Source organism: Manacus candei, unplaced genomic scaffold (genome assembly GCF_025592945.1).
Source record: "Manacus candei isolate 608988 ecotype Guabito, Panama unplaced genomic scaffold, ASM2559294v1 h1tg000002l, whole genome shotgun sequence".
Taxonomy (NCBI): Eukaryota; Metazoa; Chordata; class Aves; order Passeriformes; family Pipridae; genus Manacus; species Manacus candei.
In genome coordinates this window covers 9,997,165-10,544,807 of record NW_026138050.1, presented here as the reverse complement: position 1 = coordinate 10,544,807, position 547,643 = coordinate 9,997,165, and the positions used below count along the sequence as shown (strand labels likewise).

At 40.2% G+C, this 547,643-nt stretch overlaps 12 protein-coding genes, 8 long non-coding RNA genes and 1 other non-coding gene across 47 annotated transcripts; 12 read left to right on the top strand and 9 right to left on the bottom strand.

Moving 5' to 3' along the window:
• Nucleotides 1–51,884: 51,884 nt before the first annotated feature.
• Nucleotides 51,885–54,955, bottom strand: SOCS1 (suppressor of cytokine signaling 1). Its single transcript, XM_051779672.1, has 2 exons — nt 54,770–54,955; nt 51,885–52,860 (listed from the first exon to the last, which is right to left on the bottom strand). The coding sequence occupies exon 2, from the start codon at nt 52,783–52,785 to the stop codon at nt 52,171–52,173; it is 615 nt and encodes a 204-aa protein (XP_051635632.1). The 5' UTR covers nt 52,786–52,860; nt 54,770–54,955; the 3' UTR covers nt 51,885–52,170.
• Nucleotides 54,956–55,063: 108 nt separating this feature from the next.
• Nucleotides 55,064–75,037, top strand: LOC127467602 (uncharacterized). The gene is made up of 4 exons (XR_007903225.1): nt 55,064–55,326; nt 60,916–61,056; nt 62,643–62,871; nt 72,981–75,037. It is a non-coding gene; the product is annotated as an uncharacterized LOC127467602 (long non-coding RNA).
• A 6,431-nt stretch (nt 75,038–81,468) lies between these two features.
• Nucleotides 81,469–84,030, top strand: RMI2 (RecQ mediated genome instability 2). The gene is made up of 2 exons (XM_051776984.1): nt 81,469–81,748; nt 82,279–84,030. Exons 1-2 carry the CDS (start codon nt 81,496–81,498, stop codon nt 82,425–82,427), a joined length of 402 nt encoding a protein of 133 aa, XP_051632944.1. The 5' UTR covers nt 81,469–81,495; the 3' UTR covers nt 82,428–84,030.
• Nucleotides 84,031–87,012: 2,982 nt separating this feature from the next.
• On the bottom strand, nt 87,013–147,886 carry LOC127466297 (uncharacterized). The gene is made up of 66 exons (XM_051776967.1): nt 147,575–147,886; nt 146,541–146,678; nt 145,573–145,762; nt 144,448–144,575; nt 141,960–142,063; nt 141,411–141,576; nt 140,468–140,650; nt 139,622–139,774; nt 138,261–138,405; nt 136,158–136,316; nt 135,291–135,409; nt 134,447–134,728; nt 133,303–133,458; nt 132,648–132,832; nt 132,010–132,192; nt 131,062–131,153; nt 130,707–130,876; nt 130,262–130,425; nt 129,122–129,197; nt 127,837–128,017; nt 126,613–126,768; nt 126,289–126,422; nt 126,010–126,168; nt 125,521–125,755; nt 124,877–125,088; nt 123,884–124,072; nt 122,849–122,988; nt 121,305–121,467; nt 121,107–121,193; nt 120,478–120,612; nt 119,968–120,087; nt 119,041–119,258; nt 118,613–118,806; nt 117,719–118,021; nt 116,843–117,072; nt 116,295–116,447; nt 114,532–114,780; nt 112,188–112,538; nt 111,133–111,264; nt 110,196–110,345; nt 109,630–109,746; nt 108,713–108,886; nt 107,795–108,002; nt 106,624–106,790; nt 105,421–105,533; nt 104,445–104,526; nt 104,096–104,233; nt 103,224–103,386; nt 102,365–102,486; nt 101,020–101,160; nt 99,889–100,002; nt 99,431–99,559; nt 98,797–98,958; nt 96,906–97,070; nt 95,874–96,039; nt 94,821–95,005; nt 94,144–94,236; nt 93,665–93,869; nt 92,566–92,753; nt 91,782–91,879; nt 91,201–91,385; nt 89,946–90,148; nt 89,313–89,496; nt 88,556–88,665; nt 87,546–87,665; nt 87,013–87,156 (listed from the first exon to the last, which is right to left on the bottom strand). The coding sequence occupies exons 1-66, from the start codon at nt 147,884–147,886 to the stop codon at nt 87,013–87,015; spliced, it is 10,872 nt and encodes a 3,623-aa protein (XP_051632927.1).
• An 11,591-nt stretch (nt 147,887–159,477) lies between these two features.
• Nucleotides 159,478–168,397, bottom strand: LITAF (lipopolysaccharide induced TNF factor). The gene is made up of 4 exons (XM_051783143.1): nt 168,236–168,397; nt 161,472–161,654; nt 160,915–161,071; nt 159,478–160,594 (listed from the first exon to the last, which is right to left on the bottom strand). Exons 2-4 carry the CDS (start codon nt 161,647–161,649, stop codon nt 160,486–160,488), a joined length of 444 nt encoding a protein of 147 aa, XP_051639103.1. The 5' UTR covers nt 161,650–161,654; nt 168,236–168,397; the 3' UTR covers nt 159,478–160,485.
• A 1,129-nt stretch (nt 168,398–169,526) lies between these two features.
• Nucleotides 169,527–175,918, top strand: LOC127469144 (uncharacterized). Of its 2 annotated transcripts, XR_007903858.1 has the most exons (4): nt 169,527–170,065; nt 172,978–173,084; nt 174,696–174,894; nt 175,588–175,918. It is a non-coding gene; the product is annotated as an uncharacterized LOC127469144 (long non-coding RNA). The 2 variants fall into 2 exon arrangements; XR_007903859.1 differs by lacking the exon at nt 172,978–173,084 and having other exon boundaries at nt 174,687–174,894.
• Nucleotides 175,919–209,811: 33,893 nt separating this feature from the next.
• Nucleotides 209,812–218,411, top strand: SNN (stannin). 2 transcript variants are annotated; one of them, XM_051783120.1, is made up of 3 exons: nt 209,812–209,944; nt 210,779–210,905; nt 215,681–218,411. In XM_051783120.1, exon 3 carries the CDS (start codon nt 215,760–215,762, stop codon nt 216,021–216,023), a length of 264 nt encoding a protein of 87 aa, XP_051639080.1. In that variant the 5' UTR covers nt 209,812–209,944; nt 210,779–210,905; nt 215,681–215,759; the 3' UTR covers nt 216,024–218,411. The 2 variants fall into 2 exon arrangements, with proteins under 2 accessions (XP_051639080.1, XP_051639090.1); XM_051783130.1 differs by lacking the exon at nt 209,812–209,944 and adding an exon at nt 210,282–210,636.
• On the bottom strand, nt 217,840–245,338 carry TXNDC11 (thioredoxin domain containing 11). Of its 5 annotated transcripts, XM_051783106.1 has the most exons (13): nt 245,095–245,338; nt 241,151–241,225; nt 240,648–240,864; nt 239,852–239,949; nt 237,805–237,934; nt 231,280–231,373; nt 230,016–230,128; nt 228,610–228,810; nt 225,561–226,344; nt 222,919–223,064; nt 222,102–222,211; nt 220,683–220,763; nt 217,840–219,060 (listed from the first exon to the last, which is right to left on the bottom strand). In XM_051783106.1, the coding sequence occupies exons 1-13, from the start codon at nt 245,241–245,243 to the stop codon at nt 218,433–218,435; spliced, it is 2,826 nt and encodes a 941-aa protein (XP_051639066.1). In that variant the 5' UTR covers nt 245,244–245,338; the 3' UTR covers nt 217,840–218,432. The 5 variants fall into 5 exon arrangements, with proteins under 5 accessions (XP_051639066.1, XP_051639036.1, XP_051639043.1 ...); XM_051783076.1 differs by lacking the exon at nt 241,151–241,225; XM_051783083.1 differs by lacking the exons at nt 241,151–241,225; nt 245,095–245,338 and adding an exon at nt 242,331–242,578.
• Nucleotides 245,339–245,615: 277 nt separating this feature from the next.
• On the bottom strand, nt 245,616–272,044 carry ZC3H7A (zinc finger CCCH-type containing 7A). Of its 4 annotated transcripts, none has more exons than XM_051783046.1 (23): nt 271,939–272,044; nt 266,744–266,847; nt 265,522–265,561; nt 264,544–264,741; nt 263,901–264,059; nt 262,155–262,235; nt 262,032–262,073; nt 261,182–261,209; nt 260,383–260,663; nt 258,497–258,704; nt 257,532–257,596; nt 256,604–256,796; nt 254,818–254,979; nt 254,088–254,284; nt 253,759–253,856; nt 252,573–252,754; nt 251,977–252,053; nt 251,316–251,449; nt 250,829–250,934; nt 250,276–250,384; nt 249,290–249,423; nt 248,776–248,939; nt 245,616–247,620 (listed from the first exon to the last, which is right to left on the bottom strand). In XM_051783046.1, the coding sequence occupies exons 2-23, from the start codon at nt 266,809–266,811 to the stop codon at nt 247,431–247,433; spliced, it is 2,916 nt and encodes a 971-aa protein (XP_051639006.1). In that variant the 5' UTR covers nt 266,812–266,847; nt 271,939–272,044; the 3' UTR covers nt 245,616–247,430. The 4 variants fall into 4 exon arrangements, 3 of the variants coding, with proteins under 3 accessions (XP_051639006.1, XP_051638997.1, XP_051639016.1); XM_051783037.1 differs by lacking the exon at nt 271,939–272,044 and adding an exon at nt 271,282–271,668; XM_051783056.1 differs by lacking the exons at nt 266,744–266,847; nt 271,939–272,044 and adding an exon at nt 271,282–271,666.
• A 467-nt stretch (nt 272,045–272,511) lies between these two features.
• Nucleotides 272,512–277,271, top strand: LOC127481328 (uncharacterized). Its single transcript, XR_007908243.1, has 3 exons — nt 272,512–272,689; nt 274,135–274,269; nt 275,382–277,271. It is a non-coding gene; the product is annotated as an uncharacterized LOC127481328 (long non-coding RNA).
• An 11,419-nt stretch (nt 277,272–288,690) lies between these two features.
• On the top strand, nt 288,691–298,145 carry PLA2G10 (phospholipase A2 group X). The gene is made up of 4 exons (XM_051811758.1): nt 288,691–290,023; nt 293,821–293,986; nt 295,054–295,160; nt 296,879–298,145. The coding sequence occupies exons 1-4, from the start codon at nt 289,972–289,974 to the stop codon at nt 297,022–297,024; spliced, it is 471 nt and encodes a 156-aa protein (XP_051667718.1). The 5' UTR covers nt 288,691–289,971; the 3' UTR covers nt 297,025–298,145.
• Nucleotides 298,146–298,941: 796 nt separating this feature from the next.
• On the bottom strand, nt 298,942–306,547 carry BFAR (bifunctional apoptosis regulator). 6 transcript variants are annotated; one of them, XM_051811050.1, is made up of 10 exons: nt 306,128–306,547; nt 304,870–304,929; nt 304,517–304,580; nt 303,522–303,843; nt 302,479–302,680; nt 301,981–302,150; nt 301,213–301,357; nt 300,798–300,968; nt 300,082–300,284; nt 298,942–299,210 (listed from the first exon to the last, which is right to left on the bottom strand). In XM_051811050.1, exons 4-10 carry the CDS (start codon nt 303,785–303,787, stop codon nt 299,018–299,020), a joined length of 1,350 nt encoding a protein of 449 aa, XP_051667010.1. In that variant the 5' UTR covers nt 303,788–303,843; nt 304,517–304,580; nt 304,870–304,929; nt 306,128–306,547; the 3' UTR covers nt 298,942–299,017. The 6 variants fall into 6 exon arrangements, with proteins under 6 accessions (XP_051667010.1, XP_051666689.1, XP_051666598.1 ...); XM_051810729.1 differs by lacking the exon at nt 304,517–304,580 and having other exon boundaries at nt 303,522–303,841; nt 304,859–304,929; XM_051810638.1 differs by lacking the exon at nt 304,517–304,580.
• Nucleotides 306,548–306,604: 57 nt separating this feature from the next.
• On the top strand, nt 306,605–354,699 carry PARN (poly(A)-specific ribonuclease). Of its 3 annotated transcripts, XM_051810431.1 has the most exons (25): nt 306,605–306,686; nt 306,919–306,996; nt 307,889–307,968; nt 308,903–308,970; nt 309,065–309,146; nt 309,797–309,857; nt 310,525–310,690; nt 310,899–310,964; nt 311,704–311,742; nt 313,646–313,688; nt 314,314–314,394; nt 316,158–316,214; nt 317,056–317,133; nt 318,305–318,348; nt 318,812–318,854; nt 320,506–320,581; nt 320,957–321,067; nt 321,153–321,222; nt 327,138–327,193; nt 329,596–329,682; nt 334,916–334,990; nt 344,689–344,878; nt 351,285–351,478; nt 352,541–352,589; nt 353,549–354,699. In XM_051810431.1, coding segments are annotated over exons 1-25 (1,914 nt in total). In that variant the 5' UTR covers nt 306,605–306,667; the 3' UTR covers nt 353,550–354,699. The 3 variants fall into 3 exon arrangements, with proteins under 3 accessions (XP_051666391.1, XP_051666298.1, XP_051666476.1); XM_051810338.1 differs by lacking the exon at nt 353,549–354,699 and having other exon boundaries at nt 352,541–353,482; XM_051810516.1 differs by lacking the exons at nt 306,605–306,686; nt 353,549–354,699 and having other exon boundaries at nt 307,889–307,949; nt 352,541–353,482.
• A 948-nt stretch (nt 354,700–355,647) lies between these two features.
• On the top strand, nt 355,648–374,319 carry LOC127482319 (uncharacterized). The gene is made up of 3 exons (XR_007908524.1): nt 355,648–355,738; nt 365,846–365,943; nt 373,567–374,319. It is a non-coding gene; the product is annotated as an uncharacterized LOC127482319 (long non-coding RNA).
• Nucleotides 374,320–388,389: 14,070 nt separating this feature from the next.
• On the top strand, nt 388,390–405,151 carry LOC127482059 (uncharacterized). Of its 3 annotated transcripts, XR_007908420.1 has the most exons (6): nt 388,390–388,463; nt 391,849–391,974; nt 397,556–397,685; nt 399,096–399,167; nt 401,928–401,967; nt 404,954–405,151. It is a non-coding gene; the product is annotated as an uncharacterized LOC127482059 (long non-coding RNA). The 3 variants fall into 3 exon arrangements; XR_007908416.1 differs by lacking the exon at nt 388,390–388,463 and having other exon boundaries at nt 391,441–391,974; XR_007908412.1 differs by lacking the exons at nt 388,390–388,463; nt 391,849–391,974 and having other exon boundaries at nt 396,493–397,685.
• Nucleotides 405,152–419,316: 14,165 nt separating this feature from the next.
• Nucleotides 419,317–419,388, bottom strand: TRNAT-CGU (transfer RNA threonine (anticodon CGU)). Its single transcript has one exon. It is a non-coding gene; the product is annotated as a tRNA-Thr (tRNA).
• A 72-nt stretch (nt 419,389–419,460) lies between these two features.
• On the top strand, nt 419,461–463,759 carry LOC127482134 (uncharacterized). Of its 4 annotated transcripts, XR_007908454.1 has the most exons (5): nt 419,461–419,849; nt 421,673–421,767; nt 452,629–452,703; nt 463,365–463,558; nt 463,734–463,759. It is a non-coding gene; the product is annotated as an uncharacterized LOC127482134 (long non-coding RNA). The 4 variants fall into 4 exon arrangements; XR_007908456.1 differs by lacking the exons at nt 463,365–463,558; nt 463,734–463,759 and adding an exon at nt 456,517–462,115; XR_007908451.1 differs by lacking the exons at nt 463,365–463,558; nt 463,734–463,759 and having other exon boundaries at nt 452,629–456,160.
• Nucleotides 423,108–493,292, bottom strand: MRTFB (myocardin related transcription factor B). 6 transcript variants are annotated; one of them, XM_051809631.1, is made up of 18 exons: nt 493,193–493,292; nt 490,211–490,255; nt 489,831–489,899; nt 474,221–474,394; nt 449,993–450,058; nt 448,603–448,658; nt 447,984–448,059; nt 446,797–446,958; nt 446,050–446,234; nt 440,905–441,045; nt 439,622–439,869; nt 437,953–438,106; nt 435,048–436,073; nt 433,552–433,674; nt 431,769–431,927; nt 431,351–431,488; nt 430,451–430,511; nt 423,108–428,509 (listed from the first exon to the last, which is right to left on the bottom strand). In XM_051809631.1, exons 4-18 carry the CDS (start codon nt 474,372–474,374, stop codon nt 427,971–427,973), a joined length of 3,288 nt encoding a protein of 1,095 aa, XP_051665591.1. In that variant the 5' UTR covers nt 474,375–474,394; nt 489,831–489,899; nt 490,211–490,255; nt 493,193–493,292; the 3' UTR covers nt 423,108–427,970. The 6 variants fall into 6 exon arrangements, with proteins under 6 accessions (XP_051665591.1, XP_051665678.1, XP_051665503.1 ...); XM_051809718.1 differs by lacking the exon at nt 493,193–493,292 and adding an exon at nt 492,494–492,657; XM_051809543.1 differs by lacking the exon at nt 489,831–489,899.
• An 8,391-nt stretch (nt 493,293–501,683) lies between these two features.
• Nucleotides 501,684–511,495, top strand: LOC127482272 (uncharacterized). The gene is made up of 3 exons (XR_007908489.1): nt 501,684–501,793; nt 504,834–504,895; nt 511,383–511,495. It is a non-coding gene; the product is annotated as an uncharacterized LOC127482272 (long non-coding RNA).
• On the bottom strand, nt 509,820–524,232 carry ERCC4 (ERCC excision repair 4, endonuclease catalytic subunit). The gene is made up of 11 exons (XM_051810089.1): nt 524,040–524,232; nt 522,333–522,513; nt 520,169–520,364; nt 518,609–518,816; nt 517,493–517,673; nt 517,024–517,152; nt 516,338–516,448; nt 514,716–515,307; nt 513,925–514,017; nt 513,121–513,233; nt 509,820–512,089 (listed from the first exon to the last, which is right to left on the bottom strand). The coding sequence occupies exons 1-11, from the start codon at nt 524,211–524,213 to the stop codon at nt 511,356–511,358; spliced, it is 2,712 nt and encodes a 903-aa protein (XP_051666049.1). The 5' UTR covers nt 524,214–524,232; the 3' UTR covers nt 509,820–511,355.
• LOC127482403 (uncharacterized) lies at nt 522,838–547,288 on the top strand. Its single transcript, XR_007908603.1, has 3 exons — nt 522,838–522,930; nt 531,065–531,201; nt 547,178–547,288. It is a non-coding gene; the product is annotated as an uncharacterized LOC127482403 (long non-coding RNA).
• The last annotated feature ends 355 nt before the right edge of the window (nt 547,289–547,643 follow it).

Here is a 547,643-nt window from a genome sequence, read left to right as displayed (position 1 = left end):
ATAAGGAGAGGTGGAGGGAGTTGCAACACCTGGAGTTGCAAATCTCCAAAATGGCCAAATTAGAAGAAAGGTTTCAGGCCAATGTTCACACACATTTAAGGCAGTTGAACTGAGGGGGACTGGGTCAGTCTGGTTGGATGGTGTTCATTCGTGTGTCTGCTTTTAGCTCCAGGGTTTTACCAGCAGCTTATCTGCAAATATGTCTAGGTCTTAAAATTATTATTGGTTTTGGATCCAGTTCTCTGAAATGGATTTTAAGAGGTGAAGTGCCTTATTGTTTGAACTTAGGATTGAGATCTTTTGAAATAAGTTGAAAGCTTTTGCCTGTCCTCAGACACTCACTCTACAAAGTTGGAAAATGTTGTTGAACGGAAAATACTGATCCGTCATTCCATTCTCACTGTCTTGCCCCCAAATAAAGGTTTATATTTCACACAGGCCACAGTTTAATTTTTTTTTTTTGGCCTGTTTGGATGACTGATAAGGACAGATGAATACTTGGGCTTTGTTTCTTAGTTACAGCATTTTTCTCGGCTTTAGTATGGAATAAACATTGTGACACCAGATGAGAAAACAAGCTGTTATTTTACTGTAGAAATAAATTTCGTCCTTTAGTTAATTGGGTGGAAGGCATCTTTTTGTAAATTTGTCCTCATTTCAGGGTCATTTCTTAGAAGCAAATTTGAGCTGCTGCTTGAAACTGCATGTTGATGGACAAGTGAGTCAAGGAGACAGATAACCAAACTCTGTCACCACCACAGGGATGGTCAGGGCTGGCTCTCCCTCAGCAGCAAGAGCTACCAGAAATAGAAGCAGAGTTTCTGCAGGAGGAGAGAGGCAGAACCACCATAATGTCTTAGAGAAAAGAATTTCAAGTCTGCAAAGGGAGGTAGGATCTGCAAAGGACAAAAGTATTCTCACTCTTCCTGAGAGAACCTAATTGTAATGATGATGTGTGTGCCCACACTTCTACCCTGAATATGAGTGAAAATGCTCTGCCCAGCCTGTGGCATTGAGGGGAAATTTGCATCTGTCCTCCCTTAAACAAAAGCATGTCTCTTAATAGTAGATGCCCCTGACTAACAAGCAGTCATTGGGAAATTATGGATAGGGTGAGCACTTCAACAGTTTTTGGAAATATCCAATGATGAGAAAGATTTTTTTTTTCCAACTGGGGAATCAAAAAAAAAAAAAAGAAAACCACAAACTTTGAGAAATCAGTAATGCAGTCAATCTGTGAATGGAGAAAAGTCTCTGTTTATTATGATTATTTCTTAGCATATCTTCTATAGGCCACAGAAATGGAGGATTCATTTTCTTTGCAGCCTTGTCTCAGCCTCTGGTCTGTTACTCGGAATCCAGCAGTGTCGTGACTCACTGTTGATTCACCGTTTGAAATGGTTTGGTGGGGTTTTTGTTACTGTTTTTTAAGATCTTTATCCTCTTTTTCTGGGGACTGAGAGTGCAAACATAGGTGCCTGTGTTGTTCAGGGGGACCATGACTGGCATCTCTTCAGTGGAGCAGGTCAGCTGTGTGTGTCTGTGTTGGGTCTGCACCGATCATGGGACGGGAGGAACCGCACGAGGGGTTTTGTAGCACATCTGGTGAGAGGAGGTTACCAATGAATACGAACAAAAACATCCATAAAAACACTATAAAGTAAATTCAAAATTGTGCTGCTCTGCCACATCCATGTTTTGGATGTGGAGTGACTGCTGGCTTTCCAGCTGGTAGGGGAGGGTTGGGATCAGGTCAAGAAGCAGTTGCTTCTCTAACCTGCCCAGGTGTTCAAAGAGAGCAGTGCTGGGGAGCCTGGAATTACTTTGTGATATAAATTATTTCAGAAAACTAGTGCAGTTATTCTCCTCAAAAAGAAACTAAGCATTTCTGTCAGCAGTGTTCTCCAGTTGAAGTGAGTTGGAAAGGTCAGGTCAGGTCAGGTCAGCTGTGACTGAGTAGGACCCGCTGCAGCTTGATCTGTCCTGTCCCGAGAGTTTATAAAGCATCAAAGCAATCATGCATAGTTTAAAACAAACTTGAATGCTCTGTTCAGGAGAGGATTTTCATGTAAGACAGTAATTAAATTTTAATTTATTTTTACCTATTGGCATCCATTTGCAGATGGAGCAGGTCAAATAAAAATAAGATAAATCAAAGCACCCATAAAAGAACTAGCTGGCCAGTAATTGTCCAACCTTGTATTTGTTACCCTGTTGGATCCATCTGTTAATCTAGATGGATACAGTTTGGGATATGTTAAAATTTGGGAATACTTCCTGTGCACATCTTACGATTTCTGTCTGATATTCTAGAATTAAATTAATTTAGTGTGTTAAACAGGCCCCAAATAAAGTCCCTTTGCTTTGTCTGATTGGAGGCAGATTTTGCTGTTCCATTTTGGCTTCTCTCTGATAAGAAATTTGAAATACTCTATTAACTTCAATGTAATGTCTTATTTCAGGTATTAAAACTGAAAGAACAACAGTTATAGCTAATTTGACAGGACAAGAGAAAAGAAACAACACTATAGTATATTTATATTTCATCATGACCCTTTTTCAGGATATCAGCTACTTACCTGATACTACAAAAAAAAAGCACATTATCTGTAAGAATATCAGACACAACTGTTGATAGCCACACTTGTATGTAAGTGTTACTCTTTCTACACCACCACATTATCCTGTGCAAACCCCATAGCTGATGTGAGGAGGGTGTAACTTAATTCCAGAGTTCTTGGGAATGGAGATGTGAGCAGCTTTGCTCTGCTGCTTCTCCATGGTGCAGTTCACTTGAATTTGCTTATCAGTTTATCAGCTTCAAGGCTTTCCTGTGAAAGTGGTGTTTGTAACCACTGTATGCCAGAAAACCTGCAGTTCTTACATAGCTGCCAAAATGCTTTGGAGGGAAGTAGACTTGCTTGGCTCGCTAAATTTTGGTTAAAATAGATCCTACAGGCTTCTCTGTGAGTTTCTGAGCAGATCTTCACGTAAGATATTTTGTGAGGGAGGGAAACCTGTCACATTTTTTTAATACCACACATCTCTGTGAACCACAGTCTTGGAGCTAAGCTTGCTCTGTCTTGTCTGAATGTGGATAGAAAATCAGACCTGTTATAGGAAATCAGACCTGACTTTTCTCTAGCTGTGCCTAGATTAGCTCACAGTGAGTGTTATCCTGGCATCAGCAGGCTTCACCTTTCCTTTAGCTTGCCAGGACGTTGGACAGGTCCTTCCTGTCCGTTAATTCCCCCTTTTTAAATGTGTTTATATCAAACAGTTCATAATGCACTTGTGAAGCTTTGTTCGTGTTTGCAAAGCACTTTGACGTTTATGCCAAGAGTTAATCTCTTTATCACCTTGTCGTAAAGAAATGTTGTTAAAAGCATGGTTCCAGACTCAATTGCTGGCACCAGGTAATGTTGTTCCTGGTGAATGACTTTCAAAGCAAATAGCTTGGTTTTTTTGTTTGCACCATAACTGAGTCATCTGAACAAATTCCAAATGTTGAGGAAAAAAGTCTTGCTCCTGGCTTCTAGGATTGTTTCATTTAAGTTTTGGTCATAATTTGAAGTGGTTCACTATTGTCCAGTCCAGTTAATCCATGGGAATGGGTTTGATGTTTGAAAAGAAGCCTGGTTTCTTTTCAATTTAAAAAAAAAAAAAAAAGGGGGGAAAGAAATATTTTTAGAACCTTTTCCATCTTTCTTGCTTTATAGTAATGATAGTAAGGAAATGATTAATTCACTTAGAAGTCAAACTGAATGTGTGAGTCAGTCTTAGTCTGTTCTAAGCATCTGTATATAGACTAAAAGAAGCATGACACTTAAAAAGAAATTCCTAAGAAAAGCCGGATCTTGTGAGAAGTTTGCCTCAGATTCAGCCATGATGTACAGGCCATCTCTGCAAAAGCCTCAGGTGTTAGTTCCACAATTATTTTTGGGAAAAATATTGCAAAAATGGCACCATTTAAGACATGACAGTACAAAAGCAGAGTGACTAGAAAGGAACATGTGAATACTTTAAATCTGCTTCGGTGGCAGTCATGTCTTATCTGAAACTGCTGGGAAATGTAATGGGAAATAATGTGGAAGGGCTGGTGTAGGTGAGTAGCTCTTGGATGTTTCCTTTTGCTTTCTCTGAGTTGGGACTGTGACAAAATTCCCTCTAATACAGCAAAGGAGGAAAGGGTCGAGTGTTGGGAATCATGAAGAAATCTTTAACTGCTTGAGAGCCATCAGTAACAGTAATGAAAATAAGGTATGTATGAGTATAACAACCTCTAGCAAAGGTCAAATACAATATATTTGTTCATCAGAATAACTGAACAATCCCACTTGGTCAGACTGTTGTTCAAACCATGGGCAGTTTGGTTGCTGTGCAGTTTTTCATGTAGAGTCTTTCCTGTTACAAAAAGATTTATCAGGAAGCAGATGAGAACAACTGAAGTGGGAATAGAAAGTCTGTATATGGAAAAAGAAATAGAGAATTCCTTGTAAAGCTTTTTTCAATATCCCAAACTGAAGAACCAGAAGTGGCCAGCAGTGCAGGTCCTGTAAGGCACTATTAGCAGTGAGACTTAACCAAGACTCACTCATGTATTTCTTGTAACAATAACTTAAACATTATCCTGAGTGAATGAAGGGAATGTATGGGAAGGAAACTAGTCTGTTGATTTTTTCAGTATTCTCAAGAAAAGAAATGCAGAAGTCACCACAACCTGGTGTTAGAATGTTAGAATGTGTCCTTGTCTGTTGACAGGATTTCCTCAGCTCCCTGGTTAATAATGCACCATTCATTCTGGAAGCTGAAATTTCTGGGTACTCCTGTGACTAATCTTATAAATGTGAAAAATTTATTCTTTCTTATTACATACTGATTCTGAGCTGGATAACCAGAAGATGATTCAAGAACTTCTCATTCTCCAACTGCCTTCATTGATGTCTGTTTTGAATTTCCAGTGGCAAGAGAGATTATATGTAATATCTGATGTTAAAATGCATCTAGATGAGATCTTTTTTTTTGGTACAACTGAGGAAACTTTTCCATGTAATTCTACTCCTCAGAATAATATGATGAGTAAGTAGATGTTTTAAGAAAAACAGTAGGACAAACCCAGAATTATTGTTCTGCCAGTCTGGATGAGAATCATCTGGAATATTGCCTCAGCTGTCAACAGGAATTGATTGAAGAGCAATTCCCCATGGTTTGGTTGCATGTGAACTATCTAAATCAACAAATTTTTGGGGGACACTAAATGAACCAACTCTGATTTCAAGCGTTTTGATGCAGAAAATAGGAATGAAAAAAAATTGATATTTCTTTTTTTTTTTTTAAGGAGAATATTTAATTCCAAGTGTATTAAGCAATTTTCATGCAAGCCTTCCTTAGCCAAAATGACTAGAAATCTTGCAAGAAGATAGCTCTTCTGTCCAAGCAAGCACAGGGACAAGGTGTCTTGCAGACTTCTGTAGGATACACTTTTCCTCAGGGGGAAAGGCAGATTTATCCAGATAGATTTAATGCTGGCCAGGGACATGTCAATGTTAGCTCTTTTTACTCTGTTTTACCCACGGAACTGTGATGTTTCTGAATTGCTTCTAGATTAGGCAAACAATAGGAAAGAAAACCACAGTATTTCTCAACTCTCAGAATTAAAGTTCTGCAACAAGCCATTCTCAAACATTGCAGTGCAAACAACAATATACCCTGCCTTTGTCTATGTTTGAGATATGTCTCAGGCTGGAGTTCTGGGTCAGTTATTAGGTTACCACTGTGATTTTTGTTTTGTCTTGGCATGTTTGTTTTGTTTCAGTTTAAGAAAGAAAAATTAAAAACACAAACCATCCCACCTGGAACCAGAAACAAGAGGTAGGATCTGTAACAAGTCTAACCTGGCAGGCAGGAGCAGCTGCTCCTTGTTTTGTTAGCTTTCCTCCTCCATTCCAGGAGGCTTGGGAGGATAGACCCTTAGCTCAGTGTGCAATGTGAATCCTGTTCTTTATGTTAAAGCAGGCAGTGAAGAAACAACAAAGTGGGAGTCTGTAATTCAACCTGCTTGAGCTGAGACAGAAAAATAAAACCTGGATGTGCAAGACATAAAATAAGTGACCCTCCATGAATTTTGCAGTCCTGGAGCACAGAGCAGCTCGTTGCTGCTTCCAGAGTCTGTCTGGAACAGGGAGCAGTGGGAAGGTGGTTGGGAGCTGTGCTCTCTGTGTGCAGAGGAGATGGTTTGTGGAAGGAGAGGGGATGTGTCCCTGTGCAAGAGTTACCAGGGTGCTGAGCAGCACTGCAGCAAGGCAGGGGCATCCTGAACTGTACCATCTCCCATGCCAGGAAACTCCTGGGCTTTTCTGCCACCTCCCAGGCTCTGATTCCTCAGACTTTCCTGGCTCTGTGGCTCACAGAGAAGCTTTTTTTTTAGCCCCACTGATTACAGGACCTAAGTGTGTATTTTCCACTTTCATTCACAGGACATAGCGTGTAAACAAGTATTTTGCTGTCTGTTTTCATTCACTGAGGATTTGTTGCCTGCCACAGAGGAGCAGGTTTGGAGTGGTCCAGCCATACTGGAACTGCAGAACCACATTCCAGCTTCCATGGTATGATTGCTGGCCTCTCATGTAAGATCCAGGTATAAGTTTTTTGTGGGACCAATAATTTCAACATTTTTATGAATAGACACTGTTTATATGTGTTTTTATTAGTGCACTAACTGGAATAACACTTATTTTTTGCCTGGGGGTTGTGTATCATTTGGTGCGCAGAATTCCAGCTGACAGGAAAATCTGCACAGCTTCTTCAAGTGACAATACTGGGGGTTTTTAAAGTAGATTAATAAGGATGGTCACAAGTACATATGTACATACAGACTCGGGTGTTCTCTTTGTATCTCTGGCTGTATGTCATTCAACAAGAGCTAAAGGAGAAAGCCAAGAGAAGTAGAGCATTACCTGCTTTAGTGTTTGGTACAGAACATTCCTGCCTTCAGTGGGCTGGTTCTAGTTCTTACTGCAGAATGGAGACCTGACAGAGTGTCAAGGAGCCTGTTCTGCCTGGACAGATACTCTGGAGACCGTTTGGTTTCCCTTTTTCTCTTCCAGCTCCTCTAGGATGTGGTTAATTCTACAATGTTGCAGTGCGGCTACAGGGGCAATTACTGCCTGTGTGAAACTGGAGAGAAATGGGTGGTTAAGTCTGCCTCAGATGTAATTAAGTCTGAAATGTCTCAGTGGTCGCATTAGAAACACACTAATTTTAAGCCCTCTTATTGGTTTAGGCCATAGCCATTTGTTACATAAAGAAGCAGAGGATTTTTTTTTTTTTTTGTCCTTCAAATGATTTTCTGTGGGAACATGAAAAAACCAGGGTTCTTCAGAGCAGCAAGACAGTAATACCCACTACAGACTCCTTGTCCTGCCAAAGTAAATTAGTTAAGAAACCTCAAACCATTTTTTTGAATGGAAAAAATATCTAATTGTCCTTTTTTGTCCATTGGTGAAGCAAACCATGCCTGCAAGTTCATTCTATGGGTGACTATTTCACTATCTGTGGTCCAGAGATGGACTTTTAATGTCAAGTTAGTCATGCAGAAGCTTAAATTGCTTACTCTCAGGAGTATGTCATTTCAATATATTTTTCCTTGCAGAAAATGGTTTTAGAAGTCATTTGCTCCTGCCTTTATCTTCTAAGTTTCTATGTCCTTGTATATATTGATATAATTCGTTTTGGGTTACATGTGTTGCAACCAGTTTTGATTAAATGGGATGGATTTGAAAGTATAAAACCATAAAATATATGAGATGGGGAGGGGGCAAAGAAGGTGGAAACAGCTAGAATTGTTGATAGGAGTATTTTTGTCGTATTTGGTCCACTAATGAGAACAAATGAAACAACAGACACAAATTTAGCTTAAATAAATGAAACCATGTCCAGAACTGGAATACCATAACTTTTTTATTATGTATTATTTGTATTATGAAGGGGGGGGGGGGGGGAAGAAGTCTGGTTTATGCATTGCTGGCCAGTGACTGTTGGACACAGTGCTTATGTCAGAAGTTTGCTGGTTCCCAGATATGTTTTGAGCTGTTTCAGCAGAGCATGGAATGTGTATAAAGACATTTAAAACTGAGCCACTGCATTACAGAATTGCTGTGAAGGAATGGCCTTGCACCTGCTGGCCCATTGCCAGATCAGAACAGATGCAGCATGCAATACCTAAGAATTCTTCAGTTTGGAAATATTCCTTGTCAGACTCCAGGAAACCCAAGACTGAAGGGACGATTTCTGAGAAATAGAAACTGGTCTCCTCCCTTCCAGATGGACCCAACAGCTGCAACCAGGGGAATGAAAAATGAAACTACCATTGTCCTATCAGGAATTTCAACAAGGTCAGTAATAAAGAGCAATTTGAAATGTTACCTGAGTTTGAACTCACAGCTGGCTCAGCTTCAAGAGATGGTTGTTTAATCCATGCCCCTCTAGCTCCTGCTCCTGCAGCAGCCAATGGCTCAGAACACAGGAGTCAACAAGTGGTGGGAAGCCTGTCTGCGGACTGTGCTCCTGCCTGCCCACCACTGAAATAGGTATGTCATTTCAAAGTTAGCTCAAAGTTGGGTTTTTTGTGGTTTTTTTTTTTTACTAAACCACCTGTGAAAATGTATTAAAACACCTATTCCTTTTTTAATGTGGTGTTTGACTTCCCAACAAACTAGATAGAGACCTTTTATTTTAGCTAGCTTTGAACCTGGATGGGTCATGCTGGTGCTGGTTTTGTCTGATGCTGCTAAGTGCTCTCATTTTCCCTGCCTTGCAGCCTTCACAGGAGTTACTTTCACTTTTATATGGCACTGTGTGCTGCCATGGTGATACCGAAATGTTCGTTCGACACGTTATGGAATTAAGCCCAAGTATCATAAACAGAATTGAGTTAATAGTTTTCCATCTGAAAGAAAGACATCCCTACAAAGGCGTTTGTAAAATCCAGCTCTGTAGTCTTACAAATACCTCAGAGAGATTAATCACTTGGGTAGTGGTGGGTTCTGTTTCCCTTCTCTCCCCCAGGAGAACTGAATAAACCCCTGAATATATTTCTAAGAAGACAGCACTACCAAAAGAATCTGAGTGAGATGGCAAGTAAAATGAATTATGAATAAGTGGAAAGGTGTGAGGGGCACAACCAATAACAGCAAAAGCCAGGAACTGTGTCTCAAAAGCTGGCCCTGGGGTTTATTAATTTCCAGTGTTCTGCTCTCCTGTGTCATTGCTTCTCCTGCAGTTCCTCCTGATCCCTCTCACAGTTTTTCAAAGCCTCTGACAAGTTTGAGTGACAGGACAGGGCCTGGGGCTTTTTGCTTTGTTTTCCCCACACACACACTGTCTCCACAGTGTTAACTTCCTGAATTTGGTACAACAGAAGCAAAGACTTCATGGAAGAAAGTTTGAGGAATGAGTGATTTACTTTTTTTTTTTTAATTGGGAACTAGAATGTTTGATGTCAAGGGAAATTATTATTTGGGTTTTTTCTGGAGATTTTCCTACAAATGCCTGCCATCAGATGAGACTGAATGCTGCTAAGTCAAAATTAAAGACATGTCATCAGTGTAACTTCCAGAAGTTGAGAGAAGAGCATTTTTATCTGTTGGGAGAGTTTAGATGGCAAAGATCTGAGGAGTCTAGGAGACAGAGATACTGATACTCATTCAGTATCTTCCCCTTTTCACCAGTGTAGAGCTTTCAGAAAAATGAAGCAGCAAAGCAAAGGGAGCCAACTAAAGTCTGAAGCCAGAACAACTGTTGAAGCTTTTCAGAAAATAACCCTTTGACACCGCTGACATCCCTGAGTTGTTCTCTGAAGCTTTCTTGCTGTCATCATCTCATTTTAGCTGTTTGGTCTTTTGCTGTCTCACTTCTTGTTTAGCTTGTTTCTCACTTGTCCTTTGTTTGCACTTTGATATGATTTCACAAAAAGGATTTAATCCAGAAACAAAAAAGTACTCTGAGGACGTGGGCAGTATCACATTATCATAGATCTGCATGTCTTTTGTCCCTTCCCCAGTGTAGGGCTGTTCTGCCTGCTTGGATGGGACAGGACTTGTGCAGCACCTCACAGTGACTTGTGTTGGTTTTGGGGTCTTAGACCTTCTCTACAAAACAGTGTCCTGGGTTATCAGGTGGGATGGGGTAGGATGGAATAGAGAAAAGAAGGGACTTCTCAGTTCTCTCTGGGTTTTTTCCAGGTTTGTGGGTGTGAATTGATGATGATCTGGAGCAGCAGTGCAGGAAAGGGAGAGGACAGAGAGAGGGAACTGTTGACTTGAGGGGAAACGAGAGGATGCAGAACAGTGGGAGAAAAAAGACACTGTCTTATTTAGATACAGCAGCCAGAATGTGCAGATTGGTGTTGGAGGCATCCTCCTGTACATTCGATGAGCCTGAAAAAGGGAGGAACAGGTACTTATGCCCAATACAGACTTGTCTTCAAGTCCAACTCACTCAGGTTGTTTTCTAGGCACTGAAGACAGGTCACAGCATTCTTGGGACAGTAACATGCACTGGATGTTCAAATTTCAGCACTGAAGGGAAAGCCTTAGTACAAGTGGGAATAGTTAAACATACTAAATTCTCTTCCAGGAGTAGAATTCATTCAGCTTCTTAGCCAGGAAATGTTCATTTATGCTGTTTGCTCAGGCAGGCACCTCCTGAGAGCACAGTTTCAGCTGACCTGTGTAACCACTCACATGCTGTTCTCTGACAGCACTTGTTCTTTATCAGCCCATTAAGTGTGGGCTTTCAGCCAGTGAAAACATTGGATATTTGGCAAAGCATTTATAATTAGTAAGTGTTGTGGCAGAATAATGGAATCTGAGGTCTCAGAAACTATCAAGTGTGTCCGTTTCCAGCCGATAATCCCATGGAGACAACAAAATGGAAAGTGGAGGATACCAAATTGAAGGAGGCAGTATGCAGTGTTTGGATTTACTGCAGGGTATCTCACAGCCATCCAGACTCTTTCCAGAGTTTGATGGTGCCTGAGGACCTTGCAAAGAAGGATGTCTTCTCCCCCCGCTTTGCCTGTGTTTAACAGGCATTGCCATGCCATCTTGCCTGTACCATTTGTTCCTGCCCTGTTCAGAAAGCTTTTTGTGTCTTGACAAGAGATGTACTTAGGGAACACATTTTCATAATCTTGAAATAGTTTGATACTGAGGAGACAGTCACATTATAGGGAGAGGAGGCTGACAGAGGCTTGAAGTAGACTGTCTCTAGGTTTCTGGCCAGCCATCAGTCACTCTCTGCTCTTGGGCAGGGATGTCAAAACATGGCCACTTTCTGTCAACCATACTTTTGTTTTTCCTTCTCTTGGCATGTATTTGACAAAGCTTGATTTGGCACCTTCCATGTCTTGCAGCCTGTTTCCTAAGAACCGGCTTCCAAGATTTTGACATTTTCTGGCTAGATGTCAACTTCCCATAGCAGAAATACTTCTCCCCTCACGTCACTGTGCATTTGGTATTGAGAGCCAACCTGCACAGCACAGATGAAAAGCTTTTCTGCACTCAGACTGGAGAGTCTGATGATGAAGTGCTCCAGTGGTTCAGTTTATTAAGGCCAAGTGGGTTGGCAGTGTTTGAGACTTGGTTTATTTTATACTTTTTCTAGAAGGGTGCAAAGAACTGAGGCAAGGACTTCGTCTGTGAACCTGTTTTCCAGCAAAGAGGTTGAGTGTCTCAATTCTGTGAATAAAGAATGGAGTCACAGCAGCCTGATTCCATGGCAGCTTCACCAGGGCTGTGGTGGGTCCCAGTAGCACTTTCTCATGGGATCTACTGTATAGCCTTCCCCCTTTTTTCCTTTGCATTCATAACAGTGCCCCTATGACTGTGGTGGGGGAAATAACCTGCCTGAACTCTCAGTGGAAGAAATAAAGTTCTAAAATACTTAATTTCTTCTTTTTTTTTTGCCAGACATTTTGTTATAGAGCCACATGAACTTTACTGCTGACACAAGAGAGAGATGGGGAGGGAGGGACAGGCACAGGAGCACAGCATATCCTGAGATTTGCTTAAACTTGCATGAAATCTTACTCAAAACTCTCAGTTTATCCCAGGTCCTGAGTGCCAGACACGTGCTTTCTCTGAGCTAGTCTTTAATTGCTGCTGCTGCTTTCTCCTGCTTTCTTATCTCTATAAAAGAATCTATCACTAATTTTGTGATTACTGCACCAGTGTGCAGTTTAAAGGAAGTCCTTCAGACCTGTGATTTAGTCCTTCTTAGGACTTGGTATGTGCAGCAGTACTGGGGGCTGTAGGTCATTTTGGTTTTCTCTATCATACAAATATCTGCATACGAAGGAACAAGATTAATTCTGTTCTTATTCTGAAGTATTGGGTGAAAGGTGCTTAATAGATCTGTGGGGTTTAGCATTGGCTAGGGATCAAAACTGTGCTGGCAAACAGTGCTTTATAGTATGATGACACAGTATCCTTCCCATTTAAAACAAGGGTCAGAACATATGAAACAGATTTCTTCCAAATGCCTAGAAGAGGGGATTAAGAAAAGCAAATGCCTCATTTTTGAGTCACTGTATCCAGCATCAGACCCAGCAGAGTCTGTACTCTTCTGTTCTTTTGGGTTCATTTCGTTCTTTGGAGCATGAGGGATGTTCTGGACAGGGAGGACACTGGCTCAGTACATGCAGGATTTGTGGTCCAGGGACTCAGTTCCAAGTGCAAAAATTATCATTTCTCCAATGCTGATTTCTGCACTAATGTAACAGGCAGGACTGGGCTGTGCAGTTAAATCCAGGCTTTTCCCTCTGAAGTCTGAACAGTGTCTCCAGCTGTTGTTACCCACAGAATGCAGGCCCAGTGCATTTGAGGTGTGCTGAAGTACAGAGCACCCCATGACCCTGCTGCCACAGCAGCAGCCACCAAGTTGGAGATGTCTGGCAGGTCACATGAGTATTTTACCAAACTTTCAATGCAGGAGTGGCAGCATGGGCACAGCAGGGTAATGCAGGTGCTGTTGATTACAGGCCAGGCTTTTATCTCTGTGCCCATAAATTGCACTTTGTCCTTATTTTGTTAGAAATGGGGTGAAGCTCTTCCCCCTGGTGAGTTTTTGGCCCAGTTCTGGGTGGTAGAGCAACTTCCTACAGAGCAAACACAGTTGTGATTTGTAGTGCTGCTTTCTTTCCAGGACCCATGGGACACAGGCGTTGGCACACTCAGTGGGAAGGCAGCGTTGAACAATAAGGAATTGCAGGACTTTTTAGCAGAGTGCTGGCCAGTGCTGTAGCCTGCATCTGATTAAATCAGCAGAAAACTAGGCTTTATTTTCCTTGCCAAGCTTGTAACCTACCACTTTAACCTTGACCTGAGCAGCGGCCGTGACAGGGGGGTGGCACTGCAGCTCCAGTGACAGACCTCTCGTTGTTAAACACATCCACGGGCACTTGCCAGGCTGTGCAGCTGAGCTGACCTCAGCATGGGAGGCTCCTTCATCCAAACTTTCTTCTTCTCCCCCAGCACCAAGCAAGGCTGCTTCTGTGATGGAGTTTTCCCCAAAACTGAAGGGAGAGTTGTTTTTCCAAGTGTTTTCTTCCTCACGCTCTGATTACTTTAAGGTGTCCCTTTGTGTCACCACTGAACTGTCTCACAGCAGCCTTGGGGATGTGAAGCCACGTGAGTTCTCGTGCCCTTGTTGACAAACAATGGTACAGAGTGTTCTAGTAAATGCCTGGGGTTCTGTTAATCAGCAGTTGAGATAAGGCAGCCCATCAGTTAGCTTTTGTGAGACTAAGTTTCAGTTTCAGGTTCTTGGATTTACTGCGTTTCCTCGATGCAGTAAACAGTCGGGCACTTCTTCAAATACAACTTTTCTTCTCCGGTGTGGAAACAGAAGCAGTAATTGCAAATATTTCTCTTTAGTTTAAATAAATAAAAACTTGCTTTCGATTTCAACATGCACGTCTTTTTTCTTTTCCTTTTTTTTTTTTTTTTAATGTTTAGAAATATCCACTGCTGTGACGGTTTGCAATTGGCTCACAATTTAAACAAACTTTTGTAGCCTTTTATTTTCCAAGAGGAATCTTCTGAGCACACCTTGCTTCATCCTAGGCCCATCTCCCTCTTTTCCTCCTCCCTGCAGAAAGGTGTAACCTCATTCAATGTCCTCAAAGGAATGGATGGAAATACTGAAGTCTTCATAGCTGTGGGAGAAAGCAGGAGGAGAAAGAGGGGCAGAAACAGAGACAATCTTGTTAAGAGAAAGCAGTAGATAACCTTTGGGATAAATAGTGACACATAGATAGGGTAAGGGGCAAAGGCATATTTGAATAGGGACAATCTTGTGGGAAATGGCTGATGAAGAATGGATCACAGGAGATCAAGTGCTCCAGAGAAATAAATCCATTGGTACCTAACTATAAACATTCTACCCCAGCTACACTGATAGCACCAGCCTTAATTCAGAATTCTCTTATAATCCCACCCTTAGAATCAGATCTACACCCAGCATTCTGTCTGGAGAGGTGCTCAGCTCAGCAGACAGCATTTAAATCCGTGGAAGTAAAGCCAAAAGTGATCTCTGGAGTTAAGAGCATCTTCAGGGCCCAGCAATTGCTCAGCAGAATCGTACTTTCATAATCACAGTTTTGAATTTAGGAACTCAAATTCTGCCATAATCTTGCTTCATAAACCTATAGTTCTTACCCTATGTGTTGAGAGGGTTTAAATATCTTATGAGAAACCTCATCCTGTGGAAGAAAAACATGAACATGAGTTATGTATCTGGTCTATCAACTGCAAGCTAGGAAAGAGCAGTTATGCCTACTGTGTGGTGAAAGGAAGAAAGATAATATCACTACCCATCTCCAGGCTCCTGTTTTTCTCAATTTTAATGTGCTTTGGAACAAGATTAAATTAATATCCGTATAAAATGTAGTTGTAATTGAAGAACAGCAGGTAAGCAGCTAGAGAACTTATACTGTAATGGACTATCAACAGCAAGCAGGAAAGGTAATTGTGAATTTCCTTTGTATTCAGGCTTTTTTTCCCCTCTCCATGGATTCTTTGTGACCCCTGGTAAAGCAAGGAGCTACAAAATGAGGCAGACTTTTAAAACTGTCAGATGCTTCTGACAGTGATGCATTGGTATTTATCTAGGAACTATTTTACCAGAAGTACAGGTGGGGGAGGGAGAGATACATGCTATATTATTCCCTCACAGAAAAGAAAAATCAATCCATTCTCATAAATAATATACAAAATTCTCAGCGAGATCTAAATTCAATACACTTAAGATGTCACCAGGGTTCTAAGCCTGAGTGGCCAAAGATCTGGCTGGGGAAAAGTTTTATTTAGTTCAGCTGCTGGCAAAATCTGTGTAGACCTGATCACCCTCCCTGTCCATCACAGCCCCTGGAGAGAACACGGGTTGTTTCTGTGAGCAGCTGAACAATCAGCATGTTACTGCAGTGCAACATTTGTTGGGAGGGCAGGGGTTTGCTCCTCCCTACTCACTCCAGGAGATTAAACAGAACATCCAGGGGGCTGGACTCTAGTGGTAGGTTTGTTACCTTCAGCTGAAAGAATGTCAGACTTCTACAAAAGCAAAAATTGTCTGGTTTAATTCAAGAGCTGACATTGTTGTCATTTAATTAACCCTAAAAGAAGTTTAATGGGCCAAGAGCTTTAGTGTTCGAAGTAAAAATTATATCAGGTCTTGTTTACTGGGGTTGGGAGTTTTTACCCTGCAAATCCAATGTTAATTGCCCTGTTTTAGATCTGCCTTGTCATTTTTCTCTATGTTTGCAGAGCAAGGTAACTGAGCTACCGGTTGTTATGAATGGGCAATGACAATATATTTAACGATTTTCTGAATAACTGACTAAATCCAAAGTTGAGTACATTCAAATGGAAAAATGTTGAAATTTTGCTTCCCTTGGACTTCAGAGCCTTTATCAGAAATTTCACTGATTGCTCCACAGCCTTGTTTTTGATGTTTCCTTTCAGTTTGCCTTCTAATATTGTAAAAGCATAGGAATTTAAATTTAGGAGTATAGGGAAAGTCAGTACGTCATAGGCTTTCCATCAAGTGTAGTTATTTTAACTTTTCTACTGATTTTAAGACTAGGGAGCAGCACATCCCGTGGCTGGTCAGATTTAAGCAGTTGTTGGCTCTTGCCTCCTAAGTAGGAGGTGGGCCATCCCAAACAATCTAAGCTAGTTGTACTTTTTCCTCTGAGATTAGATGAGTAGAGAAAAAGAAAGTAGTTTCCCCTCTCTCCACAACTGCAGGTATTCAAAGGGCTGGAGGCAGTGGATAACTCTGGTATTTTAATATTTGTATGGCAGGAATAGGAAGCAGAGGAGGCAGCACAATAACATGAACAATATTTTCTTATAAAATTGAGACAAAAAAATGTGCTTTGAGAAAATTCTGCTAAGTGCATAAGCAGCTGCCTAAATTAAATTAAGGGAGCAGTTCCACTGAAATTTCCTGGCTCTCCCATGGAACCGCAGTTCTGCCTTCACTGTATTTCTAATCCAGCTGTTTTTCTATCCAAGGCATTCTTTCTAAAGTAAGCCAACACTTCCCTCCCCATCCCCCTTCCCCAAAAAAAGGCAAACAAACCCTCATCATTTTCCAGAACTGAGTATGTTGTGGGTGGTTTTAACACCGAGTGTCCTTTTGTTTAGAAATTAAGGCCTTTTCCTTATCTCTGGGCTGCCAGATCTTTGAATAATGGATTTTTTTCCTCTGGAATATAAAATTTCTAAAGCTATTCAAAGACACCTTGGCAAATATTTTTTGGGCAGTAACTGAATAAAGACCCACGTTCTTTGATGCTGCCCCTCCCTTTTCTCCTGAGTTTTTTGTAACCATTGCTTTTGGCCTAAAAATAACACAGATATAGCTGGAAAGGGAAACCTTTTTTGAGAGGAGATATTGTAATTTGGCAGCAACCCAGTAAGGCCCTATTGGCTGTAAGTCAGTGTTGAGCTTCCCTAAGAAAAAGAAAGTCTAATGTTAGTTTAGGATAAAACCCAAACCAACAACAACAAAAAAATCACTCAAACCCTCACTGTATTGTGTTTGCTGTTTAAAGGGAAAGGAACAGAGAATGGTTTATCTTCCTGTATAAGCAAGCATGGACAGACTTCAATGCTGCAGGCAATAGGACTTCTCAATCCTTTTTATCCCTGGAAATCCTGTAAAGCTGTGCATGGTCCTTTCTGGCAGGTAGATCAGAGCCAGGCGTCCCGGCACCAGAGCACAAAGAGTGGTGCTGGGTTTTTGCCAAGTGCTGGGAGTAGAAACTTCTCAGTACTCTGTGCACCTGCTTGAGTCTAAACCTGCCTCTCCCTTCACTCAGTGCTTCAGCTGTTACACCACAGTTAGAATGAGGAGCCCCATATTCCAGAGAGTTTTTGGTGTTTACCCGTAACTATAGGATATGTCTGTCACACTGTTGTAACTGCTCAAAAATAATAGAGCAGAGAGCTTTGCTTGTGTGGAAACCACACGATATAAATGAGTGTTGATTTAGGAGTTGGAGCCATAGCAGGTTAGCTTACTGCCACTAGTATTTTTAATTTCCCCTGCCTAGGAACTGAAATTGTGCAATAATCTGTTCTGATGAACTAGGCACCCAAAAAATACTGCCTACTCTTCCCACATCTTGTCCTGTTGTTTTCTTAGTTGTAGTCGTGGTATTTTTCTAAAGCAGCCTGCTCTGGTCAGTATTACTTCATCACATATTAGGATGTGATATTAGGATCATAATGATAGCAGTTTCAAAGTTTCTTGAGTTCAGAAACTCCAAATTAGACTGAAATGGCCACAATAACCCTAACCCTAACACTTCCACCTTAAAATGTTAAGAGATGAAGTACCAAAGTTCATTAATTCTTAGTCAGGTGGGTTTTTTTCCTCTTCTCTGTCTAGAGATAATATAATGGTATTAGCACTCAAACAGCCATAGTTCATAAGTTAGTGAGTTTGACAGCTTCTCTGGCCTCTCTTTATTACATAGAAGCTTACCTTGGATTTTCAATGAGGTATTACCATAGATATTCTAAGCTGGGTTTTTTATTATTATTTTGAAAAACATGGAGGAAGCAAACAGCACAAACCTATTCTCCATCTTAGACAGGATCCCAGCCTGAAAATATGTTTATAGTTTGGACATAGGCAGGAGCTCACCGTAAACATAGATAATTGCTTCTGTGTTTCAGGAAATGCAATTGAAAAAAGAAACAAACCTGGAATCAAACACCAGACATTAAGTTGTTGGTTAGGCTGGAATCAGATTTGAGCATAGTCAAACAGCAATCTTTGTTAGGACTTGAACCCTTTGTTCACTTCCCCATATTAAACTTCAGAACTCTGAAGCAGAAATAAGGTGATGTTAAGCATACACATTAAATCAGTGTACTCATGTGTTGATTTATGGCCCAGTACCTTCAAAACCTTAATGAGCTCTGTAAAGCTAATTTCCAGTTCCCCCCTCATACAGCTACCCAGAGCTGTATGAGCTCTTTCCTCCCAGCTATATGGACTGTACCAAAGCCACTCATACCCTGCCTACACCTCAAACACACCAGTAAGATGTACCCCAGGTTCTCTTATAATGTATTTTCCCAAGGCATTTCTGGTTTGCAGCAGGAGCAGGGGAGAAGGCTCAGAACCTGGCTGACCTGGAAGACAGAAATAATAGATGTGGATGAGAATTGCCTGGAGAAAGGTAGGCTTATCTTCATATCCAGAGGGTAAACACTTTTGAAGGAGATGGCTTGGGCTGTCATTTGGCATTTGAGCTGTGATCTGCACTGTTGATGGATATCTGGTGTAGATGAATGTGTGTGGATTGGCCTTGAGAGTAAGGAATATATTCAGCAGAAAGTTAAACATATATGCAAGGTTTTCATTCTTTTAAAATTAAATCATCACTGCTTCTCCCTCTTTTCTGGTTAATATCACCAAAATTTCCTAGAAATGTTTCCCAAAGAGGTGCTATCTGCTTTCTGATTCTGCTCATTGTTTTATTTCCATGAAATAAGCAGTTAATTATTTGCTCAGCTGAAGAAATTGGAACCATGGGAGTAGTAGCGGATTCATCAGAAGGTGAAATTTGCTTTGCTTAATTGCTGTTACGAAATAAAATGTGACTGTTATAGACTTTGTGACCAAAACAGTCCATAATATGCAAATATGGGAAAGCCAGGGAATAGTTGGAGTTTTAGATAGTCTTTTCCCGGGAAAGGAAATAGATTTCTTTGTTGAGGCTGGTACAGCTCAGTGTTTTGTAATGGTGCATGACTCTGCAAGGACAATGCTGGGACAGAATCCCAGGATGGGTTAGGCCGGAAGGGACCACCCTGGGTCATCTGGTCCCACCTCCCAGCTCCAGCAGGGTCATCCCAGGGCACAGGATGCATCCAGAAGGTTCTGGAATATCTTAGAGATAAACACATGCTTTGCCTGCTCACTTTTGAGGCTGAGCTCAGGGTAAGCACTGTGACAGGGGGAGGAGAAAAGTTCCTGCTCTTCACAGAACAAAAGAAAGTGCTCTGAGGATGTCACAGTCTCCCTCAGATCCTCCTGGCTCTGAGAAGCTTCTGTGTCTGTTGCAGGGTGAATCATCCTCCCACTGTGTGAGCATTCCCTGGGCTCCCACTGCCCTTTACAAGCCACACATATACCCATGAGCTGTAATTGCACTTCCAAGATGTGCAAAAAAAAAGATGAATTTTGAGGCATGGATCAATTTTCTTCAGTGTTTTTTTTTTTTTCTTCCCTGTTTATTTTTGATATTGGAAGTAAACCAATAGAAATCAGAGGGAATAATGCAAAGGATGGCTCTCAGATTTCTATTTAGGAAAGAAACTGTGCCAGAAAGACTGCTGGGGAGTAGAGCACACAAGTCAGTTCAGCCTATATAAATATGAGATCTGTATATATTCACATTTCTCCTTTCAACAAAGCATTTTAGCAAAAGCTGTGATCAGGAGAATCACATAAAGCTACTGAGATATTATTTGACTGTCATCAAGCACAGTTTTATTCTCCTTAACCTTCTTTCCTCAGAAAAATTAACCTACTTCTAACATTCTCTTGAGTAGAAACTGGTGGATATAAACTAGTAAGTCAAACCAGTGGGCAGCTTGTGGCTGACTGTATCTTGATCTTGCATCCTGTAAACTTGATATTCTATTCTATGGTGTAAAATTGTTTGTCAGGAAGGACCCTTTCAGTGTGGCAGAGGTCTGGCTGCTTCTGTTACAAAGTCCACAGAAAATTCCCCCCCCCCCCCCCGGCTCTGATCTCGGTTGTGCTGAACACAGTTACAGCATCTGAGGGAAGTCCTGTGCAATCAGCAGGAGTTACTTCCCCCTGGCTCGGTGGGAGCTCCAGTATCTCGTTAAAGAAATCAGCACAGAGCGTGCAGTTCCCACTGAGCTCAGGTTGATGTGGTTGGGAGTTATCTGTGCTGACCACGGCGCTTCCCCTCCCAGCTGAGCCCTGCGGGGCCGGCTCTGTGCCTGGGCTCAGCTCCCTGCGGTGAATTAGTGCAGGCTGAGCCTCCCGGGCTGTTCCTCCACTACACAGGAGCTCAAGGGTCCTCTGACTGCTCTCTTACACTGCAGCTGCTCTATTAACTTGCCCCCAAATCAGCAATCTGCAGCCTTCCTTCTGCATTTAGTCCTTTATTAAGTCACTGGTTAAAAAACTGGGAGGCTGTTCAGACAATTGCAGAGCCACTGTTAATGAAGTGCTGATTGTGCAGCACTTCGATCAGGAGGTGTCCCAAGGAGACAAGTAGATGTTGCATCCTCAGCCAGCTGCTGTCACCCAGCATGTTGAAAGGGTTTCTGCATTCCCAGTGACCTGCTTTTGTTGCAGAGGTGTTTCCATGTTAAAGAAATTAGCACATGGATGAAATTCCCCTGGAAACTAGTTCAAGCTAGTTATGCAAACATTTATAGATATCTTTTAGATATCCCTATCTACATACTTTTGGGTTCTCAGTCTGGACAGCACCCGTATGTATTTTAACCTCAGCTCATTCTAAAAGTAGTTACACTTTTTGGCTCTCTAAGCTTTCACTGGGAGTAGGGAGAAGAAGCTTGATAGAAAGTTTGACACCCCCGTACATAAAATCAAGATATAAAACACTTTGTGGTGTGATTTTGGTGTGTGTCAACACATACATGCTTCTGCCCTGCTGGAACTGTGCTTGTAGGTTTACCATCCTGTTTAAATATCCCCCAGATCAAAGTACTTACAGGTGCTTTCCTTTGGAATTAGCAGTGTTATGTCATATCGATACTGGCAGGTTACAGAGCAGGGTGTGCTCACAGGCAGCCTGCCATGAGTGCTACAGAACAGAATTAAGCAGACTGGGTGTGATATAGCTCCTAGGATCCAAAGCTAAAATTCTGCACTAGGCAAGACCAGGGAGATGAAAAAAGACGTTTAAAAAAAGGGGGGGGGAAATCATCATAAGACAGACAAACTGTTGCCTAAAAATGACTGTGTGGAACCACTCCCAGGATAGAGTGCCCAGCAAGATCAAACTGAAAGTAAGTATAGTTACCAAAACTTCATTGTCTAACAGTCAGTGAAAGAAATGTTAACTCTGCCACACAAAAATATTTGGGGTCTGTCACTGCTGGAAGCTCTTTTTCTATAGCAGTTATCTGGGAAATTAAAGCAGTTCCCAATTAATTGGTTCCTCAGAGTATCTCTGTCTGTCTCTGATAAGAGAGAACTGTACCTAGAGCAAGCCTGGGGTGTACAGCACCCTCAGTACCTTCCATTAGATCCACCTTTACTGACTTTCTCAAAATAACTTTGTCTCAGGCAATCTCTTTTCATTCTTATCATCTTTCTTACTCCTTTACAGTCCATCATATCACTGAAATGAGTCCTCATCCTCTGGGAAGAAGAAACTTCACTGCAGTTCAGACATCTGCATGACATTATTTGTGTACAACAGATTCAGAAGTGCCATGTCCCACCACCCCAAGAGACTTCAGCCTGTAAGTGTGTTTAATGTTTCCTATTGCATTATAAGTGGTGTAAAACCTGACTCATTAGGGGTTTTTGCCCCCTGAGTGCCTGCTGGATGCTGACATCTTGTAAAGCAGTTGCCTTTCTTAATTCTACCTTCATCCACCTCACAGTAGAAGTGATGCAACACAGTGCTGAAAAGGGTCTCAAAAGAAAAAAAAGGGATTTTATGCCTGTATCCTTGAACTGAGGAAACTAAGACTCAAGTTGTTGAGAAACCTATGGGAATCAGAGAGCCCTGGCTGGCTTTCCTGCAGGAGGCAGCATTTTTCTCCTCCCAGTGCTGCAACAGGAGGCACATTTTGTGTCCTTGGTTCTTCTGCATTAGCAGTTAGTGCCCCTTGCCTGCCATGGTGCCACCTGCATGGCCACATTCCACTCCTTCACCCTGGTGTCCTCATCTTCCACTTTCCCTGCCCCTGCTTGCTCATGGCCTCAGAGCGCTCCTGCCTCAATTAAATATTAGTAAGATGACCACATTTGTGTTACAACCATTGTTGGTGTTTAAGAAGGGCTTGAAGGAGCCATAGAAAATTCTGATTACTTCTCTGAAATGAGACCGAATTGCAGAAATGCTTCAGTGGAACCTTTTCCTGGTGTGGTGCAGCAGCAGTACAGCCACTGTTGCTGTGAGGAGAGAGTGTTGCCCACCTGAGGGAACACCACCATGTTGTGCTGAGTTGCATCACACAAAATAAGTGGTATTTTACAAGGCTCCTTGCCACTGTTTGCTTTACAGCAGCTCAAATGTGAAACCTGAAACATTTATGAATTAAACTTTCTGAAGGAGAGGATAAGAATTCACTGGAGAACTTTTTTTTAACATCCTACTGCCAAAAAATAAGAGGTTCTCTGCATCTAAATATAGGTTATACAGCAAGGTGTAAAGATGTACAGAGGAATTTGGGATTACTAGAGAACTCAAGTAGCAGGTACTAAAGAGTTTACTCCAATGCTGAAAAGAGATATATTAGTTCAAAACCTGAAATACTTCTTTGGATTGTATTAGTATTTTATGGCACCTTTTCAATACATTTAGACATATCTGCAGCGATGAAAGGTTTATTGTGGTATGTGTAGGATGAGTCATGGTGTTTGTGTGTTGGTGTCAGAAGCTGCTGGTGGCCTCTCTCTGAGCCTTCTGCCTGCAGAAACAAGGGAGAGGTGACAGCTTAATTGAGAAATTAAGCACCATGGTAGAGAGGAAATCCTGGTAAGCAGAGGCTCTGAATAAAAAGCCTGAACCAAGGACAAATCTGGGGCTTAACTTGTGTTTTCCCTCTGTGCTTGGTAGAGTGAAGGGTCTTGAGGATCAAAGTTCTGATGATTCACCCAATTACTGACTGGCCTGCAGTGTCTTTGGCTTGCAAAGTAACAGAAACCTGAGATGTGGTGGGAAGCAGTGCATTAACCCCCTCCCTCCTGCTCTCCTTTCAGCAGAAAGAAGCCAACAATGTCAGTCTTGTTAAGAGACACTGCAGAGCACGAGTGACAAGTTAAACAAAGATTGCACGACAAGTCCTTTGATTTCTGTGCTGCTTCTCTGAAAATGTAGCTGCAGAGGGAGGTCAGAGCAAAAGGCAACTTGCATCTGAAGAAACCAGCTGTGTGAGGGCTGCAGGCCCCCTCCCGTTGTGTGAAGGGGGGGCAGCACTGACTCAGCCCCTCTCCTGGGAGCTGGGATTGTTTGCAAGGAGAAGTGTGTGGAGCCAGAGCTTAGCCTGGCTTCTCCCATCTGGGAACCTCATCTGAGCACAAATGTTGGAGCTGGATTGGTTTTCCAGGCCAGTGAGTTAGATTTATCCCTGCTCTGATCTGCCTGAATTTGCTGGAGTCATCCAAGGACAAGTGTGAGAGGAGTGCACCTGGCAGAGCTGAACATCAGGTTTGAGGATGGGGAAATAGGGAAGTGTGGGAAGAAGGGAAGGTTGGGAAGGAGCCTTTTTCCTCCATATTGTCAGGCTGACAGTGACCCCTTCCTCAGACACAGGGGATTGAAGGTTCCCAAGATTAATGAGCTTTCCTTCCTCTACACTTGACGAGTTAAAGTTTTCATGTTGAGGGGTGTACACACAGTGCTGGGAATCATTCCTTCTCATTCTACTATTAGGCACTTATGGATCTTCCAAACCAACAGTGTACTCTCTGCTCTTCTCACTGGATCAAAGATTTGGCCCCTCTTGGCACCTTTTCTGAGCAAGGCACAGGCAGCCACAGTTCCTGTCCAAGGGCAGCATCTGGAGCAGGACACAGGATGATCCTCATTTCCCTGTGTGTTGGCTGCAGTCTGCAAGGAACAGTTCATTTTTGGCAGATGCAGCAAAAAAATCAAAGTTTCCCCCCTCCTATTTAAAATCGAGCTCCATTTTTTTAATGAATCTAAGCCCAGCAAATGAAGAAGCTGATTTTACCCACTGACCTCACATAACAGCAGGAACAATGCACTAGTGGTCCCCTGTGGCCTCTTCTTTTTTTTTTAACGAGCATATTTATGTGCTTCAAACCTCATCCACAGGAATGAAAACAGCATCAGCTGGAATTCAGGTGGTGTGAGCATGAATTAGTTAGTCTGAAAAAAAAATGCTTTGGCTTCAAAGCAGGCTTTAGCAGTGAGCTACAGAAACTTCTCTTGCAGGGGAAAGGGGGGGATTCAATACTGCTCACCCTCCAACACAGGCACAGATCTCCTGTCACGTGAATTAAATGGGCTTGATGCCCTGGTGATAGAGATCCCAGCTGTTTCAGGATTTTCTCTTGGGTGAGAAGGGACTTGCAAAGCAGCCACATTTGTGCAGGGATATGTTATGTCAAAAGCAGGGAGAAGAACTCTGTGTTTGTCGAGGCATAACAATGACCTGGCATGGGCTCAGTTCTGCTCAGCAGCTTCGTGTCTGGAGCCAGCCTGTAAACTCAGGAGGAAAATATCCAATCAGCTGGTCCAACTGCTGTAGGGTGGTTTCTTTTTAAAGACTGCCATCATGTTAGAACATGTGATTTATCTTCTCACGAAATAACATCCCCACCCTTAACTTGTAATTTAAGGACACAGAGACTGATGAGCCTTTTATAAATAACATTCATAAAATCATTTACATGTGTCATAACTCTACTGGAGGTTGCCAAGGCTTTGCCCTTCTCTGGAGAGGAAATGGCTGAGGCATGGTTTGAGCATGTGTGTGTTGTCACACCAGGGATGCGTAAGGGTGTTGATTTGTGGTACATTTTTTGCATCCCAGTCACCTGAGCTGGAAGAGTTAGAAAACTCCACAAGCCAGAGGTCACGCACAGCAGATTCAAGGGCTGTTCGTGTGGCACTTCTCTTTTTTCACTTATTTCCTTTCCAATTAAATTAAAAGGAAAATTTTTTTAAAAAAAAAAAGTAGGGATAGAGGGATAACTGACATTGTAAACACTAAACAAGCGATATTGGTGACAGCTGGAGTGCCAGGGACGCAGAGTAGGAGAGCAGGATACACAGAGCAAACAAGTTTGGGAGGGAGTCAAGAAAGGGGAGGTTTACAACACCCTCCCTCAGTCTTGCTTAAGCCTGCCGGTACACACGGCCAGTGAAGGTAAGGCGTGACTCTGAGCAGACACCCTCAGCACTGTGCAACAGGGCAGTGAGGAAACTGCTTCCAGCTAATTATTGGAGCAGCATCCTTTGCTGGCAGAGTACCAGCAGCACGAGGCCCCTTCTCACTCATGCCGTGCTTTGCTGACTGTGTTCCAGCAGCACTGGGGAAGGATTCCTCGCAGAGCACCAACAGCTGTGCTGCTGTACCAGTCACTTATCCGCCCTCTCATTTGTGGCTTATTTCTAGGTCTCCTCCCGGGGCCCAGTGGCGTCATAACTGATGCCTGACTGAGACGTCAAGGTTTCAGAGAAAGGGAACTGCATCTCCCATTCCAGACTTCTCTTTTAGTCCCTGTAGAAACAAAATATTTTGCCCGCCTTCCCAAAATAAAACCATTAGCTGCTGCTGCTCAGTCAGGTTATCGCTCAGCCAGGAACTGATCACGTCCCCTGAAGGGATGTTTGTGTGTACCAGGTGCAGCAGAGAGTAGGCGGCTCTGTGTGTGCCTGTTAATGGCTTTCCAAGGAAAACAAGGGGCTCATCAGTATCTGAAGGGGCCACCTAAGGCGTGGGACATTGACACATCGTTTACATGTACATGAGCTCAGAAAACTTCTCAGAAGAAAGGGAAGTGTTAGGAATAGCAGTTTCCCTTGAAAGGAAATTCAAATTCCTAAAAATTACATATTCTACCACAAAAACTGAAGTACTCCATACACTTCCCCTACCCATGTTTTCCTTCTCCATCTTGGTCCATTGTTTTTCAGAGGCTAAGTTTTCCTCAGGCCACTTTTTGTTTGCTTTTTTCTTCAATTGGAGTGATTCTTTGTTTTCTTCCTGTAAATGGCCTGACTTTTCCTACCCCAGTATTTTTTTTATCCTCTTTCTCTCTTTCTTCTTGAAAGAGCTGGCACCACCCCACAGTGCCTGCCTCTGGGGGAGAGGCCGCTGGACACTGGGATGCAGGAGAATGGAAGTGGCGTTCCCCTCCATGGCCATTAGCTTCTTACAGCATGGATATGTGCTCCCTAAGCTCCCTCGGGAGAGAAATTAGCATTTTTAGGACAGAGTGTGTTAAATTATGCTAAATTATGCTGTAGGTTGAGGTGAAACACACCTACACTCTTTAGTGTCCAAATCAGTTCAGGGATGTGACTGTATTTAATCAAATTTCTATTTATCCTCAATCTTTGAGTCAGCTACTGACACAGTGGATGATTTGGGCGAGTCATCAATCTGTAAACAGAACAATGTCGTGATTTTACTAAAGACTATAACTTGGTTAAGTTTTACTTTGGCTACACAAGGATTTGGCTTTGCGCAGCACTGTTATCCTATGTTACTTTTGCCTTCTTTTTAACCTTTGGACTCTTTTGCAATAGGAAGTTGTGTCATTCCTTTAATTGGCAAGGGCTGGTCCAACATCTGCAGGCACAGAGCTGGAGTTTAAGACCCCTCTCTTACAGTCCAGAGCTCCCTTTGTCCAGGGAGCAGCTAACCCCTCTCTTTCCCGAGGGCCGCTGCTGTTTGGGGGAAGAGAGCAACAGAGGGTGTTGAATGCTGTTTCTCTTTGCTTAGGAGCAGTTTCTTGTCCTCACTCTATGATGGCACTAGAAAGGTTCACTGCATCAAAACAGCCCTCCTGTGACAGGAGGTAGGCAGCAAATAGGCAGGGGTTGCCCCTCGGTTCTTGTCTCCTTGAGGGGAGGTGAGGATGGGACAGCTGGAAGCACCAACAGGGCACGTAGTACCTGAACTCAGGCAAAGCACGAGGCACGGGAGAAGGGCTGAGCAGAAAGCTCAGCAGAAAACACGCCTGATGCAGTGGCTTTGGCAGCGTTACCAGGTCTCTCAGATTCATCATGGATTCATAATATTTAGTGATATAAAATTCTCAGCCTGTTCTCAGAGACAAACAAACAAATCCCTCAAACAAAACCAAGTTTTTGTCAAGGAGAAAAAGCTAGTAAATATAAACCATACAGTCTGAGCCTCCAGACCAAAAAAAAATTGTTGGCCAGCAGGATCCAGAGTTAGCCATGAAGTTTCAAAATTTTACTCATTCCTGTCTATTTCTAGGGTCCAATTCACAGATTTTGAGCATTCTTAAGGCCCCTCTGTTTTCTTCAGTATGAAGACACATCAAGGTCACCCCATGATATTTCCTGTCTCACTCCTTGCTTTATCCCATTTTTAATTACCTGTCAAAACTGAGATCACCAGATGCACAGCTGTGCTGGCTTTTGCACAATTAATGAACTGCAGATCAGCACAACTGAAACCATTCTGCTCTTTTCATCCATGCTGACTTTTACCCAACAAGATTTATATTCTTCACTTTTTTCATCCCACAGCTTTACCAAATTCTTCTTTTGCTACGCAGTTCTCTGCTAGGTTGGATTCTACCACACATCATTTCCCCACAGGAACATCCTGACTTATAAAGGGAAGGACTATTCATCCTTCACTTCATCCTCTGCAGGTTGGGTTTACAGCCTCTGTAAGTTGAGGTGCTGGTCGTGTGCTTGAAAAAAAAATACCCATATATTCAGTTCCATTAATGACAGAAGAAATAACAGGATATCCAGTTACTAGTTTTCTTAAACACTTCTGGCTTTTGGTACAGGATGTACCCAAGGGAATGAGCCTGCTCAGTCATCATTACAGTGACAGCTTCCTCCATCAGCCTACTGTGCAGGCATTTGCAGGAACTCCCTGTTCTTTCACCTCTTCCCAAAAGGCAAGAGAGCTGTAAAGTTTGATGCCCACAGTCAGCAGGGGCTGTGCTGTCTTACCAACCACTTATCTGGCTCTTCTGTCAGAGCATCAGCACTTAAATAAGCCAGGATGGTTCTCATGTTGTGCAGTACTGAGGGATAGCATTTCTAAGCTTGTCAATTAGGCCTGAAGGACCTTTGATCCTTGTTACCCCAAAGATTTACAACTTTCGAAGTGTGCTGCTGGAAAAATCTCCTGCTGTGATGGTGTGAAAAAAAAAAAACTGCATGAGAAAGAACAGCTTCTCATTTAAACTCCTTTGGTTACATCTTCTCTCCTTTCACTTCCTCCCCACCACCTGAGCAAAAAGCAAGCACAGAACAAGGACCAAAAAAGCAATTGTAGAGCAGAGAAGCTGCTTATAGTTCTCTTGTGCTTTAGCTCCAGTTGGCAACTAAGCACCACACAGCCACTCCCTCACTCCTCTCACGGTGGATGGGGGACAGAGTTGGAAGAGTAAAAGTCAGAAAACCCGTGGGTTGACATAAAGATAGTTTAATAGCAAATGCAAAAGCCACACACACAAGCAAAGCAAAACAAGGAATTCATTCCCCACTTCCCACAGTCAGATAAGTGTTCAGCCATCCCAGGAAAGCAGGGCTCCATCACACCTTGGGAAAATAAATGCCATCACTCTGAATATCCCTCTTTTTCTTCCCCAGCTTTATACACTGAGTATGATGCCATATGGTCTGGAATATCCCTTGGGTCTGTTGGGGTCAACTCTGTCCCTTCCTAACTCCTTACTGGTGGGATGAAGAGCAGAAAAGGCCTTGAGTCTGTGTAAGCCCTGCTCAGCAATAACAAAAACATCCCTGAATTATTAACACCGTTTTCAGCACAAATACAAAACACAGCCCCATACTAGCTACTATGAAGAAAGTTAACTATCTTAGTCAAAACCAGCACAGGTTCCAGCTCAGCTGACTAGTTCAATTCTTCCTGCTGGTGCATTCTAGGCTAAAAGAGAAGCTGATGCAAAAGATGTTTTCCGTATCCTCAGATTTTTGGTAGTTAGATGCACAAAGAATACATATGAGAGAAGAGGACATAATCTGAGACCAGCAAGGACTGTCTAAATTTGAGGTAGCAAAGTGTCTGAGTTTTTCATGTATCACCAAAATCCCAGCTGTGTCTGTTGGTGCTTTCTCAAGTTACATTTGAGCTTGTGGGTTCAGTTTTAACCCCTAATAATTAGCCCCGCTTGTGTAATTTACTCTGCTCATACTCATAGATGCCTTTTCTCTGTAGCTACTTAATTATGTGGAAAGCTACCCCAACTATAAGTCAACTCCTACTCTGCACTGCTAGTAAAGCTGCAGCTGGATATGGAGGCAGCCTTGAAGCCTTCTGTTCTGAATCCCCAGCTGTTTTTCCCAGGAAACATTCCTGGAATAGAATACATTAACAATTTCCTGCAAGACATTTAACTAAATCATTTAGCACACAGTGCCTGTGCTATCTTTCACCTTATCTCTGCAGAGTGCTCTCACATCCAGAGAGCTGCTGTTGCCTGCACAGACTGTACCCATTGGTTTGAGATTCTTGTTAGCATCAGCTGAGCTCTGTGTAACTTGGGAACAATCTGTGTTTCCTGTGCTTCATCTGCACCAAAGGCACTGATGCACTGGAAGATCTATCCCACTAAGACAGCTGGTGGCAACCCAGTGCTTTTTTGTTCCTGGGATTTTCTGCATCGCCTGGAAAGAGGACGCATGGAATGCTGTTGTAAACAGATGTGCAAATAGCTTTGAATTTATACCATAAGCCTTTCAGAGAAAGATCAGTTGCATGCTCATGCAGATACACAGCCCTGAAGGCAGTGAAGAAAATGTTCTTTGAATGACCGTAGGAGTGGGACACAGGAGTTAGAAGTACGGAAAAATGTGGGGTTCAGGTTAACACTAACCAATTAAAATAAGGTATTCTCCCAGAATGGTTGAGTCTGAAGTACACAGAAAGGTCATTAATAACATGTAAAGGATCTTGCAGCTACCCAGGATGTGGGAAAATAACGGTGGGGGTTTTTTCTAAAGATTGTATCTATCTTTAATTCTGCAAGTATAAAGCCCTTGCTTTGTAGTTTAAAAAAATTAGTACCACAAGTTTAAAGGAAAAAGCGGCTCTCAAGCAAAAGTGTGCTTGTATAAGAGAAGTATGAAGCTTATACCAAAGTACCCTTTTAGTTTCTGCATCTTGTTGTAGAATATAGAGACCACTGTCTATGTAAAGACAGAAGTCTTTGTTCATGATTGTAGAGTTAAAATGGAGTCCAGCAGCATCAGATGATTAGAAGTGCACTGAGTTCGAGGTGCCTTAGGCTAACACAGTTAATGCCTACTGGAGTGGAGAGTGAACTTCATGTTGGGGCATATACTGGTGTAATTTTTTGACCAAGTAATTGTAGCAGTGCAAAACCAGGCTTGATTAGACCAAAAGTTCATGTGGTAATTCATTAGTAGTGGCTGACCTTATAGAACAGTTTCTGCTTCAACTCCTGGTTCCTGCACAGTTGTCTTTCTGAACTGCCACTTCGTAAGGTTCATAAGGCTCAAAGACTTAGAAGACAAGAAGAATTTAGTGTATTTTTAATGTAGACAGACTTTTTATATACTCTTGTCTTTGAGACAACTAAAATGGTTTCATCTTTCTTTGCTATTTTTCCCCCCAAGGCACAGGGTGGATTTTGGTCTGTTGCTGTGTTGGGCCCAGGTTAAAGGCATGGGAAAGGCAAGAGAGAAAAAGCTGTCAGGAGACAAGGCTGAGAGCAGTAAGCTGAAGAGAAAGGAGTATCCCAGGTGAATGACAAGTGTGTGAAGTCTTTCTCTTTTCATCCACAGCCAAATCTCTGACTTGCCCTTTGCTAGTTGGCAGTCTTGTGATTAAAGGAGCAGTTTGTTAAGAAGTTTGGCTTGAGTAAGACTTAAGATCCTGGGATAGATGAACCCTGTCATAACAACTTTGATTTTCACTGTGGGAGGGCTAATGCCTGCTCTTAATACCAAATATCAACAAATGAGTACGAGCTTTATAAGCAGTGAATTGTTTGCTCATCAGTTTTAACATAAAATACTGGTCCTTAGCACTTCACTTGTGAAGATCTGCTGCTGCTGTCACCTGTAGGATTCCACTCATGTCCCTGAACAAAGAGCTGCTGCCTGAGTGCATATTGATGCTGGTTCTGATGGTAACTAAAGGCCTGCAGGCAATCTGTTCCACTCAGTGCAGATTGAGCAGGTGACTATTGAAGTATAAATACATTTCTTCTGATACAGCTCACAGCAACCCAACACAGCATTCCAGAAATCCATTTAACTGCACTCTGATATTCAATAATATTTTCTCCACCAGAATCTTTTAAATGTCACTTACCTAATATCAAGGCCAATTTAGGGCAGTTCAGATGCCTGTGCCCTTTTAAGTCTGGGCCCCAGTAACAGAAATGTTCTGTTATGTTAATCTTCTTCTAGGACTCTGCAGCATACATTCTTCTTTTATACTAAAACAAATAAAGAACAATTTTAGAATAATAAAACAAGAAAATGTTTATACTAAAATAAACGCAGAAGAAAGGGAATCCTTGTAGGGTTCATAGATGGGACATTTTACTGAGTGTTTTTAAATGAATATTAGATTCCCTCTCATCTCAGGCCAAACTGTGTCTAGTAAAGATGTCAAAGTAAACTGGGGATAACAGCTTTGCAATGGGTGTGTTCCTGTCAGCCACTTCTTCCTTACCCATGGACTTTAAGTTTTTCTGCACCTTCTTTCTGATTTCCTTCTCAGCCCTGTTTTGACCTTACAGGGGTGATATTCTCTTTTGGTCCCCTCTAGCCTTTTGTTCTGGGGTTCACTGCAGACACTCCAAACTCAGATCTTCCCTTTTTTGTATTATCAGTCTCTTCAAACCTTTCTTTTTTGCTTCTGTGGACCTATGTGCATTTCCCCTGCTCTTAAAATATTAAAGCAGCGTCCTTTCAGATATAAGTTCACTAAAAGAACTCTACATTAGTTTCATTGACTATGCTCTATAAAAAGATGTTATAAATAGAGCTTTTTCCAAAGGAAGTATAAGCAAGCTAAAAAATTGAGATCTGTCAGATATAAGTATAAATATCCACCTCTATTAAACAGACTCAGGAAACTGTGAACTGGAACATTTAGAATGTATTTTTGTTTTGTGATTTACCAGAGCTAGACTTTGTGAAGGTTTTCTGCTGAATGTGATCTTGATACTAACTGATGGTGTGTGTGTTTTTTGTCAGTAGGAGTGAGTGGCAATCTGGAGTGAAAATAGAAATTTTGTTCAGCTTGGCTATGGCATAGCAGCAGGATTTCCCCTTCTCTCCAGCATGCTTCCTGCTGCTTTTTCCAGTAATTTTAACTACCAAATAAGGGTTATTCCTCTAAGGCATTTTTCTGAGCTAGTTAAGCTCGGTGACAATAAATTATATTTTCCTTCGGTGATGTTGAATTCTTTTTTGCTTATTCTTCTCCTGCTCTTTAATCTCCCCTCCAGATCATTCATCCTGACTGTTGGTTAGTATTTACTACATCCAGAAGTATTTGTTCAGGAGAGGAAAGGCCTTCGCAGTCAAGAGGAGTTTCAACCCATAGCCCAGAACTGGCACCAAGCATCTCACCAGGGGACTGGTGTGGCTGAATGGTTGCTGGGGGGTTTAAGTACACACCTGGCTGAAGAACTTGCACGAGAGACAGGACATGTGTTCACGAGGTATAATCTGAGGTAATTAAGTTCCTGTTCCAAAATGAGTGAGTGACATGATTTCTGATGGGCTCAGCACTGAGGCATTGCAGCGATACATTTCTGAATATTCCTGATAGCAGAGCTTGAATCAAATGCTCTGTCCTCTAACAATGAATCAGTTATTTCCTTCTTCCCATACTCAATCAACATATCTGCTATTGTTGCTAAGAAGTGGATCGTGCCTCTGGCTGTTGCCAATTCCTGTAATTTGTACTGCAGCACTGAAGGGACCTGGCAGGGAATGACCTAAGAAGAACAGTACTGCTGTCTGCCACTTTTCATCACACTGAGTCAGTACCACAGAGGATATGTTTTTTCCAGTCTATCTTTTTTTGGTCATAAAACAAACCCTTGTTTCATCACTGACTAATTCTGGTGCTTAGGTCCAGTGTTTCCTCTCTCCAGTTAGTGAACATATCTCCAGAAAAGGGCAAGGGTTAACTGGAAATGGTGATTAGAAAAGGGAATTTGAGCATAGGAAGAAAGTAAAAATGTGAGTCAAAAATAAATTACTTTTTAACACATGTGAAGGTGGCACTTATTCAAAATGCTTGGTCTTTGAAGAACTGGATGGAATCATTCAGTGAGGTATGAATTTTGGATGTAAGCTGAAAATAACTGAGTCTGGAGAAAGCTGGTTAACTCCTGGTTAAAGACTTCAGCTTAGAATCTGTATCTTAAAAACTTCCATCAAAAAGCATTTCAGCTCTGCCCCAGCCTAGGCTGCAGAACACTGGGATGCATTTTGTTACTTTCTGTTGCAGTTATGTTCGGAATGGGGAGGGCAGGGGGAATTCTCAGCATGTCAGTACTTTGCAATGAGATTATTGCTTAAAGGAAAGTTTCGTATATCTGGATATACTTCAAAATCCCCCTGTGTTTTGAAGAAGAACACTGTTAGTATGAATCAATGCTCTCAATGTTCATCACAGTTCTGGAAAGCTGCCAGATGAGGTGGCTTTAGAGTCCTGTGTTTTGCAGAAATCAGCACTAAGGGAGATGCTTCCTTAGTTTGTTGAGATTTAATGGAGCTATTTTGGGACCTGGAACTCCTGCTCATCAGCCACACACTTCTGGGATAAATAATTCTCTCACCAGATTATTTTCAATTAAGCTCTTTTGTCTCTAATGGATTGTGGGCATTGTAGAGTAATTCTGGTTTGAATGAACAGACACCCAACTAAGTGACTTATTGCTGCATACATCTCTAGCTTTCTGGGTATTTCTGATATCAGATCACACAAGCAGCCTACACAAGGGCTAAAAAGAAGGTTGTTGCTGTTTCTTTCTCTTGTTCTCAAGCCTATTGCCTGAACCTTCTCCCATCTGCTTGGCAAAAATGAGTTGTCCCTGGACAGCCTATCTGGAATTCAACCTCATTTCTCTAGACTTACAGAAATATTACTGCAATAGCAAAGGCACTTGTGAGTCAGCTTTAGCCTGCAGAACACTTGCTTCTGCCCTGTTATTTTTTCCCATAGAAAATGTTGCAAGTCCAATACCAGGTATTACGGGCAGCCAAGCAGCATCATAATAGGAGTGAGACAGAGATCCAGGATGCTTTTGTCTGCTGCAGAGGGAAGGAACTGTACTCCATTTAGCATAGTCAGAGCTGCTGCTGTTTGACAGGGCCATCGTGATGAGGGGATCTGCCTGCACAGGAAGGAGCTGTGAGCAGGAAGGAGTTGGGACAAAGCCAGTTGTAGTTCTCTGGAACAGGGGAAAACCAAGCTGGGAGTGTGTAGAGGAAGAAATCTTAAAATCCAAGCTGACTGACAGCTGCTGACTGATCCTTCATGTGGGCAATAAAGAGGGCTATGAAGAGGTCACTGTGCAGCTGCTTTCACATCCCCCCAGCTGGCCCATTCCTACAGAACACCACTGTGCTCTCCAGGGAAAAGGAAGCCATGCACCACTTCTCTGACCAAGATCAATATGTATTTTCCCCTTACTTACCAACTCTACAGACCTGACAGACAGAGAGAGTCGTGTTTACCTCTGCAACCAAACTCTCACCAGGCCTTGGTTTTATTGAAATTATGTGAATCTGTTTGTGCAGTACTCAAATGTCCCAATAGGGACAAGTTTCACTGGGGTTTGGGACCCTCCTTGTAAACAAAGTTGTGTTCAGGACTCTTTGCAGTACAGGTTCTTCAATGGGAATGTTCTTTAGTTTGGGAATGATGGTGAAGGTTTTTGTGGTGACTGTCAGTATGGAGGGCAGCCTCTTAGCCAAACTGCACACTTATAAACTGGTTTGCTCTTTATTTTTTTAGTTCTCTGCTTATAAACCCAAGTTTCCTCCACACAACAGAAGAGTCTGAGGGAAAAGGAAAGGTAAGTTACAATAACTTCCTGTTAGAAATCTCTTAAGTTTACCCAAAAATAGCTTAATCATAAACTGTGTTGTGGCAGTGTTCAATTCAGTTATTTTTACTAAAAGACATGAGTCCCTTAAAGGAAAGTTTTGGATCTTTTTCAGACTAAAACACCTGTCTTCAGCTGCTGTTTCTGCTCTTGACAGTTCACTGTGATTACAACAGATGAGGCAAGTACAAGTGAAGGAGATAGTCCAACTTTGCTGAGGGTGGGGGGAAAAAAAGACATATTTAACAAGGTGACTTCTGTCTCATGGACAGGCCGGGGGAGAAGTTGTGTCCACGGATATCCTACATGGACAGAGCAGAGGGGCAACTAGTTGCATTTATGTTGTGGTACCACAATTCACCACAAAACTATCTCTACTTGTAGCATATATATCTATATATCTATATGTAACATTCCAAAAAGATGAGCTAAACTTCCTTCTAAAAAAAGACCCAAAGCAAACCAAATGCAACAATTTGCCTTGCTGCAGTCCTGTGCTCACAATCACTCCCCAGCCCTGCCAGTGTATTTCTCAGAATATACCACTTTCGGCTTTTCCATGTATCACTTTTACTGTGAACTCCTTAGAAGTTTAATACATAAGTCATAGTCACAGTACTAATAGAAATCTGCCTTCTCTCTGAGGTCATCTGGCATTTCAGATAATTTGGATTATGAGAACTATCAGCTGCAGCACATTCACTTCCAGTGCTCAGGTCTTTTGAGTTTGTGCTGTTCCCTTCCAGGGAAGGATCAGGCCACCCATCTGCACAGCTCTGGTTGCATCAGGGAGACTGCCCTGAATCTTCAGGGCATGAGGCTCTGACCCTGTCTACTGAGAAAATTTGTTAAATTATGTCCAGACTTTCGCAATGCCAGCTCTTCCTCACTCGCAAACCTGACACTTCTGGGGGAAGGGAGGGGGTGGTTTGCTGAGGTCTCTCAGTATCTCTGGTGAGGACAATCTTCTTACAAAAGAAGTAGGATTACTATAACCCATTTACAAGGCTGTTAAAAGCAAAACAGAAACTGAAATTACAGATGCAGTGCCGCTAATGGGAGGTTTGAGGTTACTTTGTTTAAATTCAATGACCGTTTGACAGGAATGAAACCCACTGACTCAGAATTCTGTGTTTATTTAAAGTCTCCAAGGTGAAACATTAAAAAAAAAAAAGCTTTCTGAGTTTTCTTAGTCATGCCAGTAACATATCACTTGAATCCCTTGATAACAGCCCAATTTTACAAGTCAACAGTGCAATGCTAGAAAAAGGCAGCTACTTTACTGGAAACTCTTAATCTAAGGGCTATTTCTGCTGCACAGGCTCCAAGCAGCTGCTGCAAAATACGACCGGATTATCTCAAAGATTGTACCTTGGAGTAAAAGGAAAGCTATTGATTTTCATTTCGAAGAGTTATTGAAACCTAGGAGGAAAAAGAGTGAGGGATTGTTAAGTTCCAGGTAAAGTAAAACAGAGATAATGACAGCTGCATGGGAGGTAAGTGGATGGGCAGCCAAAATGTCTGGCTGCCTTTAAAGCTGCATGATTCTGTACCAGCAAACTTCGGGGAAACAGACAGGTTTGTTTTCCAGGAAGAGATAATAATGTAGAAACCTCTTTCTTGTGGCTTTCTTTAATCGCATGGAGGGATGGTGTTAAAAGCCAAACATGTACAGAGAGACGGTCCCTTTGAAGTACAAAAGCACAATGTATCCCAGACTCGGTTCACTTAAGGGGCACTTAACTGAAAGTCACAGTCACCTCTCACACCGAGCTGACCTCTTTACCTCTTTTGAAAACAATCATTTTAGCCTTTGCTGTTACAGTACTGTCAGGAAAACTCAAACGTGCAGAGAGCGTGTCACTGGAACTGAAATCAATGTGCCACATTGCACAAGTCTCTTCACACACATTTCAGCACATTTGACATCAGCTGTGCAGATCTAGTTAAAATACTTTCACTAGCTGAATAGTCATTTCTCCAGAACTGTGCCTGGGAACATTTTGCTGATGTACACCATAGTATCCTGTTTCATTTCAGATTTGCAGGTCACTGCTTGCTCCTAGTGCAGATTGAGCTGTCATTTTTTGTGACTGTATGGGAACCATTAAATCCCTATCATCTCTTCCTTCAGTGTTTCCTAGGATGGCTGAGTTGTTTGGTGCTCTGTGTGCTACATCTGGAGCACCTTTAGCAAGCACAGGGATACCAAATTCTGCTACAAGCAGAAAGACAGAAACACATCTATGATCCTGGCAGGGATCTTTGTGTCACAGAAGTGCATTGCTACTGAGTGAACAGTGAAAAAGTTACTCTGTCCTGCCCCAGCCCTATCAAGGGCTGATTCTGTTGCAATGAGCTGAGGTAAGACCATATTGTGACAGAGCAGTTGATTTATGGCCCTTTTTGTTCCCCTTATACCTCATGAAATCCATGCCATCTTCAACTAGGAGTAACTGAAGCACAGCAGACTCAGCACCAGCCTCAGCCCACACCTCCCTGCTCCTTCCCTACCTGGGGATCCTCCAGTGGGAAACCAGGTACTACCCCGAGGGTTCCTCTCACAGATGCTGCTCTCTTACCTCAGGCATGTTCCAAACACTGAGAAAGCTCCAGTTTTAAAAGAGTGTTCTGCAGGAAGATGAAAGCCTATAACAGCTCCTGTGCAACAAAATAAAAGCTTTCTGGCTTAAAGCCTGCATTTGCTTTTCAGGGAATTACCAACAGGCAGATTACAACAGTCATTTTCCAAATTATAGTAACCAACCACATTTTCGGTGAAGATGATCTTGGATTCCAGTAAGTAAAAAAATTGCTATTGTTTGTTCCCCTCCTTTTTTCCTTCTGCTTCCCATTTTTCCAGGAACTCAGTATTGTCTTGTTTGCCTGCTTTGAAGCACTGATGGTCTGTATGTACAAGTCACCCCAAGGACTCTGTGTGCCTGCTCTTGGCCAGAAGGCTCTAGTTCTTTGTGCACTCAGAAAAGAATCTGAAGAAGAATAATTTCTTCCTGTTCTAAGGTCTAAATTTCCACAGATCACTGGAAACTTTCTTTTCATTGCCAATGGCTTTTGGATCAGCTCTTATTCAGCTGCAGCTTAGTTCCTGGAAAGCTAATATTTGATGGCCTTATCCATGAAATCACAAATTAAGTCTGACCTGATGCAGAAAATGTAACTAGGCAAATAAAACAGGCTGGTTTTCTCCAGCCCCTCAATTGCTTTCTGTGAAAGAAATATCCTATATTTTAGCAAAAAACTCAAATCTTTGTGAGATCTCTTCGAAATTCAGATATGAATTCACTGTCAACTTTCTGTAGCAAGTTCAATGGGAATAATTCTATGGGAATTTTGCCTAAAAAAGTCGGGGGGGAAAAAGTCTTATATCTGTTAATGCAGTTCACTGTAAATATGAAATGTTCTTCAATTCACCAGTGACATGTTTTTTCTCTTGGTCAGTCTTTCATTTTACTCCATAAATATTCAGCCTTAATTACAGCTATTTTGGTTTTGAGATTGTTGGCTGAGGTTTTGGGGGGTTTTTGTTTTGGTTTTTGTTGTTGTTGCTGCTTTGAAATCTGAATTTACCATTTAAAATGTTAACTTATCCTTCCTGGAGAATTAAGAGAGAGTTTTGCGCTGAACTTTTTCTTCAGCAGGCTTTTCCTATCAGTCACTTATTGTGACAGAAGCAGCAAAGTCAATCACTTTATGTTTTTTGAATCCTATTTGCCACGTTATTAATAGACTCTGGATTATTTCTGTCACCTGTTGGGTACATGCTTTTAGTTCAGCATTTTCTCTCCAGGAAGGTTCTGCCAAACTCAACAGCAGGCTCCTGCAGTAGCTGCTCAGTGACTCTGGTCTAGATTGAGAAGTTTGTCTTTCACTGATGACTGATTGGCCAGTTTTGGTCAGCAAACAGGAGCTGGTACATCCCAGCCACACACTCCTACTTCTGTTTTGCGCTGGTTCTCACATTTCTTGGATGCTTATTTTTAGCCTTTTTTGCTGCTTAATGTGACATGACTGGGTTTTTCTTTTCCCCCTAAAATAGCAAGTTGTCTTGGCTCTGGAAGAGTCCTAGATCATAAAGGATTCACCATGAGATTCCAGGGCCCAGGAGCAGGGATGGAGAAAGGGAAAGGCCAAGTTGTGGGGGAAGCTGCTGGATTGTCTCAGCTGTCTGTGCCACCACACTCTTGAGCTGTTTAAAAAGCACCCTGTCTACACTGTTTCTATCACACAAAATACACAGCCAGCAGACTTCTAGTTTCTGGCTCACAGGAAAAAGCTAAAATTATGGAGAAAAAATTTCACCTTCAGGAATGCAAAATCTGGATTGGGACCGTTTCACCTACGAGACTTGACTAATCTGTATTCAAAGCAACTCAAAGAAAGGTTCTGCTGGCCATGCTGTTGAGGGTCCTAGCTAGATGGACTAAGTCCTTCAGGCTACCTTTAACACTTCTAAAGGTAAAGAGTGGGGACTACATAAACAGTATGGATGAACTTGCTTTTAGAGGGTTCTTTCAGAGCTTCTTTTTATCTGCTTTTTTATCAGCTTCAGTTTGGAGGATCAACCCCTCAGTTGCAGGAATGGACTGAAGACACTGCAGTGCTTATGAGGGAAGTGGAAAGAATTATCTACTATAGGCAGAAAGCGGAGTAGGATCTGCCAAGTATAAATGGTTAAAGGAATTACCTTATAGCTCGTTGGACCCTTTTTCACTTTCCATGAGTAAATGCATTTGCTCTACCAAGTCAGAGCTTCAAAGTATACCAAACCACCATTCCAAGGAAAATTGTGGAAATTTCACATAGCAACGTCATAATGAGTGAATGGACACCACTTTCCCAGTGCTAAATATTTCCATCCTTACTTTCAAACAGTCCAGCAACCTCTGCTTTGGCTCTCCCTTAGCTGAGTATATTCACTGGCCCCCGTGTGTACACGTGCCTACCTACACCACACCCATCTCCTCTGTTTTGCTCTCCCCCAGCCACTGGCAGCATATCTTTCAGCTGATAGAGGTGCCTGGGACTCCTTCTATCAGTGTGTGCGTGCCAGAGAGTTTGAGTTTGCCAACCAGTAGCTCAGTGGTTGTTTTTAGACCATTATCAAGCCAAAGCCACGAACGCCTGCCGAGAGCCTCAGTAGGTTGGCTCAGAACCAGCTCCTCCTGTGTGTAGACACAGGGTGAGACACACTGCCCACCCCTGCCTTTTGCTGTCACCCAGCTCCAGCAAGCCTGTACTTGCCCTTTCCCACTTGGAAAGGACAGGGCAGATTTCACAACTTTGTGTAACAACAATTTTGGAAATCACACGGGAGGAGACACAAGGAAATGCCACAACAATTTCCTTATAGATTTCTCCTGTGGAAGAGGAGGGAAATCCTCCACTCCTTACCTACAGGTGAGGGCATGGTCCCCCACACCTCCAGATTTTCCAGCTTTTTTAGGGTGAGGCAGCCAGGACAGCCACCCTTGTCACTTTGTCCTATTTCTTCCCTGCTTACTTGCAACCTGGTTGCAATGCAGCAGTTCTACAAGGCTTCTGAAACCAGCAGAGGAGTTTTTTTTCAGAGGATTCTCATCCCCCAGATTGTCTGTGAGTGCAGATAAATTCCTTAAGTGTCATTGAGTTGAAGAGAAGGTGAATGGTGGACAAGAAGAGAGAATGGGTTTGTGGCATGATTTCCCTGTGTTGTCTCTGTAGGAAGTTCTCTGCAAAGCCTTTTTTTCATGTAGAGCAACTGAACCCCTTTCCACAGGAACTGCGTCTAGGTATTGATCAGAAAATCCAGCTGTTAGAATTATAGGATATTAGTGGAATATAATATACAAATTTCTCTCTGATTTCCTCTTCCTGCATTGACAAGAGAGAGCAGTGCCCTTCATGGGACAAGGTGTCCTCCCAGTACACCAACCTCTGGCACTGAGGAAGGGTCTTGACACAAGGCTGCTGTGTGCCAGCTGGAGAAAAGCAGCTGTTTCCCTGTTGGGAGCATGTCCCACAATTCACAGCCCACAGCAGATCAGATTGTTTGATTGCACAGCCATCAGAAGTAAGTCTATGTGAAGCAGCACAAATGTATGATGTGTTTCTGTGGGAGATTAAATAACAAGAAATTCAAAGGGGCCTTGTCCTCAGCATGGGAGGCTTAATAGGTTTTTCTTAAGTCATATGGCAAAGCAGTCATTCCAGATAACCATACCTAAGCCCAAAGTTCCTTGTGCATTGGGAAAGGCATATGTGAACTGAAGAATTAAAGGATTACAATTATGTGAGTAAGAACTTTCTGTGAAATAGAGGAACAGAAGAAGGGAACTAAAAGCCCTCAATAATGCTTAACAAAAGCACATTCAAACAATGCTATTCCTAGGCAAATAATCTTTCAAAGACATTTAATAATCAGATGTGAAAATCTGGACCCAGATATGACTTAGGCTTTTAGCCATGTCCTTTGGGATTGTCAAATTAAAACAAAGGAAAGAGCAAAATCCTGAAATCAAATGTCAGTGTTACTTCTATCATGTGCTAAAAATCAGAACAGAGCCTCCAAACATCTGAGCACTGGCAAGCTGCTGAGGTATAAAAGTGACCAAATACAGGTTTACCAGTGGGGAGGTGGCAAATAGAACACTAATATTCTGATCTGCCCTCTGATTTTCCTGAATTAGGTCTTACCCTTTGTGCAAGAAGAATTGTCAAAGAAGCTCTTCTGCCTTGTAGAGTCAGAGCCACACAGGCACTACAGGTAGGTCTGACTGGTGCAGGTCAGCTGGTGTTATGTGATGGGTCATTTGGTGAGTAAATCTTCTTGTTGAAATGAAGACTTGACTAGGACAGAGAACACCTGTTGTGTCAGCCTGATACATGTGCAATCTGCTTTAGGTGCCTCTACAATCAAGGGAGCAAAACTCCCCCTACTTCAGTAGAAAGTGTTTAGTTCTTGAGAAGTTCTCCTTTTCATACTTTTGATCTTGGGAGATGGTTTATCTTAGGTATATGGATGGGCTTGCCCTTTCACAGCATTTCACAATCAAACATGAGAGTCCTGAAGTAAGAGTTGTATTTCCAAGAACCCCTTTCCCCCCCAGCAGTCTAGCAGCCAAACAGATTCAGTGCTGAGATTGGGTTTGGTTTAAGTTCTTGTTGCCTCCCTCAGAGGTGAAGGTCCTGCACTACACAGGTTTCTGTGCCATTGTGGTCTGTAAAGGCTGTGCAAACAGCAGGGCATCCCTAGGGCATCTCTCTGGGCTGAGCAGAAGAGAGCAGGGGAGGTCTGCAACCTGCTACTTCAATTGCTCCCTGTGCCTGAGAAATCCTGAGATTTAGTCATTGGCCCAGAATTATTTCTGGATTTTATCTATTCACTGTTAAATCCTTATTCCTTCTTCTATGCACACTTAAGTTTCCAGATGCTTAATTTATTTTCCTGGGCTTACTCCTGGGTTATCAGCTCCATTTCCTAAAGTGGAAATGCTGAGGCAAAGGTCACAGACCAGAGTATTTCCAAAGCAAAACAAGTGTTTGCAAGTCTGAGCTCCAACTTGGTTATATATTTCTTTCACTTAAGCTTACAGTAAAATTAATAAAACTGGACCAGGTTTGGAATATTGACTAGCTCAGTCTCCTCAGACTTCTTCATATTGGACCATACTGAGCAGAAAACATGGATTGATTGGTAAAGCAGAAACTGAGTTCAGTGAAAAGCTGGTTGTTCCCCTCCTCCACCACCAATAACATTAGAAAGTATTGTTTGTTGATACTCTTTTCTCCTCCTCAGCCTTTAATTTCCTGGAGGATCATATCTGACCAGCAAATTCAGAGCACTGTGACTGTGAGATATGTTCTTTAACCTCAGTGGTTCTGATGTAGTAGTTTTGCATTAAAATGTGTCATTTAATGTACACTCTGCATGGAAGAGGCCATGACACTGTTTGTTCTCTTTAGATTTGTAAACATTATGTTTATTTAAAACGACATTAATAGCAAACAGCATTATCACATGCAAATTAGCTATTAGGAGTTACTAAGAAGAGATAATATACCAGCTTTTTCGTGGCAGGTCAGTTATTTTGTTAGCACAGGCAACAGTGTATTTGTATTGTGCAACTCTTCCTAGGAACTGAGCTGTGCTGGAGGGCAGGAAATCATGGGAAGCAGGATGGACTTGAATTAATAGGAAGGGATTTGTTTTTCTTGTGTTTGGATGCCAGCACCTGTTGCACCAGTGCCTTTTTGTACAATCTGTTTTTTTCACTATGCAATTAAGTAACAGGAAGATCTGCAAGAGATTACAGTAAAAGTGATCTGTAGCTCACTGTAGCTATTATTTGAATTTAGTGTCTTTTCTGTTACTTGGTTTTGATGTGGTGACATATGGTCTCCGCAGGTCAAACCTCCAGATTCTGGAACAAATTTGCAAGGTGCTATTTTACATAACTTCCTGAGCTACATGCAAGCATATAAATGCTAATACAAACATATAAATGATCACATAATCCAATAGAAACTATTGAAAATTCAGACATTTCTGTGTGTTTTATAACTAGTGAGACCAAGCTACTTTCATGATCTGACTTTATGACTCGGACTGGGGGAGTTTCATAAATACTTTGCTCATGGTTATTTAAAAAGATGCTGTCTTATGAAGGTGCTTAATTGATGTCTCTCCCCCCTCCTTTTTTCCAGGACAAGAGCGTGATACCCAGTGCACAGGTAAGGGAGTGAAGGCATGGGGAGGTTTATAGTCTCAGAGTTTCTATCAAGAGACTTTTATCCTTCTGCCAGAAAGATGTGAAGTTTGTTGTGGTTCCAGCAGGGCAGCTGTAAGAGGAATAGAAAGATAACAGGCCTTAATGAACTAAAAAAAAAGCCAAACTTCTCTTTACTGAGTACTGTGTTACTGAGACACTTGCAGTGCTGCCTAATGGTCAAAAAAAAGGTGATAGACATTCTGTTCTGTGCTATGAAAATCAGTCTAAATTATCCACACAGTTAAAAGCTGTGGGGAGATTACAAGGTCAAGTAGTATGATGTACAGAATAGTTTATTGGCAGAGACCACAATGCAACTCAAACTATAGAATGCAAGATTCCAGAATCCCAGGGCAAGAGAAAATTTCCTTCTTTGGAGTTCGGAGTCCTAAGCCTCATTTCAGCAGCACTTCAGCCAAAGGTTGAATTTCTGTTCTTTCCCATTTTCTCTTCCTATCCCAAGTACTTCTGTGGTTAACTGGAGCATCCTTTGTGCTTTACAGCTTCAGTAGGCCTTGCTATTTCACATTCCTTCTCACCCTCTGCTCCTAAAAGAAAAGCTGACCTCCTTTATTTGTATTCAGACTCTGCAGAAAATCCCTCTGATCAGTATGCACATGGCTTCTATTCATAAAATTCAAGGCCACAGTGGTATGTGGGCTACTCATTCCATTTCACATATTAGAACATATCAAATATATTCTGATATGTGAAGTGTTCCTGATGTGTTCTGTACTAAGCTGAAAGTCCTCAAAACTGTGTTGTCCCTGGCAGAAAGCTGAAGACATTTTAGTCTTACCAGTGCTTGAGACCTTTACAACTGCAACATGTGAATTAGGTGAGATGCTCTTATTTAATTCCCGAGGACAAATGACACTACAGCCTGTTGAGAAATCCCTTAAGAACATTCCTTAATTGTCAATCTGGTATAACTGACAAATGAGAAGAACAATATTGGTTGCAAATGTCATTGTACATCTGGGCCTTTGCAATTACTGTCCATAGAGAGGAAAACGGTAGCAAATTTAGGCTGAACAGCAGTTGATGGTATGCTCTGTCAACACAGCTCAGCCTAACAGAGCCTCAGCTTTTTCTGTTCAGCAACAGGAATGAGAAAATTTACAGCAGCCAGAAACTCCTGTATGAAAATGGAAATTACATTGCCAAATGTGCTGGCCTGAGAATACTGGAATGAAATTTTTAATGTAAGAGAGGCACCATCTACTTTGCATGCATTTATACAAATATGGTGCATGCTGAACACATTTAGGTTACAGGTACATGATATGTTGCAGAGTTGTGGGCCACAGGAGAGTAGTTTGTGCTTGGGACTACTGTGCTTAGTACAGTAGTACATCTTATCTGGGAAAAGCTTCTGTTGGCTGCCAGTTTTACACAGACACTCTGACAAGAATTTTCTCCTCTTCCTACAAAACCATAATTCTTCCTGCTTTTGCAAGACAAAAAGACATTATTTTTGCCTAAGATAGTAACTTACACATGGTACATTTAGTCTTAGGACACTGACAGACCGTTAATCACATCTTATCGACTGACTGTGAGAGATTAGATAAAAAAGATCCTCTGCTTGAAAAGGGAAAATCCTATCTCCTGGCTGAAAGAGGCTTGAGGTACAGAACTGTAGTTTCACTATTTTTTAAACAAAAAGCAATTGCTATGTAATACTTGCAAAGCTTTCACAGCTCGCTCCATTTTACTTCATGTGGCTGGCCTTGCTGGGAACCAGGGAAAAATGTGGGGAAGGGTTCACACAATGTCTTTTAGGCACCTAGTTGGCAGATCTGATTGCCCCCGGCAGTTACACAACTATCTGAAAGCTTTTGATTTGCAGCTCATTCAGCTGTTTGAAGTAGCTGGTGAGAACAACTTACCTGATGAGAGCAAATGGGAGTGTAAGGGGGACAGAAAACAAAATCATCTTTGAAGCATTTGTCAAAGCTGTTTCTGAACAGATTGTGTATGTAGAATATGTGCCAGAAATAAACCTTCCTGGAGGTTTACTGCTTTTCATCCGAGCAGAGCTAAGAAAGTAGCGACTAACCTTACTGCTTGTGTAGTGTATATGTATGTCCCAAATTCATCCTGATGATAATGTTAGAGATCATACCTATCCTGCTTTGATGCCATGAGTCTACAGGATATACCAACTCCATCTCCAGATCTCTCTAGGCTGTCTGAACAGTGATGGTACACAGTCAAGATATAACCAAATGAGACTATTACACTAAGTGTTACAAAATCTGTAAGGCTCGGGAGGAGTCTGTGTTGTAACATTTTTGGGACACTATTTTATGTTCACTTCTGTTTTCAGTGCTCTGTCTGGGAACCAGAAGTTGTTAAAATCCCAGAGAGAATACCTAAAATCTCAGCCTGAAAATTCAATCTGACTCAAATCCCAGTAATAATTAGTTTCTGCTGTGGGGAAGTTGGTCTGGGGAAAGTTTGGTTAGGGTGAAAATGTAACAGTTAGCAGTTTCGGTTCGAAGGGCACAGGGGAGACCTGCTAACACCCTGCAGAACTCCAGGGAATGGGGGTAGGAAATTCCACACAACCTTGTGTACACATTTTCAGCATCAAAACTGAACCCCATCAACCTGTGAGTTAGCTGGGGCTCTATCAAGCAAGAAATCTTTGTGATACAACCATAGGTCCTACATTTAATTTTTAAAAGATATTTACTGTTATTTAATAACACTGTCTGTAAAAAGGTTGATCTTCCCTGGAAATTGATTTCAGTGGAACTAAGATTTCACTACAGGTGTTTGTATGTTCTGGTATGATAAACCTGCAATTGAATAGGGTAAATATTTTGTTTTCCCCACAATATGTGTAAATGTTACGACCAAAGCAGATCTACCAAGAGAAATAATAAGTCCACAGCATCCTCTGTATCTGTGTCCTTCAATCAGTATAGACAACTACAGGCTGTGGAATTCAGAATCATGTGTAAAAAAGATACTATAAAGATTAAACCAAATAACCCTTTCCTATAACAAAAATAGAATTAAAATAATTAATTACATCAGAAGAAAGAGGCATTTAATAAGTATTTCTATGGACCAAGTGATAAGTGTTTGGCCGTAGATAAATATGTTAAAAGCCTCTGATTAAAAACATAATAACCATATAAACAAAGTTCCTCTTTTTTTACCACTCAGTCAGAACTTTACTTCCACAGCCATGTCTGGAGGGATTATGCACACCTACAAGCACAGCACAGGGGCCAGTGGCTCTTATTCAGAAAAAAAAAAAAAAAAAAGAGCAAATCTTGACAGTTGCTTTATTTCAGTTAGCAGCACAGAACAAAAAAAAAAACCAAACCGAAGCTCTCTGATAGTGAAGATGAACCTTTGTGCTCACAAGCAGAAGCAGGCCAGGCAGTAGTGATTCACAGAAGGAGACAGAACTCTTTAATTAAAGAGTGATGACTGGATTTATCGTTCTTCCACGTGGCTGACAGCTAGCTACAAAGAATAACTGAGATAAAAGTAACTGAGATTAAAATGACAACAGAAAGGTGATCCTACTTTACCTTGCTAATATTATGAAGAGGAACAGAATGAAGGAAGCTGAGCAAATGGGGCTTATGGCATAGATGGCTATTTGCTTTCTTCTCTTTGGCTGCTATTCCATCCTCCCAGTGCATCTGCCCTTCTCACAGCTGAAGACTACAGAGTAATTGCTTTGCTATGCACAAACATCATCTCTGTCATTTGTGTTTTCTCCAACAGCCATGTCCAAAGCATGTCACTGAGCTGCCAACAGAGGGGAAATACTTCTGGCACATGGCTAACTCACTCATCTGTCAGCCAGGAGGTGATATTCTGACTCTTTGGCCTTTGCTGCTTTGCCCTACTTGAGTAGTGGTTTCACGCTGGGATGTGTGGGAGAACTTGGGCTTCTCTTTACACTTCCTGCTGGCCCATATTTTTATTATTCCATGGGGTCACAAAGAGAAAATTGGACTCGGGTGTAACAGATCTGGCTGCTGTACTGGAAAACAGCTGTGGAGAAAAATTCAGATACAGGGACAGGATCTGAGTATTATGCAGAAGTGTGACAACAAAGAAGTCAGTGGCGATGAAGTTTTGAATGGCACTTTGTGGCAATTGGGAGAAACCTCCTGAAAATTTATGGCAAAGACAGTTGTTACCTTACACTTTGCACAGAAAGCAATGCAGAGTCTGAATTAAGTCCCTGTTAAGTCGCCTTTGTCTCAAATTAGTGGAGTTAGTGAATAAATGCATTGCTTACACAGCTGCTGGCACCGTGAATGGAGGGGTGGAGGGAGAGCCAGGGACTGAATGACAGCCCAGCAGGACACAAAGGGCTAATCCTGGATCTGAAGGAGAAGGTTCAGGAGGTGGATACGCTGTTCAGATGTTCAATAGAGGATTAAGTACAAGCTGGGTGAAGAGTATTGATGGCTAGATACGGGTAGCATGTTGCCCTAGGGGACACTTTTTTTTCTTGACTGTTGAAAATAGCATCAGTGCTGACTGCAGCTGAAGCCTCACTTCTTGTAAATGACTTCAATCATAACAGAATTAGTGTGACCACAGCTTCACAGCGGGGACGGCTGCACTCGTCGTTCAAGAAGCTCCTCCTACTGAGCATTCAGTAACTCTTCAGGGCTTAAATAACCAGCTTCTTTGAAAATCTGCAGTTCTATTAACTGGCTCTGCTCGTTTGCAAGTGTTTTGCAGCTGCTGCACTGTGTGTTAATGAGCCTACTCTGGAAGTAAACGTGTGTTTCAGTCTAAAACGAGAGGAAGCCTCAGCCTGGCTGCCTGTTGAGTCCCACTGGATCAGGGTGGGGATGTCCCAGCAGGACCCTCCTGCTCAATGCCCACCCTGATGCTCTGTGGGACAGATGACAGAGTCATGCTGCAAATGGGATCATTTCAAAGCTGTCCCTTCCCCGCTAACTATAAGTGTTGCAGTTTCTTCAAAAACGTGGCTTTGCTGTGCTCCTGGCTCAAATTCTTCCATAGTCATTTAACAGATTGACTGTTTACTTCACTTTTCAGCCACAGTCAAAAGGTCAGAGGAAAGAGCTGGACAAGAGGGGGAGAGTCTGGAATAACCACTCTTAAGGTACTATTTAGCAGAAAGGATTCAAATGACTGCACTGTTTTTGTTTCCATTGCTTTAGGTGCAGAGTGCTGCAAATTCCCTACTTGACCTTGCTGGTACTCTATTAAAACTGAGGATGAGATTTAACAGCTGACATTACTACAGATATCTTCAGATTACTGCTGTGCCCCTTAGATGTGGCACTGCCCTTCAATCAGTGTACACAGGTAAGCAGACATTTTAGAGAGCCCTTCATTTGCTCTTACAGAGGGCAGGTCACAGTGACAAAGTTAACACACACTGTGGTGTGTTTGCTTTGGAGCAATCTACATTTGCCTACTAGAAAGAGGACCTGCCTGGCCACTGTATTGTACACTGAGGAGAGAGAGAGAAAGAGAGAAGGAAAGGAAGGGGAAGAAAAATAAGGCAGGTAAAAAGATAAAGTAATCTAAAAATTCAAGTCAGTTTTGTCTCCTCTTTACTTAAGAGACATTTCAGACAAATCTGACCTTCTTGTCCTTATTTATAGTTTTGATTGTATTTTTTTCTGAATTATCCCATATTCGCATTTCTTATTAAAGACAAAATGAAGGTATTTAGGCACCATATGTGGGAGGATATGGATCATTTTTCCTAAACTTACTCTAAAGCAATAAAAGGGAGAGAAAAAGAAAATGGGTTTGGTTCTGCCAGGAAGAAAATTAAATGATCTCAATCCTTAATATGCTTTTCATTCCATGCCTCTCAGTGGGAAGTCCCTTACTGTATGTCTAGGTCTAGTTTTTTTGGTTTTACCAGAGGTAGCAGAAAACCTACTAAGCTACATTGTGCTTGTTCTACCAGTCTTGTGGATGCTCATTTATATAGCAAGGCAGTTTGGGGCCTGAAGGGTTAAGAGGTTAAAAGTGTGGAGCTGGGAGAAGAATATGGGAAAGGGATAACAATCTCTGCTGATAGCAAACCAGTCTGGCAGCCTTCACCCTATAGAGGTTTTTTTTTTCCAATTTAACTTCTTAATGCTATTCACATTCAGGTAGTGGCTTTGCTCTGCTCTCCTCTCTGCTTCATAGCACAGCATTCACTTCTTCCTGAATTTATATCCTTGCAGCTCCTGTGGGAAAATCATTTGGTAACTGATTCCAGCTTCAGAATTAAGCAGAAATGCTGCAAGTCACATGATACTGCCTGTGGGTTCTCTCTTTTTCCCTTTTTTCACAATGTCTAATGCAGAGTGATCCTTAGTCATATTTAGGAGGAAACCTATTCATTCCAAAGAAACATCAACCACTTAAGAGCCGATTGGGTAAACAGTAAACAAATGATTCAGTAAGGATCACCAGAGAATATATACTCAATGTTTCCTAAAAGTGGCTTTATCTTTAAAAGGAATGTGAATTACAGTAGGGGGAGAGACCTTTTATCTCCCAAACTCTGAAGATTACTTCATTTACTGCTTACAGTTCCTGTAAGCCCTGTAGATCTGTGCTGATAGAGTTTCTGTGAAAGACTCTGTGCCTTCTTTGAAGTGATTTGGTTCAGCTGGTTTTCTAAGTCAGCTTTTCATGGATTTCAGGAAATGCTTGGGGGAGGGGAGAATCACTTTCCCATAATGCAGGTGACATTTTACCAAATCAGGCATCTCAAGTCATTCAGTTGCAGCTCTGTGGGGCACTCTTTTTGCATTTTATGAGCAGAGAGAAACAAAACTAAGTTTTAACTTTCTCTGAATGCAGTTTAGCCACTAGAAATGATAGCTGAAAATGTAGAGACTTATGCTCTCTGGATCCTGTCATGGACCCAAGCCATAGGTTCTTTTAAGTATCAAATCTGTGCACTGTAGATCACCAGGAGTTTAAGACAGGAAAAATCTTTTTTAGGTCTAGGGAATGTCTGCACTCTTGTAATTTTGTGTGTGTTAATTTTCAAAGAGAACTAAGCTGTCCTTTCCCCAATGCACCATAATGATGAAGTGTTCACAGACTTTTAAATTGTGTGAACAGCATTTCTGGACAGCTTCATTTTTCCCCTCCGAGATTCATGGGGTTTGGTTACATCAGGCAGCAACCTCTTCTTGCTCAGGGCCTTGTATCTTTTAACAGAAACAAGGTAAAGCAGAGTTGGTGCAATTTGCTCAGCCAAGGGTTTGATTCATTTTATCAAAAACTATGCATCACTATAGAACACATTGTTCCTGCTCCCATGAATTTAGAAGACCGTTAGATTCCAGGGCAGATTCATCCTGAGTGCATTTTCTACTTGCTTGCATCTTTCTATTGTAGGCTTTTGAGGGCAGGAATCCTCTGCCTGCTGGACTAAGACAGACTACTTCAGTAGGGCAAAGAGCAGGACCACGTGGAGACCTGTCTGCAGTTACAGAGGTAAGCAGTTAAAGTTTGTCAGCAGGATAGGTATGAGAGCCTTTAAAACTGAAAACAGAGATGCTATGTTTTTTTTAAAAACCGTCACAATAAAGTTTATTATGTTAATATCATTAAAAATATTATAAAATAATAAAACCTTCTGCTTGGCAGAAAAATTATGCCAGGGTTTTAAAACCCCAGGTTTGTGCAAACAGTTTTTGTAAACATAAGAAGTCAAGTGTTCAGGTTCCATCCCAAAATACAGTAAATTGCTACAAAAATAAGTTTGCTCACTGTCAAACATATTTAAAAACCCAGGACACTGGATTTCATTACACATTTCTCACGTGTCCCTACGCAGTTAATGCTGTACTTATATCTGAAATGGAAAGGATTTCAGATAGTCCTTTAAAACGGGATTGAGGGGGATCTGGTTTAAGTTCTCTCCTCCAAAAGTCTTCACGATGCTCTTCCGGCAGAGCTCCTGCAGCGGCTGCACCCGGACCTTGCGCAGGGGGGTAACCAGTACCTTCCTCGGGGAACTCAGGTAATGTTCCAGCAGCTTAAAAAGGCAGTCAAAAGTCTCTTTGCTGCCATCCAGGCTGAAACGACCGGTCTGGAAGTTAATCCGGATGCTGGTGGGCCCAGACGCAGTCTTAACACTGATGGCAAAGAAGCAATTCTTTTGTGTGCTGTCCCTGATGAGGAAGGTGCCCTCGGGCTCAGACTTAAGCTTCTCGTGGGCCGCGCTGACAGACAGGGGTCCCCAGTAGAAGCCGCAGGCATCCAGGAGGCTGCTGGCTCGGGTGATGCTGCTGAAATCCGCCTGGGAGCGGAAGGTTCGGAAGTGCGTGTTGCCCTGTGCCTGCACAGTGCCGGGGCCGTGCAAACCTCGCGCCTGAGAACGATCCCGTGCCGGAGGGTCAAGTAGCCGTCTTGGGTCTGCTCCAACTGCATTATCTGCTGACACCTTGCTGTGCGCTACCATCCTACAGCCGAGAGCAGCGGATGCGGTCTTCCATAGCGTCAGCGGCTACGGCGGGGCAGCTTTCCAGCAGCTATTCTGAAACGCCAAAGAGAGACACCATGTGAGATCCCCAGAGGGAAGCGGCTGCAATCGCTGAATGACCCAAGTCTTCCATTGATATGCCTCCCACCCGTTATAAAATAACAAAATATTCATTTTCCAAGTTACACTGGGCAAACAACTGCTTGCATTCTGACAAGATTAACAGTCTATCGCTATGGCAAAGCCCAAAGCTCCAAAAATATTTAGCAAGGATCATTAACAGCTACAGAGGATGATGCAGTTTCCCTGCTATGAGCCCACAGAAGGGTACCAGGGCCTACTGAGTCGAATGACTTCTCAACAAGAAGTTATCTTGTTTACACCCCATCCGATTCTCAAGTTTTCAGAGAACAAAGCAACAAAGTTTTACAACTGAATTTCAACAATTTCTGAATTTACAACAATTTCTCTGTCCCTCCCTCTTTCCCTTCCCCAATGTCAGAACTCAGACAATGTCGTTATTTGTTGCACTGTGTGAAAAAGAGAAAGTGAGTGAAGGGTATGTTTCCGGATAATTGGGGAAGAAGGTGCGACTAAGTGTAACTTGGAGAGGCAGGCTGTAACACGGCCAAGTCACACAGCAATCCTAAAACTATTTTCCTCTCCCCTGTTAACCTGAGGCTCAGCTATAAAAGGCAATTTCCCATTCCCCAACTTTCCCTTGGGACAGCAGTGCTACAACCTCACTAGCGTATACAAGGCAACCTCTGTGAACCCTTAAAGCATTACTCCGCAGTCTCTCTCTTTTCTGTATTACATGCACTTTAAGTGGCCCAATCTAAATTGCTTCCTATTGATATATCTTTCAGCATGAGGGACTAAATTCATCCCTCGTGTTACTTCAAAGGAATTAGCAGTGCTGCACCAGGAATGAGTTTGGCCTGAAATGTCTGCCTCTGACAGTGTGGTTCAATACATCTCCGCTGGCTGCCTTGACCTTACTGGCAAGCATAGATTTTAGGATTTATCCCTATAGTCAGATATAGATCTGCAGCAGCAGCTTGTGAGAAACCTTGAAGTATTCTCAGAAATGAATCCCTCAGCCATCTTACAGTTCAGAGTAACATGCTAATGAGGATTTCAAAGAAAGTACGCAGCTGGATTCCTGTCTGTGCTAATTTAACAACTTGAGGAGGTAATATGACCTAAATGAAACCAAACATCAAGCAGCTAAGAGGGTTATAAAATCCTCATGCTGGCAAACAACATGCTGAAAGTAGCACTGGGCTTGCTTTGCGTAGCAGAAGGAAACTGATGCCAGTTTTTCCAGTTTCTGGGCCAGGATTATCGCTCAGTGTTTAAAGTTAAAAAATTTAATTTCAGGGCAACCTGGGGAGAAATAATCACTAAGCCAGAGGTCTAAAAATCAAAGGGCTCCCTAGCAGAAGTCGTAGAGAGCCAACAGAGAGTTTGGGGTGCCTTTCCGAAGGGCACGGAGCAAACAGGGGACACGCCAGATTTCAGAGCCCGAAAGCCCGGGCAGCGGGCTGGGACGAGGCCCCGGCGGCCGTGCGGTCACTCCGTGCGCTCCGTCCCGGGGCTGCCCCGGCTCTCCCCGCTAGTGAGGGTCCCTGGGCAAGAGCGCTGCCGCGCAATACCCGCTGCGCTTTCGCTTTATTGCTTGTCCCGATGTTTTATACCAGGCACGAGAGCTCCGTCTGAACACGGACACTGAGCCAAAAAGGCAAGGAAAAAAAATCCAGAAACAACCAAACCAACCAAAAAAAAAAAAAAAAAGAAAAAAAAATTAAAAAAAAAAAAAGGCAAAGACCCCTGAAGCCACCGCGCTCCTGCACAACTGGCAGGACTCTCCGAAATGTCCCCTCTCCTGGCTGCGGCGCAGGATCCTCTCGGTGCACGGCGCGGTTGGCGAGGACCCCCTGGCAAAGAGACCCCCCATTACCTCGGGGCGCCGTGGGTGGGGGCCGTCCCCGGAGCGCAGCACACGCTGCTAGTCCTGGTGCTAGTCCTACTCCTACTCCTAGTCCTGGTCCTGGCCCCGGCGGCCGGCCGAGCATCCTCCGCGGGGGGCCCTGCCTGGCGCCGCGGCGAGCCGGGGCTGCCGCGGGGCGGGCGGGCAGCGGCTGCTCCAGCGCTCTGAGCCCGCGCATCGCCGCTGCTTTCTATTTAACGGGAGGCGATGGGCTCGCACGGCTCCTCCCCTCGCCTTCTCGGAAAACACGTGGTCCCGCTTCACTTTCGCTTTCCCAGAGAGTCTCTCCCGGTGGCCCCGAGCCAGCGGTGGCACCGCTGCGGAGAACACCCCGGGCTCCCCGCCCCGCCCCTCCCATGGAGCTGGTCCCGCTCGCCGGGTGACCCCGCTTCTCCAAACTACGTCTGGGTTTACTCTTTTTTTTTTTCGTTTTTTTTTCGGTCAGGCGGTACTGGCGGGAGGTGCTGCCGGGTAGTCCCGAGCACCAGAGCGCTCTGAGGCCCCGGGGAGGAGAGGGGACACCGGAGGTAGGTGATGGATGAGGCTCTGACTGGCAGTCAGCTCAAAACGCGGGAGGAGGGGAATGGCAAGGAAAGCAAGTAAGCAATCAATATGGGAAGTTTTAATGTGCTGCTCTCCTCAGAGCTAACAGGTGGACAGAACAGGTGAGAGGGATCAGTGTATAACTTGAATGTCCAAGAAAGGGCAAAAAAAATAGAGCAATAATAAAGCGAGAAAAACATTCAGAGAAGCCTATAATCCCTCTACTGAGAGGACTGTAAAGATGTTACGCTGGGGTTTGAGTTCTCAAAGCAGAATTTCCCTGGGGTTTTCTACAGGGTAATCAGAGTTAAAAGTTCAAATCCCAGCTGTATTTATAACCTTGCCAGCAGCCAGTGCAAGAGACTTGGGATGCTGTTCTGCTTGCCCAGAGGGAGATTTTAAACCTCAAGTACCAAACCAGTGTCTTATGTGCTCCCTTAAGCAGGCCCAGTAAAGTATGCTTTTTCCAAAGAGCTTTTTTCTTAAAGTAATAACCAACATGTTTAAAAGTCCAGGAAGTTTCCCCGCAATCAACATGTTTTGTGACAATGAAGAGGAAATGTCTCTGTCAAACAATTAAGGGGAGAGGGGCTGGAAAGGCCTTGTGAGTTGTCCTTTGGGATGAAGTTGAGGGAATGTATGTCCTGCTTGAACCTGAATATTCTTTTCAGAAGTCAGTGTGGTCACAGACTGACTTAACCCAATGGCAATATAGCATCCTACACTGATGTGCAGCCAGTGTACAAGAGGTGAACTTAGAAATTTCTGATGATGCTTTAGCCACCAAGATTTAACTGCTTAGTTCTGTCATGCATAGTTGTCATGAATGTGGAGAAACAGAGCTTGCCATGAATTTTAAGATGTTGCACAGAGATTCACTTTGTGCTTAGAATACTCTATCAAACAATTTTTGAGCAACAGAGCTTTAGTCAATGTTTGGCATAAGCAGCTGGGGGAAGATCATCTGCTTTTCTGTGTAAAACAAAAGAATGAAGCAATGGTGGAACTGAAACTTACTTTAGAATTTGAACATGCAATAGTGAGAAGTGTTTTGCCACTATTTGCTTGCGTAGTGCACTCCATGCTGCGAGCAGATTCAATGGCTGGTTTGATGTTCATGTTCAGACAGGTAATACAACCAGGCTTTGCCCTTAACAGCTACTTAGGCAAAACAAAGTCCCCTTCCTCCCCTCCACCCTTCAAAGGAAAGGGTTTTGAAGTCCTTAATTCTGTCAAGATAAAGTATATCAGAGCCAGAAGTACAGCTGAGATCCTCTAACTCCTCCCTAGCCCCCAGGCACCCAGCCAGGCTCCCTCCCTGCTGCTGCACCCTTGGCTCCTGCCATCACTGTGGCTGTAAGTGGGAGCACGGCAGGGCTGCCACAGTGCTGTGCATGTTTCTCAGATGAGATGGAGTTGGCTGAAGGCTGCTGTAGATGTGCCAGGAAAGCTGTTTCACTCTCATGTAATTCGTAATTTTGTAAGATCACAGGGGAAAGAAAGATCCTGCAGGTGCACATGCAGTCTGTCTGCCATGCACTCAGTAGTGCAGCTGATGAAGTGTCTGTCCAAAAAATCGTCTTCATTGAGCAAGAATGTGGTAATAATATTCAGTTGCAAAGCTTCAGAACTTGGCAAGGCTCGAATGGGCATGTTAACTCCCAGTTGCTGAGGAGAGTGATGGAGTGAGCCTGCCAGCTCGGACACCAAAAGCCAAGTGTGTCAGGCTGCTGCTTACAGAGTTTGACACCATCTCTATGTGAATCACAGTAGAGTGGTCCGGGGGGCTCCATAAAGTGCCTTGAAAAGGCTTGCCCAGGAGAAGTGGCCATCAGCTGTAATATGTGAAGGACACTTGCACAGTGAGTGTAGTTTTTGTGACAAGAAGAGCTGGGGTTTTAGATGTTCCACAGACTGAGCTTTCTTGGGATATCTTCAATTATACCCACTCATGTTTCATTTTTGCAATCCCCCATTCCTCTCCTCTTTCCTTTCTTATTCCCGTCCTCTTTCCTTTCTTACATCCACTCCCTCAGCTTCAAACCCTACAATGTGGGCCTTGGGAAGAGCTCCACGCCGGCAGGATTGGATAGTTACTGTACCCAGTAGAGGGCAGTGCAGAAATTTGGAACCGGTGCAGAGCTGCTGGACAGAGCCCATGGAGAAAGATCTCTAGAAAGGACTGAAGCTGAAAGCACAGCTGCCAGTTCAGATTATTCTGATCTGTGCTCTGTCACTCAAAAAGCAGTTGCTTTTTGCAAGGTGAATTAGACTTAGGGTCTGTTTGGTAAGTAAAGCTTTCTGTGTGAAACACCTACTTTTGTCTTCTTCACAAAGTACCTTTTCACGTGGAGAAACAAATTGTGTTCCCTTTCTTCCCTGCTAATGGTCTCAGAAAAGCAAAGCAAAGTCTCAGAAGAAAGAAAATTATCCAGAGACATTATCCCATCTTTCTTTCTCCCTTGTTTCCTGGGGCAGCAAAGTAAATGCTTTCTATCAGTAAATCTCCAAAAGCTAGAACAAAGAACAAACTCAGCTTTTGTTAAAAATAGAAGCCCTTACCCCTATTTTGTAAGTACTGTTTTGGAAGATGACAGAAAATTCAGAGGAATTGCTGGGCATTTGTACAGCAGGAGCAGGGCTAGAAACAGGGCAAAGGGGAGAGGGAATCTGTTAAGAAAGCACTAGGGATGCCAGGCAAGGTCTGCCCGGTGGCAGCAAGGGAAAAAACATGGGTCTGAAGATGGTTTTGAAGGTAGGAGAGTACAGTATCTTTTGGGGTACACAAGACATTTTCCTGTTGGTTAGTTTGCTTTCCAAACCCCACACTTTTATCACTACTAGCAGCAGTGTAATGCAGACAGAGCTTCCTTTAGTTATGCTCCAAGCCTTTCCTCACCCTGTGAAACCACCAAGAGAGAGGAGGTTGTGGTACCAGGTATTGTATTCCCCAGTATAAATTCCATTATGGGGCAATCCACACCCTGCTGAATTCATCCCCACTGCAGGGACAGTCCTCTGGGAAAGAAAAAAAAAAACAAACCTGAAAGGCTTAGAAAATCAGCAGGCACTCCCCATTTTAGCCTCTTCCTAACTTTGGAGAACAGAAGCAGACACCGATTCTGTTGTGAATCTGGATTAATTGGCAGGCCAATGCATCTGTGGAATAGCATGTTGTTTAGAGTTTTGTTTAGTAAGTGGGTGATCAGTGTGGGAATTTAATATGGAATTGCTATTTTCTTGGAAGAAGAGTTCAGTAAACAGGGTCACATATTTTTCAATAGTGTTTTGAGGTTAGAGGCTCTCTTGTGCTTATACTGTAAATGGTAGCTCTTATGTGAATGTGCTCATTATCTAAACTGATCAAATCACCAACATCGTCTTTAAAAAAGGGAAACTGAAGCACCAAGAGATTCAGTGATTTGCTTGAAGTCACAGAGAGAGATAGTCTGCAGTAGGGCTAGGAATGGAACATAATTCAGGTCTTCAGAGCCCCATACTAGAAACTTAACCACAATACCATCCTTCCTGTTTTAGTGGGTTTTGTTTTCTTCTCCAGAATCTGAATTTTCATTTAAACGAAACCCTTGAAATCGGAATTCTTTGATTTTGCAAGTAAATTAGACACCACACTGTCTCTGAGTCTGCTTTCAGAAGCAGTGAAACCAGCAGCACTGAGTGAAGTGTGAACCTCTGTCACCCACTTTGATTAGGTTTTAGGGTCAGAGTTTGATGCATTTAAATGGGACGTGTCCAAAAGGTGTAACTACTGTGACCATCTCCCAATTCCATACTATCCATTCAACAATTTTCTAAGTTAAGAAGTAATAAAGTGGACTTGAGGAATACAGCTCATCCTCTTATCCTTTTAGTCAGTTTTTCCAGGTAAAATGACTGCAGAGATGACTCACTTTACACTGATACCACTGAAGAACAATGCGTGTCTGGCACAGTTGTCAGTCACAGCAGACACGTCATTATGCCAAGAACAAAATACACTTTGAGGAATTCACCAGTCTTCTATTATCAAGCCTTGATAAGCATCTACCTAGACAAGCGTTAACCAGTTGATAAAGAGGTAATAAATTCTGTCTGAACTGGAATTTGTGCTGTTCTGCAGGAAATATACAACTCAGATGCCATCCAGTTGGGATGGACAATAGGAATTTGGTTTGTCTTCCTAAAAGGATCACTCTATTAGTTGTTAGGAAGTTCCAATGGCTAGAATGAAAAACACTGTGTTTTGGAAGTTAAGCAAATTAATCTTAATTGTGTACTAAAACTGAGTAACAGCTGAGCCTCTCCCTCTCGTCAGCTCCCTGGAATAGTCCATGTTGTCTGAAATATTTCACTGTAAGAGATAAACTGGAAGAGATAAATGCCATGTTTCAAATAAGCAATAAACTAACTGTCTAAGGCTATGAGGGAAGTTTCTTTCTAGGCTGGCTATTCTGGAATTGTTTATTTTAAATTATGCTAGCTACTTTTTCAGGGGTAGTTAATGCTGGTTTCCCTGAGCCCAGACTAAATGGATCTTGTCTGATGTTTCAGTGGAAGCTCTTTGTAGACATTAACCAAGTCAAATCAAGATTCGATTTAGCCTTATGAATTCAAATGCTGAGCAGTTAACCACACAAAAATGTGGTTTGGGCTTTCTACATCTCGGTAGTTTAGACATCTTTCTTGGTAATTAGTTGAGTGGGGGGAAAAAAAAGGAAAGTTTCAAATTGTTGGCAAAAGTATTGTGAAAGGGCAGCCTGCTTTCTGGTTGCTTTTTCATCTGAATGACAATTCTGTGTTGCTGGATTTTGTGTGTGTGTGTGTGTGTGTGAGTCTATATGTGCATACTCCACAACTAATGAAGGAACTGTGGATCCCTAAAAATAATGTTGGTGCTGATTCCAGAGATAGCAGGGTGTTGTTCAGGGCAACTGCAGCTTTTAATACTGAACTGGATATGTTAAAGTAGGAGCATATAAAGTTTGGCTTCCAGATACACTTACTGGACTACAGAGGTTTCAATGCTGGCTGGAGGAACACAGGCACTGAATTTCAGAACCTGTTGCTAATTTTATTCCAGTCTGGCTGAAATAAAGCACCTCAGTGATCCTTTCCACACCGAGCCAGTACACTCTGCTCCCTTTCCATTGCCTCCCTTGCTGCCCTCTCTCCCTTGCTTGAAGCCACACTCTGTGTTTCTCCCTGTTCTCATGTCTTTTTGGATCCCAAGCCCATGAAAGGAGAGTAACATGGCACAGGATTGATGCTGAACTGTGCTGTGGGTTTTGGAGACCAGGTTACTGTTTGTACATGCAGTTAGGGTCCTCAGGCATTTATGGATCCATGAAATATGGGAAGGGAATTCTGACGGTAAAGAGTGCAACAGGAGAGGTGGTAAGCTTTGGGCAAAATTTATTTTTGAGTGGGAATATTGAGGATACCAAAAAAAATCAATTAATAATGAAAAAAGGTCTCCAGTGTATCTTTATTACTAGTTTAATGGTATCTTTACTCTCTGCTTTTATACTTTCCCATTCTTACAGGCATTTTCCACCACTTCTTTTCCTTTACAGTGCCTATTTAGCTTCTCCTGAATGATTTACATGACTACAAATTTTCATTTGCTGCTGCAGGTGGACAGTGTTGATGCTCCTTCTGGTGCTCCCATGAGTCCATCTACTCAAACCACAGGCAAATGCTGTTCTTCTACTGAAGTAAGTCAAGGGCTGTGGAATCAGTTTCTAATGCATTTTATACATGGGCATAATCAACACAGGAGGAGATTTTCATGGTTGGGGTGAGGTGGAGGAAATGACTCAAGTATTCCCTCACCTTTGGTTTTCACAGAAATTGATTAAAATTCATTCTTAATATGGTCAAATGGATGCAAATCTCAGTTCTACTTCCTTGAATGTAGAGAGATTCTGTAGCCCAAATTAAAAGGAAAAAAGTGGTCTTCTTGAAGTGAAAAAAGTGCTGCTATAGGAGACACAACTAGCACAGAGGAAGTTGAGAAATCAGAAGGTGGTGGCATAGCAGTCTCTTGCAGCTTCTCATCCAGATCCAGGTGGACAGTCTTATTTCTTTCACAACTCACTGAGACCCTTTCAGATTACTTGGTTGGACTTTTAATACTTGAAGCCATCAAGCCTGGATGACTAAACCTGAATAAATCACTACTAATACTCAGCCTTGAGAAAATATCTTTCATGGGCATGATTTGCTGCCCTCTGTATTTCTGCTGTGATTCTAACCTATCTTAATTGACAGATCTTTTTTACAGTTGCAGTTTCATCTCAAATCATACACCACCAAACTCTTAGGATGATGGAATATATTAGGTCCTGCAGAATCTAATAACACCTATACCCAACAAATAGAAACTACTGAATGTGCACCTTCTATTCTACTGTACAGATAGATGCTATATAGAGTTTATTATTGTCTTATGGTCTTGGCTAGTTATGTAACACGTCTACAAATATCTAGGCAAGAAATAGCTAATGCGAATTTTAATGTCTCAGTTTTCAAAGTACTGAGAAATTATCCAGATTTCTGTTTCTCCTCTGTCCTTGGAGAAAAGAGGTCCTGATACGTGGGTCAACAGTTTTCTTCAGAGTACAAATATTAATTCCTCATTTGCCAAGAAAAGAAAAGGAAAAAAAACTCACCATAATTGCTCTTGTGGAGAAAGAATTGGATTTTTTTTTCAGACATTTTCCCTCTCCAGATTTATTGCAAACCTCAGCCAGTTTTACATGTGAACTCAATAAGCTGTGTTCAAAATAGATTAACTTCACCATGCTCCAACTCCAGGAAAATTTCTAGGAATCAGGAGAATAAGCTGACAATTTCTGACACGAGACAAAAAGTCCTTTAAATGTAGAATTTTTGGCATCTGTTGTTAAAATGGTAAATTACAAACATCATCTAACGGTATTAATGAAGCATTCTCTAATTTTAGAAACATCTATATCAGTTACATACAGACCTCACCACACATGCTTTTGGATTAATTAAGAAGAAATATTACATTATGTAAAATTAGTGTAGCTTTGCATGCAGGCCTTGATGTCTCCTAACAGTAAATTAGGTAATTAAGAATATGAAAGTGGGAAGAGTGCCCAGCCTGGAGGATTTGCTTCAGGAGTTCTGGAGATCTCACTGAGTTGCTCTTGCAGGGAGGTTTTGCTGTCTGTGGTGACTCACCTTCTAAGGGCCACTTTGTCCTCTGACAGTGTGAGAAGTCTTACATTCACTTATCTTAGGCTGGAGTGCTGATGCTGTTTTTCAATTGCAGGTTTATTTCAGTTCATAATAACGTCAAAATAAAATGCTGGCGACTGTCTGATGAGTCTAAAGGAGGCCTTGGACTTGGTTACATAAATTGAATTGAGCTTGCCAAGGTGACCTTCAAAACCTTCTTGGACGTATGAGGAGTGACATGTGATGACCTCAAACCACAAGTAATTCTAATACAACTTTACTCACAGAAAATCCTTTTGGGAAGGTGAGTGGAGCTATTATAGGTGAGCAGTTTAAATTTGTACTTCTCTTTAGTTCTTTACTCCACCTGTCCTGTTCTGGCTCTGTCTTATACTATTGGAGTATAGACTGAGTAACCTCTCAGTTTTTGTAGCAGTACCAAAACTCTCTCCATGGTTTTCTGGGTTTACCTCTAAACAAAATGATCTGTATGTTCCTGGCATTACAGCCTCAACCAATATAAGTTACTGCAGCCTTCAGGTGATTGCTAATGTCCTATATATCTAAGCTGAAGTTCCATAATTAGATTTCTCTAATCATCAGTTTAAAAATTCAGATTAGCTGGGTGTTGTCAAGAAAAAGCAGATATAATTCTTCATATGCCAAGTGTTGGAGCTTTTACCCTCAAGAACTTTCATAGGCAAACAGATGAAATTAAGCACCTCTAGCAAGAAATACCAATACACTGATGAATGTGAATTTAAACACTGATCTCTCTCTCATCATTTCCCATATAAATAGGTCTATATCCTCTCTCCCTGAGTCTATAAGGAAGGGTTAAAATACTAACAGGGAGTGTGGATTTTGCAGTTAGTCAGCCCCTTTGTAATGCTCATACAGTGCTGTGCCTTACCCGTGGTGAAGGTGGAGCAGCTACAGACAAGGCCCTGCACATCCTGAGGTTTGCTGAGCTCCAGAGCCCTGCCAGGCACCCAGAATTCCTGGGTACATTAAAAATGCTCCAGTATCTTCCCAAGTCCATACTTACAGACTATGCTGTGGTCAGGAGGAAATCTTTAATGAGTTTAGATTTCTTGGCTAAAGACTTGGCAGGAGTTTCATCAGAGCCCTTATGAAGATTTCCTGTTACAGTAGCATATAAACACAGGAACAACAGTACAGTGTCTGTGTTCTTAGGAAGGTTCTCAGGATTTTTTTCCTTTGTTGTGCAGGTGAACATTTTGTTCTGTGGTCTGTGCTGGTGCTTAATTAGGAATGTGATAGATATACTGTGGCTATAGCAGGGTGCAAATGTGACTTCATGTTAACCTTGACTTCTGCAACCAAAATGCTGCAAAAGGCAGTTGGGCAAAGATCTCCAAGTAGATGTTTTTAGTAAAATGGAAAAGCAGGATTGCACCCAGAATAGAGCAGTGGCGTCCAGACCTTAACTTCACTGCTAAAAATAGCCTGGTTTGGAAGACAAAGACATTAAAAGCTCCCTTCTAGATACATTTATGTTACAAATTTTGAGCTAGCTGAAAGGATACTGCCTAACACCTCCAGTTTCATTCTGGCTTTTCATTCCTTGTATATTTTATCCTTACTTTCCTAGTGTCCCATTTTCCCCTGGACAGTCACTGACCACTGGGTCACAGACCAGGGGAGCCCAGGGCAGGGTTGTGCCCTGTGCCAGGGGAGCAATGCCTAGAGATCCCTGCACTGGAGGGTTCCAGGTGTCCAGGCTGGAAAAAGTAGCTTGCCTGATTCAAGCACTGGATAAAAGTCCTGACTTCTTGCTTGCTCGTGGATCATACTAAAAATAGCTCACCACTGATAAGTGTGCAATATATAATGTGTTATTCCAGCAGTAAGCTGAATAGCATTCCACACTTTTCCTCCTCTGTTTCTCTCTGATTCTATGAAATTTCAACAAAAAACTTAGTCCAATGCACACACACACACACAAAAGAATACATTTACTCTCAGTGGCTGCATTTACCATCAAAGTTGGTAACGTTTCCTGAAATGGGTTTCTGATCCCCCTGAAAGGCTGCGGGTTTTTCTTCTTTTTTTCTTTTCTTTCTTTTTTTTTTTTTCAAAGGTTAATTTCAGGGAAACTGAACAACACACATGAAACTGTAAAATATCAACTGTGCAGATAAACTGTGGTATCAAGGGCGTAATGTGTGTGACCTGCCTCCAGTTCCATGAATTCCAGTGAATTCCCAGTTTCCGCTAGGGTGGCAGGCAGATCTGAGTGTGGCTATTTTCTGTTAATTTTGTGCCAGCACGTGGTTGTGATGGTGGTAGAAGAGTAGGAGGAGTGTGATCTGGGGAGAGAGGGAAACACCAGACTCAGACTGGGGAGGTAACCCATTGGGTGTTACAGAGTCACACTCACTGAGTTGTTTCAGGTCACAAATGAATCCCCTTCATGTGACAGACTCGCTGCAGAAAATACCAAGAGTGGCACAGCCTACAAAGCTCTGGCAAATAGATCATCTCCCATGATTCATGCAGCGTCCTTTCTCTACTCTGCACATGGTGAGATGTGTACTTGAGATGTGTACTTCAAATGTGTACTTGAAAGGCAGGGCTAAAGCCAAATCTGGATTTAAAGAATGACCAGCAAGAGAGTTTTGTGCAGCATAAGAAAGAAAAACTGATCCCGAGTGTCTGTAGCTGCCAACATAGACTGTCAAAGCAATTTTTTACTGGATGAACTGCATGTTTGTACTGGTTATTAGGAGGCTTTCCTCTCTTAATTTCACTCATACCTTAGCTCTGAGACACTGAGAGCATCACTGCCAACTTCCCAGAAGTCCTGTGGCTGATTCTAATTTGCATGAACTTTTCTGCCTACTGCTATATGCAGACAGAAATGGGTCCAACAGAAATATTTTCTTGGTTTTATGTTTCTTTCCTTATCTCCTTCCAGCCTCTTTTTCAGGGCTGGGGAAATATGACAGATGCCTGTACAGGCAGGAGATCTGGGAGAGTCTGGGTCATGGTGCTGTTTTCCACTGGGTTTACTGCCCCAAGGAGCACTCCATGACTGGAGACAAGTCCTCATCAGCAGGAATTTAGCAGCCATTCCCCTCTGAAAATGGGATTCTGGTGCAGTCATGAGACCCCATCACTCTTCCAGAGAAATATTACCCCATTTCCTCTTCTGTTCTCCTAATTAGCAGTCTGCACTTCAGTGCAGCAGAGACCACAGCCTTCCTCCCATCCTGTACACTGGTGCACACACTGCACCGATTTCATGTGGTTACAAAGCCAAGAACTAAAAAACTGGGCAATATCAGATTTACATTTGCATATGCAACCTGAAATCTGCCCACTCACACATTTGTGCACCGAGTGACACAGGGGTGCTGGGGAAATGTGTGATCTTAACTCTCACAAAACTAGGACACAACTGGCAGAAAGGCAAGGAAGGTCCTGTCTCAATTTTAAGGGCTGGAATTTGCAAACAATTACATTTTTTTACCATAGATTCCTATAGAGAATTCTGTATTTTACAAAGAAGAAACTTTACTAGCATTCCAGAATGTTTTTCTTTTTTTACAAACTTACTGTTGTTTTAATTAAGTTAATTGTCAGGAAGATAATGTGTTGAATGTGGGAGAACAGGACTCTCCCAGGTGCTGAATGTGGAGATCACTGAGTTGGGGCAGGATAGGCTGGCAGAACTGTGGTCCCCCTGCTTTTCTGGATCTTTGAGCTCCTGCCTTACTTAAAACTAATGATGAGACACCAGAATTGGTCAAATTTTGAAGTGCTTTTGTGCTGCTGTAGCTGCCTGTGCTCACGCTGGTTTCTAAACAGACGAGCTGCAAAGCCTGTGTGCAGGTCAGGTATGACTCAAATTCAAGTGGATGGAGAGAGGGAGGTAGAAGAGCAGAAGGGGCACTATTTCTTCCATCTGAAGTGAATAGATAAAGAAACCTCATGAAAACAACGCTAAACATACGTGGCCTTTTGGAAAGTGTCTCTGTACAGATGCATCCACAACATCTAGAGTGATAAAATCACCTCCTGAGCTGAGTCGAATGGCATCGTTGAAGTAGAGCTGTAAATAAAAGTGGTAGGCGGTTTCCTGCTAAAACTCCCCTGCATGTCCAAGAACCCACTGTGACTCAGCCCTTGCAGTCACTGGGAACTCAGGGCAGACACCCTTTACTAGTTGGGTAGTTTTACTTCTCCTTTTGCACCATACCAAGAGGGGCTCCATTCATCCCTGGATGGACAATATGACCCATAATTTTTTGTTGTCTTAAGGTAATGATCTCACACTAGACCCAACAAGACTGTTCAGACTTCTTGTCTGATTATCAGTGACCTGCAAAATTATCTGTCTGCTTGGATCTTTCATGTGCAAGTTCTTGGGACTTGCATTCACATACCTTAACGAGGCTCTTACCTGCATCTCTTCATGGCCTAAAAATCAAATTTTTGTTGCTTTCATTTCATGTGCAAGAATGTGATTCTGTAATCCACCATTACAGGTGTTTACAATTATAATACTCAGGAATAACTTTTTTTTTATTATTTATTTTGAAGAGTATGTGTGTTAATATGCTGAACAGGAGACAATTGCATATTTGCATATGATACATTTTCCAATGTACTTACTGTTCCTTTACTGTTCCTTTAAAGAATTAGCACCTTTGGAAAGATGAACTGAGCTGGAAGAAGCTATGCCCTTGTTAAAATAACAGCAGTAGCAATGCCTAGTAGCTTTTAGGTCAGTAGCATCCAGAGTCTCACTTCCCCTAGAATATTTTATGTCTGAAGCTGTCAGATGTCATTTTAGTCCTCTGGGCTCAGAGTTTTAGAACATCCTTTGCCATTGAGATAATGCTCTTCCTGGTCCATTTTGAATTTGCACAGACAGTTGCCTTTCCACATGAAAAGTTCAGTACACACACAGTTTTAAACTTGGCATTGGCCATTAATAAAACAGGTTTGGGAGATCTGCAGGTTTCCATGAGCTGACTTAGAACAGGCTGTTCTTTCTTTTCCTCTCTTATCCCATACAATATTTATTCTGCTGTTTCTTTCTTTTCTCTTTCGTTTCTAGCCTGGGTCCTCTCTTCCAGTCCACAGTCCTTTTCTCTGGTTTTTTTTTTAAATTTATTGCACTCCCTCTATGCTAGTCCCAGCTAACTCCTTATTGGCTTCTTCCATAATACTGCTGGAAGTTTATCCCCATCTGACCTTCCTCTGTGTGAACAAATCCCAATGTCCTAGGTTTAAAATTTACTCCACTCTAGGTTTTTTCTGCTTTCCAGCCCAATGTTTTATAATTGCCCCTTTAATTTCTGTTTAATATCTCTTTTAGTTTCAAGATGCTCTTGTCTTTTGCTTTCTTTCTGTTATATTAAGTATACTTCGGACAGGTTTTGTTTTTGGTTTTTTTTTCTGAGAATTAAGTCTACTTTCTCCAGAGTTTTCAGTTTAGTGTCTGAAGGTTATCAGTGGTTCCTTGTTAGTGAACTTCCTTTCTGGGAAGTTCAGCCTCCTTGTATTCTGACTCAAGTCATTAATCGAAGTCGATTCTTTTTTTCTTGCAAATTCCCATAACTGCCCTCCTTTCTTCTCTCTTCTCTTCCTCAATCCCCTCCAGTGCCCCCCACAGCAGGGCACTGCTTTCTGAAAGACACCCAGTTGCTTTTCCCCTTTTTGCTGCCCTTACAGAGGTGAATGGTGGAGGACTTGGTGTGTTTTGAAATCCTCCCATCTGAAAAGCAAGAGTCAGGGTTTTCACAAAGTGCACCCAAGGAGGGGATATCCAAGGAGCTGATGCCAGGAAGGAGCTCAGATTGTTGTGGAGCCCAGAGGGAACTGAGGGGTAGGTGGCACTGGGGAGCCAAAAGGCAGGGGCAGTGCTCAGAGTGCCCAAGGCTTATGAGAGGGCAGCTCTGCAGTGACTCCAAGCAGGCAGGAATCCCAGAGGGATTGTAGACCAGGGTTGTTCTGGCAGGGAGGGGATGCTCTGGCGTGGATATTTTAATTTTGTGAGAAGAAAGGCAGCTCTATAGAGAAGAAAGAGGTTTAGGAATGGGTTTGGAGAAGTGGGGTAAGGGCTGTAGAGGACACCAGGTCCAAAGACTGGGAGAACTGATATCAGTGGGTGGAAGTGTTGAAGATGTGGTATTAATGAGGGGACTCAAAGGCAGGAGGGCCTGGGGCTCATCATGGGTGCCATTAAATGGGATCCTGGTTTGGGGATTGAGGACACACAGTGACCTGCCACATCCCCCTTCCTCCCAATGGGCTGCTGTAAACCCCTTTCTCATCTACCAGAAATACCAGAAATAGTATGTCAGTACATAGTACATCCACTTCCAAATAGAAGGTTTAACAGACAATCTGATATCCACACTAAATAATGATTTAGTGTGACCAGAACTCTCCTCCTCCACCTCCTCCTCCTCCACCCCCACATACTCTTTTTCTTTCAGTATATTAGTACTTAAGGAAAATTATGGGGCTATGTGGGTGGTGACACTTGTACTCCACAAACATAGGGTGGGTGCTGAGATCCTGCCTTCTGAGAAGAACTCACCAGAGTGACCAGTGAGGGCAGTGAGTGGGCAGAGCCCAGGCTGCTGCAGTGATGCACCTCAGCATCCTGCAAGGGGATTGCTGACTGTGGCTCTACCAGGACAGCCTGTGCCCACATCAGGGAGGGAAAGTGCTGCACCCTTACTGGTCATAGTGAGTCATTTGCACCTTCTGCTACATCTGGCATGAATTTCATTCGGAGTTACTCTAGTGCATCATTATTTTCAATAGTTCCTTCACCAGAAGCTGGAGCCACAGAGGTGAAAATAATTACATTTACCAGAATCTGTCATTGAAATTGGCAGCTAGTTCTCATTAGAAACAAAACAATCTGGTTGTGAACAGCACTGAACAGTACTATTCAAGTGGTCACATGGGGAGTAAAATTATTCATCAGAAGTAATAAAGATAATATAATTGCCGGGTATTCAAGTACACCTGCCTGTACTTTTCCTCTGTGTAAGTTGAAATCAAACAAGGAAACAGTCCTTGGGGGACAAATCCAATTAACTGTGAAAAAGAGGAATTTACCAGAAGACTAGCCAGCCTGTTTTAATTTACAGAGAAATTTGTGTCACTCTTTTGTCTGTATGTAACACTGTGTGCAACATAATGCTAAGTGTTAGCTTTAAATGTGCTTTTGTACACAACCACCTTGGATCACATCCATGGTTTTGGCCTCACCCATACTGTGAGGCTGCCAATGTCTCTTTTGGCCATCCAGATTTGTGTCAATTATTTAAAACTACAGTGTCCTCAAATAATTAGAAAACTATGCTGTAAATTCCTGGACTACTCACAGGACATATGCTGCCTTCATATACACAGATTTGTTGAGGCTTGGAAAACTTTCCACCAGCACTTTACCTCAGTGTCTTCTCTGGGTTTTTGTTGTACACTTATTGAAATAGTTTACAGGGACAGATTTAATAGGAACTTGGACTCAGCTCTTCAAAGGAGTTAGGAGAAAAAACTGTTTTACTTGCACAATGTGCCTGTTAGATACAACTACAAGGACTTTCTGCTATAATAGAAAAGCCACACTGAAAAACAAGAGAAACAAAGATAGCCAGAGCAACACTCAATTTGAATTGTGTCTGTTTATATTTGAATGCCTTGTTTGGAGGAAGTTCTGTTTTTACCTTTAACACTATGCAAGTTCATACAAAAGTCAGTTTAATTTTAGTATTACTCAATTTCCAAAGAAATCATTTGGTTTTTTGTTTAGAAAACTTACTGCCAAGCCCCCTCTGCTGGAGGGAAAACTGTGTTTTCATCCCTGCATGCTGAAGACATCTAGTGAAAGAATTCCAGCTTTTTACTGTGCAAGTAATTGCAAACTCAGAGTTCACAAGATCTTTACTATCTTTCTGTAATTATCTATCATTATCTGTCTTGTATAATATGTCTATGCAGGAAACAGTGAAAATCTGACTCCGAGAAGCACACATGCTTTTCCAAGGCAATTCAAACTGCAAAGACCTGCTTTGCTTATCTCTCAAATGTGACAAGAGAAGCTTGCTGGATGAACAACAATACTATGTGCTGGTTAAACCACATTCATCATTTGTGTATGACACAGCCTTTTGCAAGGACCAGCTTTATATTTACAGATCAGGAAATAGGCCCAGCATGGATTTCAGTCCTGCTCTGGAACAGATTGCCTGGTGACCTTGCACTATTTGATTAGGTTAAAAGCCAAAAAAGAAATGTGTCATGACATTGAGCATTGTCCAACAAAACTGGAACTTCCTGAGATAAAGTGTTGGACCTGTTTAAGGTCCTCTGTGGTGCACTTTGAGTTTCTTTCAAAGGAGATCCAAAGCAGCCAGTATTCCATGCAAGCAGCCAGTAAGGAACTACTGCCTATAGATATGTGTCTGAAGCTTTTCCCTCTGTTGAGCTTGTTCAAAAGTTGATCTTTGAAGACTGGCAGTCCTTTAAAAAGGGAGCAAGCCAGGAGAGCATTGCTGGAGCAGCTGATTAGTACTTAGAAGATTCTTCAGTATGTGGAAAAGTGAGATTTGTGTCCCTGCTTGGCAAAAGGGCAGTCAAACTTCACTTTCTCCCTTTCTGAAAGTTGTCTCAGCTACTAAGTAGCAGTCTCTTCTCATTGAGAGGGAATGAGGAGTATTTGTTAGCCAAGAGAGACTTGGAGCTTAACAGCTAGAGCACTCACCTACGAGTGGGAAACACTGGATTCTGGTGACTGCTCTAAGTGCTGGTACATACAGTACATTAAACAGTTCTTAGATAAGCTACATAAGTGGTATTTGAGGCTGAGACAGAATTCGGTGGGTCACCTCTCTCAATTCAATGGTTAAGGGCAAGTCCCATTCTTTCTGCAGGTCAATGGCTCTTGAAGGCCTTTCTGTGAACTAAAGAAAGTTCCCAGGAAGACCAGGAAGTGTTTCCTTCTACAGGCTTATGGTGTGAGGTCATAATTTCAAAATGAGCTTGACAAGCATGTCCTTGAGTCCCTCTTTGCCAGAAAGGGGTTTGAGCCTGAATTTCCCAAATTTAAGCCCAAAGTACCCACATTCCCAGAAAAGATCTCACTGGCAAACTGTTGCATAAAATTGATGAGGTTTAAAAGATGATGGTACACCTTTAAAGAAAGTGTTTCTAATGAACTCTCTGAAGGGGTGAGAACTATTTCAAACCCCTATTATTTCATTCAGTTTGATAAAATACTGACAGTTGTTCCATGAAAATCAAACTGTAGCAACACTGAGGAAAGGAAAACCATGCTGAATTGGTGTTTTATGTTTAAAAATAGCTTTAAAAATAAAATTGTATTTCACATGAAAACATGAACTAATTAAAGTTTCCTAGAATATACTGTAGTTACAGCATGTATCCTGGTGGGGTTAAATGAGTATTCAGTCCTAGCTGCAGTAGACAATAAATGTTAAATTTAACAACAGGTTTGGAGTAGAAAGAAGTTTAAGTAGCCCTGAGTTCCAGGGAATTTAGAGAACCCAACCCATGTTTGGAAATTGATGCCCAACCTCTTTGCTCACAGGGGAGAGGGTTAAATAAAAGTTGTGTCAGTTCTTGTGTATGCAACATTTTGTGACTATGCTACAACTCCTGGCTGATGAAATGCAGCTGCATCACCTCCCAGGTGTAAGTCATCTGTTGCTTTATAATTGCAGTGCAATTAGGAGTTCCCTTTCCTTTTGAATTAGAACTTTATTGCAGGGTCTATGCACAGTGAAGGAAGAGAGGAAGGGGGAAAAAAGGTAGCAGGAAGTACTTCAGCCCCAAGCAGTGGGTGATGAGACAGCTCTGCAACAGGAGGAGGCATTTGGACATGCTTAGATAAACCTCAAGAGTTTCTAGCTCTGCAATCTAGACATCTCATTGCACCTTCACAGGGCTCTTGTGCTCCTATGATCAGAGCTAGTCTACTTCCAGAGGCCAAACTGTGGCCAACCAAGCTGTAGCACTTAATTAAAGCTGGAAAAGGAAGTAGAAGCTCCCTCCTGCCTCATGGGACAGAGGACTGGGGCTGACCCAGGATACAACCTGCCACTTTGCAGAGGCCTTTTTGTGCAGAGCCTGCTCATTTCTTACCATCTGAAATGCACAGTTTTCCCATTTATACCGAGCTGCAACACAAAGACACAACTTTAGAGCTATTAAGTTGAAGCATTACATGTTCAGACATCTACAGGTAATATAAAGTGTGAATGAAAACCAGTGAATTGAACATGATAATGGAAACTTGTTCTTCAGTATGAACCTGCGTGAGATACAGCTACCAGGAAAGATAAAAGCATTGCTCCTTAAAGCATCTGTCTGTAACTGTGCTGATGAAAAAACTAACAACAGTACATTCTTTTATACTCAGGTACCAGGACTTTAACTGAGCTTAATGCAAGACTACAGACATTGAGGACATTGGAAAACATGCAAACTGTTTGGAATTCAAGGACAGAAGTCTTCCCCAAGTCTGTGAGTAAGAATTTCATGGCACTGCTCCTTTTATGACTTACATGTACTCTTTGTTATCAGTTTGTAACACTCCACAGCTGTGTGACGAAGATTGCAGAAGTACTGGTGGGGGGAGCTTTACTGTTTCACATCTGGGAAATGCAGCCTTTAGAAGGAAATGCATCTATCTATTGTACAGATCAAAAGATGAATGAAAAAGATTTTCTAATTACTTTCGGTTCTGTTTTCTTTGGCTGGAATTTCTGTTTTCCCCAGACAATTAGGTGTCCAGCCAGAATCCAGGGTAGTACAATGACATTTATAAGAAACAGAAGGGAAAGTAGACACAAGCAAAAGGGATGTTCACCAAACACTGCCAGCTTTGAGTAAAATGTGGCACTATTTAAATGAATGCTCCTGTGACACTGAACTTCAGAGATCTTCTTAATAAGGACTGTTCCTCCCAGCCTTGCTTTTGCAAGTCACTAGTTACCAGTACTTGGGCTGATACCAAAGGAGCCCCAAATTGTGTAGCATTTTTCAGAAGACACTGTGGACCCTTCGTAAGAGGAAATACACCCTTCAGTCAGAAGAATCAGTGATTGATTCAGAGCAGTGCTGGTTTTATAAGCAGCATATACTATTATTTATCTGGGCCAGCCAAAGTATTTTGTGAACTCTATCCACATTATCCTGCTGAATCTAACCTAGATACCAGAATGCTTAATTTTACTGGGCAGGGAGGAGCAGTGGAACTGGAGAGTGACTGGGGCCAGCCCAGTTGCATTTGAAAAATGTCTGCACTAAGCTATTAATTCCTCCATTAATTTGATTAACTGTTGCTGACCAACCTGGATGGAGGTAAAAAAAGGGGCCTGGAGAATACTTTTGCTATTGCAAATACCCAAGTATTTGATTTCACAGAAATGAGTGTAAAACAGATTGCATTAAATGAGAGCATGAATGCAATACTGACTGTGCTTCAGCCTCCTTAGCTGCACTGATGAGTGCTGGAAGCTCTTGTGGTCTGGAGTGGACTGACACACCACTGAGTTCCCAGCAAAGGAAGAGCCAGAGGCACCAGGATGCAAATAAATCAGTGGCCTGTGTCAAACAGTGGGGTCAACTGCTCAGTTCTCCCTCTGCCTTAAAATCTATGAAAACAACAAAAATTAAAATACCTAACCCACACCTGTTAGGGTTATTAGTAATCACAGTATTATCTTTATAACAGTCTAGATAATGTATAGGCAAATCAGAGATATCTGTAGATAAGAAAAAGAAACCAATATGTGCCTTTCACTTTCACCCTGTATGATTTCTCATAAATGAAGCTGTAACCGGCAACGGAGCCCAAGGACTCCGATGAGCTTTGCCTTGCAAATCTGAGGTCGTGCACTGCCCTTTTCTGTTCTAAAGTGTCTATTGTCTGAAATTCATATTGGTTCAAATTGCAGCAGAGCTACAGCTCTTCAAATGCTCCTGTGCAAACTTTGAAATGACTTGAATGTAAGTGCTCGATGTTTGGAATGTCTGAACTCCAAAGGTGCAACCAAAAATGTGCACACACTGTCCTGCCAACTCTGCACAGTCACTCTGTGCTGTGTGATGTTTGCATGGATGTTAGGCACCATCTGCACTGAACTGATGTCTCCTTCTTGGCTCTTAAAGTATTGACAGTTTCTATTTTGAACAAACAAGCACTGATGGCTTTTGCAATAGAGTGCACTACTGCAGGTCTGGTTTTGTGGGCTTGTCAGGTTTTGAAAATAGGGTGTACTGGGTTTGCATTTATCATTCATTGCTGCTTTTCATGACAAGCTGAAAGCTTGTGCATTTTTGGCTTCAATATTTTTTAATCCCCAAAGAGTCACTTTTTGGTTGTATTTGAATTTCAAGTCTCAGTTTTGTTGTTTAGTTTGAAGGCTTCCCTATATAGAGCTACATTTAGAAACAATCGTTGTGTTGCACAGCTATGTAAATACCTTTTAGCCATCTACAAAAAGTCATATATTTTTAATTCACTGATAAGTGTTTAAATATATTCAGGTACATAAGTGGTTATATAGTTGCCTCACTGCAGTCTTCACACAACCACTAGTTCAGTAGAAAGGTCAGGTTATTCAACATAAAAAGTTATTTTAATATTTTTCCTGGAAGTAGGTCCTTTTCACAATTTCTTTGTATGTTCCTCTGGTTCATGTTGTTTTGCTGTTTAGTTCATAGCACAAGGTCTAAAGTCTCATGGAATGAGGGGATTAAAATCTTGGAGCACCAGTAGATTTATTTAACTTAACAAAAACTGAATACCATCAGGTGCTCATGGATCAATTGTCAGTGATGGCTGTTCAAGACATTGAATGCCAACAATAAAAGTCTGACCTTCATTCATCAAATTGATATTTGACCCAGCATATTCTGAGCTGAGTGGAGAGAGATGGGTCTTAAATAGAGAGCTTCAATACAGTGCTTTATATAAGGTGCTGTACAGACTGTAAACTAGAACCTGTGATTAAAATGACTTAAATCAAGAGGTGGAGGCAGTTTGTGACATTTTAATGTCAAATTATATTTTAAAATGTGGCATTTCCATATGGGTCATAGAGGTTTTTCTAAGATGAACTGATGATATGCCTCCCCATTGGTTCATGCAATCTCGTGTCTTTTGATTATTTTAAGAAAAGCCTGAGAATGTGAAAACATGCTTCAGCAATTATACACCGAGTGTTCTGGTTTAGGAAGAACTCTGTGATTTTATTTGACATTTTATATCTTCTCTTAGACCTATGAAAATAGGCCTTGTATAGCCTGTACACTGGTATGACTTTAATCCAAAACTAACTTTCCAACATTCGTTCATTCATTCATTCATTCATTCACGCCAGTAGTGGGGGAGCAGGCTGCTATTTGTAGGGGTATGGCAGTAAATCCAGGCCTGTAACTACTTCTGGCTTTGAACCTTGCTTTACAGAATGAACACCACAATGTAAGAAAATGAAAACTCAAGCTTCTTTAGGTCCCAGTCCACCTAAGTACATAAAAACATGTAAGTGCTGTTACTGAGCAGCTTTAAACAAAAGTTTCACTGCTGTTGATTTCCTCTTTATATTGTTTTTGCTTTTTCAGTCATTCAGCTGTGTGTCCTGAATTCACACCCAGGGTCCCCCCTGCAGAGCAGCACGAGGCCAGCTGTGCCTTCAGCTGGGATTTTTGCTTTTGCTTTCTGAAGTACCAATACCAGAGCCTTCCTGCTCAGCCCTTGGCAGTTCCTCCTTTCAAGGCCATTTCTGCTCTTCCTCTGATGTTTCTGCCAGCACCAGGTGGGTCAGAGGACCATTGCTCTATCCAGTTTCTGAAGAGGATGCCAGTGCTGTTAGTGACCTGTGTCTAGTCCAGAATCCTTTTTATCTGCACCCCTGGACAAAGCTTTAGTCACAGCCTCATGGAAAATAAATGCAGCCATTTTACATGGAGATTCTCTGATCTCAGAGCAAAATTTTATTAGTCAAGGACAGGCACCACATATGTGTCCTAGGTGATACTCATGGGAATACAAGTAACAGAACTGGCTAAAGCATAGGGAATAGTGAGGGCAATTCACTTTCCACACAAATTGTCAGTGACTGTAAAAGAGCTGATGGTCTCCTTGGTCGTGTAACCTGCAGCCACTACCAAACCTGCTATTAAATATCCATATCCTGAAGACTCTGCACAATAGTACCTCATACAGCAACAGAGGGGAGGGCTTTCTCCTCTCTGGCTCCCTGTAACTCTTGGAGGCTCATCTCAAACTTTCATATTCAAATAGCTTGATTTTAATCTCAAAATTCCTGAAGTTTTTTTGAGTGCGTAATGTGAGATTGGTTTAAAATTCCTGAGTCTTATATTTAAACTCTGAATGCCTTTTAATCCTGTTCTAACATTTTATTAATTTGAAATTACCTTGATTGGTGGTGGTGGTGGTGCTGTGATGCTTTCAGTTTAAACAAGATCAGCTTTGTAGGGAGAGATGGTCTCTTTGACTGGACCTCAGAAGGATTTTGCCTGCTTGAAAATTTGACTATTAGTAAATGTCTCTCCCTACTAAGCACTAGAAATTTGTTTCATGAATCTTTGAAGAGGCCTTGAACATTGCAGAATCCTGGCAATGTATGCTCTGGAATGGCTGTAACTTCTCAGCTTTACTGGCTTCTCTGTATATTTCTAATAGTTGACACCTCAGATTTTAAGACTTTGAAAGTAAAAGGCCCCTCTTCTGGTTACTTCTCTTTGGGAAAATTGTTCTGCTCCCACATCACTGGATGAACTGGATGTTAACAATGCTAATTGGGGTGTATTTATGCAGAAGCAGCAGCTGTCAAGGGAAGACACTGTGATCTGTATTCCCCAACACTGCTTATAGGGACTCTCTAATTCTTTTATGAAGTGAAATGAAGCAGAAAGGCTGAACAAATGAAATCTTCTGACTACTGGCTTCGCTTCAGTCGGGATGAAGATCTAACGCTTTGGATGCCATTCATATTTCCTGTTTAAAAAGAGTTCTTTTTTTCTTGAGCAGGAGTCTGAGTAAGCCCATCTGGAAGCCAGCTTTGCAGACTACTCCCAGGGCAGCAAGCAACACTGGTAAAGTAAAGACTACAATTATTTTTTTTTTTCTTCAATCATGTCATAGTCCTATTCCATAGAACACTAATTTATTTTGGTTCCATACCAGCATATTTATACCATGGAAAGAAGCAAACAGGTGACACCCACTTCTGCAGAACACCACTGGAGCTCTCTAAGCATTTCCTCTGAGTATTCTTTGTAAGTGAAATGAGTCAGCGAAGTGGGAGAGCATTGCTCTGTGTTCATAGCCTGCAGGCTCCCCTCAGCAGGGGCCTGTGGTGAGTGACAGGAACTGGTTAAGTTTGCGTGATGGGGAGAGCAATGAAATAATTTCTCATGCTAAGGCTGGCTGTACAAGCTGAGGTTTCCACCCGCTCTGAGGAGATGATGTTTTTCTCTGCCACATACTGGGTGCAGCTGTCAGCTCCTGGCAGCTGCAGGAAGGCTCTTGCCGTAATCCTCTGTGGATTCCACTAAACATAAGCTAACATGCAACGTATAGCATCTGTATTAGGTTCTCAAGTAGGATTTGCCATGAAAGCTATGTTAATTCATCTTATCTTAGCGTGACTCGCCTGCAGTTTGGGCTGGATGACTCTATGGGAGAGGCCAGACTCTTCTTGTTGTTGTAAGTAGTGGGATTAGGATGTCTGCTGCTCACTTTCACATGCCTTTTTCAAGTCACTTCTAAAATGCCACTTATTCAGAGCTCCCTGCTAACTTTGGCAGCTTGAATCTGGAGTTTTCCTGTTTCAGCAGATGACTTTGCTGGCTCCAGGTCTTTTGAAATTCCTGGACAAACACCATTTAGGATCCATACTGCCAGACTGTTCAGTCTCAAAGCATAAATTACAAGCAGCAGAAGCTCAGGTTAGGGATGTATATATGACTGACTTCCAACCCATTTATTCCAACTCATTGATCTGTTAATTTCAAATAATTAATTAAATTCAGTGATGATGTGATAGGTAGTCTGAAAAAAAAACCTTGAAGGATTAAGATGGTTTTCCAGACTTCAATCAGCATGTCCACATTGCATCTTTTATGCAGTATAAAACAGACACCAGGAACAACTGAACTTTATATTCTTGTGTTTGTTTCATATAGTTCTGTGTGCAGTATAAGAAAATAAATCTAAACTAGTATGTATCTTCTAAAGCTGAAACCTGATACTTGTCTGTGCTAAAAGTTGCCCTTCAGCAAATTTTCTTAGAAATACCAAGGGAAGGAAGACAGTCAGTCTCAGACTCCTCCATTACAGAGTAATGCATTAGTACAAGTACAAATCTTAAAAACAACCCCAAAACCCTAAAACTTTGTTTGAAACACAGTTAGTGACTTCTCAGTGCTAGGAAAGTGAAACCCCCTTGGACTGGGGTGGAGATATTTTTTAAAACTCCTTCGGGTAGGATGAAAGGCTGTAATAGATCAGAACTTCTGGCCAAGGGAAAGGAGGATTTTTGTGCTTGTGTAATATCAGCTTTTTACCAAAATTAGAGAGGGGAGCAGAGAATTTCTTCCATTTTAAGTAGTACTGTCAGTAAGAGCACGGAAAGGTCTGAGCTGGACAGAAAATTTCTAATTGCAGCTTCTTTGGAAATCGCTTTTCATGGAGATCTGGGGTCAAATTCTTTTCTAAGGTCTCTTGGCACCATACCAACAAAACAGTGCCAGTGTAATTGAGGGAGCCCTGGCTCCTGCTATGCTCTGGGCTGTTATCCAGGTGTAGTTTGACCTTTGTGTTTTACCCATACTGTGACCATCTCACATGCACGTCAGTGTGAGGAATAATGTCCTTGAAGATTGCTTTGAAGAGAGGCACCCATTGTAGTAGCAGGCAGAAGAAGATTGATTCCTTTCTTTTAATCTGTGCAAACCAAAACTCTGTCTCACCCAGGGTGCTCTCAGGAAATCCGCTCATGTTTAACCCACTGTAATTTACAGCCTGTCAGGCACCAACTCATTGCCTTTTCCAACTGTGTGTTGAGCTTCCTCTGCTCCCCTTAAATCAGAGGATTATCACTGTGGGGTCACCTCCAGAAACCAGCCTGTTGAGGCATCAGACTTTCCTTGCAGCTTTGGAATGTGTCTCTGTGCTTGGCTGAGACAGTTCTTTGGTAAGAGCTTTGCAGATAATTCAGTGCAACTTTGCATTTTACTGAAAGACAAGGATTTTCTGGTTTGGGAAAACAAATCTATTTCTTGATGCAGATTGCCAGCACTTCTGCCCTTCTTATAACACAGTTTCTAGAAGGCAAATCCTTTAAAAGGGACCTTTTAGTCTCTCCTAAAGATTACACTCTTGTAGGGGTCTTGCCTTCATCTGTAGATTTAATGGCTTAATAAGCATTAGACCCTCCTGTTATGCAGTAACAAATAGGAATACAATACTTTTATCAATATTTGGCACAATTAATTTTTTTTTATGTGAAACTAAATATTGATGTTGTCAAGTGACTGCAGCTCAGGGACATAAATTACAAATATTCTTCTCCTATGGGCCTTGCTCAAATTTTGCATTCACATACAGTAACCATCTAATGTCTTTCTATTCCTGTAAGCCATATTATTTGATTGCCAGATTACATGGTTCTGTATTGTGCTTAGATGTCAGTGTTTTTATTGTTATTACCAATATTATCTTTTATCCTTACTGTAAGTGGTAACAAAAAGTTAACTGCTTCCTTACACTATAAAAAGAATAAAGTCCCATTTACAGAATACCTCTAAACAGAAAATATCTCTGGAAAAAAGATATACGAATAAATAATTCACAACATCATGGGTGAGTAGAAAAAAAAGGGTTTTGATGTATTTTGCTACTCAAAATAAAACCAGATTTTTTAAACTGGCTATTTTAGTGGAGAACAAAAGCTCTTTTAAAGAAGAATGATTGCAGGGGAGTCAGTTCTCTGTGCATTTTTACCCGTTCTGCACTTTTGTTGGTAACAGGACTTGTGACATTGATTAATCCATCCCCTTGGTTTTCCCGATTCTTTTCTCTGTTCCATCCTCCTGCTTTTGCATTAGCTTATTTCTTGGCTTATTTTCTAAAGAAAATGTCAACCCACCCACCCACCCAAGAGAAACCATAACATTTCAAGGATTTCAGGCTTTGGCAAAGCGAATTAGCCTGTCTGTAATATAAACAGACAGCAAATAAATTCTTGAAGGCCTTGGAATTAAAGTCTCCCATCTTAAAACCCCCCATACTTTCAGTACATTACACTCCAGATTTCCACATAGGTGGAATAAGTATACAATAAAATAATTATCCCGAGAGCATCCCTGGGAACATCAGGACGGGCATTTTCCTGTTTTCTCCTGAAACCGGAGGAGCTCCATCAACTCTGCAGTAAACACCGAGCGGCGACAAAACCCCCGGGAGGGCTCGGGATGGCTCACACCGGCTGGGGACCAAGAGCAGGGCGGGTCTGCAGGGCGGGGCCGAGTCACAGCGAACGGTACCACACCACTCAATCAGACTTTTTACGTTAGTTTTTTGCACGTTAAGGAGCCGATCCTGAGCCGAATTCAGGCAAAGCGAGGACCAGCCGGGTGCCCCATCGCGGGGTGGGGGTGCCGGCTCAGTGCAGCTGCTGTGGTCAATGAGAACCACCTGGGGACAGGCGATGAGCCCCAGGCCGTGTGTACTGAGAGCACCGCTCCCGCGGCTGCAGTGTGTACTGACAGCAGCGCTCCCACAGCTGCAGCCCCGGAGCCCCCTCAGCGCAGCGCTCCGACCGCCCCTGAGGCGCCGCCGGGGCGGGCAGAGCGCAGGGCCCGCCTCTCCCGCCCTTCCCGCCCTCGGCCGCCGCCGCAGCATGGCCGGGCAGGCGGCGGGCCCGCCGGTGAAGGTGCTGTCGGCTCAGCTGCGGCGGGCGGAGCGGGGCGCGGGCGGGACGTGGCTGCTGGGCCGGGCGGGCCGGGCGCCGCTGGCGCTGCGGGCCGTGTGGATGCAGGGCACGGTGCTGGAGGTGCAGCGCGGCGGCTCGGCCCGGCTGCGGGACCCCAGCGGCGCCTTCACCGTGCTGGGCGTGGAGCAGGTGCCGCAGGGCCGGCCGTGCCTCAGCGCAGGTACCGGGGGCGGCGGGACCCCGCGGAGCGCCGCTTTCCCTGCCCGGGCCTGTTCCGGCGGAGCTCGGCACATCCCGGCCCCTGGGAGGTGTCGCTCCCCACGCGGGAACCCAGGAACAGGGATAGGAATTTTTTTCCCCCTCCCTGTTTTTCCTCCTTCTGCCCCTCACGAGTAGCGTCAGATGCACTGGAGAAGTGTTGGACTGCGGCGCTGCAGGAGTTGTGGCACAAAACAGGCACTTGGCCTAAATTTTCAGTCTTCTCAGTTGCCCTCCGCCCACTTACGCACTAGAGGGACAAATTGTGTGCTTGTTTTGCTCTTGTTGTATGTGAAAATCTAGTCAAATCTGCTGTAAAAGTGACTGTACAGATAATGAAGCCTTTTTTTCCTGAAATTCAGTTCTAGACAGTCTTCATGCCTTGAGTTTTCTTGCAAGTATCAGCAGCTTCAATTCACAGTGTTTAATTGGCTTTAAATTATTTGCATTGTGAATTAAAATGGTTAATTTCATGCTTGCTTGTTTTTTTAGGAAAATATGTAATGGTTATGGGTGTGGTGCGGTCCTGCAGTCCTGAGCCTGTTCTTCGAGCAATAAAGATGACAGATCTCTCCGAAAACCCCGTGCATAAGGATATGTGGAGCCTTGAAGTGGAGGAGTTGCAGAGAATCATCCCCTAGATACTGTTTTTCTGCCTAAAATAACTGGAAATGTACTTACTTGGTGTCAGACTATTCTGTGTGTTTGTGGTTTCAACCAACCACCAGTTACTCTTGGAGTAAACCAAAGTGAGAAGTCGGACTCGGAGTCAAGTGTAGGGATCAGTGCTTATCTGATAATAACTGCGATGTTCATGTCTTCCACCGTCTCTTTTTACACCAACAGATTTGAGAAAGGCCTGTGTGATGTTTTGAGTAGGGTGTCCATGCTGTTAGGAATGCTCCATGTTTCTGTGTTAGTTGCTGTTCCTGGGAGCATGTGTTGAGGGAGTCATTCCTGCAGCAGGGCGGGTGTTCTTGGCAGCAAGGGCTGCACAGAGCTCATGTTGCCAGGGTGAACTCAATACCTGGAACGAAGGCAAAATGTGTTTCAGTCTATTTAGATTGTGGTTGGAAATAACATCTTTGCCTGTATTTTCTCTTTCAGTAATGACCACGTCAGTAAACTCCGCTTGTAAGACAGATGTCTCTTGGTAACCATAAAGCAGAATCTTGTACTTAAAAACCTCTCTGGTTTCTGAAATATTGAAAGTGGTACAGTAATGACCCCTGTGTTCCAGTGAAGTGAAATAAACTGAAAAGTCATTATGCAGGATTCCCTGGAATAGGTTCTCCAAGATGCAAATACGTTTACCACCTTATGAAACAAGCTTTCTGCCCCTAAGTGTATTTTTCTCTTTGAAGGTTTCTTGTTCCAATGTATGCTATTTTTAGCTGTTTAAATCATTCTAAAATATATTTTATTTTTATCTTTCTTTCTTCCTTGTGTGGGAGAACACAAAAGTATGACATCAAAACACCTTTAAAAAGAAGAAATGTTACTATTTATTTTCCCTTTTGTCTAAAGAGAGCTTGAATCCTGAAGAATATATTGCATTATCTGTGTGGAATAGCTTTGTGTTTTGGGACTGTGTTGTCCAGGAATATAGCTGTGTTAATTGGGAATACATGTCAGAAGAGAAGGTGATTTCTGATTGAACAGTACAATTTGAGAACCAAGTGATGGTAACTACATTTTTTAATTGTGAGGTTATGTTTTCAAAGCATGTGGAAATTAACTAGTCTCCTTTAAAGATTTCAGATCTTTGCAGATGAAGGACTGGATTTCAGAGTGCAATTCCCAGCCTTGAGTTTGATATTCCAAATGAGACCACATCAGAGACAGTAGGATAATGGAAGTCCTGTGCTCTGAGACCCTGCTCACGTAATACCAAAATAGACAGAGATACAGAGTTTTGATAGTCTGGGTTTATTTACTGTTTTAAATCCTGGGGGGAAAAATCCACTTGTGGAATGCTGTAGCCTTTTAGAAATGATCCATGTGGTCAGCATGTTGACTGGCAGCTGTTCTTGCTGATGGTAGTTTTCCATCTGAATGCTTCTTATGCAAGGAATCTGAAGCTTGTTCCAAATATGTTCACTTTGCCATGCTTTCTAACCAGGCAGTAAAACCCTGGAAATAAACAGCAAAAACCCTGAAAATGAACAGTTAAAACTGCTGCACCCTTGCTAGTGTCTGTGAATTTACAGAATTAAACGTGGCTTGCCATCTGGCAGTGATTCGTATTTACTGAATGCATTTGAAAAGTTGTATTGATGTAGGATTAGATTGTATTTAGGTAGGGCTGGATCGGATCTGGACGGGAAAGGCATAACCTGGGAACAGCTCAGAGGTAACCAGCAACAGCTGAGGGCAGTGGCTGTAGTTTAAAATGTTTATTGGGGGTGAAATGGTGTCTTTATCACCGGTGATAAGTTACCTGCAGCTTTCAGGAGACCTGGTGTCTGCATCCAGCTCAGTGCTGCTGTTTGCAGTTAACATTTAGTTAAACTTCAGTTTATTGCTGACTGAGCTTTTCTGAATGTTTTCCTCTACCTGCTTACATTTTACTTTGTTCTTGCAACTGTCACCTCAGGATTTTTTCAAAGGTGCTCGGTGTGCTTAGCTGGGGAGTGAAATGACATTCAGTGACTGGGGAGAAGATGATGCGTTTTTTTGAATCAGTAACTGATATAAATACTCTTTAACTTTCAGAAATATTTCATACAATTTTGGCTTCATTACAAAACACCTCTATAAGGGTGCAGTTATAAAATTACTACAGAGGAAGACTTGATTTCTATTGTGTTTTATACAGCAGCATCTGATGTGTGTGGAAATCCTAACAAGTGCAGGGTTTTTTCCTGACTAGTGTGGGGATCATGTTTTAGTTAGAATGTGTCACACTAGAGAGTTCAGTATTCAGGAGGAGAATGTGGCTGAAAGCAGCATCCACAAGGTGACAGAGGCCCGTGCTGGGTTTGTCTGTGAGCCATTCAAACCCAGCCAATTCCAGCTCTGTAGATCAGTACAGGTTTATATTCTTATGAATAATCAATAAAAGTGTACTCCAGCATAACAATAAGGAAGTCAAATGTTTATTAGCATTATCTCCTAGTTCAGAACACCATTATTTCAACGTTTGCATGTTATGTAAAGGCAAGGGAAGGATTTTGCAGTGTTAACCTTTTGCTGAGGAATAGCTGCCTTCCAGGTAGGGGTGGAGAAAGGTAATGCATTTCTTTAATCAATAGACTTAAAATATAGAAAAGGATTTAACAGATAAGACGTTTTCACACAACAGCAGCTATAGCACCTTTATGGGCTGGATAGATATCAATCACCCTTTTCAAACACATCAGCTGATTTCTGAGAAAGGGCTTCTAAAGGCACAAAGGGAGAACGTGAAACTGGTACACAGATACCAAGAAGGGTGTTTCTCATTTAACAGTGTACACGTTAGTAAGGGAAAAATCAGCCAGCATAAAAATGAGAAAATTATCAAGTGCTTTCAATTATTTAACCATCTCATTTCTACTGTAGCTCTCATGTGTTGGAGCACTTCCCTTGAAAAAAAAAAAAAAAAGATAACTTTGTCCAGAACCGCTGAACAGCAGAGTTTCATTTCTGGAGAAAAAAGAAGTCAGCATCTCTGCTGACTCAAAGCTGATAATGCTGCTTTCACAAAGTATTCCACTTGTACTAATCTGAGCTGGAAGAGACCTTTTGTCAGCTTTTAAATGTATTTATGCTATGGTTCAAGGCTTGTGGAGACACAATTTTGCCACTGAATGGGAGAATTCTTTTAAAGTAATTGATACTATTATGTTCAATTTCCTTTGGTTGATTATAGTTTCTTGTCAGTATACTGAAATAATTCCTCTTGCCTTCAGGGGTTCTGGTGGAAAGCTTTCCTTTTATACTATATGTGCTTCATTATATTCATTGTCTAACACTAATGCATTTGCACTGCTACTGTTCTCCTGCTCCTGCCTCTAGCTTGTCTACCTAAAATAACTTCTATTTTTGGGTGCTGAAAGGGTTCTTCCATCTCCAGGGCTGGTATGTGCCATTCAGAACAGGCTCAAGCTGAAATGAAGAAGAGATGAAATCCAGGTAAGTGGTTAGTAAGTACAAGTGACATGTAATGCAACCTGTTATTACGCTGAATTACAAGAATCTATGAAGGGAAAAATAGCATCAAATACATTTATGACATCAACAAGCTGTGGGAAAAGTACTCCAGCGTTTTAGATACAGTTTTATCTTGGATACACTAAACTGAAAGAAAGATGTAGGATTCTTTCACGTTTGATAAATTCACGTTTAGGAGGGAAAGAGCAGCATTATGTCTGCAGTTTATGGGCTCTGGCTAGTTCAGCTATTCAGTGGAAGATCCCTGACAAGAGTGAATTTCTAGGAAGTGGTGCAGAGGTGGTTGGTTACTCCAGACAGACACTTTCTGTTTGGTTCTTTGACCATGGCTGGCTGTTGGTTACTGTGCGTGACTGGACTGGCCACGACAGACTCTTTCACTGTGTCAAACCCAACTCTCCCTTACTGTAGTTTGGTCTGTTACACTTCCTCCTCTTTAGTGTGTTTACATATTTAGAGACTTTACTCATGTTAAGCCTCAGCCCTTCCATTTTTTCCCCATGACTGTTCTCAACTGGTTCACAGTTTAAGTAAAACATGGTGTACAAAACTGGATACAAAAGATGAATAGAGAAGAATTATTTCTTGTCTTAAATATGTTTATTCTTGTATACATCCTCAGTGTACTTTGCTTGTTTAAGAGCATGCTTTAATAGCATGTTATTGGTAACTGAGCTTGTGATCCACCTTCATTCCAATCCCTTTCTTCAGATGGGATAATATAAACCAGCAGCACTAGCTGACTTCAATCATTCAACTACCAAGCCGTTCTAAAACTCTGTTTTCAACTGGATATTCAGACTTAGATTTAACAAAATTTGTCTCTGTATTTCATATTCATGTGTAGAAGTTTATATAAGAGTGTGAAGTGGGTGGGCTGTGGTGTGCTGGTGAGGGAACAGCAGGAAGGGGAGATAGCCAAGGAGCAAGACAACTGTTTCCAGGAACTCAGTTTTGCTCATTCCCACAGTCAGGTTCATTAGTTTTATTTTCTCATGCATTCTTGAATTACAGGCATGTAAGTACTAGAGCAATGCAGTCAGAATATTCAGGAGGGAAAAGAAATTAAACTCACCACTGTGGAGGGATTTCCACAGGGACAAAATTCCGGTTGCACAGATGAACAAAAGCTGCTGCTGAGCTGCAGGCAGCCCCCGGGGCTGGGGACTCACAGGTGTCCTGTGTACACATGGTGTAGAAGGGCTCGGGGTCCACCTTAACACAAAGGGATTGTTTAGGGGAGCAGGGGGCACCTGCAGCTGCACCCAAAGGTTTGATGTGGGTCTCCCTCCTCCCACCTCATTAGGGCCATTCATAAACCTTTATTCTCTTCTGAACATTGAGGGGGTTATTTCTATCTCCAGATTCTAGACCTGTATCCTAAAGAGTGGTGCAATCATGCCTCCACTCTGTGGATGTCAAGGACCTCAATTTATATGTATGGTGATAATAACAGCTTTTTTTTTCTGTCTGGATTGCTGTTCTGATTATTCTAAAGTAATCCATGACTAAACTTCTACATCCTTGCAGGGGTTATGTGTCCTCCTTTGAAGAATGACACTTGGGTGATTCAGACACTCCTTCACGGCTGAAGTTCTACTTACAACTTTGAAGCAGTTCCTAAGAAGTGAATGTGGTTCTTCAAAAAACACTTTGCAGATGTTTTGCTTGCCTGTAATTGGACATGACTTCTCTTTCTTCGGTACAAGACTGCACTTGTTCACCTGGGAAAGCAGAATTACTGAAGTTGGGGGACTTTGTTTTTTAATACATTGGGTTAGGATGAATTCTTCAGATTTCCAGTGTGAGCTGGTTTAAAGGAAGATACGGGCAGCTCAGTACACTGCTCTAATATTTATTGTTCAATAATGTTGAGATGTAACTAATCTTACAGATTAGACATTGTTTCCTTTTTCTCTTGATTCTGTTATTCACTGACACAGCAGGCAGTTGGCTAGTTCTCTTGTTATGTAGATCTGACAGGTCAAAGATGTGCTTTTACTAGATCGTTTTAATGCAGAAAAAAAAACTTGCTATCCTTGCTGGGTTATTCATAGATAAAGAAGTCTTTAAAAAAAAATCCAAATCAAACAAAAAGCCCCAAACAAACAAAAAACGAAAACAAACAAAAAAAACCCCAAACCAACCAAATAGTTCTTTAAGTGAGTGTAAATTCTAGTGATTTTTAGTTATTAAGAAAAATGAACTGGCAGTTTAATCTGTGATAACCCTCATCCTGCAGGAGCCAGACCTTGCAGGCTCCTCCTTTGCCTCCTGCTGTTGTGCAGCCGTGGCCTTGTGGCACTGGAACTTTGCTGGAAGGAAGGTCAGTCTCCTGGGAGAGAGTTGCCAGCCAGAGCTCACGGTTCAGGGTGAGGTGACTGCAGCAGTGCAGTGACCAGTGCTTTTATCTCAGGCTTCAATACCTGGCCAGATTTAATCTGACTGTGCTTTCACTTTCTATATTACATAGAGTTGAGCTAAAACTTTTGGTCAGGAAGGATTTTTTCAAGCTCCATTTGACCAGCGCAGCTGAGTCCACTACTGAGTACACAGTGCCCTTTGTGCTCAGCACCCCTGGTGCCCTGCACAGAGAAGCCCTTGAGCTCCTTACCTGCCAGCTCTGTGTGAACTCTTGCACGTTGTCAGTGAAGGAACCATTAGGAAGCATCCATTCATTTCCAGCTTCATTATCATTGGTACCAAAAAGCCCAGCTGAGATACCTGGGATGAAATTGAAATGGGGTAAAATAGTAGTTGGCAGGAGTAGATGCAGGAAAGTTACAGAAACTGTCTCTGAGCTCCAGTTATTTTTACAGGAGTGCTCAGCTCCAACATGAAAAAGAGAAGGCATGTCCAGATAGCCATTCTGGGTTTGTCCCAGCCTGCATTGCCATCTCTTGTCTTAGCTGGTCATGTGTTTCTCCTGACCACATCAAGGCATCAGATCCATCCTCTGCTAATCTTGGGAGTGTGAGTTTTAGAATAGTGTGGGACACATGAATAGGAATGCATTCCAAGTATACCAAAAACCCTGTAAGGTTTTAGGCCTCCCTCTCTTGTTGTCTTGCAGGTCTGACAAGCTAAGCCAGCTCTAAAGCAGTGATTCTCAACAAGGGTTTGGGGCTGGGCTGACTGCATTACATCTGTCTGCTTTATTACAATGAATCATCAGTAATCCATAACCACTTACTAACCACTGGAATGATTTGGCAATTACTGGGAATGCCTAGGGCCATTTCCAGTGTGCATAAATGAAGAGGGGAAAAACAAGTGAAAGATAACCCAGATGCTGGTACTACAGTTGATAATAATTTAGAGAGATAAAAAAATGACTAACAGCTGACAAAGGCTGTATAATTGGTACTCACCGTGGTGCCACCCAGCCAGAGTGACAGTACAGAGATCATACTGAAAGTCACAGGATAGAGAAACTCCTTTCTGATTAGATATTTCTATTTTGTTGGTTTCTCTCCTTGAATTAGTGGTATTCTTTTCAAGTGATTTATCCAGTACTTGGCAGTTCTCTTCTGTAAAGGAGAACATCTTGGAGATCTGTTTTAAAATGAAAATGCAGTTTCAAATCTGTCACTGTTAAAGTTCAATAACAGGTAAGCTCAGATGGGACCAACTTAGCCCAGAATCAGGGAATAAGAAGGGAGTTGTGTTAAACTTCCAGAAGAGCAGACAGCACAAAGCCTCCAAGGCTACAGGCCCAGTTTGATCTCCAGACCTCTCTAACAGTACCATCCTCTGACATGATCTAAGAGAAATGCTGAAAATTTCCTTTAATGTGCAGGGAGCAAAGAGGCAGCCCTTGCATTAAACTGGCTTTGTTTTGGAGAGGTATTTTCTGATTAAGAAGTGGTTACTTTAAAGCACTTGTCTGAGAGCTATTCTGTTCTGTGTTTTAAGCATTAATATTTTGAAAGCTTTTGTTGTTGTTGTTGGTTTAAGATAATTTCTGCTGTGAAAATGAAGAATGTTTGACTTGCTTCTCCTACCTTCAGTCTTGGGTGGATACTGATCACAGTCTGGTTCATCTCCACATACAGTGATCTTGAGTTACTGGTTTCCTCACTTAGTATTATAGTGAAAGCATTGTGGACAAAATCCTTGGCAAGAAGTACACTGCACTTTGATGCCAAATCATAAATTTTTCCATCAAAAGTCACAAGATGCTTGGTCCCCACTAACAGAGCATGATCTAGAGATTTCAAAAGAAACATTAGTGAGTTTCCCAAAGAGCAATGAGTGCTGTGCATACTGCAACACACAGCTTCTGGCTGGCATGCTCTTAAAATAATTTCTCAAGTTATTATTACATTGACATTACTACATTTACATTTTAGTTAGTTACACTGTAGTTACTCTGCAACAAAAATTTTACCAGAAACAAAGCAATTTAATGATTTATTTTTCATTATAGATTTGCCTGGGTGTCCTGAAACTTTGAGAAACATGAATTGGGATTCAGAGCTCATTTTGGTTTATTGTCCTGCTACTTGTAAACTTGCTTTTTTTAAGCACACACATATACCCTACACTTCATACATTCTTATGCAGAAAACAGCAAGAATATTAACTCTCTCCAGAAACTGCCCTTCCAAACCAGAGCAGCAAACAGAGCTGCAGTCCCTGCTGATATATCACTTAGATTATTTGGTCACTAGGACCGACTTTCACAGCCCTCTTTGTGCCTGTCAGTCCAGTGGGAGGAAACCATTAAAAATGGCTCTTTCTGGAAAAGCCATTCTCTCTAAGAGACAGTTGGGATTGTTAATGCAGTTTTTTAGCATTTAGCAATGCTTTTACAGGCAATACTGTCTCTGAAGTTTTGGTAGGGCTGAGCTTTTCCATCCCAGAGTCAACAGAGGTGAGATGACCAGTTTCAAAGCCTCCATGCCAGGACACAGCCGTGGGTATGACTGGCACTGAACCACAGTATCAACTCACAAGGGCATGTGGATAAGACAGATAAATAGCACCTGCTGATTTCTAGTTTCAAGAGTATGAAGTGTGAAGAGTTGGAAAATTTGCATGAATATGAAGCAGAGGAGTGTCACTTTATGCCAGCTTTGCCCAGAGTGTTGCTCTTTTACATACCACTACTGTCTTACAGGAAAGACTATATAAAGTTGATGGAAAATTATTAATTAGCAACCATCCATAGTAAAGTACTATTCCAAATCTGATTTTTCAAATATAGCACCAAGTGGACCCAGTTACAAAACAAAGCAGCACGTTGAAAGGGCTTACATTCAAAGGGACTCTCCACCATCCTCCGTTTGAATCTATAATACTCTGCAAGGATGTTGATTTTGTAGAGGTCTTGCAGAGGCCTCATTATTTTCTCTCCAACGAGATAAGTAGGAACATTTGCCAGCTGTAGGGAGTGGTCTCCTTTGGGCAGTACTGGCAGTTTTATTGCCACGGAACAGTTCCTGTGGAACGCAAACAAAACGGTCAGGAGCCTTTATCTGCTCAACTGAGGACATGCTGTTGGTTTGCTATAAGAAATGTGGAAGTGAAATATTCATAAGAACTGCAGTGTGGTTAGAACAGCCCCACACTGGCCAACAGCTGCACTGCCCAAGGCCATAAAAGGCCAGTTATCAGTTGTTACTATTCTTTTGCTGCCCAGTAGCTCCTGTTGAAAGGCAGTTGGGTCTGACAGCCCAATGTTCAGAAATGAACATTAGGGTGTCTTATGCCCAAAGCAGGAGGAGTTGGGTGTCTGTCCAGAACCCTCAGCCTGCAAACTGATAGGAAGACTAACTATGCACATATCCATTTAGAACAGCACCCAGCAGCAGGGATCCTGCAGGAACACCAGTTACCTGGCTGAAAAACTGTACAGGTTGAGCAAGGGCTTCCGGATCTTCCTCACAGCTCTGGAAAATGTGGCCTCTGCCCACCTGAACATCTGCTGTGTGGTCTGTTGGAGAGTCAGAAGAGGAGATTACAAAACTGACTTCAGGATGGCTTCAGAGCAGGGCCAGTACTTGCTAAATCGACAGTCAGTTTTAAATGGACAGTCAGTGAAATAGCACTTAAGTCTCTCTTGCATTTGTCACTTGCCTGTCATTTAGAGGTTAATATCCAGAGGGCAGGCTCTACTCACAACAGCTACAAAAGATGGACAGAAATATGTCCTTCCTAAATAACATTACTTAAAGTATACCAATACTTCACTGAGTTAATGCACTTCAGTAGCTTGCAAAGGATTGGTATCTTTGTTAATATAAATTAGCATGATATATTTTATGCTCCTCATTTTAACTAGAAGATCCCAAATCTGTACATTGTTTGCTGGAATCACAGTTCATCTTCTATGGAAGAAAAGCAAAATCTACATGAATGACAGATTGCTGCTGTGCTTTCAACCAGAACTAGTGAAACAACCTCTCCTCTAGCTGGAAAAGTACTGCTTTCAAGGCAGGACACATACTGCAAGAACAGTAAGTTAGCTGTGCACAAGTTTGTTATGTGTAAAGATAACTGCACTATTTCCATAAACAAAATAGTTAATCATCTTTGTGTATCCATAGTTCAAAGCTGAGACTTAAATTTGTAGGCCTTGCCTTACAAACCACTAAAAATGGAGAACTGAGTTATACCAACCGTATCCAAGGCTGCTTTCACAACCTTTAATGCCAGCTGGATTGGTTCCATGAGCCATGCATCCTTTACAATATTGGGTAAAAAAGCCTGGATTTTCTTCATGTACTCTTCTGTCTTCTCTTTCCAGACCTCATCCAGTGGCTTCAAGGTTACGTCATAGTAGGCATCCTTCAAAGTTGCTAGTGGCTCTGAAGCAAACACATTAATGAAACAAACCTTAGCTGGTGTGGTGCAAAGTGGTTCTTTTCTTGTTTGTTTGCTTGTTTCCTCACAAATTCCAGCATAAGGGAAGGGGAGACACACAAAACAGGAAGAGGCAGCTTTGTTTTTGTGGCAGTTTGGGCACATTGCACAGCTCTGTGTGTGGACAGTGTTAGGGAAAACTGAAAGAGGCATTTAGCTCTAACCTTGAGCCCCTTTTAAATACACTGCTGCTGTCCAAAAGATGTGAGGAGTGCTTTGCAATATGCCACCATCAGAGTGTACTGCACAAACTACATCTGATTAGCAACAGGACAGTTTGGTCACAACCGATTTCAAACATGGTATGTCAACTAAAACCAACTTTTGTGTGGGAAGAGCTTAGAGGTAAGTGGCCCAAAGTGAGGTTTTACTCTTGTGAGAACTCACAGCTAAAACTCAAAGGTTTCAGGATGGGCCACAGTCCAGCTGAACAGTGAATTAGAGACTACTGGACAGGCTTGGAACAAACAGATCAAGTGAAATCCGATTAGTACAAGCATTCAAAACTCAAGGATGGATATGAACAGCCCTTTGGGAGGAAAGGCTTGCCAGGGAGTTGTTAGCAGAAATACTTCAGCCTAGGAATTAGGGCTCTGTTCTCATCTGAACTCGGCCTCCTGTGACGCAGAGAATGTCTCATCACTGATTTCATTAGAAAGGTGCTCACAGAGAGCTTACTTTGGGTTTATTGCATCAAGGCTCCCACTCTGTACACTAAGAGCCAAGGTCAGCACTTTTTGCTGGATCAAAATAGAAACCTTTATGCTGTCAGCATATTTTATAGTTTGTAGTCAAGTTTGTTTTGCCCTGCACTGACATTGTCCTTATTCTCCTCGCTTTGCTCAGTTTTGCTTACTTTGTAATTCGTTCTGCATTTGCTGGACAATGCCTTGAACTTTATCCAGGTAAAGCGGGACCTTGCTCCTCAGGATCTGCCCGATTCCGCTTTGCTTCCACGCCTGGGCGACAGCTCTGCCCCCGCTGAGCAGGAATCCTGCTGCCTTCTGCAAGGCTGTGGAAGGCCAGCTGGCTGCTTCAGACAGGAAACCAACTTGCTGCACCTACAGTGGTTCCCAAATAACAAGCAATATCAAAATACACACTGATCTCGTGCAAAGCTTTGACTCCGTGGTGAGGCAATTCTGACTCCTCGGTGTGGGTGCAGAGATAAAAGATCTCTACATGAAACATGCTCTTTGTCTGAGTTAGCTGTCAGCACAGGAGTAATCATTTAAATGTTTGAGCAAAACAAAACAACTGCAGGCAATGTAATGATTTTAATTAACACTGCCTGAACACCTCATGGTGTTTTCACAGATATGTACAGATACTTACTGATCTCCTGAATCTCCACATGTATCCATCAAACTTCTTTATCTTTTCCATCAGTTTGGTTTTCAAAAGACTCCCAATTTCATTAAGCTTGTACTGTAAGAAGATTAATAAAAACCTTGAATTTATGACTTAAACCTGCTTGTGCTGGGTCTAAATCACTCAAAGTTTGTACTAGTTTAAATGCCAGCAAATTTCCACAGTGGCCTCCCATTTCTCAGGGGGAATTACTTCTGCCTTATTCAATGGATAGACATGGGAACAGAAGGTCTAAGGATGAAAATTCAAAAACCCTCCTCCAAGCAGAGACTATGTGAAACCCTATTAGAAGTCAAAGCACAGTCAGGAATACTAATCTTAGTTTTGTAACCAACATACTGAGCAGTTACTGCTGCTCTCACTTTATTTACTTACCCTCCTCAGAGGACTCACCCTTCAGGAGAGGGTCCCGTATTTTCTGTCTCTGGGTATGGCTGAACTTTTTAATTCTCACCATGATAACTTTTCACGTCAATGTGAAATTAACGTTATTATGAGTTTATAAAATTATATAATTTTGCCTGGCTACTCACCAAAACTCACACCTGAATCCTACGAGGAAGATGTTCCAGTAAATTAACAAAATTAAACAATATTCCGGGAAAACCACACCGCAGTTAACAGCCACTCAAGGGTCTCACCTCAGCCTTAAGAACTGGATCCCCGCATCCATGAGCCAGAAAACTCAAGCTTCCATTAGCAGCTGCTAGAGTCACTTGTCCCGTGTTTTCCTGCCTTTCTCCATTGATGCTGAGATAGGTGTTAATGGCAGCCATCTCCTGCCCATCAGAACAAGCACTGACTTCCATTCCTTCTTCCAAATCCCCTTAGGGAACAAAAAGACAGCGCTTCGTTTACAGGAACAACACTGACAGACATTGTTTCAAAGACAGCTTTTAATTACTACGTAGTAGGTGATCAATCAATGTCTGAGTGTGTTAGGTGTTTGTGGGGGGAAAAAAAAAAAGAGATAAACAGGAGACAATTAGATCAGTGTTTGATCTTTCTCTTCTGTGTGGCTTGTGAACGACTTACAACTACAGATTTGCTACGGCAAATGAAGCACTGGATTGACGTAAATCTAAATAGTTCTCTCAGTCACAGTGATTTACAAGCTTCTTTTCTACTTTAGCCTTCACTGTCTCGATGTTTCAAAACTGCTCAGCCTGGCAGGACCACCCATCACACACCGAAGGCGCTTCCACCCAAGCACTGATGAGCATAAACAGAAACGGTTGGCAAAGGCACGGAGAGTCTGGGTGGAGAGAGTTGAGTTGAACCACTGTTACAAACTTCTGACTTCAGTGATTCACAAACTAATGATCCTAATCTCAAATACATCACAGCACTTACAAGTGAGGCCATGAACCTGTGAAAAATTCCTCTGCAGAAGTGTGGAAAGGCAAATCCATAACTGAAACCAAAACGTCTCCCAAACTGACCTTTGTGTAACAAGTTTTAAGTTTCAGCTTTTTTTTAATCTGAAAGACCTTGAATCACCATGAACTGACCCAGCTTGGCACTAGAGACACAGCCTTTCATCCAGCTTCTTCACAGCAATGACAGCTGGGAATCATAGAATAGCTCCAGCTGGAAGGGACCCATAAGGATCACCAAGTGCAGCTCCCTGCTCCTTGTAGGATTACCTAAAACTAAATCATGTGGCTACAAGCATTGTCAGTGAAGGTACATACCTTTCAGATACCCCAGGTAGTACTGAATGCACTCCTTTCCTTTTGAAGCTGCCACTTTTACTTTCTCTTTCTGATCAATATTCCCCTCCACCAGGATTTGGCTCTGGACAGATGAGAAAGTAGCAGTTCCTGCCAGGCCTAGCCAAATATCTTCAAAGGCTCTTAACTGCAGCCATAAAGGAAAAACGTTTATTCAAAGCCACAACACAGAATTAAATGATTGTTCAGAGATGATGCTCGAATATCAGTGCTTCCCACAGAACAGTAAGTGGTGAGGGAAGTGTTTCCCGATGTTTGTGCACTGTGTAGGAGTTACACTAAGAGAGGCACAAGCATCAGAGTGAATGGCTCAGGAGCTGAATGACTGGATAGCACGAGGCTCCTGGACAAAATTTTACTGGTAGCAATGAAAGCCTGAGTACCCACATTCCTGCTACTGAAGAGTTTGGTTGGTGCTGAACACATTACTTTTCTACCTCACTCCGTTTCCACCACCAGCTTCTCCACCCTCTTTATTTCACAGGAAATTAAAAGCAAATGTGAAACAGAGGGTAAAAGGAAGAGATTTGACTCAGATGAGCATCATATGAGCGTTTCTGTGCCTTTTTAAAGCCAGTTCTTTTTTCTGGTAAATGATGCTTTTTATAAGTATTGTATTTTGTTTCCCTCTTTTTTTTTTTTTTTTTTTTTTGATGAGGTGAAAAAAACAAGCCTCAGCAAACAGATCAGTCATGCTGAAGGTGAGCTATAAAACCCCACAGCTTCTTAAAACTGATATACTCCCTTGATACACACTTATTATATTTGGGCTTGAGCTCTGCAGATAACTAATGTTGGTGCCTTCCTCTCTCGATCACACCACATGGACACGATGTAACTGCTCCTTTATAAACAGAACTGGAGAAACCAGGAATATTTTAAGCTGCCTGCTGTTTTACAGTCACTGGCTGCACCTGATTTGTTTGGGAGATAGATGGCAGCAGGCCTTTAAAAACCAAACCCCAGTGCCACTAAAATAAAATAAAAACTCACATCAATTTCCATAGAATAGTTCTTCACATCAGCAGTGCTCTGATTCTTTATGGATACTCCAATCAACCCCCCATCTGTCCTGTGATCACCAAGGTGGAATCTGCCCTCTGACTGCAAAATGATGTTATCTTTGTTGAGCTGGTGTTTTCCAGATAAAACAATTACCTAAGTATGCACAAAAAAAAGGGTGTTAAAGTTTAATTCTTCTAAAGATGGGTTCTGCACAGAGTAGTAGGAAGTTGTACAATGGTAGCATTCTCCTGGAATTTACACAGTGAAGAGATGAACAAAACTTGTAGTTTCAGAAACCAGCACATCTTCCTCCTCACACTGTCTCACTTTGTTACATCTTCAGTTTCTGTTGTATAAAAAAATACATTCAGTGATTGCAGCCTAAGACCAGAGGAACAGTTAGAAACTATATTTTGTTAAAACATCCACTTTTTTTTTGCTCCTGTGCTTCTCAGCAACTCTGGCTAGGCATTTTGATAAAGTTGGGGGGGGGTGGGAGGTGAGGTGGATATTTGTCCTGGGTTTGACTGGGATAGAGTTAATTTCCCCTCAGTAGCTGGTGCAGTGCTGTGTTTTGGATTCAGAATGAGAATAATATCGATAGCAAAACCCAAAACATCAGTATGTTAAATCCTGTTTATCCTAAGTCAAGGACTTTTTTTTTTCTTTTCTTTTTTTTTTTTTTTTTTTTTTCTGTCTGCCAGTGAGGAAGTGCACAAAAGAAACTGGGAGAGGGGCACAGCTGGGAGAGGTGACCTGAAATGACCAAAGGGATATTCCACACCACGGAACATCATGCCCAGTATATAAATTGTGGGAGTTATCTGGAAGGGGTCAATCTGGGTTTAGGAAGGGGGTCTGGCATCAGCAAGCAGGTGGTGAGCAATTGCATTGTGCATCACCTGGTTGGTTTTTTTTTTCCTTTCCCTTTTTATTATCATTATTATTATTTACCATTATTATTGTATTTTACTTTGTTTTCAATTATTAAACTGTTTTTATCTCAACCTACAAGTTTTACTTTGATTCTCCTCCCCATTCTACAGGGCTGGTGGGGGGAGGGAGAGGGGCTGAGAGAGCAGCTGCTTGGTGCTTAATTTCTAGCATGATGCCTTTGAAAAAGAAGGATCTAAAAGAATACAGAGGCATCTGATTTTGAAGTGACATACATATACATTCTTTGCATTATTAACAGGCTCTATCACACCTTAGTCTTGGAAGAAGTTTTCACAGGCATCAAAGTTTGGCTTCTGTTTCCCATTGCTAACAGAACGTGACCTGCTGGAAACTGGGACGTGTTTTAGCCACTGGGAACTGAAAACATGTATGTAAATGAAGACATTTTCTGCAAGTTCCAGTTTTTGTGTTTGCTGTGAGTATCTATAGGCAACTCAGAGGTCCAGTGTGCACCTAAGGAAGATCATGGATTGGTCTTCATTTTATGTGTTTAATAGAAATAAAGGTTACATTAAAGTTCAAAAATCCATCACTACCAGCAGAGCAATCATAAAAACCAGTAAACATTTACCCACAGGGGAAGGAAAGCACTTTTATTGCTCTCTAGTTTCCTTTTTGATCACTTATGAGCCTGTTTTGATATTCTCCAGAAATATGAAATTAAAAGACCTTTGAAAGAGGAATAGGAGAGAAAGAACATGGAGGAAGTGGGAATCTTTACACCCACAGCAGGGCCTATAGAACATACTACAGTGGCAAACAGAACCTTTCTGCCTCAGCCCATCAAAAGACACTGTTTATTTATTTAGGTCACAGAAGTATGGCAATTCTCATGAAGAGTTGCAGCTGAGGAAAATTGAGTCTCCAAAACAGTAATTACATTTAAAGTGAAGTAGGTTCAGTATGTTTATCTGAGACTTACATTTTGAAGGTCACAGAACTCAAAGCTTGTATAATGATCCAGGGAAGAGCAGTAGTTTGTTTCTATTTTACCCAGAATCTTCTGTTTGGTGCATGGGGTCAGGAAAATATTTTCTAGGACAGCTTCTAACTGGAATTTATCAGGATACAAGAATTGATTTCTCTGCAATGAACCAAGAAAACAAAGTTAAAATATGACAACAGGATCTTAGATACTCCTGGGTGCCCACTCACCCCGTCCCTGTGCTGGTTTTTGTTATTCTAGTAGCTTCAGGATTTTAATGTAACATTTTTGAAACATAACATTTCCACTTGACAGTGGTTTAGATCATCAGCCTTGTTTCTGGTTCCTGTCCTTCAGAATTAACTCTAAAGTTTTGCAAATTTAGAGCACAAGTGAGGCTTCTAGTTGGTAAAAACTCTTTCTTTCTTTAATATGCTACCTTTATCTTTCTTCCTATGTAGAGAAATATGTAAAAGATAGAGTCAAATATTGATATTTCACAGAAAATTGGACTCTACAGAAGCTTTCTTAAAATCCATGCAACATTATGTCTAAAACAGAAATAATTTCTCATCTATTAAGAAGCTTTCATAAAAATGGTGAGTTAACAGATACAACTGCCTTCTCTTACCTCATATGTTAAATTGTGTTTGATTTTTTTGTCATCCCAGTTCAGATCTAGATATTCATTAAACAGTGTTGATTTTTGCTCTAGAGATCCACATGCATGCAGGTGTTCCATACTTAATATTCTCTGAAGCTGGAAGAGAGGAAAAAATTGACACACATAATTAATTAAAAAATAAATATGTTCAGTATATCCTAGGGCAGTACATTTCCTGGGCAAAAATACACCCCTGTGAGAACCCCTGAATGGTCTATATCCATAAAACACTGCTTCAACCTCTGCCAGGAAACCTGAGGGGTTGACAATTCTGTCCCGAGGGAAAGCTGCAGCCCCAATAAAACCACATCTGGCAACTTGAAACTAAATTCTTCAGACACGAAAAGATTGGTTTCAAGTAAAAGGCTTTCACATGGTAACAAGTGCAGAAGAAAAAAACCAAACCCCTCCTTCTGAGAGTCTACCTGGCCTGCAGAGAGTGTCACACAGCCCACCCAGGCAGTGATGTCCACCTTGGATTTATCCTCCAGGGTCAGTCGGATGTCAGCAGGCTGCCCAGCATTCCCTGCCAGCTGCAGCTGAAACCAAAGAGAAGGATTTGTCCAGCAGCAAGACTTGAACCAGCAGAAGAGCTGCAGGGTGAACCAGCAGAACGATCCCCATCCAGTGGAGAGAAACAGAACCACAATGAAAACTGCAACAGGCTCTGTGGCCTGGAGATGAGCACGGGGAAACTGTGCTGCTACAACCGAGGCAGTGCAAATATTTTGTTGCCTTCTCTGGAAGCTGCCTGGGGTCTGTCATGTACAGCAAATAATGACACCACTGGAATAATGACCCTACAAGAGAATTTATTCCTCTGAATAAGATTCTTGAGAGGTACTGAGTAATAAGTGCAAACCAAGAGCACCAAAGAACAAACAACACTGCACAGTTGGCACAGCTCATTATTGAGCAGAAAATCTTCAGCCTCAGCAGCTGGAGTGTCCTGATTCATGAAGCACATTTTCAGACAGAAAATACAACTACAGTCTCTAATCTTGAAGGATGATTTGTGGAGTTCCTCCTCCTCTTTTTCCCTACATATGCTTTGCAAGTGCACTCATAATTGTATTTTAAAGCCTTTCTAGTCTTGCGCATTTTTTCACACTTGTGTGGCAATTTTCCATACAGTCCAAAAATTTATGTTTGCTCCACAGGGGTATCAAAGGTTTCTGGTTAGGTTGTGTTCTGGGGTTTTTTTGGGGGGAGGTTGTTTGTTTGAAGGTTTTGGAGTATGTGCATTAGAAATTTGTTCATTTCTTTGTGGAGAAAATTTGTCTGATTTTCACTGCTAGGCTGCCCCCTGTGCACTTCTGGCTTCCTACCATCCAAAATGGGTCAATGCTAAAAGTGCAAGACTGTCAGTCAAAAGCAGTTATGCTTAGAAAAGGAAACAATGCTGGTGGTTTGGACACAAGGAGAAAATAGCCCTTGGTTCTCTTTACATTTTTCATGGTGATATCTGGTTCTGCCATTCTCAGAGATGAAAGGCACACTAACAGTAAATACAGCATGACAGATGTGTATTTTGTAGCCCTTTCTCATGCTCTCACCTGCTGGTTGTACTTTCTGCCCCTTCTTTCTGACAGGGAATGGATCTCCAGTTGCTTCAGGGTGTAATTAAATGGGTGGGCAACAGTGGCTCTGTAGTTTGTCCGGTGTCTTCCAAACTTCAGAGAAGATGACACTGATATCTGATCCATAGCAACAGATGTAAAAGGAACTTGTGAAATAAAACAGCTCTCACATACTGACCTCAAACACACACCCAAGTAAGATTTCCCTGTACCTTTTCCATAGATGAATTATGTGCCTAATAAAGTCCTTTTTGAAGTAGTGAGGCAAATTAATGTTCAAATGAGGATATTCCTGCTACTTGAATTACATGGCACAGGTGAAAGGAAAACTATTCTCTGTGTTTTACTAAAACCATGAACAATGCTTAAGTTTGTTGAGGTTTAATTTTTGTCTTATCTTTAGGCACTGCAGGCTGCACTGCCACAGAGTGCTTAGAAAGAGCTTGCACAGTCAAAGCACATCAAAGCACAAGAAAAAACATTCTATATGTTAATGTGTCTTACATATTGCCTTTCATCTTTCCATTTTCAGAAAACAATGTAGTACTCAGCCAAGGTGCTGCATTTCAGACACACATACACAGATAGCACAGTTTGCAGCAAGTCAGTAAGTGTCCCCATTTAACCACACCTGGCAATCAACCTACCCCAAGTTCTCCTCGTTCTGTCATTTCTACTATTTATATTTTTAAAAATAATGCTGACTTAATTTAAGAAGGCAAAGACTGGTTTCAACTGTGCCATATTTGTCATTCTCACTACTTAGAGGAGTGAAATACAAAAAAGCTTTGACTACATCAGTAAAGCTGAAAACACCAAGTACAGGTATGTGTCACACTTCTGTGTGGACAAACACAATATTATACCCATGCAACAGGTTGTCCATCCTTTTCAGCCTCACAGTAATGCTCACTCTTACTCATTTGTCTTAAATTCTATTTTTTTTCCCCTACGCTGCTTTGAACATGATGTTTGTACTATTCTTTCCACTCACTCTCAAAGGCATTTGCCCACTGCTTTAAAGCACATCCATTTCATTGCCTTGGGTTAAGGAGCAAGTTGTGGGTTTACTGCAAATAAAAAAATTAGCATGGCCTGAAAATGTTTCCAACAAGAATATCAGCTGCTCATCTTCCATAGTCAGAGCCTTTTACATTTCCAAGAAGGATAGTTTGCCTCCTGCTTGAATTCCCTGGCTTGTTTAATAAGATTAAAAAACAAAACAAAACAAAACAAACAAACAAAAAAAAAAAAACACAGAAAAAAAGAAAAGAAGAACCATTTGATATTGCTGATATTTATTTGCTCTGGGCTGCTGTACCTGGTCCTCCTCATTCCAAATGACAGTAAGATCATCCTGGTGATGACGTGCCGAATGTTTCACATATAAGTTGACCCTGGCATGCCGTGGGAAAGGGATGGAGAGAGGATGGAAAAGTTCCACTACAAGGAAAAAAAGCAAACAAGTAAGATTTCCTCACCACAAATCATGAGTCTTCGTTTTTTGATAAAGAAAAAGGCATTAGGACATACTCTCTCACTGACAGCAGGGCAGCATTTGGTTCCCAGAGAAGCAATGTCTTTGCTTATACACACACATCACCTTCCCAACAGCCCAAATGACTGCAGTGTGCTGATTTCTGCTCAATGTGAGGAAATGCAAGTGAAAACAAGAGCCCTCTATCTACCAGCTAAACAGCAGTTACCTGCAATAATCAAAAGATTGATAGCTACACCCAAAGCAGCAAGAACAGCCAGGAAAATAACCTGTTTGAAGCTGAGAATGCCTTACAGTGGAAGAGGAACATCTCAAATAAGTAAATGCAGTTTTTTTCTTTATTTTCAGATAACAAAGCCTCAACAAAGTAGTGGCCAGTGTGATCAGTGCTCCCTTCAGTACCCAGTGCAGTAGAGTACCAGAATCTACTACAGTTTTAAAAAGTTTATATAAGTTTTGTGTTCCACATCCACAAAGCAGAAATAGTATTCTGAAGTGGATGTTTCTAACAGCCAGATTACAATGAATTTAAAGCATATAAGATCCTAGAAGACCTATATTGGAACCAAGATTGAAACCATTTGGACATGCATTTTGAATATGCATTTTGAAATCAGATTTATGTTGTTTGTTTTATTTTATAGTTTGCTATCAACACTGGCAAAAGACTTAAGAAACCTACCCTGAATGTCGTGACCTCCAGGCAACTTTGGGAAGAGTCCAGTGTAAGTGCCTGTTACCTTTGCCTCTTTGCCATCCCACAGAGCAATGTGCCTCAGCATACGTGTCCTGTTGCCCTTTTGGTAAACAGTCATAAACACAAGCTGCCTTGGAACCATTTTTAACTACAAATGAAAGAGAGGAAACATTAAATCCCAATTTCTCTGAGAAGTTAAAAATCTAAGTGTAATTTTGGTACTATAAAGTCCTGTAGGGTCTAGTTTTAGGAATGTGTTTTTAAAAGTACAATGATACTCTAAGCCCATTGCTCTTGTATAAGCAGCTATTCATTTCTACTTGCCTTCATTTCTACAGTAAGTCATCTTTTCACACAATGGAACAATTGAGTGTCCCCTTTACAATAGTCTTTGCTTAATATACAATTTCATTTTCTCTTTCCTCTCACAGTATAATTCTTACAACATCCAGAGTTCCACTCTTACAGAATAAATCCAGAAGATAACACAAACAATATCTATTTGTGACATCTTTTCTTCCTTATTTAGAGAAAGAAATGTGTGGTATCTGCATAATAAAAATTGGCAATTGGTCAGTTTGTAATATATTATTTTTCTGATTTCCTATAAATCCTATATATGTGCTCCATCTATAGGAGCAAACAAATATAAAATCAAGCAGTGGTTTATACCATTGGACTCACAACTAATCTGCAGTCAAATGTTTGCTCAAGCTGCTGGAGAAATCAAGGGCAAAACACATCACACAGCAGGAGCTGTATTTGATCCTCAGCATTTGGCAACCACATCCTGAACACCCCCCTCTAAAACGGGGCAGTCACAGCCTGGGTTTGCCCTCAGAGTCAATGATACCAACCTGGGACATGGTCTGTACTATTTCAAGGGCATTGGTGTAGCTGGTTCCAGTCAAAGTGAGCTTTGCTGTGACATTGAAATCCCTTTTTTCCATCCTGAGGCAGAGTTTGCCTTTTGCTTCACTCATATCATAATTTACCTTTTCAAATTCCCATTAAATTAAAAAAAAAAAAAACAAAAAGAAAAAAGAAAGAAGAAAGATTGTTAGAATCTCTGAAAATGTGAACATCCTGGACAACAACAAAGATGTCAGAGTTACTAGTACTAGACATAATGTAGCTTGACTCCCAAAATATTAGACAAGTCTAATTTGCAGTGATGTATGTGATAGATAACTTGCAGATAGTTACCTTAGAAGACACTTCTGCTGCACTGGGGAAGTACTGTAGAAAGAAGGGATGAGTCTGGAGTGCTTTTATATTCAACTCTTCACTAAAGGGAAGAAATGTACTTTTGTTCAACAATATTTCAGGAAGTACACTCTCACTGGCAGCACAAGTTCATCTGAGTTACTCCAAGTCCGCCACAGGTTTCAGAGTTACAAATGGCAGTACCTTCCACTGAACACTCACCCAGCTCCCAGTTTTTGATGCATTCACACAAAGGTAGAGGAGACCAAAGAGCACCTTTGACCTCAGTGAAAAATCTGTGTGCATCCCAGGGGCAGAATGTAGCCCACTGAAACAGAAATTACTTTGCCATAGAAAATGCATCAGTTTTTTAAAAATTGTATAGGTACTTTGGAATCTGACTTTGCAAGAACTGTCATAGTTTACAAACTTAGAACTATTAGAGAATCTAAAAGAACTTTAAAGACTTTTCAATGCAAAGGTCTTTTGCTAGAAAATTAAGAAATATCTGAAATACCCCAAGGCTGAAAATATCACACCTCTTAAACATCCTCAAAATCCTACAGTTTTATGCAGATACAGCCATACTGATTCCAACTCAGAAAACCAAGTCTCTGTAATTTTACAAGTTTCAATGGTGCCAAAATGATTTAATAAGATTTAAACAGTTATGTCGACTTAAGGTATATTTTTAAGTACTTGTCTGGCTCAAACCTAGAGTTTTATGGATTATTTCACTGTCTGCTACCTCGATGCTGTGGGGGCAGGCAAAGAGAGAGGCATACCCCAAGCTGTGAGGAATCTGCAGCCCTTCATAAACTTCCTGAGGTGAACAGGCTGTTTGATGTGACTACTCACTTTCTGCAAGATTTGTTATCCATTTCACCAGTGATTTGGTGATTCAAACAGTAACTTTTTTCCATGGAATCACAGTGGCCTAGTGATATTTTTACAGTGCTCAGAATGACTCTTTTACCCTTGCTGGTCTTTTTTCCTACTGATGGCAAAGGAGAAGTTTGTGTTTTGTTCATAGGTCAGCCTCAGAGCTCCTGCAGTTTCATTTTCAGTCAGGACTTCCTGAATTGTCACCTGTGGAGGGGGAAAATAAACAAATCACATGCCATAACCTCTACCCCAACATTTCACGTCAACTGAGCACGACTTCTTGACTCACTTAAAATCATCATCTTGACTGAAGTTTATCTTCCAGGCAGGCCTTCTAGATGCTTTCTGGATGTAAACCAAAAACCTCAAGAGATGTTTTCCATTTCTTCTGTGTGTTTTCATAGCTACTAATTTGCATTATTGATAAATATTAGCCTTACTTTCCATGTACCCTTACCTGATTTAAGTCTAAAGCCACTGTTTCTTGTTCATATCTCCCCCAGTCTCCTTTTTCATATACTGTAAAGATTTTTTTTTTTTTTTAAGAAACAGATTGGGCTCCATAAATCTTTTACTCCAGGGTATTTTCTTCCTCTCACAGCTCCTGGATCATCTACAGCTTTATCCTTAAAATGCTACGGAATCCCTCTGGGGAAGATTGGGACACCTAAATATCAATACGTTTGCCAAAGTCTGTGGGAACAATAATTTCTGAAGTCCCATGATTACAGTCATACCTCATACATGAATAAAGCACCTCAAGAATTACTACCTCTGCTCTTCTTTTCTTCATTGAAACATTTGGAAGATAAAAGACACTTCACTAAATATTAAGGGGGAAGAAGCAGGGGATATATCTAATACTTTTCAATAAAATGTTGGCATTAAATATTCACTTGAAACACTGGCACTTAATATGAATGTTTAATATCGGTCTAATATTTATGTTCAGGAAAGACAACCTTTAATCTTGTATCCTAACTATGTATCTTGCTATTTGAAGTGGAGGTTAGCTCATCAGCTAGGAGGTGACAGTAAATGCATGCCTTCCTGAAATGATGAACCCTGAAACTGGGAATTTCAGGTACCTGACCAGTTTCCTTGGAAACAGACCACTAGCTGTGGACTTAAGTTAAAGGAGGATTCAGATAAACTGGGCAAGTCACTTCTCATCTGCACTTGTATAAACCTGGAGTAATTTCACTGAGGCTCCTAGAGGTGCTCTGGATTCATGTAAGTGTAACTCAAATGACAGCTCTAATCAAAGCACAGCAAAAGATCTAGGGTGGATTACCTTAAGAAAGAAGGGAAGTCCCAGATGATGGAGAAGTGATACGGAATGCTTCACCTCTGCCATGAACACAAATACACCGAAGAGTTGAAAGTCTGTGCCAACATCCACAGTCACAGTTATATCTTTCTCATCATATTGGATTTCACAGACAGTCTTGGCTTTGTTTTCTATATAGAAAGAACAGGACAGTGCCAATTTGAGTGGCATGTTTTTGAGGAATTTCAGTTCTGCCTGCATAAAATCAATCCAGCCAGCATTTGGGTCATCATTCGGGATTACAAGAGCTTTGGTCTGTGATTGGAGGAGTGTAGAGTTTTTTTGGATGTCCTTGAGCCTTGACCTTACAAAGTCTTGAGGTAACAGAGCTTGTGTACCCAGGATAAGGTAAAGTGTCAGGTCAGTTCCCATCAGTCATGTTTTTTTGCAGGAGAGCTGACTAGTTCCCACAGCCAACTGCAGCCTGTGGCAAGTAGCAGCCACTTCCAGAGAAGAGCTCTGAACTGTTCTGACCTCTAGTGACTCCTCTGGTTCCAGCTACAGCAACCCAACACTGCTCCAACAACATGACCTGAAGGCCCTTTCCCCACTTTCCTACAAGCTTTTCATTTTCGAAAAAGATAAATACAGACTCCTGCAAGATAAAAGTGAGATGAGAGATGGGAAACCCCCAAACCCTTCATGGAGAAGACAAAATCACACAGACCACAATGTAAATCTGCATTGAGTGATATGCAGAGAGGATTAATGTCAAGCCAAGTTTTCAGAGGAGACTGGCTTCATCAGGGTGGGTGTGTCTCCCCTCCACGGTTCAGACAACAAAAGTCACTTAGAACTATTTCAAAGACTACTTTAAACTACAGTGGAATTCACATTTTTTTGCACTGTATAACAAGGTTTTTTTGTGTGATATTGGATCTTATTTTATGGAGGTAAATATCTCAGGGATAACCTGTTTTACCAGGTGTTGTACCACATGAGATCTTCCCTTGAGCTAAAAAAACATGTAATGTAACTAATCACAGATGCAGTTTCAGAATGACAATTTCACTTACAAAGAAGAGAAAACCTCTTTTTAGGTCTTAGTCAGTTTGCACCTGTTGGAGGAACAGTTGAAACATCCTCAGAGAGCTATTATAGAACAAAAAACCTGCCAGGGATGGCAGGTACCTACCTGATTCCTGTAAGCTGAGAATCAAGTTGATTGCCTTAGGATAACCAGCTGCCTGGAGTACCTCACTGCTGTGTACACTTTGGCAGAAGATATCCACTTGGTGACCAACATAATAGGAGTTTATTATGTATGTGATTGATGTTTCTCCAGCTGCAATGTGTACATATCTTTCTTGAGTAGTGTTTCTCCCTTGAAAAACCACATCTACCTAAAAAATGACACGTAGACATAAGTTCTCCAAACAACATTTAAATACTATTTAATTTTAAAACAGGAGACTAATGGAAGTGAAAGGGAGTTCTCTCTAGTCTATACTTATGTTAAAAATCTATCCATTAACAAAACATATCTTAGTCTTTCATTAATCCTCTATGACTTTCCAGTACAAAGGCCATTCAACTGAATGAATTTCAAGCCATGTCAGCCTCATTGATCTGTGTCAAATTCTCATCAGGATCTCTTTTATCCCACAAACACATGACTCCCTTTATATAAAGGATACTTGATCCATGCCTACTGACAATATTTACTAGATAATAGGTGTTCCAATACTTCCCTGCAAGTAACACCCGAAGAAGCTCTTCTTTAAGTATAAAATTCCCTTTAAAGAGCATAGGAGCAATATTCCAGTCCCCTGTGCAAGGTAATGAAACTAGTCTCCTGTAGAGTTACAATATCGACAATACCCTCTGTACTGACACTGATCAGAATGAAATACTCTGGTTCAGAAAGCAATCAGTAAGAAATTTGCTTTTTCAGTAGGTCAGGTTTTAGCTGTCCGTAGTTTTTAAATACCAGAAAACCTCAGTTTCCATCCTGTACCTCACAAAATGGTAGTTTTCATTCAAACCATGGGCTACTACATCATAATAAAGGATAATAACTGTGTAAAAAAAAAAAAAGCCAAACCAAAACTACCTGTAAAGATGGTGGGACTCTGGCTTGCAGCAGCCATGGCAAAGTGTGATGGAAATTCCCTGTTATGTTGGTACTTGTTTCAAACTCCTGGATTTGTCCTTCAAGCACTGTTAGGTGAGTACCATAAAGCACTTTCATACTAAAACTCTTGGTGACTTCCAGGTTCAAGATAGCCTGTGTGCAACAAAGGTAAATTGTGAAAAGAGAGTTTAGTAAAAGTTAAAGCTCCTGTTGGTCAGGGTTCTTTCTTTAGCTGAGGCAGTGTCATCTCAAATATGTCAAAAAATTCATCTTGTCTGAATAAATTTTATAACACAACATAGTTACAGATGTCCCTTTTGTTTTTAAATTCAGCATTTTAACATGTATTCTCCAGTATGGCCGTGCCTTAATGCTATTCAAGCAGTTACATGATTAATAAAGAGTAAGTTTTGTGTTGCAGGCTTGTGTTTCTCAGATAAAGAAACATGCCAGGTAATCAGAGCCTGGGAAGAAAATACCATTTGGAATGTAAACAGTGCAATCCCACCAGAACTCACCTCTGCCCGGTCTGTAGAAGGGACAGAGGAGGCACAGGAGCTGAACTGCACTGCCCTCCTCAGGCAAGGCAGGCTGCCAGCCCGGCCGAGCTTGGGCTGCCCACACATGGGAGCCAACCTCCAGTCTCTCAGTCTCATGGAAAGTTCTGGTCTAGCAAGGCATTATCTCAACACCTCAGGAGCAAGCTGAGCTTCTGGACTCTCCTCAAGAACAAACAAAATGAGCAGCCAGACTCCCCTCTCCACCTAAAGAGCAAACATGTAAAATCCCATCTGCACCCGCTGTCCTTTGCCATCTCGCTTTTACAGCTGCTGCTTCCATCAGGGCATCATTCCAGGCTGGATTTGTGTCTCCCTTGCCATTGCCTGGTAACTTACCTGCAGCTCAATCCTGTCTTTTATTTGCAAAGTCTTCAGCACCTCTAAGTTATGAGTGAGTTTGTAGTTAAGAGACACAACATCCAACTTCTGGACAAAGTACAGTTCTTCTGTAATCTGTTCGGTCCAAGTAAACGTGACAAAAGTTAACTGTGGCACATCTCTGATATTGAGACTTCTCTGATTAATTATAATTATTGAACACATTAGAGTAAAACTATGAAAATGAGGAAAACTTTACAGTGAAGAATTGTACTGTAAAAGGGACTGAGCTGCACCAAGTGAAGATAATGGATAAGAAAGGTTTGATACAATTTGCCAGTGGGAATCATGGATCATTGCTGCTGTCATATTTGTTTGTAGGAGTGACTGCACAGAAAGAATGGCTGGAAGATACTGCCTTTATTTAATTAAGGCCTTTAAAATCAAACCAGCCCCTGCAGGGTATTCCTAAAGGGGCCTCATGCACAAGGGGCCTATCTCAAATGGAGAAACAATATTTACAAAATCAATTAGCTCACTTTAACCTCTATTTCACATCTTGCTAACATGGAAGAGACACTTACTTGCTTGCTGTTCACACAGAAATGAATAAATCTTTTATAGAAGTCACTGTTTTTTTCTGATATCACATCAATTAACATCTTCATAGGAATGCCAATGTCAGCAGCTCCTGGAATGTTGTGGGTTAGCACTGCATCCAGCTCTTGCCTTTCCTGTTAATATTTCACAGCATAGCATGTGTAGAACCCAAAGCTTGCTGCAACACAGAGCTCAAACAAGAAATTTAGCAAATCTCTCTGTCCTACATTTAATATTAATTAAAATAAATTGCATTGAACTTAGGGAAATTACACTTAGGGAAAGAGAAAAGAAACATCAAGCCTAGGTAGGATAAAAAAAATATATATATTTCAGCTGAGAGGAGAAAACCTGTAAATGTTTCTCTGTGGTGGCAAAGAACTCCCACTAGCTATCTTGTTTCTCTGTGGCAGAAATATGCAGAAATTACCAGTTAGGACAAGAAAGTGAATGATCACAAAGAATAAGACGCTTGTGTGTGTTCTCTGCTCTCCTGCACTGATGACAAGAAAAGCTAAACCATCAACAGTTTAACTGTCAACAGGAAAGCAAGAGATTCACAGCCTATCTTGTGTACTGTCTTACTTAAATAAACAGCAGTGTCTCAATTAATCCCTGCCTATTATTTTGCAATGTAAGTCACAGTGACACAAGGAACATCAAATAATACAATGCAAACAACAAAATTTACAAAGAGAATAACTAGGAAGTGATTCAGGAAGTACCAGAGCCTGTATCCTATTATCCAGTATATTTGTTACTGCACATTACAGGTGCCAGATTTCCAAAGATTTTATTTTTTATTTTATTTTGATTCTGGTACTTTTTACTAAAAGCTGACTATTTGTTCCCAATAAAATAGTCCAGAGTACATAACTCAGTAATTTGTACATGCAGTCTGACAGCCTGCAGGATACTTACATCAGTGACTTTGAGTATCAGGAGTCCTTGGAATTTACTTTCATCAACAGTGATCAATGTTTGTGAATCCAGGTTCATTTTATCTGTCAGAATGTAGCCTGACCCATCAATTTTCACTGGTGCTCCAAGATCCTGTAAAAGAAAAAACAAATTTTAAAATTCACCACTTTTACACTCACCCACATAAACACCTAACCCCTGAAACTTTTAGTTCCTAATAGTAGCTTTAATAGTACCTAGCTGTAAAATGAGGTATATCAGGCAGCACAGCCATAGGATGCCTCAGGAATCCTGACAGCTTTTTGTTATATTTTTTACAGTTTGTCTTTTTTAATTGCAATATGTCCGATGATATTTGATAAATGAGCCAGAAAAAAACAGAACACAGGACAACATGGCAGCTCTTCCTGCCTAACTGAAAACTCAGTTTTCTATGCTTAGAATTGCTCCAGTGGCCCAAAGCATCCATAATTCCAGTGAAACCAAAGAGTATACAAAGGTTTATTATGGCAGCTCTGTTTTTGGAAGAGAGCAGGTGAATCTCATCTATGTATATTCAGATTTACTCTGGCTTGTATAATGAAACTACAGATTATTCTGTGATAACATCTCTCTCAAACTTTCTGTACACTCAATTTTCTGATCTGAAGGTTATCTATTTGCTTCATATATTTTCATACTATTTCAGAGTTTGGTTGTCAAACTGCTGAGAAACTGTTACTGCTGATAAAGCCCAAGAGAATTTTGAATACTTTTTATTTCTGAAGATTAAAGCCCTGCTTTAAAACCATGCTTAAAAAAAAAACACATCAGAGTTAGTACAAGCAAGTCCATTAACTGTAGGTACTGATTAATAGGAAATCTGGCTTGCACCATATGAAAATAGAGTGAATAACTGGCTCTAAAGGTGAGATGTAACACTAAAAGAAGATAAGTTTTACTTTTCTCTGCTACCACTGAAATCCTTAGACTATTGTCTTTTAACTTTGGTAGGTACAAAGATCCTGCTTTAGATGCACAAATGCAGTAGTAAAGCAATAAATTCTTTTCAATACCTGAATTGTTTGGCATTTATTTTCTATAAGCATTTTCCACTGAAGCTTCTTTTCAGGGTCAAAGTCCCCATTCATTTGAAGCTCACAAGCACCCACTTTCATTCCTATTCCAAGAAAATATTTCAGCTGTTTCCGTGCAGTGATGGACAGCTCATTTTCCCTTGGGATTTCCTTCAGCTGGGGGAGGTCATGCCTGAACTGAATTTCCAGAGTAATCTTTGGCTTGCACTCTGCTCTCACTTCAAGACGGGCAGTTTTGCCTCCTGTTTCCAGGACTGAGAGAAGCTCTGCTTGGCACTTGTCTTTCTGAATGGATCCTGTGAGCCGTGACTGAGTTGGGAAACTGAGATCCTATTGAGATTTAAAAACGAGAATTCCTTTGGAATATACATACACTTTAATACAGGTGTGTATTAAGGTTTTTTTCTTCTCCCTCAGCATACAAAAATGGAGATTTTATGTTACAGTATCAGAGACAAAACCTACAATCTCCATGTTGCCATTTTTCTCCCTCTCAACAAGAAAGATTGGGATTTTGCCTGAATAAGGCCTGAGGGAAGATTTTAGGGCTGCCCTGCAGAATTTACAACTTCTGTATCTTTATGAAGTTTTCCATTTACAAAAATACAAAATGTCTGTTTCTTCAGACTGGAAAAGTTTACTGAACATTCACTGCTTCATTCAGACCAGGCAAATCTCAATTTTCAAACTAACCCACAAAAAATAATAGGCCTAACAGACATTCTTGCATCTGGTGGTAGAACAACTTTTTTTTTTTAATACTAAAACTTCAAACTTGTCTTGTGCAGCATCCCCAATGAAGTGTTTCTGCTCATTCTTGCAAAGGATTTGCAAAACCACAGAAAATTCTACTGTTTTTAATACTTTAAGAGGTTTTCATTCCCTCTTCCCTATGGATGATACTCAGGCTCCTGTCACTTTTGTTGTTATGTTGCTATTTTGTAGTTGAGGAAGTTACTCAATGTGGGGATTTGAAAGCAAAACATAAATGCCTGTGAACATCTAGAAACCCCCCCGATTTTGCAAGAGTCATTCTTTCCAATGAAGTCAGTGAGACTACACAGAAAAACCAAGGAAATGTCACAATTTTTACTTTGATATAAACAGACAGACCAGGGAATATATTTTTGACAGAGTTCAAACCAATGCTGCTGTTGAGCCTTAGAGGGCAGTCTCGGTCTGTGAAGGCAACAAACAGCAAAGACTGAACTGATCTCAGTCTAGAGAGAACATCTGTGAACAGGATCTGTGAGACACCTTCTTGGCCTCATGCTCTAAGACAGGTGTTCTTTTAGAGTGCCTTTCCAACACTCAAACACTGTTATTTTAGCTAAAACCTTACATGGCCTGCATTTGATCCCAAAATTCTCTGTAAAAGCCTCCAAGACCTACCTGCAGAAGCTGACATTCTGATTCTGTTTCCAGTGTCCATTCAGCTTTATCCTGAATACAGAGATCTCCTCTAGCCTTAAGTCTGCATCTGCCAGCCTGCAGCAACAAAATGCCCTCTGTGGCGGAGTCTGTGGCTGCAGAGAACAAAACAGAGTTTTCCAAAGGGAGCCCAAGCTGACTGAGCCAGGGAAGTGAGTGCCTGAGCATCCCTTGGAGTGTGTATTCGTGTTGGCAGGAAGTGTCTATCTGCACATCAACTGTTCTGCCATCACACTGGAGGTTCATTAACAAGCCCACGTTGCAGATGTTCTGTTGAAACGAGCCCCCAAAGACCACTGCACGAGGCAATCCCACCTCCTGCAACAGAAAAGAGTGTACTACTTAAAAAACACAAGGTAAAGCAATTGTCTTCCTAATTTGTTCCTGATTCATGACAAAGCATTTCTTCTTTCTGAAACAATCTGCTTTTGGAAAGTACCATACAAGACAGCTTGTTTCACAGAGAAATCAGAAGTTTGTCAGTGAAACAACAGAAACAAAATAAATTGGGGGGAAAGAATAAATCCTACAACAATCTTCTCATAAGTAATGCAGAAGAAAAAGAAACTTAACTCCTGAAATACCTCCACAGTTTCAAACAGAAAGGACATGCTTTTCACTAGACTCTAGGACATAAGTTTATTTTAATTAAAAAGCTATTATTAAACAACTATTTTATGGCAACAGCTGTAACATCTACCATTGTATTACTCCAAATTCACATCTTCAAATACACTTTCCCTCATGAATGCTCCGACTCATTTCTCTGCCAAAACAACTTTAATGACCGAAATTGTCCTGTCCATAAATAACAATGTCAGGAGACAGTTCTCTGTGACTCGTGATCTGAAATCACAGACTACAGACCATGCAGAAAACAATCTGGACTTACCTCCAGACTGACACACTTGTTCCTGACAGTAAGTACCCACTGGGTTTCATTGCTTGCCAGGGTCACTTCTCCATCAGCTTTCAGACTGCAAGGCCCAAGGACAACACCAAGGATGCCCTTATACTTGTCACTTCTCAGGGCTGACACCTTCACTTGGTTCTCTCTGGCAATCCCCAGAGAATGAAGTGAAGGCAAAGAATGCTGGAAATGGATTTCCAGATGAGGCTGGATGTTGGCAGTGCCCTGGAGCTGCAGGCAGGCAAACGTGTCATGAAAGGAAACATGTCCAAAGAAGATGACAGTAAAGTTGTTGGTAAACATTGACCCATTCAGTGAAACTCTTGCTGGAGTCTGAAAAATTACAGAAAACTGTTGTCAACTTTGCTTTCCTGTCAGGCCACATACTGGTTTTAAATGTTCATGTTACTAGAGAAGAGAATTATTTCCCTACACCATTTTGTGTTCATCCTACATGTTTATAAATGCCTAAACAAATGGAGAGATGGCTTAATATCTTTAAAGTTCCATAATAGAAATAATAGGGAAAAAAACCCAAATCCGTAACTCTGCTAAAACAATTACTAATACCAGATAAATCACACACAGAAATCAGAGTCTCTGTGATTACTGTCTTTATGGAGACAAATGCAATCTGTGATGTCACTCACAGAAGACATTTTTAACACATTCTTAAGAATACATCCCCTTATAAGGTGTATCTTTGTCAAACAGTTGAAGAGCCACAGGGGCTTTCACAAACAAATGGTTAGCTAGAAAGAGCAGAAAATAGAGTAAGGAATAAACTGAAATTCTCAGTTTGTGCCCCCCATGCTCCCTTGCCCAGTTCCTCTGTCAGGTTGGCTGCTCAGTAACAGGACAGGGCCATTGATACCCAGTTCAGTTCTGACTGGTAGAAGATAAAGTTTGGAGACTTGAGCTAAAACAGGTTTTGAGGGAGAAATAGCTTGTTTGAATCTAAACATTACAGTAGTGAAAGTGCATGCAAAACTTCCAGCCAGCTCAAACCCATTTCTACGTGTGACCCTTTGAGTACTTAGAGTCCCTTAGTAGTTAAGACAGTATGTTGTTGACAGCAGAGTTTATAAATTAAACCAGTACCTCAAAATGATGAAATGCAATTGCACCATTGCAAAGGCCAGAAAGTTGTTTGTTAGCAGATTCCCCACTGCAAGCAACCTGTTGGCATTACAAACAAAGCACGTTCAGAGCATGAAGAAAAGGAGAGAGGACTAAAATTCAAAGGAGAGAGCTACAAGGCTAAAGGATAAAACAGATGAACATACCAAAACATAGTTTTAAGATTAAATGTTAAAGTTCAGTTTCGAAAAGAAAAACAGTTTAGTAGATCTGTATCATGTCTCTAATTGTGCCTTATTATGCTCAAATATTATCAGTGTAGGTAAAGACAGAACAATATCTTCAAATATTAGGATAGAAAGTAAGCAGTAGGATGGAAAAGCTGAGATTGCAAGTTATTGTGCCTGGGCAAACACCTACTCCAGTTTCATGACATAAATGTTTTCTTACCACCACTTCTTGAAAAACCTGCTCTTTATTGCTAAGCAAACAATTTTTAGGTTTTCTGTACTGGCTACTGGCCTTGTTTGACAAAAATCTCTCTTCCCTCTGACTTGCCAGCTTGCTCTCCAGGGTACAACTGAACAGCTGAGATGTGAAGCATTCAAATACACTACATCAAATACACTATAATATATGGTGGGATTTCTGCAAACCTCTAGTACACGTGGAACAATGTCCATCAGTGTTCCCACATCATGGTGAAGCGAGAGAGAAATTTCCACAGCACTGCCAGTGATTTCCTTCTCTATTTCAATTTTGAGCTCTTCCTTCTCCACTGTGGTTGTTATCCCTGCAGCGATCTTTGTGGTGAAATTCTATGCACAAAAGAAACCAAATTATGGAAAGAAACAAACAACAACATCCCAGTAACAACTGGCAAAGGCAGAGTCTCTTAGTCTATAGCAGAAATGCAGATAGAGAGAACAGTGGCCAAGCAATCCTGTACCAGGACATCTGTTCATTTAAGCACTTCACTTAAATGAAAACTGAATGCAGCATCTCATTTATTCTAGATTGAGCTCCAAGATTTCAGATGGCAAGTACACAGTATGACAAGAAGCCAGAAAACACCTTTCTTTCACCCAGTAATTCAGTACCTCTCAAAAATGCAGCAGCTTTTAAAATAAATATATATAGTCCCAAGGCAAAGCCTACAGTTATTAGAAATTGTTCTGCCAAAAAATTAAATAATCACAGGCAGAACTCTTACCTCATAATAGCCAGCAGCCTCTACAATAAAAGGGATCCCTTGTTCCTTTATCTTTGAGATGTTGTGCTTTAAGCTCACAGAGAGCTGGGATTTAGGAGGTTCTGTGGCCAGTCTGTGCCCTCCAAACTCAACAGTAATCCCTTCCCTGCCACTCTGCAGGGCTACAGCAACAGTGTGATTTCCTGTGCCACGCTCACACCTGGCAGTAAGAATGCCATCCCATGGCAATCCTATTGACAGGGAAGGAAGCAAAATCAACACAGCACTTCTGGGTTGTCATTATAAAATACAGAGAAGATGTATTATAGATCAAAAGAAGCTTTCTATAATTTTTCATCTGCCCCCCAGGTCAGGGGGGGCATGATGAAGGCCTACCTTGAGGGAAGTCAAACAAGCTAATGGAATTAACGGAATTGATATGGGAAGGGGAACAGTGTTGGGAAAATGTATAAACTACTGTGCTAAAGGGTGAGGGATAACACAGCTACTTTAAAATTTACATTCACTACATAACTACTTCTAAAGCCTATAAAAATTAAAAAATCAAAAACTCTATGGCAACAAAACCCATGGTTTTGCTTAGGAAGCAACACTTGGCATAAAACTACATTTGAAGGAACTAATCAGCTTGCAGGAATACAGATATACAAGAGAGAAATAATTTACCCTGAAGTACTTTAAAACTGTTTGAACTAGTTCTGTGTCTATTTTATTGTATTTTCTCAACAATATTAAAAAGAATGTTGCCAAGCCTGGATCACATTTTGTTCTTTCTGGTGTGAGCAAAAGCAACTCATCTATTTCCACTGGTCTTCAGTCATGTAAATAAATTCACCTTGACACCTTGTCATACCACACAATCAAGTCAGAGTTTACCTGCATTTTTTAAGAAGTCGATGTTATGTGTGAAAGTCCCACTGACTCTGCTGTGCCCATGACTCATGATATTGAAAAAATCCACAGAAAGAGCCTTCTCATCCACCTGGAAGCTGGCTAGCCCCCTCTTCATCTCTTTACTCAGCTCCAGGTGCCCTTTCAGTCTTGCCTCCACTGGGATTGCCAGACTGCCATTCTGAAACATGGCAACAGTGATGTTGTGGACAGTGACATTCCCAAACACATTCCTGTTCCTGAGATGGAGTCCATACAGCGTTTTGTTGACCATCACATTGATATTACCTGTAATAGGCAGAAGTTATTACTGTGGAGAGAGTCCTTTGGGACAGAAATAACCACAGTTCTAGAAGCAACATAAAAAATAACCATTAATTTAATACCAGGAGGAAGGAGATTAATTTCCATTTATTGTAACAAATAATTTCACCTAATCTAGAGAGTGAATCATTTTATTGTTGAGAGTTTCTCTACCAGTAGAAGTGTTTGTGTTTAAAACAAATTACATAATACTATTTCTGGCAGCTGTTTCACTTCATTGACCTAGTTGCTTGTGCCTTTAGGCCGTGAGCTACACTGCACTGCCTTCTGAAGGAAAATTTACAGAGGGACTGTGACCCACTGCTTGTGTAACTCCAGGCTAAACAATCCCTCTAGAGCTCTGCAGTGACCTACTCCACCCATGGAGCCATTCAGAGGAGTAAGAGCCTCAAGTCAAGCCCCCTCCTATTTCAGAAGACCTGCAGAGGAAAGAAGCCACCCACTATTTTGCCCAAGAGCTGGATGCCTTATGCAGTTCAGTAAGGAATACATTAAAATTAAGAAGCTTCCTTAGATAGCTGCAGAACAGCAACAAAACACAAAGCAAGAGAGTACCATCATGAATGTTGTTTTTGCACTTCAGTAATCCATTCAGAGAAAGAAGGTGAGGTATGGCCTTTAATCCAGCAAATGTATGATGGACTCTTCCATTTAGGGACAAAACCAAACCAGCTTTTTGTTCCCTGGCTCCCATGAAATCCACGTGAAGCCTATTTTCATTAAGCTTCAACTCAGAAGATAACAGAAGTCTAAAAAGACAGAGATAAAAATTGCTAGTAAGATATTACTGTGCTTAATTCATGACGGTCAAGGCACTCCTCCTCTCACTCAAAGCAGGGTCAATGAGAGCAGGGTGCTCAGGAGTGTGTGTGACCAGGTTTGGGGTTATCTCCAAGTATGGAGACTCCACAGGCTCTGTGAGCACTTGTTCCAGAGTGAACACTTTTCAGTTCCTCAGTTGACCAAGATTCTGATTCCTCTACCTTGATGGAAACATTTTGCCAATGAGCTGCAGCTGAATCGATTCTGGATTTGTCAGGATTGTCTGATGGAGAAAAGCCCTCAGTGCAACAGCTCTGCCATTCTTCCTGTTTTCATTGTTCACATCGAGCTCCAGCATCAGCATGTCCCTTCCACTGGAGTGAAGGTGAAGAGAGCCATTGAAGTTGCTCTCACCATAACTCCTCAGGGCTGCCTGGGCCTGCACACAGAGAAAAAGAAGAGCAGGACATTAAGGGTCTCAGATTACAGCACAGAATACTGAAACATCAGTTTGAGAAAGGAGACTGCAGACAGCAAGTTGGGACTGGGCAAAACCAGGGAAGGGAGCAGAGGGGAAAAGGAGTTTTTAGTTTTCATCTCTGTGTCTCACCATCTAACTCTAATTTTATTTGTCAATAAACTAAATTAATATTGCCTAAGTTGAGTTCATTTTGTCTGTGAAGATAATGGGTACGTGATCTCCCTGTCCTTATCTCAACCCTGTCACCATGCTAGAGCTGTCAACAAAAAAATTGTGAACTACATTGAATTTTAAGTACAATTTAATTTAACTTTGAGAGTTTTCTGAATTTCAGCCAAAACACAAGCCACCTATTCCAACCACAGGTAGCCATCTAGCCAGAAAAACCTCTAACCACAAAAGTTAACCATTTCCCTAATAATTCATACCTCTCCACGGTACTCATTGAGTTCCATGAGTTGACCAACTATGTGGTATACACATAGGTTTGTGTTCCCATGCTTGAAAAGCAGCTGCAAAGCAGTTCCTAGCAAGAAGTTTAACAGCTCCCAGGCTGTATTCCATGTATTCCTAATGCATGTGAGCAGAGACTCAGCACAGCTCTGAGTGTATGGACTGCGAAAGCTACAAGGTCCAAGCAACAAGGCTGTAAAACCAGGGCACTGACCTGTGAAGACACGTTCTTGTTGATGATGGCTTTTACACTCACACCACAGTCAAAGTGTTCCAGTTTGTTCTGCCTGGAAAACAGCTCCCCACTGAGGCCCACTGCCTGTGGAAACTCAAGCTATTTGACAAAGTAAAACGTCAGAACAGAGCACTGCATTCCCAGCAACTGCTTCATGTGAATTAGTGTCTGAACTTCCAGCATTAGATGGAACATGCACATAAGCAAATGTGTGTATAAAATTTTACCAATTTTATCCAAAGGTACTGAAAAACAAACCAAATGCAGTTTAAAAAGTATGAAAGCAAAAGGTCTGTGTGTTTCTTACGAGATATTATTGATACAGATTATAATTTAATCTGATGAGATACTTAGGGTCTTTGGCAGGGCCAGGACTTGATTGGACTAGGACATTTACCAGCATCAAACAATTATGGTATTAAAGACAATACAGTAAAACAGTCACCAAGACATAAAAAATAAAATGCCAAAAGTGAAAACCACAAATACCTGGAATGACTGTGTCATATCCATGTGCAAAAGATGTCTAAAATCAGCCTCACTGGATTTGTTCTGATACCTCCCTAGGAAGCTGAGGACATCTTCTTTATTCACCTTCAAGATAGTCTCAAATTCATTCTTCACCTACATGTTAAGAATAGGAATAAGGGAACTGCATTGAGTATTAACCCTGTATATTATGAAAGATGAGAGAGTCATCCCTCCACATCACGAAAAATCAGAGTTGTGAGGTATTACATTGTGGCTCAGAATGAAATTAGAAAAGCAGGAGAAAACCCCTATATTTGGTGAGAAAGATGAATAGATACAGCTAGATAAGGGTGAGACCCCTGAATCCATTCTATCCCAGCACTTGTTATTATTAACAACATCCATGTATAACAATATTCTAAAAATAATATATTAAGTATTCTTATCATATATTACTATGCAACATTTTATTATACAAAATTAAGGAGGTACCAAGCACATAATCACCCTCTGAACATTTTGGATGCAGCAGTTACATGGTGAGGAACTAAAGACCTATAGCAAGTTAGGCCTGAAAAGACAATAAAGTGTAAATAAACTGATAATGAATCTCTCCTTCTACTGAATTTAGTGGGAAATTTACTCACATTTTGATGACTTAGAGTTAAAATGCATATTTCAACATCTTTGGGGAACAACTTGTGGTTATAAGGATGAGTTAGGCCAGCACAAATCTAAAAATAAAGTTTGAGAGGAAATGCAGGAACATAAGATACCTGCAGTAAATCACTAATTTGCTGAATTTTTTGGTATGTCAAATTAAAGGAAATTCTTGGAAAACTCACATAGGGATTTTCAGGTTGGTAACCAAGTATAAGAGTTTGAACTGTTTCCTCAACCCCATTTATCAAAACCTTTGTCTCCATGAAATAGTGCTTTTGCTTTTTGTCAACAGTAAAAGTCTCCTGCAGAAGGAAGCTCTGCAGAAAGGGCACTTTAAAAGGATGCCTGGAAAAAAAAAACAAACAAGGAATAAACAAAGTATAAAAAAGATATTAATAGACAACTACAAAAAGAAATCAATTCAACTTGAACTCCAAAATTTTCAGTTGCAGATACAGCAGGGTGTCAGGTACAGAAGCAAAACACATAAACCCAGGACCTTTAAGAAATTAAAGAGCATAATTACAACCTCACACAAACTATCAGAAATTCTGGTGTGTTTAAAGAGTTTCCACCCTGGATTTGGAAAAGGCTTGGAAAGGGTGATGCTCTAAAATTTTGACATGCACAACCAGCACATACACTTCATATACCTACAGGGCCAAGACTTCATTTCAAACAGGGACAGTGTCCAAAAGCCTATGGCAAGTTTGAAAATCTCACTATCCACATTTTATGCTTTCTGTAGAAACAGTATCTGCATGCCAAGAATCCTGTGCAACAGATGTTCAGCCACTACATAGCTCTTGGAGTAGTTTACTACTTCAGTGTAATGTTTATGGACTTCAGTAAATATTTCTGCACATTTACTTAGTCAGATATCTTGGAAACATGCACAAACTTTTATAAGCAGATGTTGGACTGCCTTTATACATGCCAGGATATCTGGTACAGCTCTTCATTCTTCATTTATGTAGTTTTTTACTTAAAGGATGCCTCACAGTTTTTTAGCTACCTCCAAGCTGTACAGGAGCTCCTAGGGCAGCCTGTGCACTCCTGTTGGTCCTGCTGTGCTATTAGAAAGCTGAGGTGTCCCTGGAGGTGATCCAGATGCCTCAAATCTGAGCATACATTTTTCCCAAGGCCTTCAAGCTGTGTTTTGATAATGGGTAATTTCAGGGACAGCCAATATCTGGAAGCAGTACACTCATTCTCATCAGAAAATGGAAACATTCCAAAATCCAAACAAGACCATTTGTCACATGTTTTAAAGAGGATATCTTTGGCTTTAGAATGGCTTTATTATTCCCAAGGACTAGGAAAAAGGCATCTGGATGGCACAGGGGATCAGATCTGGATTTTGGAACTTCTCATGACTTCCAAGTTTGGACACACCATAAATCCTGCTGTTTTCCTGGAAGGAGGCTATAAACCTGATGGTTTGTTGTTGCCAACAAACATGTCACAGTACACATGGCCTGTTGCCTCTGACAGCTTTGTTCACTGTCATTTCAATAAAGAGGGCAAAAGCTAATAGTACAAATTACCACCCCATGAAGCTGCTGTGCTTGAGCAAGTCCAGAGACCCAGATGTGACAAAACACAGGTTTTGTGCATGTGGCACTTTCACCTTGTAAAGCCCAGAACATTCCCCAAGAGCATCAAAATGCACATTAAACTTAGGCCAAAACATTCTTCACAGATAGAAATAATAAGACAACTGAACCTGAAATGGAGGATTCCACGTTTCTGATAGAGCATCTTCTCCTTCTTCAGCTCCTCTATCTGACCTTCCAACTGCAGTATGACAGGCAGACTTTTATAATCTCTCCATACAATCTTCACAGAAAGGTTTGTCTTCTTCGGCTGCACTCAAATCACAAGACCAGAAGAATAAAGGACAATTGCATCAGATTTATTGCTTTCATATTCAGGAACATCAATATAGAAACCATACTGCCCAACAGGCTGCAGCAAGGCAGTCATTTCACAGATCAGCCCCTTTGTGCTGCAGTTAAATCCAGACCTCCATTTACATTGGATTAAAAGGGACATTAGTAGAAAACTGACTTCAGCAGAAGAAAAATGCCCCATAATGTATCACTTAAGTGTCACCTATTTGCAATATGAGCGAGTTCTGGTACACTGTCAAACAAAAACTAATTGGATTTTCAATGGTATGTCTAGAAAAACACTTGTGGATTTAAGACTTCCTGCAAGGAACAAATGGACCAAAGTAACTCATCGAAGTATCCCTTTCAAGGAGAAACTGCTGGTTGCCTTTCCTGTGCCACAGACATCAAGCAAAGCAAAAGTTATTTTAAGATTGGAAGGGATGTAGAACCTAAAATAGCACATAAACCCAGGCTTACCCTGCTCACTTAGCAGGCAAGAGATTCCGATTCTCCAAGACAGTAGAATCTTCCACACCTGTCATACCTCTGCATCAAATGGTAGGTAATCACATCTACAGCTCTTTTTCTAGTCATGTAGTCCCTCTTTGTCCCTCCTCTCTGACTTTCTGTCTGCAGTTGGCCTCCCAAATAGGTGAGAAGTACTCCAAATTACACTACACAAGCTTTTGTTTGTTTTCTTTTTGAACCTAGTTTTACACCGCAGCCTTTCAAAACAGACAGAAATAGATGCAGCCCTAGAAGTGTTTAAATTTCAACACTAACAATAACATCTTTCAGGAAGGTGGGAGAACTAAAAAAAACACAGTGCCGAGTCAAAAAAAATTCCATTTGTTTTTCTTTCTTACCGTTGGCAGATTCTGATAGCTGGCTGTGAAGTTAAATTCCTGTTTTGTACTTGTTATCTTAAAGCAGAGAAGTTTGGCTCGTTCATTATTCTCCAAATGAATCTCATTCTTCACAAGCTGATTCCACAGAGAGATCATTTCACCATAGCTATGCAGAACATTCCTCCCGAGACGATTAAATGTGGATGCCTGAAAAACAAAGACATTAGTCTGGCTTAGTTAGGACAGACAGCATTCCATTGTGCCAGCAGCACAGAGGTGAAAGAGTGATCTTTGCAAGAACTATTAGAAATGTGTGTCAGCTTTTCCACTTATGAAAATATTCTGAACTGTCACAAAGATCTCCAAGTTTATTTTACCCTCTCTAAGCAAAGGAGAGAGAAAAAGCTCTCCAGGAAGAGGAGAGTTACATTCTCCTCAGGCCTTTAAATCCAGTGCCTCAAAATTAGTGAATTCAGGTAATCACTGGGCTCTTAATTTAGCAGTTTGGCTATCGTTCCTACTTTTTAAAGGAAAGACACTCTCAGCTGTTTCATATCAGTAAGGACAAATTTTAAATATTTCTTTCAATGATGATCCAATTTTCCAGCTTCCTGAAACTGTTAGCTCGTGGAAGGGATGGAGGTAAGAACTTCAAAACAGTAATGACTATGTGTACACTCCTAGGCAGAATTCTGCCATCATGTTTTGGGCTTTGCCCAGGGAGCAATGGATACCCATTCCAAAGAGGGGCAGAGCTGATGGTCCTAACATTTGTTCAAAGCTGATACAGAGCCCCGGCTGTGCTGATTTGACTGCTCTGGAGAAGAACAGCTTATCATTCAAGCATAGAGAACAGAAGAACACAGGCATCTTGAGATCCCCTTTGATAAGCTGGGACACAGTGCACGAGTTTCTCAAAAAAGCAGCTCCTGCAGTGAGCTGACAGTGCCAGAGCTGTCACAGAGCCCTCTCATCAAAGCCACGCACCAGATGAAGCACCGTGTTACCAACCTGCAGGTATGTGGTAGCTGGTGTGTAAATGTGAACTTTGCCTTCCTTTTCAATGCCTTGATCTTTATAGAACAGTTCCACTACGAGATTCTTAATGGAGAGAGCTTTTCCAGTTGTCAGCTCGGTGGTCAGTAAATAAGCAGAACTCTGAGGCTGATGTAGTTTGTGAGCTGCATACAGATACAGCCATGGGGTGTCTAGATTTAACCCACCTGGAAAGAACATATATTAGAGCTGACAGAAACATGAGATTTCAAGCTACCTGGACTCCAACTCAGCAACCAGGCTGATAAGATGCTGGGGTTTTGGAATGAAGCTAAAATGCTACTACCAACCTAGTCTCTTCCAGTTACTAAAATCTCTGGATGGTATATAATGAATTTAATGTCCTTCACTACTGTAACATATGGCACACTGTAACACATAGGCAGGTTTGCTAATAAATGGAATTGCTGGAAGAGGCCAGCCAGCTAGGCTGTGGGAAGTTGGAGATTTCAAAAACTTCAGCTGGACAAAGCCACAAAACCAGTCCTGATTTGAGCAGGAGGCTGGGCTGGATAACCTCATGGTTTCTCCCTTCCAACCAACATCTCCCTCATTCTGTTACACCCATGCAAAACTACCTCAGAAAAGCCCAGCAGCACCTTCCAATGCCTGCTTTTCTAATCCCAGGCTGGAAATGGTTGGTGGTACTTCACCTTCCCACTTCTTCAGGCCATTTCTGGATCCGTCTTTCCACTGCAGCCCAGCCACAAATGGCATGTGGTCATTGTACTGCACCTCAAAGTTGGTGCTGCTCTGCAAATACACCTTAGAGGTGTGCAAGTGCTGCAGCTGGGTTCTGTAATTCACCTGTTTTTCCAGGACTTGCAGGGCAAACTGGAAAACAAGTGAAGCAAATTTAAATAAAAACAGGATCCCACCTTCAGAACTGTCTAATTTAACACACATATACACAGAGTAGCAGGAAGGTCACAGCTTCTGCCTCTGCTCTGGGTACTTGACTTGTATTATTAATACATACCATATTTACAAAAAAGGTCTTAATAAATAAATTAATTTAAATTTGTTTTTCTTATTTTGTCTGTTGGATATTTGAAGTGAAGGTCTTACTCTTCAACAATTATGATTACCTCCATGAAATAGCTGACTACAGATGGACTGGAACTGTTCTTAAATGCTTGGCTGTACAGCAGTTTCTTCTTGTTGTTTTTTTCATCCCAGTGTTTCCCATAATTCATTTCCATTTGGGAGGAAAGCCAAGATGCACTCGCTTCATGCTTCAGGTGAACCTAAAGAACAGAAAACTGCATTTTTCCTGTGAATTTTGCTTTCTCTTACATGTGCTGAGCCCCTCAGTACCTAAGTGACACAAGGACACTCAGCACACAAGTGCTTGGGCCAGTATTTACCTTGTGATTGTAGGTTGGAGTCTGCACACAGTGAAATTCGTGCCCAATATCCACTTTGTACACTCCATGTGCACCTGTCTCCACTTTAATATTTTGCCTCATACTGCATTCATGACGAGGATTTTTTGCCTCTCCTGTTCAAGTTAAACCACAAAATTACCAATTCAAATAAATCAGAAGTAAACTTTCAAAACTATAAGTCTGGTACTGGCTTCAAGGCTTCCATTTTTCAAAAACATTCGAGTGAGATTTGTCTACTTTTACAGCTATTGCTGATTTATCCTACAAATCCAAAGGAAAGCACACATTTCTTTTTCAGTGTACCTAGGATCCCATACTTTATCCTCAAACTGTGAGACCACAGGTCCTCATGTTGCTGGAGAAGAGCGATGACGTGAGCTCCAAGAACACCTGGAAGGCAGGTCTCCCCTTCCAAAGAGTATTGTCTCAGCTTATCTTCCACCTTTTTCTCCAGAAGTGCTACAAAAAGAGTAGAAGTGATTATGCAGTGGTAGGACTTGAAGTTAGTTTAGTTACTAAAAGGAATGCTACAATGGGGAAAACCACAGTTGCATTCATTCCGTATCCCCCACCACGACAAACTCCTCGTGCAGTGAGCAGGTGAAAAAAGAGGCAGAGCTGGATGTTCAACCTCTCTCTGCTACACCGAGAGCCTGTACCACACACTGCTCACATACTGCTTCTAACAGACTGATCTTTGAATTAACCAAGACCTAACGTGTGAACATGGGGATATTGACCTCTATATAAAGTCAGAGCAAGGTTGTGGCTTTGCAGTAGCATCGCTGGTGCAGCCCAGTTCTCAGGGACAAGAGTCTGAACTCGGACCAGAACTGGTTTTGATGCAGTCACCAGCAGTCCACGCAACAGGACAAGGATTTCACCAAGAGATCATCTCCCAAAAATCAAACTGGCATTTTGCATTGTGTAAAAGTTAGTTTTATTTGAAAATGCTGCATAATCCTGTGCATTTCAATGTCTTTGCCACATGGAGGCTGCAGTAAGGAATACCAAAGAAAAAACGAGAGCCTTAGATTTAAATTACTGATTTATTCCACTGTATTAATTTACTTCTTAACGAACTGATGTTATACAAATAGTAAAGCCCTTTCTGATACCTTTCTCTTATATTTTCCTTTTAGTGTGCTAGTGAGAAAAAAAAAGTTTCAACATTTTTAGAACTACAGATCTTAAAAAACATTTAGTTACAAATGCACATCTCTGCACTGTTCCATACTAACAAAAGTGAAAACAGGAAATGTCCTAATAGCTGATATTGTTTGGCATGTTTTTGTTAAGTGATTCCTTATATCTTATTTCCTCCACCCTCTTCAACATTAACTCAAAGCAGACTTAAAAATGTATTTTGTAATTCCTATTATTCTATGATCAAGGGTAATAATTGTAAAAAGCACTCTTTACTGATTTGAAAGGAATTTTAGGAATAGGTGTCGATAACCAGGCAACCCTAACATATAAGGGCTCCAGAACTTGCATTTATATGTCAAATACTTACTGTCCTCTAACCTGAAAGAAATGCAGCATCCTTCAATAAATTATTCAGGGATACTGAGAAAGCTGTCTTCTTGCCAAGCTGTTTAGTGATGTTTCCTGACAGAATGACAGGACTGCTTTGCTTTATCAGCTTTACCTCCAGCTGGGTCATGTATCTCTGCTCTCCACTCAGCACCTGCAAATCTGTCATTCCCTAGAATAAACAAACAAACAAACAAACAAACAAAATATCAAATGCCAAGCCACTCAACAACACAAATTGATCAAGCTTTGAGAGAGCAATAGTAGAGACTTGGGCATTTCAGAAATGAGACAAGAAGAGAAAGAAAAGGTGTTTTTTTTTCTATACACCCAACAAATGACCTTCCACCTCCCCTCAAACCATCAAACTTGCCATTAGTAAATAATGAGGAGGAAGGATGGATTTGTTTTTCCAGTTACACAAAAATCACAGTGCTGTGAGATGCTATTTCCTTCAGCTCCTGCTGGTTTTAGTAGTGACTGAAACCACTAAGAATGTTGCAACACTGGGCCAAAAAATAATATGGTGTTACTGAAAATACTGGCAGTCTCACAGAGATTTAGGCTGAAATAGATGCAAATGCAACAGTCTGCAATGCTAATTAGTGTTTGGTTTCATGAGAAACATTCAGAAAGTCTTTGTTGAAATATTACTCTAGGAAAAAAAAATCTGGTAAATAACATGCTCACTGTAGGAAAATACAGAGTGTTTGAAACCAATTGGCTTTGGAGGCTCACATAAGACATGGCATCCTGCTGTGGGCATCAACTGCATAATGAAAAAATTGTTCATGCCCTGGAATTTAAACAAAAATGTCAGCAGAGTTTCAGTGATAAACTCCCACCTGCATTTTAATTTGCTTTTTCATTTCAGCATTCAAATATTGGTATTCTCTTGCTTATTCTGCCCCCCCACAATTTCTGTAATAAATAACGATACCTTAGAGATTCTTACATCTACAGAGTCCACAGAAGTGAGGAGATTAGCCTGGGCTTACTCAGAACTAGTCATGCATGGTCAGAATACAGGTCTGAAAAATTTTGTGACCAAAGGCCACAGGAGTGTGTGTGAATTTCTCTACTGAATTTATGCTGCAAGGAACCTCAAGGTTTTGAATACATCTGAATGTGAAAAAAATTGCATTAGATGACTTGCAGAAGCCATGCTTTAAAAGCTTTTAAAACACAGTCATTTAGCACTGAGTCTATCTCAAAAATATGTAAAAAAGAGAACTGGTAATTTCTCTGATGGATTGCTCAGGAACTAAAAACATACCTTAATGTAATACACGTCTCGGTCATCCACTATCAGCTCCAGGTGTCCAATTCGTGAATTTTTAGAAAACTCAATCCTCCCTTGGAGAAAAATAAAACTGTTTACTTTTTCTGGGCACACAGTGTTCAGTGGTGCTTCATAAGACTGTACCCAAGATGACAGTTGCTATTGTTACAAACAGTATATATACAGAGTAAAAACATAATAAATATCAGCTCAAAGGAAAAAATTTAGGATCAGAGTTTGCACAGGCATTTTTCAAAGTGTTCTCAGAATACACTTGTCATTTTGAAAGGACATTCTGAGGTTATTAATTGAGAAGAGGCAACAAAGCTTTCTCCAAAAATCCAAGTTAATTCTGGAACTGATTTATACACTTCCTTTAGGTCTGTGCTAAAACTTATAAGTTGTGCTGTGGAGACATTTCAGGAGCTCAGAACAGTGTGTACACAAAGCTTTGCACACTGTAGGTAAATCTTCCTTGTAATCCGTTTGAAAATAACCAGGATCAAAAAACAAAAATAAATGAAGGGGCGAATTCTAAATAAGTGATCTGGTAGAATACACCAACACAAAACATCACCTGACCAGTATGTCAAAGAAGCTGAAATGTCTTGCCCATATTCCTACCATGTATTTATCAGTTTATATTTTATCAACATGTTTGTTCATTTTGTGTTCTATGTTACACCGTGATTGAAATGTTACTTTTTATTAGAATGCACAACAATATCATAGTCACTACTTCATTGATTTGGCAACAAGTAGTTTCATATCATAACTAACAGAATACAGCAAATCAAAATAGTAAGGCCAGTTCAGCATATGTACAAGATTACAGGGCAAGGCAACCACATTCTTTAGCCTTAATTTCATCAACTCTGGTAGCAGCTTTCTTGTCTAACATGGGTTTATTAACCAGGTACTGAACCTCTGACTCTGCAACATAGTGTTACCAAAGATGCAAAATCCCCTGGGAATGGGTGTTACCTAAAGCAGTAAATTGAATGCCTAACACACAAAAATGCAGCTTCAGCACTAGATTATTGACTGAAATATATTAATATTTCTCAGCTAATTCTAATTAAGTTCTCCTAACTGATATTAATTGATGATCACTTTCTTAGTTGAAAAACCTACTTACCGTCAATCTCGATTTTTCTCTTCGGTTGTATAAACTGGATTCTGAGTTTCTTCTGTGGGACACTAAAACTGAGATCAACACCAACATCCCTTTTCAAGTCTGACTTTGGAGTGCCAATGAAGAAGCGAAAGACAGCTTCATTTGGGATCCATGAATTCTCCTGGAAGAAAGAAAAGACAACCACATTAGTCACTGGCAAGGCAATTACAAAACAGTCTATGACACTGAGACAACAGACTGTTTGTGTGGGCTGCTTTGTATACAATCAGCATCTGTAATTTGGTTTTGACATATTTTCCCACTAAAATGGGAATGAATTAATGATAATGATAATGTAAACCATGAAATGCAGTTGGTTGAATATGCAGTACTGAGATATACCACTCTGTCATCAGAGTGATAAACTCAAATTAAACCCAGAGTACAACACACCACAGGTACCTGAGGGATATAGTTATATGCAGCTTCCACAACGTACTGCTGCAGGCCTCTGTCTTTCTTTGTCAATATGACAGCCACTCTGGAAGGTCCAGCGAGGGGGAAAACCAAACCACTGGCTAGGGCAGGGTATGACATTTCAGAACAGAGCTGCCAGCCAAGAATCTCTGACACTGGTGGAAGACAACAGTTGAACGTCCAGTTAGAACAACAAGCAAAGAAAACATGCAAGGGAACATTGCACTGAAGACCTTTTAGAACTAGTATATAAAAAATGAACTCTACTGAATAAAATTATCTGATTTGGATCTTTCAGAATGATCAGGTTTTCTGAGACAAACATATTAGCTGGGCTCACCTTCCTCCCTGGTGCAAGATCGGGTGTCTGTGTGGTCTTGGAAAACATCTCTTTCTTCTGTCTCATCCACCCCTCTGAAGTAGAGTTTAGAGCTACAACCAAGAATTGTGAACAGTCACTTAAAAACAATTATGCTGAAGTTCCAACAACATTTAAACAAAATTCTCAGTTATATGCCACCTTCTCCCAGATGTGAAAAACAAGAAATAGGCAGTTCTGCTAAGGTCAGTCTAGATTTCTACTCATTAGCACTGATTTTTATCCACAGTTTCCATGTGTGACCTGTCACTGTCTTGAGAATTCATCTGCAGTTCTTCACAGTCAGTATTAGATTTCTCTGTTCTGAGCAATTTGCTGTGGTCAGCTTATTGAACTCCACTCACTTCCTGGCTTCTAGAGACTTTGTTTTCCCTCAGGCTATGTATGGACACCAGTTTTGTTTCAGTCTTGAAGTTCTTTCAGAACCTCAAAACTTCACTAAAAACTCACCAGAAGGGTTTGAGTACACCTTGTTACTACTGTACTCCAAATTTCTCCGTAAATGGCATTCTGTACCTGGTATTGCTAAATGCCATCTGCAGAAGCAATGCTAAGCTTTTCCTCCACCATTTTAATACCTTGAACCAGATTCTTATGACACTAAAGTTCCAGAGGCAGCACTGGCATTCAGAAGGAAGAAACAGGGGAGTATGAAAAAAAATATTTTACATCTTTTATCATAAAGCTTTGATTTGAATGTGCGTTTTTATGGTAAAATAATGCAAAATGCACCAAATAATTTCCCCTTCTTTTTTTTCTGAATGACAGATCTGGATTATGAGTCAGACTGAAACAGTTTGTTTTCTGACAAAATATATTTCTTCCCTATTAATGAGCCTGTCAGCTCAGTTCTGATTCCAGAAAGTTAATGTGATTACTATTTTTGGTGATGCCTTTGCTTAATCTTACCTGAAATTAATTATCTCCATAGATTCTTCTGGAGTGTTCAAGAAAACTTTGAGCTCTTGCCCTTTTTTCACCTGGATTCCCCCATCAAGACTAGTAGATGTCCTCATTCCTGTTAACCAGCCTAGGCCAGCTTGTCCCACAGTCCCCACAGTTCCCATGTGCACAGAAAGCTGAACAAATGCACTGTTGAAAGATTCAGAGACATATCCTTCTATGAAAAGCATTTTCTTTTTAAAGCACTTAATTTAAACCTCTTCAATAACCATTTGCTGCTGTAACACAATATATTCTCTGATTAAAATAATGAGCTATTTTGTTTCAGAAATAACTGAAAAATTTGTGTGTACAGACATACATGTTCTAATATGAATTGAAGTATAGTTTTACTATATATCCTACGTAAGGGATTTAAACCAAGACTTGAGCATGAAATACAGCAACAGAGTTCAAAATCAGACAGGCAGGACAGGAAAACACTGCTACCCTCACACCATGGCCACCATTCAGGCTGATGGCTGCTTTTGTTCTTCAGGAATCTCCTAACTGATTACAAGGGACACTCACAGAAAACTTCCACATCAGGAATTGCTACTTGACATCAGGAATATGTGGAAGTGACACAGTGCAGCAATTATTACCTTGCCTTGATATACCCGTTCAGAAAGAAGTTTGAGTGTTGTTTGAAATCCGCATTCCCTCTGATTTTTATGTTGATTGCTGCCGAGGCATTGACTGCCAGCTGAACAGGAAAGCCTGAAATTGCTGGAAACTGCAATTCTTCAGTGGCCAAACTCATCCTTTTATTAAACTGGACCTCCTGACCCTGTGGTGAAAACAAACAAACAAACCCCAGAATTTTATTTTGCACAATAAAGTCAGCATTCAGCAGTTTTTCCAGTTATGACTATTGACTGCATCTGTCTGCTGCCAAAATGCTTTTAAGTGAGCTGATTTGGGACATCAGGAAGAAAGCAGCCCAAAGCCTGCATCTGGCCATGGCATGAGTTAGACACTAGTCCTACCCCAGCTAAAGAAAGAATTATTTTTCATTTAAGCATGAGAGAATGCTTAATGAGAGAAGCAAGAGATAAGAGCCATTAGATGACACAACAAGTCCTTGCCTAATGTACTGAATGTAAATATACTAATGAATATTTAAACCAAATATACACTGGTGACTTTTTAGAGTTCAATTTAGAGAAACAATAATTAATACTTTGTATCTTTTGCATATCTGTCAGAAAGTAGTTTCTTAAGATATGTACTTTCAAATAGAAAAAAGGTTCCTTTTACCTTCAGAAGTTTGACAGCCAGCTCAGCCAGATTTAAGGAATAATGTTTCATTTGTTTTCTTAAATCTTCACAATCTAAGAAGGTAAGTTCATTTCCAAAGATCTTCATGCTTAGCTCACATTTCAGTGTCTCCTTTCTCACCGTTCTCTCAGTGAACTGACATGTGATAAAGAAAGAAATCAAAGAGAATGATGTTATAATTTCCTTTCAAACTCATAATAGACAATTCCTCAGTGCAGGCTCTTAGTAAAGAGACTCCCTTTAGGCTCCCTTTTACAAATACTTCAAGACCACTTAAGGCCCTGGTTTAGTACCTGTTCTTTCCAGCTAAATTTCAGCTCCACACCACACAAGCTGACTGCCACTATGAACACAGATCATGTCCAGTCACAGGATGACTGGCAAAGGAGAGGTATTGCAATCCATACCCACAAAGAGGTGAAGCTTTGAAAAATGCAATCTCAATACAACTTTAGGGATGCCATGATTGCTAAATAAACTGCTAAGAAGTAAAGATTTTGCATTTTCTCCCCTTATGCATCAATACAACAGCAACACACATGCTCATGAGCTTACACCTGAAGAAGATGAGCCCCAAGAAGAGAGATGATCTAAGACAAACTGAATAAATCATGGTCCCCAAGTTTTCCAGCTAACATAGCAACAACTGAAGTCAGTTCTCAGAGCTTTCCTGTTATGTACATAGAACATAGCTCTTTTCAAATACGGGTAAATTCACAAAGGGTCAATGTAACATCCAACATCAAACTGGGAAGTCAGATCACAAACAACAGGAACTTAACATCAAGCAGCTGTTTACAGTGCCAAAGCAGTCAATAGACAACAGGACATCAGTATAAAGGGGATCAGAGCTCAAAATAATGAGAGGAAGCCCAAAACACAGGCAACATACTCCCATGGCTGAGAATCATTGTTTTGAGACAATAGAGCACCCTGAAAAACTGAAGATCTGGCTCTTTGCTGCTTTGTATTTTAGGCAGCTGCTGAGTTCCTGCAAGTGAGCAGAACAGGACACATGTGCTTTATGCAAAGGGGTCACAGTAACAGAGTCCAGTGCAAGATGAGGTCCTCAGCTTAACTGGGGAATGTCATTAGTTTTTCCAAGATCTACAGAGTCAGTTACCTTTTTGACTAACTCACTCATTTTACTGTACTTTCTACCAAGACAATTCTGGTTTGTTTTTCTCAGCTTTGGCCTCCCACTCTTGGTCACAGGGTGATCAGCAGGGCTGTATCGCTTCAAATTCAGCTTCCTCTGCTTGACTTTCTCTGCTGTTTCCACTGGGTTTTCTGATTTGTGGTTTCTTTCATTAGTGGTTCCAAAAAAATAGTCACTGAAAGAAGCAGATTTCTGCCCCCAAACCTTCTGTACCAGACTTTCAGCATTCTCCAATCGTACACCAACCTAGGGAAAAGCAATTACAGCCTTGAAAAGCCTGGCAATGACCTGCATAAGCCACGTCGAGTTCTATAAGCAGAAATTAAAAAATACAACTAGATGCAACCAACAGTGAAAGATTTGCCAAATAAGACCCAGCAGCCTACAAAGTTTAGCATTCTACCTCATGCAGCATCCAGTACTGGATATTTCAGTATTAAATCTTTCCACAAAAATTAATTGGTTGATTATGTAAAACTCAGTCCAAAATAAAAATCCTTTTCCATTCGGGTACTGGTTCATTTACACATGATGGGACAGTTTGAGCTATATTCAACAAGAGCTGGGTTATAACTCTCTTGGGTAGTTCATGGTACCAGTAGAGTGACAGTGCTCTTATTATGACTAAATCTCTTATACAGAGGAGTGTCACCAGTCTGGGGCAACTGTGCTGTAGCAGTGAAAAGCACACCTTGCTAAAGCAACCACAATGGGAAAACAGAAAACACTTATTTTTACTTCAATACATCAAGTGTCCCTTGAGGAGGGGTATAAAAAACCCACAGTTAAAAAAACCCCATAAACTTGCCTCCAGTAGATTTACAGCCTGTCCCATAAGGTGAACGGTCAGATTTGTCATGACTGAGCGTGGTAGAAAAGATGCAGGAGAAAACACCACTGATGCTTCCACATTTGCACCTGCACCAGCTGCAATGGAGAACACCAGATGTCTGTCAGTTGGAGATCAGCTGTTCTCATATACTGTGCAAAACTCATAGTTCTTTGGGAAACTGTAACTCTGCTCATTAAGATGATGCTGAATAAAACATTGTCAGTAGAGGGAACTATTTAACTTTTTAGTACAACAAAGACATTACTGTAAGTAATTTCCATTTACTGGAATTCCATATTTACTGGATATTACTCACTAACATCAAAAGAAGAGCATTTACAATACATAACATACACAAATGCACTGGAAGAAATGGACAGAAAATAGAAATGTTACTTTAAAGAGTATCATCTAGTGTTTTCACTGAAAACAAATGATGAACAGATAGTAAAATAGGAAGGAAATAGTTCGAATATTTTCTTATACAAAGGGAAACAAGCACATGAATCAGGAAGAAAAAAATACATCCCAATCCCCTGTTGCTGCAAAGGAAGCTCACTAAGGAAGGAATCAAATTTGGTGTTCACAAAAATAATCTTTAAAATTTATTGGTTCTTAGTCTCCTCTCTCACAAAAGGCAAAGATTCAAGGTGTCTGGTTTGCTGGAATTACATTTCATATACTCCAATTAAGGTCAGAGCAGAATCAGCTTAATAGCACCCAGATATGCAAATGTAAGTCATAAAAATTAAACATGGAGCAACATGTAAAGGACCAGAAAAGCCATGTGGGATTTTAATAATCCATAAGTTACAAAGCACTAAGTTCTAAAACTCCACATACCTGAGTGAAACGTGACATCAGAATATGAGGAGTATTTCCATGTCTCCCTTTCAAAATCTCTGCTAAGGATTTCATCAGGAATAGAATTTCGAAGGTGCTCCTTCAGTGGATCATCTGTCTCCAGGATCTGAGAGAGGTGACTCCAAACAAAGGAGCCCACTTAAATTTTGTTTAAAAAAACAAAGAAAAGCATTTGGAGATTAGAGAAAAATTAAAGCAGTTTTAGAAACAGATACAGACAATATTTTCATTTATTTACACCAGCATTAATTCTAAGCCACCCCTCTGACCACAACTGAATTCACTCCTTTTCAGCACCATTAAAATCAGTCTGATGCACCCATCTTTATCACAGTAAACTTACTGAAATACTGTCATACTCTTTCCAGTATGGTATGTGAGGGACCATTCACTCCCTAATTTCATTTATGCCTCTCAGCTACCCTAGGTATAAGGGTAGGCAAGGGTATAAGAATAACCTATTTATTTACTGTTTGCAGAGGATCTGGTACACTAAATTTAAGGGAATGTAACAGAATTGGAGATGGTTTTTAACTTTGGCAACATCCTTCATTTTGTTCTTGAAAAATCACTGACCCAGTGTACTGAAACATTAAAAATAAAATTTAAGTGTGGGATAGACAGCAAGCACATGCAAATCTTAAAGTAACCATTAAAAACTACAAGCAGGAATAAAAATGGCCTTTTAAAGGCAAGCATTAAGCAACTTCAAATACCAGGAGGTCTATTAATCGATTAATGCATGAACATTGGCAACAACATTGCTGGATTTATAAGAGAAAACTGTCATACAACAAAGAAACCATTCCAAGATGAAGAGTCTTTCTGTACTGTGCAATGTACAACAGGTCCAAAAGTCTTTCAATTAAAAAAAAAAGTCACATACAGTTAAACAATTGTGATTGAGAATTAGTATTTCTGTGTGACAATGTGTGGATTCATGGTTTGGTCACATATGTGCTGTGTTGTGGGAGGCAAATATATCCCATGTGTTCTGGAGTCTGGCTCTTAAACAGAGGCTTTTTTGTCTCCTGAAGATAAAAGATATGCTCCAGACACTGAATACTGATATAACTGCATTTTGCACAACACAACTTCATTTTTTCAAATTTCTTTTTCTGAAGGTGGCAACTAAAAACTAATATGTGCTCTATGCCCCCAAAAGTACCTGTTATTCAAAAGTTTAGTGTATAAATTATTTAGGTGTCACATCAACAAAAGACAAAGGAAGGAAAACAGCAAAAAATCATAAGTACTGCATTAAATTGTTTAAAACACACAGCATTTTGGATGGACTGTTAGAGCTCCTTCATAAATCAGACAGATTAAATTTTCTGCGTGGAGCCACAGGGAGGAGAGTCACTGAGGGCGCACCTCGACAGGGTTTTGCAGGTGGATGCAATTTCTCTCTGCTTGAACTCTGAACAGAGGGGAAGAAGTGCCCTCCAAACCACAAACCACATCATCAGGTGAACATAACGCTGAGCCTGAACTCCTAACTGCTGCAGGATATCACATCCTGGTAAAATGGATACACAGCTTCAAATGTGGAGCCGGCCAGGACCCAGCCACACCTGAGTGCAGACAGAGCCTGCTTTCATCAGCCTGCAAACAACCTCACAGAGACCCTTCTCGTGTTTGCTTCTTCTTGACAGATTTAAATGCAAAGGATTAGTCTAGAGGTATTCTTTGTTAAACATGGTGAAGCCATTTTAGAATATTGCAGTATTATTTCTCCTTTCTCGATAAAATGCAATTTGCAGTTATCCCTTTGTATTTCTAATGCGCTGAGCAACAAAGATGTTCCACTTATCTTCCTCAAGAGCCTTCAGCTAATGAAGTGTTGCCAGTAGGGGGAATTAATCCTATGAAAAGTCAGTCTTCACTGACTATTGCTAAACTAACAATATCACAATTTCAATATAAACTGTCGCAATCATACAAACGATCTTTTAAAAACGATCTACAAAGCACTAAGAGAAAATAAAAATTTCTACAGATTGGTACCATTACACCTGTAAAACAAATGTTTTAAAAGCATCATTTAAGAACATGTCAGACTCTAGTAGCTGCTTGGCTAACCTTGGCTGGATGTTTCTTTCAGCAAAGTCTTTTGTACTTGTTTAAATAACTCTTCATGTGGACATTTCATTGCCATATAATAAGCAGCAATTCTTATTTCCACATCTTCGCTGGTTGCTTGATACAACTGAACTAAAATATCATTCTAAGAGAAAAAGATGAAAAAATAAAGACAATTACAACTTACTCCCTTAGAACACCTCATGTATGCACTTCCAGGTCCAGGTGGATTTTTGAGATAGCTATTGCTTTGCATCTGACAAAGTCACTTTGTGCAATATGTATACAGATGTTTGTACATATTCTCTATACTACCTTATTCACAAATTTCCTGAATAAATTGTCATTATGACCTGAATTCTGAATCCTACACAGAGTAATTTATACAGGACTCTGCAACACAGAGCCTCTCCTGCCAGCACAACTCTTGAAGGTGTTTTTATTTCACCAAAGGGTAGACCTGGCTGTCATATTTCTCTCACTTGCCACAGCTCAGGCATAGACAGCGATGGACACATTTTTGTTCACAGGCTATTGAGATCATCAGTTCTGGTCTCAATCAAAAAGCAGGACCGCAAATTTGTTCTGTTCAATATTTCTCCAGTATCAACAAATATGAATTTTTAGGTGAACTGCCACAAATTAAGACATTAGTGACTGATACTAGTAACATTTTTATTAGTATTTAACACCCCCCGGCTCACCCACAGGGTGTCAGTTTAGCAGTTCATTTGATGGGGTGTATGACAACATATAGACTTCATACTTTGAACAGGTCTAAGGATCAACACCAAGCTTCATAACTACAGAACAAATGAATTATGCCAATCCATGTTGCAATTAAATTTTAAAAGGCCACAGAAAAATACTTCTCCAAGTGCAAGTCCATGTGAAACCTCTTGTTCTTCTGGAGTAGGGCTGCCAGCTTTGCCCAGGCCAGCACTCCTGGCTTTGCCATTCCTTTTAGCATCAAGTTATTTGAGATAAACAGATTTTGTGTTTTCCTCCATTAAACCATTTAACAAAATGTTCTAACTTTGACAGCGTATTGCAAATCACAACAAGCTTCTCACCATAATACTTTATATTTCAGGGAATGATACAGTGGAATAGACTATGGGAAGAATCAAGTACTGTGGGTTCTCAGCCATAACCTACCCAACTGAAGTAACTGTTTAAGAAGTCACAAACACTGCCTCAGTCACAGCTGAGGTGTGTTACCTCAGCTACAGCAGCAGAGGGGCTCTGCTGGAACACGTCTGCACTTGTTCCTTATCTCTTGGTGTGTTTCGTAGCTATTCCAAAAAGTCAAAACTCTGGAGCAGTGCCAGGAAGTCACCTGCTGGCAATAAATCACTTACCCTGACAGAGCAGGGAATGCGCCTGAAGGCCTGGATAGCAGCTAGGCGGATTTCCATGGGATTACTGCTCAGGGAAGCACAGGAGCTCAGAACAGGAGCCAGCGAAGCCGCTGCCAGTCCCGCGTTTCCGACGGCTTTTAACACCAGCTGCATCTGTAAATACAGAGCAAGGTGGAATAAAAGGTTTCTCATGTGTTGTCAGCTCTACATTGAATTTTATTGCAACAACATTTTCTGTGCAAACCCGTGTTTAAAATGATTACTGCTCATTTGGGGAGTTTACTGCAGCCCCTGTTGTACCAGCTATACTGTGGCTTCACTGGGAAGACAAGACACATGGAGCACTGTTCTATTCTAATGCCATTTAGCACTTGTAAGTAGAATTTGGCTTAGATCTGGTGGAATACAAAAACATTATTAAAAGGCTGTGTTGCAATGGAAAAGCAGAAGTCACACATTTGATGTCCTGCAAAAGTTCTTCGAGTACTTTGATATTTTGTCCCTTTTGATCACAGATATTTTTACCTTTCAGTGATTTGTCTTGGGGTTTTGGGCACAATAAGCAAATTAAAATAATAATTTGTCAACAGATGAGTGTTCTTTATACTGATCAACAGTATGAAGTTTGGGTATTATTTCCACAACAAGAACACCCACGCTGATAGGTTGTACTTGTTGGATTACAAAACTTTATCAGCCCATCCTTGCAAAGAATATCAATTTACAAAGCTTGTATTCATGGCTTTCTGGAAATCCAATGAATGCCATTTTCATCAAACAAGTTCTAGATCAGAAAGGGTATAGAAGAGTAAAGCACTATATCCTATGCCTCTGTATGGCCAATACCTCACTGAGATGTTCTGAATCTTGCACAGTGCAGTTTCCTCCCAAAAATTTCCCAAGAATCCTCAGCACACCCTGCACAGCAGGTACATCATCACAGGAGCTGTGAGCTGAGCAAAACCTGTGTAGGAGAGCAGTTACTCCCAAGAAGCAGCTCTGGCTTGCTCTGGGTGACTCCAGCAAAGGCTGTAAAGGAGCACAAAAAGAACAGGGAGCTTCAGAGAAGTCATGAGAGTGGCTATGGTAACATACCACAGAAAAGAAATGTATCAAAATATTTACATACTAAAACACAATCTCAACAATGGTGTTTTCAAACAGTCTGTAAAGGAAGTACAAAAGCAAACAACAAAAAGAGGACAACCTTGAAGAGATATACTAGAAAATTCTTGTACATATGGGCTAAATTAGTGTCTACATGGTACAGACCTCAGTTCTTTTCACAAGAAATCATGCCCTGTGTGCTTAGGAAGGAGTGTAAAAACAAATCTAAACTATTTTTCTGGACCCTACAAATAGTAAAACCCTCACCACCACACAATTTCTCTAAGTTCCACCTCTATACTTAATGAAAACCACTGATAGCTCAGTAAATCCTGGGTAGTTTACCCATTTTTAGATGAAAATTAGTTTTTCTCTCCCATAAACCTGCTAATTCCTAATTTCTGTGTGAAGAAAGCCTGTTACTGTTGAAAATCCCACCACTTCAACCAGTGCTTGTGAATCCCAAATTTTTTTAAAATATCTGGGCTACAGATGCAAATCAAGCTGCTTCCTCATTTGGAAACCAGGTAAAAATAGCCAGTATTTTCACCACCAAAATTACCTGGACAGAGTTTTGTATATATCTATGAAAAAGACTATTACTGTAAAACACAAAAATTATGGACCACCATGATTATGAGATCAATGACAAATTAAAAAAGAAAAAGCAACATCCACTCACAGCAAGAGATTCAATCATGCCCGAGGTGGGCTTAGGAATGAATGCAAATGACCAGAAGAAATGTTCTACTTTGTCTTCCTCGACTTCTCCAGAAGCCACAAGTTCTTTCATTAGGATAACACATGCCTCTGTAGCACAAGATGGGAGAGCATCTATTAATGGTTGCCTGTAACACAAGAAAAAAGTACAGCAAATCTAAAAATGAACAAAATACTCAAGAATCAAATTTGCTTAAAACCAGCAGCACTGATTTCCCTCTAAGCCATGACTCAGGTTTCCTGTTCCCCTTGCTTCTGAGACGGGAAGTCTGTCTGTGGGAATAGGCATGGGACAGGAAAGTCTATTTTGTACACAACAGTCATTCAGTGAGGAGAGAATATCATCCCTCTGTTACAGAAACAAGATCTGCTATACAAATGCTTCCTTTAAAATGCTCCAAATATAAATCCAACATCAGGGCATAGATTTAAAACACTGAACTATTTTAGATAGGAGAGAAACATTTTGTGACTATGTAATTTTTGAATGCAATTACTAAAGGAGCCTTACCAGTTGTCTCTGCACTTAAATGAAGATCTTTGCCATAGTGCTCTTAAGGCCTCAAGAGAGAGATGTCGGAGCTCAAACACGAGGGTCATGAAAAGGCCTGCAGTCTGCAAGTGCACAAAACCAGGTGTAATATTCCTGCTGTGCAGAAACCAGCTTCAGAGAACAGAGCACAACAAGCTTACACCAGCATTGCCATTGATTTACAATTTAACCTGAGAGCAAACCCCCTGTTCTTCCCTTTGTTCCTACATTCCTTCCCTCACTTGCTTTTCTGTCCAGACTGCAAACATACAGGGAGAGGGCTTTTACTTTGGATATCAGTCAGTCCCTCAGTGACCACCATGCACACCACTGGCATACAAATGAATAATAAACCCAAATGCAACACTGTGGTTACAACCCAGAAGAGAAGATCATAATCTTCTCTGAGTTTGCACAGCAAGATCCTGATTTATGGCCAGAACTGCTGACATAGCTTTAACACTGAATGAAACAATGGTCAACCTAACTTTATATTAGTCTTAGGTTTGCGTGAAAGATCATTTAGCTGAGGTTTGGACAACACTTAGAAGCTTGTTTTACCTTCTATCTGCAGAATTGTTATAGTTCTACTTAAAAAAAATTTTAAAAATTCTTCTGAAAGCATAAACATGATATTCTTTACACCCAATCAAGAAGTAGCTAGTAACTATATTACCTTACTAGGAAAAAAAAAAAGAAAGGAAAAACCTTATCATGCCCTTTTTTTGGGTCAGACTGGGGTATAGGAGTGAGGCAGAGCAAATCTGACATACTCTTGCCCACTCTGCTTAGTGCACACACAGTGCATTCACTGGAGTTACAGACCAAGCATCAAAACCCAGACAGTCAAATGGAAATTCAGCCTCCAGCAGAAGTGGTGTGATCCTCAAGCCTCTCTCAAGTGAGGGTCCCTTCTCCCCATCCCTTTTTCCATTCTTTGTCAGTATGTAGCTTGTTCACTTAATGGTCCATTAGCTAATCTACATCCACATTGAAATTCAATCTTGTTCCATAATAGCATTAAAAAATTAAACAACGACTTTGCTTCTTGGAAATGACAGTCTCCACCTCCATTTTCTCATCCCTTCACTGTTTTCCCTGGAGTTGGGGATTTTTCCCTTCCACTTATTCTTGGCTTTGTGTCCTGAAAGAAATGCATAATCTCACCTCATTCAGAGTCAAACAATAAGGGGACAAACAAGCTGTACACGCAGAACAACTGCAGCTGTCTCCCAAGCAACCTGTGGCCATTCCCATAACTTCTTTCCTGGCCCAAAGGACGTTTTATTGGTTGAAATGAGGGATAATAAAGATTCTCTTTGAAACGTCTTGTCACACAGAGGGAACACCCTGAAACAGTGGAAATGGTTCGCGACCAATCGAACCCTGTGCTGGGACAGGCATATGATGAATAATTCACCTCTCCTTTAGGCAGTGGCACAGACAGCAGCCACTTGTGCTAATCCTAGTGATTTACTAAACAAATTTCCCACACATGGAGCCAGTAGGCCTCTTTGGAGGCAGAAGTGACATCCCACTGTTACTGGGAAAAATCGTCTACCATTCTTTCAAAGACAATGAATTATGGGTGAATTTAGAGAAAGTTTCTCAGATCCACTGCAGTAATTTCTTCTTTCAGCATTTTCCAGTCAGCGTGTAGCCCTCTAGTCTGCGCCTAAACACCATTATATACTGCTGTCACACTGGCAGACACCTAGAATTCAGCATTACAGTACCAAAAGAGGCTGCTTCCATTCCACCTTAGCAAGAACCAACATATATATGGCTCTGTTAGCTCTCCATAGCCCCAATCTCCACAGCATCCAGCTAAAGGACAGAGCAGACTTGCTTGTAACTCAGAAACAGAAACCTATCCCATACTCCACCACCCAGGAAAGCCACCTGCTGCTTTCCCCTGAGCCCGGGGCATTGTGCCTTCCCCTTAAGTCTCACATCACATATTAAATGCCTATTTGTGCTTGTTAATCACAGCTAAAGACAAGAGAGAGGTGAATACACACAGTGTATTACTGCAGAGCTGTAATCCAGCAGTGAACTCTTCTCCAGTCCCATAGAGCCTTTACTCCATCTCCCAGGATCTGTGTCCCACCCCAGCAAAGAGACAGGCAGAGCTTCTGTTCCTTGACCTGGGACTTGCTCTAGATAAAGGAAGGTGAAGTGCCCTCTATGCTAGGCCTGAAGCTTTCAGTTAACATCCCTTGTGCCTATGAGCATTTACAAGAGATATGATGTTTTGACACCTTGGTTTGATTTACTGTTTATATAGGAAAACAACACTTCAAAGCATTTTATCTTTCTCTAATTTTACATTTAAAAAACGTCCAAAACAATGAACTGCTTCAGTATTTCAAAATTGCTGTTCTCCTGGTCACCTCTTATCTGTGTAAGAGAATTCCCAGACCACAAAGAGACTCAAGGGAAACAGAGGCTGTGTATAAAAGCTCACCTCATAACTTGCACTGTGTGCTAAGCAAAGCTTCCACACCAGTTCAGTCACTTCCCTTCCTTTGACCTCCCTCTCCATTTCTTCCCTTTCATAGAGAATGCTGGTCACGTACAGATCCTCATAGTCCACTGGAAAGACATAAGGAAAAATCAGAGATCTGCTGGTTGCTGACCATTTGCTGTGGTTAATCCTCTATGCTGGGGGGAAATTTCTCTCTGAGTCTTCATTTTTACCTCTGAGAGTCCCTCTAGTCCCAGTAAATATAATATAAATGCCTGCAGCCAGCTTGAATTTAAGAACACAAGAGAATAAAATCTAAAGATAACTGTGACCTGTGTGAGTCAGAGAAACAAGACAAAGATACACATGAAAAAAGTCCTACTTTCCATCAATATGCCTCTTAGAATGGCCCTGCTACATTACATTCATTGTCATCTAATCACTCATCCCACACTTCAACCTCCCAAAAAATCAACAGGAGATTTGGGTGCCAAGAAAAATAAATGGCTTGGCTCTTAATCTCTTCCTGGGGAAGAATCTTGTCATCTTATGTTGGCATAACTATAAACAAAAGGTATCCTGGAAATTTGGGGTTTCCTCTTAAAGAAAAAATCCAACTATTTAGAAGCAGACAAAAATAATACAAAATGTTTCTCAACATTTAGAGCCCAACTTTAAAATATTTCCTCAGGCAAGTTGCTTGTTGTAAAATCATTCTCCTAAGGAGAAGCACCCAGAGCAAAGAAGGAGAAAAAGTCAAAACAGTACTCAGACATGGTGTGTCAGTTCCATTAGGACTTACAATTAATTAGGACCCATTTGCATAGTAATTAGGAATTGTCCACAGGCACAGGAAGGCTGATGCTCTGTGTACAAGGCAGTAGGTATGTAAAGTAGGCAAAAAGGAGTTGGCCATTACAGAAAGTCATTTTTGGAGAGCCACCCTGCTTTGTTATGGCAGGCTCCAGCTCTTGAAGAAGGGACAGCTCAGCCCAGCCTGTAAAAACACCCACTTCCAAATCATTTAATACATTGGAGGAAATGCCATGGGCAAAGAGTTCTCACAGGCAAGACACAGTCCCAAGACTTTTCTAGGAAATAAATTTATTTTATTTTAGTAGAAACCTTTTTTGTGCAGTGTGTCTGCTTCCACCCGAAGGAGCTGCAGCGAGGACTGTGTCTGTGTGTCTGTCCCACCACCCTTCTGAGGGAACAGCGTCACACGGTCGGACTCGGTGCATCTGGCCTCTGCCAGGACTCCATCCTTAATGCTCTGAACACATTCCAGTTTGGAAGACAGGACCTGCTGCTCAGACTGGGAAGAACAGATACTTCAGGTAAAGTTATTGATGACCTGTTTAATCCTCCCAATCCTTCCTCTCCCAGCTTCACAGAGGATTCCAGCTCTGGGATAGCTGCAGTCCCCTGTCTAGACCTCTGACAGTGCCCAGCCTGGGGAGGTTAGCATGCTCTTTATTTTCAGTCTAGCTTTTCATCACTGAAAAGCAACTGCTGCTAACTTTCAACATCAAATGGTCTCAATTCATTTCAGTTCACAAAGCCTCAGTGTTAAGCGGCTCTTTTTGGTCAGTAGAGCTGAAAAAAGCAAAAGGCTGGTAAACTACAACTAGCTAGTATACAAGAAACAAGTAATATCCACCTAATAAAATGGCATAAGATACAAACATTGACTGTATTTGCTGTCAACAGTGGAAAGCTGCAAGTCTGGCTCTTAGAAAAGCTCCTATCTTTCCAAAGTTTTCTCAAAAGAATAACTTTCTTTTCATAATGTGTTTTTTTTCTTGTTCACATCTCTCTATTCCCCTTTTCCATGCTCCTCTTTCAGTTTATCACTATAACACGTTTTAATGAGAGTTTAATCCAGGTCCCTAAGAACCTCTTGCCTTTGTACTGTAACATCCATCAATTACAGTGCAAATTGGCATGAAAACAAATTCTGTAAATAACAGGCATTTCAGGCAGAATTATATTCATAATTTCTTTGCTAAGGACTCAAGTTTGGGCAGACACACACTCTTCAAATAAGCTAAAAGGTCCCATGGAATAATCAGTGTCATTCCCCTGAAACTCACCGACACATGAGGAAGAACAACAGACTGCACAGAAGTAAAACCAGAATATCGATGGGAGCAGAGGTTTAAGTCCCTTGTCTTTACAAGAACGGGACCCTTTCGCTGGTACTTGGTTGGGCATATTCCCAGAACGTCCACCTAGTAACAAACATACACTGCTGAATCACACATGCAATACAAGGAGGTATTGTGGGTTATTACAATTCATTTTAATAATTACTTTTTTGTAGTAACAACAGAGACCTAAATTCTCCCTGGCAGAACACTGGCTTTGCCACAAAAGCTGTGAAAAGGCAAATAATTTTAAAGACTTTGGTCAAACTTTATAGTAGTCGGGGCCTGCTGATCTGTTTAACCTCTCTGTGTTATTCTGAATCAGATCATTTACAGTTGTATGCTTTTTCAGTTGAGGTTTTGTGGGTGTACAGGGAAGCATTAATTCAGAAGAAGGTTACTAATCAGTATAAATTTAATTACATATGGATGTCTCAAGCCTTACAGCAGAAAATCCCTTTAAGCACTGACATGCAGCAATAGCAGGAGAATGAGGTAGTGCACATCATGCTGAAGGTTAGTCTAGAGACAGCTCTTCACAACAGAACCAGAGCCCTTGAGGTGTCTCAGCTGCACTCGTGCAAACACACAGGTGACAGCAGGGTAGGCTGGCCTATTGTTCCAGTCTAACCCAGCAGAACTTGAGCTTAAGCATTAAAATAATTGCAAAGAACTCCGAGAAGCCAGATCGTAAAGCCTCCTGAAATTAATGAAAAAAAAGAAAGGAGGAGTAACCATGAATAATGAATATAATATTTTCCCCAGAGGACAGGTAAAGCCCTGGTGTTACCACCCTGGTAACGAAGCAGTGGATTTAGCAAGAATGAGAATTTATAACATCCACTACAAAAAACAATTAGGTGACTGCCGCTGTCTGCTGAACCAAGTGGAAAAAACCCTTATTTATTTACAAAAGGCATAGACTTAGCATGTCCAAGGGCCTCAGTGAGCTCAGAGCATGACTGTAGTGATGGTCTCACCTCCTCAACAACGGCACCGGCAGCGGGTGCTTGCGCTGTCTGCAGGACACTGAGAATGCCTCGTTTTATGTTCAGTGCCCAGGGCTGCTCACTCCTCACAGGGCAGAGCTTCAGAACTTTCCCATCATGGAAAGAAAAATGAAGAGGATGCTGTTCTAGTATTCCCCTGCAATAAAATAGTTTATTGTTTCTTGCTTTGAATAGTGCAAGTCGGTCTATGACAGGCTCAGATTCCTCAACAGAGCTGTTCCTCCACAATGGGTCTGTCTCATTCTGTATCTCCACTCTTTGTAGCACGCCTCTGTTCTTCATAAATCCACCCTGACCCTAGGAGTCCTTAAAAAACCCCTCATAAAACCCTAAAAATAAATCCTCTCAAGATAATCACAGCACCCTTGACATAATTGTAAAGAATTCACCTGGAGCTGCTTTTATTAGATGTTACAAGTGTAATGCACTTAATGTTCTTGTTCAATGTAGGAAAGAAATTTCATTTTATAATTCAGGGTACCTTTGGCATTGGAAGGCCTGTCTGAACTGTAAAGTAATATTATGTCTCTTCAGGTGTCATACACAAGAACAACTGCTTTCCAATGAACCCACACCTTCCTGCTCTGCTAGGTGTTTATACCTGGGCTTTATCCCAAATTTGTTCCCCCACCTCTGCTATCAGTACACTCCCTAACTGCTTTTGCTATCCCAGAGTACACAGCATTTTCTACATTTGCAAGAGATCACTTTTTAACATTGATTTTCACTCCTTATATAATGTACTTTAATCATATACTTCCCCTCTAAATGGGGAAAAACAAGCCATCCAAAGGAAGAATTCTGCAGTAGCCCAGTGTTCAGCTCCCATACAGGGAGACAGACAGTTCACCTGCCCATTAACTGTGGAACTAATCGTTCATCTCATCAGCCGGGTCACAGAGTAAGAGGTAAACTTTAAACACACCAACATCTGGATAAAGTCTTTCCAGAGGAAGAGACTGGGCCCATGGGATAAGGGGTTCTGAACTCCTAGGCAACTGTGGCTGCTTTTGCTACTATCTGTGGAAATTACATGCGTGTTCAGAGGACAAGCCAGACTACTGTATGTTCACAATAGGCTGAGGCAAATGCTAATAAGGTTTACTCATGTGAATAATTATTTTCAATAGCCAAGCTTCACTGAATGCTTTCTTTGCTATCTCTATTTTTTGGCTTCTCTGCAAAGAATGAGGCACAACTGCTCTTACAGCTATGAAAATCCTGCAGAGAACTTCACAGAAGATGTGCCTGTATTCTCATTTGAACTCTGATACCACTGCCCACACTGGGGAACACAAAGTTCTTCCTGATTAATATAAAAAGCAGTGCATTTACTCCAAGCTTGCTCTTTTTGACCCTTTGAATTGAGTCAATTACCTCAGTTTTCAGTGTTGTTTAAAGGCTGAGAATCCAAGTGGCAGGACAAAGAGGAAGATTACAAGGCTGAGCTTAATCAGACAACAGAACTGCTTTTCTTTTGACAACACAAGAAGCGTCAGCTCGCTGGGAAAATGCCAGACCTCCACAGTTTGAAGAGATCTTTTTGTATAGGCATCTACACTGGAGACTATACCTTGAGAAGTCAGTGAGAAACACACTGACATATGTTATGAATGAGCTACTAAAACCAAGAACATAAAAGGAAGAAAATTAAATTAGATAAATAAATGCAGTTTAAATATCTGGGAAGGAAAAAAAACCCCAATGTTTTGCATTGTGAGACTCTTCCAAAGCAATAACTTCTGAAATGTACTTCAAAACTCAAGAGTCTGTACAAGTAACAACTACAGCCTAGAGACCTCTGATCCATACAGGCTGCTAACCAGCTAGAGGCCTGGTAATTTGTGCCCAGAATAATTTTAATAGTCTGCTCTCCAATTATTTTTACATGCAAAGGGATGAAAATTAGGTTTAAAAAAAACCTGTTTGGACCAAATACTTCTCATTTTGCTGGTGGTGTGCACATCTTGATCCTTGCTTTTTCAAAAAAAAAAAAAAAAAAAAAAAACCTCAAAAGAAACTCTAAACCTAAACATAGTATGAAACACACTGAACGATGTCCAGTCAAGTAGCTGCTAAGCCATATAGCTTCAAAAAAACCCCCAAACTACACCAGATTAAGTTTTCTACCTTAGACTGTCCATTTCCTTCAGAGGCTCCTCTCTGGATGCAAAACTTTTCTTAATCTGCACATCTTGCACCTAGGAGCAAAGATATAGGCAATGTATTTCATTGTCAAAAGGAAGTTGTGTCACATCAAAGCAATGCTGCAATTCTAATTATGAAATCCAGAATTGAACTGGAACTGGATCTCATCTTTTACTTACAAGAAAAACAAGGGTCTCAAATGTAGCAATAATCCCAAAGAAAGGTAAGGTTACATGTCAGCTCCTCCCAATCTCTCAGATTGTTATGACAATACTTACTTTCAAAACCATCTGGCAATTCCCCAATACCTCGATGATCACTGTGCTCTCCAGAGAGATGCCACTTCTTTTGTGAATACTTCCCTGCAGGAATGTGCTGGTGACTGCTGAATACCTGTAGCTGTATCTAGCTCTTTTGGGGAAGTACCATGCACTGTGTCCTGGGAAACAAACAAAAAAATGGGGTGTTTTTTTCAGTTTATGAGGCTTTCCCCTTCCCCTATTTTTTTCTGCCTTTTAATCTTTTTAAAAACCCAGAAAGCACCTGGGTTTTTCAAAGCTGGCTATAGCTCCTGCACAGAAGGTGAAAATCCTTCCCCTCTCTCCTATGCACAGAACCTCACCAACTCCTTCGAGGCAGGAAGACAATTTCCAAGGGTAGAAAAGGGATTCAGTGCATTCACAGCATGATTTTCTTCTGACGCCTTTCAGAGAGCAGCAAGAGCCAGATGAAGTAGATCTGCTGATGCATTCACAGTGCTCTTAATGCCCATGGCTGGGTTTAGTCCTGCACTCGTTTAGTCCTTGATGAGCTTTAAAGTCTGGGAGCTTTCTGAGTGCACAGAATGAGAACTTTAGGCAAGTATGGGCCTGGTAAAGCTTAGTGGAACTTCTCCTCTACTTCCATGAATGCTGATTCCTCAGACACAGGTATCATTCCTCTCAGAACACAACATCCCTACAGAAGGGAAGGAAAAATCCCTCCTCCCTTACCACATAGAAGGCCTGAGTACAGTTTTGTTTTACTCACCTACACACTCTGCAAAGCAAGATGCTCCATAACTTAAACTCTCTGAGGATTCTGCAATGACAGGTAAGAGAACAGAAAAGCACTGAAAATGTGTGTGCAGCTCAGTACAGACCCACTGCTTTTAAATTTCAATGAAATAACTGAAATCAAAGCATGGTCCTAAAAACAAATAAATAAATCCATGACAGTTTTTCTACCGAGTACACAGGGACAAGACTTTGCTCTCACCCCATTCCACACATCTTACTCACAAGCACATACATAAAGGAATGACCTGCCTTAGTGTATTTATTGAGGTAAGCATGGAAATGCAACAATACAGTGGCTACCAAGTGAATTTAAGAAAGAGTTTCTTAATCCAAGAAAGAATTACGTATTATCCACCACATTTCTTCATATCCATGGTCTTTTAACTTTATTGCAGTTCAGGAAAATTTCTACATAGCTATGACTTTTACTGCACATGGTCATTCAAGAAATCCTAAGCATCACTGAGAACAAGAGCAAACTTTACTGCCTAAGAAAAACTTTTGCTGCAGCAGCACACTAAGGAACACAAACATCACAACTTGAGCGTGGCAGTTGGTTCAGATGTCCTTTAACACTGGGGAGCCTGTTCTCCTGCATGACTTTCACTCAGACTTTGACTGGGAGGGCAGCGAGTTCAAGGGGATGTAGAACACACCACAGAGATGGAATTGCTGTAGATTCACGTTGGCACTAACAGGGGAAACAGCTGGGGCTGCTGGTTCAGAGCTTCCACTCCTCCTCTTTCTGTGCACACATCTCTGCACAATGAGCTAGCAGGACTTTCATTCCAATGCTCTGATGCTGAACGACCTAAAATGAGCCTGGCAGAATTACATGCAGCAGTTATTGAAAGCACTGCTAGACAGCAAAACATCCACAATGAACTGGAAGAAAAATTCTCATTCACCCTCAAAAACTCCTCTGTGAAAAGAAATTTTTAGGGTATCCATTTCCTCTGCATCACTGTGATTGCCCCTGCAGGCATGACTGGGAACTCAAAAGGGCTGGGCTAACAGGAACAGCCAAAATCAGATACATAGTCCTGCTGCACTTGTATGTGCCACAGTGAAAGAAAATGTCCCAAGCAATTCAATAATAAGTACAATCACCCCAACCCCTATGCCATGAAAAGCTAATGAGCCTCCCTGTGAAGCAGTAACTAACACCCCTGTGCTGCTCAGCTTTGTCTCCCAGTGGAGACAGAAGGTAAAAGAACCTCTTTATTCTGGTTCTGGCTTTTGGGTGTTTTACATGTGCCCAAAGGAAACGCCCTTGTCAAATTACAACACTTAAAAATCCACATTAATATTATTTATTTCAAACTAATTTTCTCTTCTCTTAATCCTTTTTGTTAAATGTCAAAACTATTGGCAGGAGGAAAGAAGGGAACTCACTGGATTTAGGACAAAAACAAGAAAAGGTTTGTTTCTTTACCCTCCCCCTCGATCTTACATACATTTTTATTCCCAAATTAAAATTTAAGTTTCTAGAGAGTAGAATTACATTTTTCTTGAAAAGATCTTATCCCACACTTATATTTCTTCCCATCCAATGCTCCTTTTCTTTTTGCAGAATTAATTCTCTGTATAGAACTTCAGGTTTTACCCTCCAAAAGTATGAATAACATTATTTTCAAGCAAACCTGATCCAGTGCTAGAGATACCTGCAAAGTGATAAAACTTTTGGGCACAGAGAGATCAGGTCAGGTAATACATGAGAATTATTGCTAGACTATAAATTTTTATAAATATACCTATCTGTACATAAAACATGTGCATTAATTTCAATATTCCAAACATATCACATTTCTCAGTTTCCTTGGAGGGAAAAAAATCATCCCTAGATCATCCTAGAGAGTGGATGAGGTGAGAAAAGGGCAATTCAGCCCCCCCTTTCTTTTAAACAGTGGGAAAAGGCAGTGTTAAGTTAACGACTTTCAACAAAGAAACCTGTACAACTTATTAAAGAACCTTAAAACAAATATGGTAAGACAAACTTGGAAAATTCAACCGTTCAATGCAGCATCAGGAGGCACCTGAATGCTGAGCTCAGAATTGTTAAACGTGCTCATCACTGGCAGAGTGTGGGAGGCTGAGCAGCCTGGACAATCAGGCACCTGATTAACTTTGTTAGGGTGCCTAAATTTAGGGTTTCTGCTCTTTGCTTTGTTCTTTTTGAATTTTAAATTTTCTTCCTTCATTTATTTTGGTTCTGGAAATAGCCCACACTTATCTCCCTTCAACTGATAAGAGTAACAAACTACTGACAGTTCGTGATCTATTCACACTTCTCAGAACCCTTCATCTGCCGAATACCAAAGTGAGCACAATTTTAGAACACGATACTAACATACGATTTTCAGGCGAGGATAATAAAATGACTGGCACAACCCCAGTGTTTCTGCTACTTTCCCTAAAATCCTGAAGGAAGATGCACTATTTAACTGCCCCCTTTCCAGGTAAAGCTCTCCCACTTGCCCAGTACCACCCAGAGAGCTCAGTAAAGCAAACTGCTACACCACGCTGAAAATCAAGACAAAGCTGCTACAAGAATTACCACAAACCTACAAGCTGTAACATAATTTACAACATCTCAAGAGTTTTGCTAGCGAGATCATTCCTTAACAGAAGTATTCTGCATTGAGAGCAGAGGAAAAAGCTGCTTCTACTTACTCCCTGAAGCTCCTGCCACAACAGCACAGAGTAAAATGATGGCGTGCAACCCCATGGCCATCGAAAGCACCTCCTCTGGCCAGAAGTTAACAAAAACACATCAGTTCTCCTCTCAAAGGCACCTCTGAGCAAGGCAGTGAAAGAAAATTTCCTTCACAAAGCAGGATCTCACTATTTCAACTCCCCTCTTGCAGCCAGAGGAGGGGCTCTGGCAGAGGGGAAGGGGCGCATGTATAGCGAGGGGGAGAGACAGACACACACAAACAATGGTCCCATCTCCAACAGCATTCCAACCCTTTTGCAAAAAAAGAGAGAGAGATGTTAACATATTAGAAATTCCACAAAACTGCAAGGGAAAGAGATCAAGTATATGGCATCACAGCTGAGCAAATGCTCTGCTCTCCAGTTTACCCTGAGCTACTGTTTACTTCAAGCCAGATTCACAAGTAGAAATCATAGATAACATATGATAATCCCATACTACTCCCCTCTGCTAAGCCTGCACTGTTACAGCCTCTCTCCCGAATTTACTTGCTCCCAAAGGTAACATTTGCTCACAAAATGCTTACAAATATTAAAGGGAAAGCAACTTCTCACACGTGCTTTGCAAACATCAATAACTAAAGATGGTCTGAGAGAGCAATCCCAGTCTAAAGAGTTAATAAAATATTCTATGATGAAAGCTGGGCTCTTCTGTCAAAATCCCTGATCTACCAAATGCCAAACTCAGAGTCAGCTCAGGTCTGAAACTGAATTAAAAAAAAAAATCTTACAGGTTTCATGCAGTGGCTCAAATTTCCCACAATCGACCCAAAACAGTAACTGAGAAATCTTTCTTCTTCCTTCATGGTGATTTTTCAGACTATTCTAATTTTGAAAACTGCTTCAGAGACTTGGATGTGGAAATCTTGTGACTTGTTGAGTTTGCCATTTTTAATCTGCTGAGTTACTCAGTCTGGTATTCATTCTAGCTTTTCATTGAATTACAGAATGGGTTCCACGTCAGCTTATTGAGAGACTCAGAGATCTGCCTCATGTTCAAACTCAGATTCAGGCTGGGACCCCGAGGTATGTTATATATGGAAAGGACTGCTGGAACAGAGCAGCTTGAGGATCTGGGCTTTGGCTTGGAGAAAGAAAATAGAGTGCAATGTCACCTGGTAACTGCATCTAATTTTCTATTTTGTTCAAATTGTCTTGCTCTGATTTTTCAGTCAGAGATGCAAATCACACCTTTCTAAAATAATCAAATTTGTATTTCAATTTCAAGTTTTAGATTTGCAGCTTCCCATTTCTTAGGGAAGAAACTACATTAATTAAAACAAAAAAAAGAGAAAAATATTTTACTGTAGGTATATGAGCACACTCCAGAATTTATAAATCTGAGCTTGCTTGAATCTTGAGTTTCATAGACCCAAAAATAAAGAAATTTGCAAATGAAATTCCAGGGCTTTTTTGCTAAAAATATTTCAGCTGCTTTCGGTATAGCAGAGATTTGGGGCCCTTTGTATTGAAACTTCTAAACTAGGAATTAAATGCCTGAATTGCAGTTGACTCTTAAATGCACTCTGGAGCCAAACCTCTAAGATAAAACATGGATGGCATCAGTGTCCTGTGCACTGGACTGGCTTCCCTCATGTGATGGTTGGTAAGTGCAGGATGCAGCCCAAGACTCAAATTTAACATTTTTTAAGCATTTTTTCTACCTCCCCCCAAATGAGATTTTTCTAAAAAAAACGATCAGAACAACTCCCCCAAAAGAGGCTGACAAAGAACCTCCTGAAGAGAAATTTCCCCCATGTTGCTGTCCTAGGTAACCTTAAAGTACTGAAGAAAATACTGGCACATGTGCTACAGGCACACTTTAATGACACACAGGAGACCCACGCTGGCTGTAAGTCTCAGAAAAGTATTCCTCCATTTTAATGGATACTGTACTCAAGTTCAGAAAACAAATTTAATAAAAATCACCATCTGGCACACAACAGGGTAAGCCTGTCCGGGGACACCTGAAAACGGTGCACCAGCATTGTCAAGAAAATCCGTAACAAACTGGGAAAGTCTGTTCTGTTAAAGGCCCCACAGATATTTTGAACGCGGTGTTATTGTAGCACTGATGTTTAACCCCGACAGCCCAAAGCAGGAGGGAAGCGCCCTCGGAGACAGCTCCAAACTCGACTCCAGCGCACTCACCTCCCTGTGCCTACGGAATAGGGTGTCCGGGAGCTTTGGCTGGTTCCGGACCCAAAACGGGCCTGGAGCGACCCCCGGAGCCCCTCAGGGCACCGAGCCCTGCCCGGCGCTCCGGGAGCGCCGCATCTCCAACACCGCGAGGGGCCGGGAGGCACCGGCACTTCCCAGCCCGCTTTCCCGGAGGAAATCGAGCCATGGAAGGGTCACCCGAAAGCCCCGGGGCTGTGGCCGCCCCCCGGAGCACCGGCCCCAAGCGCCGGCGAAAAGGGCCGACGAGGGCTGCGGGGAAACGGGGTGATGTGTCCGCACCTCCAGCCCTGTGTCCAGGTCTGTGCCCCTCGCTCCAAGGACATGGAGCTGCTGCAGCGTGTCCAGAGCAAAGCAAAGGAGCTCCTCATTGCTCTTGATGAGGAGCAGCTGGGGGGTTCAGCCCAGGTGTCTAGAAAAGAGGCTTCAGGGGCAACCTCTCTCTCTACAACTCCCTGACAGGGTGGTCAAGCATTGGAACAGGCTGTACAGGGAAGCGTGGAATCGTCGTCCCTGGAAGCATTCAAAAAAAACATGTGGATGTGGTGCTTGGGGACACGGTTGAGTGTTGGACCTGGCACGGTCAGGGTAATGGTTGGGCTCGAGGATCTCAGAGGTCTTCTCCAACCTTCATGACTGTGATTCTATTATCCCGGAGAGAGAAAAATCTTCAGCGCTACTTTGTGAACAAAAAAAGCATTTTACGAGGCATGAGCCTGAGGTAACTTCAGTACAACTAGTTGTCAAGACAGCCCACCGGCCAGGAGAAGGCGCTTCAGAGGCTGTGTGGAGCAAGAGGTAGAAATTGTTTGGGGGTTGTCTTTTTTTCCCCCCTAACGTTTTTGTGACCGCCCTGCAGCCACACCCAAATGCACCACGGCTTTAGATCCCAGAGTAGTGCCTGTCACACACCCGTTAATGCAACAGTCCTCTGGAGGTCGCTGAAGCTGCTTTTTTGGGGATTTTTTTGTTACAACGATCAAGCAGACAACCACAAAAGGACTTTAAAAACCCGCCTACTCATTCTGAGTTCATTCTCGACACGGGCACAACTACTTTTAGCAATTCCAGACCACACACAGCCACCTGTTCAAACAGACATTAGATTTTCAGACTGTTAAAATCAATTACAAGTGATAACAAGAAGTACTTCCTTTGAAATCAGTAGGTTTCACATGCACCTTTTGATGTCCTGCTTTGAAAAAGTAATAAGATGCTCATTGGCAAATTTATTTCTATACTGGATTCACACCCAGCATATCATACAGGAGGGTATTCCTCTCACAAAAATAGATTAAAAGTCATCCTAAATTGTATAAAATACAATTCACCTGAACTCTGAACACATCACACCTTCGTCACAGGACTTTCACTTCTTAGTTTTTACTTCCAGAATGACAATACTCACCTCTTGCTGCTCAGTTATGAAGAATGTTTAACTGGGTTTGAGTAGACAAATCACAATTCATTTCTTCAGAAAAGAACTTGTGGTTAGACTGACAGAAGTATTTTCGCAAACACTGCAATAAATAGCAACTTTTGGAAACCACACTGAACTTGCTAACAACTCCCTCTGGTAAGGCTATCAGCTGCTTTTTACTGGTTTTAACAGCTTTTATTTTGGATGACAAATCAAATTGTATTTCCTTCTGGCTCAAGCCTCATCAGAATTTTAACATTGTGTAAGATTCTGTCCATGAAAAATAGAAATCCAACGGAAATAACACTGTCAAAGTCTAACAGAAAGCAATGTCATCCTGGAAAACTAATGCAGGTGAGAGCAGGGGAAGGCTTCACTTGAATTTGTCATGGAAGGCCGGAGGATTTCAGACAGCCTATGTCCCTTCTTTACTTATTTGTGAAAATAGGATGAGCCCACAAAGTCAGCATGTCACCTCTGTATGTGGCAACAGAAGAAAAACCATTTGTTCACCACTTGCTTACTACTAAAATAACCATAAAATTACTTAATAAAAGAAATCCCAATGCATTAGAACAAAATTGTTTGAGGTATTAACATCACCTTCCTGTATTTTCTGCACCTCATAAAAAAAAAAGTGCTTCAGACATTAAAAAACCCCCAGGGTATTCTTACCTGATTAACAGGGATTCTTTCCAACTAAATACAGTGATATTTGGTATCTATTTTCTCTCCACTGGTTACTGGTGAGTGTGGAGCCATATTTATGTGTGTTTGTTTAGTTGTATTGCAGGTTTTACCCAGAAGTTTTACCCAGAAGTGTTTTAACTGAAAAACTATTCAATGTGCCTGAGTTGCAGGAAAACAACACATTTTCCATGTGGGTCCATGTGTGACAGTTGGTCTGCAGGGCAGAGAATGCCATTCATCAGAGACTTGGCCCAAGTGACACTCTGAAAAATTTCTTCCTGTAATAACATTTCTTAACATTTCAGCTATCCATATGTTTGGAAACAGTCCAAGTGTTACAATTTTCCAATTACAACCACTAGATAGGAAAGACAAAGTTTTTATTTTAAAAGGAGTCAGTTTTAAAAGAAAACCCAAACAATAATTTCAACATAATAAACACAAAGTGCTTTCACACAAGGCAAGTTATATCCTGCATTTGTTTTTCCAAGATAAGTTTAACAAAGTGGTGCATTCTGTAGATAATTCCATACGCAAGAGAACAAACGCAGGCTTTGCATTTAAGGAAATTTAAGTATAGAGGGGGCAGCAGAAAGTTTTGCAGAATGCTGAACTAGACTGAAGAGCTGCCAACATTGTATGTCCCACTCTCAATCCATACAGGGAACTCAAAGAGAAGCAATGGACTGTGCACATAAAAGAAAGAAAAACACTTTTGTTTTGGTCAGTGTTCTATATTCTGGTGCCACCACCTCAGATTTTCCAACCATCACTCTGGAGAGAAAAAGGGAGCTCAGAGAATAACAACTAGAAAACTTACCAAATTAATGTATGGGAGGATTACCCAGACCAGATTGACTAACAGAAGTACTAACAGGACTAAAAATCCTCCCCACCGTGCAAGCAAATACCAAGTTTGGGAACTCTGCAATCTTCATTGCTTCCTCCTGCCTTGCCCTGGTGATCAGCACATTTTCTGTGACACCCAGTGGGGTTGTGCTGCTTTCCAGTAACACACTTTTGTCTTGCTTATGCCACCAGAACAGAAAATTCAATGCAGCACCACCCAGGCCCCTCAAGAACACGGAGAGCACTGTGGTGGAGCACCAGGAGACAAAAGCACATGCTGGTACTGCAACATCAACATGGAAAGCTACAAAACTACCAGCTTTTTATCTCCTTCATTCTTTTGACAGTTAGTAGCTACTGATGTAAATTCTTATGGTATGGGGAGACCAGAAACCTTTTACAAATGCACAAGGAAGCTCTTAAACCACTTGCAGACTGACTCACAAGCAGCAGCAGTTTACAGAAACTAATTAACAGGAGGCCTAGAGGTTGTATGTGATCTACAGAATTACTGGATTTCAAACCTGAAGTGTTAAAAGACTTTTGAAAAACTAACTTAGAGCAGGTATTTACAAAAGGCACATTTGGCAAGAACAGTAAATGCAGTACTTTTTATTTGTATTTATTTTAGCTTTTTACTTTTACAGAGGTTAACACAGTGTTACCATCATAGCCTTGTTTAAACACCTGTCTGCCTTTTCTGGACAGGTATCATTCAAATGCATCAAATCTGCTGCTTATGACATGGAAATTACTTCAACCTTCAGAGCCTCATTCCCTAGTTTTTTATGATTATTGTCTTAAATAAGCATATCTGAAAACAAAATTTATCTTTTATTTCATTTAAAAAAAATCATAGTACAAGTCAGAGAAACTCCTTAACAAACATTTATTTAGCCTTCTTAATGAAGAAATAGTAATTAACAAGCAGATCAACAGTTAGAAGCCCAGGTCCTTTATCTAATGTTTTTCAGGCAGAATTCAAGCCTTAAGAAAGGCTGAGGTTTGTGTATGATCTATCAGATGACTTATACAAATGTACAAGGAAGTTTTCCAATGCTATAACCAAGGCTCTCTGGGATGAAGAGAACACTTCACAGACTTGCAGTCGATGGTAAAAAAAAACTCCAGCCAAACATTGGACAAGTATCTCTTAAAGTGTGTGAACACCTTTACTGCAGATTAGAGACCTGAAACTGGTAAGAAAATTCAGATACTGGATTCAATCACCACTGATGCACAATAACCTGAGTTGCCCATTTGGTAAAGCAACCTCCAAGGAGGAAGAAGCCTTTAGGTTTGGTTCTCTTCCAAGTTTTAAAGTGAATTCTAGTGCTCATGAAAAGATGCCAGCAAATAATTTCTTTTGTCAAAGAAGGGCACCTGTCTCTGAGGCAACTCCCTGCCAGTGTGTAAACAGTGCTGTTGCCAAAGCATTGACACCAAGCATGAGCCTAAAGAGTTCTCCATAGGCATCCTCCTCTCGGTCTGTGCTGAGACTGCAGCAAGAACAACGTGCAACATGACTGAGATAAGATTACCTGCAGAACATCACCAACCTGTTTTGCATAAAGCAAAAAGGGAAATGTTCCCTTGCTCTCAGCTGCTGCTGGACTGAGTGGCCCATACAGATTATGTAGACTTTTTACAGACCTAAGTGAAAATCCCCTCAGGCAAACTTGTATTCAAACAACCTAGTAAGAAACATTACTTTTTATTGGTTTCCAGTGACAAGATGCACAGAAACGAGCAGTCTCCATGAAGCTTCAGAGAGGGCTTGCAGAGGTGCTAACCAACTTCATCAATCAATGTTTTAACACTGCCTAGAAACGTTTGTAAGCACCAAGAAGAGTATTGCAGTTCGGACAGGTGTGATCCACGTCCTTGAGAGCATTAATGCAGAATGGAAACAAGCAGCAGCCTCCTATACACCTGCAAAGGAAAAAAAAGAAGAGAAAAACACTGGTTTGCCACTTGTTCCATACACAAAAAGTTAAAATATATTTCCTGTGAAATCCATCGGTAAAACTGGTGCCGTGAAGCTTTAGGAAGAACACACATGGCTCTGGAGTCTATAGTGTTCCAGACCTGCTTTAAGGTCCTACAGGACATAAATGCAGATGTAGGCTGTTTGAATCACAAAGGCTCAGGCCTCAGACAGAAAGACAAAGCAAACTGAGAGCTCTGTTACTCTTCAGAAATATAAAAGGTCAGGTAAGAAGTAAAAAGAGAGGAAACTGGACTTGACCTACCCCAGCAGGCAGAGGCCACCACAGGACAGCCAGGTCAGAGCTCCTGCCTCGTAGGAGAGACGTGTCACTATCATCTGGTTGCAGGAGGGGCAGCACATCTGAACCGGGCGGTCATAGAACACCACTGGTTGCTGCACATACACCGTCTGAACTCTAACTGGGCAGAGAAATATGCTGTTTAATCAGTGAGCAAATAAGGAAAAAAGAACAGTAAGAAATTTCCCCTGAGCCAGAACCAGCTATAACTTTGAAACATAAGGGACTCAGAGCGATGAAATGCACAATGACAAAGAGAAACCACCGTGGCATTTGCTAATGCAAAATACATTGTCTTAAGAATAAGGGTGCACTAAAAACTGCAGAAAGCCAAATGATGTTATTGATGTTAGTGTACCCTGAAGGATTCATGAGAATTGGTTCACGTTATTCCCTTCAAAAGTATTTTTTGGAAGGTGGTGAACACCTGTGAACCAGATCTTTCATCTTCTGACAGCACCTGTCCCACAGCCACCTGACACCTCCTCAGCCTGAGGTACAGAAGAGTTTTTGAGGCTTACTGGGGTTATTTGCTGGTGCATGCTGTCCCATGTATGGGGGAGGGTTCATTCCCTTCACATCTGGCTTCACTCCAGGGTCAGGAACAGGATAAGGGTGAGGGTAGTTCATATTGATTCCTACAGTTTCCTCATAAGAAGGTGGTGCAGATGGGACAGGGTTGACACTCGGAGCAGACATGGTATCTAAAACATAATAGAGAGAAAATTGTAACAAAAGACATTATTTATTAAGGGCAAGTAGTAAATAATTACGTTCAATTCAGAAGCAAGAATATAACTAGATTAAAATGGACTTTTACCAGCATAAAGTCTATTGACTGGTATTTGTTTCTGACAGAATTAAAGGTTGATCTTGATTTCATTGTTGTTGTTGCCTACTTCCCACTTCCTTCTCACAGGGCAGTAAATACCAGTTCTCCCTTTCTAAGTTAAAAATGCTAAAACAGGGATGTGGGGTGTGTTTATTAGTATACTAATCTATCTGGCAGTCTCCTAATTCTCCAAGAACAGTATTTCTGATCCCTCTTGTTCACCTGAAAAATCAAACAGTACAATAGGCCACGTGGTAGTTGCTAGCCAACATGAGCCTGAGTGTTTGAAATGAAGCTCAAATATTTAAAAAACAGTATTTATCTCTGTTGTGACTTGAAATAAAAAATATTTACATTGAAGGAAAAAGAAACCAAAACAATTAAGTATATCCAACTCAACTCAAAGCTTTTATGACCCTCAAAGATATCTAAGGTTGCCATTTTTGCCATTTAACAAAGTTTTAATGAGTTTGTAATGCAACTCTCCTCCACCAATTCTTATTTCATTCCAGAGTATAAGAATGCTGACCATGGCTTTTTCCCAAAATGGAAAGAAACAACTGTGGTTTCAGTGCAGACTTCCTCTCCTTCCCACCTACGCATTTCCTATACTCTGCCCACCATTTTCTGTGGAACATCAGTGCTGACTTCATCATCTCCCCTTTTCTCCTCCTCTTAAGGACCATCAGACAGCTCTCCAAGAGCCACATTCCATTCTGTTGTTGCACAATCACTTTGTGTTCATGCAAATCTTTTCACTCAGTACTATCTGGGAAGGTTAATCTGTATTTGGAACATATGCACTGGGACAAAGCACCCCTCCAGTCCATGCCTTTCTGCAGTTCTACTGCTCTGCATACAGAACCAAGCTGGCCTAAAGGGGGGGAAAAGGTACAGCATTCAGAAACCTTTCTACTGAAGTGAAAGCAGATTAGTTACTTATGCTGGCTGCAGAGACCAACAAGCAACAGATCCTGCTTTCTTCTGATTCTCCTCCCCACCACGAGAGTGGTGAGCAGTTTTGTGGTATTGAGCTGCTGGATGGGGTTAAACCACAACATAAAGCAAGGACAAGAACATAAAGCAAGTCTGTATCTGGCTACCCAAGTGATGAACGAGGTGGCAATATCACCAACAAAGCATGCTTTTTATAAGGGCATAACAACTGGTTATTTTCTTAGATTTCTTAGCAGCCTTCATTATCTCAGGGACTTTCATTGAATAGTGTGTTTGGGGGATGAAAAGAAACAAGACGTATGTAAATTTGGTTATTCATGTTTGTGTACAAGAGAGCAGATCTCAAGCAGGGCCATCCTGGCTTCTGCCCAGGATGAAGACAGTGCTGACAACTCCTGCTGGGGGCACAGCAGAGGAGCTGGCAGGAGAAACGGGGCCAGAGGAAGGCTGTCAAACAGCACAGCATGCAAGGGACTTCAGCTGAGCAAGGGAGCAGACACCACTGAGAACAAAACCAGAAGATCCATGTGGCTGCCAGGAGCACAAGAGACAAGCCACTGTCTCTCTGCCACTGCCATCCAAACCTAAGAGCTCACAGCTTGTCTCAGAAACTCCTGCCAGGCTCTGTACTCCTGCTGCCCTATTCCCAGCCCAACCACCTTCTCCTGGATATGGCATCCTTCACATACTCCCACTGCCCAAGCTTATTCCAAGAAGCTATAGCCCTCAATTTGAAGGACTTTACCTTAGCAGGCCTCGAGGTGGTACAGATCACAGCACAGCCTGCACTTGGCAGGGAGAGAAATAAGGGGGAAAAAAGTCTCAGGCAGTAAGAAAATTTACTTGGATTGTTGCACTTTCGTTACACACAGCACAAAGTTGCTGCCCACAGATGACTCTGGTACCTAATCTTTAGGTCTGAGAAGACACCCCTTAGGAATACCAGCAGAATCTGCAGGCAAAACACACAAGGGCACAGAACAGATTGGCTGGAAGGAAACAGAAACTACAACCAGGGAGTTTTTACCAGAAGCAAACAAAAGGAGTAGTAAACAGGCCAGATAATAATGCAGAATTTCCTCATCAGGACCTTATCTGGCTCTAAGTAATTTCATAACAAGAACAAAAGTAGGAAACACACTTTGGAATGAAAAGTAAAAGTAAAGGTGCATACAAAGTCCAAGGGCCTTGAAGAACGTCACCTAAGTAGGTCCTAAGCAGGTGGCTGATCCAAACAACACCTGTCCAACCTAAATTACTCTGTAACAATCCAGGAAACAGAAGTTAGTTTATTCTTCTAGAAGAAGGTTACAAAGGTCTAGTTCTGATTGTCTCCAAGCACTAAAGACTAAATACTAAGTTATGACAAAACTGATGCAGAAGATACCACTCATGATGGAAATCAAACAAGTTCATTTGCTTTAATGGATTCTTCACTGAGGACAATCCTCCAGAAAACTGCCACTTGCTGAACTGCCTCCACTGCTGCCAGCCTGGTTCAGGTCACAGAAGCACTAATTCATCTCAAGTACAGACTGGCAGCAACAACAGGAACTGTATGACTATTCAATACTCCCACTGCCCCAAATACTGGTGTACACCTAGTGCAATGCAGACTCTGGATCGGTATCTTGATACCAAAAGGAAGCTGGGTTTTATTACTGCTCGTGACTATTTTCCCCCTTACTTCACAAGACATAATGTAAATACATCTATTTGAGAACATATGAATTTCTGACCATTATAAGACAAGTTCGATTTTCTTGTATTTTTGTGAGATGCTCTAGAAACTCCCATCTATCATGGCTCCAAACTTTGTAGTAAGTTTTAACCTTAACTCATCCCCTCTGCTGGTCTGACAATGTCCATGCTGCCTCCTCACCACTCACGTGGACATGTGGACACTGCTGCCCTCCAGGATCAGCTGTCTTTTCCTTCCACATTCCACCTGGGAATAATCAACTCTGACCACACCAGGCAAGAACAAGCAGAGCTCAGCTATGCAGCCAGTCACCCTCAGTGCCTCAGCAGCCCTGTGAGCCAATTCCTCTGCTGAGTCAGCAGCCAGCCCTTATCCCTCTTATCCTATGTGCCACCTGTCCACATATCAAAAAAGAAAAAAAAAAGTAATCTAAAATTCTTGGTGGTTCCTCTTCTGGTAGCTATTTATTCAGCCTTTCCTCACTCAGCATCCAAAAATCTCCCCCTTAAACCCTCAACTACAAGGATAAGACTCTGTGGACACACATCTCCAGACTGCAAACCTCAAAAACAAAGCAAGTGTTATTTCTAAGCAACAAAACCAAATCCACTTGCAATCCATGTCTGCTCTTCTCCAACCAAGCCCATTCCTGTACACATTTCCATGGTCATTCTTCAAAGTTCTCAAAACAGGCTCCAGGGAGCACCTCTTAATTTTACACTTTAGCTGGCTATGCTTCTCAAGTCAAAAAGCCCTTTCAGCCTACAGAGAACTTTGCAGGGACAAAAGTCAATGTGCAAAGAAAAAGAATTTCAGTCTTAAGTATCCAGTTAGGGCTGGAGTCACTCCATCCGGGGTTCCCAACAATGACACACGCCTTTCTGCTTTCCATGCTTGGAGCACGGAAAAAGTCTCTGGAATATCGGCGATTGCCTTCCTTACACAGCACAGCTTTCATCAGGATTTCAGTGACGTCAACACTTCTGCAGAGACCTTGTCACAAGTTTGTTCACCCTTCCAGGTTACACAGGGCTAATCTGCTGCACTGGAGGCGTGGTGATACATCAGCAAACACCAGTGTTTATACATTTCAGTAGTCCAACAGTCTTCCCAGCAGACTAAGCGGAAACGTGAAAAGGTTTGTTAGAAAGGGAACTGTGCACTCAGTCAAGTGTGGGATTTACAGTAGCTCAGACAAACTAAGTAACCAGAAGCTTGTGCGGAAGGACAGACGTGGCTACATGCACAGTGTGTAGGCAGGGACAGTAATTTGGTAACCCTGGGGACAGGCACTGCTCCTTCCCACCATTCTCACACTCACACTGCAGCTTTGGCAGACTGACAAGGGAACAAGACAGCAGCCAAAGATGTCTAAACTGAGTAAGTTTTAGTGACAGTTTTTGTATTATCAAGTATCCCACAGCTATACTTTTAAAAACCACTGACCTTCTGTTTTCTTTAGAAAAGTTTTCCCCTTGTGACTAAACTACAGAGCTGAATCAGGATCTATCACCCCAGTCACAGTGGCTGGTTTTGGCTGGGGGTGCACTAGGAACTGGGAAGGGATGCTGCTGAGACAGCTGACCCCAGCTGGGATATTCCAGACCATACAGCATCACACTCAGCAATAAATCTAGGAAGAGGGTGGCTGGGAGGGAAATGCTGCTCAGGCCGGGCCTCAGTTTGCTGGTGGTGAGTAATTGTTCTCATTTACATCACTTGCTGGGTTTTATTTCTCTCTGTAATTTTCCTTTTCATTACAACTTTTATTATTATTATTGTTATTTTATTTGAATTATGAAACAGTTCTTATCTCAACCCATGAGGTTTCTAACTTTGCCCCTTGCAGTTCTCTTCAGCCGGTCCCGCTGAGGGAGCAGTGAGTGAGCAGTTGCTGGTGCTCAATTGCCAGGAGGGGGTTAAACCACAACACAGCTACTTCTGCTCAAAGACCATCCTCAGCTCTGTGTCACCGAAGGGTGAGTTCTAAGAAATCAACACCCTTTCAGATTTCAAAATGGTCATGATCATAACTTCCAACGTGAACACTTCTAGCCTCGATATTTAACTTTCAATACTAATTTTTAAATTATGTTGTATGTTCACTTCTTACCACTGCTTGCTTTTGAACAATTGTTTCTATTTAAAAATGATCGCTGTGCTTTTTCTGCACTTTCCCTTTTTTTTTTCCCCCTTTACTGAAGACAGATGCAAACAGGTCTCAGGTCTTCACAGCACTTTGTGGCAACCACCTCCCCTATGCCTGCCTTTTTTTAAAGTTTCAAAACTGTAATACATATAACATTTACAAAGTACTACAGTGAATAGTATAAAACTAAAAGCACATGAGTCCCTGTAAGTTATCTATCAAAACGAAAACTCCTAATAAAGATCAAGAGGACATCAGGACTACAAAAAACCTCCTCAAAATACTGAGTATTGTGGAGATAACCACAACTTCAGCTTTTCAACTTCATTTTTCTGATGTCCCTTCTGCTTTAAATGTGAACTGAGAGACTGAACTATCACTTCATGCAGTCAATGCAAGCATCAATGTAAGCATCAATCGGGGTCACTACTTGGATATTACGTAGGGGACAAGGGAAAAAGAAGGTAATAACTCACCTCTCTGCTTGGTATGCAAAAAACAAACCAATCAACCAACCAACCAACAACCCACCCAGTAAAGAACTGCTTACAAATACAGCTTTCCTAACCCAGTTTAGCCAAACAAATCTGTTGTTGCCCTTCCCATAATCTCTTGCTAAGAATTAACACAATTTAATCCTTAAATTAAACAATTTCTATACAGTTCTCTTCACTTGAAATGCCAAGCTGCCCTCCAACACCACGTGTAATTAGAGGGGCTCCCTGCACAGCAGAGTTTAAGACAGCTACCGATCAGTATCTGGAATGAAACACAGGTTGAAGCGAATTTTTGTTAAAAATCCAGCAGGATATACAGGTTTACTGGAGTACTGGGGACTTTTCCAGTTCACGGCAGCAAGCCCTAACACAGCACTCACTTGGGCCACCACCCTGGTTATCTGAATTCTGGACAACAACTTCCTAGTTGGCCAACTTGCTGAGAAATATTATCTTAAAGTCGTTTAAACTTCTCAGGCGTTTTTGAGAGAATAAAATTCAGTAATAATTACAAAAAAAAAAAAAGACTTTGACATACTATTATTTTAGTAACACAAACAATGGCACTGAAGTCACACGGAATTTTATACTGATAAAGTAGAAATAGCACCACACGCTGAGTTCTGCCCGAAATAACCCAAGTAATCAACAGCCTCGGAATAACCCTGCGAGCGGCTTCACCCCGGGTGCTGCTGGGGCCGGACACCCCTCCCCGGGGCAGGGCAGGGCCCGTCCCAAACGAGCCGTTCCCGAGCGCATTCCCTGAGCCAAGGGGCTGTGCCGGCTGCCGCCCAAAACGCTCGGGAAAACGAAACTCCTGCCCGGCCGGCCCCGAGCCCGCTCCCCCCGGGCAGGAGCCACCGCCCGCGGGCTCCCTGCGCTGTCCGGACCGTCCTGGGCCCGGGGCCGCCCGCCCGGGGCTCCGCTGTGCCCCAGCCCCAACCAGCCCGCGGTGCCCCGGGGGCTCCCCCGGCCCGGACGGAGCGCCGGGAGCGGCCCGGGAAGGGCAGCGCTCGGGGCCGGGAGCAAAGCCCCCCGCTCTGCTCTGCTCTGCTCTGCTTTGCTCTGCTCTGCTTTGCTCTGCTCTGCTCTGCTCTGCTCTGCTCTGCCCTGCCCTGCCCGCGCCCGGCTCCGGGCACAGCCCTTACCGCTCCGGGCCGTGCCCGCCGACCCTCCTCGCTCTGCTCGCCGCTCCGCTCCGCTCGCCGGGTGCACCCCGTCAGCAGGGCTTGTCCCGTCCCGTCCCCACCCGCGGTTCCTCCTCCCCTTCCCGCGGCTGTCGGAGGAGCCGCCTCGCCCGAGCGCTGCCGCCGACCCACCGGCAGCGGGAGAGGCGCGTCTGGGCGCGGGCGGCGGGGAACGGGAACGGGAAAACTGGGTGGAAGGACAGTCACTCCTGACGCAACTTGGCAGTCCCCGGGACCGGGAACTCCGCGGCTCTTGCCAAGAGTTCGCTCACAGATTGACAAACCAGTGGTCTTCAGCTTTCCAGGCTCCATGTTCTGTAACACTTGAGGAAAAAAACCCTCCCCTATTTCTGCAATGTCCCGTAGGTTACCAAATCAGTTATTTCAGACAACGTGCAAGAGCACATAAAATGATCAACAAAACCTTCAACAGATTCAGTGATTTTAGTTAGTGCCTTTACAAGCAATTAAGTTGGATTCAGTCTTTGGAAAACATGGAGTATGTCACTCCTTTCTCTATCCAGCTTCAAGATAACACAAAAAGTGAATTACTGGCCAAATCCCTGAAAGGGATTCAACAGGGATCGCTTCATATGCTGTAGTTTGGGTGAATCTACCTCAGACTGAAGGGAGTCAATGACCCCTGTGGGCTCAGCAGGGATTGTGCATTAGGCCTTTTGGCTGAAAGCATCTAAAATCAGTTAAAGTCCTATTTTTGTATTTAAAACCTTTATTGGACCTCTTCCTAAGTAACATGCACAAAGCTTCAATTCAAACCCATCCTGGAGCAAGGAGTCAGGTTTTATAGGACAAAAGGGACTCTTATCCCAGTGACAGTGAGCCCAACATCAAGCTCTGTGGTCACATTAATTACTGAATCACCTGCAGGTACTGGTGCTTGGGGATGTCATCGATGTTGGAGTATTGAGGGCATGAATACTCCCATTCCCTGACTCAGGGGGAACAGGGAGAAGGTATAAACTGTGATTCAGCAGCATTCAGTGGGATTAGAACTAGACATAGAGGTGAATAAATTTACATTATTTTCAAGAAATCACATTATATATTATTTTTCTCAGGAGCAGAACATGAGTAATTTTGGCTTTGGTGCCCTGTATTAACTAAAAATGGAATAATTTTTCTCTTAGTAACTAAATCCCCTTCTCAAGGTGGCTATGAGCAGCTTAGAAGCCAGAGGAGAGGAATGCCATGACTGAACACATCTCCCAGAACAAAATAAGGCATGACCTTCAACTGGAAGCCTTCTTACTCCAATTGCCATGCTCTCTCCCATGTTTTTTCTTGCATCTAATCAGAGACTGGCTCATGCTCCTCCTTGGGGACCCCAGCAACATTTCTCCTTTTTGCCTGACCACTGTTTCCATCCAATGTCCCAGTACAGCAGGCAGTCAGCATCCATGTACCCGTACAGGAGTGTATTTCCTCTCACTAACCGCCCTCCTTCCCACTCAGCTCACCATTCTCCAGTTCCTGCCTTTCCAGACATTTTGCTGGATGGCACTGGGCAAAAGAAGACTCACTTTTAGTCAGTCAGTGGTTGGCCAGGTCACCACAGGGTCTGGGAGCTTGCTGCAAACAGCACAGACATCACAGTTAACAGAACGTTATGTAATGGTCAGTGGAACTGTGACAGTTTGGTAACAAGTCAAGTCAGCCCAATCCACTTTAGGGGCTCTGTGGCCGCCCAAAGTAACAAACTGTAACACTTTTCTGATGAATATTTATATCCTGGCTAATAAGTACGTGTGCTATCTTGAGCCAACCATGCAGGTAAGGCAGAGTTTCCCTCCGTGTATTGACAGCTGTAATAAAGTAATGCCTGCTTCTTAATACCACATCGGTTTTAAGGAGTTTTATTCCCAATTTTCAGTGGCAAGTTTGTGGAAAAATGGCAGGTTTGCTATGGAGAAATCCATGGGGCTGAGTCGAGCCGCTTGCTTATCTTACACCTCCCTTGAGTGAGGCTTAAAAACTGCATGGTGTCTGGGGTGAAGGGTGGGGCTGTTTCTTCAGTAAAACAGCACTGTTTGTGAATCCGTGATTGTGAATATTCTTATTAAACACAACCAGATTTACAACGCCAAATTGATAATAATCAGAAATTAAGCCCAGCTGCTTCCAGCCCCTCTGATCTCCAATGCAAAGGAGGTTATTTTCTGCCAGATTTCAGACTGATGGAATAGAGCTGCAGCCTGCCAGCCTGCCTAGGGTAGGCAGGGTGCTCCCCCAGCAAAGCAGCACAGCTGCCCCAAAGCTGCTGCCCGTGCAGGAACCCAGGGCAGTTCTCTTCCTGCAGCAGAGCAGGTGACTGGGTGGGGACGGCTGGCGCCAGCTCAAGGCGTGAATGAGGAAGCCTGGCTAGAAATTGCTACATCTTTTTTACCTCTCCCCCTGCCCCCATGAGCTGTGTACCTGAAGATTATAAAAATTACTTATTTTTTAAAAATTATAAGAAAAAAAAGGCCACGTGGCAATTTCATAAGCTTGAAGTGTGAGTGCAGTACGAGGTAACCACGAGCAGCTCTGCTGCATCACCAGTCCCGTGGCAGGATGTGCTGGGCAGCCCCACCTGCTCTATCCACTGTTACACCTCTCTGAGTTCTCCTGAGTCATCACCGGGGCTGCCAACAGCACCATGGAAAGGGAAAAGTACACAGAATACAGTGTATGTTTGGTCATCACACTAATTGCACATATTGTATTACAGAACACCAGCAGATGTCAGTTTAGCCCCAAAAATGAATGCTGGAGTTTTTTGTTCCTAAAGCAGCAACTTTCCACCAAAGAAGCTAAATGAAGTTCAGAAGTTGATGTACATTTGACAGCCTGTTAGTCATATTTTACATACTGCAATATGGCCTTAGTGTGTAAAATAAGTAAACCTTAATGTCACCTTATTTTTCTTCCAGACCCACTCTATAGTAGCTTCAGCACTTTGGTTGTACTGTCAGACAGTACAGTTTTGTTCTCTAGGCTACTTTTAAGTGAGTGCACATAAAAGCATCTACAATAATTAAAAATAAGCACAGCCATAATATACTTCCTCTCATGTACTATTACTGCAAAACTCCTGATCACAAAATGCTTCAGAGCTAATAACCCAATCATTAACAGCTTGCAGAGGCAGGCCTAGGTAACACTGCTGTATTGTTTCTGCTTGGGTGAGCACTAGCTCTGTTCAATATAAACAAATATACTGACATGCAGTTGTCAAACAGTCTGACGTCAAGAGGTGCCAAATTCATGGGAAAGTAAGGTGCAGTTTAATTGTGTGAACAAGAGCAGAGCCTGGGGTCAAAACTTCCAGGAAGTGGGTTACCTTGAACCCTGGTTCCCAAACACTTGGCTTAAAAAAACCCAACAAATTGTGATAGAGGCTTTGCAATGTTCATTTGGGAGCTAATATCTTCAACTGAAATTATCCCCAAATAAATTCTGTGTGTGACAGAGGGGATGGGGGGAAAAAAAAGAGAAAGAGGTTAGAGAGACTAGAAATACACCCTCCCTTTCAGAAACTCCTTTGTGAAGATAAATGCCTCGTGATTGACAGCATCATGGCTTACACTATTGCTCCACACCAACATGGAACTGGTAGGGAAAAAAACCCCAACAAAAAACCCCCTCACAATAGAGAAATGATGACTTCAAGTCAGCCCTCAGACACGTTATCTTGCATAAAATCCTCTTCTTTCTCAGTTCCCATTTTCTTCCAGTGTCTTCCCCCCACTGGCCACTCAGACACTTGTGCTCTCTGGTGGGGCTGAGGTTTCCTGGCTGCTGCTGTTCTCTCTGTTGAGCTGCAGCTGCCCGTTTACTTACCTGAACTCCTTCCCCTAGAGGCTGTCCATGTGCCAGACAGACACACAAGGTGTCCTTCCCTGCCTCCACAGAGCAGGGTCACAGACTGTCCCCTTCCCCGGCAGGCCAGCTCTTAGTTTAAGGTATCACAACAGCTCCTCCTGATACTAAACATCTCCCACCCCAAGTGTGCACCCTCCTCACTGTACAAGCCCTTCTTAGCATGATCACTGAGGAAAAAGAGACCTCTTTTTTTCATCTGCAGGTTGGTTGTATGTGGGGTAATATGCTTGTGCAAGACAGGAATATTAATGGATTTACCATGTGAAAATCTAGTCTAAAATCTAGTCTAAAACTGCAAATGATCCCCCAGGGTTGCAACTGGTTGACAGAATTGCTAAATTAATCCAAACCTAAATATTAGTGCTTTACTGTCCTTCCAATATTACTTCCTTCTTAATTACCAGCTCCCATAGTGTTATTTGATCATCATAACAGCTAGTAACAGCTGCCAGACTGCAAAGTACTGTTTCACACTACAGCAAAATATTTAAGCATGTAAACCATATCATCTCCCCTAGAGAGCGAGACAGCAGCGTGGTGTCAAAAGAGGTAATGATAGATTTCTTTCTCCCTGAACATTTGGCACTTCATGTAAAGAATTACAAGGAGAATAACCATTCACTGTCAGTAATGGTTCTCCTAGCATGAACAACCAGAAAGAAATGATAGAAAAGCTTCACATTTAAAAACAGCAGATCTGTCCTGATTAAGTCATCCATTATTTGATGGATTATCTATTAATGACATGAGAAAACAGAGAGGAAAAATTATGATTCTCTAACCATTAACCCTTCGAATTCATCTTCCTACTCCCTTGACAGGGTACAGGAAGGATGTGATTTTAAAAATAAAGCTGCCAGATTATTTTTCCTGTAGACAGAACTGAAGCATGATTTCCACTGCTCTGATGCCACTGCTGAATGAAGAGGTGCAAAAATCCCATCTTGTTGCCCTTTCTGCAGAATAATGCCAGATCTGCTGCTTGGCCAACCTGTGGTATAGTCTTGGCTGTAAATCAGCCTTGCCAGCTCTTCTGGTATCTGACCACTGATCTAAATCTGAAGTTCAAACTTCCTGCTATTTTGCTTAAGGCAGCACAAGACGTGTTTTAATTAACTGCTTTGATCCAATTCTGTGGATCTAAAACGAGTAAGCAATAATGCAGTAGTTTCTTGTGCATAATTCTGATACAATTTTCACACAGCTGTCATCTGGGCACCAGAATTATTGCAACCTAGTTGGGATATAGGCAAGAAATAAGAAATATGTATAGAGATTAAGACCATATTACTAAAAATTCATAGTTATCTGATGAGGCTTTCCTTATGGCCTCAAATATCCACTTCTCTGAAAGCCTGTTTCTAGCATCACTGACACACATTATATGCAAAGCTGGATGCCAATAAGCATTTATTGTCTTGTGCTCCTCTCACTTTATGCAACAAACATTTGAACTTAGCAGTAGTAATGCTTGCAGTAGTTATGGTAATTGCAAAGTTGTTGATACTGAATTCTGTATTGCTTTATAATCTGTAGTTTTTTTAACTTAGATCATGATTTAAGAATAGCTTTGCCATGGTGTTTAGCATTTCACTTCCCCACCTCTGGCAGGACTGCCTTCATTGAAGACATTCCAGTGAATCTCTCAAGTCCACATACAAATTAAACGCCAACAGTTTTGGCTCAGAAGGGGCCAGTTCCTGTTCCAGAAACTCAGACATTACACACCATATCTTGTCACTTGATACTGCTTGTCTGTAGGAAGCAGTCAGCCAGGAAGCTTATCATCTGGGGACCAAATCAGCACTAGTGTCATAGCTACAGATCTAAAACAGCAACAGCAATGTGAGGATTAATACCCATTTACCAAAAGGATGACTAATCATGGTGAAATGCAATATCGTCATCCATTGCTACACATTAAGAAAGCACTTCTCCAAATCTGCTTGCAGCCTTGAGTGGCTTGTTAAACTGGATGCCAAATGTTTAGGGCCTTCCTTAGTTGGAATGAAACCATTGTCTTTTCAGACTAATCCTTTGTGATAAGCAAAGCAATCAATAAACTATTGAATATGCTTACAAAGATCAGTAATAAAGACAAGAGAACTAGAAACCCTCAGGTGGGATTGTGAGAGCTGGCTCATCTGCTGTATGCACAGATTCTGTACATCTTGATTGTATGCACAGCTCCTCCTGAATTTGCCCTGCAGCAAAATCACGTGTTCTGTGACACAACCACAACAGGGTCTACAGTAACTAAAAATAAACTGCTTCTCTGCAAATTCATGGCTCAGTTTAGTCCAGCTTGTAAATAGCTTTTCAGCATTGGTCAGCAAACACCGTTCCTTGTGATTATCACACTGTGCACAACCTCACTAATTGTCATTAGAGTTGGCTATTTTGGTATCTTCACATATTGCAACACGTGGGTCTGGCCCCAGATGTTTGTTTAGTAAGTCATGAGTTCTCTTACCAGCTTTTGTTACCCACATTTGTGTATCTGACCCAGCTGCTTTGCCATTTCCTTGAGAGCTTTCAGATCGTCAGAGTTGCCTGACAAATCTGTTACTGTTTCCATCCCTGTGGTACTAAATCTGTTGTACCTGGATGGTGGGAAAGCTGGATAATCAGCCACCTTTCCAGTATCTCCACGTGAGCAATTAGGAACATCTACCCCAAAGCCATAGGCCAGACAGAGCTATAGGCACAGTGAACTTTAATGTTTCTTTAATCAGCATGTAAGTGACAATACTTTATTTGTTTATTAATTTTTATTAATTAAAAAAAATTAAATTAACCTCTTTTTTAACAGAAAATCGAGTTCAAATTAGGTTTTAAGTCAGATCAGCTTATTTGAAACTTTTTCATGTTGGAGTTGTATTTTCAAGCAAAAACTTCACCATTTGTTTTACTCTTCACGTCCTTATTCTTGGAGACATTTACCATAAGATTGCTTTATTTTAAATTTTAGAAGAACAGGCATTGGGCTATCTCTAAAGGACTTTTACAAAAGGGAAATTATCTCATTCAGCAAGAATAATATTTTGACAAACATTTGGGATTTTAGAGCCTCCCTTGTAAAACGAATCCTTATTGCATTTGTAAAGGACTTTTCAGTCACTAAAGAGTGTCTAAAGAGTTGTCACTTGCATTCTACCAAGAAAGAATAAAACTAGTATAGGTCAATAAAGAGTATAGATGTCTTAAAAATATTTGTACCAGTTGCTGATGTCTGTAATAAGAAGAATATTTTTGCTTTCATTCTTGAAGCAGGAGAATTTCTAAAATTATTTTCCTCTCATTGTTGGCATGTAGCAATTATGCTGCAGTGAGAGATGTTTCTCAGGATTGATTTGTTCCCAGAAGAACACTGATTTAAACTTAATTAAGAAGAAAAGTGCAAAGAATTTTACAATATTTTTGTTTTACAGCTGGTAACAAGTGATTCATAACCAAGCAAACTCAAGTAACTTCAACTGAAAAACAAGCACCCAAGAAGAAACATTGTTTGCATTGAGGTGCAAATAACTAACACAGAAAAATATCATGGTCTTTAAATATTTGTCTCAAGGACTCAGACATAATGTGACTTGTCCACAAGATGGCATGCACTGTACCCAGAAGGGGCTGACAGCAAAGTAACATCTGTGGGACAAAAAAACCCTTCCTTGGAATTGTCCTTCTTAACTTCCTTATCCTTCTAGGCAAGCACAGAAGAAAACCTGTCTGTAATTACTTTCTTGATCTAAAAATCTGCTTGTCTCACAGTGAGCTCCAATGGACAAGTGAACAAGCAGAGCTCTGAGCTGTGAACCGGCTCATAGCGGGTGTGAAGAGGAAATGATGCTTAGAAGAAAATTATTTTAAGGTTAACAGCTCTACAGAACTTGAGAAAGTGCTCAGCAGTGCTACAGAGAAACAGATATACACTAAAGGCACTCTTTTTGGCATTTAAACTAAAGAGACTGTGGAAAATTCGGGCTAAATTTCATTTTACACAAGGTTAGGGCTCTTTGTGAGAGCGAAGCAATAACATTGCTTACAACCATCACTCCCCCAACTTCTACTTTGCACCCCTGGGCTTTATTCCAGTAGTAAGTTCTCTTAGACATAGATCAGGTCTTCTTACAGACTTGGAGAAAATAGCTGAAACCACCCAAGTACTTGAAAATAAGAAAGCTATATGAGGGGACAACTGGTAGAATTAAACATTGGCAGTCAGAATATCCAAGCTTAGATTCCTATTCCTTTACTGAATTGCTCTGTAACAGAGCAAGTAATTCCACTGACTAAGATTAATTGCCCTTACTCAGAGCCCACAAAGGTGACCTCCAGCAAACTACCTGGGAAAGCCAAGTCCACAGCTGCAAGAGGAGGTGAATCAATAAGAAGAGAATATGGAATTTCTTTTGTTGCAGATGATTACTATGGGATTGTGTTCTGAGCAGATGGAATGGACAGTCCATTATTTATTAGTGTTTCATTAAAAAAAAAAACAGAAGGGAAAAAGACCTATTTAAAAATCACCCAGGTGCAGAGGTAGAAGTTATACAAATTGTTCATTAAAAATAATAAAACCCCCAAACCTCACCCTACCTCCAACCCTCCCAAACACCTTATATAACACACAGGCATATATAAAAAATATAATCTGCATTAATTATTCCAGCACTAAAATGGGAGCTACACATCCATGCAATGTCTCAATTTCAAGCACAGTTTTCCATAGTGTGCAATGGAAATGCCCATCAGAAAAATCTTTTACTCAGGCACACAAAATTCCTTTTGGTATTCCATCTTATTTGAAGTTATACTGCTCCATGAAGTTACTGGTAACTGTTGGCAACAGTATCAATATGCTGCCTATACTGAGAACTTGAAATATTAGATGAAAAGTTGGTCTAGAAAAGCAGGCATTTTATTTTATCTTCTATAAATCAGTATGTGTGGACCTATAACTCTATGTGATGCTGTTAACACATTCCCTTTTTGTTTAGTTCTGAGTTGGAATATGCCTACTTTGTTCCAGAATGCCCAAACTGTTCACTGTGCAGCCATTCCTGATTAGTTCAGACACTGGGTTTGGATACCCAGAGGAAAGGCAGAACTGTCAGTTATGAGAGCAGCCTAGAAGAGCAATGTTAAATCAGTGTGAAATCAGCATCTAATTGCCCCATGTAAAGGAATAATGGCAATGCACCATACTTTTTAATTCACTGTCAGCCTGTCAATATTTTTCAAATCGGTTATGAATGTGAAATATACCTAAGAAAATGAATTAAAATGGACAAATTGGTTAAACTCCTGCTGGCACATTTAATTTTTATCCTGAGTGCCCTACCATGAGCATTCTAAGAAATGACAGCATATCTTTTTATTACAGTAATGAATCAACTTGCAGACTCTGCATGCAAGGCATAGAGCAAATACTGCATTTATTCTGGTTCAAGCCTGTTCCCACAGAAAATCTTTTGCAGTGCTATATAAAAGTGTGGGTTTAGGTCAGCTTTTATTACAGACTGAATTGTTTGTTGTTCTTGGAGGTAATGGGACGAGTCCCATTTAATGTGAGTCAATTAGTTATTGTGGAGAAAAATGAAAATTAATGAAGTGTCTTTTAAACTAAATCAGTGGGAATTGTGTTTCCTTACCACTATACTTTGTGCATTCCCTGAAGAGAGAGCCCTACATCAGACTGGGATCAGAGATCTGTGTCTACCTAGCAAGTCTGCCAAGTCTTATTGTTGCCACAGGTTCAGGCCTTTGAGGTTTTTTTCTAATTTGATAACCTGAGTGCAAGAACTCAGTGTATTTGGAATTATTATTTCAGAAATCGCACAAGATTCATTCTTTGGGAATTATCATAAAGAATCTCCAAACTCTTTGAACACATACAGCTCAATTACAGACATTCCTGAAAGTCACAGAGTTCAGGAGGTTCCAGACTCAGCATTCTAGAAATGCTCAAAGGGACAGGCTGATTCCAGTGTTCCAGGAAAAAACATACAACTGCAGCTGGTGGTGCAACACCCCTCTGCCAGTCAGCTATTGTATTCTGGGCCAAGAATAGAAGAAAAAAAGGATAGATATTATGAAATACTACTTTCCTCTCCCCATCAGGTTTTGATTTCAGAAGTCCTGACAGCATATTGAAACTGTCAGAGGGAGCAGTCAGCTTGCAATACTGCAAGTTGCAGTTTAAAAATCACAGGGAAAAAAAGTATCCAATTTCCCTGATTTAATAACAGGTATAAATTTCCTCCAAAGACTTTTACTAATTTCCCAAATTCAGGCTAATAAGGTTGTGGCAGATTTGGAGTTGCCCACCAAGCTGAGTTCCACCACATTCAGAGTTTTGCAGGATTAGTGTGCCAGAAGGGAGCGATGTTGTAGAGCAGGAGACAGCTGGCACAGATCATGAAGAATCTACTCACAAGGCATCATTTACTTCCCCCCCTCACTATGGGTAGACAATGGATGCAGATATGAAATATTACATAGATTCAAACATTTCTCTTTTTTTTTTGGAAGCACTGATCAGTTTTGTGTTCGTAGGAGGGACTGAATTTACTTATTAATAAACACTGCTGTGTTAACTTGCTGCTGCTGGGCTTTTTTAATTGGGTAACAACAGCCCTATGTGGAGGCTAGAATTTGTAATGCTGTAGTGTTAAACATTTGAACTGCAGTATCATCCTTCTGGAATTGAGGCTGTGTGTTCAACCATACATTATTATTCTGGGGATCACTGACCTGAAAAGAAAGAACGAAACCTGCTTGTCTTTGCTTCAGTACAAGCACACTGGATGCTTTTAGCTGTGGTTTTCTGAAGCATTCATGAAATCTCAGTGCAACTCAAAAAACTCTTTCTTCAGCAAGAGCTGCATTGAATTCCCAATTATCCAGGGAAAGTTGGATGGGTGATAACAGCCCTGTCAGGACTGTAGCTGACAACACTGCAATTGGAATTCTGCTTTTTCAGCAGCTGTGCAAAAGCAAACTGGGAAATACAAATGACTCCTTGGAAGCTGCAGGATATACTACTTAAAGCTGCTCTGAGTTTTCAGGATAATGCAAATAGGCTTCCCAGGTTACAACTAGAAATCATAACACCATCTTCTACCCCTTGAATTAGATAAAATTCGGATCTGAGAAATATGATAGTGCAAAAAGATAGAGCTGCAGCACTGCAGGACTTGAGCATCAGCTTTTAGGTCTTTTTCCATGCATTTATTTGCAACACAGCATTAGATGTCCTTTTAAGTGAAAGGCCAGGGTGCTGCTGGAAGCTAAACCCCCAGAAAATTGCTGAAGCTCACAACAGAAGTACAAGACCAACAGTAAAAGAATCAGGTGAAAGATCCTGGAGAAAACATGAGAAAATGTGCTACTTGAGGGAGAGGGGAACCTCTACGCTTTTCTTATCTGTCAGAGCTGTATTTCCACGAGCACCAGTGTACCTCCTGACCCTTACCATGCTGCTAAAGTTGGGCACTGCATGAGGCTCCCCATGGCAGGATCTCCCTGGGGCCTCCCTGGGGCTGCTGCCCTGCATGAATGAACCTCCTGGGAGACATCCAGATAGCTTCAGACTTCAGGAGAATGTGGCAGCACAGTCCACGGCAGGATTTTCCTCAGTCTAGAAGAATTGCCCATAGCAACTTGCATGCAGTTGGAGAAGCAGATAAGAGATACTTAAGTATCTGTACTAGAAATGGTAAAGATACACTTTGCACCCCTTCAAATCCCCACTACTCAAGTCAGCAAGGTATCTGTGGTCTCTTCTTACAATATTTGTCTGTCTTCTCTACGAGGGAACCAGAGGGGTAGGAAGTCATTTGCTTATATCCCAGATAAAGGGAGGCTGTACAGAGGATGTTAAGATACATGTTAACACATTCTGGTTGAGGACTGTATGAAGTAAATAGCACCCTGCTGCTTTCCTGTCCCTCTCTATTCCCTCTGGGTTCCTGTGAAACAGGACTGCCGCCGTCTGTTAAGCAGAGGCTCAGAGACACCTTTTGAGGTGTTTGCTGTGATTCTGCTCATTTCTTCTCAGCTGTTACTCAGGCTGTGCACCAGTTATCTTCCATGGCATGTGTCAGAGCACGTTCCTGCTGCAACATGCTGGTGCTAAGGGTTTAGTTACTGGGGTGACCACAGGAGGAACAGCAGAAAGAGCTGTGCCTGTGCAAAAGCCAAGAGACCACGTTGCTGCCAGAAAGCTCAACAGTTGGGAAGCTGCTGCTGCTGCTTGTTCTGCAATGAAAAGCAAATTCTGCTCAACTCCAGAGGCTGGAATGCTGGCTCCCCTGTCCTCTCATTAGATTGGAACCTGTGTGCAGTGTCCCTGACTGCCACACAGGATCTGTGAGGTTTTGCTCCTCTGGCTGAAAGGTCACACAGCTCAGAGGAGCTGGTGTGTCCAGGCCTTGTCTGTGCAGCAGGAAATGTTAACTCCGTGCAAGATTGCAAACAGGACAGATGCTCCTGCAGCCTGAGAGGGAAAGCTAACTGAGCATTTTTATATATACCTTCTTCCCCAAAAGAAAAAACAACAACAACAACAACAAAAAAAAAAACCAACCACAACCCCAACACCTTCAGTCTGCTATATTAGATATATATATTAAGTATGTAATTTAAATGTATTTCCTGTGTCTGTTGAAGAGAAATCACTACTAATGATTATGGATGTACACAGCTGCAGATTCTCTTACCTATTTTATTCTGTATAAATTGCCAAATAGTGGCAGTGCTGCATGCAGGTCACACAGCTCCTTGACAGCTTCTTGCCCTGTTTTAAACACAGCTCCACTTTCTAGCAAAGAGTTTTCTTAGAACTGATGCTTCTGGTTATGTGAAAAATGAGATTCCTTTACCCAAGATTTAGTTTTTTCAGGTTCACAAAAAATAATAATAAAAAACTATCAAGAAAAGGCAAAACTGCATTTTAAAACATCAACTCGAAGAATTATTTTTGCATTTGAAATGTAACTTCCAAAAGAAAAGACAAACAAAATACTAACTATAGACAGCAAAGATTTATTAGGACAGGCAGTATTTCATTGGATTCCTACAACTGTTACTTTACTGCACATATTACTTTTAAAATCAATTTCTACATCCTTTCCAAGGATGTTTTTTCCCCAGTAGCAAGAGTAATTTGTAGCTGCCCACATCTACTAGCTTATTACAAAACAGTTTTATGTTCCAAATCACCTGTGCTCCTTTTTATTTTTTTTTTTAATTATTAAACTTCTAGAAATAGAATACTTCCAGAACATACAAACTATTCCCTATATGTGAACTCAGTTCTCTTTTTCTTCCTTCCATCTGCATCAGGATGGCAGAACCACCATCACCCTCTTTCCCTTTAGCTCCTTTATTAATTAGACACAAGTCTATGGCATCTACTAATAACTGAGGCATGGCAATAAAAGTTGATTAATTCTACTTTGTTGTTTCCATCATCCATGAGATATTATTCCCACCCTAGCTGTGGATCCTTCAGTCATCTTTCCTCCTCCACCTTGTGTTCCCATGCCATCCCATCTCTGGAACCACAGGAGCTCTTCCTGAGCTCTATCCCACAGGATACAGCCCTGGCTGGCTGCAGGGTGTGCTGTGGGAGAGCCATGGGAGCCAGGGGAGGGACAAACTCTGGCCCTACAACCTTGTTCTGCTTCATCTCCCAGCACCACTCATTTATTTCCATTAGGCAGGGCCTTCCTGAAGCTCCACAAGGTGCTGTTGTTTCTTCAAACCGTTAAATATGTGTTCAGAAGGGAATTTATACTTTCAAGGATCCCTGCTGTCAACAGGATTTTCACAGGTTGTGAGTTAAAGAACCTATTTGCAGAAAATTACTGTGCAGCTCCTGCACGGTAATTACTCTGACAGCTCCTCAATCCTCTCTCAAAGCAACACTAAATACATCAAAGTTTGAGACCTGCCTTAAGACCATGAAATAATATTTATAATAATAGTAATAATAATAAAAAGTAAACCAGGAAGGCATTCCAGATCACCAATAATGCAGAATGTTTCCCTCCTAGGCAATGAAAGTGGTTGCAGCTGCCTCTCAATAATTCAAAATGCCATTTGACCACAGCTAATCTCGGTGCTAATTTGTAGTCTTGCTTTCCCCTTGATCAACGTGTTACTGAACATTAACTCAGTGATTAATCTCCAGTAGATACAAAATAAGCAGTTTGAACTGGGGTGTAACATAGTCACAAGTGGATTTACACAAGTAGCAGTTCAGTCATTTACCAATGACATTCAGTCTCAGGTTATTCAGCTTTCACTGACATTCTCCTGAAACCGTGTACAAAAACCTTCCTCCTTCTTCTTTCCCTTTGGAAATTCCACAAGGTTATCTGGACACTGCATCCACAGATACAGCAATTTGGAGAAACTTTATTCTAAAGGGATACTAAAAATACACTTTCTCATAAACTACGCTTTTTGTCCCAAAGAAAAAAGAAATTTTTGCCAGTATTTTGAACCCTAAAATTATTATGGATGATACCAAGTAACAATAGCAGATAAAATTCACCAGTTAAATGAAGATGATAAACTATGTTCATCAAAAAAAAGCAAGTTTTACTCAAGGAGAGATAAGAAAGGGGTAAAGAAACTTAAGGGTCAAAAGTACTTAACTTTGCCTCTGCAGATTTTGCAATTTAGGAAAGAATTTGTGTATCACACACAGATGGATGTTTATCAAAGCCAGACCACAGTGAACAAAGTGGGGGAAGCAACTTTTCATCACAGATCTTATTATAGGCAAGCTTTACATTCCACTGGTGATGCCTCAAACAAAGGACTGCAGGAGACATGCTCCAAGTCAGGAGATGAGAACACAACACCCTGTGACAATTTGCTCATAATTTCACAGAGAATGGGTGCATAAAAACATCTTCTTAAATTCTTAAAGGATGGGATAGAAATACTTGTTTTCCTAGCACCCTCTCACTTTTCCAGTGTTACTGACAAGTCCTCCCAAGAGGAATTCTTTTGTAAGTCCAACACACCCCCCTGGTTCTCACCTGCAGCTGCTCTGTGCATGTTCCACTCACCCTGCATCCCAAGCTATGGCCAAGTCCTGGACTCTGTCCAACCACTCAGGACAAACACTCTGAGCTTTTACAGAGCTGCAGCTCTTGAGAAGGGATGACATAATGGCTTGCAGCTGAAAGGGTCCTTTGAAACAGGCTGGGTTTTCAGAGCTCTACACAGCCTATTTACTGTGGTCCAGCTCATCAGGAAAAGAAGAGATAATACAGAGGTTCCCACAACTCTCCCCTGAGTTGCTTGAGTTATTGAAGGCCTGGACATGACAAAAAAAAATGGGCTGTGTAATTTTAGGTGTTAGGATTGCATATATTAATGTGCTTTTTAATCACAGAAAGACCTAGGGAGAAAATTTAAGGTTGAAAGAAGATGTCTTTATTAATTTTCTTTCTAGGGCATGTAATTCCCCATCAAACATGCCCAGATAATGCCTTGCAGCCAGCAGCACCCAGACACATACTGAGTTTTGTAGTTCATGGAAGCAGAGTTTGTATCTAGGACATAATTGCTTAGCAGTGTTTTATATAACATTTAAAACCCTTCAAATAACATGAAAACTAGGCTTTATGTATTAAAAGCCTCTTTAGACTTAGAAATTCCAGTGAGCCACAATGTCTTTTCAATTTAACAAAACAATTGCAAAGATCTTGTATATAGGTAAATACTTTACCCTTTCCACATGTTTAATCATAAAATGAAAGCTCTCATATGCAGTTTTTAACCATAGGAGTTAGAGAATAATAATACTCCATGAAACAGTCCAACAAAACATCTGAAGGCAAAAGGACGAGCTGCACTTCCAGTATCCAAGCCTAAATAGCTAAAATAACCTTTTCAAATAAGCTATCCACTCTAAATGCTTGGTGACTGTAGGAAATTAATAGCATGGCCTTTTCAGTGATGCCCTAGCAAAAGCAGATGATAGCATTACAGCCCAGACCATAGATAAGCTAAATCAATTTAAGCCCTACAGGAATTATTAAAAAAAAAAATCAAGTTATTTGTATAAGTACACTCCTTAGTTATGACCTGAAAGCATTTTCCACCCAAAATAGCGAGGCAGCATGGCATGTGAGAAAATCACAAGGTTGCATTATGGGCTGAGTGTATTTTTTACATTAGAGAAATTTTTCAAGCTTTTCATAAGCTGGGTTTAAGCCTTTTTGATGTCATTCCTCATCCACACAACAGTCACCATTGTATAAAGTTCTGATGTAAGTACAGACACTTGTGTAAAGTACTTGTACTTATTTGCTAACAAAAATCTAATGGGAATGGCACATCTCTGCTTCCCCTTCTCAGTCAGCTCAAGTACCTGTTCAGTCAGAACCAACTGTTCTGTTCTCCTTCCACAGAAATCAGCCCTGACAGTGCAGAACCTGCTGCAGTGCCACACAGCACCAGCTCTCGGACCTCAGGCAGTGATCCAGCGTGCAGGGAAAATTGCAGTGACCCTTCTTTTGGCATAAGCCTCAAACATTGGCTTATTGGTCAGGCTGCCTTTGCTACAGTAATTTTTCTGCACTGTTGGCTGCAGGAGCTGCAGCCAAGCAGGGAATCAGCTGAAACCAGTTTAGACCTCTATTCATCCCACTCCATTTCAGGCATCTAAGGCATCTGAACTGTTAATACAGTCCCCCAAATTGCACAAAAGAGGTGCCCAAAGACAGGCCTAACTCAAGCATTCTTTAGCAAGTGCTCAGCTTTGTAGTTGATGATTTAATGCACTTTGTACTTACATGTTTTGTTTAATAAAGGACCGAAGTTGTGCTTTCCTACAGCAGTTCTACTATCTGCAGTTGGAACTTACTGCATCAATGAAACTGGTATGTTTGGAAAGGACTTGAAGCCTGTGCTCCAACAAAACACAGGTGCAAAGTACCCTAAAGAGAGCACACCCAGGCCCTAAGCTCAGAGCACAGTCTGCTTCACTCCTAGGAAACTCCAGAGAAAAATCAATGCAAAAGAGAGGACTTTTGCATTGATTCTCCCACTAGAATCACACTGCCAGGTTCATTCCTGCCAGACTGTAGAGATGACAGCCACGGGTCTTGTGTTGTGACTTGGCACTTATTTAACACCTCCCCACCCCACAAGAAAAAAAAGATGCAATTTGAAAACAAGTGATGTTGAATGTGCTGGGCTGAGTGAGACTGCATTCTGGTGTACTTTAAATTCTGAGGCCTTGCTCACACAAGAAAAATAGAGTTTAAACTGCAGTTGAAATAAAATGAGTCATATCCAATCTAGTTAAATCAGTGAAAATCACTTCAAGGATACCAATCTCATTACTGCAGATTGTCTCATTGCAGCTCAACTATTACAGATACTCACAATTAAATATTAAAAGCTGCTTCAGACTCTTAAAAGATTAATTTCAGTGTGATTTGAATAATTGCAAAATTCTATTTATTCTAAGCTATAGGTGTCCATATACCTTCTTGTATTCTAAATGCTCAAAAAAACCCAACCTGAACAAGTGTAAACATCTTGTTCCTTGTAATAACTGAAATACATAAATATAAGTTATTTCCCTTGTTAAGGGAGTTGCCATTCATCAACTCTTGCATCTTATCCCTAGCACTTAACTTCCTTAAGCACCTTTGGATTCTCTGGCAGAAAGAGGGCAGCACAGTAAAGTTGGAGATCCAGAAGAAACGGGATTATTTTCAAAAACACTTCAGTGAGAGCTTTAAACTATTCGACTTTACATGCAAAAAGCATGCTAAAATTGGGGGGAAAAAGATGACTAAATATAGAGTGCACTAGTTTGGTTCCTATCTGACAATTTGTATCCTCTGTTCGGCTGTAGTGAAATCTGATGTTAAATGACAAGCTTCATTCATGCTGCCAAGATCCTAATGAGCTTTGTTCCCAGCTTTCTGAGTGAGGAACGAGATTCTTTTCCCATAGAAAATGCTGGGAGGTGGAGAGGCAGCAGACATGAGGCAGCAGTGGCAGAAGGACTGCATGAACTGCATCACTGGCCGGGGAATTGGGAAGGCAGTGGAAGAGGAACATTGTTTCCCTCACAAAAGAGTCAGTTATAATGACACAAACCCAGAGTGAGGATCAGACATCCCCACACCACACACACAATACTCCAGTCTTGCCTCTCAAATTCCATTCTAACCAACAACTGTCACCCAAACCCCAAACAAAAATTGGATTCCCTACAAGAATAGTGCAGAGTGTGTCAAAGTCTACATCACTGCACTGTGATAACAAGCCTTGAAGCATCAAAAGGCATGTACCTTTTATGTTGTTGATGGATTGCAGAAGCATTTCACTTCCTATAGAAAATGGTGAACAGGACTTTGTTTCCACCTGCCCACAGGCATCCATAGAGACTGGTGTGCTGTGTTAGCTGAACTCCCACTTCCATGGTAAAATCTCTTCTTTGTAGAGCTCTCCCTCAACTATATAAAACATGGCCCTGGAAAGAGCAGTTGAGCAATAACATCCCTAGAAATTACAAATGAAGGAATTATCTTGTCCTCATGGTTTTTACACATAGACCAAGGTCTTCCCATGTCCATGAGCCATGCCTACATTCACTGCTTCCATAAAACTGAGCGTGGTGGGTTTAGATCCATGGGGTTTCTTACATAATAGTTTGATTCCAGGTGTGTCATGAGTTGAACGTATATCACATTCTCTGGAGGAGCCTGATGTGCAGACTGAGCTGAGAAAAACAGTGACTGTACTAGACATTGGCTAAGATATTCTCTCTGTTTGTCACACCTCAGAACATGCAAACAGCTTAAAAACAAACAAGCAAGGAATTTATGGAATAATTTTGCACATGTTCTCGCAATTTCTTACAGCTTTCAAACAGGGACTGTCCTTTAATTCTGCTGGACAATTTGGAAGGAAAAATACTGGAAGTAAACTGTGGACACTTTGTAATATCATCACAGAGAATGGAAGGGCAGCAATACCTATTGCTATACCCACCCCAGGAGTTCCTTAAACAAGAGAAGCCATCGGTGTGAATGAGCTGCCATCTGCCTTCTTTCCTAATGATCTATGTCATTTCCAACACAGCCTAGTGAATAGCAACAATAAATCCACTAGGAATTATTTTGAAGATGGACACCTCTGGTTAAAAAAAAATAAATTTCTTTGCCACATCATTCACAGGGGGAAATGAATTAACTCATATCAGCATTAAATTACAGACTGTGGTAGTATTGTAACTCCTGCTGGAAAATCTGCATTGTGTGGTTCAGTTGCTAATCAGATCTTCAGTTTAATAAAATTGTTTCCCTTTAAAGTTAATCACATTTGCCATTTGCTGCTGCCAGAGTTTCTAATTGCTGTTAGTAAGGGCTTTCAGGACACTGGGGAACTGCACATTCAGTTCTTGATCTGATCCTGCTTTGTGCTCCATCATACAATGGACTGCTTAAATAATTATTTTTTAATCATTCTGTGACTATTCAGCTGGAGTTCTATCTCACAGGCTACAGGGAGATTGGATGCCCTTTGAGTACTGATGCAAGACCAAGAACTCTATTTAGTAACAAAAATGTTTGTGGGAAGTGAATTTCAAAGCAGTTGCAGCATGCTGACAATCAGTGTGCCATCATTTAAATCGCTCAAGTACCACCACAAGATGCTCAATTAAGCACTGGTGCCTAAATGTAGGGATTGTGATTGAAAAATTGGAGAAATAGCTTGGAGCTATTTCAAGATTGCAGAAAACTTGAACATATACAAATTTATAGAAGTAAATAAATAAACATAAGTTCTGTGCAAAAGGTCATGACATTGGGAATAGTTTTTTCAGATTGTTGTGTCTGGAACTCTGCAAAACTGTAGCAGGAGTTTTCTCCTTACACATGAATTGAGTGATGAATAGAACAAACAGTGTTCTCTTCTGATAAGGGTATGTTTGAATTCAGAAGTATTTCTTACACCTTGTGTTTGAAAATGTATGAAAAAGCAGAAATCAGTCATGGAATACCACTAAGGGTTTGCTCAAAATGTCCAGCTTCTCTGCCTTTCTAACTGAACCAGTGATACCTGAGGCACTTACAGAAAACAGATGTTCAGCTTTGGATATGAAATTAGTCCTGTGTTAGCAATGAAATAATCTTCTACCTTATTTTTCCAATTCAGCTTTCAATAGTGGTTTATCACACACATAATTGTACATGACCTACCCTTTGAAACCAGTGAGAATGCTAATATTTCTAGAGGACTGTTAGCTCAGCCTAATTGCTGCTGTCTTGCATACAAATTTCTGAACAGAATTTATTTATGCTAGAATCTTAAATTGTGCTATTAAGACATTGAATGTCCTGTGACTAATTCAAAATATTTTTGGTTCCTCATAATTGCAAATGTACAACTTTCTCCCTCTCTCCAAATACTGGAGCTAATTTTGCCCTCAGCTGTAACTATCCAGTTTCCATATATTATAGCTGCAGTTAGAACTGCAAGGGCCTTGTTTTGCTCCACTGAAATCAATACTAAAACAGCAGTTTAGGTCAGTGACAATGTGCACTAAATGAGGCCTCAATCTTTGCTGCCTTTTGAAGGTAGGCTTGAGAGAGGCTGAGAAATGCAGCTCCTGGCTGGCTCTCCCTGATGAGCTCCTGCAAGACTGCTCAGGTCTTCAGCTTGATGCTATAATGGCAAGAGTATTAGCAGAGAGATGGGATTAGACACAGCCTGCCACAGAATTTCATCAAAATGCTTTGAAAAAATGAATGAAGAACCCAAATTCCCTGCATTTTGCTGTTTGACATGCTTAGATATCACCCTATCCTTATGTTTTAATTTTGTGCCATGCAAGAAGTTTTAGAAGCTTAATAAGTGCAGGTGAAGCTGACAGAGCTTTATGTCTCCCTTCTTTAGTTTGGTTTTACTCTGACAAAGTCCTTTCAGTAACTGTCAAGTGAAAGCTGTCACACAGTGAAAACCACCCAAATATGACAACAAAATGCTAATGCAATGTTAAAGAGATTAACAAAGTCTTGTGAGCACAGACATTATTACACCAGTTGCTAGTTTCTCATGCTTTAGAAATTACTTCACTGCCACAAAGCTACTCAGGATTCCTTCTCTTGAATCCTACTCAGGATTCCTTCTCTTAAAAAAGGACAAGGAAGAGCAATTGCAGTTTAAATTAAGAACTATTGCAATAAATTCAGGATAATTAGGAAGAAAGACAATTGTTTTACTTAGTCTGAAAAGCAGGTTTCAACACACAAAGGAAGCAAAAGTATTTTATTCAAATGCAAATGCTAATGTTGGGGTTTTTTTCTGGCTTTACATATTTCTCCACAGAGTAGTGGATGAAAACAAATGAAATATATTCTTCACAGTGAGAGATGACCAAAGTGGCATTTGTCACTCTGATTGTAGCAGAATTTAGCTTAGTTTTTGGTGGAGATGGAGTACAGACCCAGAAAATGGAAGAATATCCCTCAAGCAGCTGGGTGTTTACAATGTTATGTGTAATTATCCCAAGAGAATGCGTGCACATGCACTTTCTATGAAGAAGATTCAAATGCTCAGCAGCAGAGCTATTACTTGTAATTACATATTTCACATAATAGTGGAAAGTGTCTGATATAGAGCCTTTCAACATGACTTGATCTGCTGCATTCCTACAAGGGTTCATGCACTGAAGCAAACAATGCCAAAAAGTTAGTTCTTTAAGCTGTGAGTGTGAATGTTATCCTCTTCAAAAGGGGAAGCAAATGTTCATATCCTTTGCCCATCCTTAGTGAGATATCACTATCTGCTTTACATCAGCTGAAATTAGCTGCCACTTGGGAGCCATAAAGAACTATCAATTACTTTTTATCTGTTGCATTTAATGAGCTGTGGTTCTTCATATTGTCTGGGGAGGAAATTTATAGCAATACACCTGTTTCAAGATAGTTCATATTCATAACTTATGAACAATAACCTGGATATGAGGGGTTTGGATGCAAAAGTGTTCCAAATGTCAAACCAGCTGGTACCACTGATACCAGCAGTTTTGATACCTATTCATAATTAATTAAAGTTTTGTCTGAAATCTCAAGTTCAACATGACTTCACACTGACAGTTAGACTGGAGATAAGGCTCTTCAAACTCAGTGTGCATTTATCTCTACTCCAGGTATACTGGTTACACTGTGTCCCTAAAAGCCTCCAAACACTTCATGCAGTTTTCCACAGGCACTCAGAGCAGAGGCTCATTCTCCATATCCCTTGGCAATCCCAAAGTCCATTTGGGCAGCATCTGCACCAGAAGCACCATCACAGGTGTCATGTTCTGTGAAGTTAACTTTTTAAAATGATGGATCCCTGCACACCACTTAAAAATGAAGGGCTCATTTGCATGAAAAGGTACTTCTAAAATCCTCTTAATGGAAAAAATATTGAAAATCTACCAAAAAACTGCCTTTGCTGTAGATATAACTCAGTGGACTTAATTTTAATTTTCCTTCCACATCTCAAAAAATTAGACCTCATAAATGAAACTTCAACAAGCTGAGCAGGTATTTTGTGACCTTTAGAAACAATTTGGCGAGTTGATTTAAAGTACCATCCTCCATCATGCCTTAAATAGAAAGGCAAAGGTGAAGATATTGTCCCTTTAGGCACTGAAAGCAAAGAGCAGGGCTGATGTTACCTTCCACAGAAAGGAAACTACACAGTGATAGTACCAAAAATATATTGCAAACATTCTCCTTGGTTTAAAAGATTCTAGACTTCTTTGTAGCATGGCAAAAATAGAATAAATATCTTGATTCTCCTGCCTAATCCTCTGGTGCTGAACTTCTGATTCCTGCACGAAGTAGGGCCAGGCAAGTTCTGGGCACCTTCTGCAGACCCAACACTTTCTTATCAAGTTCTGTGGAGCAGAAAATGCAAATCCATTCCTCTGGCTGGGATATTTTAGGCAGTGGATGAGGAGAGGGAAGAGAATAAAAATAGCTTTATTATCATAGTCCTTGAAAGGCGAAAGTGACACACAGCAGGCTTAAAGATAAATTAGGAAAATTAAATCTTTTCTTCTTCCACACCTCTATTTGTTGTGATTTCTTTTGGTTTTGCTGCACATTTTAAGGTTAATCTGGCAAGCAATGTCTTTCATAGGAAAGCTAATTCATTTACAATGGCTGAGTCCAAATTTTCCAAGAATCCCATGGAAAATCAGACTTTTTCATATATCACATGGATAACTTGTCTGCAGTAGACTCCATGTCGTTCCTTCCCCCTCCTTTCTCCCAACCTCCTCTTCCCTCCATCAAGTTTAAGGACAGTGAGGATTGTCTTCAGTCACAGACTGATAAATAACATTTCAGATTTGCTCTTTCTCTGTATTAATGCAGATTGGATTTACAGTTCTCATCTGACCTGAGTGACTGAGAGCTGTACTTGGCAAATAAATTGCCCCATCTAGTACAATATTCTAGATATTTATCATCAAGAGATGGTCTTCTTTCAAATGTATAAACTGAGATATTCAACCTAGGTTTAAGATAAATGAATCATTTTAATTTGAAAATATCAGCATCTGTTGAGACTGCAAAATCAAGGTTTAGTTTGGAACTGGCCCAGGCCAAATAAATCTTTACAACTGAAGGATAATATGACAGCAGAGGTAAATCTAAGCATAGGAACCAAGTAGCTCCTTTTCTGGAAGTTACAGAATTGTAGATCTCATACAAGTTCTTGTTGATCTGGACTTCTTTATGCAATATCTACATTTGGAATTAAACATTATGTAGAAAAGAGAGGAAAGGGAAAAATAGTTAATCTTTGAGACGTTGTTTAAAAAGGCAAAGTCATTATTATAGCCCGTAAAAGATGAAATTAAAATACATTCTTGATAAATGAGCTAGCAGAACTACAGAACTACATTTGAAATCTGCATTTTATTTTACTAGTTTATCTTTAATTATGCACAAATTTCCAGATGCCAGTGAATCATTATAGAATGTTTTAATTAAAAAGTGTCTCCACTGGCTGAGTGCATGAAGGTCTATTGAACACAATATCTCTGCTGGTACAGCCAATATTGTTTGACCTCCCATCTCTGTGCAGGGTAGATGGAATACAACCAGAAAGCACATTAGAACAACACAGCTCAATATTTATTGGATTCCAAGTCCAGGCCAGTTCCTTTCTTGCACCAAGTAGTCTGACAAAACTGAAATGCAGTTGGCTTAAAAACAAATAAAGTGATGCATTATGAGGGAGAAAATGTTGCAAATATAAATCCACTGCACTCAGGACTGAAATACTAATCTTCACAACTATTTCAATGCCATTTTTCCTCTAATCACCCTGGGTTTTAATTCCTGCAGGCAGGATTATAATAACAAAGAGCTGGTCAATATAAAGCATTTATTCAGGTCTGCTGGTCATTAAGGAGTAAGAATGTTTTGAAGCTTACAATAATATAGATTATTCCCATTTTATATTATGTGGTCATAAAAGCATGTCTCCTCATGATACCTGTGAAGTCAGCATTTGATTTTCAAGGTATTCTTAATGTACAGAAGGAACACCAGACACATGTTTATTGAAATGACTGGTAAAGCAGTAGGAATACACTTTTCAGATCTCATCCCTCTGTTACATTGCTGGATTGACAAAACAAAATAAGTAGTAAATCTATACTTTGTACTTTTCACCTGAAATTTGAAAACAAACACATACTATATTTTAATAGTGTTCTGCACATTTCTAATTTCAATGTAAATAAACATACTGGTTTATTAACACCTCACAATAACTCCAGGAAAGAGGAACACTGATGGACACCCTGATTTAAACATGGACAGTCACACACAGATTGTGTTGGGAACAAAATCAGAAAACCTGTTGTGGCTCAGCATTAGACAAGAGCCAAGAGCTATGCTTCCAGCAGAAGGAAAGTGGGTTTCCTTGCTGTTTGCCACACCTGTAAGGGAGTCAAGTTAAAACATCTCCTGGATAGATCAAAAGTTGGATTTTTTTGTCTATGAACAAGCCCCATTTAGGTCATACTTTCTGGAAATATTTAATAAGAGAATAATTTAATTGGCTAATGTGCAAACGAGTACCTATCCAAATGAAGAGAAGTTTTGCTTTTATCTCAGGCCCCAAGGAAGGATTACAATGTTCTACCAACATTATGCCAGGAGCAATATCTTTTCCACTTCTTGTACCTCCTTGCCAGTGAGGAGGCTGGGGGGGTGGCAACTTCACTTTGCCAACAACACAGTGTAAAAATAAGTAACCAAAGTATAAATTCCATGTTACTGCACCTCTGGATTCCCCTGATTTTATATTCTATTCCATTGAATCATTGATTCATAAACCTGACAAAAGTCTAAAGCAGAAAAGATGCAAAATCGATCCTGAAAAAATGATCAAAAATGACAAAGCACATTTAAGCACCTGTGCAAAGAATTCATCTCTTCTTACCTTACTCTGAAATACCTGCTTTCAACTACTCAAAGATACAGTGTGAGAACTTCCAGGCAAACACATCTAAATTCCGGAAGCAGCAGCTTTCCAGGACTTTGGAAGAAGAGAAATGGGACTTCAGGAAGGACCTGAAAACCTTCTGCAAAGCCAAGAGGAATTTTGATGAAGAGATCAAAGTCTTTCAGGAGGAGACCAAAAGCAAAGGTTTATGGAAGGAAATAAAGACCCTCTACAGAGAGGAATGAAAAAAGCATATAAGCATTTTTGAAGGATACATTAAACAAATAAGATACACAGGGCAGTTTTCTGGAAAGAAAAAGTGTTTGCTTACTTTTCTTCATTTTTCATTCTCTTTTTACCCAGAGAGCTTTGATCACAACAAACTGAATCCAGTTGGCTCAGCAAAAAGAAGTAAGTCACTAATGAACATCAAATCCTGAGGAAATTCTTCTGGCTTCAAAGAGAACATCATAGCTGTTGGCAGTGAATGCTTTTGTATTAGTCATTATTTGTTTGTTGTTAAAAGTAGCTAATTTTGATAGATGTTAATCAGATTGCTTTGGATACATGTTAATCAGATCTCTAGGTATTACTCAGCAGAAAGTTATCAAGGCACTCCCACTCCTGCAGTGGAGCTGGCAGTAACCAGCAGTTCTAATTTGGAGTAGAACAGGCTGTAACAAACCACTGAGGAGAAAGGTCAGACTTAAACTGACTTACCTCCTGGGGGGAAAAAAAGGTAATGGAAAGGGAGATGAAATGGTGGTAAACAAGCTTTCCTCGACACTCCCTTATCCACCAGCATGACTGCTGGGACATTCAAACCCAGGCACTGCCTTTATTGCCTCCAGCCAGCACTGCCACAGCCCCAGAAACTGCCTAATGTTTTATGGGGATCAGGAAAAGAACGAAGTTGATTAATGAGGTCTAGAGGAATGTGTGGATTTTTCCCTCTCACGACTCAGTCCTTCTTTTGGACTGACTTCTGCACATTGATTTTCTTTCCTGAGCAATCAATTCCCCTTTAAACTGCTTTGAGCCGTTATTTTGTTGCTACAGGAGCTTCCCCAGTTTGCCCGAGTTCTCCTGAGGTGCAGTTATCTCACTGTTCGGTTTCTCCTGATAAACCCACGACACTGAAATCACCTTGATCCAAATGTTTGCACTTTCTTTGCCCAGCCCCTTGCACACAAGCACTATAAAACCTCCCATGCAGAATGGTCTTAATACATTCTGGACTTTTTCTAATTTATTTACTGAATTTTTCTTTACTTTTGTTTTTCCTTTAATATATTAGGGGCATAATTAAAACTGCTACTTCAGTTTCATCATGCTACCGACTTTCTTCAACACTTTTTACTCTGGTAGTTTTTAAACTATTCAGTCAAAACCTGCTTGAAAGATCCCTTTCTGATTCTCCCATCTTCATTGGTTGGTGAGTGTATATCAGCTGGGGATACTTCTATTCTCTCTCTCCTCAAAACAAAGACTTGTTCATTTTCAGAAACAGTTTCCTGATACACATTATCTGTTTTTAAAAGTGATTTTTTCCCCATCTAAACAATATCAGCTTTTTAAATTTAGAACTCAATATTTTTGCTCAACATAGTCTCTTTCATGAAACACTTCAACCATTTCCAATACTCCTACATAAAATTAAAGCCTTAAATGCTTTAATATAGTGATGATTATGAAGCAAAAATTTGTGCTGTAATAAGACCAGTTGAAGTACTTGTCAAGTGCAAACAGAAGAATAAAATCCATTTCATGCCACTTAGAGCTTCTGCAACCTTCATAACACTATGACTGTTTTCTCATTACTTTTCCTATTCATAGGATCTTTCCCTAAGCTAAGAAAAATGGTGAACCTCAAGCTATTGGGAAAGACTGTAATGAAAACAGCCATGTGTGCCACTTTTCATACATTATTTAGCTGGACAGAATAACTCTGTTATTATTTCTTCTTATGGAAGGAGTTAATATTAAATTAGACAAGACCTGCTTTTGAACAGAATCTCAAAACAGTTTCTCCTTTTGTCTTTACAACTGAGTCTGGAGACAGTCGATGGTTTGAACTCTTGTTCAAACCTGCAAATTATGAACATAAATGTGTATTTCGCTTCCAAAGAGGGAGCCAAACCAGTTAAATGCTTAGTAATAACTGCAGGATTATTGAGAACATCATGTTTGTGTACATGTGGAGTGCAGAGGACAAGCAGTGATGAGCAGCAATACTCAGCCAGAACATGTGCCTTATTGGGCTGCCAGTGTTTCAACCTTGACTTATTTCCTGCCAAAGGAAAAGAAAGCATGATTCTCACTTCCTCCCTTGAGGTTGTCAGCACACTATTAACTTGAGAACCTTTAAAAATCAGCAATCAAATGATTAGTCTAGGACAAAACAAGGAAACATCTGTCAAAAAAATAACTGCAATACCCACTCCTTGAAATGAATTAGCAGACTTCTGGAAGCCTATTGAGCCCATTAGTCCCTGTAGGTTTGCATTCTTCTAAAGGATCATAGTAAGATTAACCAAAATGTAAGGGGTTTCAGTGGATATATTAACTGGAGATAGGTTATTTGCTTGCACAGAACTGTGTATGGAGCTCCAACATGCTACTGAGGTAAAACACTTCGTGCAACTGTGAGAGTGGCTGAAAACAACAGATGTACAAGAATCAACAGTCATAAGTTGCAGCAAGGAAAATCTCTGTTAAATCATTAAAAAGGATTCTTCACAGTGAGGGGGAAACACTGGAACATATTGCAAACTGAGGCTGTGCAATCTCCAGCCTGGAAGATATTCAAAACTCAAGGACATATCATATAGATCAGCCAGCAATTTTGAAGAAAATCTTTCTTGCCTTTCATATGTGGAATGCCTGAGTACCACAAAATGCAGATATTTATGCAGCAGGGAAACAAGAATATAAAGAATTTTTCTCATTAATAGGTTACTGGAGGGATATTAGAGATTAAAGCAGGAAGATGTGGGAGGCTGGCCTGGCAGAAGGCTTTGGGCAAAGGAGAGCAGGAGTTAGAAGAGAAATGAGAAAAGCACTTTCTCCGCCTACAGTTAATTTTTCTGTGAATACTAAATAAGCTCTGGTAGCCATCAAAATACTAGGATATCTGCCTCATCAATAAAGGGATGAAAAAACCAGCTCTGTTTATTGTGGAGATACTCTGGGGTATCATACAGTGCTGCCACAGTATATCCACATAGCCCCTTGTCTCATTGAAGTGCTCAGCCATTCACTGAATTATCATCCTTCAACTGCCATATCCCACTTCAGAGCCTTGGGAAGAATTTAATCTCTGTCTCTGCCCACTGAGGGCTCAACATCAGTGAAAATGCAAAAGCAAATACTAAAGAATAAAAGGGCAAGTCAGCTAAAGCTGGCTCACAGATACAGGAAAGGGAATGATAATCCTTCCTTAGGAACTGTCAGCATATCTCCCTTTCTTCCAGCAGCAATATTTTAGACCCTTCTTCAAAAAGGGCACCCTGAGTATGAAAATCCTTCTGCTGTTGTGCATTTCTTTGACATTAACTGAATGCCTATTTGAGCAGTTTTCTTGCAAGCACAGGATCAGACACTGAACTGCAACTGCAGGGGCATGAGATTGTCTGGCTCCCTGCACACTGTTGATCCAGCACAGAACAGACATTTAAAGGTTTCTGGAAATATCATGAGACAACTACAATTTTTAACGTGGTTACAGTCACTCCTCTATGTAGTTAGCAATGCAGGTAGTAACAGTGTAAGGTGAGGATCTTAGTGTTTCCTCAAATTAAATAGCCCATTTACATGTAATTATAATTTGGAATGATGAAGCTGCACAACCAGCTTCTGCTCAGCCTTGGGATAAAAAGTGGTACCAGTCTGATCAGTGCCAAAGCACAGAGGTGAATGGTTGGTGATGCCATGTCACCCTCAAAGGGTACCAGCTGCAGAAATATGCAGGAGTTGGTGGGTACCTTCTCTCTCTAGAGAAGCTTCCAGATACCAATTTTTCTATTCTTATATGTGAATTTCTTCACTTCATAGATAATATAACTGTTCCTTTTAACTGAAGAAGCAGTAGCCTGTGTGCTGAGGTAAATGCTATGTGTTCTCTCCCTGCTGCCCCTTTAGGTACTCTGCTACCCAGGGCAGCCCTGGATCATTGGGGTTAAGTGACTTAGCAAAACTCAGTACAGAGAAAAGCAAGTAAATCCAGCTACTTGACTTCTAACATTTAAAATTAAAATACCAGTATTGTGTTACTGTAGCAATACTTAAACTCCTCATTATTTTCAAAGAATTTTAAGTTCAATTCCTCGCAGTCAGGTCATTCCAGGAACACCTATGTCAGCATTTCTATCTTAATACCCTCCTATTTTAGAGGTTTTATAACTCACCTACCTATAAAAATATACTTCAGACCCAGGAAGTACAGTCTCCTTTTCTTGGTATTACTTATGAATATAGCACAAATATTATTTTAACCCAATTCCACATTAGTTCACGAGTGAGTTAGAAAAGCAGAAGTCTTCAAGATGGCATTGAAAGAATATTGGTTGTGCAGAGAGGAAAAAACAAGCCACATCTGTTTGTCTGTTGCATTTACAGGTGACTGAGGATGCCCTAAAACATGGCAAAGAGAAAGTTTTGTTCAAAAAATCTGTAAATATTTTTTTCTTTCTAGCTCAAAGAAAATATTGTTAAAATGGGATATCACAAAATCATTAAGAAGGATCCTGCTAAAACGAAAGCCTCACTTGATACTTCCCATTTCAAGCTTCTCATCCAATGTTCCTTTCTCTACATTTATAGTACAAAGTTTAAAATATTTGTTGCAGTGATTTTTTTTTTTTATCCTGGAGCCAAATAGGCAGGAATTTCGGTACTTGAAGCACCAAATCTCTAAATAAATGAAGTATACAGTGGCATGATAATGAAAATCCCTCTCTCTGACCTGTCACCAAAATTAACATAAACTGTTTTTTGGATTTCCAATTATCCTGCTATGATGCCAGGAACATGTATTTTCCTGGAGGTGTGGAGCTCTGGGATATCCCTGTGCCTCTTGCAAGCCAGCTGACTTCACAGCTGCCAGCTCCAGCCCCTGGGGTACAAGAGCTGTCCCTGCTGCTTCACTGCCTGGGAAACTGGAAAGAAATAGAGGATTTTAACTGACATTGGAAGCTGCCCAAATGCTCTCCTGCTTTCATCTGAAAATACATTCAGTCTAAACCACATCCAAACATTACAAATTTTCTAAAACCTGTCCTTTTGTTATGTTGTAGACATCAAATGGTGAGAAAAAATAATTTTGCCTGTCATCATGTGGGAGAAATTCTCTCTGCATTGTTCCACTATCTGGATTAGGTTATTTTAAAATAAGGTTTTTAAGGAATATACACTTAATTTGGAATAGCTGTGCAGGCCTTCAGACTAATGGGTAGCAGTGAAAAGGAAGAATTATTTACATGGAGAGAAGGATAGATAGAAAAGTTTGAATTTAAAGTTCCCAAATTGGCTTCTCTTCTTGGGCTTGTCAGGATGAAGAGGTTGCAGAGCTGTCTGAAGTGGCCTTCTGGCATTTCCCCAGGTTGTACAGACCCTTTAGAACAGTTCTCCTTCTCTTTTGTCCTCACACCTCCCATCAGGTGCACATTTCAGAGAAAAGTCAAAGCACTTCTGCACTCTGCTCAGTGCAGAGAGGGAAGCCTGAATAAAAGAGGCACTCTGGAAAGCATTTTAAAAACTGACAGTTCAAAGAGTCAGGATGCTCAAAGCTGCAGAGCTGTAAATTAATAATTTTTCCTCCAGCACATAAGTGCTGGTTTTTTACCGTGTTCCTTCACTTGATGTCAGCAATCCACCACATCTGTTGGCACCAAGCACACAAGTTCATTCCCTCTGACAGTAATCTGACATCATTCACTTTGAGTCCTACTGCCCATTTTAGAAATAACAAATTTCACAGCTTCTTTGTGTTTCCATTTTGTTTGAGCAACTGTGGCAAAAAGAAATTAATAATAAAAAGAAAATACCAATAATCGTATTTCCCTCCCCTCCACAAAATATTGATCTTAATTTTGAATTTTTTTCCTGTGTGTGTTACTGTTTGCTTTCCTAATCCTGCAAGCATTCAGGCCTGTCCTGTTGCAGGAATCAAGGCATGCATTTCCTATGGAGCCAATTACTTTCCATAAATGTAATCTTCTCTTTCATCCTTTTTAGGAGCATATGAGAGAGTTTATTTTTATGCTCTCTGTTAGAAACAGAGGAAAAAACCATTTTGCTTTCAAGAGCTAAAAAGAGGTAATGGCTTAATTTAGCCAAGTGAAAGTCTGGACAAACTAGCACACAGCATATAAATATCAAGAGATACTCACTATGTATTTAAACATTTTCTATAGAAAATAATATCATGGAGTTACAGCCCCATTTCCCAGAAAAATCAGTTTAGAGATCCTGTAGTAATCTCCTCTGCCTAGTCTAGAGAGTTTAACAATTCATGAGAACAAGATAGCTGGATTAACTTTTTCTTAAACTCTTATTAAAAAATTGTCAATTAGCTAAAACTAATTTAGGACATTTAAAAAAAAGGCAGGGGGAAAGTATTCTGGTAATCTGTATCTGCAAGTGATTTTAATGCATCCCCACAAATTGTGCTGCTGCAGCCTATTTTTAGGTAGAGATCCAAGACCTAGAAGACCCTATAAAGCTGAAAGCCCATGAATCATTTCCATGTATAATGAAGCCTGCCTGTGGAGAGGTCAGCAGGAATCAGCTCAGAGCCTTTAGCACGGGTACTGGAGGCTTCTCTCACTGAAGTCAGAGCAGTGTGTGCTGTCACAGTCACCACAGCCAGTTTACAGGAGACTCAGAATGTATGGGAAGGGTCATAAGGAGTGCCCACATATCCTGCAGCTGAATTCCACCTAATGAACATGACCAAGAGCTTGTCGCTGTTGCAGACATGACTTGGTTTGGTTTGAAACCAGATTTAGCCAGCTCACACACCTGAGAAGTGAGGGAACTCTCACAGTTCCCAACCATGGGAGTGGTGGATCCCAAAGGGAACTCCAGTCACTGCATTCAGTCCTGGGTGGGATAGGTTCTCCTCTCAAACCTCGTCATTCCTGGATGTGTCACCGCTCCAAACACTGGTGAAACGCAGACATGGCTGGAAATAGCTGAGTTATTTCAAGTTCCTGTAGCAGCAAAGTGCTAAAGCTTTTCACAGAGAAGCTTGGACACCTCTAGCACTTGGCACAAAGTAGAGGCAAGCTCGCTGTTCTAGGAGGTGGCAGTAGGAAATCACTGTTAAGCTATTTTATGTAAAAAGCCTGGTTGTCATCTATATTTGTATGGGTCACATCATGCAGAGTCTTTCATGCTGTGAGGAGAAAATAGCATTTGAAGAGCATTTGAAGAGTTTTGTCAGCATTGCTTTGGAAATTGTGGTTCCAGCCATTGGTACAGTTCATGTGACTCCTCCATCTCACATTCTGACTGTACATGAGGAACACACCAACAGCAGAAAACAGAGGTGTACTATAAGAGTTCCAGAAGAGATGGGGTCTTTGTGTGAGAGAACATCAATTGAAGAGCTTAACAGAAGTTCCCATTTATAATAATAGGGTTGCTGATTCAATTTTAAAACTGTGCCCTGAGCTGATTCAGCAACAGCCAAAAAAGCAGAGCCAAGATGGATTTAAGGTGCCTGCCAAGTTCTTGATCTCTAATTCTGTTATTAAGTGTATCTAGTAATTTGGTGTCCTAATTACAGCTCTTTCCCTTTTTTTAAATAGGCTCTTCTCTGCATATTGAAAGGGAAAGGTGAAGCAAACACTGGGAGGAGGGGGAAATGTAATATCTACAAAGAATGAAAATGGCTTAGGTTCACTGGCACCACTAAGTCACTTCAGAATTTACTGGGAAATTAAAGAGGGGAAAAAAAACCCATTTAGAACATGAATATGTGTAGTCTACCCTGAAAAGAGTGCAACAGAGTAGGATCAAGCCTTCTCATCCAAATGGGTTTAATTTTAACAAAAAAACCCCTCAATTGCACCATTTAATGAATGTGCTATAAAGAAATATAAATTATAATTATCACTGGAACTGTGTAGCATCTATTTTACTTCTTTGCAAGCTGTAATAGTATATAATCTAGTGTCCTGAAAGCTTTAAACAGGTGAATTCCTCAGAATTTTCTGTGTACACCAAGCTAGGATGGCTGGCTGCATGGCAGGGTGGGGAGTGTTTAAAGGTGACTCTTCCATGCTGCTAAGGAATCTCTTTGCTGTACCTTTACTTAAATAGAGCTCCAAGGTTTCAGTTTGCAGTTTGGATTTGTAGAGCACTGCACATGCCAGCTGAAGAAGCATCATGTCACATTATCTTTACCTGAACAAAACCAGGCTACAAGCAGTGACCCAGATGATGCAAAACTGAGTGAGTAAAGAACCCACTGCTGCTCAGTCAAACGGGCTTTGAATCCTTTCTACTGTTTGCATGGGAACCACCACCAGGGCATAAAGTCATAGCAAAGTTCTGGCTAAAGAAAGGGAAAAGGGAGATAAAAAAAAGAAAAAACAGGTCTATACTAGTTAACTTTAAATGCAGTTTTCACTGGAAGACCCTCTCATGACTCCCACTCATGGATTTTCCTGTTCAGTACAGTAAATCAGCTCACATATGAGTGTGGGCCCCAGTTTCTGTCACTGGCTGCTGCAGTGTAGACAGTGACAGCTGCTGGTGTTTATTTTTATTAGGCTATGCATTATGTAAGCCGAATACAAATGTAGATTTGGGTTTGCTTACATTTGGAGGAAAGGAGAAGAAAAAGTTCCAATCCCTAAAACTCCATACATGATAAATAGCAATCTAATACAATAGGAAAGGACATTCTACCAGAACACATGAAGAGCTTTCTAAGTCTTGCTGTTAATCTTCTGAAAGTGGACAATCCCTGTTGGATTTTAAAACAGTGCAGGCAAGGGTTCCACCTTCCTCACCCTTCTGACACACACAGAATTGCTTGCAAGGGCAAAAGTCAACTTATTTGAGGGAACACAACCAGCCTACACTGGAACAAAAGTATTTCTGCCAGGAACATACAGGTCTGCAGAGATGGGTACCAATGCAAGGAAAACGAATTCTGGCTACACATTGACACTCCAGCAAACAGAATTAACCTCTATTGCTACCTAAAATAGAAATATGAGATACAATAATCACTCTGGTCACATCCCTACCCAGACATCTGATAAGAAATAAGCTCCAGGGGTAACCATGTACTATATAAAGCTAAACTGCTCACTGTTATACCTGTTCACAGATCTAAATAGCACCTTAGTAGTACCTACACATTTTGTTCATTTTTTCTGTTAAAAAAAATGTGTACCTAATGCCAGTAGACTGCTTTCAGAATCATTTCAGGTCTGATAACCCATATTCCATCTCCAATTCCATTTGCAATATCCAACAAGCTCCAGCACAGCATGTTCTCTTTGCTAGCACTCAGCCAGTGCCATGGCCAGCTGGTAACATGGGAACCATTACTGTGTCTAGCTCTGGAGAGCCCAGGCTATCCAGAATATCCATTGTTAATGTAGCTGAAGTAATGAATAACAGCAGAGAAACTTCACAGGAAAGTCTAGTAGATATGAGACTCTTCAAAAAACAGAGGTCTCTAAAATGGAGAGCAGGTGTTCAGTCAGGGTGTAAGAGCATCCAGGGAATAGGCAGGAACAAGAACAACATCTTCATTGTATTTAAAGGGTAATGTACTTTTCAATGTAATAAAGTGATCTGATTTCTTATAGCAAATAATATCAGCTTCAAAGAATACACACTTGCAATTTTGGAATTCTGAAAGACAGTGGAAGAAAAACGTTCAAGTATTTCCTACAGAAGTTGCCTTCCAGAGAATAACCACTGACTGGAGCCCTCAACATATGGAACACCAGATAGGTTTTCTTGTGCAGAAAAACGCAGTGCTGTTGAGAATCCTTGTGCATTCACCCTGGGGAATGTGCAGGGCACGTTGTGTTGGAAGGAAGATGTCTTGTCATTAGTGACTAATGCCTGGTGGGTAATCCTGCAGCACAGCCCCTTATCTGACAGGGCTGCACACACGGCTGACTGGGGGCACATCACCCTGCCCTGCTTGCCAGGCAGGAATGCAGTGCCTAGAAAACCTCTGCTGCTGACACCTCCTGTAAACTGTTTGTAGGGAACAGCTTCACCGGGGCAGAAATTCTGCTGCAACCGAGGATTTTCTAAACTAGAGCTATTCCAAACAAAAACACCACAAAAATCACATTTACACTGAACTTTTGGAATATGCAACTTAACCCACATTTCTCTACAGAAAAAATTATAAAACCAGAGTTCTTTAAAAGCTGAGTCATTAGGTCACTAGGGAAAAGGCTGTTCTGATCCTTGCCCACAGTTTACAGGTCTCATAACTCTGCCCTCCCTGAACTTTGGAAGGAGTTGGCACTGCCCAAATAAGCATCTTAGCTGATGAAACGAGGATGTAAAATTTTACTTGCAAAATAGTCAAGCACCAATGCACACTTCTGGGGCACTGCTCACCATGCAGAGTTAACACCTTGAATTCCTTTATCTGCAAGCTCTCTCCTCCCTAAGGATTTGCATAAGGATTTACATATGTTGGTGGCTATAGTACTCTCCCTGAACTCTCTTGTCCTTGCAGCTTTGTAGCCTTCTTCAGGACATGTGATCCTCCCACAGTGACCAGTGCACCATCTACCACTGCAAACCTCCATTTCACACCCTCTGCATCTCTGCTACCCCTGTCTAAACTGGTCACAGAATACTACCAGCAAATCATATGCAGCAAAAGGCACATACTCTGAAATTTAGGATTTAAAATAGCACAATGCAGTTACTGCAGAGTAGAATTGGTCCAAGTTATATCCATCTGCAGATTTTCAGAGGGAAAGTACACCTAATCTTAATGAGCTAAAAATGTCTTTACTTGACACTTGAATCAATGGAAGTAAAAGGAAGAGGGGAGAGGTACAGGTAGATTTGGTTGTGGCAATCTAAAGGAGAATGGAGGCCTTTGAACAAACAACATCAGAACAGCTTATGGGTCAGCTTGAAGTATAATGAGTAATTGCTGGTATTGAGGAAGTTAATCTGAAGATCTTAATTGCAACTCAAACAATCACTCACAGTCAGATTGCTGTATTTAATAGTCTTTCCAACTAGTAGATAAAATAGGTACTTCATGTATTAAATATTGCCTGTGTTAAATGTTCTGATTGTTCTGATGCAATATTCCTGTCCTGGGTTTCATAGGTTGTGTTTGCTCCTGGAGGAGTAAACAACAATGTCCAGGCAAAATTTACCAGGAAACTTGCAGGAAAAAATGGTGACCAGAGTTAACAAGAGACAAGACGGAGCTGTTTGAGTTGATTTGTCAGTTTGGGTTTAGGTTTCCAGATGATTTCCACCTTCCCTGTTTACATCACTCAAGAAACCATTTTGTCTCTAAATCTCCCTCAGCTTCTCCACTAACACCAGGCAGTTAATCATGAAGTGCAGGAGCAAATGTTTCCATTAGACTTCTCTTCTTTATAGGTATCAGCCATTTAGTGTTCTCTGGTTTTTATAATGGCTGACACTTCCAGTTTGAACTGTTTGCTGTGAGTTGTTTTCAGGAGTACTTCTAAAATTCAAAGCAAATCAGACAAATTGGCACAAATGTTGAGATAACAAGGGATTTCTTTTTCTCTTGGTTACAGCAGGGAAGGTTCAAACTAGGCTTCATCAGGAGAGGTGTGTCACTGCAACACAATCTGTCACAATAAATGCAATGCCCTGGGGTACACTATGGTTTGTGTCACTGCTCTTACACTGTTTCAGGAAGTATTTGCTGTAAAAAGCAGAACTATGGTGATGAAGTCTAATAAGACTGTCAAGAAGTTACCAAACATTTGACTACTCAGTCTTAAAACAACACTACTCCAGTCTGAATGTGTAATTCTATGTGAATGTAGCTCAAGTACACTGTGGAGCATATGGATCAAATAGCTTTTTCTACTCTGTGTGCTGAAAAGGTAAAAAAAAAATTGTTTTAAACATGCAAATTAGCAATCTAAAGAGATTTCCTTTGGGTTTCCCCAGCTAACACATTAGGCTCCCAGTAGGCTTGTTAACTCTGGCATAGAGCTTTAAAAATAACTGCTGCAGAAAGGAAATGCTTTGTACATTGCTCATCAGCCTTCAGGTACAAAATCAGTCTCCAAAGCATGGGACAAAAATGTTTCAACACAGCAAAAGACATTAAATGTATCTATTTGCCTCTTTTGAAGCACTACAAGTGAATAGGAGATAGCTTCAGCTATAATAAATAAAGATTATACTTTTCTATGTCAATATGATGTATAGCACTGTTTTCACCTTTCTAATTATCATCTGCAGAGTTACATATAAAAGCTGCTCTTTCAGGACAGAAGGCAAGGCATGCCAGCAGAAGCACCTCTTGTCCCAGGTTAGGCTACAGCCTTCAGAAGCCTAAATTTAAGCTTATGCTCAAATGAGTTTTGAACAATCCATTTTCCCTGGCCTGGATTCACAGTCTGTCATCATGAAGTACCACTTACAGCACTAATCAGAATCAGAGAACTCATCATTCAATTATGCTGTCACATAAAAACCATCTTCTGAGGATTTCCTTTTAAATAGATAAGGTGGGTATTTTTAGCATTAATGTTGATGTGAATAGATTCTGCTATTCAGATATAAAGGGAGTCCATTCTCACACTAATCTTAAACGTGCTTTTGCACTTTGCCAGTCATTTGCACAATTACAAATGTCTGAGTACAAAACCCAACAGATGCTTTCTTAAACAGAGGGCTATGGGAAACTGGGTTCAGCAGAGGAGTGCTAGAAAAGCTTCTGGGGCATGTACAACATACCCTGGTAGAGGGAGCAAGTCTTGTTTTAGTACTACCCTGAGGGTTTTGCAAAACTTTTAAAAATTAAACTTTGACCTGTACAAACTCTTCATATACTTTCATTCCTCTTCATGTATAGAGCTGGATTAATAATTTCTCATTCCTTTCTGTCAGGTGAAATAAGAAAAGGTAAAACCTGCTCAAGCTGCTTGGTCCCCTTCTCTCTGTGCATGTGCTCTCCAGTGGACCTGCAAGTAAAGGTGAAGGTGTCACTCACCCTCCTCCAACAGAGACTGTGGCATTTTGTCCTCTTTAACAATCCCCCCACGGGCCTGCAAACCAGCTGTTTCTAAGGAACAGCTGAAACATCCTCCTGAAAAATGTCCTGTGAGGACCAGTCTGTTTCCCTGATAAACTCTCTAGAGTGCAAAGATGATTACTGAACACAGTTTGCTCCAAGGAGTGCTACAAACCAGCAGAAAACTGAACAGATACTATATGTGTGATAAACATCTGTTACATATTCATTGTCTTTCCAAGTGGGAATGGAGGAAGCACATGTTTTATTTTACTAGCCACCATTAAGGAACTAACACAACATATGGCCCTAATTAAAGGAACAAATACTGACAGTAGCTGTTCAAAATTTAAAGGTAATGGATACACAAAGAATATACTTAGAGGACACGGGGTGTGACTGACAGAAGGAAACTCCAAAAATAAGTACATTTAAAATAGCCACATTAGCAGACAAGGAGAGTGTGATGTGGATTTGCAACGATGGAAAACATTTTTTTTCTAACAAAACAAATTACAGGCAAATCCTAATCTGATCATGAATTTCTCTGGCAGTGGCCTAGTCCCTGAAGAGAAACCAAAGAATCTCTATAATTAATAACACTTAAAATCAACATTGCTGGAAACTATGCTGGGGGTCAGAGTGGCTCCAGCAGAACCAGATGATTGTGACAGTGGCTACAACTGACCCCGGAATTCTTCTGCAGATAATTCCCAGTGAATTCCATAAGCACATGTAATGTTTTAAAATGTTGAGTGCTTGTGAGATGAAAACATCAAAGCATGAGGGTATGCTTCAAATGATAGTATAAATCCAGAAAATTGTCAAATCTCTTTATATAAGTTAGGAATATTGAGGAAGAATCTTACTGATAAACCTGCCATTCTTTTTCAAGGAAGAGAAAACTATCCCCTGTACTAGCATGTTGCATGTTCACAGTTTTACATTATTAGTGCACAGCTAAGGAGCAACAGTAAATAAATTAGAGACAACTCACCTTTTCATCCCTAGCACAGTTGAAGAGCACATTACTCAGCTGCTTTAGCTGAACATGCCAGTGTTCACCAGCTCCTGGCAAAGCATGAAGCAGGTTCTTTCTGCTCCCCAGCTGTGAGGATCTGAGGTCACTAAAGCCTTGCCCCTGTTCAGTATTAACTGGGGATGGATGAAGGGGGCAAAGCAAGAGAAGCTTTTAAGCAATTTTGAAGGATTAACAGCCTTCTGCTTTCTCCACAGCAGACTGAAAATTCCCCGTACAAGCCTGCACAGAGCAAGCAGCCCACTTACAAAGATAAAAAACTGAAGTGAATGAACCTGCTTTGTTCTCTGCACCATTTACTAAATATGGGCTACAAAATCACTATTAAAAGTTTCTCAAAGGCAAAAAGTTTTCAAATTATGACAAAAGAGATTGCTGGTCTTCTCTTCAGGCCTGTGCTATTACTGGATGGCTTTTACCAGTCAGCTCTGTCGTAATTGCATTCATGGTTTTTGTACAAAAGGCCATGACCCTTCTCACTGAAGTGGATTGGGACACTTGCATGCAGGGGAGACTCCACCCATGGTTATGTAAGTAAAACAGGAATCTCAGTAGAGGTTCAAGTATCTAAATGGGACTTAGATGTCTAATTAAAGTCCTGGCCCAAAGGCTACCTCTGCATCTGCTCACTTGACAGAAGGTTGCTGCCATGGCCAATATTGGTTTGCCAGACAGTCCAGACCATTAGCTATCAACAGTGAAAATAACCCAGTGCCTGTGCTTGCTCTTCTACTGCTTTCAAAAAAGATTCTGAACTTTTAAGGGTATTTTTAATAGCATTTTATCATCTCTTCCATGGTGGTTGATGCATAAAGACAGTAGAAAATTAAGCTGCACTACACTTAGTTCCAAAGCTTAAATAAACCACTAATTTTACATTAAACAATGACTGTCGTGGCAACCTCTGAACTTGATCTGTCACAGTCCATTCCCTTAAAACTCATTTTGTCAGAAACCTCTTAAGACTTTAGGTGAACCTCAAACAAGTTGGGATCTGTTTTACCAGCAACTATACCACATCAGAGAAGTTGCAATACTCCTTTTTTGCTCTGGTAAGGACCAACTTCAGTGGAAGGGTGACAAAACCCTGTATTGGGCAATTTCCTAATGCATTTTTGTAGTTACTGCCCCAACACAGTATGAATTACTAAATATAATGGGCATACTGGGAATGATCTTACTGGATGTTTGAGACAGGAAGGTTGGTCCTGCTGTCTGCTCAGAGCCCACGGAAGGAAGACTGGCTGGGGTCAGTTGGTGGCCAGCAGTGTTACCAAACACCACGGTGGTCTGGGGTGGCCTCTGTGGTAATGGCAGTCCTGCTCTGTTGCTGCCTGGAGAGCCAGTAAGGGGCCTCTTGCAGGGTCACAGAGGTGCTGAGGGAGCTGAGTTCGTTTAGTCTTCAGAAGTGAAGGCTCAGGGAGGAGCCCATCTACAGGAGGTTGCAGTAAGGGGGGGGCAGTCCCTTCTGCCGTGCCCCCATGGCGAGGAATAGAAGAAATTGCCCCAAGCTGAGACAGGGGAGATTCAGATTAGATATTAGAAAAAAAATGTTCACTCTTTGGGTGGTCAGGCACGGGAACAGGTTGCCCAGGGAGGTGGTGGAGTCACCATTCCTGGAGGTGTTCAAGAGGCATCTGCATCTGGCACTGGGTGATGTGGTTTAGGGGTCACAGTGGCAGTGCTGGGTTGGTGGTTGGACTGGATGATCTTAAACGCCTCTTCCAACCTTGATGATTCCATGAGTCTATGATTCCAGGAGTCTAAGATTCCAGGAGTCTGTGATTCCAGGAGTCTGTGATTCCATGGATCTGTGACCCACGATGCCGTGACTCCTCAGTCCCACGGCTCCGAGCCCGGGCGGGGCGGGGCCCGGCGCTGTCACGGAGGGAGGGCCGGGCCGAGCGGGCCCCGCCGTCAGCTGTTGCTGCCCGGGCCGCGAGCGCCCGTTCCCCGGTAAAAGGCGGCGGCGCGGGCAGGGAAGGAAGGAGCTGCCGCGGCGAGGCCGGTGGGTGCGCGGGGGCCGTGCGGGACCGCGACTGCGGGGCGAGCGGAGGGGGCGGTGCGGGGGTCGGCTGGGCTGGGCTGGGCTGGGCTGGGCGCCGTGCGGGGCTCGGGCGGACCCGCCGGGGCGGGGGTCGGTAAGGCGGGCGGGGGCCGCCCGCGTTCCCCCCGCGGGGCCTGGGCCGCCCCTGCCCGCTCTCTGTGTCCGCGGGCGGGTCCCCGCCGCGCTCCGAGCGCCCCGCAGGCCCCGCGTGGGCCCCGGGGGCGGCTCGGGGCTCCCCCGGCCCGGCCGCCCGTGCTTGGCTTGCCCCCCGCGCCCCGGCCCCGGCGCTGTGCGGCCGCGCTGCAGTCACACGGCGATGCCTCACGGCTCGGCAGCGGCAGCTCGCGGTGGGCGCCGGGCTCCTCCCGGCCGGGGAGGCTCGTCCCTGCTCGCTCCGTGCGAGGAGCTGGGTATGTGCTGCAGTCTGGACTGACCCTTAGGTGGATAACCCTGGAGCTCACGGCAGCGCAAATTGTTCAGACTGAGTCTCGTTGCTCGCTCTGAGCATCTGCAGTGTACCGTGCCGGCTCGCGCTGTTCCTTTTCCCGACACGAATGCAGGTGTAGAGACATCTGCATCTGTCAGTAGATGCTGCTTTTGAATAGACCTGAAGAACTCTAAACCACTTGTGAAACTCTTGCCTTGATTAGCAGGTAGGTGAAGCAGTAAGGGATCTTTCCCTGACCGCCTGTAGCAAAAGCTGATGGTTAGACGCGATTATGTAATGGGAAAGCCAGGAGTGAAAGGGACTCGGGATGCGGAGCAGCTGGAGACCAATGTGATCCTTCTCCACAGGGGAGGAGCGAGGAGGAAGACTTGCCAGACAAGATCCAAAAGCAGTGTGACCTTCGCTTTTCTAATAAGGTGATTCTGAAACTGTGTAGACAGCTCCTACCCTGAGCTCCTGAGCTGCTTGTTGCAGGTACGTGATTAACTTCTGGGGCACTTGCTGTCTGAAGAGTTGAGCTGAGTATAACAAGTGCCCGACTGTCAGAAACGTATGGGTGCTGTCTAGTTGCTGTTAGATAGAGCCCATAGAAAAAAAAAAACCTCACACATTTGGAGAACCACCTTGAATGTAAATAGAAGAATGGTGGGTTTTTATCAGCAAACAAAGTTGGTATCTCAGCAGTTTTCTAATATATCAGAATTACGCCACGCCACGGGATGTGTACGGCACGGTACTGCTGGTAAGGGAATGTCGGAAGTGACTCTGTTATCGTGTCAGGACAGACCTTCCATTAGAGCTCCGAGTGGATGTGACACTGACAGATACAAATCTGCAGTCTGACAGATGTTTTCCCAGCCATGCAATTGCCTCTGGAGCAAATGTGGTTTTAACACGAGAAGCCTGTTTCTAGTTCTGCATTAACCGGCTGACTCGCCTGACAGGCAGTTACAGCACAAACCTACTCCACTTGCTGTGCTACTGAGGTCTGTCTGCTCTTGAAACTGTCTTTGTGTCTGAGGAACATCTTAGACTGCTGCTCTCTCATCTCTCCATCTTACTGTCTTCTGTAAAATGCTAACTTCTGGTGTAAAGCTTTGAAAGTGAGTCTTGATTAAGTCTAAGGTACTACTACACTTCATGTGGGAACTGCTGTTCAGTCAACACTGTTAGCTATCTGTTTTTTTCTAGCAGTTGCTTGAATGCCACGTTCTTGGAATACTGTCTACAACTGATTAGCCACAGAAAAGACTTTTTTAGCTGCCTTCCCTGCTCTTTTTATTCCTCATCAGAAGTATAATAAGGGTTGGGAAAAGATGATTTGCACTGAAGGCACCTAGTAAACAGCTCCCTGCTTCTAAAATAGCCTCTGGCCAAGCTCCAGCTTGTGCAAGGTAACTTGGCATTATCAGAACGAGGTGGTATAAGCTGGAGTTAATGAAGAATAACAGTGATCCCACTTTTTTTATTTGGAAGTGGTGAAGTCTGAGCACTCCTATACTGTAAAGGCCTCGCTCTCTGTGGCTGGATAGTGTGGGTGCTGTAAACACCTGTGTGCCAGTGGTAGAAGTACAGCTCAGATTTCCCCAGTGGGTTTTCCCCTTGTCCTCCCTTGGCAATAAGGATGCTATTGTGATGAGTATGCAGCATTCCTCAAAAGCAATCTTGCTGGCACATACAGGAGAAACCATTGTTCACTATTAGAAGTGTGTTGATTACAAGCTGTTGTTTTTCTGTCTCTTAACATGAAGGCTTTTTAACTAAGCAGCCTTTTTTTTTTTTTTTTTTTTTAATTTTTTAAGCTGAAGGTCACTCTGGTAGTTTTATTCTCATTTCTTTTGCCCTGCTCCATTCAACTTACTTAAGGTGGAATACTGTAATAAAACAGCTCCCACCTCCTCACCTCTCCTCCCCAAAAAAATTAAAGCCCAAAGACTTAATGTTTGCACCTTGAACATAACTGCCTGATGAGGACTTTGGTATATTTGGGTGAACTATAGCAGATCTGAAGCCTTTTCCTATAGCTTTGCCTTGAACAGTAGGAGTATTTCTTGTTAGAAATATGCCTGCAGGCATTACAATTAGTGAACTTAGCAGCACAATGCCTGGAATAATGAAAAACCTGGTTTAGAAACTAATGCCAGCCTTGCATTGCATTTGTCCCCTAACAGCCTTCTGCAATTTAAGCTGCCTGTTTGTCCTTTAGTTACAGCTTCTGAATTGGATAATAAAACTTCACAAGTGAAATTTCTGAGTAGAAGCTGGTTATTAAGCAAAAAGAGAAAAGAAGCAGTTATTTATGGAAAAATGGTTTCTAGCTGATGTTTTCACTGCTTGATTGGTATAAGAACTGAAATAGGCTATTTGGAGTTCACAGCAGTGAATGACTAATCTGGCTAATGAGTAAATATGCTTAGGTGCTTGTTTGGATAGCAAGTGTGCTGGGAAGGGACAGAGCACTACAAGTGCCACCAAATACACATGGATGGTGTTGGCAATCCCTTTGAAGATGAGGAATTTACAGCTCATAATATCTCACAGTAAAAGTGATAAGGGAAGTCAGTGCCACTCTTGGTAAGCTCACGGGTTTTAGCTCAGGTAGGCTTTAAGGAGAAAGTGAGTCTGAAAACTATTTATCTCCTCTGGATAAGTTTAAGGGGCTTCTGCAGAGTGCAATGTTTCTCCTATCAAGAAGCAGACCATGGAGACAGCTTAATCTGGATTTCAGTCAGTTGCTGGTGGAAAGAGGAGCAAGGTTGGAGTTCTGTGTCTAGAAAACACAGAAACCAAAGGCCTCTCTTGAAGTTCCTACTAGTGTAGTTACAACATGCAAATATTCTGTACAAGGATAGCACTAAGGCTGCAGGAGAGCTTCAGTGACCTAAAGCCAGGAAGAGCAGTGTGAGCTATCAACAACACACTGTAGCTTTCCAGCAATTCAGAGCTACTATCATGCCCTATTAACTGGTGGTTTGTGCCCCTGGAAATCTGTACAGATGCTTAATACATGACTTTATAAAGGGTGCTGACTCTAAAGCCCTTGAGTGGGAAGAGAAGGATATGCCTGCAGAGAAGGAATGATGTCTACACTTCATCTCATTGAGAAGTGAAATTCTTTGAGTTTTTAATCAAATAAAAAACAGTTGGAACTTTAAAGGTTAAAAACCTATGGATTTGTCCAAGAAAGATCTTTAAGAGGAATGTGTAAGTTGCTGTGTTGCACTCAAATTTGGACTAAAAATTGTTCAGTAAGTATAAATCAGTCTCATGCATCCTGAACCGAGACTGCCTAAAGATCCTGGTGATACAGAGGATGGTGATGTGCAAAGTTTCATCATTTATATAGCTGATGCTGTCTATTCCCTTGAAGACTGGCAGAGGGGTAGCATTTGCAATGCTAGTTTCCACTTCTAAAAGCTATTTTCTAGGTGACAGTAACTGTGCAACATAACATGTGCTGCACCAAACTGGTGTAGAGAAACAGTAGGTTTGCTGCTAACAAAGGTGGAAGCTGCAGAAGAGACCTTAACGTGGCTGTGCAGTGCCTGCATGGGAAGCAAACTCTCTTTTCTGCTGATGCTGTACTGTTTTGGCTTGATCAAACAGTGCTGCTGTTCAGACATGCCCTGAGGAAAATGAACTATGTGGAAGTCACTCTTAATCACCCTCAGCTGATCACCCTGTGTTAAATAAGCATTGCAGAAGCAAGGTGATTATGACAAATCATACACCTCTCTGGCTGCAGTGGGCACAGCTCTGCTGAGGGGGTGTGGTGTGGTCAGTTTTGGTTTTATTACTTGGGCACAATTGGGTCTGCAGAACTTGGCTGGTTGTGTCAGGTACACTATGAGCTATTGACTGCTGTAGTTTACAGGGCTGGAAATGTAACCAGAGTATGTGACACTGGACCCTAATGACATATGCTAAACTTGTCTGTAGTGGAGGTGTCCTTGCTGAAATGGTGATGCACATGGGTCTCTCATTCCATGAGACAGCAGGGAACAAACTTAGTCTCTAGCTTGAGCTCTCTTAGTAAAGGTACTGCACTGTAATTGCCTTGATTCATGTTGAAACACTGGTGAGGCTTCTAGTGCAGTGGGTAACACCATAAACTAAAGGTTCTGGCTCAAGGTTGGGTAAGACTGGCTTTTCCTGAGGGGTTTGGATGAAGATGCTGCAGTGAGTGAGAGACTGCAACAGCAACAGTGAGGGAGAGCTTTTCTTGGAAAAATGTTACCCTCAACAGACTGGCACTTAGAGCAGCTGGAAGCTGTTACTCCACTGCCAGTCAGTGGCTACAGGTCAGGTGAAATGCAGATGTGCACTTGCATCTGATCTTAGAACCTCCTGTTGTACCTGACATTGCAGTGTTGAGCCCTAACCTGATTTTTACAGCAGTACAGAGGTAAGAGATGCTCCTGGGGAGGACTGGCTTCAGTCTCTACTAAAGTCTTCCCTGAGTTTCTCTTTTGTTAAAGAGCTGGGGTACAGGAAAGAAAAGGTAATGAGTGACTGACTTTGTTGTATGTCCTAGTTGAAGGGAAGGAAGTGAAGCTGCCAGCTTTGTAAACAATAACTTTGACACTGAAGACAAGGCTCACATGACCCCTTAAATTTGGAAGTGGAAGTAGCAAATGACATGACCTATGTATTTTTATCCTGCTAAAACTACAGCAGACTAAGAAAGTCTTGTAGCTCTTCTCTCCCATTTTCCTGCCTGCTGCCTCTGTTCCAATTTCAGCTGCAGTCCTAACACAACACCTTGCTCTTATTGTTTTAAAGCCCCCAAGAGGAGCATGAGCTTAAAATAATCATCTTCCCATTGTGTTTTGTTAGTCTTCAATAAATATAGCTCTACCTGCTTCTTATGAAAAATGTATATAAAGCAACATCTGTTGTTTTTTATCAGCTCAATGAACAATTAATTACCATGTAGTCAGTCCTTCTAAGCAGACCAGTGTTATGGACAGACTTACAGTAATGCATCAGCATTGCAAATCCCTTCACAAATACCTTACCAATGTCTTGTTTCATATCTTCTAGTAAAAATTGTTACCTCTTAGTAGGCTGACCATGTGCTATCTTGACAGGCACGTGAAGAGCTGAAACAAGATCCCATGATTCTGTGAGTGTGAGCAGCACAAAGCAGTGAATGCAGGCGGGTCACATGCCATGTGATACCAGCCAGTAATATAATGTTGCTGAGTACAGTGGAACTGCACAACTTCATTGTTTTTTTTCCACTGCAGGAGTTTGAAGATGCAGCAAGACTGACAGTGAGGACAGAAGGATCTCCCCTAAAGAAGTGCAGAGTCTGAGCTCCTGGCCATGTCTATCACAGATCACAGCCCCTCCACGGGCGTGGTGACTGTGATCGTGATCCTGATCGCCATCGCGGCGCTGGGGGCCCTGATCCTGGGCTGCTGGTGCTACCTGAGGCTGCAGAAACTCAGCCAGTCTGAGGATGAGGAAAGCATTGTGGGCGAAGGAGAAACCAAAGAGCCTTTCCTGCTGGTGCAGTACTCTGCTAAAGGACCCTGTGTGGAGAGGAAAGCTAAGCTGACTCCCAGCGGCACCGAAGTTCACAGCTAACCTGGAGCAACATGTGTCGATGGACTGACGTGTGTAACCAGCACAAGAATCTATACTGTGAAGAACCTGGTCACGTGCACACCACTCATCAGAAAACACCCTGATGAGAACTAAATAAGCTTTGTTTGCAACTGCATGCACTGAAAAGTTGCACTTTGCATCAACTGTGTATCCTAATTCCTCTATGACAGGAGCTGACTCGCCTGGCATAACGTCCATTGCCGGCAATGGGCACAGGGATATACTGGTGTGAAGAGACTACTACCAGTTTTTTTTACTTGAATGTTTAGCTGAGCCTATTTTGATGGAGCTACTACTGTAATGTGAACTACTTTACAATTGTGAACTGTAAATAGGCCACTAGAAACTTTTGCTTTGTGTTCTGTAGCATATGGGAATAATATGATGCAACTGTACATAATACACAAGGGGTCTCCTGAGCCACAACCATGGGTGGGATCCCAGACCTTCAAAACCAAATGTGCAGTTAAACCTTGCTTCTGCTACTAGATTGAGTGCACAGCTGTAAAGTCAGAAGTCCTGCTTTTAACAGTTTATTGGACTGGTGCAGAGTATTTAATTTGAAAAGGGATAAGCCTTCAGTAATGTGCTGAGGGAGGAAACAGAGGAGCTACAAGAAAGGAAGAGATTTCCTTTAGCTGCAGCTATCTAGGTTAAGTTTTGGCTGCTAGAACTGAGTTCTCTATGTAGCCTACTGCAAAGAAACTGCCATGCTAATGGAAACTAATGATGGATACTGAATTCTCAGGGATGGTCCAGAAGGTTTCCAGGAGTCTGAAATGGCAGTAGAGCAGGCTTTTCTCTTCTGTAGGTCTGTGTGCTGAAACTGCAGAAGTGGTTCCTTATCAAAATGGGCTTAAGTGCAACCAGTATGAATTTTTCCTAGAACCCTGGTTTGTGTACTTAGCAGGTAGGATGTATGTTAACAGCCTGTTATAAAAAGGCATTTTAATCCACAAACAGTCACCTATAGAATTCAATTAATGTATCTTGTAGATAACTCCCTGGATTTAACTGTACTTCTGCAAGAGAAGCTTCAGTCTTTCCTACTCTTGGTAATAGGGGCAAGGGCAATTGCTGGTCAGTTTGTAGAAGTTTTTAGCTACCAAGGGCCCAGTCCTTCCAGATAAGAACATACATTTCCTGCTCTGTGCTAGAGTTCAGCTACAGTACTGTAAAAATGTGTTAAATGGGACATTCTGGACCTCAAAGGTTTGGGGGGAGGATGGGGGACAACACTGAGCAACCAATGGCAGCTTACATGTTCTCAACTCTTAGTGTAGGCACACGTGCTTTGAGGCCACTGGCCTGTTTTCTATTACTTTATACATGGCCTCCTTTGCATACTGGTATTTTTAAACACTTAATTGTCTAGCCTTAATTCAGCTCTAGAGGAAGCATTCAACTTGCTTCTTATACCTCTACACATGGAGTAACTAAGGTCTAGCAAGCTTGCTTGAGAACTTTAACTATATGCAAGACAATAATGACCTAGACAAAAAGTCTTGTCCTCTCTTCTACACTAAGATGTTGAATTGCATTTTTAGTGCTACATTTGCCCTTTTTTTTTTCTTTTTTAATTGAAGGCTGTAATTTGAAGCAAAATGAATGCTGTCAGTAGCAAAAAGCTCCTGCTGTTGCCTCTTGAGTACAACATATGGGGTACAGCTGATAGATGTTCTTAACCTGACACATGCTTTTTTAAGATCCTGGTCTCCTGAGACTTGCATGTGTAGCCAGATCTGTACACTTCAATTGCTGTATTCCAGACCTCTTGTAAATCAAAGAGAAAAGGATTAATTCAGTAAGACTTTCTTTAGTTTTCAGCAGAGAACAGTTCACACATGGCTCTTGTGGGTTTCAGGACAGTCAGAATACTGGGATACAAAAGTGATACAAAGTGCTGAAGTTCTAGAACAGAACAGTTGTAGCAGGATGACTTTGTCCATTCAAGTTTACTGATTACACAGATGAAGTATCTCTATTTTAATTCAGCAAAGAGAATGCAGTGTCAAGGGCAAACTTCAGAAATTATGGAAAAGTATAAATCAAAGGTCTAATTTCTTTTCTAGCAGCTGTAAGAGAAAGCCAGTGAAAAATAACTGGTCCTTAGTCAGAGGTGCTTCACACTGCTGCCCCTAAAAATCAGCATCTTTAAATTAAATGGATAGGTGTTTGCAAGTTAGTGCAATAGTAAAGTGCAGGAAGTGTTTTCCATTCTCCTCTTCTCTCAAGATTGGGGTATCTAATAAGTTGTTCAAGTATACAAAAATATTCCATTTGATTGTTTTTTTCCTAGATCATGTGGGGGAAGAAGTCTTTATTTACAATGAATGTCAATAAAATTTGCATAAATACCTACCCAAACATTTGACTTTATGTAAGCAATCATTCTGTCCTGTTTCCACTACTGTGCTCTGTCTCTATGGTATCAGTATTATCAGTCCTTCTTTCCTCTAACATGGCAGTAGCTGCTGAAGGTGATATATCATTATCTTCAGAAAGTGTTTGCTCAGACTGAAGGGATTCTTTAAGTTCATCTCTGCTCTGTAGCTTTCCTTCCCTCGATGCTACCAGAATTCTCAGTAAAGCATTCTCTTTAAGGAGGTTTTCTGATGCATCAGCTAATTCTTGAAGCTTTTCAGCCATTTCTAACAATTCTTGATTCTTCTGGTCATATGTGGCCTGTAACTGCTCACTGTGGAGCTGCAGAGTCTTGTGCTGCTTTTCCAGTGTGTGTTTTTGCTGCTGCAGTCTCTGTTCCTCCCTCCGAGCTTCAGAAAGCTGTGCTTCCAGCTGGTCATGGGCCTGGTGGAGGGCACTGATTTCTGATCTCAGCTTCTGAATTTCTCTCTCCAAGTGTGAGATGTGCCCTTGCTGCAGAACTGACTCTTTCTGTCGGCACTCTTTGGTACAGGGCTCTGATGCAGAAAGACTTGAGTGATGTAAAATAAATTTAAGGAGATTGGGAAGGTTAACTGAAAAGTCTTCAGGGAACTTCACACTTTGCTCCTTCCTAGAAAGACATAGTAAAACATTCAGATAGGTAAGCAATGATAATTTTATCTAAGCATCTGCTGTTCAACTCCAACTTGATATCTTGGGTTTTTTTGATCAAGCATAATTGGTACGGCAGCTAAGAGAAACCTAAACTCATGTAATAAGGATAAGAGCACATAGATTTTCTTCTGATGAACTCTTTTACCTGTCTTCTAGTCTGGGTGCCATAAACATCTCTGCCTAGATTGGTAAAAAACAAAAAGTATCCCAATCATGGCATCAAGGGTTAAGAACTTGAAGGACGTGTGGTAGCATTACTGCTGGGCAGGTGTGATCAGAGCATACTGACAATTCATATTTGCAAGTTGAAGGATAACATTTAAGTGTTCCTAATTCTACATGTATTGTTAGAATTGAAGTCCAGATCTACAGAGCTACCTGCTGGGAAATGACTTCTCTGACCCTATAGATGTTATCCTGGAAACAGGAGCTTAGTGTGTTCCAGCATCTGAAAGGCATTGCAAGGAGCAGTTTGCTTTTAAACACATGAGGCTCCTGTACATCAAAATTAAGCTGTTTCTCAAAGATTAAGCACCATGATTTTCCCTCCCCTGCAGACTTCTGGTGATCCACCAAGTTACTCTTTTAATTACCATCAGCAGCTTCTCAGCTGACAATCAGCTCCCCTCCAAGTTTAATGAATCATGACATCATTTAGGCAAGAAATAGTCTACACTAAATCAAAAGTGACTCATTACACCGTGCTGATATTTTACTACATCATCTTCCTTTCTTACTGATCCAAACCACAGTCTGTATGAAAGAAGCTAAAAGGCTATTTAAAACAAATAGCAAAACCAAATATTAACAGCATGTGGTGGAAAGAAATTGAGAAGTGTTAATTTGCAAAAATTGTCTCATAAGGCAAATGGATAAGCTGCTGCACAGAAAACCTTAATATGGGGTGCCTTTATATCCAAAAGGAACACATGACTATTCTGGGAGTGCTGTGGATACTACAAACACTATCAGAACTTAATTTTATTGATTACCTACATGCAGTAAAATATAAAATACACTGGAGAGGAAAAGCAGGAGTGAAAACAATGACTAGAGGTAAGGGACCTCTACAAAACCAACTGGAACATTAAAAAAACAATTTTACTACACTATTCAGTCTGTCACTCCAGAGACAGTCTGGAACTGCTTTTTAAAAGAGACCAAGACAAAATGAGTACCTATGAAAGGAAATAGGGAAATGATCAGTTTGAATTTGAGGTGACTCAGAACTGATACAAATGAAACTATTTCTGTGCTTGAACTAAACCGTGAATTTAGAATTGCAAAACTTAAGGCATGGGTTTAAAAATTTTGTGGTAACTACACAGCACCAGTAGTCTGAATTACCATTTGCTAAGGTTCTTGAGGGAGAAGGGTGGAAATCTGTGACTGTTGGCTGGATTATTTTGTTGTTTTGTTGGTGGGGTTTTTTAGAATTAGAATGTGCATGAAGTAAGAATGCAAATATGGAAATGGATTACTGTTTGGCTTTTTTCTTTATTAAGACATGTAACCAGCTAATTACTGTAACTTAGTACAATGAAATTTAAAAGTCCACAGGGAGAAGAATTACATTACCTCTGATGAGGAAAAAATAAAATGGTTGGGAGACGGTCTGTCATAAATTCCCAGGGAAGGTCGTTTCGAGTTACATCAATTCTGTTAAGAAAAGACACACTGGTGAAGAGAACAGGCAGATGAACAATCTGTATTTGCTTATAAAACGCCATTTTAGGGATTGGGAAGAAGGAAATATAAGTATCTGTGAAAGTTAAATCTAAATGTGTGCATGAGTCAGCAGAATTAACTACTAATATTCAAGATGAAGAATCTCAATTTGACAAATATCTGTGGGGTTTTTTTCCCCCTAGAAAAAACAACTCTCACCCAGCAGTTAAACTGCAGTTGCTCACTATGTGCACACCTTCCTTCCCTGACACAGACTTCCCTAACAGTTTCAACAGGAGACTGAAGTTATTTCTATTCATTAATCTGTTCCTCAAGTACAACTCCATTAATATTGTTTCCTCAAGTAGTTTGGGGAGTAAATTACTTTTGCTTCTTCAAAGGACAAGCACATTCTTAATGGCACATTTTTTTTCTAAAGCTCTGTGTAGAAAGGAACACAAGATTTTGTGAGTGAAACACTTGTTCAACTGCTTGTTACATTTCTCTCTGCATTTCAGAGTTTCTTTGATCACAAATAAAATTCTTATTAATTACAAAAAGCAGATGATCACATCAGTAATACTGCAGGGAAAACAATGGAGCAAATGAGGGAACTTCAAAGTTGGGAAGGAGAAGGGGTGTAGGCTTGAGAATAGCATCACATCTGTGGGAATAAAGCTGCAATTATAAACAGGTGATGAGACCCCAGATTTTTAATTGACTTGTTTTTTTCTGTACATCTCATGCTGCCTCCTGGAGTAAGTTCCATCAGAATAAAACAAAGATGCAAGCAGAGCAGATGTTGTAAATACTGATCTTATCAAATACATGAGCAAGAATGTTTGGGTTAAACATGACCTCCAAGTTTTCTTGCTTTTCTTCTTCCTCCCTCTTCCCCATCCCACTGGGAATGGGAAGTGCACAGGCAGCAGTGATGCTCGGCTGCCCACCAGGAAAAACCCACAAGAAGATGCATTTTGCCTCTCAAACAATTTCTCACACAGAGCAGTACAGCATATTAATATTTGCTACAAATTATCATCCAGGGGGAAAAGTTACTGATTCCCTTTTTGAAATTAGGAAGCTTCAAGATGAATTGCACTGTTTAAAAATTAGTTTTAATTAAACTGGATAACTACTGCAGTGAGATGGAAAACCACCAAATTTATACAAAGGAAAACAAAATACTGTGTTCAAAGAGAAATGAAGCAGATGACATTCACATCTACTATTTCAAGATTGTAGAGAGAAAAAAAAGTAATTATTTTCTAGGCTGATGACCCCAATGATCTTACATTATTCTGGAGAGATGAAATTAGAATTTTTTACCTTGCCACAGTGAAATTATCTGGAGGCAAAAGCCGAGCAAGTTGAATGAAGATGTGGTTAAGAGAAGCACAGAATCCACACCACTGTGCATAATAGAGCAGCAAGACATTCTGCAAAATGAAATGGAGAAGTTTGATTATCTGTTGGAGTTAATCTGCAGAAAGGAGGACTGGTTTTCACAACATCTATAACTCAGAACCCTTAAAATGTGAAAGTAAACTATATCCTAATATTAATAAACTTTATTACAAGCTATTTACTGATGTCCTCTGACTACTGAGTTAACACACAAAAATCCTTGGGGAATTCCCTTTCCATAATGACAAAATAGAGAAGATGATTTAGTTTAGGATCATTCCCTTTAAGTGAAAATGCACCAAACTTTACTACACTTGCCAAGATTCTCTTGCAATCTTAAATTCTCATGTATCTAACAGTGACTGTCTACTTCATGTGGGAAAAAAAAAAGAAAAAAAAAGATGATGTCTATACTTCTGCTTTTTGCCTCTAACTATCAAAGCAGGAGTTAGGGCTGCTGGAAACCAGCTGGAGATGCAGACATTCACTGCACACTTGAACAACAATGGATATTAAACCTTAATATATTAAAAAAATCAAAGTAATTTAACTCCTGTTCAGGATGGCATCTTAGGTAAAGCAATGTCATGGCATGCAACTGGAAAGCTTTTGAATTCTTACAAACACCATACTTCATGTTACAAGGAAGAAAAGCACATTGATATTAAGTAAGACTGAGATCCCCTCCTTAAAATCTGTGCAATGATATGCCAGAAAGCTTTGAGGAAGGAGGTTGTACCTTTCCACTCGAGAACACAGCCTCATGGAAGGTGTGAGTAGTCACTTCTGTGATCACACGCTGTTCTGGAAAACGGGCTGAAGGGTCATCAACAAGATGCCTTTTCAAGGGACTGTAGAGAACACTGAAATTTTTAATGAAGTTTTCTGCAATGAAATGGATACACAACAAAGTTATTTCAGTTTCACAGAGGTGATTTTGGCAGTTTTTACTCTTTAATTCAGAAGAACTTACAGAGAAAATTCAAATTTAAACCTGGTTTCATGTCAATAATTTCTGACGGTTTGGTATCAACTCTTGAGTAACCACAACTGATGTGAAAACAAGATAAAGTTGCACTGGGGTTTTTTTGTTTTCTTTGTTACAGTCTTTTCATTTGCCACACTAGACTCTAATCTTGCTTCCATCCCTATTCAATGTACTATAATAATTATTCTCTATGCTTCTATCTAACCACATACCTGCTATAGTATCATAGTATCCTCTCTCCATTTTTTACTTTCTACATTATCTTGAAGGCTCTGCTTAGGTCCACAATTATTTGCATTTATTCTTCCATTTTTATTCCTTTCTCTGCAATTGTCCTTTTCTTTTGACCTTTAAGTACCCTGCTATTCCCATGCCAATCTGACCAGCCCCTTTTGTCTACCAGTGACCACCTTCCTCTTTGTTCAACCTTCTCCTTAATTTTATGATATTTAACAAGTAGCTGGTCACTGGTAAAAAATTAAAATAAGCTACAAAGTCCTCAACTACCTTCAGCTACACTACACTGAGCCTACACCATGTTTTCTAAATTGCTGCAAGATATCCTTCTACTCAATTTGGATGGAGAAATATTATTAAAAAAAAGAAGTATTCAATACGAACAAAAGTTCAAGACAAAAGGCATAATATGAAAAACAATAAAAATAATTCCTGGATCAAACAGAAACAGCTTGTGCTTGTATTTCCAGTACAAAAACCAGACCAAAGTAAAACCTGCACTTTTGTACAGACATACAAAATACCAGATCATCAAGTTTATCTCTGAAATGCAAACAGCAGGACATTTAATTTTATATTTACTATTCAGCATTTCATTAAATTCTTACACTAGGCCAAACCAGGATTTTTTCTTTCTAGATCTCCAGATTTGGACTATCTGTGCATGGTTAAGTAGCAACTGAAAGGAAGGGGGAAATTGAGACATATTCCTGGATTTTTACAAACCACCTGTAAAGACTGAGATCTGTTAAAGGTATTAAACGCTGACCCGTTTTGTTATTATAAAATTTTAAAAGTTAAGAGGCTTAAGGAAGTAAAACAAAATTTTAAAAAGCCCGAGCATAAATCACAACTGAATCCTTGACAAAATACATAGAAGCAAAAGTCTTCTGGGAGTTCCAGTGACAGCACAGAAATACTCTGAGCCTTCCAGCACAGAAACCCCCGTCACGCTCAGGAAATCCTGTGACCCGAGAAACGCTGGGGACAGAAAGTACTGGGAGCAGAAAGGGGAAGGAAACTTGTATCTCCTCATTCTGAGCTTAATATTTCCTAAGCATCCGTTTATGGCCACTGAGGTTTTTGTTTGTTTTTCCAGAGTGTTTTCCTGGGGGGTTGGGATGGAGACAAGATACAGGGTGGGATGTGATCCTCAATGAGACCATGGCCACTTGTTCTATGCTGTGCATCCTTTTGTACTGAGATTCATGGCAAAAAGGGAATGTAATTAGTGCTGTAACAATTACATTGACATACCTTCTGGAACAATTTATTTTAATAGTATGTTCACCTGAATTTCCTTCCATGTTTACTTACATAGATAACATTAAAAAACCCAGTATTTTCCAGAGGCAGACTCAGTTTTGCACAGCAGCAAATGCAATGGCAATGACAGGCAAATGCACGTGGTTAGGCATGTTTTATTTGATTCAGTAACTTGTAAGTATAACAGGACTGCAATCCTTGGGTTGGGTTTTTTTCCCTTTTTTTTTCCTCTGTTATTTTTCATGATTTTGTTTGGTTTATTTTGTTTGTTCTTTGTTTCCTTCTCCAATTCAGACAGGAAAAAAGAGCACTGATAGATTTGGCCACAACCACCTCAGAGCTCTACCTTGAAAACAGACATAATTTTCAAAATCAATTTACAATAATTTAAGTTGGTTCCAGAGGTCAAGAGGATGGGGAAGTCTCTGCTGGTAAGTGGGAAGTATCTCACAAAATTCTGGGATATTTTAGTACACAGAACAGCTGAGTAAACATCAGCACCACCACTAATACACAAATGTCTTCTGTAATATCAAATATGTTAGATGCACAATAATTTTTTTTTCCCACAAGCAAATTAATTTAGATTTTACTAGTTCCTTCAACGCATCAGACAGTCAAGAAAAACACCTTTTGAGGTTCACTTCTTTTAAAGCAAGTTACTTTTGGTATAGGGAACTTAGTTTTTATGCCACCCAGAACATGATTCTGTTCTAGCCAACAGAATAATTCATAACTGCTTGGTTAACTACTAAATAGAACAGAATAAATTACAATTTACAAACTGTAAATTCTGACTGTAGTCTCACTTTTTAAGATACCTGGAAATACTGGGCATACTTGGAAACATAATTTTCTTAATTCAAGCATTTGGATAGTGGTTACCATACCCAGGGTAGGTCCAACAAGTGACTGATTTTGATCCAGGACATAGTGCACTTCTTCTTTCATGTCAACAATGGCAGCAAATTCCTTAAGATGAGTAGATCTTGATGCTCCTAGTCTCTCTGCATATATCCAAAAAAGATTTGAATCCAGTAGATAGAGATTCAAGGTTTTGTTGGTCCTGCAGCTCAGACCAGTAATGTTCATACTACTAATATTAAGGTCAGGAATAAAACAATTCCTATCCTCAATGTGAGGAATAGAAAATTGGGTGTTATCTTTCTTCCCATGGGAAGAAAATGCTACTTTGGGGGTCTGAAAGATGGTCTTCTCAGAACTAATGAAACTTAAAAAATGCCTGTTTACTGTCCTGCAACATGCAGTGTAATAGCTAAAGGGACTATAGAAACTTAAGAAATTGCTGCACTCTATGGTATTTGATATAACTTGAAAAAAGGTATGTTCCTGGAGGTAGAAAGAGTCCAAAGCTGCTTCTATCTCTAAAAAGTTACAGTGTGGCACGTGGACTTTATTTGGTTTGACACCAAGGGTCTGGTTGACGCAGAGCTCACAGACATTGTGAGTTCTGGAGATGGAATGCCACTGTGGCAGCACCACCGTATTACAGCAGGGGTACGTGGAGATGGACAAGGGCTCGGAGACTTCCACGTGTGCATCTGGTACAGAGGAATCAAAAGCTGGTGAATCAGTGTCTCCTAAGTGCTGAAGATCTGGCTCAGCTGCCTGGCTTTTATTACACTTGTGGTATTCCAAGGCCACTTTGGTAATCTATGGGGGGGAACAAAAGAAAGGAAGAAAAAAATCAGGATTAATGGTACATAGTTCACTCAAATGCAGCTCTCTCTTGCAGGTTTAACAACATATATGCAATTACAGATGGAATTTCAGAGAGATGAAGTTGACTAATCTTCTTTTTTCTTACAATATTATAGGGGGCTCTGACTTGATAACGAAATTAAATTTTCCGATATTTTAGCATATAAACATTAAATATACAGACAAACAAAAAATCACTTTAAAATATTCAGTCCACCACATTGATCTCAAGGTCCTCTTTGCATCACATTTATTGCAGTGCAGTAACACTACATTTTATGGTTAAATCCCACTAACATGAAGCATTAACGAGTCCAAGCTCCTGAATTTCCCTTATTTTCCAATATGAGGAGGAAATAAATAAAAGTGCTCCCATATGAAAAGGGAATAGAGATTTTGTAACAGATTTTGTAACAACCATTAAGAGTGCTGAAGCAATGTTAGTATTCTCTCAACCATGGGCATATACAGTTGCAATACTGCAAGTGTATTTTGCATATAGTAATGTGACTTACTGGGAGAAGAAAGAAAAAAGCAAAAAACTCCTGTCTCTCAGTGCCAACATTTCTGTGCTCCATCGCCATTCTGCTTTTCACAACCAAGGGTAAACAAGCAGAGCAAAAGGCATGTGTATGGACCACAGAAGGAATTCCCTTTCTAGGAGACAAAGAACAGAACACACAAGAAAGGAAAACGAAAGAGGAAGTTTCCTTTCATCCTCATTAGCACATTAAACAAACCCCAGAACACACACACACTGCTTTCAGAGGAACACTTCCACAGAAGTCACTGTGATTACCAAAGAGATGTTGAAGTGCCTCATCTAGGAGGGGTGTTGTGTCACAGGACCATCACTATTGAGCTCATTTCAGTGAGCCATGATCAGAAAACAAATTTTGCTCTGAGAACTTTCAACATAAAACTTGGGAGCTTTGTTCCCTGCAACTGCCTTACAGTCAAGTGGGTTCACTGCCTGAGGAAACCCACAGGCTGGCTGCAGTAAACAGCTCCTGCCATGGTAAACAAACTGCATAATATCTCCATCAAATTGAAGCTATGCAAGAGCAACTGGAATATTTTGTATTTCATTTCACATTTTGATAAACACTGTAATTTAGCAGAATGAAATTTGAAACGGACCATCTTAGCTTGCACTGATTTGATCTAAAATAAATGGTACCTGTTACTAGAATGTTTAACCTGTGACAAGCATCACTGATTTAAGTCTGCCAAAAATCAGACAGGTTACTACAAGAGTAATGGCAGTTCTTTTCCAGGCAAAGATTGTCCCAACCCTACCTTGTAGCAGTCAAGTTTAGCTTTCATTGTGTCTATTTCTACTTTGGCTAAATATTGTATCCTAAGTTATTTTCCTTTTTTCCTTATTGCTACAGACACTGCAATATTGATGTGGAAGGCCTACACTTTCCAGGACACAGATGTCATGGATGTAAGTCAGCACTATCACCAAAACTTAGCCCTGCTTCTTGTCTCCCACAGATGCTTGTCTGTTGTTCCCCACTGTCCTCAGTGCTGTGGGATCACCACTGGGATGTGCAGCTTTGTGTTATACTAAATGGGATGATGGATTCCAGCTGAAAAATAGCCCAGGGACAAAAAGCTGGTTTTCAGCCAAGTTAGTTTCCCTGCCTCGTTTCTGCACAGCTACACAAACTCCTGTCCTGGGCAGTTCAGAAAGGAAATAATGGCAGAGGAAGAGAAAACTGGAAGGTGATTAAAGAATGCATGGGGTATAAAAATCAGAGTGGTTCTGAGTAGCTTTTTGATTGGGCTATATTTTAAATAATCTTAAATAACACTGTCTGGTTTTACAAAAGCTCTGTTCTTCCTTGCACAAGCACCTCTGGAAAGACAGTAGGAGAGTAGAAACAGAATGGGGAGGACAAAACACACAGGGCTTCTGTTCCAGCTGGCAAAGATCTGCATCTCTCCCACAGCACCCACCACGAGGAGGTGGTCAGGGAAGATCAAGATGCTTGTTCTAAAGAATTGTTGAATGAGACAAAGGTACATTGTGTGGGATGCAAACCACTGTAAGGGAGTTGGGATAATATGGTTTGAGGAAGTGTTTTTAAACAAAACTGGATAGTTTGAACAGCGAAATAAAATGAATTAAAATTAAGCTCAGACCACTGACTACAGCTCTCAAGTTTTACTATTTCTGAAGTAAAAAAAAAAATAAATTATTTCACTTACTTCATCTAAAAGAGGATGAATTTCTTCTAAGGGGTTGTAAGGTATAAATATGAGAAGTGCTGGTCCTTTCTTCAGCTCATTGTTCAGAAGAAGGCTTTTCCCACCGTGTGGTCTCAGCCAGCGTATGAGCATCTCTCGGTTTTCCAGGGCCCACTTGCAGATGTTCTCAGCAGTGTAGTTCATGATGTCTTTTGGATAGATCTTAAAGGGGGAAAAGAACAGTTCTTTGTCCTCACTTGGTTTAGTAATGAGTGCAGTTCTCCACTATGGCCTGCTTTGTTACTGGAATGACTAAAACTCTCTTTCTAAATGTGATATTAGACACCAGTCAACAAACTTCAGCATTTCATAAACTCTTTCCCTCTGGAAAAGCCTCCAAAATGCTCATCAGGTTATAGTAACACACACAAGCAAAAAGGATTCTATCAGGGAAGCTCCTCTTTCTTTTATTATAGCTTCATAATCTTGACTTTTTCTCAATAGTACAAATTTTCTTTGTAATTGAAAGAGCCCTAAGTTGGTATCATCACATACCTCGATTTACAGAATATTAGAATATTTTTTCCCACTACTAACTCGCCATATTAACTCATTTTAAATTAGCCTTCTAAGACCCAAACATTAAGACTGCATTTAAAACTGGTATTTCTTATTACTGAATGCATCATAAAACTACTGAGTTACTGAAATGCATAATAAAAAGTGCTCACAGCTTCTAGGATCGATTTTAATAAATTCAGGCAAGTTTACCTTAAATAATTTGCACAGACAATAGTCTTTTATGTACTTTGTTATTTCATCTGAAAAATCCCTATCTTTCCTAGTCTCAATTAAATAAAGTACACATCACAATACCATCTTCACAGCATTTCCCCTCATGGTAGCAGTGTGGGTAGGGAAGGTCTCTATGCCAAACAGCAAACCTGAAAGTTAGTATTTTCAGCCTTAGCTTCCCAAAAAAAAATAAGGCACATGGAGTAAGAGTTATTAGAAATTCAGCTAATTTAATTTGTGTGATTCTTCTAATCAGTGTCATGTCATACCTTTAAAACAAAATGCAAGTTTTCACTATTCCTACAATACTTCCACAAAATCTCTTTGTCCATATCCTCACTCAAGCAGCCTTCTAATTCTGATGCACTGAAAGATGTAGAAGCTTTGGGAAAAGGTCTTTGTATAGTGATTTCTGAAGAGCTTGGGGTTTTAGGTTTTGATCAGCTGGGGTCTCAGCTACTGTTCAAAACAGCTGCTGACGGGTAGAATGAACACGTGTATTACTGTACAAAATTATACTTCTTAAACACCTCGTGTCCTAAAGCTCTGTGAAACATTTATTCATGGTCTGGTATGACAGAGCTTCAACCTCCATTGTGCCAGGGTCCCTAGAAGAGAAGTGCAGCACTCACGAGGGATGTGTTGGCGTGCCTGTGCAGATACACGCTGCCCGAACGCTCCAGGGCCAGCTCCTGTGCCACGCGCCTGTCCGTGATCACCCCAAAGCGGATCGGCCCGAGGGAATCTGCAAGGGCACAGGGGCAGACTGTAAACACAGTTACACACACTGAGAGCCTCAGAGCACCACCTTCAGACCAAAACACAGAGCACTGCTGGGAAAAGGCACAGGGACCTGGGAACAGCAGCTGCAAACGCTGGTGACTGAGGCAGAAGCTGGTGACAAGAACAAACGTGTTCCTTTTCTGCACGGAGGGGATAGAGAATGTCAACCTGAATGGTCCACTTTCTTCATTTGCTTATTAAATATAGCATCTGGTATCACAGATGCACCTTTCTGTGTTTTATGGCATCTCAAAAGCCAAGATGATACATATGTACGAACACTGACTGTTTAAGTGATGCATATTTATAGTAAATTCATATTATTTAAATACATATTATAAATACATAGTCTATATTTATATATGTGTACACACAAAGACAGATTGTCTCTCATCTTTATGTGGCAAAGAACTGTCCCAACATATAAATGAAATCACAGAACAAAACAGAACAGGCTCTATATCAAGCCAGTGGCACAGTAAAATATAAGAATAATGGTATCAATTTCCTTCATTTGCTGACAGGAATATCCATGAAATGTGATAATCCTAACTTTAAGAAAGCTCCATTCAGAAGGATGGAAAAACAGGTATTAATCATATACAAAGTTTGCATGTTTAAACCCAGGAGGTTTTGTATTTTAGATTATTAAGGGGGAGAAAGCCCTTCCCATCATGCTGCCTTGTGCCAGCTCTCTGACTCCATCCAGGAAAGCACTTGGCTGAATTCAGTTACTAAGTACTGACAAAGTCAAATTCATCCAATCCTCTGACATTGCACATGTTGCATAAGACCAAAGACTTTTGGATTCCACTTAAATGAAGTACTGGAATCTGATTATGGCTCTGTATGGGTTGTGTGGGGGGTTTTGAGGAATCTCTATCCTAGTGTATCTTTGGACAGCAGCCTGTCATACACTTCACTCCATGATGGCTGATCACATAATAAGCTTTTCATGTAAGCATCCTATGAGATGGTCTCATAATTAGATCAACATCAAAAACACACAGAAGGGATTAATTCCCAAGTTACAAAATATTGCCAAAAACTACTAAAGCTCTTATACATAACTAATTTCACAGATGCCTTAAATTATGAAAACGAAGCTCTTACCTTTCTTTAATGAATGTAATGCTGATGTGAAGAATGTTAAATAACCAGGCGGTTGAGGTGAAGCATTGAACTCAAAATACCCCACAACTCCAGGCTGAAATAAGAAGAATTAGAGCTATTTAAGCTATTTTCAAGTATAAATATATGGGAACAGCAATTATTCTCCTACAGTAAACCACAACAAATTCTTAAAAGACAACAATGTTTACTGAAGAACAGCCACTTTACACTGCAAGGAAAAATTTAGTATTTAAAGACTGACTAGAAAACAGTTCTAAAGTTGTCATTCAAAAGTCATGTATGAGAAAGAGGTTTATGGATGCTGAGTTTCTAATGGTGTATTGCCCATGTTAGCTATTAAAGTTCACCAAAAACAATTCATATTTGCTTTTCAACTATTCTGTAAGTTAGTTCCAGCACCAAGGTAAGAAACATAAGCATCATAAAGATTTCTTTTAGAATTGGAATGTCAGATGTGATTTTTCACAGTATGAACAGCTTAAGCAATAATTATGTTGCACATAATGAGCAACTACATATGAATTCACACTTTGTGTGTGAATATCTGAACTGCTAAGCCCAGGGATCATCCCATCTTTAAGGTATCAGTCACTGTAAATCCTTTCAGTGCAAGAATCAGTGACAGACCAGCTGCACAAAGACAAGGAGAGCTCCACATCCCACCTGCATATCCACAAAGTTCTTCAAATTGCCAAAGAGACAATTCAAAATTTAAAAGACTCATCCTTAAATAAAGAGGCTGATTGATTTTTCCAGGTGAATGACTTCATATGAAATTCAGGAAGAGAATCTGGGAGAAGCTGTCTTGGAACAGAGAGGTGCATAGTCTAGACTTCCAAGGTTTCAGTTAAGTTTCAGTTCTAAATTTTGAAAAATATATTCCATTAAAAGTTACTATTAAATTATGTTTTTAATGCATCACTTAAGTTGGCTTAAAAAACTTTCAGGACAGAGTAAGTGATGGAATTTGGTTATTTTGTGTTATTTGTTTCCCACTTCCACCAGTGCACACAGAAAGCATTTGATACACCAAGCAAGAGCAGCCCAGGGATTGCTGTGGAACAAGAGATTCCAGACTCACCAATTACCCATTTGTGTGGCAAATATATTCTCACATAAGTATCTTCATTTGGTATGTCAGAGCCTGCTTTATTTTTTTTTTTGTTGTTGAATTTTACATATAAAAATTTAAATTTCTTTTCAAAACATGAATATACATTTTACCTCTTATTGTTAATATGAATTCAGATATTCATCTCAGCCATACAAACTGACCTAACTCACTATGAATTAGTGATCTCAAGATGTTCTCCAATAACAACATTGCCCATTCCAGCTAATGACCTGCTCTTTTCAGGAAGGAATTCTCTTCCATGAATGAATGCTAAACACAAGACCCTTGTTCATAAAGATTCCTTATGAGGTACCCCAAGAAAATTATCAATAATAAAAATGAGATACAAGTAGTTAGTGAAATTTCTGCAATAATAATTGCCAAGAAGGAAGTAAAAATATAAATTAAGTAGTAGTGAAAAAATACAGCAGTGTTCTTTTTTAAACAACAAACGGGCTAGTAACTAATGTTTATCTTTTTCTCCTAGTTCCAAATTAAGACAGTAAAAGAAACAATCCCTTACAAAAAAACTTTCAAAGCATTCAAGTGAACCAAAATAAGAAGACAGACAAGATTATCAAAACTGTAGTTTCCCATTTCCTAGGACCATTTTTGAATACTAATCCCATACCAAGCAAACTTATGGCACCAAACAGTGAATGAAAGAAGAGTCAAAAGTGACAGTAAAATGTGACAAGAAGCCAAAAGTCAGATGCAGAAATATTTATGTTAAATATTTAAAATGTAACATTCTGATTCTGACTGCCAGTTCTGCTGTACAATAACAGCAGTTTAAGACTTCAATTAAAAAAGACATTGTAGTAGGAGAATATATACTAATGCTATACACCTAATCAGTAATCTGGTTAATTAATGGTCTTTTAATGACCATCCCAGAGGAGTCAGAATTTTTGCCCCGTTACAGGCTGCAATTATACCCATCGGGGACAGTGACTAAAATGCTGTATTTCTTCTCAAGTACCATGAAAATGTTCCCATCTATAAGAACAAAGAGGTTCAGTTGCTCACACCAACTGCTCTGCTCATTTAACAAAGCTGAGCACTTCCAGGGGATGGCAACTAACAAGAATTCTTGCTCTGTACAAGCGAGACTCAAGTTTCACAGGAAAGATCTCCATGCAAATAAGAGGTTCTTAGTTTGGAATGCAAGCAGTCCACGAGCAGCTTGACAGCAACAACTCCCACTTCATGTAAGACCCTCCAAAACACTCAGTAAGTGCTGCAGCAACAGCTGCCTGCAAACAGTTTAAGAGTTTTTTACATACAAGCTGTTACTGATGGTCAGCTGCTTCCAGGCAACATCTCTGTGGAGCTCTGGGTAACCCCCTGCATGCAGGCAGTTAGGAATTATTAGTGGAAGAGGATAAGACTTCCTGCTATACAAGTAGGAGGATAAAACACTGGAATGTGACACAGGGGTTGTAAGGAGCATTAGGAGTGTCGGTGTTGCTAGAACAGAGCTTGCTAGAGCTTTTCTTCCCATGAAACAATTTTCAACCCCTGTCTAAAACAGAGTGTCTGTAGGAAAGGCTTTGGAGCAAACCTGAGGATGTCAATAGTGAAGAGTTATTAGTATTATTATCTCCTAAGGAAACTCATATATGGAAATACAAAATCATTAATTGTAGTGGAGCCTATTTCTTGCTTGGTCTCTACACCACAGGAATGGAAAGTGGTGTGTGATGCAATTAAATCGAGTAACAGACTTGACAAGAATCCCAACAATTACAAAACAGCAAGTTCATGGAAACTTTTAGAATTAACAGAGATCTTCAGATGAGTAATTTTTATTGGAGAACAGCCACCACGGTTTTATTCCAGAACCATGCCTCAAATCTACCACAGTTCTTTGAAAGGATGAGCAAGCATGAAGATGCCTGATCTACTCCATGCAGCATGCTGTACTTCCACAAAGCCTACAAGGCATTACCAAGCACCCTGGAAGAAAGTAAGGTGATAAGGAATAACATGGAAGGTCCTTTTCTAGATCAGTAGAAAAGACAAAAAACTACAGGTAGAAGTTAATTTTTCTCGGCAGCCAAAGACAGTCAGCCAGGCCGGGTACTGATACTCATGGAGTTAAGGATGTGTACTGATACTCACATAGTTCAACATTCCTAAAAGGACTTCAGAAAAGGGAGAGAAGGGTGAGGAACAAAATTTGCAAAGGTTATTTGGAATCACTGGAACTACAGCTGACTGGAAGAGCTGCAGACAGACAGTACTGAGTGACTGCGATGAAAGAGCTCTGTAATTTAAAGGCCAATAAATGTGAAATAATGGGAACAGAGAGCAGGAAAAAAACACAGCTACTGATTAGCTTTTATAATCAGATGTTTTTAATACTCAATCAAGTTATTTCTACCCCGATTTGTAATTTTTAAAAAATGTTTTGGCTGTGTTGCATTGAAGTAAGGGAGATGATTTTTTTCAGAATCTCAGACTTGTGCAGGCAGGCAATTCCTGCCTCATTTTATCTGGGAGCACAGGAAAGAAAACAGCAAGAGGAAAGGAATGTGTTTTCTCTGGGGAACAGAAAAACCAATACTACATACCAGTAAATCTACACTGTAGAAATGCAAAGAAACTGTTGATTGATATTAATTAAATTTACCAGTAAGAGTCTGCTCATTTTCCAAGGACATTAAAAATATTGGGTATCCAGAACTGAAAGCAAATTCTCACACCATCATTTAACACAGGCACCTCAGTACCCCACACAAAAGCAACCTGAATCCCCTTCTGTGTCAGATCCTACCCAGCTGGGTAATGCTCGGGGAGCATTTCCACACACATAGAGCAGAGCAGAGAGCTGACATCACGTTTAGACACACACCAGCTCCCTCCCAGAGAGACCAGCTCTGCTGAAGCCAGAAAATTATGAGCTCCCTGGGCACATTTAATTTTCATAAATGAGTGAAGCTTTTGGTGTAACTACAGTGGCTTCATGTTTCCTGCCCTGTGCCTCAGGAGGACAAGGGCATTTCTAGCAGCTGGGTTAGTCAGTGAGGAATCAGCCAGGCCAGTTAGGATTAAAGTGAAACTGTTACATCTCTGCAGCTGAGAAAACAAAATGACTGCAGGTACTCAGAGGTACCCTGAGTTATGGCAGAACGTGCAGATCTTTCTCCTCTTACATTTTCCTATACACTCCAAGATTTTAACTGCTTTCCAAATGACGTTTCTCCTGGCTCTCAAAAATTAAATTCTAATTCTGATCCAGTTCTAGTTTTGCACTAGTATCATCCCACAACCACAAAAAATAACCTTAAACAGAATCAAAAAACGCTTTCACGGGGTTTGAGCGCCCTCTTGTGAGAGCAGCACAGCATGTCACGATAGTCGTGACCGGGCCGAGGACGGGACAAAACACCAAGGAACAAACACCACTTGTCCTTACATTGAGCTGGATTCTGTTCACCAGCATTTCTTTTTGGTTGCAGAACCCATTCGCTGGCAGGACAAAGGGCTGAAAATCAGATACTGACGATGATAAATCTTTCAGGAATTCTGAGCTTCAGGTTAATCAGTTTTTCAACTAGCCAAGGGTCTTAAAATTGCAATTACTTTGTGCCATACATGCACTTCCTGCAGTCTACTTTATTCCCCAAACTTCCTCACTTCTTAAACACAGGAGTCACTCCTGGATTGTATTTTCTACAAATGGTACAAAGTTTTTCAATTTGCATGGAAATCATTAGAAACCATTCACATTTCTGTTTAAAATTACAAAATGACCTGTTTATTTCTGGTTTAAAACTATCTTTTCCTTTGGGTCTGACTATGTTTCCCTCCCATCCACCTTCATAAACAATTCTGTTTCTTCCCCCTTATCTGCTATTTTTGTATCCCCTTCTCTCCTTCCTGCTTAACTTTACAGAGTCAAGCTACTGAGCACCAAGTGCCATGCTCTGGTACAACCTCAGCCTTAAGGAGTGCAGGGCAACATGACAGATCAGACTCTACTCTTGGGCCATTCTGGGAAAAAAAAAGAACCAACAAATGCTGAACATAAACAGAGCTTTGGCATTTGCAGCCACAGAATTTCAAGCACAGGAATGGGGGAAGTTTGAACACAGAAACAAAAATAACTGTTCAATTGCTAAGCAGTGTTTAGAAAATATTTTCTGTTCCCCCTAAGTTTGTCTTTTATCTTAACCTTTTTCCAATGGAATTGCACCTCTTACTGTAAAGCAAACTCAAACTTAATGACAATAAGCTTATTAGTTATCTTTTGCAGACTACCTAGAAATAATTCATGTGACACAGACCAAAAACCAAGGATGGCTGTTTTCAGATCTCTGTAAGAGGCAAAAGAACGTTTTAGACAAACATTTTAGAATGGCAAAACCGAAGCAGTGAGAGGACAACAGAAGTGCTTGTGATCACAGAAAGTATCAGCACCAGAGACAGGCACACAACTCACTACTCCTGACTCACATTCCAGCCTAAAACCCTGGAAAGCCAAGGCCATTAACAGTTCCTGGTAGAACAGCATAGCCCTGCCCATGGTGACCACCAGTGTGTCCCCTCACGCCGTGGCTGCTGTCACTTAACACACAGGACCTGCTCTATCCTGCAGCAGAACCAGTCATTAGGACATGCCCCAGTTCCCAGAGGATCTGCTTCATTCTGGGACACTGGAGGGTCCCTCACACTTTGTACCCACTGCCACAGCAGGGATTTGATCAGCTCGGGGTTCAGCAAGATTGTGGTATTTCTGCACTGTGCACCACAGAAATGAACAGTTATAAAGGGACTGGAAATGGTTCTGTTTAAGTACACGTTGTCTTATTGGAAGTTATTAATCCACTAGTATTGTTACCAGTCTTGGCACTCCTGAAAACAACAGACTGAAAATTAATAAAACACCATGTCCCAGTGGATTAAAACCATGAAGTTACCCCATACAATGTGGTTAAGAGCTCTTATTTCAACTAATTTCACATTTGTTTTTACTTAACAGATTTATCCTACTAGAAAGGCTTAACATTCCTTTAAAGATTAAAGTAATGATTGTATATTTCTCAAATGCTGTCCCAGCTTAGATTGAAGATTTTTGTGAAAAGATTTCTTCCTCATTTCTTGTTCATATGTAACTTTTTGGTGAGGTAACAACTTTGATTGTTGTCTCTACCTGCTAAAGTACTGTAAATTAAGAGCATCACTAAATCATAAGAGTAACTATACAGGGAACCAACATTATGAATTTGTCATTTAATATTTTTATGATTTTAACAAATTTACAGGGCACTGATTTCAGGATCCTGAAAATAAACTAGTACTTTGGAGCAGATCAAATTTAATCCTTAGACAAGTCAAACTCTTTCTGAACCACAGTGGTAAAGCTAGAGAAGAGAGATAAGTACCTCATAATTTGAGAGGAAATCTAGTAATTTTGATCGAGACGAGATGTAGAGTAGTGGTGTCATCACCCGGCGAACAAACTTTTCAATATAAACAGCACTCATTGGGCCTTTGTATTCAATTGGTCCAAAACTAGTACCAAAAAAAATAATAGAACATTAAGACTTAAATTAACAATAGAGAGTCCTTCCTGGGGGTGGCAGATAGGAGTTACACAGACAGCATGCTCAGCCTCTAGGGAATTGCTCTCCGTGTTTACCAGCGCCTTCAGTGACTGATGGGGAGTTGTGTTAGCAGAGGAAAGCACAGCACAGGAATCCCAGCCACTCTCTGTGGGAAAGGGGCAGTGTGTTGGTAAGGACAGAGGGATGGAGAACACTTCTGAGTCCCGTTAAAGTTGGTAAAATGCAGGTATAAATGATAGGATCACATCTTTGTGCTTGGTCCACGTGACCAATACGTGTGACTTACATACATGTGACTTAAAAGTACAGATCTGAAAAAACGTCACTATTTTCACTTGATTTTTCAGTATCTCAAACAGTATCAACCTGGAAAGGTGCAATATTTTTACACAGACTTTTACAGGAAGCAATCAGTAAGGCAGGGACAAATCCAGGCCCACTGCTGATGAACAAACTAAGCAAATCTAGAGTTCCCCCAGCCATCTGATAAAACAGCTCACACCACATTAGGTAGTGCTAAAACTGAAGGTGGGCTGGGTCTTGCAGATACGATTTCCAGAGGTTCCCCTTATCCCCTTGAAATCCTGCATCTGATTTATTATCATTAGGCTGGACAAAGCATCACTGTCCAAAATGAAATCAAACACAAAAAGCACAAAGAATTAGTCCGTTTCCACTGAAGAATTTAATGTGATGCATTTTTAATATAGTTTGTACAGTTTGTACAGACACATTGGAAAATATCAAACTGACAATTGAGGTACCTCTATTCAGGTGCTTTGAAGTTCTTCTAGAGCCCACTAGATTATTCTACATCCTACACTGGTTTATTACAAACCTTTCCTTCACAGCAACACACAGTGCTTCAACATGTCACATGCCCAGGACACCACATTCAACATTTAATACCTCAGGCACGAGGGGTTTTTATGAAGTATCAATATGGAATTACACCTCATCTTGTTGCAACTCTGCTTCATGTTACTGATAATATCCAAGTGCATCCATCTATTGTGTTGTAAGTTCAAGATCAAGTAAGTTTAAGTCAATGTACATCCAAGTGGGATTATAAGGTTCTTGTGTTGCAGCTTGAATTATGCCAGTGTCACCTGTGTCTACTCCAAGTTCAGCTAACAAAGACCAGGACTGTTCCTCCTTAATACATAAATCCCCCCACCAAAAACCATAACCAGCCTCTGTAATGAAAGAGAGCTGCAGTTCAAGACTACAGTACAAAAGTACAATGCAAGGGATAAACTATCATATGTAGCATTAGAAAGTGTGCTTCCTTACCTTCTGCTCCACACAAAGAGAAAGAAAAAAAGGATAATACATACAAATATTAAAAAATAAAAATGAAATTATATAAAATTGTATACAATGATATCTCAACATCTGGAGCATAAAAAGTGAGTTCAAATTTAGAAGAAGGTCTTCAGTACACAGTGCCATTTAAATATGCACTTAAATTCCACTCACTTCAACAAACCTTAAGTACATTCTTTATTGCTGTAATAAATTAGGACCAGTCGATATAATCCATCTACAGAGCAAGTAGTCAACTGAAATTAATATATAACTCTGAATTCTTTACTTTTTATTGGAGGTAGAACTTCCAGAAGATGCACAGGCAAAACAAAATTTCCTTAAGGATGAAGACTTGCCCAGCATGTCATTTAACTGACATTTACAGCCCTACCTGGCACCTGAGTAGCACACAGGATGAGCTTCACCCAGAGTCTCCTCCTCTACAGCTGTTTACTATAGCCATAAATGCAACATTTTCAAACTGCAGCATTTTATATGATATCTCTGTTCCCCAAAACAGCAATAAAAAGCCCAGACCATACATAAGAAATCTTACCTCCGATGGTATAAATGTATCACAGGAAAATAAAAGAAATGCTTCTGCTTCCTGCATTTCCCCTGGTTCCACCAGCAATTTATAGCCACAAACAGCACCTGCAAAGCAGGTAAAAATTCACAGCTAACAAAGTACACTACTGTGACACTTTTATCCCAGCTGTACTTTTTACAATCTATTCCATCTGCTATTTTCAGGGCCTTTTCAACTAGTATTCCATACCTGTTGCTCTTAATTCTATCACACAAAGACTTTTTTTGTCATTTTGCAACAGCAACCCTTTTGGTCGCTATTCTTTCTAGTTTTTATGGTTTTTCATCTAAATCCTTCAAATGTACTGATTCAGTCATAATCCATATTAATTACTTTTTCTGCAGTGGAGCTCAACAAGTGGAGGTTTAAGACAGCTGTACCTGTGAAGTGTTCACAGGTACACAACTGCTAGAAAGCTTACAATCTTATATGATTACCAGTGTCTCCAAGGATCCTGGAACTGGAAACAAACTCCATGGAATTTCTGTCTGAAGGCAGGTGAATAAATCTGAGAACACTTTACAACAAGAAACTTGTAGAGTTCCTCATTCAGGAGCAGAAATAACTGAGGAGGAATCACAGCTTGCCTCCATTTATTCTAACACTCTATGCTATATTAAGATTAAGACCACTGGCTGAGTTACTCAAATATGTGGGCATTCAAGTCCTACTGGTTCCCATGGGAAGCCAGAAATCAGCCTCAGCTGGGACACTCAAAAAGCTATCAGGTCACGTTTAAGATCGGTATCTTCTCTGGAGGTACCTGGTCTGACAACCTGCTGGCCACACGTTCTATCTCCTCTCTTGCTGCGATGGACTGCCCACACCATGGGGCATAGAAGAAATAGAGCACGATCTCCGAGCCCTGCCGGAGCTGCTCCGCATAGTCCAGCTGGCCCCGGAACAGATCCACCACCGGAGACTTCGCCGAGAAGAAACTCACGGGGAGCTTCGCTGGCATCGTCACATCTTTTGCTCGGCTGCAGGAAAAGGTTAAGAGAGTGGTTACTGAGACTGTAGCAGCAGTTAAACGTGTGCCCGAAGCCAGGATTTTTGTCCTTAGCAAAAGTCACGCGATGACAAAACTTGGGAAACTGGTGCAAACGACTCCAACTCGCGCCACGTGAGTGACGTCCAGGAAACACCATAAAATCTAAAGATCAGCCTGCCCGAGCTTTACAAAGCCACGTTGGGATGCCAGGAACTATGTCTCTGGGCACATTAGCTCACACTCTTACAGCTGGCTGCCACAGAGTATAAAATTACCAGGAAGAGTGATTTCTTTGGATTTCTTCCCTGGCCTCATCCTCTTTTAACACTTGTACTTTAGGTAACAGCACCCTGATAAGAAAAGAGATGCTGCTCATAAAGTTTTGTGATGTGATGTTTATATAAACAGAGACTAGTACCTGCCTTATGCTTTGCTTTAAAGTATTCTACACTTCTGTTCTTTCACATTTTGTCTGGGAAAAAATTGTAAATACGTGTTAAGTTTATTTTACTGATTAGAGCAGGCACTGCAAACTGTTCAGGGAACATTTTCCCTGCAATGTAAGGACAAAATCAACAAATAGTCTAAAATACCAAGAGCATAAAGCAAATACTCAGGAAACAATTTGCTATCAAACCAGCAATCAAATAACCTGGAATTCAGCATTTCCAAGGTGTTCAGAAGTTGCTATGGTATAGACTGCCTCAAATGCAAGTGAATGATCATACTTCCTTTTTATATTCCCTTAATTTTAAAATTTTCCACTAGCTATATTAACACTAGAGCAAGACAGATTGAAAACTGGATCACCACACTGTAATGCCCAATTTTGCCATGGTTTGTAACGTGACAGGAAGTTTTAGGAAAGGTTGTGCACTTCTTTACTTTGTGCTGCAATAAAAAGCTAATACAAAAATCTTATTACCTGATTTTGATCCTTCTCAGGTTAACCTTTTAGTAATTGTGACAGAATTATTGAGTCCCAAACACTGTCCAACTCAAATATTAGGCAACCTCCTAACAACTCTGCCACATTTACAAACTTAATGATCTTTCTGGTTTTTAAGAAGCACCTTTGTTTCTATAATACAGCAAAAAGCCACACTCTTCTCTCATTTCCAGGCTACCAAGCATACACTTAAAGCTCAACATTTTAGAATTGCCCTCAGTATATTTTCTAGAAGTTATGGAAATTCTTAATTCATACGTAAGGGAAAGTATTTGCTCCAAAATCCAGAATTTTGAAAATGGTTCCTAATGTTTATAATTCATTAATTCCACTACTCACAACATTATGTTTTCACACAGATGATCAAAAATCTGGTTTATTCTATGGACTTCTACCTTTGTTTCTTCCCGTCCCTCCCAACCAACAACCCAGCATCTCCTTCCCCAACCCTCAGGTTCTTAAATCACCTCCCAACCAACCCCTCTGCTTCCCTCCCATTCCTGCACCCTGTGCCTATCCAAACTGGCAGCTTCTTCTGTGCTTTCTGCCTGCCAGCTGGACAGGACACAGCTCCCACGTAAGCTGTGGCTCACAGGTCACACACTGATCAGCTGCTGGAAGCACAGCATGGCAGCAAGGGCTGGTCCCACACCTGCTTCTTCAGAGACATCAACTGGAATTTCTCCTCTTGAACTTGTTTAATGAAAATGGACAACCTCAGTGTGTTTAAAACCTCTGCTTCCTCTAGAGAATTAAACTGAAAGAGTTCAAGAGTTACAGCATAAGCCTTAAAAATGAGATACTGAACTGCCTCCAAATTGCAAGAAAGTGTAAATAAAACACATCAGCAGAAGTCATATGACATGAGTGAGTCAGGAAATAAACAATTACCTTCAAATATGAAAATACTTCAGTACTTATTAAAAAAAAAACCATAATAAATCAATAGCTACTAGCTGCTTAAGGTGACCTGGTCAGCAGTGTCTCCCTCTGCAATACCAAATGCATAATAGAATACCTTGACATAATACCCAGCTTTACTAAGAGAACCCCTAAAAATTATACACATATAAACTGATTACATAAGAAATGATTACACAAATACAATGATCACAAACTGTTTATTAAAGCACTGATTGTGTTATTTACCTGCTGCTCAGAGCCTACAGAAACTTAAACTCTTTCCAGCAGAACACTCTGGTAATAAAGGGAAGCCCATGCAAGTGCCTGCAGGACCAGCCTTTGACTGCAAGGTCCTTAGACTGCAGCTGTCTGAACGATATTTGCATTTTGCCAGAAATAACTCAGGTTCTAAACCACAGGCTTCCCATAGTAATCCATGCTAGGTCAGGTCTCATTTGGCTATTCCTTGAGTCACTACAAACCTGCAATACCTCAAACCCCAAAGTGGATTGCCTTATAGTAAAGGAATTTTCCCTTTCCATACTTTTTATCCACTGGCTGCCGAAGTCATATATTGTAAGAATAGTTAGTGATTGTAACTCTGCTGTGGTGCTGAGTCTTGCTTGTAAATCGCATTGAGACGTGGTGAGAAACTATGTCCTGTATTCAGAGTTAACAAATGCAACTAACCATCCTCCAAACTGTATGTGGAATTTTTACAATTGAATTTTCTGTATTTCTGATGGCAACCAAACAGGGAATACTTTTCTGATATCAGTTTGTCTATTTAACTACAAACTGAAAAGCCAAACCCCTTTAATCAAACTTCCTGTTCATAGTACAAGCGTCAAGAAGCACATTCCATTTGTGAGCTTTCAAACAGAGACAGCAGTAAAATGAAAGGAACGTGCAGGTTTTAAGGAAAGCAAGAAGAAAATAGAAAAATCATTGTAAATGTAAAAAAAGTATAATTTTTTTTAGTAATGGATAGTTAATCGGGGAGGTGATTATGTTCAGAAATTCTCCACCATACATTCTGAAATATAGTAAGAGCTTTACAATTTTTTATCTATATTATCTGGTCACTGTGAGATACAGACTCCTGGAGCAGAGGCACAGCTACTCAGAGACACTCACTGATAGACTTAAAATTCACTCTGGTTCAAATAATACACCCTCTGTGCACAGCTGAGAAAAGAAGGCCTTGGGATTTTTCAGAAGCATTACCTGTAGATCCTGCAGAATAGTGACACACATATAGAACATGCAGCCTTTTCCCACTCTCAAAATGAAACCCCAAGTGCAGTACATGTTCTTAAATTAATACAGTGTGACCTGAATCACAGAACAGTCACCTTGACCTAAAACCCATCCGGAAGGTTCAGATCCCACTTCAGGCTCCCAGACGGAGCAGCCCATGCCCAGCCCCTCCAGCGCACACATCGCCGGCTTCCACGTACCCAGCTCGGGGCAAACAGGAACCACAGCCGCTTCTGCAAACAAGGAAGTTCCAGCTCCCAAGAGGAGCACCACCAGACTGGGGAGAAACCGCAAAATCTTTCGGCCTGAAGCACGTGCGGGCAAAAGGGGATGACAACCCCAACACATGAGCCAGAAGAGACCCGTTCCCCCAGGCCATGCTGAGAGTGCTGAGGGCAGAGCTCAGCCCCGAGCCCCCTCAGCCCCTCTGTGGCAGTGCCAGGGTCCAGTTACCTCTGGAGATGAGCAAAAGAAGCTTTATCTCAGCAGCACAACTGCCACAGAATCACAGAAAGGGTCAGGCTGGAAGGCACCACAGTGGATCATCTGGTCCCACCTCCCTGCTCCAGCAGGGTCATCCCAGAGCACGCGGCACAGGATTGTGTCCAGACCGTTCTGGAATATCTCCAGTGAGGAGACTCCACACCCTCTCTGGGCAATCTGTTCCAGTGCTCGGTCACTGCACAGGGAAGAAGTTCTTCCTCATGTTCAGGTGGAACTTCCTGAGCATCAGTTCCTGCCCATTTGGACCAGTTCTTGTCCCACTGCTGGGCACCCCCGAGCAGAGCCCGGTCCATCCTCTGACCCCTCCCTTCACACTCACACCGTCCCCAGCCCGTGTGTCCCGCCGGGGCAGACGTCCCCTCACACACGGCTCCCTCCCCTCACACGTCCCCCCGCCCGACCCGCCGGGGGCACACGGCGGCCCCGGACACGCGCCGGGCCGCGGTTGCCATGGGGACCGCGTGCGGTGGGGGCCGGCAGGAGGACCCACCGCCCACCCCGGGCACGGCCGTGCCCGACCCGGCACCGCGGGGGCACCGCGGGGCCTGCCCCGGCCCCGGGCAGCACCAACCTCCGCTCCCCCCGCCCGCTCCCCGGCGGTACCTGCAGGTGACTTTGAGGGCGACGAGGAAGGCGCAGCCCAGCACGATGGCCGCGCCGCACAGCACCTCGGGCCGCCGCGCCATCAGCGCCGCGCGGGGCCGCAGCCGCGGGGCCGCAGCGGCGGGGCCGGAGCCGCCGCACACCGACATGGCCCGGCCAGGGGGGGCGGGCAGGGCCGGGCAGGGCGGCGGGGCCCGCGCCGCTCCCGCTCGCTCACGTCTCCCACTGCCTGCCCGTGAGCGCCGGGCCGGGCCGGGCCGGGCGGGGCGGCCCCTCCGCCCGCCAACCCGCCGCCGCCACGTCCGCGCCCCGAGCCCGCGCAGGGCCCGCCGGGAGCGCGCTCGGCCCGCCCGGCCCCGGGAAACGGGAATTGCTCTGGGAGCGGGATTGCTCTGCTCGCTTCCCGCTCCCCGCTGGGCAGCCCTAAGAGTCCCGGGATCACCGAGGGAATAACCCCCGAGCCCCCCGGCAGTTACTCCCCACCAGCCCCCATGAAAGATTTCACACCGGCCTTACGGAACGAGGGTTTCATGGTTTAGTATTTTTTTTTTCCTAGAATTACTTCCAATGATTTACAGAGCACTTATACAATTAAACAATGAAAGCATAAAATTGAGAAAAAACAATTCAGAAAGGCACACGATACAATCAGGTTTTGTCACACAAATAACAGTGTCCACAGTACTCTTGTCTCACGCTCAGTTTATTACAAACAATGTAAAAAAAATCAGCACTGCAGCGAGTGGTATTTCAAGCACCGAGAGCTCGTTTGTCTGCATCCTGTACTCAATGCACTGCAGCCCAGGCTGTGAGGAGCAGTCACTTCCCAAGATCCCCAAGCCATGACTGAAGCACAAGGTGTTGGTTTCATAGTTGTGCTTTCTGTGAAGGGACACAGCATCCATGTCGTGTATGGGCAACACCGAACTTTGGTTCAACACCTTTTACACATACACAATACCTGCTCAATGACTACATTCAATCTACTGAGGTCATTCTTAAAGCTCTTCTAATTATATAAGGTCAGCCAGGAACAGAGAAAAATACTCTTGAGAGGAGGGAGAAAAAAAAAAAAGAAACCTAGCTTTAGCTATTTTGAATGAGTGACTGAGAACAGCTTAGTTGGGGGGGGGAAGGAACTCAGCAAACACACAAAGAAAGCTGAAAGCAGTTTATCTGCAGAGAAGCCAAAACACAACAGAAGCTCCAGTTACTGTAAAGCCCAAAGGCTCTTCAGTCAGGAGTCACCTCAGCCCCTGAATGGTTTTTCCATGTCCTATGCTCTGCAGGAAAGGCAATGGGAAGCACCATCCACCTTGCAGCTGAGGCAGTGCCTCATGCCCACGTCCAAGGACTGAAAACGTGTCCCAGCACCACATAGCTCCAAACTGCTTGTCTACATTGCAAGTTATTGGCCACTTTTGTTACTGCAGTGATGCCATGAGCTAATGACGATACAGAAAACCGCAAACAAGCAGCGAGCGACACAAATACCAACTGAGTAAACTTTTAGCTACATGTGCTCAAGCTTTTGCTAACTGGCAAATCATTGTCTGTTTGTACAAAAAATCTCAATCCTGAGAGGCTACATGCAGAAAACAGCTTTGTGTAAAGTTCTCTTTATTACAGGCAACATTAGTCCATACAATAATACACAATACTGACATACAAGTGTAATCTTTCAAAATCATCATTTAAACAGCAAAGACCAAGAAACAGAATTTTAACTACTTCATTTTCAAAAATTAATACTTTTTTCCTCCCAAGATCCTTTTTCAGTAAATTATATTGAAACATACAAATAGAGAAAAAATACCCATTCAACATATATTGTAGTTAAATGGTTATTTTGTTTAAAATCTTTAATAAGAAAATCCTTTTTAGCAACCTACATATAGATAAGTAGCAAACTTTGTTTTAAACAAATCCTCTCCATTAAAAGATCTGAAGAATTTTCATCCATCATTTTCTTAGCTCATAACACTCTGTTTTGCAATACCTTGATACCTTGAAGATTTTCAACTGAAGGTCTGAGACTAGGGGGCTTCCTAGATATTATAACCACTCTTCCCCCCTTCTATTTCCTAACTTTCTGTCCAACAGAAGGTGAGTAAGCACATAATACTTCAGATTTTTTTTTAATCACCACTCTGTTTCATGAGAGCATAGACAGGTCTGCTCAATCCCCCTAAATCTACTATACTTTGCTGTTCAGGAGGAACAATATATGCCAATAAAAGCAGAAAACCTGCAGCTTTTCTGTCACATGCTTTTGATTATTGTCAAATTTTCTGGTTTATGCTTCCAGCTGATAACATGTATGTGTCATCTCTGTATTAGTTTAAATCTTTAAACAAAAAACTATATTTTCCAAAATCATTATCACTGGGAGCAATCAAGTGGTCTTTTCTTGCTTTGCTGAGCTTCATTCTTAAAACTTGTCTTCGTTCTTCCCACTCACGGAGTTCAGCATTTCCATGGGCAAATTTACAGTTGTTTCCTTCAGTGCAAGTACCAGCAATATATCTGTTAAGACAGATTTTAAATAGTGTTTTCATAGAATTATCGTGATCACTATTTTGTCTAGATTTTCTTCAGATCATGTTTTTCAAATACACATATTAAGGACAAAAAAACACTTGGAAGAGTATTTACTTTTAAAGTGATACTAACTCTGTTTACATTTGATTGCATTTTACAGAGGACAAGACATAGCTCTTTTCTTTCTGTCCTTCATGTTCCTATTTTACTGAGTCATTTAATGCTTGAAACTTTCAAATTCATATTAATGAATACCTTATCATTTAACTCACTAAGCTAAAGAACTACTATTGATAAAAAATCCAACTAATTAATCCTTGTTAACTAAATGTGATTTTAGAATACTCAGTACAATTTGGCATGCCAGTTTGTATTCACTTTACACTGCATATTCGAGGTCTGCTATGTTCAAAACACCAAATACATTTAGAATATTACTTAAAAATTGGGCAAAGGGGAGTGTGAGCTTCCATGCAAAGACTGCAAATGAAAAATAACTGTGCAATTTCTCAAGATCTCTAAGGCACTCAAAACTGAATAACAATTCAGCAAACTGAACCTTTAACTCCAGAATGCCAAAGCTTTTTGCCTTCCAAAAAGATTCCAACGGTGGAAAGAATTTTCAACAGATTTACAAAAAAGTCTTCTGCAAGCAGGTAAACAGGCTGCATTTAAGAATTAAAGGGAGCAGCAAAACATACAACCAACGCTGAGGAAAACCAACAGGTCTTAGAAGTTCTCTTCAACACATTCATAAATGATTTCTAATAACAAATACTCGATTTTAACAAATTCGGTTTGATGCCAACATTTCTACTTGCCTTAGAGCTCCAGTGTCACTGCCCAGCAAGGCACTGTTCCTGTGCTCTACAGGTAATTAATATGCAGCTGCCTAAGTAAACTTGTAATAATACCAATAATATTCATTTCACACAGCTGCCATGAACTTGCAACTCCACAATCAGGCACCTTGTCACTCCCTGAGTTCTCAAGTACGTTAAAATACCGTTCATTACTTAATTTCTTGTTGAAAGATGTATGCAAAGCAACAAATACTAGAAACTTTGTCAAAACCAGTAACTGCCTTAATTATTCAAACTGTCATTTGTCATCATTTTTGCCATCTTAAAAACCACATACCTATCACAAATGCTAAAATATCCAGTTGGAAAGCGATACTGCCAGCAGTTTTGATCATCCTCAGTGTGGAAAACCTTCTCTTTATGCTTTTCAGAAGAAATGTGACCCTGCCATTGCTTCTCACTATTACAGTTCTTCCCACACATCCAACAATGAAAATCCACCTGTTTTACAAGGAATTTGAAAATAGAACATTGAGAATTCAATGATTTAAGCACAGAAATGCTCCTAATACATTTTCAATGCTCTATCTTGGTCTGCAAATTGTTGTTTACCTAAAGAGATATAGTTATTTAAACAGTCACCTGAAGTTCATGATCTCCACTGGCTTTAGAAGAACTGCCTCACAGTGTCAGTGAGTGTTTGCATTTAGTGTAGCTAGCAATGGACTAGGGAAGCACCAAGAAAATGAGGGCAACAACATTAAGTTACTGACTGGGGCAAAAAAAAACAAACAAAAAACCCCAAAAAACCCCACATGCTTGGATTAAGGATTATAGCTTTGATTACTTACCGTGACTTCAGCATAGTCAGTTGGCATGTGAATTTGCTTCCCATTTTCTTTGTTTGCCTGAGCAGCTGTATCATCTCCTTTTTCTGGTTTTTGACTTTTTAGCCATATGTCATACAACTGCTCCAAGTCTTGAACTAATGAGAGCAGAAGCTAAAATAAGTAATTAGCAATTAAGGCAAGAGTTTGAGAACACTAGATAAATGACTGAGTTTGCAAAGCTTAATTCAGTCCCCACCTATGGTAAGAAGAAAAAAAGGAAGGAAACAAATGTAGACAGTTACACAGTTTAGAGATTAAGAGCCAAGAGCAACAGGAGTCTCTGGCTACTTACCAAGACCCTGCTCTGCCTATAGGGAGGAAAGCAAGACCTGTTTCTGAACAGGGACCCAAGGCACAGATAACAACTGTGCCACTGTGTATCGATACCTGAATTTCAAAGTACTAATATAACATGTGCTACAGTTTTTGGTAAATTTACTCTGCTTTCTTGCAGAACAGGATCTGATCATTTATGTCATTTTTACTTCTGATTTTTAATGATTTCCCCCAGTCACACTAATGGGATAACAAGTCTGCAACAGAAAGTGAATGATAATTCCCAGTAAATACATCTGGGGGGGGCTGTTCCACAAAGAGCTTTCCCCACTATGTTTTCAACAAAATCCATGTGTGCACACATGGCAATATAAAGTACAAACCCCAAACAATATTGCTGCAAGGATCAATACACTATTCTTAGACACCTAAAAAAGTGATGGAAACTATTGTTAAAAAATCAAGCAACATCAAGCAACAAATATACAATACAGCTATTTTTATTTAATACTGATTTTGAATACCCAGTCTGGGTTTATTAAAATTAAAAGGGCACTTGCAAGGTTTACTACAAAAGACAGTGAAAGAAAGTAGATTAAAAAATAATTGAAATACAAGAATGAAAAGCAGAACAGTTGGATTTACATGTTAGAATGGACTCTTGTACTTACTGCTGTTCTCCTTCATATAGGTCCACATCTCTCTCTCCTCAGGACTGTGAGCAAATGAGCAGTTTCCATCATACTGACATTTCTTGCCTGAAGCAATATGATTGCACAACTGGAACATGAATTAAAAAAAAAAATCCTTATGAATATAAAGTAAAATGGATGCTAGTAGAATTTTTTTTTCAGCTTTGGCTAGTGTTTCCCCTTCCAGTCAGACATTTACATCACACGAAAAATAAAATCATATTTATTTTATAAAAAAGTCATTTCTTGGAATTAGAAAAAACAAACTGCTGGAAACAAGTATTATGACTGCTTTTTGCCTCCTATCACATTACCAGACCACAGAGATATATAAATTACTTCAGAATTATTTACTTCCTCTCATGAGAAAGGGCTTCAGTAGTAACATGTGAGATCAGGGTTTTCTGAGGCTGAACTTAGAAACACTACGTACATATTCCCACCAACTCCCCCGGGAATTCCTGCACAACTGATGAAACCAACCCCATTACTCTGTTTTCTTAACCAAAACCTTAGTTTTATGTTAACATACATCAAATTGCAGAGGCACTTGTTTCTTGGCAGGAAGAGGACGGATGGTCATCCACTTCTTCCGCTCATTAGACATTACGAGCACCACACGGCGATCTTTGGTCCACCTGAAAACCAGACACGTTCAGGGAAAGAAAATACAGTTAAAAAAAGCCCCACACTGTGTGCAGAGAAGCAGAACCAGGAGAGCTCAGAAAGGTTCTTTACAAAGCTTTTGCCGTATATTTGAGGTTTAACTAAGTTCTACTGAAACTTGGCTGAAACGGATCATTCAAAAATAAAACCAAAACCCAAATAACAAAACACTTTTGTAGCCACCAAAGTGTTTCTCAGTACCAATTACTGACATGCCACAAAGAGATAGCTGTTCTACTTCAATATATTTTGGTTTTTTAATTCCTTGTATGACTCTAAGAAGCAAAAAAGTTTCCCAAAAGAGGTTTTAAACGGCTGAAAAATCAGAAGTTTCACTGCTTGATCTTACTTACGGGTGTCTGGCCTTTGCACTACAATATTTTTTGTTTCTGTCTGGCTCATTAACTTGACCGTTTCTCCAGCACTGACCACAAACAAACTTCATCTTCAAATTAAGTGATCCATATTTCATTTGGTTCCCAAGAATCTTAAGCCAAAAAAAGAACAACAACAGTAAAAGGTATTTTGCATCTGCAAAGAAATTCATACATAATTATGAATCACCCCCCACAGCACAAGTTTACAACACATGTTGGGAAGCAGGTATTACTGCATGCCTTGTCATTTCAAACTAGACATTTCTTAACACATGCATTTTTTATTTAACTTATTTCTGATTTAGGTATATGTACCCTGAAGTTGTGGTAATACACACAAACTATACACATAAAAGTCCTCCATATGAAAAAGATAATTGCCCTATGGCAGCTGACTTTGAAATTATATTTATGTTTCACGTTCCACCTACGACAGAATAAGCAAAGCAAAAAAGGAATTACATAGCAGCAAAGCAGGCATTTTAGCCTAAGTGAAGCAAGTTGAAGAAAGTCTACACTGAAAGAGATTATCTGGAAATCATTAAAAAAAAGTAATTTCTAAAATAACCTCCATACATTAAAAAAGAATTATCACCAGAGTCACTGCAGAACCAGTTGAATGGAAAAATGAAAATACCTGTGATCCATGTGCACTAGCTTCCATGTTCTGCCAGTATTTCTTTGATTCCTGAACAATAGTATCATGTGAAATACCTGAAAAGGAAGGGGGAAAAGTGCTTGAGTACTTATGACTGTTGTAGCATTACAGACATGCTCAAACTGGAATGCAACTGCAGCTTCAAAGCTTTTATCTGTTTTGATATATTGTATAAATATATACACACTCGTGTATGTGTGTATATCATGGATATACATTTACATCCATACACACAAATGTATATACTGAAGGATATCACGAGGGCCTCCAAAACAGAAATATTGTATGCATCATCACACAGAGAAGCAGACAAGTTTTTTAAATTACAGATTGCTCACATAAGTTAAGGTGCATCTTTGAGTAGTCATTTAAACATAACATACTAAACCTGTCGTGACCATGTAATCATAAAAACTGCATTGTATTATGGACCCCAGAAAAACTCTCCAAAACCCAAGCTGATAGACACCAGATTGCTCCTGCCTGCTTCCTGCCCTGATCCCAAGCTGCTGATTTCCCAGGGAGTCGAGACAAGGAAGGAGTGGCAAGACAATAAAGAGTAAAGCAAAACATACCTGTTTCCTTTTGCATTATCCAGACTTTAAGCTCCACCAGACTGTGAGCATAAAAGCATTTATCCTCTCGCAAGCAGCCATAATGCACCTCGTGTCTGCACAGGTCAAGCTGACACCGGAGCTGGAAAGGGCGGATTTTGGAATATTTCACCATAGTTTCTCGCAAACTGTGGACAAGGCACCTGTTTGGAAAACAGCCAGTTTTAGATATTTCTTAAAATGACCATCCCTCATGACAGATTATTCAAAAATGTCTTTTAAACGCTTTTTATTTGAAAGAGGAAAGTCAAAACAGTTTCCAGGAGGAGGTCACGTCTCAGGGTCATTTCTAGGCCGAGTAAGCAAACATCGTGGAACAGCTCCTGTGAAATCCAGAGGTCCCTCTTCTGAAAAGCATTACTGAATTCAATCCAACTGCATCACTGGTTTCCCAGAGGGGAAGCATATCTTGTCCACTTTGAAGTACATATCCTGATCTAATTACTAACATAATACTTATTCTTTTGTAGAACACCATTAAAGACAGAGGTGATGCACTGCAGTAACAGCCCAGCTCTTGGAGCTGCAATATAGGGAACTGGAGTGCAAACAAAGCAATTCAAATGCTCCCACTTATGTATCCTTCATATAAAAATGTAAGTCTCTTAACTCTCCAAAATTTACTTAATACTATTACAACAATAAGAACTTTGTTAACTTAAATTATTCTTTAAAGACACTTTCCTCACACTGTTTTTTTTAATCAACAGAGTTAATAAGGACTGTGGTCTATTTCATTCATTGCAATCAAGGTAAATCTGTTCTTAACTGAGTTAAAACTGCAGCAAAATAAGCAAAGTAGATCAAAGAAAGAGAAAACTTATAAATTCCTATATTAATTTAACGTCATACATCTACTTACATCAGTGCAGCTCACCAGCTATTAAACTGACACCAAAACCCATAAGATTCAAAGACAAGGGTGGGCCCCTCATGAATCACTGATAAAGAAACAGTTCACTTTAGTTTAGTTACATGAGTCAACCCTTGTTTTGTAAGTCTGTCTTGCCTATGCTGCCAAGCATTACAGGCAGTTAGCAGAGAAGAGAAGTCAATCAACAGATAAGAAATGAAAGTCAGTATTCAAAACTGCCCTAAACCCTTTGCTTTTAATTTGAAACTTATAGAGATGGTATTTCAAACATACTTGTTATCTTCAAAGTCATGCATAGCAGGGTGAGAACAAGAAGATGAGTTATCCTTGTTCCTTTTGCTTATTATTCTGGGTTTGTGATCAAAACATTTCTGGAATACAAAAAAAATAATCATACAGTATGTATTGCATACATTTCAAAATATACCTTACCTCAAAGATTTTAACAGATACTTCATCTAGCCTCTAATGTAAAGCTAGTCAGGTTATTACTGAACATCCATTTCAAAATTTACAAAACAGGCATGAACCAAAGCATTTCTTTCCGGGTAATTTTAGCATCTATCGTAATTTTTATTGTGTTATTAGAAATCAGGCAGCACCTCACAAAGAAACATAAATAATCCATGATGTTCCTGCAGAAGGCGGGACACAGTCAAGCTGATCTTTGCACTCCCTCCAAACAGAGCCTCTCTGCTGAAGGCTCCTTTGCGCTCCAGCGTCCACACGTCGATCTCCTCTTGGCAATAGGCAAACGTGCAGTGACCTGGGTACCTGCACTCCTCTTCAGCAGCAACATCTGAAATGCCAACATCAACTGTGACACTGCTTTTGGAAAGACTTTTATTGGAAATTCATCTTGAAGCTTCTACCATCTCTGTTTCAAATGTTTTTAATGAAGAAGTCCTGTACATCAGTTTTACATGGGTCACAACTATCCTGTACCAGTCTAAGGCAACAATGCAGAAAACCCAGAATGCCCTGTGCTTAAACTAAGCTGCTCATTAATCCACAAGTCATCATAAGTAGAGGTTCATACTGCAAAAGTCCAAGAGAAAATGCTTTTTTGTTGGACTTTTTAAGAGTAATCGCCTGGCACTTGAAAGCAAAATTATTCATGATGAAGAACAACACAGGAGTACAGTGCATGTTCTCTAAATAATCACATTACAGCAAAAATAGGGCTCTCCTTTGATATTATAAACAACCCTGAACTTCCTTCTCCACCTCCCACGAGCAAGAATAAAACTTCATTCTATACCTCACTATGGAGAAGCTGAACTACATTACTGTGAGTGGAGGCATTAACATTTTCCTCTCTGTAACACATACCTTTACATATATGATATGGTCCCACATACTGTGTCTTTGTTGGCCTTGGACGTATTTTTTTCCATGATTTATCTTCTGAGTTTTTTATTCTGCCAATTAAAATATCCTTCTTACATTTATGTTCTAAATTGGGATGGTAAGCGTAATCCAATAATTTAGGACCTGAAACAATCACAGAAAATTGCTTGTATTTGCACAAGTTGCAGCAAATGGTAACATTTCCATACACACACTGGCACAGAAGCCCAAAAGCAAAGTACATGAACACACTGAACAGAATTCCTACTTGCACCAGCAGCTCTGAAGAACCAAAAGTCATTACCCATCATGTTGAGCAGAATAGAAAAAAACCCGAATACTTACAAAAGGACCAGTCTCAGCAAGAAAAAACTCACAAGTTATTCTACATTTGGGGAGGGATGCTGTGTTACAACCTGAAGATTACTTTGAGACAGCAAATTGCTGCATTTTTTTTCAATTCCAAAGTATACATTCCCATAACACCAGTTTAAAACTTAAATTGCTTACTTATAATAAGTCAATGCAGATGAATTCCAATGATCAGCAAATGGCTCTCTTAACCTTCAACTTTTATTTTATTAGAACAGGGACTATGCTCAGAGACAAAACACACTCTGTAAGAAGTACACACATGCCAAAAAGAGAAATGCCAATCCCAGAACTTTGTGATTTTGGAAACAAAAATAAGCCTAGCTTTAAACTCTGTCTTTAGGACGATGCCAAATGAAGACATCAGGGAGAGAGTCTGAAGATGAGCAATGCTCAGTGAATTTTGCTGTTTATGAGACTGAAAAAACCAGAGTATGACCCAGTTTCTCTGACAAGATGATGATGGAACAGTACAATTTCAAAAGGTAGTAAAAGCAGGAGACACTTAAAGGCTTTGATAGAGATGGAAAGAAACAGAGGAAGTAGATATGTTGACACAAAAAGTGAAGCTAGGAACATGCTAAGTATTTTCACAAATATTTTATAGCTCCTGCTTTTATAAGAATGTGTCCTATGGTTTTTCAAACTTCACTTCATGAATTTTTCTTGTAAAAATAATTTTAAACTAATACAGAAGTTCTTAAAGGTACAATAGTCATCCCCTAAATGTCTCGAGGCAATTCTTTATTAGTGTATCAATATCAATTATGCCTATAAACACAATGCTTATATTTAAGATTAGTCTTAATAAAAGCTATTGCCTTTAAAATATGGCTCTGTTTAACAGCAACAGCCCAGGCCTAAAAGATTAGTTGTATTAAAGACCAATACTGGTTAGGCTCCTTTGAGTCAATACAGTGGAGTTAATTATTACCAAGGTTTGGAAGCCTCACAATTATCATTTAGAATTAGTTTGAAAGAACGATAAAACAGATGGGATGTGAAGGTTACCAGGTACTTTGAACTGCAGTTCAATCCCCCATTGCCAATCAGAGAGAGTATTGCAAGTTTTGAGCAAAGGTGTCACTCTTCACAGTACCCTGGGGTTTGGGAGGAAAGCGAATACAGGATGAGAATGACCTCACACACAGGCTGGGGAGAGCGTGTGGGGATGTGGGGTGGGTTTAGGAATCAAGAATCTATTAGGACAAGAAAGAAAGACAAGAAGAAAGAAGATAAAAGTGGTTGAAATATTTTAGCAGTCACAAGACAGTGCTACATCTGCAAAGAACGAGTCAGGATTAACATGGTTTAGAAGCCAACGGTGGTTTATTATGAACATTTCAGCTTTTTAATTTTAAAGAAATCAAACCAATCGAGTCCAAAAGGCCCTTACCTTTTTTGACAAAACATAACTGGCAGGCCTGTCTTAGCTCATGTGTGCCTTCCAATGGGTTTCTTCCCCCAAGTGCTGAAGATACAGGTATATTAGCAGTTGTACTGCTAAAAACATTTGAAAAGTCATTTCTAGTTTGGCCTGCAAGTCCCATGTAATTTTCGGACCCAAACAAACTATTAGGACCATTTATCTGTTGAAAGAAAGTATATTTTACTTGATCCAAATAATTTAGTTATCTACAATTCAAATTTAACCTACTAAAATTATTCTTCAAAGCATAAAAAGACTACCACAAAAAGATTGTACTATAAACTTAAACACATGTCTAAGAAGGGACATGGAAATTTTACAAAGGCTGTTTACACAGCACAGACTAAGCATAAAACAATACCCAAGCAGGCACAGGGAGAACAGCCCTTGTCAGGCTAATTATTACCCCATCCTGGCTCATAGGGGTGTCACCCTTCCCCATGTAATCAGTGCCAGCAGCACAACTGAAAATACACAGCACGACCAGAATACAGAGCAGAGAGATTTCCAGACACAAGGTGGTATCTGCTCTGTTCCTGTACTAGGACAGTTCTTCAGGATTCCTACTATTTGGCACTCAGATCAGAAGAGATTTTAGACTGGTTATTTTACAGCTCAACAGTATTTTACAGCAACTTCCTCAGAAGGGAAAAGGGGCTGTGACAGTATTCAAAATTTGCGTATATAAAACAACCTCTGTAAATTTTTTCTTGTGTTTAGTTACTGCTGCTGTGAGCTCCAGTGCTACTGTTCTCCAAGTCAGAATCCTATTTTAACACTAGAAGTGCCTTTTTATTAAAAATAGAAACTTCAACTGTAAAAATTCAGATCTATGCAAAGCCTCCAAGGTGTTAACATTTGAATTCATGTGAAAGAAAACATGAAAAATACGTACAAACAGTGGGGAATTATTGCTGCTAAGTGTTGGTGTTCCATCTCTAGAAGCTGAACTTGAGATGTCTAGAGGAAAATCAAGAAGTTTTAATTATACCAGTTCCCCAGAACATCCCATGCAAAAAATTATTTATCATTCCTGAGAAGCATCAAAGGTTTTTTGACAAACACCAAAGCTGGGGGTTTTTTTGCTATGATAAGTTTTTTTCAATTATGTAAAAGTTCCTTGTAAACATCTGGGCTGAAAAATTACTATCAGTAGTAGCTTTGCAGGCAGATACTGAAGCAATCTGAAGATACTTGTGCAGTACAAAAAGGGTAGTGAGATAAGCAATACCTGATATGAAAGAATGAGGTGAAAGAGGGTTAAGAGGATTCTTCTGTTTTAAGTTTTATTTTGTAACTCTGGCTTCTTTCTAAAGACAACATGATCCTGTAACACTGGTAATTAGAGACAAAACTCTATTTTATCTTTTCTAGTTCACTGACTATTTATATCTTATTTCACATACCTGATTTCACTACATAATTATAGTCCTTATGGTTTGAATCTGGTATCTTTTCAGAGTACATAGCTGTATTACCCTTTTTGTAACTCTTGTTTATTGCCAAATCATGACAAAAGGTTTAAGCTGCAAGAACATCTTTGTTTAAAAAAAAAAATGTTTGAAAGAATATCCTTTCTTCTTTAAACTCATTCACCTGAAACAAATAAAGTTATACAATAGATATAGAAAAACTGAACAGAGGGAGCTTGGACCATGCTTACACAGACCCCAAGGAAACAAAAGTTTTATTTATAAATTCTGGTGTACAACCAACACTCAAAAACTGTTAGCAGAGATGAAATGTTAAGTGTTAAATACCACTGAATAGTTGTGAAAACTCATTTGTTAAAAAGAAAAGCCAGTTGGCTCGTGCACAACTCTCATCATAAAAGGTTAAATATTAAGGCTTGTTTCTTACCTCTTTTTGGGTCACTGATTGAAAAGGTGCTTAAAGGTGAACAAAAGTTTTCCAGCGAAGAAGCCAAAGGCTGTGAAAAGATTTCTGAAAGAGAAGGTGAAGGAACAAATCCTGCACTAACTGGCAGCGTCCCCAGCAAAGAGGCAGAGAAAGGAACACTAGGAGCTACACTCCCTGCAGGAATAGGTCCTCTGGCTCCTGTAGTTTGCTGGAAAAAAAATAAATTTAAGAATTGTGTTCACACCCAGCAAAAAAACCCTCAAGAACACAAATCTGCCACAGTATTTCTTTTAGTAAGGTTTTTGCAAAATTTTTATAAACCTACTGAAAAACATCAATGAAAGGCACACTACTGTACTGCAAGAGCTACCCAAAAGAGTACCCAAACCCTAAACAATGCCCTAGTGCAAGGCATTATCCATGGATCAATCACTTCAAAGGTTTAGTTACCAAACCTTTACTAACTTACTAACAGATTTGGATTTTTTTTATCCATCAGATCAGAGTTGAATTTCCAAATTACATTAAAAACACAAAGTGAAGACTAGGAAGAGACAGAAATCAACATTATTTTTTTCTAACTAAAGAGAACATAATTCAAACTGTAGTACAGCAAAGAGTCAAGAGTTAGCTTTGAAATAAATCCCCAGATACAATCCAATGGTAACACATTCTGCAAAGGCCAGGTCATCTTCTTTCCCCCCATGAAAAATAAGTTATCCTTCTGTACACCCTTAGGAAGGACATGCCAAGTGGGGAAGTTTCCCCTCCCTTCCTCCTGCCATCCCTGGAGGTTGACCAAGTAGGTCTGCACAGAGTCTGGCCCATGTGAAACTCCCTCTGTTCCCCAACTTATCAGTCTACAACTCCCTCAGGATTCCACACTCCACAAGCCTGGAGTTTGTCTTGGAAGACTGCATTTCCTCCTGGATTTCACTATGGCAAACTGCCTAGGATGTGCTAAAAACAATTACTTTCTACGTTTTCAAAATCCTTTCTGAAACACAAAGTGCATAAACCGGAAAATGAGAAGCCCGAGCATTTCTGATTTGAAGATTTACAACCCTATATCCACAGGTGACTGAGGAATTAAAACCACAACTAATTAAAGAACTGAATATGCCACAGCCTCGTTTAACACACTTTATAACATTTAACAGCAATACTAGTGCAATACAAAATAAATACTCCAAATGACTGGCAGGGCCACAGCAGGGAGCCAGTAACTGCTAACAAGTTCAGACATCTCTGCTCAACTATCAGAGCTCTCATTTTGACTGACAATTGAGGAACACTGTTCTGTTCTAGGGCTGGAATGATGGTGGAATTAGGAACAACATTTCGTATAACTAAATTTCTTTAATATCTCTTCTAAAAATATATAAAAGTCTCCTGATGGACTATTTCTGTTTAGCCAGGAGGTGGAATCTGGACAGAGCTCCGATTGCAGAGATACCAGTGAGAGCCCCACAAGGCCACAGCCCAAGTACTTCTGTCCTGCAAAGCTATTTGCTTCTGTTTAACTATAGTTTCTACAGTTACAGGGTGAGCACTCCAACACACTCTTAATGTTCTAAGTGGGGTTATTTGCACAAAAACACCCAAAAAAACCACACTAGCCCAGACTTCAAATGTTCAATTCACTTTTCACAGTACTTCCTCTAAGTAGTATTAGTAGTAGCTAATAGTATTTCTGCAGTAGTACTAGTCCTGATATCTCTACAGCCACATTTACAAGAATCTGCATCTGAAAAATAAAAAAATCAACCTATGTACAAATACAGCTCCATGTAACCAGGAAAGGTAACACACACTTCACCACTTGCCCACTTGATAAAAATACAAGATCTCACTCATAGAAGAAAACAGACAAAAAAAAGTCTTACCATTACACTTTCATCTGGATCAGGCACAGAATCAAGTAATTCATCAAGTTCTTCCCCAATAATTATATCTCCATCTCCACAATCTAAACATGCTTCTGGCATAGGGAAAGAAACATTCCCTCCATTGGCCAACACTGCAGAAGGCAAAGGGACCTTTTCCATTTGAAGAGGCATAACAGCAGATAGAGATGGTACAGGAACTGGTGATACTTTAGACACTTCAGAAACAAAGTTTGATGAAGAAGCAGCAGAAACCATCTCTTGCTTCTGGTCAGATAAATCTGAAACAGGTAAGATGGGAACGACTGGAACCTTTGTCCAAAGATGTGAAAAGATCTTGCATAACTTTTACCCTGACAGTGTGGAGGGTGAGGGAGTGAAGAAATGTGAAGAAGGAAAACCACATTAAATGTTTTTAGCTGCCATCAGCTTCCAGTTCATGTGCACCTATGGTTCAGTGTTTATCTATCACTCAAACTAAGAAAAACAGGAAAGGTTACACATCTGATACTTTACTACATCTGTGGCATATTCTCCCCTCCCTGTTCTTCCAAGTCAAAAAGAACAGTATGGAAATGGTCGCTACAGGAGCAGCTACAATCATATTAAGTTGAGGAGACCAAAAGGAAATTTGCTCAGCCACTTAAATATACAGTTTTAGAGATAAGCAGATCAGACTTTTTACCACAGAACTCTCAAACGACAAGATGAATTTTCTTCAGACGTTTCCTAACAAATACAATGAGATATGTGTGGCATATTTAGCTTCCTAGCATTGGTAGTGTAACACCAGACTCACCTAACTCAATATCTTCTACAGAAGAATTCTGTAAGCAAGAAAAAAAAAACAACCTCTCAGCACTTTGCACAAAAGCCATTTGAACTTTTCAAATACATATTTACAATGAAGAAAGTAAGGTCTAAAATGCAGATTTCGTAAAATCTGAAATTTATGAACTCTAATGCAATTTAAGGGTCAAATAATGTTTTAGATAAAGCATCCATTTGCAGACTGAAATCCACTCACAGTATCACTAAAAATTTGCAGCCAACCAACAAAAGTAAGAATGATACTTCAGGGAATGAAAGAGTCTAAATGGTATCTTAAATGAGCTGTTCCTACGTTTCCCCATTCATTTACAGCTAAATTGTCTATATTCCTGTGAAAGAAGTCTGTAAGATAAAAATTAACTCCTCTTCATTTCTGCCATTCAGACACATTACAAGGAGCAAGACAAATGCAAGTTTAGCTGCTAATGAAGGTCAAATTTGGACAAATCCATATAGTAAAAGAGATTTTATCCCAGCAACCTTCATTTTGATAATTGTCAATATGTAAAATAAAAAATAAGCATATTAACTATGCTCTTGCCTCAAGACATTAAAAGTAAATATATGCATTGCACTGGATTTAATATTTTAGATAACATTGATTCTACCAAGATAACTTGAATGATAACATTATGTCCCAGTCTGCCATAATATACAGCAAAACTGAACACAAAGATCAACAGAACCCTAAAGACCAAGATAACAGCATCTCATATAAAATGTCAATAGCACCATTTTTCCTTTATCATGGTGAAATATGAAACAATTATTCCCTGTAGTTTACAGAGACAGTTTCCCTGGACCATGTAAAACCTTACCTGAGTTGATAAATCATTAGAAACTGAATTTGAGGAGGGTGGCTGCAAAGAAAAGATACTTTCATTAAACACAACCGTGACACCAAGAGAGGGAAACCTTACTGTAAAATGTTAAAATCTTACCTTGGCTCTTACATATGCTTTCCTTATTTTTAACCCTAGTTTTTGAGCTAGTTCTTGGGTAAGCTTAATCACACTTTCATCCTAAAAGACATAAATAAAATTTCATCATTTACATGTACTGTCATGTAGCCAGGACATCTGTTTACATCTCAGTCTATATTCTGCAAGATCTTGTATGCAGGGTGTCTCTTAATTCAGCTTTATTCTTTCACAAACACATGGGACTAAAACCTAAACATGAAAAATAAAGCTACCCTCAAGCAAAAGTTACTCCAACACTTGGAATTTTAAAAGAAAAGGACAGAAAATGAACAGTATCCTTTTTCCATATTTATCGGAATTTAAAATAAAGATTTTTCCAAAACAAGAGAAATTCAGAGAAGAGTTTTGTTTGGGTTTTTTTGTGGGTGAGTATTTTTCTTTTTATTTGAGGAGGGTGTTTGTTCTTTGAGGGGATGGGGTTTTATTTTATCATTTTAACACAAATTGAGGGCCACATTCCTGATTAACATATTAACTACTACATGACACTGATGAATATTTAACGAGAACTCTGTATTTTGGGAGTAATTGCACCACACAACCAGAAAAGCTGAGTTAAAAACATATTTCACTTTGTCCTATAGTCACAATAGCTATCCATTGAAATTATTTTAAGATTTAGTATTCAGATCATGTCCCACAGCTAGAAAAAGCTATTTATAAAACTTACATAAAGGCATATCAACCTTAAGCAAAAACATTCAGATCTGGAGGTGCAAAGTGAGGATCCAAAGTCCAAAGTTACACATTCAGATAAAGTGCTTGTGTCTTTGGAAACAAAACTGAAACCTTCTCTATATCAAGAGGCAAACCTACGCTCCCCAGTTTGTCTGCTCATGTCACTGTCACTTTGATGGGGAAAGGTGAAAAAGCAGCAAGTCAGTATTCTGTCCTGTGATCACTCTATTTTGAGCAGAGCATGCAAAGCTTCCAGCAGCATTTCAGTTCAAATCAGGGATGCATTTCTGCAGTGAAACCTCTCCAGCAGCCCCACTCGCAGCATTTCGGGTTGCACTGTGAAGGGTCTGAGAGCCACATCAGATTAAGTTTTGGATGTCACTAAATTGAAAGTCCTGCAGGAATTGTCTTGATGCACCCCAACTCTTAAAAAATAACAAAGAAATAAAACAAAAAAAACCCCAACCCAACCACACAAACAACCACAGATAGCAGACCTCAGAGGACCAGGATTTCAGTTACAGATCATCTCCTGTAGCACACACTGCTGCTAACACAGCCCCAGCCCAAGAGCAGAGGTGCACAGCAAGGCATTCACATGGAAGACAAGAATGTTACTAAAGGCTTGGAAAGCTGAAATGCAGTTACCAAAAGAATCAATACAGTACATTCTAATTATGGGGGGTTTCTCTTCACATCGTAGAGAATTTTAAACGAAGAATTCGGCGGTTCTAGTGCTTGTTGCAAACATTCATGGCACTTGAGCCCCATTGCAAAGTGACTTATTTCTTTTGCTGAAAGTTAACACAACAAACTGAGCTTGAGGACTATAATCTCTGCTCTCAGTTTTAATTTCCACAAGAAGAAATGCTTAGAGGAATAAAAAATATTTTACTCCATTAAAAAAACCCCAAACCAACAGAAAGAACTTCAGTGGTCTTGATCTGTTTCAAGAATATCTGTTTCAAATGATGTAATATCTGTTTCAAACCTTTAAAAATAATCATCAATATATAATTTACCCACCTGTGGCACAGCAAGAGAACATTTTGCTACAGCATCATAAGCCTTCTTATACCTTCCCAGCTCATTCAAAGCTTTTGCTTTCCTATAGAGAGCTCTGAAATTGTTTTCATTCAATCTTAATGCTATCTCACAGTCTTCTAGAACTTTTTCATGCAATCCCTAGGAGAAGGAAAAAGAAAAAAAACCACCACTAATCAGAACTATTATCATTGAAATAATGAATTTAACCTGTATTAGATGAAGGTATTGAAATACTGTAAGACATTCACCAAGGCTGCATTTATGAGTTTTGCTCAGTCACCAACTTAGGCAACTAAAAACAGGCAGGGCCATCATTTATGTAAAATCCACCAGCAGTTACAAAGACAATTTAGCTTTTTCAGAAGAGCCATCTTGTTCTGCAGAGAAAGCAGCAGACTCAGGTGCAATCAGCAGTATAAATAGATAAAAACACTGTTCCATCAAATTCCAGTATGACTCTTATGCTAATATTCTAGTATTAGTAACTAAAAATACCTCAATCATACTTCTAAAAAGCAGAATTTAAAGAATGTGCCAACGTGATGATTTGAAATGTGTCAATCTTCAAAGCACTCTTTAAACTTTCTGGGTCTTCCCACAGCCAGTTTGGACAGGAGCTTACCATGTTTGAAAAACACGCTATCCTGTTCACGTGCAGCTTCTCTAAAACATCATCAGAAACGTGGATTTCTTCAGAATTAGCATAATCAGCAATGTTTATAGCTTCTGTGTAATGGCTCAGTGATCCCCTCCAGTCACCCTCCCGATACACGTCATTTCCTTCATTAAAAAGGTTTCTAACGAGGTCTCGTATAAATAACTGGAACAGAGAAAAGCAACACTCGTCAACAGCAGTTTGTTGGTTTTCTTCCACGCTTCCAAATAAATTTTTAAATAAAAGAAATTACACTTGTAGCCTCACGGAATCAAAGTGAAATGCAAAACTTTTGTCCGTATTGGTATTTTTCTTCTGACATTTCCCAAGACAATCTCAAAGATGTTTATATATCTATATATCTACATCTATATCTATATATATATATGTTCCATACATTCTTTCAGCAAGCAGCAGCCATAGCAACTGGCAAAGCAGAAGGGCTGCTTTTGCACAGCAAAAGGATTTTTTAATCTAAAATGTGAACAACTGCATTTTATCTAATATGTTCTCAAATCCAACGAAACCACCTACCATTGGATTAAGAACTAAGAGGATGAGTTTGAAAATACAAGCCAAACTCATAAGACATACAGAAACAAAACATGTTCTGAAGGTGTATGTGAGTGAAGTCCTTTAATCTCACTTTTACTGTGCTACTCTGAACTTTACTTAGAATAGCACACTGTTTTATTCAATTAATGTCCCAAATTTATTCCCAACACTAGGAGAGAAAGACTTCATCTAAACTTCTGTATGAGTGAATTCAGCACCCCCAAATATCTGAATATAATAATGTTAGTAGTCTTCCAGTTCCCATACTAAGACTTTCTAAATTACCATTCATACTATATCACTAATTAAAGAATGACTAAAACCAAGAGTAACTGTACTAAGATAGGTCCATGTTAAAAACCCTTCTGGCAATTAAAGTAATTTCATTACCTCATATTGTTCTTGCGTCCCTGGATAGGGCAAAGTAGATCTAGAAAAAAAAACCACAAACTTTATTTATTATACATATTGCTTAAAAGACAATCCCACTGGAGAATGCTGGGTCTCACTAAAAGCAGCCTCTCTTCCTCCAACAGGCAAATCTCTAAATTTTGCCTACAGCCTGCCCTGAACAAGGAAGGGAGCTGTGGATGAGTTCTGATTAAAAAACTGTGCTTTCTTATTACTAAAGACTCACTTTCTGTTAAAGTTACAAACTCAACTCTGCTCTTGAAAATGTATTAAGGCTCTGAATGATTTGAGAGTTTTAGACATCAGTGTTGTTTGATTAAAAACGATTTCCTTCCTCTCCTCCACTGTGCAGAACCAGATTATACATGAGGAGAACTGCAATCTTCTTGTAAGTATTATAAAATGACAAATTATCTGTCACAAGAACACATCAATTTTAATTAAGTCATACCAATGACACTACAGGAATTTTAAGAGATCTTTTGTATGACATGCAACAGAGACTTTCTCTAGCACAAAAAAAGAGGTATTTATTTCTACCTTTTCAGGGAGAAAAATTGGAACCCTTTCCTTTTCCATATAGGTTAAGTGAGATTCTGTTTCTAAATAATTCTTAAATGCTCAGTTTTCTTTTTTTTCTTTTTTTCCCCCCTTCTTTCTCTAAGAATGCCTTATGTGAACAATGAACTAGTGTGAAATTTCACAATGATTTTAACATAATCAAGATCTTCAAAAGAATTTGGCATTGACACAAATGAAAGTTAACTACTAAGATGATTTTTCATTAGGTTATTTTTCAGCTCCAGAGAGTTGAAACACTTAGGTAGTGGTTAGCAAACCCATCCCTTTCAGTAGCAACCTAGTCTTAGTGCAGCTATTCTTAAGTGGAAGGTGGATTTTCAGGCTAACAACATTTTCCACTCACAAAAAAAGATTAAAGGCTGATTTTTCTCAAAGACAGAAAAGGAATAACCTCCCACCTTCAATCTGCTGTGTTTAGGAACAAAGAGGGGTTCTGTCTTTTCTTAAGACTGCTCCCCATTTAACATGTTAGTGTTTGCAAGTACTCTGAGGAGAAACACAGGTCCTTCTCCTGTCTCTGCTGGTGCTACACTAAAAGGACCTTCCCAGAGCTTTCCATCTCATAGATATGTATATAGAGGTGAATAAGCATACAAGAATAAAAACCACAAAACCATACTCTATAAACTGGAGTCCTTTCTTAATGTCCTGTTGTCTAGTGCTTCTCTCTTCCGACACATTGGACATGTTATCCTGAACATCCACTTTTCGGATATGCCACTCCTCAAAAAGGAAGAGAGATAAATGGCTGTTATAATATGTAACAGTTTGCACTTGGCCCAGAAGGATCCAATCTCACATCAACACTGAGTCCATCAGACAAAGGTGACACTGCACCACCACAGCTGCAGAGAACACATCCAAGAAAACCCTGGTGGACACTGAAGTGCCCCCGGCGATCCAGGGAGAAGCCCCAGGTCAGAACCAACACTCTGGTCAGTGCCCAGTTACACAACATTCCTACAGAAAACCCTTCTTCCAGCTTCTAATTTATCTTTGGTTTCCACTTATCTACTCCAGATGAGGCAGAGTCATGTCAGTGAAGCTCCACCAGACTACAGGCACAGCTTGAATGCATTACTGCTCCACCCAGCTGGAGGTCCACACTGGGCCCTCTTCACAGCTTCACAGTTCTTTTATTTGCTTGTTGAAGTAGAAATAAAAATAATCTCGAGATCCTGGTGTATTTATTAATAAAACCCAAACTGATGAGAAAACTACCAGTAAGTCTAATTCTAGAGCCTCTCATCATGACCCCACCACTGAAGTGTAATTAGAAGCAAACACTACTGCTTTAATAATATTTACCAGCTGACCAAGGTGAAAGCATTGGACACTTGACCAGTAGCAAAACTACCTACTTCACTTGAAAAACTGAATTACTTCAATGTAATTCCACATCATCAGCTCGACATTTCAATTTAATTCGTCTGAAACAGTGATTTTTTTTTTTTCTTTGTGTCTTTAATTTGCTGGATTTACAAATACCTCAGTTAAACAAGCTAAAATGATCTGTATAACCCTCAGGATAGGGCTATTTGAAGTGTGCTGTCACAGCATGTGAGCTGTGTAGTTAGCTATTAGTCCTCTAAATTAACAACTGACAATGTAATACCTTGCCACTCAATCTGGACAAGTATTAAGAGCAGCTTTACTAATTTCAAGCAACCCCAAAACTCCACCCCAATTTGTGAAGAAATGAAAAAAGTCCAGCACTGTAACAACTGCATTTATTTATCACCTCCAGCATAAACATTAAAGAATGACACACTGAACTTGAGAACGTGCAGATCCAATTTCTCCACAACAATAAAGCTCATGGAAATGTTACAAACTGGCACCCCATATAAAAGAATAGTGAGCAAGTGATGAGCATATGTGAGTGCTGAAATTTATTATTTGAAGCAGTTTTCTATTTTTTTTCCCTCTCATTTGCATCCAAAAGATATTCAGGCAAAACTTATCTTTTCTTAAAATACTTTGACAGTCACATTGCCCCAATATTTGATGATTTTGCAGAAGACTTAAAATTGTTTAAGATAGCACCTGTGACAGTATCTCTTTCACACAAATTATCCTTAGACCCTCTCAACCAGAAACACATTAGACTCAGTTATATACAAGGCAAATAACAATCATGTTTTGACTTTTAATGTCATCCATCCACTTTCCAAGATAAAAAACACCACCTACTTAGCAACAGCTCTCCTCCATTTGCAGGGACAGAACTTAAAACAAATAAACTTATGCACTTACATACATTTAACCAGTCTAAATGCTGCTTTGTAGCTCGTAACTATTACCAGAAAAGCAAAACCTGTACTGTTGCTTTACTCTTTGTGCAATTCCCTGAAAGGTACAAGCTAAAGGAAGAAAAAAATAGTATGTGAGCTGAAGGAAATAAAAAAAAAGAAAGCAGACTAATGTATCAGTAATTAAGGTCAGAGGCAGAACTGATTGTTGCATTAAATACAGTATTTATCCAACTGCCTATGTGGCCATGACAAGCTCCGTTTACTAAACCTAGCAGAGATAAAAAAAAAAAAAAAGAGCTGCCTAAATCCAAACATGTTAAAGAACAATTCATACTGTTTCATCTTTATCACAGGCTTCAACTCATCCTGTTTCACAGAAGCCAAGTGACAGAAAGTCCACTGCCAGGAGCCAGTGACACCTTCTGTGACAGATGCTGGTCCAGCCACACAAACAGGGGATAGGAAGGAGAAGAGGTTTGTGCCAGCTCAGGGGGACAGGAATCCCTCCACTTCTGTTACACAAAGCCACTTATGCCTCTCATCGGTTCTTTGCTTTCCTTCCAGCACAAGGCAAGACAGTTCCCTTGTGTTCTGTATTTTGGCACTTCTGAGGCATTCAAGATACATTTTAAAGAACATTCCCAATATTTAGCATGTGCCACGTGCCATGTTCAGGCACAAGGGCTTTGAATGCAACAATTGCCAGATTATCTTGCAAAGCCAAGACTGATCTGTAGAACACAAGTGAATAAACTCAAACAGAATGTAGAGAACTGAGTTTTTCTGCAGAAAGAATACAGGCCTTGGTTATTCTAAAAAGCAAGGTCACACTGTGTAAAGCTTGTCCAGAGAACAAGCATCTACAGTTTGCCATGCACACAAGTTCCCCCAGTTGAAAATTCAGTCCCAAAGGACAGAACTGGGCAGGACTGACCCTTTCTCCTGCTGCACACATTCAGCTGATCACTTATTTGGAGATAAATTGAGAACAGCAGAAAAATGCATAACATCATTCAGGGACCAGAACTACCACCCCTGGGAATTAATAACCTTCAGCTGACCAAATAACTCAGTTATTGTTTGTTATAGACATTCACAGCTCCAGCTATTGCAAATATTTCAAACAAGTATTCTCTGCACCTTAAATGCTAAAAACAACTGGAAGCCAGTGGTCCTTGCTGCACTTCCCTCTCCACAGAGCTAAAACTTCAAAAACAAGTGCAGTGTATAGATGTGTTCTTTTAAGATAGAGGAGAGTATCCTCTTGCCATGCATCACTGAGTTCACTATTAACACAATTACTGGGTTGCAGAAATCTCAAATTGGATCTTTGTACAGTACAAAGCACATTGAAATTTTTATCATGATTGCTGTTGATAGATCTCTATCAGCCTCAATGGTTCAGCTGAATTATGAACCCTGACAGGGGTGCAAGTCTAGTGGAAATCACTGTGAACAAAGAGACCTCTTTCTGTAACATCAGCCTTTCCTACAGAGTCAGAAGGTAACAAACCCAAAATATTAAATCCACTCAGTCAGAAATTATCTACACCATCCTAGATCAAAACTTCAGAAAGAAGTTGTGAAAGCAGAAGCCTGTGTATAAAATAAAACCACAAACAGTTCTCCAATGTTTCCATACAGGAAAACTGCACTCCAGAGGAGAGAAGTTACACCCTGGGTCCTAGAATAAAGGGGACACTGCAGAGAGAAGAGTAAGATTGAAACAGAACAGCAGGAGTAAATACATGACCAAAAGGCAGGCAGTATAAATCCCTTTCACCTATAAGAAGTAAAAGCCTCTCTCTGCTGGTACCTCCTGCACCAGCAGCAGCAGTAGTAATAAGCATAATGCATTCAGGCAGCTGGATCCAAAAGCTATTTTCATGTAATTCCCACCCCAGGGGCACAGGGAAGCAGGCCTGTGCCTTGGCAGAGGCAAGTGGGAAGTGGCACAAATGCAGCTACACCCAAACTGCTTCCTAGAGAGATGCCACTGAGACGAACATCTCCACTACCACCAGCTCCAACCCAGCCAAGAATCCACCTGCCCATCAAGCACCTGCCCATCACAGAATAAGCCTGACCCAAAGCAGACTTGTCAAAGCCATTTTATTGCCCAGCCTAACCCTCTGACAGTCTGAACACGTAATTACAGATAATAAACGACAGTGCAAACTAAAGCATGCCTTACAGAGATTGAAAACTGCTCACCAGACTTGGACTGGCACCAAAATAAGGAAGGCAAAATAGAAATCTTAACGCAAAATCTTTATAGAAACAGCTTCCTCACACAGCAAAAGTACAAAAGATTTTATGTTCATGTTCATGCATCACTGGGTTGTTATATAAGAGACTTCAAGCATGCAAGATGATGGGGGAGAAACAGGAAAAACAGTAAACAACACACGTTCCAACAGTTCTGAGTTAACTCCTCTGCTTCATCTAATACTTCTGCTCACAATCACAGAACTCTGTTATGTCAGCTCAAAAAGCCACTTAATAACAACAGTTTTTATTTCTGAAAAGCGAAACGAACTTTTCTGTATTCAAAAGGAAGTACCTGAATAAAATGGAACTGAATATATAGCAATGCTTTAACACCTATTCATTCCCCGTTCTTTATTTACCTTCAGTATTTAGTTGCATCTCCTCCCACTCGCTCCCTACCCACAAAATAATAAGATACTGTTCGAGGTTTGCTTTCAATTTTCACTGCTTTGTTACATTTTTTCTTAAATTCACGTAAGAAACAAGAGAGAACAAAGACGCTTTGTGAAGTCACTTCATTTCCCCAGCAGGAAAATTAAGGAGCAGGGCTGGAAGACTTCGGTTTACAGTTCCTTCAGATATTTTAATACAGAACAGATCCAAAAAACAAGCCGAAGAAGGAGCATCTTACCAACAAATCCAGATCCACCCCCGGGATTTACACCGAGATGACCTTTGCTAACCAACTCTGACGACCGCAATCGACAATATCTGAGTTTCGCTGCCTGTTTTGTTTCTGGGGTCGGTTTGGTTTTGGCGTTCTTTTCCACTTCCTGCAATACAGTTCTGACTTTCCGCACCAGAACACCCCGGGCCGCCCGAGCACCCAGCGCGGGGCACGGCTGCCCCGGGCCGGGGGGGGACAGAAATCACCGCGCTGCTGCTTTAGAGCCCAAACCCGCACAGTGCCATCGCGGGGGGCCGCGGGCACGGGCCGGGCCCGGCCGCTGTCAGCGCTCGGCCCCGCCGGGGTCGGTTCCAGCCCCGGAGCAACAGGAGCGCTCCCGCCCCGCCGCTCTCGCTCCCCCCGGGGCGCGGGGCCCGCCCGCCGCCTTTGTTCGCCGCGGGGCCCTCCCGGGGCCCGCCCGGCCCGGGCCCCGCCCGGGGGGACACACGGCCCGACCCGCGGCCGCGCCTCGGCGGGGCGCGGCGGCACCGCGGGGACGGGGCGGGCGGGAGCGGCTCCCCCCGCCCGGCGCGGGGCCGCGCGCTCGCCGGGGCGGAGGTTCCCGCGAGGGCGGCGGTGCCTGTCTGTGAGGTGTGTGTCCGTGTGTCCCCCCGCCCGTACCTGCTGTGAGGCCGCGGCAGCGCAGCGGGAGGCGGGGCGGGCGGGGCGGTCGCGACAGCGGCGGCGGCGGCGGGAACGGCGAGAGCGGCGGGAGCGCCTCCCCCGCGCCGCCGCCGCCCCCGCGCGCCCCCTGCTGGCGGGAGGCCGCGGGTGCAGCCCCGGGGGGGGCCCGGCCTGGGCTCGGCCAGCGCGGGCTTCCCATTGGCCCTCCGCGCGCGCTTTGGGGATCGGCGCCTCTGATTGGTGCCGGCTGGGAAGCGCTTTGCTGCTGATTGGCTGGTTGCCTTTGGCCCCGCCCCCCCGCCCCTTTGCCCCCAGCGGGCCGGAGAGCGCCTCAGAGCGCTCCGTGCGAGCGGTGCCGTGTGGGTCGGTGTGCAGACAGCAAGACGAAGGAGCCCCCGTCGGCCGGGGCCGCCGCTCCGGGCAGCGGGGCGCTGCGGCCCTTTAAGGCTCCTGTTGACTCTCCCGGAAGCCGCCTCACATGGGCAGCGCGCTGGCGGGAGCCGTCCCGCCCAGTGACGTAACGCAGCTGGCGGAGGGGGCGGGGCCCTGAGCGGGGGCGGAGCCCTGGGCGCTGAGGGCTGGCCAGGGCTGACCTCAGCGGTGAGAGGCGTTTGTGAGCCCGGGACATCGAAAACCTTATGTTGGAACTCACAAAATACGTGTCTGAAAACGCTTTTGCCCGATAACAGCCCCTCAGCGAGCAGGCGGCAGAAGGGACGCTGTGCTGTCATTCCCTTCTCAGCGGCAGGTGCGGGCGGGGACACCTTCCCTGGGACCCCCAGTAACCACCTTCCCTGGTCGGGCAGCGTGTCCCACACACCGTGCCCACGGAACGGCCGCTTTGCAGCTCCCTGCAGTGCTCTCCCAAATGAGAGGGGTCGGTGTTCCCGTTCTCTGGCGGTGGACGCAGTTGGTGTTCTGATAATGAACATGGTGAAGGCTCTGGAGGAAAAGCCCCGCAAGAAGCGGCTGAGGGCACACGGTTTGTCCAGCCGGGAAGAGACTGAGGTCGGACCTCACCGTGGTCTGCAGCTCCCTCACGAGGGGCAGGCACTGAGCTCTGCTCTGTGGAGACCAGTGACAGCACTCGAGGAAACGGCACGAAGCTGTGCCAGGGGAGGTTTAGGTTGGACATCAGGAAAAAGTTCTTCCCCCAGAGGGTGGTCGGGCACTGAACGGGCTCCCCAGGGCAGCGGTCACACACCAAGCCTGACAGAGCTCAGGAAGTGTTAGGACAATGCTCTCAGGCACATGGTGGGATTTTGGGGGGTCCTGTGCAGGGCTAAGAGTTGGACTCAATGATCCTTGTGAGTCCCTTCCAAATTAGGCTATTCTGTGATTCCATTTCCTTCTTTCCAGCAGCATTAGTGATGACAGTGTCAGTAGTGCAGCTGACCAGTCTTATACATATGTCCCAGAAATACTGTGGTAACTGGTGTGGCCTCTGTGGTAGGACTGCAGAGAGAAAAGCTTTGAAGGTTTTAACAAGTGTATTATACAGATTAAAATACCACTAATCATGACTGGAAGGAATGCAGCCAAATGGTAGTTTATCAGCTGAAGTTATGCTGATGGAAAGTTCCTTGACCTGGTGTGGCATGAAACATTAATTATTAAACATATTAATACATTAATGTATTAAACACTGTTCTAGCCTAATTAGTGTGGAGAGACTGTAAATATAAATTGCTGAAACTCTGCCTTGAGGCTTTTCCCAGCTCCAAAGGGTGAGTTACCTCCCACTGATCTCAGCCAGGTCGATTCTAGAGACTAAGCGTGACAAGTCAATCGTAGCAGTCGGATGTTAAATAGTTAATGCTAAAGTCGATAGAATGGCATTTAAAAGATCCACAGGACTCAGTGTGAAATTGGGCCTTTGCTTACTGCAGGATCTAAAGGGACATGAGAGAAACAGAGTCAAAAAGATCAGGCGTGGAAGAACAGTTTCGTCCACAGATCATAAACCATGAAATACACCATAAAAATGGCAGAAAGGCTTATCCAATTCCAAATTACAGTTGTTTGAACACTAAGCAGCTTAAGAAAGCAAGCACTATGATCATTCTCATCCAGAACAGCAAACCACTACTGAGGAAAAATCCTTTGGCTGGTAGTAGCATGATGTTAATCCTTTTGATTTATAGGTATTTGATTTATAGGTATTACATAAATCATGTTGCTGATTTTCCTAAGCCTGCTGTTTGGATTGGCTGCATCCCATTCACCTGGAGAGGATGGCCTGTTGGGAGCTCTGCTGATGACCTGACTGCTTAGAGAATGCTTCAGATGTAATACAGACTGCAAATGTGAGCCTGAAAATCACATCAGGTAAAGTTGAATTACTAAAATGTCTATACAAATACCCTGCCCATCAAACTCTCAGAAAACAAAGTAAATTTTGTGTTAGAATTAGGAAGTTGTTGAGCAAACTCCTGACTTCTGTTTTTTTACATCCTTACAAAATCTTGAATAAGCTTATGAAGCCAAACAAGCATAGGGACTTGTCTTGAACTCTAAACAAATTTTTGGAGAGGAAACAAAACCTCACTGATCAAGAGAATTATATAGCTGTGAATGATAGTTCCAGATGAACAGAAGACAAGGTTTTTTCAGTTTTTTCTTTATCTGCAGCATCTGAAATCCTTATCATGCAACACTTGCTGACATGAGGATTAAAGTTCACTGGAATTTCTGACGTGAATAAGTTATTTATGTGTGGACATAATTCCAGGAATGTACTCCCTTCAAAACTGTTTTGGTTTTGCTGATGGGTTTTTTTTGAGTGTGCATGTGTGTTTTTTTCACTTGAATCAAGTTCTTGATCTTTCCCAGACCCAGAGTTCTATAATATACATATGGATGAAGACAATGCTCTTTTTCCTTAAACAGTGGTTATGGAATGTAACTACATATGGAATATATGGTTATTCCAACTCTGCATATATTTAGGAAAGGGAAAAAAATCTCCTTGAATAATTAAAACAGGAAATTTCAGAAAATGTTTGGGTTTGGTTTTGTTTTTTGGTTTTTTTTTACTTCTGTAAAAACAGTCAGTTTTGGTCAGACATGAATATATGTTTTCACTGCTACCCAAGGAAATGGTTCATAACAAGGAATGTACACATGAGTTCTATAAATACTTCACCAAGACAGAGCTTTATACAAAACTGGAGTGTGAAATAGAGAACTCCTTTGGTGAAAGCAAAAGGAGTATGGATCTGAATTAACAAAACAGTTGAGCCATGTTAGATCTTTAAGAGAAGAGAAACCTGCAAAACTAAACTGAACTAAGTCAGATTATGAACAATTCCCTTCCAAAGGCAATTGACTTAACCAAAATACTGCTGTTTATTTTGAAGAATCATATGTAGATTGAATATATCTTAATGTAATAATTTCTAAAAGTCAATTTGGTGGGGGGTTTTTTTGTTGTTTTTCAGGGGGAGGCCACACTATTATTGTTCAATTTGCTGCCACTACCTGACACCCTTATTTTGCTGAGGATCCCCAGAGGTGAGGGAGCATTGCTCTGGCCAGAACAGGAAGCCCTGTGGCACATTTTTGTAGCTTGGAGGAGAATTCCCACCAAAGGTATGGCCAATATTAGGTTTTGTTTCTGCTTTCTTCATGGTAGGGATGGATTCTTAATATCTCTATGATAAAACATCGAGTATTTCATAGAAGTTATGCTCCCTGTGGTGTTTTATTTGTTCTGTCATGTGCATACCATGCTGTTGAAAACCCTGACCCGCTGCAGCACTGAAACAGCAAAAGCTTTTCCTTTTCAAATGCTGATGAAATTGTACATTGTAATTTCCAGCACTTTCTAGTCAAATTATGGGCTTGAGCCTTGAAAATAGGATGATTTTTTTTTTTTAACAGCAACTACATCAATCTGTTTTTTTTTTTTGAAAGCCACGTAATAACAGAACATCCTATAATGGACAACACTTATTGTTATATAAATAAAGAGGGGTTTGGTGGGGTTTTTTTGACTTTTTTTTTGTTTATTCTTTCTTAAACATCTATATATTGTAATTTAGCTACCCTCAGACTTAAGCTAAACAGCATAGCAATATCTTCCTGCAACACAAGTGGCACGTTGCAAAGCTGTGTTTGTGACTTGTCACTCCGACAACCGTGTTTTAGATACAGTTCATCTGCTTTTTGCATGCAATTCTGGCCGGGGCAGGGGCGTGATCTGTGCTGGAGCTGAGAGAGTGACAGTGGTGGAGGGGCAGCAGTGTTTGAGAACAGCCAGAGGCAAGTTAAACTGTAACTTTTATGGTAGGAGCCCCATGTTACCTCTGAACCTTTCCCAAGTTTCCTTGGGAAACTACTGGGCGTTTTTAAGGTTAGTTGAAGATTTCTTCCTTGTTGAAATTTTGTTGGAAATCATGGAAGCCAGTGAAACGCCCGCGGGTCTTTACAACAGAGAATATCCTGTAAGGCCTCCCCATGGATTCTCTCCCAGTCCAAGGGGATTTTCCCCCAGCAGCAGTCACGCTGTAACAGCAGCAGAGGGCCAGAGTCCCCCCGGGGGGAGTCTGACCGGGCCCACAGCGTGGGGAACAACGACTCCTGTGGGCTGGAAGGTGTGAAACTAGAAAGGATTTCTTCAATTAAACAAAAAAAGCAGCCAAGCCATCTCAGCGCAGTGCTGGAGCACACAGAAGCCGCGTGGGGCGAGCTGGAATGTGTTCCTGCCAGCCACCACCAGCATGAGCTTCGTGCCTCAGGGCAGCCTCAGAGGGGAATCATGAGTAAAACACGCCACAGTGTGACAAAGTCATGGCTGACTGGTCTGATGAGGATGTGAACAGAAAAATAATCATTTTTCAAATGGGTGAGAGATCTTCTGTTAGCCAGAAGAAGAAAAAAGAGTGGGCAGCACTTCATTTCATGTCCAGTGAGCTAAGGACACTTTCTGAGGGTGCAGGATCTATCTTGAAAAATGAGATACTGATTTATATATATCAAGATGCTTCAGGGATTCAAGGAAAGCACATCATTAGTTATTAGTTTGTCAACTCTCTTCTTTCTGAGACACTTTTAATTTGTTAATGTTGTGTTAGTCTTTACAATTCCTCTAAAATAAAAATACTAGAACTTTTCCTGCCCTTTAAAAAATAATCTTTTTTTCCTTATTATTTATTGTGGTTAAGAAGGATTAGCAATCTATGCTCTATGCTATTGGATTATTTTATTCTATTCCATTTTCTCAGAAGTGCTGTTTTATTTGTATGTAGTAAACAGCCCTTGTAGATTAAGCTCAGGAAAATTACACCCATTTTCTGACCTGTTTGCTAATAGAATATTTACATCACTGTTGTCACCAGCTAACCCATTATCATGAGCTTCAGCTGTTTACATCAGGTCTCAATTTTATCATTTGCTTTTCTGTAACTGTGCCTGCACTGACTAATTTAGCAACTTGAGGTGTGTCTGATGACTTCCTTTGGAAGATAGAGAATGTTACTGCATCCATTGGCAGCATGAATCTCAGGAAGTGTGTTATTCAATGCATAATGGAATATGGGTAAAGTGAATTGATCTCTTTTCTATCCCAGGTTATACACAAGGTTTGAACCTGCCCATAAAGAAGATGGGAGAGGGCAGAACAGTTGGTAATCTAATTCTGTTAAGGAATTGTGCTTTGGCAAATAACACAGCAGAGCAAAGGAATAGCTCTGTACATATGGAGTTGGATTGCTTGTAGCAGGAATGATCTCTCTGAAGCAAGTTTTGCAGAGGACTGCTAAAGTGGCTTACAATCCTCCTGAAGCTGGCAATCAGATTATTCTTTTCGTAGGTGAGCTAAGTAGGTTAAACATCTTCAAAGCCTCTAAACTGTATCTCTCATATCCTGAAAGCTATTAGCACATCAGCTCTGAGTCTGCTTCCCTGCAGTCTTAGGTCAAAGGGGCCGAATGTTAACACCTCTCTGCCTTGCTTCATCATATCCTCGTGGCTAAAACAGAAATTCCCCAATCATCATATTGGCTCTTAGGAATTCTCAACTCTCCCCATGTACATTAGGGGCAGCTCAGGCCCTTCACACAGAGAATGGCACTCAGTGAGAGACCAATACCCTAATTCCTGCAAACAGGATAAGCATTTATTCATCAGCTTATCTTAACTGTCATACTTATTCCAAAAGGTAAAGAACTCATCCAAAACTCAGGTTTACAAGCACTAGCAAAAATGGCACAGTATTTTCAAGCTGAGTATAAAAATAGACTAAAGGAATTCTTCACATTCACCTCTGACACATTGCAAGGAATTGGAGTTTCGAGTCCATTACAGTAGTGTTTACTTTTTGCTTTCTCTCATTCTACTTCGTGTTGGAGAAAATACTGAAAAAAAAATTATTTTGAATAATGTCTCCTAAAATGTAGTGAAACAAAAGTCATGTTACAAAACTAACAATTTTATACATACATTGGATAACTCTGAATTTAAATAAAACTTTAAATAAGGAGTGGCCAGACTTGACTAGGGTCTTTCAAAGAAAAAACTTTCGACAGAAAAACAAAGGTGAATGAAGTTAACTGATGCATTTGATGTAGCTTACTTCTGTTTTCATATTGCTGAGCATCAAACTGATGAGAGGGTTTTTTTGTTTTCTTTACAACCATTAGTGAAATACAGGATTTAAAATACATCTTTTTCAGAGACCAAGGGAGAAAGGAGTTTTCCCACCCTCCAAAAACACCTACACACTTTTCCAGATAAAATTTCTTTGTAGAATTCACATTTCATTCCCTCCTGGCAAACTTCATTTCAGCACTTGACTTTTCGTGGGCAACAAAGTGTTTTAAAATACAAAAAGGATAAACAGTATTTTTAATTGTTGTTTGTCAAAAAAGATGGATCAGCATTTTAAGGAAATCATAGAAGTAGAGCAGAAAAACATGAGAATGCTTTTAATGGAGCTCTGAGCAACCTGGTCTAGTGGAAGGTGTCCCTTCCCATGGCAGGAGGCTTGGAAATACATGATCTTTAAGGTTCCTTCCAACCCAAACCATTCCATGCCCCCATGAATGCTGCCATAGATACCCTAAGAGAGTATTTTCTTTAAAGAATTATACATTGGTATTTGAGTTCTAACTCTGAAATTATAAAAGTTTTACTCTAAAATAATAAAATTGTAACATTTTAGGGGTTTGATTGATTTGTCACTGAAGTTGCTATATAAGGAACACAATCGTTGGGAGTCAATGATTCCACAGAGAACTATTCTGAAGAAATTAATATATCTAAAAATAAGGAAAGCACATCTTCTTCTTCCCTGAAAGAGCCAGTATTCCCCAGTAAGCACACAGCTCAAGAATTCTGGGAAGCAAGTGTGAACTACTGTTACTACTGCCTAATTTAGTAGTGCTGATATAACTGCAGCTCTGTGAGCTGCATTGTCAGCATCTGGGTGTACACAAAGTACTCCTACAAACATGGGCAATTCCAGCAGTGATGGGAGTTCCATGACAGTGGACTAACAGAGTAACACAATATCCTTGGTTTCGTGGAGTTCCAGTTCTGAAGGACGGAACAGAATCCAGCAGAGCAGGCAGTTTACAGTGGCCATTACAAATAAAGGCACTGATGGAGCAGCAAGAGCTTTCACAACAATCTGAGTGCACACAGGTATTGCAGGGAGGATATGGGCACAGGGAGTTATGATTTTAGGAAACAACTGCAATTGCAACAGAATTGCACTGCCATTAATGTAGAAGTTGCTACAACAGGCAGAGTCCTGCTGTTTCTCACACTTTGCTCTAATCAGCTTTTCACTCATTTCCTGCTTTTAAAATCGGTTTTATAAATCCATTTTTGTGTTTCTAACACCGTGTGGTTTGTGTTTATGCTGCAGGACTCAAACCAAACCTTGGATGGAGGTTTTGGGGTTTTGACTTGAACACTGTACTCTGAAATGTGGCACCCCACCCACTGGCTGGATACAAAAGGAGGTTTTTAATTGACAGGAGAGTTAACATTCTTCCAAACCTCAGTCTGGACCCTGTGTAATTATACTGAGGCATTGTTAGAAGCAATTTTAAAAGGAAATGTTGCCTTCTTCCTGAGGTTTTTCTGTATACGTGTAGTTTGGGCATGTCAGCCTTTCTTTAAAACTCCAGCACTGTTGTTGCTGAGAGGATAAGCACAAGCACACTTTATAACACTTTATAAACAGAGAACTTTATAAACAGAGAAAATGGCAAGCAGCTCAGCTCTTCCAAATTCGAATCTCCACCTTGTATAGAGCTTTGTATAGAGCTTCTCTGACTTTTGCATAGAGTTATCCTGGGTCTCATTATTTAAATTTGTAAAATGGAACTTTAAGTTTTTATACTTGTGCAGCTGTTGCACTGATTATTCTTTTACATAAAAATGTAGTTTTCTTCTGCAGACTGCTGAATCTCAGATATTAGATAGTTTTATATATTTTTTTGTGTTACTTTTTAGAGATAGTAGGAATGTACTGGTTTAACTGAGGTCAGATCCCAACCTGTAATAAGGATTGTTTACACTTAATTTATGTTTTCTCAAGACTAAACCTTCTCTGGCTGTCAGTTGAAACATTTTAAGTATTGAGCTTACTGCCATTTCTTCCTTTTCTCACAGGCTCTCCAAATCATTACCAGTAGAAAAATATTGTAATTAATAACCCACCTTTTTCCTGAGGGGAAAAAATTGTCTTTATTAGTTTTATTTTTACTATAAAAATATGACCCGCTTCAAACGTGCATAGTCCCATCTTACTGGAACTCAACCACTTTTAAATAAATCCTCTCCTAGTTGGGCTGTCCCATCCCCACCTCTGGTTCCTACTGCACTCAATCTTCTTCCAGCCACAGGCCCCTTACAAGATGCTTTTCTGATAACTGAACAGGAAGTTCTTTATCTTCTAAAGTTGTGTGACTCCAGATTTAATTATATGCTTTAAGCTGACAGAAAATATGCCTTGCTCTAAAAGAAATTACTTGGGCTGGTACAAGAGATTTCAGGGCCTATGGCACACAAGGCAGATCAGATGATGTGACCTTCAGCTCTTTGAATAAATGACAAGCGACTTAAGAAACCAAAGATAAAAAGGTGATGAGCAGAGGTCAAAACAAAGTGATGAAAAGCAAAATTCAAGGACCAAAAAAGACTGAAAGCAGCAGGTACCAGTCAGCTGTGACACTACTTTGGAGGGGGACCCTTCTCTAGGGGATTGTGCTGCTCAGGGTTCTCACATAGCTGTCCAAGTCCAGTATTTCAGGTAAAATTAGGACTGCTGCAGCTCCTCCTCTTCCTTCAACTTAGTGTCATAATGGTTATAAAAGGACCCACCTAATTCCAGTCCTTCCAGTCGTGCAGTAATCAGCTAATTATGCAGATTACAGAAAACTGAAGGGGGGATGCAATACATGTGCCATGGCAGAAAATGTTTCTCTCCTGACACGAAAGAAGTGATCCTTTGGTGCTTGTATTATCTGGATCTTGCTTTCTGTCCCAAGGAAGATGCATTCCCTTCCCTAGGACCAGGAATGAAGTCTTACAGAGAATTAACTCCTTTATGTTGCTTTACATTTTAATTCTTCTTTATTGCATGCACATGGAAAACATGCTTGCACACATCCATAGACAAACTCTTTGTTGCTTCAACAAAACAAAGTAAATGATGGGAATTGAATTCCTTGATGGGAATTGAAGAAAATGGATGTTCAGCAGCATCTCAGCACAAAATTATCCTTGAATGTCCATGGATTTGGAAGAGTGATAGACAGTATTGACTGTTGTTTTTTTTTAATACAAACTACGCAGGTAGTTTTTTGGTGGCTGTCAGAAAGAACAAATCTAAACAAAAATTCAATATAGTATTTTACAGAATAAAAATTAGGCTTGCTTATGTAATTAAGTTGGGGTATGCCTCCCCCTGACCCTCCATTCTAAATAAGCCTTGAACAAAAGCAAAGATTATCTGTTGCTGGCAAATCCTTCCTAGGGATTACATGGTGCATAAACGAATAAGGGTTTATCTTTTCTTCTTTCTGAGACAGGAAGTAACTAGAGCAACATTGAAACATTAATGTGGCATTAAAGAATTCCAAACAGAATTAGGAAATTAAGTTGTTGGGATTCTCACAGCACTATCAAATCAACATTAAGGTTGAGCATTCAGATCCTACATGCAGATCACACATAAAATTCAGAATACTCTGTGTATGTAGTACTGTTTTTCTCTGTGAAGTAAAAATGTCAAGTATGCACAAGCTCTTTATTTTAAAAGATAATCTGAATATGTTCAGCATAAAATTTTGTATGCAGCAGCATATTACTTCTATTTTTGGGGTACCACAGTCAAAAAACAAACCTAGACAAAATTTTTACCATTCAACATAATTTAGATGAAAATACTTATGGTAAAGTAACTGAGACACAATTAGAATGTGCTGATTTACACCATAAAAAGGTAAAACTATATTTAGTACCTACCATCTGAAAGACTTCCCAGATCACTGTAAAATGGCTGTTTGGGAAGATGTCTATTTAATTCTGCAGATTGTGAAAGGCAAATCAGTGAAAGCTGTAACTGAGATTTCAAACTAGAAAGCTTCTAAAGGAGGAGGCAGAGAAATGAACTACTCTGTTACCTTTTGACTGCTCGTTCTGAGGTCACCTATGACTGCATGCTGTGTATATTTTAGGAATTGAAATCCATTTAGCAAGATTCACACCTCTAGCAGTGGAAAACTATTCTTTTTAAAGCTTTACTAGGATTGGTTCCTTGTCCCTTTCTTCCTGTCTGTCCTGCACATCCTGATGCCAGTCAGCAAGGCCTGTTACACACAGGAGAGCAAACTGCCTCACTCTGTACAGGAAAAGCAGAGAGAACAGCCATCCCTGCTGATATAAACAGGGTAGTTCCATGGCATTTGGTCTCTTGATGTTCTGATGCCATCTCACATGCAATTAAAACTTTCTCTCCTTTGCATGTAGAAACAATGGTCTTCACACATGTTATTTTAAAGAATACAGCTCCACGTGTTTAGGATGATATGAAATGTATTAGTTATAGGACCTGTAGAGTTTTTCTAGATGGCTCTCTGTGAAATACAGTAAATACAGTATCACCATTAGGAATTTGTTTTATTTTAAACCAAGGAAGCAGTTTAGGTGTAGGGATCAGGTCACTAAATCACAGAATGGGTCAGGTTGGAGGGGACCACAGTGGGGCATCTGGTCCCACCTCTCTGCTCCTGCAGGGTCATCCCAGAGCACATGGCACAGGACTGTGTCCAGATGGTTCTGGAATGTCTGCAGTGAGGGAGATTCCACACCCTCTCTGGGCAATCTGTTCCAGTGCTCGGGCACCCAAAGGTCATTTTCCTGGTATCAAAATAAAACCAAGAAGAATGACCAAGCCAAACCATTGGTGTGCTAGTTTTCAATCTGTACCACGGAAATCATGCAACATTTCTCTATGTCTTTGAAGATCCAGTGAACTCTGCAAGAGTTAAGTATTACCATCTTCCTTGAGCACTGGCACACGTGCAAGGTACTGGGACTTCAACTCAGCAGCTTCCTTCAGACTGTACTGTTTTCTTAACTTTCTGTGACAGTGAGTCTACAAGTCTTCTGCTCCCAAGTGTCCTGAATGTGTCTTCTCTTGTCCATAACTGATCATTTTAAAGGAAATATAAAACCTACAGAATCATAAAATCTTTCATAGTTTTAGGAAAAAGTATTCTTAAGCCAGTAATTGATACTGCAAAGAGGCATAAGCTTAAATCTTTATAATTACAGGTTACATAAATCGTTCTAAATTGTTTATATTGTATAGTACCCATGGCATTTGTTGCCTTCCAAATGCAGTGCAAAATAGGCCTACACAGAAAACATAATAATATGTTTGTCATGACGGCCCAGATTTGAGAAGGCATTTAAACTCTTACCTTCTCTTGAGATGAGAGTCCTCACTTCTCACTGGAAATCAAAACAAAAGCAAAGAATAACAGTAGGAGACCATCCCACAGATATCTGAAGATAATTCAGAGCCTATTTGACAGGTGACACGTACTCGGTTCTTCAGCACTGTTGAGCACCCTTTTGATCCCACATGTCTTAAGATACCAGTTTTCCTCTATTCACTTCTTTCCTACTCATAAATTCTCTAGTTAATGCCAGTGTTCCCCACCCCTCAGTACATCCAGGGATTTTTTGACTCTCATCAGTACATTCAGTAACTTCCCAGTTCCCAAAGCTGTCTGGAGGCATTTAAGGTGTTTAAAGACAGAGGGCTCTTGTGTGGATTAGCCTGGAACAGATGAGTCCTACATTCTACTGACATTTCCTTTGATGGACACATAACTTAGGGGGTTTAAACTGCAAAGTGTCCAGCTGCCATAAAACTCTTCACAGCTGAGGAAGCCTCAAGAACAGAATGATCCTGAAAGAAAGGTGTAATACAAGCAGACAAGAGGGTGTTCACTGTTGACAGGGTGAAGAACAAAACAATTAAGAGGTGAACAAATAAACAGGTAAGAAAAATCTGCATTTTAAAGACAAATATTTAAAGACAATGAAGAGCCAGCAGACTGGCCATAGTAAAAGGGAAAGTTACACAAGATATGTGCATTTCTGTCTCTTCCCTCTTAAGTGGAATATAGTCTGCACAATCTCTGTAAATCCATGGTCTGATTTCACCCTGAATACTGCATACAATTCTGCAGCTTCCCCCCAGTCTCGGTAAAAACAGGACTGGAAGAAGAGTCAGAAATGGTCAAGGACAAAGGCATAGAAATGGGATTTCATAACAGTGAGTTAAAATGGTAGAAAGTAGTTCTTTATGAAAAGGGCACTGCTTTTGTTTGTGTCAAAGGTGCCTAGGTAATAAAAGTAGGCAAAGTCTCTAGTCTCTTTGAATTCAGTACAGATGATTTCCCCTGTGCATTTGCATATTTTATTTGGTGATAAGTGGAAAACATAATTATCATTCAATTTGTTATTGCACTAGAACAGGCCTACTGCCTTCCCTGCCTGCAGGCCATGGTTTCACGAAAACCTTTAGGAAAAAGGAAGTGGTATTGGAGTCTCTTGCCCTGGCAGGGTGGAACTGCTGATTTGAAGGTATCTGCTATCATATCACAGTGTCATAGCATCATGTAGGTGGCAAGGGACTTCTGCAAGTCTGCAGTCCAGCTTTGTCCTTGTGGCAGGTCCTGTTACAGCAGGTTGCTTTGGGCCATGTTCAGCTGAGTTATGTATCTCTAAGGATGGAGCTCCCACAGCCTCTGTGGGTAAGCTGTTCAGTATTTGACCTCCTTGGTTAAAACAAACAAATAGAATCATTTCCCATATTGAATTGTTGTAAGTTGTGCTCAATGCCTCTTGTGCATCTCTGGGAAGAATCTGGCTCCATCTTTTCTACACCCTTCCATTAGGAAGTAGCAGACTGCAGTATGACCTCCCCTGAGCAGTCTGGTGGCCTTCACTAGCCTGGCTTTAGTGTGCCAGTGGCTTTCTTAAAATAAGACACAGACCTCCAGATGAAGTGTCACCAGTGTCAGATGGAGGGGAAGAATCACTTCCCTCCAAGCCCACCAGTGACACTCAGCCCAGTTTGCAGCTGGACACATTTGCTCCAAGAGCAAACTGTTGACTTATATTCAACTTGACCCCCAGCTCTCTTTCTGCAAAGCTGCTTTCTATCCAGTCTGTTCCCAAGCTGTCCCACTGTGAGGGGTTATGCCAACCCAGCTGCCTGGCTTTGCAGTTGCCTTTGCTGAAGTTCATGAGGTCCCCAACAGCCCATTTTTCCAGTCTGACTGGGTCCCTCTGAGTAGCAGCCCTGCCCTCCAGAGTATCAGCCACTCCCCCCAATTTGTATCACCCACAAATGTGCTGAGAGGTCACTCTATCCCATCACCCTGGTAATTAGATCAGCCATTTCAAGAATCCAAATTGATGTAACTTATATAAAGCAAGCAAGTCAAACATCCTTCCAGAGAGATGCTTTGCACTTCAAAATTTGTTTTACCAAATGCACACATTGCAAGTTATACTGGAGGCTGGTATAGCCCTAAAGTGGGATTTTGTTCTGTGTGCTAGGAATGGATTTGAGATAATACCATGTACATTGCAAAATACTATAAAATGGCTTAGCAGAATGGTTTCTAATCTTCCATATGGAGCTTTACAATTCTCATGCATTTTGGAACAACATTCCCAGCAACATGAGTGAAGGGAACATTGGTAAACAAGCATTGGTTGTGAAAAATAACTAAGAGAAGATGGAAGGACATGAAAGAGAGAAAATTCAGCCAAACCTCCAAAAATGGGATCAAAGACACTGAATGTTTCCAAACAAATACTCAAATAAGGAAGGCTGTTTGGTTTGGGGGTTTTTTTTATGAAGACAACAGTGATAAAGAAGGTGACTGTGTACTACTTGGACACTGAGTATCTGGAGGAACATACACTTGTAAGGGATATATTCCAGGCTGAACCTTGTGTCCCAATCCAGTGTTTAAGAAGATGGGGAATAACTCAGGGACATTTATGCAGTACAGCAGAACACCAAGGTCCTGTTTCCCAGCTCTGCTACAGCCATCATAAAGCAACTTGAGCAAATCACCCTGCCTCCATTCCCACCTCTGACAATGAGAAAATAATTTCTTTCACTGTTCTTTATTAGTTCATTAATTCAGTGGGAAGGCAAAAACATCATATAGCTGAATTGCCACATGCTTAATGCTGTAGGATCCTAATTTTGTAGGACTTTGCTTAGACACCTATAGATCAAAGTACTTCTATACTCATCATGATCATCATCACTACAGATGATCACAACAAGAGTGTATATAAATATGACCAAGATAGGTGCCATGCTTTTTCATTTCTTGAGAAAAATAACTGTTCCTACTAAATAAAAAATTTTAATGGACCCACTATTACTACAAAAATACAGCTTTGTATCTGTTTAGTCAGCAGTAAATCTACTGTTACACTGCTCTCAAAATCACCTTCACCTACTCATGGGGCAGTGGATAACTTGCACTTACATTAACTGTATTTTAGGCCATTCCAGCACTTTCCATAAACATATTAACATTTGGAGTAATATACTCTGTCATCTTCCTGCATGTACATAATCACAGACACTGAGAAACGAGGCTTTTGCAACTAATTTAACAAGTTTGCCAACAACAGTGTTGTGCTGTGAGAATGTTCCTCAGTAGAACTACGTGCCTCAATTACATTAATCTATTCCTCAGATTTAAAAACAACTTAATTGAAGCAATCATGAGGCACATGCAACCTTGTTCGAGAAAGTATATTTGAAAAGCAAATGCTTCTACCCACTCCTGCACAGCTCCAGTTGACAGAAAGGAAGAATTCATCAGTAAGAAGGAAAATGCCATTTGTCACATATGACTTAGGCCAGTTTTCAAGTGCTTCAAATGGAAAAAAAGGAACACTACAAACCGAAATATAAAAGGTTTTCACTGCCACATAAGTTTTTAATTAAAAATTTAAAGGGAATTCAATCTAATTAAAAAAATATGATCTATCGTTGTAATCCATATGAACTTCCAATCTGTTACTAGTATCTTTTCTTAGCCATACGCCATGGCAATGAGCTGGACATCCTAGCTCCTCAGTAAAAGTATTTCCTTCTATCAGATTTCCCCCTACCCCCCAATTTCACTAGATGTTCTCCTTTGAACTTTTCCTACAACTCATAGGAAACAGAACCCCTGACTTGCATTCCTTACTTCATCACTTTATGTAGTTACTGTCACTTCACATCTCTGTGTACTTTCTGATAGAAGCAGCTGTAGTCTGAACATTTCAGTCTCACTCAATTTTTCAGTGGGTTTAAGGGTACTTTCCTTTCTTCAGACAAAAACGTATCAGCTGCACTAACTTATTGCATCAGTCTCCCGAAGAACAAACATGAAATGTAATTCATCTTGCTCCCTTGGATACTGTTTTCATTGTCATATCCAATGGTATGCTGGATGGGACAGTGTTCAACTGGAAGTTTCATTAAACAGCTCTTGAAGACCATTAAAAGGTTCTAATAGGTGTGACTTATTGACCGGAAGAGCCGGTAAACAAATGCAGAAGTGACAGTCGAGCCCAGAGTAACAGTAATTAGCGCTGTGACTCCATGAGTAATAGGGAAATTGCCCTGACCCAGTTGGTGGCAGGAGCAACAAAAATCTGGAAAAAAAAAAACAAAAAAAGAAATATCCCAAATAGATGGGTTTTCTACCAAGATTTCTCAGGGTCATGGACAAAACCTGTGGCTGCCACACATCCCATTTCACAAGTGCTCCAGTTCACCCTGCTGGGAGACAGGGTGGTAGCTCCGCTCTGCTGGCCAGACGCAGGCACAGGGAGAGCAGGATGGGCTGGCAGCGTGTCCCAGCTGCCTGGTACGGATCCACAGGGCCTCAGAGGCACACAGGGAGCCTCCAGCAACCTCCATCCCTCTGCAGAACACCAGCACTTGGTGGAAACCCTGCAGCTTCTGCTGTGACAAGTCCATCCCGTCCCCCCATGCCTCTCCAGGCGCCGCACGCGGCTGTCCCGGCTGACGGGCCACGCCTGGTGCTCTGCACGCAGTTGCACAAAGGCCTATCAAGTGTACAATGGCATATCAATATCCTGCCTATCAGTATCCTGCCTGCTTCCACATTTATCCCACGCTGCCCTGACTTCAGTGCCAACACAAACACCTCACAGAGCGTGGATTAATGAGAGCGTGACAAAAACAAATCTGATCTGTCTGTGCATGCTTTCTGTCTGTTGGAATCGTACCACAGGTGATTTTCTACCTCTCCAGATTAAAGAGGAACGATACAATGCAGAAATCACAGCATTTTAATGCAAAAGTAGAATTATCCTTCAGTATGCACACTAAAAAAGGGTTTATTTCTTTGATAAAAATACTATTCACTACAAAAAAACCCCAAACTACCAGCTGGTCTCCAACAGTAAGATAACATGACCAAGAGCGAGTTGTTGGTAAGTTCCATAAGTTCATTTTATCTCTTTCCATATCCTAGCAGTGTAAGCCTTGGTGAGATCCAGTGGGGATAATATCCTGGAATATAATAATGCCAAAAAAACCCAACAATGAACAGCACAAAACAAAACACACACATGCACACAAAATCAATACTTCAAATTCTGGGGCTCCTGACTGCTTGAACAATTGACAGGAAATGCACTGGTTTCAGTGCAATAATGCAAGGTCTGAAGAAACACTTGGGAAGTATGAGCAAGAAAAAAAAACATATAAAAGCAAGTTGTATTGTCTGTGTGTTGAGAAGGGCAGTGAAACTGTAATATGTAGGTTTTACAAAATAATGCAAGAGTTGGAAAGGGAGAGGAAAATATACGCACATATTATACAACGTACAAAAAATACTCACTTTGAGACTCTGTTTTGGTTGAGGTACAATTAAAAAGTTGTTTTGATCAAGCTACAAATGTCCATAACCAGTTTAGGAGCTGGTTGTTCTGTGGTCCCCCAAGAAAAGAAGGAATCAAGAGATGAAGTCTGGCAGATGCAGACTCCAGATAGAGCGCATGACTTCGGCACTGGGTGTAATTAACCACCAGACTAACTTGCAACACAGTCTGCTGCCACCCTAACTCTCCAGATCTGGATTAAATTACCAAGGAAGTGCTGTAATTAAAAAAGAAAACATAGCTACCAAAGCAGGAGGGTCCTGGAGGAGCGGAGCCCCCTCCTCAGAGACTCCAGGGCTCCTTGCCGCTGCGCCCGCACCGCGCTCCGCTGCCGAGTGACAGGTCCCATCTCTCCCCGGCTCTTCCAGCGGCAGCTCCTCCCTTCTGGCCAGATGGACAGCACGGCTTGGTCTGGGGCTCGGGTTCGGGGGGACCCGGCTCGGGGCAGAAAGCAGCCTTTTATAGCCGGCCCGCCGCCGCTCCGCTCACACCTCCACGCTCCGCTGCCGAGCGCGCCGCCGGACCCGCAGCCCGCACCCCGCAGCCCGCACCCCGCAGCCCATGGCGCCGCTGCCCCCGCTCCTGCTGCTGCTCCTGCTGCTGCCCGCGGCCCGTGAGTACAGCCGGGCACGGTCCTGACCGCCAGGGAAGCGGCCCCGTCCCGCCGCTCCCGTGCCCGGGAGGGAGGGGGCTCGGCCGCGCCGGGGGGCAGGTGGGAGAAGGGGCAGAGGAAGGAGCTCTGGGAGCAGCGATCACGGGACGTGCCTGTCTTCCCACGCCGGAGAGCACAGTCCCCGTGACAGGTGTCCCCGCGCTCGGGCACGGCTGGGTGGAACTCGCCCGAAGGGACAGCCCGACGTGCCGCTCCCAGCGGCGGCTGCAGCTGCACCTCCGGGCTGGGGGGCTCACAGCGCTGCTGAAAGTTCCTCAGCGATCCGCAGCTGTGCCGACCAAGGTCGGGGTTTGAAACCACACTGCAGCTCGCACGTGCAGGAACAATCTGCAAAGCCAGTACCTTCAGCCCTGCTCCTCTCCGGGTACTGGAGCGAGCTATCGCAGAGCACTCGAGCTCCAGAGCCGTTCAGGGGCAGGAACTGTGAGAACTGAGATTGCCTACAAAACCCTGAGTTCTCCTGAAAAAAATGAGTCAGTCTTTATAAATAAGTTATGATGAGAGAACATAATTAAAGGACCCCTGCCTCATACCTGAGCACAGCCAATTACTCACTTTGCAAATATTTAATTAATTTTTTTGTCTCATATGTCCTATTTATTAAGCAGTATTAAAGACCAGTTGTAGTAATTTACAGCCCATTTCCTCATAGGTTTTCTGAAGAGTTCATCAGTACAGTATCTTAATGTACTTATTTTGTTCCCATAGTGACATGGTAGAACCCAATTTTAACTGCTTAAAATTATGTGGAACTTCAACTACTCAAAGCCTGGCTCTCAACTGAGTATTGCAGCAGCTTGGTACTCCAACCCCAGGACACTCAGCAGGCAGGGAGCAAACTATTAGTAAACATCAACAGGCATCGTTTTAAAGCGATTAAATTAACCTCGTGCTGAACCTTTGTGACAGCTGGAAGGACAAAATCCACTTTTCCAGAATAGCATTCTGCTGTCTCAATTAAGAGATTCTCTTTTGTCTTCTTGCACTTCTTTTTTTTACACATTCCTACACACCTAGGAAATTCACCACACCAGATCATGCAAATAACAGGATGCTAAGGACAAGGGCCCCAGTCCAGTCCTAGAGCAGATTCTGGGCACGGAATGAAGCAGGGTCTGGGGGAAGGCAGTGGCACCATTACAGCCCACAAGGTAAGGTGCTTGCATAATGGGGCCAACTTAAGGCCCCACCAAGCTCCCTGCCCCAGTTCTACTTCCTGACCTCAGCATGGCCCCGTGAGTCCTCCAGCATTTTGATCACCCTCCAGACTTCATCCCTTGCATGGCACAGAGCTCAGCAAGAGCAGTAAGAAAAGCCATGGAACCGCTGCTGTGCCAGCTCGGGGTGCTCATGGCAGCGAGCCTGGCTGTGCTCGAGGGCGCTGAGTCAGGACTGCAGTCACCCACTCCGTGGGCAGTGGGCAGGATGGGAAATGCAATTCATGTTTCCCAATGCTTGGGCCACAGGAGCAAAACAGGCAAATTTATCCTTTCGAAAAATTCCCATGTGACCACAGTTTGTGGAGATAGCACGGGAGCAGCCTGGGCAATAAAGTGAGGTGAAAAAGGTCACCCCTGATGGCTTATGAAACAGGAGGTAAAAATCCAAGCAAACACCCAGAAGTTTCTGTAAGGCATACATCTCTCTTGGAGATGATCAGAAACTCTGCTTATTCCCAAGTTTCTTGTTCTGAACTACCAGAGCACTATGACTGCACAGGGAAAATATCCCTACAGGAAATCTTACACATATTTAACATGAAAAAATGTTTCTGTAGCCTTAGTCTTTGAAAGCATGGCTTAAAAATTTTTTTAAACCCCACAAAACATCATAGACTGCATTAGATGCTATATGATTAATGTAGTTATGTATCATAATTGTGCATCTCAATAAAAATATGACTGTGCATCTGCAAAATTAATTATTATGTTTGCATTGAACCCATTGCAAAGAGTAAAATGTTATAGGAAATACAACCTTTCACAAAAAATTAATGTGTTCCTAATTTTTTCCCCTTTTCCTTTATTCACAAAGATAATCTGTTTATAATCAAATGGATGCTCTGCTACCCAGAGCTGAAAGATGCCAGTAAACACACAGATAATATTCTGGAACAGGAGCCATGACACAACAGATACTATTCACTATCTTAGCAAGGAAGTTTAGTGCCAATGGAGCAGTTTTTAAATGAAACTGCAATCGAGGACAGAGCAAGGAAGCTTTTCTTCGCTCCTCAAGATGTGATGGCTTTCAATCAATGGCCAGAGCTGCACGTGCAAGTTTCAGCACCTTTATTTCAACATCCCTTCTCTCCCTGGATCACACGTCCACAAAACAGGAGGGAAAGAGCTCTGGGAGTGGTCCCAGTCAGGAAAGCACCAACTGCTGCCTCAGGAAGCCTTGCTGTTCTTTCTAAAAGGGTCTTTTACCACTCTCATACACAAACCAATTGTATTTCTTAATGAGGAGATCTCATGAGGTGTTTAAATTCCATTGTTTTCAAGAAATTACAAGTGCAGGAGGTCACGAGCATCCCACACGTTTCAAGTTACTCAAAGGTGCTGGGAACAGTATTTTTGCTGGCACATTTTCCATTAACTGATTATAGTTAATCATATAATCTATTATAATAGATTACTCTATTAGTCTATTATAATAGATTATGTGATTATACAGATTATATAAAAACTGCATAATCGTCATAGTTGTTTTGTAGGAAAATAAATATGAAAGCCTTCAATGACAAAGTCTAAATATTTTTTCTGCTGTCTGTCTCCCTCACAAGGTATTATCAGTTATTAATTCTTAATGTCTTTTGCAATCTGTATCCAGCACTGGGAGTTTAGTTTTATAAACTGTTCTCCTCCTATCAAAATAAATAATTAGTTTAATTACTAAGAAACTGTAATCAGAAACCTCCCACTAATTTGTTTTGTACTCATTCAGCTTCTTAAAATGTGCTATAAATAGCTTGGAGCCAGCACTGCAAGGAGATGCTGCCCATTACCATTAAGGGTAGCTCAACCTGCAGGAGGACAGGAAGCCCCCAAAATTGTCACCCAGTGTCTCAGCATTGTTCTGCTGCTCAGGATCTATTGCTTTAGTACTGACATGGGACAGTTAAAATATAGTTCCTAAATACAGTTTGTTTTGGGGAAATACTGGTGAGAATCCCTTAAACAACAAAAAAACCCAAACAAAATGACACAGAAAAAAATATCCCAACCCCACCTTTCTAATTTCCCTGGAAATGACTCCAAGCACCCACTCATTTCCCTGCTCTACATCCACCACACCATCCCCACCAGTTATTTGTCTGCTTTGTCTAAAACTCAGGAAAACCAGAACCCTATCATAGAGGACATATTTGTTCCAACGTAAAGCTTACATTCTACAAAATAACAATCTGGGCAAAATTGTATGTTATAATAAGGAGTAAACACTGCAACCCTTTGGGCAGCCAGTCCTAAAAACCTGTGGGCCTGGGCCACAGAACAGATGCTGCCCTTACCAGTTTGGAGATGACTGAAGTCTGTCTCTGTTTGCTGCCTCCATGGGAGGAAACCCCTGCAGCTGTTCTGAAGGGACTGGGGCCAACGGGACGGGGTCAAGCAGCGTGACCCCAGAGCGTCACAAACCAAAACTGTCTTACTTTCAAGGACCGTCATTTATTATCAGCGCTTAAATATTTTATATTTGCACGTTTGATTCAACAAAAACCCGTTTTTTCTCCCCAGTTTACAGAGGTGCTTTGGGGGAAGGCCGTTCCAGACAGCGGCGGGGAATCCTGGAGCTGGCCGGAGCCATCCGCTGCACCACGGGCCGCTCGCCCTTCGCCTACCTGCGCTACGGCTGCTACTGCGGGCTGGGGGGGAGAGGATGGCCCAAGGACAGGGTGGACTGGTGAGAGAACTGCTCAGCTGGGGAGCCAAGGGCAGAGTAAAAGGACTAAAATATACATCAGGCCTATTTAACAGCAGTGGGGGACTGAGTTTAAACGCTGTGTTTCTGTGGATTGCCTTTAACCCCAGCTTCCCCTGCAGTACTGCTGGGTTCACAGCACAACTGAGCTGCTTTGCTGGTGCTGTTCAACCAAGAGCTGAATAACTGAAGTCTTGCTGGACAAGGTTAAAGCTCAAACGTTCAAAAAAAATCTATAAAAGTAAAAATTAAAAAGGCAATTGAAAAATCTTGTGATTTTACTGCCATGTCCCCTTTTATCAGCATTCAAAACAATGCATAAAAATTATGCAAAATCCAACCTGTTGAAAAATAAAAATAATCCTAAAAAACCAAACCTTTCTATTTAGTACTAAATCTCAGCATATTGACTATCATCAATTTAATTTGTAATGGAACATTAACTGACAAGATTATTTACTGTTTTTTTCCTGGGCTTTTTTGCCTTTTTTAAAGTTTCTATGCATGACCTGGAGTTATTGATCTACTTCCTGGGCATGTGCTGTTCAACTGTTACATTCCACGGGATCTTTACACAGCAATTTGTGTGGAATTACCAAGTAATTACTTAATAAGCATGGAAAAAAGAAGTAACTGCAAAGTGAGAGCTCACAGCATTAACTTTTCCTATTGCAGACACAAATTCCTCAGGCAACCTAAACACCATCTAAACACCATGTGCCTACTGTAATATGGTTTTAGGCTACCAGGAAGAAACAGAATGAATGAATGAATGCAGAGTGCACAGTTTGTGGATACACCCACCAAGTCAAAAAAGAAAGGGTGTCATTAGTTTGCAGCAAAACCTTACAAGTTCCCTAATTTCAGGTCCTTGTTACCTCCCCTATTTGCTCTTCTGGGCTTCCAATGACTCCACACCAGACTGTGCATTCACATATGTTGAATTATTTCTATTATTTCTATTTTTTCTATTATTTCCCAGCTGTAGTAACATGCTGATAAAACCCACTGACTGTGTGACCATAAATCACCAGTTCTGTTCCTCTCAGGTGCTGCTTTAACCACGACTGCTGCTATGGCAAGGCAGAACAAGCAGGCTGTCAGCCAAAGACTGAGAGTTACCACTGGGAATGCAAAGACAATTCTGCTGTGTGTGGTGAGTGAGCACTTGGGGGTTTTTGGTGTTGGGTTTTGGGGGGGTGTGTTGGTTTGGGTGCTTTTTCATTTTTACTGCTACTGATTATCTCATTGACTTCATAGAATAAAGGCATTTTCTCAATTATCTGTAAAATTCTGACTTGACCATCCTTCCTTTTGTGACCTTTTTGCCAGGATGCACTGTGCCTCCAGAAAGCACAGCTATGCCACCCAACTGAATGCACTTTCTTATTCTCAATCCCCACCTACTGACACACATAAGCAAACAAAATTCTGATCTACAAGCTCCTATTACCCTTTCAGAAAACATAGCCCAAAACCTCCTCCTTTTTCTCAGCACTGATGTTTGTTGAGGTCAGTTACTCTGCATGTAATTTTATGCTTCTACCCAGACTGCAAATTAGCTGGAGAAACCCTGACATGAACTTGTTCAAAGCAAGTCTGATTTTCTGACTGCCATGGTTTAAAGGCCACACTGATGGCCATCCACAGGGAACACAAACCCCTCGAATTTCCTAACTCCATTTAGAATTTGCCTGACCTGAAAAAAATTGGAAGTTTTGACATTAATTCCTCTCCTCCTTTACATTCAGCCTTTACTTTGCCCAAGTGTCTACCCCATGCAGAATCTCTCCTTGCTCACTTCTTTCTCTGCATCAGATGCACGAAGCCTCTTGTCTCTCAAACTAATTAACCTGTCATGTTACAGTCCATCTATACTTGCCTGTAAAGATTCTGCTTCTGTCCCAGTCCAGAAGCTGATAATATTTTAAAATACTGGCCAAGACAGTAGGTGTGTTGTCAAGGAACAAAGATGAAACAAAGTCCCTGTCATACCACAAAGAAAAACTTTAGAGCAACTACAGGAGAAGGAATAGATCTCAGTTAATATATTTTGGTTTTTTTATCCTATCATGTTTTCATGCTACTTATGCTATTGAGTAGCCCTTAGGGTAGGGAGTTGCAGCATCAACACAGACACATGAACACTTGCAGTTCACGTCAGAAACTGAGTTCATACACAAAACTGAACACTTGTTCTGCTCCTGGACAAATCTCAAGCAGAGATCTGGCTAAGCTTTTAAAATGTTAAATACTCAGACAAAATGTAATCAAGGATTCCTCAGTTTACAGACAGTTGCAGAGAGAAAAAAACACACATTTCTGCCTTGGCACACTAAACCCAAAATACGTTGCTGTGGAAGAAAATGTTCATGCCAAGAAGAAACTCTCAGGCCAAGAAATCTGTTAAGTTGCAACACTACAATTACAAAACAAATATGACAAGACATGGATTTTGTCACACTTAAACACACTTTACCTAACTTCTTACTGAATGCCTTGATAAAAAAAGAGGTGAGCAATTTAAGCTGGACATGGAACATTTTTGCATCCTGTGTGTATATTTTTGGTGCTTTAGTAGATGAAAGGATATGTGTGGAAACTGTCTTCCCAACCTCAAGCTTCACTAGAGCAGGAGGGCAAGCAGAGAAGGCCACACACTGCTTTCTAAAGAGGAATCAGAGTTGTTTCATTAAAGAACATGAAGAATATTTAAGTCTTTATCTGACTGTTGTATTTTCACCTGCCAAGATTGGTGATCACTGATTGATCCACGGATCAGTTGTTGCTAAACCAAACCATTCTGTGTTGGCATTCCATTTGGTGTGTTTTATTACTTCAGACTAACATCAAACTTACTGTGTTCTCTTTCAGATTCACTAGAAGACAAATGTCAAAAGATGGCCTGTGAATGTGACAGGGAAGCTGCCAAATGTTTTTCTAAAGCTCCGTATCACAGAAAATACCTTTTGTGGCCAGACTTTATGTGTGGTGAGATCCAGCCTTTGTGTAGGTATTAGACATCCAACATCAGTCTTCGTGAAAACTCTGTATGTATTTAAATCTAAAATGACTTTTTTGTGTCACAGCAGTGATAACAAATGATGTTGCCCTTTGTTGATGCCCCTTCTTGCCCCCTCAGCCTCTCTACTCAAGAATGGCCAAAGTAAACATGTACCTTATTTACCTTGTGCAGTGCCCTTTTATTGACTAAATAGGAATCTGAGTTTATCAGATAAGACCTGACAATATTAATTTTGTTTATATTGAGATTCACAGATTTTTCAGATTTATCTTAACATCTGTTAACTTTGAACTGACTGGAAAAAAGGCACAAAGTGACAGTGTTAGCACAAAGAACCTTCTCAACTACATTAAACACTTACAATAAAAGCCTAATTTAACTGTTGCTAATTAACTAATTTAACATATCTCTTAAGCAATCCTACCTGTATTAAAGAAGGCCTAATTAATTCTATTTTTCTAGTATTCACTTTTTAAATACAGTTTTCTGAAAAAGCTGCTCATTTGACATGGCTCAAGCTCCTTACTCTGTACACCTTGAACTTCCTGTAAGCACAGGGAGAAGTTCTGCCCTTAAAACTTTAGAGCCACCTTTAAAAGTGCAAATGCAAACCACCACCAAAACAGACACATGACAATGCAGCAGTTGTTGGGACCAACTTCCTTTTCCACAAGTGTTTGATCTTGGACTGCAAGAGTTTACCAAGTTCAGAAGTGTATAGACCTCGTCAGGATGTAAAGATGGGTCTAACTGGGGTCACTTCATAGACTTTTTTAACCTTTTAGGAAGAGAAACCAGTACCATGAATTGCTGAATAATACACTTTTTTCATAACTGCTAATTTTAACAGTTATAGAACCAGGAGTGTTTCATGTCTACTTTCACCCACCTCAACTTACTCAGAGACACAGGGCTACAGAACAGTCTGCACAAGGCCAAACTAATGACAAGTACTTCAATATAAAAAACTCAAACCCAAACAAAATAACCCACTCCTATAATAGTGACGATTTCAAAAGAGATCTTTAATCTTTCAAAATATTCACAGGCAAATTTAAAGTTCATACCAATGATACAAATGAAAAAACCCAAACAACAAACCAATGTAGAATGCAAAAAAAAAAAAAATCTGACTTTTTCTTCAGTCAAAAAAAACATACATTAACAAATGTCAATCCTGTTTACACAAAATAACTTTCCAGTCAATATTTGCTCACGGATGTAGACACACATTGTATTGCAGTAAGATGTAATTACAGTGTCAGGTCACTTTTCCAAAATAATAATTTTTGAGAGATAACCCTGAATTTAAGAATTAGCAACAGAATTCAAGAGGAAAGCATTAAAGGAGCTATTGGTGAAGTGTAACTGGTCTGAATAAAAGATATCCTATGGCAATCACCACATTTTCCAAAAGATGAGAAAACTCAAGTCTTTTCCCTTCAAGAGCAGGAATTTTAGAGCAAACTCTGCTGTGAGACTGTGCAGAGACAGTCACAGCCTTACATGTAAAGAAGACTGAAATAACTGATGTACTTCCAATATCAAGCCTATCCAGGAAGGGCATTCCTTTGGCAAACTTAAGCTGAGGAACACATCACTGAGATGAAACGCTACATTTCAAAAGAAAGAAATCACTATAGCAGCTCCTAAGACTTTAAGGCAGGCTGGAAAATATACAGAATGCTCAGAACAGAATAGAGAAGTTTGATCTGATCAAAAATAAGGCAAAATGACTGTAGGAATTTTACATGGCTAAAACAGGAATGTCTTCTTTTTTTTTTCCAATGGAAAATTCCTTTTGGATACTAGAGCCCATCCTCCAATTTGGAATCAACTGGTTTAAGAGTAACTTACCTTAAGGCTTTTTTGTATGTTTAAATTAACACAATCCACCACTTTTGCTGCCACATACACAAAAGAAAAAGCAAAGTTTATTTCAAGTGTCCATTTTTAGAAGCTAAAGAGCCCAAAAGTTCCAAAGGCAATCACTGCACTTGTGTCTCCAGACGCCGCAGCTCTGTAACCACAAAATCAATGTTTATGATCGGGTTAAAATACAAGGCCCAGTAAAACAAACAGTTGCAGACAAACTGAGGAATAAAAGGCCAAAAAATGGCAACAAAAAGACCCTGGGTTGAGACTTTCCAGAAATGTCTCCACATTCTGTGAGGAATAGTCCTGTGAAAAAGGAAAGGGAGAGGCTTAGAGGGACTTCCTGGTTTGTTTTTACCCAGTCAAAGAAAAGCTAAGAGGTGTTGCAGCCTTAAATTATTTAGCCCTTATTTGGGATTACCCTTTACGTGTAAAACACTATTTTGCACTCCAGAAAAGCTTTCTTAAACCCCAGCAGTACCAAACTTAAAGAGGAAGCATTAAGTCAGTGCACTTAGAGCCCAAAGCCCAGCAGGCTGCAGTGTCACATTCCAGCCCTGCCACAGGTTATTCGTGTCCCCTGTGCTCTTCTGTCCCCTGGCGGCTGGCAAAGGGAAAACCCACGACACACCACAACAGGAATTTCTCCCGTGCAGTTTCTAAAACTAGAAATGAGACCACAGCAACTATGAAGTAATATTAATATGCTCGAATTAAGATTAAAGTCATAACAGAAAACAGAAATTCCTGTAACTTACCAGAAATAATACCAGCATAGCTAAACTTGTTTATGGTTCTGAGGACTCATCCTTTAATAACCACACTGGAAGCATATCATGACAAAATTCTGATGTATTTACTCTCAGCTGGCATAAAAGGCAGTTCTCACAGTAAGGGTTAGTATTTCCCAGTGGTTAAGAACATGTTTATTACTGTTTCTGCATTTGCTACATCTGATAAGTAAAACCAGCTGTAAGAAACCCTATCAAATATTCACATAAATAAAGGCATTCAGAAGTACTAGCATATGTAGGAATTCAGATTCACCTGTTCTTATTAACCTCAGTGTTGTAGTCAGACACTGTCATTTCAGTGAGCAACTGTGCAATCATAAGATTGTTACTATTTGTAAGGCCATCTACTTCCTACCCTCTTCAACAAACTCACTAAGACTTACTTCAATTCTCTTCTTGACCAGAGCCTCCAAAAGGAGAATAATTCCAGAACAGAGAGCAACATAGCATTCACAATTATAAACCTTGATGTCCAGTAGTGCACATCCAGCCAATCCCAAGCAAATTCAGCTATCAACTGGTATGGCAAAAATAAATATTTTACAATGAATTCTCTCCATTGTTTCCATGAAGGATCTTTAAGGTCCTGTAAATTAGGATAAAAAGACTGTTAAACAATTTTCTATTAAACAAATTCAATACTGGTTTATTTCTACTAGTCTTTTGTTGAAAAGCTGTTTTTTCCATACATTGAAAGCAGCAAATTGTCTTTGCTGTACTTGTGGGTAGATAATACTACAGCACAGTAATTTCCATTGGATTAGAACATCACAGACAACCAGACCTTAAAATGCCCTTTCTTAAAACACAGGTAATTTGAGTGAAGAGCTTTTCTGTAGTCTTGTGAACTTCAGAAGGATGACTGTCACACATTTGAAGTCTTAAAAGCCTTAAACTGATCTTATTAAAGGTAATGGTTCCAACTCTGGTGACCACATAAAATAAAATCAAGGAACCACTTACTCTGTAGGTTTGTTGTTTTTAAAGTCATAGTGTAAAGAGATGAAATGGTGAATAATTACTTTATGTTTTTATGCTGCTAGTCTTAAAAATGCTTGTAATTAAAGCAAGTAGCACATTTAATGTTTTGAACACTTACCAGCAGTTTTGTGAAAACATCTTCATGTTTGTCTTCTTGCATAGGACAAATTGTGTGGATGAAAGGTAGGAAAGCTTCTGCATAATCAAACAAATACAGGTATAACATACTGAGTCTTGGAGAGCTCTTCAGGGCATAGAGAAGAAAGAGGGATTTTCCTGGATTTACAGCCTGAAAGATATCAAATTATCAAGTTTCAATCAGTGAAAAAATAAAATGAAAGGGACATGCCAGTTCTTAGATTTTCTGACAATTATTTTTCAAAGGATCATTTTTCAAATACCACATTTCATTAAAATGAGCAGCTTTTACAAGCACAATTCCACTACCTCAACACTCCATCAAAAAAATCTTCTTTTAAAGATATTATTTTAAAAATACTTAATATACACGACACACTTAATATAAAATTTACCTTATATTCCCAAAGGTTCTGTGGTGGTTTAACACCTAAAGCTTTCACACATTCCAGTTCTGCCATGATGGCTTTCCTGTGGTTGCTGTTCTCTATACTGTAAGGCTCTTTGGTGAAATCCTCCTCTGTCAGTGTGAGGAGCAGCCTACAAAAGCAGAAGAATTCAGAAGGCAAACAGTGTCTCTTCACCACAAAGATATGACTCACAAATAAGCAACTAAATACTGAAACAATAAGGTACTGATAGAAGGCAGCACCTTTTGGATTACAGGATGAATCACAGAATGCTTTGGGTTGGAAAACCTTAAAGATCATTGTCAAATTACATTCCATATCAAGTGTTCACACCAACTGCATCTCAGAGCCTGGGTTTTGAAATACTTCTTTTCCAGTTTCCTCTCGCCTGCTTTCAGCATTTCTCTTAGGTGGAATGCAACCACGCACATGGCACGTGGATACTTCCAAATGAAAGGGAAGGTGGGAGGGGTGGATAACACACAAGTAGAATTTTACTCTCAGTATCATTTCAGTCTGCGTTGTCAGCAATTTAAGAAGTTCTTAGGACATTTTCAAGTAGCTTGCTTAGTATCTACTACTCAAGTTTTCACCAAAAATTGTTATAACTTCCCCTATAATGTATTCTGGTACCTTACAGAATATTCCCACAATCCATGGAACACAGTACAGTCATTTCCCAACAAGCATCCCTAATGAATCTGTCAGCAATCCCAACACACAATAGTTGTTCTTGGCCATCAGGCCCCTCACCTTCCATTCACTTTCTCCAGTAAAAACCTTTCTCTGTAATGTGAAGCCCATGGGCCCAGCTGCTCCAGCCAGAGGATCACTTCCTCAGCAGTCCATCTAGCAACAGGCTTGTGGACAAGATGATCTTCTTCAAATTCTCTGCTACTCCAGTGATAGCCAAGTAGAACTACCTACAGGTGGATTAAAAAGATAAAAACCCCTCATCTTTTACCTGTAAAGTAAATACATTAATGATAAACACGCAATAAGAGGCTTGGCATGTGGAATTTTCCACTTCATGGGCCCTAGAATATTCAGGTTATAAAAAAGTATCTTGAAGTTTCCCCCACTTTGCCTAACTTCCATCTAAGCTACATTGCAGTTGTAGTTCCTGACAGACCTCTGAAGGCCACTGTGCTCAGCTGAAGGCTCTTCTGTGCTGACAAGCTGACAAGTTTAAGAAGATTCGATTGCATGCCAAATGAAGGAAATATGGAAAACCAAGCAGATGAAACTTACTGCTACACAAGTTAAAGCTGTCAGAACGCCTGAGAAAAACCCTCCTCCTCGAGGGTTAAATCTTCCTGTGTTGGGAACTGTAGGGATCTGGTCATTCCCATATTTCTGGAAGGCTGCTAAGCTGCGTGCCACATCACTGTTCTGTTGAATATCTTCTTTTCTTTGTTCAATGGCATCAGAAAATAGCTTTTCAATAACATCCCTAATGGGAAAAATATTTGTCATTGTACCAAAACCATTCAGGGTTCATACTCAGAAAAGGGACTAATTTTTGGATTTTTGTTTTCCAGCCTCAATTGTAGACTATCATCTTTGAAAGCAATGAAAAATTAGTTATTAATACTTAGGAAACTTAAACTTTTATCCATTACTTCCAAACGATGTTTTGCTTAGCTTCTAAAGTTAAAATACTACGTAATTCCTCCCATGTATATTTCTTATGTAAAATTAGAATTCTGTGTGCTACTGGCAAGTCTTGATTACTAAAAAATGGTAAAAGACAACATAAGAGCCTACCCCCAATCCTACCATCTAATTATTAAAATATTATTAACCCAGATAGAGTATTATAACAAAAGAAGTTGTGGGTAATTCAAAACATCAAACATATTTCTAGCTTTGTTCTGCAATATGATCACATTTCTTCCTATAAATAATTCCTATTACAGAAATAACTACACAATTATCAAAGATCAATCTAACTTACAATTATTAGAAAACAACCAGCTATATTAAAAGATTCAAGGGTCTCAATACTAAAAAAGGATCCCTCCTCTCCATCTCCCAAAAAAATTCAGAAGAAACCTCCCCCACTCCAGCCCCCCAAACAAAATCAACCAACACACCCCTTAGTTCCATGCAGAAAAATGGGCTTGAACAGTTCAATACAAGTGCAGAACATGAAAGCCTTTGGGATTTAAATGTCCTTGCAACAGTTCAGATTACCAATAGGCTACAAAATTCTGAGAAACTCAAGAAATCAGCCAGCTAATTTCAGTGGTTTGATTTATCCCAAAATGGCATTCCCAAAAGAGCACACTCACCTGAGCAGGATGTTGACTTTGGGGAACCCTTCCCATTTTACTCTGCATTCGGGGCACTCGTTCTTCTTGGACGACACCCACCACAAGGCCAGGCAATGCCTACAGAAACTGTGGCCACAGTTCAGGGTGGTGGGATCGACCAGGATGTCGTAACAGCAGTGGCAAAGGAACTCACTGACCGAGATCTGCCCACTCACGTCAGCAACAGCACCTGTTTCACCTTCTGCCCTCTCCCTTTCCCTTGGTAAAGTCTCATCTTCTTCCATTTTCTTTTATGCCTCACGCAAACGGGAAGCCCTCTCAGATCTTCAAACCATTACCTCTGCAAAGCAACAAAATAAACCTCTTTAAGAAAAAAGTTCTGGTAGAAGTTTAGGATGGTAAGCAGTGTAATTTCTCGTGGCACTGCTTTTGCCGTTGGGATGGTTTTAAACCTTCTAAGCAACACAGCCTGCCCCCAAAATGAAACATGATCTACTTTTTCAACAACATATTCATTGCAAATTACAATCAAAACCAGATTCTAGATGTAAACAGCTGGGTTTAATCTCCCTCTACTTTCTTCTCCTGCGTTATGAAACACATGAAAGTGAAACAAAGTAACTCACTGACCCACATGACTTGGCTATCTTTAATCAAGGTTTTACTAAAAGACACCAATCAAAAGAAACATAATTAGAAAATACCATCAGAGATGGTATTTTCAAAGATAAAACACCAGCATAACATAAGGTTCTAATTTACTTCATCCCTCTTCCTTCCAAGCATACAGAATAAAACATTACTTACAAAAGTCAACGCTAGACATTGCTGGGCGATGTTAAAAAGAAGAAAAGTTTGATCCACAAAGTCACATGTTTCAGAATTACAAGGGATAGACCTGCTTCCACTTCAGTGAAGGTCTGAGCCCTGCATTAACTTCACTGACAGCTATACTTCGTTAGTATTCCAGAAAACACACAGACAAGAAGAGTCTAAGACTGTTCCAAGCTTACCAAAGATACAAATCTATTTGCTTGATGTTCCTATTCCCTTCTCTCAGATGGCAGTATGTAGTTTCTTAAGAAAAACACTAATTCAGATCACTCACTCATCACTCGTGATATGTCAGAAGATACCAAAAACGACACAATTTTCTCCTCAGGTACTACCAAACCAAAATATGACTACACTCTCCACTATGTGGCTCCTGCTTACTACCAAGTTACCTATCTGCCATCCAGATCAAGCACAAAGTGGTAAGCGTGCAAGCCGGTATAGAACGGAAATGAAAAAAACACCCAAACGAAACAACAATAAAGTAGAGAAACACAACAGTGAATCCAGAATCCTCACACCGCTTACAAACCTGTATTTCCCGGCAGAGCGCGGACCGTCGGCTTTCTAAAACACAAACCTGAAGCAGCACCTACAGGAGGAGAAATAAAACCAAGGTTTTGCACTTAAAAGCATTCTTCTAGTTCTCCCAGAAGGCAGAGCCAGCAGGATTTCCGTGGGTGGAAAAATATTTCGCCGCCCAGTCTCCACCGAATTAAGACCCAGCAGCAGCAGCAGCAGCAGCAGGACGATTTCTGGCTCCTCTCCTGCCTCCTCTTTCCAGCTCCGCCTTCCTGCCCCCCGCGCTGCTTCCTCCGCCGCGTTTCCTGCGCTGGGCAGGGCAGGGTTGGGCCGAGCCCGACCCGCAGCCCCGGGCGGGGTGGCAGCCCCGCCGTGCCCCGTTCCCAGCCCCGGGCTCAGGAGCCGGGCCCGCCCCGGCACTGCCCTCGGTGCGGTAACTACACAGCCCTGCCGGGCCGTCCGTGTTAGCAGAGACACAAGAGAGTGCATCTATAGAGACACACATTCGCTATTATTTATATATCTATCTCTGTTCCCGTACTGCAATTCCTTTTGACTGAGTCCAAAGAAAAATGAGTGATTCGTTCTGTACAACCACCTGAAAGGAGGCTGCAGCCAGGTTGGACTCTGGGGTCAGTTCTAACTACTTGGTGTTTATTTTACAGGTGAAAGAAGCAAAGAGTTCCTGGACCTGTCAGTTAGGAATTCCTGGATCTGGTGGGAAATGACAGCCATTAACCACTTTAAAGTGCCATGACCACTTTAACGAGAAACTGCAGGAATGTATGTTAAAAAATTGAGGAGTAACATGAAAATTTTAGGCTTCGGCCAATTTACTGCTATTTACTACAGCTAATTTACTACTATTATTTTAACTAACGCCTTACTGGGCACCGTTTAATCATCCTGGATGACTTGCTGGGACTGCGTGTAGAATAAATTGCTTACACTGAAAAGGCAAAACTTAATCTTGAAGAATCTTTAAAAGCTCTCTCCGCTAAGTCTGGTGTAATTCTTTATCTTCTCTATGCCGAAACTGCCTCTCAATTAACAGAGACTTTTCCATTTGTTTTCATTCTGCTGGGATTCTGGAAAAGATGCTTCCTGTGCCGTGTGAACTTTAACCCTGCAGCCCATTCACTGAACTCTCACGGTGTCCGTGCCCACAGCTCCTGCCCTGGCCCCTGGGCAGCTCCTCCTCCCACAGCGCTGCTGCGGGGACAGAACGTTTGTTATTATACAATTACGTGTGAAAGTGCTGGTTTTACCAGGAAGGCGAACGCTTCTTCCGTAACACGCCAAGCCTTCCAGTTCCTCCGGACTCGACATCGTTAAGGCACCACCACCACCACCACCAGCAGCTCTCCTGGTGTCTCCTCAGCAGATTCGCATCCCTTCTTCCTTCCTGGTGCTAGATACGCATTTCTGGGCTGAAAGGCGAGCGCTCTGTGGGCCGTGACATCTCACAACGCCCCACGGGAGAGCGGCGGGGTGGGACTCCTTCCTTCCCTGGGCAGCGCCGCTACAGCCGCTCCGCTGCCGCGGCGAGCAGGGCCAGCGGCTGAGGGCCCCTTGCAGGCCGACCAGCCCGGCAGAGCAGCGAAGGCAGCCGTGTCGGTGCTGGGCGCGGGGCAGGACGGACAGAGCACAGCGGCTGCCCCGGGGCAGCGCAGAGCGCTCCGTGCCCTGAGGGCGCCGCCCCGGCAGGAAATGGCGGCCGGGCGCGCTCACGTGCGCGCTCACGTGCGGCGCGCGGGGCGGCCCCGGAAGCGCTCGGCGGGGCCGGGCCGGGCTGCGGCGGGCGCGGGATGGAGGTGACCAGGAGCAGTGAGTGACCGCCCGGAGCGACACCCCACCCCTGAGCCGAGCCCTGACGGCTTCCCTGCCCCGGGCTCGGCCTCTCCTTCGTGGCGAAGGGGGTCCCCGCACCTCCCCTGGCCCGTGAGGGGCGGCCCCGAGGCGGGAGGCGCGGCCCCGGGGCTGAGGGGGCCCGAGGGGCGCCGGGCTGCCCCGGGGTGTGGTGCGTAACCTCAGGTGCGTTTTACCCCTTTCCCCGCAGATTTTAAGGATAACCTACACAAAGTGTATGAAGCCATTGAAGAGTCAGACTTCCTGGCCATCGATGGGGAGTTTTCAGGTACGGTCGCGCTGGTTTTGTGGTTGTGAGCTGTTGGCAATGTCTGTGGGGGTGTCCCCGCGCCCCAGTTCGCTGTCTCAGCGTTGACTTGAAAAAGCTAAAGCTGAGGCTACTGCAAAGCGATCAAACTACTCGTTATGTCTGCGGTAGCAAGGTTTTGGTCACAGATACATGACATGCTAATGCTGCCTCTACTCCCTCCCCGCAGCAATCTTTCAATGTGTTAATTGATTTTCAGTTGCAGCTGAGGGGAAAAAAGGAGGTATTACATGTGATACCTTTATAAGTGAAAGATTCAGATAAATGAGAAAGGCCTTGCAAGTATTTGGACAGGGAAGGGCAGCACTTAGAACTTGTATGTTTGTAAAATCCAGAGGGTGTGTGTGTCACAGAGATGCTTTAATAAGTACTTTGGATTTGGGATGTAGAGTTCAGTCATCCATGAAACATGATCCATGTGGATCTTGAGCCATGAATGCGATCAAAACTTGGTTTTGTTAGATGTGGTGCTTATGGAAATACAGTTGTTGTTGTGTATTGTTTAAAGTGGCTAAGTCATTCCGTAAATCCCTGGGCAGCACTCTTCCCATTTTTAGTTTGGCTTGGATCCTGCACTGTGCTGTAAAGCCCATCTGTGTTATTCTATGGAGGGTCTTTACCTGTTACTGACACATTGAATAGGAACCAGAATGCAGAACTTCTGCAGAAGAGCTTTGCTGCTGGAACACTACTGTTAAAATGGGTGGCTTTTATGCAGTAGAAAATCCTTCTGAACTGAAATAATTGTAACATTAAGTGAAACCATTTTTCTTAAATTATCAGTTGTTGCATTTCTTTGCTGTGGCTAATTTTGAAAAGCTTACCCAAAGCAAAATATGTTCTACTTTTTCAGGGATCAGTGATGGGCCTTCTGTTAGTGCATTAACAAATGGCTTTGACACTCCAGAAGAAAGGTATCAAAAACTTAAAAAGGTAAAGTGTTTACACTGACTGAAAGGAAAATTCTGGAAAAAGGTTAGAATGCCTTAGTTCATCGTGGAGACAACACAGGGAAGTATGTCATGGGTCTAAAACTGAGTTACAGGCAGCAGATGGGATTTGCTTGTTTTGTTTTCTGGTAACACAATTGAATGTTGCATTAAACTTGCAGAACTCATGGTCAGAACAGACAGAAATGATTCCTCACACAAGAATGAGTAAAGGTGTAGAACTTGTTAAAGGATGTTGAGAGTGTTAACATTTATGAGTTCAAAGGGGTATTGGGTGAGAGGAATTCAGTGAGGAGAAGCTTCATCAATTCAGGCCCTGCAGGCACAGTCAGTCTCTGTAAACATTTTAAGAAGTCTGTTGTATCAGAAGGCAGACCCAAATTCTTTGTTGTCACCTTCTTAAAGCTTTACTTTTAACATTGAATAACTTGATAAATTGATATTTTTGATCTTTATGTTCAAGAGGGCTAGTTTTGAATGCCTGTACCCAGTGTAAGCCATGTGGGTTAGAAGAATATTAAATGTGTTGTTACATGTATTTGAAAACTCCTGTCACACTGTAGGGAATGTAAATGAACATTGAGAAGGACTGAGAGCTGCTTTGGGTGCAGCATGTCCTGTACTTGAGCAACAGGTGGAGAGAGAGATGGGACTTCCCTCAGTTCTTGTCTGTTTATGGAGTAGAAGTGCATACTACAAATCATCTTTGGGCAATAGAAGAAGGTGATTAAATGCAGATGACAACTAGTTGAAAAACTCTAGTGTTTTTATTTTAAAATTACCAGCAAAATAAACGTTGGTTAAAGATTCAGTTTACTTAATTTTGAAACGGAGAGAAGTCATATGTGGATGCACCCTGTTAAGCTTTAAATGTGTACAGGTTTTATTCTCATGCAAAGTTTTCCTTTCCTTTCCAGCATTCCATGGATTTTTTGCTCTTTCAGTTTGGCCTTTGCACTTTTAAATATGGTGACACAGAAGAAAAGTATGTCATTCTCTTATTTCTTGTTTTCTTAATTGAGGATTTTCTAAAGTGATACTGATAAGCTCTATTGACATGCAACTCATCTTCTCCACAGGTATATAATGAAGTCATTTAATTTCTATATTTTTCCAAAACCCTTTAACAGAAATTCACCAGATGTCAAGTTTGTCTGTCAGGTTAGTAGAAAAACAAGTTTGATTTTGTTCGGTTAAGGTATACCTGCAGCAAACTTCACCTTAAAAGGTGGAAAAATAGAAGTTTCTGGGGTTTGGTTTTGGTTTTTTTCTTATGAGAGAAATAAACATCAGTTAAGAGCAATCCCTAAAAATGAGCTTTAAGGCAGTATCTTTGACTTCAGTTTTTAAATCTTGTTATGTATTACATTGTGTGGTTTCTGGAATTGGAGATAATGTTCCAAACCTGGCAAGATAATTCTAATTTTTTCCCTTTTCTCATTGGACTTTGTGTTCCCTTTTCCTGTTTTATCCTATATTCTCATCTGCTTGTCTTACTTTTACTTCTTCCCAGGCTATTGCCAGCATTTTTCCTGTCTCAGATTTGTTCTCCTGAACATTTTGCTTTCTTTAGTTTCCTCTCTCCACGTAGCTCATTCTTTCATCTCTATCCCTTAGGATATTTATTGTTCTGTGAAAGTTCAAAATAAATAACAAAAGTAATATTGCCTGAATTCTTGTTTAGGGTCAAAAACGTTGTTGCTCTTGACTTTGGTCTTTGTATAATTTCTTAAAAAGTGTGAAAATAACCAAATTGATCTTTTATGCCACAGCTCCTTTTCCAAATGTAAAGTCTTTTTCTTTTGTTGCAGAGTTCAAGTATAGATTTTTTAGCAAACCAAGGATTTGATTTTAATAAAGTTTTTCGCAACGGTGAGTTGTTTGGGGTTTTTTTATATTTCTTTCAATGTCTGCAATATTTATGATGACACCTTTCATTGTGTCCTGCAAGAAGAAAAAAGGCTGCTATTCATGATAATCTCTTAACACACAGTGAAGTTCTTGAGTTATTTTTATCTCTTTTACTGTTGTGCTGGTAGTAATTCCTTTCCAGGAATTCATTGTATAGGTTCAGCAGAATGGAATTCCTGCTCACAGGAGGGTTTGGTTGTTTCTTGTTGTCCAGTGGCAAAGCATGACTGGAGAGATCCATAGTAATGAATCACAAGTCATGTTTTAGGAAGGGGATCAGTACACTGTAAGGGTGCTGCTGCAGTCTGGGATTCAGGTGATGCAGGGAGCAAGGGAGAGGAGGGCTAAATATTACTGTGGTTGGGACCTGTGGCTCTGCAGTCCTTGGGCTCATTCCCTGTCCAGTGGTAGCAGCTAGTGTGGCATGTGCTGGAGGGAAGCCTGGATAGACACAGATAACAAGTGGGATGTGGGACAGAGGACTGAAAGGAAGGGTTTGTTTTCAACCTTCAGGGCTGAAAGAGTGGCAGATGCTTGGTTAGTGATAAGTGTTTGCTGAATCCCTGCACATCCCTAATTTGTCTGTAATTATGATGAGCTTTTACTTTTTTTTTTTTCTTTTTGTTAGGAATTCCATATTTAAACCAGGAAGAAGAAAGACAGCTAAGGGAACAGTTTGATGAAAAGCGTTCTCAAGCCAATGGTGCAGGATCTCTGTCATACATTTCTCCTAATTCCACAAAGTGTCCTGTAACAATTCCTGAAGATCAGAAAAAATTTATTGAGAAAGTAGTGTAAGTTAAATTGTTTCATATCCTCTGATGTTGTTAAAGCTAAAATGTGAACTGTGGTGATATTTCTGTATGTTGAAGCCATTTTTATTAGTTCACTGGTTTTAAAATGCTGCTCTTTTTGTTTTGAAGTGTTTTCTTGTCTTTTGGGGAGAGCTGTAAACTTCCAAAAAATAAAACAGATATAGAAGCAAATAATTATTTCCTCCAGGGAACAGATAGAAGACTTATTAAAGAATGAAGAAAGTGAAAGTTTGGAACTGGAGCCATGTACAGGGTGAGTTTCTGAAGTTGCATATCTTCTAAAAATATTTGTTGTTTGGTCATACAGAATTAGGGGAGTGACAAGGAAGACTGTCTTTACTTGGGTTGACTGCAGCAAAATTTACATTTGATTGATTTTTTTGTATGTTGAAAAAATGTGCCTCTGTATATGGGTGTCATAGTTTGCTGTGTGAGCTGTAACTTCTGCATGTAGTGGCAACATATTTAAGTACAGCCAAAAAATGTCTTGTATATATGGGCCTCCTCTTGCTATTGCTGAGGTTTTCCATAAACCTTGGATATGCATTTTAAAAATAAACTTTTCAAATCTGTTGGACTGTTAGTTGTTTGTAGTTGACAGTGTGTTACTGTTTTTTATTAGGTCTCCTCCTCAAAAATCTATTTAGCTTTGGGGTCTGGATGTTTGGAGAGTATGGTTGTTTAAAAAATTAAAAAAAAAAATTGAATTTAGAAATAGCAGAACATTGTGAGATGAGATAAGGTATCATCACTGTATCTATATGGAGTGATCATAGCTACAGAATATTTTCTTATGAGAAGATCTGTGGGTAACTGTACAAAATGGTGTAAATGCCTTTGCAGCTTGGGGAACCCTATAGGTTCTGGTGGCAGTGACTTTTGCTTTAAAAATCTTTCTGCAAATGAACATGAAGTCAGCTTTAACTGAATATCATTACTTGGAAACACTCTGTAAGAGGATTATTAGTAACAAAATTGTCTTTTGATTTTAGATTTCAAAGGAAATTAATTTATCAGACCTTGAGCTGGAAGTAAGTTGCTGGTAATACTGCCTTACTGTATATTTTTAGTATTTTTGATAAGAAATCTGGGTAAGATCTGATCTACTTAATCTTGGGGTGATTCATTTAGACACTGTTTTGTCCTTTAAAAGAAGACTTTTATAATGTTCTGAAGAACTTATTTGTGATGATTCACTTGAATATTTTAAAGCTTAGTATTTGTTTTATTATTCCTGTCTGAAATGTCTGAATAGAACAGCACAGCCTAGAATTATGTGACAAATGCAACTTGCCAGGTTTTTAGTGAACAGAAAGTGCATGTGCTTATACAGATTGTGGGCTTTACCTGAAAAACTAGGAGTTCTATAGGAGATACTGATATGTTTATAGTTTTCTGTTAGATGCCAAGCATAAGCATTTTTGATAATTTATTATATTGCTTAAAAATATCCCTTAAGGCCTTGGGAGAAGCACTAAGGCTGTAAAGTAAGATTTTCATTGTTCTGACTGCAGTTGTAAAATGTGGGAAATACAGCAGAAGGCATTTTTTGTACATTTAGCTAATTCAGTGTTGCAGCACTGAATCTGATCCTCTGTTGTTTATGCTGGAAGTGGATAAAATGAAGCTTCTCTCTGTAAAATGGAATCTCAAGAAGGGAGCTTGAGAACTAATCTGAGAGGTGCATTTAAGAATTTTTCAGTGTGAGTTTTTTAGATATATTATTTATATCTAAATATATTTTTTAGATATATTATTTGGATAGAATATCTATAGCTTCCAGTAGCACAAAGTGTTATATTTATCTGACACTTAGCTTTGCATCTGCTCTCAGTGGCTGGAAGGAGGTGTTCTTGAGCTGGAGTTTGTGACATGCTGCAGTGGTGCTTTCCATGAGCACAGCTGTGGTCCTGTGTGTTCTGGGGAGACAAAGCCGAGCTGTGAAGTGAACCTGGAGATAATTAAAGCAGAAAACACTGAGGATGTTGGTTGCCCCTGTGTCCTGAACTCTTCACAGGTGGTTTTCTCTGCTGAAGTGTTCTCTTGTGCATCAGTGTGGTGATGCATCCCAGGTTTGTGACGTGAGGCAGCTTGTGAGGGAGGTGTAGGCTCCAAACCCTGTGAGGAGGCAGGGAGGAGAGGACACAGCAGTGCTTGGGTATGTGCTCTCCAGGGCTAACTTTAGCAATAGCCAGAGGACAAGGAAACATGCTGGTTCTGCAGTGGTTGTACAGTTGTGGTTAGTTTATTATGATGGGAAAATGAGAGTAATTGCTGCTTAGGCAGTAAAATTACTGGTTAAGTGGTAAAAGATGTTATTCTCTTACTTTGCCATCAGTTGGATTCTGTGGCTCTGGGTATGGTAGTACTCTGGAAATGAAATGTGATTGAGTGATGCAACCCTGAAGCAGAGGTAGTGACATTTGAGTTAATAATTCCCATTGGAGTCTCCTGTTAGCAGAAAGTTCAGGGTTGTTTATAAATCCTAAAATAAGTGATGTATTAAAGGCAATGCAGTCTCCAAAGAATTTGTCCTGTGGCTGCAAGTAAATGAGAGCATTCTCACCAGTATCTTTGGTTTGGATTTCTTGAGAGCAGAGATTGTAGATTGTGATGAAATATCTACATGATATTTACTTAATATTACTAAAATAAGAAGATAGAGGTCTCACAGCAGTAGGATGGGAAGTTGCATAAAGATAATATATTCTTGTGCTAGTTACTCTTAGGTAATGTAAGGAGGCCAATCAAATTAGCCTGTTGCTTCAGATTTTCCATTATTTTAAACTAAAAAGAAACTTTCAGTAGTTCTTTTGCACTTAAGACTTATAGTAATAATGAAACATGAAATTACTGAATCACTGCTGTGGTTTCAATTTGCTAAATGCCAAATTCATAGTTACTTATATTTACTTTTCATTTGTTTTGGTGTAGGTATCCAAAAGGTATTCATGTTGAAACTCTGGAGTCAGATAAGGTAACTAGGCCTCTAACATTTGTTCTCTTTGAAGGAAATTGTGTTTCTCAATTTTACCAAATCTCCTGACTTTTAGGTATAACTTGAGCCTTGTTATGCGAATGCAAAACATTCTAGATGGAATACAGTGAACTTATTTCTAAATATTAAATCTGACCAACGTATGGAGTATCAGCATGTATTTGTGTGGCTTAATATTATTCCTTTATACTGAAAGGTATTTTAAGAGGTATCTTAGATATGTCTGATGTTCAGTGTTGGTGAAATGTAGATTGTGATCTTAGAGGAAAAACAGTGGCATCACATGCTGTTGTGTCCTCACCTCCCAGCAAAAATCCCTGCTCCAAAAGATATTTGAAATAAGCTATTTACAAGGACATACTGGTAACCTTTCCTGAGAATTAAAAAGTGGGTTTAGTGAAAGTTAGGTTTGGTGGATGAATGTAATACAGCTTTCTAAAGTAGGCTTTTGGGAGTAGGTGATGAAGTGGTGCCTACAATAGAAACAGTTGTGTTGCCAAGTAACTGCTGCTGAGGTGACAGTTTTCTTTACAATGTAAATTTACAGAAACTTAAATAAGAGCTTCTCAGAGTCATTCCTCAAACTATACATTTTCTGTTTTAGAAGGAGAGATATATTGTTATTAGTAAGGTAGATGAAGAGGAACGAAAAAGAAGAGAACAGCAGAAACAAGCAAAAGAACAGGTAAATAAGTTGCATTTCATTAATTTGTGTAAAAGAAGGAGGGGGAGAATCTCTGCCTTCAGTCAGCAATGCAAAGTTGTGTGCTAGGATTTGGTAATGTTTCTGAAACTCATCTTCCAAATTCTGCCAGATAACTTAGGCTTTGCAGTAAAGCTGGAAGAGCTGCAAGGCACTCTAGAAAACTAAATGAGAAATTGTGGAATAGTGAAACAATATTCTAGAGCAGTGAATGCCTCCTGTGAATCTGCTCTGTCAGAGGAGTGTGGCCTAGGAATAGGAAACATGAGTTTCTTGCAGAAATTCTTGAGCAGGTTGTCACATTGTTTGCATTCACAGTCTGTCCGGGGTGTTCTGTTGCAGAGCTTGATTGCTCTTGGTTGTCAGTACAACGTCCTGCACAATTCCTGGGTCATTTCTCCATAGAAACATGTGCTGCAGGGACTGCTGTGGTAACAAGCTGAACACAAGGTCATGCCTGGTGTATTCAGGCACTCTCATTGTTTGTGGGACTTTGGATTTTGCTTACTGAGTCTGAGGCAGGTTTCAGGAGGTCACAGGACTTGAACTGTGGGAATTCTTGATCAAACTCCTGGGATTTGTCCTTATGTATTTCAAGATACATAAGTTTGGGTGAAGCAAGTAATATTTGCATGCAGAATGCCTTTTAGGAGGAAAAAAGATATCTAACAGAGACATCAACTAATGTGACTTCTGTTTTTCCAGAAGGCAAGTTAGGGACAATTTACTACCAAAGTAGATTTTTCTGAGGCATTCTTAATGGGGCTATTACTCACTCTGACTAGAGGCATTCAGAGCTGAACAGAAATAACAGTGAATGTTTTATTGAATTTCACTTCTGGTTGGATAAAAATGAACAAAGCAAGGCCTAGACCTGAAAAAGAAAAATCTGTTACAAAAAAATTCCTTAAGTGAAACTAAAATAGGTGCTGTAGTCAGATTCCCCCCGAAACCAGTTTAAAATGTGTAACTCTCATTATGTAATATTGTGTTTGTATAATATTGTAGTTGTATAATGTTTCTTCTTGGTTTGTTTATGTAAATAGTGAAAAATGTTTCTTCCCCAACCTCAGTGTTGGCATAAAAGTACAACCTGATTGAATAGAAATAACAGTCAGGACCCAACCTGTTGCATATATAACAATATATGTTAAAAATGTGGGTGAAGATATACAGCTTAATTTTAATATCTTGTTGAGCTGTTTGCAGTCTCAGAGCAGGTGAGCACTGCTAAAGATCTGTACTGACAGTGAGCTGACTGCAGCTGTCACTGCTCTGGGGAGGATGAAGTTACCCTTTGTAGCAGCTGTGTGTTGCTGTGCTGTGCATTTGTGGCTAAACCAGCAGTGATACCATACAGGTGTTTTGTCTGTGCTGGGCAGCACTTGCACAGTGTCAAGATTTTCTTTTCCACCCTTCCCCAAAAGCAAGGAGGCCTGGAGGGTGGGCTCTCGTTGTCTTTATCCACAAGTCTTAATGCCTGCCTTGGAATTTTGGGTGAGGGGAGTGAGCAAAAGGCAGTGGCTTTTGCCCCTGGCCAGGGGCAACCACTACAAGAGCTTGTGACTCGTCCTACTTGGCAGTGAAGTAGAGCTACACATCCCACTGGAGTTCTGTCAGCAGCATCCTGCTTTTGATGGTTCCTCTGTGGTCTGTTCTTGGTTATGTCTGAGAAACAGTTTGCAGGTACAGTTTTTGCAATATTTGTGTTTATGTTTCACTAATGTCAGAATCTTTCCTTACAGGAAGAGTTGAATGATGCAGTAGGATTTTCCAGAGTTGTTCATGCCATTGCTAATTCTGTAAGTTAGCATGATTTTTAATATGCCTTTGTTTGCAAGAAAAAATAAATAATTTAAAGAAAGAATTCTTTTGCTGTTACATTTTGGAAGATAGAATTAAATACAAGTTAAAGGGACTTTGTAAATTGATGTTACTTCATGTTTTATAATGATGGAGTGTGGTAGGTTAACTAAGCTTTTAAAATAATACATGACATGAACAATCTCATTACCTGTAAGAGTCAACAGTACCAACTTCTAAGGGCTCTTCAGTAAATAGGCTTTGAGGGCTTTCATTCTTTGTTCTGAAAAGATTGTTGCTGGGAGATTTTTTTCCTTTTTTTTTTCTGGCAGTTAAATCAGAGAAGGACAGTTGTGTAAAATGTATCAAAGTTAACATTTAAAAAACTTCTTGTACTTCTTTAAGAAGGAGCTTGCTTCTACAGCATCTGGCCTGAAAGGTTCTGCACTGTGAGAAGCCCCTAATAACTCTCATATATTATAACCATGAGGAATATATTGTGAGTTGTTGTAAATTAAAAGGTAATGGACTGAGAAATTACTTGACTTCAACCCTAAATAGATTACATTTGGAAACCAAATTGTAAGTATCTGTTCTAGTGCATCTTCTCCACATTTGAAGCTGCTGCTGAAGGCTGTGATAAATGGTTGGGAGTAGAGGAAAAAGGAGTGACTGCTCTGAGGGAGTGGAGGAGTGTGTGGGGCAGGCAGAGAGCAAATGGGGAGGTTTGATTTGTCTTTGTTCCCAGCTGCCCTTGGCAAACATCAGGTGCTTTTCACACATTGCCTTTGCCATGGCCATGGCTGGAAGTGCAACCAACATTTAATGTTCTTTTCACAGGGCAAGCTGGTTATTGGGCACAATATGCTGCTGGATGTCATGCACACCATACATCAGTTCTATTGTCCCCTGCCTGATGTAAGTAGTCTTTTGAGTGTTCAGATGATGAAATGAGTACCTTAATGTATTTGTCTTTTAGTCTTATCTCCACACTTTCTTGTGAATGGAAGCATTGATCAGTCTATTAAGAAGTACAGAAAAGTATTTTTAAAAAGCTTATTTGTTACTTTTCAGCTACTGCCTTGTTTTCTTAGATCTTTATGTAGAAAGCTTAGTTGAATTGAATTCTTCTCCTTTACATTCTTAAAATGTTCAAATTAAACATTGAAAGTGTGGTTTCTGCTTGTATCTATTAGTCCTTCACAAAACTGCTTGGATAATGGCAGGTATGTTTAACTGACAGACATGTTAAAAAACTGGTTTGGAGCTTCAGCATAACTATGTGGTATTTTCCCCCTGTAGTTTAATAAATGGGAATGTGTATTTTCATACAAGAGAACTAAGAGAGTGATCAGAAGTCCTGTAGCAGGATGATTTCATTGGAGTGAGGAGGTGCAATGTCAGAATAATTGGAGGGAGCACACTTTGCTGTCTGCAGTAGGGGCAGTCTAACAGTTCATCACTGCACTAGTCCTACAGTTAATTTAAAGTAAGCAATTTATTGGCACCAAGAACATTCAAGAAGCCAAAGGTCTCATTGGAAGGATGGCCTACAGGACATTGTTACTTGCAGACTTCAAGGGCTTGTGGGTGTTTTGGGAAAGACTTGATCATGAGATGGGAGAAAGAAAGCTGGGACCTGTTTGGGTGGTGTTGGAACATCAGCAACTGTCAGTTGTTGCTGTGCTTTTTACATCTGGCAGATCTAAACCTGTAGGCATCAGCTGTGTCCCTGGAGCAACTGCTTATATTCCACTAAAATATTAAATGCTGGGAACATTTGAAGTAGAGCTGTTAACACAGCTGGAATTAGAGATAGTCTAGGCTTACAATGGGATAGGGTACTGGAAATGATAGAACATTTTATTGCTAATCACAGACAGATCAGAAATAATGAGCCTGTAGTTGTGTGTAATTGCAGGTGGTATCTATGGTAATGCAAATACATCTCTGACGTGGTGAGAATTCAGTTACTGTAGCTCACTGTTAGAAGCTGTTTGGATAATTGTAGCTGCTGCTATCTGTCATTCCAAGACTGATAACCAGTTAACTGACATGGATTTTATCTTCCAATTTAATGTTGAATTAGGACCTAAGTGAGTTCAAGGAAGTAACATCATGTGTCTTTCCCCGGTAAGTTCTTAGTTCAAACTTTCAAGTGTTCTAGTACAGTTTTAGCAGGCTGATCCTGTTTGTCCTAGCCCTGTAAACTAGCTGTTACTGGAAATATAATGGGGATCAACTTAGATAAATAGAGCTTTTAAAGTATTCTTGAGCATCTTTTTTTTTTTCCTCAGAAAAACAGTACAGTTGGTTTACTTTTTTTGCTGTTCCTTTGGTTCTGGCATGATGATTGGTGTTTTGAATCTCCCTTTGGAACAAGGTTTATTTGCTATTAGTTTGCAACTCTTGCTGTTGCTTAGTTGCTGCCATTTTTCAAGCTGGACAAAGCCAAGGAATGCTTGGGCTGTTCTAAGATCCAAGAGTAGTTTCCATTGCTGTTTCTCACCTAATATGCTAAAAGACTTCTGAGGATTTGGCAAAATGGGCCAAATTTCTTCCATGTCAACTTATTTAGTTCTTACTTTGTTTCTAGGTTATTGGATACTAAACTGATGGCAAGTACACAACCTTTCAAGGTAAATTAATTAATAATATATAGAATTATTTGAAGACACAAACTTGCATTAATTCATGTGTATTGAAACAAATTTTATTTCTTTTTAGAGAAAAATGTCTAATAATGTTTTCTGTGATGCTCCTTTTTTGTAGAAGAATGATTTTCCTTTACACCTTATTTAAACTTACAAATTTTTTGGAGTATAGATTTTTACTTCCCTACCGTTGTCGTTTGTATTTGAAGTTTTAAAGTAACTTGGCAGCTTTACATTCCAAAATATGTAGAGTTTTTGCAAGTTAAAATGTGGTCAGTAGATTATTTTCTTCATGTAAAATAGCAGCAACCTCAGGAGAAAAAGAAAGTGCTGTTTATGAACAAATAGGGTGGAAGCTGCTTGTAAATTCAAATATTTAGAATACTGTGGATGCTGACTTAGATTTGTTTAGAAAAATGCTTGATCATCATTAGTTTCTTTTGTGGCCCTGATGTTCAGTGGATAGTCAGCAGGAGGAAAAAAATGACAGGTTTCTCTTAAAACCTCTTGCAGCATGAGTTTTGTTCTAAGTAAGTACTGAGATAAGTGCTCGTGCTCTCTTGCCTTCTCATGGGCCTTTGAATTAAAAAACGTGCTGCTGAAGCAGCATCTTTGTGCAAACCTCTGTGACTCTGGAGCATTGCATAACAGAAAGTCTTATTAAAATGTTAAAAATTGTCAGGTTTGTGTTGTACACTACTGTAGTAAGAATAGAGGCTTTGGTATTCTGAAAGCTAAGAATCCTCCACAAGTTTTAGGTTTGGCACAGTTACGTTGTTATTTGTATTTCTACAGCAGTGCTTGGGTTTTAGGATATTGTTATCAGATACTGCTTCCAGATGCCAAATTAATGCATCATTTCAGCTTCTTCTTTGTATTTAGTTCTTGATAACTTTTCAGACTGCAGACTTGATGATAAGTGTAAACAGCTGTCTTGAGTTAGAACCAAAGGAACTTTGGTCCTCAGAGATTTCAGACAACTGTAAAAAGACTGTGAGATGTTCTGTTTTCTCTGCTGTTGATCTGCATGTTTCCATTGTACTGATTGCCAGCATATATTTGATTAAGAACTTCAGTAAGGAATTAATCTGTAATATATTTTTGTGACTTTTATGCATATTTAGATTCACTAATGCAGCTCAGCTAAGCTGAAGTGTAAGACCAACTCTCTGATTGTCAGGCTGTCATTGTATTACTTTAAATCAGCAATACTTACACTTACAAAACTATTCAAGAGTGTCCAGTCATCAAGCACATTTCAATACTCACCTTGAATGCCTTCAACCATTATGATCAATATTTAGGATATTTTTCCCTACTGTTTGTGCTGCCTTTTCCCTTGCCACATGTACCCTGCATGAAACCAGACTGAAATAGAAATGTAACATCTGCATAATTCATTGTCAGTGATTCTGAAAAGTATTAATAAATGCTTATGACTCATTATGTTGTAGGTGGGGCAAGTTAACTTTAGAAATTGTCTTGACTTTCTGGTGCATTAGTTTGAAGTGGGGCTGTGTATAAATCCTTCGAGAACACAAGGTGGCAGCAGTAAATACTCATTTGATCCTGTTTGATTTCAGTGTCCAGGGAAAATGTGCTTGGCGTTGGCAGTTAATGATGTGCTTTCTTGCAGGAGATCATTAATAATACATCACTTGCAGAACTGGAAAAGCGTTTAAAAGAGGTTCCATTCAGCCCTCCTAGAGTTGGTAAGGATACATCAAACTGCTCGTGTTTCGGAAATGTTCTCCTCTGCTCTTTTAAATGCAAGTCAGTCCAAAAAAAACCACTGTGTGGGGAATCCTGCAGTCATTGTCTCAGACTTCATACTCCCATTTTGGCTGAGTAGGTGTGGGCATTCATGGCTCTTTTAATAAGAAAGTCTTTCTGTCCTAGGAACCTGTTCTTACCTAAAAATGCAAAACGAAACTGCTTTTTTTAAGGACTTCTGAACAAATTTCAGAACTTCTGTAAATTGTATAACCTTCCCCAAATGATGTTATGCTCTGACCTGTGGGTAAGCACACAGAGCTGCCTTTATCTTCTGTGCTAACATGTTTATAAATGATTTTTTTTCCCCTCAGAAAGTGCAGAAGGATTTCCAAGTTATGATACAGCATCTGAACAGCTCCACGAAGCAGGATATGATGCCTACATTACTGGACTGTGCTTCATTTCTATGGCTAATTTCCTAGGTACCTATGTGGTCTTTTCCAAACCTTCTCCTTGGTGCTGCCTGGAGCTGCTCATTACACACTGAATTTATTCTTCATTCATCAGGTTCCTTCCTCACTCCTCCGAAAAACCATGTGTCTGCCAGATCAAAACTCATCGAACCTTTTTTTAACAAGTAAGTAGTTGTTGCATTAAAAGACCTGCTAACACATGGAAATGGAACACTGTCCTTAGCATATCTACCTCCAGCCTTGGAATCAATGGCTAACTGCATTTTGCTTTAAACTTTTATTGGCTTTTTGGCTCATGCTGGTAGTGCTGCAGAGAGGCCAGAGTTTGTAAAGGCAGTACCTTTTCTTTTGAGGAGGATAGTTTACTTTCTGCTAAGCTGTGAAAGGACACTTCAAAAAGTACCTGCATTTCTTTGATGGCCTTTCCATGCCCATGTTGATGATATGTTTACAATTTAGAAAGTTATTTCTGGAGTAAACTTTGGGGGTAGTGGAACTAAAGAAACATTGATCAGGTGTTCTTTATGCTGTTGGACTGTCAAAAACTGGTGATATTTAAAAGTGAGTACACTAAACAGTCTGGAAAAATATCCCTATTGTGATATCAATCCAGAGACCACAAAGCATTTGTCTCCCAATTGTTGGGTAATCCATTTTGAAGAGGCATAACAAACATACATGTGTGATTAGTAGTTTATGGGATGATGCTGTGATGAGTGTTTGGCCTTTGAATTGGATCTTCATGCAAACTCCTTGAACTAACTGAAGTAAGACTTGAGAGATCTAAAAGCCTTTATGCACAGATTTGATTCTTTACATATTTAATGTGTAGATTTTACCTTAGGAAGCTTCTAGGGGTACTACAATCTGTCACATAAAGGAAAAGGAGTTGAATTAAAAAAACTGCTAGTGCTTAGTCTGTCTGGTTATTTTTTAAATTCAGGAGAAATCCCATCCTTTCAAACCCTCTACTATAGGAGATGGCAAAATTAATTATTTTAGCTTCAGATGGAATGAGGAAATAATTGTGATCAATAGCTCTCACCTTTCATTGGTCTGGAAACCAGCAGTTCTCTTGACACTGAGGCATGTGAGGCAGTAACTCCATATATTCCAGCAGATGGTAACAAATTGTATGTACATTCCTTAGATTGAACATGGACCAGCAGTGGCTGCTTGATTTGAAGGTGAAGGTGAAGGTAGAATTGATCAGCACAATTCCATTATAAGATAGGATTTGTCACAAGGTTGTTTCCAGGAATACCAGCACACACACGTGCTAACCAGTAGATGCCAATTGAGGGGGTTATTTTTCAATCATTAACCAAAATGCTTTCTAGAGATGCATATTTGCAATAAGTACAAACTGAAACTTCTAAAACTGTCACAATAACACATTAAATTTAACCTTTTCAAATTAATTGTATGTTTGAAATGTGACATTCTTCTAGCAGTGACATTTCAAAGTCACTTTTCATTTTTGAGGGGGTTGAGAGGAAGCCTGCTGTGTCTGTTCTGGCTTCACTGTCCACACTGCCTAACTGTAAGGGAAGGGAAAGTTAACAAGAAATTGTAGGGAGATCAACTTCTTTTTATTTTATTTTTTAAATAAGAACTGAAGATTGCTGTTTGCAAGAAAAGAATGTTTATCCGCTCTGCCATTATTCAGAACTTGCAGCTTCTTGTTTCAGAAAGGCTGTACATTTTTTTTAAATCATGGAAACTTGGAAGACTTGCCATGTCTTACTTTCACATGATTTTAGAAGCTTTGTCATGTTCTAACTAACAGCTGCCACATCACCCAAGTCAGAGCTCAGAGACGAGGCTGTCTAACGTTTCCCTTATAGTGAGCAGGCCAAAGCTTGGATTTGTAGAGCTAGTTTTCTTTCTCCTATGAAGCAAAATAACAAGTCAGAATAAGACAACTCATTTTTTTTTAATTTTTTAAGAAATAAAAGAGATTTAAATACATGTCAGAAGCCAGAGCTGTTGGTGTTTGAATGAACACATCTTTTTGCTCTGATCAGTCCTTGCAGACCAGGTCTCTGTTGGCAGAACTTGGTCTGTCCAGCACCTGTAAGTGCATCCAGGGCTTGTGCACTTCCCATAGTTATCTGAAGATCCCTGGTAAGTCTGTTGCCTCTGGGGCTTTTTTGCAGGCATGCTCTGAGCTGCCAGCCAGCTTCCTGCTGCATGTCCTTGTCTCTGGTTTGGTCTAGAAGCTTTCCCTAGCTCAGCGTCCTCTTCCTCCTGGGGAGAAAAAAAAACTCTCTTCCTCCTTCCTCCAGAAGTTCTACCTGATCCTGTGGGCAGCAGTCAGAACAAGGAAACCTTTTCTTTTGAGCTGTAGCCATGTTCTTCAAGCAAAACACAAACTGCTACATGTGAACAGTAAGCTGAACAAATGAAAGTTATACCCTATGTCACAAAAGTTTTTTCCTGAAAGAAGCTGAACAGAGGAGCTTCTTATAAGACTATTATTGAGAAGCAATGTTCTCAGCTTGAACATATCTCAGGATAGTCTTGAAAAGGTTCTTCAAAGCAGACTACTTGATGAATCTTTGGATTGCTCATGAAGTCTTCATTTCAAGATCTCTGAATACAAGGTGATAATATTTCAATGCAGTTTAGTGATTAAACTTTCACACCATTGGTGTGGCTGACAGGATTTTGGATATGTTTCCTGCTCAATAGGCTTGTCACCAGTGTGATTAGGGGGAATAAATTTAAAACTAAAAAATCAAGCTTTGATTTTTATGAACTTAGCCTTCAAAGGAACGTAATAGTTTTTTCAGTAGTAATTTTTGATGTCTTCCATTATATCAGCAAAGTTATGGAACCTCCTGGCCTGCTGTTCAAGAATGATGACCAGCACATAGGTTAATGTTCCTATAGGTCAGTGATGAACATAGGTAAAATCTTTAGTTTCAGATTTTTTTGTAAGAGTAGAACTGATTAAAAACAGACTTTGCCTTAGGGTTATTTGTCTCTTTTAGGAATAATGCAGTAACTTATATGATAAACAACTCAATAAGCCAAGAATTCCAGAGATGCATATCTGTAATCTTTATGCTTTATTGTATATACAACATCTTTGAAAAATCACATTCATGTGAACAGTCTGCTGTGAGCAATCCCTGATGAACATTTTTGAATTGAGATGATGGGACTCTCTTGCAATATCTAAGCTCTTCTGTGTATAATTTGGGTACTGTTCTTGTGTCATGTACTGTGCAGTTGGTTTGAAATTTTTTGACTGTTTGGTTTAGGGCGACAGCTCTTCTCTTCTCCCACACTTCCCTGCCCCTATCTGCAAGCCCCTCCCAAAATTTTAATGGCAATGTTCTTTTGTATCTCTTTGGATTGTTTGAATGCTGTGTATTTTGATGTAGCTGGAGGCAGTGAGGGAAAGAGGTGTAGAGAAATGAGAGCACCATGTTTTATTGAGCGGAATAGCATCATGGTCTGTAGAAATATAAATTATCTTAGAAGTAATTTTTTTATACAAAGGGGTATCAGAAAACCAAAATCTATGGAAATCACTTGGTTTGGTGCTGTATTTGTGGAAAATGTCTCACCAGGGAGTTGGGTGCTCTGATGTGTTGCAAATAAGTTCATTTCTCCCTTCGCTTCTCTATGTTAATTTTCTTTGCCAAATCATTGCAAAAGAACATCAGTTTGCTCCTCTGCAGTTTGACCAATAACTTTCCAGTTGCAGTGTAGGAGTAAACAATGGCTGTTCTTCTGCTTTGAGCCACATGTGGCTGTACCAGTTCACTGGTAAACTGGTCTGGGTTTAGAAAGATGCCTTTTCTTTCTGCTGAATCCACTTCTCTACACAGTTCATGACACACCTTCATCCTACTCAGTGCAGAGGAACAGTGCTGACTCCTTGAGACTCTTTGTGCACTGCTGTGAAGTGGCAGATGATAGCCTTCCTCTTCTCATTTCACCTGACTTACCATAGAAACAATTGTCTTCCAAGTAGCTTCCTCAAAATAACAGAGTTCCTGTTCAGAAATAGGTCTCTGTCCTCTGACCATGGGATCTGCCTGCAGTCCCTCAACGTTGTAGGAAATAGCATTGTCTTTTTTGCTTGGTCTGTATATCTTTTAAATAAATGTGAGTTAATGTAGTGAAAATCAATGTCAGCTACAACTTCATGAATCAAGCTAATTTAATATAGAGTTCACATTGTCATACTAAACAACCTTATTAATTTAAATGTTCTGCAGATAGATAACCAATCTTAGAACTGTAGTTATGGATACTTAATTATGCATTATGTGCAATCCATGTGGTGTAAGTTACTGCTGTTACTTATGTAATATACTTAAAGTGCACTTAATATTACAGTCAGCATTTATCCTATAGAGAGTGTGTGTTTGTGTTTATGTGCTGTTTAGCCATGTAGTTGTTTGACCAAAGAAATAAATGTAGGATTTATCTCTGAGGATAAAAACCTGATCTTCATTAATTTCAGGTGTATGTATTTTTTTGGCATAAGCCTGTTCTTGCTGTTGGCCACTGTAATTCTTTCCTCAACATGATAAAAGCTGGGGGAGGGAAGTTTAACTCCTGTTCTCCCTAGGAGTTTTTGTTGTGTTTTTAGTAGACTTCATCTTTTATTTTTCTGAAAACTGCTACCTACCTGTCAGTATTACCCTGGATCTCTCTGGATATGTCAGAGTGAGGATATCTTCCTTTGTCTCCTCGTGGAATCTGTGTTTTGAAGCTGGCTCTGTTCTCAGTGTGTCACTGGTGTTCAGTTTACAGACAGCTGTGATGGGGCCAGGCCTACAGGAGTGTGGCACCAAAGGCTAAACATAAGAAGAAACTCTGGCTTCTTCTGTAAAATGTTTTCATTACTCAGTGCTGTGCTGGAATTGGTGAAGTTTCTGAAGTAATTGATGCAGATGTTTCTAATTTTTATTGATAAAGTTCCTTTTAGGTTCTACAGTGCTCAGAGGGACACAGTGCACGTTGTGCTGTATCTTCCCTGAGACTCAGGAAGAGCAATTAGATGGGACAGTGTGTGATAACTGGTGCCAGTTCTCTGAAGAGCCTCTGGCTCACGTGTGAACCTGTCATAGAGCCCATTTTTTCCCCCAGTGTTAGAATTTTTTTCTTTCTCCTGAATATTTATAGCAAAAACAAGTTATCAGCTGCATTCCAGTAGACTTTTCAGGGACACAGGTAACCATAAGGACATAGGATTCAAACCCTTGGAAACTATCAGTGAGTGTGGTATGATACAAAGAATCTGTAGGGCATTACAGATCAGTCTGTACACTTAAAATGTTTTTGACAGCTGTTTACATCAGTTATTATTTAGTTGAACACTGTAATTGTAATCTGATAAGCATTTTAGAAGCTTTTTAAAGTTATGAGGGAAAAGCTATTTATTTTAGCCCTCCAGTGAACACTGTACATAGCAAATGTTTTGTAACAATGTGGCATATGTACCTATGACATGATTTTAGGCTGTTTATCTTATTTTGGAGGGAAATAGGTTTCAGAGCTGAATAAGAGCTTTTATTGAAAACATTTCTTGAATGTTTTGAGAAACTCTTCAGTTACATGTTAAAGGGCAAAAGCCTCATCCTGGTATTCTCCACAGAAGTTGTGATGGCTTTTGCAGTTTTAGGGTTTTAGGATCCATTCTGTCTAAAGCATGATGCAGTGCTCAGAAATTGGGAAAGTTTATCTGTATTTAGAATGATGACAGCTTTTGCACTGTCCACTGTGCAATGGCTCTTACTGCACAGAGCTGCTACTTGCTAAATGTTCACTTCCCCAGTTGTCTTAATTGTTTTCAGCAGTAACAGTTTGGGGCTTTTTTGTCCTTGTTTTTTTTGAATAAGTAACATTATTAGCATGATACCAAGTAACATTTTGAATATGAATTGTTAGGTAATGGATTTGACTTAATTAAAGGGTCTGTTTGTTTTAATATAGTTGAAGATATGTTTGGGGTGGTTAATTCCAGAACAGACACGTGAAAAACTGTAAAAAGAAAAGCTTATTGAAAGGTCTTCAGGTGGAGATTTGCTAATAGTTCTTTTCCATTCTGCTTCAGGCTGTTTCTTATGAGAGTAATGGACATACCATATCTCAATTTGGAAGGACCAGACTGTGAGTAGCTTCTTTCATTGTAAACTTTGTACCATTCTGACAAATTTCCTGGGGGAAGAAGCGTAAAGATTAATTATCATGTATGTGAAGCATGGGACATCAGCTGTGTTTAGGTTACTGGCCACTTATCAAATGATTTATCAAATGTGTCCCCCACTTTTTTCTTTAACAAAATAGTAAATCCATAAATTCTTCAACTTTGACCAGAGAATTTGCATTTTAAAGGGGATTAATGAGAACAGATCAAGTTACTGTTGCTAAATGTAACAGTTGGAAATTAACAGCTTTATGGTTATTTGGGGTTGTTATTCTTACATATGATGTGGGATCTTAACACTTTCCCCCTCTCCCCTCACCCCAACAGTAAATACAGGATGCAAACTAGAGAATAGCAGATGGTTCTGAAAATCTTGTGGCCACTTTCCTGTGTAATTGATGTGCAGCAGTACCTTCACTTAACTTCAACCTAAACATCAGAATTCTTTTGCCACATGCAATTGTGATAAATGGAAAAATATCACTTGAAATATTTAAACATTTCAAGTTATTTCAGGTTACAGACCTGGGGCTGTAATGAGTTGATAATACATTTATATGAAAGCAGATTTTACTAATGTAAATGTCCTTACTGTTATGGGATGTTACACTGTGGGGGAGAAAACTTTGGATAAATGTTTCCACTGATGCCTTGACTTAAGAAAATGTGAAGTCGTGTAGGTCAGTCTAGTCCTTGATTAGATGAAAGCTGAATTTTATACTGTGAAATCAGATACACAGATGTCTTAAAAATGATACCCATCTGGAAGCAACACTGATGTGAAGTTTTCCACTCCGTGCATCCGAAAGCTCAGACTGGGGTGTGACTCTTTATTAGATGCCAGTTTAATAGTAACAGACTGCAGTTCTAGAGAGATGCAAGTGACTATTGGAGAGGAAAATATATGCTGTAAGTGCATATATTTAATTTTTAATTCAGTTAGGTGGTCAGATCGCTGAGCTCTGGCTCGGTGAATCTGTTGGAATGGTTATCTAATTATGTTGCATACTTCCTTCCCCAACTGTTTGATATTGAGTGGAAGAATGGATAAATACTTTGGGTCATTGAGAGAATGCCAAAGCTACTAATTTGTAAAGATGCTACTTCCCCTTGCTAGCCAACTTACAGGATTGTTTTGATGCTTTGCCAAGAAGAGTTGCCAAGAAAGAGTCTGCCTCTGAAAGTCTGTCTGTTTTATCTGAAAGCCGCTCCGGTAGAACACACTGATGCACGTGCTGGAGGAGAACCTGGACGAGGGGGGCCTTCTGAGCTTCGAGGCAGAAAGCACATGTAGGGCTGGCATGGTGGGCTGGCTGAACAGTATCAAAAAATTAAGTGAAAGTTATCCTAATAATCTTCTTTTGTTACTGTGTATTAGAAATGCCTTTAAAAAGAATGAAGTTGCTGCACAAAGTGACTGCAAGGCAGAATAAGAATCAAATATTTCTCACCTGACTGGGTAGAAGTTATAGAGGTTTTAACAGCAGATTGACAGTGAATTTAGGAATAAACTGATACTGGAAGATTAGGAATAGTTTCTTCTCCCAGTCAACAGGAAAAGGCTGTAGTAACATCTGAAACTGGAGTTATTCAGGTTGTAATTTTCTACTTCTGGATTACAACTAGTTAAACTTGGACTTGCTGGCTGTTCAGTAGGCTCTTCAGCAGTAAATTGATCTGCAGTTGCTTGTTAAGACAACTTGTGCTTGACTTAAAAATTTTTGTGTCCTTTTTGTTTTTTCAAGTAGCAGATTCAGTTAACAGGACTTCACCTGTGCTCATGAAGGAATTGCTTTCTTTACTTGTGTCTCTGTCCAATCTGAGGTTGCTCTCAGCTGCTCATGTAGAGCTGTAATTTATTAGCAGGGGGGGTCTGGTAAACTCGGGCTAACCTGAGTTTTGAGTGAAACAGGTTAAAGCACTTAGCAATAACAAGTGGTTGATGATCTGATTTTGGACATGTACTCCTTTAATGAGATACACCTTGAAAAACTCTCCTATTTTAGTGCTGAAAGCTGAGGAGATGAGACAGTAGAAAAGTTTGTGTTACAGAAGAATTCAAGGTAATTCACTAAGATGTAAGTCAGTCCCTGTGTCTCTGTACCCAAAGAAGAGAGAAGTTTTTCCTGCAGGTGTTACCAGGTGGCCTAGTTAAAATCTGATCAGAAGCTGGGTGTAGTTAACTGTTGAGTTACCTTCAAAAGACTGGAGTAGTGTATTGCAAGGTGGAGCATTGGTACTTGATGTAGTTTTATTTAAAAAATAAGAAAGAAAGGGGGGAAAAAAGCTACCTTACCACATTGGATGACTTTTTTGGATATTCTAAAGACACTGATTTTAACAAATGCTTTTTTTGGTTTTATAGTGCAGCCAAAACGAGATCATGTTCTTCATGTTACTTTTCCCAAAGAGTGGAAGACTAGCGACCTTTACCAGCTTTTCAGTGCCTTTGGTGAGTGATATAATCTGTATTTGCTCACTTTTTTTTTGTCATTAGCAAGTGCTTCTGGTTTGTTTTGTTATTTTTAGTCTGTGGATTCAGACTTACTCCTAGTACAGGTGAGGAACAACCTTTTGTAATTTTTGAACCGTGTCCTATGGACTTCCTTCCTAGTGATGCATTGAAAATGTCTGCCCTGATTAACTGCTCTTTAGACATCTTTATATGTGCTCATTGTTGAATATCATGGATCTTTGGTCCTTTTATTTACAGCCTCTCCTGGGAGGGTTTATGTGGAGGTGGATAAAGGGAATGGGGATTGGTGTGAAAGGCAGATTGAGGCTTTAGGAGTAAGGTTCATCCTGCAGTCTGCATAAAGCCAGACCCCAGCTTAGGTGAGTCTAGACAAACAAGCAAGCTTGAAAATAGCCAGTTGGATTTCAAGATGTTGAACACCATCCAAGACAGAAGAAACAACAGAAAAGCTGTTTCATAACTAGGGACGAGTAGTCCTGTTGCTCCTTTACTAAGCGGAAGTATAAAATGCAGGGACATGGAGTTCTGAACTAGTTGCCAGTGGTTCCCCTGATATTTGACTCAGTGGTTTGGTGCCCTGTGCGGCGTCTCTGCACCGGCAGTGTGGGGCCAGTCTGATGGACAGAATTCAGTAGTTCCTATTGGAAATGTAGGACTGTAAAAAGTGGCAGAGGTTCAAGGGTTGCTGTTGGGGGCAAGGAGGGGCCGTCTGGACGGTGTTTCCATGGGTTTTGAACCCCCGGCTCCCGCAGTTCTGCTCTCCCCGACGGCGCTGCCTCGGCTCGGTGTGACGGGGACAGGCCGCCAGGGGGCGCGCTCGCCCCCCGCGCGGCGCTCCCGCTGGAAATTCCCGTTTCCCGGCGTTCTGGGGCCGAACGGTTCCGTGTGCGGGTTTGCGAACTCCCGGGGTTCGGGTAGTGCTTCATCTGTGTTTTGATTTAGGTCTTACCGCCGTGTAAGCTGCAGATTATTCCTTCCAAAATCCCGGTAATACCGATGCTTTTCCAGTTGTAGGGGGACAGAGAGGCAGAGTAGTGCAGTGTGAGGTGAAGTGATTTGCCAAAAGCCAAAAAATATGGCAGCAACAGACACGAATTATCCGAATTCCTTACATCTGTTACAGAAAAATGTTTGGAAATTAATCAGCTGTTGTACTGAATATCAGTATTAATTGTAATCTGTAAAAAATTATTCTGAATTGGTTCTAGCCTAGAATGAACTGAAGCAGAACTCTAACCTTCTCTGAAGTTCCTAATGAAAGCGGTGAAACAGCTGAAGGGGCTGCAGTGTCAGCCTTGGAACTGGTTTAGGTTTGCTGCTCTAGAGGGGTGTTCCTGATCCTGAAATCCTCCAGGACTCTGTGCATACCAAGGGGACACCTGTTCCTGCAGGATGTTTTTATAGTCTCATGGGTGAATGCAGTTTCACTGTACCAGTACTTGCAACACTGTGCAGTCTCTTAGCTTAGGCTCTGTTTCTTTAGATTCTTAAATTTGTGTCGTTTATTTGGTCATGCTGATGTGAAATCTGAAGGTATTAAAATCAGATTTGCTGCAATATAGCTTTAGTATATAGCCTTCACTTCTACACAAATGGATGTCTTTGATGGAATTTCAGTTAAAACTCATACTATAAATGTACTATAAAAACTACTACTTAAAACTTTTCCAAACAGTGGAGTCAAACCTGACTGCATGCAAATGCAGTGCAAAGACTGCATTGTATTTTGGGAGAGCATCAGAGTTGTCCTTAAGAGGGAGCTAAATGCTGATTAGTTACTTCTAAAAAAAACAGTCATTTGTGTGTTTAAGTCATGTTCTGGTAGTCCAAGCTACTAGAGTGTTAAGTGACTTTGAAGTACATTTTTGAGACATGTTTTCTAGTTTTGTAGACTATGGTGTGTGTTCCTGCTAATCACTGAACTGCAAACTCGCTCTTTAACTTTTCTTAAAGAAAATGGAGCTTGTAAAACGTCCCTTTCAAAGGTGACAATCTAGTTTAAGTAAAACTTACAGCACACTACATATATATTAAGTGTTCTTCTAAGCTTGTGTTCATATAGACATCTGAGCTTTGAATGTTGTTTTTTTGGTTTGTTGGGTTTTTTTCATTGTGGGGTGTTTTTGTTTGGATTTTGTTGTTTCAATTGGTTTTGGATTTTTTTTAATAAGGTTTTAAAAATTTTACTTCTGTTTTTTCTCTGTATATTTCTGGCCTTTCCTCCTTCTTCTCATGCCAAGGTTTCCTTCAGCTGTTGTTGCTTTCTTTGTACCATGTCTTCCTGCCAGAAAGGTGGAAGCTCTGTTAACCCTTCTCAGTTTTTCACCAGGAATAATTTGTGTTTAATATGTGCTTCAACCCTTGTTCACAGAATAAAACTTTTATATTGTCTGATGCAGTCAGGGTCCAGGAACTGTTAGCAATTCTGTCATGGTGTCAGTGTGGGCAAATTTTTTTTGTGTGTGTGATAAGAAATTGTATATGGAATATAATCATAAACTTTTTTGGTTAAATGAAGGCCCATATATTCCTAATATCTATACTGAGTGGTTAATTGCCAGGAACAGTCAGGTAGGGAATGTGTAAAAAAAGAGTATAAAAAGGAAAATTTTATTTTGTAGATTTTAATGTTGTTTGCATGTTTAGTTTATGTAGAGAGAACTTTTGAATTTATTTACAGAAAAGATGCATGTTGCTTTGTGCCTTCATCCCAGAAGCAAAAAATCAGATTTTCATCTCCTTGAGCAAAGGTGTTTTACTTCACTTGATAATTCTTTACTTGACTTCCCCTTTCTTTAGCAAAGGCCATTGTTTGACGTTGTGTGTAGCAGTGAGCAGACAAGGGTCACACAGGCCAAAATCTTCAAAGTGTTGAAGCCATTTGATCCATTCTAGAAGTGCAGAGAGGGAGGTTTCCTGCTTTATTTCTTGGTTTCCATTGCAGCGTGTGGCTCATCTGCATTGGCCTTGCAGTGAGTGGCACTTGGCTCTTTGATTGCTAAATATTAGACTGCAAGTGCAGATGCATTTGCTTTTCAGAGCAAATTTATTCCCATTTCACCATACTTTTGAAATGCACAACATTTACTGAGGGCTTAGCAGTATTGCTGAATGATCTAATTTATTAATCTTATCTCTTAAATTCTTGCTTCTTAATAATAATGAAATGTGACACAGTGTGAAAGGAGCATCTCTTGAGCATGGAGAATTGCATAAGAGCATTTGCTGCGGTTCTCTTCAGATTGCAACTCAGCATCCACTGTTTAATGTTTGACTTTTTCTTTAAATTATATATTTAAAACGTTTAAATCTGAGTGTAAAGGCAGCATGTGTTGGCAGGCATTGAAACCCCTAATTAGCTAAAAATACAAAGTCAAAAGTCATTTAGAGTGCAGCAGCCTTTCTGAAACAATGACTAAAATGATGTGCCATCAGTAGGTTGGATTTTTATTAACTTATTAAAAATAAGTACTTAGTGAAAATATGGGCACTGAATTCTATTTGAGTAGCTGAACTTCAGGAGGTTTTTTTTTGTCTGTCACTGATCCTCTTTGCTGTTTTACACCAAGGGCAAGATGTTCAGGAAAATTCTCCTTTCTGATCTTTCTTTTGGTCTGTTCAGGGTAGACTGGAATGAATTAACTGTATATGTAGGAAAGGGACACAGGGCAGCACTGCCACATTGAAGAGATTATGGTCTCAGCTGTGTCAAATGATTTCTTGAAAATTTTGTAATTAGTAATGCAGAAAAGGAGAACTTCATAGATGCAGAAATTTAGAGTGATAACTTGTGAATGCATGTGGAACAATGTTAAATTGTGCAGTAATTTCTGTCATTTCAAGGAAGCTCAGTGTTGGGTCCTTCCAAATGCACAGTTTTGGTTGTAGTTGTAAATCAGGTCGGGCTTTTCCTGGGTTGTGAAATGTTAGAGTCCTGCCAAAAAGGTGTTCTCTCTACAGTAAAGACTCTCACCCACAGGCAACAAAGACCTATGTTCTTCAAAGCTGAATTATGAGAAATTGAATTTATTTGCCCTAAAAAGTGTTTAAAGAAATTCTAACATCTAACTTCTTAGTGTAGGCTCTCCTTAATAGCAGCCTTAGCCCTTTAGTACAGGGAAATGTCAGAAACCATACTGAATTAATTATGGGTTTGGCAATGATCAAAATGATTATAACTTAAACTCCTAAATAGCTGGCTACTCAAATACATAGCATGCAAATGAAATCTATCTAGGCTTTTATTTTTTTATAATTAGAAAATCTGTTTATAATCTGGCTGGATTTCAGAAGAGACTGCTATAACCTTGTAACCTGTAGGCTAAATTAGATTTAAATAGATTAAACAACTGAGAAAAAATGTTTTTTAAGCCTTTTTGCATCATTGTTTTTAACCTTGTAATATCTGAAGGTTAAATGGTGGTGTAACATTATATATAACTTGATTTCCTAGTCTACCTGAAAAAAAATGGCACCAATTTTCAATATCTGAACTGTACTAACAGTAGAGCACTTAGATGCAGACAGGAGATGTAAATGGATTTCAGACTATAATAAGACTTTGTGTCTGGAGTGGGAATCCTTTCCTCTGTTTTTGCTTGATTATGAGCTCTTTTAGTGCTAATGTGACATTTTAAGCCGTTCACACAGAAAATGCACTAACTGCTTGATGAATAGAGGAACTTACTTCCAGTCACTGTTCCATTGTAACAGCTTCCAAATGAGGGCCATGATTTTGTGCATTTGTCCTTATATTGACCCAAATGAAGTTTTTATTGCACATGCAGGAAATGATGGATGGTGGGATCCAAACAAACCAGAGTTTGAAGATTTAGTGTCACAATAACTGGAGTTCTCCATTTGTGTGATCAATCTTCTGTCTGCCCCGCTCTACTGGAATTCATCATCACCCAAAGAGCTGGTTTTATCTGAGTCAAGGGCTGAAATTCCCAGCAAATTGCTTCAATTGATTGAGTAGAATTATATAGAACCCATGAAGGGAGGACATGAGGGTCTGAGGGTGTGCAGGGTGCACATGCAGCCCAAAATTTCTGAACAGTTCCAGGCCCATGTGCATGCTCTGCACACCTTTACAGTGGGCAAAAGCCTTGGCAGGTGCTGTTACTCTTCTTTAATGTCATGTCACATCAGATAAAATCTCTCAGCCTAAGATAAAAGTAGTCATCATAATTTGTTTTGCCTTTTCTAGGTAACATTCAGGTGTCGTGGATTGATGATACATCAGCATTTGTGTCACTGAGCCAGCCAGAGCAAGTACCAATAGGTGAGTGTTGCTGGATTTACTTTGGCATTAAGACTTCAGCTGGCTCCTGTAAAATGCCCTGAGCCCACAGGGTCTGTGGTTGCCATGGCAGAACCACTGACTTGGTTCTGATGCTCAGAGGAATTAGATTTTTATAGTACCAGCACATGTGGGGCAGCAAAGACAAGCCCAGATTGGACTTGGTTGAGAGTTTTGTGTTGCATTCCACGATCCTCTAAGTCCTTGTACCTGTAGGTAGAGCAATAGTGGTTCCTTCACTTGGTGGAGTATTTATTGAGGCTATTTATTGTTTGCACAGAGGAGAACTGTCAAAGACTTTTATGGTCTTTGCCTCCAAATATCCTTTGGGCTGATACATGTTTGGATTGGTTTGCAAGGAAGAAATGAAGTGAGAAGCCTTTTGGTGTATTGTAGAACACATGCAAAGTAATAGTTTGAATAGTCTGGACTGCTGATGTGTCTACAGTTTGTGCATTTACAATGTGCAATCTCTCCAGAGATTTTTCAATTTTTATTTGACTTTATGAGTTTATCTTTGAAAAAAGTTGATGGGTATAAGTTCTATAGGAACTATACATTTAACCTTTTTTCTTGGAAGTTCATTGCATTTGGATTTTTTATATATTGCTCCTTGGTTTAGATCTTAGGAGAGGGGTTAGATTAAAGAAAAAAAATTGTACATGACTGAATAAATACACTCAATGTACCCACATTTCTAATTCACATAATTAGGACAGATAGCAATATTTTACTATTTACAGTTGTGCAAGGTACTCTAGAAAGAACCATTTTCAGTATAAGAAGCACAGAGCAAAATATTATCTAAATATCATCATGAAATATGGATTAAATAACAGGAGAAATCATCAAGAACTAATCAAGAACTGTGTTAAAAACAGAGGAAGAGTCCAACGTCTCTGAATTTACTGAAAGTATTTCTTCCAGTCTTCTTGGTGTGGAGGGTTTTTACATTAGGTTTTTATGTTGCTTTGGGGGGGTTTTTGGGTGTGTATTTGGGTGGAGGTTTTTAAGGTTTTTGGTTGACTGTAGTTGGATCCACAAGCTTGTAGTGGTTTCTGTAGTTCCTTTGTATGTGTTTGAGGACTGACTTATAAACTTAACTTTTGGGAACAGTGACTGGGAGTGGACCATCATAGATGATCATTTGGGATGTGTTATGGTAGTGCCATCCCTGTTCACTGAAATGCTTCATCAGATGTTGTGGAGCCAGTAAGAACAGTAGTATATGCAGCACTTCTCATTAAGTGGCTGAAATTTTGTTGCACCTAAGAGGTATCCTGCCAGAATTCTCATGATTAAGGTCCTAAAAGAAAAAAAAATCCAGATTAGTAAACCCCACTGAGTTCCCCATCATCCATGTTACTGAGCTCAGATAAAGAGGCTTTCAGGTTCTGGATGCACAATCAGTGCATGTCTGTAATTCCTTATTAACACCCCAGGGGTGTTTAGTGTCCTTCCTCATCCATCCAGGGCTCTGCAGAGGATTTGGAGAGCTCTCCAGCAGCCTCCTTACAGCCATTGCTCCGTAGCACCCAGAGCCATTGTTTCTTCATGTATTTGTAGATATGAGGGTGATGTAACTCCTGGTGAGACGTTCCAGATAAAGAATTATGTCAGGTAAAGCCTTCCTAGAAGCTGCTGCAGTAAATTCCCCACTGCTTTCACCTCAGTTACTTACCCATTGTCAAAATGCTTGGTAGACACATTACCACCACTTCTTTGTTTTTATTGGGTGGGTTTTTTTGTTGTTTTATATTTGTTACAGCAACTCTATATTGTGGAAAGAACTGAATGTGTGCAGAATATTTAAACTGAATCTTTCTGGCACTGTTCTGTCTGTGTGTCTTTTTTTTTTTTTTTTGGTGCTCTGACAAACAGGGAGGCTTGTTCTGTGGCCTAGAAAACATGTTATTTGTTTGAGAGCTCAGGTGATTATAGTCTTTTATAGATTTTATGAAATCAGGTCAATAGATTCTCGTAGTGAAAGCAGTGAGCCAACCAAACTGATAAACTACAGCAACCTCAGTTACCAAAAATCTGTGAGATTTTCACTGTAAAATTGATAAAAAACTCTTGGTGGTTTGTTTTTTTGTTTTTGTTTTTTTTTTTCTTTTCTGTAATAAACAGGTCATAAAATTAATTCTTTTATTCTATTTCCTGGTCTTAAATTCTTTAATGAACTGCTTTGGCAATAAAAGTCACTGTTTGTACTTGTGATTTAGTGAGATGTGCTTATGTGAAGAACCTAGGAAAAACTAATAATGTGGCCTGGTTTTTAACCTGTTTATTTAAATGTCTTCTGGACTGTATAAAAAGCCTTGGAGAACTGTCAAACAGTGTGATACAACTCAAGATGTTGTTGCAGACCTACTTCTATGCTTACCTCTTAAAGATCTTTCTGACTCTGAGCTGGTATTGATACATATAATTGAGAAAGCACTTGTGCAACAAGAGCATTTATTGGAACACAAATGGATTGAGAACATGAAGAGTGTTTGGAAGTTTTGATGAAGTGTTCAGATTTGCATTATAGATGAGTCTAAGCACTGCAAAAACCTCCAGACTTACTTTGCACCTTTTTAATAAGGGAACTCTGTGTGAAAAAGCTGTGAAAATAGGATCAGTTTTGTAATAACCTGCATGGAGTGTTATCTGATTCTAGGTCTACCAGATTTTTTAAACTCCATTTATATCTGGAAGGTGTCTTTATTTTTTAATTGCAGCAGTGATCCAGATACTGAATATTTGGCTGAACTAATGTAAAGTTATAGACTTGAACAGCAGATGATTTAAAGACTGTTCTGCCATCCTTCTGTGATGCACACACTCAGGATAACCAGCTGATGGGTCTTTCTGGTTTCTTAAAAACTTATCTCCAATGCCTTTTAATTTTGTTCAGATTTGTAGGTGTTACAAGACAATTTAAAATATGATTTGTACTAGTTTTGTGCAACTGTATCTAAGAGTTGTATTGAAATTCTGATAGTTGTCTTTCACATTTCAAATAATTAATTATCATGCTTAAACTCTACAATGGCAGACCTCCTAAAATGTGACACTTTACATAAGCTGTTTCTGCTGTGCTCTGCTGAGCTTTGCTGTTTCTGTTGCTTCTAACTCTCCTGGCTTCAGGTATTTCAAATGGACTAAAAGCTTGTTCATCAGCCCCCTGGGAATATGTTGGATTTCTCATGGTAATATGCATAGAAATTCCTTTTGAATGTGTAGGTAATAAAATGTATCTGTTCATCCCCCAGTGCTCTTTAAAACAGTGTTCCTCAGTTAGGTAATATTGTGGATGGTAACCATTAAGCCCTGGTCCCAAACTGATTGATAAAACATTGGTCCATGTGCTTTGCTGTTTGGAAAGGATACATTTGATCAGCTCAATTCAACTAATGAGCAGCTCTTCAAATTTCACATGGGAATCAGTAGTGTGGGTGTTGCCAGGGAGGATGCACATCCCAGTTGTCTAGTTGTTAAACTGTTACCCTGAGGAACCTAGGAATCTTTGCAGAGCATAAAAAGACTTGTTTCCTCTTTTACTTATTTTCCCCTGAAAAATAAGTAGGGGAAAGGGCAGTATTTTCATAGGCAATTTTGGAGCTGCTCCTAACTTTCAAACTGAGTATGGCATGTTTAAAACACACAAACCAGAAACCTTGGAAAACGAGAGTCAAGACTTAAACTTTTCATTTTGCTGCCTATAGTAATGTCCAAGAATCTTCCCTTTCTTTGGTTATTCGTGCGACTCACATATTGGCAGCCTCTCTAATTTATTAGCAGTAGAAAAGGTTTGTTCTTGTACCAGATCATGTTACCCTTTACAGTTAGAACATAAACTTCAGCACCTGAGAACAATAATGGACATTGAACACAATCTGTTTTCTGCAGGAATTTGCTGTTCAAAGTAGGTAATTAATAAGAATTTGTTAAATGGTTGATATTCCTTTAGTTGGACGTCTGGGAGACAAAACTTTCTGTTGCCAAGTTGTGCTTCGTGTGGGCTCAGCATTTGTGTCAGACATGAAGCACATACTTGTGAAATGTGTGGCAAAAGATAAAGCAGTGTGTGCACTGGGAGAACAAACCCCAGAACCAACTTTTGGCATACAATTCTGGCTTTTAGGTCTTGCATTTGACATGGTTATATGTTAATGAAAATAATGGGCAAGTTTATCAGTGGTACCTCAAAAATATACATGATTTATTTTCCCTTGGCAGTCAACACTTGCACTTAATTCTTTTTACCTAAGGCTCAGGTGTGCAGTTTAATAACATCTGTGTTCTGATTATGAATAACTTCTGCAATATTTTAAGACCACTGGTTCGATTTTAGAGTAATTTTAACTTGAGAATCTTCCTGGGAATGTTTTTCTTGCTGTTTTAAAATGCAATAAATACACTTAACTTGAAATTTTAAATACATGTGAAAAGCAACTGCTTGTCATAAATGGCAGGCATTGAAATAATGTTAAGTTATTCCATGTGTTGGTGCCCTGATACATGAGCTCATACAGAATTTAGTGTGTGCAGGATATCTTCTTCCTCTAGGCTCTGAGCAGGCCAATGTATTTAGACAGCAGGGGAGCAATGGACTAAAGCAGGTGCAGCAGCTGAAATTGTGAAGGCCTTTCAGTGATTTGTGTTTAAATCATTAATCTTTCTGAACTCGTGAGTTTTTCTCAGGCAGGGCTGGACTTTATGGCTTATTAGTGTTTTATAAGGTTTACTGTAGAACCCTCTACTTAGCATGAGTGCTTACTACCACCATTTCAAAATATGAAAGCATTTTGAGATCGTGCATCTCACTGAATTTGAGGAAAGGGCAGGTACTATGTACTGTAATACCCAGACTCTTTGAAAAATTACATTACAAAAATTCACATATTGTGTTCTCACCCAGAAGTTAATGGGAAGTTTATGCCAGGAGGTTGAAGCAAGGTGGGGGTCGGTCTCTTTTCCCAGGTAACAAAACAATAGGACAAGAACTGGCCTGCAGTTCACTAGGGAAAGTTCAGGTTGGATATTAGGGAAATGCTTTCACTGGACTGGTTGTCAAGAATTGGAAAGGTTGCCCCAGGGAAGCAGTGGAGTCACTGTCCCTGGAGGTTTTTAAAAGGCACAAGACCAGGTGGTTTGGAGCAGGGGCCAAGGAGCAACATGGGATTCTCCATCTTCATCTCCTAACAAGAGGAAATGAGCTGAAATCAGACTGTGTGTTCCATTTCTGTCTGAAAAGTCCTGCAGGTCTGAGCTCTCTGTGCTTTGTGTGATAACAGACACTGTGCCTTTCTGACCAGAACAGAAATGTTCTGGACATGTTACACTTTGAATTTGTACATACACGGATCTGAACACTTCACTAGTCATCCTCAAAATTCTGCAGTGTTTATTCAAAACCATTCCTGTACTAGTAAATGCAGGGATTGAGATGTAGTGAATTTCTGCTTCTCTTCAGGAATCCTGACTGCAACAGGAAAATGAATTACTGGTTTTACAGTGGAACCAGTGGTATAAATCATATCTAGAGATAGCTATTGTACAACTTCCAGCAGTACTGATGTGAATTAAGAAGACAGATTATAGACTTGCCTTCAAGGCACCTGCAGCCATACTTTTTTCTCATCAATTAAGAAATAAACAAAAAAACCCCCAACCCCAAAATGCCCTTTAAACTCTGTAAGTCTGAATATATTAGGTTTTTTCCTTAATGTAATGTTGGAAGCATCGTGACCGCCTTTTCATTTGATTTGGAGTTTTTGAAATGAGTTGAAACAAAAGCTGCAAAATGTATTACTGAGGTATTTAAACAGGGCTCAAAGGTTAAGTAGCTTGAATTCTTTCAGTATTTAAATGACTTCATCTTTAGGGGAGTTAAAATCCTTTATAAGAATGTACTTACATGTGCATAGCATGAGGTGTCTCACTGGACTATACTGTCATCTGCGTTCTTCATCAAGAGAAATATTTTAAGTTTAAACGTTGCCTAAGGATCTTTCCCTTTCTTTGCCATGCTTTGTACTTGGCATTTTTTCTTTCTTCTGTAAAACTCTTTTCCTTAAGATCACTTAATCATTTTTCCATTGTCTCCAGCACGGAGATCCAAAGGTTTATTTTGGTTTGCTCTGTAACTTGCCATCCTCTTCATAAAGTGAACAGCTGCTTTGTCACTGCATTGATGCTCCCTGTTCTGGATTCAGATACCAAGAGAGATGACAACCTTTGTAAAACACTCTTATTTTACATCTATTTTAGAAGAATGTGCCTGTGCAGATTCTGTCTTAAGCTAGTACAGGAGAGGAAACAAAGGGATGGGCAGCACCATGTGCAAACTGGTGTTTTCAGTTTTGATACAGCCTGCAGATTGTTGCTGTTATTAAATAGAATTCAGAGACTATGGATCCTTCAAATTGTTAAATTACTTTTCTCCAGCAGTCTCTAATACATTGATTCCTTGGAGCAAGAAAATGCATCTTCACCAGCCTTGATTTCTGTTTCTGTTCAGTCAGTGGTTTTTACTAAGTTGAGATTTTCTTCATAGATAGTGAAGATTAATGTAGTATTTTACCTCTCTTCATTTGTGGGTGTGGTTTTTTTGTTGTTGTTACTAAACAGGTTTTTTTCACAGTTTTTGTAACCAGACTGGAGAAAATGGCCTAATCCACTACACTTAGTTGTTTTTTGGATTTAACCTTTTGTCAGGGCTAAGAGTAACATACTCCATAGGGCAATAACTGCTACATAGTTACTCCCAGGATTGCTTCTTTCCTGCTAAAGAAACTTAGTTGTTTAGATGCAGCATGAACAACCGTAGAAGGCAATAAATAAGGCTGTGGAACCAAAGAGTGACTAATGAGAGTAAAAGAAAATGCTGCCTTAGCTGCTCACTAATTGAACAGTCTGAGGCAGCAGCCCCATGTTTGAAGTAGAACATGATCAGATAAGATTGAGGCAGCATCATACAAAGGTCACTTTAAGGCTTCACAGGTGAAATTTTACTTTAGGATTTCATAAGCCTGAGTGTTCAGTATGGCAGCCTTAATCTGTATAGCTCTCTGTATTTGTGTTTTTGGTATATTGTTGCTTTTCTTTTACCTACACGGTTCTCTGACATATTTGCCTATTTATTAAGAGGCTTAATATTGTCAGTGGCCATCTGTCAGGATTTTGCTCTGCATAAAAGCAAGGACTTGGCAAAAGAGTATCTTTGTACACATTCCTGTTGGATCACTCAACAACTGTCAGCCTGCTCAATATCTTGCCTGATAACTAGAGAAGATGAGTCCTCCAGAAATGCTTTTCCTAAAATAATTTGCAATTGCTATTATTCTACTTCGGGCCTGCAGATAATGTGTGGTGAAATGCAGCCATGTAGAGTTGGTTACTGGGTCAGGTTTCTCACAGGAAGAGTTGTCTCCTCTCTTAAAATTTTAATAAATAAGGAAATAACTTCCCTAAGTTCTCTTTAGTATGTTAGAATTCACAAAGCATTCTAGCAATGCATTTCTTCTGCTGGCAGTGCAGAAGGATGTAACTGTATTTGCTTTGGTTGGCAATATGGACAGCATTCATCAAAAAAGCATCAGAGAAAATGTATTTTAAACTCTTACAGGGAGCTGCTCTTCAGCTCAAGACCATGCAAGATTGATTTATGTGTGTGACTCCTTAGACTTCTCCATATGCCTTCATTTCAATTGCTCCATGATGAAGCAATATATTCAGCATGTAATATTTTATATTAAATATATATGCTATATATGTATATATTTGTGTGTCTGTGTGACATATGAATGGGTTGCTGTAAAATACATGCCTTATTTCAAGAAAGCAGAGTTGTCTTTGTTCGAAAATACTGACTCTTACACAGATTTATTTTAAAATTATTTTTAACCTGCATATATTTTTATTTTTTTTTCCTTAAAAAAGGGCCGAGTACATCAGGGAATTAAATGGCAGAGCTGTAACTTTGGTTTGTAGTTTGTAGCAAAACAAATAATGTGAAATGGTTATTGTGTTTTAACAAATGACTGTGTAACAGATGATCCATGGTAACGCCGTGCTTGATTTTAGCAAGTAAAAACACACTTGACTTTAACTAAACAAATGTTACCCCGAGGAATGTGGGCTGGCATGCAGCAAACTCCAGTGAGCCTTAGTAATTCATTCATGGTGCCTGCACCATAACTCCACGGGCAATAAATATGCTCCTAATTCCTGCAAACAGATCCTGTAACTTCACAGTTCAAAACAAATCTAAGGGGGGGTTTGCCTCACTCCTCTTGGTTAGTGCACCAATCTCAGGAGCTGTTAATCAGAACTGCTGCTATTTATGTTTGGTATTAAAATTAAATATACAACACTCTTGGCCCAGTTTTATGTGCATTACAAAGACTTGGCAGCAGCAGCATCTCTATGCCATGGCACATATTACAGGTACTTCATTTCACTGTAACATAGCAAATATACAGAATAGATGATCTGCCCTGAAAGAGGAGGAAAACCAAATCCACCCATCCACCCATATTCCTCAGCTTTTCTGAAATGCAGTGTTGGAGCTTGCCATTTCTAGTCCTTGGACCAGAGGTGGCACAGAATACCTGTACTGGAGGTAACAACACTTCAGCTAGAAAAGGAAGTTGGCTATGCATCTGAAATGGCTGCACAAAAATTGGAAGTACATAATAAAATCAGGATTTTGTCTCCACTACAATTATGGTATTTTTAAAATGTGCAACCTGATTATGTGAAAAACAATCTGGGGTTTGCTGGTTTGGTTTTGGTTTATATTTAAACTGGTTTACTGGTTGGTTTACAATGCTTTCTTTCAGAGAGTGAGGCTGGAAACAGCAGAAGACACCAGTTGACAGTCAGTTTAATTTGCTGATTCATCTGTTACAGTGATGGCATCAGGCCAGAGCTTGGCTCGCTCGCTGAAGGCTGAGAGCTGTGAAGATGCTGGGACTTGAAGGAATGTTGTTAAATTGTTGCTGACTGGAGGCAGTGAAAGTTTTTTTTTTTCCTTTATTTTTAAAGCGATTCTAATTTTGCATTGACAGAAATCCTTCTACCTTGAACTGGCAGTGTTTTTTAGTTAAATTGAGACCAAACATTAGAAAGATACAAGTTTGGAACAGCTGGATATTAGTTAAGTGCTTCTTCCGTGGATATCTTGTGCAACCAAAAATGCAGCTTAAATAAGCTTATGTTTCACAGCAATCAAACAGAGTTTTGGCAAAGGCTTTGCAAATGTCGTCTTTTCCTGGCAGACTTGCAAAATAAACCTGCTGGGTTAAGTAATGAGACTAAAAGGGAAAAAATCCAGGAAATCTTTTCTTGCCAACAAGCAATCTGGAAGAGGGTTATGACTGAAGAATTGATCGTTTCTAATTTAAAAGAAGCATCTTAAGTAGATTTAACTCTTTTTGCATGAAGCCTGACCCTCAAAAGAGTTCTGAGCATCTAATTCAGACACTGAGACTTTTGGAGAGTTTGGCATTTGGGGTTGGTTTGGTTTGGGGTTTTTTTGTTTTAATTGCTAACAATGGAACTAGAAATGGTTTACATGAACAGAACAAACAACTCGCTGCGTCCTGCTCTTCAAAATGAGTTATTTCAGGGGAGGACATGCTGTCATTTCAATGTTCTGTGTGTAAGATCACTCTTCTTCTCCACAGCTGTAAACACCAGCAGGTATGCTGAAAGTTATAGGATCCAGACATATGCAGAATATGTTGAGAACAAACATGAAGACAAACAGACCAAGAGAAAATGCACAGAAGACAGTTGGAAGGAGATGGAGAGGAAACGGTTAAAAACTCAGTGCACACCCTACATCTCCCAGAGTCGCTACTACTGTGTGAACAGGTGAGGTGACTTCTGCTTTGCCAACTCTAATATTTTTATTGCATTCTTGTTAGAAGTCTGGCAATTTTCAGGTGGTTCTTAACTAATAAATGAGGGTTTTTTCCTGCATTTATTTCTTTGCATATAAATCAATAGTGGTACATCACCTGTCGCAAGATGAGAGAGGATTTCATCACCAATGTGATTAGACAGATTTTTAAATTCTGGGATCTTGGGGACAGGTCAAATCACAGCTTCTGAGCTTAATATAGCAGCATCATTCCTTATAACCAAATTAAAAAGTTTATTTTCTCTGTTCATTTGATCCTTTTGAGTGGCTTGTATCTTCTGATACTTAGCTGTCATCTTATAACCTTTTGAAGGCCATGCTGATTTTTGGATGACTTTCCATGGTGATAATAGTGCAGCAAAGAGGGGCATGAATTACCTTCTGGAGCAGTCCTGATGAAGTTGTCCTTATGCTTCAGGAGCAGGATGGCAAATGATGATACTTGCCTGGCTTTAAGCTTTTGGTATAAAACCTGAACAGGGTTTTAGTTCATTATTGAAGGACAAAATTAAGTCAGGACATGCTGCTTTTGATTCTGGCACAGTCTGTTGCTGTATGTATTTCTTGTTCCATTTTTACCCTCATCTTAATGACAGGTTTGGGTATGAGGGTAACAGGCAGCTTCTTTCTCACTCATCTGTGTAGCTGTGTGTGAGAAGGGTCTTTTAGTGTTAATATAATTGTATAATTAACCTATCAAGTTATTGCTATTCTTTCTATCAATTCTATATTAAAATATATGAAAATAAGTTTAAGTAGAATGTACAAGCTACATTTCTCTAAGGTGGTGTTTTGGTTTGGTTTTTGGGGGGGGATTCTCTCTCCTTCCCCACCCTGTGGTTAGACAGACCAAATATAATGGTCACAAAACCAGTGCTGTCCCTTTTGCTGTATCTTTCTTGGGAATGCTATGACAAGTTCTAGCTCATTATATCTTCCAGTAAATGTTGTCTGTCATGTAACAAATATGCTCAACTTGTTCTGTTCTTGCCACTGACATAACCCTGTGATTTTGCAAGTGTGTATTTTGGCCAGCTGTCAGATATTCATGGCTTTTGTCATGGTGGGAATTCTAAATGTGTTAGAGACGTGTCTGATTCAAAAAACCATATGGAGGAACCTGGTGATAAAATCCATATCAAATGAAGTTAGTTTAATGGAACTGTTGTACTTAGTGAAACTTGGGAGTGTGTGCTGTGGAGAGATGGGGAGCTCTGGAGATTGTCCTGGCAGCAGCTTGCCTGTGGCTCAGGTTTAGGTCTCTCATTAAGTTGGTATCACAGGTTCTAGACAGATAGTGAGGGTGCCAGCTTATGGAAAATAGTAAATGCAGAAAGCTGGTTTGCTGTTGTCTTGTAAATAAGTTTGAGAATTGCCACATATGTATAATTTGGAAAATCGCTGAATAAAATTTTCAGTGGATTCTTTCCTTTGAAGTTTGACATACCCCAATGAGTTGTTTACCTGAGCACTTAATCTTGGCAGGTTTTAATATATTTTTTCTATCTAGTGTTGTCAAATTCCACAAGAAGCAGCTTTTTGGTTTTAGATGGTCAACACTTAGATAGCCTTGGATAGAAGGCATTATTTTGTTGACAGACTGATGTTACCTGAATTTTTGTTGTCTTCTTACTCAGTTAATAAAGTGATTTTGTTCTGTCCCAAATTCCTTTTCATGCAGGTCTTTTGACATGAATTTTATTTTTATTTGTTACTAGTTAGATTGTATTCTTTTGTCAACTAATCTTTTGTAAATGCTTCCCCTGAAGTGTAATCTGGTTAGATATAATATGGAACTGCAAACCATGTGGTCTTTCTTTTCACTCAAGAGGAACATTTTCTTTTTGTTTTCAGACAAAGTTATATAAAAACACTTATATTTTTATATATTATATTATTATATATTATATATAACCATTTTAATATAAAATATAATAACTATAGCATAATATTTATATAAACAACCAGGCAAATATATATATGTGCATTTATATGTGTGTATATTTGTCCAGATTACTGTAAGTCCTATCTAGCTGAGCATTCAGTGCTGTGATGTATCCAGCAGCTGATCTCTTTTAATAGCTTCATGTTACTACATCCTTTATTTATTTATTATTTAATAAGCTTGCTGAATCAGTTCTGCCAAGGAGCACAGCTGCAGAGTAGCTGTTCCCCTCCACGACGACGATGTGTCCTGGCTACTTTTTCATTCAGTAATGGAGTTGTTGGGTATTTCTTGTAAGGAACTTTGTCTTAAACTGCCAGATTGATAAGTGTGTAACAAAGGTTCTTTAATCCCTGTCTTGCTGAAAAAATTGTAGTCCCATATTATAGAGGAATTACTCTTCAGAAAATGTGGTGTAAAAGTATTAATAGCAGTCACAAGATAAAATCACTTAATGTGTGTTCCTTCATACTGCTACTGCTAAATAACAAAATTTATCCCAGTGGAAATATGCCAGATTATTAATGTAAGATGGAGCAGTAGAGGGAAAACTGAAGCATTTGACAAAACTTGAAGTAGTAACTGAGATCCCCTTCTGTAAAGCCTTTGCTGTTCAGAACACACAGGACAGGGGTGGAACTGGCTGTGCTGTGCCAGCTCTGCCAGGGCTCTCAAACGCCTGCATGTGAGAACCTTCCCCCAGTGTTAAACCATGGAAAAGTCAAATAGGGGATGTTCTGTGTAAAACTAAGGATCCTGCCCTACTTGTACTTATTCTAGTTTTCCTGATCATCATCTAGGAATAGTAAAATAGAATAAGGCTAATGGCAAAGGAATAGTGTGAAGCACAGAAAGTGATGTGTCATTTTGCTTTGCAAATTTTGTACTTAAAACTGCAATAGCTGCATCTTACCTTCTGTCAAGTCAAGGTGCTGTTTGTAGCACCACTTCTTTAAATGTCTTAATTTTGCTGGAGATTATCTAATTTTTGAAATGTTCAAGTATTTCTACCCATGATTCTGTTTTTTACAGAAAGGGGTTTTTATAATGGTTTATTATCAAATAAAGGATAAGAATTGGGAGAAACTAAGTCATTAAATATATGGATAACAAATATTGCAAGCCAGTTATTATAGTAGGCCAGTATTGTAGTGTTATTTCACGTGATTTCACCTGCTCTTAAGCTGAAATGACTGATTTTTATGATGGATCAGTATCTACTCCCACCCCTCTAATTTTATTCAAAGTCTCAGGAGAACACAAGGTTTATGTTTTTGTTTAAATGAAATTTATTTGAATGTCTGCATATATCCAGGCCAATTCAAAATGTTCTGTTGTGATGAAGTGTTTCTTTTAAAACTCGAAAGTGCTTTCCCAAAACGGAAAATGTTAAATGCTGCATCATCATAATTGTTTTCCCACCTCTTGTCCCCCCTCCACCTGCTGATTCTTTCAAATTAATTGTCAGAGCACTATTTGGATTGCTGATATTTAGTATTTGAAATGACATTCCAAAGTCCATGGCCAGTTTCATCAGGTGGAGTCTGTGCCCTTTCTGGCAGTGCAGGACCTGCACATGCTGTTGGTTCACCCTGCTGTGATCAGTGCTCGTGGTGCTGCTCATACTGCTGCAGTTCAACCCAAATCTTTTTGATTAGAAATCAACAGAGAGAAAGCAAGAACAAAATGCAGGTTTCCTGTTTCTGCCACCCTCCTGCAGTGCCATTCATCCTCCCCAGGTTTGCCTGTGGGCTGGCACTGAAAGCAGCAGAAGGGGGAGCTTGGGGAAGAAGGATGAGTGGCAACTGTTGGTGAAGAGTCTTGGGACCCCACTTCCCATTATCCCTGGCTGATGGGAAAGCTGTACTGTTCACTAACTAAATCTGCCAACTGGCAATGTATAATAGGATTTTGTTGTGGTGGGCCTTTTTTAGTTGGTGGTTTCTCAGCACCTCCACCCCCCAAAAAATCCCACAACTTGGCTAGTGATTTTATTTTTAAAATGAGAACAAGCTCCATTTCAATATGCAAAAGAAATTTCAGAGCCTCTTTAAATATATTCTTTAAAAAAAAATCAAATTATTGCTTGGATAGCTGTTGTACATGCGTGTTTTGAAACCTAAGTGTTGTGTAGTTTATGGATGGTGGAAATCTCTGTCTCTAAATGGTTCAGGTATCCAGAGTTTGGATAAATAATGAAGGAAGTTGATCCGAATTGGACAACAATATGTATTAGTGTGTTTGAGTCTAAACAACTAAACTTTGTTTAGTTGTTTCTCAGCAGACTAAGGAAATTGAGACAGACATGTGGACACATCCAGAATAATGGGTATTATTGGAAAACTGAACTTTGCTCCAAGCTGTTCTCTAACTCGGATATGCAGCCATATTAATTTGCTTCTAAGTTCATAAATAATATTACTGTAATCTTGAATCTTATTTTCGGTTAAAGAAGAATAACACACAAAAAAAATCAACCCTTAGCCATACAATCAATGCAGGAATGTAAAATAAAATTAATATGTTGGGAGAAAGTAAGACGTCAACAGTTCTTGATTATAAAATTATGTTTATTTTGTATTTTGTGCTACCACTTTTTTGGTGGATTTTCCCCCCCACTAAAGCACCTGCAGGAGGAATGTAAGGCCTAAATTAATTTTTATTTTGTACTTTGGTACACAGATAAATGTGCACTGAAAGGGAAGAACTTGTTTCTCTTTATTCATGATAACTACACAAGAGCCATAACTTCACAAATTCAGCCATAAGACCATTCATAAAGGGAGCTTCTTCCTGCAGTGATCCTGGGATCATAATTTATGGCTCTTGAGTTTTTCTTCCTTATGTGTTTTTCAGAATGTCTTTCCCAAAAGTAGAATTCTTACAAGCTTTTCTAAACAATTTTTAAAAAAACATAGTAGTTTTTAATTCCCTGAATGCTCTTTCTTTGCTAGATTTTTTTTTTCTTTCAAGCCCAGTTTTTGCCTGTTTTGCCATATTGAGTTGTGTATGTAGGATAAACAGTTCTATCCAGCTTTTTGGCTTCCATCTTTTTATTGATGGTAGTTGTGGTGCGACTCCAAATGATGATTTGTAGGAAATCATGCAAGAACGCCTTCTGTGTGTGAATGTTTGGAGGAAAAGCCAACTATTCATCAAAGTGAATGGTGTTTGTGCTCCTAAAGTGGAAGTAAGAGCATGAGACATAATCATATGTTTCATGTTTGTTTATTGCCTTTGGACATCCCAGAAAGAGTCTGTTTTAAATTGCAAAATGTTCAGCTGAAAAAATTCCATTTCAAAGCCAAAACTCTACTGCCGAATTTAGAAGTCCTTCCTTTAGGTGGAACCTTATTGAAACACCATAATTCCCTGGTATTGATTAAAAAGAAAACAATACCTTGTAAAGCTTTGTTTTATAACACAGTATTAATATTTCAGTCACAGAATGGAACATGGCTTAGATGCATACAGCTATGTTGTGTGGTTCTTAATGGAAAACTAAAGGTTCATAAGTCTAAAACTACCTCTTTTTTAATTGGTAGTTCTAAAAGAGGATTAAATTAGACATTTAAATAGCTGGTGTTCACATATCTAGAAGTTCGTAGTGGGAATTGTTTTTTTAATTTAGCCCCTTTGCTACTGCATTCTTTCTTGTACTCATGCTAATTTGATTTTAATATTGTCATTTGTCTTTGAAGGGATCTTAACAATAGCATTGCAGTGGAACACAAGCCTACACAGTGTTATTTCAGTGTGTGCTGAATGAAGTGGAGCTCTGAGTTCATCTTCATACCCTGTTAGTCAGGCTTTAGTAGATACTACTAATGAAATGAGTGTGTGAGTTTTTGTGCTTTTTATTTTACCAGCCCCGTGGATAATAGGACTTTTCACTTTAAAGTCAGATTTAAAGTTTATTATATGGAGCTTGATGATTTTCTCTGCCTTTATATAATAGAAATGCTTTTAAAACCCTCTGTAGTTGCAGGAGAGAGGATGAAGTGAACATGTGGAATCCTTCAGTATGGAGATGTGTGTTTGAGGCTCAGTTGTGTGTAACTGGGTGTCTATTGACAGTGCTTTAACCACGAGAATAAAAGTTAAAACTAAGCAGGGATAGAGAACAGCTTTAATTACATTTCAGTTGAGTGATCTCATCAGAACAGCAGCCAAGCCTTAGACATCTATAGTACAAAGAATGAATACCTTGATCTCCATAAGATTGGATTAGATAGCCAATTTATGGAATTTTATAGTTAAGTCAGGTCTTCCAGATAATGTCACTTCATGGTACACCACTTAATACAGTTTATTCTGCTACCTTCATAAGCATTTAATAGATGTACACCAACTACTACCTGTGTAATAGTAATCCTTAACTCACTCATAATCATCTCTCCTCTGTGTGCCAGTTTTACAGGTACCAGCACAGTGGGCAAGAGAAGCATGAGTCCTATTGAGGAAGAAACTGGTTCTGATGACATGGAAGAGGGAGAGGGCCAAGGTCCAGAATGTGATCAGACAGACTCCTGTGCAGAGGCCCTTCCAGATGGTAAGAAGAGAGCCAAAAAATTGAAAAAGATCAAGACAGATCAAGTTCCAGCAGGTAAGTGCAGTGTTGGTGCACGGTTTTGTTCTGTTTGAAAGTGCCCTGGGCCTGAACAGAACCAAAGTTGTTCTCTTGAATGTCTTTGCTTGTAACAGTGAGTTACTCCATTACAAAGTGATGAATTTTGCATTATGCAAAAATTGGGAAAAACAAACAACAAAACCAAAACAAAACCAGAGAACCCACAAACAACCAAAACCCCACCCAAGACCAACCAAATGAAGCAGAATTTAGTTGATTTATTACTTGCTTATTTTCTTTCTTAAGATAAAATTCTTTGAGTATTTTTTTAGCTATTCTTAATATTTTTTTTAATGTGACTTTCTATTCAAGATTACTCAGTGTTATTAGTCATCTAGAGCACTCCCTCTATTGAAATATATTCAAATATTCATAGATAAAACTTCATTTATATATCTGCATTAGCAACTTTTATCCAGAAAGTGGTATTGGATACCAAGCATCCTTTCTCCTGATTTGGCAGAGTAAAATCTTTCGTAACTGATTCAAAAGCTGTGCTTGGAAATTGCTTTCTTCTTCCAATTTAGGAGGGCAGTTGGGCCATGTAAGCATATGCAAAATGACAGGAGTGTCTACTGTAATTCCAAGTATAAAATTCAGGCTCTGGATTTGGCATTATGGAAATATGCATTATCGGTATAAGTGTGATTCGTCTTTATTCTCCAGTTAATTTGGGCTGGAAATATTCTTCACTGTCTTAACTGCCTTGAACAAAAATAACTACAAGTACACATGAGAAAATAGTATTATTTAACTTTATCATCCCAGTTATTGCAAAACCAAAATTACTTAATTACTTGGATTAAAAATGTAGTATTTACTGTTTGGATAAGAAACATGATATTAACCTTCATTCCCCCCAACCCCCTTTTTTTTTTAAGTGCTTATTCATAAACACTCTCTTGGTTTCTCTTTGTCAATATTGACTTGCCAGTAATGTATTTAGAACCTCACTCTACTGGAGAAAATATGTCTTAATGTGCTCTGAAAGAACAAAAAAATTCTTGATTTAATTTTTGTCCCATGACTGTCTTTTAGGAAGCCTCACCACTAGTTCCACTGGAATTTTTGAAGTCCCTGAAACATGGTAGGAAACAACTGCCTTAACAAGTGGAATTGATTGAAAGCAGTTGAGAGAATACACCTCTTGGAAGCCATACTTTATTTAAATAAAGTGGTGTTAACAAAGCAGTCTGTGTCCTGAAAATCAGTTTAATTATTTTAAACTGTTTCTTGAACAATCACTGTCAGTTTTGCTTGTGTGTATATTAACCAGTATATGACTCGTTGTTGATCATGTGAACTCCTTGCTGTCGTAACCAATGGTAGATTTAAGAAGCAAGACTAAATGTATTTTGGTCACCTCCTTTGGCATGCTGGCTCTGAACTGTCCAAAACCAACTGGCACTCCATGATTTCATGCTGGGCTGTCTCCTGTGCTTGGGGGGAGTTACCACGAGTCTCCTCATATTTAGCTGTTTTTCCAGGCAGTATCAGTTTGCTGTCAGCATTCTGGAAACAGGTAGAACTGCAGTTTCACATATTGCTTTCTACCACTTACTTTATCTGGAAATGTCTTTTGAATTTCTGTTCTCTACCCCCACCCCCTGTGCAGATGGTATTCATCTAAATGCCAGCTTTACACATACCTTACCCTTTCAAAAAACTGTAACTTAAAAGTTTCTCAAACATTAATTTCCTGGTGGGAGGTAATTTTTCTTTGTTTTCACATCTGTTGCTGTTCTCGCCTTTAAATTCTGGTTTGTTTCTTCCCTCCTTCTTCTTCCCCAGCTTGTGGGGCTTTTGTAAAAATGTTTTTTGTGATAAACCTGCTAACTGCACCAGCCCTTTATTTGTTTAAAAAAGGACCTGCATTGATAGATTTCAGAAAATGTTTGATATTTAACTCTTTTGTATCATGGAAATTAAAACAAAGTATGTATTTCCATAAAATGAAAATTAAAGACATTTTCTTAGGAACTCGTTTGTTTTTATTTATTAGCTTCTGAAATGTTTTTAGTGAAATCTTTTTTTTTTCTTCTTCAGAACATAACAGTTTTTTGACAGCCTGTGATTAGCAGACCCTCTTGATCCATGGACTACTTTCAAGATATTTGTGAAATGTAACCAAGAAAAGCAAGCTTAATGTCACAAGTCTTAAATTGCTGTGTGTTTCCCTTGAAGACATGAAAACAAAAGAAGAGTGATCTACAAATTATCAAACAATCAAACCCATTGCTGTGGAGAGTGGAATATCAAGAAGGCTTCATGAGATTATATTTACATTAGAGTGGGAGCCACTGTCATTTAAACAATGCAGTAACCTGTTTAAAGCTATGCCAAAATTCATGGGGTTTTAAATTACTGTGAACTTGCATTGCAAAGGGAAAAATAATTTAAAGATGTTAAATGTGAGATGTTATATTTCTAACCTTGGAATACTCCCAGAAGTAGTATAATTAATTTGGTTTTTTAATAGCAGCCGTATCATCACATTCTCACACTAAAATGTGGGAAAGAAGACTTTATTAGTGATGCAAGGGAAAATTAGTAACTGAACTCTTGTGCTCTCAAGGATCCAGAGACTTTTCCTCCCCAAGACTCATGACCTTAGGACTAAATACTTAAATCACTCTCATCTTGAGTATCCAAACCAATTGCAAATTTAGCTCTCATAATATATTCAACACTTAATAGAAGTTGTATAAAGTCCTCATGGGGATGATTCAGGTCATTTATATGGTGTTCTGTGCAAATGTTGGAGGGTGTTATTAACTATATATCCAAAAGAACTGGCATCACGTGATTTGGAATGGAGCTTAGAGCCATGATGACAAAAGGATACAAAAACATTTAAAGGGATTGTCAGAAGTACAGGTTAAGAGGCAAGGGAGTCTCTGCTCAAGAGATAGAGGCCCACGTTGTCACAGAGAATCCACGTGGAGTCTTCACCCCAAGGTTGTTAGGATCTTCTTCGTTCTTGAAAAGCAGCACTTAGATACCTGCAGGGAAAATACAAGTCTTAATTGTATTACAATCCCTTAAAAACTTGTTTCTTCAGACAGTGTACGTACTTCTGTAAACTACAAAAGTTAGTAGATATACCCTCTACTTCTACTCTCCTCCCCTCCTCAATTGTCATTTTGCGGAGCAGGATGTTACTTATCTCTATCTGTAATTAAATCCTCTGAAGAAAATAGTGCTTTTCCCTTTCCTAGTCCTTACGTGTGTTTGATTTTTACCAGTGAGCACCTGGGTAAGCTACTAAATTGTGCTGGCTGCGGGGCTATGCTGTTTTTAATACTAAGTTTGGGTTGACAAGTGTCAGTGTGTCAGAGGTGGTGTCCTAAGCAGGGACAGGCCCCACTGATACCACATCAAACTTCCTTATTCTGTGGGGTTTGGTTCTCTTCCCTGTGCTTGAAGTGAAATCATTAATTCTAGAAGGGAAAGAATGTAGCTTCTTAAATTAGATCCACATTTGTTTCATAATGTGTGTTTAAAATATGTGCCTAGAATTTGTTTCTGAAAAGCAGAGCTGTCATCGCTAGTTGTGATGGCTCCGGGGATTCCTGGGTTCCTGCTCCCTGGCGGTTTGTGTGCTGTTACTGACTCCAGAGGTCATTGAATCGCAGAATATCCTGAGCTGGACCCACAAGGACCATCGAACAGAACTCCAGGACGCCCCAGGAATCCCACCGTCTCCCTGAGGGCTTTGTCCCGGCGCCTCTCGCCCTCCGGTGCTGCCCCACCCCGCTCCCCTCAGGGCCGGGCGGTGGCGGCGCCGCCCGTCCCCTCCTCCCGTCCCTGCGAGCCGTGAGGGGCCGGGGGCTTCACCGCCCTCAGCGTTCTTGCTCATGCCTCCCGATGGCGTAAAGCAGCCTTTAAAAAACATTACCTTGCGGTCAAGTCGCGCTGTGGAACATTTCCTTCAGCAGCCGCTCAGGGGCTTTGCTGTGGCGGGCAGTGCCCAGCGTGGGCTGTCCCTGCTTGGGCCACCGCAGGCTCTGAGGGGACAGAGCTGAGGGGGAGACGCTGAGGAGGGTGTAGGAACCAACAAGCAACAATATATAGAAGTGCTGGAAGTAGTGGTTGAAGGAAGTGAGGAATTGAATTGAGAAAGTGAGGGAATTTTGTCGGTGGTGTTGAGGAAAGGAGTGTGGGCCTGAACACGTGAGTATCTGAAGAAATGGTGTGGAGAAAACATGAGGGAGGTCTGGCTCAGCAGCAACTGAGGTAGGTGAGCTGGCACCCTGCCCTTGCAGAGGAATGAGAATGGGCTTATTTGGCTGGAACTTACACTTGACAGTACTAATTTATCTGTGGTGATGGAGCACTTCGTTGCTCGCATCAGAAAGCAGATTAAAACTGTACTTGAAGTAATCATTTTCAAATTCATCTCAAACCTTTATGGGTGAGAAGTGTTAACTCATGTCAGAATGCACAGGATTACAGCACAGGGTATTGGAAGTTGCTGGTAGACAAATAGATAAAGGTAGTTGTGTAGTGTAGGCTAAGGAGGGAGTGTGAATGTCCCTAAAGCATGGATTTGAATGGGCACAGGTGAGAGAGAATTAATTAATCCCATGTAAAATTGAGATTGCTGGGGGTGCAACAGCCTGTCTTGGTCTCAATTTTGAGCTTGTGATTTGAAGCTAAAAGCTTCAGATGATTTAGATGGAGGACTAAATTTAACTATTGATCCAGTGGTAAAACCAAGAGAGAGATAGAAAGCTAAAACTTTCTGTGACTGTGGGAAAAAGTAAATGTAACTCTTTCTTTCTTTAGACCTTTGAGTTCTGTCATGGTGCCCAGAAAACGTCTGGTACCCTGGATGTGTTCTCTCTCTTAAAATCCTGGTAAACGTAATGCAGACAAAAATGTCCTCTGCGATTCAGTGTCAGAGCATATGTAAGGAGACTCTTGGTAATCAAAAGTTCTTGGCTTCTGAAATGTTTAGACTACTGCCAGCTGAGCAGATGTGTACATTGAAGAAGATTCCTCAAGTTACTCCACAGTACATTTAGTAACTGAATAAACATTTGCTTGCCTGTATTGCACTGTTGCAGCATTAGACTCACACTGTGTGCTTCACAGAAATACTGCCACACGTTCATTGCACGAGGAGCAGTGGATGGTGGGTTAGACTGAGGTTTATAGGGGCAATATATTCATAATTAGGATGTCCTATTTGCTTTAATAGGTATGCAGGAAGCTCTTTTAAAAAAAATACTCCTTTTCCAGCAGAATTAATTGTTGGCAGCCATGTGCTTCCATGAGCACTATAGCAGATCACAAGTCAGCCTGAGCTCAACATGGACTCGTATGGAACACGTTATTCATAAATGCCATACTGAAAACATTCAGCCAAAGTGTGAAAAATTAGATTTCCCTGTGCTTATATTAATTTCTTTAAATGGCTGGTAGTTGTGTTTGTACATGAACAGTCTATAGTCTGAAAATATTGCAAACAACGTTCTGGCTTATTCCCAGAGTGACCCTGGAGCATGGGGTTGGTGTGTGGCTGAATGTGAGAATCTGGAGGTTGTGGCTGTGCCAAGCCAGTTGCATCCTAATCTCTGATCTGTTTTACACCCATCAAATGACTGAAAATGCAATTATATTAAAGCTGATTACTTCAAAAACAGCTTTTGAAGTTACCAGTTCCTTATATAAGCCTCAAAAAACTTTGCACTGTTGTTAAGGTAAGAATGGCTATTTTATTTGATTCTCCATACTTATTTTAACTTTTACCTTGAATATCTTTTTCAAATGGGATTTTAAATTTAGAATGTTCAGGTATGATGGTTTGGTTCATGTATATACTCAGGGGTGGGTTTTTATTTCTTTGTTGTTGTTTGTTTGTTTCTTTGTTTTTTAAATTAGAAGTCAGATGACTTGATTATAGGATGCTCCTGACTTCAAAAATAAGTTTACTCCAAGCATGTACAGCATGTGTCTCTACCATTTAAAATTTTTGCATTTGGGGAATTTGATTGTTTAATTTGCAATAACTGATACGTATTTGCCAACAATTCCACAGTAATTTAAAATTGACCCTCTATTTTCTTTGTCAAAGGTCTACATTTCAACCTTCCCCTTTAATTCTCTCATGTACTCGATTTACTTTCAGTTGTATTTTTAATGTGCTGCTGAGAAGCTGCCAGTTATCATTAGAAACTTTTTTACTACAATACTGAAAGTGGACACAGTATTTTAGTTGTCTGGTCTTATGCTGAGCATACTGTTATCAGTGAATAATCCTCTGTTGCAAAGACATAATTTCATGTTGATATTACTGGACTCCCTCACATGTAGAATAATAATCCTTTCTGCTAGACTGTACCACAACTCCTTTGGGGCTTTGAAGTAATTGTTACTAAAACAGATTAAAGAATGGTGGTACTAAATGATCAGTCTGTGAAGAACTTAAGGGGAAGTGTTTATACTGGCAAATTTTAGGAGGTCAATGAGGTGATGCTTGAAATATTTAATATTCCATTCTCATAGAACAGATCACTATTTTTAGTGATCAGTATTTTTAGTACTTCAGTCAGGTTTCTTAATTGATATAAATTCTTCTGTCTCTCAGAGGGTGCAGCTCCAAGGTGTTAAAGCACTTATAACATCTTCATAATAATTTTTAATGGATATTTGCAATTAATGCACAGGGGAGTTTTCAAGACTCATACCTTTGGTTTGAATTATGTCCAAGAACAGGAATTTAACATCTAATTGTTCATCTAATTCATGTCTAACACGAAATTTGGGCTCAGGATGTGTCTAGAGAAAAATGGAGATTCAGTGGCAGAATCACTTGTTTAATACCCTTTAGTCTTTCTATGCCCTTTTTTTTGATGAAAGAGCTCGAAGAATTAGACTAAATATAAACTAAATATGAAACTCTGTTTTAGACTGACAGTTTTAACAAATACATCTTACAACTACTCTTACTACTTGTGATGACAGTAGTAATGTGCTGATTCAGTATGAGTACTAACTGGTACTAAAATCTAAATTTAATGTAGTTTATCTTAAAAAAATGACAGTAGCAGCTATACAAACTCTAAGAAACTGTTGAGTTTATAAAAAGACTAAAGAATAGAATGATGCTCAATTTAATGTATTTCCATACTAGTGGCACTCAAATGTTAGCAGGTGGAGCTATTTTTTCACTGGGGGAGCAAGCTTTTGAAATTACTACTCCAACACATAAGTCTAATGAGCAACAGTAAAAAGTAGCATTTTCTGAGGAAAGTGCACTATTTTTCATGGCAAAGAAAGGCTTCCCAGTTATAGTCTGACAATTTGCAAAGAGTTGCTGAATGCACGAACTCAGCTCTGTGATTTTAGAAGAGACCCTGGCTGGTTTCTCTTTGTGTCTGTGATATGTAAGCTCAGGGTATGTGTGTCATGAGCTGGAAGCTTTTCTGCCCCTGTTAAAAAGCAGCTTTTCTTACTCTAGTTTGCCAAAACATGCACTCAGGACAATGTATTTTAGTGAAACACAAGATTTTCTGCCAGTAGATGCTTTTCAATCTAGTGTAGACATTTTCTCAGTTTGAATAAGGAATTTGGAAAGTTCTGTTCCGCTGCTACAGGAGTTCAGATGAGACAGAGTTGTGATATGTTCTGAAGTCCAGTTTCTTAAATAAAGGTAGTTCCCCACGTCCCTTCCTGAGCATATATCAACACTTTGAAGTAATGCACAATGAATTTAACAGTGGCTACCACATTCTCATCTACTTCTACTTATGAAATGCTCACTTATGTTAAACAAACCAAACACTTTCTTGTTCCTTGAATACTTTCCTGAAAAACAAGCACACACATAAACACAGCTGTAACTGCTGCAGTAAAAGTGCAGTGTAAAAAAAAAACACCTTAGAAAAATGTAGAATGTTTACTCTACATATAGTTTTACTGGTGTGTATTTTACCTTTATGTTTAGTAATAAATTATTTGGATAAAAATACTGCTGTGAATCGAACATAGAGTACAATTTCAAGTATAATCATACAATCTAAGGTAGATTTGTGAACTGTAATCAGTATTTAGAGCTCCATTACTCATTTTGGCAAATAGATTTCACGTTGTTTCCCTCGGCAAGATCTGAAATTATCCCTGTGTCTGAAATTGCAGCCTTTGCCTCTCCCAGGCTGTTGGGTGATTCAGGCAATCTGTGTAGTCTCAGTGTGTCCATGGATGGAGCACTCCCTCCATTTCCACAGGCAGAATATTTATGTGAAATGCAACATAAAATTACTAATCTGGCACGCTGAGTGTTTAATATCCTGCAAGGATGGTGGAACCACTGTGTGGCTGCTCTGCCACCGTGCCACCAGTGCAAAGGAATTCCTGGAGCAAGGCTGGAGGCACTGGCAAACAGCTCATGAGAACAGGACAGTGTCAAACATGGTAAAAGCTACAGAAAACTGGAAGAGTTTTTTGCTTGGAGGCTGAAGAGCTAACCCAAACCCTAACAAATCCTAAAATTACTGAAAGGAAATGGACAAAGGTTTTCACTAAAGGTGAGAAGTTAATTAGTTGTTAAACTTGTGAGGATGTCTTCACATTCAATAGAAATGAAAAGTCTTGTGCAGGTAAGACCTCATGCAGGGGTGCCCTTTGACAAATGTGACACTAGACCGAGCAAAGATAAAACTGTTTTCCTGTTTTATTGAATAACATGCAACTGTATTAATACCTGTAAGTGCTGAGCACTCAACTGGACCACAGAATGTGGATGTTCCACACCAGAGCAGATTTTATGTGTCTCGTCCTTGTTAGGGGCAATTAATTCATAGTCACTGCCATGTTCTCTAACTTTACATGCCTGTAAAAGTGTAACAAGCTCTAAGATTACTATTTATTTCCCACAGCTCTTCTGTTAAATGCCAATACTGTGGTATTTATATCTTTACTGTTTTTTATGCCAGCAGACAATATGCAAACATTTAGTCAAATAGACACTGGAAAATGAAAGAACCAAATGGTTTGTATTATACAATTTCCTTTCCTTGCTTCTTTGTACATTCTTAATAAGAACATTTACTCCTCATTTAATCATTTAATTTCAATTTGTAAAAGTGAGAAATATTTTCTTATTGAGCATTCCTAATAGGTTTGCTATCTGTGTGTTTCTTTGAGACAGCTGGAAGATTCTATATATACTCCAAATTTTTCAGTTTTCTGCTTAATTTTTCAGTTTATAGATAATTACTGAGGGTGTTAGCAGATTTTGCAGAGAGAGACATCACGACAACAAGACGTGCTTGTCTTAGCAGTCTTCTTTGAAGAAAATATCCAATTTCTATTCTTTTATGGTTTGGGGAGGGCTTGGTTGTGTTGCAAGGCACATTCTAAAAATAAACCATGAAAATGTCTAGCTGTAAGTGTAAGTATGTGATGACTGCAGATGTGGATATGATATGCTCAGGAAGAACAAGGCCAAGCATTGACATCCCAACACTGTGGGAAACAGAACAGAGTAAGTGATCTTTTTTGGCCCATAAACCTGACTGAAGTTGTATTTGCAAACAGTCCAACTGTGGAAACTTCTGGGAAAAAACAGCAGGAAGCTGACACTCATCTAGGATTGTGTGTAACAGAAGTGCAAGCTAACTCATGTTCAGGAGACTGGGGGGTTAGCTTTTTTCCCTAATGCTGAAGTGTATTTGCATTTCAGAGAGGTTTAGGGCTGTGTCTGGCTCAAAGGTCACACGATTTTCAAGTTTCCTCCAAGGAGAGGTGAGTTGCACACCAAGTTTAACGTAGTGCAACCTAGAAAAATTAAAAAGTAAAAATGTTTGCTGTAGTGAGATGTGAATACAGGGACTTGTAGTAGATGAGAAGAATTTGCAGGACTCATTTGTTACCTTTTACATATTTTCCATTGCTACTCTTGCTCTGTGTATTGTGAACCTTCCAGACATGGATGTTTACTGCAGATCAGCAGAGTCTTACTAAGATCTACCCACATTCAAACTGAAAAAAATCATCACACTGAATTATCAAAGCTTGTAGTGCAAGCAGCACAGAGTTCTTACTGTTGATAACAAACTGAGAGTGCTGCCACGTTCCAGATGTTTTATTCTGTGGAATAGAAATCACTGTGAATGATCCTAAGAGAAAATAAGGACTGTACCACTGGTCTCTCTGGATGGGTGGATCCATATTAGCATGGCTGGCTTTTAGGTAACTGAATTAGTACTGGAAACTGGAATGGAAAAAATGGGTAATATAAATAAGTTAAAGCATCCATAATCATAGATACACAGTATCTGCTTAGTAATAAAACCAAGGCAGGGACTTAACAACCCTTATAAAATTCCAAATATCTAAACAGAATAGCTGGAGAATTGACATAGTTGACTTGAAAATCTAGAGTGCTTTACTTGTATTTCATTAGAAGAAAGTAATGGCTTAGTGATTGAATAATATTATGCCACATTCAAAAGCACAGTCTCCCACTCCCCCTTCATTTCCTGAAGTTTGAGCTCTGTTTAAATCACTGCAGAGCCACTTGGCACTCAGTGCTATTCAGACATGCCAGTTCATGCTCTGCTCTGTGATCCAACTCCCTCTCACGTGGCTGCAACTGTCTCGCACCTTTCATGCTCTGAAAGGCTTTCTTTGCCTTCAGCTCTGAGCTGACTGGGAGCTGCAAATGCCCAGCTCAGAGTCTGAGCAGCTGCAGGAGTTCCCTTGTCCAACGCCCAGCTCTCATGCCATACATGCTACTGAATCTCATATTCCACACAATCCCAAACTTGGAAGCTGGAAAGCTCCTGGAAATCACTGGTCTGAAACTAAAGCAATTCTTCATGGAGTGATTTGTCTGTGTTCCACCCTAGGATGTTTATCACAACTTTAACACTGAAGTTCATGGTTGGTGGGAATCTGCAAACTTTTTGATTTGTGTTTTTGTGTGTACTTCAGATTTTGTAACAAATATGAATAATGACTTTTTCTTCTCCTTTAGTGCATTTGTATTTCCACTCTGTGGAGGATTATACAGCAGCACACAACTGAACTAGAGCAGCTCACAAATGTATTTTCAAACTCAATGTGGATTAAGATACAATTTAAGGGATTCCTTACTTGTCTCCACAGTGCTTTTAATTCTTACACCACAATCTTATTCTCAAAATACAGAAATCTTTGCTTATTGGAACTAATAATCAATCCCCAGCTGTGGCTGAGGACTTAGTGTTGATTTATGTAGAGTTGGACAGTACATAGAGTGAAACTGAGCCACTTAAACCTGCAGAGGTTAAAGTTTTTTGTAAATGTGAATTTAATATTGTATTTAGCTAAAGTTCCTGGTTGAGGATGGTTCTTTAGGGAACCTGTGATAATTTACAGCATTATAAGGGGAAGTGGTACAGTATTTCCTGTTTTTCCTAGCTCTGTATGGAGTAATTGCTCTGGCAATTTTACTGACACTTCTTTCAGTTTACTATAAAATCATATCACAAAAACTTCACAATTTGCCAACAAAATAAACCCCCAAATTTCAATATTTCAATAGATCCAAGGGCTAGAATGACTCCAGCACTTAATCTGGTGGTTGCTGTAGAGTTATTCCAATGCTCCAAAGCTACTGGAGGATGCTCTACTTCACTTATGTTTCATTAGTGTAATATAAGTGTCCTATTGTCTGGGTTTGTTCTGTTATTCTTCCCTTTAATAGCCACCTAAAAGGAACAGCCACTGAAATGCTAAAAATGAGGATGAATGACACATTGTAAGGAAAGAGGCTCTATGCCAAATTCCACACATTTACACTGCCAACATTTATCCACAATGTTGGCAAAGTAGAGAAACACTTCTGAGCTGCTCTGTTATTTATGAAACAGATAATTTTTTTTTTCCTGGTAGGACAATGTTGGATAATTTGATTTTTGTCACCATCACCTTAACCACCAGTTTTAGGGTGACAGTGGGCAAGACACTTTAACCCATATATGTCTCTAGTTTCTCCTTCTGTAAGATGGAGGTAAGAGTTACATGTCCCATATTACTCTGAGCCTGAAGTCAGTTAAGCTCCAGGAGTATATTTTATTTTTATGTGAGGCATTATTGCATATGAAATGAATCATTTCTTATATGAATTTAATACTTATTTATGATGTGAAATTTGTCCATAAAAGCAATACACGGTGAATTAACTGTTTTTAAATCTATTATACACTGTTTGACAGAATCAGGTTTGACTGTTTCCTTCAATTTATTTGACAAATGTAACCATACACCCTAAAGATATTGTGCCTGATCTGTGTGTCTGCAATCATCCCAGGATCTGTCTGCACTGTGAACTGCCACGGGTTTGTGTCTTGTCCTTTCCCCTCCCCTCTGTCTCCCCAGTGTTTTAACTGAACTGCATTATCCTGTGTACTAATTAAATGTATAGGGGTGGTGTTGTGCTAGATAATCTTAGTTTATGCAATGATCTCCCCCCTGCCCCTCCTGCCTTCTTGTCCTGAAAAGCCCTATAATGCAGCTTTTCCTGCTATTGTAAACTGCCAGCAGACAGCATGAAGTTAGAAATGTGTGTTCATTGGGTGAGAATGTTGGTTTGAACAACATGTACTGTGTGTGCATTGGGAAGTTAATTTAGTGTCAGAGATTTCATACAGAAGTTCCCCCTGAGCAGTGGCCTCAGGCAAAAAAGATAAATCCTTATTTTTTGAGAGGTCTTCCCAACAATAGGTAAGGAAAGCATGTCTGAGGTCAAGCAGGTAAATATTCACTGCAAACCTAACCTGGAGAGTTACACTGCTACACAGAGGCTGGTTTTCTGTGCAACTGGAATATTACACAGGAATAATCCAGCTGGAGGGGACAGGGGAGATGAAACAAAAAAACAATTCAATTAGCTGTTCTTGGAAATCCTAGTACAGGTTCTCTTGGTTAACACTAAGTGTGTGTTTGTGCAGGAATGGAGGTCTCTGGGGTCACATAACTATTCATCTTGATATTTGTAGGAAATGGCATTAAGTTTTTTAAATTCCTTGAATAAATATGCAAAAATACTTTCCACTGACATTCTACATCTGCTACAGTTCTCTTCTAATATTTTCCTGGTGTAGTTTAAGCATCATGTAAGCACGAAGAGAAAGGTTTCTGCTGTTCCATGTCCAGTTGTTCTAGACAGACTACTTTCAGTTCATATCTAGTGTGCTCAGCCTTCCCTAACAGGCAGACCAGGACTCCAAGGCCCAGGCCACTTATTTGTAATGCTCTGATTGCCTTAAAAACGGGGGTAAGTTGAATTTGCTTTTTGGTTTGTTTGTTGTAATAATCTAATTTGCCCTCCTATTTTTGCACTAATGTCTGTGTGGAACAGAGAGCATACCAAAGAAGAAACAGCGCTTCAATTTATTTTTTATTTCAGCTTCCTCTTACACTCTCTTTTTATTCTTATAGTTTTATTTTTTGAATGAAAATTTTAACATTAATTTAACTTTCAAGATTTTTAAAAAAAAGCTTCAACAAAGTCTTTGTTTTGTTTTATTCCAATACAGTGTTTTCTCTTGTGCATTGTTTGGACTTATTAGGACTTCTAAGCAGAAAGTTAAGATTTCTTTTTTGAAGGTCACACACATTCTGCCAACTACACATATTGTTGGTGAGCCAGATATCTCCAAGAGAAGGCTTAGAAAGGTGGTTTGGAAGTGTTCTGGGGTTTAGCAACTGCACAGAGTAGAAACTCATAAAATATATTATTCAGGCAGAGAAAGTTCTTTGAGTCTAAAGAAAAAAGTCTCTGGGGCTCAGAAAGAAAAGTAACAAACTCTAAAAAAATACTTTTAAATTGCTCAGGGTATAATTCTTCGTGTATGGTTTGCATTGTCTGCAAAGTGCAGTATTTGATTCTAAAATAGAAGCACCTCAAGTAAGTCATTACTTGAAATTAATTTAGTCCTAAATAATTTAGTCAAGTTGAACCATACATAAACCATACTTTTTTTTTTAATTTACAGTGTAAAGTTTAAAAATACTTTGCTGTGATGGCAGTTTAGAATGTGTACAGTAAGAGGGGGATTTTTGTGCAGATTAATTTTAGCATTTATAGTCTCCTGACTTTCAACTGACTTTTTTTTTTTCCAAATTGCAGTCTTAGATTGCTGCAACAGAACATCACCTCTGTAAACTGAAATAATGTAATTAAATCTTCTCATTCAATCTTGTGGAGTCTTTGCATACACAATGCTGTCAATTTGAAAGGTGAACAATTCTTAGTTTCCACATATTTCCCTTGTCCTGAAGCTGCAGCGTGTGGGCACGTGTGTGACTTTAGTGCCACAGGAGCTTCTAAAGGAAGATTTCTTGTCCTAGTGCTGGGCTGTTGGACCCTCCTGTGACAGTGGGACAAAGGACATTGTCGGAGATGGAGTGTGATGGGAAGGACTTGAACACCTGCTGAAGCCTTGGAGGTAAAGGAAGGGGGGAGAGAAAAGACAAGTGTGGTGGAGCAGGGGAATGGAATTGCAGTATTGAAACACCCCCTAACATGCTGCTGCACTTTGAGGTTCTTTCTCCTCAAATATGCTAAGAAGAGATTTGATAATATAAAGAAAAATACAAATAGCTTTCTTTTTTAATTTTTAAAAAAAGTAATCTTAATTAGTTTCTGTAGTCTAGATTTCCAAGATCAGGGGATATAAAGATGCCACAAACTGTATTGTAGGAATTATGTGATCTATAAACATTACAGTAAAAACTCTCAGACTAACCTTTAACCCATGCTAACTCTGAATTATTTTGATTTTATGAGTGACTATATGCAAATGAGTTGGACCTTGTGATTGATAATTCAGTGCTTGACATTACTGACAGTAATGACAAGTCCCTTATGATGAAGGTACACATCAAAATATGAGTGTGGCTAAAACATCAGAGTTGTTTTAAATAGCAAGCTTTCCCTTTGGTGTAAGGTACCAGGCAACAAAAGTGTACTTAAACCAACTATTTTGAGTTATTTTTAAGTACAAAGCAAATTTTCCCTTTACAGTCTGGTGCTTAACAATTATTAAAGTAATAAATAAATGGGAATGAAGAAAATATCATCCTTATTTGCAGAAGAGCCAAATGATGTAACAAGTTACTTTTTATTTCAGAATGACCTAATTAGGACATTAAGGCCAGGGTTTCCAAAGATTCATTGGTTTGACCTTCCTGAAAACTTCTGCTAGAAGCACATGGATATTTAAAATATTTATTTCCCAAAAGCATACTGTAATTTCTTGGACCTCAATTTAAAAATACTGTGGTGCATCTTTGGGGACTTTGTATAGAGTAAGTAAATAACTGCTTTTTATTAAATACATTTTAATGAAAAGACCAAATTAATAAACAGGACACCCAAACCAAATGCATTTAAGACTGAGCTTAATTTTGCTTTTGCACAGGCCTCTGCAAACCCATTGATTTTCAAAATGACTGGGTCAATAAATAGCAGTATTTAATGAGATTCTGGAAACTAAATCAACTTCAGACAAGTCAGAGTTCCAGTCTTGTGCAAACAGGTGCAATTGAAGTGGCTGCAGTGGATTTGATTACTGACATTTCTTGGGAGGCTGACAGAGACTGAGATAAATCTTTTTGAAAGGCTGCACACAAGGGGCAGTCGACAGTGTGTTTCTCCCCAGAATTTTAAGACATCAGTTTTACCTCCTGGGGGAATTTTCTATTTGAAATGTTATAAATTTACCATTGTTGCACTTGCCAATATTGTGTCAGATTTGCAGCATGAAATCTCCTAACTTACCGTGCATTAGCTTGAACTATTTTGCACATATACAATTGGAAATGATTAAATAGGGTTTCAGTTAAACAATCTTCCCTTGACAAGCTTAAGCAGAGTTTTACTTCAACAAACAAAGCCATTAGGAAGCCATCTGTTTGAAAATGATCTAGACTGTGGAATTTAATATTTGTGTCTGCATTACCTGTTATTGAATTGGTGGCTCTTGTATTCCTAATTATGTGAAACCCACAGGCAGGGATATAAAAATATTGGGATTTTTATAGCAACCGTAATAAATTGTTGTGATTACTTGTTTGCTGCTATAAATTGTCAAAACAGGAATCAGCCAGCCTCCTAGCTCACATTTCCCTGAGGAGCTGTAATGTCCACAGGCTCCACCGCTTTCCTAACCCATAAGTATTTGCCTTTTCCTAAGTTAAGTGGAGAAATAATGTCATACACACAGCAAACTGTTATAAACCTCCTGGTTTGTTACCTTTTGCAGTTTCCTATTTGGTACTTTGCTTTGGATGGTATATAAAGTCAATAAGCAGGTGGAAACTGGGTCATAGGAATCTTTCTGGTGCCAAAACCCAACTTAATGGAAATTGTTAAACATAGCTGTATTTTGTAAAGGAGCTTTGCTGTTCTCATCTGACTTTGGCGTAATATTCTGTATTATGTGTGTTTGAAACAATTGTAAATTAATGCTGAATCCATTTGGCTCTCATCAGCTCCTGTCAACAGCAAACACATTTCATACAGATTTATGTTCCCAGGAAATAGGAGGTCTTTTCTTTGAAATGTTACAGCTTTACCTTTACATTTTTATGATCTTTAAATTTCAATGTTCTTAATCTAGACAAGAGCTGAAGCTGTAAAATTTGTCTATGAAGGCTGTTTATTAGGTTAATGCTTACTTCAAAAATTATTAAATAAAAACAGGTTTTTAAGTAGGACTGACAGTTGAATGGGTGATATCCAATGCTGCACAGAAGTCTTAAATTTCCTAGTATTTTCATACCTATTTACCTCTTAAGACAGATTTTTTTTTTGAAAGTTAGTACACAGCAACTAGGATTTGCTAGAGTATATCCTATCCTACACTAAAATAAGTGCATTCCTTTATGCAGTTGAAATGAAAATCGGGTTTATATCTGTAAGCAAACAAAAAGTGAAATGATGTAGAGAAAATATTTCAGGAGAAATATTGTACTAAACAAGATATTGCAAGATTTTCCACACAGTTTGAAGAATTATTTGCTTTGAAAAGTTTGGACAGATGAGCAATTTCGTTTGAGGACATAAATACCTTCTCATTTAGTGTGAAACTGGTGACAGTCCTTGAAATGCCTTTCCAAAGCAAAGACAAAGATTTCATAATCTCTGTATCAGAATTGGTGGTAATGCAAATTCATGATATATGTTAACATTTCCTTCATTAGCTTTGATGTCTAACTTTACAAAACATTAATTTTCTGAGGGCTAAGTGACACGAATTTTGCCATGCTTTAATTTTTTTTTTTCCGAGTAATAAGTGTGAAAGAAGGTAGAGTGCTCTGAGTGAGTTACACCAAACCCTGTCAGATCTGATGATATAAAATGTTTCAGAGTTTGTTTGTCTGTCAGAGTCAGGGTGAGTTAAATCTCTATCCGGAATTTTAGCAAGTGAGTCACAGTGAGGTCTTCAATAACAAATGTTTTGACTGGGTGTCCCAGGTGGAGAAAAATTGGCCACTTAGATCTCACTGAAGAATAATTCTATAGTTCTCTCTTGACCTTACTTTTTTATTGCTGTTTTATTGTTTCCTGTGTGGAGAGGGAAAAAAAACCCCCTAACCAAGATTCACACAGCTTCTTTTATGGTCATGATTCACCACTGTGGCAATCAAGCAAACCTTGGAAGGACACTGAGTGAGGCCTTGCCAGTGCTTTGAAGTGCAGGGCAGGCAGAGCTGTTTGGACGTGGTTTGACTTGAATGTTCTGCTAATGTGTGATTTCCAAAGTTCCTGCTTGTGGTTCTCCACCCAGAGAAAAAGAAGGCAGTGACAATGCACCCTCAGACTTTTTTTGTAAGAACACATAAGAAGTACATAATAATGAAGAGGAGCTGAAAATACTAAAAATGCAAATTATTATCTTGAAAAGTTGTAGTCAAATGATTCTTATGAGTAAAGAAGTCAAGGACAAAATTAGTTACTTGTAATGTGAGGAAAGCAATGCTGAATGTTGTCATGGTATATCTACAAATGGTTTAAAATTCCAGTTTAGTAGTTTGGGTGTAATTTTACAATATGTGGAAGAATATAGACTCCATTAGGAAGAAGTACTTGTCTCAGGCAGGAAATCTTCCTCTGGTATTTGGCTAAAAAACTGGGAAAAATAGACAAGTAACAGCTCAAATTTTGTTATATTATTTAATGAAGAGCACTTCTGTAATGAAGAACCATTTGTAAGTATGACTGTATAAAAGGTTTCCTAAAATCATCATAATTATGTTAACTTTTATTGAAAGTGAAAATTTCACAACTGACCTGCAATTTTAAACTGATGCAACAGTGAGAAGAAACACAGGCTTGTCCCAGGCTTTGTAATGTCCAGTGTGCTGGAAATGGACTGGATTGCTTTGTTTCCATTCTGTCTAAGCCCATACACCTCTCACCTTTGTGATCTGTGTTGGAAGCAGGTTTGTCCCCAGTTCACTTTCCAGTCAGGATTGTTTGTCTTCTGTTCCTTGGTAAATGTGAGACTTTGCTGGCTGCTTGCACATGTCCCTCCCACCCCAAGGGCAGCTGTGGCCTGACATTCTCTGAAAGATTAAACACATCTTTTCCTTTGGGCCCCCCTTTTACTCACTCAGGGTTTATAGTTCACCTCTTAGAAAGATGTGATAGTTGAAGTAGACAAGCACAGGGGTGCTTGATTTCATAAAATCAATGATTCTTTCTATTACCTGGTGTGTATCATACAGGTGAGAAAATACTGACACTTCCCTTCCTCAGTTTTGAATGTTGTTTTGGGCACACTCTGTGCAGCTCTGTACAGAACTTTTCTAGATCATGTTGCATACCTACCTGTGTCACAATTTTGCAGCCAGTTCCCTTCTCCTTTGACCCACAGTTAGCCAAGCACTGCTCACTGTTCCTTTTCCATGCACAAGTTTTGTGCCTCTCTGGGATTCATGGCATTTCCCAAATGCTTTAGTTTTTGAGGTCCAGTTGTTTCATTTTGGGGGGAAATTCTGTAGCTTCAAACCCTGTCTCGCAGGAAGAGTTTGGATGAATTGGTTGCTGTCTGGCTCAGACACCCCATTGTCCTTTTCTTCTCCCTGTGCACTGGGAGCTGCCAGGGTGGGCTGTTTTCCACAGCCCCATGTCTGAGACATATGTGACTCAGCCCTGACAGCATATGGCTGATTTCACATCCCCTGAGGTATTTAATGATGCAGCAGTTTCAGAACCACAGCCAGGATTCCTGCTTTGTACACAGACAGATTTCCCACATCGTCACCGAGGCTTTTTCAAAGGTATTTTCTCAAGCTGTACTGGTGGCATTCTGCATTTCACACAAGAGTTACTCACCTGCCTGCTTCTTATGTGTAGAGGATGTAAGAGGTGTTAGAGTGGAATGAAATAAGAAAAGTGAGAATTATCACACCACATCACTTCTAAGTATAAAGGTTAGTTACGAAACCAGCAGCTGCTTTATCTAAACCTCAAGGTATAAAATCACAGAGTCACAGAAAGAAGAATCTCACATTGATTATGAATCAGAAACATGAGCAAACCCAATAGACACATAAAAGGCTTGAGGCTTGGAAGCATAATTGTGGCTTTTGTCATCCCTGAAGCCACAACTTTTTTTCCCCTGCTCTAGTTTCAAAGAGAATAATGGCATCATCTGATGTTTTTGACTTGCACACAGTAAACTTTCTGCAAAGGCATTGGAGCAGTGTCAGTTCTGCTTGGTTCTGGGCTGCCTTTAGTGTGCAGTTGGCGTGTCTAACGCGGGATTCCAGATGGGAATGGTCATCTTGATCCTGGCTTGGTTAACCTCTCTGTTATACCAGTTCAGGGGAGTCATCTGGCAGAAGATGATTTCCTTTTTTGTAAGGATAACATTTTGCTGCACTCCCTGAGCTCACTGAAAAAGGTGAGGAGGGTCCTTCTGGCCAGGAACTTGTCAGGAGATGCAGGTTCAAGGGAAGGGAATGAGGTTGTGTGACTGCAGTCAAGAGAAGCCCTTTATGCCAGCACCTAAGTAGTTGTGTTCCATGAGCTCCATCATCCCCTCTTCTCTGTCATGTTGAGCATTTTCAAATTAAACTGTTTTCCTTAGATTTTTCCAGACTAACGTACATACAAACCTATTAGCTAAAACTCATAGTGTCAAAAACTCTAGAAATCGAATGAGCTTTCAGAAGGAAGAATTACTAAGAGGCAGTTCTAAGTGTAATAATTTTATATCAGTGTACATTTTATTGTATCTCCTTGGAATCTCATAACACTAAATGTTTCTTGCATACGAAGACTATAACTGAGAGATATTTTAAGCTTCAGATTGTGTGGGATGAATGTTCTGTCTCTGGATCCAACTGTCTACAAATTCTAAACAAATATTCAAAGAGGTTGTGTTGCTGTACCCAATATCCACGTGCAATATTCTGAGATTTAGCTTGGCTAATTCTGAATACCATAACAATCCTTAAAAACAAACAACCAAACCAAACAAACAAAAAACCCAAACTCCAAAGGAATAACAACTTAACAAAGATGAAGTTTATTTTCTTGTAGAAGGATTTATGATAATAATACAGTAACTATTAAAAAGAAGATACCATAGAACAGAGATTTTTTTTTGTAAATCCAGTGTAAACATGGTAAACTTTTTTTTTTAAATAATTTATTTTTAAATTAAGCTAGAGTGTTCTGTATTATCCTCATTGGAAAAAAAAAAAGCTCTGGCAACTTTATTTTTTGAAATGCTGGAATGACCCAAAGGCTTGGAATTGAGATTTGATGTTGGCAGGAAAGTGGCCTGCCCCTTGAGCATGTGCTTTTTGTTATTTCTGAGAAAAATCTACATATTTAACCAGGTTTTAACCCTTTTGGACATAGCTCCTGGTATGATCTCTGCTTGCTAGATTTAAACAGTAAAATCTTCGATAACTGCATTCCCTAATTATTTCCATAACCTCTGTCCCCATGGAGTGTGTGCTGTGAGCTCCACAGAGCTGCTGGCTGTGCTCTGGCCCCTCTGTCCCCATGGAGTGTGTGCTGTGAGCTCCTCAGAGCTGCTGGCTGTGCTCTGGCCCCTTGGAGGTCTCACTGCAGGTCCCTTTCTGTACAAAGGGATTCAGCTGAACCCAACTGGCTCAGGAAGGCAATCCCATTTGCTGGGGCTTGAGGATGGTAAAAAATTAGTAAAAGAAGTAACATCTTAAAACTATCCCAGCTGTTACTGGGATAAAACTATCACAGCTGGGGAGCCCAGGTAGGGGGATTTCTTGGCACCTTGGTTAAAGACTTCCCTGCCTCGATCTGTGCTGGAGCTCCCCTGGCAGTGCCTGTCCCAGAACAGAACCAGAGAAATGTTGGCTCTGTGATCACTGCAGGTCATGGCTCTGTGTGTTAAAATTTAACTTTTGTTAAGTTTCCCTTGCTCAGCAGGGAACTGTAGGAGTTTCCCCCCCCCAGCCCCCCAGTTTTTATTCTGAGGAATTAGCATAAGAAAGTTATGAACCTAAATTGTAGATGTGGCTAGCATGGAAAGGTAGTGTGCAAAAGGGTGGCACTATTTGGTGGTACCAGTAATGGTTACAGAGCATTTCCAGTTACTCAACCTTGTCACCTGCTATTAAGAGAGACATGACAGTTCTGTCTGGTTGTGGTGGTTTAAAGAAATGATTCTGTTGAAAGGACTTTGCAAATCTGCTGAATTGCAAATGTTCTGAACTGGCTTTGTTTCTGTAAGTTAGAGATTTTTCTTTACAGTATCAGCTTTATGTGTGAACCACCTAATAAGAGTGACTGGTAGCTGTATAAATGAACTATTTTCAAGGATTTAGCATTAATTCTGCTCTCTGTAATTCCTGACACTCCTTGTAGTAGTTACTAAATAAGTACAAAGTGTAATGACTTTGTCATTTACAATTTCTGTAAGAATCCAGATGTTTGAAAAAAAATATTTTGTTAAGAAGTAATTTGCTGGGAACATCAGTTTAATGTTGACCTTTCTCAGGCCTTAATCATCTTTAATAATTAAGATTTTCGGTGACTAATTTTTATGATTGCTCTGTTTAAATATCAGGTTCCCGACTGCACTATGACTAAGCAGCCTGGGTGCAGAAAGAGTTCAGCATTCATACAGAACTATACTGGGGATTAAATCTTGAGCAGCAAAACTCCAGTCATCTCCTGAGCACACCCAAATGCTCATATAAAGCTACATGTGTAACTTGTAAAGGGGAATCAACAAGTAAAAATCACCTCTCACCTTGTGCTCTCTCCAGTGTCTGTTACATAACAGATAAAATTAATGCAAATAACTGTTAGAAACACTGAGTACACAATCTTTGTTTTACTTACAGTTTGCACAGAAGTGCATATATGTGTCAAGTGCCACAAAGGAGTGAATAAGGCCCCCAAAATTTCTGCCTGTTAACTCCAGATGCTTTTTATTTTATGCTTTCATTTTTATTGAGAGAAACATAATATTTAGAATTAAATAATCCACATGTAAACAATTATTTTATATTGATTAGGCTTATCTCCTGAGCCTATTGAATCTTTGCAAAACTTATGCAATAGAAAAATATTCTCTGTAAGTCAACTACAATTTTTCTTACAGATGATTCATGCTGAGTGTGACAAAGTGGCAGAGGTACCTCTGGGATTCCAGCAAGCTCCTCAGTGTTGTGGCTATCTGTTAAAAATGCTCTCCAGTTGTGCTAAAAAGTTTCTCAGTTCCTATCAGTCTCAGGAAAATACTATTTTTCTAGTAATTCAAAATACTTTGGATAACTGACTTTCTGATAAACCAGGGCCAGAATTAAACTCCAGTGAGTTTGCTGCATCCTTTGCATCCTGCAGCTTCCAATACCTATTGAATCCACTCCTTTTTGTAAAACATCTTTTCAGTAACAGTGTATTTCCTGAGAGGACCAGATGATTTATAAGTTAAAAATATGAAATTACTAATACATAGTATTAAATAAATATTCTAACAGCTTGATATATACTCCAGTAAGAAGCTAAGCAGGTTTTCTGGATGTTACTGGTTGTTTATGGTAGTAAGGAACACAGTTGTATTTTAAATATGCAGAAAATATAAAGCAGAATTTCTCAGTTTAGTGGAAAAAGAAATAAATAGACAATCCCATGCATTTCTGCCATAAAGCATGATTTATAAGTGAATAAAAAAAGTATAAATGTTGAATTCCGTTCTTTAAATTTTCCCTTGCAGAATGAGATGTTTTCTTTTTTTGCATGAGAGGGAATAAAAGTGCATGAATTTAAAAAAGAAAAAAATACAGTTATTACATAGAGCAATTCCTGAGAGAGACCACAGTCTGAGCAGCTTGAGATTTTAGCCAGCTGAATTTCATTGAGAACTTGGAGAATGAGAGAAATGGCAGTTACAACATAATTTATCTTGATAACCAGAGAGAGACTCTCTTACCACATTCCCATAGTGCAAATATTTGTGTGACTGTGTTTTCTGGGTTCTTTCTTTGCCTAATCAAAATCTTTGACAGCTTTCCTGTGTGCCTTTCTGAGGTGCATTTCTTCTGGGCTTTTTCTAGACAGGTATTGAAGAACGTGAAAGAAAAGCACAAAGGTTTTATTTCTCCTGTTTTATTTCCAGGGCTCCTCCTTGCCTTTACCTGCTGGGTTAGAAATGAACACACTGGGAGATAATACAAATAAAGCCACAGCACATACAAAGGGGTTCAGAGAGCAGAGCTCCTAACAGAGGGGCATTATTTTGTACAAGTGATTTGGGAATATGGGAGAGGAATGAAAAGTCTTGGTTTGAACTTCTGAAGTTACTCAGGATTTTGTGGAGTGTTGAATCCAAATGTTTGATATTAAATTGTTCAAATCTAAAAGCTAGCTAAGGGACTTTGCAAAGGTGTGTCATTCTGTCAGTGATCAAATGTACAGGAGAATATATCTGATGTCAAAATGGATGGAAATTCATAATGGCTATATCTGAGTTTCATAGGGCTTTCAAGAAGTGAGAAAAATCAAAAACCTGGGTGAGTATGTGTGGGTTTGAATTTAACTTAAAATATGAAAATAATTTCAAGATTAAAAAAGAATCTTTGAACAGCTGTGGTGCATCAAGGGCTTGAGTGGATAAAGGGGAAATAAGCCAACAGCAACTGAATATTTGTAAGGATTTAAACTATTATATAAATAACAGTGCCATGTCACAGAGCACAGCAGGGATGTGAGGGGCAGGTTTGGACAGTGGTCTGTGCTGGAGTTCCAGTGGAGCTCTTTCCCACAGTGTTGTGGCCCCTGGCCAGGGGAGGTGTCCTGAGTCCCCTCCTGAGGCTCAGCCACCCCTGGAAGTGCTGCCTGGGCAAGGACACGGCTGGTCCTGGTCCCAACTGCTGCTGGCACAGACCCAGGGACACCTTGGAGCACAGTGTGCACACAGCAGCCATTTAAATGCAATTTGTTCTCAAGAGACAAAATACTATTATAAATTCTCACTAGTAGAGAAAAAGTGCTGTGCTGGAGGCTTTTCCTCAAGCTTCTCAGGAAATACTTGGTGCTTATTTTAGCACTGAGAGGCCAACAATCATAAAACTGTGTTTTACCAAGAGGCAAGGCAGGGAAGGTAGTCAGTGTCACAAATTATCTTCTTATCAGATTCAGGTTTGCTGTCCCACAGAGTTTTTCAAACTGCACATTTGCAAATTCCATTATAGCAGTCAAAAATTCTGTTTTAGCAATCTGGAATTTGTCCCCTTCACTTGTGAAGCCAAATGAGAGGGAATTCTCTGTATATTTCCAGTTACAACAGAACTTTTTTTTTTTTACAGAAGTCTTTAGAATTCTTTTAGAATTTCCTTTCTTTTGAATAATTTTTTTAGGAAATTTAATGGTTTTGTCTTTCAGGAGGGGGGGCATCTTTCTTTAATTCCTGCTAATATAATTGTATCAAATATAATATACTTTCATAATAATAATGAAATGTTAGAATGGAGTAGAGAGATAGTGACAATAACAGATTGAAAAACTGTAATACTAAAATTGTATAAGAGGCCTACTCATTATTTATAGTCAGTTTGATGTTATCAGAGATTCTCAATACAGAAACTGTAGCAGGAAACCCAGAGCTGATTTTTACAGAACCATCTTATACATTCCTTACAATACAGTTCCCAGATATTATGAAGAACCAAAGGGGAAAAAAGAGAAAAGAAAAATGTGTTGCTGTTTGGTGGGGCTTTTTTTGTTCCTTTTTTGTTTTGTTATGGTTTGGGGGTTTTTGAGGGTGTTTTGGTTTTTTTGTTTTGGTTTTTTTTTCATGAAAGGGTGGAACTTTCCTTTCAAAAAGATGAAATGCATAATAATAATAATAATAAAATAGCAGACTTGTTGAGGCAAACACATTGAAGTCATTCAGAAAAATAACTGCATGACATCATGGGAGAAAGATAGAACCAAAAAAGGACAAGTTTTGTAGGCCAAATAGCTTCTATTCATCCCCAAAGAATTTGTCCTACACACACAAGAATGGGGAGAAAGAAAGAAAGAAATAAAACCTTCATCCTTGGAAGCTCACAAAACACAAATATGTTGTCCCAGATAGAAAAGGTCAAGAAAGTAAAAAAATAAAATAAAGCCATGACTCTAATCAGGAATGCTCACTGAGAAATACTGACTGGTGCTTAAAAAAGCAGAGCTGAAAGTTCCTCCCAGTAATCCAAAGAACTCCTGGAGCCATTGTGAATCACTGTATGCTCTTGTTATCTTACATTTTCAGCAAACTAATATTTGCATATAAAAGGATGATTTTTGACACATTTTTCTATCTTGATGGCTCAGAGCTGCAGGAAGAGTTTTCCACCCTTATGAGTTCAGCAAGGTGATTCCCAGGCACTTGCTTGGCACTAGAAAATTTCAGAGGCACGAGCTGCTCCCCAAGCTGATCCCATATCTTTATTAGAAATCTTATTTGTCCTTGAACGGGTGCAATATTCATAAAAATGAATTTATTATCAAATTAACATATAAAAGTCCTTGAAACTGGTATTTTTGAAGATGTTGTTAAACTTATGAGCTCTGTTAGTCACAGCATTCTCCTTTTATCAAACAGAATGAAGGAGCTGCTCTTGTTGAGAAGAAAAGAGAACAGCGAAGAAAAAGGTGTCAGAAGTTTACAAAAGCAGGAAGGTAATATCAATAGGGAACTGGCTGTGTTGTCTGAAGGGTGAAAAGGAACTGGTTTAAATGGATACACTGGACAACATTGGGATAGTTTGGTACCTTTTAGTGCACATATATAAATAATTAGATTTATTTTCCTGAATCAATTCAGCGGTGCCTTCAGAAGGTGATTGCAGGTTAAAACAGCATTATTGTCACACAGCAGTGTAATTTCCAGAATAACACCTAAGGCTTCACAGGTATACTGGTGATTAAGAGCAGATTTACTGACTTCCTGGCATATAGACTTTGATAAGTTTTATTGATAAAATAATGACATAGAGTATTTGAGACACTTTTAGCTTTGTGATTTAAAACCAAACAACAGTAGTCCTAAAGCTCTAAAACACTAGAAAGGAAGTGCCATTCTTAAAGAAGTTCACTTAGGTTATGAAATTTGCTCTTTGAGACCATGCAGAGCTTTAAGACAGCAGACCAAAAGAGACTGAAAATGGGCCATAATGATGAGCAGTGCCATTTGAATGTTTTACAGTCCCAGTATGAGGAGTAATGTGAGATTTCTAAACTTCTGGGCACAAGCTTTGCACTGTGGAAACATGGTATTATTGTTACCAATACTTTTGGCTCCTTTTATTTATATGCGTGTGTGCATTTAAAATCACAGTTGTACTGTGGTATATACATATATATATACATATATGCACATAGGCATTTCATGTGTGTACTCCTAAGGAAGAGTTTAAATGTCAAGGGACATTTCTTACTTGTAAGGAATGTGACTTGAACCTTTCCAGCAATTTTTTTGGTAAGACAAGGTGCATCCTTCATGTGAGTGTTGGAGGGAGGTGAAGTGAGATTACCTTACACACATTCAGGTGAAAGCTACATTCAACTGGAAACTTGAAGAGTAAATGTTAGTTTAAAATAATTTTTTTTTTGCTACTATTAGGCTTACAAAAAGTTCCTGTAGTAGCAATGTTGTTGCTATGATAGTCTTCAGTGCTGCACAATACAAATTGGCCTACTGCCTGTAGGCTTACATTTGGTATGCAGCTGTCTGTAGTTCTGAAGGATTAGTTTTAGGGAATTTCCAATTAAAAAAAACCAAACCACATTAATTTCAGAGCTCTGAGTTGTGTGTATTCAAATATCGGTCTCTGACGGACCAGTTCCCTGGTAATTTCTGTGACCAGAGCCTGTTCTTCTGATCCTTGCTCAAGAGAGTTTTTATCTCTTCTCTAACAATGTTCTCACCCCACCTTTTAAAAAATTGGCTATTTAGTCTCAGTTAGTTACTCAAGAGGCCCTCAAGAGTCAATCCCCACCCAGTGAATGGGCACCTTTTTTTTCCCCTCAATTAGTCACTTCCAGGAGGCAGCTTTTCTGCCTTCCATCTCTTTCCCCAGATTGTACAGACAGTGCAGATTTAGAGAAACAATATTTTTTGCATTTCTACCAAAAATTAACCCCCTGAATCATGATAGAAATGCTGCTTCTTGTTTTTTTCTTACACTGATAGAAAGCACTGAGAAAGTCTTCAATGAGTATTTTCTGAAGGCAGAGTCCTCATTAGAAAGCCCACATGAAATAGGCTTATGTGGTAGCAACTAGAAAAAGAAAGATTTTTTCTTTTGCACTGTCCAGAATGAATTCCACATCCTTGTTTCTGTAATTCACTCTAAAAATGTAATAGAATGACCCTGCAGATTGACTTAGTAAATTGTCATCTAAATGCATTGAGCAAAGAAGTGTTTACTGTAGCAGTCCAGAAATCTTTATAAATGTAATAGTTAATCCCTTACAATTCAGGTCCAAAAATTACTTTCTCATAATTGAACTGTATTCATCTTTCTACACAAATGAAGTGCATTTGTCATATTTAGCAGGAGATCTAGAGAGAAAATCTCTAGATCTCTAGAGATCTCAATCTTCAGTAAGAAAAAAGGCAGTTGTAGTGGGGCATTAAAAAAAAAGAGTCATGACAGTTTTTTTTCATTTAGGTACAAAGAAACCCCACACCACAAAAGTATTCAAGGTCTCTATTAAGGAATAACTTTCAAAAACTTATGTTTTGGATTCTTTCAATTGCCATCACTTTAGAGAGTGATTACCAAAATGAGAAAATGATACACGAAGAATAAATAGAAGAACATTCAGTGTTTCATTTTTTGGCATCATTAGTACATTTTAGATGGCATGTCCTTGTTAAAATCAGAGCAGGCCGTTGGAATTTGGATTAAATTATATGTTTTATTTCTTCCAACAGAGAGAAATTAAAGCAAATCCTGTGTAAGCTGGTTTGAGTTGAGCATTTCGCAACCGATGTGGTTAAGTAAGTACTGAACTAACCTATACACTGTGTGTCAAATCTTTTCTTATAAACTAATACTTCTGAGTATATAAAAAGCACTTCTTACTGTTATGTTCCAAATGGCCTGTGTGGTAATACATAAAATAAACATCCATAGAGAAAAACCACTTTTAGTTTCAATGGTTTGCAGATTGAATTTAAAAAGAAATCCAAAACTCCCTGCAACAAGCAATTAATTTTAAGCCATGAGACTAATAAAACAATGGCAAGTATGCAACCTGCCTCACAGAAAGATGATTTAATGTCCCTACTTCTCTAAAAAATACAGTTTCACCTGTTGCAAAGCTTGTCTGAAATCCATGTATTTTTGAATTATCAAAATATGCCTTGGTATAAAAAACTCAAGGTTTTTGTTTTATTTTTTTTAAAGTCACGTGCAGCTATAAAGGTTTTGCTTCTGTCCATTGGAATATAAATAACAGTTTTCATAACTCATGTGACAATGTTATTGTAATGGATTTTAGGCAGGAACTGGTTGTGTTTTCTTTTTTTAAACCTTTTGAGGATTAGCAGTAGGAACAGCAAATTTTTAATAATAATAATGCCGTTAATAACACATTTTTAATAATATGGAAGATTTAAAAATTTTTAGTAATAAGATAATAAGAACTTGAATGTTGTGGAGGATGGTCAAAAAGCAAGGAGACAGTGGAACACAAAACTGCTACAGAAATTAATCTGATGGAGCTGTAAAGGGTAGTCGTGCGTGTTAAAGACAATATAAGGTCAAGAAGAAAAATGGAGAAACAAATCCATTTTAAAAGCACTTAATCAAATTAAATGTCTTTTACTGTTACAAACTGCAAAGGACAGGTGAACTTTCCTGTGACTTAACTGCAAGTATTACTTTTATTCAGGGATCCAACTCACTTCTCTTTCACTAAGTGTAAAAATAAAAAATTGTAGAATAAACTAAGAAAAATAATTTGCAGTCCTCCAGAAGATAAGCAGGAGGTGAGTAACAGGATGGATTTGTGAACAGCAAACCATGGTAAGCAAGTCTGATTTCCCTCTACAACAGGGGAGCTGCTTTTCTGAATGAGGGGTAGGCAGTTGTATATTTTAATTTTAATAAGGCTTTTGAAAAATGTCTCAACATTCTTATAAACTATCTAGGGAAATGCAATCTAGGTCATACATTAAGGGCTGTATGCCAGATTGAATTTCCCCCTCCAAATTATGTGATTAAGAACATTGTGCAAGTTGTGAGATGTCACATCTCACACGAGATGCTTCTTCCTGGTACCACGTTGCCTCTGTGAAAGGCGGTGGCTTCTCACACACATCCCTGCCAGTGTGCTGGGATTCCTGTTGTCAGGGAGAGCATGGGGAAAGAGGCAGAAATGTAGGATGAGAGTGCTGAAACAAGCTCAAAGAGGCTGAGCTGTTCCTCCCAGCCAGCTTTATTAGCTCTCCTGATGACGACTGCAAGGGCTACTGAAAACACAATATTTATGGAATGCAGTCATCTTTGAGCAGGTACAGTACAACTCTGCACCTGCCTTCCGGCCTTCCTTGCAGGAAATTTGGGCATAGTCTTTTGTGTTACTCTTGCTGTAGATTTAGTGGTGGTTGAAAAGTACTCAAAAATTATGGTCAACTTGGTGGGACTTTGCAAAGGGGTCTCGTACATATATTTTTTTCTGGTTTGGTGTCTTGAATGCTAGAATTGAATGTTAGAACGTAATTACTAAAGAATCACAAGACAGAGAGGAGCTCCCAGTTTGCACAAAAAAGTGGTTGATTAGGTCATGAGACACAGCACTATGGAAACCTTTTTCCACTTGGTCCATAGCAAGTGGAAATGCTCAGCAGTGAAAATGTAAAGAGCTGCATATGGAGTCACTGCTGACAGCTTGAGAAACAACAGGTGATAATGAATCAGCACCAACAGCTAACTGCTCATTCTCTGCTCAACTGTCAGAACAGCAAAGCTTGGCTTAGAAGTACAAGAATTAATTAGTTGATGTCAGGAATAGAAGCAGTGATGGTTAATGTGCCACCTGGGCGTATTCATGTCCACTGAAGGCAGTGGATGGTGCTGATATCATCACCAACAGAGAGCAGGACAGAACCAAGCAGCAAACTAAGAGTGACCTGGCTTTGCTTCTCAGTTTGTTTTGGAGGTAGATCAGGAGCAGAGTTCTCTGTCTGCTGAACAACTCTGATCTGTTACTCATCAACTAAACAAGCCAAAACAGAATTAAAACAAAGCAACTCACCACCTCCAAATGGAGTGTGGGTGTCAGCTCTGCTCAGCTATTCGCTCCAGAGTGAACCTGTCAGCCTGCACGTCCTGACAGTCCTATCGCTGCACGGGGGAAGAGGATCAAAGGAAAACGTGCTGAGAACAACACAGATGAAGTCTTCTGGAGTCCTCAACTCCGAGCATTTCTTGCATGTGAGAACAAGAAAAGAATCTTTGTGTAAAGTTGAAAAATACTTCCATTGCACTAAGGAAGAAGTGTTCTTCTGTTAACAACCCTTCATTCAGTGATTCACAGACCACGTCTCATCCCACATACTTTAGGTGCTGCTTTGTACCTTTTGAGTGCAGTCATCTTAGGGTCCTGTGTCATCATCAGAAAGTTACTTTCAGAGTGAGTTACTTTTCAGGACTCAGCCTTCCTAAAGTCTGAGTTGCCTCTGGAAGTAGCTCTCTTTGTGGCTTGGAATCACTCCTCAGCTGGAGCTGATGTGATCTCAGTGAGAGGTGCTCTTGACAGGTATAGGATACCTCTGGCACAAAAGGCTTCTCAGCTTATCTCCACACAAATGCAACAGCTGTATTTCCCCTCAAGTCCCTCCTGTCCCAGAGCTACAGCAATGGACAGGTGTGAAGGGATTGTGACAAAAGTGTGTCACGAGCGGAATGTTCTCAGCTCTGGCTATGCTGTGCCAGTAGATAAACTAATGTCCAGCACAAGAATGAAAAACTGTGTTTGGCCAGATCTACAACAGACAGACCCTTAGTCCATGGGATCAGTTTGGGGTATGATTGGAAGTGTGGAACTTAACAGAGTACATTTTGCTTCACTGACATGAACAGAGTCAGTGAATGACTAACATGAGCTCTGGTCATGAACAACAAACAGACTGGCCCAGACATGCTGACTGGTCATCTTTGGGGACTATCTGTGATGCTTTTTTTAAACTTTTTTTTGTTTTTTACATTTTGACTACGAAGTATACACATGGTCTCCTCAATCAGCTTTCTGAGGTCTTCCTTCCTAATCATCATTCTCCAGCCACTGTTGAGATAATTAACAACAATGAACAGTAAAACTGGAAATAGTGGAGCTTGATAATCATTAATATTATTACTCTGAACTCTGTTTATTTTTGTCCCTGGATTCTTTGTAGAATTAGTCTAAGTGGTGGCATACAAGAGATAATTTTAGTAAATTACAGCAAAGCAATTAGAGAATGAGTTTAATTTACAAGCAGACATTTTTTACTGCTATTTTCTGGGCTACTTCATATCAAATAAAATGCTTGGTTTCTTAATTATAGGTAATAAGAAAAAGATTGGAGAAACTAATGACCAAACCAAACCATGTTTCATATTTGATCATTTAGATACAGAGACAAATTAAATTCCCTCTCATATTACAAAAATTGCATTAAAACTGCTCTTACTTATAGTAGCTCTTAGTTCCATAAACGTATCTTTAAAAAGAAAGTTCAGTAAAGTGGCTTAAAGTTACATGAGGTGTCATTTAAACAGCAGAGCTCACACTGAGTGTGGCAAAGTGTCCAGGGATGTGAAGGACCTTTCAAGGAAGTTGGACTGCATTGATTTGTTGAGCTCTGAATCTAAGGACGAGCTGAATGCAGTTCAGAGAAGCAGTGAGACTTTACAGGGATGCTTTTACTTGGAATGGTTTGGTAGGAGTGTGCTTAGGATCATAGAGAAAGAGTAAAGGAGCTATGGAGTTAAGGGGAAACTCAGGTGTCCTCCATTGGGATTCCAAATTTCCTCTGCTGAATATTTGGAACTGTCTTGGAAGCAAGGGCTTTCTCACATGTTTAGTAGGTGATCCAGACATTTCTTGATGCAATAAAGCTGCAGTCCTGTACAATCTGCTCCAGGTGGACCTGTTTCAGCAGGAGGTTTGGGCTACATGATCTCCAGAGGTCCCTTCCAAGCCCAGTTGTTATGAGATTCTGTGTGACTGAGTCTGAGAGGGCCTGTCCTGCCCAGCACAGCCAGCCACAGAGCAAGGGATGATTCAGCCAAGAAAAGCCAACATTTCTTTAACACATCAGATGTGAAAGGAGGAATGGAGAAAAGCTGTGCAAAGTAAAATAAACGGTTAGCAGAAGACCCCAGAGGACTACAGTGGAGGTAAAGAGAATATAGTCAGCCTTCAGGAAATCTTGGTTAAACAACATTGGGCTGAACAAGACAAACTGTGGCAGCAGTGTACTGGTGTGATCTGATTTAGTGACAGACTTATCTACAAACATATTGCCTAGCATGGGTAATTGTAATGACTTAAATATTAAAAATCCTAGCTAGAAGTTACTACGAGACACTACAATTAATAACTCCCTCTTTAAAAATGTTGATAAAAGAACAGGAGGCAGTGAGACTGCTGTTTTTACAGGACATTAAAGGATGGCTATTAAAACTTTTTGCCCTTCACATTAGTATTTTGAATTATGCAAATTATAGTTCTGTGCTTCCCTCCAAAGGTCTGTAGGCAATAAGATTTCTCCTTCCAAATGTTAATTTTTTTTTCTTTAAAGAATGTGTGTACATGATTAAACCAAGCTCGCCCTTCTACCTAGTTTTTAGAGAAGCAGCATCTTTCTATTGGTGTATTATAGGAATGAAGCTCCCTCCCCCTTCACAGGAGATGGCACAATTCAGAAGTTGTTTCAGAACATACTCAGTTTAATTACAGGATCAGTGAACACAGCAACGTTTTCTTGGCAACAGGTAGAAAAGCTGGCAGTTACTCAGTTTCTCTGGAGCTGTTTCTTGGCATTACATCTCTGCATTAGAAACTTGGATTTCATTTCTTACTTTGTTTTTCTGTTCCCCTGCTTCATTTCCTCTTTATCAGTTTTTTTTCTAGTGGTACATAAAAATAACATGCTGCATTCTTTGTTCTGAAGAAAGAATAAACTCAGTTGCTTTTTGAATTCATAAACAGTGGTGGGATGTGGTAAGAATCCTGTGCCTATACATATGCATTATCTCATAATAAATAAGGGAGCTAAATGAAGACCATGCACAGCTTGGAGAAGTGTAGAATGTTAAACTGATATAATTATCATTGCTGAACTTATATATTAAAATGCATTACATGCATAAGAAAAAAAATCAGTTTCTTATGTAAAACTACTGGTATATGAGGCAAGAGAAAACCCTCAGGGTAGAAAGAGAGAGAACAGCCACCAGTACTTGTGACTTATGTTGGTGTTTAATCACTGCAACCTTACTGCCTTATTGAGTGCCCCATGAAGTTCATTTCTATTGATCACTACATACACTAAGTTGAATTTAATACTTGGAAGTAGATATAATATATTAGTAGCAGTATTTTCAGAGAAAATATATTGTTCCCCTTCCCTTTGAGAAACTAAACAAAACAAGCAACAGAAGTAACTGCTGACTGAGGAGAATGATGATGTAAGTCTTGTGTATCTTCACTTGACAGAAGAGCATCATTTTCCAAATTTTGCAATTCAGATTGCTAGGTTTTTAATACTTTAATGTAGTCATACATAGAGAATATGAAGAATTAATTAACAATCTGCACTGGATCCCTCATGGAGCTCTCTGGGTAAAAATGTGCTTAATAATATCTGAGAGAACTTTTAGGAAATTATTTGTATACCTGTCTAGCACTCAAAATCATCTCACTTTTGCTATATTCTTACCTTTATTTTTATCATAGTTCCTTTTAAAGCCATCTGAAAAGCATTTTAATAATAATTTGCTTTTCATAAATAAAAAGTTGTATTTTTGCTCAGATACATCATAATTTTTGTGTTTGTACACCATATGGAAGACACAAACAGACAGATTCTTCTTAGGAGCATGCCATGCCTGTACCCTGGCCTTAAAATTTTAGTTCATTTTTGTAACTCTGTGCAAACTCAGTTCATCCAAAAGAAAAAACAACATTGGAAATAGTTTCTTTTCTGTCATCTTTTCCACTTATTTATGCCATTGTACGACAGTAACTGAATGTGACCCCCACTAATTGACATCATGTACATCATCACTTCTGGTCACAGTTTCTCATTCTACAGTTTCTGGTGTAGGGTTGGAAGGAGTACCCAGATAAAGTAACTTCTTTGAAGTTTTTTTGTCTTAGGAAGTAAATTTGCCACATTGCTGAAGTAAAATGTTTAATTTCTATTTTGAGGTCTGCAAATCAGAATGTAGGGCAATGCTTTATTTGGTTAAGATGTTATGCTGTGTTTTGTTGAATTCAGAGCTTTAGAGTTGGGTTTTTTTCTTCTATGAATTGTGAAGCAGGCACATTTGTACCCTTCCATAAAAACAAAATATTTTCAGAGGCAATGAGGAACAGGACAAAAAGAGTTAACAATCAAACAATACAGCTTATGGAGAACTTTATACTTCTCCTCTAAACATTCATCACAGCAGTAGCCTAAAATTTTAGTTTAAATTTTTGCATGATTTTATAAGACTTTTCAGTGTTTTTCAGCAAGTCTGGAAAGGATACATTAAGGTTTTTTCCAAAAGTGTTGATTATCTATATCTAACTCTCACTTATGTGGCTTGAGCTTATCTCTAACAAATGATGGGTTTTTAAGACTGGGGTGGCATCGCTCTCTACCCATACATTCTAGATTTTCTGCACAATTTCTGTATACTGTACTGTCAGAAAAACAATAGAACTAGAGAATGTTTCTGTGTTTGCAGAGTCACCTTTACTCCAGAGAAAGATTCTCTTTATCTGATCAAGTACATAGGAAATATTAAATTCAGTGCTCAGCACCCTGTGTCTTCAAATAGCTTATTGAATCAGGTTGGTATTAGAGTCATTTCCTGAACTTGGGTGCTAAATTATGCAAGTCCTTGGAAGCAAGAACCATGTTCAGCTACTCACTTGCTCAAGTGTGTCACTAAATCATGCCTCAAAAAAGGGCTGTACTGAACCTTTATGGTATTTTGTGTATATTTTAAATTTGTAACTATCTAAATACAGTACCTGAATTTGATTTCCAAGGATTTGTTATGCCACTGGTTTTAGTTCTCTTTGAGAACTCACTCTTTGGAGCGCTCAGAGAGGGATTTCCTATTTAATGCCACCTTTAGTAGTATTCTTCTCAAATTTGTCAGCTTTGGAAATAATATGAAAACCGTGTCTTGGATTTGCTCCTTTCATCTTGTTTCTTCTTTTCCTCTTGACTGCATTCTTATATTACAGTTTATGTGATGAATGTGAGAGTAACGCCTGGTGATTTTGACTCACTTTGGATGAGAAGTATGAAAGTAACCACCAGTGAGTTTGACTCACTTTTGATTTCCTTTCAGGGCTTTTTGCTTTTATTTTCAGGCTTAATCACTATTATTGTAAAAATATTTGTTGTCTCCACAGAAGTTCCCAGATGATTTTGACTATGCCTTGGGCGTGTCGTGTAATGGACCCACACATACACATGGTTAATTAACTGCCAGTTAAGTACAGAACTTATTTTCTCCAAATATAAAATATAGTTCTATCCTGCCGTGCTGTGCCACACTTAAAATACTCTTTGAGGAATTTACTCAATCTTTATTTAGATGTGTTAATCCTGGTAAAAATGCAAAAATATTTTTGGTAGCTAAACTTAATGAGGTAATAATTACTCATTCTTGTTTAACTTCTGCTAGATTTAGTATCTAAATTTGGGGCACGAATATAAAATCTTTCCTGTGCCCACATTTCCAGTTTTAAAGTACTTAGAAGAATCCAGACTTATTCCAGCAATTTTCTGTACTATAAATCCTGAATGAATATTTTGTTTCCACTTTCAAGTGTTAAAAAATAATTTCTTTTTTTCTTTCTAAGGTCTTTATCTTATTTATTTCTAACGGAATACTCATTTAATCACATGGCATTTGTGATGACTCCTTAGTAGTGTGTACTGTTGCAGAGGTTCTAAGTTTGCAGAGTAGAGCCTTACTCTTATTCTAGTTCTCTTACAATTTTCTCATATTAAATATGAGAAAAAAGCTCTTTCTGAACTGAAATCATGGGCATTATTTATAGCTTAATTTAGATCCATGTAATGTAGAAAGCAAGCAAATTTGTTTCCAGTTTTTCACATTGATAATTTTCAGTCTGTTTTCTATTTTTCATAATCTTTTTAATGTGTTGTCTTCTATTATCTGAGTTGTATTATTGCCATTCACAACCTCAAGCCACATGAGAGTGAGAAATAGAGGACAGAAAGGAAAAGTAAGAATAAACAACTTATAGTCTTAATAATTCTTAATCAGCTACTGCTTTTGATACTTTAAACGTGGTGATAATTAATGTGGAAAGCTCTGGAAGCCTTGGTAAACTCGCTTGATCATCTGAAGAATGCCGGGACTTATTAGGGAAAGTTCATGATTCATACTCAAGGATTAAGCCAAGAGAATCTTGTGACCTAAGCAGCCTGGCTCTCCAGTGGTAAAAATGGGATTTTCTTATCTTACACAAAATAATAATTGAGACAGAGAGCAGGGATGGAAGCAGACAGTATACATTGATTTAAGAGTGAGCAATACTTGGTGTGGAGAGAAATTGCTGTTTTGGCAAATTGTTGGTATCATGATGGAAATATAAAGTTAAACTATAGTACATGAAGTGTTCCATAGGGATGAATCAGAGCATTCTTGAGGCACAGTAAAGATGAGAATTGTAACATGAAATGGGAGGGTCTTTTATGTTCAATGGCTGAGTTATCCTTAAGAAATGTTTAGTCATTTGCCTGATATTGGGAAATTGCTCTTCCCAATCACTTAAACCCAAACACACGAACATGTGTCACAGTACAGTGACACAGTCAGCACTCAAAGCTCCTGGGTGCAAGATTTGGGTGATGACATGAAATTTAAACTTATTTCTAATAGTAAACATTGACTTGACAGAGTCAGTCAGCTTCAATTTCCACTACTGAGTTAATAATTTGACTTTTGATTTGTATGTTTGGAATCCTGAAAAAAAGACCTTTGAAATATGAGCAATGAAGGATGTGCTGGGTGAGGGAGCATTGCAAACCAACTCCATGAGACAGCCACATAAACAAATGCTAATCCCTTTGCTGAACTCATTGACATAAACCATCTTGGTCATATTTAGATGCCTTGCCACCTCTGTCCTTCTCTCTTCTTCCTTTTCTTTAGTGCTCTATCTTACTGGAAGGCAAAATGAAAATACAAAAGCCAACCATCATTGCTGTTTAATTGGAATCTGATTCCCAAGTATGAGAGAAATAAAACACTGCTGGTTTGGTGTAACTCCCATCTTTTCATATTGTTTTCATTCCCTTTTAAGAATGGATTAATATCAGCAGGCAAACATGGAATCATTGTATACATCTGATGATCCTGTTGGCTTCTTTAAAAGTCATCATCTTCCTCAGCCTCCACAGTGCAGGAATCCCTGGCAGACACTGAGGGAAGTTTCAGTGGTGGCCTTTGTGGGAACTGCATAGGTGGGGTCAGAGCAAACTCCCTCCTGTGCAATCTTTGTGTGGCACAAATCAGTCACAAGGAATGATGGTGTAAGGGCCACACTCATTCTAATAACATCAGGGGTTTGGATTGAGTTCTCTGGAGGAAATCAGACATTTAAAGCTTTTTGCAAAGAGATCATTTGTAGGAAAAATTTCCCATCATTACACTCCTGTGCTCAGTTGCAACATCTCCAATTCATGTTTATTCAGACCTTCCTTTGCTATCCTTGAGTTGAAATAAAACAGATTATACAGTGGGAAAGTATAATCCATAGCAGTACATACAGTAAATTCCATTAGTACTATAAATTATATCTTTGCTATTATTAGCTAAAGATGCCTCATTTATTAGCATTTATTCGTGTAATCAGTGTATGTAAGACAGGGTACCTGCCCCAGAGAAAAGTGGACCCTGGAACATTTGTGAGGATTATACAGTCCTTCAAAAATCTGTGGTTTGTATTGGAAAAATATTCTATGTTTTCTACTCATATCAGAGTTATACTCAGTGTGAATACTTAAAACTCATATTCATAATCCTGACATTTGTATGGACATAAATTATCTCCGCTTTCAATACAGCTTTGAATAGCAGAATAGAATATTTTACCCATAAGAAAAGCAATAAGCAAAAAAAGGATTATGAAAAAATTTAGGTATTTTAATTTTCCCATAAACATTGCAAAACAATAGCCAAATATATTTATTTTCTGCTGAGTAAAAAGAATTAAAAATCCTCAGTTCTACACAGCATTGTATCCAGGCAGCTCCATTCCTCTGTGGAGTTCCACCAATTGAATTTATTCAATTCAGATTACAGATCTGCTTGCAAAAGTGCACTTTGCACAGGGAAGGATATTGCATTTATATATCATAAATAAAAACTACTTCTACAATGTTATTTAGACTTAGGATTTAGATTTTGGAGCCAAAGCCACCTCTATACTTACAGCAAGACTTTGGCTCTGTGTAGTGAATACCACCCATGGATATGGAAAGCAATGAACACAGGCTTACAGACCAGGAATAATGCCAGCTAAGATGAAACTATTTTAAATATTAGATGTAAGGAACACATTTTTAAAAATAATCACAGAATTCTATCACCTGAAACAGGAAAACAGTTTTATTTAAAGTAAATATAATTGAAAGTCTTGCTGTGACATGGACTGTGTGTTCTCTGACACAAAAGTTCTCACAGTAGAAGACTGACCAGAAGACAAACTCTGGAATATTGACAAGAGCTCTATAAAAATGCAATAAAATTCAAGTTTATGAGTTTTTATATAGCTTCAAAGAGAAATTGTTTATCAATGCTGAAGTTCCACAAGCAAGTAAAATTGGTTTTCTTTCAAAAAATAAAGTAAAATGAAGGCATAATGTAATATTTAGGAATATTTACATAGCCAAAAATACATAAATGTAGTACCTTACATTTATTTTGACATTCAGGTTCAATACTCAGGATTTAATATCTGAAGATATGAGATTTAACATATGTTACTGTAATAGACCCATGTGTGTTTTCAATTATCTACATACAGTCAGCACAAAACATATTTTCAAATACGAGATTATTTTTCTTCTGATTTTGCATGCCTCGATTTTGAAATGTATTTTTGAGTATTTTGAACATTCCCAACTCCCTGATGAGAGCTGGACTGGATAATTCCCCAGGAACGGGGTCTTTTTACTCTCCAGGGTAAAAGAGAGTAAAGGCTTCAGTATGACTGGGGAAGGGGGAAGAGAGAAGTACAGTGGAAGATGATTTTGGTCAAATATTTCTTTTACAAACATAATATTCTTCAATATAGCTTGTAAGTAGAACATGAAATCGATTGCTATAAACCCCTAAAAGTTATATATTGAAATATTTACCTTAAGTCATTTTATTCTCTGCCCCTTTATGAATGATGCCACTATCCATACCTCAAAATTACAAAGAATTTCTTCATAACAGGAGATGGGCTGAACAACTCAGCTTTATAAATACCTGGAAAATAGAGATTACTGTAAAAATAATGCTGCATTGTGATGAGTTTTTACTTGCAGCTTTTATTTTTGATGACCTTTAAAAATTTCATGTAAGTAACTGAAACTGGGTCTTTATCAACATTTTAGGAATGTGGTGTATGGAATCTGTGAATTCCACCAGTACCCTTAAATTCCACAAACCAAGTGAGGTTCCAGAGTACCCTGCAGCAAACTTGGATCAGAGAACAGCTATTTACTGAATCTTTTCTAAATGTAAGTAACTTGGGCATTTTTGTCACAGAAGTATTTTATTTGAACAACCTCATTGTGAGGTGTCTTAATGAGGAGATATCTGTTTTTCCCAACTATCAGCCATTTGAAGACTGACCTAATCCAGGTTTACAAAGCTCTGACACAGAGGCTGAAATGCATTTTTTCAGCTGGAGCAAACTTCATTGCTAACTAAATCAAACCTTCCCACAAACAGAATAGAGAGCAGATACAATAATATCACATCCATAAGTATTTCACTAAAAGCTGACAGAGAAATAACAATGATAATTAAAATCATATGGTTATAAAAAAGAGTAAAAATATTTTCAAAGTAAAAATATTTTTCAGTAAAATATTTTCAGAGTAAAAATATTTTTCCACAGTGAAATTATCTCAGAAAATTCTTATAATGCTGATTTTCTTTTAAATGTGAGAGATTTCTGCAGTATTTATATACTCCTACGCATGATTAATGGTGTCAGTGCTGTCTTTTTTATTAGCATGTCTTTCCTACAGTATATATGGCATTAGAAGATTAATAGTCAAATGAAGGCTGCAGTCAAATGAAGTGCAGAGAGCACCACGAAGGCTTCTCCTTGTATTTTAAACAAGACTATTGCATTTTAGGGCAGAAACTTCACCTAAGGACAGAGTTTGCCTTTCAGGCAAAAGCCTCTGTAAATTGTGATTTGTCCATGCTGGTAAAGAGGAATTCTGATGGAATTGTATGTAAGTATTTGTTTTGGGGAATAAGTGGTTATCACTTATTCAAGTGAAGCCAGTGAACATTTTGCCAGAAAACTTTAATCCAAGCATTAAGAGACCTTTTTAATGCCAAACAGTAGCAAAGTAAACCAAGTTGTTTTCTGTCACTAGCCATTAGTGATTCCTTCAGGTCACTGTTTAAGGTGGCTGGACTGAAAATGTACTTTTTACATTATTCACCACAGTCAAGCAGTTGCTTTAAGGATAAACCTCATGCTACAGGTAAAAATCCATGCTACAGCTGGGAGTGAGAGTTCCATTATTAATGGGCACATGTGAAGAGTGTAAATATTCGGTGAAAATATGTATTTGTGTCATTGAAACATGGAATCAAGTATTTGTCCTGCACAGTGTGAAATAACACACAACCCAAAAGTTCTGAAGGAAAAAGTGTAGTTTTCCTGGATGATTTCTGGATTATGCAGGTCATTTCATAGCATGCTGCAGCTCCAAGCAAGTACCTGAAATATGTCTCTGGGATAACACGTCACAACAGCTTTTTCATTTGGTCCAACTACTGAAATAAGGTAAAAATACTTTTCCAGTTATCAGGCAACGTGCTTTTTTATAAGGGAGTCAGCAGGACGTTCCCAGTCTCATTTTTGCCTCTTGTGGCAGCCCAAGCCCAGACACTGGTGGGAGAGAAGGGCCAGGCAGATGTGCAGATTTACAGACACACAGCTGGGTGACACGTCCCCCCACCCAGACACATCCTCGTGGCAGTGGCAGCTCCCCACGCAGCCAAGGAGCCTGTTTGCATGTGGAATTAAGCATATGGCTTTGGGTTAATTTGTGGAGCCCTCTCCTCCTAAACCAACAGGAGTATTCCAGAGGAATGAGTACAAAGAAATTGCCAGTAGTAATATCTAGGAGGTCATCATCCTTATTTATTCAGTGTGTTAATCCAGCTCTCAGAGTCTGTTCCAGAGTGAATCTCCTCTGGGACTGGCACCAGCCATTTTTATGGAGCAGCATTTACAGGCTCCAATGTTTAACCACTCTGCATTTAACAAGAGAGGGAACTTCCCCTGTTCAGCACAGTTGTACGATTTGAGATCTGTATTTCATGCATGTAGCAAAAACTTTTCATTTTGGTAAATAATTTGGCATGTAAATATTAGCATGGATAATTCCTTAATTTCCATACTAGTTTCTCACACTTTAGACTTACTAATGCTCCAGATTCCAGATGAATCAGGGCCAAAAATCTCTCAAGTTTCACGTTATTACCTGTCAATTGAACTATTTGCTGTGTTGAAATGAAACCAAAATCAGCTCAGGCATATTGAATGTGTTAAAGGGAATTTGGTCTGGGGTTCCAGCTGATTTAAAAGCAAAACCTATTCCAATCAAGATTCTTTTCCATAGATTAAGGTTTGGTTTTGAATAATTCACACTGACCTATGTAGCACTCATAATTTATAGAAGTGATTTATTGGGTAAAATACAGAAATAGGGACTCAGAATAAAACGTTCTGTCAGAAGAACATTTTGCTGTGTTCCATTAGAAACAAAATGGTCTCTTACAAATGTATTTATTTGAAGATATTCTAAACTTATGGTTGTGCAGATCAGTTTCTTCTTTTCCAAATGGGTCTATGCCTTGTGGAGATGTCAGCTAATACAGATACTTATTCCTGCAGTCTTTGATTTTCAACAGGGCTTCTATAAATAAGGAAATTCAATAGTTTCATTATAACCTCATACTACAGGGGTTTTTACAACACAGTGTTTCATGTGCAGTCTTGTACTCTCTAAAGTTTTATCAATATGATCATAATGACAAAAAATATTACTGCCTGTAATTTTAAGCAGACAATTACTAAGTAAAACTGTTTTGTCATTTGGACTTTATCTTTGATCATGTTGCTTCTCTGTGAGAAGTTGCTTAATTTTTTATGTGATATTAGCCTGGTCTAGTACAATTTAGGATGTGTTTATAGGTGGAAGTTATTACTGCATGAGAAATACTTGACTTTTTCTATATTCATGCTTAATTTTATTTTGTCATTTAGAGTATCTGTAGGTTGCATGACTAGACTTGGCACTTTATAAAGTGGTGTCATAAATAGAATAGGCAGCTACAGTGAGACAATATTAGAATAGTCCTATTTTCCACTATTTCTTCTGATCTTGTATGTAAGAAAAATAATGTACTGGCTTTTCATTTCTTAATCCTTTAAGGAACATAGTAAATTTAAGAATAATTAATCTCTCCTTACTTTGGGTGTCTAAAACTTAGGTACAGTTTGATGAACAAGATGACTGAGGATTACCCTATTATCAGTGAAGAGAAATGGGTGCTGTCAAAGAGTTAGTCATCCTCTCATATGACAAGACTTGGAGATAGTTAGGACTCAAAGAGGAATTTGCTGAGTTTTGAAAGATTCTACTCTGAATCTGGACTTATTCTACAAAACCAGACCATCATCTTTAGGGAGGTTACGCTGTTAAATCATCCTGGAGCCATTAAAAGTGGATTTTGTAGAAAAGGGGTATTTCCTTCACATCCACTAAAGCAAACCATATGTGTGTGTATCTGTGTAGCTATAAATATACATAGGTAATGGTTGGATCTTGCTCCTTAAATGATCATTTGTTGCAGTGAGGCAGAACCTGGTACAATACATTTCCTGTATTCTGAAATGTTTGGTCATTATTTCAATCACTCAAATTTAGGCCCTGGCTGAGAACAATCAATATGGCTGTAAATCTAAAAATTAAGTAGAAATAGATATTGCACCCATAGGAGTACAGATAATCTTATATAATGTATGATAATGTTCCCATATTATCAAAAATTGTTTAATCAAGATTTTTTAAAATTGTAACATTTTTTACTTCAGTGAGAACTATATTAGCCATACTTGATAGGAATTCTTTCTATTACTCTACTCAGTTTATACTTTTCTGTGAAGAACTTATCATTCAGCTGTGTAGTACTTTTTTTTCCATAGAGGAAGGCTATATTCTTCAATTCCATTCATCTTTACATGCCATTTGCTGCTTTACTAGGATTAACAAGGCGTTCCAAGTATTTTAACAGGAAAGTAATACATTCACAAAAATTCTCATTAAAGTCTTTATCTTCAAGTTACAAAAGACTGCACTTTTTAATGATTAAAAACTGCATACTGAAGCAGCACATACTTAGAGAATTATTCTGATAGCACTTTTGTTACATAGGTTTTGGAAGATCCCTTTCTTTGCTACCACATTCTTGTGTCTTGGAACTCTTTTACTATGGTAATAAAGACTGGATTCTTACTTAGGGATATAATCTGTGGCTATCAATGACTAACTAACACATCTCTTCTGTTATTAAAACAATTCCAGTGTGGAAAAGTTCAGTTTTAAATGTAGAGGATCAAATTATATTTGAGGAGAGTAAGGCTACAAGCACAACTAAATAGCACCTTTCCAACAAAGGTTTATTGCCTTGCAATTTTCTCAGTTTCATGAAAATTTGTAAGGATTCATATGTAATTGATATTTTTGAAATTCAGAAGGGAGCTTTATGTAATTTCCTATCAGTGCAGAAATGCATTAGGTAAAGAGCAGAGGTATTGATATCTAGGTGCAGAGATATTGATATTTGAGCAGAGATAAACACTAGAGCTCGTTGAGATGAATTCCTGGTGCAGTACTCCTGGTGCACCACGTCTGAGCCACTGCTTCACAACACTTTCTCCACCAAATAATCAGAATTCCCTACAAAACATTCTGAAATGAGGTGTTTCAGAGTCAGGGAGTGCTCCCAATATGCATCCTCCAAAAAAAAAATACTGCTGGCCTGTTGTTTTAAATGAAGGGGTCCTAGAAGTGCCTTTCCAAATACATCTGCAATGATATGTGAGCAGGAGGAGAGATGCCTTCTCAAAGGTGATAGGGACTCCCTCAGATCTTCATTTTGATCCAGTCTCAATGCTGAAGCACAGCTCCCTTTAACTTCATTGTGCAGTCAGGCCTGTGGTGCTGCAGTTCCTCACACATTTCAGGTTATCACTGTATTGACTAAATACAAATACAGTTTGTTGCTCTGGGAGACACACACATATTGCAAATTAAATCAGCTGCTGGAGCAACACGAATATTCTTTGTGCCTGAGGAATGTTGGATATTCTCTGAGAACTTAGACATTAAGAAGTGCACTTCTTAATTGTTGTTATTCTCCATTCACATATTTCTCCATGAATTTGTGGTGAGTTGTGAACGCACACATTTGTTTGCTTCTCTATGCATATGTCTTCTTTTGCTTGTCTCCCTGACAGGTTGCCAATGCTTGGTTTCTCAAAAATTAAGTTTTTGAAAAGTTTTGCAGAGTACTGGGGTGGCAGGTGTGTGAAAGGTGACAAGAATTCAAGGCCAAAGTTTGAAATGTTCGTGCATTGTGAAGGAAATAATTTTCATGGTAATTATGCAAATATATGGATAATTAGGAATCCTTTGGACAATACTCAATATCCTTTCTTGCAATATTCAATACAAGGTCCTGTACTATGAAATTTTGCAAATTCTGTTGTACATTGAGATGTGATGTAACAGGGCATTATGCAAATCCCTACTGGTATCTTGCTATTGTTTTATGTCTTTTCCATTAGTGTGAAAGAACACAAAAAACAAAAGGAAAAGCTGGCTGTAGAAGAATTATGCATTTGACTGCATATAAAGTAATTAATGAAAACAATTTTGTATGCATTTATACCTTTACAGATAAAACAGTTTTGCTTTTTCCTTCATTCATGCATTTAATTTAATGATTTTGAAAGATGCAGATGGAATAGTAACAGTTATATAATTTTCATTTTGCCAACAGGTTTCTTGCAAGAGTGTTCTGAAAAACACGGAGTCATTTCAGTCAATGAGTTATTGTTCTCCCCCTCACCACATTTCTGTGGTCACTGTCACCAGTGGAAATCACAAGCTCATTATCATTACTTGAACTGGTGGGTATTGCAAAAATAGTAGATCCAACGACAAAATGAAAATGAGACAACAGCTTGTTGTCTTAAATACATTAAAGTCAATACTTACATAATCTTTCAGAATTACATCAAATATTAAATGGAGGCAAATAAATATTGGTTTAGCTTTCTTTTTATTTTAAAGTCCTATTTCTGAATTTTTTCCTATTCATCCTGTGTTAGTAGTGAATTTACATTCCTGTGTAAAAAGACTTGGAGGTAACTGCACAATTTAGATTTGATAAGACCAGTGAACTGATATTGTGGCTCAGTGATTTTGTCTGAACTTCGTTGTAAAATAAAAAATAATAACTACAAACCATGTCAGCATTTGGAACAGGGTACATAAATTCTTGGATACGAAAAAGATTTTAACACACATTCATTGTCTACATTATTTTCAGAATATTTTAACTTAGTGTTAAATAAATCCCACATTCAAACATTACATGTTTGGCCAAATGCAAATATCTCTTAGTTAAAAACAATAAAATATTTCCTAGCTACATTCCTGCTGACTTATACTTCAATATGCAGATATAATTTTGTGTGACCATTTCTTTTACTTTTCTTTGAAAAAGGTTCTAAGAGATTTAGATTTATCTCTCTCAGACATTTTAGAACTGGCTTGATAATAATTCTTTGGAAGAGAGATTTTCCCCTAAATGGTGCTAAGGTGTTTTCCGAGTTCCAGAACAATCTGAGCCAAAACTTCAGTTGCTGTGAACTTCCATACTCCTACCTGACTGAATGCTGTACCAGCTACCATGGGAGTCTGCTTTTTTCTCTAGACTTAAGTCAGGGTAACAGAACAAATAGCAAATTCTCCATTGAAGTCTCATGTCATTACTCTAAAATTGAACAAGGCTTTTAAGATAATTCAGGTAAAATTTTGTTTTAAAATCAGTGTTCCTTCTTGAAAGAGGATACTTGTTTTGGGAGACCTAACCTAACCTAGGAGAACTTGATTGCAAAAAGTTAAAAAATCTTGTTTAGGCAGGATAATGAGTCTAAAGTGCTAGATCAGTGACCTTTTATAATATATGAACTTTATTCTACCCTGAACATTAACTCCAGCAGGCACAGTATAAAACAAATGTTATCAAACAATATTCTCTTCCATTTTATCTTAGTTTTATTTGCTCCTTATGGCACAAACTAAGGAAAAATATTCTTAGGCCTCAGAAGACAAATGCCATCTGTCTGGTGTGTCTGTGCTTGCCATATGTGATCTATTCAGCTTATGAAATACCTGCACCCAACTTGTTGGTGTGAAGTTGAAAGACAGTTCATTCTTTAAGCAATGTGATGCTCCTGTAGGCAGCCAGTCAGCTAATCTGGGACATACCTCCTTTGCTTCTGCATTCTCACAGGTTACTATTTCTGTTACAGGCCTGCACCAATTCCCTTGATCCAGTGGACTGATGATCATTAGTATCCTGCTTTCTTCATGCCCCAGTCAAGGTACAGTAGTTTCATAAGGTGTTACCTGCTGATTATCACAATATAGATTATAAAAAACCAGATTATCTGCTGGTTATCACAATGCAAAGGTCTGCTGCCATCAAATACCAGACATTTTGGAGGAATTTCTTTGCACAGCAAGAAGCTTTTGAGCTCACAAAAGACTTCCATTGAAATGTTCACCTCATTGGCCCTCTTACCAGACTGCTCACATTCCGAATCCTTTAGAGCTGCTCTTAGCCCCAGTTGCTTAATAGTGGAACTGTCTCCTGTATCAAGAGAGCTTTAATTTCAAGCCATATCCCACTCCTGAATTTACATGTACATGTGAGTGTCTGGTCTGTCGCTCAAGTTTTAATATTCTAGATTTGAGAATCAGAAGAAACCAAGATAAGCAATCAAATAAATGAATTTAATAAATAACTGATTGAAGAATAATTTATTAAATTAGTGAACTTATTTACTTAATTAATTGAAAATATCTAGCATGCCAATAGCAATACTTCTGTGCTATTAGCCTGAGAGCAGTTCAATTAAAAAATAATAACTTCTAGTTGACTAATATTAATATGGTGAATAAATATGCTACCAAGAAAACTGTTTATATTTTCAAGGCAGCCAAGCATCTGCACACAAACAATTTCTTTCTTGCAGCAGAATTTTATATAATGTCTGAAAACACAGAGGAAAAAAAGCCTTTGCTCTTTCTCCTTCAAACCAGACAGGAGCATGTTTACTTTCACCAAATATCCACATGTGTGTGACACTCTCAGGAGCATTCAGTTGCTGTAAGAGTAGAACTTTCTAATTCTTTCCCATAAACATCCTGCACATGCATCTCCTGTGTCTGTGCCCTCAATAAAGGAGGAAGGAAGTCCTGAAAGACTGTCTGTGTATTCAGTTGTGAGCTCCCACTGGGAAGCCAAGGCAAAGGACACAATTCTTATACAAATGGGCAAAGGTATCTACATTCCACAGCGCCAAGCAACCATCAAATCCAGAAGAAATTCCTAGTCCTCCTCCTTGCCCTACTTCAGGCATCTGGGAATCATTGAAGTCTTGCAAATAACTGAAAATATTAGCTGTCTGGTCACTGCTCACATCGTGCTAAAGTATACATTTCATCTACCCGTCCTAATTTTCTTGTCCATTTTACCCCATATTGTGAGACAGGATATTAAAATAAGTTCTTCTTATTTCTTTGACGGAGTGTAACAACATTTTCCAGACATAATGTGTCTCAATTTTCTCCTAAGTGTATTATTGTTATTTCTCTAGAGCCATAAAAATTGGCATACCACAAACGTCAGTGGTGCTTAAAAGCCTGTCTTAGTGGGGGAAAAGGGCTATGAAATAGCATGGTTACTTTTGTAAGAAAAAACATGAAAACTTTTCTAAAATAATTGTTCAATAGAATAAATGATACAAAAAGTCATTACAGTGTAGGATATAAGTCTCTTCCTGAAACCTGCAACCTTTTTCCTTATGTTTTTATCATCTGTGATTAATATACCCACATCCAAGTTTGGCTGGTAAACCCTGATACTACATCACTGCCTTATCTCTTTGTTTCTCCCTGTTTATACTATGCTGCATACCCTTACAAAAGGGAAACTAAAAGTGACATTTGGGATGTATGGCAGGATTTTTAATATTTACTTTGGCAGATCTTAGTACAGATACAGATTTGGTGACAATATCAAGAGTCAAACACTATCAATTTGTTGTAAGGCACATAGGCCAACAGCAGAAAAATAATCAGACAAGAATTTAATCAAGCAAGTGCTAAATAGAGGTGTATGGCAGGACCTATCACAGCACCTATTTTGTACCATACCTACATACACTATGTTGAATTTTCAATAACTACAACAGGCAAAAACATGGCAATAAGATCCCAACATCTACAGTTAATGTGAAAAGACCTAGAGCAGAAAAATTTATTTTTAATGTAATTAAGTCACTCAAACAAATTCTGCCTGTTGTGTCATGACTTGGACATAGTTACTTAACAGTGTAGAATTTAGACTGCTGTACCTGTCCCACCTGGAAATACAGACCCACCACACAGTGGTGCAAGGGATACAAAGGAGGCAGATACATCGAGGAATTTACTACAAACAGAAAGCAAAATTGTCTATAGCAGTGAAAACTCCAGTTACTAAGAATAGAAAACCTTTTTTCAGCACAATAGTTCTGGGCATTGACCAGTTATTTTTCTTTTTTCAGCAACACATCAAAACTTTCCACCACTTTTTGTATCTGGTTCCAATGAACTAATAAACTGCTGATAGTGCTTATCAACTTGTCATGCATGGCAATGTTTTTTCACTTGCAACAAGAAAATGTTTATCTTTTTGCTACACTCAAAGCAAGCAGCAGAACTGAAAGTTCCTGTGAGAAGAGCTGGCAAGTGGCCTGCAGTCTAGAGACTTTGCTTTACTTTTTTTTATTGTTTGTTCCCAAAATTGTTTTTCTCAGCCCAAATTTTTTGGTGTTCTAAGATTGGTAATAATTATCTACAGACTAAAAAACGTTCCAACATAAGGTGCAGCACCTTAAAGTTATTATTTGTTCTTTCCAACCTTTTAACGCCTCAGTATTAAACATGTAGGTCAGGACTGGGAGATGCAGAATCACAGAAGAGAAACAAAGTCCCTATCTCCCATATAGGTTCAAAGCTCCATGTTTTCTGCCATAACACAGTAGTATTCTTGTGCATTAGTGTAAAATACTGAAGTGTTTTTAAACGTTCCACAGGTAGAATGGGAAAATACAGTTTTCTGCTCTCTGTGAAAAGGTGAGAATATATCTTTGGAATATATAATAATGTCAATACCACCCAATTATTATGCTTCATTAGAAATGTTAATTTTTTTTGCATTAAGATAAATTTGCTGTTACAGGTATTGTAATATACTCTGCAGATTTGCTGTTCAAGTGCACTGCTCTTCTTATCTTAATTCGTATGGAAATCAGTTAAAATTGTGTCGTTGAAGTTTGTTTTGTCTGCCCACCACAGTCGCAGGCAGTTTTTCAGTCCCACTGTCAACAGTGCCAAAGGAGATGCCTGCGGGAGTTAAGCGGGCTGAAGCTCCCGAGGCAGCAGGTCCCCATCTCTTTGCTGTCTTGGGGGTGACATGTGAGAAGAAGTCAGAAGAAGTCAGCGCAGCCCTGAAGCAGCAGCGAGGGAGCGCCGTGTGCTCGGGCAGCCCCGGTGCAGCACAAAGGACAGAGGCACCGGCGGCCCCGCGGGAGGGACCCGCTGGCCCCTCCCAGCCCACCCTGCTGACTCCTCTCCTGCTCCAGGGGCTGGGTGACCCCCGGGCTTTGGGTGCGAGCAGGGACCTGCTTTAGGAGGAGATCGAGAGCCTTGAGGTGCTTCACTGGGGCAGTTTTGCCCCCTTGCCCCGCTCCGGGGTGTTTGCAGGAGGGTTGTGTGTTATCGGGGCCTCAGGCCTCACTTTCTGGCAGGAGGAGCTACCTCTGCTTTGGGGTGGGTCTTTTTTGACTTCTTGGAATTTTCTGTTTATTAACTGGGTAATCTGGAAGGAGAGGATAGCAATGGAGCTGGTACAGAAAGATACTGTGTTGTAGGCCAGCGCTGACTATTCCAGATTAAAATGCATTCTGAAATGAGGTGGGAGCTGCACTGCTCCCTCTGACAGGTGAAGTGCCTGCAGTACCTTACCTGGCTTAGGCTCTACTCAGGGCATTTTCCACCCTCCTGTGACTGGCCAGGGGGCAATCAGGGCCCAGACCCTGAATCCAGAACCTCTTGATGCAACATTCATCTCCTAATGCTCAGACTGGAACAAGAACTCTATAATTTTCATTTCAGATATGTTCTAAGAAGGGGTTTGTTTCCTTTTTTGGTTTTAAATACACCCAGAGTTTTAAAAGAATAAAATTCTGGTACAAGTTAGAATAAATTTCTAAGATAAGATGATTTTATATGAATTATCAAGGTACTGAATCTAGATTATTTGACTATGAGCCCAGATTATACCACAAAGTCTATGTTTGATTCAAACTACAATCTGGGGATCTTCTGGGCTCACTCAGTTCTCCTTACTGCCAACTGCAGTCATGGGATAGTTCTGTTATGGATTAGTTCAGAACTCCAAAAATGACTAGCACAGATTCCCTGGCTTTATATATGAATATCCTATTGCTTCCTCTGTTCAAAATTAACCTGCTGCAATCTAGTTTGATTGTTATGGTGCTCTCATTATTGAGATTTCCAAAGGCCTCAGTCAGCAGTCACAACAAGGCTGTAGATTTCATTTTTAAAAGAATATACAAAATAGTATTCACATTTGAAAAGTAAGGAAAATTTTAAAGTGGCTTTTTCTTTAAAAAACCAAACCAATACCCAGTAATCAACCAAAAACCAATTTTGATTAAGAATTGAGTTTCTCAGTAGATTATTTCTTGGGCAATATCTCCTGTTAAGTCTAACTACTGAAGAAATTAATCATCTCCAAGTATTTCATCTTCTAATTGCTTAAGTGTAAAATAGGTCATATTATCTATCTTGATGAAAGCCTGATTATGAAATGTGTGATTTCTTTTAATGATCTTTATTAACTTACAATGATTCCTCTATGCCCTTCCAGCTCTAACTGAGATCCTGTCAGCACTGTACTTCCTAACTGACATTTGCACTTGTTTAAAATACAACCATAAAGATCCACTTCAGTCACAATCTTGGCACTCGTGATTTAAATATGGGAATAAAATTGTTTGCATGCATTCAAAAGTTAAGGAGAAAAACCAGAACCATTTACACTTCTTTAATCAGCCATCAATGGCAACAAATTAATTCTGTGGTCTAAATAACATTTAAATAGTGTACATACAGTTGAGGTAATGTTCAAAACTTGAGATAATAACAGGTTTCTTCAATATATAAATGAGACTGGTTTCTCTTATTCAGCCTATTTAATAACTGCATGTCTTTTCTGCTATTTTTGTTTATCTGTTAGGAGACTGTTGGTAATCACAGGAATTTTATATATAATAAAAAATAAAATAAATATATATAATAAAAAAATGAAATGCTGTTAATGCTCTTCCATTTTGTAAAAGAATCAAAGCATTTTCATATTACTCAATTCTTGGCACATAACAAATACATAATATCTTTTCCACTGTGGAAATTCTATTTGAAAAATATTACCTACTTGCTACTGTTCTAACTTTTAGAGCAATTTGTCTCTTGGTTAATGTCTCTTGGCCCTATAATTAAAAGAAATCGAACCCCCTAAGAAGAGGCTAATAGAAATCTTCACTTTGCTCATATTTAAAGAACAACCAGAGGAAAAAAATGATCTTTTACAGAATGTTTAATACTGAAAGTTACTCCCAGCCTGTTCCCAAAGTGCTTTTAGCTTCAGTGGACAGTTTTACAGATGACTTTTGCAGGCCTTCCTCCGGGGCTCTATCAGATCCAGCGGGTTTTGTGACATACCATTTCACACCAAAATGATTTAACAACTTAAAATAAACAACTTGAAGCAAGTGTTTGAATTCAAGAGCTTAAATATGCATCTCGAAACATGTGCTTGGCTCTCTTTTCTGATCCTTATTCTTCAGTGATAAAAATGTGCAAAAAAATGACAATTGTATGTCAGGTGATTCCTCTTAGATATAAAAGGGACTGGAATTTAGTGTTACTTATTTTGATTCTTTTCCTTGAATTTAATCTCAGGATTTCTAGATCTAACCATATATTTTTCTTGAAAGTAATGTCATATGATAAATATATTTTTCCATATTTGCAGAGCACATGTTCAGAAAGAACCTGACTTTTGCTCTGGCCTGGATGTATAGAAGTAGTTTTGTATTCAAGAATCAGCTGTTGAAGCCTACAAGTTATGCAGGTAAGAAATTTTATGAAAGATTGCTTACATTAGGAAAAAAAATTAATTCTGATATCCTTGAAAGATTATGTGTAAGATAAGATGCTGACACTGGACAAATACAAAATTAGATCATTTTTAATGCTCAAATCCATCATCACAGTATTCTTTACATCATCCTGTGACTAGCATAGCCCCCAGAAGACTTCTAAAAAGTAATTAAAACTCCAATCTGTTCATATTAGGTCTTCTGTAGCAAGGTGATACATTTTGTAGCTCTGGGAGTACTCCCTTCACTAATCTTAACACTGCAGAACTCCATAGAATATATGCTGTCTCATGCCTTTTTTTTTAACATTTCCAATTAGATGCAGAGTCTTTACCCAAGGAATGTGACTTGGAAATAAAAAGTTTGCTGAACATGCACTTTTGCACGGTTAGAAAAAAAAGTGCCAAAAACTTTACAATTAATTTAATTGATTAATTTAATACCTTATAAGAATGCATATGCCAGTATGTTTTGACCTGTGAGTACAATATTTTTCAACACTGCTTGTTCAGTCCTCTTAGAAAGGAACGTTCTTGTTATTGTGGTGTTTATTTGGCATCAAAAGTTCTGAGTTTCAGCTGTAACAGCAAGTCCACTTTGTGACCTGTAGGACATGACTTGACCTGTCAGGTTTTCTTGCCTGAAAAATGAGACACAGTCCTTTAGCAGAATGAAGAGCATTTGCTTGGAGATTAAACTTTAATATAAAAGGGGGGGGTGAAGCCACCCAGTTAGTTTCTTTCCTATGTCACCCAGTATTTTGGAGGCTATTTAAGGATATCAGTAGTCCCTGTCAGAGGGACGAAGTGACACCATCTATTATTTCCTTTAAGCTCGTCAATGGAGCCAGGAGTCCATTTACCACAAAGCAGTGACAGTGCTGTCCCACACACAGCCACTGAAATAAATGTTACCAGCACTGCACATGTCAACCTGATGATATATTGGGCTGAAATACCCAGGCACAAACAAACCCTGTTTACGGGTCTGTGTTCTGCCTCCTCCTTCAAGAACTGGAAAACTGCAGGCGCCAGGGGAACCTGTCACCCAGCAGGAATAAACTGTGCCCAGGAGATCCCTGGAGATCTCTCTCGCTCACCAGAGGGGCAGGGAGAGGAGCCACCCAGCATTCCCAAGGGACTGGGCCATCCCACCTCCCTCAAAAGCCTCTCAGCAAGAGGAATGCCCACACAAAGACCTTTAGAGTTGGATAAGCACAGGACAGCTGAGAACCCACAATATCTTTTCTAGGTTTAATCACAATTTTATTTTGGGACTGTATGAAAACTTGGGTGTTTTGGTACATTTAATTTAAATAAAAGTACTGGACAGATCCATGCATTTGATAAATGACCTGATGCATGTTTCTAAAATTGATATTCTAACCGAGGTCCACCTGAGCAGTCATTCAAGTCAGCTTGCAAAATGTCTGTCATATTTTCAGAGACACAGATGCTAAATTCTTATGTTAAAAACAAGTTAATTGTACCAAAAGAATGAAGCTCTCGCTCTTAAGCCAAAATATATCCCTCTTCATAATACCATGCAGTTATCTGCATGTCCCTTGGATTTATGACTTATGACATTTGTTTACCAACAGGTGGTTGCATATCTTGCCATTTATATTTTAAGCAGCAGTAAACACAACTAAAAATAATATAAGACGAACAAAATAAAACTCAGTGGTGTTTTTAAAGTGTTTTTAGAGAAAAGCTGTATTTTTAAGCCAGGTCTTCGAGTAGTTCTCACCAGGCCCAGCAACACAGAAGAATACTGCAAGAGCAATAAGGATTTTTAGGGGCATTATGATAGTGTAAAGGAAACACATCTGCCCCCAAAAGTCCCTCATTTTCCCTGCGGTTCAGAGCCATGCAGGAAGTGGTGAATGCTGTGGAACATCAAAAATGAAACTACAAAGAAAAGATTTTTAAGTTAGAACAACTTTCCAACAATACCTCAGGATTTCATCATTTTCTGTTAGTTCACTACACAGGAAAATTGTAGTTTTTCAAACAGCCTCTAAGTCATTGCTCTGAATGTATAAAATGGTCCTGTCCATTCAACAAAGTGAATTCTTAGGCAACACTCTAAGAAATTCTGTTGGTATTGGGAAGTGCAAAACATTTTGCAGGAAGCCCAGACAATACAGGACAATTTTTCTTCTTTCAGCTCTCCAAAAGCAAAAAATAAAACAGAATAATCATCAGTAACCATTGACCTGCATTTCTCATTTTTAAGGATACTTCAGTGACAGAGTGAACATTAGTTTATAGAAGAAAATTATACATAATAGAATCATATAGCAACTTTCATTTTAAAGAATTTAAAGATATTTTCCAACTCCCTAGGCAGTTTTCTATACATACAGAAAGATCACTCAGAGTAAAAATACAAAGAGGAATGCAATTTAGGAAAGACTAAATACTAGATATTTATAAATATCCTTAGTAAAACAGGTAGCACATTTGAACTCTGAGTTATGCCTATTCAATTGACATGCCCAATGAAAAGTTACCATTTTAAAATAATCCACATTGAATAGCACCTAACAGGCATAATCTTCACAGATTCTTGTACCATAAGGTATAAAATATATCACTGAAAAAAAGCAATGCCCAATTCCTCATATATTATTTAATATGATGGGCTGTGTAATACATTTGCTCTGTGTTCGTGTTAAAATATAATAAAAAATTAACCCAATTCTTTCCTCAGGTTCCAGAAATTTTAACGTGATCTCACTTGCATTTTTTATGGATGCAGGTCCAGTGAATTCAGTGGAGATCCTCCTGACTGACAGCAGCATCCAGGCACCTACTGACACAGGTGTGTGCAGTTTGTGTGGTTTGAAACAGGCCTTTGATTACAAAAGAAAGCTTTAATACAAAGAGCAGCAGCAGCAAAGCAAAAATCTGGATTTTGCTGACCTTAATAGCCATTTTAACAGTAGCAATCCATAACAAATAGAAATGCCCCTTCAGTGCAATTACTGCATTCACTTATTTCTCTTGGCACATGTGGGCCAATCCTGAAACATCCCGAATGGATTTTCCTCAACCTTTCCTAAAGCCCTTTATATGGGCCCTGTTGTAGATGACAGGACACATTTTGTCCTTTTTGTGTGTGTGTTTTGTTTTAATTCTTATCCTGACCTACAAACAAAAGAAAAGTTTTATTTATAAAAATCAGTGTTTAGAGACTATTTTATATTGGTTCCTATAGAAAGGCCATGATTTCAGTAAAAGGATTTGGTCTGTCTGACTGAAGCTTAGATACTTTAAACAGCAAAAATGCATCAATACTACTTTACACTGGTGAATTGTAGTCTCCTTCATTAACAGCTAAATTAAAATATTACAGCAGCATTAACTGAAAAGATCAAAATAGTTTTGTTTGAAGTTTTTCACGTGCATCCACAGTGTAAGTAATTGGTATATTAGGAAATCAGAGAGAACTGATGTATCATTTTTAAGACTTTTGAGCTCAGCTAAGAGCAAGTATGCTCCAAACAGGAAAAGAAAAAAACTTCTGGAGCCTGCCTGTAGAGAATCCTGATTCTAATGTAAAAAATAAAATGTTGGTAACTGAAGGGCTTTATATCCAGCAGGGAGTGAGAGACCAGGGGTAACCTTCTGATGCCAACTGCTGACATGTAGTCCTGTCAGCTGGCTCACAAAGCAAGTCACCTCAGTAATACATGTTAGTCCTGCTTCTATTATCTTTATTTACTCTGTAAATATTATAGAAAGGTCCTGAAAAAATCCACAAGCTGAATAAGGCCTATCTGCTCACACAACACCTAAAGAAACCTCAGAAACAGGAATTACTTGGGCATTTTGACAACAGGTAAAACACCTGATCCATTGTTTTTTTCCAAGTTTATATCCTTTACCAAATTCCCTCCACATCTGCATTGTTTGCATATGGCATTGCAGCAAGACATCAGTGCATTTATTAACTGATATGCTGTGAAAACTGGGCAAATGATGCTTTCAATTCAATAATTTCACCAGAAGCTTCAAGCCACGTGGTCTGAAGTGGATTTGGCATTTCATGTCACACAAGTACTTTCCTACCACTTCTTTCACTACAGGTGCAGCTACCAGGTGACAGCAGTGTTTTTCCACATTTTAAAGCCATTTTAAAAAATCCAATTTTTTTTTTGCTTCATAACCTATGAAATATGATTTTTTTGGCAAATAAAAAATGATGTCTTTCAAAATTATGCCTGAACACACAGCTGTGTGTTCACATAGATTTTCTTTGTGGTGTGAGGTCCAGGTTTTACACAGGCAAGCAGTGCTGGTGGCTGACACTGCAGCAGGGAGACAAGGACAAGGCACAATTTAAAAATCAGCCCTTGGGTGTCTGTGCTCTTGCCCTGGAAAAAACTCTGGATGGCTTCTGAGGAAGGGGTGACTGATTTTGTAGCCTTCACTAAGGCAAAATTTTTCGTTGTTCCAGGTCATGAGTTTCCAAACTCGAGGTCGTTACCTCTCTCTCTCTTTTTCTATGGCTGGATCAGAGGGGAGTCACAAAACTTTTCTGTTGCAACACGAGGTCAGGAGATGTCAAAGGTTGAGGCCCTGCTTCAGAAAATGCAGGCCACAAACCAATCCCCAGCCATGCCACTGGATTCTGGTGGAGATCCTGATCTTTTCACTGCTTTCAATAAAATTTCAAAAGTAAACAGATTAGGCCATTTGATAATCCTCTGCTGATTCAGTGTGTTTGTAAGCTGGTTTTTTTTTTAAAGGTTTGCTTAAAAATGTAGTTTTAAATTTATTTTAAATAGAAAGAGAGCTGGTAGGACTTTCAATTTTATAAATTATAAATGCAATAAATAATTGGGCCTGATATTTCTAAACATTATTTTTTCAATAATTCATGACATTTTTTTTACCTCAAGAAAAATTAATTTTTATTACAAACATACCATCTACTTTTTCTCTTCTGTCATTTTCTTTTTGTCATAACAAATAGCAAGATAGACTGATCCCAGGTATTTAATTATTAATGCCCTGGATACACAGTGCACTTCAGGAGTCTCAGCTCTGAGGCCACCACCCCAAGCTGCACGCAAACCTAGGGGGAAAAACCAGAGTGAAGGAAAGAGAGCCAATTTTTATAACACAGATGTTTAGGGCATCTATCACTGTTTCGTCTAATCATCATCAATTTAAATAACACATAGAAAATAAACATACTTTTAAAGTTTAAAATACATGCATGATATCCACGGTAGTAGAAAATTATCTGTTTTACTGCACACCAGAGACAAACAGGAGCTGCTTCTGTAAGCTCGGGAAAGGGAAAAAATGTGAATAAAAATGTTGTATGAGGAAGGCCTAGAGAAGTGTAACTGTGTTCTTTAACACTGCTCATTAATCATTCAAAGAGTGTATTAATTCTAGAGCTGGGTTATTGGTGCTAGGAGGAATGCCTGTTAATTTTATTTATCATCAATAGAGAATCAAACAGAACCTGTTTGAAAAACTAAGCTAAAAATAGCTGATCAGCAAAGTGTGTTACTTAAAGCACATCTTATTGAAAGTAACTGTGCAAAATTACATGTTTTAATTTAAGATCTTCAAAGTAACAGTTGGTAAGAAGCAACTGCTGTATTTCAGCTGATCTTTGCTGCTGTTCGGGTATGTAGGTTTGTTTCTCTTTTCCCTTAAAGATCCTCACATTGATCCACTTTCTGATCTCTGATTCTCTGCTCTTATGTTCTCAGAATCCTAGTGAAGAGACCAGGGGAGTTAAACCAATAAGATCTGACAACCTGTAAGACTGGACAGGTCTGGAATGTATTCACAAACTAAGTACTATAATTCAAAAATGAAAAATTTTTACAGTTAAGTTCATAGCTTAATTGGCTCATGAAAATTTAACCTTTCATAAATGCTGCCTTTGAACAGCATTATTTCATGTAGAACAGTAGCTAAAAGGCACATTAGCAGCACAATTCTGACCTAAGCTCCTCCAAATCAGATTTTGGTCTTAAACAAGTGAGGAATTTGTTGCACTGAGGTTTGGATATGTCCTATTTCACTTGTGTAGAGATTGTATTGCTATAAAATGTAAAATGTCAGAATTCTACAGAAAAATCTTGGTAATTCATCCTGATATCCATTTGCATAAATGTATAGATCCTGCATATAGTCATGTAGAACAACTTTACTTGAACAGTGTATCACTGGGTAACTTCAGCTGAATTTCCAGGCCTTTTTGAAATATTCAAATTGTTTCAGTCTGAATAGGTCAGCACTTAAAATTAATCTGACTGCAGTGACAATGTGACCACAATGTGAATGTCTAGATGTTTAATGTGTAACTTAAGGAGGTGATTAGCTGGCATAAAATGTCAAAACTATGACAGACACGTTTACACCAACTGAGAGGATGCTCCTGTGTGTATTCTGTGTGCATATACTGCATTTATGAACCATTGTAGAAATTACACTGTGTGAGTGTCATGTGTTTCTTTGAGTGTTAAACATCTGTGCAGTATATTTGGAACCATAGAAAGTCCACTGTATCTACTGTCATTTTCAACACTTCCTAGAATCCCATGAGGAAAGTACAGCTATGTAATTATTGAGTAAAAATTATACTTAAGTTCTTTAGGACATCGATACTAAAATGTAAATAATAACATGAACTTAAACAGCTCTACCAAGCTCAGGTTTACAGTGCCTTACTCATAAAAATATATCCTATGGCTTTTACCAGTACAAAAATTAGTAGTCTTTAAATTGATCCATAGATACAGACTGGACACATGGAGACACACAAACAGACACACATAAAGAAGCAGCTGGTTGAAGAGACACGTTAAAACTGAATACTCTGTGAGCAAAAAAAATGAGAAGGGGATTGACAATACAAATGTTACCAGTGCTTATATGTTTGCAAGGTTTAAACTGCCTCTCTTTTCTAGGGACTTCCTTTTCTCCCAATTCACCTGCACTGAGTGACCACTCTTTGAAAGATAACTTTTTCTTCATCTTTTGCTGGCTTTTTAAGAGAAAAACACCACCAACAGCTAGAAAGCTTTTATATTTAACTTTTGAAATGATAATATTTTCTATCCACTTTTTATCGCTAAAGACAACATTAAAGTTAGAACACGATTATTTATTTAAAGTGTAGCAGCCTTTTCCTAAGTGCAGCAGTAGTTTACTACTAAGTTTAATGTCCAGTGTAAGAGCCATAATGTGCAGTTTTCTTTTGCAGAACAAAGTGACCACCAAAAGCGGGACTTTGTGGGCCAGTTGGATAAAACATAAGCTCATCTCGCCCCCAAAACCCCGACTCTGGAACCACAACCTTCCAAGATTCAATTTGTAAGTAAAGTATCTTTGTAAGATATGCCCAATCAACTGAATCATTGCTTACAGAGTGGGTAATTTTCAGACTAATAAAAAGAGAATATTGTAGCCAAGTCACAATACACACTCCTTCATTTTCTGGACAGCGGGAATTACTAAGAGATACTATTTGGTTTTATTCATATTTTATGATTTATTTATCAGGCAGGTAAGAAGTACCTCCTCTAAGTGTCTATAAAATGACATGGAACTCCCCAGAATAACAGTTATTTATTAGACCCAGCACTCAAATTATCTATTAAGACTTCTTCTCAAAGTGGGTAACAAATTACTGCGTATCTCTTCCACTGTGTCAGACTAAAGTTGACACATTATAGAGAAATGTCTGTCAATAGTCTAAATTTCTTATTTGTATGATAAACTAGAAAATATTTTCATTTACCTGAAACAAGTCTTTTCCCATTAACAATGATAGTTTCAAGTATTCAGCTGTGTGTCTACCACCCTCAGTATGATGTTTCTTAAGAACTTCTTTCCAAGGTGAGAGGAAACAGATTCATGGACAAAAGGAATGTGTTTTCTAAATCCTCACTTTACAATTCCAACAGAACTATAAAATAAAATCCAAGTTTAAAAGCATTATAGTTTACACTTGGATGGCTGAAGTAGGTAAATGCTGTCAGTTACTTTAAAAGAAACTAATTACTGTGCTCGAAAAGCCACTGTTACATTCATTCTGCTTTTGATAATCAAAACACAGAGCCGAAGAATGCTGTCCTAGCTGAACTGCTGCATAATCAGCAAACACACCTTGACAGGAAAACACAGAGAAGTTGATGGAAATTCTGGCTAAGTAGAAATGTTTAAATAATTCCTCTTTCTACAGGCCACACGTTTTAACCGACTAATTTGATTTAGGTGGCTTCGCTGGCCATGATTCCACACGAGCCGCTCAGACGGTTCGCATCGACACCGCGCCTTTCTAGTTGTTCGTGCGGGGCGAAAGTCGCCCCGGGAGCCACCCGGAGGCGGCGGGCCGGGGCCGGGGCCGGACCCCGCCGGGAGCGAACACACCTGTAGCTCCCGAGGGTGCGGGGCACGGGCGAACCGCCCCTTCCCGCGGGGCGCGGCGGGCCCGGCCCCCTCCGCGGCCTGCGGCAGGTGGGACTCGGGGCCGCGCCGGGAGCCGCCCGGGGATGCGCGCCCGGGGGTTCGCTCCCGGGGGTTCGCTCCCGGGGATGCGCTCCCGGGGATGCGCTCCCGGGGATGCGCTCCCGGGGATGCGCTCCCGGGGATGCGCTCCCGGGGATGCGCTCCCGGGGATGCGCCGGGATGCGCGGCCCCGCGCCGCCCCCGCCCCCCGGGGCGCCTTTCCGCGGCCGCGCTGGCTCGGCCGCGCCCGCCCCGGCGCGGAGCCGCCCCATCCCCGGCAGGGCGCGGCCCCGGTGCCCGCGGCGGGAGCGGGCGCGGGGCGGCGGCCGCACCTGCGGCCTCGGCGGGGCCGTGCGGGGGCCGCGCTGCTCCCGCGGGAGGGCGCGGGGCGGGGGCGCGGAGGGACAGCGCGACTCACCGCTTGTCAGTGCCCCCGGCGGGGCCCCCCCGGCCGGGGATGGATCCACGCCCGCAGCGAGCGGGGATCCCGGGCACGGCGAGCCGCTCGCCGGGCAGGTCCGCGTTCTTGAAAGGAGACAGCCCCTCCGGTCCTCGCTCCGAGCCGGCTCCTTCCGTTGGCAAAATCCTGACTCATTACATAAAAAGATCACCCTGCCAGGCGCCCTGAAACATTTCTTCATCACGGTCACGCCACAAGCTAAACAAGAGGCCACATCGAGGGGAGGGGGGAGAGGGGGAAGCGGAGGAGAAAAAAAAAAATCCAGAGGTTTTTTTTCTCCTTAAGATCCTCTTCCTTGAAAAAGAGAGATTTAAAAAAAAAAAAAAAAAGAGAGAGAGAGAGAAAAAAAAGCCACAACAAAAAACCAACAAAGTGCAGGGGAAAAAAAAAAATAAGAGCAGCCACCGGGAAAAAAACTAGAGAAGATTCACTCATTGTTGCCACAAAGACACCTCTCCCCTTCCCACTCCCTCTCCATGCTCGTTCCTCCAACAGTGCTACAAAGACGTGCAGTCTGCGCCGGGAGTTGTGAGCCCGAGCCGTGAGCTCCTCAACTCCGCGGGGGCCGTGCCAGGAGCCCCGGGGCGCACAGTCCTCCGAGAGGAGGTGTGGTGAGTCCAAGACCGTCCGAAAATTATTTTTTTTCCTAGAAACTACCACCAAATATAGTAACAGGGAAGGGGTATTCCTAGAAATTCGGGAGACGTCAGAAAGGGAAGATTTGTGAAATTCAGCTTCACTTCCTGCAGAGGGCTCCTAGCACAGGGAAAAAAAAAAAGGCAGTAAAGTGCTTTTCATGCTTCTCTGATCAGATAATGGTTAAAAAAAAGAATGGTAAAACACTTAACTCGCATTTCTCCGATACGATCTAGGAGTTTCGTATGGGAAGAAAGCTAATCAGTAACCCCCTTTCCTCATTTTCTACTAATGTTTATAGATGCCTATCTCCTGTATTTATTTTCCCCACGTTCTCATATCAGACCTATGCACGCAGCAAATAAAAGCAATATGCATGTGGGTGAAAAATGGGCCGAATGATAACCCTCCCACGGATCACAGGAACACTAATGAGTGTTTGTGTGTTATTTTAAACAGGCTTTGCCGTTTGCATCTTTCATGCCACGCTGATGTGAATAATTCATGTCCCCACTGTAGATGTGTGCAATATTGTTACTCGCATGAATGGGAATTCGGAGGTTGCCTTTTATTTAAGGGCCCCGATACTGAGAACTGCTGAGCACTGTCAGTCCCCATGGACTTAATGGTATGTCAGGTTGTTAATTAATTCAGTTCAGCCATTCACAGGATCAGGCCCTGCCCGACAAATGCAGACCTGCACACTGTCAGGAGCTGCTATTATTCCTCATGTCTCCTGAATCTCTGTGTTTGCTTTGTGCTTGTGTCTAACACCCAGTCCTTCTTGAGTCATATCTTTTAAAAAAACCACTATTCTGATACATTTCATAGGAAGCAGAACTGAATGTTTGCAAAGCAGAGCTGGATGAAGATGTTATTATATTCAATTAATTATATAAAGATGTCAATGCATTTGTAATAAAGGATTATTTATCCAGGAATAGCAAAGGTTGCTACAAAAACCCCAAAGCCAGCTTTTGGGGGAAGATAATAGGTTTCAATGTTTGCAACTCTTGCAGGTTAATTGAATTTCTGTAATGAGATTCCCCTCAGCCACATGAAATCCTTGGGTTTGTTCTTTGCATTTCATTATGACTTGCAGAGTCTTCTCTGCCCCCAAATCAAATGCAATAAAAACACCTGAGTCTGGCTTTACTTCAGTGTTTTATGAACACTCACATTTAATCAAAACTTAGTTAGAGACACCTTGTCTGTCTGCAGTTTTGAAGGGGAATTAGCAGAGTTCACCTGACAATCCTGAGTGTGCTTTGACTCCTAAGTATGTTCTAACTGTTATTGCAGTGCTGGGTAAACAACTGTGCCGAAATACAGACCCAGCTTTCAGAGGGGTGCACCCACAGTGCTCCGTTAGCAGGAATGCCTGGTTAGAAGTAGATTTACTTGGAGTAATCTCTTGGAATTCAAAACAGCTCTAGTTAATTGCAAAAAGGCCTTTTTAATCTGGCTGGTTTACTTATGGCACACTGCTCCACTCTGCCTGTCACTCTCATTTCCTGAGTGAAAAAGTGAATGGCAGCTTCAAGTTCAGGATCTTTTAATCATTAAAAGAAATGGATGTGCTGTCCTCTGTTGGTCATACTGGTTGTCACATGTAAAATTCAATTAAAAGGCAGCAAGAGGTTCTGTTACAACAACGGAAAACACAAAACTAAATTAAATTTGCTTCATCTGCTGCTTTCACCAATACAACTGCACAGGGCGAGGGATTTTTTTTAAATGATGCAATGATAGAAGCTGGACTGTGGAGAGGATTCATTTCACACGACTCTATACTACAGTCTCTGCCCTGTGTTTGTCCTGCTGCTGTTGTCCCCGCTGTGCCTGGTGTGCTGAGTGCCCAGGGAGCTGGGGGTGCCCAGGGAGCTGGGGGTGCCCAGGGAACTGGGGGTGCCCAGGGAGCTGTGGGCTCCCCGGGTGCCAGGGCTGCAGGGGGGCTGCAGTGCTGCCAAACAGTTTCTAGTTTCCGTTTCACATCCCGTGGTGTGGGGACAGGGCCATGTGTGCCAGTGGCAATAGTTTCTGCCCATCACATGTGGTGACTCCCAGCATGTGATGTGGTGGCAGCTGAGCAGCTCCTGGGGCACCCCAGCCATGGCAGCTCGGGCTGTGCTGGGTGTGCCTGATGCAAATTCCCACTTTACTGCTCCTGGGGTCCTTCTGTGAGTCCTGATGTGCAGGACTGCTCTGCTCTGGACCCTGCTGGTGAGCTGTGGTGTGTCCCCTCCGGGTCCTCAATTCAAGAAGAAGATGTAGCAACTGGAGAGGATCTGGGGGACTGTAGCAAGGGTGATTAGAGGTGTAGAAAACCTGAGGCAAAAGGAGAGATTTTAAAATCTGGGCATCGTGTTGTCTAGAAAGGAGAAAGATGAAGGCAAATATAGTAACACTTTCAAAAAGGTTTACCATCATGTAAATGAATGTGTCATGGCAGTAAACCTATGTGATATATCAATTATTTCTACCTCTTAACTGCTGCTGGAGTTATAATTTCTGGGTTGCACTAGTTTCTCTTAAGATGTGACTTCACAGATAGTTTTCTAACTGCAAAATTATTTTCAAGTAAATAACCACAAGACATATCATAAGATGTTACTTAGCAACGTTGTTATCATGCTAATAGTTTAGCTATGTTATTCAAAAAAATGTAAGTTCTGTCTGCAGACTATGGAAAAACAGGCTCTGTGTTACCTGATTTCTGTGTGTCATCTAACACAGACTCACAGGCCTCAAATTGGTAAGAGGATGAGACACAGCCAGAGCTCTCCTACATACCTGGCTTAGTCCTATGAATATATTTCTAAAAAACAAGGAAGAATTCATGAAAGCTTTACTCATCGTGGACAGGGTGGCTCCTCTCCACTACCCTCCCTGTGAGTCTCCCTGAGGCTGTAGTCAATGGCAAGCAATATTTATCAGATCTGGGTTTTGTCCTTGTCTCTGATTTAAATTTTTGCATTTAAAAACCTCTCGTGAAAGCAGTTTCAGGGACATGGCTGTTCCTCACTGTCCTTTATATCCACAAGTAAAAACATCTAAGAAAACAGAAATCAACTTAGAATATTTTGGGTTGTAGTCTTGCATGTGCTCTGTGCTGAAACTGTCACTGCACAAAATCAATAATTTACATCTTTCTTCTCTGTGGGGAGATTGGGCAGTGTTGTTATGGATTTCATACTAGAAATTTCAGGTTCAAAATGAGCTGCAAGGTAAGCACTGTGATTTCCTCTCTGCTGGTGCTTCGTCAAAGTTATGTCAAATTTACCAATGAGCAGTTCTGGAGACTTGTGAATACTGACAGTAAACTAAGTGCAAAAAATACAAACTTTAGTTACACTTAATTAATACAGTCAGATAATATTTGGAACACTAAATCTGGGGGGGGAAAGAGCTTTAGGTGTGCTGTGAGACAGCAGAACAAGTTGCCCAGAGATGGCTGTCCCACCCCTGGAAGTGTTGAAGGCCCGGTTGGATGAGGCTCTGAGCAATCTGCTTTAGTGGAAGGTGTCCCTGCCCATGGCAGGGGGGTGGAATGAGATTGTCTTTAAGGTCCCTTCCAACCCAAACCATTCTTTAATTCTATAACTGGTTACAATCCTTCTTTAAATCAAAATACAGCTTGAATGATGATTTTGACTTGCCAACAGAATTTACACGTTTTGTTTTTAACAGATTTTACAAAATCCACTGTAAATAGTTAATGACAGTTATTTCTGTTTGTGCAATCATACAGTTTTGATTCTTGACAACAGTGGTGCAGAATACGAGAGGAAGATTTGTCAGGAAGAAAACAAAATCGACCGTGTGGACACGGCGGTGAGTGAAATTTCAAATGGTAAGTAAGTGTCAAACACAAATCAATGAAGATTTCCTTCAATTAGTAATAATGTAATTATTTACACTGTTAGGGTGGGTTTAAGTGCTGTCAGCCCTTAACTGTGTGTGTGGGTTTGGTGTCTGGTCCTGTCACTGTCACTGGGTTGGACCTCCTGATCCTGCAGGATCAGCTGTGCCTGGAGCACCCAGCGTTTGCTTCTGCTTGGGGAAGGTGACACTGCTGGGCTCTTGGAGTGTAACCAGGGCACCCTTCCCTTACCCATTTGCAGTGTCACAGGGAGGTTCTCTGTTAAAAAAAATGGAAAATGAACACTAACCAGATTGCAAATAATCCTTCTAAGTGGTTGGTGATACAGATGAAGACACCTCATGGTTTACTAATCAGAAGGCAGAACAAAATTAATAAATAATTAAATGAATTCCATGGTTGCAGGGTGGGGGCGGACCAACGAAAAGATCGTGGAATTACAGGATGATCTCGGTCGCTGCATTTCAAACTGTCTTCTACTTTTGCTTCTTCAGGCTAAGCTGAGCGGGGCTCTTGAAAAAACAGGATTGGACCGCAGGAAAAAGCGAAGACAAACGCTTCTGTCGCTGCAAACGCCAGGAGGGAGAGTGCGAATGAGGCAGGAGGGGCACGAAATTGCTCGCGTCCCTTTGTTGGAGCCGCAGCAGCCGGTGCAGCGGGGAACGCGCCCGGGGGCGGACCGGCCGCTGCCGGGAGCGCTCCCGGCCCGACCCCGCGGACCCGCCTCCCCCTAAAAATGAGGGGAGAGCTCCGGCCCGCGCGGACCCGCCAAGGCACGGACGGGGTTCGAACCCGTGATCTTCGGTTTACGAGACCGACGCCTTACCACTTGGCCACCGCGCCTGCGTTAAGGGCTCCTCCCGACGCCCTTCTATCGCTGGCGCCACTCCCGCGCGCCCGCCCGCGCGCCCGCCCCCGCCCCGCCCCCGGCGCCGGCACCTGAGGCGCTGAGGGGGCGGAACGTGTGGGAGGGACCGGGACCGGGAGCGGAGCGTGGGTGTGTTACGCTCTCGCTGTTTCTCCCTCTTTCTCCTTTTTTTCTCCGTTTTTCTCCCTCTTTCTCCCTCTGTCCTTGTCGCTGTCCCCGGGAGCTGCGGGGCCGTTCCTGAGGGCACCGCCCTCTGCCCGTCCCGCTCGCCCTCAGCGGCCCCGGGGCCGTGAGGGCGCCGTGCCCGGAGATGGCACCCGAGCGGTGCAGCCGCTTCGGACCGGTCAGGACACCGGAGAGAGGGGACGAAGCGGGACTGAAACTTTCCTCCCCCGAGAAGAGAAGCAGAAATGGAAAACGTTGGGATAATTAAATGGTAAATGCTAACTTAAGCGCACTCGCTACCTGGTAGCTGTTCCCTCCAAAAACTCACTGTTTGGAAACAAAAAAGATACTAAAATACATTTTTTTTTTTCTAGATTTCGTCTCCTAGATTTTTACAAGTGTGACCCGAAAGCAAAGCTTTTAGTTTTCATTTAATGTTTGTGGGTTTTTTCTGTGTGTTTTTTTTTCTTTTTTTTTTTTTTTTTTTTAATGTTACTTTAATGGAGATCCCTTTAAATTCTCCATGAAACTTCTGCTGAACACCCAAGTTTTATATCCCTTTTGGTTTTGGTTTGGGTTTTTTTGTGGAAGAAGCACGTGAACATATTACAGAGGTACCTTTGTAAAGGCTGAGATCAGAGTTGCTAATTTGGTGGTCCTGTAAAGCAGGTGCATTAAAAATTGATGCAGAACCAGAATAGTTCTGTTTGGAAGAGACCTTCAAAGGTCATCTAGCTGAGCCACCCTGTAATTAGCAGGGAAATACTTCTGTATCCTCTTGGGATGTTCTTTGAACTCTCATCAGGGAAACTCATACCTGATGGCTTGAGTGCATGAACAAGTTCTCATGCTTTAAAAGTTATCGTTTTTCAGCTTCTCTGTGATAACTCTATGCTGCCTGTGTTGGAGCAAACAGAGCAATCTGAATTAGTTGCACCTGCAGTGAAAGGTGTCACATTACATTACTGAATAGTCAGCCCTTGTCAAGCGTGTTCGCTCCTGCCGTGGAATAGCTGTCCCAAAGGAGATGAGTCCTATTTTCCAATCCCTACAGACATGACTGATGGGCTGGCTAAGTAACTTGCCATCACAGTTCCTGTGCAGCTCACATATATTTGATTTATTCATGCTTTTGGACCTTTGTGAGGTGAGAGGTGATTTTGTGGTGGGAGAAACAAAGGGGGCTGTTTGAATTGTTTGTGGAATTCATGTGAGTTTTATCTCTTCAAACACACTACATTTTTAATAAATGCATTTGGTTGGCATCAGAAATAGTATTTAATGGCAAAATAACTTCTATTGATCAAGTTCTTCCTTAACTGTATGGGGAGATGGAAACTTCAATTTGAAATCATAAGGATCTTCTGTGTAGATTAGGAGGAAGTACTTGATTTGGTTTACAAAATTTGGCTATTCCCTAAGTTCCTCACAGTGCCTGGAAAAATTGTTTCTATCTGTCTAAACAAACTGCTGTTTAATGGTGAACTGATTTATCACAACAATAATTTATATAACTAAAAATGCAATTTTTATTTAAAAAGCATGTAATTGCCCTTCTGCTGTCTGAATACTTTTGTTTGGAAGTGTCTTTTTTGCTGGTCATTACCCTTGTTTGAGCTCCATGGGAAAGCCCTTCCTCTTCATGCTGAATTCTCCTCATGCTGAATCCTCCTCATGCAGTGTTCTCTCCTGACACAACCTTTTATTAAACACATGACCTTCCTAAAGGAAAGTCTTTGGAAGACTCCATTGCTGAAAGATAACATCAGAGATTTTGTTGGAAGGAGAAAATAATCACCTGGTTTTTTTCCTTCCTCCCCTCAGCCTCACTCATATGAGGTGGAGGTGTTGCTTTAGGAGAGTCTTTGATGTCTGTTTTCATGTACAAAACCAAGCCTTTTGACACAGCCCCCAACTCTTCTGAGGAGATCCTGGGGAATAATTGTATTTAAGTAGATTTGGTGCAGCTGAGTTGATAAAGATTTGTTATGGGATAGCTGGAATGTTCCTCAGTTAGCAATTACTTGAGCTTACACTTTGTCCTGGCTTTATGAAAGAACATTTCTGTTCACCATCTTAACTTTTAATCCACAGCAGTTGTCTCGGAGGGGCTCAGGAATGATGCAGTGCTGTGGTGGAGTGGCCTCGCAGTCCTTCATCTGCAGGGAAGGCTGGAGACGCTTCTTCAGGTAATTTTTTACATGAAGGGAAGCATTTCTTAGAGTTGGTACATTTTTGGATAAACACTTAGAGGCAAAAAAACAGACCTTAGCTGTTGGGTCTCAGGTGCTCTAGTTGGTTATTTTGATTTTGGACTAGGAAGGTCTCAGTGGAAAGAAACATCTCTGACTTGAGACAGTACAAATACTCTAAGAAATATATCACTGGCAACAGTTGTACAATACACAGCAAGCCAATAGGCAGCAGTAAAGAGCATTTAATGTGGTACAGAGTAAAGACAAATGTGAGGAATGGCCACCTGTAGAACATGTTTTAATAAACTGGGGTTTTATTGAAAACCAGGGTTTAGCCTGTGGGAGAAATTCACTCAGCATAATCTCAAGTTTTATCAGACCTTGTTTTGTGTTTACATCGTAATGCTAATAGGAACACAGTTTGGGAGGAAGAGCTTTGTGTTTGTATTTCTTTGTAAAACAATCAAAACCCCAGATTGCCAGTTGGCACCAAAACAAGTGCCTGTTATATTCCAGCTGGAATTTCTGTAATGCACAAATGCATAGTCCAGAAGTGCTGGATGTCATCAGTGCAGAACAGACTCTGAGGAAAGGGTGGGTGATCAGCACAGGGACTGCCCTCACAAGGGGAAGTAAATATTGAAATGGAGCAGCTTCATCATGAGAAGAAGCTTGTGCAAACAGCTCATAGCTCATTCTCCTGAGGAAAGGCATTGGGGTGTTCTTGAACACAAGCCCAGCAGAATGCAGATTGCAAATATGAAATCCCACAAACCAGCACATCTTGGAAACCTTGGAAGAATCCAGGAAAGTCGTAAATTGAAGTGCAGGACAAGGGGGAATGGATTCAGACTGGGAGTAGGTTTAGATTAGATATTAGCAGGAAGTTCTTTACTGTGAGGGTGGTGAGATGCTGGGATGAGTTGCCCAGAGAGGTGGATGCTCATCCCTGGAAGTGTTCAGAGCCAGGCTGGATGGAGCTCTGAGCAACTCGGTCTAGTGGAAGGTGTCCCTGCCCATTGCAGGGGGTTGGAACCACATGAGCTTTAAGGTCCCTTCCAACCCAGGCCGTTCTGTGAGTCTATGTAATGGTACTGCTTAAAAAAACCAAAGTCCAAGAGTTCAGAAAATCTCTGGTCTTAGAGATTTTGGCTCCAGTTTTGAAGAGAAATCATCAAGTTTTTTGAAGTTTGTCTAAGTGCAGATTTCATTCTTTCTCCTTTGTGTGAGAAAGGTACTTGGAACATAGGCCAAATGTTTCAGACTCATAAAAGAATTTTTGTTCATTAATATTAATGTTATTTTTCACTTTTAAGTAACCACAGACAAATGAACACAGTTTTCCTTTTTTATTTGAGACACTTAGCAAAAATGCTGAAATATCAAACATTTCCTCAGTAGCTACAATATTGCCACTATGTACAAAATATTTGATAAATGTAGTACACATATAAAAATACAGTATGCATTACATATATACAGTACAATGTGCAAAACATATGGCATTCAAACGTATGGAATTGATTTCAGGGGTGCAAACAGCAAATACAAAGGCATCATGGTTTCTTATAGAAAGGCAATACATAAACTGACGCCCTGATTGCCATAATTTGCATTTAGTAAAGTAGTGCTTAAATGAAGAGGGCCCCAGAGACAGGTGTCTGTCTTCTTCTTTTCACAAAATGAGATGCTAAGACATAATTATGACCGTGAAAACAAGAAGAGGAACAGCTCCTGGGGTTAGCGTTGTTCCTACTGCAAGCAGTTCTGTGAAGGAAATCCTATCTGGAAAAAAGCCTGTGCTATTACTTACTACAAATTTCTCAAACAACAAAAACAAATCTGTACTGTTAAACATCAAAAACAGCTTTGAAAGTATCTACATCCTTGATTTTAAAAAAGTATGGGTAACACTTTTGGGGGTTTAATTTCCTATGCTTCAAAGTACAAAGTGCCTCCTTTGGCAATATAAATGGCAATGCTTTGGTTCCTATTTAAATTTTATATTATTATAATTTATTTTAGGCTGTCTTTTGAATATCTGAGCTGTATTTTTTACAAAAATAATGTGATTATATAGTTATTAACCATTCCCTGCTTTTATTTGAGAATTTGCTCTCATAGCTAGAATGGCTTTTTTTTTTTTTTGGCTAGATTTCTACAAATACATTTATGCACTTTTAACTTAAAAAGTCTTTATATTCAGTATTGGACACTACAGAATGATGTAGGTGTCTCTTTTTTGCACTTTACCTAGCAAACTGGTATAAAAGGAATATTTGAGATTACTTCAGGTTTTAATGGCTGCTCTTTATTGGCCATGTATGTACTATGTGCAACTCAGTTCCACGTATCTCACATAAAATACCATCTGCACTGAGGTCTAGAAGTCATCCAAAGGCAATTTAATAGACCACAATATAAAGGGTTTCAACAGAACATTTGCTGGAGATAAGTGGAAGAGGTTTTTTTTTCCAGTTTTAATAGAGTTTGCTTTAAGTTTATAATACACTGAAGATGCCATCCAGATAATAATAATTGTTTACATCGGTGAGCTTTCCTGTGTTTTGATTACATAATGCCCTTCCAGTTCAATGGATTCTGTGATTGCATTTCCTCTGTCTTGAAAATAGTTCAGCAGCTTGTGCCTCGGTTCCAATTGTGGTGCCTACACTTTTGAGGCATCTGGATGTTTGAGATTATGTAACAGAAAAGTTTAATACTGACCACTCATCACCACGTTCCCTGAACGTGACTCTTGTTGGTGAATTTAGAAATACCTGGGAGAGAAATGCCAGTATTTAGTGATTCTTCCCAAAAGCTGTGGCCTCAGCTTTTTAAAGGTCAGATTTTGCAAGCCCACATTGCTGGATTACACTCCAAATTTCTGTAGAGAACAACTGCCATAAATTAATTTTATTCTCAGGGAGAACTGCTGTATTTATGACAATGCTTTTGTAACTATTTATAATGTCAAACAGAATTTTGCTGTAAACTTGCTTGCTGTAACTGCTGCTGAATGGCACTAGAAGTGTGTAACAAACACCATTTCTGCACTGAAAGCAGGATGTGACTCCTCCTGATTAACATCAGCCTTTAAAACGTGTCTGAGCTCTCTCCGTCTAGAAGTGTAAACACCAACTTTTGATTTTCACACAGATAAAATGGTGTTCTTAATTACTCTGAAGGACCTACCAAGACATTTGATAGAATGCATTCTGTTAGTACACTGCAGCCATTACATGGCAAATGGAGTGCCAGTGCATTCCTTTGCAACTGTTCTCTTAATGAGAAATATTCAGTTCTGTACAGTCCAACTGCACAGTCACGGTTCAATTTCTAAGATGTATTGTATTTGTGCTACAAAAATGTTCATGTAAAACATGCACACACAAAAGTCTAAGCAAAACCTATTTCTGCCATAAACAGGCATATACAACTATGGCAAACATATCACATTTCAGAACAAAGTCTAAAGCAAACCATTTTATATAAGGTTTAATACACAATTCTGAAATGTACAAAAAAGTAATCACACATTCCCTACACTAGAATAGTTGTACTTCAGAAACTAAAATGATCCCTTAATTTTTAAAATTTATTTTTTCAAAGAGTAGAAAGCTACACTGTACTGCTAACAAGACAGCTCAACTGTTTGGGTTTATTTCTGCACACAGATTCCTATGGGTTAGTTAACATTCTACACTGCCAAGAACGATAGTTTGGTAGCAAGATGACTCTGCCAGTTTCAAGCTCTATTTACATGCACATCAAAAATGACAGTACAGTTGCTCTAGGTTAATTTGTCCTCTAAAAATCAATTTACTTGCCTCTTATTTAATCAGAAGGCAGGGTCAAAAAGGGATAATTCTAACCACACAAATGTGGTATGATGTCTGGTGTATCACACATAATAAACTGACAGTACTGCAGAACACTACATTTCATTCAGAGTTGTTCCTACCAGACCAGGAGTCCTTAATTATTTTTCTCCTAACAGCTGAGGGCACTTAGTATCTCAGAGTATTAGCTCCCAAGAGAGTATGGTAAAAAGGAATGCAAAAAGTTGAATGTGAGTGTTCAATGTTCTCGAAGAGTCCTAAACCATCAAAGCTTAAGGCAGACAGTCCACATGTAATACTGTACTCAAGTACTGGAGGCACAGCAAGAAGGAATAAGGAAATATGTCTTTCAACTTGGTGTAATTAAAATCTCCATTGATTGTTTTGCTGTACTTAGTTTCATATTGAAGTAAATCTTGGCCAGTAAAACTAGTGAAGAGATATAATGATTTAAAGTGCTGTAACTGATATGATGCAAAGATATGATAGGGGGTTAAACCCTGAATCAGAGACATAATCCACTGTTTTATCTGAAGCCAATGGAATTCTGTAGTAGTAGTAAACCAGACTGCATTGTATCTGGAGATATAAATTTGCAGTTAATTCCACAAACTTTTTGGCAAAAGGATTTTATTTGATGATAACTGATTGTGTTTTTTAAAAATGTGATAAAGGTTGCTATAAAGTTAACTGCTACTTTCTGGTTTCAGCATTTCTTTGATACATGTCATTATTCCAAGAAGGAAGCAAAAGCTTCAGGGCATTTGTTCATTCATTCCTACAAAACATTTTTATAGGTTAGTGGGGAAGAAAGAATGATGCAATGAGATCAGTTTTCAGACCAGAAAACATACCACGTTTCCCTGTTTCAGGAAACAGGGGACTGTTTCCTTTTGTCTTAGTTTAAGAATTTCCTAGTAAGAAATAATTCCAATTTTGTTTGATTATCAGCCTCCATCATCTATGGCAACATTTAACAGCTATTACCTGAGAGACAACCATAGAATGTCAAAGTATATTAATTCTATTTGCATTTTTTGCTCGTCTTCCTAACTGCTTTCATAATAGACTCTGAAGACAACAACTGAGGGCTTTAAAAAATAGTATTTTCATGTGCTGTGCTGTGAGGTAAGAGCTTAATTTTTGCTATTATCTGTTTCAGGTATGAAATATGCCTTCTTATCACAAAACAGTACATCCTGATACTATTAGGATTCTCACTGAGCAGCTTCTCTGTTGGCTTCCCTGATGTTATGTAGTGGTAGACAAAACTGTTCTATAGATAAAGTACTCATTAAAAAATGATGGTTGTCCTGTCAGTACTGTCCCCTGCAACTTGATCTCATCCTACAAACATCTTTTACTGGGGGCATTGGGACTATTCTTGCATAGATGCTTGCAGGATCATAGTGTACAAAAGCATTAATTAAACTTTTCTACTTCCTCAAACTGTTCTAATCTGCTGAGATACTGGATTCAATGATCTAACAAATATCCTCAAACACAAAGCAAAGTAGGATATTTATTTCCATTAGAGTAATCTCTTGTTTGAAGACCACTGTGTTCCCCTCTGTCCACAAAAATAAGCTATGTAATGTTAAAAGAGTATACAAATAACTGTCTGATATACACATTAAAACCTATCTATTTAATCCAGAGCATTGCTATAGAAAATTCAGTGTTCTCAATATTACCTGGCATAGCTACAGTGGATTTCTTGCAGTTACACTTAATATCCCTTTGTATGCAGTTAAATTCCTCCCTCATGATTAAAGAATGGGGGAAGTGTTTTAAAAACCACAAAACCAAAATATAAAAACAACTTGAACAAATTAAGAGATTAGATATATGAAATTTCACTGAACCAGCCAGTGCTTCTACTTGCCTTTGCCCTCCCAATGGATTCTGCCCCTGGCTCAGGCTGTCCACAGGAACAATGAAGTGCAGTGATTCCTCCCCCTCCCCCAGATATTTGCTCGCTGTGTCAGTACAGACAGCTGACATCTCACTAAGTTTAGCCACGTTGTGTTGCTCATTTAAGCATTACAAAGTCAGAGACATAACTTCTTTCTTAAATATTTGTGATGCATTTACCTTGGGGTACTTTTAATCAGTAAGTACAATCATCCTCTCTTGACTTGTGACATACAGCTTTCAGAGGGCCCTGATCTGCATTACTGGTAGGTGCATAATGTAATTCACTGTTGTAAACTTGAAAATCAATAAGGAATAAGCTTCAAGCATTTGTTCTTCCAAACATTACTGTCTTAATTTATCTGAACTGCAATCAGGATGGTATGATAATGGACCTCTGCTGTGAAGAGACTTGCAGGTCATGTTCTCATTGGCTACAGCTTAATCCCAGTGCAACTGTAGATCTTGTGGATCTAGAAAGTCAGTGGAAAACACGCTCGGGGCAGCAGAACTGAGAGGGGTGAGTCCAGATGAGGAGCTGGGCATTGTAATGTCCAGCCATTCCATATTGTCCAAATTTGTATCGGGAAGGTCAAGAGACAGGCAAGAACTGTTAGTGGTAAACTGTGGGTCAGATGTTTCCATGGGTGAATGAGAGTGATCTAAAATGCTCGAGTGATTAAGAAGATCATTCTGGAGGTCTTCAATTAGAGAAAAGGACTCTCTGTCCTCATTACTGCCTGTCAGTTGAGGAATTTCATTACCTGATGGTAAAGTTCCATCCAAGAGGGCTTCAAGTTGGTTTTCCAAACTTATAGACAGACTGGTGGTTGGTTCTAAGGACACAGGAGGAGGGGCCATTTGGATTTGTGGAGGTGGACGGGATATCACTGTATTCACTGGCATTGTAGTGATGTTGGCTGTTACTGGTCTCATTTTAGATATGGGAGATGGTTCTTCCTTTATTGGAAGGGAAATCTCTGTAATTTAAAAAAAAAAACAACAAACCACTGTTGAATTCAGAAAAGGTAATGACATAATATCCCCATGCTCACAACTTTCAGCCCCTCCTTGCCCACTCTGGGATGCATCCACAGCAGATGGAGTAAGAGTCACTCTGCTGCTGACAGTACTAATGCTCCACACATCAGCCTTTGACAGGAACTCTGTGAACAACAAAGTATTTTAAAACAAGTTCCAGAGTTCTGCTTCCAGCAATACTTCAGCCAATTAGTATATGAATATTGATGAAAAATGGAACATAAATCCAGATTTAGCTTTACCTCCTTCATGTTTATTGTTCTTCTGACAAACTAGAATAATCATGGTACCAACACATTTCCTCATTTAGAGACGAGTACCCAAACCAATTTTCAGTTTCATCCCTGTTAATACTGTGTCCCCCTGGATTAATTAAAAGTCCAAGAGATCAACTCGTGTGATTAGGGTGCATTTATTCCTGATTCTAGAACTAAAACTACACTTCTGTCAAGAAGTTCCATGTAAGGTAGTGGCAGTAACAATACAAGGAAATAAAGCATAAGTTCCAATTTATTCTTAGATGTGAATGAAGTCTAAAAATAAAACAGATCAGGATATGCAAATAAATCCTCTAGCACAAGGTGATGTTTCTGCCAGCAAAAATATACCTGACAATACATTCTGTGCTAGTTTTCCAAGCAAAAACCCACGTCCTTAAAACCTGTAAGAGCATCTATTAAATGGTTACTGAACAGACATTCTCACTCTCCTGAAATAGGTTAGTAAACTTAACATTTTTCAGTGCAGTGCTTGCTTACATTAAGTGCAAGAGCCCTGAGTGCTTTACTTTGTTTTTTCATTAAGATGATCAGGAATTGTCTGCCTTTTTAATGCAACTTTGCAAATATGGAGCAGTTGTTTCCTTTCAGATCAAACAGGTTTAGTAACGTAACAGAGCAAATATTGAATAAGCACACCAATGTTTCCTGCATTCCCTGTGCCAGAGGCAGAACTTCTTTGAACTACCCGGGCAATATTTTAATAAAACACTGAAAGCATTTTTTAATTTAGCTTGAGTTGTTCACTGCACAGGTCACTTATCTCCGTTTGCCACTGTCTGCTCACGTTTTCTTCAGCTGACTTTGTGGTTTGCTTTGAAAAAGCAAAAATGCTCTGCTGTTTAGAATATGGCTAAAATCTTCTAGGAGCCCACAATCAGTCACTGCTGTCCTGGCACTGCTGTCAAGATCCTGATATGACAGTAGTTACAAAACATTACGTGAATTGAACTGCTGGGCACCACAGCATTTCCCAGTATTGTAATGGCTCCTTAGCCTACCAAGCCTAATTATGCCTGAAACCTCCTTTTATTGCCAAGCTCCTTCCTATATTACTTATTTCAGTGTCTTTCTGGTAGCTCTCTTATTTTAGCTGACAACGTTGTTATTCATTCATGTCTCTATGCAGTTCATACATACTTTTCCCAGGAACGTACCTTTGATGTTTACAGTTCATAAGATGTGGTTATATTTAATGAAATTTTAGTATCAACTTGCTTTAACTCTTACCTTATTCTATTTGCTTTATAATTTCAATAAACATTATATGGACTTGCTCAACTTTTCCAATGTTGATAAAATGTACCTGTGCTAATCTAAGGTGTTACTTAATTCATTTGAATGCTGTACAGATTATTCACTTGGCAAAGGTCTCCCTGAACTAATTTGCAAGCAGTGAAATTCCACAGCAGGTTGACTCTATGAATTTTGGTAAATCTTTTCTTTAACTGGTACTTATTGCAAACTTTCAGAAATTTAGCTTTATCCAGGCCAGATAGCTTCTAATTCTGCTCCCTGAAGGAATTCTTTGTTTGACTGTAGCACTGAGTTTTTTTTACCAGATTTTAAATGTCTACATGCCACAGTTGTCCATGAACTTACCTCCACTCTTGATGAGAATATCAAACAGGTCATCCATCTGCTGACTGTGTGCACTGGAAATCTGGAGTGCAGGAGAAGAACAGGGTTATTCTCTTTCATGCAGTATTTTTTCCTAACCTGATTGTTCCTGGCTTCTCTCAATAGTACATAAGTATAACTTATGATCAAGACTAAAATGCTTAATGTGCAATTGTCAATCTAGAAAACAGAGAAATAGTTTGGAGAGACACTTGTAATCCCTGTGGTCTGTTTAAGTACAAAGGAATAGGAAAAAAATCTGAAAAGCATGACCAAGATTTAATGGAGGCAACCCAGAGGTGCAGAAAACCCAGAGGAAAATTACTAATCCTGTTTTGTACTAGGGCAATAAAAATTGCAGGACTTTGGGTGGTGCACCCTGAACTGCTTTCCCTCACAGATAGTCTGTGAATGGCCATCATGTAAGATACATTTTATTGGATATGTTTGGGTTTTTTTCCCAATTTGTAATTTATGTTCCTTTATTTTTTAAAGAGGGGGTAAGCTTTCAGGAATTTCTTATCTCTGTTTTAAACATCTCCTGATCATCAGCCATCTCCTGAATATCTGATTCTATGATTCTATGATCTGAACCTTAAGCAAAAGGTAACAAAACCCCCCACAAACCCATTCTTTCAATACCAGGTCTAGAAAAAGAGAGACCTTTTATGAAGGTCTCAAAACTAAAAGTGTTTTAAAACTTGCTCTAATATAAGAATAATGAAATGGGAGTTCTCTAGTTAAACACAGTTATGAAAATAATAAGAGGGTATGTTAGCAAATCTTGACACTAAATTAAAACAAACCTAAAATAAGTGATGGTTTTGATAATTCTAGAGAAAAACAATGTTTTTAATAGACTGAGCAGGAGAAAATAACAACCTCACGGTGCGGTGTCTGAATACTGCGGGTCTGCTTTATGGCCTCTTCGTAACGAGGAGGATCTTTTGTCTTGGACACTGTGTTGTTGAAGAGGGGCTGCTGAACAATGTAAGGCTGGGCTTGGGATGGAGAGCCAGGCTGTGAGAAACAACAAAGTCAGGACTAAATAACATGCTTCAGGGAATGCAAGATGTGTCAAGGGCTACAGATTAGACTTTGTCACCCCCATCTACATATTAGTGTAGGTAATCAGAGGGATGAAATGAGAGTTTCTGTCTCACACATATGCACATTATAAATATTATTAAAATCTACAAAACATTCTTCCTTGAGTGAACTGCAGTACATACACAGTCACGTTATTTAAGAATAATAACAGAAAACTGAACTGTACAGAACACTGTGGGGCTGACCTTACCTTACTGGGAGTAGCAGGTCCATTCTGCACAGGGGGGACCTGATTACCACCGGTGTGAATGTTAGAGTTTGATGTTTTATTAATAAAAGATTGTGATGGTGTTGTAACTGGTGCAGTCTGATAGGAAAACACTGCATTTGATGTGGTAGGTGGAAAAACCTGTAAGGGATTAACAGATCAGTCTTAGACTGTGGGTTTAAAAAAAATTAGTAACATTGGGTAAATAACATCAATGAAAACTATTTCTTCTGAAGTACTTGCTTGCTTAAATTCCCTGTTAAGTGAATGTTATTTATACTGATTTTCCCCTCCAATGGAATAATTTGTAAATCCAGAACAACTGACCTTTTAAAGAAGCTCTGTGCTGTGACACGCTTTCATTCACTGATAACTAGAAATATTTTCCTCTGATTTCCCAGGAAGCATGAGGAAAGGGTAATATAATTTTTCCAAAATACATTCCAAAGACTATGGAACAGTTGAATAGCATATCCATGATCTCCCCACCTAGTGGACAGTCACTAACATGAACTTATTTCTAGCCTGATACAAACTGGTACATGTATCCACACCTGTCCTATGGTGCCACTCTTAAGACAGAACAATTGGTTTGTGCCAAATGGATTGAACAAGCTGTCTGAAGGGTACTGATGCCCACGGAGTGGTGTTCCCCTTTGCTAGCCAGCTCTCCAGAGAATGGCAAGGCACAATCATTCACCCTCTAAGATCAATTCTTATCTGGAACTAGAGCCCGAGCAGAAGCAGATTAGGTGACACTGCACAGGTACAATCCCCAAATCACAGCAGAACATGGGATTCATGAGGCACTGGAATATAAACTTGGGAGGCTGAGATATTCTGTAACAGTTGCACAACATACTGTAGCAATTACCCTCTCCATCTTGAATTTCAATTATTCCTCGAGGCAGGCTGAAAATCCTCCTTGTCCTAAGTAATATGAGCCCTATAATCAATAGCACTGATAAGGAAACAATAAAGGTCCAAATCTAATCTCCAAGTTCCTAATCATAGAGGTCAGCCTGGAAGAGGCTCAGAGGAGGAGAAAACCTTTTCTTTTTTGGTGACTGGTGCTGAGGGGTTGCTATCAGTTACCATATGAACATGACTGGATTGGTACTCACAACTGTACATCCAGTGCTGATGAACATCTGTTGGAATGGGACATTACAGAGCTCATTGTTTTGGGTAGAGAGGAAGAGGAGGATCTCCCTCTAAATTCCCTGCGTTCCTCAGGAAGAGGCATGGTGGAGTTTTGGCTCACTGGAATTGCCATCCTCAGTATCTGAGTCCATAGTTTTCTTCATAAGTAAGGATGAAATCAACAAGGAAAGTAAGAAAACTAAAAGGAACTTCTATAAAATAATAAATCTCTGAAGCCACAGGTAAAAGTTTTCTCTTGAGAACTGCCTGTCAGACTTCTATTTTGAGCCAATGGCAAATAAGAGGAACTGACTGGAATACCTGGTACTCCACTGGTACCAAGCATGAGGAAGGACATAGTAAGAGCCATGCCCTAAGAGTGCCATTAAGACAAAAAGTCTTTAGACTTATGTATTTATTTGCAACTGAAAACCAGAGTCCTAAAAAAATTTTTGGAAAGAGAAGTTAGAAGCCCATTGTATCACACACAAAAACGTGGTACAGGTGTTAGGTGACTTGCTCATTTATATATAGCACAGATGACACATAAAAGATTCTAAAAGCAGTGCTTGGAATTAGATTACACAACTATTTATCTTAATGCTTACTGCCATCCACAAACCTTTCTGACTTGCTGGGTCTGACCGAGTGCGTGCTGCGTGCTGGGGTTTTGGTTTGACTGTGGAGTGTGCATCTGAGGTGCTGGTATTTGTGATGGGGTCTGTATTCCAGCCTGTGATTGAGCCTAAAGGATGAAGATAAAATATTTGCATTATTTGTATCTCACAGTAATTTACATCATGTAAAAGTCTATTGCAGTAATTATGCAGAATAGCAATAGCCTGTATTCTGGGAAGGATGAGCCTGAACTGTGCACAGGAAACACAACTGTTACTGTGTTTGGTACTGGTGGGTTCCCAGCCAAAAGGTGATGGTTATTTTGCCAAGAGAGTTTAAGAAAGATAAAGACAAACTGGAGAGTCCAGTGGATAGCAGTGAAAACAGCAAGGGACAGAGAGGGCACAGATCAGTAAGAAAGGACTATAAGAGCTGAGTAACCAGAAGACAAAACTGTGATGCAAGAAAAAGGTTGTTTTTAAGAAGATCATAGTAATTTTTAATGGCCAGTGAAAGGCAAGAAGTGTGTCTAGCCTCACAAAAGACAAATTCAGCTGGTAGTGGAAAACCTTCTGGAATATCAGTAAAGTAAAATACCAGAACAAGCTGCTTAATGTTCTTACAGAATTCTACCAGGATTTTAGAACAATTCAGATGGAGATCTGGGTGTGTAGATCTTGCACTGTGGACTGTGGGGCCTATCCCCAGCAGAATTTTCCATCCCCTAGGAGGATTGCTGAATACAATGGTGCACGTGCTGCATCAGGTCTCAGCCCACAGTGTGCACAACAGCCAGGGACACCTGGAGCTGAAAGAATACTCTGCTGGCAAAGTAGCCAGGTGAGTAGCAGGGGATTTTATCCAGTTATGTCCCAACAGAGCCACTGGGAAGTATCTGCTTACTTCTACCTTAGACCAACAGCTTACACTGTTTCAGCTTGGTCAGATTACTTTTATACCTCTGCATTTATAACCTGTCTTGGTTTATGCTGCATTTATTCACTGTGATACTACCTATAATCAGCCTAGAAATAATATTTGTGTAACCATGGTTTCTTTTTAGAAGTCCATGGGAGTTCTACAGCCTGGCATTCACATGTTAAATATAATGAGCCATCATCACAGAAGGAAGTTCACACATGTTCTGCAAACAGGTATAGCTCAAAATAAAGTACTGGGATCATAACTCTCTATTACAATATGGAGGTAAAAAAGTGCTGGGATATGCTGATATAAAGCAAATTGTGCATGGAGGCAGTACCTGGTAAGACAACTGCTTTTCAGGAAAGAGTATCTGGGAACAAAAGTTGCAAAGAAAGCAAGTACCAGAAGCAGATATGAGGAGAGCGGCACTTAAATTTTTCTACTCTCTTCTCTCAAGCAGAAACAGGCTAAGCCTGATTTTTAAGTTAATCTTACAAGCAGTACATTTACTTACGTATACTGAATTACAAACTAGTGCCATGCAGTTTACATGATGAAAAACAGAAACCCCCTTACCTGCAACTTGATGTTTCCAACTGGTAGCTGCACTGCAGTGGCAGAATTCGGTCCCTGGATAGACAGTGGAAGGAGCAGCTGTGCAGTTCCTTGGGTAGTTAATAAAGCTTGAGGTTGGGCAACAACTGCAGTTTGAGGCTGCCTCTGTGGATTAACATAAAATTGAGAAATGGCATTCTGAGGTTCAGCTTTGGCCACGGGTATCTCCTGCTTGATAACAACTGCCTTTTTGGCAACTGGATTCTGGCCACTAGTGTACACTGACTGTCCTAAGGAATGGCTGGCCACAGGTATGGATGGACTGGTACTGGAGCAGTCAGCAGGAGCAGTTTCATCTTTGACAGCAGCATTGAACTGCTTCTGTTCCAAAGCAGCTGAGTTCCCACATGTTTGAGACTGTTGCTGTTGTCCCCGTTTTTCAACCTCAAGTTGCATTTTCAATACTTCCACAAGTTTTTGCTCTTGTTCCAGTTTCCTTTTGAGCTCTTCAATCTGCTTCTCCTTCTCTTGGAGCTTGCGGTCCTTTTCTGCCACATCCAGCTCTATGGCTGAGACGGTGCCGCTGCCGCGGCTCTGGCTGTCCTCGCTCAGGTTTGCTCTGAGGGGGGAAGTGCTCAAGAACTGTGAGGGTGACATCATGGTCATCATTTCTGTGAAAGTATCGGCCATACTCGTGTCATCTGTGCTTAGACTCGACTGTTCTGAGGGAGAGGGGGATATAGGCAAAGGAGAGCTGATGTTTTCGGTATTTACTATTTTGCTGCCAGGTCCAGTAGATGTTTTTTCTGCAGGGAAGCTGGATATCGTATTAGCCACTGGTTTATTTAGTGTTGCAACAGGAAATGCCACAGTCACTTCCCCAGTGTTACCTGTGGCCCCAGCAGAAGTGGTTACTGTCACAGAGGTACTTGTAGCAACCCCGTTGTTGTTGAGATCTTGGTAGCTTTTCAGACGCTCAATGAGATCTGTTTTTGTTCCAGACACTGGCAATCCCCTCAATTTCAACTCCATTTTAAGTTCTGCTACCTGAAATAAAATAAAGCATGATAATAAAAAAGATTTAGACTTGTTGATATACATTCTACTTTATTACATCTCAATAAGAAAAATCATTTTTTGCTAGTTATTCCACCTCTGGGTTCTGGCAGCATGCATGATCCATGACCACATTTCCGTGACCTGCTACCTACTTCACTGTTTAAGTGGCCAAAATCTTAGTAGTGTTCAGTTGTACAAAGAGCAGTAGCAAACTTATGATGATTTTTAACAAATGTTCAAAATGGAAAAATGCACAAAAAGCTCCAGTTCTGAGCTAAAAACTTGAGAAGCAAACCTGTAGATGATGGCAGCAGTGCTGCTGATAAAAGCACTGAACCCCTTTGCTATACCACCAAGACACAGAGATCTGTTTCTGAGAAACTTTATCAGGTCAGTTGGATGATTCAGTAGACCCATCAAACACAAAAGGCTCTCCTGCTAATTAGCAACCAAGCAGTTACAGTTATGTGCCATCTGGGTTTCTTTTACAAACAGTATAAGGAGTCAAAATTAATTTCTGATAGAAAAATGTTCTGTTTTCCAGTAAGCTTTCAGAAAAAGCAAAGTGCAAATGTGTTGAGTGTAAATTAATTATGTGCTTCAAAATATCAATTAAAAAAGAACAGTCACAATGACTGGCTTCTGTTTATGATGAACATACAGCACAGCTAACTGCAGAGTTGGGCTATATGTGTCTTATATATGTGTCTTAGAGCTACCTCTAATAGAATAAAAGAACCTCAGGAATATTTCAGTCCTTAGCCAGTCTAGAATTTAAATTGGAGGTCCTTGTGATTTGGAAATGATGAAAAATCACAGCAATACATTTTACATCTCTAAAACCCACAGCAGTTTTCTGTGAAGTAACTCTCTACCTAGCAAGGACTATCAGCTGTTTCCCCCAGTCTGCTCTAAGTTTTCTGTTTGCCAGCAATTCATTTCTGAACTCTTAATCACAACTGACTTCGCTCATTCCGTGCTAAAACCACCACCACATGATCTTCCAAAACTTCTGGTTTTTGTCCCTTCAAAAGTAAAACAATGCTCATTCCCATCCCTCCCAAAGCCAGGCCTTGGCAGGGAGGAGGGAATGAAGTGCCCACTAGATGTCCCTACCCCGCTGCTCAGGCTTGGCCTGTCTGTGCTGTTCAGAGATCTGAATCTTTAAACTCCCACAAGCTGCTTCAGGGTCGTTTTCATTACGTCCCTCACAGTATGATTTCCTGTTAAAGTATTTCTGAAGGAACAAAATCCTATGCAATGCCTTCATAGAGCAGTTTAAACAGTTGACACAGTTATTTATAACTTCAAGAAACTTCTACAAAATTTAGTGTTCATTTTCAGATGATGTGTTGAACTCTGGTAAGAAGATCTCTTCTATTCTCTTTTACTGGTGTTATTTCTGTGTTGGCTTTATAGCACTGACCTCTCTGAACACGTTTTTATTAGGGCACTTTTAATTTATACTGCTTAACTAAACCTCTGCATTGATACACTGAAATTGTCATGAGGAAACTATTGCTCCAGTGTTTAAATCTGCCTGGGCTAAAATGTCACATGAAGTGAACCTTATAAGTTTACCCAGGGGATCAAAATGAGGTACCTATACAATGTGTCTGAAATCCTTCCTCTTCTAATTCTTTGGGAAAGAAATGTCATTTCTAGAACATATGTATGTGAGGAAGCTCTGTTAAATATTTTAAGTTCAGAAGAGCTGTGTATGAAAAACCTGACACATTCTAAACACTTAGGAGGAAAGCACAGTTTTCATTGGTAACAACAACTGAGCACATTCTTGACAGTCCCAGTTTGCAAGTAATGCCCTACAGTAATGCCCAGGAATGGACAGACCCCTCTGATCTTTTACCTTCAGGTCATCCAGGCTGGAAGGCAGAGGCCCAGGTTTCCTGCTGGGAACGCTGCTGTTCTGCCTGGGGGAGCTGGCAGCTGACGTGGGGGTGCTGTTGTTCAGAGTGTTCAGTGCCGTGTTCCCATTGTTACTCTGTTTGTCATTCAGTGGCCTTTGAGTAATAAGAATAAGAGGGGCAATAATGTCAGTGCTAATTATATTATGTTTTCAACCAAGAAATTCTCAATCTAATGTCTATCAAGCTAATGGTCAAATTAACTTTTTTTACAAATACATATTTAACGTAAGACATTACCATTAAATGTAAGACAAAACAGACAAGAAAACATAACAGAGAGTAGTATGTTGATATTTTATTTTCTGTGAAGTGTACTAATTTATGCTTCATAGTTTTGACTGTTGTCATAGTATCCCTGAAGGATACTGTGGACTGCAAACTCAAGTTATACAAATTAATCATCAGCTAGGACAATTACTAAGTTTTTTGTTTGGTACCAATAAAAAAACCCCAGAATACTGAACTCTGTGTATCAACCCTACATGCATGTCCAACATTCATACACAGTAAGGCAGTTTACTTTGAAGATGTATTTTTACCAGCTGTACTCAAAAGAATCTCATACAAGGATCTCAAAGTAATGGTAAAAAAATTAAAAATGCCATCATTTACACTGGGTACCATAAGTCAGCTCTTTTATTTGGTTCAGCTGATTTCTGCAGAAATGTTTCTGAAATGTCAGTAAATGGAACATAAGAAGCGTGGGTAAGCAGGCAGAAACACCACTAGGCCAAATGTTAGGATACATGGTAATTATAAATACAACCACAGATGGCAGCTTTAACTTTCCTAGCCTCACTTGCTGAGGAAAAATAACTGAGTGAAAACTCATTTAAAAAACAGTTGAAAGTCGTTTAATTTGGGGTTGTGTGACTGTGGCATGTTACACTTTAAGCACTTCTAGGAAATGACTGGTCTTAGATGATGAGAATGAAACTGCAGATAGTCAGCTTCTCATTCTGCTATGGGGTGCTGGCAGCTCTTTAAACATTTATTTTTCTGACTGCTTCTGCCTATAAATCAGCAAGTATACTTCTCACTGTTCAGTGCTAAAGATCAACACTGATGAGGAATCATATAAGCATTACAGATGAGGCTATAAACAATATACAGATCTTATCTAATTTAAAATGACTGTTATGTCTTATTGTAAACAGCAAGAATGTGTTTTGTGAAACTGATGTCAAAAGAAAATAAAGCCACAATAATAGTATGTGTCATTGTAAAACACACACTGTAACCTTCTCTTCTGCTCTGCCTACCTACGACATATTCGAATGACACTGGTGTCAAAACTTATGAGTTTCAAATATTCATCTCGTCAGAAAAAATGCATCTGACAGGTAAGAGGTTCTGTTTCCATGAAACACAAAAAAAACTAGGACCTCTTCAAGGCTTATCAGACTTCAGGAGTATTTTAACAAGAGAACCACCTCATCACCTTGTTAAATGAGGCAAATAATACCCCCAGTGATGCACAATGCCATTTCAGTTTTCGTGGGTTCCAACCATCTCAACAATTGCAAACCACATTTCCTTGTAAAGCACTAAGCCTATAACTGATGTAAATGTCTTTTCTGTAAAGGACACAAACAATGCTTCACATACTTCAGTGGTGCAGGCAGAATTGTCTGGTAGTTGTAGTGTTGTTGCTGTTGGCTCAGGATCTGCAGCTGCAAAAACAGTTGCTGCTGTTGTAGCAGACGAGCATAGTTGGAGTCCATCTGTGGCTCATTTTTCTCACCTTTCTGATCAGGTGGAATATATTGATGATACTTCAATTTTTTCACCCTTGGCTTGGGTTCTTTACATTTCTTGCTCCGATGTTTATCATTTGGGTTCTTTGGGTGGCTTTGCTGTTTATGGATGGAAAAGATTGAAAGAGCTACAACAGATGTCATTTAAAGCAGTTATGCCTGGTGCAGAGATAAGGCATGCTAAGCACAGTCACTGCAAAGAGCTGCTGAACACAATTATCCCTGCAAACCTCCCCAAAAGAACCATCTCCCATCTCCCAAACAGAAATGCTGTGTTGATCCATGCACATTTATTACACATACAACCTGTTTTGGGGGATATCTGAATTTGTCATTAGGGTCCTGCATTAAGTAAGCTGCTACGAGGGCAGTGATTTCAAAGGATATAGCCACATTTATACCAGAAATTCACAACTAGAGGTCATCCTGGTAAATGAACTGAGCTCATTTCAGGTAGTTAGTAGAAGTCTACATACATATATGCATTACACAGCTGAAGATAGCAAAGTTACTGAAATGAAACATTACAGACATCTTGTAACACAACCCCCTAACTGTATTTGAAATGGTTTTCTGTGCTGCTGGCCAGGTCAGTGCAGAAAGAGAACTGAGTATGTTCTTCAGATATTAAAATAGAAGGATACAGTCACTTCTCTCATGCCTTCTGCTTATACATTAAATCAGCTAAGAAAATAGTTTTGGAAAGGAGGCAATGCTTTTCACCAGTTTGGTTACAGGCAGATTATGAATGCAAGATCCTATTAAATTATTCTCCATACAGAACTAGGTTAGAAGAGATTCATTTCACCAATAGGAAGTCGAAAGTCAGTATTGTCCTTATTCCTTAAAAATTGCTTCCATAAGCAATGTAATGCATAATTCTGCATGTAAACATCTGCCAGCTGTACTGTAAGGACCTCTTGGAGTAATGAGCTGGTCCCTACAAGTGTTACTTGACCTTAGCACACAAAAGCTTTGAGTCACCAACCCCGTGTGTCCCCTGACCACTGTCAGAAGTTAATTGTTAGCTACAGGCACTCTAACTTTACTCATGGAGTTTTCCATTAAACACAGCCCTGGAAAAGGACACAGATAATGAATGTTGCCCTCAGATGCCAAGGGTACAGTACCCACCTTCACTAAGGTTGGCCCAGGCTTTGCTGCAGAGACAGTGTTTGTGGTCAGGGTGGTGGCAGCAGTGGAACGTGTGACGTGCTGTTCGATTGTTGAGGGAGTTTTGAGAAATTCAGGAACTGGAGAGGTTAAAGGTGGATACTAGTATTAAAAAAATATAAGGAAAAAGAGAAACATTAAAAACATCCACCACCTGAATAACTGAAAAAAAGGTGAAAAGGTTAAGACAAGTTACTATCATGGTAAATTCACAAAATATTTTTGGAAGGAATGGTGAAAACAGAACTCTTTCATGTACCTGCCTACAAGTATTCTATGAAGCACATTTTGGCACACTTCAAACATAGTAAATAAACCAGTTTCTTACCTTGACTCCTTAGTTTGCTAAGGAAACAGTGCTTTATCACTATAACTTTGAGGCTTTCAGTATTTTTTCTGCCTATGAAGTCAGAATCTTGTGTACACAAGGAGGATCTTAGCACCCTGACAAGTACTGCCAGATAAGCATCGCTTTCATGAAGGTCAGACATCAACACAGGCAAACAAACTTCTTGTTTCAGCAGCAGCACAGCAGGTATATTTTGAAGACACTGATTCCTGTATATTTTCACAGAACCCCACCTCTGACTGCCAGGAGGTACATTTCTGTACCTGATTGCCAGCACAAGTGTAAGATGTTACAAATGTGTGTAATTTCTTCCATAAACTTACTATAATTTCATATAGGCTTAGAACTTCATTATTATTTTTTCCTGGCACCACTATACCTACCAGAAAACTCCCCAGAGTTTTCCTACATTAAAATCAAACTTTGCTCAGCTTAAATTTGTCCTATCAATTTTTATTGTACTGAAATTGTTTTCTGATTTAAAACCTTAAAATGGAGAATATCCCTCTGATGGGATATAGACTCTGTACATAAACAGATCTCAGCCCTTGTGATCCTAGACATATGAATGAATTTTTATTCTTTTCTCACAAAGACAATTTTCATTCCCTGATCATCCTTACCTGTTACAGGTGACTCTGTTACAGGTTTCCTTAGTCTTTCCTGGACATAAGTAACTGGAAATGTACAGGATATTCCATGTAGGGTCTCACTGGATCCTTACAGTGGCATTAACACTTCTACTGGAATTATCTCTTCTGACACACTTGTGATTTTAAAGGGAAGTCCCCAGCAGCTCAGAGTCACTGCCAAACACTGCCCCCAACTGCCTTCTGCCCTGGTTTTCTCTGGAGTCTTTGTCATTGGAAGGAGAGGCTTTGCGTATTTTTCTTTTTAAGAACTATTCCATTCTATTGCAATTCCATTTCTCTCCTAAAAGCCACATCAGCCAGCTCTTTCTGCAGAATAACAATCCAACTGTGTGCTGACTATGCTTCCTACCTTTGTTAGGTGACCCATTCTTACGTCAAGGTTGTTAATGGTAACATGAAACCAGAATGTCCCCAAATCAACTCCCAGAGACACTATTACCAATTTCCTTTCAACCCCAAAATTCCCTTTGTGTCTCATTTCTGGTAATCTCCATTTTCAGTTTTGCTAGTGTTTAATATCATACAGTATTAAATCCAGACAGATGAGATCAGTTGCATTTCCATTGTTTAAGAAAGTAGTTAGATCACCTAGTACAATGTTCCTTTTATAAAAGCCTCTTCTTTTTTCTGTATATTCTTACCAGTAAACATCCCTTCGAAATTAATTCTAAAACTTGCACTCTGATTAAGTCCAACAGGTTCTTCTCCCCAGTTCATTTCTTCCCATACTCTACTGTTCTTCCATGAGATTGTACCACAAAGGACTTAAAGATTTAATGTGCCCTGTCAGTGAAACAGTGTGCACGTCCCTGTCCCAGGGTTGTGTCAGTCTATGATGGTGGGCTAAGGATACAAATGTCTCTATTTTTATCTCCAAGTTTGGAAGTGTTTGCTCTGGAAAGCATCTGGTATCTACACAGTGTCTGTTATTTGCTGGACTTGCACAAGAATTGCCAGGGGATGTTAGAGGGACTTAGCCTTTGCAAAAGGGTTCTGGATGCTGTATTCCAACATCCTGCACTCCTGTTGCTATCAAGTTCAAAAGGCATATTCTAGTTACAGCAGTACAATTTTAAAAAGCACTTAGTTTGTCTTTGAATCTAAGTGTCATGTACCATATTACCATAAAGCAGAGGAATTCTAATGACCTCGTGATTTTCTATTTCTTCAATTTTCTTTTCATGAAGTCCCAATTAAAAGGCATTTTAAATGTTTGCTACTTCAGCTTATTCATTACATAATCTTTTACTATTCATCATTCTGATCTTTCTTGAAGCCAAATGAATAACTTGACTTCAAACATACTGAGCTACTCTTTATAGGCTATGAAAACAAATCCATGATGACAGCACAACAAAACTCTTAAAACTGGAAAAGTTAGTAAATTAGAAAAACCCAACAAAACCAAAACAACAACAATAAAACCATCCACTACCAAAAAAACAAATCACCTCTTTAATTCACTTTGTGTGAAAACAGTGGTGTTAAACATTCTCCCCTTGCCAAAGTAATTTACTTTTATCCTTACATTAGTTTTAATCCTATGAAGGATTAATGGCTACATGAAACACAAAGCTTTTTACAGACTTTCCAATTTTACCTGTAAGTGTGAGATGAAGTAATGAACCATGCATATAATTTACTTTACATGTCTTCAAATTCAAAAAACTGAATTTAACAGGTCTTGACTTCTTAACTTGATTACTGCATAAACTAACAATTATTTCATTTGAATAGATCCCTCTTTTCAGGTAATATGATTTCTGCACCTTTTCTGCTGGATGCAAACAAGCATCTAGCAGGTCAACAAGCTACAGTGACTGTATTAAGAAAACAGTCATTATATTCTGTGCCATCAAGCAAAATACTTCAGTTGTTTTGAAGAGAACTGTTTAATGTCTTGTGAATTGTGAGCACCACAATTTGGTCTGTTTAGAGTGTGATTAAAATGCCTACTCCTTCCCAGATGCAAATACAGTGGGTTAAAGCAAGTTTTAGGTCACCAGTCAACAAGAGCTGAAGTTCTCAAAGTTATGTTGCGTCCTCTGAGGTCTGGAAATGTGCAGAGGAGGAAGCCTTGCAAAGAACTCTGGCTACGCTCCACTGCTTTCAAAACATGCTTTTTTTATTTTTATTGTAATAAAATTTAAAATTTATCAGAGGAAATTAAAAGAATAAAGGAGCAATTCGCAGGCACATCTCCTGTAGAGACCTGCTGGGCTGTTGTTCTTTATTTCAGAGGGAACAACAAGGTATGCATCTGTTTTATTCTGCAAAAGAGCAACTTCTCATGTTGCTCTTCTCACAGAAGTGGCTGTAATACCTTATGAAATCCATAAGCAAAGGACTGAAGTTCTATCTGAAGTGCTTTTTCAATCACATTCAAGTGCTCTGTTACTTTGTTTCTGTAATCACGTATCTCTCTTAAGCTTCCTACTTGAAAAGCTTTTGGCTGGTATTATTTTGAGTGTTTTTATTTAACTCTCCATTAGGAACCTAACTCGTTACTTAGGAATCTAATTTCACGTGGTTTGTTTTCCATTTATTCAACACAAATTATATTCTCTCACCATGAAACCCAAATAAAATGGAAGTGCCATACTTTGTGTCCAGCACTGGTTTTGAACGTGAACTTTGCGATACTTTTTCTATCTATTGTGGTAATAAGGAGAGCAATTCCAGACCCTGAACTACTCAGTTGCCAAGTGTCCATGGTCATCCAAGACAATATGGTCTTCAGAGTACCAAGTACACAAAGCTGAGTGCAATATTATTACAGACATAATTTGTAAGTCACTTTGAATATATAATGCTATGACGAAAAAACAAGTCTTTCTACTAAAATATTTACTGAAGTATAAACTTGAATAGTATGGTAAAATGCATCAATCTGAAACATAAGTTATTTTTCTGTGATAATACAGCTGCTTTTGTTTATGTACATCAGGAAAATGGGCTGACTGAGAGAAACAGGAGCTCAGGGTCAGGAGTTGCCCAGCTGCAGAAATTTAGTTAAAAGCAAAGCCTTCTCCTCTTAACTGCTCTTAGTGAGTTTAAAATGACTAGCTGAGGTATGACAGAAAACATCATGAATAATTATTTAAGGTAAATATAGTAACCTTTAAATAAACAGGGTCTCTCATTAATGAATAAACTTACTGATTAACTCCAAGGTGAAGATAAACACCTGAGAAGCAAGCACTGTACAAGATACTCTAGAAAGCATCCAGGTAACTATGCTTGTGCATATAAACCTGTGCTTTCAGTAGCTCACAGAAGATAAAAGAAATTAACTTGTAGCACCTGATGTTTAATTACTGTTTTTACAAATTATTTTACATCAGCACTTTTATAATGTATTTAAAGACAGGGTAGGTGATGTTACTGTCCATTTAAAATCATAAAAATTAAACTGTTCGAAGAAGAGTTCTCTTTCACATTTTTTTGTGAAAACAGTTGTTTTCATTCAAATTCATTGCTCTTTAAATCTTCACACATTTAAATCTACTATAAAGACAACATTTTATCTGCCATGACACAGTTATTTTTCTTTCTTTCTAAGTAACTCGAGAGAATACTAAAAACCTCATAGAACAATCAATGTAAATGTCATTTTCATTTCTTAAATAGAAAATTCCTTAGGCACTTTTTTAAAACTATAAGAAAGAATATTTAGATTCTGTGGGAAACCTTTTTTTTATGGACTTTTCTGAAGATAATGGAACTGACGTCAAGTGTTGTTTCAGCTCAGTTTAATTCTAATGAGTTCAAGACCTTGCTCAGAATGAAGACAGACATTAAGTAATCAATAACAGCTGAAGTAAACCATGGCCATGACCTTTCAAACAACTTCTGGGAAAGCTGCAGATCTTCTATGGGTCATAATGAATTTCAGGGAATTTATGGCTTCACTACAGGCTATGGGAATTTCATCGCTGCCAGCAGCTGAGCCAGGGCTCCAGTCTGTGCACTCCCAACAGAAAAGGGAGTGCCAGGCCCCCCTCTGCAGCAGCACATGGATTCATTCCATGGGAAACCATGCCCCATTTCTGTAGCTCCAGATCAGAAACACACTGTGAAGATTTAAACATTTAAAAGCTGTACCTGTGTTGATGTAGCAGCATTTGGGGTTATAGGTGATGGTGAGTCACTGGTTTTTGGCTCACCAGGGGAAGCTGCTGAACCCTGGGATTCTTGGCTGGCTGGCTGATCTGGTGATAAAGCATCGCTGCTGTCTTCATCAAATGAAAAATCATCCAAAGCTTGAGGATAATTCTCTTGTCCAACTGCTACAATGTTTACAGAGAAACAAACGAAACACATTTTTTTTGGTTGTACAAATTAAATTTAGACATTCATAGGAGAATTAGCCAATTGCTGGAAAATGATCAGTTTTCAGCAGCCTAAACATATGGTGCCTATGTATTTATTGTGTTTTTAATACAATGACAGCCATATTAAATCATATGCAAGGAATGGATAAAACCAAGCGTTTAGCAGAAGTGGTTTTAGTAAGAGACTAAAAGGAATGTTCAGCACATGTGGAGTGCACACAGACACCTCCAACACACTGAGCACTGGCCACAGCTCTGCCATTACTTTGTACTAAATCAGTTCTTTTCCAAGACAGTACTATACTCCAGCTATATATATATAACTTACAAGTCTCCAATAAAAATAGGATGACTTTAATTAAATGATGACAGAGTTTAGGACTCAGAAGCTGAGAGAATAAATAGTAACAAACTCAGCATATGTTTCCTTCTAGCGAACTTTGCCCTCAGGAGTTCAATGGTTATTTTCCACAATGCCCTGGGGATAAGGAACAGAAGCTGTGGGAGTTCTACTTGCCTATAATAGCTTCTTTAACACTGGAGTCTACAGGAAGAATATTTTTTTCTACCAGTTCCATAGGGCCAGGTCTCTGAGCAATCTTCTCATTGAGATCATCTGCCAGGCGAGCTCTCTTCAGCTTCATCTGCGTGGCCTGGAGAGAAGGCTCTGCAACCGTCTCTGCAAGGACACGTGGCATTGAATATCCTGGGCCAACCTTTCCCCAGTTCCATGACAAACAACACCCTCCTGCCTTTGCAACAGCCAGTCCACTTTTATCAAAAACAGCCCATTAGTATTCTGAAAAGTCTCAAATCAGTACGCAAAAGTAAGATTATAGGAGTAGATGTTGTTTATCCCCATGACTGTGTTTTTCTAGAAATGTAATCTCTTCTTAACAGCAGTAATACCTTTGGTAAACAAATGTATAATGTCCAACAACAAAGCAGAGAATATAAAATAACAAATGCCTGTTATAATCTGGAACATTTGCTGCTCCAATGGTTAACCAGTATGAGTTGTGGTAAAATTTAATTAATCCACTGGATTCTCCCTTCACAAATTAATCTTGGATTCTCTCTTCACAAATTTCTTTAAAAGTTTACCTTTAAAAACAGCTTCTAGCACAAATTTGAGTCTTCAAAACTACTTTTCAATGAAATTATGGAGATTGTCAATATGAATGTGATCTATCAATGTGGAAGCTCCTACTAGGATTTAATATTCAAATGCATGTTTTGAAAAATAATGGCTATTAAATTCACTTATGGTAATTTGGTAATCTCTATATTTGGTTATGGGGAAACACAGTAATGCAGCCCCATTCATAAAGAGACTTGTTTCCAATGACTGAGCAACAAGGAAAGTTAACACAGCAGGGTAACAGTCATTTATTAAAGGTTCAATAGGTTTTATATTATTATGTTTCTATTCTAAAGGTTTTATAAAGGGGGAAGCACAAGACTGTCAGATCATTTTAGGGCATGAGTAAGAACTGAAGCACTACAAGCATTCCATACAGACCATGGCATAATTACCATCATAGAATAAGAGCGATATGCAATAGCAAACAAATACACTGTAGACATAGAGAAACAGAGCAACTAAACCTTCAGAACTAACTGCCTTTGAAGTGTAATTCAGTCAGACAAGTGAGTGCACAGGAGCCCCTGTGCAGCAGCTCCGGGGCCCAGAGCTGGACGTACCTTCCAGGATGTGCATCCTGACCAGCTCCGAGCGGTCCGGCCGGCTGCGGATCTTGTGCTTCAGGAAATTTTCAGTCTTAGAAGAAAGGAGGAAATGGCATTAACTACTGTTTACTAGAAAAATCAAAGTTTGATAAATCCCATATCTCCACTCAATGACTTGTGCTCTCTCATGCAGATGGGTGGACAGCACTGTCAGAATATGGGGTTCGTTTGGTTTTTTTGTTTTCCTATCAGTTAAGCAGTGCTAATGAATTTCTATCTTCCCCAAACACGTTGGGAATGTTGCTGGATTTGATCCCATATCACCATATAATCACAACAGTACAGATTTGCTACAGAAATACTGCACAAGCATAATTTACCCAAGTATCCCATCTTTAACTGGGGGGAGCATTACATTGTGACCACAAGTTTATCACCCACCCTGATCTGTGAAGGCTTAGGAAAGTTCCTCTCAGATTTGACACCCATATTTTATTTTAATGAATTCTTCCAAGATAAAAGCACATGTTATTACTGTAGTGCTAATTTTCCATGTACTCAGAGAATTTAGTATCACACACAACTGACTATCCATTTCCAGATGTTAATCACAAGTTTACACAAAGTGGTTTACCCTGGCTCGCTCCAGGCTCTTGATCTGCTCATGGAATGCAGCTGGACTTTTCAAAGCTGTGAAGGGAGAGTAAGAGTTAAAAATGGCAGCAGTGATTTCCAAAAGAAATATCCTAATCAGCACATGTGCATGGGTGTTTCCCACCACCTCGGAGTCGTGTTTGCATCTGACCATGCTTACATCTGATTCATGCTAGTTGGGTTCAGAGCAATACTCCTATACAGAATACAGATATTACCACAGAACAGTTCACTTGGTCACTATGTGTTTGTTTACCAATACAGTTCCACAGTAGAAATTGTATTAGGTAAGCATCAGAATGCCAAAATACCGTTTCATAAATACTGTATTTGCTGTCTGACCATACCTCACACTTGCTGTTATTAGAGAGAACTGGACTGTCCCTTAGGAAGTACTGGTGCTGATTTAAAAAAAAATATAGAGACCTTAAATGTTCAGATTCGAAAACAGAACGATGGTTAGCTGCTAAATAGCCCAAAAGAGTAAAAATCACTATTCAGCTAGAAATAACATAAACTGTAGAGTGCTTCATCTCAGCTGAATTGCTGGAAGGGTGAAACAGCAGCAGGCACAATCCATCTGAATTGCCATGCTTTTGGCAGAGGAGGTACCACAGCACAAAACCTTTCACACTCTCTGATGGTTTACAAGTTTTTTTCCCAGGTTTCACTCAAAAGCAAACACATTGTTCTGTTCCTGAAGGTAATCAGCACTACAGACCTGGGGGGTGAAGATGCTTTAGCAAAGCAGCCTCAGGTCTGCTGCACACCCAGAAAGCTTCAAGAACAGATTTGCTTTAAGACACTGTGCTTTCAAGCTACAATTCACCAGTGCACACTGGGCTATTTTTAATCACTTGCCATAATTTTGGTATGTTTCAATGGCTGGGGTTTTTGTTTGCTTTTGATTAAAATCACTTTTCACAGTTGAATCTCTTGACAATTTGGACCTATTATCTTGTGCCCAGTCTCATTCCACACTGTCCACTTGTGGATTCTCGATGCTCTCTGTGCGTGCCTCAATTTGTTTGGCAGCCCTTGCCATCCTACTCTTTAAAGCTGGCTTTGTTACTAATGTCCACTCAATTATGTAATTCAGTTTATTTAGTAAATTAGTCATAATTATTTAAATAGAGAAAATAAAAGGAGAATCAGACTAGGTCTCCAAATCCTTGAGTTTTCCTCACAATTGCTGAAGCATGAGGTAACATGATGAATTTACTGCATGCTCATGGAGGTTACCAAAAGGATTCCACAAGTCTTTTCCAAATGCTGATGTTATTTTTAATGACTCTTCATTATTTTATATATTCAGTTGAAAATACCTACAGTATTGAAATACAAATGACTAGAAATAACACAAGTCTTACGTGGCATGATGCCCTGGTCCACCAGCTGTTCTCGTGTCCGTCTCTGTTGCAGCCTCAGCTGAAGTACTGACAAAAGAAAACATTGATTCCCATGTGAGCACAGAAAGTGCAAAACCCCACGTAGTTCAACTTCAGAAATATGCTCTGTCTATTCAGACCTGACAGTCACCCCTCAGACCTGCTGTTCACACAGTTCAGAGCAGTGACTCCCAATCCACCCTGGCAGTGGAGGTTGCTGCTCTGTGCTCACAACTGACAGAGGGGCTGCATTTCACACACACATCCACTGTTCCTACCAGCTGGGCACTGTAAGGGATATTAAGCATACATCAAGAAAACAGTGAGGTAAGAAGAATTTATCCCATAAATTGCAACACATAATGATTCCAGAGCCTTATTATATGTCCTAAACCAATCTTCTGAGACTTCACTGCTGAAACAGAAATCATGTTTCCAGAGCATTTCAGAAGAAAAGCTGTACGTGTTTGGTTGATGGTTTTTTCTTAAGGATGTTCTTTTTAATATAAAGGCTGATTGTACATTTAAATAAACCTTGCTGAAACACAAGAAACTGAAGAGAAGCCAGATTTGATGTGGCTTATTTAAAAACACCAAAAAAGTGACACAATCAGAAACAGACCTTATCCTCTCTCTGAACATCAGAAAATGCTGTTTTCCAGACTAAGTGTTAGCATAATTACTTCAAGGAAAAAATAAATCCAATACTGGCAAACATGGCAAAACTGTTTAGAAAGTTTCAGAGGTAACTTCTTATGTTTCATTACATTTAATAAAATACAGTTTCTCATTTTTGCTGTGTGAGTAACCAGTGTGACACACATTACATACTACATGGGGAACCACAAAACCTGGGGGAGGATATAAACATAAAAGCCTTGTATTTTCAAAAATTATTTTTGTAAATTTTTCCAGGGAAAAGAAATAATAAGGAAAAAAAATAGTTGTTTCTTTCTTCTACTGTTCCCTTCCCCTTGTTTCTGTATCAATTTATCATAGTGCTTCATTATCTCTTTGGCACATACAGCTATGACCCCAATTTCATCTTCTGAACAAGGGAGGGTCAAGAGAAAACATACATTAAAGATGTAATATTTACATTCTTAAATTCAGACTTGATAGCTTATTATGGACGTATGATTATAGTATGCTGTTCCCATTGTATTACATGAGGAAGCAAAACAAGCTAATGCATTGTCCAAAACATCAAAATGAATGTAATTTCTGAAAAATTAAGCTAAGGACAAAGTTCATTGTTTCCAGAATTTAAAAGGAACCAGCTTATTTCCTGTTCTGCAGTACAGGAAGGATACTCCTCTGGCTAAGGCATTAAGACCGGGAATAGCAAGTCCTGAAAACAAGGACATTATTTTCTTATGTCACACAAACATTGAGAGTTTAAATACAAACATCTTAGAGCTGTGGCACAGCAGATCTGTTCAGATTTTACAACATTGTTACACAAGAATTACAAAGGACAGAGATGAGAGAATGCAAAAATAACAACATTAAAATGTGAATTGATGAAAAATCATTCAAAAGGTACCTGAGTCCCTCTGGAAACTTGAAAATGCCTGCTTTAAGTAGGGCATTGTATTTTCCAAGTAATAGTATATGACTGTAAAAAGTTACCAGAAGAATTATTTTATAATAGTTCATTTTTGTGCTCCTTAATTTCATGTGTCTCCAAGTAAGCCATGACCTCTTCCTAAGGTATCCCTTACCAGTAGGTGCAAATGTGTGCTGCCTGGGCTCTGGCACCAGCTCACAGGCTGTGCTGGACCCTGCTCTCAGAGCCCTCCCCAGGCTGGGCTGGGGCTGGAGCACAGTTACACACTCCCACCAAAGCCACAGAGCAAGTTCAAATCTTCCTGCAGAAACCCACGTGGATGTCCAAGTCCACTTGGTCTAATCTACCCAAAAAATGCAACTAAGTGTGTGCAAACACCCATTTATGGATGGATATCCAACTCTACAAATCCACAAGCTTTAGTATACAAATATGCATTAAAAAAATCATTCCCATGGGAGTGCAGTTCAAGCATACAGTCTAATGATATAATGTTAAGCTTCTAACCCTGGGGACACTTCTCAGAGCTTCCCCCATCACTGACACAAAGCCCTGACTCAGTCACTAACTGATGTGGTGATTACAGGAAAGCAAAAAATCTTGGGTATGTTCTTGATTTGGATTTCCTTGCTTACAACCAGTAAGATCAAGCAAGCTCAGAGTCTGCCTTAAAACTAGATGTACAATCCCTGTAAAAATCTTAAGCAAGTCTTACCCACCCAAGTCATGTGAAAGAAAATTAATATACAGCGTGGCACGACTACTGTATTCAGAACCAATATTTTTGGTTCTGAGTAGATTAAAACTTGTCTTTCTTCTGTCCTTTAAACTATGCTTTCTTTTACACAGCTAGAAAGCTCTGGCAAGGGTGGAAAACCATGTCCTGCTCTGGGCAGGAATCTCATCCATGCTGTACAGGTGTATTTGGTCCAAAGTTACACCACACTTACATTTGCCTTTCTTGGAACACCAAGCACACTACAGATGTGTCTGCCAAATCTTTTAGCTAGTTACAGGTTAGTTCTAAACATATGCCTCTTTATTTCAGGCCCAAAGTCTTCAAGCAAAATGACCTGCTCCAACATCAGTGATGTCCACAGTGGAGCTGATCATGTCAGACACAGTAAGTAAACCAGAATTAGTAATTTTTTCAATTAATTCTGTGGAACACAGTGAATGCTGGCAATATTAGACCAGGTACAGGAATGTTAGTACTGCTGTGGTTCATATACCAACATAGAAGAGGCAAGCAGTTGATTCAGAAATAATGCATTTGTGGTGGTATTTCTGATTTCTAAGGTGCTTTTTCCTCAGACTGTCTCTGTTACTAAGCTTTCTCACAGACCCGATTTTGTAGGTGTAGCTGGCTCAGCTGTAGCTGCCTAAGCTTTGCTAGGATGGTGCTTTCAATGTTAGTAAACACAAGTGGGAAAGAATGTTATTACTGAACACGTTGTAATGACCAGTATTTCCAAATGTAGATGATGGGAAGCCCTGCTATGACATTTATTGTACTGTAACTAGGATTTGTGGCTTCAATTATGATCAGACATTTGGCTTAAGCTTTGCAGCCAAACTGACCCATACCTAAAGAATGTACCTGCACACAACCCACATGCACTCAGGTGTGAGCCTTTAGCATTTCTGAGCAAAACCAGGGAACCAATCCTTCCTGTCTCCTGACACTCCCTGCCTGCACAGCATCTGGGAACTACACTGGGCATCACAAAGCAAAGCAGGGAGGATTTTGAAGCTGTCCCATCTGTAGCTGGACAAGTCACAAGAACTGTGGGAAAACTGAAAAAAAAGGAGAGATAGAGAAGATACAGAACGTGCAGTTATTCACTTTCTAAATAAATACCATGAACTTATAGATTACATAATAAAGGACAGCCTGTAGCATGACTAATAGGGAAGCACTGCAGGGGGAATATGAAAGAAGAGATGACTCATAGTTAGAAAGATGGTATAAGATGATAATAATTGAAGAGTTTGACTTGACCAGAGCAAGGAGGTTAAACAGAAATAAAACTGGATGAAAACCAGATGTTTGCTTTTGCAATCAACTCAAAATTAAGAAGGTTAAAAAAAGGTTTGGTGTCTAAATTTAAAAAAAAAAATAAATCCTGAGCAATCAGATGTATTATTAAAGAAAAGAAAATTTCTAAATAGAAAGCAGTTGTGAATAAAACCACTAAATATATTATTTTTAAAAGCTGAAAAGCTAAAAAAGTTTTGCTTTTCCAAAGCAAACACACTGGGGAAAAAAACCAACATTTATATGTCTACAAAAGACCTGAGGACCTAAAATACTTTTAGCCCCCACACAAAGTAAAAAGCAGAGATGTTCCTAAGGAAGAAATAGCAACACCTGTACTTGAGTTGCATAACTTCATCTAGTCAGAGCATTTCTGGGTTACAGATGGTCACTACAGACAGCAGTGACCCTTCTCTTCCCTCTGTGGGGTGATGGACAGCAGTTACAGACAGACTTGTCAGACTGGAGGTGAACCTGAAGGAGGTATAAAGGAAAGGAGCAGGAATGAGGTTTGGGAAAAGCTTAGAAGAAAATGGGGACTCACAAAAAGCAGCTCAAAGAGCAGCCAGCCAGGAAGATGGGAGTCATGGAAACTAAATCACAAGTTTTCAATAAGGAAAATATGATGAAATTATCTTCAAAGACAAGGATGAACGATGTGAGAATTGCACTTTGGCAATTTATTTCAGTGAGAAACCATCTAGAATAGAATCCAGGTTGGTTTAAATCTACCGTAATTAAAGCTAATACAGACTTTGCTTATCATATATATAGAAATCCATACAGCAAGAGATTTCTAGAACAGGCAGTGACACACAAAGCAGTAAATCTAATAAGGATGGATGAGACAGGGGGACACAGCTTCAAAAAAAAAAAATCTAAAACCCACTGAAGCATTATCCAAATATAACATATATGTATTTTGCTACTTGTTCTAGTGTGGGTTTAGAGTTTTTCTTCCCCCTCCCCTTTATTTCAAAAAACCCTTTACAGAAAAGCCAGCACAGAATCTGGGGAAGGGAGAATTCAAAAGACACGAGGTGCAGGTACTACAAAGTTCCCCTGGGAATGGTACTTACTCCAACACTGTGTTTAACAGATTGTTCTTATCAGGGTAAATCCATTCAGCTTGTAGCCAAATAATTCACCTCTCACTTTTACACTGGTAAAATCAGGCAGTTACCCACATAACATCTTAAAATCACAGAAGATGATCTCTGAAATAAAGGCCTCAAATTAACAAATATTTAGATATGTTAATACAGTGTTAATATTAGCAATACTCTTCCTCCTATTTCAAGTGCATGTGCAAAAGAAGGACTGTGTTAACACCACTAAGCAAATCTAGTTGCTAAAAGATGGTACAAATATTTTGCACTTCACATTATCTGGCAGGACTCCTCCTTCACACCACTGCAACTCTAAAAACTGTCTGTGAACTGCTTCTGAATAAAAGCCATGCACAGAGAGGTCAGTCAAATTCCTGTTTTGACTGAGGGAGAAGGGTGGGTGTTCTTTTTCATTTTCAAGTCAGGATATGATTTTAACACTTGAACACCAAGAGATTTCAAAATTTCCAAGTGTTTTCTTCAGCCAGTAAAATGATCATTAAAGCCTGGATAGCTTACTTAATACCTCCTGACAAAACAGGAAAGCATAATCCCTCCTCACAGCAAGAACATCTGGTTATCTGACTCTCAGAGTCAGCACAAGTCTTGTGACTGCACTGGAGGTGTGGATTTTTCACCAGCTGAAAAAACTGAGCACCAGAGGCTGGTGCTCCCACTCTGACAGCTTCCTTCAGTGACAGCACAGCAGGGAATCAACACTCTAGGAATCAGGGAACAGAGATGGTGGTAGGAAAGGGAGAGGTCACCTGTAAAGCGAGGCACTTTATTGTGCACAGCTGTGCCTCTGTAAAGCAGCAACTTTTATAAAGCCAAGGGCTTTTGTTCTCAGCCAGGGCACACACACTGAGCCCTAACGGGGCACAGGATCAAGGACACCCACAACAAGCAGCTCCTCGAAGGGCTGTGAGGGGCTGAGGGCAGGAAAACTGGCAAACAGACACTTCAGGAGACACATCACGTTCTGTACGAGCCCCTTGGAAAGGCAGGACAGGAAAGGAGTGTCCAGTCACGTCTCACTCGGTGTGAACAGCAGAATGAGGGAAAATAAAGGGTATTATTACATCACCTCCAACAAACAGCTTTTATCAAAGCTGAGCAAGTGATCTCTGTTACAAATCTGTAATGTGTATCCTATGGAAGAGCAGTCTCAAAGTAGTCCTATATCATCACAAGCACTGGAATGTAAAGAGGCCAAAAATAAATTGATAGTTGTCCTACAGGAACAGTGCTATCTGTGCTGATTGACAAGCTTTCACCACTGCTTCTTGTCTTGAAAAAACCCAGAACACATGCTGTGCACAGTTCCAGCACTAGTAATTCCACATCTAACACAGTTCATTACTAACCTATTAATTTAAAATCAGATTTTGTCTTTTTATAGAAGGTACTATGAAACAGCAAATAGCTGTTGCCATTTCACAATTACAGGGCTGAAGGAAAAGGGCTCCATCACCCAGTTCTTTCAAGTGGCAGCAAAAAGAAAAACAATGCATCCAGATTATTTTTTTATGTTCCGTATGTAATCATCTCATTATTTCTTCCAAAGTTTAAATCCAGTGGGTATTAGCTATTTAAACCCTTAAACCTGCAAGTAAAAATGGGAAAATGTCATGTCCAACATTCCTGCATACCCCCTTGGAAATTTCCAAGCGGCAGGAACTCCAGAGCCGGCTGCTAGGCTGGCTGCCATGGAAACAGCGCTGGAAATAGGGCCGTTTCCTTTAAATGAGGAGCTGTTCCACTGAAAGCCTCCATTTCTCCCTGCCAGCTTAAAGCAGCTTTTCTGCAGCCAGAACCTCTGCCCGCTGAGGCTGCAGCGCAGGGAGCGGCTGCTCGCCCAGAGAACAGGGGTGGGCTCTGCCATCCCACCCTCTGCAGTCACTGCAAAGCAGGCATTTGGCACCGGGACCGCAACACTGACACGCGGGCACGAGCAGCAGGAGGGCAGGGAAGTGGAACAGAGCATTTCATCCCGCGGAGGTGGGCTCGAGGAGCGCTCTGAGCATCAGCTTTGTGTTAGAGCTGCAGCCCAGCCCCACAGGGCAGCACAACTTGAGTATCAAGGCCTTTCTGTGCATCCCACAGTGTTACCCCTGCACCCAAACCCTGTCTGCCTGCACTTCAACGATCATATTTTCTAAACAGCACAACTTTACACTAAGGTCATTTTCCAGAGACAGAGGTTTTGCTTTCTCCTGAGCTGTGATTGTTTCTCCCTCAGCTCTATATGAGGTGTGGTACTCTATTTAAGAAATTATTAAATGCTTCATTGAGACAAAAATGGTTAATCTTTTCCACTAACATCTGTTCTGTGAATAAAACAAAAAATTAGTAAATGGAATGTGCTGTATAATAAGTAAAAGAAAGAGCAGGTGATAGGCAAGGCACACATTTCAGGAAGGGTATGGAGTGTGGGGGCTTGCACATGGCACTACACGTTCCACTTGAGCAAAGTCAGAAATTCGGTAATACAATGCTCACTTCATTTATGTGGCATGCCAAAGAAGGAAGGAAGGAGAGGGAAAACCATGAAAGTATTTAGCTACCTGTAATTTGTTGGAAGTGATTCCAAGTAAGTTGTACAGCATTTTAAAGACCAAATGCATTTGAAATTGTGGCATGCCCCATCAGCCTGAAGATGGTGACACAGTACGTTAAAACTCTCCATTTTAAAACAAAAATAATTGATCACCAATTAATTTTGTAAAAAAAAAATCAGGCATCATCTAATCGTGAGTGAATGTGTTATACTGGGTTTAGTCTTCAAAACAGCCATGTATGCCAGGATATAATTTAAAAAGGGAAATATTTTACTTATTTTACTGGGTTTTATTAAAAAAAAAACCAAATCACCTTTCATATCTTGATATAACTTTATGTTCTTTTTTCCACTATTTTATGTGTGATTTTGCTGCTAAGACTATACCCAAAATAATTAAGGCAAGTGAAACAGCTCTGTTGCAGACTCACTTTAAGCCATTATTCAGTCATACTTTCATTGCAGCTTAGAAATGTTCTGGATAAATGTAAAGTACATGAGACGAGACTGCTGAGGGCCATTTCACATCATCTCTTCAGAATTCTGGAGGGAAACCCTGCAGGCCCCTCCAGAGCACTGAAATTACACCCCTGGCATTTGGAGCTCTGGTCTGTAATGATGCTGTGTAACCACCTCCAGCAGCAACACCGACCTCTGAAAGGAGAAAAGGAAAACCTCCACGGGAGAGATAGCTAAATGTAAACTTAACACTTCAAACAAACACATCAAGCGTAACAATATCATTAGCTGAGAGGCTGAAATGGCTGGGATATAGGACAATCTGTATTGTACCCTATTGCTATGGAACATGTTGCTTAGAAACAAGCCAGAACATACACAACCTCCAAACAAATTACCGGGATGTCTGCTGGGGTGAATACATACATACATACCCACAAAATCTACACTTTTCCCAATTCTGTTTACATCTTTAAAACGAGACAAATCATGACCACCTTGGGTGAAAAGCCTGAATAAACTAAAGCTTATATTTCCCATTTCTTTAAAATTGCATACTTTTAGTATACAATTTGAGTATACAATAACATTTTCTAAATCTTCAAGTATTCCTCTGCTAACTACAATCTTCTGATTTTTAATGCAAAAGTTATTCTTTAAAAATAATTTGCATTTCCTCAAGTACTACTATCAGCCAAGAACTGTACTGTCAATGGACTCATGGAACTTGAGTCAGAATTCTACATCTACTATGACTTGCTCTGTGATAATCTGGAGTGTATTACATCGAATGATGACATGATTTCTAGTCAAGCTCCCTCCATTTTCCATGCTATTCCCATGGAACAGACAGCAGAGCCAGCAAACAAAACACAGACCCAAGCAGATTGTCCATCTCAGGTGATTCCCCATCATTTGAAAGCACCGAGGAAGGTGGATCTACACTGAGATGCCTGACTGCAAACCAGGATGGGAGTGAGCACCAGCCCTGTGCCAGCTCCAGACACCCCCAGATAATCAGGGGAGGAGTCCAACTGCACACAGGGATGGCAAAGCTGCTGCATTAACCAGCCCTGGCAGCAGAGAGGCTGAGCACACACATGTGGTGCTGGATGGGAGGGGAAGAAGAAGCCCCCAGCAGAGCAGCAAAGCAGACAGTGGTTTGTTTCATGTGGTTCCACAACTCAGGATGATCTAAGCCAGGATTCCTGAAGAAAGGCCAGTGGTCACTTCCTCCCTCCAGGCCCAGCTGCTCCTGCTGCACCAGCACTGCAGGGCAGTGCTCTGGGCAGGAGGAATAAGTGCTCTCCAGTAATACCTGTTCCCTGACCCCTCTCACTCCGGGGCTGCACAGCTACTCATGCCAGCAATAAAGGAGCTGGTAGGAAGCAGGGCAGGGCTGGGTGAGCCTACACCTACTTTGGGCAGCAGCAGACTTAATCCTGACCTTTTATAAAACCCTCAAGAAATCTTGTCATTGCCATAGCAAGTTTTCTTTAAACTCTTGGTTAGCCAAGTATCTTCTAACTGTGCACAGATTACACACAATATCAAATGAATCCATCGTGGTCTTGGTTTATCGATGTATTTCAGCTTGTCTTTATTATAATGGTATTACAACATATTTATTATTTATTTAAGTGCTACACTGAAAAAGAAAATTTTGTGGAATAAGTGGTGCTTTACTTTTAAGACATACAATTATCCCACTGACATTAAAGACACTGCTTATGGTAGATTTTAATACAGCCTCAGAAGATCATGACACTGAACTTACAGTGCCTCCTTTATTAAATAAGATGACAGGAATACTTTTTTTTCCTCCAGTATTTTTTTCATTATCTATGTCTCAAGAAACATACCTGAATGACTGCCACTGATAAGGGGTCATAAAAACACCTCTAAACACCAGATAATACAACTTAAAAGCTTTTTCTTTATAAAAAATCCAAACCAACCGACCAACACCAACAAACCAACAGCAGAATCTGTAAGTCTGACATGCCACCATAGGAGAGGTCAAGAGTATCATCAGCATTCATCACACAAGCAATAGCAGGAAGTCTGTTGAATAAGCAATTCCCATGCAGTATGGATTTTATTGCAAGGGATGAAGGGAAGAAATCCTTCCTGACTACACCTGGTAATCTGTTAACCAGACAGCATGAACACAATTCCAGTGCACACCTGAGAAATCCACTCATTCCACCCTGTATCCTGTTTCCAGCACTTGCCAGTCTCCAGTTCCTCACAAAACAGTAAATTTAAAATGCAAAACAAATCCAGGAAAGAAATTATGTTTCAAGGTGGAAAGAAAATTTCCTTCCTGGTTAGTGTTTTTTTTTTCCTTTAAAGTAGTTGGTAGGCAATTAGTGACTTTGAAGCCAAGATCATTCCATGAAAAATATGGTGCAAACAAACTGGGATCCAATGTCCTTTTGAATCCCACCTAAGGCAGCACCACACTGATTTGATGCACCAATTTAATACTATGTCTTCAAGAGTTCTGCATGGTCTTGCAGGAGCTCATCCCTCTTTATATTAAGGCAATTTAGGGTACAAGGCAAGACTCTCTGCACTGCTCAGTTAAGAATCTTTCCCTCTGCAGCCTGAATTTGTTCCTAGTTCCTCACAGAGGCACTGGTGACACTGTGCCCAGTGATGGCCTGACTTCATGGAAGGCTTTTCACTTGACCTTTCCACATGTTTTGGTTCTTCCTTGACACTGCTCCAGGACACCACAGGAGGCACAGTCACTGCTTGGGCACCTTCTGCAAAGCTGTGGAGTTATCACTGGCTGGGGCCTCGGGGCCAAAAACTATTTCTGCTCCTTGCTCATACAAAAGGGGATTCTGATAAAACAGATGAAAGTAAGAACTCTTCACAGAACAGACAATATGCAACAATAACATTTACAAGAAAGCAGGGTAATTAAGAGGATTTCCTCCCATGCTACAGGATGCTTTAATGTGCATCATTAGCCTAAGCAAAGGAAAAAATTCATCCTTGTAATCTAACCTGCCAGTGCCCTTAATAATAATTTGCTGAAGACACTCCTGGGGTTTTTGTTTCCAGCAAAAGTCTCTTTCCTTATACAGAAATAGGAAGTAAAAAACGCTCTGCACCCAACAAATCTCTGAAGGTACTCACTGCTGAAACAAGCCCTGTACTATCTCAGGATTTTTAGGTTTATCAAACCTGTGCAAAACAGATTATGAAACAAAGGCACCTTCTGAATTACTGGATCTCTACATAATTCACCTGGGTTTGCCAATAGAATTACATTTTTAATTTTTGCAGGTTTAACCATTTCCATGTGGTATTTTTAAGTATTTTTGTGTCTAACAAAAAAAAAACATTTGATGATTCAGGTGGCAAAACCAGCCACATCATTTGAACTAAAGGAGGAAAGAGGAGGAGGGAAAAAAACCGAGACAGAATGGCACAAGTTAATTTAGAATATACTCTTCTGTAAAATAAGTAATCTGTAATTTTTTTAAGTAAAATGTCATCTGCAGTATTATTTAAATAGGATTAAATTAACAACTGCAATTGAATTTTTAAAAGTCTATAAAATACCTGAACTACATATTTCGTAACACTATAAAGTGAAAAGGTGAAGCTCTGCTTTAGTCTCTCTAGATGCAAATCAAGCAGATTTGGAATGTTTTCAATAATTCATTCTATATACTACAAGAAAGAAAATGCTTGTTTTTCTAAGCTTTAGAAGGAGGGAAGGCTGGAAGAGGAGATCCTGTAGTCAATCAAACTCTCAAAAAGAGGTTCATTATTTTAATCATTATGTTGCCAAACTTCAGGGAGATAAAAGGATGAGCAACATTCACCGGGGGAAAGTGAAAATGGAGAGCAGGTACTAAAACAGAGAAAAGGAAGCAAAGAGAGTGACTGTGGAAAACAGTTATATCTTCTTTTATGCACTGAATAATTTAAGCTCTAAAATATTCATTAATTTAGACTGGAAGAGTGTCCCATAATTGCAGGGTTTTCACTACTCTGACAGACCATCATTATTGTAATGTACATCCTTTCATCCACCTTCTACATAACTGACGTGCTCAAAGATGACTGAGGATCATTATTACCGTGGTTACTCATTAGCCCACCTACACTACCCACAGATTAGTTTTTTCCATGTTTTTCTCCCCTTTATTTCTCGGTAGCTCAGCTTGGATAGGTTTTGGTTTGTCCCCATCACTCCCCTCACTCCTCTGTCCCTCTCAGCTCCCTCGTTCCCTTCTTCCTTGCTGTTGCCCCCAGAGCCTCAGAGGCAGCAGCAGCAGCTTTACTTGGGTCTGCTTGGAGTTGCAAGGCAAAAACACCATGAGAAAGCAGCCACTGGTGGCCCTTTCTTTCAATCCCTGTCTTCCAGTCAGTACTTTCCTGCTGCAAAGGAAGCAGAACTGCTCTGCTCTCAGCCACTGCCACAGGCAGCAACACTCAACTTCTTATCTTTCTATCAATAACAGACCTTTGGTGTCAGTACATTACATAAACCCAGCATTTTCTCTACCTCCAACTTAGAGCTAACTAATGGGGTTTTTAAACTCAACTGTCAGGTACTGAATTTAAAAATGAATATGGGCTGTCTTTTTGCTACTGCAAACATTATTAAGGTACAAATTTAAAAATAAATGAACAAAACCCCAAAACAAACCCAGCATTTAAATTCTGAGAAAGGCATGATCTCATGCAGCAGTCTTGCCACAACACCAAGGACGAAATCTCTGAATCACCAAACAATCCTGAGGTATCTGGAGGAAAAGCCAAGGCAGAGTGCTGTAAAGGAAAGCAGGGATTTTGTCTACTCCACATCCAGTGTGTGTGTGGTTGAGAAGCTGGAGGTTGAGCCCCGAGCTGCAGCAGCCCGGTGTGTAACTCCCACCAGTCCCCAGCCTGCTCTGGGCAGGGCTGGCACAGACCTCCAGAGCTCTCCTCCTTCTCCCAGGCCAGCTGGAAGAAAACCCCATTTCCCTGTCTCAGCAGCATTAACAAATCTGCCTAACAAATACCACTTACGATGAATCTCAAACACTACTATTTGTCGGCTCTAAATAATGCTCCAAATATTCTCAGACTATTGCTATTTTACAAACGAATGCCTCTGCATTGTATCAATTTAACAGCCAGTCTAAATCCAATCACTTAAGATGATATAATGTAGCTTGAAAACCACACATTTCAAAAGCAGAGTCAAATCTAATTCAAAGTGTGAGGGGAGAAGGGAATTCCAAAGAAAGACAAGAGCTGAGAAAAGCACTGTTGAAAATGAGGTAGTAATATGTCTGATACTAAAGGTTTGTGGGGTTTTATTTTGACATGTCATATTTAATGGTATTTATTTCAATTGTGGCATTTTGAAGCATTTTGTGCAATATTTACAGGACAATTTCAGAGTACTTCGTTAATTTGGCACTAAATGATACTCTGAAAAGTATCTTACTTAATCCCTCATTTTTCTTCATACCACGTTTCTATCGAGTATCATCATTGTTATTTTAATAGTCTCAGGTAAAATTTAAATGTAGCTTTTAGATTTATTTTTTTTTTAGAGGGAAAACAATACCTTACTTCACGTACAAAAATTCTGCCTGCCCTAGAGCATCACACCACACATGCTGGATCTGCCCAGGAGTTCTGCATTCCGTGTCCCCAACCAGCAAGTGACTGACCTTCCTTAAGGGTTTTCTGGCTGTTCACCTCAAGGCATTCCTTCTCCTTCAGTGGCTTAAGATCTCCCGCGGATAAAATCTCGGAAAAGCCCTGCTGCTGTTTCTTGGAGCTATCGATCATGGTGAGAATCCTTTAGAATGGCAACATCCAACACAGGAAAAAAAAAATGCCTTAGTGGCCAGTCGGTCCCCGCTGTCCCAAGCAGCGCTCCCGGTGCCGTGCCTATGGAAGGGGCTCTCCCGCCGCGGTGCAGCCCAGCGCAGCCTCCATCCTTCCCTCTCCCCTTCCCTTTCCAGGCTGCCCCCGCTCGCTGCCGGCTCTGGAGCTGAACTCACTCACACAGCAGGCACGGAGCATGTGAAGCACAACTCCCAAATCCCACCTCTCTTCCCAGACAACCACTCCCCCTTTTCCTTTGGTTCCGCTCGCTGCCCCTGCCCATTCGTGTTCCACCGTGCAGCTCGGTGGTCAATCATCTGACAAAGAATGACTCAAGCGGTTAAAAATAAATCCAGCAGTTGCTGAAGGAGCAGCATTCGCTGCTGCCCAAGACAAACTGCTGCTGAGGACTCTTTCCCTTTCCCCTTCCCTCCCCCTTCCCCCTCTCCCGCCGCAGGCAGCAGAAATCCTTCATCCCTGCCCGCCCGGCGCAGTCACCGCTCACTGGGTTTCACCAGGAACCAAAGCTGCGCGCTGGCACTTGGAAAAGTTATGGGAAGGAACCCTCCCACCCACCCCAGCCCCACGTCTTGTTTCACAGACATTTATCTAGCAGAGGTAACTGGGAAAACCAGGGATTATTTCCATGCCTTTCCTTGCAGTGTGAGAGATTCTGTTCCTTGCTGTAAATACCTAAACTCCAAGTACTTTATTACTTTCCTCTTCGCATTAGTTACACATCTCATTATTCCCAGCAGTTTCGGGAGTATTTCCTCCCACAGCTTCTGATCTGCCATTCTCTCCAGCATATCCCATTTATCTTACATGAGTCATCAACTTCAGAGTCAACCTGGAAGATTTCAGGGAAATGGATCCCCTCTAATTATCTGGCACTGGCCATGAGGGAACAGCAAACGAGTTTGCATTTAATTTCATGTACTTAGAGAAAATAAGCTGTACATAATGTTAAGTAGTCACTACATGTCAACAAGTAACTCCAGCAGGTGTATTTTGCCTCCAACCTAAAACCACCATCGCTGCATGTATTTTTCACACCCCCACTTCATATTTTAAATCTTTCAGCCAGAAATTATAAAGGACATATCCCATCAGAAAAACTGTTTCACTTGCATAGAATCAGATTTCAACAGATCTATACAGAATTACAAACCCCCGACAGAGAATTTTTAAAAGTGGAAACTAGAAAGAAAACCATTTTTTGCCTCTGGGGATCTTTGTACACAACAATCACTGAGCGCCGACTCTTCACCTTGACGGTCACTCCCGGGCAAGCAACTGATACCCCGGGGTGTGAAGCTGCCTGACACAGCCAGCAGGGTTTGGAAGCCTATCCCTGTTTTCCTACTGCTGGAAAAGGGAGACCTAGATCTGCTCAGAGGAGGCGTGAGCTCACCAGGCTTTATCAACTTCTTGACATGCAAGGAGCTGACAATACAGGCAAAAGGAAAACTTTGCAGCATGAATGATTTGAGGCCACTCTCCCAGCCTGAAGATTTGTTGTCTGCACATCATTTATATAAAAATTATCAGCTTAAATTAGGTTTTGCTTAAATACCAACTACAGGCTGTTCCAGTACCATTGCTTTTGCAGTGATTTTTACTGAACAGAGGTAAAAATACTGTGGAAGAAGTCCATAAATCAAATGCACTCCCTCACTGCCTGCAGCTGAACACTTACTGTGCATAAGAAACGAAATTACTGGTGAGAAACTCCACACATTCAGAAAATAAAAACTCAGACTAACAGAATACAAACACACACTGCTTAGAAAATCCCCATTAAAATCTGATGCAGACAATGAACAGAATCTCACACAGTTATGGATGTACCACGTTACTCCACATCTTTCTTATACCAAGAGAGAAGTTACCTGTTTGGATGGATGAATTATATTCTAACAGTGTAACAATATATAACAGCAGAAATTGTTTTATGGGAAGGGCACAGTGCACTTCACACACCTACTGAAAAACTGGTACTTTGGTCTGAACTGATTTCACAATGTTTCAGAAAACAGAGTATTTTGACATTTAAAAAATTCAATGTACTAATGAGGAAGTGTGGGAAGAACCCAAAGGTAGTGCTATCCTTTCCTATCTGTTTATAGTGCTTTATATAATTGAGAGTGTCCAGTGCTCTGTGAGTGCTGATACACAGGCACAGCACTTGGGTAGGAGCAGTTCAAGCCTTCATGAACGTTTCTCTTGCTCAGAAAGATGAGCTTTAGCAGCAGGGAGTTCCTGCTATCCAATTCCTCCCCCTTTTCCAGGGAGCCCATCCCACAGCAGATGAATGTGCTTATGCTTCAGCCACTTGGAGTTATGCCTAATATTTTGCTTCAAGTTCACCTCTTAGTTCAATACAAGCTTAACATACAGATGAATATTTTAAAAGACCTTTAAGAAGTCTGGTCAAAATCTCACCAGTAATTTGCAAAGAACTTTACTAAGAAAGGCAGGAATGATAGAATTTATGGAAAATAAGAATGCAGAAGTTCTTGTCCAGACTAGGAGAGAGGAATGGTCAAAATGACACTGTGTATTTTTCATGTAACCACATACTGCAATTGCCAATAAATGCTACAGAATATTGACTAGTTGGGTGGGGGCAGCCAGAACAAATTAAGAGGAAGAAAAGATACCTTGGAAGAAGAAAACGGTTTTGGTTCAGATTCAGTTATACTGTGAATATTGAGAATATCTGGATATTGTGCTCAGGGAAAAGTTTCTCTTAAATCTCTGCATGAAGAAGAACTTTTATCCCACATATAATGAAAAAATCCACTCCTATTCCAACAACCTCTTGTTTTCCCAGCAGTCCTGAATATACATTAATCCAAACTCAACTGATAATTTGGATATACTGGTTACTTGAGTGATCAACAGTATAGTTCTACTATTTTAGTGATATGGCTTCAAAGAAAAACAAATCACCAGGTCTCAACATCTCTGTTAGAAAAGCCCCAAATTCTGAGGCAGTTTCACAGGCACCTGGGGGCACCTCCCAGCTGCTGCTCCTCAGCTGTACCTGCAGCACTGCAACGTGGGAAAAGTGCATGTTCCTACCATTGACTTCCTCAGCATTCCTAAGGACTGGACTGGAAGGCACAGAAACCCTGTTCACATGTTCAAATCCACCAGCACCCAGCTGTTCAGAGTGTCAGCAGCAGGTCCCCCCAGTGAAGTGAGTTTGGAACTCCCCTGGAAGGCTTCACTTGCTCTTCCCTGTGCCTGCAGCAGCCCCACCCCTCCTGCTCACACTGACTGATGCACCCTCACATCTGAGAGGCATTTTTTAAGCTCTTACAGAAGAGCAGGAGCCCTGTCATCAGCCACCCCCACACACTGATACATTAAACACACTTCCTATGTTTGGGCAGTATCTTTGGCCTTGAAGGTCACTGTTTTGACAGATAAAACTGCTTTGTACTGCAGTTACTTTGGCTGTTGGCTTTAAAGGAGGCCGATTCCGCATTTATCTTACACGAAATGGTGAAAGACTTCACAGGTGGAAACTTCCTACTCTTCTACTCAAATTACTCATTTTGGCCTACAGCAAAAAATCCTCTAGAATAAGTATTAGGGAAACAATAGCAACTTCTTTGTTCTTTGACTACTCTTTATTTTAGCAGTAATCTAGTTAATAGAACACAACCCATGAAATATGAAATATAAAACAGGTCCAATGCTTTTCTGTTCAGTTTCTTAAAGGCAGGTGGAATTTGGATTTTCATTTGAATTCAGTGGTATTGTTAAAAAACAGGCAAAACTCCCTTAAAATTGCAAAATTTTCATCTTCTCTTTCTGCTGCTGACTGTATTTAAATAGAGAAGGTTTTGTAATAAAAAGAACTACTAATTTCAAAAGTAAACACTGGACATAAAGCCTCTCTGATTTGAACATGTACCTGTTTCAAAAGAGCTATTTTTACCAGTACAAATAGCAAAATGACTCTGAGGATCATACAGAAACCTATAGTGAGCCAGAAACAAAACTGCGGCTGAAAGACCAGTTTCTATCAAACAACAAAACATTTCTTTCAGTTGAAAGAAAAATCTCAAGTCATGTATGTTGTATTTTTCAACTACAGGTTTAAACCAATTACAAACAACCTCAGTGTGTCAAAACCAGACACTGAAGTAACAATATACAACAAGCTTTATATTCCTACGCAAGTTAAATCTGTTAGAATTTGCATCACCTTCAGATGCAAGTACCTCTCATTTGAATTTCAGTTTATTTAACTTGTATATATTGTATACAAGTGGGTGAAAGGCAGAAAAAGAGCCTCAGAATGGAATGTCACCTCCATAAAGCAGGATCCAGTAACATCTCATTCAATGCACTGTGTTGCACCAGTTTTTCATAAACCTCTGCTTTTCATCTAAGGTCATCACTGTTTGTTGCTCCCATTCTTCTCCAACACAGACTTAAGTGTTCTGCAAACCTTCAGCTTATGGGAAAAGTGTCATTTAAAAGGTGAAGTGTCTAACAGACTTTCAGCAAACCCCCAAAGTCGAGGAGGAAACAATGCAGCAGCATCTCCCCCTTGGCAGTGGCTGTGTGCCCTGAGAACAGCCCCCTTATCTCCCCCAGTATCGGCGCTGGGCTGGGTGAGATCACTGGGAGCCACTTCCCAGCCTCATTAAACATGAAGTAACTAAGCAACAACTGCTTTAACAGGACATTCCAACTCTTCTCATCATATGGAGCTCATTCCCTTGCAATCCCATTAAAAAGAAAAACAAAACCAAAGAGAACCCCCTTAGGGATTTAAACTCTTTCACTACCACAGTAACATTTTACAGTGGGAATAAAAGCTTAATTACTCAAATACCTCTTTCACCTTGGCTTTACACACACAGTGATGGATTCCTTGGTCCTTATACTGTGTTAGGATAATCTAGTCCTTGATCATGGTGTAGGTTTCTTCACGTGGGAAAATAGTGCACTGACTACACAAACTAAAATGTTAATTATTATATACATTCATTATTATCATTTATTCTATTAATTCTTTAAACAGTGAGACTGTTACCTCAAATTGTTGACTCAAGGGGTTTTGTTCTGGGGGTTTTGTTCTGCCTATATTCTCCACTGTTATTGTAACAGAGACCCAAACAACCCAAATTATGGTCACCATCTACCTCAGTCACTCTTCCCAGAAAAATTCCAAACACTCATAGTGATGTCAAATTTATAAGTCTGCATGTTCTACTTCTCCCACTAAAACCCACACAAATTCCTTTTAGGGGAGGACATATGTTGGCAGAGCTCACTGCTTAAATGAAAGTTACCTTCCATTTGGTCTCGCACATATACACATCTAAATTAATAAGGATTTTTAAAGTATATACATAAAATGCATAAAAATATGTATTTTATATATGTTTTACTATACCTATATACATTTAACTGCACACATATAAATTCTTTAAAGGACAGTATTTAGTCATCCACCATGATTTGCAAAAGGTGCATATGAAAGTACTGCACACCATTTACCAGTTCTGTTTGCACTGTGTTACCTTCTTGTAGTGGCTTTATCACAAGCTGACACTTCCACAATAACATTTGCAAGGACGATTTAGTTCTAACAATTTGAAACAATTATACAGTGGAATTTAAAAATTAACATTCTTTTCTAGCTATGCATTCAGTTATGCACAAGGAATTTCAAGAAAAAAGGTCAGAATCAGACAGTTTGATCAAGTGATCTCTTTAAAGGAAAACATACTTTCTGTATCTCCTGTAATCACTCAAACGCCAAGCTCTCAAACAGGATCTTTTCATATATACCAGATGCCTTAAATTGAGTCTGTCACAGGTCATGTCTCCCATGTTAATCTCTTCACAATAAGCAGATAATTAAAAAAATAATATCTATAAATCAAACTAAAATGATGGAATGTTTATTTAGAAGTTTACCAAATGGAATGACCCTGCTGGAATTCTTTCATGTAGCCTGTGAAAATGTCAGAATATATTCCATTTAAGAGGTCACAGTCCCTAGAGATCTCTGAGTTTTGGCCTGTATGTCTTTTCACATGCTTTAATATTTGAAAATTGTTCCTTGTAGACACTGACTGATGCCCTGGGAATGCTAGGATTGTGGGAACTGGCAGTACCAATGACAAAGACAGACTTACTGGGAAATCAGTACCTACTCCGTTTGCACTCTCATCTCCTGCAGGACAGGACAACATTCACATTTACAGGAGACCAAAAGAGTCCACACATTAAAACACATTTGTTTTTCCTACAGACATCCAAAACCAAACTTCCCAACAAACCACAAAACACAGAGGCAAATATATATCAATTGTATTATGCTGTGTGTTCTTACAAAGGATTTTTTTGTAGACTATTTGCATTGGACATTTCAAGGACTATTAAAACCTTGAAGCAGGTTGAAAGCAAGAGGTTGGAAGCAACCTCTTGACATCACCTGGCCCAAACCCTGCTGGAGCAGGGTCAGCTGGACAGGCTGCCCAGGACACTGCCCAGTCAGATTTTTTACATCTCCATGGATGGAGGTTCCACAACCTCCTTGGGCAACCATTCTACACACACACATTATTTATACACTACACTATATACAGGCACACACATTTCTATTGTAAACTTACATAAGTTGTATACTTCTCTATCTAGATAGGTCTTCCAGAATATACTTAGACTGAGGTTTGGTTTTGTTGGGTTTTTTTGGTTGGTTTGCTGTAGTTGGGGGGTGGTGTAGTTAATCAGAATATCTGCATGCTGCTTCCCAGTTCTCACTGCTTTCAGCTTAGTGACTATGAAACTGCTGAATTTAAGATGACATTTCCAATTATCATCTGTGCCAATCTACTACTTTAATCAGAACTAAGTTTTCCATTTGTTGTTCTCTAGTCTTCCCACTCCAGCCATCTTCTCTACACTGTCTCTCTCCCAGCTCTCTCAAGAAAATAAATTCTAAGCATTTGTATCATTATGAGAGAAAAAACCACATCTTATAGCTGATCTTAAAGAAGAGGAGAAAAACCTGTCCTGCACAGATGCAAGGAGAATGTCCCAAATCCCACTTGATTCCCTAATATCAAACTTGCAGTTCAAATCTATTAACTGCACAGAGGATTAAGAATTTGTCCAGAAGCCATAAAACTATGCCAAGAATGCATATTACCAGTGCTACATACTGAGGGAGCGGAAGATAAGAGATAGCAGGCAAGCTAATATACCAGGACTCTTTTAGATGCCAGAAAAATTCCCTTGGATCATCAAATTTCTTTAAGTACTATCATTAGGTTAAGTGTGATGTGGATCTCATTCAGTTATTTTAAGAACTGCCTTGTCTCCCAGCTGACTCGACTGGTCCCTCGGGAGGACCCAATATACACCATGTGGAGTATTTGTTTTTATTTTGGTTTGTGTTGGGTTTTTTTGGTGTCTGTGTTCCATCTTCCCCTGAATTCCCTACAGTTCCCCACAAGCTCTCGGGCCCCACAGGAAGCTGCCACTCTCCTCTGACCTTCAGTGCCTCAGGGTCTCCGTACAGGGGTGTCCCTGTTCTTATGCAGCCAGAGGCACTGCTTTCTTTGGGATAACTTCGAATCGAGACTTTACCAGTCTTGTTTTTACTTTAATACATTCACTGTCCCAAGGCTTTTTTCCCCAACAAAATATCCAGGAAGACTCTTGGCTCTCTTCTCGATTAGCTCAATTCTGCTGCAGAATAGCAGCTGCCAGCCACCAGTGAGCCATAGGAGGCTCAGCACCCCCTTCTCCACCCTCCTCCACTACAAGATACACAATCCCACACAGGACCAGAAGGCAATCCCAGACCTGCTCTGGTTCTGAGTCTGGAGAAGCAGATCCCTCTCAGCTGCCATTGCCTGGAACAACAGGGTTTCTCCACACCAGGCAGAGGACAGAGAACGGGCACAGTCACCATGTGAGGAGGTTTACAGCCAAGATGCAGAGCTGCAGCCGCCCCCAGAGTGCTGTAGGTCAGTCAGGACCTGGGAGGAGCCAGCCTGTTACCTGCCCAGTACAGGAATATAACCAGACTCCCATCCAGGGATGACAACTGCACAGGAGCAGCTCACAGGTCTCTCAGAAACTAGTAACCACTGCCACAGGGAGATCCTGGCATAGTGAGACAGTCAGGGAAGCCACCAGAGAGCCAAGAGAAGTTGCTGTAAAACACAAGCTAAGACCTTTCCATTTTAATGGTACCTTGAAATAACCCAGACCTTCACACCTCCCTCTACCAGCCAAAGTGGCATGCTCACCAATTCTGCAAAGGTACTAATTCAACATGCAAAAACCTTTGCTCATGCACTGCTTCCTTTTTTTGATGGTATCTCCATGTGTAATCTCTTTCCATCCTTTGGCTCTGACACAGAAGGTTGGAAAGCTGTAGGCAGCATCATTCCCATCCACCCTCCTGCTGTCAGCAGCAGACAGCAGATCCTTCCCTCCCTTGCCACCTCCTGGCTCTCAGACAGAAGCTACTGAAGCTGTGGCACAGTGTGTGGGCAGCACATTGTTCTGACTGGTACTTCAGCTGTGCCACACTGCCTGCCACTCTTGGCACTCTTCCTCCACTGCAGCCCAACCCAGCAACACTCAGTCACCAGGTTTCTCCCTCCTGCTCCCAAAGAGCCTCATCTGTGTCACTCTTCTCCTCCCCCAGCTGTCCTTCCTAAGGACACAGCACACACAACCCACAACCCAGCATCCTCCAGGCAGGGATGCAAATGGGAGCTTGTTTCCCAAATTCCCTTTCTGTGAGCACCCCAACTGCTCACATGACAGACAGGGACTGTACACCCATGGCTGTCATGAGACTGCCAGAATCACAGCCACGTCTCCGTGTCCACACAGGAGGTGACAACTGTGAAAAGCAGAACCCACGAAATGGTAACTTTTGCTGCTTTTCAGCAAGTGGAACAAGAGTTTGGCTCCAGAGAACAGGCAAGACAAAATGCTGCAATACACAGGGCACAGGGTTACATGATCAGTGCACTGCATGGGTTGCCTCATTACCCAGGAAGATGCAGACTAATGAGAAACTGAAATTAGTTTCGCTACTAAGCCAGTATTGCCCAGAGCCATTAACTTGAAACCACCTCAAATGAAAAAGAACCTTAAAATTGTGACAGTTCAGAAGACCAACATACAACATCCACCACCAAAATCATCCATTTGTCTTTATTCAGAGTAAACACCTCATGCAATAAGTGACTGGAAAAGCTTAAGACCCTAATGCACTCCAACTGTTTTGTTATTGATCTTCTGCTGGAAGTTAAAACCTCTTCAACAGAGTTGGCACAGCATGTAAGTGATCCTTTGTGAACTCGAGGGGCATCAGTTCCACCGGAGCTTCGGCTCAGCCGTGAGAATCTGCACCAAACCCACCAGCTCTGCTCACCTGGACCCTCACAGCTCCTCTGCTCTGCAGCTGGGATCTCTGGGGACACAGGGCAGGGAACAGGAGCACAGTGGATAAAAGGAGAAGGGAATGCCATCTCTGGTGACTCCTGGCTCACCAGGCACACACCTGCCCCTTCACCACACTTCTGTTACCCTCCATGCTAAACAGAACCAAAGCACGAGCCTCCCACCCTTCCAGTGTCATTGGAAAAGCTGGAAACACAGTTTCTGTACTAACTTGTGCGAGTCAGCTTAACAACACTGTGCAGAGTAACACTGGAATTGCTCAGCCTTCTGCTGGAATACTGCCAAAAGACTCACTCCAGTAAACAAAAGGTTTAAAGGATCACTACCAAAGCTCCCAGTAAGCGCAGTGCTTCCTGCACAAAAATATCCAACCAAAAAAACCCCTTTTTATTAAGTGCCACTGTATTTCTGGGTACTGAAATCTCTTATGCTCATAGAATTTATAAAATAGTTCTGGAGGTTTGATTTATTTAAACTCAGCACAGGATATATGACACAGATACCTGTGTCACGCATTGTGGTTTTACAGGCAATTAGGAAAAAAGTAGTTTTCCAGAGGTATATCTACACAAACACACACATATATATAATTCTAAATATAAAATTATATATGATCATGTTATAATAATATAATTATAAAATAAATAAACAGAAATTAAATAAATAAATAAATTAATAACCCCAGAACCCACCCCAGGACCCCCAAAACCCATCCAGTATTCCAAAAGCTGCAAGGACTCCCCCTAAAGCCAGAGGGACCCCACAAATCCCCACGAGGGACCCCCTCAAAGTCCTCTGTCCTGCACCAGCTCCTGCAGGGCACCTGGGGGGGCTTTGAGACCCTCCCCCCCCGACCCTCCAAAATGCATCTAGGGACCCCAAAAAACTACCCTGAGGCCTTTAAACTCCCCCTGGGCCCCCAAAACCCACCCAGGACCCCAAACACATAAAATTTGATATATATTATGTTTGGGGTTTGTTTTCAACATTTAATATCGAGCTGAGCTTTGTGGGATACAACGTGAAGCATCAATTCTGTATTACTTTGGCAGAAAAACCCCCGTTTCTCGATAATGGTCTTTTTCTGTCTGACACTGAGCCAAGTGACCCCAAGGCTTCCCGAGCAGCTGGGCCACAGCAGCTGGGGCTCTGCACTCACCATTCTTGCGCTCGGTGAGGGGGGGCAGGCACTGGCTGGGCTGCAGCGACAGCTCCCGGAACTCGTGCGCCACGGCCTCGCTGTGCGGGCTGGGGGCCAGCCGGGGAGGGGGCCCCGAGTCCTCCTCGGCATCCACGGGCCCCAGGTGATCCATGCTGGGCAATCCTCTGCACTCTGGGAAAACAAGGGCACTCTTAAGCACACTCTACTTGAGTAACAAACGCAAATCACACTGGCATTTTTCAGTTCGGGTTCGGTCGCTTCCTTCACATGCAAAATTCAACCTTAGAATTATAGGGATGTTATTTACTGTTTCTCCACAGATACTACGGGTTTGCAAAAACAGAGTTAAGCAATGTATTGACAGGCAACTGAACAGTGGACTGGTTCTGAGGAGCAGGACAGTGTCCCTGGCACAGCAATTCCACTGTGGACCCTCAGGATCTCCTGTGCCTGACCCCATGACACGGCCCCGTTGTCAGCACAACACCCTTTTTTCAGTAACTTATACCAGAGAATGCTGAATTAATATATGATAACATACAAATGGCTTTGAGTACTTTGAAGCACTGCACGACTTTCCTTTGTACCCCAAATCAACTTCAGTATTAATCCAGGACTTCACACTGCCTCAGGACTGTGTTAGAACTAATTGCTCCTCCAGCTCTCCAGCAGGGAAGACTTTTAGGCATGAATGTTTTACAATGAATTTTACTGCACACTAGCTACTTATTGTAGAATACAGAGTGGAATAAACCCCCCAATTTATTATTTCTTTCCTCCCTATCATTAATGTGGTACTTAATCTACAGTGAGGACAGACAGAACGATGAATTACTGGTGCAGGCTTTTCATAGCTCACAGAACTATCAAGTCATTAAAATTTCAATCAATCAATATGGACTTCAGTGAAGTCCATCCCTGGATTTTTGGAAACTGGAACAATATTACCAATTCAAGAAGATTCATAAAAATGAAGAAATATTATCGTTAGACTGTTTGTTAATTTTTAATTCTTTTGCTTAAGAAACACTACTGCTTGCCCATACTCAGCCTTCCATTTCAAGCTTCAAGTATGCTGCACAGAAATACCACACATGTTGGGGGGTGTATTCCAAGGTTTTTAAAATGCAGTTTCAATGACCAAACTCAAAATATTTCAACTGTTACATATTTTTAAAAATTAAAGATGACAAAAAATTATCATGAGCACCAAAGAATGGCCTACACTAGAAAAAGAGGTAGAGGATCCTGTTCTGAAGGTGTCAATTGAAAAATAAGAAATGTAAGCAAGTACTGCTTGATATATACACCTCAGCAGAACAATTATGATGGTTAAATGCATATTTTTCATTATTTTCCCGAAGTTACCAATTGGTGCTTTCACATTAAATGAAGACACATTAACTTACTCTTATGCAAGATTTTTTTTCTTTGTTCTTAGCTTTCAGAAGCACAATTCACCCAGCTCTCACTCGATTTCCTGACATTACACTCTCCTCAAACTCCCACTCACTCATACAAATTAAGTACATTATTAACTAAGCAAGTCTCTTCAGAGCAGAATTTGAGAGAAAATTTAGCTGCTTATCTGCTCATATTCACAGCATTTGATCCACAATTTATTAGCTATATGTTGCCTTGGAGTCAGTTCTCAAAGAGATTAAGCCACATGAGCTGTACTCATGCTTTCAAATCCATGTGAAATTCATAGAAACACCTTCTTGTACTGAAGGTTTAACATTCGTTATGCTGCACGTTAGCCTTGATTAATTATTTTCCCCATGACAGATAACTAAATATCATGCTTTAAATTAAACCAGCTTAACTCTGATCACTTTACAACACACTGCTGGACTAGTTACACATCCACTTCTTAAGGTTTGTTTGAGGAATGTACGTAAACGTGGGTTTATTGTCCAGATTCCCCTCAGAAGAGGGCATGCAGTGCAATGGGATTGGCTGCAGCACAATTCAAAACAAGCCTGACTTCCCCCACAAAATGAGCTTGATCTGCAGCTTGAACGTGAGTAAATCAGGCTCAGAGGGACCTTCTGGAGGTCACTTAGTCCATCCCCCAGTCCCCTGGAGTTCCCCCCTGCTCAGGAACTCATCCTGTCAAGGTCTGAAACCTCCACAGCAGGTGATTTCCCCCCCTGGGGAGCCTGGCTGGGAATGCCCTGCCCACCCCTCCACACAGGACTGCTCTTCTGCTCAGGGCACTCTCAGCTCCCAGTCTGCACTGTGGTTTCACACAGTGCATGAACTTCATCCTTAGGAAAACTCTAAAGCCAAAGTTCTCCAATGCAGAACTCTAACCCTAATTTCAGAGTTTCTAGTTCACAGTAAAGTCTCAGCTATTGCAATTACCTTCTCCTGTTAAAATCCAGATATTTTCCCAAGTGATCCTTTAACAGTAGAACAACCCTCCTGCTATGACTGGAACCCTATTGCAACGTTGCTACATAATCTTAGAATGAGAGACGCTCTAGAATTCCCAGAAAGCCTAAATCCCTCAAATTCCTCAGTCAGATCTCAAATCACATTTTGCTCTCATTCTTTTCATTACTGCTGATGAACTGCTACTGTATCAAACTACGGAAATATTTCTGAGCTTAGAACAACAAATTCTCTTGACCTTCCCCTAAAAAAGAAAACACACCTCCACACAACGTTTATAAGGGCTTTTTGTAGCAGGGAAAAAATCTATAAAGCAGTATCCTTACAGCTCCTTACTGAATCACTGATCAGAACATCTAAAAAATATTATGATGATACATTGAAGATTTGCAATAATAAAACATAAATAATTAACTTGATGCTTTTCTCTTGGTCCATTAGACTCTAAAGAAGAATTCAGCTCTTCAGCTTTCTGAAGAGAACTCCTAAACTTGGCATCCATGAAATTACTAGTTTGTCTTGGGCATAAGGTTTTCCTCATTGATTGACAAAGTAATTGGGAAACTTAAAAACCATTTTGATAAATAACTTTCCAAACAAAGAAACAGACAAAGAAATAGGGAGGAAAGGAGCCATGTCTCTGTAAACAACATCTTTTTACACTGCTGCACTGCCACACCACTGCTTTTCAGCATGTTCATCTGAACTGCTCAGGAAGAGGAGTACAATGGCTTTTTCATCAAGTGGGTGCTGCGAGCAGCAGCATTTACTCCACATGAAATGAGTCTCGAGATATGCAGAACATCTCCCATTCTTTTCAGTCTTCCAAAGCCATATTCCATTCTGACATTTCCAATGGAAATCAGCAATTCAAAGACAAAACCCAGCAGCAGAACACATCAGTCCACCTTGTTTAAAATCAAACCTTGCACAGTAAAGACTTCATCCAGTAACCATGTGCAAAAGTGAGAAATCCCTCTGATTTAGAATGCAATATACCATGATACCATCATATTTTATATTAAAGATAACAATTTGCCTCCTGTTTCTCATTTATTTGAAGCCTCCTCAATCTTGAAGAATTATTTTATATTTGCCATCTGCATTTACAGATGGTAACCATTATCTATGGAACCCCTGACTTTTAAGCAGACCTATACACAAAGTGTATTTATAACATAACTGAATCTCAACAGTAAAAACACGTACAGGAGAAATACAATTAAAAAAAATCTGTACTATTAAAGTTTCAGCATTCTACTCTGCACAGTCCAAGAAAGCACCTTTTGTACAAGGCTGGTCTGACAGAATTCAGTTGTCACTTCAGGGGCTTCCACTCACTTGCTTGAAACTAAGAAATCTAAAGGTTAAGTTGTATGAACCATCATTACATTTGGTATCAAAAATTGTTGGAAAGCACAATACCAACTTACTCGTGGCAACTGAAATAAAAATACTCCACTGTTCCCAAAAGATTTCAGGTGGTTGCTTTTTGGTTTGGGATTTTTTTTAAATGCAGAATTCAGTGAAACGTTTGAGAGTAGTAAAGTGAAAACTAGAAAAAAATTATTTTCCTACTTAACCTTTAGAATAGATTATCAAAATAGAACCTGCAGCAGCACTGCAAGGAGGGCTGTGGTTCACATTTCTCTGACAAGTACACAGAAACAGTGTTCCAGCCCTGGCAAAGGAGAGCTCTGTACAATGCATGAGCCTTATGTAAGTGTTCTCACAGATTGTAGGTGGTTGCTATCTTCTTAACTGCTGAAGACAAACGCTTCCTTTATTTTTAAACATTTTATCTTCAAAAGACAAAGTATATTTCCTTAGAAAAAATCTTATAAGGGAGGGAAATACATACTTCCCTGCTACTTGAGACATTAGAACTGGTATTTTATTCAGCACAAACTGTGAAATCTGGATGACACTGAGGTAGGAAATCAGCTTTTACTTTAGAAATCCACTGGAAAAAAACAGTTCAAGAACCACAGTGCATTGCAACTCTGGCCAAGTCCCATGGCTGACCTTAGCACTGCTCCCTCATTCACACCTGCAAGGGGCCTGGGGCACCATACACAGGGCAGGATTTAACTGAATGACCAGCCACCAGGTTAGACACCAGGCTCCAGAACAGGATTTACACAATCATGGTGGGAACACGAGCAATCAGTTTCTACATTTATAAAACTCAGTAAAATTTAACTGTAGCTTGCAGTTTGTAATACATCAGAGTCTTTAGAGAATACTAGAATTGCAAAATGTTGAGTGTGGTTTGGTTTTCTTACTTTTTTTCTTCCAAGTGCCAGAAAACACTAATTAAGACACTTCAAAAGTAAGTGGAGATCCAGCAGGTTCCCAACAGCTGCCAAGGAAGGTCATTTGCATTAAACTCTTCAATCTTTCTGTCAATGCCTGGAAAGACCTGGAAATCTGTGCAGTGGGGCTGGAGATCACAGTAAGCACTTTGGGACTGTTACAGTTTCCTTCCATGTGAGCAGTGAGCATTAGTGACCTGCACCTGAGATAATGTGCCAAGTCACACTGAGACCAACCTGCAATTCCTCTCTCCTAAAGCAGGGCCAGGACTCTGCATTCAGAGCTCTGCTGGGCCCACCAGAGCACAGCCACGCCCTCAGCAAACCTCCCTTCTCATCTCCAAAGGAGCCCAGTGCCCGTGGTCAGCCCCCTGGAATGCCCAGTTCCCCCTCTCTTCCCAGGATCTTGGACATGAACACTCCAAGTCCACGGGAACATTCAGCTCCCTGAACAATCCGGGAACTGGAAGCCTGGAGAGTCACTTCCCAGAGACAGGCCCTGGGGATGAAATACCCACTTCAAGGAGAGGCAAAGGCACAGAGCTTCTAGAGGATGACTCCTCTGGGCACGCTGCCCACCAGCAAGGGGTAACACGAAACTAAAGAACAGCTCCCGGGGCTGGCTGCAGGAAATCCATCTCCAGGCACTTCCTGGAGCAACCCCAAATCCACGGCTCTGCTCCAACGGCAGGAACGCTCCTCAGTCCAGGACACAGGTTCCTGTGACCTCTGGAATGCCCCGTGCTCTGTCGGTAGACACACCCTGTATATGCACAATTTCATCCCATCATACAGCTGAGATCTTATTAAATTCCTTCAGCAAAAAGGGTCCTGAGTAACTTTTCATTACAAAACTGAAAGATAAATAACAGTAATTAAAAAAAAAAGCTTTGGCAATACTTACAAAGTATCTAAAACCCATTTACAGGTATTTTTCCAAATCACTGACCTGTCTTTTGCACTGTGTCATATATTGGTGCTTTTAAAATAGGAAAGATGTAAAATCTAAAAAGTAACCTTTTGCATTTAGCACTACAGTTTTAACAATGAACTGGTGCAGAATAGGTTTTTAGTTGTTTTTTCTTTTTCATTTTTTCCAGTAGGTTTCAAATCCACTTTCTGATAGAGCACTTAGAACCACTGAAGATGAATTTATGACTGAGTACAAAAAATAACAGACATGGAAAGTACTTGCTATTAATAATCATCTAGATTATCAGTAAATTAACTGAATATGTTGTTCTATTTCATTTTTGTCATTTATAATTCCACTGATTGGAGAAAATGTCTCAAATTACGTTTGCCTCTGTTGCACAAACAATGCTTATTTTGTTGAGGTTTCTGCTCTAATTTCATGTATTTTGCAGTGGATTAAAAGACCAGAAGACAATTTTAATGAAAAAAATCTCGAGAATATTCAACCATTTTAGATTCCCCTTCACACAGTACAAGGCTGTTCCTTTTCCCAGAGTGGAGCCTCAGTAGTGACAGCCTGGTGACACTTCAACTCCTGCACTTGGCTTCTTATCCAGCCTCTCTCATTAGAAGTATTTTGGATACAGTATGGGAACTCTGACACAAAAACTGACATTAAATTATTATACTGAAAGAGAAATTGCAATCCTACAGTTAAAACACAGTGTTGAGATATTAATTAATGAAGTTGATCTCTGTGGTAAAATACAAAGCAACAAGGATTTAAATCATACAGCTATTTTTACTGAGGTAATTATACAAAAGCAGAAAAAGATGAGAAATATCAGTGCTGACTAACCATGAGTAATCATCTTGGATTATTCATTATGCAAAACTCACTGTTACTATTAATTTCTTAAAAAAACAATGTGCAGAAGTATTTGACAGAGCTGAGGTTCTGTCACGCTTCCCATCACAGCAGTGCCTGGAATGCCATCCTCCTTCCAGGAACACAGTTCACACTGGCCTGGTCAGCAGTGCAGAAAAATTTCCCCTTTTACTAAATCACTTATTGAGATTAAATTTTGTAACTAACTCTGCAACTCAACAACTTTTTACTTTTAATCACCTTTTGAGCAGGCACAATTTGATTTCATCTCATCTTTTCTGTGGATATTCTTGATCAGCAATGCTCATGTTATGGCAGTGTAAATCATTCAGCTGGATTAACTGGATCAAACAAACACAAAGCTGCTATAGCACACATCCTCACCACTTCTATTGAAATAAACAGCTTCATAAAAAATACTTTAAACTAGAAAGGTAAAACAAAGTAGTATCTTGTGTAGATGTTGCACACACAGTGCATGGAAATATGTCATTTGCAAATGGTCAGAAAAATCTAAATGTGACATTCCTATTTTTCAGTCTATGAAGATGATGCTGATTGTCAATATTTTACATTTGCTTTAATATTCTACTTTAAAATGCCTATATTAACACTGGCAGCAAATTAATTTGGAGACAGCTTAGAAAGCAACACAAGGTCAGTTTTATAATACCTAAATTTAGCAAGACAAAGAAACAAAGAAACCAACCAAACAAAAAAGACACCATGTGCATTACTGGGGTGCAAACAAATGATGCTTTTAGTTTCTCATCCTCATAAATCTCTGCACATTTAAATTAGAAATTTTTTTACAATAAAACAAATAAAACCTAGTGACATATGATTTCAGAAGCAACTTACTCAAATTCCAATTAACAAAAATTCCTAAGTCCTTAATATCAGCTTTAATGTGAAGCACTTAGCAGCAGTGTTCAAATAATTGCAAGATCAACTCAGATTAACCTGCCAAAAAGCAAGTTCAGTTCTTCTGCTCTATGACAGAACTTTGTGGAAGGAATTAGTAAGATCCCATGTGCTCCATGATTTTCTGTGGCCAGCAAACATAAAGTGTAGCCAGCAGAATCTATTTATGTGATTGAAGTTGACAACATATGAAAAAATCTAAACCCAAGTGTTCATTTTGGTATTATAAAAGCACTTGATAGCTCAAGTCTGGAGTAAGGGTCAAATATTTATATGAACACATCATAGGATTGCTACACATTTTAGTGTCATGTCCTACAAGTGGGCATTTATTGAAAAAAAGGGAAGAGAACCTACACAGAGCTTTTTACAAGTTCAGGCAATAATTAACAACTTTTATCAATAAACTGGATCATAGCCTTTCACAAACCCTGTATGTGTTCAGAGTCCTTTGATAACCAAAATACTGACCTACCTTAAAAATGAATGTTGGTAAAGCTGTGAAGGCATTTCAGGAAAGGCTGGAGGACAACATGATTTCATTTGTTGGCTACTGCGAGATGTTCCCATTTATGACTAAGCTGCAGGTGCTATTCTGTTTATTTGACTGCCTGTAAACCAAGCCCTTGAACTGAACAAAGCAAGGAAAGCACAAGGACTGAAGTCAGGGAGGAAGGAAGTGCAGGACTGCTTCCCGCTGACCGTGCTCTCTGCTCCTGCCACAAATGGGACAGGGCCTGGCACAATCACATCTGTTAACTGCAAGTTCTGGAAAAATAGATACTTTGCTTCTTTTTATTTCTGTACACTGTTACAGACACTAGCAAAGCCTTATTATTATATTTGCTGTTCTCTTAAAAAACACAACCAACTTCTGTTGGACAGAATTCAACATACTATTCACATTCAGCAATAATCTAAATACTAATTAGACATGAATTCAAAATAAGGTAAGCAGAATTAGAGATTACTAGCAACTTCCATTTAGAGGGTCTCGAAAAGATCAAAATGATTATACCTGACCTGAAATTCAGGGCACTCATGCAGGTGGTTCCCAGTTAAGCAGGCCCTACTCAGAGCCTTGGGACAATTTAGAAAACCCTCTTTCACAAACCTTTTGCTGCATATTGACTTGCACCAACACATCTACTTTCAGATATTAACAATGCAAACAATAACTTGAATTAGCTCCCATGGAAACCAGTCAACTTGTTCCTCTTAACTTCTGAAAGCAAAACTTTTAAAATTTAACCCACTAATGGACAAAAGAAAAATTTAGAAGGTGACAGGTTAATGTTTAATTAAAAAAAAAAAAACAACTTGCTGTACATCCTAGAGCAGCAGCTATTTACCATGCAGTCTTTACCTGATTTACACTATAAGTGCTTAGAGTTCTACAATATTCTTTTGTTCCCTATTTCTGATCATGTACCCACCATGTAAAATCATGGCAGAGCTTTATGACACGTATTTGTCTCAAATGACTGGTTTTACTTCAAAGTTATTAGAAGTATTTAATCTTCTCATCCATTCTATTTCCTTTAACTAGAAAGAAAAGAGAGGCCTGGTCCAAAACCAGTGTCTGGTTTACAAGTCCATGGAACCATCTCTTCAACACTTCACTTGACACTGGATGATGTGACATTTTGAATAAGCAACAAAAGCACAATTAAGGGCTAATTAAAGGTGGTGGGGTAAGTACTGAGATGATTTTTTATAGTGCTGCTGTCCTGCTTAGACAAAACCACTGGGTGAGCTACAACCCTGGATTCTGAAGGCTCTGCTGGCATTCCCAAAGGTACTCACAGCTACAGCCCTGAAAGAGTGTACTCCTCACATGTGCTGTGGTACAACTGCTCATCTCCCTTAACTAAACAGTGACACGAGGTTTTGGCAATCCCATAATACCACTCTGGGCTCTTGCCAGCTCTTGTAACACACATAAATTATTCTCCACTGATGTGGCATTATTCTATGGTCAGAGTGAGGGCCATCCTTCCAGCAAAAGCTGCCTCTGCAACTGGGCACAGATGTGTAATTGCTTGGCTTAAAAGCATTCCTTTCTACTACACACTCGAAAAAGCAGGGAAGGAGCACAGTTGTTTCATCACTCCTGTATCAGCTGTTCCTCAGATTCATGGCTCCAGGGGGATGACCCCCTCCCTCCAAGTTACACCTCTGGTGAAGCAGGGAGAAGGAAAAGTTTTCCCACTTTCCTGGAGGGAGAACAGTGTCACACTGCACTGCTCACCTGCTTACAGCCCACTCTGCATTGTGACCTGATTTTTGATACAACAGTGACAAAAGATCCCAATGTGAATGCAATTACATCAGTTGTAACAGATTTACATCTTGCAGGATCTTCCCCAGAATTAAAGTGTTTTGGGGTGTTTTTTTAATAGAAACACCAAAGCTGCATACTGAAAGAATGCTGAATTCCATGCATTTAAGCACAGACTTTCAGGAAGAAAAATTCCTCAGCAAACCACAAAATATCAACCCCAAGATTCCTAAATATTGGAAATTAAGCATGAAGATACACCACATACATGGTATTATGGCTGTAACACAAAAATAAATAAATTGGTTAAAGATGAAATTACTCTTTACTAAACAAAAGCCAAACTTTAACTTCTCAAATCAAGCACATTTCTTCTAACAAGGACATTAATACTCCCTGTGAACAAGGTAAGAGCACAGGAAGGAATATCACTTATTATTTTTTTATAAATACAGATCCAAGAGTATAAGTGATGGAGTTTAATCTCCAGATCAACACCCATATTCTAAAATAACCAGAAAAATGATGTTATTAGTATGTTGCCTGAAAACTCTGATGTTCTAAACAGTTTAATGCTATAATCCCCAGTCCATGCCCTTGCTGCTTTAAGAACCAATTTCTCACGATCTCCAAAGCTAAAATGAACTGGAATTCCATTTTCCATACTGAAATTAGCTAAAGACTAACAGGGCAGAAACTCTGGGTCAGGAGAGTTTATGTTGCCTAAGGCTACTTTCAAAGAACTCTTATCTGTTAAACTATTGTGTTCCAATATTTCATTCCTTACAAAGCTGTTTGTTTAAAAATAAATAAATAAGAAATAGAACATTGTTTACAGTAGATTTCGGCACAAATTGCTACACTTAGCAGCTGTAACACATTTAATTTCTGTATTTCTTGGGATCTTTCTTGTAATACAAACTGAAGTAAAAAAAAACCAGTAAACCTTCCCCTTAAAAAACAATCATCATTCTCATTTTCCTCAGTTATAAAGGAGAGGGAAAAGTCCTCTGTTTATGCAGAAATGGCAGTAACCAAGAATAAGCTGATCAAGGGAGAAACATAATGGCCCTTAGAAATACTTAAAATCTCAAGAACCACTTAACAGAAATTTATTAAACAGAGAAAAAGGTCTCATGTATTAAAAGATATAAATGTCATAAATGTAGACTTAAAAATGAGAAAACCTGACTGCAACACCTTCATTCATTCCACCAATTATTTCCAAATATCATATTAATTTAGGAAAATAATGTTCATAAATGTATGATTAAAATAATAACACAACACCACCAGAGCATCTGCTTCAAGGGTTTACCAAAGCTAAATCAGTTACTGGCAAATTAGGTCCAGTGGCACAGAGATTAAATACAGGGTTCTGTCAGAACAACCAAGTGGCTGAATAATTCTCTCCCCTCAGCTGAAGATGTTCTTCAGTCATGGAGTAAACTTCATGAGCTTCAGAATGCAAAAAAAATCCTTAAAACATAGGCTGAAATACTTTCAATATATTCTCCTTCTATCCCTCTGCAGTACTCTAATGAAAAAGCTCTTACTGACCATTTCTTCTCCTGAACACATCACAACTAGAGTAGCAGTCAATTTATGAACTCATTAGCCTAAAAACACCTGGAGCCATAATTTCTCTCCTACATTATACTTTTATCTGTATAGCAGACATTTCTGGTCTTCAGCAGCATAACAGAAAATATCTTGCTTTAGTATGTCTTCTGATCTGTAGCATTTCCATCATTTAACAGTTATCCAATGTCATTTATTAGGGTATGTTTCAAAACACTTTGGTTTGATCTATTTACTAACACTAAAACACACAGTGTTTTTAATCATGAATAAATCAGTAAAAACAGGCTGGAAAACCTAAGCAATCCCACTCTTTCCTCAAAGATACATTTTTGAGCAGCACCCAAAATATAAAAAAAAATACTACAAAGCTTGGTTAGACACTCTGTTGGAAAATACTGATTTCTCATGAAAACAAGATATTCCTTAAATATAATCTGGTCAGATATAAATACTACAGTCCAGGTTTCTTTTGCTCTTGCCTTTTTTACATAATTCCTTTTCTAGATCAGATCATAATTCCTTTCTTCCCCAGACCACTTTAGTACCATTCCTGATTCCTCTCCCTGAATTCTCAATTTGTTTCTATCCTCCATGTATCACTAAATCACCTCTCAACTCAGCTTCCACTTTACCCATCACAAATGCTCTGTGTACCATCCTTCCTTGATAACCTGTTCCTCTCCTGACCACGTTCCTCAGCCAGCCAGGAGAAGGCTTGGATTAGGCTTTCAAAAGTCTGCTACAGATGCCAAGAACCCCCAGGCAGATGAGAGATGCTTATGGAACTGTATCTTTTGGAATACCTTCTGGCTCCACCTGCCCCAGATATTTGAGAAACAGCAGAATTTTGACCCGTGTGTGTGTCCAGGAGTCTCCCTGTGCTTAGTCTGCATGAAAGGGCAGCACCTTCCCGTGATTTATCCACGCTCCACGTCCGATGGCTGGTTGGGCTCCACATTCCCCCCCTGCTCCTGCTCAGAGCACTCTCAAAGCAGAGAAAGATGAACTGTGGGCTGGAATAGGTTGAAACCATCTGCATTTCACCCTTTCCCAGAGATTCCACCTTTCTGTTTTCCCAATCCTGCGTGCCCAGCTTTTAAAATCAGGCACATTCTACAAGACCTGGTGAAAGAGCCATCAAATGGTTCAACTGGCAGAACAGAGGAAGGGTGGAACGTCTGGCAGAGGAGGGAGGATCTCATTCCAAAAATCACAAATTACACTGTTATTCACAGAAGCAAAGAAAGTTGGTTGAAACCATCTACAGCTGTAGAGTGAATTATTTAAGGCTTGATTCACATTGGAAGATTTATAATCCCCATAAAGATGGTTTATATTTTGCAAACACTCAGTACTTCGTATGCAAGTGCTGCTGTATTATTTGACATTAACATAAAGAAACATTACTGTAAATAACCCATACAAATTCAGAAATAATAAAGACTGCAACATAAAGCAGTAACTTCTCTTGAATTAAGTATTTACTAGAAATACAGTCAGTGAGCTCTACCCTCATAAACTGTGAACTGAAATCAGACACTGCAAATGAAATTAGTGTTGAACACATTAAGGAGAAAATGGTGAGGTTTTGTCTTTTCTGGAGCTTCACACACAGTTGTTGTAACAGCTCTCAGTACTTACCTAAAACACATGAGCCAAACTACAGAAACACTGGAAAAAAATTACTGATCTGAATAACAGCAAATCTGACACATCAGTACTAAATGGTGTCAAGAGCTGATTAAAAAAAGGATTTTTTTAAACTATTTCCTAATTCACACAGGTTACAAGGCTTTAACAAAAACCTTATAAACACACTAAGGATATTTATACAGAGTATGGCTGTACAAAGAGTACAAGTTACATACTGGAAATCATTAGCAAAACACTGAGGCATTTCTTCTTGGGTACCTGTCTTGAGCTGTACTTTCCATAGAAAAATACGTTTAAAATGATATTTTTTAAAGAGAATATCCTAAAAAATAACATCCCAAGTGACATATCATAACGAAAAACCACACTCAAAAATAGTTCAAAGAGATTTATTACTCCACTCAAAAACTCTTAAAATAATGCAGAAATAGTGCAGTTCAGACCAACCATAATGAACATAAAGACAGTGATACCATCATTCCCTCTCACACACAGAATTGCATCTGTAGCACTGTGGGGTGAGGAGACCCCACCACAGGCACAGTTACACACCCATTTCCCTGCTCATGTTACATCCCAACTATTCCTTTCCTAAAGCTTTGCTGACATGTGGCTCTGCATCCTGAAGAGCTTTAAGCACGTGTTCAACTTTGTGCACCCCATTTAGTCTCAGAAACACATGCTTAAAGCTTTGCTGGATTGCAGCTTTACCAAGCAACACATCTTCATTTTTAAAATTAATCAGAATGTCAGTAGCTGGAATTCTACATCTCTTCTATTTATTTTTTCTATAGGAAATACTGAAAAAGTTGCCACTCACTAGATATAAGAAACATTTATGGGTATTAACTGGACTTTACTGGAATAGACTAACAACTTGAACTCATTTTAATGAGTTTCTCTGCTGAATTTTTATGAGCTACCTCTTTTACATTTAGAGTAAAGAATGACTGGCACACTAATTTTAATGTCTCTAGAATTTTTATTCACATTTTTAGCAACTGTTCCCCAGCCTTCCAGCAGGCTTCTAGTATTAGAAACAAAATGTGGGAATAAAAACACATGTCTGTGTATATATATATACATATATATATATATATTTATATATAAGTATATAAACTAGGGCTAATCATCTCACAAATTCAGTCTTAGAAGGGTAGAAAAGTAGCACGTTTTCTTTTTGTCTGTATTTTTAGTGTTTTGTTCATTGGTGTTTCACTAGTTGGTGTGAAGATCAAAAATCAGTTTAACTGTGACTTCTCCCTCACTTTGTTGCTCTTGGCATCCTGCCCAGCTTGAAGCCCGTCTTCAAACATTTAATTAATGGCTTTAGCCAAGTACCCAAATATGAAATCTTAAAATACTGTCTACTGAGTCAACAACCACAGAGACCCAGTTTATTGCACAAGTGCAAAACTGTTACATTAACATCTGGATTTAATAACAGGAATGTGAATACTTTAATAAATTCTGTAACGTGCATTTGCTTTGGAGTTCCAGGACATGGAAGATTTTTGTGGCTGTGGCTTTGACAGAGCCTCAACAACCACAAGGAGCAGTTCTACAGAAGCCATCAATCTTCACCACAGAAGGAGAGTTTGGAAATGTTGTGTGCCATAACTAATACAATGCAATTTTGGCTCTTGAACTTCAGGTGCTAAAAAGGTTTAAACAAGGCCAGGAATACTGGTTCCCTGTCCACAGTGCATCACAGAATAGTTTCATTTCAAGAAGCAAACATGGAACATTCATGGCTGTCAAGTGCAAATAGGCCTAATTTCAGTTGTTGATCTCTTTTTGTGGGCACTCTGCTAGGAGAGCAGCAGATACACTCCCAGTCAGAAACAAGGGTTGTAGATTTACTAACCCAGCACACCAAGTGAACTGGTTTGCCAAGTCTAACCAACCTGCTCTGCTCTGTGCAGCCCAAACACAGCCCTCCACACACCTTGCCTTCAGGTTAAAGGAAGCTCCCCTCTCTGCAAGTGTATCCAGCTGCTCTTTTTTTGCCTAACACCACAGTTTTGGGGTTTGTTGGAACACATCAATGCTCCAGATACAAAACTGGGTATACACAGAAGGTGGTTTGTATGTCTTGCTGTCCCTTCCAGTCTCTGGAGCAGTTCTTAGCCATGGAAGTCATGTGCAGTGTCTGGCTTCTTCTGTAGAGGTGGAACCCATGCTCTGGTCCATCTAAGGGGGCCTCAGTAGAAATTATCAAGGAGATTTTAAGCTTGGTGCTCTGTCAGTTACTCTGAAAATCAGGCAACCCCTCTCATCCCCCCAACAAAGCCCTTTTTCTCCATGCAAGAGGAGGAGCAGGATCAGAATTGTCACCGTTTGGGGACCAGCAGAACACAGAGGCACACAGTTCCAAAACTGAGAATGTTTTAGTTGAAATAACCTAAATTCCTTGTTTTACTGAGCTGCTTGATTTCCCTCCCTAACACCTCCTGAGACAGCACTATCAGTAACTCCTTGGTTACTCCCTCTGAAACAGAAGTTTCCTCATCTCTACCAGGACTGATTTAACCAAACCACACTGGGTCTAGTGGCCCTTTGCAAGTGCTGGGCTGGGACGAGCCTGAATCACTGCAGAAAAACTGTTAAAAACAAACAAAATGCTCCATAGGCCAAAGTTTTACCTACCAATAGCAAAACTATTCACATTTGGAAAAAGTCTAATATAATCTCTGAAGGCTTGCAAGCATGACAGTCCTTTAAAAAGAGAAAATATTCTTCAATCAGCATACAAATATTTAATTCAAAATTCTAAGAGGTAATTAAAAATGACTTGTATCAAATGCCAAAGCATATAATCACAGAAACTTGCTCTTAGTTCATGTAACACAGGTACTACAGATCTCCAAATTTCTGTTTGTATAGGAACATATCTCTTGGAAAACCTGCCATTTTACCAGGATCATAAAAGCAGCACAATTTAAAGGGATACACTTCTCACTAAAAAAATAGCTTTATTTACAAAATGGATTTAGAAAGTTTTAATTATTTTAAGCTACAGCACTTACCTTGTACCTCTTGCTCCCCTCTAAAGTGTCCGTTTCAGCACATTTCTGGTCAGTTGGAAAGTAAAGAAGAAAAACAGAAGTCACAAAAATGTCACAAGGATTCATTATTTTCAAAGTTACATATTCTAGTCCATTTAAGAAATTAAAGCCCTAAGAATATTAATTCACCTTTCTCAGTTTTTGCAGGTTTGTGATGTTAAAGCATGTTACTAGGCTAAACTCCTGAGAGTAAACTGATTCTAATGTGCTCTAAGTAAATCTTTTAGCACCTTTTCTGTTACTACTCAAATTCTAAGACCTTATTTGTCCTTCCAGTTACCTCTGGCAAGAATAACAGTGGTAAAACCCTCTTCTTTTAACTCAACTACAACATATGAGACCAGTTCCAGCTCCTTTAAGTCCATCTTGCATAATTTCTTACAGCTGGAATGTCTTCACACTTGGAAGCTTAAGTGCCAATTATATCTAAGCCCTACAACTTCATTTAATAACAGAAATATATTCTAGTTTTCTACAGATTCCAATGCAATGGACCCTTTATAAAGAAAAAGAAACTGCTCACATGACATTTTGTCTTTTTGCTGTGACAACTCAAACATATTTGTTCCTTCAGCTACATTTTAGAGTATGTGTGAACAAATATACATATACAGACACATATGATGATGTCAACAGAAACCTAAAGCATATTAAATTTAGAAAAGTTCAAGAAACCAGTTATTTTTAAGGCTGGAATTTATCACATGCTGTTTCATATAACATTAATGAGGTTTTCCTGTTTGGGGTTTGAAGCCAAAGGTATCAGCCTTAAAACATCCCATGCATTGCCCAGCCACACAGTGTTCCATTTGTTCCCAGGGATGAATCCTACAGATTGGGTTTTTCTTCTTTTAATGGATTCCATGCCCAAAAGCTGAAGCTGATGTTGTGGTTTCCTTACGTATCAGTGACAAGAGGTTAAAAACTAAACATATAAAAAACCAAACCACTCACAAGGAAGAGGTTATAAGAGGGAAATGGCAAAAAGGCCTAAAAAAAGAGACATGGCCAATGAAAAATATATTCCCTCTTCCTTCCAATATTTATTTCATCAGTAATCCTAACATTGTTTAAATAACCATAAACCACAACCAAGCACATTCCCTACCCAATATCATATTAATCCAGCATTTCACCAATTATCTAATTTGATTGCTTGACTAACAAGCCAAGGCTCCAATTTACTAAGCATTTTATGCATATAAATATTAAATTTGTCTGAATATCCATGTATTAACCTCCACTTCTGAAGCTTTTTCATACTAACTCATTCAACAGAATCTCACAAATAAAAAAGGTAAATATTAAGGTGATTTTCGTGTTGTTGGATGACTGCATCAAGTTGTTTTCTACACTCCTCTAAATACTGCCAAATCCTCAAAGCTGTTCTGCACTTCCAGTAACATACCAGGGATCTTCAGCTTCCAGATGTGTTTATTTGCTTAGTAACCAATGTCATTACCAGACAGCACTCTGTCAAGTTTTAAATGCAAGTTATACCACAAAAATCACAATTTGCCCTAACTAATTACACAGGAAAGAAAAGTTCAGAAAGGAACAAGCTAAAATGTCAAACATTAAGAGAGTAATTTTATAAAATGCCAGCTGTGCCTTTGTTGAGAGCTTTAAAACCTCAATTAACTGAAAAACTGTGCATTTTTCCATCATAAAGGAAAAGAGGGAGTGCCAGGAAGAAGTGTGATCACCTGCCATAAACAAGAACTTTGGAACATGCCATACTCACAGGACAGTGCAAGCTTGTTTTTTTTCTTAAGAGGTGAGTGATGTTTAAGTCTTAAGTATTTTAGACATATTGACACATGAGATTTCATGGTGCTCTGTGCTGAACACGCATGAAAAGATAATTTTCTAATGTTTACTTGGTGACTAAATAAATTATTCCCTTTAAATCTTGGAAGTTTTATTTCAGGTAATTGCCTGCTGCAGCCAGGAAATCATGGTTTTCCTCTCAACTGCACTAAGATAGACCAACAGCAGTTTTCTGCACTGCACACTTGGACGCCAATGCAAACCCCAGATAAATGGAATAAAGGCAAAGGCAGAAAGGACGGCACTGCAGCACAGTTCTGCACCTCGTTCCCTGCATCCCGAAGAATGCCAGTGCCACGAGTGCCACCCGAGTGCTGTGGCCCTGGGATGCAGATCTGTGCGAACAGGGGCTGTGGATACACGTGTGAACAGAGCTGATGATATAATCACAGAATCGTCAAGGCTGGAAGAAACCTCTAAAATCATTCAGTCCAACCACCAACGCAGCGCTGCCACCGTAACCCCTAAACCACCGAACCACCTCCAGCGACGGTGACTCCACCGCCTCCTGGGCAACCTGTTCCTGCCTGACCACTCTAAAAGGGATTAACCAAGTGCCACCTAAACCCCGTGTGTCACAGACAACAAACCGAGCTCGTTAACAGCGCTGCTCTTCCCACAGCTCGGTGACCCCGCGCTGGGTCACGGCGTGCAGAGGTTTCCCCTCGCGGCTCCCACGGCCGGGCTCGGGCCGTGCTGGCACTGCCGTCCCCCGGGAGCGTGTGCTCCTCTCCAGCAAATACCGATAAAACAACGGGGCACATCCACCCGCGGCCGGGCCGCGGCAGCCGCGTCCCAAGGCGCGGTGCGGGCGCTGCGGGCACCGGCAGCTCCACCTGCGCGGGGCCCGGAGCGGCCGGCGGAGCTGCGGGGCCGCCCCACCACCACCACCACCACCACCACCACCACCACCCCCGCGCCCCTCCAGGGCCCCTGCCCGCCCCCGGCGCTCCCGCAGAGGCGCAGCCCACCCCGGGGCCGGGCGGCGGAGCAGCTCCCGCCCGGTGGCCCCACCAGCCTGGCCCGGCCCGGCCCGCGGCCCCGCTGCCGCCCGTGAGGCGCGGTCCCCGCGTGGTGCCGCCCCGGCGGTGCCCCCCGCCCGCCCCGGCTCACCCCGGCCCGGCGCGGCCGCGGCCATGTCCGTGTCCATGTTCCTCTCGCGAGCGCTGCGCCGGAACCGCCCCTCCCGCGGGGGCCGCGCGCGGGGGCGCGCGCGTGTGGGAGGCGGGGGGCGGGCGAGTGGGCGGGGCCGAACATCCGGGCACTCGCGCCCCTCAGAGCGGGGCTGAGGGCAGTACGCCCGGAGCGGAACGGCAGAGTCAAAACTGGGTGAAAAAAGCCCAACGTGTGACCCAACACCACCTTGTCAACCAGACCAGGGGACTGAGTGCCTCGGCCAGTCGTCCCTTAAACACCTCCAGGGACGGTGACTTAACCACCACCCCGGGCAGCCCATTCCAATGTCTGATCACCCATTCTGTGAAGAAATTCTTCCTAATGTCCAGACACAGCTTGAGCCTGTGTCCTCTCATGCTGTCACGAGTTCCCTGGGAGCAGAGCCCGACCTCACCTGGCCACAGCCTCCTTTCAGGTAATTGTAGAGAGCGACGAGGGCCCCCCTGATCCTCCTCCAGGGCAAACAGCCCCAGCTCCCTCAGCTGCCCCTCATCACACCTGTGCTGCACACCCTGCCCCACATCCACTGCCCTTCTCTGGATCCTCTCCAGCCCCTCAATGTCCTTCCTGAACTGAGGGGCCCAGAACTGGACACAGCACTCGAGGTGTGGCCTCACGAATGTGTCCCCCTCACAGGGGTACAACCCCTGCCCTGGTCCTGCTGCCACACTGTTCCTCATACAGGTATTTCTGAACGTTCGGGGGTCCCTCCCCTGCCCCGGGCAAACCGGCCCGTCCCTCACAGCCACTCCCTGGCCCAGTGGCCCCTCAGGGCTGTGGCCGCCCCTGCCCCGGTGGCCCAGGGTGCTCTGGCCGTGCCCGGGGATCGGGCCCGGGGCGGGCGGAGGCTGAGGGGAGCTGGGGGAAATATCGCTCGGGCCCTCAGCGCACCCCTCCAGGTCCTGCAGCAGCACGAGTTTGAAATTCGAAGCAAAACTCAGGGCATGGCTTCAAATGTCGGCTGTGCAAACACTCACAAACAAGATGGGGCTCATACCTCGTGCGTTTTACCTTCAGGCTTAGCTGTCAGTGTCTGAGGTGACTGAACTTGATTCAACACCAAACCAATCACGAGATAAAAAAAAAATCCCTCAAAGAGGTTTTGGAAACCTGATGATTTATGCTTGAGAACGTGCAATAGAGAACACCGGTGCTTATTCTGCAAGCAGAATATGACCATGCACGCACACAATAATTTATTGCACATGTTGAGCAACACTGTGCTTACAGCAGTGAATATCTAACAAATTGACTTTTACTAATACCGAGCCAGCCCTGTTCTGTCTGTACACTGCATCAGGCCCGTTATTATGCAACCCTGATGCTTTTGGTTGGGTTTTTTTTTTTTTTTTTTTGCTCACAGCTTAAGGACCAAGCTGCCACTTGGTGCAATGGTCTAATACAGCTTTTTTATTATTTACCATTTCCTAATGTCTGTGAGCCTGTTGGGAGACTGTGTCATGCTGACCAAGCTAAACAAGGTTCTCTGCTCCAAAGAGTTTTTTGGTGCATCTGTTAAGCAGTGACACCATAGGCACAAAAAAAAGGTCATATTTTAATTTCTTATAGTTTTAAGACAACATTGCAATATGCTTCACCATAAACAAATGCTTTGACATTTAAAGAATTACTTGTTCAAATTGTTTTAGATGGATTGGAAGGGTTAGTATTTGTTTGGCTTTTTAAAACAGGGTACATATCTCCTTTCTCTAGATTACAGCCAGCTAATCAGATTTTATCCAATTTCAGAACAAACTAAAAACAGTGACCTGGAAACTTAGCAATGAACTATGTAAAGATCTCATTAAAACCAGTAATTTGCTCCAGATTTACTTCTGTCCCTCTTCAAATGAAATAGTTCAAATGTGAGCCTGCTTTTAAAACCAGAATGCGAACAACCACCGATAAGTGCTCAGTTTACTGTGTAGCATCTAAGCAATCAAATTAGGGTTACAAAGCAGTTAAGGTGTCCTGCTGTGCTATTACCTTACTTGGAGACAGTCCTAAAACGTTGGAAATTAAGGTAGAGAAATGGATACAAATTCAGTGGATGTCTGTTGTGTCCAAACATCATTTTCTCAAACTGGCAGAAACAATACTCTAAATTCAGGACAGATTATTATGTAACACAAGCAGGTATTGCTGCTAACAAAAACAGCAGGAAAAGTAACAGGGATGTATGTAAGTGGGTGAGACTGATACAGTTAAACAGAGCTGTGCAGTGGAACAACTGCTGGAATGCCTTTAGTTCAGTGCATTTAAGTGCATTTAACATGGTCAGAATTTGTAGAGAGTAAAGACATTTATAAATAAATTCTTATTCAGCAATACTACTCTGTTTTTCACATTTAGTCTCAATGGACATTTAGTCTCAAGGAGATTTCATCAGGTCATCCCAATGGTGATGCCTGGAACATATATATTATCCTTTAAAATTACCTAATATTTGCTGTTGCCCTTTTCTGTGAAATCTTCTAATTTTTTAATATTTTGGGAGTAAAACTTTGGTCTAGATAGTTCTAGGAAAACTATTAAGTAACCAACAACAACAACACCCTTACCTAAAAGTTCAGTAGTGCACAGAAACCCAAAAGGATTTAGGGACAAAAAGATTTATAATGTAAATATTAGCAAAAAATTTCAGGTGTGAATGATACTGAGGGTGGGATGTCAGATAATTATGCCAAAGAAATTATGTTAGGGTTTTCCCTTTTTTTTTTTTTTTCAAATGCACTGAATAACAGGAATATTTGCTGTATTAATCTCTTTGGAATGGTTTCTATTCACAAAGAATTCTTTATTTTGTCTTTTCCTAAAAGAATGAGACATCCCTTTGCTACAGAGAGATTATGTTGACAAAGTCCAGTCTTCCTCTTTACCTTTCCTTCCTTTAAGTTGGCCAACATGTTGGAAAAACAGAACCACAAAAAGATTATCTGTGATTTCAGGGGATGGTCGTTTATAGATTGTATTTCTATCTTTATGTAAGAACTGAAATTCCATCCTTATTCCAGAAATGCAGATTACCTCTTCAGGGAGCAAATGGAATCTGAGGAAACAAGCACATCCAAGAGCATTGTGTAAGAAATGTAAATCCCCACAGTGTCACAATGCAGCCTGGAGCATTCCACTTATTTCAACATCTGCATGGGGGAAGGCACTGCCCCTTAATTGATTAGAGGGGTATAGATGTGGTTCCTGTTACAGAACACATGGAGTATTCCATGGGAAGGAGTACTATAGGATACTAAAAGCCTGAAAAGGAGATATCTGAGACAAAGGTGTGTTAAAGGGTTGACATTAAACACCATTGGTGCTCATTTCTTGAAGGTATTTGTGCTTTTTGAAAGAACATGGTGATGTGAGCCAGTGAAACAGAAGACACAGCAAATCACTACTTAAAAACGGTTTCTTCCATAAAATCACTCTGTGGAAATTGTCTGGCTCCACACAATAGTTCTTGTCTTTTGAACACCACCTTTCCTGTCCTGGGCATGGACATGTACAACACTTCCTTATTACAGAATAGTTCAGTGAGAGCCCTCCAAGAACAACAATGAATTCTCTGTTCCCTTTCTTACAACGGGATCAGCAGTGCAGTGGTTTGAGCTGCCAGAGCAGTGCTACTGTGTGAAAAGGTGCACCCAACATTCCCTCTCTTGCTTTCAAACCACTGTCCTGCTGTTAGAAACAGGGCAACATGAGAAGCATACAAATGACACAGTGTCAGTATTTTAATATCCAAACTAATGCACAGATAAAAACATTTGTTGTGATTTATAACAAAAATGTATTTCATCATGCACTTGCAAGCTGTATATTAAAGGGAAGGACTGTTTATTTAGTAAGACAAACCTTTTTAGGAATGATTTAGAAACTATAGATGCTTCTCAGTTCTAGTACAGGCTTTATATAAAGAATTTCTTCTCAAGATGTCTACCCTGTGTTCAGATTCGTTAATAAAGACAATTCATTATTTCAAACATACAATAAAACTATTCTGTAATTAATTTTAAATAAGCACAGGACTTACCAAATTCACCCATGTCATTTTACATGTCCAAGTCATATCAAATACAAGCAGCAGCAGTAAAATCATCAGTGTACTTGTCTTAGTTATGTCTGTAACAATCTTTGAGGACACCTCAAAGTCATTTGCACTTTTTTCCAAGCTCTTTCCATCAGTTCTTTTCTTGAGGACATTAGAAAAGAGAGGCCTTATTGCATTTCTTCTCGACCAACAAGTCCATATCTGTGTTGATCAAAAGAAGACACTGTTGTCCAGTGATATTAAGAATCCCTTGCTGTCACTCCAGCCTGGATATAGAGCTTCCCATGAACATGGAATTGCCCTGCTGTTGGTGCAATAACCACTGCATCTGACTGCCTCATTATCAATAACAACTTGCTACTGCTGCTTAGAGAAAGATTGTCTTACAATGCAGGTCTTCCAGTCTATTTTTCTTTTTCTGATATATAAATATCTGAAAAATATATACAAGAATCACACCAGCTTTCAATGGAGGAAATCCAATGTCACTCAATAAAACCACATTCTCTGTAAACTCTAGTGAGGAATTTTAAAAAACATGAGCATAAATTTTCAAGTAGGGCTTTTTTTTGTTATCCTAATCTTGAGACATTGTGATTTGTAACATCCTTCCCAAGAAAGCACTCGAAGCCTGTGTCTGCTAACACAAATAGCTGGAGCACTTAGTTTAAAACAGAACCAAATTTGTGCTATTTCAGAGACAAGCTTAGCACCTACTCAGATGAAGTGTATCATAGTTCCACCTCTCTCCAAATAGAAATGCCATGTAAAGGAATTATATTAAACATCAGAATTTCTAGTTCTTGTTATTTATAGGCATAAGAATGTTTTTTGAAGCTGTTAAGTTTTTTAATTCTGCTTTAGAACATACTGGAAATGTACCTTCATTGAAGCACTGAAAATTCATATAAATCAGTTTCTGCACATTACAATTTAAGCATTTCCCAGAATTTCTGTAAATCTGCTTTTACTCAGAGCCCCAGTGAACCAGCTGGGGTTTTCTCTGTTCAGGTTGCAATTAGTACATAGTGTGTGAGGCTTTTTGCTCAATGGGACTGTTTATTGAATGATTAACCTCTAAGAGGTTTAATTACACATTGTAAGAATTCAGATGCTGAGAAAAGCATTTTGTGATCCTTGTTCTCTGTGCCTGATATTTTTGTTAGAAAGTACTTGCAGTTTTTCCAGCACAGTCCACAAAAGAACAATTAACATGGAAGCTCAAGAGAAGTTCCAGTAGAGGATATGATTGCAGAAATTGCTGCTTATTAGGATATTTTGATCAGGTCTGAGCTAGAGAGCAAAGGAACATGCAGAGGAAACTTTTTAGTAACAATGCAGATGTGGTTATCTTATTCTTATTTTCTAGAGAGTTAAATCCCTATTCCTTTGATATCAGCTTTTGCAATATCTGTCATCTGTGCTCTTTCATCATTTTAGGCAGGTTATATCCTCAAAGACTTGGACTACCTGCAGAAAAAGAAATTCAGTTGTTAGCCTTGGCTCCCAAAGCCAAGTGCCAGCTCCATATTTGATGGGAGATACTGCATTTCATGTTAGAATTCACTGGGTAAAGACCACAATTTTGCCACATAACTTGCTGGATTACAGAATAATAGGGCAGTTAGTTTACAGCTGAGCAAGCTACTTTGAAACTAGGGCAAGAACTACTATGGCTTCTCTTAGTGCCTTATAAATAATTGTAATAATTGTAATTATTACGTTCCAATATATTCCTTAAAGGCCTGAGATCAAAGGTTGACAAAACATGCTATGCAAGGACAAAATAACTACTTTCTGCAAAGAGCTTTCTCCAAAGGATCTTTGGAGCTATTCAAATAACTGAGGGGGAAGAGGATAAGTTGTTGATACAGTGTTATTTGGATTTGAACAACCTTTTAACACTCTGGTTGCACAGGCCCTCACAAAATGGCAGAATAGTTAAAAAGGGGTGGTTCTCTCACAGGAGAACAACTCCTGGAGTTCAGTAGGGAACAAAGGATGGGATGTTTATGTGGAGTGTCTCATTGTGGCTGCTCTTAGAGAGAGGATGCTGGACTAGATGGACTTTTTGTGTAAACCACAGAACCAGTTCTTAGTTCTGTTGGAGGAGGAGACTGAAAGAGGAGAAGACAGAGTTTATCAGTGTAATAGTGAAGAACTAAGGCAAAAAATATGAAAACCTCCCACCAGCTTACTGGTTAAAGAAGCAATATAAACCAGTATTAATTTGAAACAGCCCTGTTACAGATCAGCAGGCTGACCTTATCTCTGCCATGAGTTTTTTGTATTCTCCAGAGAAACTTCCAATGATTTGAACCCAGTGATTATCCAGAAGGGCCCTGATGTCTGGAAGCAATGATCCTGTAGTTTTAGTCTCCATTGCCAACTGTAGTCATGCTGACCTTACTGAATGGAGCTCACTGCAGGTCAGCAGTGGCTTCTTGTGAAAGAAAACAGGGTTACACTTGGAGTTATATCTCAGAAAGTACTTACAACTCCTGAACATTGGCTGGTACTGCATTGGGGTTTGCAGCACTACCAAACAGTAGTTGTTTTTATTAATTGTAAATTCAGTCTTGTACTGAAGCTTTAGTAGTCTGTCACGAGAAATGGATGTATCTACTGATGGCATTTAAATTCTATTTCTTCATTTTTGTTTGATCCTTCCAGTGGCTTATTTTCTCTAATTCTCCCAATGGCTTCCCTGGTTTGGCTGTTTTTTCCTGGAGTACCTGTATCCCCTCTGTCAGCCCATTTTGCCTGCATTAGACTTTTCTGCCTGTTTTTCCTGTTGTGTGGATGCAGCCCCACCTTTGAACACGTGTGTATTCCATCTCCGCAGCCTCCATGCCTCTTTTCTCCTCATCTGCCTGTTCCATTAAGCAACAGGACACATGCCAGGGACTGCTGTTCTTTCATGTCTCAGCCACAGTCCTGCAGTTTTGCAGGAATTGGAGGCTTGCAGGGATGAGACTGAGTTGGCAACAGGTCTGCCTACTTACCTACCCCTAGGCTGCAGGTTTGGTTACCTGCTTCCTGTCCTTCTACTCAGCTGGGGGAGAAAAAAAAGAGACAAACAAAGATTAAAAATGACAGTCTCTGCTTCTCTTTCCTCCAGGTAAAGTGTAGGTCCCCAGATATTCCTGGGCAGTCAGTGGATATAAGTGCCCACATTATTAAAGCTATTCTGTTGATATATTAATTTATATGTAACAAAAATCTTCCCTAAGCAATACTCCTTGCCAAGAGAGTGATGGCCTAATCAGTGGCCATGCAGCTGCTCCAAGGCTGGGGGTGTAGCTGGGTATGGGGCCAAGGTGAGCTGTTGCTTCTGTGGGTGCTGAGGCACCTGGGAGGATATGAAAAGTCATGGACTAATTATTGTGTGTGGATTTGGGCCAGGGGCTGTGTGAGAAACAGTTGTTAGCTGGGTGGCTCTAAATGCTGCTACAGTTAGACAGGGAGGGTTGGGAAGCCTTCAGGGTATCCCTTTGGGAAATGCTTTTCTAGAGAGCTGAGGGTACATCCTGTGGTTCAGCAGAGGACCCCAGAATCTCCAGTCAGTCTCTTGCTAGTGCTTAAAAACACCTTATCAAGAAAGAAGCCTGTGTGATGGTGGCTGTGGTCTTATTTACTGCTACCCTGGGGAGAGACTGGCAAGAAAAGGTATCATTTATCACCTTGGAGCTGGTTTAGCAGACCGTGCAAAACCCTTCTGCCTTTCCTGCAGAAGGGTGGGAAAAGACCTGCTGTAATGTGAATATTTCCTCTCCTGGGAAGGCACCTCCAGACCACAGACTGCACAGGGTGGCTCGTGTTATTCTAGTTTATGATTTATTCTTTCCGTGGATATCAAAGATGGAGCTGATGGTCAGTTTGCACTTTCAAATGATTGCTCATTTTGTTCAACTGAGTTACCAGTGTAGTGTGGTTAAACTGCAGACTCATGGGCTCTAAGGGTGAGGAATTAACAGCCCCCAGTTTGTGAAAGATCCCGAACTCTTTGTCGCTTGCTTCTCGAGGATTTCTGAAGTTTCTGGGAGCACATCAAAGTGTTTGTGGAGAGGGTGTTTGCAGTGGGGATGTTTGGCATTAGTTTTGGAATGTTGGCAGCCAGCCCTTTACTTCTAATTAAATGAGAGAGAATTTCTAGCAGAGGGAGCTAGTTAATTTAATTTTAATTTTTGTCAGAATGCCCAGAGCATCAAATGGGAGTCTCATTGGAACATCTTTAACACAGATTGAAAGAATTAATACAATTAATTCACTACCACCACAGGAAAAATTCTGAGATTTTGTTTATACAGTTTGAAATTGATAATGAATATACAAACCCAAATGTATCATACTCTTGCCTTTTCCATGATGCAGGTTCAATTTCTCATGGAAAGCTCACAGCTGAGAGGCAGAAAGCGCTTTGTGGGAGATGGAGGCTCTTGTAATTCCTTTTTGAGACTGGAGAGTCCACGGGCTACTTGTCCCAGGTAGTAACTGAAACCTTTTCCCAAGGGATGCAGCTATCCTAGTGCTTGTCTTGTTTTGTTTTAGAACCTTTTGAAAAATACAGTTTTAATGAAAACTTGGCAAAAGAACAGTTTAAAATGTAAAAATAGCAAGATGTGTGGAGGCTGCTGTTCATTTTGTAAGGCAAAGCTTGTGACTTAAGAATGCTGCTTAGCAACAGATGGGGGGAATCTGAAGGTGATCACATCATTTTGCAGTCCCTGAAAATTAATTATTCCTGTTTATTCTGCCTTTTAAGTACCGTCCTTTTCACGGCCCTGTTCTGCTTGGGCTGAGGGTGGGAGGTGGCTCGGGCTGAGGGTGGGAGGTGGCTCGGCCGTGTCACCCAGTCCTGGTGTCCCCCATTCTCACGCTGACGCAGCAGTGATTTGGCTGCAGGGCTCTGCTCAGGCTTCTCCAGTTCTCTGTCCCACTGTGCTGGATGTAAGTGTCCTGATCCATATGGAACAGGGCCCCAGGTGTCCTAGGAGGAAAGGAAGGACAGAGCCAGGCTGTGCAGTGTCTGCAGAGGGTGTCCCGTTCAGCACACACTCCTGGCTCTGCAGCATCATCCACCCCAACCCCTGGGGTAACTCCTCCTCTGCAACTCCTTCTCACACCTCGGCCACCAAGAGCTGTTCTGCATTTGTCTTTTCCTGACTTTCAGAGAGCACGAGGTGGCTTTTCTCTCTAAGTTTGATTTCCTTAAGAAATTATTCAGATTCCAGACTGAAAACTTTATTTTATGGTATTGCTAATGAAATCTTGGCAGATTGTGGCATTTGGGAATCTGTGAAGTTCCCATTTGATTCATGTGCCACTGCCATCATTCAGCATGCACGGGGTAGAAGCATAAATACTATGTTATAAATTGGCAAGTAGTGTTTGATTTACTTATCTGCAGATGCTTTCCCTGTGAACCAAGACTTATGTTGACCAAGTCATTAATCAACTTGGTGGGCTTAAAGTATAAACATCTCATGCCCAACTGAAAAATTAATTTGCATAAATAGTTAAGGAAACAGTGATTTGCATTCATGTTTAGCTGGTATCTGCCACCAGGGACGTTTGTGCTGTTCCCTGGGTGAGTTGAAACTCTTAAAATGCAGTTTTGACACAATGTAGCACATGAATTATTTAGAACAGTCACATTTTTCTTTGTTTCTTGTTGGCCCTAAAGCAAGGCACTTTTAAGGAGGGATACTGTTTTTTCTCTGCATATAGGAGTGAGAAAACTTCAGGGTGAATTATTCAAGGTATCGATCAGGACCAGCAGATTATAAGATGATAAAACCAGCAGTTTATAAGAAGTTTTTTTGTAAAGCCTGTCACCATATATTGATTATTCTCATTACTTTATAAAAATGTATTTAAAGGCTTGGGTTTTCAAAACTTTGAAGCTACTTCCTCCCTCACTGTATGCCTTAGGGACATATAAATCCATTTAAACAAACAGAAAGGATAATCCTTTTTATAAAGAAAGTAGAACAGTATTTCCCAGTATGTAAACAGGCACAAATAAAACTAAGGAATATTTAGTATTTAAACCTTCTGAAAGACAGATCATCTTGCTGCCTGGTTTGTAAGAAAGATATACTTTACCTCCCATGGCATAATTATTTACAACAATGCATACAGTGGCCTTTAAGTTTTCTTGTGTTTTTTTCTTACCAACTAGCACAATAATGTCAGGTAGCAGAGACAGGTGACTGTGTGCTTTACAGAGCTCCTAAAAGTGCAGCTGGGAGAAGTGCAATCTGCTCACACATCTGCTCCATGATTCTATTTTAAGAGATCCAGGATGAAAAGCAGCATAATGAAGGTGCTGATTATGACTTTCCAATAAATGTACATGTGAGGAGCCATGGTACAGGATCTGGCTCTCCTGATCCTGCTTCTCTGAGACTGGCCAGAAAAGAGGGTGCAGAGAGAAGCCTGGATGATGTATTCCCAGCTCCACCAGTTTGTACCTTATGGACTTTCTGAACCAGATGTGGGGTGAAAGCACAGACAGTGCACAGTGTGAGCTATTGGTGATCAAATATTGGTTCCAGAGAGGGATCTGTCTTGGAGATTGTGCAGGACCATGTTAAGGTTTTTAGGCCTCTCTGGCATAGTGCTAATTGGGAACTAAGGTGGATTTGTAGTTATAGAAGCTGGGATAGTGTCCCTGAGCAAGTAGTCTGATACATGAGTATATTGTGGAATGCTATTGCCTGTTACCATGAGTGCCAGCTGTATGTGCTACATTTGGAAACTGTTTAGATATTTGAATGCTATTTTAATAGAAATGAATTAATTTTTTGTATTGATGGGAAATGTTTCAGTGTTAGCAAATATTTTTTGCTCTCCCCATGTTAACAGATACCTTGAGAGGCAGGATAGATGTTAATAAACATAGTTAGAGAAGTAAGTTTAACCACTGGGACTGTTCAGCCTAGAGAAGAGGTGACTGAGAGGGCACCTCCTCAATGTCTGTCAGATCTGCAGGGAAGGGGCAGAGGATGGACCAGGCTCTGCTTGGGGGTGCCCAGCAATGGGACAGGAGGGAATGGGCAGGAACTGATGCTCAGAAAGCTCCACCTGAACATGAGGAAGAACTTCTTCCCTGTGCAGTGACCAAGCACTGGAACAGATTGCCCAGAGAGGGTGTGGAGTCTCCTCACTGTAGATATTCCAGAACTGTCTGGACACAGTCCTGTGCCATGTGCTCTGGGATGACCCTGCTGGAGCAGGGAGGTGAGACCAGATGATCCACTGTGGTCCCTTCCTTCCAACTTTACACAGTCTGTGATTCTGTTACAAGCAAGGAAAAAGGCCTGGGAAATACTAATTGTTCTTAAGTCTATTACTCCTACACTGCACTCTCATAAAACCAAACAGAGCTCGAATCTAAGCTGCTGGTTTGTACTTAATGGAATATCTAATTTGGTGTTTATTTTATTTGCTAACAATCTTGTTTACTGGAATTTGAACTAAATTTCTAGCTTTATTCTTTCTTTTTTTTTTTTTTCCAGTTAGAATGAAATAGGCTGGTGTATGGATTATTTGCCTGCATTGAAAGAAGACTTGTCTCCCAAAAGGTACATTATGAGAACTGCTAAAGAGTTAAATAATAGATAGCTGGTACAGAAAGCATAAGTTTTTACATATTCTCAAAGGCAAAGAGGCAAAGGCAAAGTGTTGATGTGAGAGTAGGGGATAGGACACAGATCTCCTCTGCAGACAGGACTGAGGTTGCATAACTGTTGCTTCCCCACAGTTTCCCCTCTACCTTGGCTAAAGTTGATGAAAGAGTTCTAATTTCTATCTCAATCTATTTTATACAGTACTTATAAGATGCCTAGATCCTCCAGTTGGCATCTACACACAACTGGGAAAAAAAGCACCATCACATAGCTGCTAATTTGAGCTTCCAAATTGAAGGTTTCGATGTTCAGTTAAGATGCAATTAGTTGAAAATGAGGCATTATGTACCAAAATCTCCATGTCAGCTTTGAAATTTAAGCTTATGATGAAGTAAGACATTTCAGAATTGAAGTTATGGCTGCATTTTCTCTTCCTCTCCAGGCCAAACATGTGTTCATAATCCCTTCTACTTACTCATTATTTCTTAACACACAATAGTAAATTAGGTCCACATGAGCCTTTCAGATAAATAAAACCAGATCATAACTGATTTGGCCTGGAGCCCATTTTGAAATCTGCCAGTTTAAGCAGCGTGGCCCTAAAAATGAGGGTCAAGCTAATTACAGCTGCTCAGAAATCCAGATTTTCTAGGTCTGAAGTGGGTCCTGCCTGCCAGCCTGAATTTCTCTGTAGTATTTAAAACTCACTCTTTGAACAAGGACTTGAACTGAGAAAGTCTAGCAGCAAAACAGTAACTTCTTGGTTCTTGACTCCATGCTACCACTTAATCCCCAGCTTCCCTCTCTTACAGGGGAGTTAGAGATGACCAGAAGGCAAGATTAACCTGGCTTCTAGAGGGGTTTTATTGGTGAGTTCCTGCCATAGCATAGGTGTCATATTGGGGCCCAAGACCCAGGGTGAATCTGTGCATCAGTCCTAGGAACAAAGGGAAACCTCAGTGTATCTTACTCAGGGGATCACCAGACACTTACTGCAATGAGGACTTTTACCTTAAACTGGTAATAAGCAACAGCACATCAGAACTGACTGAGCCTGTGGAAGGGTATGAAAGCCAAGCCTGTGAGGTGTGAACTGCCCCGGGAGTCAGGGCTGAGTTTCAGTTTCACACTTTGTTGCTGCTTTGTCAGCTCGGCCTTATCCCTTTGCCTTCTGTTTTTCTGGCTCCCTATTTGTGAGATTAAATAAACACATCACCAAGTGCAGGACAGAACTGAAGCTCCTAATTTTATAACCTAGCAAAGAGACACAGTACTCTCCTTATAGAGTCTCTGTATTTGACTAGAGGTTGTATTCTTTCAACCACAGAGGGTCAAGTTAAATGAGTTCCACTTATGTCCACAGTCATTAAACAGGACAATTACTGTATTAATATAAGAAATCACCAGCAAGTCCATGAGCAAGCCTACTCTGCTACTGGACAGTCCTACTTCCCTCTGAACTCTGTGAGCTGCTTTGTACCTCATCTATTTGTTAGTGCACACACTGAGGCATAGAGTCATGTGTGGTACTGGTACATTAAAAGCAAAATACATAAAAAGGGATTTAAAAAATATTATTAAGCCTTTATAACCTATTACAGCTTAAGATTTAATGAAAAAGTTGAAAAAGTAATTACTGTACCTGTTTAAGTATTTTTTATTTTTTTTTTCTTCTAAGATAAAATTTGTAGTTAAGTTCATAATTTTTAACTGTTATTAAGCAAGGTAAATATGGTCTGGAAAAAATATCATGGTAGTCTTCTCTAATCGATTGAGAGTACTTGAAATCTTTTTTTTTATTTCTTTATTTTTTTCCTTATATTTTTGTATGGAAGAAACTTCATCTTTAATCTGGTTAAAATCCTTGATCCAGTTTTAGAATTTGAACTTTCAACTACTTTTACATTCAGCAAACAAACTCTCCAAAACTTCACTTATGTGCAGAATGCTTAATTCTTGAAATATTGCACTGTTCCTAAAACTGCATTTAGATAAAGCTGTTCACCTTAATATGATATAAAAAACCAAACAAAGGAGAGGAGAAAGTTCTGACTTGCAGAAACAATCCTAGCTGGCTGTTCTGGGAATGATCTTCAGAATTAGCTCATTATTTATTCTTGGTGCACTCCACCAATTAAACAAACAGTTTTATATATAGAAACAGGGAAAGGCTTAGCTTACTTTTCCAGGGTCATTTCCAGAGACTTGGACACTGAGGATGTGCAGGCTCATGTTACCCAGCCCAGCAGGTTGTGTGTCTGGGTGTGGATGTGCCAATGCCCAGTGTGATGTTACACAGTGCAGCTGATAATGAAAGGAAAGGCAGAGATTCCTGGGAGATATCAGCTGAAACTCCTCGCTTTGGGTAATAATAAATGACTTATTCAAGCCACTAGAAATATGGCAGGGATCCCTAAGGAGGTGCTGGGGCTAAGAACCCACCCCCCAACCACTATATTTTAGTATCAGTGTCAGTTTAATAACTACAGTCTTTGATAGGAGATGATTAAGGTGAAAGAAAAAAGAAATACCACTGAGGGACAGAGGACCCTAGAAATAGAATCCAAGCATTTGTTTACAGAGGGAAGCTCTTACAAACAAATACAAGGTAAAATGCAAGCTGAGAGAATAGTATGTATTTAACTAATATTCCTAGGAAGACTGCTTTATAGCAGTTGTGGATCGAGGTAATTTTGCCATGCTTTAAAAGAAAAATGACACTAAAATTAGCCCATTTTGATATATTGCAGCAACATCTTCTGTTTAGACAACAAATCATAGCAGTGCAGCAGCCCTGGTTACCCTTACTAAGTTCAGGAAGACTAAGGAATTCATCTTGCAGCTAAATATTGGCTGGCCAAGCTACTGAACAGTTCTTCCCTATTTTCAAGGTCATGGCTGAGAATATTTCTCCCTCTTTATTTATTGCAGAGAAGCTTGCAAAATACACATCAAAACTCAAGGAAAAAAATGGTCCTCCTGTTTGTTTTGAAGTGTGGGAGATGAACTCCTAACATTTCGTACTCAAAATAAAAAATGGCAATGAAACTTTAAAACCCTTGAATATTTCCATGTACAGCCTTAGCAAAACACTTGGTCAGTCATGTACATTCTCTCTCTCTGGCTTTTGGAGTAAATTCCCACCCCAAACCTGCTGGCTGATTTCAAGAATAAAATACAAGGAGAGATAGTAGTGCTAAAGTGATCCTCTTAGTTCCTCTTCTGTAGTACCATTTTTGATGGACAATGCCAGTGTTTCCTCTGGAGCCAAGGGGAGGAGAGTAGCTCTGAATGACCTCTGAATGACCTCTGAATTACCTCTCAGCTACACTCTGGGTCAAGTTTGGCAGTGACTTTCTCTGATCCCATTTGTAGTGGCTGGTAGGGAGCAGGAACACTTAAAGGTTTTTTTCTTACTTAGAGGCTTTGGCATCATTCTGTGCCACATGAATCACACCCCCTTTCACTTGTTAGAACTTCAACCTTGATTTAAAATAAACAAAGGAGCAACTCCAGAGTACAGGGGACGTAACATTTACACATTACTAACCTCACCAAACCTGCTGTTATCACAGCTAAGTCATTTTGGATTGATAAACAGCGAGAAAGATTCTTGGTGTTTAATTCTTCCCCCCTCATCTTGTAGGTGAGAGGTATTATTTCTTGTGGCTTCAAGCTGAACTTAGAATGAACTGGAAATAAAAGAAGCAAGAAATACAATTGACAAATAGGTACAACAGTTATGTCTTACTGTTGCCTAGGCTGCCAGCCCACTGTGAAACTGGGTATTAGAAATATTGAGAGGAAGCTTTGGAGAGGATGACTATAGAAAAAACCTGAAAACTTCGGTGAAAAAAGTTGCAAATTAAGAAAAATTAGTGCCTATACTGTCAGTGAGTATATTTTCAAGGCAAGAAGGTACCTCAGAGTTAAGCAGATATTAACCATTTCATATGAAGCACATAAAGGGCTTACTCTTAGTTTGATTCTGCAAATATCCAAAATTCTTTTATGTCAAGAAAGAATGAACATGTGAAACAAGTTATAAAAGCAAAGTGTTACAAAATCCTGCAGCAATGGTTTCTGATCTTTTTGATTTATGACCCTACTTGCATTTCTTAAAATCATGTACTTTAGAAAAAAGATCAACGGAATATTAATGTAATTTAGGTTATCTTGGAAAAAGGGCTAAGGGGAACCTTATCCTAAAACAGTCCTTATGAAAGGATTGCAGACCTCACTCCTCCTGGAGCCCAAACTACAGAGTGTCTCTTGCTGAGCCCACACAGGACAAGTTTCTTTAATGACCCTCAGTTACACTTTTTTATGCTGTTTGGCATATAAAAGTATCTGTTTATTAACAGTTTTTTTGGCAGACATTTGCTTTTGGATTCTATTCTACAGTAATAGAATTGGAATTCTGGATGACTAAGGAAAGCTTTAGAGACAAGTGTTTTAATATTTAAAAATTATGTTGTTTGTGGTTGTACTATCACTCTGCAAATGAGAAAGCCTCACAACCACAACAATCTGCACATTTAAACTTCTCTACTTTCTCAAAGAGCCACTGTTTTTTACAGTGTAGCTGCACATTTTATAAGCAGCGTGGATTTTGGGTCAACTGTTTACATTTAAGTTCTGAAAGCCATCAAGCCAGACGGTACTAGAAAAGCCTGACTTTACACATTCATGCAGAAGAAGTAATTTCAAAAGCAGAGTTAGTTCTGGTTTGGAGCTGCACAGTGACATTGCCAGCAAAAGGGCTCCTTTGCAGTTGCAGCTGGAAACTTAGTTCCCAATATCATGTGAACCCCACAGGCCTCACATATTGAGTGACCTGGACACAGAGTCTTGTTTTGGGGATAAGAAAGAGACACTCACAGCCTGAAGGCAGCGGGGTTTGGTTTGCTTTTTTTAATAGAAAAGCACAGCCAAATGAGAAACGAGACAATTAACAAATTTTAATCTTCTTATGGATGTATTTAATACTGAAATTTGCATCTGCAGAATTCACTTAGGAAATTTGTCACAGCTCAGCCCTAGAATATAAGTTAACAATTCATAGTTCATACTTAAAATGCACAGTAAACAAACCTGAAAGTACACAGAACAGTTTTTACTGAACATGAACATAAAAAATGTTTTCTCCTTTCACGAAGGAGATACTTTTTTTTTGTTGTTCCCATTAGAATCATATAAATACATGTACAAATCACAGATAAGGGTTTGTAAATATCAAATGTAAATATATAACCATGGAATGACACTGGACCAACCCTTTTGGCAATAGCAGTTTGTTACCCAGTATCAAAGTTCAGTGCAGAATATATAATTTAACAATGAACACATTCACAAACTATCAAAAGAAGAATAACTTCTCCCTCTTTTATGCTACACAGAATGCTGAAAGTTTTATCTTCTAGATGACAATGGACAATTTGAGACGTTAAAATGCAAGTGCAGTTGGACACAGAAAGAAGTCAATATTGAAAGAATTGTCCACACTTTTAAAAAACCTTGCTTAGAAATCTATTGCATTTTACAAGAGGAAGTATGGCCTGGTATATTTAAAAGAACAGTGCCAATGGTATCCCCAGATTTTTCACTTGCCAGTGAATGACGTGAAAGAACTATCAAAACTGATTAAAAAAATCAAGCATCTTCAAAGGATAAGTAAGGCACACTGAGAGTTCAGAACAGCTGTCCAGTCCAGCCCAAAGGAATGCACTTTGCAAAACCCAGCAAGGCAGAGCTGGACTGACTTTGGAATGGCAAAAAATATAACTTGCAGTAAAGTAAGCAAGTAGAATGTAAAGCACAGCATAGAACTGTATCTTACTGTGACAAAGGCTTATGATGGTAATTCTAAAATTTAGGATTGAGTCCAAGTATATTCTCCTAAAAAAACTCCTGAGCAAAGACTATGATATAGCTCACCACTGTCAATCAACAACTGGCTGTTTCCAGAGAGCAAGACATTAAAAATGGCAAAAGCAAGGTGATGTTTTGTGCAGCAAGTCACACACACTAATCAAGACATGGTACATTTTTAGCTTTAACAAGACATCATAACTTCTATATGAAAACACCTTTATCAATTAGTCTTAGCACTTAATCCCTTTGGAATTGGTGAAAAAATTTAGTTAATTCAGTGGTAATTCAGTAATTCATTACAGAATTGGTTAAAGTGCTTTAAAACGAATAAATATAATTCACATATCTCTGTTAGAAATCCTTATTCCTTTTGAAACTTGCCTTCAGTAATAATTAACTCACATTTTCAAGCTGATGGAACAGCATTAGCAAGAAAGAGCTGGTTATCTGAGAGGGGGCATTTATCAAAATATTTCATGTATTTGCCGAAGTCCTGTGCCAGAAGAGTTTATCTGTGCTCCACGTTGAACCAAGGCATTAGTCACCTTTTGCTTTTCCCTTTGGCCAGTGCCTCTCCGTAGGTGAGGTGAATGAAGTCGAAGAGTTGCGTGGCATTGGCAGCATTCCCCAAAATCCTGGCGAGCTCGTCCTTGGACAGCGTCACCAGCTCTGCGATGCTCCTCACGTGGTTCATCAGGGCCCGGCAGTTCTTGGCATTAACACCTGGCATCTTTAAGAGGAAGTCCTGGGGCCCAGGGTTGTACTTGTCGGACTCGGGCAGGATTTCGGAGTCGGCGGTCACGGCCATCGCCGTCTCTGCGTCGGGCTGGGGGTGGTTCTGTTTCAGCTCCTCGAACAGCTCCGCGGTGGCGTGGGGAGAGGGACACCACAGGAGCCGCAGCTTCGGGAAGTGCAGCGTCAGGAGGGTCAGTTTGGAAGTAACATCATTACCGGAAATTTCCTGCTGGAGAGAGCCTCGGGGGATCAGGGAGAACGGTTTGTTGGGATCAAACTCAATCAGGAGGACTGGTCGCTTGTAGTAGCGGCACATGGAAATGCACTGGGAGTACAGCCTCCCATTGTTTAGGGAGCCAATCAGATCGCTGATGCTTTTCCGCTCCACACAGATATCAGGAGTCAAAATATAATCTCCAACTTCCAGAGTAACGGGCTCGATGTCAATGCCACGGCGGTGAATCAGCGAGGGGAGCTCACTGCGGAATTCCCGCATATCCACGATTATCGTTTGCTGAACATCCTTCTGCTCCTGTCCCCCTAAAGAGCAAAATAAACACAGTTATCCCCATACTTGGGACCTCCAGCTGTAGAGATTTCATGTGTGCTGCCAGTGCTTCTGTAAGGATGGATTTCACATCCCAAATTATACCTCGAATTCAGCATTTAATAAATCCAGACTTCATTTAATTTTCAGTTGCCCAATTCTGTACTGTAGTTTCTGGAGTACACTCTGCAGTTTCACAGAACTCCCATGCTACCTGCTGTAAGCTTTGTGCATGTGACAATGAAATGCATTCAACTGTAGATGAAACTTATTTAAATAAATCTTTAAAAAGTTGCCTGTAAAACAAGACAATGAAGCTCATCCTTTTTATTTCCAGCTGTTTCCCACAGAAATATGGCATTTTATTGTAGGACTTACGTGTTGGCCTCTATAGGTCTGCAAAAAGACACATAAAGAGACTGCAGCACCAAGGCCACAAAAGACATAAAAGCAAAGATTAGAGAGCACATGGTAAAGGAGAGCAGGATTACAGACATGACAGCAACGAAAAATGGGCAGAGCTGTGAAGATAAAGGCACAGTATAGATGTCAGAGGAAAGCAACAAAAATGTGGTTAGAACTGCAAAAAAAGAAAAAGGATGTTTTATTACAGAGGTGATCAAAACCACAATGTGCAGTCGTTTACCCAGGCAATCTGTTCTGCCAAGATGAAAAGATGTCCCCAACATTTACTGCCTCAAGGACAACTTGACTTCCTTTGACTATCTGCAGACTTCAGTTTCTATGTTTTAATTTCTCTCCCTACAAACAGCACTAGAAAGTCTTATAACCAACAAGCAGCCCAGAAACTATGGTTTCAATGGTAAACCCCTTCTTTAGTCTGTACTGTCAGAGAAAACCACAATTCACCGTCACTGGGAAATACTGTTTCTTCACCATGAAGACTGCAGAGCCAGTGTAGGTGTCTGTGACCCTGGTGCTGGTCCCTGGTGGCATTTCCAGGGCAGCAGTGATGGGGCTTCCCAGAGGGTCAGAGCTCACGCTGGGCTCAGGCCCCGCTCACCTGCTTTGCGCGTGTCGGCAGCCACGCCGGGGGGTTTGGCGTCTCGGATCAGGTCCAGGTTTGTTTCATCTCTTCCTTCTCTCTCTTCAGGAACAACCATGCTGGCCTTCTCTCTAAGGAACCACAAACAAACACACACTAAAAACTGCAAATCTATGAGAAAAATACACCCAAACAGTTTAACAGCCTTCATCCAGATGTAAAATATATACAGTCTAATCCTAACTGCAGATCAGAACTGCACTTTACCAGGTTTTCCACATTGTTGGGCTAGATGCTGTATTTCTATTTCAACTATCAGCACTTTTTAGCAGCTGATTATTTTTTTATTTCTAGAACTTCTCAGAGCATAATAAACTAAGGAACTAATAACTAGTAATAGCACTATAACCTGATGAGAAGATACTGTCAGTAAAAATACTGTCTTATACAGTCTAAGGAAATAATTATTTTGTTTCCCCAACTGACTTAGGTTATAAAAGCCTTAGGAATTATCTTACAAGAAATGCTACTTGCAGACAAAAAGACAATTACAAAAATGAAATTCACAGAGACAATTAGGGGAAAATCCAAGTGGTGCTGTTCAGCCTTAGAAGTTTAATATGCTAAATTAATAAATAAAATGGGGTTTGACTTTTTGTTGATTCTCAGTGGGCAAGTTCTCTTAACACCTGAAAAACAATTGAATTAAAAGTTTATTTAAAGCCTTCACACAGTTAAGAACTTCACTCTGTTTGAAGTGTAAGCATGTAAGGGAATGACATGGAACACTAATAATAAAGGTGGTTATACTAATTGTGTTACCGAATGAGTTTTTCAAAGGCCTCCTTCTCTTTCCTCAGAGCTGTGAGATAACGCTGCTCTTCTGTGGAGCCCCCATATATGAGGAAATAAACTCTGTAGGTATGAAAGAGAAAAAAAAATCCTTACAGAACTTCATATTAACTTAAAAACACCCACAACCAATATTTAAGATTAGTAGCCTGACAAGTCAGTCAATAGTATATTAAAGTTTTCTATATTTTTAATTAGTTTGTGAAATTTATTCATAAAAGTGAGTTTGGCAGGTGTATCAAATACCTATACACAGTGTGGTGATCTTTCTGTCAGCTAGAACAAAGTATAACTGCAAATACTTCTCATTTTCTTTATTGTGTTTTCCTATATTTGTTTTTCTTTTACAGTTTCTGAATTACTGGTCTTCAGCATTGCCAACATCAGGAAATGTGAACATGAATTAAACCCAAAATGAATCTTATTGTGTAAAAATCATACCCACAGAAATGGTTTAAAATGAGACTACACCACCTCAAAATGATCTACTGCCCCTAAGATCAAAGCAGAAGTCTTGAAGAAGATGGAATGAACTTTGGGGATTTTAACAGGTATGTTTCTGCCCTAAGAGACTAAACACCCTCTGGAAAGTAAAAATTATCTTTGGGTTACTCCAGACATTTTGCTTTTGTTTAAAATTAGGAAGAGGGCTAAACAGGAATTAAAGGGTAGCTAAAGAAAACAAACAGCTGCACGTTCTACCTTGACTGCTGACAGTGCACTTTTTAGTTTGTAAGACTACAATTACCAAGTGAACTTGCCTCAGAGGCTTCCCAGGCCTGCTGGCCTTGTAGATCTCCAGCTGGCGGACGAAGGTGAGTTCTGCATCGTACAGCACCACATATCTGGGCTCCACCTCGTGCAGGACGCGGGTCAGGGCGTAGGGGTCCCCACAGCTCTGCAGCGGGTGGATGATGGTCAGCGGGTCCTTGAAAATCCCATAGTAACAATCCGAGGGCAGGTTCACACCAAAATCTTCAGCAATGGCCTCTTCACCGCTGCTTTCTTGGCTACTGCTGAATTCTTTGTTCTCTTCCACCTCTAACTCCTCTCTCTTTTCCTCCTCAGTTTTCCCCATCATTTGGATTATAGTCCGGTCTTGTTGCTTCTTGTGTTTCTTTTGTTTTGAAGAAGCTGCAAGTTTGGCTTTTTTGGCTTGAGGCCCTGGGTCTGGTTTGGCATTTCCTTTGGACTTGATGGCTTTTCTGTCTGTAATCCATACTTCTCCAGCTTTCTCATCCTTTCCGAAGGTTTTGTTATACAGCCTTGTTAAAAAAGCTTCTGCCCCAGCAATAATAAACTCCCTGAGCTGGGCACAGGCTCGGTCATCGCTGGCACAAATGAGCACTTGCCCTGCAGTCAAGAAACAATGTCATGTTACAGGCTGTAATGCTGTGCTTCTTTTCCACCTACAAGGCATCTCCTGAGCAAATTGGTTTTACTGATCCTGGAAGTAATGCCTGCCAAAGACTTTTGTATTTGGTTGTCACAGTTGCTCTGGACTTTGAGAGAAATATAAAGTGCATGGGCATTTTGTACCAAACAAGATTAGAGGAGATTAATGGAAGTTCAGCATTCCTTATTCTCACAACGTCTAAATTTGTGAGGTTTTCCTTCTGGCCATCTGAAACATAGTGTGCATTGAAACACACTCACAACTACTTCTTTTTAAGACGTGGAATAAGAGAGAACTTAATTTAGACCAGTCTAATTTTCAGCCTTTGTCAGCTGTGATAGAAAGTCAAAAAATACATATTTCACCCAGTATTATTGACATTTGTGGTCTTGAATAACAATTCTCCACAAGCTGACTCAGATAAACTCCTACAACACTAGGTGAGAGAGCCAGTTCTTATGCAGTCAGAACACTGTGGGTGGGAGAAAAGAGCACTTTTTTACCCTTACTATTTCCTAAAATAAAACTTGCTGAAATTTAAGGGGCTGAACAGCCCTAAAATAGGAAAGGCAGCAAAGCAGTTAGACTCTCTACCCTGCCTTCTAATCTCTACCCCATTTATATGCATCTCCTGGAGAGGCAAATTTTCAGGTGCAGGAGAAGAATGTGTGAGTTAGAAAGGGCACTTTTTTTGAAGTTGAACTTAAGAAATGAGTGAATGGTACCTTGATTATTATAAATTTCCACATCAGTTTTATTGGGCTTGGAACTAAAGTATCAGTCTAATATTGAAATGTAAGTTAAAAAAATTTCTAATAAAAATTCTCTTTCCTAAACTGTATTGCATAGTAACCAACACAAATTATTAAATTTAAACTATCTCTTTGATAAAACTGCAGTAAACAGTTAGGTTCCCTCTCTCCAAAGACAAGCAGAAATGCAAACCAGCTGTACCATGAAAACTTTCATCATTTAGTATTCTCTCACCTGGACCACCAAGGTTGTCACTGTTCTTATTCTCATTTTCAATCTCTTTCAGTACTTCTCTCAAAGCTTCCCATTTTGGGTTACTTTCGAGAACCAGTTCCCTTTTCAGTTCTGAAACAAAGTAAGATTGAACATTGCAGCTCTTACAGCCAAAATCTCCCTCAGACTTTAAATTAGTGGTTAGATGTCAATAGCGTGATGGCTATTGGCAAATATGATATTCAACAGCCTACATATGCAATGTGTTATGTTACTGGGTTGGAGAACACTCTTAACTTTAAAAATGGGGATAAGTGCTCTAGTGAAGCAAAAAGTTGCAATATTCACTTATTCTTCAATTCTGAAACTCCTGGGTATATTTTTTTAATAAAAGCAACCCCAGCCTCCTACCCGTTCAAGTAAAATCATAAAGATCAAGCTAAACACCAGTGCAACACAAGAATTGCATAAAAGCTCTCCCAGTGATCAGCTGAGCAAGCTTAGGAGAACCCCTTATTTCTTCATGACTCTTGTATGTTGTTTATTATATGCTTTTTGAACTAAGATTATGTCCCAGCTTATCCCAGCTAACAGATGGAGATCCTGAGCTGGGTTAAGTTCACGCAGGGAACCAGAGCCCCAGTAATAACATGCAAAGCACTTGAAATCGTGACACTCCCAAACTTAAAATTAGGAATGATCAGTACCATTCTCCTTCTTCACATCACGTTTTTCAGAGGCTTTGCCTTTCTGACTCAGCTTCTCCTCTGCAATGCGATAAACTCGAGCGCGAGCGTTCACAAACATCGAGGTGCTGGCGTCAAGGAACAGCCAACCTGAGGGGAGAGCAGAAGGAAGCAGCACTAGTTTGACATCTGCAATGGGGATGTGTTTCAACCCTTTGCAGCCCCAAACCTCTCATCTGGAATACCTGTGCTACCTGCTTGCTGTGCAATCACCAGCTTAGTAAGAGACAAATGTGATGCAAATCTGCCCCTGTTAAGTAACAGCAGTTAGGTGGGAAGATAAAAGCATTATCTGTCAATAAAAACCTACGTCCTTATGGCTGGTTATGTAAAGCCTAATTAGGTACCTTCAAATGTTTGGGAATGCTAATTAAAAACATCAACATTTCACTGTTTCATGCATTGACTTGTATGGATCTTGAGTGTTTACCTGAATTCTCACCAAAAGCTTTTTCACTTGCTTTCAGTGACTCCAGAAGATTAAGGAAGGTGACACAATCATACTGAGTGAGATACAGGAGCAAAGTACGGAGTATCTTCAAATCCTGGACCAAAGATTTTGTCTTGGCTCCAAGCTGATGCCAGAGAGGATCTAAATAGTGACGTATTGTCTAGAAATATAAATTGGAAAGTTCAGGATGTCAAATATATAGTACACTAACCGTGCTAAAAATGCACTTTTTTTTTTCCTTTATAGGGGATTCCATTAGTTTCCTGAAGTTATTAAGGATACCAAATTAAAGACCTGATGGTAAGGTATTTTTTTTTATATCATTTTTTAGCAAAGTTAACATAATATAGATGCCTTCATGTAAAATATTTCAGCAATTAGCAGATGTGTATCAATTAATGCTTTCAGTACACTTTTTCCTTTCCATCTAATAATAAAACACTGGTACAATACTCCCCCCCCTTAATTTACTGGCACTGGGCTGTAAAGCAGAAACCATTCTAATGGCATTTAATTTCCAAAATAAGGTTGGTACCATGCAGATGTGCAACCTGTAAAGCTTAAGAAAAAAACCTCCTGATATTTAAAGTACAGAAGGCCTTACATCAGGATTAAATAGTAGTTAAGAAATAACTGTGTTTCACTATGACGGTTGAAGTTTATGATTTCACCTTACAGAAAGCACACGTATGCCAAACATTGCACATCTGCCACAAACAGCAGTGAACACACAATTACTGACATATATAATGATTAAAGATACAGCAGAGGCATGCATGTGCATGTTGTCTACTATATACTTGTGCTTCTCCTACTAGAGGAAATGGAAACACAAATAGGAAAGAAAACCTTGGGTCAGGATGTTCTTGCTGTAAGACTTGGGAAATGAAGGAAGAACAATAATACCTATACACCAAAAACCCTACTGGCAACTGTCACATCACTATTACATCACCTGGTACCACTAATAAACATGTCATGGGAGAACACTCAGCTGCTGAAGGTTATTAATTTTACAAATAAAATTTGTTTGCATGGCGGTTTGCAGATCTACATCCTGTTAGTCAGACACTGCAAAACAATCAGAATGGTTACCTTGTCGAAAGCTTTTCCAATAGCATTTTCTAAAGAGAGATCTTCTATTTCAAGAACTGGATTAAAACGTTTGAGTTCTCTCAGACAGGCATTCAAAATGTCCAGGATTGAGGTCTGGATAGCAAGCATAGCAGGGGTCATTGCCACATGTATTTCCACCACTTCAGGTTTATGCTTCTCTAAAAAGGAGTTCACTGCTATATGAAATCTAAGAGGAAAACAGCTTATTAAGATTTACATGGAAAGTTTTCTTGACCCACAATTACTCAAAAGTTTGTATAAACTACAATTACAATTGTTTTAAATGTGAACAAGTAAGTTAATTCCAAAGTAAATCAGATTCTACTAATGTGAAGACTGCAATCTTATGAACAGCCTCAGAAAACCATCTGTTCCACAATGATGACTGTAGGCATTCTAGTCATGTGAGCCTATAGGGCTGGTGAATGAGCCATGGAAAATTCCTGCACTAGATTCTCCATCACCAATACACAAACAAATACTAAAGTAAACCCAAAAAATCTCATAAGGGGGAAACAGGAACAGGCTCATGAATTCTTTAAAATCAGACACTGCACCAGCAGGTTCTGTGACATTCCCAGCTTGCAAGGATGAGCAGCAGGTCCTTGTTGGAAGCCTCCCCTGCAGCCCCTCAGCTGCACAGGCACAGACATGTCACTGCCTTTCCCTAACAGGGAGGCTCAGAGAGCCCAGTGCCTGCCAACCTCTGGAACTCCCTGGGCATCTCCCCTCCCATACACTGCACCCCCAGGCCTTGCCATGGCTCAGAAGCCAAGGAAGAAAATGTAGAGAGCTTTTATCCAACCTTTCTTGCCTAGTTATGTGCACTTCTACTTCCCTGGGATACTGGAAGAAAGACTGTTAAAAAAAGAGTTTACAAGGCAGAGTGACAGTTCATTAAGATGGAGTGAAACACATTCTAGCCTGGAACAAATGGGCAGAGCTCCTGCCCAAGGCAAGAGCACTGAATGGGTCAGCAGATAAAGGGTCCAGTTCCATTTGTGGCTCTGCTTCTGAATGACTTAACACGTGCCACAAACCTGGCAATTTGCTTTTTATCAGACATCAGGAAATATTCTTCATACACAACATACATGTAAAAGAAGATTAAAAAAATCTGACATGTAGAAAGATCCATGGAGTTTTATCACAGCTGGAAACAAATACCTCCCTGAATGGAGAACTGAGAGACTGTGTTCTTGTTACTTCATGGCTTATATACTCTGTTTTGTAAGGGAAGTTTTTCTTGAGCTATTAGGAGTGTCACCTTCTGCTGTGATTTCTGTTGGCTAAAAGGCCAGCTCTGCCATAAGGTTCAGCCCCTTACAGAACTAATTTGAGTCTATTTTCAAAAATACATACAGAAATTTAGCATCTTCAAGACCACTTCAGTCAAAACCTGACTGAAATTTGTTTGGGGATATGAGGGAACACCCCTAAGCAGTGTGACTGCATATACCTCATTTTCTGAGGAACCCATCTAACATCCTTCACCTTCTTTTAAGTTTAACTCTCCAGTGGAGTAAAGAAGTGCCTCACCTTGGCCACAGATAAAGCTTACTGACAAAAAGGTTTTTCATCACCCTTTCCACGTGGCAAAAGCCAGTGTTAAATGCAACAGCATTATCTGTAAAAGCTTTAATGAAGCCTTGCTTGTTCTTCTGGCGATACAGTCGCAGGATAAATGCTTCCTGGCAGGACTCGATGATTCTGTGTGCTTTGTACACCAAAATGCCTGGCAAAATAAAACATTTTCAAGTTACAAGAAGTTAAGAAAGGTCCAACTTTGTATAGAATTTTCCTCATAACTGTCTTATGCTTCTAATATTCTTTGGATTATAGGAATTTAAATCTTCTAAAATGAGCGTTGAACAAACTTTCTGGGGTTCGAACAAGTGACTCCTCAGTTTCAGTACCATAGAACTGCCAAATAACAGAACTGGGTTAATGATGCATCTTTAATAAAAACAAAATTAAAAAAATCTTGTGCTTGAGTGGCAGGACTTATTAGCTTAGAAAATTCTTTACTCCTGAGGCATAACTTGAACTTGAGCCTTTGAAAAGGAGGAAAAGCAAATGCACGACAGAACACACTGTTACAGCACAGCAAGTTTGACACTTTCAAGTCTGTGATATTTGCATTCCTTTGTTAGAGAAATTCTGGAATTAGTCTGGTCAAGTATGTTTCATTGGTAACAGTTCAAGTGTTTACACATTCAAAGAACATCTGAAAACATTTGTTTTGCTTTTCTCCTCCTTCTGATAAGTCATATTCTCTCTTAAGGACAGCAAATACTATCAACTGTATGAGTACACCCCCAGCTTTATTCAGGGCTATGGGGGCATTAGGAATAAAAGATTTATCAAGCACATTTTAGTAAAGAGAAATGAAACAACAGTTTAATTTAATTAGGTGTTCGAGACAAATACTTCTGGGATTCACAGTTCACTCAGCCAAGACCTGTTAAACTCAGGCTTATTTTTCCTCCCACTTAATCATGTTAAATAGTACACTGCATTCTTCCCTCTCCCCTGCTGAAGTGAGGCCTATATGGGAGGCCTTATCTGTTCACAGCTTGCAGTGGAATCATAAATGCCTTTCTGAAATGGAAGCAAAGGACATCAAACATCACAGGTTTTACCTTGTACCTACATAAGCTCATAAATTTACAGTGCATTTAACTCTGCAACAAGTTTCTTCAACTCAGCACCTAGACACTGATTTTAATATGCCTTTGCTTGGTAAATGAGAAAGCATCTAGAAAAAAAAGACTTCCATATAACTGCTAGCCATTCATGATTAAGTCATGGAATAATCCACTACAAGGTATTTTTCTATCTAGACATTGTTAGATCTGTCCCACGAAGCAAATTTTTCAGGACATAACAATGATCACACACATTTCTGAACAACTTCCAGTTTGTCAAGATGTGACTCAGAATGGACATGAGAGGGGACAACCAATTTGTGCCGGGCCAGTAAGACTGTGTGTTTATCATAATACCTTCCAGCTTTCACTCAATATATGTCTGCTCATGGAGTGAGTTTGTACCTGCTCTGTAAGCCCTTTTATTACCACTTTTTATTAAACCCACTTGCATCAGTCTTACTGTGCTGCCAAGTACATCATTTTTACCTGGCTAAAACTACCAGGAATAATTCTTCTTTACCACAGTGATAATTTCTTATCTCCATTTAGCTGGACTTTATGAGTTCATCAGATGTTAATTCACATGTGATTCTACACTGATTTTATAAACCACATTTATAAAACCTAGAAACACTTTTTCTGTGTTACCTCCTCAAGAACCACTATTACAAGTTTTTGTTGGTTTGGCTGTGCAGTCTCACACACAGGTAAGGCACATGGAACCAGGTGTTGGGGAAGCTGGAAATGAAGCAGCTGGTCTATCACAGCTGCTCTGGCACTGACCTCTGGTGGCAATGCAAAACTTGTAAAAATAGCTCTGTAAAAATAATGTGCATGTTTTCAAATGCTTTGATTAAATAAGACAAACAAGTTTGGAGCAAAGAAAACCATTAAAAATATGAAAGAACTACATATTTGCTCTTTTTACCTCAGTCTTGGGGGGAAGGAAAGGAAAAGTTCTTCGATAGTGGTTAGCAGAACTCTTCATATAGAATTAAGCTTTATGTATGTTCAAACAGAATACTTTTACCTTCATTTCATTAAAGTCTTACCAGTAATGAGGTTGGCAGGAATTCTGTCAGTAAGGAAATCCACCACCAGGATCCGACTTGTTGCAAAGATGACTCCTCCTTGTGTGTAAAATTCGTACCGAGTATTATTTGCAATTTCATTGGTAACACGCCGGGGAAGGTGAACAGCTCCATCTGACCTCAGCTGGTCAATAAAATACTCCTAAACCAAATGCAATAAAAACAAACACATAACTGTGGTAACTAATAAACAAACACATTTATTGGATGCAATAAACACCTTTATTATGCATACCCTGCCAATTTTGAGGAGCAGTCCAAGACAAATTAAAACATGATAGTATAACATACTAAAGGAAGTCATAATTATCATGATTTTTTTCTTCTTTGATATACTTTGTTCAGTTTCAAACTCATCTGGGTGATTTAAAATCTACGTATTGTCAGTAGTAGCTAGAAAATACTTAAGTAAATATGAGCAACTGACACTCAAAAGAGCTTACACTTTCCTGTATTTCCATTTTCAGAGAACATGCAATTTTAATACTGCCTTAAGAACAGCGAATTGGGAAGAGTTCATCTTCTGGTGCCCTCACCTGCTATCAGACAACTACAGCAGGTAGGACCTATACATGAAGTTTAATCTTACAAATTAGAGCTGTGATATTTATTCCCCTATGACCACTATAAAAAGTCCCCAGGACCTCACTTCCCTGATGGTGGGAAATCTCCCTGGTTCCAGGGAAAAAAGAGCAGCTATTTTTTGTACAAGCAGGGACAAACCTTCAGCAAGTTCATCCCTTTCTGCTCAGTGGTTACTTACAATTATGTACATATGCTTGTTTTAGCTCAGTGTTGGTTTTGGGGCTTTACTGTGCTGCAGGAGTAGGAATTCAGCTGATGGATCCCAAGTGTGTCTGGTCTGACAGCTTTCCCTGGGACATGGGGTCCTGGGGGACAACCAGCTGTCCCTGAGCCAGCAGTGCCCTCATGGCCAAGAAGGCCAACAGTGTCCTGGGGTGCATTAGGAAGAGCATTGCCAGCAGGTCGAGGGAGGTGATCCTGCCCCTCTACTCAGCCCTGGTGAGGCCCATCTGGAGTGTTGTGTCCAGTTCTGGGATCCTCAGGACAAGAGAGACACGGAGCTCCTGGAGTGGGTCCAGCGCAGGGTGACAAAGAGGATGGGGGGACTCTCCTCTGAGGACAGGCTGAGGAGCTGGCCCTGAGAAGAGACAGCTGAGAGGGGACCTCCTCAATGTCTGTCAGATCTGCAGGGAGGGGGCAAAGGATGGACCGGGCTCTGCTCGGGGGTGCCCAGCAATGGGATGAGAGGGAATGGGCAGGAACTGATGCTCAGGAAGTTCCACCTGAACAGGAGGAAGAACTTCTTCCCTGTGCAGTGACCGAGAACTGGAACAGATTGCCCAGAGGTGTGGAGTCTCCTCACTGGGGATACTCCAGAACTGTCTGGACACAATCCTGTACCGTGTGCCCTGGGATGACCCTGCTGGAGCAGGAGTAGGAGGTGAGACCAGATGACCCACCACTGTGGTCCCTTCCAGCCTGACCCACTCAGTGACTCTGTGACAGCGCCCGGCCCGGCCCCGGATCCCGCACACCCACCCCCGGCCCGCCCCCGGCCCCAGGAGCCGCTCCCGCCCGAGGCACTGCGGGGCCGCGCCCGCCGGGCCCGAGCGGGGCAGCGCCGGGCGCTGACAGCCCCCTCACCTCCTCGGCGGGGCCGGTGTTGAGCACGAGCACGAGGCTGGCGGGCTCGCAGTAGAGGCGCAGGAAGCGCAGCAGCAGGCGGTCGATGCCGAGCCCGCGGGCGCACACCACGAGCCCGTCCCGGTGGAACAGGTCCAGGAAGATCTGGCTCTCGTGCTCCAGCAGCGCCGCCATCGCCGCGCGCGGCCGCGCACGCGCCCCCGGCACACCCCTGCCGCGCCGGCGGCGCCCCCTGGCGGGCACGTGAGCGCGGTCCTCCAGCGGCGGCTGAGGGAGAGCGGGGACAGGAGAGACAGGAGGGACAAGAGAGAGAGCTGGGATAGGAGGGAGAGGAGAGAGAGCTGGGACAGGACAGAGAGCTGGGACAGGACAGAGAGCTGGGATAGGAGAGAGAGCTGGGACAGGAAGGACTGGAGGATCCAGAGCCCCCGGCGTGGAAAGCGATGGGGGACAGGCCCCACCTGCTCCCCACAGGAGCTGCGCCCCCGATCCTCCTCGTGTGGGCCGTGTGAGCGCCGAGTGTCGGTGTGAGGTAGCCGGTCTTCGCCTTTTTTATTATGTGTTTATCATGGCCCGAGGGAATGGCCCGAAGTTGTGTCAGGGGAGGTTAAGTTGGATCTTAGGAAAGGTTCATCACCCCAGAAGGTGGTCGGGCACTGAACAGGCTCCCCAGGGCAGTGGTCACGGCACCAAGGCTGACAGAGCTCAAGGAGTGTTTGGACAACGATCTCAGGCACATGGTGAGATTTGGGGTTGTCCTGTGCAGGGCTAAGAGATGGGATTTGATGATCCTTGTGGGTCCCGTCTGCCTCAGGATATTCTGTGACTCTGTTACTTCTTACCTGGCACCTGTAAGCTAATTTCTTAAGCAGCCAAACAACACTTGACTGAACTTATCCCGCATTCCTCACACAATCCATCAGTTCCTCACTGTTTCCGTGGTCCCCAAGGGGTTCGTTTGTTTTGTTTGTGCCCGTAGGGGTGAGGGACTCCTTGGACCAGCTTCCAGAGGCAGCTGGAGGTGAAGGACGCTGCTCAGAGTTCCCCTGCAGTTCAGCTGAGCATCACAGAATCATAAAGTCACAGAAGGGTTTGGGTTGGAAGGGACCTATTTACACTGGGTGTTGATTCCAGTTACTTCTCTCAATATTCTATTGGTAAAATGCGTCTATCGGGGCATTGAGGCAACTGTCAAATACATTCAAATAAATAGTTTCAGTTCCTTGTTTCACACTGTCACGTGTTGGCAGCCACAGAGGGTTTTTTTTTGGGTTTTGGTGTTTTTCTAAGTGAGGGTGTACAGCTGCCAGCATGTTCTTTTGCTGCAGACTTGTTCCAGCTGACACCGTTAATGAAGATGCACTTTGCGATGCCTTCTTTGTGAATTTGCCACCTGGTCAGAATTATGCTACAGAATATTTTAAATTAACACAGGAAAAATTCAAATTATTTACTATCTATCTATCTGTGTATTTTAAAAGGCAGTACAGAGCCTCAGGGCAAAGTAGAAAACAAGTTTTTAGAAATCAGAAAAAAAATTAATAAAATACGGGGACTATTCTTAATTTTTCTCATACATGTGCCATATTTCTGAATTTTATGCTGATACCTGCAAACTGGATCATATTGCTGACTGTTGTACCAAATACCATGCTTTGGTACTCATTTTTAGCTGGCTGCTAGTAAGCTCTGTGATGTTTACTTTTAAAACTTATTTTAGACCACAAAAATGTCAGAAAAGCAGTGTTTTTATTTGAACAATATTTCATTTTTATGGATTTTACCGACCAAAACAAAGCCTTACACAATAACACGATGATTACCATTAACATTTCTTACTATTTTTGAATCCTGTATGGAAATCTGTAGCCTAGTAAGGTTACTTCTTTGAGGAATTCCAATACTCTATAGCCATTTCCTTTACCTCCTGTTTCCTATTTTCTACATGAATTAGAAAGAATATGTTTTCTAATGGTCCAGCTAAAATATTTCAGGCATCTCTGTAGTATAATTTTATTTTGTACTATATATAGATTTTTATATGTTTTCACTTTTGCTAAATATAGTATTAGTATAAAGCTGTTGAGAAATGTACTTCTTGTGGGTACACAATTATTAACCAGCAGAGGGCTGTCATTTGTTACCTTAGAAGACCAGAATTTAGTCCTAAATCTTGCAATTCAATTTTGTGGAATTTTTCTTTCCAAAACGTTAGAGTAGTATTTAAAAAGTATTCATGTACCCACAAGAAATAACTTGTGTAGGAAAAGGATAAATAAAACTTGTCTACAAATTAGCTATGTAATTTTTGAGTTGGGAATAATAAACCAGGAGAATGATATTGAGGGGAGTGCATGAATACATTTCTGTATTCAACAATCAAGGTTTGCTTTTAATTTTAAGCATATTAAAACTCGTGTTATATGTGTGTGTAATGAACACCTGGAGTAACTTTAGGAGTTTATTCCATATAGAATTACAAACACACACAAATTATAGGCTGCTTTCAAGCTGATGGATGATATGAGATGGTCAGTGCAGCCCATTATCAACCTCAAGACATTTACTTGATCTTTTAAAAAGGCATTAACAGACCTATTTATTTCCTCACATTCACAGTAGATGAAAGTCAGGTTAATTGTCTGGTAGTGCAATAGAACAGATCCCTGGAGGGGGGATGATTATTTGCCTCACTCGTTATTGGGATCACCAGTATTAATGATCTTTATGATACACTTTGGACAACTACTTTTTTTTTTTTTTAATTTTAATTTTGACAAGCTATTAGCCCTTACTGTGAAAGAGAAAAATGCAAAAATCATGACTAAGTCATCAATCTGCCCATTTGTGTAATGACAACAGCCTTATCTGAAAACTAGTGAAGTTCCTTTGTATGATATTAATTAACTTCTGTTACTGATCATGTAAAGAGCTGAGGACTCCCTGTGAGAGGAAAACCAATATTTAGATAAGTTATGTGAAACATATTTTGTATTTAAGTAAAACTCCATATTTTCAGGTGTGAAAACGTGGTGAGATTTCCTACTCTGTGGATTTTTTTATTGGGTCTTTGATTTCATTTGTTGTTTGAAATACTAGTATTTGTCTGTGTGTATAAATACACATAAGAAATTGAAAAAACGTGTTCCATAATCTGGGAATTTTTTATAATCCGTTTTTTAGCCACATTTATTCATGTTCTTAGAGCATGTAGTTCTGAGGGGGGCACTTTCTGAAACAGATTTTTCTCCAGCAGTCTCCACACAGGACATTCTTTATATGTTCAAAAATATTACCCCTAGAAAAGAAAACCTAATTACTCTTCTTCAGTGAAGCTATTGTAAAAATTAAATATGACATGTTTTTGCTGGGTTAAAAATGGACTCCAATAAAAGACCTGATGTGGGCTCTGCTCTGATGGATAGGGGACATTAGTAAGGGAAAGGTGAGTTCTCATCCCACGCTGGCTCTGCACAGACCAGGAGCCCCTGGAATGACTGACTCCTTCCCATTCCTTTCCCCCTGGGGTATAATTGCCATACAAGTGTGTTTGTTCAATGTGCTTTGTCTTAAGTAAATCAGAATTGAATTTAGCAGCTGTTAATTAGTTCCACAGTCTTTTTTTTTTTTTTTTTTTTAAATTCACAGTTACAAGGCTGGGTTTAAAACTTTAAAGATACATACATACAGTTTGTACTTCAGCACCCTGAACAACTTTAGTTTTGATTCCCCCCCCTCTATTTGTGCATCTTATACAAATAATACACATGCTGTCTGGGTAGAACATCCTACTTTAATAGTTTCTAGAAGAAAAAGTTATGAAGTGCAATGAGGTTTCTTTATTGTGGCAATATATAACAATGACAGATAGATGAAGTGTTTTAATATGTTACTTAAATTCAGCTCTGTCATACATTTCTAAGGGCTGTGGTCATATTCACTCAGCTATGTTTAGCTTTGCATGGAAAAGAAGGAATTTTACAAATGTCCTCCTTTGCTATGAACAAAAGAAGCAGCAGTTGATGATGCAATGGGGAATATTTCAACCTGCAAACATTTGCACCGTTGTGAGCAGTGTAGATTTGTTGTACAGTAGTGGCAATGCAGATCTGGTTTTGCAGTTTTAGTTGAAGATTTGTGTTTCCTGACCATAAGTGAAAAACATATTGATGAAAAGCAGAATGTTCTAAGTGGTACCAGAAGTGTGTGTGTGGGGTTTGCAATTTTTTTTTTTAATACATTAGTTTGGTAACTTTGGTGATATCCCAGGGGAGGATTTTAGAGAAGCAAAATCAATATCCTTGCTATATTGGTGCTAAATTTTTTATGTTTTATACACAAATCTTTTCTTCTTCTGAAATAACTTTTAGAACCAAACATTATTTTGGGTTGTGCACAATGAGTTTAATCATGTGTGTAACTTGCTGTCTGTTTTGGTCCCCTTTTCTCCAGAAAGCCCAGGGTGTGGTCGGGCAGGGTGATAAACTGAGCTTTGTGACTGACAACAGCCATCAAGAAAAGGCTGTGATCACAGGGCACAACTGTCTGGAGGGTTCACATCCTGCCTCTTCACAGTCAGCAAAGAAATGGTGGTGGATTAATGCTAAAGCAAATGGCATTCTGTGAGAATAGTTATTGTTTGCCTCCTGGTTATAAGAAGTGATAGAGCAAAATTTGCATCCTGTGCTTTGCTTGACCAAATGTGGTTGGTTGCTCACATCTGACTGACTGTAACGTGGAAAACAGGTGTTTCCTAGAGTTTGTTTTTCATGGGAAGTTGGTTGGTCTCTCTGGCTTAGAAGATCCTGAGTAAAAAAAAAAAAAAAGGTAGGAAAGGCAAAGTTCACATGACCACAAACCAAAATCCTTGTCACAATTGTTCACAGGCAGGTGTGTGGAATTTTCAGTTCAGTAACTTTTTAAAAAACATAAATTGATGCTTATAAACAACTCCAATAATGGCTTATTACTTAAAGATTTAATAAATCAAATGTTTGTAGAATTTTGCTTTATGCACTTGTAATGGGGTGGGATGTACCTGAAAAAAAGAAAAAAATGAATGTTTAATGTTTGACATGCAGTGAACCTCTGAAACAATATCTGAGTTGGTTTCTTTCTTGGAATTATGTACCCAGAGAGAGTCAAGGCTAGTGCATCTGCAGGAATGACCTTGGACATAATTTGGACTAGTAGGTGTAGCGTATTGCATTTACCAATTTTATTCTGCAAACACATTGAAAATTGGTATGATGAAACTCAGAAATAGGTGGTGGGGTTGATTAGGAACAGTAGTGGGATAAGCTCTGGTGTATCAGTGGGCAACCTGCTGCAAAGAAATGACATGAAATGTTTAAAATACTCTGCACTACCCATTAACATGTTCATGTAGTACAAATACAGTACAATAAATTGAGAACATTTCATATAAAAGAAATGAAATCAAGGCATATAATATTCTAAAATCTAAAATAAAATAAATTAAAGCTAATTTCTGCCATCAGTGACCTCAGAATCCTTGACCCTGTTACCCTCTTTGACCCCATTATCAGTCTTTTTGAGCCTTGAAACCAAACAGCATTGCTAGAATGGAGTTACATGTTTTCAAGCTTCCCAAAATTTCTAATAGTAAAATTACAATTACTTATAGGCTGAAGAAACAGTTTCCTTTTTCTGTAACAACTGTAGTGATGCTGCCAGCCCTCAGTGCTACTTCAGCAGCAATTTGGGAAGCCCAGGCAGAAAACAAACCAAAGAGCTCATCCCCTTAAATACGCTCCAAAAAGAACCTGGAAGATGGGAGAACATGAAGGCTTTTCCTTCACAGTGGTTTAATTCCCCTCAGTTTTGGACTTTGAAGTCTCAGGCAGTATTACACTTTGTTTTGCTGTCATTTTATTCTGATTTGCCTCTGATGCTCTGAAGCAAGACTCTATTAGTAGAGATGGTTTCCATAGCAATTACAACTCTCTGAATATGCATGGGACTGCTTCCTCATTGTTTCCAAGGGTTTTATTTACCAGATGAATGGTGCAAGTTAACTTTATTAAGGAGCTGCAGGGGGTATTTGTTGATATACTGGGGGGAAGGGAGCAGCTACCTTAGCCATGGCTTTGCTGTGTTTGTCAAAGCCATGGTGAATAATTTGGCAATGTTAAAAACCACCATTATCATGGCCCCACCTTGGAGCTGAGTGGCACATGGAAGTGTGCCAGGGCCATTTCAGTTCCCAGGGCATTGTCCTCGTGCAGCCAGACCACACTTTGAGCTGGGAGTGGTTGGGATGTGTGGACACTTTTGATTTTGCTGGCTGTTCTTCAGAGTGGAGTCAAATGGAGTAAGTGGTGTCACAGCTTGTAAAATCCTTCGTGTTTGTGCACTACCAAAACAGCACCAAGTGCTAGTTGTGGTCTCTGAACTCTACTGTGATATCAAAAGCAAGTAGTGACACGTAGATTTGGTCCAGTTCCTGCTGCCTTTTGCCTGTGAATGATCTATTCACAGGATTTGTGAGTTAGGACAAAATTCTCCATTATTTCTACTATCTCTGTATCATTTTCTGAATGATACTCTAGTGATATTGCCACAGTTAATAGTTCCACTCAGTAACTTTTACAAATCACAAAAGCACACTTACTTTTTGAGTTAAATTCATTCAGTGCCAGGAATTGCCCAGTAGTTCACTGGGAAGGTATGAAAGCAAGACCCCAAGAGCATGTGTCAGACATGGGAACTATCAGAGTTCTTTAGCAGAAACAAATGTCTGTCTTGACTCTTCTCATACTGTCCAATTTAATTCAGAGGGTGACTTGTGTTACTCGCTATTTCCTGGCGGATCTTCTACTGGGGAGTCTCTCTTAGTTCCCTTCGTTCTTATATTTTGTCTCTTCCCTGTCCCAGGCTCTGCTGACACTTGATCTGTGGTTTGTCCTCACCAAAGTAGGGCTATAATTTTCTTCTAGAGAGTTGCATCTTGTGTCTGCTTATTTGCAGGTTGTTTTGTGACAAGTTCTTTTGTGCTCCCACAGCCCAAACCGAGCGAGCTGCGCAGATTTGTTGGGAGAGGAAGTGTCTGACTCTAGAGCTGCACAGATGGAACAGTGCTGCTTTCACAGGGGATGTGCTACTCAAATTTCAAAGGAACAGCATGGAAAACATCTTATCTGTAAGCTAAGATTCTCCTTGAAGTGTCTGTGTTTGGTACACTAAAGTGGTGGCTGAGTGCATAAGGTGTTTGTTAAGAAATTACCTCAAACTGTTCAACTCTTTTCCAAACTTTACTGTCATGGATATACTAAATTTTCCCTGGATTTTTTTAGAAAGTTTTTTTCTTATGAGAAATTTAACAACCATTATGGCCTTAGATCTCTGTAGAATTTCTGCTGGAGTTTGCCAGCACTTTTCAAAGTAACCACTTGCTTTGCACAAGGACTTTAGACAAGAATTTAGAGTTGAATTCTAGATTCTGCCACGAGACCTGGATATGCTTCTGCTGTGGATCCTAAGGAATCAAAGTTAATTGCAGTAATTTACTGCTGAGCTGTGTGGTGCATATAATCAAAATATATAGACTGACAAGAAAATCTACAGTCAAGCATACTCATTTTAACAAATGAATGGTACAATTTCAGTACCATTAATAACTCATTATGGGTAAGTAGTTTTTCTTCTGCTATGCCTTCTTTGTCATGCTCTGAATGTACCAAATCTGCCTTCCCATCTTTCTTTGTGCTGTTACCAACCACTCTCTCCCCTCTGGAGACTTTGCACAGAACTTCTCACTCTTCTCCACCCTGTACAAGTATATATATACAATATATAAATATATATAAAATATACCTGAACACTGCATACATTTACCTGTGCAAAATACTGAGTGACCCACCATACACAAATTTAGAAAACTGAAGTTGTAACTCTAAGATGCTTTTATAAATCTATGAAGTCCCTGTTGATCCAGCTTTGGGGTTTTTTTTGGTTCCTGTAATAAACACAAAACTCCTTGGAAAGGATAGTTACAAAACTGCCATAGAGGTGCTCAACCATAATATAATTATATTTATTAATCCTTGCACACTCTTGCTTAGTAAATTAAATTAAATTCATCAGCTCAGTCTTTAGTATATGGAACTTTAATTTGGTACCTTTATTTTAATTTTATTTAAATTAAACTCTTACTGCTTACTTTTGGATAAAATGGTGCAAATGTAATCATCATCATAGGAAAACAGTGAGGCAGGGGGAAGAGTAATATATATATTAGAAAAAGATGTTGCTAAAATTCAAAGAGAATGCTGACACTTTGAATGTGGCAATGTATATTGGGCAGCACTTCTGATTTTGAAATATTTTGAAGAGTTTTAGAAAATATATCTTGATCTAACTTTTTAGCCTTTGAAGCTTTACTACGTGACCTCATTTGCAAATATTCATAATCCTGCAAAAGAGATATATAATGAGGTTCTTAAAAACCCTTGAACATTGATTAAAGTACTTTAGAATCCAAAGAATCATACTCCATGCATAATAAAACAAGAGCCTTTATACTAAAACTGCTTACCTGCAAAGTCTTCCAGGCATTTTACTTTTTATTCCTCTCTGCCCTAAAGCTGAGGTTTGATTTCTCCTGCAGCCAAATCTCCCATTTAGATTACCAGGGAAATCAGGATTACACTTTTAATGCCTTATTCAAAATACACATGGATTGGAAAAGGAATGGATAAATAGGCAACTGGGAAACAAGCAGATTCGGGTGCTTGTGCTGTACTTTGTCCTCTTTTTAACCAGAATGACCTTCCTCATAGGTAGCACTCAATCATCTATTTTTTTTTGTCTGAAATAGGAAATACTAAATTATTTCCAATGCCATGTTTTGATAACATTTCAATTTTAATGGTGTGCACCAAAGTAATGAAAACACATAGGTTAAGGATGAATAAATGTGTGTAATTATGCAGCTTCTAAGCACCATATGCAGCACAGAGTATCACTATAAAGTATTTAAGGAGCAGTTGTAATAGTCAGCAACTCTTTTGTTGCTTGGTTTGTCTTGTAATAATGCTTTAATACTTTCTCAGTATTTATCCTAATTAACATAATTTTTAATCTCCTACTTTTGGGGAATGAAATAATTGTAGCCCTCTTGGACAAATGACTTTGTGTTTCTGGCAGTGTCTCTTGGCACTTCCTTGAAAAGCCCAAGAGAACTTCCAGCTAAAAACCACACAAGGGTTTTTTTGATGAAGGAATATGTTTTCAATGGCTCTGTGGCTAATCTTGGGAGTAACTGAAGGTTACAAAGTCACACAAAGAGTCTTTAGATACTGGTGCAAAGTGGTTTGATAGGATCAGCCCAGTATCTCCTGCCTGGGTGTCCATATCACAGCCAAACCTGTCCTGATTGGCACTAATTGCCAACCTTCTTGGCAGGTTCTGCAGCCCAGCCCAAGGGCTGCCTGGATACAGATGAGCTGGGGCATCCACCCACGGGCACTGGGACCTGTTCCTTGTCAGGACTGGCAGCTCTTGGGGGGGTGGGGGGTGAACCTTGAAAGGCCTTTTCCTTTGGTTCTTTTTCTTCATCCTTTCTGTAGATTTTGGTTTTCAGTGTTTCAGAGAAATACTAATGCTTCTCAGGGAAACAAAAATCACTTCAAGACTTAATAAAAAGAAATCAAGTCAACACTGTTCCTGAAATTTCAAACAATAAAGAAGTGTTAGCAGAAGAGATGAGGTATTTTTTCTTGTCACTCATATCTAGAGAGTTGCTATTTTGACTTCTACCAGAAGGGAGAAATGCCATAATGTTTCTCAGTATGGAAGATGAATTCAGGGGAGTGAAGTGGTGATGAATCATCTCAATAGGGGCATGGAATATCCTTTGTAGGGAAACAATCAAGATGCTATTCTGTTTTTTCCCCCTTAAGTCCCAGCATGTTAGTTAAAAACACAGGGTCTGGATTATTTTAAGGAGATTTTTCTCTACTGCATTCTTTTTGCCTATATGTGTTAATTCAGACAGTCTCTGACTGTTGTAGTCCAAACCAGTATTTTAATAAGCAGCTGGTTTTGGTTATTGTGTTGACATTCATCATGCAGATCTGGTAGAAGCTCCTATGAGCAATTCCTTACTTTCTCTCTTAGGACTTCTGGCTCTCACACTGAAAATTAATTTAAAACTAATTAAAAAGATGAAAATACTTAGGATCATTTATCCTTTTAATTAAATTAGAAGACTTGAGGGAATGTTTGCAGTCATTTTTGAACCCTCACACATTTCAGTCATAAATAAATGGGAAATAAGTTCCCAGAGTCACCTGTGAGCAGGCCCAGGAGTCACATGACTTGCTGCTTTTTCATAAAACTTCTCGAATGTAGGCTGGGAGAATCTGATAGAGGAGTGTTACATCAGACTTTTGAGAAATACCTTCTGCTCCAAACAAACGTAGGCTTCGAAACATCAGAATATCCTGGGAAGCCTTTACAGTGAGTTACTTGCTGTTACCTTGGGGAATGGCAGTTTGGAGACCTCTGGTGATGAACTTGTTTTAATATGCTCTCCTTAAGTAAAATGTACAGTCAAAAATATAAAAATTAAAGTTTTCCTGATAGCATGGCACAGCTATGGTTTGTGTGGAGTGCCTGTGGTGACATGGATGTTTTTGGGATATGATCCATTCGGAAGCTCTTGGTAGGACACTGATTGTCTCCAGAATCCAGGAAACCATTTTTGGTTGTGGAAAGTTACCTGGTTCCTCTGACATGGTTTGCTTTAGTAGCACTGGATTATGGAAACAGTACAGATTAGGGTTCTGTGTTACATGAATGAGACAAACTCAGCTGCTCTGCAGTTTTGTGTCATCTAAACTGCATTGCAAATGCTTCCTGCTAAGAAGGACCACTAGGCTGAAAATCAAACATTTTTAGTACTAATGTATGGTGTGTTCACTGAGGACACTTCTGCAAGGTATTCAACCTCTTACAGGAGAACAGGAAAAAATTAAATAGCTGGTTCTGCACCACTTGGTACAAACATGAACCGTTGAAGCATGGACCTGTTTGGGAGAATGTTATGGGAAAATAAAATGAAACAGAAGACTGTAAGTAAAAACACTGTGCAGGTTGTTCCTGCTCTTGGTGAAGGTGTGTAAACTGTACGTGACAAAATTTCTGCAGTAAGTAAAACCTTATGGAAAAAACACCTAAGGCTAAATCATTACCAAAGGCAGAAGTTGAACGGAGCTGTGACATTACACGAGGAATCTCATCCTCCACAAGATGGAGCTGTGTGATTTCTGCTTTTGGAAGCGACTCAGTCTATTAGTAAATGATTCTTTGATTCTGTACAAGGACAGGAGAATCACAGTGATCTATCATTGCTTTCTTACTCAGATGCTAAGGAACTGCTGCAATTTAATTCTAGATGGTCGTGTGGGTGCTAAAAATATTGAATTTAACATGAAAGCCTCTGAATCTAGAAGAAAAGCTGTATTAAAAAGAAAAGAAGAAAAAGAAATCCTTCACCTTTCTCTGTGAAGATCACAGTGATTTGCTTTCTGTGAAAGGTCCTGTCAGCTTTTCTTTATTTACTCACTTTGATGATGACTGCAATGCAGATTTCTTTGGAATGGTTTCTTATTATTTATGTTCTGCAACATCTGAATGAGGGAGGGATATGACTGCTTAAATGATAATTCAAACAAGTATTTTCAGCAACACTGATGGACCTCCAGTTCTGGAGTGTTTATTAGGTCTGAGCAGATGTAAGTGAAGTACTTCATCAGCAGAATGGAATACTGTCTTTGAAACCAATGACTGGAAAAGATCAAGGATTCACAGTAGTAAAAAAAATAACAGAACATGAGGTCCTGGTGTGATGCCTTTGCATAAAAAGTAGTGTAATCCTTTTCCTGAATAAGCAGAGAACCTAAACGGGAGTAAGGACCAGGGGGAACTTGTTTTTCCTCATTATGTGACATTGGTGCAACTGGCTGAGGAGACCAGAAGGAAACACAGCATATCCAGAACGTCCAGAGCCAGGGACTGGCATCTGCAGGACTGGGCAGGACCAAAGGGACTCCCTCAGTTAATGTGGGCCGAGAATCACCCAGACAAAGGCCTGGAAAGGTAAAATGTCCTTTCACAGCATCCCAAGAATTCTAAAAGATTCGGGCTCCTGAGGTGTTATCCTGGGATGTGTCCCCAACAACCCCAGAGCCAACTGTGCCATTACCAGCAGGGCTCGTGTGGACTTGCCTGTGGCTTCCTGGAGCAAGTGCTGGCTGGAGGAAGCAGCCAGGAGCCCCCTGCAGTGCTGGGCTGCTGCAATGACATGGGAGAGGGAAAAGAGAACTTGTCTGCAGCATTCCTGAATGACAGTCAGCATGACCTTTTGGGATCTGCTCCTGGTTTTTATTGCTTTGGAGTCTGGTGGATCAATGATTATAAACACTCTGCAAGCTTTAAAGAATTCCTCTGATAACAGTGGATATGCTGATGTTTGGTTTCAAGTGAGATTATGTCCAATCAAACTACAGCTTCCTTCTTCATTCACTTTTTATTGCTAAATCCTAACTTCTCCACTGATTCCAAAATTTACTGCCAACCACTCCTCTGTTCTCCAGCTTGTGGCTGGCAGGGAAATGGAGACCCATGATTGCTTCCAAATTACACAAGTGGATTGTGTGGCTGATACACACAATGAGTGACTGGTGGGGATGTCAGGCATAATAGATAATTGCTGAGCTTACACAGCAATATTTGCCTCACTGGGAAGACTCATGTCAGTCTTTATCTCCTACTCAACTGTCAGTTCTCATGGAAACTTGTTGGAACTTCATATTTTTGAGACCAGGTCCTTTTGTCAAATTTGATCAAAATTAGCTAATTCATTCAAAAGTTGTGAGGGAGGGGTTGAGAAGTGACAGGCTGGCAGTGCATCTGTGTAATTTATTTCCTTGCAAAACTAGCATGGAAAGCAAAGTTTTCTAGTTTTCAAAACAGGCAGTCAGAATTCAGTAACCTGCATTTAACTGAGCTCACACAACACCACGTGACCAAGCTGATGTAAGTCACAGTGTTGGGGTTTGTGTGCTTATGGATATATATAAATTGAAATACAAACCACAATCACTCCAGGAGTACCTGAGGATAAAAACTAGAGCATCTGGCAGTCTTTCAGTTTGTTTACCTAACAAAAACTAATCTCAAAAAACCCAAACCCAAACCAAACACAAACCCGCCCCTTGTTCCAGCACTGTTGATTATCCACCTTTTTTTTTTTCCTGTGGCAAACATTTTACCAAGAGAGGAAAGCTAACAGAAATAGCTGATAACAGATGATAACTATGTTTTTACATAACCCTAAGATCTAATATGCTCTCTGTTACAGTGAACAAACCTCTCTAATTTTTAAAACAGCACTAAAGAAAAATATTGCTTCTCTGAACATTACATGAAGAAGAGGAATCAAACTCAGTTTGCAGTCTGTGCATAAGAACTCTGATACAGAGTTAGACAACTTACAAGAGTTGTCTCCTCTTTAATTATACATTTCTGAAAGCAGGTAAAGTGAATGATTTATTTTTAAAAGAAATTAAAATATTGTATGCACAATATGAGTAATAATAAAAAAGCCTTTTGAGGTGTAAAAGTTTGTAAAAAACAACCTTACATTTGAAGAAGCCATAAGAGATGATCCTGTGATCTTGTGGTAGAAAAACAGATTTTGGCTTGGCACAGATTTTAACTTCAACAGTATCTGTGGAGAAAGATGATTATGTATGTTCTGTCATTAAATCATATATATGAAAGGCTGGAAAATCTGTAATATGATTTTTCCACTCTTTCTGAGGGTAGAAAACATTGGAACCTGCTTGGTTCAGACCTACTTGAAAGATTTGCAGAAATGAATAATTCACATCAGTAATGGGAGATGAATTGCATCCCATGAGGGAAAGCATGAAAAGAAAAAGGCAGACAGCACCAGTCAGGCTTTACTTTTGTGCCACCAATAAACAAGACTTTAAATGAAACACAAAAGCAGTGAAGTGTGTGAAATTCATAATTTGTAAAGGAGGCATGTAATAACAGGGAGAGCTTCTGAAGTAACTTAAGAACCAAATGAAGGTGCTTTATTTGCAGGTAAGTATAGTGCAACCTACACACTTCAATCAAGCCAACAGTAGGCTTTAGTAAGAGATAATAAAGTGTGAAAGGTGGTTTTGTGAGGAGGCTGGAGAGATGCATGTACTCCCTGCTTGTATTTATGTATCCAGTAAACACACCAAAATAGACACACTGTGTTGCCTGGCACTGTGGAACCCAAACATATTGTTAGCCATGGGCTCAGTTCAAACTGAATTTGCATTTTGGATATGGTGAAGTCAAAGTTCATGGGTAGCAAATGCCAGCTATGACAATCAGGCTAAGAAAAATATACCTGTGTGTGCTTTGCAGGTACCTTGGCAGTTGTCAGGCTGTACAATTGAATGAGGCAAAGTGCTTGAACATGGTGTATTGGAATGGAAGGGTTTGTGTAACCAGAATGAGGTATCTTGCTTATTCACTAGGAAATGAAAATTCAGTTTGGGACTCTGATGTAGAATTCCCATACTTTTGAGGTCTGCTGATACGTTCTTATGTGGAGATAAATATTTAAGTGTCTCTGGCCCATTTCAACTTGTTCACATGAAGATTATTCCTGAAATTCTGTAGGAACAGAGGAAAAGAGCTCCTAGTGTGAATGTAGATAATCTGTAATAACTCCCTATCCAAGACAAGATGAAATGTATTCCTAATCAATTTAGGGCAAGCCTGATGTGTTGTGGAACAACTTGTTTTCTGCAGCCAGGCTCCACCTGCAATAAACCCATGACTGAGTAGTGCCTTCCGTGCTCTCTGTAGGCTCCCCAGGGATCTCTGTTTTCACTGACTAACACACACTTTGTATGTCTGCAACACTTTTACTTCAAAAGAGCATTTGAGAAAATGTCATGACACAAAAAGAGTCAATGGTTTTCTAAGTCGCTTCTTCCAGGAGTCTGAGGGAGCTTTTACTTGAAGGATGATCCTTTTCTTTTTTTTTTTTTTCCTTAAAAGAATATATTTGGTTTACAATATTCTGCCCAGTGGACACTAAGGTTGGATAACTATTCTTAACATTAGTTGTAATGAGAATGTCTGGACTGGGGTAAATACTAGAGGGAGAAGGGACCATTGAGAAAGAATAAAATGGCATCTTTTTAATCATTACACGTATTCTAGAGAATGTAATTTTCCTGTAGTCCTTCAGTGGGAGGAATTTTTTTCTCGGGACTAATTTATTACTTACATTGACCCCACAGGAATGGTGGAATTTCAGGCTTATGGATAAAATAACTTCTAAGGACTCTCTTTTCTATTTCTTATTGTGTGTTTACCACTGTGAATTCTGTGAACACTGAGAGTTCCTTTTCTGCTGGCTGAGACTTTGAGAATGTCTCTGTCCCACATGTTCCTCTGTTTCTAGAATTTACTCTTCTTTCATACTTTGTAGGAACTCTTTAGAATCCATGTAGTGCACGAAGTCTGTCCCCTTCCACAAAGCCCAGCTGTAAAATCCATATTCCTTGCTCAGCTCGGGAGCTGAGCCCTTGATGTGCCCCAAACCATGTGTGGGTACAATGAAGCCGTAATGGAACGTGTCAGCTGGGAATGGAATGTCCAGGACCAGGGCTCTGGGAATCACTGGGGGGTTGTGTTAGTACTGCAGGCTCATGAATGTTTTACTTTGAGTAAATGCAAAAATCCTTCAAAGTCCATCCTTTATAGATGTGGTTGGCAGGAGAATCTGCTGCAGGGCTCGTGAGCCCTGTGCTGTGACTCACAGATGTGCTTTCTCATCTCTATTATTCTCTCATGCAGTGAGTGTTGCTGTGTTCCCCTTTCTTTGAAATGAAATGCCTGTTGTTTAGAGCTTAGATATTTTGAAAAGTATAATTAATTGTCATCACAAGAATATCTGACTGTTTGTCAGGGGCGATCCCTGCTCAGCAGTACCTGTTTACCTGTACACTAAACATGAATTGGAACTTTGTCTTCTTTCCTTCCTTTTTTATCCTCCTCTTTGTAGAAAGGCAAAAGCTCAGCCTCAGAGATCCAGCTGAAATCCAGATCTAGGTCTCCTCACATATAGACAAATGATGGCCCTGAGGTGTAGAACAGGAGAGAGAATAGAAGGAAAAAGGAAGACAAAATATACTTTACTCAGATAATATGTTTACCAAACAAGAGATGCAGGTCTATAAAACTAAAGGAAAAGAAAAAAAGACATGCATAGGCTGTCTCCTGCAGACATTTCAGCTGTATATTATGATAAACTCTTTTCTGACTTTTTAGGTGCACCCTCATTTTCTGTACTATGGCAATGGCACAGGAAACACTTGACAAGATATTTCTGTCAAGAAACATTATTTTAATCCAGAAATAGAAAATAGCACATGCACAAAATTCTGGTACTTCTAGGTATATCTCGATAAGAACTTATGTGGAGGTCAATATTTTAAATAACAAGTACTTTGAAGTACTCCTGACAGACTCTTTGTAGGGTTAATTATGGTTAAAGAGGAAAGAATGACATATAGACATCAGTACGAAACACTCAGCTAATAAGAAGAGAAATGAAGTAAATAATAATAATATATATTTCTTTGTCTTTGCTACATGAAAGGATTTTCCTGTTCTGAGTGTTGCACATGTTTTTTTCTTTTACTTCTTCTGACATCAGTGTGATGAGTTTATGTGATGAGTTTGTTTTGGAGCCTGTGTGGCTCAGGGGTGTGAAGGAAGCCCAAGTGTCTGCAAAACCAATGGAAACCAAGGGAACTGTTTAAAGGCTGCTTAAAAAGGAGGTGCTTCTGCAACTGAATGTATTTTTGTATGTTTTCAACTGCTGTAAGGAGAAAGGTGTCATCCATATTTATGCTTCATTAAATAAGCATAAGGAAACCTGAAAAATAAAAAGTGAAACTTTCTTCCTTGGCAGCATAAAGGAATTTGTCGGTGAGGGATGCATTTTTAAATTGTGCCACCCTAAAATGGGGATCAGGAACAAAGCAGGTGAATAGAGCTTGTTTCACAGATTCCAGAAGAAAAAAAAAACTCAATTATTCTAAGTCAACAAATACCAAATTGTTTTCTCCATGGTTCTGAATTCTGACATGAAAGATTAAAACCACGAGGTACTAGGCTGGTTTGATATTTCTAGTACTTCAGAAAATGGAATAATTGATTGTTTCTTCATTTCTGCAATTGGGAGCTTTTCTTAAATACTGGCTCTAGAAGCTCTGTTTTTGTCCTACTTTATAAATACTATTGCTAGAAATGTTTGCAGTTACACCAAAGCATGGACAATGCTCCTTATTACATCCTATCACAAATAAAAAACTATAAAATATATATAACAAGAATATAGGCTTGAAATGGGAAGTAGCCTTGAGGTGTGTTTGACTGGCATTTTATGCCACTGAACTCCCCTGGTGTGTTATGCACAGTGCAGGAAACATCAGTTTCCCAGACACTGGGGTCAACTTAATTTCAAGATTTCTTTCAAATGAACTTTTTGTGGTATTCACATTATTCTCAAAGAAAGATATCAGCTCTTTGTAGAAATGAGGAAATCCTCCAGGGAGCCACCTTCTCTCCGTGCAGTTTCCTTTGCAAAATGATGATCACATGAAAAACAAGTTTCAGTTGCTGTAATACCCGAATTGTAGATAGCCACAACACTGTTTAAGTGTTGTATATTTTGATCTAAACTGCTCAGATTACATTATTCTTTCAGTCATGATAATACTCTTTTATTTTCATTAAAAAAATAAACAATTTTTCATAAAAAAGGAAGAAAATAGGTAGTTTTAGCTAATATATATTACCAATGCCATATGTGCTTGAATGTTACATGATATCTTAACAGCTTGTATTAGGAAATTAGAATTCAGTAGTTAACTGGCTAAGTAATGGGGAAACCTTTCACTAGGAGGTGATATCAACTTCTTAAATTTATGTTTCCCTGCCAACATCATTTGAAAGGACAAAATCCTTGTGCTGTGGTAAAGGGCAATACTTTGTGACATATCAAAAAGGGTTATTTAAAAAATAAGAAGTGGCTGGTATGTTGCCTTTTTCTTCTCTCATTAGCAGGATCAGTTCCAGGAATATAGATTGAAGCATTTTAAACAGAACTTAAGATAGTTTGGGATTCCTGTGAATGTGACCTCTTTCCTCTTTTCCTTTGCCAATGCCCCTATGTTACTGTCTCCTGAGCTATTCCAGGAAACTACAGCAGTGAAGAACGTGCACGTGGTGCACCATATTGGGAGAAAAATTCCCTTGCCAGCTTGGAGTAGGAGGGATGCACATCCAAGAAAGCAGGCTGTAGCCAGCCCCTGACTCTCTTTAACTTTGCCTTTCATTGTAGTACCTTCTCATGACCAGAGTTTCCCAGAAAGCTCAGTTCTCTGGTTTGCTGGGATCAAGGATTGCCTTTCTACCACGTTTGCCTCTCTACCACTGCACTGGGGATAGCCCAGGGGGATCCAGCTCCTGCCCTGGGCACTTATGGCAACTTGAGTCTTTTCCCTGTTCCCAGGCAAGCTGAAATGCCTGTCTTAGAGAACCAGTGCATTTATTTTCCCTCATGTGATGACAAATACGTGCATATTTGTTATCTAACTCTGTGGTCACTTATAAATACACTCCACAATGTGTCACAAGCATCCGCTCTCTGGAAAACAAGCACTTGGGGCTGAGGAACCTCAGAAAAGTTGATGGCAAACAGCAAAAGTTCATGAAAGGCTCTGTGAGTTTTTCTTATTGGTTCTTCCCAGGCAGGAGAATGGTACATCTTATGTTAATGATAAAAAGACCCCTATAGTATCTGCTAACATATTACAAGCTGCCATCTATACCATTATTTGGAGGGTTCTTTCCCAAATTAAAAAATGTCACCTCTTTTTTTTTTTTTTTTTAATATAAAGTTCTCTATTCCTTGCATATGATGATTTTTTTGTGTGAGACAGTTTCTCAGGTGTGATAACCTGCCAACTTTGGAATTTATTTATTTGGATGGTATTTCCCTTCTTGATAGATCTCTTACTTCGTTTCAACACCTGATAAGAAGAAAACCAGATGCTGACAAAACCTATCCTTGTACCTTGTGAGGCATTGTCTGTTCTCACCATTTCAGCTTCATAATCTCAGATGTCTCTTGAGATGTTTTTTTCAGTTGTTGCTTTGACAGTTAACTAGAAAATAATAGACAAAGCTCATATAATTCTGATTTTTTAATAAAGAATATTTTATCTCTTCAGTAGGCATCATTTCTATATAAGACTATAATTTCCATTGTTTCACACAGTAAAACTGACATAGCAAAAAGGGCTGTGGAAAACTTGGAACTTTCTGAATTAAGGAACATGTAAATGCCATAAGATGAAAGATTATTATGTGTTGCATCTTGTGTATGTGCAGGCAATAAGAAAGGATTATCTCACTAAAGCTTGCAACAGAGTAAGTGAAATATATAGCTTACCCTCAGATTGCTTTTTGATGGCCAGGCAGCTCCACATTTTTGTCTTTGCATTAACACTTGATGCCTGGTTTACTGCTACAATTAATGTCAGGCTGGAAAATCTGCACTCTGGGCAGTTTGGAAGGTCCGTTGGCACTGCAGAAACGTGATTACTGCAATTGTGGCAGCAAAACAGATGATGGGCATGAGAGGAAAGAGGTTAATGATTTATCTGAGGTCTGCCTAGCCCTAGAAATAGGATCCAAGCATTCTGCTTCCCAGTGCAGCATCTGCTTTGATGAATTGTTGCATGACTTCAAAATTTTGTTCACAGTCTGCTGAAAAATTGCCCAGCACAAGTTGTGCTATGAACTACCCTTCTGCAGAAGTTTCTCATGGCTGTAAAACCAGGCTAAACTTTTGATTACTCTTCAAGAAGCTGACTGGTTGTATTTGGGAAGTTTTTACATCTTTCTATATCTTTCTGGTTGGCTGGAAAATGTTGAGATACATTGTGAGCTGTATTCTGGGCAGTTGTTTATATACTAATTTTATAAGAATTTTTAAAACTTGCCAGAATACATGTATGAAATACTGTATTTGTGAGTTTTCATGTTTGCTCAGTTACCAGTTTTAAGACACATTTTTATCCATCTCCAAAACCTACAGTCTTCATAAATCTAGACTGAAATTAGCAGGAGTTTCACACAGTGCCTCAAAAGATCATGGGTTTTGTTTGATCATGTATGACAGTAAGACCAGGAAAATAAGCAGATGGTCAGACAAATCAGGGTCTTGACAGCAACATGGAAACCACTTCAATTCAAAGGGCTTATTATTAAAATATTTAATATAATTTTGAACTCTTGCCCAGAAACCTAGAAGGTTTTCCATTTCCTTGTAGCTCAGAAATAAGCCCTTTCTCCAGGGTTGCAGCAGTAAGGCGAGGATTTGCAATAGCAGAAGAGGCAAAAAGGAACTACAATAAAGTATCAATTTAGAAATACAGAAAAAAGGCCAAAAAAAGCCAAGTTTCCTGTGAAATGCCCTTGAAAGCCATGCTCCCTGCTAGTTATCCTCCCTTGCTTTGACTGCATTCCCCCAGTGCAGCTAATGGCTCCATCTGCTCGGCAGCCAGCAGCCTTCCCTTTGCTCTCTGCTCCCTCTGCTCTGCTTGGCTGTAGTTCACAGCAGCCTCTACAGCTCTTCACTGAGTTCAGAATAAGATAAATGACAAAGGAAGCCTTTGCTAAAGCAAATGTGACTACTGGTTTGGTGTATTTTCCTTACCTTTCTTTAAAATAAAAACTGAAGTAAGCCCGTTTTGCTTTCTAATTTCTCAAAGATCTGTATTTAGGCAGGATGGCTTCTTTCTGATGGCACTTTACTGCTGCAAAAACAGGGGCATTTTAGTTCTTCATCCTTGAGTGGTTGTGTGCTGCATTTCCCTCTGCTCTGCAATTTAGCTGTGATTTAAAGAAAGGCTCCAAAATACAGTGGGCATCAGTTGGGCCCGCTCTGACCTGATCCTTTGTCCCACTCTAGTCAATGAGAAATGCTTACATGGCTTGAAAACATGGAATATTCCTACTTTTTGGAAATCCCCCCATGGTTTTCAGTGATGGATGGGATGCACCTTCTAGTGTTGTGTCCCCAGACATACACTGCCAAGGCAATTAGTGTTTGCACAATGGGAGAGGGTGGGATAGTGAATAGTGACAACTAGACCACGTAGATGTTTTAAAAGTTTCAAGCATTTTTATGTCTTTATTTAATGTTTATATCTTTTTAAAATCAAGATTCCAAACACTCGAAGAACTGAATCACTGAGGATTTGGATTTGGTTTGTATCCTTACCTTTGTTTTCGTTTCTAAATTGTTTTGTCTGAAAGCCCTCATTTCCCACAAAAAAATCCTCCTTCCAACCTGTGTCTGGAAGAGATTTGGCATTATAAAATATATATAACTACTACGTGGGAATTTATTTGTCTTGATTTATGGAGGTGATTATCTCTTGGAGAGTGCAGACAATCCATTTAAGTTGGTGAGAGCAGCAGGTGGAGTGTGGGCAGTGCTTGCAGGGCAGGGCTGAGGAGTGAGTGCTGGGAATTCCTGTGCTCCTGGCAGAGCAGGGCTTCTCCTCACATTTCCTCCAGCCTGAGGGATTTTCATGACCAGATTTGAATTGTACTTTTATAGCTGTTGGCCTCAAGCTGAAGTCCTTTCCTCTAATCATATTCAAACAAGTTCTCCTTCACATTTTTAATATCTTTACATGCATTTGAAATTATGTTGTCAGGTGGAAAAAAAATTATAGTAGAATCTTTCCAGGTGTCTTTCATGTGGATTTTCAATTTTCTTCTGACTGTGAAGAATACACATTGTAAGTTAGTCAGCTTCTTTTTTTTTAAAACTTTATTCTGAACCAATCTTTCTGTCCTTTCAGTTGGTAGAAGTTGTCTGTTTCTACCTATCAAAGATGACTTGTTCATAATTTATGAATTAAATATATTATATAAATAACTAAGAAAAATACGACAATGAATATATTTTTGTAATATATGAGAAGATATTTTGAGAACAGCCCAAAGGAAGGTGTAGGAAGTTAATACAAGCTGTTTTAAGCTTGTGCTTTTTTACCAACTGTGGTTTTTTTAAGGGTCCAGAATTCAGAAAAATAACTGTAAAACAACAACCCAAAATTCCACATACATGAAGAAATAAATGAAATAAGAGGAGAGGAGTGGCTTGCTGGGTGGGCAAGGTCTCATTTACTTTTATGCATGACAAGGGAGAGGCTGATGCTCTCTACCTGGCTATGCATTTGCAGCCACTGAAATAACTGTGTGGTAACTACCTTATGGAGGGTACTCAGAATTTGATTTATTGCTCAGTAGCAAAACCAATAAAAATCCAACCCCTGTCTGGTGTCTGCACTCACCTCTTTGTTTCTTTGGGAGGTTCCATGTATCCATGAGCAGCAAACACATCCCGTGGCTGGTTGCATAAGGTGACTGTTGTCAGACTTGGGTGTCCCAGTCAGGATCAATTATTCTGATTCCACGTATTTCCAACTATTATAATTTTTAATTGGGGATGGGAGGAATAGAAAACTGATTATTTGTTGTTATATCACAGCCTACATTAAACCTACATGAAGCCTGCATTAAAAATGTTCGTGGAAAAGTGCACAACAAAGAATTAGATTATTCAAACAACATGATACTGCCTCTTTTCCACCCTCCTCACTTCCAGTCTAGCAGAAGAGGCTACATTTTCTTTCTAATGGTTTCCTCTGTTTATTCACCAGTTTTAATTTCTCTTTAACTGTGATGTAGCTTTCAGAATTGATCCCACTTCTCTTTCAGCTGTACATCTGGTGACTGCAGGACTTAATTGTAATATTTTTAATTATTGGCTCTGTCATTTCTTCTTACAATATACAGAAAAAAATCAAGATATGGATGCCAAAAAGACTTTTTGTTACTTCCTTTTCTGTCACTCAGTAGTAGTGAAGCAGAACATTGCAGAAGTGAAGTATTAAGCCAGAGATCATGTTAAAAACTGGAGGTTTTTTTTATTTCTTTTGCAGTTTTGTCAAAAGACTCCTTTCAAGATGACTTTTTAATCTTCTGCCACTTGGTCTCAGGAGTTTTTTTCTGTGGATGCTCAAAAATGAAGGGAACACACAACCCATGCCCTGCAATGTGAAATCACAATGTGAGCTTCTTTTCAGGTGTCCTTCATTTCTACAGTATTTCCTTTGTAAAATAGCTTTAGACATATTGGTCATCTGAAGATTTATAAGGGTTATATGAATTTTTCTTTTAATTACTGGCAGGTTCTGTCTGCTGTCATGGCACAGGAATATTCCATTGTCTGTTGAAGTACAGCTGAAGCACAGTGAGAAAGGCACCAGCAACACAGAGGATGGTGGTTGTGGCTCCCCAGCTGCTCCTCTGGGGCCATGCTGAGAGCAGTGAGAGTGTAACAACACTTACAGACTCTGCTACAAGATGTTAGTCCCTGATTATATGTGTGTTTGGGAGGACTTTATT

Excerpts from the sequence above, each read along its gene's own strand:
- BFAR (XM_051810729.1), bottom strand. The coding sequence starts at position 303,787 with ATGGAAGAAGATGAGACTTTACCAAGGGAAAGGGAGAGGGCAGAAGGT. Across the intron at positions 300,969-301,212 it reads AGAACCTTTGGGAATATAAG|GCTGTAAATCCAGGAAAATC; the intron begins GTAAATTTTATA and ends GATATCTTTCAG. Across the intron at positions 300,285-300,797 it reads ATGTTTTCACAAAACTGCTG|GACCTTAAAGATCCTTCATG; the intron begins GTAAGTGTTCAA and ends CCTAATTTACAG.
- PARN (XM_051810338.1), top strand. Across the intron at positions 311,743-313,645 it reads TATCAGACCTTGAGCTGGAA|GTATCCAAAAGGTATTCATG; the intron begins GTAAGTTGCTGG and ends GTTTTGGTGTAG. Across the intron at positions 314,395-316,157 it reads AGAAACAAGCAAAAGAACAG|GAAGAGTTGAATGATGCAGT; the intron begins GTAAATAAGTTG and ends CTTTCCTTACAG.
- SNN (XM_051783120.1), top strand. The coding sequence starts at position 215,760 with ATGTCTATCACAGATCACAGCCCCTCCACGGGCGTGGTGACTGTGATC.
- LITAF (XM_051783143.1), bottom strand. The coding sequence starts at position 161,649 with ATGTCTGCTCCGAGTGTCAACCCTGTCCCATCTGCACCACCTTCTTAT. Across the intron at positions 161,072-161,471 it reads TGCACCAGCAAATAACCCCA|TTAGAGTTCAGACGGTGTAT; the intron begins GTAAGCCTCAAA and ends TTCTCTGCCCAG. Across the intron at positions 160,595-160,914 it reads GGTGGCCTCTGCCTGCTGGG|GTGTATAGGAGGCTGCTGCT; the intron begins GTAGGTCAAGTC and ends TTTCCTTTGCAG.
- MRTFB (XM_051809631.1), bottom strand. The coding sequence starts at position 474,374 with ATGGATCACCTGGGGCCCGTGGATGCCGAGGAGGACTCGGGGCCCCCT. Across the intron at positions 441,046-446,049 it reads ATGCTGCTACATCAACACAG|TATCCACCTTTAACCTCTCC; the intron begins GTACAGCTTTTA and ends TTTTAATACTAG. Across the intron at positions 438,107-439,621 it reads ATTCTGCCTGCACCACTGAA|GCCACTGAATGACAAACAGA; the intron begins GTATGTGAAGCA and ends TATTACTCAAAG.
- LOC127466297 (XM_051776967.1), bottom strand. The coding sequence starts at position 147,886 with ATGAAGAACAGAGGCGTGCTACAAAGAGTGGAGATACAGAATGAGACA. Across the intron at positions 129,198-130,261 it reads AAAATCGAGATTGACGGTAA|GATTGAGTTTTCTAAAAATT; the intron begins GTAGGTTTTTCA and ends TCTCCAAGGGAG. Across the intron at positions 94,237-94,820 it reads ATCCAGTTCTTAAGGCTGAG|TACAAGCTTAATGAAATTGG; the intron begins GTGAGACCCTTG and ends ATCTTCTTACAG.
- ERCC4 (XM_051810089.1), bottom strand. The coding sequence starts at position 524,213 with ATGGCGGCGCTGCTGGAGCACGAGAGCCAGATCTTCCTGGACCTGTTC. Across the intron at positions 518,817-520,168 it reads AAGCTTTATCTGTGGCCAAG|ATTTCATATAGCAGTGAACT; the intron begins GTGAGGCACTTC and ends TTTTCCTCTTAG. Across the intron at positions 512,090-513,120 it reads TGCCGACACGCGCAAAGCAG|GGGGACAGGAGCAGAAGGAT; the intron begins GTGAGCGGGGCC and ends TTTGCTCTTTAG.
- ZC3H7A (XM_051783046.1), bottom strand. The coding sequence starts at position 266,811 with ATGTCCAATGTGTCGGAAGAGAGAAGCACTAGACAACAGGACATTAAG. Across the intron at positions 257,597-258,496 it reads AATCAGTGACCCAAAAAGAG|ACATCTCAAGTTCAGCTTCT; the intron begins GTAAGAAACAAG and ends ATTTTCCTCTAG. Across the intron at positions 254,980-256,603 it reads GTTATGTTTTGTCAAAAAAG|GTCCTAAATTATTGGATTAC; the intron begins GTAAGGGCCTTT and ends TGATTGTTTCAG.
- TXNDC11 (XM_051783106.1), bottom strand. The coding sequence starts at position 245,243 with ATGTCGGTGTGCGGCGGCTCCGGCCCCGCCGCTGCGGCCCCGCGGCTG. Across the intron at positions 231,374-237,804 it reads ATTTCCTCTCAAATTATGAG|CCTGGAGTTGTGGGGTATTT; the intron begins GTACTTATCTCT and ends TTCTTATTTCAG. Across the intron at positions 219,061-220,682 it reads TTATTTTTTCCTCATCAGAG|GAAGGAGCAAAGTGTGAAGT; the intron begins GTAATGTAATTC and ends ATGTCTTTCTAG.
- RMI2 (XM_051776984.1), top strand. The coding sequence starts at position 81,496 with ATGGCCGGGCAGGCGGCGGGCCCGCCGGTGAAGGTGCTGTCGGCTCAG. Across the intron at positions 81,749-82,278 it reads CCGGCCGTGCCTCAGCGCAG|GAAAATATGTAATGGTTATG; the intron begins GTACCGGGGGCG and ends TTGTTTTTTTAG.
- SOCS1 (XM_051779672.1), bottom strand. The coding sequence starts at position 52,785 with ATGGTAGCGCACAGCAAGGTGTCAGCAGATAATGCAGTTGGAGCAGAC.
- PLA2G10 (XM_051811758.1), top strand. The coding sequence starts at position 289,972 with ATGGCGCCGCTGCCCCCGCTCCTGCTGCTGCTCCTGCTGCTGCCCGCG. Across the intron at positions 290,024-293,820 it reads CCTGCTGCTGCCCGCGGCCC|TTTACAGAGGTGCTTTGGGG; the intron begins GTGAGTACAGCC and ends TTTTCTCCCCAG. Across the intron at positions 293,987-295,053 it reads CCCAAGGACAGGGTGGACTG|GTGCTGCTTTAACCACGACT; the intron begins GTGAGAGAACTG and ends TGTTCCTCTCAG.